Source organism: Prionailurus bengalensis, chromosome A3 (assembly GCF_016509475.1).
Source record: "Prionailurus bengalensis isolate Pbe53 chromosome A3, Fcat_Pben_1.1_paternal_pri, whole genome shotgun sequence".
NCBI lineage: Eukaryota > Metazoa > Chordata > Mammalia > Carnivora > Felidae > Prionailurus > Prionailurus bengalensis.
This window is the reverse complement of record NC_057354.1, coordinates 86,519,905-87,073,892: the sequence shown is the minus strand read 5'-3', so window position 1 is coordinate 87,073,892 and position 553,988 is coordinate 86,519,905. Positions and strand designations below refer to the sequence as shown.

Sequence of the window (553,988 nt, the reverse complement as noted above, 5' to 3'; positions counted from 1 at the left end):
GCCACTTTGCTTGTTTCCCATTGGTGGAGCCGGCTGAACACCACCCCCCCACCCAGCTACGGTGACGTCACCTTTCTCCAGTCCCGGCGAGCCCTAAGTGGCCCGTGATCCGCGGCGCCGCTACTCCTCCCCAGATCTGGCCCTGGCTGGGGAGGGCTGACCTGGGCGCCGGCGCTGATTCACCGGCCGCCGCGGAGCTATGGTCTATCCGGCCCATCCCGGCCCCGCCTCGGACCTGTTGCCGGGACCTGTCCCCGGGGAAAAGTTCCGAGGGCTTGCCGTGTATCCCTAGAGTTGAAGGCTGGTACCGCGCGTCGCCGGACTCTCTGTCCCAATCGGGTTCCGGGCTGTAGCCCGTGGTGTGGCGGCCACGGTCCCAGAGGTTCCAGGCTTCCCCGGACTTAGGCAGTGGTGGGCCCCGCGGCGAATCCCCCTGAAGGGAGAGCGACGCCTGCAAGCTGGTGGGCCCGGAGATCCCTCGGGCGCCACGTGGCTGTTGGGATTGAGGAGGGAAAAGCTTGGCTTTCGTTGAATGCTCGCCGCGCAGCGTTTTTTCTCTCCCTATAAAGTGGAATCGCGGGCGGCTGTATACAGTCCTATACGTCTCTTCAATGGCACCCCCTACCCTACCCCCAAGTGCAGGCATAATCACTCCCTTACACGAGGGGGCTTTAAAGCTCAAAAACGTACTGTACCAGCGGAGTGGCATAGAATCCCGAGGCTCTTTGACCTAAATCTCGTTCAGGGTCTTTTCTTACCTTCTAATTCTGGATGAAAAGATTAACAAAACAAAACAAAACAACTTCCTCTGTTCAAGACTATAAATTATGGTACCAATATAAAAATACAGAACTGGGGCTCCTGGCTGGCTCAGTCAGTAAAGCATGCACCTCGTGACCTCAGGGTGGTGAGTTCAAGCCCACATTGGGCATGGAGCCTCCCCCCCCCCCTCCCCGTGACTAAGAAATTTAAGTATTATTCCCTAAGCCTATCAAGATTTTTGAGATGAAAACTATCTTGAGACCCAAGTTACATTAATATATGGACATCACCATTTTAAAAAGAAATGTATTGGTAAGCTTGAACATATTTCATAAAGCTTTTTAAAAAAGTTTGTTGCTAATACATGAAAATAATAGCCTACTATGTGTCACCTACATTATAGCTAATCCTCCAAATAACCCCATTAGGTTAATTATCTACATTTTGCAAACAAGGAAACTGAGGCCCAGAGAAGCTAAATGGCTTTCCTTGTCATCCATTCTGCCAAAGATGGAGACTGAACCTAGGTCTGTTTCGCCTAGAGGCCATGCTACCAATGCTTCGGTTGGTAGTTGTTCTAAAAACAAGAGTTAAGAAATAGGTTTCCGACCGAGTTACAGAACACTGACACTCAAACGCTGGGGCGGGGCGGGGCGAAAAACATGCACATGTAGGCATGATGGGAATTTTTTAAACGTGTTTTTTTTAATGTTTGACAAATCCATTAAAATTAAATGAACTCAATAGAATTAACAAGTAGAATAAATGTAGTAAATCATGCCTGACACATAGGAAACATTTTCTGGTTTTAATGGTTAATTGAATCTAAAAGGTTATTCTTGATGAAAGCTAATGAACACAGTGAAGATAAAGGTTTTCAAGAAAGCACAAAGAACTAGAAATGAGAATGGAGATATAACATTTTTTACAAGTATTTTTGTTGTTATGTGAAATTCAAGTTTAACTGGCCATTTTATATATTTTTTAAATGTTTACTTAAACGAGCATGAGTGGGGAAGGGACAGAGAGAGAGAGAGAGAGAGGATTCCAAGTAGGCTGCATGCTGACAGCACAGAGCCCTATGTGGGGTTCGATTTCAGGACCAGAAGATCATGGCCTGTGCCAAAATCAAGAGGCAGACGCTTAACCAACTGAGTCACCCAGGCGGCCCTTAATAAGTATTTTTTAACTGCAAATTATTTGTAAAACAAATTTGAAAATCATAATGAAATGAATACAATTTTACTAAAGTACCAAAACTGACAATAGGAAAACACTTTGATTTCATTATCTTAAATTTGGCTTGTGTATACTTTTATATTTTCTCTGTGATTTTATCATGAATATTCAGCATATTTCTTTATCCTCTCTCTTATCCTCAACTCCTTTAGCCCAGTCTTATTTCAATACCATGATCCTTCCCCTTGAATCAACTTGATTGAAAACCACACATAAAAAGGAAAAAAGGTTGAAATCTGAGTCAGAAATAGCAAATTAATAACTTAAATACCAACACATTTGTTGTGGTTTTTTTTTTTTAAAGATTTTATTCTTAAGTAATTTCTACCCCCAACGTGGGGCTTGAATTTATAACCCTGAGATCCAGACATGCATGTTCTACCGACTGAGCCCAACAGGTGCCCATCACCAGGTTTATCTTAAACTGTGAACAAAAATACTTAGTTATATAACAATCACAGAATTAGATGAAAGAATGGACCCTTTCTGTTCCCTGGCTGTGGTGGAAGGAATTATCCATTAGCCAGGAACACCTACTAGGAATTAGTGTCATAAATTTCAAAGGGATTTAGTGCCATCTACTGGACGTCAAGTAGTAAGTTATAAAACAAAGACTTTTTCTAGAAATTATCTTACACAGATGTATACAGTGCAGTTAAGATCATCTAAAAGTACAAGTTTTCTTTTTTAATGTTTGTTTATTTTTGAGAGAGACAGAGAGTCAGAGCATGAGCAGGGGAGGGGCAGAGAGAATGGGAAACACAGAATCCAAAGCAGGCTCCACTCTCTGAGCTGTCAGCACGGGGCCTGATGTGGGGATCAAACTCACGAACCGAGAGATCATGACCCGAGCCGAAGGTGGATGCTGAACCAACTGAGCCACCCAGGCGCTCCAAAAGTACAAATTTTGAAGAAAGAAGTGAAAATCCTAAGACAAAGTATAAGTGGTGACCCCCAGTACACACAGCCTCAAAGGTATTACAAAAGCATTGACCAAGAGACACAAACCCAAAAATAAAAAATGGGAATTCCAGAATGTTTGAACCTACATTTTGTGACCAGAATTTTAAATAAAAAGTTATGCATAGGGGTACCTGGGTGGCTCAGTTGGTTGAGTGTCTGTCTGACTTCAGCTCAGGTCACAATCTGGAGGTTTGTGAGTTCAAGCCCCACATCGGGCTCACTGCTGTCAGTGCAGAGCCCACAGAGCCAGCTTCAGATCCTCCGTCCCTCTCTCTCTCTGTCCCTCTTTTGCCTGCACTCTCTCAAAAATAAAGAAAAAATATTTTTAAAAAGTTATGCATAAACATGGGCTGTCCAACAATAGTTCACATTTTCAAGCAGCCATCAAGATAAACTAATAGAATTGGGAAGGAAAAAGAAAATGTTGAAAATGGGGAAGCATGAACACAGAAGATATACTTGTTAGATAACCTTTACTGCATCTTCTAGGAGGCTAAGACCCAGCCTCCTTCTTTTGAGGGGCTTATGTTCCAGGTAAGCATAGGAGAGTATGTAAATGCCAGTGCCAGTGGCAGGTCCATTAAAAATGCTACGGGGATTGTGACGCTGAGCTGGCTCTTCAGTGAGTACCTCAGGGTGGCAGGGAAGACAACTGTTGTATTATAATCCCAAAATGTCTAAAATGTTCCCAAACTGTGGGAATTAAAAAAAAAACTCTATTTATAACTGAGTTTGACACCGAACCACTATGACATTAAAACGAATTTTGTTTTAGGGGCGCCTGGGTGGCTCAGTCGGTTAAGTGTCCGACTTAGGCTCAGGCCATGATCTCGCTGTCTGTGGGCCCAATGTCGGGCCCTGTGCTGACAGCTCAGAACCTGGAGCCTGCTTCTGATTCTGTCTCCCTCTCTCTCTGTCCCTCCTTGGCTTGCGCTCTGTCTCGCTCTCTCTTTAAAATAAAATAAAATAAAATAAAATAAAATAAAATAAAATAAAATAAAATAAAATAAAAAACATTAAATAGCGAATTTTGTTTTATACGTTTCTGAGGAATTGATTTTATTCTTTGACGTGTAAAAATCAGGACCAAAATTTGCGACTTTCATAATAGTAATTCCCTTTTTGTGGCTACTTCGGATGCTCCCATATGATATTATTGGATGATCTAGTATCATGATGTTAAGTTTAAAAAACCTATAAAATTCTGGGGCACCTCGGGCTCTGTGATGACAGCTCAGGGCCCGGAGCCTGCTTCAGATTCTGTGTCTCCCTCTCTGTCTGCCCCTCCCCTGTTTGTACTCTGTCTTTCAAAAATTGAATAAATATAAAAGAAAAAAAGCTAAAATTCTGCTTTCCAAAAATTGGTTACTCCACATATATTTGTGATTTTAAAAACAGAGCAATAGCTAAACAGTGCTGGTACATTACACAAAGCACTATTGTAGCAGTTTAAAACAGTAGAGATATATATTGGCATGGGAAGACCTCCAAGACGGTGTTGAGTAAATAAGCTGCAAAACGTTCCTACAGTATATTATTTATGTAAAAAAAAAAAAAAAAAGTCCAAACTATGCATTTTCCTTACCTGCAACTTTGTTACATACATAGCTGCATAGACAAAGGTCTGGATTCACCACAAAGGATTCATAGTGAAGATGGGGCAAAAGGACCGGGACTTATGGGTACTGTTAAAAGGGATTCAGCGTTGTCATCATGTTTTAAACTTTTTCTAGGAAAAATGTGTCCATTTATTACTTGGGTTAACATAAAAATCAAAGGAAGTGGTTAAGAGAAAAAAAGATTACTGAACTATTTTCATGGATTGAGCAAATATTTATCGGGTGCTTTACCTGGTGCCAGGCACTGTGTGGTGCTGGGACTACAGCAGCAAACAAGATAAAAGTCCCAATCCTCAGAGCTGGATGTTTAGTGTAAGAACCAGACTGTAATAAATGAATACAGTGTGTCGGGCAGTGAATGATAAGTACTCTAAGGAAAAGGAAACCTCGCACAGCATGTGAAGAAACTGGAACCTTCACACATGCTGGTGGGAATGGAAAATCAGTGCAGCTGCTTTGGAAAACGGTTTATGCCTCAAAATGCCAAACCATACCTGACCCAGAAATTCCATTGTTAGTTCTATATCCCAGAGAACTGAAAACATGTTCACACAAAAACATACTAATGTTCATAGCATCATTATTTATTTTACTATAAAATTTTTTTTGAATGTTTTTCTACTTTTGAGAGACAGAGACAGAATGCAAGTGGGTTAGGGGCAGAGAGAGGGAGACACAGAATCTGAAGCAGACTCCAGGCTCCGAGCCGGAGCCTGACGCGGGGCTCGAACTCACGAGCTGTGAGATCATGACCTGAGCCGAAGCTGGATGCTCAACTGCCTGAGCCACCCAGGCACCCCAACAGCATTATTATTTATAAAAACCCGAAAGTGAAATACAAATGCTCATCAACTGATGAGTTATAAAAATATGGTATATTCCCAGAATATTTGACCATAAACAGGTATGAAGTAGTGACACAATATGAGCAAAGCTAGAAAATATTGTTAAGTAAAAGAAACCAGATATAAAAGGCCATGCACTGTATGATTCCATTCATACGAAATGTCCAGAAAAGGCACATCTTTAGAGACAAAAAGTACATTAGCGATTTCTGGGGTGGGGGATGAAGGTGTCCAAGTTAATTAACATTTATAGTGTAGCCACTTAGAGAGAGAGGATGTGTTCCACTCAGTTCCAGTTTCAAAATTCCTGAGGAAGGAATCAATAGACCTGTTTAAGGCCAGGTGCTGAAGAGTGACTGTTAATTGAGTACTGGGTCTCTTTTTGGGGTGATGAAATATTTTGGAATGAGACAGTGGTGATACAGAACTCCGAATATACTAAAAACCACTGAAATGGGACTACTGTAAAAGGATGAATTCTATGGTATGTGTATATCTCAATTTTTTTAAATGTAATTTTTTAATGTAATTAAAAAATTTTTTTAACGTTTTTATTTATTTTTGAGACAGAGAGAGACAGAGCATGAACGGGGGAGGGGCAGAGAGAGAGGGAGACACAGAATCGGAAGCAGGCTCCAGGCTCTGAGCCATCAGCCCAGAGCCCGATGCGGGGCTCGAACTCACGGACCGTGAGATCGTGACCTGAGCCGAAGTCGGACGCTTAACCAACTGAGCCACCCAGGTGCCCCTAAATGTAATTTTTTAAAAGTAAGTAAAACAGAGTAAAAAAAAAAAAAAAAAAAAGGCAGAGAGGGAAGGGGGTTGCTGTTCTGGATAGGGTGGTCAGGAATGACCTTATTTGGGGCAGAGACCTAAAGAAGCTACAAACACAAATTAGGGTGGGGGTGGGGGAGCAGAAAGGAACATTCCAGGAGGAAGAGCAAGTGGGAAGACTCTTGAGGTAGACTCATACTTGTTCTCAAGGAACAGCAAGGTCAGCAGGATGGCCAAGGGCAACAGCAAGGGCATGAGGCTGTGGGAAGCCAGGGTCCAGACTGTATAGGCTTGTACACTACAGTAAGGACTGGCTTTAAATGACAGAAAACCACTGGAGCCAGGAGCAACGTGACCTGATGCACATTTTAAAAGGTTCGCTTCTGCTGCTAGGTGGAGAATACAAATAAACCAAGGCGGTAAAAGAAGGAAGGCTGTTAGAAGGCTATTGCAGTAGTCCGAGCAAGAGAGATGGCTTACGTTAGTATAGGTAGTAAATGGATGGATTCAATGCCTACCAAATCACTGTGATGGGATACTTACATTTCTTAAAATTTTATATGTCAATAATACCTCAATAAATTGGGGGGAAAAAGTGGTTGGATTCAAAATATATACTCTGAGGTTGGAGCCAAAAAGTTTGTTAATGAACCAAATGTAGGGCACGGGAAAAAGAGAAATCAAAGATGACCCTAAGGATTTTGGTCTGAGCCAAGGAGTGAATGGATGGGCCATTTACTGCGTTGGGGAAGCATCAGAGAAGGCTGTGCAGGGAAATGAGAATTCAGTTAACCTTAACTTTGAGGTGCCTAATAATCTAGGTGCACATACAAGCCTGTAATTCAGTAAAATGGCCAGGCTGGAAGTATAAATTTGAGAGCCATGACAGAAGACATCTGAAGGCACACTGAAGACTCACTAAAGGAGAGAATGGAGAGTCCAGGAATCGAGTCCCAGAGAATTTCAGTATTTAGATACTTGGAAACAGAAGATATGGCACAATTTATGTCTCAGAGAGGTAGCAACTTGTTACAGGAAGACAAAGATGCTCCTTGTTATTCTTACAGAATCAGATGATCTGATGGATAAAAGTTCCTTTAAACCAGGACTTCCCTTAGGATCATAGGTGTCTTATCTCTGGATGTTCAAAGATGCCCTCCTCTTACATTTCTTGGTGTTAGCTATGGACAGCAAACCTACTCACCTACCATGTATTCTCACATTCTTTCTTTTTTCAATTAAAAAAAAAAAAGGTTTGTTTATTTTTGAGAGAGAGAGTACATGCAAGTAGGGTAGGGGCAGAGACAGAGGGAAACTGAGGATCTGAAGCAGGCTCTGTGCTGACAGCAGACAACCCAGTGAGGGGCTTGAACTCACAAACTGTAAGATCATGACCTGAGCCAAGTCCTATGCTTAACTGACTGAGCCACCCAGGCAACCCTCACATACTTCACAAAGTATGCTGCTTTGAGGATCTCAAGTCAAATCCCTATGAACACCCCACTAAGATGACAATCCAAAAACTTCTAATTTGGTTTTGGGTACATTATTTTATCTCAGAAGTTTTAGCTTCCTTATTAAAACCACAGTTGGATTTGCCTTCCTTAAGTGTACACAAATGTGGTCAGAAATAGTCTTTATCATGGATAATTTAAAGATAGACAGCTTTTTTGGTAAGTAGGGGTAGGGTAGTAATTATTTAGCTCAGTTGGCAAAAATTCCAAGCAAAATAATCTAACCACCTGGGACAGTGACACTTGTGCAATGGGCACTAAAAGTTGTGCAACTAATGTAACACATTCAAATATTTAAGCACTGAAGGCATTATGTAGCATAAGTGGCAATATTTTGGGCTTTATAGTCTGAATATTTGGTCTGAAAGCCTCAGCCTTCTCATCTGGGAAATGGAGATCATGGTACCTGCTCTATCTTATAAGGATTATATAAACCAAGGTGCTTTGTACACTATATTATGTAATGTAGTCATACTATTCTTTTTTTTAAATTTTTTAAATGCTTATTTTTTGAGAGAGAGCACAAATAGGGAGAGGGAGACACAGAATCTGAAGCAGGCTCCAGGCTCTGAGCTGTCAGCATAGAACCTGATGTGGGGCTTGAACCCACAAACCATTTGATCATGACCTAAGCCAGTCAGATGCTTAACCAACTGAGCCACCCAGGAGCCTCTGTACTACTATTTTCTTTACAGGAAATGAACTTGTCAGGAAAGTTTTTGAAGAACTACAGTAAGCGGTCAAATTTCAGATGCAATAAGGATTTAAAAAACCAGCTAAAAAGTCTTGTAAAATAATTTACATATGATAGTGATTATAGAATTAAAACAAAAGGTTTATTTAGAATTTTTAAAAATAGTAAAAGGAGGCACCTGGGTGGCTCAGCCGGTTAAGTATCTGACTTAATTTCAGCTTAAGTCATGATCTCACAGTTTTGTGGGTTCAAGCCCCATCAGGCTCTGTGCTGACAGTGCGGAGCCTGCTGGGGATTCTCTCTCCCTCTCTGCCCTCTTCTGCTTGTGCTCATTCTCTCTCTCAAAATAAATAAACTTAAAAAAAAATAGTAAAAGATTAAAAAAAAATGAATGCTCATCAATGGGGACTATTATAGTCCATCTTATAATGAACTAGAACTCCTGCCCTTAATAAAGAGGTGGTATTATATGTACTGATAAGAAACTATCTTAAGATGTACTAGTAAGTAAAAAAAAGGTGAGATGCAAAAGGGTGTAGAGTCTGCTTACATTTGAATAAGATATATACACGTTTGTATATATATGGAATATCTCTGAAAGGATACACAATTAGCTCATCACTATATACCGTTTCTTCTATCTGAATTGTGTTCCATGTGTTTGTATTATTTACTCAAAATAAAATAAAATCTAACCACAGAGCCTCAAATATCAGCAAGATATGAAACAGAATGAGTAGTGGCTATTATCTTCAATATAAAAAGGGCTTCCTTTAAATGAGAAAAAGAAAGTCTTGACACAAGACAAGCGGATCCAAGATTCGGAATTAGCATTCCACAAAAATATATATATGGCTAACGCATTTTTTAAATGTTCATCCTCCTTAGAAACTGAGCAAATTAAACCAAGTATTATTTTACCCACCAGGTTGGAAATTAAAAAAAAAAAAAAAAGTTATTACACCCAATATTGGTGTACATATATGAAATGGGAATGCTCATATTTTACTGGTGAGAGTTGGTTGTTACCTTTCTAACTATATATATATCTCAAAAGTCCTAAAACATGCCCATACACCCCTGTTCTCACCCAGCAATGCCACTTCTAAGAAATGAACCTAAGGAAATAATGCAACAAGCACAAAAAGATATATGTAACAGGGATACTACTCAGTTTTAATTAAAACAGCAAGTCATGGGAGGGAAGCCAATGTTTACTAATAAAAGATTAGTTAATAAATTATTATACAACCAAGTAGCTACTAAAAGTTTCTAAAGAACATCTAAGAATATTAAAAAATGTTCACAGTACATGGGAGAAAAAAGATTAGCAAGAGAACAGCATATAAATTCCACTATCATGGGTGGTGTCAATAAATATACACCATAGAGGCTGGAAAGACATATACCAAAATATTGATTTTTCTGGGGGTAGATTATAGGCGATTTTTGCCTTTCTGTTTAGTTTTTGGTTTCTTCTAAGTTTTTATATAATAAGCATGTACTGCTTTTGAAAAGGGGAAAAAGTAAATGAGGGAAATAATAACTGGGGGAAAGGTAATAAATGGGGTAAATAGTTGGGGAAAGAACCACAGAAGATACAAAAATCTAGTTATTTTTAAATTACTAATGAAACATAAATCTATGTAGGAAAAGAGAAAATGTGTAGGGGGATAATTTTATTTAGTAATAAAAATATTTATCAAATACAAAAGGGTAGAAATATTGCTTTATTTGAGAAACTTACATCCAAATTACTTTTATGTGTTTTCAAAAGTCCTAACGAGCATCCAAGAAGAAAACATACGCAGCTTCCACAACAATAAAAACAAAAAACTGGGGTTGATGATTGCCCCAAATGACATTTCCTAAAAGGAAAAAATATTAACCTTTCTTTTTTTGAGTCAGGGTAAGTGAAATGCACACATCATAAATAACATTTTCTTACTTTTACAGGGAGTAAAGACTGTGATCATGTTTTTTTATGAATATTAAATACGAAATACAAAATCCACTCTTCTGAGCAAGATGAGGAAAAAAAACCCATTCTTTAACATTTTAGTTCTCATGCAATGAAATCCAAAGGTCTGTTGAATCCGCCTTTTCGATTCATATACTGCCTATGATGAGAAGAGAAAACTCATTGTTTATTTAAAAAAAATTCTGAACTCCTCTTATAAAAAAATAGTAACATAAATCATCTTTAAAATAGCAAAGTCTAGGGTAAAAAGTATTCATGGTTATTTAATTCAAATTAAGGATATTATTTCACTTTCAAAATAATCTAAAGCCTTTCAGATTTCTTTAAAATCCAAATAGAAGTATGGAAACATACTTTCAAAATTATTTGGAAAGATTTTACAGACTGAAAAAAATCTGTATGTATAGGTTGTTACCTATATTTATAGGTTGTTACCTATAAACACCTAGTTTTAAGAAATGAAGAAGTGCTCCAAAATAGGTATCCATCAAGGAAATTCAACTGCATATTGTACTAGTTCTCCTCATAAGACTCTATTTGAAGATAATTTTACAAGGAACAGTTAATGATGATTCTGGTCATCACTTTAATTCACAGCATCCTCAGATTACATTATTCATATTCTAAATTAATCAGAATATTAGTCTTTTATCCATGGTAAAAGTAGAAGAGAAAGGCAATGTTTGATAATGTCTTAACTTTTAAATTCATTAGGAATTCTGTGAGATTTCACATATGGACTCGTTTGTTCTGTGGCATTAATAAAATATGCCTATACTTAACAGAAAAATATATTTACAGTTGAAATCCTTAAACAATCAATCGAGGTAAATAACTCAGGATGGATCTATTTTAAACCTATAATTATAATGAAATTAAAGCTTAAAGAATTGAGATTATGCTGTTTTGAAGAACTATGTAGAGCTTTAAAACATTTAAGCTAACTATCCTTCCCCATAATAGTTAATTAGTTCACATATAAATTGGAAATTATTTTAACACACCAGAATAGAAGCAAAGAATATTAAAACTGGTACATTTCCTACAAACATGATTATCCCATAAATAAATTCTTTCTCAAGCACATAATTTGTATCATTAGTTCAAATGTAATAATGGGGGCTAAGCCTACCTGTACTTCCTCTTCTGAGACACATTTATGGCATAGGCATTTACAGAGCCGTCCACCTTTTTCCCCTGGAGAAAAGCAATAAACAAATATAAAAAATGGAAAGGATATATTAAGTGCTTCAAACAGCTAGATCCTATAGACATGCTTACATGGCAAAATCCATTTATGAATAAGGTAGTGAGAATTTTCAAATCCTGATGATATTCCATGAATTCTCAAGTGTTACAACTCTGTTCACAATTTTAGTTACATAATGCAACATATTCAAATATTCAAGCCAACAAACATTCATGATGTATAGATTATGTGCAAGGCATGCAGAGAAATAGGGTAACAGATCCTAACCTTTTTTTTTTAAATGTTTATTTTTGAGAGATAGTGAGCAAACAGGAGAGGGGCAGAAGAAGGGGGGAGGGAAGACAGAGGGAGAGGGGGAGGGAGAGAGAGAGAAAAAGAGAGGGAGAGAAAGAATATCCCAAGAAGGCTCCACACTGTCAACCAGAGCCCTACAAGGGGCTCAAACTCATGAACCATGAGATCATGACCTGAGAGGAAATCAAGAGTCAGAAGCTTAACTGACTGAGCCACCCAGGTGCCCCTGATCCTAACCTTTTTTGGTCAAAGAATTCTTTGAAACCAAATACCAGTTATAGATTTTCTCTAGGAAAGTTCATATTCACGTAAAATTTAACTTACGACTTTAGCTCATAGCATTCTCAAATCACAGCTGGAATAGTCACCATTCATTGAGATCCCATTTCTTGAATAGCCTTGGAATTTTGATTTTTAAGTTTTTTATGTATTATTTATTTTTGAGATAGAGAAAGTGCGAGCGGGGGGGGGGGGGCAGAGAGGGGGAGGGAGGGAGAGAGAGAGAGACAGAGAGAGGGAGAGGGAGGGAGGGAGGGAGGGAGAGGGAGAGGGAGAGGGAGAGGGAGAGGGAGAGAGAGAGAGAGAGAGAGAGAGAGAGAGAATATCAAGCAGGCTCCATGCTGTCAGCACAGAGCCCAATGTGGGACTTGAACTCGTGAACAGTGAGATCATGATCTGAGCCAAAATCAAGAGTCAAACGCTCAACCAACTGAACCACCCAGGTGCCCCCAAATTTTGATTTTTGAAAAGAATCAGAGGGGCGCCTGGGTGGCTCAGTTGGTTAACTGTGCGACTTTGGCTTAGGTCATGATCTCACAGTTCCCGAGTTCAAGCCCCATGTTGGACTCTGTGCTGACAACTCAGAGACTGGAGCCTGCTTCAGATTCTGTGTCTCCCTCTCTCTCTCTCTCTCTCTCTGCCTCTCCCCTGCTCATGCTCCCTCTCAAAAAATAAACATCAGGGGCGTCTGTGTGGCTCAGTCGGTTAACTGTCCAACTTTGATTCAGTTCATGATCTCACGGTTCGTGAGTTCGGGCCTTGCATCGGGCTCTGTGGGGACAGCTTGGAGCCTGGAGCCTGCTTTGGATTCTGTGTCTCCCTCTCTCTCTGCCCCTCCCCAACTCATGCTCTGTCTCTCAACAATAAATAAACATTAAAAATTTTTTTAAAGAAACATTAATAAATAAAATAAAAAATAAAAAGAATCAGAATACAGAGTAACAGAGGCTACTGTTAAGTGTCACTTTACATCTTGGCCTTTCTTAGGTGGCATCTACCCTCTTTTTCACTAATTCCTTTATGGGTCTTCTGATTTAGCCAAGTTAACTTACTATTTGCTGTTCTTCATGCCTGAATTGCCTTCTCAACCCCCATCCAAGAACCCCAACCATCTGGTTCTTATCCATCATTCAAGGCCCAGTTCAAATGATTCAGCTGCCAGAAAGCATACTCTACCCTTCCGCAGAATGTTAACTGTGCTTCCCTCACAATACCCTCCATTTCTACCTTGCATTATCATGATGCATATATATGTGATGTTACTTCCCCTATGAGACTGAAAGCTCCTTGATGGAGGGATATGGATGTGGGTCACCTTTGCATTCTCACATCCTAGGCCACTGTACTTGCAGGTGCTCAATGACTATTAAATATATGAACATCACTGGGTAATGCCTTCTCACACACACACACATACATGCACGCATAAACACATGCGACCTCCGACTCCCTCCCTCCCCCATTACTGCTCATGAGAGTATACCCTTCCTGTGTAGCACACTTACCAGGTATCTGTGTTAGGTTAAACAGGATTTTTATCCACTAGCCTAAAGGCACGCACAGGTAAGCTACATATTTGAGGTGGAGCTAAAAATGAATATATTTGATCTTACTTTTCTTTAATTTTTTTAATGTTTATTTATTTTTGAGAGAGAGATAGAGAGTGAGCAGGGGAGGGGTAGAGAGAGAGGGAGACAGAATCCCAAGCAGGCTCCATGCTGTCAGCACAGAGCCCAATGTGGGGCTTGAACCCATGAACCATGAGATCATGACCTGAGTTGAAAACAAGAATTGGATGCTTAACCAACTGAGCTACCCAGCACCCCTTGGTCTTATTTTTCTATTCCTGTTTTCACTATATTGTGTGTAGAGGCGGGGGAGAGGCGGGGAGAGGGAGAAATTACTTGAGGTATATAATTTTGCCTTCCCAAGAATAGGAAGGCATGACTTGGAAGACTGGCTTAGAAAAAAGTAAACGATGCTAACCTTTTTACTAAGTTCATTTCCTAAAGGCTTACTGACTTTTGAAAACTATTTGCAGAGGTGTATATTATTAGCCTGTTTTGATTTACATGCTGAAATAGAAAATTATCATTTAATAAACATAACCAAACTTTGAAGCTTTCCTGAATGTGAAAATAAAAGGGAAAATAAGAGAATACATTGGCATATGAAAAGGTATCACCATAGATCAATGATGAAATGTCACAAAAAACATTACTGAAAAACACAAAGGAGCAGACTTTATAGATGACAGCCATAAAGGCAACTGCATACAAACTAAATTAACATCCTTGTAGATGTCCTTACAAAAATAACTGATATCATTTGTCTTCATGGTATTCCTTAATTTTTATGGGATCTATGAATTCTCACCTATTTTATTTAAAAAAAAAATTTTTTTTAATGTTTATTTTTGAGAGAAAGAGAGAGACTGAGTGTAAGCGGAGGAGGGGCAGAGAGGGAGGGAGACACAGAATCCAGAGCAGGTTCCAGGTTCCAAGCTGTCAGCACAGAGCCCAGCGCAGGGCTCGGACCCACAAACAGTGAGATCATGACCTGAGCCAAAGTCAGATGCTTAAATAACTGAGCCACCCAGGCAGCCCTCTCCCTGTTTCTTCTTACTAGCTCCCTCTCTCTATCCCTTCTCTCCTTTCTACATCCTCTCTCCATTTCCCCTCTCCCTCCCTATTATCCCTCTTCATCTCCTTCTCCACAAACCTTCTTTCTTTTTCCTCCCCCACTTCCTTATTCTCTCCAGTGTTATGATCAAGGCTAGACAGCATTCACTCTCTAATCTTCCTCTCTTCTGAGATAGGAGATATGCATGCAGCTACCCAATGGCATCTTTCTCTGCAGCTAAATTTAATTCTTAACAACACTTCCCCTTCCTAGGACCTTTCTTGGTTAAGCCTATCCCCCAGTCTCTCAGCCTGTCACTTGAGAGTCATCAATGACTACTCACTCTCATACCCACTCCACTCCCACCACCACCACCACCACCACCACCACCACCACCAACTCTGCTTCCTGACTGGGACTCAATATTCTGGTCTCTGTTCACACCTTCATCATCTTTCACTTGCATGACCCAGCAGTTCTCTCTGCCTCCAATCTAAACCGTCTGTCTCCCATTTGTCCTCCACGTTGTCCTAGCTCATCTTTCTTTCTTTTTTCTCCCAAAGTAGGCTTCACACGCAGCTCGGAGCCCAACACAAGGCTTAAACTCATGACCCTGAGATTAAGAGTTGGATGCTTAACTGACTCAGCCACCCAGGTGCCCCTCCTGGCTCATCTTTCTAAACACACATATAGGGACACCTGGGTGGCTCAGTTGGTTGAGTGTCCAACTTAGGCTCAGGTCATCTCACCACTCATGGTTTTGAGCCCCACGTTGGGCTTGGGCTGACAGCTCAGAGCCTGGAGCCTGCTTCAGATTGTGTGTCCCTTTCTCTCTGGCCCTTCCCCACTCATGCTCTGTCTCTCTCAAAAATAAATAAACATTAAAGAAAATAACTTTGAAAAAAAAAATAAACTAAACACACATGTAATCCTGCTTAAAAATCATTGCTTCCTCTCCTCAACACCTAAAGAATCAACTCTAAATTCCTTAGCATGGCTAAGAGTATCAAAAGCCTTCCACGATTTGCTTCCTATCCTTTTCTTTTTTTTAAAGATATTTTTTAACGTTTATTTTTGAGACTGAGAGAGCAAGCGAGCGAGCAGGGAAGGGGCAGAGAGAGAGGGAGACAGAGGATTCGAAATGGGCTCCACGGTGACAGCAGAGAGCTCTATATGGGGCATGAACCCACAAACTGTGAGATCTTGACCTGAACAGAAGTCAGATGCTGACTCGACTGAACCACCCAGGCACCCCTCATCCCTCTTTCTAGCTTCATTCATAGCCACTATCCCATCAGCACCCTTTTACCAGTCACTGAATTTGAAATTCCTGCAATATACTATGCTTCTTCATGCCTACATGGCATTTTTAGGAGCTCTTCCCTCTACTTGAAATGATCTTCCTCCTCTTCATCTGATCACCTTTAAGATCAAAATCAAATATCAGGCAAACAGTCCCTGAATTCTAATGGCAGTTCATTGCTTCCTTCTTTTGTGTTCTCAATGCCCTTCACATAGATACTTAATGTCTTCTAAAGACAAGACTCATATCAATGGAAGACATTACAAGCAACAGCAAAAGAATATAGGAAAATGTGATAATCATAATAGATTAATTCAAATCAGAATGTTTAACTGGCTGCATGTTTTACTTACTTTTGTGGAGTCAAAAGAGGCAAATCCCATTAACTTCATCATTTCGATTTCTTCCTCTGTTTTGCCCTCTAGGTCTTCCTCTGCAAAAATAACGGAAAAATAAAATATTTTTGAAAACTCTATCATCGTTATATATAGGTATCCCGCCTTCCCAATGTTTGTGGTACAACACTTTACTTTTATGAAAGACCTACATTAGTACTTATTTTCGCTAACCAAAAGACACCCAAAGAGGATTTTTAATTTTAAGAAAAAAGCAATTACTGTGCTAATGTAGGTCTTTTGTAAAAGCAAACTGGCATATCACAAACTTTCAGAAGATAAGGGATACTCTTTGCTTTATGCCATTTTGGCTTAAGTAAGGTTTCATAGGAATGCTTGACTTTTGTATGGGGGGAGGGGGACATCTGTATAAAAAGGTAGCAATAGGTTAATAGTCATTCCACCTCAGCAGCAGAGAATACACAAAACAATTAGCTAAAGACTTGGGTCTAATGGAAAAAATTCTTCTTCAGTCTGGAAACAATATAACTTAAGATGCTAAGAAGGAATGTGCTCTCTATCCTCCACCAGAGAGGTCTGCTTTAAAAGGACATATTTGGAGCCTTTAATATCAGATTTGACACTAATTTTAAAGGTACTTCCAAAATAGAATATTCTCATGTTTTTAACTGTCCTTCCTATCTCAGGAGCACCATAGCTAAATACGAATTCACTAAGGTACAAATGATAACAAAATCTCAAAACCATATGCAATGAACAGTATAAAAAATTTAGTATTAAAATGTGCCCAAATTATATAATTTTATCATGACTAAAAGTTATCTAAACAAGGCTGTACTTTTCCTACAGTTATTTATCTAATAACATTACCAGTAATCTGACGTTCTTTGCTCTTTGTTTCTTTTGTTTCTTTCTTTTCCTCATCTCTTCTTTCTTTTAGTCGAGAAGGGGAAGGAGATGTGGATCTATGCCGTCTTGGGGATCTAATATTGAAGACATAAAGATGTCAGAAGCAGAGATATACCTGGTGACTTGTGTTGACTGGCAATGATATACATGAGCTCCTAAAAGGTAAAGGCTGAACAAAAGCCAGGCTCCAGAGAATGAGGAGTCCATTCCCCATAGCAGAATAAGGAAGAAGGTTCTGCCTAGGCCCTGTGATTGTTAACCAAAACCCAAAAATATAGTTTACTGCTTTAATCATCAGCTAGGGCTAAAAAAAAAATTTTTTAAGGCAGAAAATGTAACTAAGTTTCTAATAATTACAAACACACAAAAAGTTGACTAAAGCCGCAACTGACACTTATTAAGAATCAAGAGTCAATTTTTAAGGTTCTTTCAAGATCTCACATTCTTGGCTATATACTTGAATAAACTCTTAATACCCAAAAGTCAGTAAAAACAAAACAGGGGCCCCTGGCTGGCCCAGTCAGTGGAGCATGTGACTCTTGATCTTGGGGTTATGAGTTCAAACCTCACATTGGGTGTAGAGATTACTTTAAAAAAAAAAATTAAAAAAGAAACCCCCCAATATACAATACACTTATTTCTTACTCCTGCCAAGCCCAATGCTGATGTTTTTCATGTACTATTTCTTATTTACTCCTCAAGGCAACTCTAGGTCAGGGTGTTATTAACCCAATTTTACCAATGAAAATGTTGGGTTTAAAATAAGGTGGGCTTCAAATGTCCATCGATGGATGAATGGATAAAGAAGATGTGATATCTATCTATCTATCTATATCTATATATCTATATATCTATATCTATATATATGTATATATAATGGAGTATTACTTTGCAATCAAAAAGAATGAAACCTTGACATTTGCAACTAGCAGATGGAACTGGAGGGTATTATGCTAAGTGAAATTAGTCGAGAAAGACAAATTTCATATGAATTCATTCATATGAGGACTTTAAGATACAGAACAGATGAACATAAGGGAAGGGAAGCAAAAATAATATAAAAACAAGGAGTTGGACAAAAAACATAAGAGACTCTTAAATATGGAGAATAAACAGGGTTACCGGAGGGATTGTGGGAGGGGGGATGGGCTAAATGGGTAAGGGGCATTAGGGAATCTACTCCTGAAATCATAGCTGCACTATATGCTAACTTGGATGTAAATTAAGCAATAAACAAATTATTTAAAATAAATAAAGTAAGGGGCGCCTGGGTGGCTCAGTCGGTTAAGCATCGGACTTCGCCTCAGGTCATGGTGGCTCATGGGTTCCAGCCCCACATCCGCTCTGTGCTGACAGCTCAGAGCCTGGAGCCTGCTTCCGATTCTGTCTCCCTCTCTCTCTGCCCCTCCCCTGTTCACTCTCTGTCTCTCAATAATAAATAAACGTTTAAAAAAATTAAAAATAAATAAAATAAAATAAGGTGGGCTTAAGTTCCCCTCATTTCATGAAACTGTAAATGCCTTATTAGTGATAAAAAAAACAAAATTAAGGGCAGCGACTAGTTTCTTTGGGACTTGTGGTAAAACTTCTGGTTATTTTCTGCATTCACCTGGAGCGTCTTCTGTGCGGAGATCGAGAGCGGCTCCTTCGACGATCTCTCTCCCGGGACCTGGACCTTTCTCGGCGCCTGCGTTCTCTCTCACGAGACGTGGACCGGGACCGCCTGCGCTCTTAATACAAACACACAAAATCTTTTTGCAGCGTCGGAATATTACCTCAAATATCTAGAGTTGTGCCATCAATATTAATATAACGCCAGCCATTTCTAACAGTCAAATTAAAAAAACACAGGTAAAATTAATTTTAACACTATGTGATTTACCTAAATATATCCCAACTATGATTTCGACATGTATCAATATTAAAAATTGAGATATTACATTTATTTCCGTATTAAATAGGAAATCTGGAGTGTATTCTACACTTAAAAAGCACTTCTTAATTCGGATTGAGCACATTTTAAGTGCTCAATAGCCGTATGTGCATCGCGGCCTCATTAACTTTTTAAAAAATCAAATCTTGACTAGTTGAAGGTGATAAAAACTAACCAGAAGGGGGAGAATCAAGGGTTTAAGTCAGATCTCCTGATCGAAGTCCTGGGTTCTTTACATCCCACTGCTTCATTTATGGGGGTGGGAGCCAGAAGATACTACGAGGTGAGCTCCTTGAACGCAAAATTCTAAATGTCGATTTTCCTATTATATAAACTAGGAAGGAAACTAACATTGAACATTCAAGAACCAGGCATTATCACGTGCTGAGTGTATGGCATGTGACATTAATCCTCAAGTCAGTTTTCAAAGATGGGTAGTATTACCCCCACCCCCCACCCCCAATGTCCAATTACGGGAATTCGGACACAGAAAGGATGGATGACTTGCACAATGCCACCAGAAATTGAGCGAATCGTGGTCTGACTCAAATCCCTCAGTCACAAATATAACAAGTTACTGTATGAGGATGACAAGGTGTCCACGAACTCTTAGGGGCTGGGGAGGAACTGCCTTCAAACCGCTGGAGTATAAGGCTCAGGTCCTCGTTCCCCTGTCCACTCTCACTCTTCTCGGGAGAAAAGGGCCCTTCTCTCCGTTACGTTCGTACTTGCAGAGGGAAAGAGGGAGGACACGTCTCCGACCAAGCCCCAGACCAGCCCAAGTCCTTCTGGACTCACCCCTCCGTGGAGAACGGCTGCGGCTACGACCCATTGGGAATCTTCCTCCACCTCACCCTGCCCCGGAAACGATTGCGCAGCAACTTCCGGGAGCGCCGGGCTCTGAGCTTTCACGGCCGACTGGAAAACGTAGAAAGGTCTCTCTGGAAGGTTCCGGCGTCTGAAGAAGGCAGGCTGCGCTGAGCCTGCCCAGAAATCAAGCGGCCTGCCCGGATTCCACGGCTCCTGAGCCCAGAGGTTGTCACTAGGGACTCGCTAACAAGTTCCAAACAAGCCCAGTTTTTGAGCCCCGCTCACAGGTGCTGCTTGCCTCCAGAAACTAAGGTCAAATGCCGGAAGCCACAAACTCCACAAACAAGCCTCCTGCCCCCGCCCCGTGACCCACCCACCGATTTGATTCAGGGCAGCCTACCTGGGAACCTTCCAGATGGCCTCGGGATCATTACCATCTAATCGTCATAACAAAAAGCACTGCTAGCAGTGCCTTGATGGATTCGAGGGCACCATTCTGGGGAAGAAAAGAGTTGGCACTCTGGTTCTGAGAGGACTCCTCTCCCTTCGCCTCAAACCCTCCAGGTCAGCTGTTTACCAGCCCCGTAATTACTCCAACCCCATAAAACCCTGACCATCAGACCAAATGGGGGAAAAGTGACTTTGGAGCATGAGCTCCCCCTCTCTATTCTCTGGCCACTGAATAAATTACTTGCTTGCCGTCAAATATGTTTGGTTATTTGGCAAACGGTATTGAGTAGTAAAGAAAAGAAAAGGAAAAAAAAAAAAGCCCTGCCACTTTGGTAACAAGATTTTGGTGAGAAGAGAATTGTCCTCTCCGCTCCTCCAGCCACACTTTCCCAGTGGCTTCCCCATCTTCTGTGTCCACGATGGGTGTTAAAATGTGCTAGATACCATTGGAAAGGCCTGGTAAAGCTGAATACCCTACACCCGATACAGTTCTTATTCCTCCCACCCCCATTTTTCTTCCCAGTTCTTGTCCACATGCATAAAACATTTTTTTTTAAGTGTATTTATTTTGAGAGACAGAAGAGTGCCATGAGCAGGGGAGGGGTAGAGAGAGAATGGCAAGTAAGCTCGGCACTGTGGAGCCAGATTCCGGGCTCCATCTAACCGTGAGATCATGTCCTGAGCGGAAATGAAGAGTCTAAGGCTTAACCGACTGAGCCACGCAGGCGCCCCGACATGCATAAAACATTTTATATCAAACCAATTCTGAACATAACATATGCAAAGTTTGAGTCCACACAAGCAAGCGCTAGAGTGGGGCAGGAACCAGAAGGGGCAAGGGCCAGGCGTGGATGAGAGACTTTACTGTGGTTTTTGCAGGCAGGAATAGCAGACACCGGTAAGTTGACTAAGAGGTTTGAGATTGGTTAGAAAAATTTCAGCCAGCTTTGAGATGTTGGGGCTATCCGGAGTTGTTTGGTACCTGGCTCTGAGGTCATTGGGGCAGAGCCATATTGCCTTCGCTTGTGAAAGTTTGATAAAGAAGGTGGTCAGTGTTTGGGCTTTTATTGGCTAGAAGGAGAGACATTTGCTATCTCCAGGAACAGTTAGCCCTGAGAAGGGCAGTCTCAGCAGGGCCCCAGATGGCAAAACATCAAAAAAGAAATAAAAAGGCAAATACAGCTTTCACCCAAACATTTATTGCACACCTATATAACAGAGGATTGATCAGTGAAAGACAAAAGTCTGCTCTTGAGCTGCTTGCAGTCCAGTGAGGGATACAGACAAGTAAATAGTGTGAAAAGTGCATTGATAGGGGAAAAACAAGATATTGTGAGGACACACGAGACAGATCCCTAACTGGTTTTGAGGGGGAGGGTTGTCAAGAAGTTTCCCAGAGGAAATAATGTCCAAACAAGACCTTAAAAACGAGTAGAAATTAGCCAAGGGAAATGGGGTGACATTTGTGTGGAGAAATGGAAGAGATTGTTCAGGCAGAGGACACTGAATGTGCAAGGATAAGGGGCAAGGGAGAGGCAAGTGAGGCTAGAATAGGCTCATAATCTATGGTAAAGTGTTATCCTGAGGCAAAGGAAATAGGGAATCTTCGAAGGGTTGTAAGGATGGGAGAGAATCAGATTTGAGTATTCAGAGAACACTTGATAATGGATACTTGACTAGAGGCAGAATATATTAGGAGGCTGGCAAAATAATCTAGATCGGAAATTACAGTGGCATGTACTTGAATGGTATCACTAGGTAAGGTGGAAAGTGGCCAAATTCGAGAAATAGTTGCTACAACTGGACAAATTTGATGATTTTGGCTACAGTGGATGAGCCAATTAGAAGATTCAACAATGACATCCAGGTTTCTGGCTTGTGAAACTGGGTAGATAGACGGTAGCATCACTTGCTAAGATAAGGCATATATGATAAATTCTGGAGAAAGAGGATGTTCAGATACGGACAAGCTAATTTAAGGTGCCATTTTGAACACACAAGAGGAGATGCCAACTAGATGTATATCCGAAGCTTGGAAGAGAAATCCAGCCTGGAACTACAGAAAAATAAATCATCAGAATATAGAGGTTCATTTGAAGCCATAAGAGTGCATGAAATCACCTGGTGCAGGCTCAGGACAGAAAAGGGCCTAGAGACAGCCAGAGGTGACTAAGACAAGTCATCAAAAGGAGACTAAGGAGTGGCCAGAGAAACAGAATGAAAACTGGGTGAGTGTGATGTCAGAGAAGTTTTATAAAAGGCTCCTTTTTAAGGACAAAATGGTAAATTAAAAAAAAAATTAATTTTTATTTTTGAGACAGAGACCGAGCAGAAGCAGGGAAGGGGGAGAGAGAGAGGGAGACACAGAATCCGAAGCAGGCTCCAGGCTCTGAGCTGTCAGCACAGAGCCGGACGCAGGGTTTAAACCCACGAACTGCAAGATCATGACTGAAGTTGGACACTTAACTGACTGGGCCACCCAGGCGCCCAAAAAGTGGTAAATTTTAAGTGTTAAAAAAACAAAACAAAACAAAAAAACCACATCTAACATAAAATTTAGCAACAAAGTTGTTGACTCAGTGTTTGTGAATGGCTTTTGAAGTGGAGATGGAAATTTGAAGAACCCTTTGAGAAGTTTAGCTGATGCAAGTAAAATAATGGCAGTGGGTGGAAGTAAATGAAGTTTTTTTCAAAGATGGGAGAAATTTAAGCGCATTTAAGTATTCATGTGAGTGAGTTAGTATAGAGAAAAAAAAAAAAAGTAAAGATACAGAAGAGAAAAGGAAAAAACCAAAGGAATAAGTTCCCTAAAGGGACAGTCCTGAGACTAAACCTTATGTGGGAAAAGAGATGGTGTCTCCAAAAGGCTCCTTCCCCTTTAATATGTGAGACAGAAATTGGGTTCAGCAGGGCTTCCTTACTGATCAAGTTGCCTTCTCTCAGGAGGTAGATTATTGAGCACTGTGTCTCTTTCAGCACAGTATCTGGAAGAAAATCCTCTATATTTTTGATAGTTTGAGGTTCCCCCATTCCATTTTAATGGAATTTCAGTGGGGTCAGGTCAACACCTGTGATCACACTTTTAAGTTCCCTCCCCAACCAGACAGTTTTCAATAAACTGTATTTAAAGCACACATGTCCCTTACGTTAGAACCAACATTAACAATCTGTGTCTCAAATGTACTATTTTCTAGCCTTGGTTGAATTTTGTTTTGCATTGCTAATCTTATTTAACAAGAAATCACCAGCTTTTACAAAAATATCCTACTTTATCATTACATGTGGATGCATGCTGTTGATTAAGTCATCTAACTCTTCCCTAATTAGATGCAGTCTGGCCACTAGTTAACAGTGACTGATGATGTTTGAGGCTTTTTGCTTTTATACTCTTATGCCTGGACCTTGGGAAAAATGTCAAACTCTCTGGCTGGGGAGGAAATGTACTATGCCTTTTGTTTTTTAGGTCCACATTGCTTGAAATCATGACTCAACATATCATTTCAGGTGACTGACAAGTTATCTATCATTTGCACCCCTGGCTCTGTTATCTTTTCTATTATTTACATGGGTCATCTTTAAGGGACTATAACTGATACAGTTTCAACATAAATAGTCCAATATTAACTTATAATTAACTTAGGTTAAATACAAATATTGTAATAGACCAATATTCTGGGCCAATAGAACTTTCTGCAACTAGATGGGAGATATTCTATATTTCCACTAGCAGCCACTAGTGGAAATATTGTAGCCACTAGTTACCTGTGGTTACTAGTCACAGTGTGCCTAGTGTGACTGAGGAAGTAAATTTTAACTTTTATTTAATTTTAATTAACTTAAATTTAATTTTTTTTTTCAACGTTTATTTATTTTTGGGACAGAGAGAGACAGAGCATGAACGGGGGAGGGGCAGAGAGAGAGGGAGACACAGAATCGGAAACAGGCTCCAGGCTCTGAGCCATCAGCCCAGAGCCTGACGCGGGGCTCGAACTCACCGACCGCGAGATCGTGACCTGGCTGAAGTCGGACGCTTAACCGACTGCGCCACCCAGGCGCCCCTAATTAACCTAAATTTAAATAGCCACAGTGACTCTTGGTAACCTTTTGCACTTGATATTGAAAATTATCTTTATATAACGGCAATCCCATTGGAAGATTTAAAATGTGACAGAGTGTCAGCCACTGAACACTCAATAAATAAAGCTACTGACTACCACTGTTCTTTTAATTTTGCCTATATCTTGCTAAGTTTCAAGTCAAATCCATTTTTTAAAAAAAATTTATTACATTTATTTATTTTTGAGAGTGAGACAGAGCATGAGCAGGGGAGGGGCAGAGAGAGGAGACACACAATCCAAAGCAGGCTCCAGGCTCCAAGCTGTCCCCACAGAGCCCGACGCAGGGCTTGAACCTATGAACTGTGAGATCACAACCTGAGCCAAAGTCAGACACTTAACCCACTGAGCCACCCAGGCGCCCCAAGGCAAATCCATTTTTTTAAAAAGGGTACGTTTATAGTCCTCTAATAATGTAGCATGAGAGGAGCACCTGGGTGGCTCAGTTGGTTAAGCGGCAGACTCTTGATTTTGACTCAGGTCATGGATCTCACTGTTTGTGGATTTGAGCCTGCTGTCTTGCTCTGCAATGACAGTGAGAAGCCTGCTTGGGATTCTCTTTCCCCCTCTCTGTCTCTACCCCTTCCCTGCTCGTGCTTTCTCTCTCTCAAAATAAATAAACTTAAAAAAATAATTTAGCATGAGACTCTAGAATATTTTCTTAGAGACCTCTTCTTTACTGATAATCCAGTTAATCGATTCTAATAACCAAGTTAGATAATAATTATTAATGGGTAAATATTGTTTTATGGCCTTGGCAGCTTAAAAAAAAAGGCTTGGCAAAGGCTATAAGGCAAAGGCAGACAAACACAAAAGCTTTTGTATATAATGGTTTATATGATACCTTCAGCTGACACTATTAATAGTTCAATGAAAATATTCCTATTGGAAAGAATGAAAAGTTGCTAAGAAAACAAAAACAAAAGCAGATCTTTACTACCACTAGTTGAGAATTACCAGTTTTTCAGATTAGAACACAACCTACTTGTGATTGAAGAAGTAGTTATTGTTTGCGGATGATGTAAGCAATTTGGCTAGGAAAGAACCAATGGACAAGAACCATACAGAATTCCAATTTGGTTAATTTATAAAATGAAATAGTTAATTTTACTAATATATTCAAACTTTCTTTCTCCAAATATTTCTAAAAATTCAATTAATCACATAATTCAAATTAAGATTATTATATTTTTTAGCAAGGAACCTCTGATGCTAGAATAAGAGAAAAAAAAGCATCTCACTAAAGATATAATTATAGTCAAATATAAAACTGAGAAATGTAGCCCTTTGGGGTGCCAGATGGCTCACCTGGTTAAGCATCTGACTCTTGATTTGGCCCAGGTCATGATCTCACGGATGATGAGTTCAAGCCCTGTGTCTGGCTCTGCGCTGAGAGTGCAGAGCCTGCTTGAGATTCTCTCTCTCTGATTCTCTCTCTCTCTCTCTCTCTCTCTCTCTCTCTCTCCTCTTTGCCCCTCCCCCAGCTCGCACAAGTGCACGCACATGTGATCTCAAAATACATAAACTTAAAAAAAAATTAGCCTCTTGATATAGCTACATTATTGTATTTGAAACATTTAAACTACAGCTTAGGGAGAGGGGGAGGGGGCATTTAAAAGGTTCCTTTAAGTCAAAGGGGATGAATTTTGAAAGGACAAAAGCAATTTATGAACCTGTGGACATATTACTGGGGAAGAAAACTATCAAATTCCAAAGTTAAATCTAATTGGAAAAAAATCTAACTACAAAGAAAAAAAAAATTCTGTTTTCAACTAATTTTTTTTGTCCATTTTATGTAAGAACTTATTTATTCTTTTTCCAAATGGGTATTTATTTATACAGATACATAAAAATGATTCCCATTCTTTAAAACATACTAAAAATATACATTAATCACAAATAGCACTTACTCTGACTGGAAAGAAGATGTGCATGGCTATTTGCAAAATAGCAGTAAACACAAGGAGCAAACATATATAAATCATGACAACCATACATCTCATTTTTGACAAAAATAAGTTCAATTTTTACATTAATGCTTTATTATAAGCTTCTATATGAGATCCTCCGACTTTATTTACATTTACCATGAAATTTCTATTAGCATGTATAACTCAAAGGCACTCAATTCAGAGGTTATAAGGTCCTGAGCTTAAGTAGGAAATAGGATTCCCAACCAAAATTTGAACATAAATAACTCCGAAGACCAGAGAAAATGAAAATGTTTAAAGTGTAATATTTGGTACATAAATAATCCATGACCTAAGAATAAAGTTGTATAGAATGTCAAAGAAATGACCATGTAAGGCAAAAGAATATCCTCAGATCCAAATGGATTTTCTCTCCCATTCAAGTTCATTTGAAAGTCTGAAGCTGATTTTGTTAAAAATCCTAACAAAGCTAAATTAAAAGCAAAATAAAATAGCATGAAAATGCTCACATTAAATAAAAAGTTCCCCAGCTTAGTCTCCAAAACCACAAAAAAGTATTTAATGATTAAAAACAAGCATAGCTTGGAGGCATTATCAGAATATGAGGAGAAATCATAAAGAGCAGATGAAAACATTAAAGGACAGCTTTAAATGCACCAATTGAAAGAGCATTTATAACTGGCCAAGTTGTTCCTTCAGCATTGTCTTAGCCAAATAAAAATAAGTTTACAGATAGATAACTGAGGTTCATTAACATCAGATAAGATCAAAGTTTAAACTAAAAATTAAATCTATATTGGGTTGCAGAGAAATGTGAAATTTACCTACAGCAATTTTCTACTGATGCTAAATTAAAAGCATGAGTCAAAATCTTTATCACAGAAATGGTTTGACAGATATTTTCTTGGCTTCAAAATGGTTTTTCATATATGCATAGAAATGTAATGAGCATAAGAAAAGTCTTCTGTATCATCTGTACAGTTCATAAGGCCTTTGTCATTGTTAGTCACCTTAGATGTGAATATCAGTAGGGCCATTAAATTAAAGCTGGCCGATAAAGTTTTCAAAGTGCTACTGTTTCCAACTGATAAGATCCTCAGTTTTCGGGATTTTCTGGATGACGATTATTTTCAGTTCTTTTTTCTGGTGATATATACAGGAAGTTACAGCAGATGTATAAAGGGAAGATCAGAAGCCTGCTGTCCAAGTTCATCACTACTTGTTCCTATAAAACAAATTTGTAGCTTTAATGACAAGACAAAAAAACAGAAAACCAAACTATTGAATTGAGTGAACTGAAGGAGATCACATGGTGGTTAAGAGTGCTTGTATCTGAAGTCTCAAAGTCACCGCTCAAATCTCAAAACTCCAATCCACTAGCTGTGACCTTGGGCAAGTCAATGACTTGTCAACTGCAGCTTCCTTACTGTAAAATGAGTGAAAATACCCGCCTCATATGATTATAGTGAGGATTAAATGAGAAAAGGCACATAGAGGGCTCAGCAAAGCCAGCCATGTACGAAGTACTCAATAATGGTAGTTATTTTCGTTACTGAAAAATTTCTATCAAGTACCTACATATCTTATGAACAGATATAGTCCAGAAATATAGACTTCTCATTTGGCTTCATTTCCTGATGGCTCTTAGATATAGCACATGGTTGAGAAGAAGGTGGAAGTCACTATTAGCACCTACAAGCATGGTTCTTACTCTTGTCTAGATCTTCCACTGTCTCTAATGTAAATATGTTATTTGTCTCTTGGAATATAAAATACATTATCATGTAAAATCAATTCCAGGTTCAGTTATATCAGTACACATGAGAATGCCTTGAAATCTCAGAGATAGGAGTTGATCCTATACTTGACAGACACAGATGTAGCCATCTCTGATTCTACAGATCTCTATTTGGAACCATGTATGAACAGCATTAGGTGAACAGAGTAAGTCTTCAGACTAAAACGAACAGCACTGGAACTTCTACTTTTTTTCCCCTAGGTTTACTCATTTTTGAGAGAGAGAGAGAAAGCATGAGCAGGGGAGGGGCAGAGACGGGGGGAGAGAGAGAATCCCAAGCAAGCTCCATGATGTCAGTGCAGAGCCTGATGTGGGGCTCGAACCCACACACTGTGACATCATGACCTGTGCTGAAATCAAAGTTGGAAACTTAATTAACTGAGCCACCCAGGCGCTCCTGGAACTTCTACCTTTTAAACACTGGGATGCATTCTCTGCAGTAATATATATCAGCTTTGCCTTATTTTATACATTTTGAAGAACATACTATTAAACACTGTATAAACCTAGAGTTTTTGTTTTTTTCACGAGGAAAATGCTCCTGCGATGAAGAGCAACTAACATACTGGAACATTTAAATGACTGATGTAGGCTTAACTAGACACAGCTTGTGTGTTGGGGGAGAAGCAGATAAACTGGATAAAGAAGGTATGGAATACAAACGTGACCCCTCCACACACACATTATCTCTATATACCCCCAAACAGGGAAAATAGTGTTTTTTTAAAAAAAATGTTAGTGAACAAGATGGATGAGATGAGTCAAGTGAGGTGATCACCTGGGCTGATGGCACTAACAGGGTTAGTAGACAGGAATGATATCAAACATAGTTGGTCTTTGGACGTTGAGTCACCCTGGCATAGACGAAGTTTGTAGCAATAACCCAGGTGAAGGCACACTTACTAAATTTGTTGAGGACATATGCTTTGACAATAGGTATATTTGATGATAAAAACCAAGATTCAGTGCCACAACAAAACAAAGACTCCAAGGAAGATTCTAGTATTTGAATATAGTTAAGGCTGGGGTGGGGGTAGTTCTTTTCCCAACTTAGGGAAAAGAGGGGCGCCAGGTGGACATCACTTGAGAGCTGAAAGGACACACAGATTTCTGAATATTAGACTGTATTAATTCCCAATCTCAGTCCCCAAACTAGACAGATCTAATCCTAGCTTTACTAAACTTTTAACTCCACCTGAGGGCTCACTTTACCTCCATGTTTGCATTGAAGCACCATGAAGTTCCATTTTCTTTCTTCCACTACAGAGTGGAAGCTGAGGAGCCCACATATCACAGCACCAGACAGCGGTGGCATCTTTCTACGTCCATTTCTACTTCCAGACCATTATTTCTCCATCTTCATTTACCAATCCCTGCTTCTCTGAGGCTCACACCACTAGTCTGTACTATAGTTCTCTTATTCCCCCCCATTCTCCCATACAGGTCTAAATTCCAGGATCTATAAATCTGTCTACTGGAAATCCTCACTTGGATAAAAAGCAACTCAAATTCAAACCATCAGCTACTGGCTTCTACCTCTTCTTTCCTTTTTTATAGGCTATCTATACATTCACTCTTGCAATTTGGCTTTGACTCCCCATCCCAGCTCTTGAAAGTCTCACCAGGTTACCTTTTCTGGCCCACCCCTAGGTTTCTGTCCTGTCAGATTCTCTACACATCTAATTTTGGTGTCGTCTGTAAGAGGGATACATATGATTTTCCTTTCTGCTTATTTATATTTTCTATTTTTTCTATAATATCTATAACCTATGTAAAAAACACATATACAACTCCCCACTGCAATTTTTCTCTACAGATCACTAGAATCTCGGGAAAAGGTCCAAACTCCATCCACAGCCCATCATGCCCTTGCTCTAGTCCTACTGAACTCTTACAAATCTCTTTCAGTTCTTTGAATGACTCTTGTGCTCCCTTGCTTCTATCTTACTCATCATCTGAAGCTTGATTCAGGTATCCATTTACTTTTCAACTTTTCCAGGAGAGGGAATTTCCCATGAGCTGTTGTCCCTTCTCTTCCTCTCCCAACAACCACACCTGCCCCCAATCCCACAGTAAGGGTTAGAGACTTCTTCAACTTTACACACTACTCTGAGTTCATCTCCACCATGCAACTTATCCTAAGCTATATAACATAAGCTCCTCTTTATTTCCCCAACTCCTAGTACAGAACCTAGCATGCAGTAGGGACTCAAATGTTCGCTGAATAAACAACTCAAGGAACACCTGGAATACAACTATTATCTTGGCCTGGTGCTTTTTAAAAAAATCTCTGGCTTTGAGCCATGACAGTATTCTTTTATGATGTTCCAGGTAGAAGGTAAAGACAGCCATTGTTCATGCAGTTCCAGAGGGCACCAGAGGGACCAACAGAGGGACCTACTGAAGGCAGATTTGAACTTTCTTATTATATATCTACCTTCTCAAATATTACCTACTATGTGAGAGAGCTCTCTGTTGCCTGAATTGCAACAACTAGTGGAGGATCCCATTAAGAATGCTGTTAAAGGAGTTCTCATACAGGGTATGTGAGGCCAGAATGATCACTCCAAGGTTCCTTGCAATGCTAAATTCTAATGTTCTATAAGTCTCTTCTGTGTGAGGAAAACTGCTAACTTCTAATAATTTATGTGAACTATAGGCTCTGAACCCTTTATTAAAACAGTATGTCCCTTGGAATGGTGGTTAATTTTTACTACTTGAGAGAGAGAGAGAGTGCACACATGCAAGAGTGGGGGAGTGGGGCAGAGAGAGAAAGGGGAGGTGGGGGGGGGGAATAAAGAGAGAGAGAGAGAGAGAGAGAGAGAGAGAGAGAGAGAGAGAGAGAATATGAATCTCAAGTAGGCTCAGTGCAGAGCCCGAAGCATGGCTCGATCCCACAACCCTGGGATCATGACCTGAGCCAAAATCAAGAGTTGGATGCTCAACCGGCTAAGTCACCCAGGCGCCCCCCAGGGGTTAGTTTTAATAGAAGTAAACTTCCTTAATATTTTAACAGCTCTCATGTAACTTTTCGAAAATGGCTTACTTTCTCATCATGACATTTTGAAACTTCTACATGCATGTGATATATAAAGGAACAAATGGCTTCAGAGAGAATTTTGGAATGCTACTTAGAATTACAGATGCTACTTTAGAAACCTATTGCGCTAGAGGATAATGTTCTCTTAACATACAGGAGCTATGGAGACACACTGGATTATCTTCATGGTGTTTGCTATTAATGTATAAATAAATGCATTTATGCACAAATGGATAAAGCAATTAAAATTCATAACTTTTGGGGGAAGATATTCAGGGTAAACAATTATTTCTCTATTATCAGCTTTCCCCTGCCCCTCAAATCAAACTGAGTTTTCTTTTTTACACTTAGTTACAAGTCTTAGTTACACTTCTAATAATATGGGAGTAAATTATGCATAAGTGAACATGGTGCTTCCATCTCTACCTTCAAAAAAACTGTAAACTGATTTTTAAATCAAATGTTAATTCTTTAAGAATTTTCAAAAGAGGATTCAAAAGACAAATACTATAACCAAACAACAGAAAAGTAATCAGACATACCTGATCTTTCTCAAGTGTAAGTATTTGATAGCCAGTTGTTCTACTACAGATTAGTTTTCCACTACTATCAAAAGAGGCTAAGCGTAATCTAGGATTTAAAAAAAACACAAATAAAAAAATAAACATACGATTTTTTAAGGATTTTAGTTTTAAGTAATCTCTACACCCAGTGTAAGGCTCAAACCCACAACCTCGAGATCAAGAGTTGCATGCCCCACCAACTGAGCCAGCCAGGTGCCCTTAAACATGATTTTTAAAACCACAGATTAATTTTAACAAGCCCTCCCCCTCACTTTAGTATTTACTTTTATCTTCCATATTCTTTTATATGATAAAAGATTTTTAAGTCTTTTCACATTCTAAACTGATCCTCTTTAGATTTATAAGCTTGTGCTATTATACATATCTAAGATAGAAAATAATTTATAAATGTCTTTATTGTAAATATACATAAAATTTACCATTTTAACCATTTTTAAGTGGATAGTTCTCAGCATTAAATACATCCCCAGTGTTTTACAATCATCACTGCCATCCATCTCCAGAACCTTTTCATCTTCCCACCTGAAACTCTGTACCCAGTAAACACGAATTCCCCAATTTCCCTTACCTCAGCCCCTAACAACCACCATTGTACTTGCTCTGTGAACCTGTCTATTCTAGGTACCATGAGTGGAATCATATAACATTTGTTCTTTTGTGACTGGTTTATTTCACTTAACACAAGGTCACCAAGGTTCATGTTGTAGCATGTTTAAGAATTTCCTTCCATTTCAAGGCTGAATAATATTCCATTGTAGGTATGGACAGTATCTACACAGGTATCTGTTGATTGGCACTTTGGTTGCTTCCAACTTTTGGCCATTGTGAATAATGCTGCTATGAAGATGAATGTACCAGGTTCATGATGAATGTATGAAGATGATCTGTCCCAGTGCCTGCTTTTGGGTAAATACCCAGAAGAGAAATTGCTGGTTCATATGGTAATTCTGTTTAATTTTTTGAGGAAATGTCATTTCATTTTCCATAAAGCATACACCATTTTACATTTCCACTAACAAGGCACAAAGGTTCAATTTCTTCACATCCTCATCAACACTTGTTTTGCTTTGTTTTTGATAACAGCCATCCTAATGGGTCTGGAAGTATCTAATTGTGGCTTTGATTTGTATTTCTCTGATTAGTGATCTTTCAAAAATGAAACAATGCACATTGGCCATCTGTATATATTCTTTGGAGAAATGTTTATGTAAGTCCTGTCCATGTTTGAATGGGGTTGTTTATTTTTTTGCTGTGGAGTTTTAGGAGTTCTCTAGATATTCTGAATATTAACTCCTTATCAGACACATGGCTAACAAATATTTTCTCCCATTTCATGGGTTGCCTTTTTACTCTGGCGACAGTGTCTTTTGATATACAAGAGCTTATTTTGATGCAGTCCAATTTATTTTTTTCTTTTGTGGCCTGTGCTTCAGTGTCATGTTGAAGAAATCAATGCCAAATTCAATGTCAACAAGCTTTCCCCCTATGTTTTCTTCCAAGAGTTTTAGTTTATCTCTTATGTTTAGGTCTTTGATCCATTTTGAGTTAAGGTAAGCATAAATATATGACTTTAAAAAATCTGTTCATTAAGCTATTTTCCAATTTTTCAGCATCCTCTCCAGAAAGACAGCCAGCTCAACTAGCAAAGTTGGACATTTGAAATCCCATAGGGTGAAGGACAATACCAGGCATGTTTTCCTGGAAAAATACCGTGCTGAATTTCCAGTTTGGACCTTTTATTTGCAAGAACAGCAGCAAGGTAACAGCTTTAAGTCTAGTTATCAATCCCATATCATTCATATTCCAGCCTACTTTTTCTGACATACTAGATCCAGACTTTTTGATTTTGATTATTACTAACACCTCACAGGAATGGAGCTTTATTATTTCCTTGCACATTCATATATATTGTATTACCAAAACTCTACTATTGTTGGTGTAAATTGTCAGGTTTTATTTCATTTTCTCCCCCCTAGAGGAGGAGTGTGGCAGGGAAATTTCATCCTACCGAAATGCTATGCTCCTTCGAGGTTGTAAACTGACAGATCCACTACACGGCTGATTCAGTGTATTACGTTTGAAAATGATGTATCGATTGGTGTAGGTTACAAGCAGGTCAAAGCCGAAGTTAAAACCTGTCCACCGCCAGCAGTACTAAGAAATATAAAAGAGAAAGATTTACTTCAGTTCATCATACTAGCAAGTCACAAATTAGAAGTTCAAAATGTCTTTTCTTTCTCTGCCTCATTCCAAATATTTCTCTCATGGGTCCCTTTCCCTTAAAGCTTACCACACAGAATATATCTGTGAAGATATATAAAGGCTTATCACACAGGCATAGTATATTTCAAAGCCAGAAAAGCAGGCTCTATGGTCATCATTCTTTAAGGGACTTTCCTAATATCACCTCTTCATGATCTGTTTCATTCTCTCTCCACACTGTAATTCTATCATAAGAAATACAGCTTTTTGGGGTGCTTGGGTGGCTCAGTTGGTTAAGTGTTTGACTTTTGGTTTCAGCTCAGGTCATAACCTCACGGTTCATGAGTTCGAGTCCCACATCAGGCTCTGTGCTGACAGTGCGGAGCCTGCTTGGGATTCTCTCTCTCTCTCTCTCTCTCTCTCTCTCTCTCTCTCTCTCTCTCTCTCCTCTCTCTGCCCCTACCCTGCTTGCTATCTCTCTCAAAAATAAATAAACAAAAAATTAAAAAAAGAAAGAAATATGACTTTTCACTGCAACTCTAAGTAGGTATAGCTTAGGGGGCTGGGAGGTTAATGGAGGTAATAAGAACCCATTAAAATCTACCTTTAAAAACACCCTAAATTTCTTAAATATCTAACCAACAGAGTCACGACTGAGTTATTTATTTTTTTAAGTTTATTTAGGAATTTCTGCACCCAACGTGGGGCTTGAACTCATGACCCAGAGATCAAGAGTTGCATGCTCTTCCGACTGAGCCAGCCAGGCACCCCACAACTGAGTTATTTTAAATACCATCATGAGGTTCACAAGTTTGTTTGTTTAATCTATCACCTAATAGTTAATGAGAGACTATGAAGTGATGTGGTATGGTATAGCAAAGGAAAGTTAGGGCTTCAAGTATTTGGTTGACACTCTGAATTACAACATTAATTCAACAGTTCACAGATATTTACATATCCTGTGCCAAGTACTGCTCTAGGCTGAATAGCAGTAAGTTTCTGTCCTGGGAAACGTGTATTTTAATATGTGTATATGTTTGTGTGGAAGGAATTGATGGAATGGAATGGAAGAGAACAAAACAGAATAGACTGTCAGGAGAGAGTGACACAGTAGAGAAGGGGAGCTTGTAGCTGGGGAGCCTACTGGTTCAGACAGGTGGTCAGAGAAAGTCTAAGGTGATACTAGGTGAGCAAGGCCCTGAGTCAACTAAGGAGCAGATCAGTAACTATCTGGGGAAAGAGTGACTTAGGCAAAGAGAACCGCAAGTACAAAGCTCTGGAGATAAAAACATGCTTGACATATCTGAAGAACAGCAAAAAGGGCTATGCGACTAGGGCGATCACTTAGGTAAACAGAAGATGGGGATGAGTTCAGAGAGTCAGCTGGGGGCCAGAAAACGTAGGGCTTAGTAGTCCACAGTAAGGACATGGATTTCTTCTAAGTGCAGTAAGAGGCTCATGGAAAGTTTTGGGGAAGGACGTAACACCATCTAACTTACATTTACAAAAGATGACTTTGGCTGTTGTAAGGATAATAGAACGTAGAAGGGCAAGAGTAAAAACAGGGAGAGCAGTTGTGAGGCTACTACAATAGTTCAGGCAAGAGATAATAGTGGCTTGGACTTGGGTGGTAGTGGCAGACATGCTTAGAATGTATTTCAAAAGTAGAGTCTGGAGGAACTTTTTATGAACACCAGGTGTGGTATTGAAGAGAGAAGAATCCAAAGTTTGGAGCTTGCTTATTCAATGGATTAACAGAGGGGCCATTTGTGGGTTAGAGAATTACTTGGGAAGGAGAAAGTTTGGGGGTGAAAATCAAAGAGTTCAGCTTGGGACTATTATACTCAAGATGCTATAAGGATTCTGAGAAAGTTGTCAAGTGGGTAGCTGCTATATGAAGTCATCAGTGTAAAGTCATAGGAAGTAGATGAGATCACTTCAGAGTGAGCACAGACAGAGAAGAAGTCCAAGTACCCAGCCTCAAGTCATGCCAACATCTGTTGAGAAAGAGAAGGATGCAGGCGAAGGCTTGAAAGACTTAGAAGGAGCAACCAATGAACTGGGAAGAAAACCAGCAGAACACACTGTCCTGAAAGTCAAATAAGAGAAAAACCCCAAGAGTGAGTGCAGATATGTCATGTTGCCCAGAGCTTTTGGAAAAAGCTTTTATTATTTTTTTTTTAATTTTTTTTTTCCCAACGTTTATTTATTTTTGGGACAGAGAGAGACAGAGCATGAACGGGGGAGGGGCAGAGAGAGAGGGAGACACAGAATCTGAACAGGCTCCAGGCTCTGAGCCATCAGCCCAGAGCCTGACGCGGGGCTCGAACTCACAGACCGCGAGATCGTGACCTGGCCGAAGTCGGATGCTTAACCGACTGCGCCACCCAGGCGCCCCTGGAAAAAGCTTTTAAAACTGCTTATTTGGCAATGTGGAAATAACTGACAACAAACAGCATGGCAGTTTCACTGGAATTTACTGGGATACATGAATTGGAGTGAATTCAAGAGAGCATCAAAAAACAGGAAGTATAGACAAATATGGGCCACATTTTTAAATGAGTTTCTTGCTTAAAAGAGATGCAGAGATATGGAGCGCTGGGGTGGGGTGGGGGGAAAGAATGTGGGGTCAGGGTGTGGTCCCAGATGGGTGGTGGTAGAGTATGTTATATGCTAAGTGAGAATGACGCAGTAGAAGAGAAAAACTGAAAGGTTCTGAATAGGTGAAAAGGGATGGAGTTTGTAATGAGGGGAGGGGATGGATGGTTCATCCATTCTGATAGGAGGAAAAGCATAGCACACAGGTACAACTGCAGGTAGACTGGCAGAACTGTTTGGTAGGTAGATGGATAGGTTCTCTTCCTATTGCTATTATTTTCTGAGTGATGAAAGAAACAAGGTCATCAGATTAAGAATAAGGCAGGTAGCACTGCCCCTTCTGAGAAGGTCTAAGAGGTACTCAAAGAATGGCAGGATAAATTCACTAGGGAAATGAAGATCACCATGCAGCACTAAAGACCTGTTTCAAGTTTACAGTTACAACTATTCAAGTGAAACCTGTGGGGTACGCTGTTTTTCTTTAATCATATTTATCTGTCTGGAAGCAAGAAAGTTAGGATTTAACAAGAATTGGGGTTTAGCCAGCTAAGTTTGACAGAGTAAAAAGGGAAGTTAAGACTATTAGCCAGGAACCAATTTTAAGATGGAACATAAAATGTAAGTAAAGAAAGTAGGGATGCGGTGAGAGGCTAATGGGAAAAAAGGAGTAAGAACAATGTGTTGTACATCCCTGTGGAGTTCAACAATTGCTGGGAGTCCAGGTACTAGAGAGTGTTAGAAAGATAAAAGGAGGTGGAGTCTAAAAATGGTATACTTGAAAAGGTGATTTTGAAGGGGGTGTATTATTTAGTAAAGCAAAAACTGAGGATATGCTTCCAGGAAATGGGTGCCTGAGGTAGGGTAGAGCATAAGATCACAGTGGGGAAGATGGTCAAAAATCACCAAGACTGACAACAAGAACAGGGATAAACGCAGATAGCCCAGTGCATGATGGCTATAGTAAGTAGTGAGTAGTGTAGTAGAAAGCGCATGCTTCAAAGGAGCTGTGGTTCAATTAGGCATGAGGGAGGCACAAGGTCTGGAAGAGGCAACAAGGAAGACTAAGGAATAAAGAAGACACCTACCTATTCCCCTTTCATATGCTGTTCACACATCACAATTATGAATGCAAACATAAAATAATTAACTTCTAAAAACAAAAAAGTTAAAATGAGGGAAAATCTGGGAGAAAAATAACTGGTTACCTAAATTAGGCTGAATTTTTTTTTTTTTTAATTTTTTTTTTTCAACGTTTATTTATTTTTGGGACAGAAAGAGACAGAGCATGAACGGGGGAGGGGCAGAGAGAGAGGGAGACAACAGAATCAGAAACAGGCTCCAGGCTCTGAGCCATCAGCCCAGAGCCCGACGCGGGGCTCGAACTCACGGACCACAAGATCGTGACCTGGCTGAAGTCGGACGCCCAACCGACTGCGCCACCCAGGCGCCCCTGAATTATTTTTTTAAACATGTTTTTAATATTTATTTTTTGAGAGAGAGAGAGATAGCAGATGAGAGAGCAGAAAGAGAGGGAGACACAGAAACCGAAGCAGGCTCCAGGCTCTGAGCTGTCAGCACAGAGCCCAATGCGGGGCTCGAACTCATGGACTGTGAGATCATGACCTGAGCTGCAGTCGGACATTTAACCGACTGAGCCACCCAGGTGCCCCAGGCTGAATGATTTCTTAAGATAACAATTATAATTAGAGTGGGATTTTTAAAAAATGTAGTTCATGTCCTATTAAAATCAATTTAATGAGTCACAGTTAGCTTTTAAAAAAGTTAAATACAAAATAGGATCTTTGGACACAGCAGCAGTAGATACCGTTTCATAATACTTTTGTTTCATTTATAATAAACACTTACATATGGTAATGACAAAAATGAAAAAATGAAAAAAAAAATGAAAAAGTCTAAATGTGGGTAGCAATCAAAGGGTTTGAGTGTCTTTTTTTGTTTGTTTTTATTTTTGTTTAATACAATTTATTGTCAAGTTGCCTAACATACAGTGTATACAGTGTGCTCTTGGTTTTGGGGGTAGATTCCCATGATTGATTCATCGCTTACATACAACACCCAGGGCTCATTGAATGTCACTGATTTAGGGTACTTATACAAAGAATGGACTTTTAAGATTACATAAAAGCTTCCATATAATTTTTTATTTATCGTAATTTCTGGATTGCTGAGGGATTCTCTAGGCCTCTTAGCTGGACACAGAAAGCTCAACATTCTCATGCAGGGCTGAATAATCAATTACCACTGAGCACCTAACTCCTTGCCTAGGAGATCATGGTATAGAAACTGTACCAAAAAGCTCTGAGGTATGGCAGATGTCATGATTGTTACTGAAAGTGTATTTTGCACTAATAGCACAATTTTCATGAAAATATTAAGAGTCTTAGCCCATGCTTACCTCACCATCTTTGGCAAGCTTTCTACCACACCTCATGCTATTTCCCTCTAGTTCTTCTTTATTGATTTCTTGAGGCCTAGAAATACACATAAGATGTGAAATCTCACAAAAATAGGCAATAGTTTAAATAAAGAATAAGATTAAAAGAAGAGAAAAACTTGCTAACAGATATAAAAATACCTTTTTGTGGTATAAAATTAGAATATACTGATTAAATTTAGTCCATTGCCTTTGCTAAATTAAAAAAAAAAAAATTAGACTTTAATGTTTCATTTATTGCCCTGACTTCTAGAATACTTTTATTAGGGCTCAGCTAAACCAGAGAAGGTGGGGGGGGGGGGGGGGGGGGGGGAATCCATAAGAAATTGTGCTCATCAAGAAAATAAAACACTTAAAAGTCTAACTATTAAGCAAAATAAGTTAAAATCTATTATTTAAGATGTGACTTGGTATTAACTACCACTGGACATTACTGTTTCACATCCAAGCCATCTTTTATGCAGTATAACCATGCAAATTCAGTATTTAATATTAACAGCTGTAGAATTTTATCAATTGATCTTTACTTGGTTCCCTACTTTAAAAACCTTAATCAACTAAGATAAACTTGGTATTTCAAGTTATGATAAGAAAAGGCCATTATTATTAGCTTGGAGTTCCAAATGATAAAAGTAATACAATATATTCATCATAGGCAACATTTATTAAGTGCTTAGAAACTTCATCAAATTAAAATACTGAAACAAATACATAAAAAATAAATGTAAAAAAAAAAACTAATAAAACACATCCTCAACACCCAAGAGTTCAGTCTAGTAGAGAACTAAAGACATAAGCAGTAATTACAATAATGCGGAGAGAGTTGTGATGTTAGGAGCATGAAGAAAGCACAGATTTACTGTCTGGGATTAGAGGGGAGATCTTCACAGAGAAGAGAGTTTGTTGGCATAGAGATCAGAAGTGGATTCTATGCAGGGGAAGGGCATCCCAGGTAGAAGGAATAGTAGGTAAAAAGAATGTGGAGCATAAAAGAATACCAAATGTATGAACCAGAGCCTAAGACGAGCATGAGAGGAAACGAAGTAAAAGATATTTGGGTTATTTTTATATTTTATGAGGAAAAATTTCAAACAAAAAGATAAATAAAATAGTATAATGAGCCCCATTTTCTCACCATCTAGCTTCAGTACTCTTGTTTCAATTTTACTCCAAGCCCACTATTCCCCACATCCCTCCTGACTGATCATTTTGAGGCTAACCCTCCAGACATCACATCCTTTAATCTGTAAATAGTTCAGAATGTATTTTTTTTCAAATGTTTATTTTTGAGAGAGAGAGAGAAAGAGAGAGAGAACAAACGCGCCGGGGAAGGGCAGAGAGAGAGGGAGACATAGAATCCGAAGCAGGCTCCAAGCTCAGCTGTCAGCACACAGCCCTATGGAAGGCCTGAACCCACAAACTGTAAGCTCATGACCTGAGCTGAAGCTGTGGGCTTAACCCACTGAGCTACCGAGGCGCCCCTCAGAATGTATTTCTTAAAGATGGGGACTTTTAAAATACGTTAACATAATATATATCACACACAAAGAATAACAATTGTCCCTGTCATCAAATCTCTGGACATATTTAAGCAGGGAAGTGACACAATTGTATTTCTGCTTCAGAAAGATAACCTGTTGGAAATGTGGAAGAGTATGGAAGAGGAGAACCCTGGAGATAGACTTTATTAGATTAGAACCTAACATCCAGAAAATACACTGTCTTCCTCACGTTAGTAGCCCTGCAGCAGTGAGCAGATGCTCTGTATCTGTGAAACAGAGCAAATCATTGGGTTACTACAATCATACATACACTTCTGAGGGGAGGAAACCCACTTTTTTCAGCTCAGTCTCTTAGGTCAGACTCTATGTTGAACTCAGTAAAGATACAGATGAGGAAAATCTTGAAAAATAAGAACACTCAACATTTCAAAACTGGATACAAAAGAAGTAGGATGATTTTGAAAATACTTCATACATTATAAAATGCTTTGAATCTGAATTCCATTAAATAGTTAACTTCCTTTTTGTGTTATTTCTATTTCAACAATCTGACTTTATTTGTGTATGCTGTGACTATATATGGAGAAAGATGTAATATAAATTATAAATAAAATAGAAACTAAGAGTCCTGGATAACAACCTCATAATCATTACCATGAGTTTGTATAACACTTTCATATACTCACTGTTTGAATATAAACATAACTAGGTCATATATTTTAGAAAGTTTTTTGGTGTATAGAAATTAGCTAAAACAGGGGCACCTGGGTGGCTCGGTTGGTTGAGCGTCAGACTCTTGATTTTGGCTCAGGTCATGATCTCATGGTTTGTGGGTTCGAGCCCTGCACAGGGCTCTGCACTGACAGTAAAGGGCCTGCTTGGGATTCTCTCTCTCTCCCTCTCTCTGCCCCTCCCCTGCTCTAGTTATCTCTCTCTCTCTCTCAAAAATAAATAAATAAATAAACATTAAAAAAAAATGTTTTAAAAGAAGTCAGGAGCAAAAAAGGTCAGACTTTTTTTTTTTAACGTTTATTTATTTTTGGGAAAGAGAGAGAGAGAAAGCACGAGTGGGAGAGGGCCAGAAAGCAGACAGAGGATCTGAAGCAGGCTCCGTGCAATGAGCACACAGCAGTGGAGCTTGAATGACTTGAGCCAAAATTCAGAGTTGGTCGCTTAACCAACTGAGCCACTCAGCCACCCCAAAAGGCCAAACTTAAAGCCTCTTCCATATACACTCATGGATGGATTGTCTCCTCACACAGCCTACACCAGAGAGCTAGTATAAAGATCAAATAATAAATGTGGAAGTACTTCTGTGAACTGCAAAGCACATTCAAAGAACAGATAATCTGCTTTCCCTTAAAATGAAGAAAACAGAAATATTTTGTGTGTCATATGCTTTTGGGGTTACAGTCACAGAGGCCTTGTAACTGGATTATGTTAATTCATTTCAGACTCAAAGGTCTTCAAAAACACCTATTAGTTAATAAAAATTAATCAGAATTTCCCACTACCACAAAATAAGGAAATTAGCTTTACCTATTATATAAATATGAAAATCATGCTTTGTGAAAGCATTATTCTAAGCAATATTTAAGTATGTTGAAAGAAAATCATAACACTAGGTGAAACAAAGTATATGGATTATTCAATTTTTACAAATATAGCAAATGACTATTCAAACATTCCATTAATTGATCAGAAAGATATTAATAATATGGATAATGTTATAGAAATGTAAGAATAAAAGTTGATTAATAATGTTTTCTCTACTTTAACACCTCTTGATTTTTCAATACAATAAATGCATTTAAAAATTCATAGCAGAAGTTTCTTTTTTTTTTTAATGAACAATGATATCATCTAATATACTTACCCACCTCACTGTCTTGTTCTGCCCGAAGCATAGCAAGCCACTGCTGTTTGTACACAGAAGACAGCCATTCTAAGATACAAAAATAAACAAAGATAAAAGAAGAATGGTAAATGTGGAAGAACATAAAGCATTTAAAAATTTTAAGAAGTTGATAAAATTGTTACCACTTCTAAAGTCAAGTTTAAAATAGAAAGCAATAAAGCTGGTAGTTTATATTCTACAAATATGCTACAACAATATGGCTTAATGATTTTTAGAGTGGTAAATGTTATTTTGCTTTGCTTTAAGATGGACTTTGCTTAGATTACATGCATTTAAATTAGAATTTAAATCTTTAGTAGATTTAAAGTAGATTAAAGAAAGTAGATTTTTGCATTTAATAGTTTCTTTTTCATAGCTCATATTAATTTTTATGAGAAACATATCCAAAGTAGTATTTTGTTTTTATGTAACTTTTAATAGAAGAAAGCTGAATATTAAATTGTATCTTTATTAAATTACCTAAAAATAATTGCTAATTAATGGGAGATAAACCATCTCTGAATTATCAGATCAATCATGCAGTCAAAAATAATTTCGGCATATCAGATTTAGGTAGCTCATTAAAAAGACATTTTAAGTTATTATAAATGGAATAAAAGTTATATTTTTCCTTTAACGAGCATACAATTTTTTTCCGTAAGTCTTGGTAAACTGAAATTTTATTTTAAAAAATTTACTAAAGGGGCGTCTGGGTGACTCAGTCAGTTAAGCCCCTGACTCCTGATGGCAGCTCAGGTCATATCACAGCTCGTGGGTTTAAGCTCCGCATCAGGCTCCATGCTGAATGTGGAGCCTGCTTGGGATTCTCTCTTTCTCTGCCTCTCTCAAAAGAAATAAATAAACAACAACAAAAAAAACTTAAAAAAATTTGTTAAAAATATAGGTAGAATTGGCTTAGTACCATATTTGGTTTTCTGTTCTTATTTAATCCCAACCAAATGAATGGTTTTTCTACTTTTTTAAGTTAAACGATTTCTCAATCTCTACATGAAGGAAGAAGGCAAACCCTAGCGTGATTAAAATCTGGATTTTCACTTCCTAAATCTCTACTCAAAAAAGGTATCCAGACGATTTGCACTGAATTATTGGTATCTCTCTTTAAACCTCTCTAGAAAACACACTTTGAATGTTTCTCTCAAAATATCCTTGCTATTATGCAGAAAACTGCTAAATATCTAGGCTACAGATCATTTGTCTTCAGTAGGTAAAGACTAGAAGTAAAGTTTATGTGAGTCAGTATACACATATACATACTCTGTATCTTGCTGGAATGCATTCTGATTTTTAAATTCTTTTCTAATGTATTTTATAAAAAAAAGAAGAGTTGATCCTTTCTCATTAAAATAGATTTCTCAACTCACTAATGGTTATGCCTATAGTTTAAAATGCATTGATCTAGAGAAACAATATGTTTTTCATGATCCATTTATAAAATTGGAATGAAAGGGTTATACATATATATTCTCAAATATCATGTAAGATATAGCCCATGAAAATGTCTTAAAATTTAATTTTAGGGGTGGCTGCTCAGTCGGTTAAGCATCCAACTTTGGCTTAGGTCATGATCTCATGGTTCATGAGTTCAAGCCCCACGTTGGGCTCTGTGCTGACAGCTCAGAGCCTGGAGCCTGCTTCGGATTCTGTGTCTCCCTCTCTCTCTGCCCCTCCCCCTGGGCTGCACTGTGTGTGTGTGTGTGTGTGTGTGTGTGTGTGTGTGTGTGTCTCAAAAATAAACATTACAAAATTTTTTAAATTTAATTTTAAAATTTAAGATTCTCACAACCTTTGAATAATCTCCTTTAGAACTAAAAGCACTTCAACAAGTTAAAAAAATGGGTACATAGTTTTGTCTCCCTTTTCTTGCCTTAATCTAAATGAGTAAAAAGCTGAACTGGAAATCTTTCTAGTCACTGGTAGTTCATCCAGCAGCCCAAAAGGAAGTCCACAGAACACGGTTCAAATGCAATGTTGAGAAAAAAGAATCCCTGCTAAAGTGAGTTTGAGAAATATGGGATGAAAGTAAATAAAACAGGTTCATCATTATATTGTCATTTTTTTTAAGTTTATTTATTTTGAGAGAGAGAGATGAGAGAGAGAGAGAGAGAGAGAGAGAGAGAGAGACAGACAGACAGACAGACAGCAGGAGTGGGGAAAGGGGCAGAGAAAGAGGAAGAGAGAGAGAATCCCAAGCAGGCTCTGCCCTGCCAGCATGAAGCCCAATGAGGGGCTAGAACTCAGGAACCGTGAGACCAAGACCTGAACCAAAATCGAGAGTTGGACACTTAACCTACTGAACCACTCAGGCACCCTGATAATTTCTATTTATTATTCTTTTCAATGACATAGAGTACGATTACAATCAGAAAGATGTCACTTAAAATCATAATTCCATCATGTTCTCTTACCTGAAGGTACTAGAGAATCTTGTTCAATAATTCTTGCAGAGGCCAAATCACTGATAATATACTGTAACCTTAAATGCCTGAATACTGACACAAATGGTCTTCCCTGCTCAGTTTCCAGGAAGGCCATACCTTCAAAATCTACAAAAAAACAATTTAAATAGGCATTCTTTTAAAATCTATTTATTTTATCCTTAAATGTTTTTAATACACACACACACATCTATTAGAAAATAAATAAGCTAGTTTTCAAAGATTATATAAACTTGAGGTGTATGGATAAAAACGTAGGGAGATTTAGGAAGTAGCTCCAGGAAATTAACTTTGGTCCCAAGTGACCCTTGGACTGAGATTTCAGTTGTGCACCTTATTTCTGGGATTTGGAGCTTACAGTGCAGCAAGGTGGGAAAGAAGGCTGGAGAATAGTAGTTTGGGTTATGGTATCTCTCCAGAATCCCCTCTCCTAGGGACTGAGCACTCCACTGGAACTCCAGAGCTCAAATGCCAACCTGAAGGGTCTTCATAAGATACACAGGACATGGATTTGTCTCTTGGGATTCATCTAATTTATGCTTTAGCTACATGAGATGAACACCATTAGTTAACACATTCACCCTCTTCAAACTAGAAAATAATATACAAAGACACTGCAGCCACTGATTTGCAACACATGGGTAGTGTTTATTATTAAAGGAATTCACATTTATGAAGTACATGAATTTTTTTCCTTTAGGGAGAATTTAAGGATATTTCTAGAAAAATAGTTACTCTCAGTTGCATTCCAATGTGCTTTCATGAGTGCAAAGGAAAGGTCTAGAGTTACTACTATCAAACAGGAACTTGTGCATAAGCTCTAGCCTGTTTTCTACTAAACAAGATATATGCATGGGAGCATACTCAGTCCTGCTGCTATTTAGGATAGGAGAAAAAAGTTGAGAATTGCTACTGTAAACTAATCACAAGACATGTTGGTGATAAAATGGGAAAAATAATAGTTTGGGGGATCAAACTATGGTGGTAGTTCAAGGAGTAATAATTCAGTTAATATTTGGCAAAGCATTTTTCTTATCCAGCTTTATTCTCTCAGTGTAAATTAGGGGCTGAATTAGATAACTGCTTAAAGTCCTCTCCAGACCTAAAATTCTCTAGGTCTACAAATAAGTTAGGACATGATTTTAATAAATTTCAACTTAAAAAGGCCCCTAAAAAAAGTTCTAAATAAAGTTTTCAGGCATACCTTTTCTCCTCTTAGAAAACCAGACATCTGTTTCAGTCAAAAGCTGTTTTAAAGATCCATTCCATGAAGGCACAAGTTGAAGGAACATCCACTAGGTTGAAAAAGTAAATTTAAGAAAAAAATTACAAGATTTCACCAGGTTATGATTTTTTATTCAAACTGCTTCCACCTTAAAAAATAATATCTAAAAAGTTTAATTTCCAGTACATGCAATTGACAGAAGTAGAACTATCATGACACACTTACAAGCTTTAAATTCATCATGGCATTAATCATGGTCCAATGATTAATGATTGAACTGAAAGTGTGTGAGAAGGAATAAACTAATTCCTGAAAAGTATTTAAGGCATCAAACAGTACACTCATACAATCCAAAGGTTTAATACACATATTACATTAGTAATTTTACACTAATTTATTCTACTAATTAACTAAATTTTGCTAAATATTGTATAAGATTATAAAAATAAATTAAACAAGGGAAGAAAGAGTTTCTTATTGTCTCATTATTGTCTTCTTACTCTTGAGACAGTATGCAGAGTAGTTAGGAGCATGGACTTTTAAATCCTGGACCTGCCAATCAACAGCTGGGCCAATTACCCAATTTCTCTGGGTCTTAATTTCTTCATTTGTAAAATGAGCATGAAACTTCATAGAGCACTAAAAGAATTTGTTACACAAAACAAGTGTAACATGTTTTGAATAGTGCCTGGCACACAGTAAGCACTTATCACTACTGGCATAAAAGCAATTACAACAGGAAACAATGAATCCTACCAGTGGCTCAGAGATAGATATGGGCTGTCTACTCTTTCTTTAATGATTGCATAACTTAGTTACTACACTTCCTTGAAAAAACAAAACAAAACAAAACAGTAACAGAATCTTATTCCTACCGCAAAACCAAACAATTGCCATGATACAACTTAGACAGTGTCTCATTCCCAGATTTCAAAGCTGTGTTAAATGCAGACTTTGCTGCTGGGGACAAAGGGTTAAAGGCAAAATTATTAAGTGGGAAAAGCAGTAAGAGTAGGACTCACAAAACTTAGGTTCTGCCTCAAGTCTGCCACTTAAAAGCTATAAGAATTCTAAGTCTTATCATCTATAGAACAAGAAATGATAGCCAATTTGTCTCTTCAGAGTTGTGAAAATAAAACATTAAAAATGTTAAAACTTTTCAAAAGTATGAAGTGAAACATATACCTGAAGTGCAAATAAGGTCTTCAAGGAATGTCGACATTTTTTTTCCTTTAAGTTTATTTATTTATTTTGAGAGAGAGAGAGACAGCGTGAAGCAGGAGAGGGGCAGGGAGCGAGGGTGAGAGAGGATTCCAAGCAGGCCCCGCACTGTCCGCACAGAGCCTGATGCAGGGCTGGAACCCATGAACCATGAGATCATGACCTGAGCAGAAATCAAGAGTCGGATGCTTAACCGACTGAGCTACCCAGGTGTCCCAGAATGTTAACATTTTCTAGAAAAAGTGTGAAAATTTCCTCATAAAGTCATTAATTCAACTAAAGCTCAACTTTGAAAACATTTCTGAAAAACATATAAAATATTTAGCATTTGTATGTAAATAATAATAACATGTTTGTTGTTGAAAAGAATCTGGGAAAAAAAACCAACCACATTCCTAGGAGAGAAAAGTGTGTGAAACCAAATAAAGGAACAGGATGGGAGCTCTCATGGCCCACCACTTGTTCTCAAGTGCAGACCCCAACAGGAAGAGAGGTATCTTGCATTCCCAACCGGAAGAGGCCTACTTTACTAGTCTAGCAAGAGAAAGAATTTTTCCCAGTTTAGCTATAAGATCAGCCAACAAGAAAATACCACAACTCAGACAACAAGGAACTCACTTTCCTCCAACCAACTTTCATTCAAAGCAGCCCCTCCCGACTTCCTCCTTTTCTCTACAAAGTAATGTTCCTCTCCTTTGAGATCTGGACTTGCTTATGGTTTGCCACAGCTTACATGTCCCAAATTGCAATTCCTCTGCTATTCACAAATAAATCCATTTTGTTGGTAAAATAACTGGCTCTACTTTTAAAGTTGACAAGTATAAAGAATGCAATTAATATCACTCGGGATAGCAAATCTCTAAACAAAGGCTTTTTAATATTTTGGCATATTTCCTTTTACTTTTCTTACTTTTACACTATTCCTTTATCAATGGACACTAGCTGCTTCCAGCTTTTCACTATTATAAGTAATGCTGAGGCGATACCCTTACATACATATTATGCCAATACCTTTTTAAGAGCTGTGTAAACATCCATCTCCACTTGCATCACAAATAAGTTAGATGAACCAATGAGCTGTTTCATGACATTTATACTAGAAAAGATAAAATAGAAGTAGTGAGTTTTCCTCATGAACAGGCTAAACCACCCTGGTAGAATTAAAAAATTTAAGTCTTTCTTATGAAAAACAAATGTGGAATTTAAAATTACCTCAGTCTTTTTGCTCAAGACAAAGAATCTTAGAAATAACCTATCTGAACACTTTTAATTCAGATAGTATACTATGAAAGGTCTTTCTTTGAATTCATAGGAAAACAAAGAGCACTGATCTGCTAGTAATCAAAGTTAAAACAAGGACTCAATAAGATAACTTTTATCTATTTATAAATATTTATTTATTTTGATAAAGAGTGAGCATGAGCGGGGGAGGGGCAAGAGAGAGAGAGGGAGAGAGAATCCCAAACAGGTTCCACTGTCAGCGCAGAGCCCACACAGGGCTCGATCTTACAAACTGTGAGATGATGGCCTCAAATGAAATCAAGAGTCAGATGCTTAAACGACTGAGCCACCCAGGTGGCCCTCAAGAAGGTAACTTTTAGTATGCTCTGATAAAGTGGCAGTGTTCCTCTTTTGCCTTTCCTACTCATTCATTGGTTAAAAAAAAAAAAATGTCAAATTTCAGTGAATCATCTATATCTTCAAAATAACCTTTACCATTGAGGCTTAAGAGAACTGCTTAATCATAAATTATGTGTTTATTACTATTAAAGACAGTAAGATCAAGAAGTATATATTAGTTTAAACTTAGATTGAGTGGAAATGATATCACCAGTAGCTTTTTTCCCCCTTCCTTTAAGCCATAAAAAGCCAGAAGAACATCTAGGATTTTAGGAAGACCACTATAATTTATCTTCTTTTTGAAAAAGCTCAATGAGAAATTATAAAAGAGAAAAATGATTTCTAATTATTTCCAAACCAAATATAATGTAGAACTTCATTTATACCTTGATAGCACTAGGAAATGATTTTTTTTTTTTTCTGTATAGAATAATGCTTCTCAAACTTTTCTGCCAAAGGACCTCTTAAAGGCAGAGGAAAGGAATGGATCCAAGAATCCAGGAGATGGTCTAGCCATAAAAATAACATTTCTACTACTTCTTGTATTTCATCTTTAAGGTTCAAAGAAACTTGAATTCTCTATATTCCAGAATTCTCTATATTCCATACTGTATTTAAACATAAAAAATGTTTATCTTTTTCCCCACCCACGCCTGACAAAAAATAAATAAATAAAAAATTAGTAAAATTGACATCACAGGAATGATCCCTTTAAGGGCAGAGACCATGACATAATCACCTCTGCATCCTTCACAGCCCCTGACAGAGTACTGTTATATACAGTGGACATTCAGGAAGTGTTTATGGAAGGAAGGAAGGAAGGAAGGAAGGAAGGAAGGAAGGAAGGAAGGAAGGAAAGACAAGCAAAGGTAATTCAAAAGGCAAACCTGATTATGAATTTAATTTCATTAGGCTTCGCAAAAAGTTTAAAACAACTTCCTCAAACTTACTTTTACAATGAATGGTAAAGATAATTTTTAAAATAAAACTTGTACATTCTCTAAGAGCCCAGCAAAAATGAAGTAACACTTGAGATTTCTTCTATGGTTTTATAGTAGCAGTGAATTTTTCTATAGAAATTAGCTCAAATACTAGACATAATATATGTTATTTATGACAAAGAAATTTTGAAGCATTTCTTTAGTTCATAGATACAGTCAAGATACCTTTCATTAAATTGTTGACTTTTTCATAAGGAATATGTTTTTGTATGAAACAAATAAACACTTTAACAAATAAATATTACTTTAGGATAATTAATTGCAAAGTTATTTAAAATTAAAATACCTGAGTTCCTTAAAAAGTTCAACATTCTGGTGAGTCATCAAATTGTTCAGGAGCCATTCAAGGCACCTGAAATTAAAAACATGGAATTATTTATCACATGATACATAAATATGCATTTATGACTTACTTAGTAGGACTTACAGTTAAAATAAAAACAGAATATTAGTCTTGCTAGAACATGCTCAAAGTTTTAAATTTAACAACTGAAAATTTAGTATTATTTTTGTCAGCAGTTATTAAGGAAATATTTCTTTTATATTAATAAGAGCATTTCTAATTAAGAAAACCTCATTTCAAGTTCGTGTTAAATCATTAAGGAAGGGGCTTACAAACTTCTATTACCTTCTTTATAATTTGAAAACAGGTCCTGCAATTCTCAAGAGTTAAAAACATTGCCAGTAACTGTACTGATACAATGTCTATGATGCCTACTACTTAAAAAAATTAATAGAAAATTCCCTGTAAAGAATGGCCATAGTTTTTATAAGCCACATATAAACACGTATAACCCACTCATGGTCACTTACAAAGACAACACTTTCAAGGAATTTACTAATTCATCCAAATGTAAAAAGGGACTTTTTAGAACAAAATTCTAGTCCCCTATCTTTTCTTCCCCCGTTTCTTTCTTATAGCTATACATTCTCTTAACAAACCAAAGCAGCCAAATTCCAAAAAGTGGGGTGGGAGGAAAAATTAAAAAGGTAACTCACTTTTTCTTTACAGAATCTAATCCATAGGTCCCTGCTGATGTGTAATAGCCACATACAGTTTTCACATTAATTGTTTCCTTCATTGTCTCACCACACTGCTGTATTAAACCATCCTGTAAATATAAATAAGCACTGGAAAGGCCCATCTCACATGGGAAAAATTAGTTCTGAATATGTGCTTTTACATATTAAAAAGTAAAAAAAAAAAAAAAAAAAAAAAGGAAGAAAGAAGGAAAGAAAGAAAACTCATTAAGTTCAGCAAGCCTAAATTTTTAAGTCCAGTAAAAATACTGAAAAAAAAAAAAAAAATCCAGCAAGTATTCAACTGAATACTTGGAATTAAAAACGGAAGGGGGCGAGGGGTAAAAGCAGTAAGGTAGTAATGTAGAGATGAATATTGCTTTTCTCTTTCTTTTCTATTCTTCCACACTCTGGGACCTTTGCAAATTTAAGCGGCATTCTGTCTGTTTTGCCTGTTCTTTTTAAATTAAGATCTCTTAACATATTCAGTTGACTATGTGATGGAGCCAGGCAAGTAAACAGTATGAATCATCATAAAGTGTTTATTAAAGTATAAAACACTCATCAATTTCTAAGAGATGCACCTAAAACACATTATTTTAAACTTACACTGCAATATTAATCTAAAATGTTTATATGTAAGATTTCAAATGAACTTTATTCAATATATGGGAAGAATGTCACTTTTTACTTAAATTTCTGAAATATATTCATCATGCAAGTATATTATTAAATTAGTTAGTTAAGTCATAAAGGTAATGCAGAAAATGGGATTTAGGACAAAACCAAAAGGACTAAAGTTAGAAAACAAAGTGTACTTGTTGGAAGTAAGTATTGAAAGGATCACAACATTTAAAAAAACCAAATGATCTCAGCCAAGTATACTGAGCAAGCTATTAACTAATACTTCAAATAAATCAGTATACAAATGTCACATAAAAAGAAACTTTATTAACATTTTTTAAAGATCAAAATACAACACTGACTGCATTAGGATTTTAAACTTACCTGGAAGTCACTGGAGACTACCCATCTCCTGCCCCCTCTACCTTCCTCTTGACATCTTATCTGTCCAGTGGATTATCCCTGCTTAATCTTTCTGTGATCCAGTTTCTCCTCTCCATTCTTACTGCTACTGCCCTACTTCAGACTCTGATTTGGGACTACTGCAGTAAGCTTTTGTCTCTAATGTACTCCTCTTTCCTTCAATACATCCTTTACATTATTTCCAAAGTATTCTTTCTAAAACACAACTGTCTTTCTTCTGATTAAAATCTTTCAAAAGTACCTACATTTGAATCTAAACTTCTTAAAAGGTACAGAGGGATTTTCATAATCTGGACTCTGCCTCCTTCTCTCCAACCCTTTTTCTTTTCTGTGCTAGCGTCATGTTCCACTCAGATTCTCTAGGCCTCCATGTCACACATCTCCAGGTCTTAATTTGCTCTGTATAAGCTTCCTTCCTTCTTCTTTCTTTGCAACATAAATACATTTCCAGTTTTCAAGACTCAACTTCCTTCTTTGCACCACCAGTTTGAACTGACCACTCCCTCCTTTGTTCATCTGCTAAATCCTACGGGATGTTTATTATCATACTCATGATACACTGGACAGTTCTTACTTTATCTCTGGGTCTGTGTATCAACCCTCCCTTCCCCCATTCCACACACACATTATATTATGAGTTCCTTGAAGCAGACTATATCTTCGTTTACCTTTGGATCTCTATTGCAAGTTTAACATGTTGCTCAATATACTTCTGTTGAATGAACAAATCTGTCAATCTACCAACAGATTTATATATATTCATGTGGTTTACCACAACTATTTCATAATTAAGAAAAAGTTGACAAAGTAAGCACTCAATGTCTTTCAAACCCATGAACTAAATGAATTAGTAATCAAAGCAATCTGCTTATGAACAGTCAAGATAAACCATTAATGAACTGAAATCTGTAAATGGACCTAGACAAATAAATTCTTACCACACTATAGTAATTCTACAGTATCTACATCCAAATACCTTGCATTCATGCTACACAGACATGATGATCCCCTCAGCTATAATAAATTGCTTTTAAATTTTATTTTACTGAGGGCTGATGGGGGGTGGGAGGGAGGGGAGGGTGGGTAATGGGTATTGAAGAGGGCATCTTTTGGGATGGGCACTGGGTGTTGTATGGAAACCAATTTGACAATAAATTTCATATATTCAAAAAAATAAAAAATGAAAAAAATGAAAAAAAATAAATTTTATTTTATTAGTATTTTTTTGGTTAAGCTTTTTAAATGACTTATCACAAGTGACATGTTTATATATTTCATTTTTATTTTAAAAGCTGTAAAGAGCTAAGCTTTTTCTTGTTTTTGCAATAGATACTTTGAACCAAAGGTCCAACTGTGATCCTTTCTTTGAATAAGGTACATACTCACCAACTGCAACATACAAGCTGCTGCTAAAATGGCAATAACTCGACTGGGCTTAATTAAGACATCATCTCGATACAGTGACCCAAATGCAACCTGCAGTGCTGAAAGCAAAAGTACAGGCATGGAATGAAATACAATGCTATCTATAAATTATTACAAAAATAACAATGACCACCTTCCCACTCTTCAGATGTATGCCTAAATTCAGGCATGCATCTGAATTTAGGATGTACATAACAGGAGAAGGGAAGTACACTAATTAAAATGTTAGTAATGGTTACTGATTAATGGAGCTAGTTTAATAACAATGTTATAAATTTCCATTTATTCTAGCTAAATAAAAGAGCTGGATTCTTCTACATCTAATCTTGATATTAGTTGGTGGTCAGAGTTAAGACACTCTTGGAAAAAGTTTTATAAAGATACCTCTGAGTAGACTAATCAGTAAGTACACAGACCCCATGATATCTTAACCCTGGTGCTTCCAGTGCTTCACTGCTGGGGAGTGGGGAATAGCTCTTGGCTCCTATCCACGCCACATGCTCCCCCAGTCACCCCAGCTATCTAGGCCTGCCCTTCCTTCTCTCCACTGCCACACTTGTGTTTTTAAATATTCTTAACTTTTCTCTTTGCCTATGTGGTGAGTACTGGTTATTTCCACTTGGGTTATTAAAGAGGGAAACAGAAAATGAGCACTGGAACAGAAATTAGGAGTACAGGCTGACTGATGAATGTAAGCCCCTTAAATCCTCTGGGCCTCAGCTTCCTCATCTAAGAACTCATAGCTCTAAAACAACATTGATTACGTGATTCATACCCTATTGTTCCCAGAGAAAGTCTTCATACATGGGGAATAATCAATAAACACTATTTACCCGCTTTTCTTTTTCTTTTTTTAAACCATTACATTTAACTATGTAATTTTAAAAAACAGTCACACTCTTCCTTCCTTCACCCTACATCCTCAATACCCCAGGCGGATATATTTACAACAATAAATAAACAGACTGATAAGGCCCATATGACTAAGTAGATTAAGGATAGGTAGAGCAAAATTGGGTGGCTCAGTCAGTTAAACGTCCAACTTCAGCTCAGGTCATGATCTCATGGGTCGTGGGTTCAAGCCCCGCATTGAGCTCTGTGCTGACAGCTCAGAGCTCAGAGCCTGGAGCCGGCTTCAGATTCTGTGTCTCCCTGTCTCTCTGCCCCTCCCCTGCCTGTGCTCTGTCTCTCTCTCAAAAATAAATAAACGTTAAAAAAAAAAAAAAAAAAAAAAAAAGAACAGAATTGATAGAACTATGGAGCAAATCAGTACAAAGCTGTCACGCTGGGGTGTTAAATGGAGCTTTTATCTAGCCTCCAAAGTTAGAAGAAAATATTTATTTTCTACCAAAAGAATAAAAAGGATATGTTATAATTTTTGCATAGTAGTAATTATAGTGGTGGTTACCTTCTATATCAATATTCTGGTCAGGAATCTCCAGTTCAATTATGTTCATGCTGGATTCTTTCCAAGAACCACTGAACATACTAGAAAAGTAGCCAGACTTAAAAAAACAAAACAAAACAAAATGATTATCCAGTACTTTCTGGGTCTTCTGAATTATTTTCCCATTTCTAATTCCAAACAACTGTTCTATCAAAATGAACCCATATTATTTTGGGAGAAAAAGAATTGCTAAATATGTCTACAGGAAAAATGAAATTAAGATAAGGACACTTTTAAGTATGTCAAAATACTTTCAGTTTAGTATTATTTTAATGAAAACAAAACCGAATTCTCATATTACTATCTGAATTCCTATATTACTATTTGAGCCTCCCATTAGCTTTTTACTTAGTTAAAACAATTTCTGAGTCTATTACAGGTATGTTTTCCTTCTCAATGGCATTCTAAATTCAAGCTTAGAAAATATATATTTAAGTCTCTCATGAACATATGACAACACACAAGGTGAATACACAATCATGTACTGGGGAAGACAGAAGGCTAAGAACCTTCATACTGTTGAATCCTTACTGTATTACGGGCTGTAAAGGGTCCAAGCCAGTCCGAAGTCAGCATTAATGGGATGATCCCCAGATATCAGGATAAATCTAAAGTCTAGTTTTATCTAATCAGAAAATTCCAGAATGAACCTGATTCTTGGAAAGGTACCAGAATGGATGAAGTCTTTAGTTACCTTCTAGATAGCACCTCTCATAACTAGAATTACTTTGGAATAGATCAAATATTAACAATTTTACTGAATACTTAGTATGTATAAGGCACTGTGAATATAGCAGTTAACAAAACAGACACTGTTTCTGTCCTCAGGGGGCTTATTAGACTGTAGCATGTAGTTTGTCCTATAATCAGTACAGTTTCTCTTGAGAGTGAAAGCCTACACAGAGGCATTCTCATCCTTAAATTCACAAAAGTGCTCTCTGAGATTAAAAACAGATAGGACCCTATTCTCAAGTTGAGAACAATATTCTGATATATTCCCTGGGCTATATACCTCTGGCCAAATTAAACTTGACTATTATGGGGGCGCCTGGGTGGCGCAGTCGGTTAAGCGTCCGACTTCAGCCAGGTCACCATCTCGCGGTCCGGGAGTTCGAGCCCCGCGTCAGGCTCTGGGCTGATGGCTCAGAGCCTGGAGCCTGTTTCCGATTCTGTGTCTCCCTCTCTCTCTGCCCCTCCCCCGTTCATGCTCTGTCTCTCTCTGTCCCAAAAATAAATAAAAGTTGAAAAAAAAAATTAAAAAAAAATAAAATAAACTTGACTATTATGATAATGATTATGATTAAAATGTTATAGAAAAAGTTCCCTTAAAATACTTCTACTGGAAAATCTTATACTATACTGTCTTACCAGTAATTATTGCCAAATAGTGAAGAAGACAGAAAATATAAACTCCATAGGATAAAAACTGAATTGTTCCCTGTTCTATTCCCAATGCCTAGAACAATGATTTGAAGAAAGAATAGATAGATTTGATGAAAGAATGAGTAAAATATTTGAGCCATTAGAGCAACATTTTTTTTTCCTTTTGAGAGTTTTGAATCTTTAAAATAGGATGGCAGATAGTAATATTTTCAGCACACAAACCAAATAGGTATATCAGCTAAATAAGTTGGTCTATATTTGTTGGGTCTTGTCTTTAAGTTAACTGCATTTTCCATTCAACCATAACTACAAAGGAACATTTCAGCTAAATTTATTCAATTTAAATAACTACATACAAAATAAACAAATTCAACAATCTTAATTTTAGGCATTTCCCCTCCCCGCCCCCCCCTTTTCCCTCTTGTCAGCAGAGGGCACTAAAATAAGAACCTTATTGAAGTAATGACAAAAAAGTATTTGCTAGGCTGGTATGACAATGAAAATTCAAAATCTGTTTTCTAGACTAAACTAAGTTTTCACTAACAGAGTGTGCCATATTTTGATAAAACAAGACTGTGTGAGATGATAGGATTTAGACAACCACTATCCATGCAAAACAATTACTGTGAAATGCAATAAGAAAGAACAGGACTTGAAAGAGTTTGAGCTATTTTTAAGTGACTACCTTGCTTACTCAAATAGAAAAATACTTACTTGACATAAATATATTTTGTGTAAGTTCCACTCTTCTCCTAGAGCACATATCTTAATGTCACTATTTTCTCCATTCAAAAATAAGGTTTGATAAATATATTTGGATGTACTCTTTAATTTTTTCCTGTTAAAAGAAATGCAAATGTTACATATGTGTAAAACTGAGTGTTTTACTGATTTTGCATAAAACTCAAAATATTCCTTTTGTTCAATTTCTATTAAATAGAGCCAAGTTATTCATTGTGTAAAAGAGGGATATTATATATTCAAATTTGCATTAGTACGTAAGAAACTAATGATAGTAGTAATCTCTAGGGTACTCTATTGCCAAGAGGGTTAATAGTGGCCAGCTAGATGGGCTAGCATGTACAGGTGACCTTTCACTGTACACTCTTACAATATGTGTTTGTTGAACTAAGTGAATTACCTGTAGGTCAGCATGTGATTTTTGCTTATTTCCTCATTTAGAAAAGAGTATTATGGAGGATCTCAGTACAACTTCAATGCTACTGCTATGCAACTACAAAGTGCAGAACAAGAATAAAAATTTTACCTATCCAAGTAATTTTGAGAATAATTTATATCTAATCTTATTTTGGTATCAAACTATTCCTAAACTCGTTAAAAGCATTTTCACCCTCATTGGTCAAATGGTTTGCAGCCTTAGATCAAAGGTTTTCAAAACTTTGCTCAATGGAGAAACGTCTTAGGAGCCACCAGGGATAGCTGAGGAGTGAACTCTGAACATCCTCACTAACTTCAACTAGGGCAGCATCACATTTTGAGGATTTCTGCATAAAATTTCATTTAAAAGATAAATATATGTGTGTGTGTGTGTGTGTATATATATATGTGTATATACACACAACATACACACACACACACACATATATATATATACATATATATAATTTTAATTTGATAATCATTGCTCAAGATGGTCCAATGAATAAGAAAAGCCCTAGGCAGAGGCCGATAAATACCTTTTTGTGTTCCTGGCCAATCCTGACAAGCTTTCTTAGTAAAAATTCTTAGTCTTTTTTTTTTTTTAATTAAAAATATTTTTAATGTTTATTTTTGAGAGAAAGAGAGAGAGAGAGAGACAGAGCACGAGCAGGGAAGGGGCACAGAGAGAGGGAGACACAGAATCCAAAGCAGGCTCCAGGCTCTGAGCTGTCAGCACAGAGCCCGATGGGGGCTTGAACTGCGAGACCATGACCTGGCGGAAGTGGGACACTTAACCAGCTGAGCCACCCAGGCAGCCCAAAACTTTTAGTCTTTTTAAAAATGAAGTAACTGTTTCAGATGATGTCTTGAACCAATGTGTTTGACATGTCTTCCCAACAGACAGTAAAAACAGCACATGCTTTGGTAGTAGAGGCTTGGGTTTGAGTCCCAGCTCCACCACAGCTCAGTTACTCCAGATGCAAAGAGAATATTAATAGTAAGCACTTTATTGGGTTACTATGAGAAACAAATGAGACAGTATAGTTTCTAGTTCCTGATAGCACCATCCCCAGATTGCATTAAAAGTACAGAAAGGGGGGCGCCTGGGTGGCGCAGTCGGTTAAGCGTCCGACTTCGGCTCAGGTCACGATCTCGTGGTCCGTGAGTTCGAGCCCCGCGTCAGGCTCTGGGCTGATGGCTCAGAGCCTGGAGCCTGTTTCTGATTCTGTGTCTCCCTCTCTCTCTGCCCCTCCCCCGTTCATGCTCTGTCTCTCTCTGTCCCAAAAATAAATAAACGTTGAAAAAAAAAATTAAAAAAAAAAAAAAGTACAGAAAGGAATAAGCCCACAGTAGCAAAAAGGAAGGGTGGGTTTATCATCTGATAAGAGACCAGAATATATTCTGAAGGTCTAGGATGAAGGCTGAAGGCCATCTGCCCTTCAGAAGTGTGCGTGGGTTAGGAGAGATCTCAGGGGTAATAAAAGGCAGAAGTAAGGCACAAAGTGGGGAAATGTGTTCCCTTAATGGCCTCTTCCACAATGTATGAACACAGAGTACAGATAACCAGAGCACAGACAACTCAGGCATAAAGATTCCAATGCTCTTCTAGAAAGGAGAGAGAGGACAAATCTATCAGGAGAAGCTGAGACTTTAGTATAGGTGGTGGCACCCCACACAAAGCAATCCTTATTCTGACATTTGGGGAATCTGTAGCCTGTTAGCTCTTAACCCATTCACCCTGAATCATGGTCCCCAAACTATGTGTTAAAGCACCTAGAGCACCACACCAAACTCAGGGAAGTGTGTGGAATATTTTATATTTGAAGGAAACACAGCAAGATCTTTGAGATGCCATGTTACCTACTACTATCATAGTCATACTAACTATGAGATATTTCTTTAGGACCAGAGGTACCATTTAAAAAACTACTGAGACTCTAAGGGTGCTGTGAACAAAAAAAATTTGGGAATTTCTGCTCTAAAATGAAGCATGCCACACTCATATCCAATTTAGTAATCAGTCTTTCTACTTAAAGGGAAGGCTTAGTTTAATTTACTCAATTAAAACACACACACACAAGCACGCACATGTTACTCATTCTAAATACCAAGGATCACCCAACAGGAGGAGAATCTGGAGTATTCAAGACCATTAAAAAGACAAACCCAGAGGAAATACATTAATTCAGGGAAAAGAGAACTTAAAACACTCTAAAATTAGCACATCTAGATATAGATATCTGAGATTATTACATTTATAAAACAACAGGATACTATGATAAAGGAAACAAGAAAGAAAAGAGCTCTTCGAGATTAAAAACATGGTTGCTAAAATTAATAAGCCAAAAGAGAGGATACTGAGAAAGTTAAGGAAATTTCCTAGAACATAAAGCAAAAAAGACCTAGAAAGGACAAAAAGAAGAGAGAAAGAGGTACAATCCAAGAAATCCAAAATCTGGTTTAAGAGGAGTCCAAGAAAGAGAAAACAAAGATAACAGGAAAAAGGAAATTATGGAGAAATTAATGGAAGGAAATTTTTCCAAACTAGTCTCCAGATTGTAAGAATCAACCAAGTACTGAGGCCATTAAAAAACCCATACTTAAGCACATTCTAGTTAAATTCCAAAACACCGATGAAAAAATTCCAAAATTTCCAGAGGAAAAAAAAAGGCCACCTAAAAAGAAAGTTAGACCAGCATCATACTTCTCATCAACACTGTAGGCGAGAAAACAACGAAGTAATATCATAAAGGATATGAAGTTATTTTAGATTAGATTTCCATACTCAAAGGATGAATAAAGTTAGAGACTAAATTTACATTCAGATAAGCACAAATTACCTCCTTTTGCATCCCTTCTGAGTAAAATACATGAGGATACAGTTCTCCAAAATGGGTGAGAAAGAAAAAGATACAAGCTACAGAAAACAGTAGATCCAATCCTAGAGATGGGATGAAAGTAAGCCCCAGGATAAGCACAGACCCAGAAAGCAATGGTTCCAGAATGGAACGGGAGGATGAAGGGAACCAAGAGGGAGGTCTTGGGTTTAGAGGAGGACACCATGCAAGTGTGTTTAGAAAGATAGGAAAGCGTGAATATATAATGAAGGGATATTATTCTTTTGTCAGTGGTGGGGGGGGGCAGTTAGAAATTCTAGGAAAATTAAAAAGCAATACAAAAACAACAACAAACCAACTATCATAAAAAGATACAAATGAAAACAGGGCCTGACTTTGAAAACTTGATGGAATGTAGAAAAAAGATTCCATTTAACTACAAGGTTAGAAAATTTCTCCAACAGAAAAACAAAGCGTTGTGACACTGGATCCAGGAAGTATGGTTTATAATCCTAGCACACTACTTGACTTTGTAGTGAACAATATTTACATAGTTATAATAACAAATACTGTTTACTAGGTTTCAAATTTTACAACCAAGGCACAGCAAACAACCAAGATCTGGTTGCAGAACAGATGAGTTCCAACAGTCATGTTAATGTAAAAGTAAAATATGCAACTGTCAAAAGGTATGAATGAAATGGAAGGTGGGCTTGGTAGCCAAAACTTTTCATGGAGTAGCTGGTTGAGGTGGGAGAGTGCTCAGAACAACCTCAGGGAGCATAATTAGTGTCAACACACAAATTTCCAGGTCTTAGTACCTTTTTACACACTTCAACCACACTGGGCTGAATAGCCAGGCCTCTTCCACTGATATAAAACATACTAAATTCTGGATGTATTTTCTTTTCTTTTTAATTAATTTTTAAAAATTTATTTATTTTGAGAGAGAGAGAGAGAGAGAGAGAGAGAGAGAGAGAGAGAGAGACACCATGTGACCATGTTGACACAAGGGCCAGAGAGAGAGAGAGGGAGAGAGAATCTCAAGCAGGTTCCACATTGTCAGCTCAGAGCCCAACTCAAAGCTCGAACCCTCAAACCGTGAGATCATGACCTGAGCTGAAATGAAGAGTTGGATGCTCAACCATCTAAGCACCCCTAAATTCTGCATGTATTTTCTAATAAAGGTTTGCTTTAAAGACTTTCCATTCTAGTCCACTCATGTAGTTCAGGGGTTGGCAAACCTTTTATGTAAAGGTCTGGACAGTAAATATTTTCAGCTTTGTGGGCCAGACAGACTCTAAGCAAATTTGTTGGCATCCCAGTGAGCAGCTGCCTGCTTACCAGCCTTAGCCGACCACATCTCAGCTTCTCTACCATCTAGTGGGCTACAGCCTTACCTCCTCCAATATCTGAATCTCACTCTGGGAAAGATGGCTCTATTCAAAATTTGTTCCTTCCTTGGACGTTCTCAGTCTGAGAAGTGGTGAATTGCTCCCTCTATCTTCTATTCCTATACATTTTTAGAAATCTCTTTACCTTAGTTTACCTTCAGTAATTAATTCCCCTTTCCTTGTTAATGGTTATATTACATTTTCCTTTTTCAAATTGCTGCATGATTTCTCTTTTGAATGGATCCTGACATGGCACAAAAACAGACACATAGACCAATGGAATAGAATAGAACCCCCAGAACTAGACCCACAAACGTATGGCCAACTCATCTTTGACAAAGCAGGAAAGAACATCCAATGGAAAAAAGACAGCCTCTTTAACAAATGGTGCTGGGAGAACTGGACAGCAACATGCAGAAGGTTGAAACTAGACCACTTTCTCACACCATTCACAAAAATAAACTCAAAATGGATAAAGGACCTAAATGTGAGACAGGAAACCATCAAAACCTTAGAGGAGAAAGCAGGAAAAGACCTCTCTGACCTCAGCCGTAGCAATCTCTTACTCGACACATCCCCAAAGGCAAGGGAATTAAAAGCAAAAGTGAATTACTGGGATAAAAAGCTTCTGCACAGCAAAGGAAACAACCAACAAAACTAAAAGGCAACCAACGGAATGGGAAAAGATATTTGCAAATGACATATCGGACAAAGGGCTAGTATCCAAAATCTATAAAGAGCTCACCAAACTCCACACCCGAAAAACAAATAACCCAGTGAAGAAATGGGCAGAAAACATGAATAGACACTTCTCTAAAGAAGACATCCGGATGGCCAACAGGCACATGAAAAGATGTTCAGCGTCGCTCCTTATCAGGGAAATACAAATCAAAACCACACTCAGGTATCACCTCATGCCAGTCAGAGTGGCCAAAATGAACAAATCAGGAGACTATAGATGCTGGAGAGGATGTGGAGAAACGGGAACCCTCTTGCACTGTTGGTGGGAATGCACACTGGTGCAGCCGCTCTGGAAAGCAGTGTGGAGGTTCCTCAGAAAATCAAAAATAGACGTACCCTATGACCCAGCAATAGCACTGCTAGGAATTTATCCAAGGGATACAGGAGTACTGATGCATAGGGCCACTTGTACCCCAAAGTTCACAGCAGCACTCTCAACAATAGCCAAATTATGGAAAGAGCCTAAATGTCCATCAACTGATGAATGGATAAAGAAATTGTGGTTTATATACACAATGGAATATTACGTGGCAATGAGAAAAAATGAAATATGGCCTTTTGTAGCAACGTGGATGGAACTGGAGAGTGTGATGCTAAGTGAAATAAGCCATACAGAGAAAGACCGATACCATATGGTTTCACTCTTATGTGGATCCTGAGAAACTTAACAGGAATCCATGGGGGAGGGGAAGGAGAAAAAAAAAAAAAAAAAAAAAGAGGTTAGAGTGGGAGAGAGCCAAAGCATAAGAGACTGTTAAAAACTGAGAACAAACTGAGGGTTGATGGGGGGTGGGAGGGAGGGGAGGGTGGGTGATGGGTATTGAGGAGGGCACCTTTTGGGATGAGCACTGGGTGTTGTATGGAAACCAATTGGTCAATAAATTTCATATATATATAAAAAAAATAATTTGAAGAAGTAAAAAAAAAAAAAAAATGAATGGATCCTGACATATATATTTCAATGACATTAAATGCAAGTGGTCTAAATACTAATTAAAAGACAGAGATTATCCTAATGGATTAAAAAAGATGCTAGACCCAACTATATGCTTTCTACAAGATACCTATTTTAAATATAAAGATACAGGTAAAAAAGAAAACAATGGAAAAGATACACATTTTAAACACCCAGTAGTAGTGGAAAGTAGTAGTGGAAATATTACCAGGGATAAAGAGAGACATTTTTGTAATGTTAAAGGAGGTCAATTTATCAAGGAGACATAATATTTACAGAGCACTTCAATACCAGGCACTGTGCATTATATGGACCCTAAAAGGCAAGTATTAGGGTGCCTGGGTGGCTCAGTTGGTTAAGCATCAGACTCTTGGTTTGGGCTCAGGTCATGATCTCATGGTTTGTGAGTTCAAGCTCCACCTCAGACTCTGTGCTGACAGCACTGAGCCTGCTTGGGATTCTCTCTCCCCCTCTCTGCCCCCCACCCTCCTCTTGCTCACGCTCTCTAAATATGTAAACAAATACACAAAAAATAAACAAACTTAAAAAAAGGCAAGTACTAATTTCTCCATTTTACTTAAGAGGAAAAAAGGCTATTAAGCTCAGAATCTGAGCTCTTTATACTATAGTGACTCTACAAAAAGGTAACTGAAGAATTTGACAGGGGTGGGGGTGGGTGGTGTTCATTTCTGTAAATAAACAACAAGCATTCATACATAAAACTCTATGAAAGATTTTTAGATAACACACTATTAACAGAGGCTATCCATGATACTTTCATTTCACAATAAATGTTACATTTGTGTAGCAAAGTTTTTCAATCTTTTTTTTTGAAGTTTCATTTAAAATACTGCATTTATCCCACTGATCTTAAAAAAAAAAAGGCAATCAGATTGCTTTATGTGGAAACGTATTCTGTGCATAAACTACGTTCTAATTTTCTAATTCACAAGTAAACATCCTGTGTTTCAACTCTTTGAAAAAAGGTTAAGCAAGCTGCAGCAATGACTTACACATATCCACGGTCAACGTTCAAGTACTAGAGGCTCTAACTTTGTTCCCAATAAGGAACAAATGTACACTGCTGATAAATTTCACCTTTACAGTTAAAGAGAACTCTCGTGTGTGTACTAACTTCCCTTTACACTGATGGACGTGCCCCTTAAGGTAACCGGATGCAAAACAACTTCTCCTGCCACCCACTCAAAGAGGAGGACAAAGGTGTATTACGGAAGGCCAGCCAGCCTTTGGAGCCTAAGGTTTAATGAGGCGTGAGCTCTGGCTTGGCGTTTGCCAGTCTCATCTTGGGGCCGTAACACCACTCGGGCAGCGTCTGTGGTTTATAATCCAGAACACCAGGCGCCTCCCAAGGCGCTCCCCATCCGCCCCGCATCAGGCTGGCTCCCACGTTTCCCGGGCAAGGGCACGTCCGCTCCTCACCCGCTGGGGAGCGCCGCACCCCCAAGCGCACCCGGCGCCGGGCTTGTCCCCAGGCGGGGCCCTGGAGCTGCCCAACAGGTGCGGGCGCGTCCCTCCACGTACCTGCGCGGGGTGTTGAAGAGTCGCTGCTGCTCGTCCCCTTCCTCCTCATCCTCGTCTGTCTCGGAGTCGGGGTGACAGTAGCAGAAGGCCCCACTGCTCCTCTTGCGCTTGCGGCTGCCTGGGCAGTAACAGAAGCCGTGGCCCGCAGCGTCGCCGCCAGACTCCGGCCTGCGGGTCGAGCCCCCCGCCCCAGAACCCGGCTCCTGCTGGGCTCGGGCTCGCCCCGGGTGGCGTAGCACTCGGCTGCTCAGGGAGCCCATGGACCACGGCTCCCCAGGACTTCAGGGAGCGCACCTCAGGGAGCCCAGCGGAGGCGGTCTCCCGCCATGGCCCGGCCGCCGCCCGCCTCCACCCAGCCCAGGTGCCTACACGGCCACCTTCTCACGCGCAGCCCCAACCGTCGCAGCGGACGCTACCGCCTCCATCCTCCGCCCCGCCCGCCGCGTCCAGCCGCGCGGCGCGCCGGAACCGCAGAACCTCGCCCCCTCGCTATCGCAACAAAGCGCGGACCGGAAGGCGCGTGCGCGCGGCGAGCCTCCGGAAGGGGCGGGGGAAGGCGAGTGTGCGTGGTGGGTGGGGCCTGCGCTGAAAGGTAAAGGGGGTTGGAGCCGGGGAGCTTGTCGTAGCGTAGGCGGCTAGCGGCCTGCTCTCCGCTTGGGTCTCGCGCTACCATGAGACTTGGGGCCAATCTGGATTTTAGCGTTACTTCACACACCCCTTTGTATTAGCCCGACCGGGAGTTCCAGCTCATTGATTGTTTCTGCAAAAGTTCCTTGAGTTCCGGATACCTAGTAGGCTCTGTGCTAAGTAGGGGCAAAAAAGATGGTGCTGTTTGGGCTCTTCCTTAGAGGAGCTCACCACTAGTTGGGATCACGCCTTGCGGGCATTTGGCAAGGCTTCCTCGGGGAGGAGGACCTACTATGTGGAGTTTCGTTAGGCCTTTGTGTTTCTTAAACATCGGCCTTCTGCCGCCCCAGACGGGTTATGGCAAAGGTTCCCTGCACTTCCCAGCTTCCCTTCTAGCTGCAGTGAAACGTCTGAGTAGGGTCTGTACCAGTACTGGCAGGGCTTACAGTGCCTTCTGGAGGCCGGAGCAAAATTTACAGCTGTCTGCCTTGGACAGCCAGCTTTCATTCCCTGACACCATTCTGCTACTTTTTAAATAAAGTGTTTACAATGAATTACTCAGAGTAATACGGTAAACACCTATGGTCCCACCACACGTATGATAATTTAAAATTAAAATAGCTTTGGGGCGCCTGGGTGGCTCGGTCGGTTAAGCGTCCGACTTCGGCTCAGGTCATGATCTCACGGTCCCTGAGTTTGAGCCCCGCGTCAGGCTCTGTGCTGACAGCTCAGACCCCGGGGCCTGTTTCAGATTCTGTGTCTCCCTCTCTCTCTGCCCCTCCTCTGTTCATGCTCTGTCTCTGTCTCAAAAATAAATAAACGTTAAAAAAAATAAAATAGCTTTGATTCATTCTCTTCAATAGGACACTATAGATAGAAGCTCCCTCTCCATCTCTGTCTCTCCCTCCACTGTGGTGACCACTATCCTGAGAATAGTGTTTATCGTTTTCCCATGCATGTTCTTAAACATATACCCATAAGCACTGTATGTTCTTTAGCACATTTAGGCATGTAATTAAATGGAATCATATTGTACCTATCATTCTGCACCTTTCTTCTTTCTCAAAATTTTACTTTTAAGACTTATCCAGTTAATCTCCAGTTAATTTTCATTGCTCATTGTGTCACTAATCCACAATTTGTTTATCTTTTGAGGGAGTTAGGTTGTTTCTACTTTAATGTTCTTATAGAGTAGCAATGAACACCGTGTACAAAGATTCACCAAATAGATTCCTAGAAGTAGATTTCCTGGGAACTTTCCACCTCTATTAGCTATTGCCAAGTTCTCTGGAATGATTAAACCAATTTATACTCTCATCAGCACCACATGTAGTTTGGGGGCCTGAGTGGACTGGTGTCTGACTCATGCCTGAGAAATTTGAATCAGGAGAAGCTGGCTGAGGCAATTTGGTAGGGGGTGGGGTGGGGGCAGGAGGGGTGGGGAGCAGACAATGGTGGCAGCAAGGGGATCAGTCTTCATGCCTAGAATTTGTCAGCACAAGGGATGTGCGCGCACGTGTTTCCCATGGAGCAAGTGTGGGCCACCATAAGAGAGCCAGTATGGGATCATCTTAGATTCTGTCCCAGAGGCCTGGGTGGAAGGTCAAACTGACTTCAACAAAGAACCTGAAAGTATTATCAGATTCCTAGGGGCTGAGAAAGGAATTGACAAAGGCACCCAGGAGAATGTCCCTAAGATTCAGCTTTAAATATCTGCCGCTGTTTCACAGTACTGATCCTCTATCACCACAGCAAGAACAGTCGGGTAAGAACTTTCCTGCTCCCCTTTACTCTTTTGGCTAAGTTTGGGCTGTGGTGGAGGGATGGGTGTGGGGAAGGAAACCAAAGTGGAGAAAGAAGAGAAACCCACCATATTCCTTACTCCTGCTGGCAATAGTCCAGAGCTGAACAATAGGCCAGAACTGAAGAAGCCTCAATTATAAATCAAGTTTGGAATTTTGACTGGACATATTAATTACTAAAATGACCATAAGGGACTGCACAGTAGGACTTTTTAAAACCTAAGGGTGACCAGAAAAGTCCCAGCACTATCAGAATTTTCATCTAATGACAGGAGTAGACTCATGAATAAATGTAAATAAACAGTGGGACAGAAGAACAAAGTTGCCTCATAATTATATTCCAAAGTCATGCTTGTTCTTCACAATAAACAAACATTCCTCCAAGGTGGCTTTATCCTGCTTCCAGTCAACAAATGTTAATATCCAGTCACCATATGCAATTTGTTTTAAAAAATTTGGTTAAATCATATATAATTTAAAGCTAAAACTACTAAAATTTTGTAATGCTTCCAAAGCCAAATAAAGTTGGAGATTCCATACTCTTCTAGGTACATATCAAAGCAGCAGTACTATTTCCTGTAATTAATTGGAATGACTAAGTATTTGTACAAATAGTCTTCACCATTAGCTCAAGCACTTATAATGGGCAAGTAAAAACAAATTGAAAAAAAATCTTTGTATTTCATCTATCAAAATACAATAGATATTATAGAAGGAAAAAAGAAGGCAACTATTCTTTTTCTTAATTTTTTTTAATGTTTATTTTTGAGGGAGAGACAGCGAGTGCAAGCTGGGGTGGGGCAGGGAGAGAGGAAGACACAGAATCCAAAGCAGACTCCAGGCTCTGAGCTGTCAGCACAGAGCCTGATGTGGAGCTCGAACTCACAAACCATGGAAACATGACCTGAGATAAAGTCAGATGCTTAACTGACTGAGCCACCCAGGTGCCCCAGAAGGCAAGTAGTCTTATTTAATACAAATGTTCCACTTATAAGAGAGCATCACTTATTTCCAGAGAATAAATTAAATACATTATTTTATATTATTAAGTAGTGTTTGGTATATGTAAACATTAGTTTTATAGCAGTGACTGCACATAAGATTAAATATGTTATTTTTTCTTAATGTTGTAGTTTCTTATTAAAAAATGTTTATTTATTTGGGGGGGGAGGGGGAGATGGGCAGAGAGGGAGGGAGAGAATTCCAAGCAGGCCCCATACTCAGCTCAGAGCCCCATGCAGGGCTTGAATACATGAACCATTAAATCATGACCGAGCAGAAATCAAGTGTTGTAGTTTTTTTTTTTCAATATATGAAATTTATTGTCAAATTGGTTTCCATACAACACCCAGTGCTCATCCCAAAAGGTGCCCTCCTCAATACCCATCGCCTCCCCTCCCCTCCCTCCCACCCCCCATCAACCCTGTTTGTTCTCAGTTTTTAAGGGTCTCTTATGCTTTGGCTCTCTCCCACTCTAACCTCTTTTTTTTTTTTCCTTCCCCTCCCCCATGGGTTTCTGTTAAGTTTCTCAGGATCCACATAAGAGTGAAACCATATGGTATCTGTCTTTCTCTGTATGGCTTATTTCACTTAGCATCACACTCTCCAGTTCCATCCACGTTGCTACAAAGGACCATATTTCATTCTTTCACATTGCCACGTAGTACTCCATTGTGTATATAAACCACAATTTCTTTATCCATTCATCAGTTGATGGACATTTAGGCTCTTTCCATAATTTGGCTATTGTTGAGAGTGCTGCTATAAACATCGGGGTACAAGTGCCCCTATGCATCAGTACTCCTGTATCCCTTGGGTAAATTCGTAGCAGTGCTACTGCTGGGTCATAGGGTAGGTCTATTTTTAATTTTTTGAGGAACCTCCACACTGTTTTCAAGAGCGGCTGCACCAGTGTGCATTCCCACCAACAGTGCAAGAGGGTTCCCGTTTCTCCACATCCTCTCCAGCATCTCTAGTCTCCTGATTTGTTCATTTTGGCCACTCTGACTGGCATGAGGTGATACCTGAGTGTGGTTTTGATTTGTATTTCCCTGATGAGGAGCGATGTTGAGCATCTTTTCATGTGCCTGTTGGCCATCTGGATGTCTTCTTTAGGTTGTAGTTTCTAACAGAAACTGACTAACACAAGTTTTTTAAAGATATCTTCTTTCAGGGCCAGGGTGAAAAATCTCCGAAGTGGAAAAGTCAATTAGAGAAAGAATATTTTAAAGACATTTTAAAGACACCATGTTTTATTACAATTATTTTTCCACGTCGTATATAAACTGAACCTTTGAATAAAATCAAGTACAACTTCAGAATAATTCTAGAGTTGAAAGGCACAGTGCAAATGTAAATTACTACAAATCAACAAAATTGAAAAATATTTAAAAAATTACTTTTAGCACAAAAAAATTCTTGTAAATAAAAGTAAATTCAGAACATTACACCATCATCAGTATAATACCTGGTTGGACACTTAGTTTTTTTCCATTCATCTTCCAGCTGGATTAAGACATTAACCATAATATTGTGGAATGTTCAGCATTTATGTTTGCTAACCAGACATATATGACCTGTATAACCACACTTAGAATTTAATTTGCTCAGACGAGTTGGTGATTTTGGTATACTTCAACCTGGAGAGAGTAAGTAATCTTAATGTAAGATGTGAGAAAGGAAGTCTCCCATGCAAACTTTTGTAGAGATCAACTAACAGTATAGACAAAATCTAAACAAAGGAGATTAATGGATGTTTTCAAAGTATGACCATGTAAAACAGCTAATCGAACTGATATTCTTAAGAACTACATGCTCACAATTTCAAATAAAGAAATTACTAGCCACTTTGAAAACAATTAGGGAAGCAAAGTGATTTTACAGCAGTCTTTGAGTCTTCTGCTTTAATAGTTTTTCACCAAAACCATGAAATAAATTTAATACATTCCAATTTCTGTGAAACACAAACAAGGAAGAAATCTGTTAAAACCATGGAGTACATTTTTATTTCTAATTTAAAATCTCCTTTCAAGTTGTATAAGCTTTGAAATGCAAGTACAGCTTTAAAGCATCATAATGAGTAATTATAGATGAATAATAATACAGTCTATATCCTAAGGAGCATCTGTAGGCGTTTTAATTGGAAATAAGCATTCTGAGATAATACTAATAGCAGTGTGGAAAAATGAAGTGAAAAAAAAATTCAAAGTGTTGGGAATCCTCCTATCCTTCCTGGATTTTATTTTAATCGTCTCCTCCACAGAGAATGAGCAGTACTTTCCTGTAGTCTCCAGATGTGTCACCCTGGGGGCAAGGGAAGCAAAGGAACAATCTGATAAGCGGGTTTTCAAAAGGAATACACAGATCGGAGTCAACCATGTTAACTTTTTCAGTCTTCTCTGGCTTTTTCTCAGAGAGGTATTTTTTTATTGCAAAAGTAATACCTGTTCAATATAGGAAATAAAGACATAAAAGAACATAAAAACCCTAATTCCACCATCTAGAGATATTCTTAGTATTTTGGTGTGTGCAATATCCTTCCAGACCTTTTTCTATGTGTATGGATTCCTATGTGAGGGGGTATAGTATTCTGTATTCTGCTTTTTTACATAATAGAGATTATTTCCCTATTTTAATTTATTAAATGTTCTTCTACAACATCATTCTTTAATGGTTAAATAGTATTCCGTTTTATATAGGTAAAATAATTTGCTTACCCTCCCCCACTGTTAGATATTTCTATCTTTTCTAATTTTTCACTATTATAAATACTGTTATAATAAGCAATTGTAGTTAAATTTTTGTGCATTTTCTTGATGATTTACTCAGGATAGATTTTCATAAAATGAGAATTACCAGATTAATGATGGTGCCTTTTCTTAAAGAACATTTTTTTTAATGTTTATTTTTTAAAATTTTTTTTTTAATTTTTTTTTTGACCTTTATTTATTTTTGAGACAGAGAGAGACCAAGCATGAATGGGGGAGGGGCAGAGAGAGAGGGAGACACAGAATCAGAAGCAGGCTCCAGGCTCCGAGCCATCAGTCCAGAGCCCGATGCGGGGCTCGAACCCACGGACCGTGAGATCGTGACCTGAGCTGAAGTCGGACGCTTAACCGACTGAGCCACCCAGGCGCCCCTTAATGTTTATTTTTGAGAGACAGACAGAGAGAGAGAGAGAGAGAGAGAGAGAGAGAGAGAGAGATGGAGACAGAATGCAAGTGGGGAAGGGGCAGAGAGAGAGGGAGACACAGAATCCGAAGTAGGCTCCAGGCTCTGTCATATCAGCACAGAGCCCAATGTGGAGCTCAAACCCAGGAACCACAAGATCATGACCTGAGCCAAAGCCATGGGGTGCTCAACTGAGTGAGCCACCCAGGTGCCCCAATGACTGTGCATTTTCTTAAGCCTTTTGGTACATGTTGCAAAATAGCCTTCCAGAAAGGTGCTATAATTTCTACATATAATGTTTTATGGTCTAATTATTAGATCAATTTTTGTTTGTGCTTCATGGGCACTAGAAAAGAGGGACTCTCTGTCTATTGGATTCAAAGTTTAATATATATCTCTTAAATTAAATCTTAATATATCTTTCTTTATGTTTTGTCTCATCAATCTGCCAAAGAATAAGGATGTGTTAACAATGTCTTCTTTTGGAGCTTCAAATTTCTTATTTATAGATTTGAATGCAACACTTATTTGGCACTTAAAAGTTTCATGACTTAATCTTTGTTGTGAATAGTTGCCTTTATTAATATAAAGTGATCACTTTTTTCCTATTTAATGTGTTTTCTCCTTAAATTCTTTTTCCTTATAGCATAATCCCTTTTTCCTTATAGCATAGTGTTCTTTTCCCTGGCCTCTTTTTTACAGCTGCTTACATGTCACTGTATTCTAGTTGTTCCTTATAAGTATAACTTACATTTTTCTTACTTTTGTCATTTTTGCTTTTTTAAAAAAATATTTACTTTTGAAAGAGAGAGAGCGTGCGAGCAGGGGAGGGGCACAGAGAGAGGGAGACAGAGAATCCCAAGCAGACTCTCCACGGTCAGCCTGAAGCCCCCAATATGGGGTTCGAACTGTGAGATCATGACCTGAGCCGAAGTGAGACACTTAACCGACTGAGACACCCAGGCGCCCCTGGATGTGAATCATTTCTTGTCATTCTCATGCCCAGTTACGACTCCGGGAAGTCTGCTGCCAGGTAAACAAAGGCAGAAATCCAGCGTAACTAACAGGCTTTCCCACTGTAGATCTTAGCTGGCCCTGGGTAGGGTTCTGGATGACTGACTTTGTTGCTTATCTTCCACTGTAAGCAGGCAGGCAAGGAAATGACACTTTTAAAAGTATTCATTACAATATACTCTTTCTCTGTCCGGGGTCAACATAATTACTATATTTAGAAGGCAAACATTTCCAGCTTCTAACCTGGCAGAGATTTAAACATCTGTGTGAAAGGAAAGAAACTGGAAATACCTGAATTAGAGTAAGATCTTTAAAAGTGGTGCTATCTGCCAGGGAACGGATAAGAAGTGTCTGAATACCTAGGTCAGAACCCCATTTCTTTTCTCAGAGCTTTCCCCTGGGCCAAGGCCGGGCTCTCATGACCTACCTTGATGAAGGAATACAGAGACTTCCCATAAAGCCTCTTGAAGTTTTCCCGGATGTCCATCATATCAATCTCTGCTCGAGAAACCATAACTCTGATAAGGGTGTCATCATCGGTGCCCAAGCCCTATGGAAGAAAACAAGATCCATGCTGGTTCTCTGCTCTTCTTTAGCCTATCAAGGCAAGCCTATGCATGGCTCTCCTGATGACGTCTTTTGCACCACAAAGCCTGTAGAAGCCTGTGGAATACTGTTCCTCACCATGGTGTTCAGGGCTTTCCACAACCTACCTTTCCAACACTCTGTGTTCGAACCAGAGGAGACTGCTCTCTGCCATTCGAGACACATACCTGGTGTTCTCATACTGCCTGCCTCACCTGCAATGATTCTTCCCCACTGAATGTCATCCTTCCTTCCCCAGCCTTACCATCCTTCCTACCAGATGAAATCCTCCAACGTAAAACTCCCTTTATCTATTTTTTTTAACATTTACTTGCTTACTTTTGAGAAAGCGAGGGCCCGCACAAGTGGGGAAGAGGCCGAGAGATACACACAGAATGTGACACAGGCTCCAGGCTCTGAAGTGTCAGCGTAGAGCCCAACGCAGCACTTGAACTCACAAAACTGTGAGATCACACCTGAGCTGAAGTCGGACGCTCAACTGACTGAGATACCCAGGTGCCCCTGTAAAATTTCCTTTAAGGTCCTGCTGAAATATACCAACTTCTTTAAATATTCTTCTCTGATCTTCATCCCCTAAACAAATACTGGAAGATACTCTTCTTTCTGTGTTCCTATATATTTGGATCCTCAACTACTGTCTTATATTCTATTTTGTCCTTACTGGTATTTTGCACACATGTGTCTTCCCCTTCCTACCTTCCAATCTCTCCTGTACCTCTCACGGTTCCCAGCAGCAGTCTCTGCACAGAGTATGATGCATGGTTAGGGGCTTGGGCTCTGAAGCCAAACTGCCAATATTTGCATCCTTGCTCCATTACTTCCTCACTGAGGACCTTGGACAAACTGCACATCCTCCCTATGTCTCAGTTTTCTCATCTGTAAAATGGGGGTTAATAATAGGACTTTCCCCTTAGAGCTGTTGTAGGGATAAAATTAATCCATATGTATACGGCATTAGGAATGGTGATCACATGTTATAAGTACTCAATAAGTATTACCTAGTATTATCATTAGCAGGCACTCGGTGAAGTATTTGATGAGTTGAACTGAGTATCTCAAGCTGATTTTGGTTAATTTGTATGGGAAACAGAAGTAAACATGAAGGTGGACATAAGACATGTTAGAGTCATTGAGATGCTAAAAATGAGCCATTTACCTTCATAGATTTATAAAGCCTTTCAGCAAAATATGCAGATTTGTTCCTCATGCACTTTACTGTTAAGAGATAAAAAAAAAAAGAAACAAAAAAATTATAAAAGCTATGAGAAAAAAGTGGCAATTGTTCCCTCTGTTTCTACAAGGTATGAAGTAGTATTCTCTTGATTGCTTTGTCAGAAGAATTTTAGCCAAGGTCTATGTTTTATGAACATAGACCATGGAGAAATAATTAATAAAGGCAATTAAAGCAAAAGGCAGCATATAGTTTCAAAATGATTACTATGTCTACCATATGAAACAGTTATTAGTTCTAACCATCCATAGACTTACAAGAGTCAGCTAATATAGGATTATCTCTCCGGTATATTCAGATATAAAAGCACAGAGGATATAAAATATATAAAGCTACATAATATAATAATGATCAGATCATATGTAATACTTCTTGTCTAAAATTCTGCGTCCCATTATGAGGGACTGAAACTTTTTTTTAAATCCCTGAAAACACCTATATCCCCATGACAACAAACTAGTAAGGAGAAAAGTCGGTAAACATTTGTTTCTCTACTTCCCACCCTCTACCAACTTACCTATGGCCAGCAGAGCATCTTCAAAGCTGCCAGATGTTTCAGATTTAATACTCTGCTCAATATCCTTCTGTGATATCCTTTTGTATTCATCAAACACTACAAACAATAACAAAATGGAATTATAAATAATAAAAAGAATAGAGGAAACTGAAATTTATGGAGAGAATGAGCATTCTAGAGATCACTGTTTATCTAAAAAAATTTTTTTTAACATTTATTCATATTTGAGAGACAGAGACAGAGTGTGAGTGGGGGAGAGGCAGAGGAAAAGGGAGACACAGAATCCAAAGCAGGTCCCAGGCTCTGAGCTGTCATGACAGAGCCTGATGTGGGGCTGGCACTCATGGACCGGGAGATCGTGACCTGAGCTGAAGTTGGACGTTCAACCGACTGAGCCACCCAGGTGCCCCCATTTTTTTTTACAAGTATTTTTTAAAATTTTAATTTAATTTAATTTTTTAATTTATATCCAAGTTAGTTAGCATATAGTGCAACAATGATTTCAGGAATAGATTCCTTAATGCCCCTTACCATTTTAGCCCATTCCCCTTCCCATAACCCCTCCAGTAACCCTCTGTTTGTTCTCCATATTTAAGAGTCTCAGGTTTTTGCCCCCCTCCCTGTTTGCTTCCCTTCCCTTATGTTCATCTGTTTTGTATCTTAAAGTGTTCATATGAGTGAAGTCTTATGACATTTGTCTTTCTCTGACTAATTTCACTTAGCATAATACTCTCCAGTTCCATCTACGTAGTTGCAAATGGCCAGATTTCATTCTTTTTGATTGCCGAGTAATACTTCATTGTATATGTATACCACATCTTCTTTATCCATTCATCCATCAATGGACATTTGAGACACCCCCATTTTTTATTTTAATTAAAAAAATTTTTTTAATGTTTGTTTTTGAGAGAGACAGAACACAAGTGGGGGATGGGCAGAAAGAGAGGGAGACACAGAATCTGAAGCAGGCTGCAGGTTCTGAGCTGTCAGCACAGAGCCTGACGTGGGGCTCAAACCCACAAGCTGTGGGATCATGACCTGACCTAAAGCCAGATGCTTAAGCGACTGAACCACACAGGTGCCCCGAAAAAAAATTTTTTTTCTTAACGTTTATTCACTTTTGAGAGACAGAGTGTGAGTGAGACAGAGTGAGACACAGAATCCAAAACAGTCACTATTTATTCTTTGGCATACCTCAGGAAGAAAGTAATTAGCAGTGTCAGTGAGAACCCAGGAGGCACAGGCAAGTGGAATGGGTGCGAAGGGAGGATGAAGGAATGTTGTGACTCTCGGAGGAGATCAGGCGAGTCCTTTCCCTTATTTGGGACCCTGTTTTCTCACACATAAAATGAACATAACATCTAGAGAGATGTGCTTTCTTTTCTCATTGTTCTCTTAATGAGCAGAACATGTCTTTTTGTAATTCTGGCCTTGGCAATCACCTGTCTGTTCCTTTTGGCTTAAAACTAGAGTAAGTCAACCCCTTGAATACTGAGTCACATTTGACACAAATGGTTGCCTCTTTTAATAGAATGTAACATAATTAGTTTTTCTTTCACTTTTTGCCAAGTATTTTCAAATGCGATGAACCTATTTTCCTCTCGCTGTCTCCTTCTGGAGCCTTCTTAGAGTGGATATCTGTTTTTTCTTCTTAACATTGCTCTCTTTGGGGTATTTCCCCAGGCCCCATCAGTGTGATTTTCACAGGGCTGTCAACCCACAGACACCCCTGCCCCCCAACATACACCATAAGCTCTACCAAATCAGTGGGCAGTTCATCGGACCACAGCCAGTCTTACCCTCCTGGGGACTTTTTAAATTTAATTAATTAACTAATTAATTTTTAAAGAGAGAGAAAAAGATAGAGTCTTAAGTAGGCTCCACATCCAGCATGGAGTGGGATGTGGGGCTCGATCTCACAACCATGAGATCATGGCCTAAGCTGAAATCAAGAGTCTGATGCCTGACTGAGCCACCCAGGCTTTCCCCCTTCTGGGGGTTTTATAAATGAGCAGATAATGGGAATGGCCAAAAGCACTGAGTCAGCTTTAACCTCAGAGAACAGAAGAATTAACTGGGGAACCTGGGAAACGTCCTGGATGTCACTTTCAGGGATTCTAAATCAGCCAGTCTGAAGTAGGGGTTCAAGAACCAGCATTTTCAACAAAGACCAGACTGAGAAACTCTGCCTTACAAGTAAAATATGTGACTCCCTTCCACTGTGATCCCCAGAACTGCCTTGATTTCTGTTCTTCCTGGAATTGTTCAGCTCTTCCTTCAATTCTATGAGCCACCAGTTTTTTCCATTTTCCCTCTTGTCCCATTCTGTATTATTTCTCCTTCTTACTTAAGTTGGAGTCAGTGTCTATTGCTTGGAATCAAAAGATCTCATTGACACATTTTCAAAGTCCCAGTTTTCTCCACTGTAACATGGGGGAAATAATGGCTGCTCCAATGGGATATTGCAACAAACAATGCTTATCATATGCTTAGCACTGCACTGGGAAGATAATTAATAAAACCCTAGTTATTTGAATCCTCACTATTATTGTTTGTTGGTAAGAAAATTATGAAGTTTTCTTTATCCAAATAGTGCTTAGATTTTCTTCCAGTCGTTTACAAGCAGATATTTTATAACTTCCCGACAATTGTGCTGAGAAGTGAAAATTGTTACAAAGGTATTTGCATGGTCTTTAGCAGACCTGCAGTTCTTGGGAAATACCACCAGGTGGAGATTTATGTAATTAGTAATCTGGCAAGGGGAAGAAATAAGGAGCTGAGTCAGAAGTTGGTGCATCTGATGGTAGCCCGTGACATTTATTAACAGGTGTAATTACCTATTTTTAGGCACTGTGGAATATCTGAAATCACTGCAACTTCCAAATGTGTTGTAATTTTCAACTACTTTATGTTTTCAATTTAGCGAACTCATCCTCAAATTTCCCATAGGTTTTGTAAATTGTGTGTGATTATACAGCACGGTGGGTTTATAAAATTGTGCTGCAACATAAAGACCTAAAGAGCTTATATAAAAGATGAAATATCCTATTTAATCCTTATTGCTGTTTACAAGAAAATAAACCTGACGACAAATGTTCCACAATTTTTTTCCCAAAGAAGTTTAAAAGCACATTACAAAGACTAGCATCACCAGAAGCAAATTAAAAACATTACACATAGGAAATAAAATGTGAAACTATCCACTATTTATCTTATGCCACATACTCCCTAAAGAAATCATTTCTATTAGCTTTACAACTTGGATATTAAATAGGAATAAATATCAACCAACAATTCTACTTCATTAGTCACTGATGTACTGAAGATTTTTTTCTTATGTAAGTAAAATTAAATGGGGCAGGTGCCTGGGTGGCTCAGTCGGTTTAGTGTCCGACTCGTGATCTCGGCTCAGATCATGATCTTGCAGTTCGTGAGTTCGAGCACTCATAGTGCAGAGCCTGCTTGGAGTTCTCTCTCCCTCTCTCTCTGCTCCTACCCCACTCATTCTCTCTCTCTCTCTCTCTCTCTCTCTCTCTCTCTCTCTCTCTCTCTCAAAATAAATAAGTAAACTTAAAAAAATTTTTTTTTAATTAAATGGGGCTGCTTTAGAAAAAGGACTGACCGCGAACGTTGGTTTCCTACAAACAGGAATGCCAAACCCCTATGAATACATTGTATATCCACTAATTATTCATCATTAATATTTCAGAAATTGGCTCTCATGCACACTGTTGCACTCCTACATTTCCAAGGTAAGATATCTAAGACAGTTCAGTGCAATCAGTTCTTTGTACCACGTAAAGGGGAAAAGGTTCTAAATTAATTATGGACAATGTAGTTTTCACTGTCTTTCAAACAGTTCCTTTGGAAGATGAGGCAAGTGCCTTACCATGCAACAGATGATTGCGGTTCCGGGAACAGAGAACAGTTAGAAATTTCACCTCATCTGTCCCCCATTTCTTCTCTCCAGCCTCATACAGGTCCTGAAGCCAAACAAAGCACAAGTTTAAAACATCACAGAGAAGGTGCCAGGAAATATATAAATATTTCCAGAACTTCAAAGAGCTGAGCTGGCTGCGTTTTATTTTCTTGGTGATGAGGGTGGAAGTGGTGTTGGTGAGTGGCAAACAATGACTCAAGACTTTTCCTTAGGTATATGACTAATACGACCTTTTACTATCTCCTTGAGAGGACAAGCACCAGCAGCAGCTCCTTATATACAGACTACATGGTTCTGTCATCAGAGCTGAAAGGAATGCCCTAGACTAGGCTTACCATACAGAAGTCACTAACCATATGTGACTACTTACATTTTCATTCATGAAAATTTACAAGTCAACTCCTCAGTCAGACTAGCCACATTTCAGGTGCTCTGTGGCCATTTGTGGCTACTCTGGCTGAGGAGTTGACTTTTAAATTTCATTTAATTTTAGTTAATTAAAATTAGCCAGTGGACACCCATACGAGACAGTGCCAATGTAGAACATTTTCAGCATCACAGAAAATTCTACTGGACAACACTATTGTAGAATGATCTGTGATTTGCCGAAGGCTACACAAGGTGTCACAGTAGAACCAGGACCCCATTAGTAATTGTTTATATTCCAAACAGGTAGGACTATAAGAATTGGACTCTGGCCACTTTAACTATATTACTGATACATCAAAACTACTATTCATATTACCTCACTGCTCTTTTAAAAAAACAACAGGAAAATAGCAACTGTTGGCGAGGATGTCGAGAAACTGGAACCCTGTGCACTGTTGATGAGAACGTAGAATAACGCAGCCTCTATAGAAAACAGTATGGCTGTGCTTCAAGAAATTAAAAATGGAATTACCATATGATCCAACAATACTACTTCTGAGTATATAGCCAAAAGAATGGAAAGCAGATCTTACAGAAATATCTGTATATCCATATTCACAGAGCATTGTTCACAACAGCCAAAAGTTAGAGGCAACTCAACTGTCCATCGACAGACAGATGAATGGATAAACAAAATGTGGGCTATACAAACACTGGAACATGATCCAGCCTTAAAAAGGAAGGAAATTCTGGCACATGCTACAACCTGGATGAACCCTGAGGACATTATGCTAAGTGAAATAAGCCAGTTACACAAACACAAGTACTGTGTGATTACCTTGTATGAGGTGTCTAGTCAAACTCATAGAAACAGAAAGCCAGAGAGTGGTTGTCACTGGCTGGGAGGAGGGGGAAATGAGGAGTTGTTTAATGGTGTAGAGTTTCAGTTTTGCAAGGTGAGAAAGCTCTGGAGATTGTTTGCACAGGAATATGCACATAGTTAACATTACTGAACTATACACTTAAAAATGGGTAAGATGGCAAATTTTATGTTATGTGTGTTTTATTTTAAAAATGTTTTTGGAGCACCTGGGTGGCTCAGTCCGTTAAGTGTCTGACTTCGGCTCAGGTCGTGATCTCACAGCTCGTGGGTTCGAGCCCTCCGTCGGACTCTGTGCTGACAGCTCAGAGCCTGGAGCCTGCTTCAGATTCTGTGTCTCCCTCTCTGTCTGCCTGCCTCTCCCCGCTCACACTCTGTCTCTCTCTCTCTCTCAAAAATAAACATTTATTAAAAACATTTTTTAATTTTTTAAATTTAAAACCCTACTGTTTATTTATAATCAGCAGCTGGCTTGTTAAGTTTCTCAAAATGCCCTTAACTGACACATTTTTGTCCCTCATTGGGCTTCCCTCCATCTACTCACCTATTCTTTCACTTCTTTGTCTAATTTCCTCACTGCTTTAGAGTCAATTCACAGAACCATGGAATTTTAAAGCTCAGAGGGCACGAAGAGTTCATCTAAGTAATAAAGTAATAAGCTTTAAAATTCAGATTTTCCTGTTTCGTCTAAGATCACTTCTTGTCGGCTCATCTAGCTCCTTTATCTTTTCTTGCCCTTCATCTGGCTCCGTTTTCATCTCTGTTCTTTTCTCACCGCCTTTTTATTTAGCTCTTGTTTCACTGAAACCTGTTTTTCTCTTGTGTATTTTAGGGTCCAAAGCCATGTGAAATCTGCCTCTTCCTGACAGTGTGGCCCTGTTTGCCTCCCTTGCTGCTTATGTTTGTTCACAGGCCACATAGTGTCTGATCTGAGGATTTGCTGACTGTCATGCTTTTTCATTTTTAAGTGATGAGCAGTCTATCCAGATCTGTTCTTTTCCTCCAGAACAAGGTGAGGGGATTCTTCTCGGAGCTCCTCACTTTTTATATGGATGGAGTTCCAGCAGGAGCACCAGTTGCTAGTCCACGGAGGGCTGCTGAGACACAGGAGTTCCCTGAGGAATTTCTTCCTGTTCGCACAAAGCCACTGTGCTTTGAGGTTGGGGGCATTGGCCTCTTTTCTGTGGCAGAAATGTCCTTCCTGCATCCTTGGCCCAGGTTTGCTGCCCATCTGGCATTTTAACGGCCCTCCTCCATGGTTTCCAGTGTTGATGCAGATTTTCCCTTTTTTAGATTTGCTGGTTTGTTTGTTTTTCAGGAGAAGAGAACCAAAATGTGTCATCCAGCCAAAGCTCTGAAGGGCATTTTTACTGTAGTTTAAAAACTTTTTTTATGTTTATTTTTGAGAGAGAAAGAGAGACCGAGCCCAAGCAGGGGAGGGGCAGAGAGAGAGGGAGACAGAATCTGAAGCAGGCTCCAGGCTCTGAGCTGTCAGCACAGAGCCTGACGTGGGGCTCAAACTCATGAATCTTGAGATCACCATCTGAGCTGAAGCTGGACACCTGACCGACTGAGCCACCCAGGCACCCCTAGGGTAGTTTTAATATATCATGAGTTTCTTTTTCTTTTTTTAATTTTTTTTTTAACGCTTATTTATTTTTGAGACAGAGAGAGACAGAACATGAACGGGGGAGGGTCAGAGAGAGAGGGAGACACAGAATCTGAAACAGGCTCCGGGCTCCGAGCTGTCAGCACAGAGCCCGATGCGGGGCTCGAACTCACGGACCGCGAGATCGTGACCTGAGCCGAAGTCGGCTGCCCAACCGACTGAGCCACCCAGGCGCCCCATGAGTTTCTTTTTAAAGTAGGAATTTTGAGCACTCCCTATGATGTCCTTCAGTGCCAGTTTCATCCCAAGAACAGATGAAATTGGACTCGTTGGATAACAGCCTTTTTAAATTTTAAGATTTCTACCTTTTGTAAGTTACCATGACCTGATTCCACCTGCCCTGATCATTCTTCTCATCTCAAACTCATTTACTTTCCTCAAAATCCAGCTATAACACCTAGTGGTTGCAACCACTCCCCCTGCCGCTGATACAAGCCACAGCAAAGGCTGACAAGGTTTTCCTACCGTCTTATCCTACAAGAGCTGAAATATCAGTGGGCGTTGGTCTTCAATTCCTCACCTCTTGGTGAAGGTTCCAGAAAAACCTACTCTGAGTTCTACTTCCTCCGTCCAACTTTCCCAGCCCAAACTTGGTAGGAAACCCCTTTCAGCTGATCACTTCCAAGAGGCTCCTTGAAGGGCCCTCAAAACAGTTGATTGAACTGCATTTGTTTAAAAAAATCAGACAGACCTGGATTCAAGGAGCCCAATTCTACCAGCTAGGAGATCTTGGACAAGTTATTTATTTATTTATTTATCATTTACCGTAGTTAGGAATGATTTTTTTGGATAAGTTATTTAAATCTTCACATCAGTTTCTTAATCTCTAAAGCAGAAGTAAAAATATCTACTTCACAGATGTGTTGTGAGGAAAAAGCGCAAAGCAGTTAATGCAATGCCTGGCATCTAAGAAACGCACCAACAATTGACAGTGGCTATAATGTCTCAGGAATAAATTGCTTGCTAACTCTTCATTTAGTTTGAGATACACCTGTAGGAGCTCCGGAAGGAGCTATGGAGGCTCCTTCCAACATACCCAAAAATGTTGTCTTTGAGGTAGCTGAAATTCATGTAAGCAACCAGGAGTTCAGCGTTTTCAATACCTTCTCCCTCCTCAAAGCTTTTGTTTTAGAGGCAATTTCCTATTTCTCTAGTATGGGATGGGCCTCCCTGCATCCTCAGAACTCTTATGACACACATACCCCTCTCCCTCTTGGTGAAAGCAACGGGTTCTTTCCTGCAGAATCCATAGTGGTTCATACCTTGCATAATGAATGGGAACAGTTCTTCCCCATGGTTGTATATTGGTTGAGAGTACAGGATCTAGATCCAAATTGCCTAGGTTCAAATCCCAGTTCTGCCATGTATTATCTGTGAAGTTGAGCAAGGAACTGGACTTCTGTAAGCCTCAATTTTCTTGTCCATAGAACGGGGATAGCAATACTTGGTTCACAGGGTTATTGCAAGGATTCAATGACATACTTTGTATCAAGAGCTCAACAGTGTTTGGCACTTGGTAAGGACCCACTTTTTATTAGTTCTTATTGTCAGTGTTACCTGGCTGCAGTAAATAGATCAGGCATCAGTGCCAGGGCAGCATCAGTGGGCTGGGCACCAGGGAAACAACTGCCTCTTGGGGGTTGATATTAATTTTACCCCAATGGGGTACACACTGCGCCAAGCTGTTTAACACAGGTGCTGTCAAATGTTCTCTCTGGGGAAGTAAAAATGCAAGGTAAATAAAGCAAAGGCAGGTCCCTTCACCTTCAAGTGATTCCAAAGATGGTCCATGGTTCTCTGGGGTGGCCATACCATGGTCCCAATGTCAAGAACACAGGGGGGCTTATATAATGATGCCCTGTATCACCCCCAAGCCCCAAGTATCTCTGCAAGAAATTTCTGCATTAAAGGTTATCTATGGGAACCTTTTTTTTTTTTTTTTTAATATATCCCAGCCAGGCAATATACACTGAAATATAAGAGGGGATCCACCAACTAAGGCATGTCTTACTGGCAAAAGAAAAGAAAGAAATTTCAGTTCTACTAACCTGAGCATCCTGTCTCATGAGAGCATCATCCAGATAATTTCCTTCATCCCTGCCACCCTGAGAAAAACAAAACAGAGAATGAGAGAGTATCCATGAAGATGGTGGTGGGGCACACTGTTAGGACAGAATGTCTGGGAACCCAAGGACATGATAATTAGAATGCCCACAGAGGTCACACTTCCAGCCTAGGGAGAGAGGGCAGATGTCCTCTGAATGTGTTTGCATTATTCCTGTGGCTCTGGTCTGTGCCTAGAGAACATGACCAACCAGAGCCAGCGGCTCCTTCATGCTGCCTGGGCAGTCTCTGCCAGCAGAAAGGGAAGCAGAGAAACACTGCCTGCTGACTGCTCCCTCCACTGCTGTCTCCTCCCTTTGCCAGCTCACCCCACTCCTATGTCTTCCCAGCTAACTCAAGGCCTTCCTAGCAGGCAAATCTACATTGATCAATTCTGCCAAATAAGGGCTTGGAACAAAGGAGAATCAAGAGTCTAGGACCAGCAGTGGGGCTTAAGGAGCATGTGAAAACGCCTCACCCCTCACCAACATCAGCTCATGGGAAGGGCAGGGTTGAAGCCTGGGAGGAATGGTAAGGAGTAACAGGCTACTTTCCTCTGGATTGTTAGACTATTTTTTTTAATGATTATTTATTTATTTTTGAGAGAGAGAGAGAGAGAGAGAGAGAGAGAGAGAGAGAGAGAGAGAGAGAAAAGAGAGAGAGCACGGGGAATGGCAGAGAGAGAGGGAGACAAAATCCCTAGCAGGCTCTGAGCTGTCAGTGCAGAGGCCAATGTAGGGCTCAAACTCATAAACTGTGAGATCATGACCTGAGCTGAAATCAAGAGTTGGATGCTTAACCAACTGAGCCACCCAGGCACCCCTTGTTAGACTACTTCTATTGCTATGCTGTCTCAATATTCTATGGTCTAGGCATGGCTTGGCAGAGTGCTAAATCTGAAAGGCAAAGAACAAAATGGGTTAAGAAATGCTAAGAAATAAGGAGTGAGGAAAAAATAAGGAAACAAGTAAAGCAGGTCAGCATTATTAAGTAAATATCACAGGCAGAGTGTGGTGGGGTTGGAGATGATTTCTGGGGTCCTGCCTTGTTAATATTAACAGAAACAATATTATTGTTTTACAATATTAACAGAAACAGGAAGTCAGGAAGATGAGCTGGTTTGGGGGGGGAAATGAGTTCAGGTTTAGTTTAGGAGGACTGATTTGAGGTGATTGTAGACTATAAGGAAACACCTTAAAAAGCAGTGAGAAATGAGAGTCCTACACTCAGGAAGGACGTCGGGATAAAGACAAAATTGGGAAGTCATGTGAAATGTCACATGTATGCATCTTCTATTTTCTGGTACCCCTCCTCCCACACTAGCCCAGTCCTGCTTTACTTCTCATCTGGAATATTGAGGTAACTTCCTACCAGGCCTCCCAGTCTCCAGTTCAACTAATCTTATACATCACTGTTACATTACTCTTCTAAAAATGCAGTTCACTCCAGCGATCCCAAACCTTTAGCAGCTCCCTACTGCTCTCCCAACAAGGGATCTCAGTTCATCTTTCCACCTTGTTCCTAGAATCACCAACCAACTGCTCAGCCAACAATTCCTTGAACACACCCCACGCCCCATGTCCCCTGCCTCCTTGCCTCTTTCTGGCTGTTCTTCCTGCCTGTAACGCACTCACCTATATCTGTGCCTCTTGAAATCCTAGCGACCCTCCAAGTCCTCTCTGAACCAGCACCTCTGTCATGAAGGCTGCTCTTTGTTTCTGCAACCAGACTCTCTCCTTGAAACTTCCTTTTACTCTGTGCTCCTCCTCTGGCACTTTTCATGCCTTTATTATAGCAATCTGTGTACCTGATATATTCCTTTATGACAACATAAACTTTTAAAGCCTAGAAGTTGTCTCAATGCACTGAGTAGCAAGGGTACCTGGCATGTATTAGGTACTTATATATATAAATTTGAATAAATGGGCATGCGTGAGTAGCTAGAGTCTCTAAAAGAGAGAGGATTAAAACAGCAGAGAGGCCCATGAACAACACTTGGGGAATATTCACATCTGGCAGGATGAAAGGGTGAGCAAGGCTGGAAAAGGGGATTTGGAGCAAGCATCCCGATAGAACTCAACCCCCATCAGGAGCAGCCCACTGAGGGCGCGACTCACAGCAGACAGAGACACCAGCACCCTCTGGAACATGAATGAAGTGTCAGAGCGAATGTCATCTTCAAGGCTCTTCCCATATTCTGGCAAGAGAGCAAAGTTAGCTGCATCAGAGTAGAGTCCTGTCCAGCGCTGCGTCATGCGCCAGAACCATCTGTCCTCCCCAGGATCAGCCGGTTTACCGAAGCAGTTTGTTATGAGGGTTTTCAACCCCACACACAGTTTTTCCAAAACTGAACTCTTGTAAAATGGTCAAGGCAAGTTTAGCTTGTCGTTATAGTAGAAACAATATGTTCCTGGTCCTTAAAATGAAAGGTCAAGAGGGCTGGGGCTGTACTCCTCCTCCCGCAGTTACTACTGTCCAGGAGTCTGCCCCCACCGTGGTTCTCAGTGATGGAAGGAACGGTGACTGTTGACTGGCACATGGAAAGGCAAACAGAGCAGAGTTTCTGAGCCTATGTTTGGGGACATGCAGGGGGCTGTCAGACCCAAATTCTAGCAGCTTCCCACCAAGAGCTTCCCCAGAGAAGTTGCAGCCCTTCACAGCCCTTGGGTAGAAGATCCATTCGGCAGACATGGGGATTGGAGTGTTCGAACGAAGCTCCCAAGGTTTAGTATCTCCTGCCCTGAACGCTTACCAAAACTCTTACTGTTTTGTTTCCTTTCTACCAGAGTAGTACATGGAAAACTCAGGGAAAAAACAAATAAGTAAAATGGAGGGAAAAAGACTCCACAAAACTCCACCATAATCTAATCATCCAGAAATAATCATTGATACCACCTTGGTGAGTCTCCTTCCTCATTTTTCCTTATTTATGTATGTTATTTTTCTTTTATTCTTTTTTTTTAAAGTTTATTTATTGGGGTGAGGGAAGACAGCATGAGCGGGGGAGGGGCAGAGAGTGAGGAAGAGAAAGAGAATCCCAAGTAGGCTCCACGCTGTCAGTGCAGAGCCTGATGCAGGGTTTGAACTCATGAACCACAAGATTGTGACCTGAGCTGAAATCAAGAATAGGATGCTTAACCGACTAAGCCACCCAGGTGCCCCTGTTATTTTTCTTTTTTAAAAAAATGGCATCATAGCGTGCTATTTTATGATTTGTCTTTTTCACTTATCCATATACCATACCATTTAACAGAATTTAATAATATCCTTCAATATACATTTTGATGACTACATAATACTCCATTGTGTGGGTGCACCATATTTTGTTTAGTCAACCTGCTACTGATGGACATATTTAGCTAATATAAACAATACCAAACAAGCACCAAAGGATCTAAACCTTTGAGCAGTTTTTTTTTTTTTTAATTACATTCTTAGGGCAAAAAGGCATATTATCTTTTAAAGACTCTTCATAAACATCATCCTCTGGAGATTTTTAAGAGGGGAATAAATGGCTATCTTTCTTAGGTGGCTGGAGGGTATACAGTCCAGTGTGGAGGTAAGAAGTTGGGTGAGAGAGCCCCTCCAGGGCATTCCCTGAAATGCTAAGATTCATTGGTGCCACCACTTTTGAACAAACATGTTTGATTCTCTGCTTGATAATAAGGAACAACTTTCAGGGTAATAAAACACTGTACTGGGAGTGGCATCTTCACCTAAGAAGTCTTGAGAAGCAAACAGATTGTCATTTGCCTAGACAGAAAACTGCCTAAAAGTGGAGCTTGGAACTAAGGATCCCTCATGGTCAGTGTTTGTAAGAATAAAGTATTTTTTAAAAAAAATTTTAATGTTTATGTATCATTTTGAGAGAGAGTGCAGAGAGAGAGAGAGAGGCAGAGTGTGGTGGGGAAGGGGAAGAGAGAGAGAGACACAGAATCTGAGGCAGGCTCCAGGCTGTCAACACAGAGCCTGACATGGGGCTTGAACCCATGGACTACAGACCATGAGATCAGGACCTGAGCTGAAGTCAGATGCTTAACTGACCTGAGCCACCCAGGTGCCCCTCTAAGAAGAAAGTTTAATCAGTAGGTAACTACCCACTGCTAGTTTACTTTTCAGATCACAGTGAAACCTCAGTGGGGCCCCTGAGAATGCTACATACGAAGCTGGTAGGTCTGGTTTATACGTCGGATCTCCTCAGGTGTTCGGGAGGCCAGGATCTCAATCAGGCAGCCCTCATCCGTGCCAGCTCCCTAAACACAAAACCCAGAGAAGAGGGAGTTATGAGTCAGTTTATAATGTTGAATCCCAGACACAGAGGCATATAACCAGGAATCTGCAGAGAAAAAAGCAACCTATTGGGTTCTAGCAACAGGATTTGCTAATTTTTAAGTTGTCCTGCCCAAATTCCAATGTTTACCATAATTGTTTTTAATAATAACAAACATTTATGGGCTGTTTCTATCAGCTGATTATCTTGCCAGGTTATGGACAGTGTCTGCCCTCTAGAGGCTTAATCTTTCCTTGACTTCCCCTGTACTTTTTTTTTTTTTAATTTATTTGTTTTGAGAGAGAGACCGTGCAGATGTGCATGCAGGGGAGGGGCAGAGAGAGAGGGAGAGAGAGAATCCCAAGCAGGCTCCATGCCTGACCAGGGCTCAGTCTCACAACCTGAGATGAGATCAAGAGTCCAATGCTTGGGGCACATGGGTGGCTCACTCTGTTATGCGTCTGACTCTTGATTTTTGCTCAGGTCATCATCTTATGGTTAGTGAGATCGAGCCCCACATGCGGCTCTGTGCTGACAGCGTGGAGCCTGCTTGGGATTCTCTCTCTCTCTCCACCCCTCCCCAGCTCATACTCTCTCTCTCTCGCTCAAAAATAAACATTAAAAAATTTAAAAAGAGTCTGATTAAGCCCCCCAGTTGCCTGCCTCCCCCATCCCCGTACTTTTCCTTTGAAAGGCAGAATCTTCTGGCAAAGACTGTTACCTCTTCGCTTTCCCAGAGCCTAGCCGAGAACCTTCCACAAGGCTATTTACTGGCATGTTCGGGGAGGAGGGTAACTGTATTTGAATTTTGTAGTTGGTCATTAAAAACAGTCAGCCTAGGGCTAAGGCACAGTGGATCTAGCACTGAGGGAGGCTGAGAACCCTTTCTGCCAGTAGTAAGCCTCTGGCAGCCCCAGAGGCTCCACTGTGTCAGCCATGAAGTTTTGTGTCTCAAAAGCAGCTAACATGACAACAACGGTCCTGAAGCTGCACCACAAGCACAACTCTAACCACTCCCCGTGGAGCCACAGGAAAGAGCAAATGATTGCATAACTTTATGGAGAACAGCTTTGAAGTTTACAATTGCTATAATGTAATGTCATGTTTTCGAGTTGTCATCAGTGAAGGAAAATCTTTCTCCTGAACTTCTCCCTCCCCACTCCCACAGGGTTTTTGTCACTTTCTTGAGGAAGCTGGTCCGTGGCTGCAGAAGAAGAGGGACACACACCTTCATGGCCCGTCGCAGCTCCTGCACATCATACAGCACGGTGGGCGTCATCATTCCCACAATCACCCGCTCAAAGTTGCCACTCAGTTCCGACTTCAAGTCATCTATCAGGTCCTGCAAGGCAAGCAAGTGGCTCTGTTTAACTGCCATGCTAACTTAAACCAGCCCGGCTGCTCTCAGAGTGTGGTCCGGGATGCCTGGGGTCTCCAGACTCCTTCAGGAGGCCTGCAAGGTCAGAGCTCTCCTCATGATAACACTAAGACATTATTTGCCTTTTCATTGTCATTCTCTCCCATTTGTACAGTGGAGTTTTGCAAAGGCTACTTGACATATCTACATTTCTACAATTCTGTTAAAAGGCTATTAAAATGCCCTTTTCCAAGTACCTATCTGTACAAGACCAGATTTTCTTCCTATACTTCAACCAAAACCATGTATCACAACAAACGATGCAGAAGCATATATGAGAATCCAGCTGTCTTCCACTAAAGCAGGCGTTAAAGAACTTTGCAAAATGTAAAAGAATGCCAATTTGCTCACTAAATGTTAATGCTTTGGAATATATAGCTATTTTTCATTAAAATGTTATTTATATTAATATGTAATATATGTATTGTTTTTTAAATAAATTAACAAATACGTATTTTAATGCCTCAGTTTTAATTTTTAGTATGGTAAATATCAATAGATATATTCCACAAAAACAAAAAAAGTCCTCAATAAGAGTGTAGAAGGGTCTTGAGATCAAAAAGTTTGTAGACACTGACTTAAATGTATTCACTCACTTGGCAATATACTTTGAATGTATTTCCAAGTCAATAATCACGTATGACATTTTTAACAGCTGCTGAAATTTATATATGTAGATGCAATATATTTGTAGATGCAATCTCTATGTAGATGCAATATAATTTGTTTAATCAGTCCCTTGTTTCTATTTTTGTGCCATTATGTACACACGCATTTAGCTATATCTTTGGGATCATTCATGATTATTTCTTAAGATTCAATTCCTAAAAAGAAATGTAATTCTTTGGACAAAGGACCAAATTCTAAAGATGTTCATTTACATTTCCTCCTAGAACAGGTCAGAGAGTTTAAGACCCTGCTCAAGATCAACCAAAATAAGGAGCTGAGATACCGTTTAAGTCAGATCTCTGATTCTCACAAACCTGACTGCACAGCCCTCCCTATATTTCAATCTCTTGTGCATATTTTTAGGTCACATCCACACATAGTGAATGAATGAATGAATGAATGAATGAACAAATAAATTAGGGTTCAACTTATTAATGTTGGTCATCTTAACAAATTGTCATCAGATTAGCTTAGTTCTGAGGCTAACTATTCCAGTTCACGCATTACATGCATGTTCACACTCGTTTATGCTCAATAAAGGACTCTGGGATGGAGAAGAGTTTCAAATGCTCAAAAGATAGCCTGAGCTATGAATAATCCCACTCCCTACTGGGGTCCCAGCCAAGGTTTGCTTGCAGATGTGCTGGGGAATGCTGAGCCAGCTCTGTCCCAGCCAGGAGCTTAGGGCCAGTCTTCGAGAAACAGCTGCAGTCTGACTGGCTGTAAGGTTCTCCAGGATAGAAATTTTTATCAGAGTTACTGTACTCTGAGACCTAGAACACTCATTGATAACATTTCCTCACTCAGTAAAAAGATTCACCACACAGACAGGTTTTCAGTGATGAGGAAAGATTGGGTGGAATGGCTCTGGTGAGTGAATTATTGAAAACAAGAGTTTGAAATAGGGTCCCCCGGGGGTGCAGGATTCAAACCAGAAGGGGTGAGTGAACGCCCCGTGAATCCATAAGCTAACAAATTATATACATAGTTACAACCCCATTCTAGAATTTGAGGGGGTGTCCCCCAACTGAGAATCATCAAAGGAATGATGGGTTTATGTGGAAGAGTCAAAATAGACTAAATCCTAAGAGAGCCTATTCAAAACAAACTAGATTTAAATACTGCTTTATCCACCGTGGCCTAAAAGAAGGCTGACCAGGATCAGGAAAGCAACGCTGGAGGCTCAGCCCTGCCTGGCTCACAAGGGCGGTGGTGGAGTCCACTGAGCAACCAAGTCCCTACAAGAGGCTGGGTGGGAAGACACCAAGGTTGGCTTGAGCTCTGGGAACCAAGGGCTCCCAGAAATCACCCCTGGCTAAGGACAGTGGAGGTAACATGCTGAAACTGTTTTTTCTTAAGAACATCTTTAAATGAGGCAAGGGTCCACCTTTTGAAAACACAAGGCCACTTCAAGAATCTAGATCGGGAAGAGACCCGGAGAGGCTGCGGCCTACCCTGCCGATGGTGGTCTTATAGGCCGTCCTGATTTCCTGGCGCTGGGCCGTGCTGCGGTAGGCAAGGACGCTGATGATGGCATCTTCGTCGGTGCCTGGCAGAGAGCGGGGACAGTGAGTGAGGTGCTTTGAGAGAGGAATGAGAAAACAGGTTCCTGCGAGGACACTGGCGTTACCCAAACTTACACCTTTTTCACAAAAGAGGTCCTTGTTCGGTAGGTTTGTCTATTTTTTGGGGGAACCAGACACTAGATGTGAGTCTTAGACCTCCTTTAATCAACTTTTTACCAGTGAACAAAGAAGCTAACTTGTCTGAGCATTAGTTTCCTTACCCGTAAATGTAAGTGATCATAGCACTTTCCCTTACAGAGCTGCTGCAAGCGGTCAATAAAACAAGCACGTGACTTCCTTAGCACAATGCCCCACAGTTACTAAATATTCACTAAATGCTGACTGGGATCGGGCTTTTCCCCCTCCTCTGCAATTCTCTTCATGTCTTTGGTTCTCCTGGATCTTCTATGTTCTTGCCTTTTCTCTCCTCATTTTTTTTTTTTAATTTTTTTTTTCAACGTTTATTTATTTTTGGGACAGAGAGAGACAGAGCATGAACGGGGGAGGGGCAGAGAGAGAGGGAGACACAGAATCGGAAACAGGCTCCAGGCTCCGAGCCATCAGCCCAGAGCCCGACGCGGGGCTCGAACTCACGGACCGCGAGATCGTGACCTGGCTGAAGTCGGATGCCTAACCGACTGCGCCACCCAGGCGCCCCATCTCTCCTCATTTTTAAAAAAAGTTTATTTATTTTGAGAGAGCGAGCGCACGCATGTGCAAGTGGGGGAGGGGCAGAGAGAGAGGGAAAGAGAATCCCAAGTAGGCTCCACATTGTCAGTGCACAGCCAGACATGGGGCTTGAACTCACGAACCAAAAGATCATATCCTGAGCTGAGCTTGGAAGCTTAAGTGACTGAGTCACCCAGTTGCCCCTTCTCTCCTTATTTTTAATCTTGTTATCATTTCCTCTGAGTTTGGAAACAATTCAGACTCTCACTCAGCACTTTGCAGTTTTTTTTTTTTTAATTTCAGTATAATCAACATATAGTATGACATTAGTTTCAGGTGTACAATATAGTGATTCAACACTTCCATACATCAGTGAGTGCTCATCACTAGTGCACTCTTAATCCCCTTCACCTATTTCACCTGGCACGTGCAGGGTTTTATGGGTTGCTCATTGCATGCACTGTACTTAGAGATCCATAAATGTGTTTTTCATTTCAAAGCTCTCTTTCCTGACCTCAGATGGTTCCCTTTTTATAACTGCTGATGAGTTCCCACCACGCAATATCCTACCAAAACTTTATAATGAGAATTACAAGTTTTCAATGGCTTAAATTTTGCCTGCCTGTTTCTTGAAGCAGCTTTTACCAGGGGAGTCGGGGGCGGGGGGTGCTTTATTCTGATTTTTCAAAACTGGTGCCTCGTCTTAGTAACAGCTAGATGTTCATGTATGTTGGGTGAGTTTTCTGCTTCCCCATGGTTCATCCTGTATGGGGAGTTGTGATGGACTAGAGAAGAACTTCTATTGGGATATTTCAGAGAGAAATGAAAAAATATAGATTTACCAGAGTCATTCTTTGCAAGATTAGAGATCCAGAAAAGTGCAAGCTATAGGGAGGAAGCTGTAAAACTTTGTTTACACATCTTAGGGACCTACTTTCTGTTCTCTTAAAAAGAAGAAGGAAGAAGAAGAAGAAGAAGGAAGAAGAAGAAGGTGGCAGCGGCGGAGGAGGAGGGGGAGGAGGAGGAGAAGGAGAAGAGGTATAGTACATACAACCATCCTGTTCTCCTTCAGAACTTTCAGAGGGAAAAGGTCCATTTTATGCCCACCCCTCTTTCTGTAAAAAACACCATTTTTCTTCTTTCAGTCAGTCAAGTTTGAACCCTCAAAACAGCTTTGATTTTTTTAAAAATTTTTTTTTAATTTTGAGAGGGAGAGAAAGGAGCAAGTGCACAAGCAGGAGAGAAGGGCAGAGGCAGAGAGAGAGAATCTCAAGCAGATTCCATGCTCAGCACCGAGCCTGAGGTGGGGCTCAATCCCATGAACTGTGAAATCATGACCTAAGCAGAAATGAAATCAAGAGTCAGCCACCCAGGCGCCCCATAGCTTTTTTTTTTTTTTTTTTTTTTTTACTGCCCTCTCATCCTCCACATTCAAATTTCTTGCCAAGACATACAAAATCTAACTCTAAAATCTTTTTTGCATCTGCCCCCTCTTTGATTCCTACCACTACCACTCCAATTCAGGATTTTACGGTCTTAGACAACTGCAAAGTCTGCTAACTGGTATTCTTACCTCCCTCCTAATTGGTCTTTCCAAAGTCTTGTCAGATTCATTTTCCTATAAAGAAAAACTCTGATGGTGTCTCTCCCCTGCTCAGGAATACACAAGGGCCCCCCACTGTCTGCTGGATTTACTACAGGAATGGCAGTCTGGCATTTGAGACTTTCTGCAATATCCCATTCGCTATTGTAACTATCCACACGAAAGGATACCAGGCAGCCAAATTCACAGACTTAGCTCTTCAATTATTATACTTGATCCAACTGTACTACACTCCTTTCTCCTGACCTCCTTCATTCTCAGTCTACTGGTTTGTATGTCTCCCTAATTGTTCCATGTAGTGTCATGATTGTGGCACTGGTTTCCTGGCCAGTGCCTTTGGGCCATCCCCCCCATGCCTATGATTCTACAGATGGTCTTCTCAGTAGCAACCCCAGGACCTCCCTTTGGTAGCAGCCACCTCCTACTTTGCAAATACCTCCTGCCACAAGCCACCTTTCTGTGTATTTACTGTGACTCCCCCTAAGCCTCAACTAAACTGGAAAATGGGACAGTGCTCACACTCACCCTATGCCCTTTGCTTATGCTATTCCACTCACCCGAAACACATTCTCTCTTATCTCTACTGAAACAACTTATCTCCCAAAGTCCCTCTCAAATTCTGCATCCTCCAAGAAGTTTTGCCTGATGCTCCCAAATTAAATGCGATCTCCTTTCTGAACCTAGTGGGATCTTATTTGCACCCCTCCTATCACTATCATATTGTGATAGCTATTATATTATTATAGTTGTTTCCATGCATGCCTTACCCATCTAGCATCCATGGACTAGCTGACTAGGTTCTTTTTTTTTTTTTTTTTTAAGTTTTTATTTACTTATTTGAGAGAGAGAGAGAGCGGGAGGGAACGAGTGGGGGAGGGACAGAGTGAGAGGGGGACTGAAGGGGCTCTGTGCTGACAGCAGAGAGCCTGATGCGGGGCTCGGACCCACTAACTGAGATCATGACCTGAGCTGAAGTCAGAGGCTTAACTGACTGAGCCACCCAGGCGCCCCGGACTAGGTTTTAAAATGCTTGTCTCCTCCAACTGTCTGCCTTGCATTGGTCCACACAGCAGACACTGACAAGAATTGGCTATCAAATGTCTCCTGACTTTTACTTTGAGAATTCTGAATGCCATGTGGTCCACATTCTGAACTATAGTGTTCTTGCTATATACCAAAGAAGCAGGATAACATGGAAAAAGGATGGGCCATGGACATTTTCCATCTTATTTATGAAGAAGGGAAAATGAGAAGGACGTTAGATTCAGAACAATCTGTTCAGAGGTAGGCAGCAGGATAGTATAGTGACGTAAACTACAGCTCTGGAGTCAGACTGCCTAGGTCTGACTGCCTGGAATTGCCTAGAATCCTGACTCTAACACTTACTAGCTCCGAGATGTTGGGCACATTAGCTAACCTCATTACCTAGCCTCTCTAACTCTCAACTTCCCATCAGTAAAACAAATTGTTGATTGTTATAATCCCCATAATGTGTTTGTAGATAATCTATGTAATGCATTGTGTCTGATGCATAGTAGAATTTAATAAACATTCTCTATTATTGTTGCTGTCGCTGTTGCTGTTAGTAACACTGGGGCTAACTAAAATGAGCTCTTTGGGAGGAGAAAAATTGGGAAATAAAGTTGTGTGACCAAATGTTTTTATCCAAATATCTCAAGGAGATTATAATAGCAGCTACAAACCATGGGCACTTCTCTGGCCAAATGTCCACCCAGGCAAGAGGCTAACCCAGGGCAGCCTGCGGTATGCCCACATGACTACACCCACCAGAGGCCTCTGCCTGCTGTGGCTTTGCTCCACTTCTTAGGCGACTTAACTTCTCTGGGTCTCAGTTTTACATCTGTGAAATGGGCTGAAAATAACAATAGCAATAGCCGCTTTCACTAAATTACTGGGTTGTTGTGTATACCCACTGAAATAATATTTGTGAAAGTGCTTTGTAAACCTTACGACACTGTACATATATGGCACTAATTGGAAAACAAATACATTTCTGAAGTTTTATATATAGATTCATATGGTTGTAATGCAAAACAGATTTAAATTATTGGGGGAATCCAGAATGAGTGCCTTAAATGTTAAATTCTGTAATATAAGTGAGTAATTAATGTCCTCCTGTCCCATTTGTCTTGAAAAGCCAACTTGTTCCCACTGTATTTTCTTAGAGACCTCCTCATTTTTTTTGCCAGTGGACACAGCACCCTTTGTGTGACTCTGTGATATACAACACACAAGACAGTGTTTACCCCCATGGGACACTTACCAAGCCCCTTCATGGCCTTCCTCAGGGTTTGGGCATCTTCAGTGGCACTGAATCCTGAAGCAGCTTTGACGGTGCCTCCTTTGGATGCCTGAGAACACAGAGAAAGATGTGACTGAGAGCCATCATCTCATTCAGCACACACCTGCTGAGCACCTACCATGGGTCAGACACTATTCTAGCTGCTGGGGATATGGCAGTGAGCGTGAGAGATGAAGCAAAATTAAACTACTGGGACTGCACCGAAATAAAAAGCTTTTGCACAGTGAAGGAAACCACCAATAAAACAAAGCCACAACCCACTGAATGGGAGAAGATGTTTGCAAATGATATGTCTATTAAGAGGTTAATATCCAAAAAATATACATTGTTTATTCAACTCAACACCAAAAAAAAAAAAACCAAAAAAACAAAAAACAAAAACAGAACACCAATAAATCCAATTAAAAATGGGCAGAAGACATGAATAGACATTTTCCCAAATAAGACATATGTATGGCCAACAAACACAAGAAAAGATGCTCAACATCACTCATCATTAGGGAAATGCAAATCAAAACCAAAACAAGCTGTCACCTCACACCTATCAGAATGGCTAAAATTAAGAACACAAGAAACAACAAGTGTTGGTGAGGATGTAGAGAAAAAGGAACCCTCATTGCTGCTGGTGGAAATGCAAACTGGTGCAGCCCCTGTGGAAGATAGTTCGGAGGTTCTTCAAAAAAGTAAAAATATAACTACCATATGATCCAGTAATTCCACTACTGGTATTTATCCAAAGAATGAGAATATTAATTGAAAAAGATATATGAACCCTATGTTTACTGCAGCATTATTTACAATAGCCAAGATATGGAATCAACCCAAGTGTCCATCCATATAGATGAATGGATAAAAAATATGTGGTATATATAATGCAATGGAATGTTACTCAGCTATAAAAAAGGAATGAAATCTTGCCATTTGCAGCATGGATCTAGACAGTATTATGTTAAGTAAGTCAGTCAGAGAAAAACAAATACTATAGATGCCACTCACATGTGGAATTTAAGAAACAAAACAAATGAATGAACAAAAAAACAGAATCTTAACTCTAAAGAACAAACTGATGGTTACCAAAGGGGAGGTGGGGGGGGGGGATGGGGGAAACAGGTGAAGGGGATTAAGAGTACTCTTATTATTATGAGTACTGAGTAAAGAATTGTTGAATCACTATATTGTACACCTGAAACAAATGTAACACTGTATGTTAATTATACTGGAATTTTTTTTAAATAAATACATAAAAAATAAGAATTAGTTAGCCTGACCCTCCTCAAATAAAAATTAAAAACTAAAAACATCAGCAAACAAAACATAGGCTAATGACCAGTAGGGACCATCTCAGTTGGATTATGATTTAGAGATAATTTACTGATTAAGATCAAGGTGCCCTGAATATTGTGAATGTATTTACTGATGTATTTATATGTGATTTATGTGGTGGAAGGTAGTGTAGAGAAATACATATAACTAAATATAAAAAATAAATAAGTAGTTGTGGAAATTCAGTGACAGGGTATAAAACACAGAAAACTAAGGTAAAACTAGGGAGGTGGGAAGGAAAACAATGCAAACCTTAAGAGCCTGTGTAGTTGTTAGAGGGAAGCCACAGATTTTTCTGCACAGAAGCCAAAGTAAGAGGGAATTGTAATCGGCAATGAGACTCACTGGGTCTATAAAAGGAAAAGAGACCAGTTGTCCAAGAAACGCCCAGCTTCTCTTTGTACTGAGTTTACAGAGAGGACATCTGCATTACTAGAGCTCTCTGGGCTCCCTGATTTAGCAGTAGGGGGTAGAATAAAACTAGCTTTGGTTTTAAATTTATCTTTCCCTCTGTGTCTGACACTAAGCATTATAAAGGCCTTTAGCAACCTATGTTTTGATATTCTGAATTCTGTTTTCTTTTCTTTAAAAATGACCTAATTAGGGTGCCTCGGTGGCTCAGCTGGTTAAATGTCTGACTCTTGGTTTCGGCTCAGGTCATGATCTCATAGTTTGTGGGTTCGGGTCCTGCATTAGACTCCGTGCTGATGGTGCAGAGCCTGCTTCAGATATTCTCTCTTCCAGTCTCTCTGCTACTCTCCCACTTGCTCTCTCTCTCAAAATAAATAAATGCAATAATTTTTAAATGACCTAATTACTCATAACAGCACTAAAATTGTTCTGCCTCATCTCCTTTCCTTTAGTTAATCTGTCAGGTGTCTGCCATTATGGTGTGCATTTGATTGGCTTAGATTGCAATGGAGAAGGATCTAAGTGATATTCTTTTTTTTTTTTAATTAAAAAATGTATATTTATTTATTTTGAGAGAGAGAGCATGCATGCAAGCAGGGGAAGGGCAGAGAAAGAGGGAAAGAGAAAAAGAATCCCAAGCAGGACGTGGGGCTCTAACTCATGAACCATGAGATCATGACCTGAGCCAAACCCAAGAGTCAGCCTCTCAACGGAATGAGCCACCGAGGCAACCCTAAGTGATATTCTTGGTGCCCAGATGTCAATAGAGTTTACACTGAGATAAATACCTTCCTTTGTCCTTAGCTGGTGCTATGTGCTTTTAAGATGCTAAGAGCTCACAAGCTGAGGGTAAGAAGAGATAGCCAAGGCTAAATTTAGGGCTCAGGTCACATAGTAAGTCTAGTTTTCCTGACTTTCCTGATAATGCCCCTTTTGTTAAATGGTGGTAGGATGTTATGGTGATGGGAGGCAATAGAACAGGGAGATGATATGAATTACTGCAAAGGGAAAAGGGTATTACATCTCATATAAGCCTTGGTTAAAATGTACCCATAGCCTTGTGCCCATGATCCAGTAAAATCTAATATTCATGGACACAGTTCTGTCTCTTCTACATCACTCTGGGGGTCACAAACACTACAAAGGGAATTCTAATATTGGGGGAGATTTTATTTGTGGGTACTTTGCAAAGGGGACATCGTGGGCTACAGTGAGGGGTAGTAAAGCTTAGTAGGAGGGACACAGACATCGGAGTGGGGATAGACCTGGCTTTGAGTCTTGGCTTCAACCCTTTCTAGCTATGTTGTCTATAGGGGAAGTTTTATTTTTCTCACCTGCACATTAAGAATAATGATATCCACTCACACAGTTGTTGTAATAATGAAGCAGAATAATATAACAAAGCACTTAGCACAGAGTCTAGCAAACAGAATACCCTAAAACAAAAACTCAAACTCAGTGGCTATCATCATCACCACTATTATTAAATATGACTTAGGGGCGCCTGGGTGGCTCAGTCGGTTAAGCGGCCGACTTCGGCTCAGGTCATGATCTCGAGGTCCGTGAGTTCGAGCCCCGCATCGGGCTCTGTGCTGACAGCTCGGAGCCTGGAGCCTGTTTCAGATTCTGTGTCTCCCTCTCTCTGACCCTCCTCCGTTCATGCTCTGTCTCTCTCTGTCTCAAAAATAAATAAACGTTAAAAAAAAAACAACATGACTTCAACAACATCTCTACAGTAAATAGAAGAGTGAGATTCTTATATCTATTTCTGACAATATCTCTTAACGTAAGCTTATGTGGCAATGATGCCAAAGCAAAATCCAGAATCAAGCATCTGTACAGGTAGCAAAAACAGTGTAGAATATATCTAAGGCTCTCTGATGATTTAAGTTGATCCAAAGATATAACATCGACCATCTAAAAGGATAGAAGCGGTGCCTGGGTGGCTCAGTCAGTTAAGTGTTCGACTTCAGCTCAGGTCATGATCTCACAGTCGTGAGTTCAAGCCCTTCATCCAGCTCTATGCTGACAGCTCAAAGCCTAGAGCCTGCTTTGGATTCTGTGTCTCCCTCTCTCTCTGCTTCTCCCTCACTGTGCTCTGTCTCTGTCAAAAAAAATGAATAAACATTAAAAAATTAAAAAAAAAAATAAAGGAATAAAAGATTTTTATGCCCTTAGGGTGGTTCTCTAGTAAGTCAGACTTTGATCACTGTGGCTTACATCAAATCCATCCAAAGGCCTTAGGTACCAGAGAGTGTGGGCCTTATCTGCTGAAAATCCAAACTTTCACCTACTATATTTATCTAGATATCTAGGTAAAATGCTAGATATATTATATATCTAATATAATCAGCATCTAATACTTAGTTACCTCCCTCTATACACCTGACAGAGGGAAGTAGAAATCAATGAAATTAACTTCCTTGGGCACTATTACAGGCTGAATTGTAACCTCCCCGAAAGATATGTTGAAGTCCTAACCCCAGTATCTCGGAATGTATCCTTATTTGGAAATAGGGTCATTGCAGATGTAATTAATTAAATTAAGATAAGGTCATTCTGGAGTAGGGTCATTCTGGAGTGAGGTCATTCTGGAGAGCCCCTAATCCAACATGATTGGTGTCCTTATAAGAAGAAGGCATGGGGCGCCTGGGTGGCGCAGTCGGTTAAGCGTCCGACTTCAGCCAGGTCACGATCTCGCGGTCCGTGAGTTCGAGCCCCGCGTCGGGCTCTGGGCTGATGGCTCAGAGCCTGGAGCCTGTTTCCGATTCTGTGTCTCCCTCTCTCTCTGCCCCTCCCCCGTTCATGCTCTGTCTCTCTCTCTCCCAAAAATAAATAAACGTTGAAAAAAAAATTAAAAAAAAAAATCTTATAAAAAAAAAAAAAGAAGGCATTAAAAAAAAAAAAAAGAAAGAAAGAAAAAAGAAAAAACCATGGGCACCTGGGTGGCTCAGCTGGTTAGGCATCCAACTTCGGCTCAGGTCATAATCTCATGGCTCGTGAGTTTGAGCCCCACATTGGGCTCTGTGCTGACAGCTCAGAGCCTGGAGCCTGCTTCGGATTCTGTGTCTACCTCTCTCTCTGCCCCTTGCCTACTCATGCTCGCTCTCTCTCTCTCTCTCAAAATAAGTAGACATAAAAAAAAATAAAAGATTAAAAAAAAAAGAAGACGGCACATGACGACACGCACAGGAGTTAAGCAGCAGAAAGCCAAAGGATGCCTAAGACTGCCAGCAAACCACCAGAAGCTAGAAAGAGGCCCCCTACAGGTTTTAGAGGGATCCTGGCCATGCCAACACCTTGATTTTGGGTTTCTGGCCTCCAGAACTGTGAGACATCCAATTTCTATTATTTTAAGCCACCCAGTTTGTAGGACTTTGTTATGGCAGCCCTAGGAAATGAATACAGGTACTTTAATTCTTCTACTGTGTATCAGTAGCAACAAGCAAACTGGTGATTTGCTGTCAAAATTCCAACATGGCCTAACTTAGCCGCTGGCTCCACTATGAGACAGCTTTCCGAGTGAAATACTCCACAGGGTTCTTTTGGAGCTTCAGTATTGAAAAAATTTTGGATGGTGCCCAAACTCTGCAGTCAACTTTAACACAAACTGCATTGCTGAGGGATGTTACTGTGGGATTAAAACTAATATCTAACAAGATGAATCGATGGAGGGATTTGCAAAGATGTTTCAGCTTATCAATTAACATTCTTAGTGACTCATTCTTCCCGAAAAAAGATAAGCTGAGAAAATTTGTTCTGGTTAGCCCTAAAGTCACTGTATTGATCAAATTCCAAGGCATAATGTACTATTATCCGTTCTGGGAAGCCAAAGGAGTCTCAGGAGGGATTCTTGTGGCAGCAAAGGAAACAGGGGTGATGTAGGAAAGAATAACAAAAATGAGCAGCTAGAAACAGGTGTTAGATCACAATCAATGAAATATTATTCAGTTATTACAATAATCAGGAAGGTAATAATGTCAAAAACTGGAAGACAATACACTGGAATATTGTAGGTTCACAACCTCCTCAGGAGCTTTCTGGGTATAATCTGAAACCTAGCCCCACAGGCAGAGAGCAGGCAGAGACTGAAGAAAGAGGCAGGCCACTCCACGTCTGTAGGTGGCCCTTTTAACATTAGCAAAAGGAACTTACATATGAGGCTCGTCTTGGGCTGCAGCAAGACAAACTGATCCCTGCACTCATCCTCCAAATCTTAAAACTTTATAAAGAGGTCCTAAATGGGCTCAGTCACATACACTGTGCAGCTGTCTTCAACACATTGCCATCTCAGGGCTATATCCTTGGAGCAGCCTCTGGGAGCATAAGTGGGACCCACATTCCAAAAGCAGGGGAAGGAGTGAGGAGCCTTCGATTGGCCAGGTCCAGCTTATGGGTCAGTCAGTGGTCATGTCTTTTTTGAAGATGATCCCCCAACAAATACTAATCAGCAATAAAAAAGGAATCAAGGAACAAACTGCTGATACTTACAGCAACAAGGATGGATTGCCAAAAATATAACACCCAGCAAAAGAAGCCAGATGTAAAAGAGTACATATTCTATGATGCCATTGATAGAATGCTCTAGAACAGTTGAAGCTAATCTATGATAATAACAATCAGAAGAAAGGTTACATTTCTGGGGTGGAGTGGAAGTAGCATGGGAACTGACTCACGAGAGCATAAATGAACTTCCTGGAGTGAGGAAATGTTCTAGCTTCTTTAAAAAAAAAAGTTTATTTATTTATTTTGAGGGGAGGGAGGGCATGAGCAGGGGAGGGGCAGAGAGACAGGGAGATAGAGAGAATTCCAAGCAGGCTCTGCACTGACAGCACAGATCTATGCAGAGTTCAGTCCTACAAACCGTGAGATCATGACCCAAGTTGAAATCAAGAGTTGGATGTTTAAGCAACTGAGCCACCCAGGTGCCCCTGTTCTATCTATCTTGATAGAGGAGTAGGTTATATGGTCCATATATTTGTCAAAACTCATCTACCAGTAACCTTAAGAGTGGTGCATTTCACTATATGTAAATTAATTTTAAAAATCTTTTAAATATTTGAATACGGTAGCTTTAAATTTTTTTTTTAACGTTTATTTATTTTTGAGACAGAGAGAGACAGAGCATGAACAGGAGAGGGTCAGAGAGAGAGGGAGGCACAGAATCTGATACAGGCTCCAGGCTCTGAGCAGTCAGCACAGAGCCCAACATGGGACTCGAACTCATGGACCGCGAGATCATGACCTGAGCCAAAGTCAGACGCTTAACCGACTGAGCCACCCAGGCGCCCCTGGTAGCTTTTAAAATATATTTTCAGAGCACCTGGGTGGCTCAGTCAGTCGAGCATTCAACTTCATCTCAGGTCATGACCTCATGGTTCGTGGGTTCTAGCCCCGCATCAGGCTCTGCACTGACAGCTCAGAGCTTGGAAGCCTGCTTTGGATTCTGTGTCTCGCTCTCTCTCTCTGCCCCTCCCCACCTTATGCTCTCTCTCTCAAAAATAAAATAGATAAACACAAAAACATTTTGTTTTTAGAAATGTATCATATGGTCATTGTAGAGATTTGGGAAATTAAAAAAAAAGAATTAAGAAGAAAATTAAAACAGCCATAATTCCACCATCTAGAATAAATGATTTTAATATGCCACAAAATATAATATAAACATGTTAGCAAAGTGAAGATTATAATGAATACATAATTGTTATTGATGCTTATTACTACTGTTTGAAAATTATTACACATGTGAGTAGGGTCTAAAATAAAATGATGGACAACAATTGGGAATTACAATATTGTGACTATGTTGTGTTTTTCCTACTCTTTAAAAATGTCTTTTATCTGTCCAATAAATAACAGCGATGATGGAAAACAGGCCCTAGGAGGAAAGATGAGAGCAACTGAGGTAATTTTCCTCGAGTGGAAAGCACACTAAAAGGTCACTTGGTTACAGGCTTTGCATATCGGAAGCCTGTGAGCTTATTGCAGACAGAAAGACTGTCCCATTAACTTTGAGTCCCCTGAGCCAAGTACCACATCTGGCACAAAGTCAGGACACCATAAAACTTTCTTTTTTTAAATTTTTAATGTTTATTTATTTCTGAGAGAGAGATAGAGAGCAAGTGGGGGAGGGGCAGAGAGGTAGGAAGACACAGAATCTGAAGCAGGCTCCAGGCTCTGAGCTGTCAGCAAAGAGCGGCGCTCGAACCCACCAACGGCAAGATCATGACCTGAGCCAAAGTCAGACGCTTAACCGACTGAGCCATCCAGGCACCCCTAAAGGAAATGAATTTTAAAATAATGCATAGAGATTTGGAGTAGATATGAGCAAGGTTTTGACTGTCAGGGATGATGAAGAAAATTGTAGAATGTCTAATGTAAAACAATGTTATGAGTCTATTACCAGTTGTTCAAGATAGTTTACACGTCTATCTTCCTTTTTTTTTTTTTTTAAATTTTTTTTTTCAACGTTTATTTATTTTTGGGACAGAGAGAGACAGAGCATGAACAGGGGAGGGGCAGAGAGAGAGGGAGACACAGAATCGGAAACAGGCTCCAGGCTCTGAGCCATCAGCCCAGAGCCCGATGCGGGGCTCGAACTCACGGACCACGAGATTGTGACCTGGCTGAAGTCAGACGCTTAACCGACTGCGCCACCCAGGCGCCCCTACACGTCTATCTTCCTAAAGGAGGCCATTTAACGCTGGTGGAAACTCTGGGCCTCTCCAGGTGTAAGATTCTATTGCTATTATTTCTGCTGAGAAGACCAGGAACCAGAACCACCTGCCTGTTCAGATAACCTTATTTGGGTGGGAGAAGGAGAGCAGATGGCCAGCCTCAGGTAGAGCCTATTTGCAGCTAGGAGGCTCAGCTTCCACAACAGCATTGAACTTTGTGGAACTCTCAAAGGGATCCAATTCCCTGCCTGTCCCAAAGATCAGATAATGAAACTCTGAGGAGTCCAGTCACAGCCAAAAACAGGAGGCAGATGACAAGACCATATGGCTAACAAACACCCTTGATAAGCCTGATGAGGTTACACCAAAATGTGAATGGCACTTGTCTCCCAAAGGTTGAACCTGTGGGGTTTTTATTTTTCTTTTTTATTTGCAGAAAATTCCTAAAATGAACATGTAGTACCCCCGCAGAGATAAAACTACAACTTATTTCTGTATCTCAGGATGTCAGACAGATTAAATGGATTATCTTTTGAATTAATTTTCAGGGTCAAATTACTCACCACCCCTGAAAGAAATTAAAATAGTGCTTAAAAAAAAAAAAAGGAAAGAAAGAAACTGCCTTTTCATTTCCTTCTCTCTCCCCTCTGTTAAGCAAACAATCCTCTGTAAAGTCAACAGTCCCTGCATACACATCCTGTACCTGTCTGTGCTTGGCACCAGGTAGGGTGAGGCACTCCCCAACTTACCATGGCCGTGACTCTAGATCAGGATCAGAGTTCAGTCACCTAAGCAGAAGTTCCTCTGTGATAAAAGCAGAGGGGAAATTACTGTGATGAGAGATGTAGCATTAAAATCATTAAACAGGATAACTTGTAGTTTACACAAAGTTAAACAATTAGGAAACAGCATCCACTTTCATCAGAAGGCCAGCTGTTGATTAGCCAAAGATAGAAAGGTCAGGGTAATAATTAAAGACAAACTGCTCAAACAGGCAAATGTATCACTCCGACAAAATACTCCCTACCTGCTCTTCTGTTTGGAGATAACACATTACAGAAGTGATTGCTATTGTTTGTTAGGATGAAGTATATTACTTGTACTCAAGCCATACCTGGATTCTGAACTGTAAGCTCTAGTGGAGAAGAGGTGTCTCCTTGGAGAAAAGATAATCCAATTGCATTAGGGAGAAGTATCGCACTCCAACCCACACTCTGTGCGTGTGTGTATGTGTGTGTGCGTGTGTGTGATGGCCAGTGGCCCAGCCAACATTAGGCTTGTCATTTCCAGATGACCTCTCCCTGCCGCTATCTCAGGACGTACAGGTGCTTCTTCCCTATACACTGAGCTTTGTGCTTGGTTCTCTTCAGCAAGGTCTCTCAGATCTTCACACATATACTCAGTCATTCAAAAGGCAAGGAGAGCCTTGATTGTAGGCTATGAGTCCTGGCCTCATGATAGATAGGCAGGTCTCTGAGGGATAGGCCAACTGACTTCCTGTTTCCATATCTGAGTCCTATGGGAAAGGTTTCTTTCCTAAGCATTTTGTTAGCTTCCTGATCCTCAAAAGAATCATCCTGGAACCATAAGCATGGGCATCATCTGGGAGCAGTCTCAGGCCCCCACTCCACACCTACTGCCAGAATCTGCATTTTAACAAAATTCTCCCAATACCTGTCTGCACAGTAGTTTGAAAAGCATTGGCCTAGATCTCCCTACCAAGCAGCACTTTTCAATTATTCCCTGAGAATAACTAAATCCTGCTTAACCCATTTTATTACCAATTGAGTTAGGTCTGTTCACCACTTCTTATCTTGCAGCTCTCTTGAGGCTCAGCACCATTCTTCCTTGTCTCCCATCACTCACTGCACACTTCCCTTATAGCTACATAGGGGCTCAATTCCTTCCTGACGGGAATGCCAACTTCTTCTGGGGAACAGCCTGAGCAAAGGTGCAGAAGAGGGAATGAGCAGTGGCCTCAGGGACAATGAAGAGATGAGGCTGCTGGAGCAGAGGTCTCATTTGAGGGAAGGTTCAGAGATAAGGTTGGAAAAGCAGGTGGGGATTGATTAGGCAAGGTCTCCTATGCCCAACTGAGGAGTCAGACTTGATCTGTAGGTAATGGTAAGTAAAATAGTGGAAAGGTTTTGGTTTTTGCAGAGAAATGATATAACAAAAGGCATGCTTCAGCAAGGCTCTATTCTACAGGGTAGACAGGAGTGAGAGGAAGGTCAGGAAATCTTGAGAAAGCACTAAGGAACAGACAGACAGAGTTAGAGGCCTGGGCAGGGTGTGGCACCTGGAACAGGATATATATGGAAAATATTTGGAAGAAATTCTGTACTGGATTTTGTGGCTCACGGTCTATATGAATTTGTTAATTCAATCACCAAAATTTCATAAAGTATCTCTATATTCTAGGCACTATTCTAGTTGACAGAGATAATATAGCGAATAAGACAAAGAATGTGACTTCAAGGAGCTTTCAAGGAAAGACAGATGACAAACAAATAAATAGGATAATTTCAGATCAGTAAGATGAAAATACAATGGGACAATGCTATAGAACAGGGATCAGCAAACCACAGCTCATGGGCCAAATCTGGTTTTTGTATGGCCTACAGGTTAAGAATGGTTTTTACATTTTCAACGGTGGACAAAAAGTTAAAAGAATAATATTTCATGACACATGAACATAATATAAAATTCAAATCACAGTGTTCATAAATACTTACTGGAGCGTGGTCACACCCATTTATTTACATATTATCTATGGCTGCTTTCAGGCTACAGTGAGAGTTTGTGACAGACTACATGGCTCATAGAGCTGAAGATATTTAATACCTGGCCCTTCACAGAAAAAGTTTGCTGAATCCTGGGTTGGAAGATACTGTGACCAGGTTACTGAGAAGGAGCTAGCCTGGACAGGGTGACCAGGGAAGTCATCTTCAAGAAGATGATACTTGAGCTAAGACCTGAATGAGGAGAAGAGGCTCACTATTCAAAGTGCTCGAGGAGAACTATTTCAGGCAGAAGAAACAGTTAATGCAAAGGCCCTGAGGCAGCAATGAAGTTACTGTGTTAGAGGAATGAGCAAAAGCATCATGAACAAGGACCAGAGTGGCATGAGATGGGGTTGGAGTAGAGACAAGACTATCTATAGGGGACAGGAAGGGGTATTTCTTGTCTGTCCAGAATGTGCCAGGGGAAGCTATGAGCAGGGCTCTTTGAAGCTTAGCCTCAAATTTGTCTGGAGGTCTTGTTTCATATCCTATGAATAATCAAAATGTGCCCATATCTCTCATTAAGTATAATTTATATGTGAGTTGGATTGAGCTTCTGCTAATCTGTGGACAACCTAGCAGACCCAGCTTTAAGAAGCAAGTGCCCTCCCTTTGTTTCTATGGGGTTTGGGAATTAAGGTAGTCCTCCCTTATCTGTGGTTTTGCTCAATCACAGTCCAGAGGTCATTCTCCTGCCATCACGTCAGTGGTAGCTTAATGCTACTTCACTGCCTACATCATCCACCTCACTTCATCTCATCACGTAGACACTTTATCATCTCACATCATCACAAGAAGAAGGGTAAGTACAGTACAACCAGATATTTTTCAAGGAAGATCACATTCATGTAACTTTTATTACAGTATATCAATATAATTGTTTTAATTTAATATTAGTTCTTGCTGTTAATCTCTTACTGTGCCTAATTTATAAGTTAAACTTTATCATAGGGTCTGTATGTATAGGAAAAACCAGCATATATAGGGATCCACACTACCTGTGGTTTTAGGCATCTGCTGGGGTTCTTGGAATGTATCCCCTGTGGATAAGGGGGAACTATTACAGTGAGGAAGGGGGCAGGGAAGGGAAACACCTCCTCAAAAAGCCAGCCTTTAATATAAATACTTCCAGTCCTTGTGACCACAGCAAGAGGTGGAAAAAATGCTTGAGCAAAACCTTATGGAAATACTGAGAGCCATTATTCAATGAGCTAGAAATAATTTACTAAAGGAAAAAAAAATGTATCATACTTGAAAACAGGGTACTTTTAGCCAGACAATCTATTTTGAAACTTGGACAGCACACACCATAAGTCCATTTACATAGAGACAGCTGTTGTATATTTATTATTCACTAGTACCAAACGAGTTTCTCAGTCGATTATAGAAATGAATGCAGAAAATGGTACCCCTTGATTCTGTCATTAGATATCAGAAAATACGTGTAAAGTGAACCCACACAAATGCTCACTAGCATGTCTGGCACCTGTGGGGGTGTGAGTAACTCTCCACAAGGATGGGCGGGGAGCAGAAAGGAGGGGAAGGAATCACTTAGGTTCCCCTGGTACAGAATAGTTGCGGGCCTCTTCCTAACAGCACAAAATGATCAGCTCCCAAAGAATGCCAGGCCCTTCTTCCCGAGCTCAACCTCTAAAAGTCCTCCCACATTTTCCTCCAGCCCACAGAGCCAAGGACCCTTTACAGGAACCCTTTCCTGCCTCAGCTTCCTTGATTCACTCATTCAGTCTCTCTGAAGGCCAGCCTGCAAGTCCATAAACTGAATAATATCACCAGGTTCACAAGGACTCAGACTTAGTGTTGGGGTTTTAAAAGCTTCTTTGCTGCTCATAGGTGGGGCAAAATAATTGGTAACTGTGCTGCAGTTTTAGTAAAAAGGCAAACCCTGAGGTTCGGGGCATGGCTCAAATGACCTTCCACCTTGAGGACTCTTCAAGATGGAAAGATGAAGACTGAAGGGACCATATGTTAGTGACACCTGAAAAAAATTTAAGGGTCATGCACTATCTGGGTGGGAAACTGCAATTTCTTTATAATTATCTGAACTCTACAACTAGGGCTCATGATAGGGCCCCTGAAATTTTTAAGACATAGTTTTAGAGCAACTGAAAGAAAGCTGGGAACTAAACATAAGAGACCTATCCCCGGAGGGGCGCCTGGGTGGGTCAGTCGGTTAAATGTCTGATTCAGCTCAGGCTGGGATCTCAGGGCTCGTGAGTTTGAGCCCTGCATTGAGCTTTCTGCTCTCAGCACAGAGCCCACCTCAGAGTCTCTTCCCCTCTCTCTCTGCCCCTCCCCCGCACTCTCTCAAACACAAATAAACGTTAAAAGAACAATAAGGAAGAGACCTATCCCAAGAGCAGTTACGTAAGGGAACACTAATTCGTAAATGAGTTCAACTTACTTCAGGAAAGATTACAAAAATTTGCAGAAGTAATTTATGATGGGTTCCTAATGAAAAATTAGATATGTCGAGAACGGATCCATATAGTTTTCTGCTTGGAAGTACGAAAGGAAATTATTACACCATCCCACAAACTGCCCTATTGTATCAACTGCCAGATTCTTATGTCCTTACGGCAGATGCAGGTGCATGGAACAAGGATCTCTGATTTCATGTAATATTTCAGTAGGCCGTTCATGGGGACAGCAGTGTGGTGGATTCCTCCCCGCTCACCCACAATTTGGAAAACAGGCAAATTAGTTTCCTGAGCATTAGACTAGCAAAATGAGCAAATAACCATCACAACAAAGATATGCAAATTTATTTCGATGAGAAAAAATGGCTCCTGCACTAAAGCCGGCTTGCTGAAAGTATTAGCCTTTTTAAACAAAGACTGTGTCCATAGGCAATGCAAATGCCACACAAAATCCTGAGAGGCTTGGGGCGCCTGGGTGGCTCAGTCGGTTAAATGTCCGACTTCGGCCCAGGTCATGATCTTGCAGTTCGTGAGTTTGAGCCCCGGGTCAGGCTCTGTGCTGACAGCTCAGAGCCTGGAGCCTGCTTCAGATTCTGTGTCTCCCTCTCTCTCTGCCCCTCCCCAGCTCATGCTCGCGCTCTGTCTCTGTCAAAAACAAATAAACTTTAAAAAAAAAAAATAGAGTATTAAAAAAAAAAATCCTGAGAGGCTTACTCTGAAATATTCATCAAAGCCCTGTACTGAGGAAAGGGTGGCTTGGCCTTAGGAACCAATGGTCCAGAATCAGGTATCTCCCCCTGCTCTGTTACAGATCTAATACGCTTTGCTCTGATTCCGTGATTGCAAAGCAACCCCTGCACTAGAGTTTGGCTTCCCATGTGGACCTGTCTTCAAAGTACAGGGTATTTCTAATAATTATATTTCTCAATGTAATAAATAAATTACCAGCATGTGTGTGTCTGCATTTGACGGCATGTGTGTGGTGGGCCTGTAAATATGAACCTGCCCCTGAGAGTTGAACCCTTTCTTAGTGTGCTGATGAATGCAATTGCTCTGGTCTTGCTGGATGTGGCACAGTGACGAACTCACCCCAGTGCCGGATGCTCCCCTTGAGACCCCACCTTAACTTGGTGGCCTCCATTCAGATTCGTGACATTGACCCAGGTCCCAGGACAGGCAACCAGAACGTCCATTATGAAGGGATTTGCTGTCCTTGTGGCACATTCTTACTGAATCCCTCTCTTCCCTGGAAGATCACATGTGAGTGAGTCACTCATCATTTTTCTATGGTACGTGGTTTCATTTTACATGCCACGGATGACAAAATTAAACTTCTAGTCTGGGGATTTGTGAAGGGTGTAACTGGGCCCCGCCCGAGCACTAAGGGCTTTCAAAACTGTCCATGAAATAGGAAAATGAATGTAACCCTTTTCCCTTGGAACTTAGATCCTTCTAAAGTTAAAGGGAGTCTTGTTGCCGTGATGGGGTTTGAGTCTGGAGAAATAAGAATTTTCAAACATTTAATCAAAAACAAAGTGTGTTAAGCTAAATGAAGGCAGGTGAATTTGGAAACCTGTCTGCTAAGCAATCTCGAGGAAGAATCTATTCCAACCCAGGACCTGGCAAATAACTTACTGACATCTTTTGTCCAAATTTTAGCCACTTATTCACAGCACTGTGGGGGATAATAATAGTAATTTCAATCCGCAAATGATTTTATTTTTTTTAATTTAAAAAAATATTTTTTTTTCAACGTTTTTTATTTATTTTTGGGACAGAGAGAGACAGAGCATGAACGGGGGAGGGGCAGAGAGAGAGGGAGACACAGAATCGGAAACAGGCTCCAGGCTCCAAGCCATCAGCTCAGAGCCTGACGCGGGGCTCGAACTCCCGGACCGCGAGATCGTGACCTGGCTGAAGTCGGACGCTCAACCGACTGCGCCACCCAGGCGCCCCAACGCAAATGATTTTAAAACACATGTTTTACATTGAATTTAAAACATCCCCACTCCTCTACCATTTCCACATCATGCCAAAGTCTATTAAAGTTTTTTCTCTACTCCAACGATTCCTTTGTCCAAAAGGCAGGGGGAAGGAGGGAAGGTACATTTATTAATACTCCTTTACATTATCTTAATTAATCTACCTAGTAACTTTTGCAGTCATGATTTTTTTTTAATGTTTGTTTATTTTTGAGAGAGAGACAGAGTGCGAGCAGGAAAGGGGCAAAGAGAGAGGCAGACACAGAATCTGAAGCAGGGTCCAGGCTCTGAGCTGTCAGCACAGTGCCCGATGTGGGGCTCGAACACTTGAACCGAGAGATCACGACCCGAGCCAAAGTTGGACGCTTAACCGACTGAGCCACCCAGGTGTCCCTGGAGTCATGATTATTATCTCCACTTTACAATCCAGCTGGATGACATAATAATGAAAGCTGCCTATGGTGAGTTCTATATCATATTAAGAGATAAGATTAGAAAAATAAAAAGATGGCCTAAGCGCTGGCTGGGAGACTGGCTGGGTCCTGTACTCTTAGTTCAATGCTTGCCTTGCTAAATGTCTCTGTACCTCACATAATACCTCAGTTTCCCCAGGCACAAGCTTCGAGTAGGGCACAATCAAAGCAAATTCTGATAAACTTTGTAAATGTGTAGCTCCCCTGCCTTGTTTCTCTGGGTAGTGTATTTAGCCTGCATAGTAAAAGGCTTCAGATTTTCCTAAGTGATTTTCTTCTTGTTATCTGAGCAACTCCCAGTCCCACCTGTGGACTGGACCTTTGGCATTCTCACTGGCTGGTCTTTTGTTGGTGGCAGTGTTTTTTTGTTTTCTCTAACTCTTACGCCTTTTACTTGCAAACAAACTGTTTGAACTCCCCTGGTCTCGGGGCAGTGAACATAGCAACAAGAAGTTGATGTACTGACAATGCTGATTATTGCTCATAATCATGGGACTTACAGGATAGTTTCACTGATGTTTCATGCACATTTGTCCATTCATTCGTTCAATAAACATTATTGGAATGCTTGCCCCATTCCAGAGACCATTTTAGGTGCTAAAAGGCATATCTTAATTTCCACCTATATACCCTGCAGGCAGAAAATATCCCCTATGCTCTGCCTATTCAAGAGTAGTCTATCATTTAAAAAGAAATCCTAGGGGCGCCTGGGTGGCTTGGTCGGTTAAGCGTCCGACTTTGGCTCAGGTCATGATCTCATGGTCCGTGAGTTCGAGCCCCGCGTCGGGCTCTGTGCTGACAGCCCAGAGCCTGGAGCCTGTTTCAGATTCTGTCTCCCTCTCTCTGACCCTCCCCCGTTCATGCTCTGTCTCTCTCTGTCTCAAAAATAAATAAACATTAAAAAAAATTTTTTTTTAAAAAGAAATCCTGGAGGCTGCTAGAGAGAATTCCATTGAACTTGCTTCCCATTGCAGGGACTCTCTACAAAAGGTTCCTGAATGGCCACCTCCAGCCTTTAGTCATCCTTCTTCTGGTCATGGGGCTCACCTGCCACGGGGTGGGCTCTGCCACTGCGGGTGGCTCGGCACCAGGAAAGCTAGCCTTGTATTCCTTACTTTGTGAACTGGAGCTAAAGAGACTTTATTTGTAGATAAATATTTATTGACCACTTAGTTATATTGAGTCCCTATGTGCTTTTATCCATATGGTATCATTTTGCCCTTTCACTGTCCAGTGAACTGGGCCTGATAACGTGAGTTCAGAAAAGTTAAGCATAGTGCCTAAGATCATTTAAGTAGTAGGTGGTACGAGTTGTTTTTTCACAGATCTGCCTGACTCTAGAGACCTTTATATTATACCATGCCAAACGCACACAGGTGTGCATGTGTATATAGGCAGGTGGCAATGCTAGAAGCTTTTAAAGTAACAATGGAATTAAAAACTTGAAATGTCACATTTTTGCTGGGCTAAGTGCTTTCTTGTTCTTTATATCTTTAACAAGCTGGATGCAAAACAAAATCAAACAAAACAAAGTAACAAGAAAAATACTCCTCTCCTAGACTTACCTGGTGGAAACTAGCTACCCTTTGGCAGACAACCCCCAGTCCAAAGTGTTGTACAAGACTGTTGGCTATTTGGAGAGAAAGCACATTTCTAACCCACACGCCCCTGCCCAGTTCACCCACCCAGCCTCTCTGGTGTGAGAATAACTCAACACAGCTCTGTGATAACGTGTCTGCTCTGAGAGATGTTGCCATCCCTAGGGAGAGTGGTGCCATCCCTAGGGAGAGACATAAGGATTCCAACCAGGCACCTTCTGTGTCCACCTTCCCCACCCCCCAGAGTCAGAGACGGATGCATCATGCTCTTAGAGTAGTCTGAATTGAATATCAAAGGAGGTTAGAAATAATGACCCCATTTTGTTATGTGTATCCTAATGCCAGCAATATTTTTAAAATTTTTAATGTTTATTTAACTTTGAAAGAGACAGAGAGACAGAGCACAAGTGGGAGAGGGGCAGAGAGAGAGAGGGAGACACAGAATCTGAAGCAGGCTCCAGACTCCGGGCTGTCAGCACAGAGCCTGACATAGGATGCTCAACCGACTGAGCCACCCAGACCCTCCCTAATGCCAGCAATATTAAGACTATCCAGTACATACCAGTAGAGAGAAAAAAGGAATGCCAGAAATAGCTCTTCTGGCTTACGCTATGAACCAAAAATATTACAGGCTTTCATTTAAAGCCTAAGATGGGTTTGGCACAGCTATGACATGTTTTCTCAAGCCCTAGATGGCAGTTACTTATGCTATGTGCTATGGCAGTGACTCTCTAGACTCAAAACAAGTATTTTTTCGATCTTCCAGAGTTGATTCTCCCCTATTTCAGGTCAAAATGTCCACCAAACCACAGGTGAGAGAGTAATTTCAAAGTTGAGATATAAGTGCCCAAAGAAAGCAGGAGCAGAAATGGGAGGAAACACTTGCCTCCAGAAAGAGCTCATTCCTGACAGTGTAGGACTGTCAGCGTAGACAAGACTTCAGAGAATGCCCAGCCCACCCCTTCAGTTAGCAGATGGGAAACAGTCTACACGTAAGTGGTGGGTCTGGCCTCTGGGTAATGTGCACGGTAATAATGGGTTGGGTTCTCTCTTCTGATCTGAGGTGGGCAGCACGGGTGGCCCCGAGGACGGGAGAATCCATGCCATCCTTCTGACGAGAGACAGAACAGGAAGGTCCACACTGAGGGTGGTGTAGCCAGCCTCGTGGTCTAACTGCTGATTTTACATGATGGCCTTCAGACAGGCAGGAACTCTTCCTTCAAAGACCATGTCATATTTCCTCCATCGCAAAGTGGCTGCAGCCTGGAGCCCAACCACTTGGGTTTATAATTCTCCTAAACACACTCATAGCTATTTGACCTGGGACAAGTTATTATTTCTCTGCACTTCAGTTTCCTCATTAGTAACATGCAATTATTTTTTTCATGTTTATTTATTTTTTTTTTAAATTTTTTTTTTCAACGTTTATTTATTTTTGGGACAGAGAGAGACAGAGCATGAACGGGGGAGGGGCAGAGAGAGAGGGAGACACAGAATGGGAAACAGGCTCCAGGCTCTGAGCCATCAGCCCAGAGCCTGACGTGGGGCTCGAACTCATGGACCGCAAGATCGTGAGATCGTGACCTGGCTGAAGTCGGACGCTTAACCGACTGCGCCACCCAGGCGCCCCTCATGTTTATTTATTTTTGAGAGAGAGAGAGAGAGAGAGAGACAGACAGACAGAGACACAGAATCTGAAGCAGGCTCCAGGCTCTGAGCTCAAATTCACGAACCATGAGATCATGACCTGAGCTGAAGTCGGAGGCTTAACTGACTGAGCCACCCAGGTGCCCCAACATGGAATTAATAACAATAGTTACTTTATAGGGTTGTTGCAAAGATTAATCAAGTCATTACATCATATGAAATATTTAGAATGGTACACACATTATGTACTCAACAACGTTAGCTATTCTTTTTATTACTCTATTCTCTCCAAGTAACCTTTACTGCCACATCTACATATTCTAGCATTACCTGTATAGTGAGCTGTGTAAGGTATGGGTTACTAACTCTACCCTTATTAAAAACACCTGAGAGATACAGAGTTCAGCTTTCACGTCTACTGACACGTCAAACCAGATTTCCCGCATGTTTCCTTTGGCCACCAAGTCTGTGTGTGTCTGTCCTCTGACAAGATCATGGTCCTCACAGCTGTCTGAATTCTAAGATGGCACCCCCCCTGGACTCTGCTCACCAGATTTCCATCCTGGGCCCTCACTTTCCAGGGGTTGGAGGTGGTGATGAGGCAGAGGGCATACTAACTGTAGAGAAGCATGAGAGAGAGAAATTTAGGTGGGGATGGAAATGTTCCTTATCTCGACTGAGGCAATAGTACCCAAATGTATGCATTCGTCAAAACTTACTGAATTCACCTCATACCTATTACCATGGCAACTATAAAAAACACACACAGAGAAAAAAGTGTTGGTGAAGATGTGGAGAAATTGGGACACTTGCATACTATTGTAAGAATGTAAAACGGTACAGGGGTGCTTTGGTGGCTCAGTGAGTTGAGTGTCCGACTTCAGCTCTGGTCATGATCTTGCGGTTCATGGGTTCGAGCCCTGCACTGGGCTCGGTGCTGTCAGTGCGAAGCACACTTTGGATCCTCTGTTCCCCTCTCTCTCTGCCCCTCCCCTGCTCACGCTCTCAAAAACTTAAAAAAAAAAAAAAAAAGAATGTGAAATGGTACAGCCACTGTGAAAATCAGTATGTCAGTTCCCCCCTCCCAAAATAAAAATAGAATAATTACCATAAGGTCCAGGAATTCCACTTCTGGGTATATATTCTAAATATATATACTTCTGGGTACATAGGTATTCAAAAGAACTGAAAAGCAGAACCTTGAAGAAATATTTGTATACCCATGTTCACAACAGCATTATTCACAGTAGCCAAAAGGTGGAACCACATGCAACCCATGTCTCAATTGACGGGTGGATGGATAAGCAAAATCTGGTACATATATACACAAAATGGAATATTATTCAGCCTTAAAGAGTAAGGAAATTTGGCATGTGCTACAACATTGATAAACCTAAGGACATTGTGTTAAGTGAAATAAGCCAGTAATAAAAGTCATAAATACTATATAATTCCACTCATTTTAGGTGCTTAGAGAAGTCAGATTCATAAGACAGCAAGTAGAATGGCAGTGTCAGGTGGTGAAAGAAGGAAGGAATAAGAAGTTATAGTCTAGCAGGTACAAAGTTTCAGTTTAACAAAATGAAGAGTTCTGTGATTAGACAGTGGTGATGGTTGTAAAAACTGTCAATATGCTTAATGCTACTGAACTATATACACTTAAAATGGTCAAGATGGCAAATTTTATCCTATGTCTATTTTACCAAAATTTTTAAAAATATTTTTTTTAAATGTGAACTCTTAAAAAAAAAAACACACCTCATTAGGGGCACCTGGGGGGCTCGGTTGGTTAAGCATCCAACTTCAGTGCAGGTCATGATCCCATGGTTCATGGGTTTGAGCCCCACATTGGGCTCTGTGCTGACGGCTCGGAGCCTGGAGCCCACTTCAGATTCTGTTTCCCTCTTTCTCTTCTCCTCCCCTGCTCATGCTCTCTCTCTTTCTCAAAAATAAATAAACATTAAAAAAAGTTAAAAAAAAAACTCACTAAACTAACCAGTTAAGACCTGTGCATTTTATTGTATATAAATTATACCTCAATAAAATAATATACATCTATACAGCTTAAGAGGCCAAGGTCTCAGCTTTGTATGCTGATAGTACCCTCTCAGGGCAAGCACGTTGCTCTTACCCTTCATTTAGCAATACCCACTTTTAAGGCAAAACCTCACTCTGTGGAACCTAAAATTCCATATAGCTTTTGAACAGCATCATGGGCAAAATCATGTCTCCTCAGGTATAACAATTATTTAAAGAGAAAATCTGTTCCTCGTGGTTAGGTTTTGCCAACAGGTTACATTATGTTTACTGACCCATTTTCAGAGTTATTTTGGAATCAGAGGACTTCAAGGAAAAGTGAATGGTCACTTTATTCCATGTTCCTTCTTCAGAAATACCAGAAATAAACTATTCCAGGCAAGTGAGAATCTGATGCAGAAACCACAACTGGTCACAAGCTCCTGCACCGACCTCCAGTTCTGGTCTGTTCTAGCATCATGTTTTCATGTGTCCATCTGCACTTGGGTCACCCCGGCCTCTCCTTATGAATCATAGTTCAGGCTGCCATGTCCCAAGACCCAGATTCCAAGGTCTTGGTATCTTTTCTTGTGTCAGCAAGCATGAGTCTTAGAGATAAGGCAAGAGGAGGACCTCTTCAGAAAAAAGAACCCTGAATCTAGCATCTACTCTTTCTCTTACACTCCTTCCCAGAGAACTAAAATCCACTCCATCTTTCTTTACAAAAGCCTTGCGATGCAGGAAGGGAACAGACATCTGGATCTGAATGAGAAACTGAAGCACAGGAAAGAAGGAGTCAGTGAGAAACCAGACATGCAGCCAGCCTCCGTGTTGTCTGGCTGGTTTTATTTATTTGTAGGTAGGAAAACAGAGTACAATGCAGCCCAATCCTTTCCTTATCAACACCACCACTTTTTGCCCAGGAGAGAAGAAAAACTCTCTTCCCAGATGAACAGAGAAAGCTTTGAGTTTTCCTTCGTAGATTTACAGTGGCTCAGCCTCCAAGATCTGGAAGTGAGCAGAGAATAAACACTGCTCTCTTAAATGTCACATTTTCTCCTGTCACCTCCCATGCCCTGAAAATATGCAAGTTCTGGCTTTGTGGGCAGCTGACAGCCCCTGGAGCAGCCACTCCCTCGGTGGGCCAGGGCGGGGTTCTATTTCCAAATCTTGCCAGAATTCAAGCTGACTCTGGCAGAAGAATACAAAAACAGAACTGTTCAAATTCTTCCACAGTGGATTCTGATTCACATAGGGAACTTGCTATTTCTGATGTAGACTCTCCCAATTTTTCATTAAAAACCCGATGAAGGCATGGGGAGGCGCAGGAAGAAACTCCTGGCAAAACTGAAAAGCCTAGGACTAACACGAGATTATGTCAGAAGCCAAGAGGAATAGAAACCAATTTAAGACAGATGGAGAGTGTGTGTATGTGCATGTGTTTGTATGTGTGTGCATGATAGTGGGGAGATGGGTTATAACTCCCTATCAGCTCTGTCTGATAAGGGGATCCATCCAGAAAACCTCATCCCAGCCCACCAATCCGACTTGAGGAGTTGTGAGATGGGTCTGTTACTGACCCTATTCACCTCCAAATGAGCAAAGAGGTGTTAGATGGACACAGTCGTGGCAAAATGGATGCAGAGAAAGGTGACCAATGAGAAGAACCTTCGCACAAATTCATGCTGGGAAGTGTATATCTATCTGTATCTATAGATATAGATATGTTTGTTTATTTATTTATTTATTTAGAGCATGTGATAGCAAGGGAGGGGCACACAGAGAAAGAGAGAGAGGGAGAGAGAGAAAATCCTAAGCAGGTTCTGTGCTCAGTGCAGAGCCTGACTCAGGGCTCGATCATGACCTGAGCTGAAACCAAGAGCTGGACGCTTAACTGACCGAACCACCCAGGTGCCCCTGAAGCATATTTTATATATTTATATATTAAAATAGTACACGCACACACACACACATATAAACAAGGCTACAATCTTTATAATTATCTTTATAATTATCTTCTTTTGACCTATTTCTTATGATATCTGATATTTATGAAAATTTCCACTTGTCCTCCAAATTTACAAGGGTATCCAAAGCCCAGCCAGCCATATGCTTGCTTGCTTTATTTATGTGTTTATAACATAATATTTGGGTGTAATATTTACCTTATTATTGGTTTAACCTGCTTTTTTGTTGTTGTTAAGTAGGCTCCATGCCCAGCATGGAGCCCAACACAGGGCTTGAACTCACAACCCTGAGATCAAGACCCTGAGCTGAGATCAAGAGTCAGACCCTTAACCAACTGAGCCACCCACGTGCCCCTAACTTGCTTTTTAGATTAGTTATAGGAACACTGAATCTTTCTCTCTTTTTTCAACTCATATCCCTCTTTGTGTATTATCTGTTGGCATTTTTCACCCATTTTTAGCATCTTAGTTCTTTACTAACATTTATAGAAATTATTATGTTATAAAATTTAATATTTTATATCTAAATGTATTATTAAGTATTTTACCAATTTAACATTATCCTTTTAATTCAGTACAGCCAAAATTTGGAAGCAAATTTTCAATCTATCTAGCCATTTTTTTCCTTTGTACTCCTCCCTCTTATTACTTCAGTAGTTGGAAGGTCTCTTTTTTGGTGAAAGATTGGTAACTGTTGAGCTTGGTGATGAATAGATACATTTTACTATTCTCTCACTCTGGTGTATGATGGAAAACGTCCATAATAAAAACTTTCTTTAAAAGTATCTCTTGGAGTGCCTGGGTGGCTCAGTCGGTTGGAGCCTGAGTCAGTCAGTTCATGAGTTCAAGCCCCGCATCGGGCTCTGGGTTGACACCTCAGAACCTGGAGCCTGCTTCAGATTCTGTGTCTCCCCCTCTCTCTCTGTCCCTCCCCCACTCATGCTCTGTCTCTCTCTCTCAAAAATAAACATAAATAAATAAATAAAATTAAAATATAAATATTTATGGATAAGTTATATTTAAAATCACATCACTTTCTAATTACTTTACTACCTTTTATTATCATATATGTTCTTGTGATTACTTATATCTATTTTGTCTGGAAACACAATATAATGGTGTACTACTACCTATTTCCAGTTCTAAATTCAGTGACGTAACATGGGTAACTTGAAATCAGTTATGTTGGCATTTATGCCAAAGAAATGGCCATAAATCAGGGTTTTCTTTCTTCGGAGGCCCACCTGTTCAGTTTATCAGCAAGCTGCTGGCCTTACCATATCTTTCTGGTGAGGCAGGACTGGAATATGTTTGTAGGCATAACGCACCAGCTACTTGGGATCTTCCAGGGAAACTTTCTTAAATTGAATTCTAGCCCTTTCCAAACAGCCGTGGCTTTGGGTATTTTGGGGTGCATAGAAAAGAAGAAGTTGAGTGGGTGGGAAACAAAATGAGTCATATAGTAAATGAGTTACTTTAACATCCTGGGCAGGAGTGCCCTCAATTGGAACATGAAAAAGGTGGAAGAAAAACTAGTAGAAATAAAATAAAGTGATTGTTCTAGCAATGGGAAAGAGATACTTTTATTCATTTTTTTAAAATGTTTATTTTTTTATATTGGAGAGAGAGGTGAGAGGGGTGGACAGAGGATCCAAAGCAGGCTCTGTGCTGACGGCAGGAAGCCTGTTGTGAGGCTCGAACTCATGAACCGTGAGACCATGACCTGAGCTGAAGTTGGATGCTTAACTGACTGACCCACCCAGGCGCCCCGGGAAAGAGATACTTTAAAAAAATTTTTTTAACATTTATTTGTTTATTTTTGGGAGCGAGACAGAACATGAGCAGGGGAGGGGCAGAGAGAGAGGTGGGACACAGATTCTGAAGCAGGCTCCAAGCTGTCAGCACAGAGCCTGACGCAGGGCTCAAACTCACAGACGGCTAGATCATGACCTGAGCCGAAGTCAGATGTTTAACGGACTTAGCCACCCAGGCGCCCCTAATGTAATTTATTTACTCCTAAATTTACATAATTGAATTTTAAATAGTGACTATATTTAACCATCAGATCACAAACCCCTGACAATTTAACAATCACTTCTAATAGACTAATACAAGGACCTTCCAGCAGACCACTGGGAGACAGTAACGAAAGCAAGATATTTTTTTAAATTGTGGTAAAATATACATAACAACACTTACCATTTTAGCCAATTTTAAGTGTATAATTCAGTGTATTAATTACATTCACAATGTCATGCAATCATCACCGCTATCCATTTCCAGAACTTCTCCATCATCCCAAACAAAAATTCTGTACCTATTCAATAGTAACTCCCCATTTCTCCTTTACCTCAGCCTCTGTTAGCCATCATTCTACTTCTTGTCTCTGGATTTGGCTACTAGGTATCTCATATGTGGAACCGATATATCATATTCCACTGCTGTGTCTCGAGTATTTCACAACCATGTCTGGCCTGGAGGGAGGGCATGTGGGTGTCACTCCACCCTCTCACTTCCAAGGAATAAGCCTCCCACAGATTCACCAACCCACAGAAAATCTGGGGAATCCAGTCTGTCCAAATCACAGCCTCAGTGGGGAGACCCCAGGGCAGCTATAATAGGGAGCTCAAGAGAACCTGGAAAGAATAGAATGTTCCACGTGCACAATTAAAATCTCATTATGTTATCTTTTCAATAAATACCAGACCAGTATTTCAATCTAAAAGAAGTTCATATAACTCAGTGTTTATGAAAGTGTGGTTTCCAGACCAATATTACCATAAGCTGGGAACTTGTTAAAAGTGCACGTTCTTGGACTCAATACAACACCTACAGAATCTACAACTCTGAGGGCAGGGCCCAGCAATATGGTTTTTAAGAAGCCTGCCAGGTGATTCTGATGCATTCTCAAACTTGAGAACTATTGCCCTACAGTAATGATTCTAGATTCCAACGACTGATGCTCAGAAAGGTCCTCAAAATGCTTCATGGTCATTCCTAAGTATAGATTCCCATTCATGATCATACATCAAGCATAAGGGAATGGGGGTAAAAACAGGAAAAATTATAGCAATGAGGGAAAAGTCATAAAGTAACATCTTTTTAATGCTTACTTATTTCTGGGAGATAGAAAAAGAGAGAGCACGTATGAGCAGGGGGAGGGCCAGAGAGGGAGACAGAGGCTCTGAAGCAGGCTCTGTGCCAACAGCAGAGAGCCCCATGCAGGGACTAGAACTCACAAACCATGAGATCATTACCTGAGCCCAAGTCAGACACTTAACTGACTGAGCCACCCAGGCACCCAACATTAACATTTTTTTCAAATATCTGCATAAATATGACTCAGGAAATGTATTCGACCAAGATTAAATAGTAGAGTTCTCAAAAACATTCACTGCAAACATGTATTACTCCTGGCAGACCCGATCTGTTATTTTATGATATCTGTGAAACTCTGAATTCAATTCTCTTCCCACATGCTGTCGGGGGCTGTAATGGAGCTCATTCTGTGCTGGACACAGCAGGCTGGGAATCCAGAACAAGGGCCAAATTCCAGTCTCTGCTCTGCCCTCCAGATTTAACCTCACCTAAGACGGCTACTCTATTCTGGCATAAAATTTTGACATAGTAGTGACTGTTGTGCAGGATTTCTGAGAGGATTAGTAATAATGTCAATCCCCATCATACCTTCTTTCCTCATTAGAGAACTTTGCATGGGTTTAGTGGTTGGGCTTGGAAAACCAGGAAAGAAAGAATGATTGGTCTAAGGCAACCCCATTCCAACGGCAACAAACAGTTTTCAAGTGGCCGCGTGACCCACTCTGACCGATGAGAAATAAGAACAAACCTACCAAGAGGCTTGGAGAAAGATTTCCCCCCCAGGCTAAAAAGACAAAGTTAGCCTGCCACCTTCCTCCTTTCTTCTGGCCTTGGATGATGTCGGGACACCGCATCTGTAGCTATGGCTTCAAAAGGATCCTAATTATAATACACACTGTAAAGCACCAAACATGATCTCTAGGAAAAAATTCTTTAATTTTAGTGAGCACAAAAATCACCTGGGGAGTGTTTAGAAATACAGATTTGGGAGCTGCTGTATTCTAGAGCTTGAGTCAGTAAATCTTGGGTGGGGCCCAAAGCCCTTATTGAATCTAGTTAGAATAAGCACCTCTGGTTACTCCCCTCAAATCCTGTTCCAGGCCCTGCTTCTCACAGAGGTGGTCCCTTGTGTGAGACCCCAGTTCCAAAACTGCCGCTCACCATGCATGCAGGCACTCATAGTCCTTACATAAATACTGATTTTGCCCCATCAGGTCCAGGCATTGTGACAGAAACAGAGACAGAGGAGACACTATCTTGCTGTCAAGGAGCATGTATGAGAAATAAACCGATACATAGCCAATTCAAAGACAAAGCGGCATGTGGTAACTTATTAGAGTTGCATGGTGGGAGAAGACAAAGCTCCCCACCCCAACCCTGCCCCCTCCCCAGTCAAATGCTCTCATGTGACTTACGCTTCCAAGGACAGATAGGATTCCAATGACAAAAGAGTTTTGCAGGCAGAGAGAGAATAGTAAAAATGAAGCTTCAGCTATGCTTTGGAAAATATTTCATTCAGGGTGGGGTTGGAGCTTTAGACCATGGAGAGAGTGGTGGGAGACAAAGGCCGGAGAGAGAATTTTCACAAATGGTTCGTTTTGTGAGCTTGGAAGCTGGACTAAATTTTCCAGGCCATGGGAAATCATACACTCACTCAGCACACACAGTAATACACACTATATGCTAGGCCAGGAGATGGAGGTTGTACAGTTCTTGCCCTCAGAGGAGCTCAGAGCTGAGGGGTCGGCCCAGGCCTAGAATTAGACACAATAAGGTGTGACCATTCCTGTGATAGGAGAATCACAGAGAGACAGGAGCATGGAGAGGCCCCTCACCCAGATTAAGTCTGCTATCAGCACAGAGCCTGCTTCAGATCCTCCGTCCCCATCCTCTCTCTGCCTCTCCCTCTCCCTGTCACGGTGCCCCTCCCCCTCCCCTGCTGGCATACTCTCTCAAAAATAAACATTTAAAACATAAAAAATAAAAAGATAACTGTACTAAGCAATAGAACAGATGTGAAAGAAAATAGGGATCTACAATCCAGGCAGAAGTTCTAACTATGGAATCCTTGGACCTTCTAGGACCTGTCCCCCAACACTGATTGGTCCCGGCTCCCGCAGGCCTACAGAATGACCTTAATTTCTGAGCGCCCTCTCACTCTTCCATCTGGGACCAGCTCCGATCAATATGCCACACCTCCAGTGAATAATGGTCTTGCTTTGTCATCCTCAAGCCTGTACATAAACTTTTCTTCTCCTACCCACCTCCAGGAAGCCTTCTCTGACCACCCACGATGGATGGAGTTAGGTACACCTCCTCTATTGTTCCACGGCAGTCTGTGCATAGTGTATCAAATCATTTATCACGCAGTCCTAGGAGTTTTGAATTATTGATTTGCTTGTTTATCTCCCTAAGGATGGAGTCTGTGTGTTGTATCTTTGAATCTCTAGTGCCTGTCACATTATATAATAAACAAGTGAAACTTTATCCATGTGGCAGGGGCTGCCGACAGCCTGCCTAGCACCTAACGACCCTTCCCCAAAGTGCTGACCTATCTCTCCTACCTTTAAATGCTGCCCCAAGTGTTGCTACCACATGGATGGGCCTATGGAACCAAGAGCAGCACACTGCCTTGGTCCGCGCCTGTCACACTCCTCACTCATCTATCACATGGGACCCCCTGGATACTTACAAGGTTAGGATAGAGTTCATCATGGACAAGTGGTATGGACACAGGCTCTACCTCTTCCCCTCTGAAAGGGTCCAGCCCCACAGTCATCTTAATGTCCCAGCCCTGCCTATTCAGGCTGATTCCCCATTCTTAATCCATTATATGGTATAAAAGAGTGATAGAGCACAAAATTTTGAATTTGAATATTCAAATCTTGATTCTACTGCTTGCTAGTATGTGGCCTCCAGCAAATTGCTCAACCCCTTTGTGCCTCAGTTTCCTCACTGGGGCAATAATGGTAGCACCCCCATAATATGGATGAAAATTTAATAAATTACATGCCAGTTGTTTGGCACAGGGTCAGGCACATAGGAAACACTGGTGAACATTACCTATTAATATCTGTGACACGGAGGCTCTGACATGCAGAGGCAGAGAGCCCTCATTGACTAAGACACATCTGGCTGAAGACAAGGTCCAGGCTCTGGAGCCAAGGCCGGGCCCCTCAGTGCCAAGGTCTGATATCACTGCTAGGACTTCGACCTAGGGCCCTGCAAGCTGGTCTATCTAGTCTACAAGCTGGGACATATTCCATCTAGCTCCTCTCTCTGCTTCTGCAGCTAAACACACATGAAACTGATCAGACCATTTAAATCAGAGCTTTCTCCACCATGCAGTTCAAGGCACCTTACATTCCTTTTGGAACTAGCTGGAGTGAAATCAAATAAATAATTAATCAAACTGAAATGTATGACAAGAATGAGCAATTGCTATTACATCTCATTGGAAAATGAAGCATAATTGCATGTTAGCTCTTTGTATACAAATAAGAAAGTATATGATCATGTATTAATTTTGAGGTTGGAAAAATTTGATAATATACGTTTTTTTTTTTTTAGAGAGAGAGCACACGAGCTGGGGAGAGGGTCAAAGGGAGAGGAGAGAGGGGCAGAGGAGAGAGATAACCTTAAGCAAGTTTCATGCTCAGCACAGAGCTTAACGCAGGGCTTGATCCCACGACCCTGGGATCATAACCTGAGCCAAAACCAAGAGTCAGACGCTCAGCTAACTAAGTCACCTGGCCCACCTACTTTTCATTTCTACTTCATTCTCCCTCTTCACAATGTTAAATGGGTAGATGATAGCTGTAACTATTTTTAAAAAATATGATAAAAATTCAAATAATATATAAAGGTATAAAGTGGTAAATCTGGATGAACTTTACCCCCTACCTAGTTATAGCAACCACTGTTATAGTGCATACTATTGGAAATATTTAATGCATTAACAAGCATATAGACTACAAATAGCTTCCATCATTCTTACAAAAGAAACAGCATACAATGCACACCTGTATTTTGCTTTTTAAAAATGTATCTTCAATATCAATCTGTATCTGTTCCTATCAACCTGCATCACTTTTTTTTTTTTTTTGAGAGAGAGAGCACAAGCAGGGAGAGGGGCAGAGAGAGAGAGAGAGAGAAAGAAAAAGAGAGGGGGGGGAGGGGCAGAGAGAGAGAGAGAGAGAAAGAAAAAGAGGGGGGGAGGGGCAGAGAGAGTGGGGGAGGGAGAGAGAGAGGGAGAGAGGGAGAGAGGGAGAGAGGGAGAGAGGGAGAGTGGGAGAGTGGGAGAGTGGGGGGGAGAGAGAGAGAGAGAGAGAGAGAGAGAGAGAGAGAGAACCCCAAGCAGGCTCCACACTGCTAGGGCAGAGGCCAATGTAGGGCTCGAGTTCACAAACCGCGAGATCATGACCTGAGCCAAAATCAAGAGATGGATGCTTAACCAACTGAGCCACCCAGGAGCCCCTCAACCTGCATCACTCTTTAATAGCTGCATGGTATTGCACTGAATGGATGTTCCATAATTTAACCAGCCCCTTGGTGATAGATATTTAGCTCATTTCCACTCTTTTGCTGCTACAAACAAGGCTGCAGTATATATATCCTTATACACATGCCTCTACATACATATCCAAGTATACCTTTATGATAAATTCAGAATTCAAATTGCCAGAACAAAGGCAAAACCATTTTTAAAATTTTGACAAACTGACAACTTTTAGGGCAATTCTGAACAGTATACCTACATAACTGCTATGTATCCATGATTGAGTTTAGACAGATGTCTATAAACCCCTTGAAATTGTATGAACAATGTCAAATATGTGTTTCTTTTTCTCAAGAGAACTTCATGGCTTTAATCAGATTCTCAAAGTGGTCCTAACTAACAAGGATAAGAATTACTGAGTCAAGAGATTCTTGTATAGCACCAAAAAGCATCAATAGCAGAAGTTAAAGCTAGGCAGGACCCAGAAACTTTCTGAGCCCCCTGGAGAGGAGAGGGAAGATGCTGAGGACTGATTATACCAACAGGCTCGTATCTAGTAAGGACTTCCTCCAGGGGAGATGACTCAATTACACATAAATTAGGAGAACTTGTTCCCACTCACAAACCAGTCCTTCTATGTTAGCTTCCGGTAATAATTTAATGTTACCTCTTAGGAGGAGTGAGGTGAGTGCATCAACCCAGGAATGAATCCACAGTGACTGGGTAGGGAGGTCTTTCTACTGACCTGACAAAGGGCACTCTCTGGGCCTCCTGCTCTAAGTCAGCCTGCTTATGCTGTGTTATATCTACGTCTTAAAGGGGAAGGGGGAAGTAGGGTGGATGAAGGCGTTTCCAAAGCAATTTACAGTCTGGCCTATAGCTGCAATTCTCCCCTCTTGCTGTTATGGTTCATTCTAGTGCAAACATACACTTGGGTTCTTATGCCTAGCAAAACAGACCAAGAAGCAGTATGGCAATTTACTGACCTCAAGTATCTTGAACATTTAAAAAGAATTCTTCCAAAGTGGTGCTTCAGGTTCCCATAGCAAAAGCTCTTAGTCCAATTCAAACACTGAACACTAACATGTCACTCCTAATTTCAAAATAAGCAAGGTGGGGGCGCCTGGGTGGCTCAGTCGGTTGAGCTTCCGACTTCGGCTCAGGTCATGATCTCGCAGTCTGTGAGTTCGAGCCCCGCGTCTGGCTCTGTGCTGACAGCTCAGAGCCTGGAGCCTACTTGGGATTCTGTGTCTCCCTCTCTCTCTGCCCCTCCCCCACTTGTGCTCTGTCTCAAAAATAAACATTAAACAAAAATTTTTTTAAACAAGCAACGGGCCTTAGAAATCCTAAATTATTAGGGAAAATAATCTCAATATAGTAATCCATCTCAGTTTCAATTAAGCTTAAAAACAAGCAGACAAAACCCCTTTAGTTTAGACCCTTTATTTGGTCTCGGGGTGTCAAGCACTGGAAGACTATGGGGTGAATTTGATGTAATAGGTATAATAAAGAGCTGTCCTTGAGAATGGGGACAATTCCAGCTTTTACCACATTATTAGAGTTTACAGCACAATGACAGGCTAAGTTCCCTGAAGTCCTGTGTTTCTGTTAATGCTTTACTCAATTTATCAGGCATGCACATTCATTTAAGTGTTTCCAAAGCTTAGTTTCTCAAAACAAGGTCCAAGAAACACCTGAATCACAATCATCCAAGGAACCTGTTAAATATGCATTTTCCTGGACCCAACCCTGTTACACTGGATCAGAATTGTGGGGAGTGGGGCAAGAATCTTATGCTATGCAAGCTTCCCGAGGGATTCTGAGGTACCCTGAAGTGAAAAATATGGCTTTAGAGGTCATATTAGTTTAACCTACTGCCCTTCACAGCCCCATCCAAAAGGGGCTACCAGGCCCCTGCCTAGACACCTCTGCTGAGAAAGCTCTCTGTCTCCAAGTCCACCCAGCCTAGGGGTTTCAAAGGCCACAACTTAAATTCAACAGAACCTACCATCCAACCCAGCTCTGCCCAATGCCACAATGAGTGAGTTTATTCTCTCATCCGCAGGCCAAGCCCCTCAAGAATGTAGGGGCATTATTAATACGTGTCTCCACGCCCCCCCTCATCTGTAACACAAGGTTACTAACCCTACCTCAGGTGGAAATGAAGATTAAATTATTAACCAAGCATGACTGTTATTCAAAGTCCCTCCAGGGAAGACATCACAGTGCCTATCAAATTGCCGCCATTGTAGCCCTAACTGCAGTGAAAATAAACCCTCAAGAAAAAAAAAGAAAAAAGAAAAGAAACCCTCAAGGGCTAGCTTTGGGCCAAAGCACAGCCCAAAGCCCAAGCAGAAGAATTTTTTTAAAGTTTCCTGTTTTATACTTAAAAAGTATACAAATTCTGAATTCTACTCCAAAATATATGATTGTTTTAGCATAAAAAGTATTTTAACCTCAAATGTCTGGGTAAAGTTGACACCCAAGGAGCCCCCCCCCCCCTATTTATTCTGAAGCTTCTAGTATTCCCTGGCAGTGCCTGACACTCACCTCCATCCCCCTCCTCCCCCTAAGAGGAGCAGGCTTAGTCTACAAGCAGAGGATCAAGATGGGGAAAACAAATGAGTGGCCAGACATCAGCAAAGAAATGGGCCAAAGGATATGAGTCTATGGATGACCAGAAGGCTCACTCTTCAAGATGCTGAGGGCTGGTGTGGTTTGACTTGACTGTGCATGTAACTCTCTAACTTGCTTTCAGAGAAAAACGATCCCTAGCCAAATGTACAAATATTTGGGAGGGAAAGTCATAGACACCCTAGATCTAATAGTCATGTGCTTGAGTGTGTGTGCGCATGTTTCCCCAAAACAAGAGAAATCTGGCCTGAGCTGAATGTAAGGGATCTGGCCTTGGCCAGATAGGGCTGGGCTCTGGCAAGGAAGGAAGGAAGCAGATTTCGGGTGGCTGTGAGTACCCATTTTCTCGTTCCTGTTCTCTTCCTCTCCTGCTTGCTCTTTCGCCTGCCATCTGACAACTCCCTGGCAACTAAAGAGCGAGGGTTTGGCTATCAGTCGTGTTACTTGCAATGTAAGGAGGAGGTGGGATGGATAATTTGGAGGGGGGGACCCTATCCATTCTTCCCACGGTCAGCGGGAGAGAGCAGATGGCCACTTGTCACAAAAGGTGTGGGATACTCGTTACACCTCACAGACTTGCATCAACCTGGGAAACACTTCAAGTGGGGCAGACTGTTGAAAAGCAATAGCCTCTTGGGCCCCAAATCTCCCGCTAGTCAAAGCCAAGACAAAAGAGTGAGACCGTGCCACTCTCAGGCTCAAGTCATGTATCTCATAATAACAACTGATTCCCATGTGCCAGCCAGACATTATGCTGGGGGCATTAGATACACGACAAGAAAAGGGTAAGAAACTAGGGAAAGGGAGTAGTTTCTTAAAAAGAGGAAAGAAAGAATTCAAAAGAAAACTTAGGTATGAGATGGAGTCGGCTGCAGGGAGTATTAACTCAATCCTTTCTAGTTAATTCCCAAAGCCAGCACAGTGCTTGGCACAATGAATAACTGTTGTGGTCTCTGGTCTACTTTCTGAGCCGTATAAACTGCTCCTTCTGGAAGGTACCGGTGGATGTGGGCCGCGTTTGCCTCCGCTTGGCCCACCACGAGCGAGCCCCGGCCCGGCGGCGCCAGCTCCACCCCGTGGCCGCCGAGCCCCGCCCGCAGGCCGACGGCGGGCACCCCCTCCTGGGCGCGGCCCAGGGCGGTCCCCGCGAGGCTCCCCGAGGCTGCTGCGCCCCCTTCCCCGAGCCCAGGATCCCCCGTCCTGGCGCCCCCTTACCGCTAGTGCCGAGAATGGGCAGCGCTCGTCTTCTGAGGCCGCGCAGAACACACCCTTGCCGGGGCCGGACAGCGGGTCTTATTCCGGGCGGACCCGCCCCGCTTCGGGGTGGAGACTGAGCCCGAGTTCCTGGCCGTCCCTCTGCACACGGGACCGGAAAATCCTCCGGGGGGCGTAGCGCACCTGAGGCCAGGCGCCAGCGCCGCCGCGCCCCGCGGCCCAGCGAGGGGCCAATCTGGCCCCCAGGCCTGAGGGTGCACCGGGCACGTGCCCGCACCCCGCCGGCGACAGGTCTCGCTGTCCAGGCTCCCCGGCCTCGGCGCCCGTCCGGATCGCACCTTCTGCCGGGCACCGCCCAGCTCCGCGTCTGCCCCCGCAGACTCGGAGCAGTTGGACTCTCCGGGTCTGCGGCGTCCGGGCGCCCCTACACTCTCGGAGGTTTGAGCCCCCGGGCTACTCCGGCACCCTCCCCGCGATCGCAGAGGCGGGAGTCTCGCCGCCAATCACAGCTCCCTCTCCGGAAAACTGCACTTTCTCTCGCCCAGCCTGCGGCCGGAAAAGTGGGAAGTGAAATCCCGGCGGCACATTTTGTTTCCCTCTTGCACATTCAAACGAATACCCCAAAAAGTTCCCAGTACTTCCACATCTCCCCTGAGGAAAACGGAGTTCCCTTTCCTTGGGGAAACCTTTGGGAACAGGAGTTCGGAGCACCCCCAGACCCATCTCTTCTCCCCGGTAAATTCCCAGGTTTGGTGCTGGTCGGTAGCCTCTAGGTTCGGCCGGGGAGCCGCGCTCACGCCTTGTAAAAAGTTTCACCTGCGCTCGTATCTGCCTCCTCGAGTTAACACTGGCTTTTTGAAGGCACCAACTGAGTCTAGGTCGTCTTTGCACACACGCCTAGTGTGGCTTCTAGCGCATAGTAAGTATTCAGTGAAAGTTTGCAGAATAAATGTTTTGAGTCTACCGGCAAATACGGATTCTATTTGACAGAGGGTAGGTAGCTTTGGTGAGTGTGTTTGCTATCCAGTAGACCAAATCCAAGTGACTATTACACCCTTAAAGCCGGAGAGGTAACATTTAAATTATTTCATTAAGATGTACCAAAAGGACGTGGTTTAACATGGTTAAGAAATGAGCTTTAGGATCAGACTGGTTTAGATTCTAGCCCTGGTTTTGATCCTTTTCTCTGCTTGATAACTTAAAGTTTCTGAGCTTCCGTTTCCGAACTAACCTAGAGGAAACAAAATCAGGAGGAAAAAGAATGAAATGGGATAATTCATTTCCTGAGTGACTAGAGAAGACTATTGCATCCCTGAAAAATTAACAATTAGGCTACTCTAAAAAAAGTAAAAGGTTGGGAATGGAGCTGATGCACTCTGCCAAAATCACCTTTACTCACGGCTGCCCCTTTCTCCCATAACTGCCCTCACATCAGGTTGAGGAGACATAGTCAAAGCTAACTTTATGGGGTACAAAAGGCCAGGAATACATTTGTGATACCCTTCATATTCAAGAGCTCCTGTGGGCTTAGGCTGGGGCTAAATTTCTGCAGAAACCACACCTGTATTCTGCATCTTCCTTTGCATTACCCTGCTTGTCTCAAGTACAGGTTTTTCCTGAGAGTGCTCCCTTACTGAGTAAGGCACTTACACAAGAATCTTCATCTCAGGTTCTGCTTCTAGGGAGCCTGATCTAAGACAATGTATTTTATTTTAATTTTTAAAATTGTTCTGCATTTGAGAGAGAGAGAGAGAGAGAGAAAAAATATGAATGGGGGAGGGGCAGAGAGAGAGAGGCACAGATTCTGAAGCAGGCTCCAGGCTGTGAGCTGTCAGCACAGGGCTGGAACTCATGAACCGCAAGATCATGATGGGAGCTGAAGTCAGTAGCTTTACCGACTGAGCTACCCAGGCTCCCCAAAGATAGTGTATTTTAAAAATTAATGTAATTGTTGAAATTAAAGACTGGAAGGAAACTTTAAAGATAGCAGAATGAGCACATGCATTTGCCTCAGTTCCTGCTTGAAATCCAACTAAAGCAACTGCAGATTAAAAACAAAAATCTCACAAGAACAAGGTAACAAGAGAGGAAAAAGAACAAAACTTTGGAAGCTGGAAAGCAGATAGACATGTGGTAATTGACTTAGCAGACCTGAGAAAAGAATTCTCAAGCCCAGAGTAGGTAAACGTGAGAAGCAACAGGAGAGGGGCTCTTGGGTGGCTCAGTCGGTTAAGCCTCTGGCTCTTGATTTTGGCTCAGGTTATGATCTCACAATTTGTGGGTTCGGGCCCTACATCAGGCTCTTCACTGACCCTGTGGAGCCTGCTTGGGATTCTCTCTCTGTCCCTCCCCCACTCATGCTCGCGAGCTCTCTCTCTCTCTCTCTCTCAAAATAAATAAACTTAAAAAACAGAAGCAACATGAAATTTCTCAGGATTTCTCAGGATTTCAGGATTCTCAGAATTTCTCAGGATACGTACTGATGTACCATGTGCTTCTGAAAGTAGATATATACTTAAGAATAAAAACAGTGTATATTTTCTAAGTCTGTAGAATCCTTAATACTGCACAGCTGCCACTGCCCCTCTCATACTTCTGCAAAAGACTGAAAATATATTCTCTCGAGGGCATAAAGCAGAGGATCTCTTGAATGGGACTTACCAGGTATAGTCAAGTTATTCTGGTTATTTGTTTCCCTAGCAAAGTACCTCAAAACTTGGTAACCTAAAACAATGATCATTTTATTGCATCTCATGTTCTTGCAGGTCTAAATCTGGACAAGTCTTGGCTGGGCAACTCTTCTGGTCTACATGACATCAGCAAAGGTCACTTAGCAGTATTCAGCTGGCAGATAGGCCATTCTGGAGGATTCATTCACGTGTCTGGTATCATAGCAAAGTGAGCTGGGAGGCTGATCTCAGCTGGCACTCTCCACCAGAGCATCTAAGCATGCTCTCTCCACATGGCAGTCTCAGGGTAGTCGTGTTTCCTACTGGGAGGCTCAGGGCTCCCAGAAAGGATACTCTAAGAGATCCTTTGTCCAGGCAGACATTATTAGACTTCTTATTACCTAGGCTTGAAAGCCCCTGAATGTTATTTCCATTGCATTCTATAATTCGTGCAAGTCACTAAGGCCAGCTCAGATTCAAGGGAAGGCGAATTAGGCTCCATCCCTGAATGGGGGGACTAACAAAAATTTGCCATGTTAAATAACAAAAATTAAACCAAGTAAATTTTAAAGATCTAATTGGCTTTATTAATTGATTCACGGATCAGGCAGCATCCTGTCTAGCAAGTAGGGGGGAACTCCAAAGGCCCACAGAAAAGGAAAGGCTTTTAAAGGTAGGGAGGGAGTGGAAAAAAGGAAATTATTAGCAAAGAGTCCATTGTTTTAGACAAGGTTGCCCTCCTAAGGGGAACAGAAGGGGTCTATTAGTAAATTTCCTAGTGCTGACCAGGAAATTTCATGACTGGTTAAATGTTACGTTCCTAGGAGGTTGGAAACTGCGGTCCGGTTAGGTATTAAGTCTTGGCTTAACAACTTGGGGCCTTGTCCTACATGATGCCATTTTGGCCCTGTGGTTTGCTATTTAACAGCGGCCATACTTAGCTAGGGAAACTGTACTGATATTGACGATCTATATGAAAATTAATATGATGAATATTGAACTTGTCAGTATTCTTCCTTCAAAGGGCTCCTACAGCATTGGTAGCCAGAGTACAGAATTTGGAATATTCTTCTTTGGGGAGAGTAAAGACCTAAAGAGATTGTCATCAGGTGTTCAATGAAACCGGAACAACCCTTTAGTGAATTTCCCTTAGCGAAGTCCTACCTGCATGCATAGAGCCTCCAGGTAGCATTTAAGATCTCACTCCTAGGGTTGCTAGATAAAATAGAGGACACCTAGTTAAATTGAATTCCAAATAAACAATCAAAAACTTTTTACTAAAGTTTAAATACATATCTACTCTAAGTATGTCCTTTATCTAAAATTCAAATTTAACTAGGTGTCCTGTTTTGTTTTGTTTTGTTTTGCTCTGACACTCTTAAATAAGAACAGACAACTGAAGGTCATCAGAATTTAAGGGAAGGATCTGACATAAATCAGATTGGAAAAAAGGAAGTTTGAAGAAACAGAGTAGAGAGAGAGAAGAAAACTTTAAAAACCCATTATCAATTTCCTTTGAGAAATAAAAAGAATGAGAATAAAAATAGAACAGCTCTCAAAAAATGAAACACTCAGAGAACCAAACAGAGCTCTTGTAAATTAAAAATACAATAGCAAAAACGAAAAACTCAATAGAGTGGTAGGAAGATAAAGAAATATTCTAGGATGTATAGAAAAAGGCAAAAAGAAGAGAAAGAAGTAAGAAACGATAAAAAATTTGAAAGCCAGCCCAAGACATCTGGGAAACAGAGAAGAAATCAATTAAATAATTCAATTATATATTTTTAAAACTACAGGGTATTGTTATCCGAAACTGGGTTTGCCTCTTGGTGAGTGTGGAGCCAACAGACACAACCAGGTCAAAGAATAGGAAAAGGAAGTGTTTTACTTGTAACATGTAAAGGAGAACATTGGAATATTTCACCAAGTAGTGTGTCCCTGAACAACACTGGGGAAGTTTTAAGCTAAGAGTTCATAGACATTCGGAAGGGGCTTATGCAGTGATGCATTCAGCAAGGAATTTCGGCAAAAGTCATCTTTGGGTAATAGAGTCCAACTCAAAGTCACAAAAAGGCTGGCAAGGGTCAACATCATCAATTCTCTGGCTCCAGTTGGCCTGGTATCTGAGAACTCAAAGGAGTTTAAGAGCTTACAAAGTTTTTTTTTTTTTTTTCTTCAATTCCACATATGAGTGAAATTATATGTGTTTGTCTTTTTTTTTTTAACGTTTATTTATTTTTGAGACAGAGAGAGACAGAGCATGAATGGGGGGAGGGTCAGAGAGAGAGGGAGACACAGAATCGGAAGCAGGCCCCAGGCTCCGAGCCATCAGCACAGAGCCCGATGCGGGGCTCGAACTCATGAACCACGAGATCATGACCTGAGCGGAAGTTGGACACTTAACCGACTGAGCCACCCAGGCGCCCCTAGAGCTTACAAAGTTAACTCAAGAATTACATCAGGTCAGTCTTCACTTTTGAATCAGCCCTGGGAGTTTTACCACTGATTTATTGTCCCTGATGTGATTAGCCTATCTCCTGGCTTGATAATGGCTGTTTGATCTTACATTCTTTCACAAGATGGTAGGGGGCCTAAAATGACTTCCCTGTCTTTTTCTGAGGACCCCTAATTCTTTCTGCTTGCAAATTGAGTTTCCACATTGAAAGTGCTCATTGAGTCCAACACAATGGAAAAAAACCAGAACCATATCCAGGTACATCATGGTAACATTTCAGAAGACCAGGGATATAGAGAAGATCTTACAAGCACCCAGAGGGAAAAAATGAGATTACGTACTGTAAGGGGGGAAGAATTTCCTCTGCCCTTCAGGGTCCTTCTAGGTGGACTAAGAATCAAATCAACATGAGACAGGTTAACAGGAGAAAGTCAAATTTAGTAGCATACATACACAAAATCCACACAGACATGGAAATTCCAAAGACAGTGGTGTTATATGACACTTATATGAGATAAGAAGAGGGGTAGGGGTCTGAGGATACAAAGGGGAGAAAGACCATTAGCAGGAAGGTGAGAGGAGGTGTTTGGAAAACAAAAGTTGCCCTATTATGTGGATAAGTTTCTTGGGTAAAGAGGAATATGTTAATAGCTCTCTTCCTGGTACAGGCAGGCAGTTGAGGGGGAGGTAAAGAGCTTTTCTTAAATCTCCTGGGTTTCGACTGTTTAACTGAAAATAATGTTCATGCCAAAGCAGCCCATTTTGGAGCAACCTGCCATTGACCCCTACAAAACCAAGGATCAAGATCCAGAATGGCATCAGATTTCTCTATTGCAACACATCAAACTGAAAGACAATGGAATAATGCCTTTACAATTCTGAGAGACAATTTCCAACATAGATTCTCATAGCCACTCAAGCCATTGGTCAAATGTGGGGGTTCATAAAGACATTTTCAGCCATGCAATATTTCAAAAAATTGATCTCCCAAGCACCTTTTCTTTATTTTTATTTTTTAAAGTTTATGTATTAATTTTGATAGAGATGGCACAAATGGGGGAGGGGCAGAGAGAGAGGGAGAGAGAGAGGATCCCAAGCAGGCTCTGCACTGTCAGCACAGAGCCCAATGTGGGGCTTGATCTCACAAACCATGAGATCATGGCTTGAGCTGAAATCAAGAGTCAGACACTTAACCAACTGAACCACCGAGGGTCCCCTCCCATGTGCCTTTTCTTAAGAAGCTTTCAGATGGTATGTTCCATCAAAATAAGGAGGTAAACCAAGAAGATTTTTAAAAAAAATTCTTGAATAGTGGATTGGACAACAGAAACTGAATGGCAGGGAAGAGTGGTCAGTTGACACTATAGTCATTGAGCTCTAATTTTCTTTAACTGTAGAGTATAGCTAACATTTACATAAGCACTTACCATGTGACAGTCACTATTCCAAGTACTTCAGATATACAGTTTTAATCAATTAATTCTCATAGCTTTATCAGTTAGATGCTTGCATAGTGTAGGTGCCAATAAGTATTACTATGGATGGTATACCATCATTTTTTTAAGTTTATTTATTTATTTTTGAGAGAGAGAGAGAGAGAGAGAGAGAGAGAGAGAGAGAGAGCGCAAGTGGGAGAGGGGCAGAGAGAGAGAATCCTAAGTACTGACAGTGCAGAGCCTGACACAGGGCTTGACCTCACTAACCACGAGATCATGACCTGAGCCAAAGTCAGGCTCTTAACCTACTGAGCCACCTAGGCGCCCTTACAATCCCTTACTAATTCAACAAAATTGTATTAAACTTCCTGTAACAGATTGTATTTTTCAAAATTGGTCACAATATATTCAGTCTCACATGCTCTTCTAATACCCTGCTCCCCCACCCCTAGTCAAGAGATGGTCTCTTTGAAATTGAGTGGGCTCCTTGGGTGGGCTTCTGTGAGTGCAGAACAAAAGTAATGCTATGTGGCTTTCAAGGCTGGGTCTTAAAAAGTGATACAGCTTCCATCTAGTTCTCTCACTCAGAACAAATGCTTGAGGACCCTTGGGTGGTGGCTGTGTAGCAAGTATAGCCGCCCTGAAGTCACCATGCTGCAGAGAGCACATGGACAGACCACATGAAGAGAGACAGAGAAGCCCCAGCTCTTCCAGCCCCAGTAGTCTGAACTTCCCCAGTCCCAGTGCCAGACATATGGATGAAAGAGCCTTTGAGATGACTCCAGCATCTTCTTTGTCTCATGGAAATCAACTGAGAGACCCTACATAAGAACCACCTGGCTGAGCCCAGTCACTCACCAGAATCATGAGGGGTAACAATAGTAAATGATTGCTGGTGTTATTTTATAGAGCAATAGATAACCAAAACACTTCCAGATAAGAGTGGGGTTTAGGCCAGTCTTCTGACTCTCCCTTCCCAATACTTATTGAAGTGGCCCAAGGCAAAAAGGGAGAACTTTTACCCTGAGTAGCAAGCTCTTCTCTGATATTCAGTCTGGCTGTTAACCAGGAAAGAGGCAAGGACAAAGGCCAGATAACCTTTGGCCCCTTGGGACAGTGGCTTTGTAGAACATTGGGAAGAAATCCTGCAGGGGTGACATTCCTTGCCAGCTGGCTCCCTCCACAATCTCTTCAGGCTGCCAGAAGGTAACCAATCCTTCAGCTTAAGATATGAGAAGAAGATTCTAACAGCATCCAAATAGACAGGCTGGGAGCCAAGAAGAATTAGCTCATCCTGTTTGGGAACAAATGCAAAGCATATATACAACTTTTAACATTCGAGGATGAGTAAGCACAAAAAAAGTATTTAGAACTATGACAAAATTCTGGAACGTAGAAAAGAAAACAGCATCTAGGAGGTAGAAGAAGAAACTTAAAAAAGTGTTTTTACAATATGAAGCGGAAATAAATTTTAAACTATCTCTGCTATGACTTTGATAGAGAAAACACACCAAAAAACATAGCAGTAATCTGAACAATATTTTAATGATGTAGAATTAATAGTTATGGGCTGGACTGGACTACATGTTCTACAGAGAAAGCACCTTCATTCCCATCATCTACTGTATATTTACAAAAACTGACAAAATATTTATTTGCAAGGAAAACCTCATTAAATTCCAAAATAAAATGAGGGTTTCAATCTCAGCTCTACCATTTATTAGCTGGAGGCCTAAAGAAAGTCATTTATTGGGGCACCTAGGTGGCTCAGTTGGTTAAACATCTGACTTCGGCTCAGGTCATGATCTCATGGTTCATGAGTTTGTGCCCCACATCGGGCTCTCCACTCTCAGCACAGACCCTCTTCAGATCCTCAGTCTCCCTCTTTCTTTGTCCCTCCCCAACTCATTCTCTCTCTCTCTCTCTCTCTCTCTCTCTCTCTCTCTGTCAAAAAAAATAAACATTAAAAAAAATATATTGGATAATATTCCATTGTATGTATACACCACATTAAAAAAAAGTCACTTATCTTTTCTGTGCCTCAGTTTTTTCATCTGTAGAATGGGGATAATGATAGTACCTAACTCATAGGGGTCATAAGAATTAAATGACTTAATATATGTAAATTTTTAGAGTTCTTAGTCCATTATAAGCTTTATATTGGTGTTGGCTATTTATCTGATCAGAGCTAAATAAAACTTAAATAACAAAACTTTTAATGAATGAGTCCCTTCCTCAATCAACAGTATTTGCTACTACCTAATATGTATATAAATGTCATGTTTGGGGACTCCAGAGAAAACAAATTTTGACACCATCCTTCAAAATATTTCTCCATGTCTCCTAGAATCCACTGGGATCAAAGAAAAATCTGATGTTAAACTGATTCTTGTTCCTTTGTAGGTAATCTAGTTTTTCTCACTAGAAAAATTTAAGATTTTTTTTCCTTTTCCATTGAAGAATGTGTTTGGGAGTGGGATTTGTTTCTCTAGTCCTGGTTGGCACTCGTAGGTCTGTTCACTCCGAAGACTTGAATCTTTTCCAAATTCAGAAAAGGTCTTTTATTATGTTATCTCTCTTCCATTATTTCCATTCTTTTGGTCAGGAATTTCTGTTTGATGCTGTAGGAACTTTTGACTTTATCCTCCATGTCACTTAACCTTTCTTTTATTGGTTGTTATTGTTTCTTTTGTTTTCATTTTTGCTTTAGCCCTTTACCTCTGAGTTTGAGAGACTCTTTAGGATTAACCTTACATGTTCACTCATTCCATTTTCAGTTCTGTCCATTTTATTTAGCCCATCTACCAAATTTTTTTAAAAGATAGCTTTCATTTTTATCAAAGTTGCAAACGTACAGAATTTTAAGAGGCAAATAGTTCTGCAAGGCATGTTCCAACAAGAACAGCAGTGTTCCATCTCCTCTCCTCCATCTTTCTGCCAGGCAACTAGTACTGCTTTAGGCACAAACCCATCCGGGGACCATAATACCCACCAATTCCTGAGGTTATGTAACAGGGCATCCCAATCACAGGTCACAGCAGTGTATTAGGCTTGCTTAAAAAACAGTATATGAAAGGTTTGCAAGAGGGATGCTCATGCAGAAAATCTGTGTTTCCTAATTTGAAAAGATATATCATATGAACCCCCCCATGTTCACTGCATGATTATTCATAATAGCCAAGATATGGAAACAACCTAAGTGTCCACTGATAGGTGAATGCAGAGATGTGGCACATTTGCATACACACACACACACACACACACACACGCACATATACACACAGGAATACTATACAGCCATGAAAAAGAATGAAATCTTGCCGTTTGTGACAACATGGATGGACCTTGAAGGCATTATGCTAAGTGAAATAAATCAGACAGAGAAAGACAAATACCATATGATTTCACTTATATGTGGAATCTAAAAAACAAACCTCACTGCAGGGAACAGCTGAGTGGTTGCTACAGGGGGTGGGGAGTGGACTGGGGAAAAAATGCGTGAAGGGTGTCAGAAGGTACATACTTCCAGCTATAAAATAAGTAAGTCATGGAGATGTAATGTACAGCATTATTAGCCATAGTTAATAGTACTCTGCTGCATATTTAAAAGTTGCTCATCACAAGAAAAAAAAGAGCATAGATCAAAAAGTTCTCATCACAAGAAAAAAAAGAAAAAATTTCTGTAACTATATATGGTGACAGATGTTAATCAGACTTACTGTGGTGATCATGTATATAAATATCAAATCATTGTGCTGTATACCTGAAATTTCACTGGTGTTTGGAGAGAGGTATTGCCCAATTTATTGCACTGTTAGATGTTAGGATCTCAGAATTTGTGTTTGCTGACAGCATGAGCAAAGGCAGTCAATCTTCTATGAACCCCGTTCTTCATCAAGAAGTAGTCTAATATTATATACAAAATACATCTAATAAAACGTAGCAACATTGGCTATTTTCCTTTTTCCATTCTTCCAAAGAAGAATGCTTTTTTTTCCCCTTCTTCTCCAAAACCTCTTTTGGTTACCATAAGCTGCTACAGCTCAACCAAAATAGAAACCTGATTTGATCACATGGAGGTTAATCATGTGCATAATATGAATAGAAACTTCACAAAGATTTATAATCCAATGACAATGCTTTTGCAGATCACTGCCCCGCCCCCACCCCTCACCCCCCTCAGATGCATGGCAGCTACAGAAGAAGGAAGACTTCAAGAATGTTGACTTCTGGGTTGCCTGGGTGGCTCAGTCAGTTGACCTTCCAACTCCTGATTTTGGTTCAGGTCATGATCTCATGGTACGTGAGTTCGAGCCTCATATCCAGCTTTGCGCTGACAGCACAGAGCCTGCTTGGGATTCTCTCTCTTTCTCCCTCTCTCCCTTCCCCTCTCTGGCTCTTCCCCACTCTTGCCTGCATGAGCTCTCTCTCTCTCTCTCTCTCTCTCTCTCTCAAAACAAAGAAATAAACATTTTTTTTAATTAAAAAAAAAAGAAAAAAAGAATGTTGACTTTTAACGTCTGTTCTTCTCACTTGGACCTTTCCTGCTGCTGTCCTACAGCTCCGTATATTCCTTGTGAAATCAAACCACCATTAGAAAATTAGCTGTAATCAGCATGGTCTCATTTGTTTTTGCAAATATTCAAGTGAATATGGACAGCCCTGATGTAACTTCAGTTAAGTTAGCGTTCACAAAAACACAGCAGCTGCAAATAAATAGTACAAGGTGAGGGTTACTATGATAACACACACACACACTATATATATATATATATATATATATATATATATATATATACATATATATACGTATATATGTATATACACATATATACATATATATATATATATAGTATGTTTGTTTTGTGTTGTTTTGTTCTGTTTTGGTAGAGGCTAGGCTTTTAGCTTGAATTGAGGTTATGGCCACTGGTAAGTTCAGGTAAGTCTGGGTTGGTCGCAAATTGGTGGACTTTTCCCAATTTCCACCAATTTCCCACCAAACCTCGTGCAAGAGGGAAAAAGGGGCCATGGTGAATCTAAGTAAATAACAAAGACCTGGTCATTTCAGGGGAGTCAGGACCCCAAGAACAGAACTAGGACCCAGCCTCTAGGAAATAAGTCCAAAATACTGAGTGGGATCAAACCAAGCCTTCTATTGTCACCGTCAGCATCCTCGAAGACACAGGTAGGCCTTTGATGACAACAACTATGTTGTGAATTTGAATAGAGACAGTAATATGGCAGCTGTTTGTTTCTGTGGCTGTCTCAGGACCAGCACCTCAAACCCATCTACCTAAAAGGCAGATCGTGGGAACCCTTCATGGAGATGATTTTGCCTTACTTAACTGCCAACTCCCTATCATCATATAAGAGAGAGAAAATACATGTATGGCATTAACGGTGCCTCCTCCTTTTCCTACGTTGGTGGTAAGCCTTGCTAATGGGACTTTATCCAGCAATCCCTATGCAGCCAAGATTACTGCAGCTTCTAGTTAGGCCTGCTAGATTCAGCCAGTAAAGTGACAACCAGACCAAATAGATTTAGACAGTTTTATTACTCACAGCACAGCAGGCAAGCATGGGCTCCACCTTGCCTCCAAGTCCCATGGGGGCCATGGAGAGGTAGGCTGAGGTGATGCTGGGCAAACTGTGGATCTGTGACATGGCTGAGGAACAGTGAGCCCAGGAAACCCCTTATAATCTTATATGGGGACTGCTAACAAACCTGCCTATCCTCCCCGGAGGGGGTATTATCTTTTCTTACCCTAGAGTGTAAGCAAATAATCTCCAGAGAAGGAAGGACAAAGTCTCTAGCTTTATTACCCTGGAATATCTCCAGGAAGAGTTGTCTCCAACTCTCTAGAGAGCACCCCTGTCTTTATGTTTCTAAGGCTGTCTGTTATGCAAACATCCTTGAACAAAAAACAGCCTATGTCTTTCTCTCAGAAAATGTGTGGAAACCCAGAACCCATGGAGAATTATCTCCCAACAATTATAAAACTCTTTTCATAAAGTTCTGAAACTGACAAGCTTTATTCATACCCCAGTAGGAAAGAATAACTTTAATATGATGAAACCGTCACTGTAGATCGCTATGTACGTGACATACAAAAATCCATAAACAATGTATAAAAAATAATGACTCTTAAGTGACATTTTTCTGGAATTTCTTAATTCTATACTGAAGTTTCTTGAAAGTGGCATTATTTGACATTTTGGGCTGTATGACAGGCCTATTGTGGGAGACTGGCCTGGGCTTCGTAGGATGTTTAACAGCATCCCCAGCTTTTACCCACTAGATGTCAGTGGCACCATCCCCAGTGTGACAACCAAAAGTTGTCCTGAGTTGTCCAGAGTTGTCCTGGGAGCAAAGTCACCTCCCACTGAGAACCACTGATCTATGTCATTCTCTTCTCAGGTAGTCATATTTCAAAAATTAATTGGTAAACCTCAAATATTTCAAATATTTAGAAAAAAAAAAATGAAAGCTGCGCAAGACCGCTACACCGAAAACAATAAAACATTAAGAGAAATAAAGATCTAATTAAATGGAGGGAAGTACTGCGTTGGAAATTTGAAGATTCAATATTGTAAGTAGGTAATGCTCCCAAAACGACCTAAAGATTTAACACAATCCAAATCATCCTATCAGAGGTTTATGGTGTGCATGTTGGAAATTGACAAACGGATTCTGAAATTTAAACTGAAATGAAAAAGGCCAAAAATAGCAAGTCTGTCTTGAAAGAGATCAAAGCCAGAAATGTGAAGATATTAAGAGTTAGCAATATGGTTCTTAAGTCAGTGTGGTAGTCGCACAAAGATAGACAAATGAACAAATGTAACAAGAGAGGGCAGAAAGAGACCTTCACCCATATAGTCACCTGATTTGTAACAAAGGTGGCAGCACCATGGGAAAAGGATGGATTTTCCACCAATGGTGCCAGGTCAATTTGATATCAGATGAGACAGTAATAAATCTTGATACTTAGAATCGATTGCAGATGAACTGTAGATCCAAACATGAAAGGAAAAACAAACTTTTCAGAAGACATGAGTGAATACTATAAATTAAAAACATTGTAGAGCAAAAGGATGACAAGAAACAGGATATGCACCTAATGCATTACTAGATATTTGCTAACTACAAAGGGAAAAACAGTAACTTCAAAGTGGAGACACCTGGCAGACATCAGTCTAACCCAGTGGTCAAGTACACATCACCACTGGTAAGATATATTGGCATCATGTTCCTCCTGCTACCATGCACTGAGAATACATCGTCACTCCTTCAAAGATGCATAACCTGAACTTAATCTTGAGACAACATCAGACAAATGCAAATCGAGGGCATTTTACACAATAATGGTCAATACTCTTTTAAAGTGTTAAAGTCATTAAAGACAAAGACTAAAGAACTATCCCAGGTTAATGGAGACCAAGACGATGTGACAATGAAGCCATGTGTAATTCTGGATTGAATCTTGTTCTGAAAAAAGATATTAGAGAGACAACTGATGACACTTTAAAGAGGTCTATAGATGAGTAATGTTGATTTCTTGATTTTGATAAGCAGATTATAAAGTCATGCAAGATATGGAGATACGAAGTTAGGTAAAGGGAATATAGGATTTTTTGGTACTATTTTTGCAAAAGTCTGAAATTATTTCATAATGAAAAGTTAAAATGAAAGAGAAATTAAAAACATATGTAAAGTACCCATTTAAGTGTTTTACAGAAAGTTGGCAAAAGACTTGAACAGGCACTTTACAAAAGAAGATATACAAATAGCCAATCTAGCATGAGAAAAGTGTTAGCTTTAGTTATCAGAGAAAAGCCCTGATGAGATATCACTCTACATACCAGAATATCTAAAATGAAGAAGATTAGTTATAACAAATGTTGTCAAAATGGAACAACTACTATTCTCGTGCATTGCTGGTGGGAGTATAATTTGTACAACCATACTGGGAAACACTTTGGCAGCATCAGTTCAAGCTGAACAAATGTAGATCCCGGCCACATGTAGGTAATATGCATCGAGAGGTGTTTAAAATTTTTTCATAGCAGCTTTATTTGTAACAGCCAATAACCAGAAACAATATACACGTCCATCAATATGAAATGGATAATTAAATGGTGGGATAGTGACACCATGGAATACTACACAGCAAGAGAAAGAACAAATTACAACATAACAATATGAACGTCTTTCTCAAATAAAACATTGAGTGATGGAAGCCAGGCATAACACAGCACCTAATATATGATTCTATTATGGGAAGTTCAAAGGCAGGTAAAATGCATCTATGCTTTTAGAAGTCAAGGTAATGGTTACCTCTGGAGTGATTAGAAGGAAGTCTATGGTTCTACTAGTCTGTTACTTGACCTGCGTGCTGATTACATGGGTGTGTTCATTTTATGCAAGTTCATGGAGCTGTGCACTTTTCTGCATGTGTGTTATGCTTCCATCAGAAGTCGACAATAAAGGAAGAATCTCTTAGTAGAAATCGCTGCATTTCTTGAGATACCATCTCACACCAGTCAGATTGGCTACAATTAACAACTCAGGCAACAACAGATGTTGGCAAGGATGTGGAGAAAGTGGATCTCTTTTGTACTGATGGTGGGAATGCAAACTGGTACAGCCACTGTGGAAAGCAGCATGGAGGTTCCTCATAAAATTCAAAATAGACCTATCCTATGACCCAGCAATTGTGTTACTAAGGATTTATCCAAAGGATACAGGAATGCTGTTTCAAAGGGGCACATGTACCCCAATGTTTATAATAGCACTATCAACAATAGCCAAAGTATGGAAAGAACCCAAATGTCCATTGACTGATGAATGGTTAGAGAAGATGTGGTATGTGTGTGTGTGTGTGTGTGTGTGTATACACACAATGGAATATTATTCAGCCATCAAAAAGAATGAAATCTTGCCATTTGCAACTACGTGGATGGAACCAGAGTGTATAATGCTAAGCAAAGTCAGAGAAAGACAAATATATGATTTCACTCATACGTGGAATTTAAGAAACAAAACAGATGGGGGCGCCTGGGTGGCGCAGTCGGTTAAGCGTCCGACTTCAGCCAGGTCACGATCTCGCGGTCCGGGAGTTCGAGCCCCGCGTCAGGCTCTGGGCTGATGGCTCAGAGCCTGGAGCCTGTTTCCGATTCTGTGTCTCCCTCTCTCTCTGCCCCTCCCCCGTTCATGCTCTGTCTCTCTCTGTCCCAAAAATAAATAAACGTTGAAAAAAAAAAAAAAAAGAAACAAAACAGATGAACATAGGGGAAGGGAAGTAAAAATAAGATAAAAACAGAGAGGGAGACAACCAAAAGAGAGTCTTAAATACAGAGAACAAACTGAGGATTGCTGGAGGGGTGCTGGTTGGGGGGATGGGCTAAATGGACGAGAGGCATTAAGGAGGACAATTGCTGGGATGAGCACTGGGTGTTATATGTAAGTGATGAATCACTAAATTCTATTCCTGAAATCACTATTAGACTATATGTTAACTAACTTAGATTTAAATAAAAAATAAAAGAGAAATCACTGCATTTCTGTAGCATAGTAATAAAGCCACAGTCTGGTGCAAGCTGACAAATAAATTTAACTCCTGGACTGAAGAATGCTTTGATTGGTTCTTCAGGAAAAAAGACCTTTAAAACAAATCAATAGTCTCACTGAATGGTTTTGATAAATCTCCCAGCCATAGCCTAACAACTGCAAAGTAAAAACACTTCATAAGAAATAAATCATGAAGCAAGGACTAAGCATATTTTTGCGAATTTTGTGTATTTACCTATTTGGAAGAAAATTATGTTATAAAATGCTGTGTAAAATACACTGATTCTTAAAATGCCGTTTCTTGCTTAAAAATAAATGGTTGATTTTACCAGGAAAACACAAAAGCGCAAAAGCTGTGAGTAATTACGAGTTGTATTTAGCCTCTTACAGGGCACATTATCCTCAAGGCTACAGACTCCCTGCTCAACCAACTGTTTGTATTCCTCTGGGCCTTGAGCCTGCTTCAGGTCATGGGGATTGACTTGAAGGCAGACAAGAGATTTTACCATCTTGACAGAAACCTTCTGTGTCCTAATTGGGGTGGTGGTTACACTGGTGTATATATTTATTAAATCTCACTTAACTGTATACTTAAAAATTACACCTTCAAGTGTAACATAAATTATGCCCCCGTTAAAAAAGAAGAAGAGGGACGCCTGTCTGGCTCAGTCGGTTAAGTGTCCAACTCTTGATTTTGGCTCAGGTCATGATCTCATGGTTCGTGAATTCGAATCCTGCATCGGGCTTTGCCCTGACAGTGCAGAGCCTGCTTGAGATTCTCTCTCCCTCTATCTCTGCCCCTCCCTCGCACTCTCTCTCTTTCTCTCTCTCTCTCAAAGTAAATAAACAAACTTTTAAAAAAGCTTAAAAAGTAAAATAAAAAAGAAGAATGTTAAAAATAATTAGTAGCTTTTTTTTTTGCCTGGAGTCAGAATTTATTTAACTAATACCCCATTATGTTATTAATAAGGCCTTCGGTATTTCCCAGAAATACTAGTTCTCAGGGAGTTGAGTTCTCTATAATCTGGCCTGTGTCCCCCTAATTTATTTATTTTTAAAGTTTATTCACTTATTTTTGAGAAAGAGAGAGTACAAGCAGGGGAGTGGCAAAGAGACAAGGAGACAGAATCTCAAGCAGTCTCTGTACGGTCATGCAGAGCCTGATGCAGGGCTCGAACTCACCAACCTGAGACATCATGACCTGAGGTGAAACCAAGAGTCAGAGGCTTTACTGACTGAGCCACCCAGGTGCCCCTGTGTCTCCTGCATTTAAACACCTACAGTTTGAAACAGAGTCAGATGAACAAGAAGAGGCTCTATATGAGCTTGATGAGTGCTGTAAAACTGGTATTCAATTTAATAAAATTGAATGACAGAATGATAATGTATTTCCAAATCACATACTAAGAAACCTGAGATCAAACTAAAGTCCTTTCTATACAGGCAGCCCTGCCTCCCCGCTTCCTGCTTCCCCAGTTTAGTCTTCAGGAAAGTCATCTTCCAGTACCTAGGGGAGGTTGCCATCTAGTGGCGGGACAGGACCAAAAGCAGCGCGGGGGAAGTGAGCTTATCTTTGCTTTTTTACAGAACTTACGAGGTCTCCTGGAAGAAGATAATTCTTCATCTATGGATTGCCAGTGATGGGTTAGTCACCCACCAAAGGGCTTGAAAAGATCTGAAAAGATGCTTGGAAGCTGAAGAGAATCGAGGGAACTCTTTTGAAAGGACAGATGGGAGACTCTCAGGCACTGACCCTTCTCCCAACCAGGGCAGCAATAGTGATGACGACCAAGGGCAACAGGGCTGCAATTTTCCCATACTCCCTGACACATCTGTACCAAATTAAAAAAAAAGGATTCTTTCATCTGGATGGACAAAGCCCCAGACTGCATGGCTTGTTAAGTGGAAAATAGGCTACATTTCAGCCCTCCTTCCCACCTCTACCAGGAGTTCTTGTGCAGTGAGCAACCTGCACAACCATGCACTGCATCCCTGATGCAACAACAGTACCTTCTCCTGGCCCCTCAAATGCCCACAGCAATCACCAATACCTAACAACTGGGGCAGAAGATAGACACATCCCACCATCATGTGCATCCTTAAGATACATACTTGGGCAGCCACTGTTATACTTGAATTTCAGTTTTCTTTTAAACAGTCGCTGTCAATCTTAGCTTTCTATTCAGGCCTATGTGTTAAAGGCCTCACTTCAGGTGAAATAAAGAAAAGTTTGGGAGCCTCTAAGGAGAATAACATCACATAGCTTTGTCATGAAAGAGTATAGCATGGAGTGCCCAAATCCATAATTGATAGATAAAGGGCTTAGGGAATTTTATACTTTAAAACCCATGAACAGATAAAAGGCACACTGTAGAATATGACACTGAGATATTTATACATTTAGCAAACATTTATTAAATACCCTGGTTTGAGACACCAGGTTAGGAAGGGTATACAATGGTGACTCCAACAGGAGTCCCTCTGCCCAGCATACACACACACACACACACACACACACACACCAGCCCAACTCTGTGCTATAGAACACCGCTTCTCTCCCCTCCTGAGTTCACACCTCCACAAGCATATCTTTTGTGGAGCCCTCTCCTACTTTCCCCTCCAACTAGGACTTCTTCACAGTGCATCTCTTTTAGCATTTATCATAATATAGTTACTTCTATTTTATTTGTTTATGTTTATTTATTTTATTAGCTTTCCTCTACCTTTGAATGAGCTTTTGGTCTCTTTTTTTCTTTTTTTTTTTTAATTTTTTTTTTCAACGTTTTTTATTTTTTTATTTTTGGGACAGAGAGAGACAGAGCATGAACGGGGGAGGGGCAGAGAGAGAGGGAGACACAGAATCGGAAACAGGCTCCAGGCTCTGAGCCATCAGCCCAGAGCCTGACGCGGGGCTCGAACTCACGGACCGCGAGATCGTGACCTGGCTGAAGTCGGACGCTTAACCGACTGTGCCACCCAGGCGCCCCGAGCTTTTGGTCTCTTGACGTTATTGTTTGTTTTCTATTTCATTCGTTTTTGCTTTTACTTTTATTATTTCTTTTATTATACTCTCTTTAGATTTACTCTGTTGTTCTTCTGGTGTCTTTAGTTGAACTTTGACCCATTCATTTATTCATTCACTCACTCAGTCAGTCAGTCTTTCATTCCTTGTTACTGTAGTAAAATATATATAAAATAAAACTTGACATTTTAACCATTTTTAAGGTACAATTCAGTGACATTAATTAAATATGCAATGTTGTGCCATCGTCACTACTATTGCTCCAAATTTTCACTACCCCAAATGGAAACTCTGTACCCATTAAGCAGTAAGTCCCCAGTCCCATCTTCACCCCAAGCCCCTGGTAACTTCTTACCTACTTCCTGTATCTACGGATTTATCTACTCTAGATGCTTCACATGAGTAAAATCATACACTGCTTGTTCTCTTGTGTTTTACTTAGCATGTTTTCAAGGTTTATCCATGTATCAGAACTTCATTCCTTTTCAGAAGGAATATTATTCCTTTGTATGTACATGCCACATTTTGATTATTCATTCATCTGTTGATGAATACTTTGGTTGTTTCTACCTTTTAGTTATTGTGCATAATGCTGGTATGAACATTGGCATACAAGCATCTCTTTGTTGTTGTTTTTTAATGTTTATTTTTGAGAGAGAGAGAGAGGGAGCGTGAGTGAGGGAGGAGCAGAGAGAGAGGGAGACACAGAATCCGAAGCAGGCTCCAGGCTCTGAGCTGTCAGCACAGAGCCCGATGTGGGGCTCGAACTCATGAACCGTGAGGTCATGACCTGAGTTGAAGTTGGATGCTTAACCGACTGAGCCACCCAGGTGCCCCAAGCATCTCTGTTTTTAATACCCGGGCATTAAACAACAAATCTTTGTTTTTAATACTTTTGGGTATATATGTATAATTACCTCTTTATATCATTGGTAGTTCTAGTAGACCATAGACCCCCAGGGATTGTCCCATTCATTTTTGTGTCCCCAGGTCTAGCAAGGCCACAGTAGAAAGGGGTATGAGTTTCATAAATAAATGAATAATGATAATTTTTTACATTTATGAATCATGTGTCAGTTTATAAAGTATCATTTTTTTTTTTTACTCTGATCTTCACCCTATGAAGCATGTAGGAGAATCTGCTTGTGTTGTTTCCACTTTCCAGAGGAGGACAGTGAAGGGAAGAGGATCAGTGTCTAAGACGCTTATGATTCAAATCCAGGTCTTTTGCCTCCTAGCTCAACTCTATTTTCATCCTGTCTTGTTATTTTGCCTATTATTTTGGACAAATCACTGGTGGAAAGCCTCCATTTTTACTGAAAATTGATTGCCCATACCCTGAACGTGATAAAGACTTGTCTGTAAAAGAGCAGGGGAGTCTGAGGTGTCCTGATTTGTCCTCATTCCCTAGTAAAATAGTTCCTGTACTTGGAATTTAAACAATCCAGACTGACCGTCTAACTCTGCAGATTTGATTGTCATTGCCTCGTGTAAAACCTTTCAACGGCTTCACACTGCTCCCAAGGTGAAAAACAACAACAACAACAACAACAACAACAGCACAAAACCTTAACCAGTTTACCCACTCTGTAGAGTCTAGCTCTTAAATTTTAAACTCCAATCCTGATAGGGACCAGACAATTCACTTAAATGAGTGGGCTGGCTCGGGGGTGAGGTGGCATAGCCCCTGACACCCAGCAGCAATGGTGGGAACGGACAGCGAGTGGTGGAGACTGGGATGGCTTGGCTCACTTGGGCTACTTCTAAGGCAGTCAGCCAGTATTTGGTGTGTTGCCCTGAGGGCAATCAGACCCCGTGTGGCCAGATCTTCAGACTTCTTAGAGAAACAGAAATTTGGATATTTTGTGTGAATTTTATATATTTTTAATAGACTTTACTTTTTAGAGCTATTTTAGGTTCACGGCAAAATTGAGAGGAAGGTATAGAGATTTCTCATTTACCTCCTGTCCTCACTCATGCACAGCCTCCCCTATTATCGACATCCTCTACCAGGGTGGTGTATTTGTTATAATTGATGAATCTACATGGACATAGCATCCCCTAAAATCTTCTGTGCAACTAATTTAAATTTAAAAACCACTTGGGGGCACCTGGGTACCTCTGTTGGTTAAGTATCCCTCTCTTGATTTCTGCTCAGATCATGATCTCATGGTTCATGAGATCAAGTCCCACATAGGGGTCTGTGCTAACAGCATGGAGCCTGCTTGGGATTCTCTCTCTCCCTCTCTCTCTCTGCCCCTCCCCTGCTCTCTCTCTCTCTCAAAATAAATAAATAAACATTTAAAAAAAAAACAAAAGAAAACAAAACAAAAACCTAGTTGGGCTTGGGGTGCCTGGCTGGCTCAGTTGGAAGAGCGTGTGACTCCTGATTTCAGGGTTGTGAGATCAAGCCCCACATTGGGCATGGAGCCTACCTTTAAAAAAAATTTTTTTTTGTTTTAATCATTAACAATCAGGTGAATTATTTCTTTCATTATGAATACAATCCAGATTTTAAGTTTATATAATGAATGAGTACTTTCATCAAACAAAGCTCTCTTCAAAATACTTCTAAGGCACTGAAAGATTTAGGTTTCATTTTAAACCTCACTTTTTTCTCTGCCATTTCTGTTTCCTCTGAAGCAAAGATGTACCATAGAGAAGGCACTCAGTATCCAAGGGATATGGAATAGCCAAAGGGGAGGTCTTCTAGCATTTTCCACTGAGTAAGCAGGTCCAAAGAGCTGTTCACTTTCCTCACTCCTGGGGTAGGACAGAACAAGGTCTTTGTATATTTTCAGATATTATTTACTTTAAAAATAGGTACAAACACCCTTAAAGTAGAAGACTTGACAGATTCATCTTTCTGGGCTCATTTTTCTGTTGGAGAAGTTAAATGCAGGAGAAATCTAACAGGTTAGCCAGCTCTTGTCTCCATCTGCCCCATCATGAGACAATGTCTATCATAGCAGTGGGGATCTTGCAGTGGAAAGTGTCAGGCTGACGCTTTTGGGTGTCTCCATCTCTGCCTCTCAGTGTTTCACCAGGAAAACATGCCAATCCAGCCACCACCTTTCTGAAAGACCCAAGTGATTCGTGTCTGAACTCTGTCCTCTTCCTAAGGCTGATCTGGGACAAGAGTAAGTAACAGTTGCTTTCTTTTGTTGACATATTTTGTTGCAACCATAATGCCTTGTGTTTTGAATACACAGAAAGTAGAAGAGGTCCAGTGGCTGCTTTTTTGAGGAGTGAGATTTGAAACGGCTAAGAAGTGATGGTAGTCAGAGCACTTACTAAACTACACTGCAAAGTATTATTAACTGGTATGTTCACTTGATGCTTCCATTTTAAATGTCTAACATTGTTGTGTTGCAGAGTGAACGAAGGCTCTGATTTACTGATGGGTGTTCCAAATTTTAAAGATCGCAGGTAAATTTTTTTTAAGTTTATTTATTTGAGAGAGAGAAAAAGCACAAGTGGGAGAAGGGCAGAGAGAGAGAGAGAGAGAGAGAGAGAGAGAGAAAATCCCAAGGAGACTCTGCACTGTCAGCAGAGAGTCTGATGCGGGGCTGGAATGCATGAACCATGAGATCATGACCTGAACCTAAGTCAGACACTTAACTAAGGTCACCCAGGTGCTCCCGGCATGGAGTCTACTGTAAAAAATAACAATTAAAATAAAATAAAAATCAGTTGAACCAAAATGAATGTGAATCCGAGAAAATGGAACAGGCTAGATGCTACCCACAGGGCACAAGGACCTCAGCTCTCTCCCCACATGTTTCTCCTGTCTTGGCCTACGTCCCTCTATTCTCTGACCCTGCTGGACATCTTCCAATACTTCTAATGCAGTGGTTCTTGACATTGGCTGCATGTGAGAATTACTGGGGAGCTGGAAGGAAAAAAAGGTGATGCCTGGGTCGCACTTCTAGATATTTATCATTAAGGCTCCCCAGGTGATGCTCATGTAAGGCAGGATTGACAGTATGTAATTGCCAACCAGACTTCTGCCTCCAGCTTTGCCCTCCTCTGGTTAATTTTCCGCACTGCAGCAAGAGGAATCTTTTTAAAACATAAATCTGATCAAGTCACTTGCCTGCTCAAAACCCTACCCGGGTTGCTCCTTGACATCAGGATCAATTACTTTGCATGATTGAGAGGTCCTTTAAGCTCTGACCCCTGCTGAGCCTTCCAGCCTCATCTCTCCCTATCATCTCTGCTCCTCCCCACTACGAATGCACTTTATTTCAGCTGCCCTGAACTTCTGAAGATCCATGCTGTACTCTTTCACCCATGAGCCTTGGAATATGTACAATTGGAGGAGCCTGCATGAGAGTAGTTGGGGTGAGGGGGGCAGGTGAGAGGATCTGAAATGGTATAGGGAGGAGACCAACACTAGTGTCATCCTCAAAAAGATGCAAAGCTGCTTCTTTTTTTTTTTTTTTTTTATAAATTTTGTTTATTTTTGAGAGAGAGAGAGAGTGTGAGCAGGGGAGGGGCAGAGACAGAAGGAGACACAGAATCCGAAGCAGACTCCAGGCTCTGAGCCGTCAGCACAGAGCCCAATGCGGGGCTTGAACTCCCCAAACTGCGAGATCATGACCTGCGCTGAAGTCCGACACTTAACCGACTGAGCCACCCAGGCGCCCCAAAGATGGAAAGGCTTCTTAAAGGTGGAGATTATAATTAGTATTGCTATTTTCCCAATCCTCTAGGGCCGAGCCTTGAGTATATGTGGCAAATTCTGAATTGAAGTGAATACAATTGAATTATATTTTCAAAAAATATTCTCTAGGCTGCTGGGTTATTTTGGGAGGAGGCTCATTCTTTTTTTTTTTTTTTTTTTATCATCCAAGGTTTATTAAAGATATTACAGCACAGCAGAAAGATTCATCGGCTCCATGTGGTGTTTTGAGATTCATTCCAGCTGCAGGCTGACTGACCTGCAGATAGACTCTCAGGGTCCGAGAGTTTCAACATTTCCTGAAGTGTCAGGATCTACTTCAATGATCTCCTGATCCAGTGCTGAGACCTCAGATCTGTAATTATCCCTCCTTTCTCTCTTCTCCTCCTGCAGATGGAGGTGATGGAGATCCCTCTCACCAGGCCTCTCTGAATCTGCTTCATCAGATATGACATACCCTGATGTCTTGTTGTGAAGCTTCTTGTTGGGAATAATGGCAAACTAGGGAGGAGGTTCATTTTTAACCAGAATGAGAGTCAGAATACAACAGTAGCAGTAACAAGCTGTTTATTCATTCAACTATACGAATATTTATTGGTCATTTACTGTGTGCCTGGCATGTTGGGTCTATAAATACAATTAGGGGGTTTACTGCCAATTGGTTAAGACTGGAAAATCCATCAATGATTAGAAAGCTGTGCAAAGGGCAAAAACAGACACATAGACCAATGGAATAGAATAGAGAACCCAGAATTGGACCCACAAATGTATGGCCAACTAATCTTTGACAAAGCAGGAAAACATATCCATTGGAAAAAAGTCTCTGTAACAAATGGTGCTGGGAGAACTGAACAGCAACATGTAGAAGAATGAAACTGGACCACTTTCTTACACCATACACAAACATAAACTCAAAATGGATAAAGGACCTGAATGTGATACAGGAAACCATCAAAACCCTAGAGGAGAAAGCAGGAAAAAGCCTCTTTGACATCAGCCGCAGCAATTTCTTACTTGACACATCTCCAAAGCCAAGGGAATTTAAAGCAAAAATGAACTATTGGGACCTCATGAAGACAAAAACCTTCTGCACTGCAAAGGAAAACAATCAGCAAAACTAAAAGGCAACCAACAGAATGGGAAAAGATATTTGCAAATGACATATCGGATAAAGGGTTAGTATCCAAAACCTATAAAGAACTCACCAAACTCCACACCCGAAAAATAAATAATCCAGTGAAGAAATGGGCAGAGAACATGAATAGACACTTTTCCAAAGAAGACATCCGGATGGCCAACAGACACATGAAACGATGCTCAACATCACTCATCAGGGAAATACAAATCAAAACCACAGTGAGATACCACCTCATGCCGGTCAGAGTGGCCAAAATGAATAAATCAGGAGACTATAGATGCTGGCGAGGATGTGGAGAAGCAGGAACCCTCTTGCACTGTCGGTGGGAATGCAAACTGGTGCAGCCACTCTGGAAAACAGGGTGGAGGTTCCTTAAAAAATTAAATATAGAACTACCCTATGACCCAGCAATAGCACTGCTAGGAATTTACCCAAGGGATACAGGAGTGCTGATGCATAGGGTTATATGTACCCCAGTGTTTATAGCAGCACTCTCGACAATAGCCAAATTATGGAAAGAGCCTAAATGTCTACTAACTGATGAATGGATAAAGAAGATGTGGTTTATATATACAATTGAATATTACTTGGCAATGATAAAGAATGAAATCTGGCCACTTGCAGCAACGTGGATGGAACTGGAAGGTATTAAGCTAAGTGAAGTAAGTCAGTCAGAGAAAGACAGATACCATATGTTTTCACTCATAGGTGGATCTTGAGAAACTTAACAGAAGACCATGGGGAGAAGGGAAGGGAAGGAAAAAAAAAAGTTACAGAGAGGGAAGGAGGCAAACCATAAGAGACTCTTGGATACTGAGAACTCAAACTGAGGGTTGATGGGGAGTGGGGGAGAGGGGGAAAGTGGGTGATGGGCATTTAGGAGGGCATTTGTTGGGATGAGCACTGGGTGTTGTATGGAAACCAACCTGTCAATAAATTATATTTAAAAAAAAAGAAAACTGTGCAAAGGGTTGGGAGGAAGGGAAGCTAGCTCAGATTTGGGATATCCAAGAAAATTTTACTAAAGAGATATTGCCTAATTGAGTCCTGAGGGACAAGCTGAAGTCTCAGGTCTGTGGGGTGTGTGTGTGTGTGTGTGTGTGTGTGTGTTGGATAGGCCTGGTGGAAAGGAGGGAATTTCAGGCAAAGGGGGCAGGTGATCTAAAGCTTTATAGTTAAAGGAAGGGGTGGTGGGTTTTAGAAAGTGAAAGTAATAATTCTACAAGTCTGAACCTGAATGATTCCAGGACCTCTTTTCAGGGATCTCATGTTCTGGCTTACCACCTCAAGTACTGGTTTAACATAGCTGAAATAGCATCTAATTGAAAAAGTTAAATATAATTTAGTTTCTGGCTGGTGAGTTACATCCCCAAGAATGTCTTAAGAGATAGAGAAGAGAAGGAGGAAGGGTGAAATGACAAACAGTCAGAGGATGGAGGTGACATTTACATTGCAATTTATCTCCCAACGGGTCACCTTGTTTGGGAACTCTAACCATCAGGGAGGACCTTTGCCCAACAGTTCAAACTTGCAGAGTCCTTGCTTCTGTTATGTAGATGGGAAGCAAGGTTCTCCTGGGGTCACACAGCAGGAGCCTGACATTTGGGGAATGTGACTGATGAGTTCTGTCCTCCCACAGAGGAGCCCCATGGTGAGAAAGGACTCCAGAAGCCAAATAGTTGGGGGACTTTCCAAACCAAACATCTGCAATGAAATGCAGGACCTGCTGAGCTATGCCTGAGCTAGCCAGCTAGACACACAGCCCTGTGGTTCCCATGAGAGCTAATCCCCAGCCAGACTGTCCACCCTTAAAACAGCTCTTTTAAATTCTAGCTTTCTTCCTAGATGACTCCTACTGAAATATCCTAGAGGAATGGGATCACATAGATGGTGTAAGTTTCTCAGATTTCCTGTCACCTGGTAGAAAGCCAAGCTCCAAAGGTGTGTGCTGTAGGGTTGCAGGCAGATTCAGAGTTTACGAGTCACCTAAGATGAGTAGGTTGGATGAGGTACCAGTCCAGGGCATTATGACCTTGGCATTAGGAAGGACCCTGGCTTTGGAAGGAGGGGGTCACAGGGGAGAAGATATTCCAAAGAAGAGGAAAGCTTGGGTGGAGAAGGTCCTTAAAGGCACCTAACCTACTTTACAATTTTCTCTAGGACTGACTGATACCTGAGTCATTATTAAATCCATTGTCTTTGTCCCTCCTCTTTAGCGGAGAAGTCTTGGGCTCACTCACTAGTGAAGCAATAAGTCTTAGATACTAGCTGAGAAAAGACATGACAGATTAGAATTTGTGCTGGAATCTTCAGTTTCCTTCTTATTTAGATCTCATATAGACTTGCGATATGGGTATTCTGTTTTCAAAATTACCGCCATTGGTAGCCTTTTGGTGTTACTCTTACATGGTAGAGATGAGGTATTCTAAGTCCAAATGCCATGGACCTACTCTGATCTGGATGCTGCACCTTACTTTATTAAAACTTGGTGTAAAAAATAAAATAAAACAAAATAAAACCTTAAGTATAAAATATCATTAGGTGACAACAGAAATGAGGGCTTATATCCATCAAAAGATAGGCACACTTTTATCTGTGTAGCCAAAAACTAGAAAAACCTAATGTCCATCAAAGTAAGTTGTGACCTAGTCATACAATAGAATACAACATAGCAATATACAAGAGTGAACGACTCTTACAATGCAGCAACATGGATGAATCTCACAGACATAAAGTGGAATGAAAGAAGTCAGAAGCGAACATGTCTAGATCCTCAAATGAAGTTCAAAAACAGGCAAAAGTAACCTATGATAACAAAAGTCAGGATGTTATACTTGGTGGGTCTGGGTATTCAGTGGTTACACTTGGTGGGGATGTGCTGACTGAGAGGGACACAAAGGAGTTTCTGGAGTGTTGGAAATACTTTCTATAGAGAGGATGGTTACGCAGGTGTATACATGCATAAAAATTCACCTTGCTGTGCATGTCAGATTTGCTCACTTTATTATCTACAAGTTATATCTAAAAAACAAAAACCAAAACAAACAAATCTGTGTGAGAAGCATCTGCCTCTCTCCTCTCTTAGAGGATTCAGAACAGGTAAGATTCAGTGGGTATGGAAATAAAGCAAAAAATGTAGTGAGATGACCCCCTGAGAGAAGAGTAAACAGACACCATGGGTAGAAAATGTGTTAATGTTAATTTATGGGTAGGATGGATGATCTTGGCTGTTTATGATAGCACAAATCAGGCCCACTAAGCATCAGCAATACACTAAACTTCATCCTGATTTTTCACTCATCAATGAATCACTTAGACTGTCTGAATGGTTAATTTTTTATTTTAAACTTTTTAAGAGAATTACATACATAAAGGGAATAAATCATACATTTGAGAAAAAAATTTATGTATAGGCATATGGATTATCATCAAGTGAACACATCCAAATAGCCACCTACCATCCAAGCCAAGGAAAATAATATTACCTTTATCCCAAAGCTTCTCTGTGTCCATTTCCTTGTGATTTTTTTTTGTTGTTGTTCTTTTTGGTTAACAGTTCATTGATTTTAAGTAAATTTATACTGTTGTGTAACCATCACCACCATCCACTTTTATTTTATTATTATTTTTTAAGTAGGCTTCATGCCCTGTGCAGAGCCCAAGGTGAGGCTTGAACTTGACTTTGAGATCAAGAGGTGAGCTGAGATCTAGTGGGATGCCTAACCGACTGAGCCACCCAAGTGTTCCCACAATCCACTTTTAGAACACTTCTCTCATTCCAAAAAGTTCCCTCTTGGCATCAGCTCCAGGCAACCACTGATTTGCTTTCTATCTCTATGGTTCTGCTTTTTCTAGAAATTTCATACAAATGCAATCATTGTCTTCTTTCCTTAGCATGATATTTTTGAGGTTCATACATTTGTTGCATGCGTCAGTAATTTGTTTCTTTTTGTTGATAAGATATATATTATTGTATAGATATACCACACAGTTTATTCATCAATTGATGGACATTTGGATTGTCTCCAGTTTGAGGCTGTTATGAATAATGCTACTATGAATATTTGTGAGCCAGTATTTATTTGGACATGTGTTTTCATTTCTCTTAGATACATACATAGAAGTGAAATTGCTACGTTGTATTTGTATTTAACTTAGGAAAATACCAAACTTTTCCCAAGTAATTCTCACTTTACATTCCCACCAGGAATGTTTGAGAGTTCCAGTTGCTCCACAATCTCACCAGTGCTTATTTTCAGTCTTTTTGCTTACAGGCATTCTCGTGAGTCTGTAGTTCCCTGTCGTACTAACTCATTTCCTTTGGGATTAATGCTGTAGAAGATTTCTGCATATGATTATTAGCCATTTGAATATCTTCTCTGATGTCTACTCAAGTCTTTTGCCTTATTTTTTATTGGATTGTTTGTCTTCCTGTTATTGTGTTGTAGTTCTTAATGTGTTCTGGATAGTAGTTCTTTATCAGATATATGCTTCATAAATATTTTCTCCCAATCTACTTTGTATTTGCATTTCTTTTTTTTTTTAACTTTTTATTTATTTTTGAGACAGGGAGAGACAGAGCATGAACAGGGGAGGGTCAGAGAGAGGGAGACACAGAATCTGAAACAGGCTCCAGGCTCCGAGCTGTCAGCACAGAGCCCGACGCGGGGCTCGAACTCACGGACCGAGAGATCATGACCTGAGCCGAAGTTGGCCACTTAACCGACTGAGCCACCCAGGCACCCCTGTATTTGCATTTCTTAATGATGTCTTTTGAAGTGTAAAGTTTTAAACTATTTTTTTATTTAAAAATTTTCTTTTAATGTTTATTTTTGAGAGAGAGAGAGAGAGAGCGTGAGAGGGGGAGGAGCAGAGAGAGAGGGCAACACAGAATCTGAAGCAGGCTTCAGGCTCTGAGCTGTCAGCACAGAGCCCGATGCGAGGCTCCAACGCATGAACTATGACATCATGACCTGAGCTGAAATCAGATGCTTAACCGACTGAGCCACCAGGCGCCCCTAAACTATTTTTTATCAGTATATAATTCACATGCCATAAAATTCACCCTTTTATTTATTTATTTATTTATTTATTTATTTATTTAGAGAGACAGAGCATGAGCCAGGGAAGGACAGAGAGAGAGGGAGACACAGAATCCAAAGCAGACACCAGGCTCTGAGCTGTCAGCACAAAGCCTAACACCGGGCTTGAACCCATGAACTGTGAGATCATGACCTGAGCCGAAATCAGACACCTAACCGACTGACCCACCCAGGAGCCCCAAATTCCACCCTTTTCAAGTGTATAGTTAGGGCACTTGGGTGGCTCAACTGGTTAAGTATCCAACTTTTGGTTTCGGCTCAGGTCATGATCTCACACGAGCCCCGAGTCAGGCTCTGTGCGGACAGCACGGAGCCTGCTTGTCATTCTTTCTCTCTCTTTCTCTCTGTCCCCTCCGCTCATATGCACATGCACATGCAGTTTCTTTCTGTCTCTCAAAAATAAGTAAACATTAAAAAAAGCAAAGTGTACAATTAAATGCTTTTTAGTATAGTCACAAGGTTGTAAAACCACTGCCACTAACCACTTCCAGAACATTTTCATCATCCACAAAAGAAACCGTTTACCCATTAGCAGTCACCCTCCATTCCTTCCTCTTCTCATCCCCTGAACTACTAAGTTATATTCTGTCTCCATGGATTTGTTTATTCTAAACATTTCTTATAAATGGAGTGTCAGGCGGCCTTTTGTTTCTGGTTTCTTTCGTTTAGCATATTGTTTTCAAGGCCCATCCAAATTGTAGCATTTATTAATACTTTATTCCTTTTTGTGGATGAATAATGCTCCACTGTATGGATATGTCACATTTTATCTGTCCATTCCTTAGATTATGGACATTTGCGTTGTTTCCACTTTTTGGCTATTGTGAATGCTACTGTGAACATTTGTGTGCAAGTTTTTGTATGGACAGGTGTTTTCAATTCTTTTGGGTATATATACCTTGGGGTGGAATTGCTAGGCCATGTTTTAACTCAAGAAACTGCCGTATTGTTTTCCACAGCAGCTGCAACATTTTACAGTCCTAACAGCAACATGCAAAGCTTCCAATTTCTCCGTATCCTAGCCAACATTTGTTATTGTCCATTTTTTAAAATTCTAATCATGTGTGTGTGTGAAGTACTATCTCAAATGGTTTTGGTTTGCATTTTCCTAAAAAGTAATGATGTTGAGTTTAGTGGCCATTTGTGTATGTCCTTGGGAGAAATGTCTATTCAAATCCTTTGCCCATTTAAAAATTAAGTTATTTGTCTTTTTACCATTGAGTTGTAGATTCTGGATACTAGACTCTAATCAAATATATGACTGCAAATATTTTCTACGTTCTAAATGAGGTAGTGGTTATATTGGTATACACAAGTACTAAAACACACTGAACATTTAAAAAGATTTAAACTGTACATTAAAAACTGTACATTAAAAAACTAAGGGTAGGGACACCTGAGTGGCTCAGTCAGTTAAGTGTCCAACTCTTAATTTTGGCTCAGGTCATGATCTCATGGTTCCTGAGTTCAAGCCCCTGCATCGGGCTCTGTGCTGACAGCATGGAGCCTGCCTGGGATTCTCTCTCTCCTTCTGTCTCTCTGCCCCTCCCATACTTGCGCATGCATGCTCTCTCTCTCTCAAAATAAATAAATAAATAACTTAAAAAAAATAATAAGTGTAATGTGGGGTGCCGGCGTGGCTCAGTTGGTTGAGCATTTGACTCTTGATTTCAGCTCAGGTCATGATCCCAGGGTCGTGGGATTGAGCCCCATGTTGGGCTTTGTGCCAAGCATAGAGCCTGCTGAAAATTCTCCTCTCTCTCTCTTCTTCTGCTCCTCTCCCCCACTCCTCCTGTGCACGCTCTCTCTCTCAAAAAAAAAAAAAAAAAAAAAAAAAAAAGAATATACACACACATAAACACGTATATATAAAATAAGTTAAAAAATAAAAAAATAAGTGTAATGTAAATTATGCCATCATACTGAGGGCCCTAAAAAAAGAAAGAAGTCATAATGTATAGTTAGACTTTTACATAGCACTTTAATTTAAAGGGTATTCTGGGGAGAAAAGCTGATTGGCTTGAGTAGCAGGCCTGGGGTAGGTGGAATAAAGCAACATGACTTCAGGGTCCTTGAAGAAAAACTAGGGTTTTAGTCAGATGCATGGAGTGAAAGAGAAAACAAGTGTAATAGAAAGATGCAGCAGCTGGCAATTTCAGGAAGCTGGAAGGCCCGGACATCAGGTATTACTGGTCCAACTCAAAGGAAGATTCCTTGACTCATCAAATAATTTTGGCCAGTGCTCTGTAAACTCAGACCTTTGTTGCCCCTATTTATGACACAGGGATAATGATCAAAAGCCACCTGTCTGTGTCAATGAACCAGGCCCGACAGCGTGGATGCCAGGATGGGCTTTGTGAATGTGGGATGAAAGGCGCTGGGTAGGAACAAAGGAGCTCTGGTACGTGTCTCCCAAGTACCAGCCTCAGCTTTTGGCACTGAAGCCTCTCACCACGTCCTGGCCAGCCCTGAGGGCATGACCAGGCAAAGAAGGCAACTTCACAAAACAGATGGAATTTTTTAATGGACGTGTTTATATTTGTGTGAATTTGAGAATATTCATCTTGTGGCTGCCTCTGTCACCCTCAGGGCCCCCGCATCTGCTACCAGCCGAGCATCCAAACTCATGGAGGCCCCTACTCCACGGCCTCTACCACACGACACTGCTTTATTGTCTATCAGGCACTTACCTTGTTTCTTTATTTTTTACGTGTTTATTATCTGTTTTGTCTTTGCCAGAGTGTAACCCTGGGGGAGCAGAGATCTGACCGTATTTTTCTCAGCACAGTGCCTGGCAAGTAGTAGGCATGCAGCCAATAGTTGAATTGATGATTCAAAAACATTTTCTTTAAATCTCCAACTCAGGCACCTCTTTTGGTATACCAATTGGACAATTCCCCCTAAATGTCTCACAGATACTTCGACCTCGAAATGACCAAACTGCAATTCTTTTTGTGCCTGCCCTTCCCTCCAGCCAATGGCTAAGCCAAGACCTTGGGAGCCATTTTCCACCAGGACCTCTCCCCTGGATTCCTGTAGCCGACTCCTGCTGAAACTGCCTCCTGTTGTGTTCTCCCTCAGATTCATCTCCCGAGTGACCTGAAACCCAAGTTTGATCATGTCACACCACTGCTTAAAACTCTTCGGCAGATCCTTATCGACCCCATATACAGACCCCAAATTATCTTGGCAGGGCACAAAGATCTTTGCTGATGTGGCTATTGCCTACCTCTCTAGCCATTCCACACGTCTCAGTGTTAGCCATACTGAGCTGCTTGTAGTTCCAAGTGTAGCTGCTATTACATTCCTCAGCCTCTGCCTCTCTTCCGCTTTACCTTTCTGGTGAATCCCTTCTTTCCTGGGTCACTTCATCTATGAAAACTGGTTTGACCAGTATTTGTATTTCTCAAGACTCTTGATTTTGAGCGATAGAAACCCAACACAAACTAGCTTCTTTTAGAAGGGGATATATTAATTCATATAAGTAAGGACTGGATGGAGGCAGCCTCAGGAATGGCTGGATCCAGATACTCAAATGAAGCTGTTATCGCTCTCTCTGTCTCATCTACACACACACACACACACACACACACACACAGACATATTTTGGCTTCTTGTTATGAGTTGACTTCATTCTCTCTTGTTAGGGGAAAATGTGGTCAAGGGAGATCCAGGCTTACATACACTTTGGTCACCCCAGGGGAGAATGAAGTCTTTTTTCCCCCTGGTTTCAGCTTATAAAAATTATGGGAGAATCTAAGATTAGCTTAGCTGTAGACATGTACCCAGCTATTGACCTGTGGCTGGAGGGAAAACATTATGATTGGCCAGGACTTGGACTGTTCCTCTTGACGTGGGGAGGGAGAATGTGTATTCTTTTTGTTGTGGAGGCATTCTCCAATAAAAGAGAGTACTGTTATCAGGAAAACAGAATAGACCACTGATGTCTACCTATAATCACCTTCTCACCCTTCCCTCTTTCTCCTTTCTTGTTCCCATTGTCCTCTGTGCAGAGGCAGAGGAATCAATGGGAGACAAAACAGATTTCTGAGTCAGACATAGATTCAATTATTAGCTTTACAGTAACTGTGTGACCTTGAGAAAAGTTTTAATCCTCTTTGTGCCTTTACTTTCTCATCTATACAGTATTTTAGGATAGTTGTGGGGATTAAAGACAACAAAGGCAAAGTGACTGGTACACAACAGGTACCAATATTATTAATACTTGTAACACTTAATTGTCTGTATTTGCCCGTCTCCTCCTTCTAGCCCAAGAATTACTTTAGGCAGGGCCTTGTTTTAGGTACAGTAAAACTCAATTATATTAGCAGGGCTCAAATATGTCATAGACTTGTGTGTCAGATTGCTAGGGCTGCTATAAGTACCAGAGACTATGTGGTTTGAGCAACAGAAATTTCTTTTTTACAGATCTGGAGGCTAGAAGTCTGGGATCAAGACGTCGATGGGGTTGGTTTCATCTGAAGACTTTCTCTTTGGCTTGTAGATGGTTGCCTTCTCTCTATGTCTTCACATGGTCTTCCCTCCATGTGTGTTACGTGCTATCTCCAAACACAGTCACACTCAGAGGTACTGGAGGTCATGTGAATTTTGCGGGGACACAATTCAGCCCATAAGAATTCACTTCTGCCCAAGACATTACTGAAAAGGCATGTATGATAAGGCAAGTTTTGAGGATAAGGGAGCCATTTAGTTCTATCCTTCTCAATCTTGGCTTTATAATAATGATCCATTTTTCTTTTTTTTTTTTTTTTTTTTCAACGTTTATTTATTTTGGGGACAGAGAGAGACAGAGCATGAACGGGGGAGGGGCAGAGAGAGAGGGAGACACAGAATCGGAAACAGGCTCCAGGCTCTGAGCCATCAGCCCAGAGCCCGACGCGGGGCTCGAACTCGCGGACCGCGAGATCGTGACCTGGCTGAAGTCGGACGCTTAACCGACTGCGCCACCCAGGCGCCCCAATAATGATCCATTTTTATGCAGTCTTCTTTTTTTGATTCTCCAAAGCACCTTCACATCTATTACTTGATTTTACTGTGCTATCCCAGAGGGCTCTTTTTTTCTTTCTTCCTTTCTTTTCCTTCCTTCCTTCCTTCCTTTGTTTCTTTCTTCCTTTCTGAATTAGATTTCCTGAACAGAATTGACCAGGGATCCAAAGACACAGGGTTAACAAAAAATGTTCAGCAGGGGGCGCTGTGAACAAGCCCTGGGAAATCCAAAGGCTGTAGTTTTGAACTTAGACCTGGAGCAGGCACAGCATCATACCAATGGCCTGACTCAAGCTGAACCATGGTTGTCCTCTCAGGACATCTCATCACAAATTATGTCCCAGCCCTGGGACCTTACCCAGTGTAAACATTCTCCCATGCATATGAGCTGAGCAGACAACACAGGATGTTCAGTGGGAACCCAGTCAGCCTTTCAACCCTGCCTGAGTCTCAGGAAATAAAATACTAATATTTGATAAAGCCTGTGTCCACAGGGGTGGCAGTGGGTCGGGGGAGTGGACACACTATGGACAGCAGACTGGCACTGGAGGAGGCTTGAGTGTTGTGAGAGGTCTCAGTCACATGCCCTCACTTCAGCCCCAGTGTCCAGTCTTCTTAAATTGTTATGTTTATTTATTTTTGAAAGAGAGAAAGAGAGACAAATCGTGAGCGGCGGAGGGACAGAGAGAGGGAGACAGAGAATCTGAAGCAGGCTTCAGGCTCTGAGCTATCAGCACAGAGCCAGATGCGGGGCCTGAACTCATGCACTGTGATTTCATGACCTGAGCCAAAGTTGGATGCCCAACTGACTGAGCCACTCAGGCACCCCCACAGTGTCCAGTCTTCTTATGCTTCCTCCTGCTTTGATTCTCAGGAATATGCGCTTATATTGTACAGACTTGTTTATACATGAATCCTGGGGTGGGTGCTTTGGGTTCCACAGCATCCTTCCTTCCTCCTGGAAAGAGAATAGTCCCCTCCTTTGGAGAAAGTCTATGGGATTCGAGTGGGGCTGACAATACAATGTTCTCACATATCCACCCTGACCCCAGCCTCAAAGCAGGAAAGAGCCAGGGCTTATAGGAAGGCAGACCTGAAGGAGAAGTCTCAAAAAGAGGGAGAAACATGCTCAGAATCTAGGCTCAGTTGTCTTTAAATTTGTTTTTAAATTTTTTTTCAGTTTCTTTATTTATGAGAGATAGAGACAACATGAGCAGAGGAGGGGCAGAGAGAGAGGGAGACACAGAATCTGAAGCAGGCTCCAGGTTCTGAGCCCGATTCAAGGGTCGAACTCACAAATCATGAGATCATGACCTGAGCGGAAGTTGGACGCTTAACTGACTGAGCCACCCAGGCACCCCAGGCTCAGGTGTCTTTAAAAATTTGGAGAGATGTCACCCACCAGATACTGCTGTCCCACTAGGACTTCATTTGGGACAGAGATGAGGACTGAAGACTGTTTATACCCCCCTTTTTTAGTGGAAGACAGAGCAGTGGAAATAAAGTTTTTTTGAAGTGGGGTCTTTTGTCTCTTTCTCCTATTCAAGGCAAGCAGCCAGGCCCTTGTGTTCGTTCATCAGGTGCAGTTGTGCTGTTAAGGTAGAAAGCAAAAGCTGCTAAAACACATTTTTTTTTTTAATTTATTTGGGGTGGGGGTGTTGTGTATAAAGGCTAAACTCAAAGTCCTAAACGCCTTAAAGAGTTAGATGCCTCAGGGGAAGGGGAGACACAGGTGATGCCTTCAGGGAAGAAGTGACAACAGTGGAGAATTGGCTGTAAGTCAGGGCTCCGCCCTTGTCCCAAAGCTTGTTGGCTAAACATTTACCTGCAAACCAAAGCAAGAGTGACCTTTTCCCAATCTTCTTCAGGTAAATGGCTCCTACCTTGGGGAGAATGAGTGACAGGGATGGGAGAGATCACTAACAGTGCTTCTCTCCTAAAAAGCAGACTGGAAGGTTCCTCCTGGAAACAAATGAGATGGAGATAGAGGGTGTCCTACCACTGTCCTTCCTTCCTTTCTTTTTCCTTTTTACCTCACACATACTGGAAATGTTAGAAAAGAATAGAAGGCAGCAGGGTATGGCAGTTGAGAGGACGGCTTTGGAGTCAGACAGAATTTGGGTTCGCAACCTAGATCTCACACTCTCCATGTGATGTTGCATAAAGTGGAGGAGAGTTAGAATGAGAAATACCATGATATGCTCTGTTCATCACCTCTCTCAGAGAGTCTTGTCAGGTCCCAAGGAGCCCGTCCTGCCCACACCTTCTCGGAGCCACTGTGTTGAATGGTGGTAGTTGTCCACAGAAATGTGGATAGATCCAGGTGATAGCCTGACAATTCGTGCAGAACTCAGGCCTCAAAAGCCCAAGAAGTTCTCTTGTCTGCCTCTTCCAGGCACATCCAAAAACAAAATGCCAAAGTGGAGATCCTGCCCCTAATGTCTTTGGTTCTTCTTAATGAGGGAGTTGGTAGATCCCATGGCTTTTCTGAATTTTAATTTCCTCATCCATAGGATGGAAATAAAAATACAGCCTCGTTGCCTTTTGTGGATACAAATTAACAGGCCCAGAACCTTTTAACCTTTGCAAATTTGTTACTGAGGTTTTCTAGAGTTCCCAGTTGGATTAAATTAGGATCATGACTGGTGTGGTTGCTTTTCCTTGGCTGAAAGAAAAATACCACCATTAACCTTTAATTATTCACCACAAATCCAAAGGAAAAGTCCTTGGCCCAGATCCTAATGGAACTGTTAAAGCTATTTTCCTACTCAGAGTTTAAACAGTTGGTAAGCTGGTTTAAATAACCCGGTACTTTTTTTCTATTGCTTTTCTCCACAGAATGAGAAGGACCAAAAGTGAACCCTCCCTACCAATGCATGTTAGGGCAGGTGCCAAACTTCTTTACCTTTTTGTTTTCTTGATTTACTCTTTCTTTTTTTTAAATGTTTATTCATTTTTGAGAAAGAGAGAGAGAGAGCAAGCGGGGTGGGGCAGAGAGAGAGGGAGACACAGAAATCGAAGCAGGCTCCAGGCTCTGAGCAGTCAGCACAGAGCCTGACGCAGGGCTCAAACTCATGAACCGTGAGATCATGACCTGAGCTGAAGTTGGATGCTTAACTAACTGAGCCATCCAGGAGCCCGATTTACTCTTTCCTCCTACTGTTCTCATTTGGCAGTATTATTGATGTGTGTGCGTGTGTGTGTGTGTGTGTGTGTGCGTGTGTGCATGGGCACACGTGTGTATGTGTGTACAGGAATGCTTATATGTGGTCTGTTTAGAGGGAGACAGACTTTAGAAGCACACAATGGTAACACATGGTGTGTAACCCCCTCCCCCAACCTCAGACACACACACCCCAGGAAAAGGAAAGACCAAGAGAATAAAGAAAGAAAAAATGAAAATAAACTGAGACGAAGATAGGCAACATGGAAAAGCCTACGTACAAAACCCAAGTTTTTCCTTTTCTCAATTTCATGCTGTCTTTTTTCCTTTTTTACTGAATTCGGGATTTTTTTCCCTTCTCATTTCTATCCGTCTCTTTTCTCTCTCTGTGCCCTCATTAACTCAACCTCATTAACACTTCCAAAACCAGAAGTCATTATCCTGACACCATCCGCTGCCCTCAAGTCCTACTTCTCTGTCTGAATTCCATCTGTTCTCAGGTTCCACTTTAGGTCAGCTGCCTAAGTTAAAAAAAAAAAAAACCAAAAAACCAAAAAACTCAGAATCATTCCTTATTTTTAAAATCTGCTTTATCAAGATGTAATTTACCTGTAACAAAACCTCGCCCATTTTAAGTGTTCAGCTTAACTCATTTTCCAGAAATGTATGTAGTCATATAAGCATCAGTATAATTAAGACATAAAATATTTCCATCACTCCAGAAAGTTTTCTTTCTATCACCACAGTTTTGCCTTTCCTAGAATGTCATATAAATGGAATTAAATGGTAGGTAGTCTTTCGTGTCTGGCTTCTTTTCTCAGCACGTTGCTTTTGAGCTTCGTCTATGTTGTTGCACGTACTGGTAGCTCATTCATTTTTATTGCTGAGAAACATTGTACTGTTCAGAAACATCACAGTTGTTTGTTTATCCATTCACCTGTTGATGGACATTTGCATTGTTTTCAGTTTGGGGTTATTGTGAATTAACAGCAATGAGTATTCACATATAGGTCTTTCATGGACATATATTTTCACTTCTCTTGGGAGTAGAATTTTTGTTTCATTTCTAGGAAAGAATTGCTGGGTTGGATGGTAAGTGTAGTTTAACTTTATAAAACATGAATAAAGTGTTTTTCAAAGGGAGTCCATTATTTTCATTCCCACCAGCAATGTATGAAACTTCCAGTTGCTCCATATCATTGTCAACACTTTGTATGATCAGTTTTTAAAATTTTACAATTTTGTGGGGTGTAGTATTACCCCATTGTCCTTTTAATTTATATTTTCCAGATGACTCGTGTTGTTGAGCACATTTTCACGTGCTCATTTGTCTTAAGTATAACTTCTTTGGTAAATTGTCCAGATTCTTTGCTCATTTAAACATTGGGTTGTTTGTTTTCTTATTATTGATTTTGTATGAGTTCTTTACATATTCTGTATATAAGTCCTTTATCAGATACATATTTTGCCTATGAAAGTAACCTGAAATACAGTCATGAACAAGTTTTTCCCATCAATGTTATTTACAATCATGATGAAATTGGAAGCAAGTTACAATCTAATAAAATGAAGCTTGTTTGCTTCCTTATGATTCAAAGAAATATTTTACAGTCATTTAATGATGTTACAGTTGTAAAGATTTGAAAACTTGCTTTTGATATAATTTTAAGCAGAAAATAAAATTACATATATCAGCCATGCATTTGAAAAGCCTAGAAGTATGTGCTGAAATAATAAGAATGATAGTCTTATTTTCTATATTTTTCAAGATTTATACAGGAAGCATGCCTTAGTTAAAAAAGGAAAAGCATCCAGGGTGCCTGGGTGGCTCAGTTGGTTAAGTGTCTGACTCTTGATCTCAGCTCAGGTCTTGATCTCAGGATTGTGAGTTCAAGCCCTGTGTTGGGCTCTACACTAGTCATGAAGCCTACTAAAATAAAATAAAATAAAATAAAATAAGATTAAATGAAATTAAATGAAATTAAATTAAAAGGAAAAGCATCTCATAAAGTACATGGTTAAAGGAGTGGTTCACACTTCCTTTACAAGCTCACCTGAATTTTGGCATGATTTGTGATACCATTAGTACCAAGTGAGTTTAATTGCTTCACAGACTGCCCAAGAGCTTTGAACTATAATTCCAGCTCTGTCCTTGAACTCTAGGCAGTTCTCTTTCCCATCTAAAATGGGATTCAGGGGGCACCCGGGTGGCTCAGTCTGTTAAGCTTCTGACTTCGGCTCGTGGGTTCGAGCGCTGTTTCGGGCTCTGTGCCGACAGCTCAGAGCCTGGAGCCCGCTTCAGATTCTGTGTCTCCCTCTCTCTCTCTGCCCCTCCCTTGCTCGCACTCTGTCTCTCTCTCTCTCTCCCCCTCTCTCAAAATAAATAAACATTAAAAAAAAATTAAAATGGGATTCAGAACTGTGAAGTATCTAGCAAGGTTACCTTGTAGCTTTCTGAGGAACTGCTTCCCAAGTATGTGCTCTAAAATATGCAAAACTTCCTGAGCTTATGTTCAATGACTTGGGAAGACCTTGAGCAGTCAAACATGACTTTTTTTTTAATACTTAGAAGAGAGAAAATCTGTGTTTGTCAATAGAGAACAAGACCAAAGAGATGCGGACCCAGAGAGCTGTAGGGAACACAGTATAGGCAAAAAGAAAAGCTTGGGTTGAAGAAGATATTGGAGCTAAGAAGAGGACAGACAGGAGGGGAAAGAGGAAATGGAGGAAAGAATGGAGAATGGAAGCAAACAGGTCTCTGCACTGAGAAAGTTCAGACTCTGAATCAGAACTTTGTAGATACATTTTACCCCTGTGAAGTCTTAGCCTGTAAATAATTTGTAACTTTTTACTCATTTTCATTTCTCCTTCCGAAGTTGTTATCTTATGAGGCCTGGAAAGAAAGCACATTTACTACTGGGTTTATTGAGAAGAAGGAACTCAGATGTCAGAAGAAGGCAATTTCCTAAGGTAATATGTCTTGAGGTCAATGAATCAGCTCACAGCAGAGATATTTTTGAACCTGGTCAGTTACTTTACCCAAGGCAGGTACAGTATATATGTTTGCTGATGAGTCACCCATGAAAACAAGAAATGATATTTAAATGATTATTCAGAAAATCTAGTAGAGGTTTGTTTTATTTTTAAAAAATTTGTTAGCCAATAAAATCTAACCAAGATTTTTTTTGTTTGTTTGAAGCTTGATATGATGGAAATGCAAGGGGCCAAGAATAACCCACACAATTGTGAAGAACAAAGTATAGGAGGGCTTCCTCTACTGGATATTTATATGTACTATGAATAATTTTGGCACAAGGATGGACATACTGACCAGTGGAATAGAATATAAATCTGGAAAGAGATCCATGTATATGTGGATATTTTAATTATGACAAAAGAGGCATTGCAAAAAAAAAAAAAAAAAAAGGCACTGCAAAGCAGTAAAGATAACTTTCAATAAAAGGTGCTGTGACAATTGGATAATTATGAGGGGAATCTTGACCCCTACCTTACACCATACATAAAAATTCATTCTAGACGTATTCTAGACATAAATGTGAAAGGCAAATAGAGCTTCTAGAGGGCTATATAAAACAAAAGCTTCATGACTTCAAAGTAGAGAAAGATTACTTAAAAAGTACTAGCCATAAAGAAAAAGATTGATACATTTGAATACATTAAAAATTTAAACCTCATTAAAGAAAAGAGAAAACTTTTTAAATAGGACACAAAAGAACTAATAATAAAGAAAAAGGTGGATTAATTTGGCATTTATTTAACATTATAAACAATATAAATTTAACATTAATATTAAGAACTATTCATTAAAAGATATGGAATATGGATAAGATATTTGTAACACTTAACAACTTACAAAGAGCTCAAGTATGGAATATTTAAAGAAATTCTACAAACCAATAAGAAACTGACAGCCAACCCAAAAGAAAAATGGGTAAAAGACTTGAACAGACATTTTTTTGGGAGAAAAAAAGGATAGCTAATGGATAACAGACATATGAAAAGATACTTAACATCACTAATAATCAGGGCAATGTAAATAATATAACAAGACACCATGAATGGCTAAAATTAAAAGACCAGCCCTACCACAACTGAAGTTGTGAACAAGGAATACTTTTATCTGCTGCTACAGGAGTGTAAGTTAGTATGATACTTTAGAAAATTCTTGATAGTATCTAATAAAATTGAAGTTACATATAACTTACAAATACTAATATCATTGATGGGAAATATACCCAACAAAATATGCATACATGTTCTCTATAAGACATATACAAGAATGATCATAGCATCTCTGTTTGTAATCATCTCAAACTGGAAACTGCCTCAAAGTCTATCAACAGAAGAATGAATAAACAAAGAGCATGTATATTCATATAATACAATGCTATTAAGCAAAGTAAAAACAACAGCTATACATAACCTGTGTGAGTCTTAAAAATATATTATTGAATAAAAGAGACCAGATTGACAAGAATATATATTGCATCATTCTATTTATATAAAGTTAAATACAGGCAAAAAAAAAAAAATACTGTTTAGGGTTCCACACTTAGAAGATAAAACTATACAGAAAAGCAAGAAAATAGTTATCACAGAAGTTAAGGTTATAATTATCTTTGAAAAGAAAAGAAATACTGATTGGGAGCAATGACTTTGGGGATTTTTTTGAGTATTGGCAATTTTGGAACTCTTGATCTGGGTACTGCTTTGTGAAATGTCAGCAAGGTGTTTCACAGACTTTACTGTTTGTGTATCAGACGGGCCCTAGAAGATAGAGAAAATTTTGAGTAAACCAATAACCATAGAAGATGGTAGCCAAAGATCTATTTCCTAAAATGAACCATATCTTGTGGCTCTATGTTTAGATTCTTTTTTTTTTTAATGTTTATTTATTTATTTTTGAGAGAGAGAGAGAGAGAGAGAGAGAGAGAGAGAGAGAGAGAATCCCAAGCATTGAGCAGAGCCCAATATGGGGGCTCAATGTCATGAACCATGAGGTCATGACCTAAGCCAAGATTAAGAGTCAGACGCTTAACCAACTGAGCCACCCAGACATCCCTGTTTATATTCTAACAAACTTTTGGGGCACCTGGGTGGCTCAGTCGGTTGAGCGTCCGACTTCAGCTCAGGTCATGATCTCATAGTTCGTGAGTTTGAGCCCCGCATCGGGCTCTGTGCTGACAGCTCAGAGCCTGGAGCCTGCTTCCAATTCTGTGTCTCCCTCTCTCTCTGTCCCTCTCCCCCTCACGCTCTGTCTCTTTCTCTCAAAAATAAATACACGTTAAAAAAAATTTTATATTCTAACAAACTTTCGAGGAACAAATGTTTCCTATCTTATACAACTGTTCCTGTGCTGGCATCATCTTATAACAGAACTAAATAAGAAAATCAGAAGAAATTAAAAAAACAAGTTAAGCTCACTTGTAAAAAGATCCCAGCATTCTAAATAAAATACACTTGACCCTTGAACAACATCAGTTTGAACTGCATGGGTCCACGAATACAGGGATTTTTTTCAATAAATATATGTAAAGTACTGTAAATGTATTTTCTCTTCCTTATGATATTCTTAATAACATTTTCTTTTCTCTGGCTTACTTTATTGAAGGAATACAACATATAATACATATAGCAGTCACAATATGTTTCAATAGACTGTTTATGTTATCAGTGAGGCTTCCAGTTAACAGTAGGCTATTAGTAGTAAGTTTTTTGAGAGTCAAAAATTATACGCAGATTTTCAACTGCACAGGGGTTAGCACCCCTAATTCCCTTGTTGTTCAAGTCAAAACTTGCGATTCATTAAAAGAATAATAATTATGATCACATAAGATTAATCCTAGGAATGAGGGGCACCTGGGTGGCTTAGTCGGTTGAGCATCCAACTCTTGGTTTTGGCTTAGGTCATGATCCCAGGGTCATGGGATGGATTGTGCCCTTCATCAGGCTCTCTGCTGAGCATGGAGACTGATTCAGATCCTCTCTCTGTCCCTCTCCCCCTCTCCCCCATGCCCTCTCTCCCTCTCTAAAAAAACATATGAAAATGGTAATAATAGAAAGGTTTATCCCAGGAATGAAAAGGTGTTACAACACCAGAATACCTAGAATGCAATCCACTGGAAAAGCAAAATAAAAGAGGAAGATGATATGATCACCACTCAGTAGACAACAAAGAAGCACAGATCCATACCACACATAAATGGATTATTATTCCCATTTATGAGATATTATTCACCCATGAAAAAGAATGATGGAACAACCCTGAAAACATGATGCTAAGTGAAAGAAGACGAAGCCACAAATTATATGGTTCTATTTATATGAAGTGTCCAGAATAGGCAGATCCACTGAAACAAAAGTTTTCTACCCCAGTTGTAACAGAAAAACACACCTCAAGCAAGTGTCATTCCAGAAATGCAAGTCTGGCTCATTACTGGGATTTATTTTAATGTGCCACTGAATTAATAGATCAAAGGAGAAAAACAATACAATCATCTCAGTAAATACTGAAAAGCCACTTAGCAGAATGGAACATCCATTCCTGATTAAACAAACAACCTAAAATCAAAACAAAACCCAGAAAGTCTTGGTATCTTAGGAATAGCCAGATTTTTTTTTTCCATCATAAAAATCTGGCATCATACTTTAATTCCCATGAAAGTAAGGAAGAAGATATCATACCTTAATAGTGTTCTGAAGATCCTAACCAACATAATTCAGTAAGGAAATAATTTAAGAGGTAAAGTACTTCTTAAAGTAAGAAAGATGTATTATTTGAAATGATATAAAAGAATAACTAGAAATCTGAAGAGAATAGGCCAAAGAAATCCTAGAAAGTTGTGGGAAATTGCAAGAATGGCTACACTATTTTGCAGCTCTTCTCAGAAGTGGAGTTTATTTCTCCACACATTGAATCTGAGCTGGACCATTGACTTTCTTTAGGATAATGGAACATTGGTAAACATGATGCAAGCAGAAACTTGCAAAGTTATTATGCAATGGAACTTGCCCTCTTTAACCATTTTAAGGAACTTCAAAACCACTATTCTGTGAATTGAGCCTACTGCTAGCCTGCTGGGTGGTGAGAGACATATGGCTAAGTCACCCCACAGGCCCAGCGGACACAGAACCAACTACTAAACACATAAATGAGTAAGGCCATCCTGGACTAGCTATATTAGCTAAGGTGTCAATTGACTGAAGAGATAAACCAAGCTGGCCTAGACCAGAAGAAAAAACAGTTGACTCACAGAGGTGAGAGAAATAACAGATGCTTGTTATCTGAAGCTACTAAACTTTGGGGTGGTTGGTTATGCAGCAAAAGCTAACTGGAACAGAAATTATATAAATGTTTATTTTTTTAATTTAAAAAATTTTTTAAATGTTTATTTTTTATTTTTATTATTATTTTTAAAAAATGTTTATTTGCTTTTTGAGAGACAGAGACAGAGTGTGAGCAGAGCAGGGGCAGAGAGAGAAGGAGACACAGAATCTGAAACAGGCTCCAGGCTCTGAACTATTAGCACAGAGCTGGATGCGGGACTCGAACTCACAAACCATCAGATCATGACCTGATGATGACCTGAGCCAAAGTCAGACACTTAACCGAATGGGCCACCCAGGCACCCCTATTTAAGAATTTATTAAAGTGGTTGGTTTCTTTTTGTACAATTAATACACAGAATTGATACACTGTTAGAAAATACAACGGAAGAAAAGATCTCATTTACAATACCAATACTACCACCAATTTATCTGAAAATAAACTTAACCAGAAATAGGGAGGACCTAAATAAAGAAAATGTAATATCTCTATTATAAGATATTATTTCTTTATAAATTAATCTATAAACTCAGTGTGGTCTCAATCAAAAAAATTTTAAACATTAAAAAAAGATACCGAGTTTATCTGTAGAAATAAACAGGAAAATCTGAACAGAAAGATATTGGCAAGAAGGTGGTCAGATTAGATACTTAAATGCATTTTAAAGATACTAGCTTAAAAAATTTGGTTCTAGAAAAAATTTAGATAGATCAATGGAATAACATAGAGAATCCAGAAATAGGTTGAAATACACATGAGATTTTAGTAGATGATAGGTGACATTTCCAAATCACGGGAGAAAAGATGGATTATTTAAAACAGTGTTGGGACTATTTAGGGGAAAAAATTAAGCTGTATAACCCCACTCATTTCATCAAAGCAAATTCCCAAAGGAACGTAATAAAATGTTAAAACGAAACTAACAAAGGTACCAGCAATAAAGAAGCCAGATAGAAAAGGCCACATATTGTATGATTCCATTTATAGGAAATGTCCTGAAAATCCATAGAGAAAGTAGATTACTGATTTGCCAGGGGCTGGGGGGACAGGGAAATGGGGAATGACTGCTTAATGTATATGAGGTTTCTTTGGGGGTAAAGAAAAAGCTGTAAAATTAGTGGCAATGGTTGCACAACTTTGGAAACACCAAAAACCACTGCATCATACACTTTTATTTTATTTATTTATTAAAAAATTTTTTAAATGTTTATTTGTTTTTGAGAGAGAGACAGAGCACGAACGGGGGAGGAGCAGAGAGAGAGGGAGACACAGAATCCGAAACAGGCTCCAGGCTCTGAGCTGTCAGCACAGAGCCCAATGCAGGGCTCAAACTCACAAACTGTGAGATCATGACCTGAGCTGAAGCCGGACAGTCAACTGACTGAGCCACCCAGGTGCCCCTATTTATTTATTAAAAAAAATTTTTTTTAATCTTTATTTTTGAGAGAGACATATGGAGTGCAAGCAAGGGAGGGGCAGAGAGAGAGGGAGACACAGAATCCGAAGCAGGCTCCAGGCTCAGAGCTGTCAGCACAGAGACTAACGGAGGGCTGGAACTCAGGAACTGCAAGATCATGACCTGAGCTGAAATCGGACACTTAACTGATGGAGCCATCCGGGTGCCCCTGCACTGTACACTTTTAAACAGCAAATTTTTTATTTTTTATTTTTTATTTTTTCAACGTTTATTTATTTTTGGGACAGAGAGAGACAGAGCATGAACGGGCGAGGGGCAGAGAGAGAGGGAGACACAGAATCGGAAACAGGCTCCAGGCTCTGAGCCATCAGCCCAGAGCCCGACGCGGGGCTCGAACTCACGGACCGCAAGATCGTGACCTGGCTGAAGTCGGACGCTTAACCGACTGCGCCACCCAGGTGCCCCTAAACAGCAAATTTAATAGTATGTCAATTCTATTTCTTTTTTTTAAAAATTTTTTTTTCAACGTTTATTTATTTTTGGGACAGAGAGAGACAGAGCATGAACGGGGAAGGGGCAGTGAGAGAGGGAGACACAGAATCAGAAACAGGCTCCAGGCTCTGAGCCATCAGCCCAGAGCCTGACGCGGGGCTCAAACCCATGGACCGCGAGATCGTGACCTGGCTGAAGTCGGACGCCTAACCGACTGCACCACCCAGGCGCCCCTGTCAATTCTATTTCAATAAAACTTACATTTAGAGAAGATAAAGAAGGAGAAGAAGAAAAGAACCCAGAGACTGGAGAGTCCACAGGGGACTCTGACCCCAGGTGTTAGGTCAGGGACACTGGAGCTGGGTCTGGAAACAGATGTTATAATGTTATGTTTTCAAGAAGCAGATGTTACAATTTATAGGTGAGCCGGGGAGAAAAGGGATTAACCTCTCTTGGCTCTGATGATTCCATGACTCTGCCTTTTTCCAAGAACTGAGGACTCTGCATGCCCTGGATACTCATTTTAAACTTACTATATTGTTTTTGGGTTGAGGGGTGACCAGTGGCTCAGTCGGTTAAGTGTCCCACTCTTAATTTCAGCTCAGGTCATAATCTCACAGCTCGTGGGATCGAGCCCCATGTTGGGCTCTGTGCTGTTAGCACAGAGCTTGGGACTCTCCTCTTTCTGCTCCTCCCCCACTTGCATGCACACTCTCTCAGAATAAATAAATGAACTTTAAAAAAAATGCTAGAAGACAAAATGGGTGAATTCGTTTATAATCTTTTCATAAAGACATTTCTAAGCCAAAACCCACAAGTCAAATGAAAAATGACTGATGCGTTTGCATAGAAATCATCAGTTTTTATGTTAAAAAGACACATATTTGTGCTAATACTATAATTGCTTTACAAAAGGTTTTATCTTTACAGATGTATACTGAAATACTTGTGGATGAAATGAGGTGATATCTGAGATCTGCTTCAGAATAATTTGGGGTTGAAGCTTGGTAATTAGTACATGAGGTACTCTTCTACCTGCTTTTTTACATTTGGTTTTTTCCGTAATAAAAAGTAAAAAAATAAATGCCAAGAAAAAAAATCTATGTACAAATTTAAAAGATGAACTAGAAACAAATATTTGCAGCATAAGATATCAAAAGGGCTAATTCCTTAATTTATAAAGAGCTCATAAAAGTCACTAAGATGACCCAAAAGAAAAAAAGTGGGTGAAAATATCAACAGGCAGAACAATGAAAATGAAACAAAATAGCCAATAAACTTGAGAAAAGATGATAAATCTCACTCAAACATGCAAAGGAAAACAGTAATGAGATGCCACTTCTCACCTAGCAAGCTGGCAAACATGAAGAGTTTGATAAAAAGCAGTATTGGTATAGGAGGGAGATAGTTGGACCTACACACTATGGTGGGAGTGTAGGTTGGTACCACCTATTAAAAAGACAATTTCAGGGGCGCGTGGGTGGCTCAGTCGGTTAAGCGTCCGACTTCGGCTCAGGTCATGATCTCGCAGTTCGTGAGTTCAAGCCCCGCGTTGGGCTCTGTGCTGACAGCTCAGAGCCTGGAGCCTGTTTCAGATTCTGTGTCTCCCTCTCTCTCTGACCCTCCCCCATTCATTCTCTGTCTCTCTCTGTCTCAAAAATAAATAAACGTTAAAAAAAATTAAAAAAAAGACAATTTCACAATATATGTCAACATGTTAAATATACGTACCGCTATATGTATAATGGAATATTATTCAGCCCTACAATTGAAGGAGATTCTGACATATAAGACAACATGGATGAACCTTGAAGACATTGTGCTAAGTGAAGGAAGCCAGACACAAAAGGAAAATGATATATGATTCTACTTCTCTGAGGACCCAGAATAGTCAGATTCATAGAGACAGATAGCAGAATGGTGGTAGCTAGGGCTAGAGGCAGGGGGTCATAGAGAGTTGCCGTTACATTTGTTTGTTTTACTGAAGTATAGTTGACACACAATGTTACATTGGTTCCAGGTGTACAACATAGAGATTCAACAAGTTTATACCTTATGCTGTGCTCACTGCAAGTGCAGCTAACCATCTGTCACCATGCAATGCTGTTACAAAAGTTTGACTATATTCCCCATGCTGTATCTTTCATCCCCATGACTTATTCATTGCATAATTGGAAGCCTGTATCTCCCATTCCCCTTCACTCACTTTGTCCATCCTTCCATCCCTCTCCCCTCTGGCAGCCATCAGTGCATTCTCTGTATTTATGGGTGAGAAGTACTGTTTCATGGATCTAGAGCTTCTGTTTTTGCAAGAGGAAAGGAGTTCTGGAAGTAGATGATGGTGATGGTTGCAGATTAGTATGAATGTACTTAATACCACTGAATTGTACACTTAGTCTTTAAGACCGTAAATTCTACACTATGCGTATTTTGCCACAATTTTTTAAATTTGGAAAAAAAAATACCCCTTGACTCAGCAGTTTCACTTCCAAACATTTACCTTATGTTAGAAAGCAGAAATATGCAAAGTATTTCATTCCCATTCCAACAGCAAAAATTTCAAACCGCCTAAGTGTCCAACAATAGTAAGCTGGTCAAATAAATGTTACAGCACCTCTGCAGAGATTTCTAAAATGTAGATTGAATTCTGGAATATGTAACTATGTAATCAAGGCAATAGAGTTCCACAGAGTGTGTGTTGTATGGCCCATGTGTACACGTTTTTAAAAGCATGTGTGCTCTGCGTGTGTGAGATTTATTCATAATAATTTTTATACAACCATAAAAGAGTTTTCTGCAATTATAAATAATATTGGGGGAGAAGGGTACTGATGGTGGTCCAGGTGACAGTAAGACTGAACATTAAACCTTTTTGTAGTGCGTGGATTATTCCCCCCTCCCCCATTTGAACGTATTCGTTTTTAGTTCTAAGTATAAATGAAACGTAACGTTTTGTACTCAGATGCTGAGTCTTGGCATACGGTTTGCAAGATGTATTTCCATCTGAGTGTCTTATCTAACCATCCTTATTAAAAAGGCCAAATTTCAAAATCATAATGTTGAACATTTTTTTGATTGGCAATACCTTTCTTCTGTTTTTCCTTCTCTCCTTCCATTCCTCCTGGGTGCTCACTTCCCTGTCTAAACTTAACTACCACCCTGCCTGTGGCTGTCAGACGCTGTGCTGGGATGTCTTTGGAAACTGCCTCGAACTTTCTATAGCTCTCCTTACAGCCAGTACATGCATAGCATGTACTGAAAGTTCAATACCTATTCGAAAAATAAATTTTTCTTGGTGCTCTTGCTTTGAAGGCCTCCAAGCGGTCGTCCTGAAACTTTGTTCCCCGCACCTTAGCCCTGCACCTCTTTTCACTCAGGGCCCCCTCCGTTTTTAGTAGTGTCATGTTCACTGCAAGTGGTAAGCCTACACCGCTTTGTGTGTGGGCATCCTCTAACCTTTCACGGATGGTTTCCCACGTCTTTGGTGGGTTAGCTCCCTTCTCAGGATAAGCAAGGTAAAGAGCCCTGGACCACTGAACCAGCAGACCAAAGTTTAGTCCCAGTGTGGTCACCAACTTATTACCCATCAACTTATACATATCTTATTCTGGGGTATATTCCTCACCCCCAGAGTCTTTCTTTTAATTCATTAGCTCTCTGAGATATCAGAACAGTATATTTTCCAGAATTTGTTGTTTGGCATTTTTTCCCTGATTTCTCTTCTTATCCTCTTATTTCCTTCTGACTCCTTTGATGCTGACTCCTTTATTCAATGTTTCAAGTCATAAAAACAAAGCTAGTTTCTATCTTTTCTTTCCACTCTTAATCGAAATTACAACTCAAAACCACCCCTTGCAGATCATTTGTAGCTTACATTACAGAGTTGGAAAGTAGGGATAAAGTTCGATACGGCAGAAAGAGCATGAGTCCTAGAGGAACAAGGACTAAAACAGACTCTAATATTACCATTTATGTCCTTGATGTCCCTGGGCCTCCGGTCCATCATCGTACAGATCTTTCCTGACTTATAGTGGGGTTATGTCCCAATAAACCCATCATAAATTGAAAATAGTCTAAGTCAAAATTGCATTTAATGCAAGTAACCTACTTGGAGCACCTGGGTGGCTCAGTTGGTTAGACATCCACCTCTTGATTTTGGCTCAGGTCATGATCTCACAGTTTGTGAGATTGAGCCCCATGTCAGGCTCTGCACTGACAGTGCTAAGCCTGCTTGGGATTCTCCCTCTTTCCCTCTCTCTCTGCCCCTCCCCTGCTCTCTCTCACTTTCTATCTCAAAATAAATAAATAAACATTTCAAAAAATTCAAGTAACCTACTCAACATCATAACCTAGCCTAACTTAAACATGCTCACAACACTTACATTAGCTTACAGTTGGGCAAAATCATCTAACACAAAGCTTATTTTATAATAAAGTGTTGCATACGTCGTGTAATTTATTGAATACTGTACTGAAAAGTGAAACACAGGATGGTGGTATGGGTACAGAACGGGGGTAAGTGTATGGGTTGTTGACCCTTTGATCACGTGGCTGACTGGAAGCTGTGTCTTGCTGCCTCTGCCCAGCATCACGAGAGAGGACCATACTGCATATTACTAGCCCAGGAAAAGATCTAGATTCAAAATTCAGTAGGGTTGCTACTGACTATGTATTGCTTTTGCACCATGGTAAAGTTAAAAAGTAAAAAAATTGTTCATCCAACCATCATAAGTCTGGGGCCATCTGTATTATGGGCAATAAATTGTCAGGCTTACCCATCACCCAGTCCTGCCCTGCCCTACCTAGTCAGAGCTTACAACTCAGTTTGTCCCTAGGATCCGTCCTCTCTATAGGTGACACCCCCCAGCTCCCAGGCTCCCAGGCATTCTTTCTCCTCTCCCAGTAACTGCACCTTCTGGCTTACTACACTAGAGCCTGTCCTCTTAGCCAGCTGGAGCTCTCTGTGCAGAAACAATGGGGAGGAGCAGGTGGAAGGTGGTGTAAAGGAGACAAATGAGAGGAGGTGAAGGCAGCTTTTCAGTCCCAAAACATTCAGTGTGAAGTGGCTCCCTGGGGGGCTGGTCCTAATGCCCACTAAGGCCCCATACTATTTCCCCAATGGACATTCTGAATGATCTCAGAGATAGGGTTGCTCGTTAGTTGGAGATTAATCTTACAGGGTCAGGTGAGTCATGCTTTCATTCCACTGTTTGAGAGGCCAGTGGCCACTCACGAGAAGATACCAGCTCTCCCAGGATGGTTTTTCCTTAACTTAGTGGCTTCCATCCAATCAACAAGAAGAGCATGCGGGTGTTGTTTTATTTCACACTCGTGATGTGCTGCTCTATGTTGTTTGTTATAACACTTTCCACAACTTTCTCTCCCCCACCTCCAAAAATAGCAAATGACATTGCTTGCCCAGATTTTCCACCTGAGCTTGTTTTTCATTTTGAGCGAACGCAGCACGGCACTGAGTGCTGCCTCAGCACCTACTAAATACTGGTATTTAACCCCAGGACAAAGTCAAAGGTTGTACATTTCTACTATGCAGCTGTAAAGCTGTCTTTATTCTTGGCATGAGAAGAAAGGATATTGTGATGTGAGCAGTATATATGGGAATAGCCTCGATGTGCATGGATTTTTGCATTAGATATGTGCCTGAAATTTAATGTGTACATGGATTGATCTTGCAGCAAAGTCAAGCCTACCCAGCATGACTGGTAAATAGGGTTTCCATGATAATCGAGTATCTTGAGAGAAGGAAACCTACCTTCTACAGCACACATGTGTAACCTGGTTTCTCCAGGCCACACTAGCCTGACGATTTGAATGGGGTCACAGGACCAGCGATAACTCTCTGGCAGGGTCAGCTTTGTGGTCGAACAACCTATGCAGTCACGTAGGCTCCACACTCAGACAGGCCCTGTGCTTGTAACTCCCCGCTGTGGCTGTCATGAAATTCTTAACGTAAAAACAAGAGGTCCACATTTTCAGTTTTGCTTTGGGCCCTGCAAATTCTGTAGCCAATCCTGTTTCCTGGCTCTGGTTCCATCTACTTTTGTTGCCCATTGTTACAACCCCTTGTTATTTTTTTTTAATTTTTTTTTTAAATTTTTTTAGGATGGATTTTTAAAAATTTTTGTAATATTTTTATTTTTTATTATATGAAATTTATTGTCAAATTAGTTTCCATACAACACCCAGTGCTCATCCCAAAAGATGCCCTCTTCAATGCCCATCACCCACCCTCCCCTCCCTCCCACCCCCCATCAACCCTCAGTTTGTTCTCAGTTTTTAAGAGTCTCTTATGCTTTGGCTCTCTCCCACTCTAACCTCTTTTTTTCTTTTCCTTCCCCTCCCCCACGGGTTTCTGTTAAGTTTCTCAGGATCCACATAAGAGTGAAAACATATGGTATCTGTCTTTCTCTGTATGACTTATTTCACTTAGCATAACACTCTCTAGTTCTATCCACATTGCTACAAAAGGGCATATTTCATTCTTTCTCATTGCCACGTAGTACTCCATTGTGTATATAAACCACAATTTCTTTATCCATTCATCAGATGATGGACATTTAGGCTCTTTCCATAATTTGGCTATTGTTGAGAGTGCTGCTATAAACACTGGGGTACAAGTGCCCCTATGCATCAGCACTCCTGTATCCCTTAGGTAAATTCCTAGCAGTGCTATTGCTGGGTCATAGGGTAGATCTATTTTTAATTTTTTGAGGAACCTCCACACTGTTTTCCAGAGTGGCTGCACCAGTTTGCATTCCCACCAATAGTGCAAGAGGGTTCCCGTTTCTCCACATCCTCGCCAGCATCTATGGTCTCCTGATTTGTTCATTTTGGCCACTCTGACTGGCGTGAGGTGATATCTGAGTGTGACAACCCCTTGTTAAAACCAACCCCAATTCTGTCCGGCAGCTAGCTCCCTGGTGGGTGGGTTTCACAGATTTCATGAAAATCACCTGGTCATCTACTTTGTGTCACTGTATTTCCTTCCCCTCCTGTCCCCACAGACAGACACCGTGGTTGGGATGTGTGGCAGCTTGGGGCAGCTTGTGGGGAGCTACAAGCAGGGTGCCTATGTCCTCTGGAGTCCTCAGAGGGCTGGAGTCATGCTGCATGTTCCTGCAGAAGGGCTCTCTTTGTGACGCATTTTAGATCTCGTCCTGGAGTTCATCTGCTTGTGCCTCACATCCTTCACAGAGCTCAGCAAGAAAACAGCTTCTCAAATGTCTGCTTGTGGCCTCTCTCCCCTCTCTCAGACCCTAGACAGGACCAGCTACCTCCCCAGTCTCCCTGCCCCTGCCTCTGGTGTAAACCTCCCCTTCTCCAGCCACCTTCTGCCTTCTACCCTAGAGCTTTATCATCAGCCCTTTGACTCCAGCTCCTATTTTCCTCTCAGGTCCTCACTAACCATGAATGGGCAGTTTTCGAAGAACAGCTCTGTGCTTTTCAGAGCACCATTTCTGGAGTTTATTAATAAGCACAACAACAAAGAGGGGGATTCCCTAGTCAAATGAATTTGGGAAACACCACAAATTAGATGTTTTTCTTGGGGTTTTAATAAATTGCTATTAAGTATGTTGAAAGTTCAGGGAAGAAACTAACCCAGTGTTTCCTAAATTAAATTGGGCATTCACCCCCCCCCCTCCATCTCACACACACACACACACACACACACACACACACACACACAGCATTCTGCAATAGTCTTCTTGGGTCATGCTCACTTAGAATATAATAAATTGATATAAACCAATTCTGAATATAATTTAATCTTTCCTTGAGGACTTGTAAGATTCTGGCATTTACCTTTTGATCTGTGGACAAGTAGAAATTAAGCTTACTTTGAATCACATTTAAAATACACTAAAGACATTTAGCCTCTACAACTAGGAGGGAGGTAGATAATCAGCAGATACTTGCTGCATTACTGAATCTAAAGAAACTCTTTGGGTCTCAGCTTCCTATACTTAGAGGATTAGTTGGTCCTGAGTTGGTCTCTAAAGCCACTTAATAAATACTCAGTGTTTTTTAAGCCAGGCACTAAGGTGTAAAGAACAGTTTCCTCCTCCAAAAGAACTCACAGTCTAGTAGAAAATGAGCAATAGACAAATAGTTGTAATACAATATGATACTGTTACAAGAGATATATACTATGTGTTACAGGAGAATAGAGAGGAAGTAACACTAAGTTGGGTCTTAAAGTATGATCAGGGGTTTGTTAGGACGAAAAGATGTGGGGAAAGGGAATTCCCAGCTAAGTACACAGAATGTATAAACGCTTAGAGGTCTAAAGCACAAAATTTTCCTAAGACATTTCTAGGTCTAAATTCCTTAACTTTATACATGTTGTAGTAAATTGCATAATACAAATGATCATGCCCAAATTTATATTTTTAAATTCAGAGTTCTATATGTTAATATATAGAACTCCATATGTCTTAAATCTCCATACAGTGGCTCCATCTGAGGTAACAGTCTGGGCTTTTCTTAAGGAAAACAAGTTACTGGATCATAACTTATCCCATTTCCCTTTAAGGTTTACATGTGCCAAGAAGTCCAGCCATGGTAGCCAAGCAGCTTTGCCCTGCTAGCTGATCCTATTTGCTAACTTCTGTCATTCTAGTGGGATGTCTGGATGTCTCAGGAGGGTTACTCCAGACCCTATGCCCCAGGCCTCTCCAGATTGTACTCCACAGCTCTCTGGCTTCCAATGGCAGCTTTCAGGGTTTGGTGACTGGTTCTGATGAAGTAGCTTATGGTTGTGTGTGTGCGTGTGTAAAATCACTGAGGCTTCTCATATTTTAACTTTGAGCCTCTAATTTTTATTCTAGTTCCCTTTTCTCTTCTGTCTGCAGAATAAACTCTCATCTTTATCCTGTGGTAGGTTATCTGTTTTTATTTCTTCTTTTAAGTTTATTTATTTTGAGAGAGAGAGAGACAGAGGGAGAGAGCAGGGGTGGGGCAGAGAGAGACAGAGAGAGAGAATCCCAAGCAGGCTCTGCACGGTCAGCACAAGCCCAGTCCCAGGGACCATGAGATCATGACCTGGGCCTAAACCAAGAGTCGGACACTTAACCAACTGAGCCACCCAGGCACCCCGGGTCACCTGTTTTCCAGTGCAAAGACTACACTAGGAAGATGAAGTTCCGAGCGGTGGTTCTCCTGGGCAGAGGATTAGTAAACTTTGTATTTCTGTTACCTACATAAGGCAAAAAAAACTTGCCATATTTAAAGGCCAGAAAAATAGCTGCTACAACCTCCATCCCCAGCATTCATAATGTACCATTTGGTAATTTACTATTATTGTTATTTATCAGTTATTTCAGGATGTTTGTGCCCAATAAGGTTGTAGGATAATTTTCACTGTGAGTTACTTTGTTTATAAAGCACTATTAATTAAAATATGGTGCTTAATAAAGCAACCAGTGATGCCCTGACATATGCACATTTGAAGTCAAGGCCTCACGTTACCCTGGGGAGGTGACTCATTAGGTGGGTAAAGCTTTTGCAGGAGTTATTTTTAAATGAACTCCTCAGCATGCATTGTCACCTGAAAAAAAGCAGGACTTTAAGGGGATGGACAAAAAAGAAAGCTTAGCTTAGATGCCTGCAAGAATTATTTGAAAAATATAGGACATTTGCTCAGGCTACAGAGTGTTCCAGGGATAAGGGTATAGGAACTGGACAAAAAGCAGGGCCTCTAAACACGTGGGAGCGAGAAACTGAGGGCATATTTCAAGGGGTGCCTTAATTTTATCTCAGCAGACCACGCTACGTGCTAAAATGGTTTAGATTTCTAGTTTGATTAAATGTGTCTAACGTTCAAATAACACTATGTTCGATTCACACAATGGAGTACTACACAACTGTAAAATGAATTAGGACTACAGGGAGCAATCCTGAAACTATATGGTTAGTGAAAACAAAGTAGATAAAAGTATCTATAGCGTGCTCCTGTATCTAAGGAAGGAATATTCAATATATGAAAATGTTTGCTTATTTTTTTAATGAAGGAATAAACCATAAAACTTTGTTTTTAAGAAAGAATATCTGGGGGGAGGGCAGGGTGGCTCAGTTGGTTAAGCATCCAACTCTTGGTTTCAGCCAAGGTCATGATCTCACAGTTTGTAAGTTTGAGCCCTGTGTCGGGTTCTACACTGACAGTGTGAAGCCTGCTTGGACTCCCTCTCTCCCTCTCTCTCTGCCCCTCCCCTGATCTCTATCTCTCTCAAAATAAATAAATAAAATAAAAAAAGATTATCCATGTAGTAGAGGAGGAACAAGGTGGAGAGGATTAGAGTAGAACACACACTCCTCTGAATATACCTGGTATTATAGATTTTTAAAAAAGATTTTTAAATGTTTATTTATTTTTGAGACAGAGAGAGAGAGCGCAGGGGAGGGGCAGAGAGAGAAGGAGACACAGATTCTGAAGCAGGCTCCAGGCTCTGAGCTGTCAGCACAGAGCCCAACGCGGGGCTCAAACTCACAAACCTCGAGATCATGATCTGAGCCAAAGTTGGACACTTAACCTACTGAGCCACTCAGGCACCCCTGGTATCATAGATTTGGAAACTTGCAAACATTTTACATAATTTTATAATTAAAAAAAAAAAAACCAATTCCCAAAGTGGTGCCTGGGTGGCTCAGTCAATTGAATGTCCGGCTCTTGGTTTCGGCTCAGGTCATGGTCCTGGGGTCATGTGATCTGGCCCTGTGTCAGGCTCTGCTCTGAGTGTGGGGCCTGCTTAGAACTCTCTCTCTCTCTTTCTCTCTCCCTTTCTCTGTCTCCCCCTCTGCCTCTCCCCCACTCGTGCTCTCTCTCTCTCTCTCTCTCTCAAAAATCATAATATAACAAATAATAATAGATTTAAAAAATATAAAAAGAAATTCCTAAAAACCAAAATCAAAATGAAACCAATGAACTGAAATGTATACTCTGAGTCTATGGGATAACCACACAGTAACTACCTCAAGTGACTTTAATATGATTTTCATTATTGTGAACCCTAAAAATAAAAATAACTACATAACAATATTAAATGGATTTCAGTAATCATATTACTAGTGATGGTGTTGGAACAGTTATTCTAAGACAGTTGCTGCATGTTTATTGTGAAAGAAAGCAAATAAGTAACGGTGCTAATGTCTTTGAGAACTGGGATTTTTGATAAGGGAGAAAGAAAATATAAATGCAACATTGGTGAAGTTCAGGAGGCATCTTATAGTCCTGTTTGAAAACGTCATGTGAACTCACTATGCATTTTCTCTTGAAAAAGAAGGAGGAAGGGGCACCTGGGTGGCTCAGTCAGCTAAGCGTCTGACTTCAGCTCAGGTCATGATCTCATGGTTTGTGGGTTTGAGCCCCACATCGGGCTCTGTGCTGACAGCTCAGAGACTGGAGCCTGATTCAGATTCTGTGTATCCCTCTCTCTCTGCCCTTCCCCCACTTGTACCCTGTCTCTCTCACTAAAAAATAAACATTAAAAAAAAAAAAAAAGGAAAGAAAAAGGAGGAGGTAGAGAAGAAAAGTATTTCCCAACTCTTTCTACTGAAATGGCTTAGAAACTATGATAAACTCAGTGGCCTGACAACCCTAGAGTCCAGAGTATTATCTCTAAATCTCATTTCCCATTAAAAAGAATTGGGGTCCTTGGAGAAATGGCTGATTTCAGATTTGAGGCAGAAATACATAAACTGAGTCTAGAAGATAAGGAATCTTTCATACTAGAAGTCAAGAAAATTACTAGGATCTTGTTAAAAATACTCAGGAGCCAATATGAATAAACTCCCACTGGTCAAAGATGGCACAAGTTGAATATTAATAAGAATAAAAATAGCAATGGATTGAAATACATTTTAAAAAATCCATGAGTTCACAGGGCACCTGGGTGGCTCAGTTGGTTACATGTCCAACTCTTGATTTCAGCTCAGGTCATGATCTCACAGTTCATGGGATCAAGCCCCATTTCGGGCTCTGTGCTAACAGTGTGGAGCCTGCTTGGGATTCTCTCTCTCCCTCTCTCTTTGCCCCTCCTCCACTCATGCTTGCTCTCTTTCTCTCTCTCGCAAAATAAATAAATAAGTATTAAAAAAAAAAATCCACAAGGGGCGCCTGGGTGGCTCTCTTGGTTGAGTGTCCGACTTCGGCTCAGGTCATGATCTCACAGTTCGTAGGTTTGAGCCCTGCATCGGGCTCTGTGTTGACAGCTCAGAGACTGGATACTGCTTTGGATTCTGTGTCTCCCTCTCTCTCTGCCCCTCCTCAACTTGTGCTCTCTCTCTCTCTCAAAAATAAATAAACGTTAAAAAATTAAAAAAAAATCCGTGAGTTCATAATGATACTTAAAATCAAATACCAACTTCCAGGGAAGATGGGGAGGATCCTAAAGAGGGAAAAGTGGGTGAGGGGATGGGTGAGATAGGTGAAGGGGATTAAGAATATACTTACCCTGATGAGCACTGAGTAATGTATAGAATTATTGAATCACTATATCGTACACCTGAAACTAATGTAACACTGTATGTTCACTATACTGGGATTAAAATTTAAAAAAATAAAGCAAGTCAGGAGATAACTACACCATGGACACATGAAAAAAAATCAAATACCTCACTGGTCAAGTTTGGCAGATACTAGGAAACCAATACATCAGTTTGAAAATTAGTAAATAAGCATTTATCTCATGTTTCCTGTGTAATATGCATTTCAGGGTAGAAATAGTTGAGGAACAGGTATTTCTCTTTACAGAAGTACTTTAATAAACAAAGGAATGATAGAATTAGAATATCACCTCCTAATTAATTAATGGGTCTAGACACTTATCAGTGGCTGTTGACATAGCAAAAAGAGAGCCAGACATTATTTGTTTCCTAATGAGAAATAAACAATACCATCCCACGAAGTGTTTCTGCTCCCCCAAATCAAACATGGATCTGCTCACAGGAAATACAGGGGAGAGAGGAACATGTTAAACACATCATGATAATGCAGTTAGAAAAATCCAGATAGGGAAGATCCAGAGGATAGACGACTCAGCACCTTCAATAAATTGAAAAGGGAAAAAATAATGAAAAGAAAACCTATAGATTAAAAGAAACTCAAGAAACACAACCAATTGCAATCTGTAGGCCTTAGATCCTGATTTGAGTGAATTCAAATAAAAACTCATGAGACAATTGGTAAAATTTAAACACTGACTGGATATTAGATGATATTAGGGAATCAATATTAAATTCTTCAGGGTGCCTGGGTGGCTCAGTCGGTTAAGCATCTGACTTCAGCTCAGGTCATGATCCCATGGTTTGTCAGTTCAAGTCCCGCTCTGGGTGAGCTCACGCCCTGCTTGTGGTGAGCACGAGTCCCACTTCTCTCTCCCTCTCTCTCTCTCTGCCCCTCACTCACTTGTGCCCTCTCGCTCTCTAAAACACAAAAATTAATTTCTTCAATGTGATAAAAGTATTGTGGGTATATTTTCAAACAGTCTTTATATTTTAGAGAACATACTGAAGTGATAAAAGTATTGTGGGTATATTTTCAAACAGTCTTTATATTTTAGAGAACATACTGAAGTATTCATGGCAACAATGACATGATGTCAGGGATTTATTTCACAACAATCCAGGGTAGGAGGTGGGTGTGGGTATAGACGGTAAAAGATCAGACATAAATTGATACTTGTAGAAACATGGTGATGAATTCATTATATTACTCTTTTATTTTCCTTAATAAGAAGTCTTTATTTAAAGTGCACAGTGCCACCCTTCTAATATAAGCCAAGAAAGCCAGGAGTGGGGGATGCTTCTTTGCATGTACCTAGAAAGGGCAGTTGATCAAAATCAGGAAATCATAGACTTCAAGGAGACTTTGAGGTTTGAAGTTTGAAGTTCCAAGGCTTGAACCACCCCTACATTGCTCCTGAAGTTTGTTTCCCACATTCCGCTGGGTTGCCCTCAGCCCATCCCCTGTGACAGCTTTGAAAGTTCTTTCTTATATTGAGCAGAAATTTGTCTCCCTGTATCTTTCTTCTACCCATAGATTTTAGGCCTGGCCCTTCCTCACAAAACAGTCCCTCAGATATGTGAAAACAGCATTCACCTGTTCCTCTCCCCCTAATCCCATATACAGGGCTTTTGAGCTCCAGCCCTCATTCTGTCCCCTGTTCCACAGACCTATGACTTTGGTCCCCTGTCATCCTGGCTGCTCTGATCTTGGAACAGTTTGACTTCTAAGTTATGTGTTCTGGAATGAAGAGATCTGGGTGTGGCCTGACAATTGCAGAGAACAACAGGGCTATTGCCTCCCTTGTGCCAGTTACGGCATTTCTTCTTACCACGGGCTGGAGCATGCATAAACAAAGTTCCAAGAGCTGAGTGTTAAATTTTCAAGAATTCTTTGAACCAATTGTTAAATGCAGTCAATTATTAAAAGTTAAATTACATAAACTTACAGTTACATACATTTTATTAAAAACAAAGGAAATAAATATAAATTTCCTTATATTCCTTAAAATTCATCACTTCCTAATTATTTTACTACATACTCCTATCATCTCTTCTCTTGAGCTTATTGGCATTTATTGCATTTGTGCGGTGGAAATACTATATAATGGTGTGCTACTAAGAATCTCTTCCAAACCGTGTTCAGTGACATTATGTTGGTAGCTTGAAATTGGCCATGATGAAAGTAATTACATGACAGAAATTGGCAAGTGCTATAAATCAAGGTGCCTTTTTCCTCCAGAGAGCCAGTTGTTAAACATTTACCCCTGGATGCAGCTTAAAATCTTAGGGTTTTTTTGGCAACCACATTACACTTTTGACTCAAATTGGGCTAACGCTCTTAGCTACTGTTAAGCAAGTATAAGCCATTCTTACTGATACAATTAATTCCTTAGATTTCATATTAATTGCTTTTAAATGCATCCTTGTAGATTCAAGTCACTGATTCTCATTCTGTCATCCAAGTATTCACTATACCTCTAATTTCAGGTTACCTATAAATTTGATGAGCATATCTTCTGTGTATTTATTACGAAAGCACTTATGAGGGGCAGAGGAAGGGCACAGCCCTAGCACTCATCATTATATACTTCTTCGTAGTCAGTATCAATTCATTAGTCAGCATTCATTAGTCAGTATATAATCAAGTGGTTACTAATCTATCCAGTATGCTAGAGTCCAATTCATATTTCTCCTTCTTTTCCTAAAGAATGTAATAAAAAGTTCACTAAATATCCTTTTTTTTTTTTAACATTTTTTATTTTAGTTTTTGAGAGACAGAGAGACAGAGCACAAGCAGGAGAGAGGCAGAGAGAGAGGGAGACACAGAATCCAAAGCAGGCTCCAGGCTCCAAGCTGTCAGCACAGAGCCCGATGCGGTGCTCAAACCCACTAATGGGAGATCATGACCTAACCCAAAGTCGGACGCCCAACCGACTGAGCCACCCAGGCACCCCTAAAAGCTCATTAAATATCTAACCAATGATAAAATACTCTCTGTGTATGGGCTTTCCCAAAGCTACAAGGCTCATAACCCTGTCAAAGAGGGAAGTTGATAAATCAGCCTTGACTTGTTCTTAGTGAATTCATTCTGGGTCTTAATCATTACTTCTTCACGTAGTGCCTGAAACTATTTCTCTAGTAATGCATTGTAGAGTCTTGCCTGAGATTGAAGTGGCTGCAATTTTTCTGGCTCTGGCTTCTCTTTCTGAAAATTAGAATATACCACTGTCTCCAGTCTTCTGATATGTATCACATTCTCCATGGAGCCCAAAGATCACTGACAATTGTTTGGTGATCCCATAATAACATTTTCTCAGGGCTCTATGACATTATTCCTCAGAGCTGAGCACTGGAACTCACTTGGAGCAGCTCTGGGCTTTGTCACATTCTATCACTCCATCTTGGGCTTCCATCTTCCCTCACCAAGGTTCATTTAATTTTTCTTTCTTTTTCCCCCTTTTTATTTATTTATTTTTAAATTATTTAATTTTTTAAATTTACATCCAAGTTAGTTAGCATACAGTGCAACAATGATTTCAGGAGTAGATTCCTTAGTGCCTCTTACCCATTTAGCCCATTCCCCCCTCCCACAACCCCTCCAGTAACCCTCTGTTTTTCTCCATATTTCTAAGTCTCTTATGTTTTGTCCCCCTCCCTGTTTTTATATTCTTTTTGTTTCCCTTCCCTTACGTTCATCTGTTTTGTCTCTTAAAGTCCTCATATGAGTGAAGTCATATATTTGTCCTTCTCTGACTAATTTCACTTAGCATAATACCCTCCAGTTCCATCCATGTAGTTGCAAATGGCAAGATTTCACTCTTTCTGATTACCAAGTAATACTCTATTGTATATATATATATATATATATATACCACTTCTTTATCCATTCATCCGTCGATGGACATATGGGCTCTTTCCATACTTTGGCTATTGTTGATAACACTGCTATAAACATTGGGGTGCGTGTGTCCCTTCGAAACAGTACACCTGTATCCCTTGGATAAATGCCTAGTAGTACAACTGCTGGGTTGTAGGGTAGTTCTAGTTTTCATTTTTTGAGGAACCTGCATACTGTTTTCCAGAGTGGCTGCACCAGTTTGCATTCCCACCAGCAGTGCGAAAGAGATCCTCTTCCTCCGAATCCTCACCCACATCTGTTGTTGCCTGCGTTGTTATGTTAGCCATTCTGACAGGTGTGAGGTGGTATCTCCTTGTGGTTTTGATTTGTATTTCCCTGATGATGAGTGATGTTGAGCATTTTTTCACGTGTCGGTTGGCCATCTCGATGTTTTCTTTGGAGAAGTGTCTATTCCTGTCTTTGGCCCATTTCTTCACTAGATTATTTGTTCTTTGGGTGTTGAGTTTATAAGTTCTTTATAGATTTTGGATACTAATCCTTTATCTCATATATCATTGGCAAATATCTTCTCCCATTCCATCGGTTGCCTTTTAGTTTTGCTGATTGTTTCCTTCACTGTGCAGAAGCCTTTTCATTTTGATGAGGTCCCAATAATTCATTTTTGCTTTTGTTTCCCTTGCCTCTGGGGACATGTTGAGTGAGAAATTGCTGTGGCCGAGGTCAAAGAGATTTTTGCCTGCTTTCTCCTTGAGGATTTTGATGGCTTCCTGTCTTACAGTTAGGTCTTTCATCCATTTTGATTTTATTTTTGTGTGTGGTATAAGAAAGTGGTCCAGGTTCATTTTTCTGCATGTCGCTGTCCAGCTTTCCCCAGCACCATTTGCTGAAGAGACTGTCTTTGTGCCATTGGGTATTCTTTCCTGCCTTGTCAAAGATTAGTTAGCCATATGTCTGTGGGTCCATTTCTGGGTTCTCTGTTCTGTTCCAGTGATCTGAGTGTCTGTTCTTGTGCCAGTACCATACTGTCTTGATGATGACAGCTTTGTAATACAGCTTAAAGTCTGGGTTCATTCCGTTTTCTATTCGTCTTCACCTTACTTATTCCATGTGGAGAAGTGTCCTCACCCTGAAAATCAGTAACACAAGAAAATGGAAGAGCTCTGTTTTCTCTATCTCCCATTGACTGTGGGCCCCAAGGTGTAGGTCTGTCCTTTACTTGAAGTTATTCCTCAAACTTCACGAAAAGCAGTGGAACACCCAAATAACATAACATGAAGTTGATGAAGTTGTACTTTGGGAATAACTTGAGCTATTCGTAGCTTTTAGCCTCTCTGATACTTACAAATGTGTCCCATGTATAGTCCAGCACAGATCATGGCAATTTGATGGTAGGATAGATATTTGATAAGAGATTCATGACCTTTTCAGAAGTTGTGAAATCACATCCTTGTTTGAATTTGCAGCAAGCTCCTCATTTCCTAAAGTGCAGCATTGTATATATTAATCTTTAGAATTTAATTAATTTGGTCTGGGGAATTTTTTGTCTTGAAGTTTTTTGACAAAAAAACTATAGATAGTTCTGATATCACAAAATCACAATCAAGGGGGCCTGCAAATATAGAACTCAGTATATTTAGGTGCTTTTTTCTTTAATTTCACTTAGCTGATCTTTAACATAAAACCTCTTAATAGAATCAACCCTTGTTATACGGCATTCTTTTACATGAAACTCTCTATGTTGCCCTTACGCACAGTTCCAAAAAAAATGCTAAAATGTTTATGGGCCCTGAACTAAGAAATGTGAAACCTAGGTTTTCCACTTTGTTCTACCACTCAACTGTACAATCCTGGACAAACCCCTCTTTTGTTCACATCTAATTATTGTTGTAACTCCCTTTCATCTCTAAGAAAACAGTAAAATACCCAGATATCCTGTCTGTCGGTTCTGCGCCATCACCATGTACTCTCTGTACTTGACATGAGCGTCCGGGTTTTCTATGGAGGAATGGGGAAGAAAGATTTGAGTTGAGAGTCTTGGTAGGGGGAGAAGGAGGAGGAGGGGGAGGAATATAGCCCATAATTCCTCCTAGGTTTCATTTAATTTTTTTTAATGATTCTGTTTAGGCATAGAATATATTCCTCCAAAGGATTTTCTTTTTCTTTTCTCATAGGGCATTAAAAAAAATGTTTATTTATTTATTTTTGAGAGAGAGAAGGAGAGAGAGCGGGTAGGGAAGGGGCAGACAGAGAATCCCAAGCAGGCTCCACACCATCACCACAGAGCCGGAGGTGGGGCTTGATCTCACAAACTGTGAGATCATGGCCCAAGCCCAAATCAAGAGTCAGACACCTAACCAACTGAGCCAACCAACTGAGCCACCCAGGAGCTCCATTCCTCCTAGGTTTTTCACAAGAGGTAATTTCAAAACAAAACTAAGTCAACCTATCAAAACAAGATAATGACAAGGGAGAAAGTAAAAGTTTTTGGCCAAATTCACCTCACAATCATTCTTTCCTGCACCCACAAAGCAATCTCAACTGAAATCTTGTTAGTGCACCTTCATTTCCAGTAAACATCACTCCTTAGAACAAAAACTGGAAGCTCCCACGTGTAGCCACTGGAAACATTCCCAGATGCAGGAAGAAGTTTGTATGACATCATTCAGAGAGTTATGCAGTATGAAGGTCTCAGATTAGAAGAATAGTTCACCTAAGAGTTTTTTTTATTCAGAAGTTTTATCTAGTATTTAGAAGTCCCAAGTTTCTCAGAAAATGTATTTATTTATATGTGTGTATATTTGATCATGCGTAGAAATGTATATACCTTTCTGAAAGGTGCTCAAATGCTAAGAAAAATGTTATTTGTGTGTGTAAATATTTAGTTTAAGACTGGGAAAAAAATAGGGAGATATTATTGTCCCTCTGTAGGTAAAAAAGTTTTGTACACCCTTTTAAAAATAACTTGGTTGTTTTAGGGGTGCCTGGGTGGCTCAGTCAGTTTAGCATCCAACTTCAGCTTAGGTCATGATCTCGAGTCCCATGTTGGACTCTGTGCTGACAGCTCAGAGCCTGGAGCCTGCTTGTGATTCTGTGTCTCCCTCTCAGTCTGCCCCCTCCCCTGCTTACTCTCTCTCTCTCAAAAATAAACATTTAAAAAAATAATTAAAAAATTAAGAAATAAAAATAACTTGGTTGTTTTAGTAAAAATTATTCGTGCTCATTGTAAAATATTGAAACAAATCAGAAAAGCACAAAGAAAATATTAAATAATCACCTGAAGTCTCATGATTTGGAAATAAGCATTGACAGATTTCTGGTAAAGTCTCTCCAGACATTTTTCTGTGTGTTTATATGTTTAATTTTACACAAGTGGCATGTTCCTTATTTCCTGCATTATATTCTTCCTTCTTCCTCAATAGTGTCATTAACATCTTTATGTGTCACCAAATATAGCTATATTGCATGACTTTGAAAGGATCTGTAGTTTTCCATTTTATTTTGTTTGTTCCATATACTTAGTCAATTCCATATGGATGAAAATATAGGTTGTTGAGAAGGAACTTTTTTAAGCTTCAAAAGAACTGTTATGTAAAAAATACAAAGTTATGTAAAGTAACACATTTGCACAAGAATCTGGTTTGGTTGTTCCTACTGCAAAAGCTTGAAATAGTGTATGGAAATAGTGAATTAGACCTGTAAGATGTAGCTTTAGTATTACTGAACCATTAATAAAATTAAACATTTTAAAAAGCAAGGATGAATTACAAAGTAAAACTCAATAGTTTTTATAACACAGAAAGGTAAAATATCATAAAGAAAATTAAAAAATAAGAAACAACTTGTAAATTAGCTATAGCAAATATGACAAAGGTCAATGTACTAATACATAAAGAGCTCATATAAACCAAAAAGGACAGTAACTCACAATAGAAAAATAGGCAACTAATGATTTATAAATAACACTTAAAATGGCTTAAAAATAAAATATAGCTCAATATAAGCCAAGTGTCTTAAAAATATTTATAATCTTTACTTAGTAATTCTACTTCTAGAACTCTCTCCTAAATAATAATTTGAAATGCAGATAACACCTTTTGGCACAAAGAAGCGTTTCATATTATTTATAACACATATTGTAAATGGCCTAAATGTTCAGTAATAAAGGAATGAGTAAGCAAAGTATGATGCAGCCATAAGTTAGAATATGTTGAAGATGTTTAAAATTATATTTATAAAGATGCTTTAATAGCTAAAGATATAATATTGAGTGAAAAAAAGAGAACACAAAATTTTATGTACAGTAATTTCAGCTATGTATATGAAATAGCCTGGAAGAAAATACACCAAAATATTAACAAGTACCTATGGGGGGGGGGTATGGATGATTTAAAATTTTTTTTTAAATTTTCTTATTTCCCAAATTTTCCACAAAGATCATATATACTCTTATAACCAGAAAAATAATTTTTTTAAACATATTGAAGCTAATACATATTTAATGAATTTAAAAACAAATTTAAACACAATAAAACAACATTTAAAAATCTGTATCTATGACAGTATTAAAAATCTTAATCATTTCTTACCATTTAGTAAAAATTGCCTGGATTTTCACTTCTCTGTCATTCACAAAGGGTTAGACTTTGCTGTGGATGGAATATTTGTGTCCCCCCCCAGAATTCCTACATTGAATTCCTAACTTGCAGTATGATGGTATTTGGAGGTGGGGACTCTGGGAGGTGATTAGGTCATGAGGGGGGAGCCCTGGGGAATGAGTAAGTGCCCTTATAAAAGAGATCGCTCAGAGCTGCCTACCCACATCTGCCAAGTGAAGACACAATGAGAAGTTTGTGACCCAGAAAAGAACCCTCATTTGACCATGCTGGCACCCTGGTCTCTGACTTCCAGCCTCCAGGACTGTGAGATACAAATTAATGAGTGGCTCAGTCAGTTAAGCATCCGACTTTTGATGTAAGTTCAGGTCATGATCTCACGGTTCATGAGTTCAAGCCCTGCATTGGGCTCTGCGCTGACAGTGTGGAGCCTGCTTGGGTTTCTCTCCTTCTCTCTCTGTCTCTCCCTTACTGGTGTGCGTTTTCTCTCTCAAAAAAGAAAAAAAAATTATGTTGCTTATAAGCCACCCAGACTCTGGTATTTTGTTATAGCAGCTTGAATGGACTAAGATTTTGAACAAGTGAATTAATTATCCATTCTGGGCCTCCCACAATTTCAAAGTCTTCAATTCTCCTGCCTCTACAAACCATATCTGTTTAATTTTTAATTTTAAGGTTAAATTCCTTTATTCATTTGTTTCTGAACCTATTATTCTGAAATGCAATGCATTTTAACATTAATGTATTATTTACATATTGTCACATTTCAAAATAAATATGAGGCAGCAGATGTTATTATTTGGCAATTAACTTTGTTTAGGTTTTTTTTTTTTTAAACATCCTTTACTGTGGTAAAATATACAAACATAAAACTTACCATTTTAACCATTTTAAAGTTCAGTGGCATTGAGTATATTCACATGTTTATACAACCATCATCACCATCAACCTCCAGAACTTTTTCATCTTCCCAAACTGAAACTCCCATTAAACAGTAGCTCCCCATCCTGCCACCCACACCACTCCCACTCTACTTTCCATCTCTATGATTTCACTATTCTAGGTTCTTCAACTTTATTCAGTTTTTTTTTTTTTTTTTTTTTGAGAAAGAGAAAAGAGTGCACACGTGCATGAGCAGGAGAGGGGCACAGACACAGACACAGGTTGAGAGAGACACAATCCCAAGTAGGCTCCATGCTGTCCGTGCAGAGCCTAACTGGGGGCTTGAACTCACGAACTGTGAGATCATGATCTGAGCCAAAATCAGTGACTGAGCCATCCAGGTGCCCCTATTCAGTTTTAAGCCCTAAATAAATCTCTTCTCTATCTTGGTTGAGAATATTGTTAGTTTGAAAGAGTCAACTTAAAAAGTCCAAAAATTTTTAAACAAAGGTGATACTTACATATAATAAAATTCATACAGATGCTTAAAAATATACAAATTTTTATCTATATTATGGGAATGTATATGTCAGCATGACTATAAAGTCATGAGGTTTGTGTGCCATTTTATTTTGAAGTCAAATTATCCACCTAAATGAAATAGCAGACAAATCTACATGTTGTGATCACACTGTGTAAAAGGAATACCTTTGTATGGAGCAAGAATGGAAAGGAAGACCATGGAAAATAAAAATGGCTTATTTTTAAAGTGGTACAATTTTTGAAATGAGATTTAAAAAAATTATCAATAGTGTTATCAAGTTGGAGAACAGATATTTTTTGATTATAAGAGGATGGCAGAAATCAGATAACTGAAATCACAGGTTAATAATTTAGAGGTACTAATAGTACCTTATAACTTAATGTTTCTAGAAAATCAGCTCTTGTGAAAACTTTTTCCAAGCCTAACCAATTTGAATGTTGAAAGCATATATATTTTTTTCCTTCCTGAAAATAGACACAGAAATCACCGGGTATATTTGTAGAAAGGCTGACCCATATAATATCCATTATACTTCTACACATTAGGTACATTTTCCTTTGTTAGCTTGCCCAGGAACAAAAACAAGTGTGAATAGTTTGTTCTTATCAATTCATAATTCTCCATTTTTGTCACACTATGTTCCCATTGATTACACACAGGGATAAAAATAGAAACCTCTGAGATGGTGCTTTTGCCAGTTACTCAGATGACTTTCTGAACAAGAAAGTTTTATATGGATGGATGGGTGTAAGAACTTGGCTTGAAATATTAAAAAGGCAGGAAAAGACAGCAGAATCTGCTTCTCATTGGCATAGAGCCCAGATTGTCCTGCTTTTCTGAAATGAAGCCCAAATCCTAAAAATTCTGAATACCTGCTGTCAGCCTCCTGCAAATGGGGCAGGTTTCCCGGAGAATGTTAGTGAGAGTGCTGGCAGAGGTAGGCAAACGCGACAGACGCTAGTAAACACCACTTCATCATATAGCTATTTTCATGTCCTACCAGTTGCTCACAGAAGTGCTGACAATCCTCGGGTTGACTCAACAAACACATCTTGGACACCTCCTTGGTGCCAGGCATAGTGCAAAAAGCATGGTGGAAAGCCAGTTTCCTTCAAGCCCCTAAGCCCCGCTGGCTACCCTTGGGAAAAATTCAGAATATCAAGGTACGCTAGATTCAGTCCAGCCTTGTGCCTTAGTCTGCAAGGAGGTAGAATCCCAGAACAGAGGGTGGCTCAGTCGGTTAAGTGCTTGGCTCTTGACTTTGGCTCAGGTCGTGGTCTCACGTTTCGTGAGTTCGAGCTCTGAGTTGGGCTCTGCGCTGACAGTGCAGAGCCTGCTTGGGATTCTGTCTCCCTCTCTCTCTGCCCCTCCCCTGCTCGCTCTCTCTCTCAAAATAAATAAAAATAAACTTAAAAAAAAAAAAAAGAATCCTAAGGGGTCCTTCCAGCTCAGTCATGTTTGGTGCTAGGTGTGGGGGCCAGCTGGGCCAAGGAGAGAGATGGTGCGAAAGTCAGCTTCCAATGAAGGAGACAGCAGGTCTGTGCTATTCTCTTTTGCATTTTGTTCTTTGGAAAACGTTTTTATTATGTATATCAATTGATTGTATAAAAAAAAATAATGCACTGAGTATCGGATATCTATCACTAGCTTTATCAAATCTTTTATTGTTCCCATAATTGCTTCAGATTTTTGAAAAAGAAATAAAGTAATACCACATTTGAAAAAGTGTATTAGGGGCGCCTGGGTGGCGCAGTTGGTTAAGCGTCCGACTTCAGCCAGGTCACGATCTCGTGGTCCGTGGGTTTGAGCCCCGCGTCAGGCTCTGGGCTGATGGCTCAGAGCCTGGAGCCTGTTTCCGATTCTGTGTCTCCCTCTCTCTCTGCCCCTCCCCCATTCATGGTCTGTCTCTCTCTGTCCCCAAAATAAATAAACGTTGAAAAAAAAAATTAAAAAAAAAAAAAAAGTGTATTAATTTCGTCCTAAATCCATTTCCTTACTTCTATCCCCATGGGTAACTATGATTTTGAAAGTGGTGTTATTCATGAGTATGCTTTAAAAAAAATTTTTTTTAATGTTTATTTATTTTTGACAGAGAGAGAGACAGAGCATGAGCGGCAGAGGGGCAGAGAGAGAGGGAGACACAGAATCCAAGGCAGGCTCCAGGCTCTGAGCTTTCAGCACAGAGCCTGACACGGGGCTCGAACCCACAGACTGCAAGATCATGACCTGAGCCAAAGTTGGAAGCTCAACTGACTGAGCCACCCAGGTGCCCCATGAGTATGCTTTTAAACTTTTCTGTCCATGCAGAAAAAAGATATTGTTTTTGCTGTCTTTGAAATGTATGTATATTATTTAATTTTTTATTTTAGAGAGAGAGAGTGCATGAGCAGTGGAGAGGGGCAGAGAGAGAGGGAGGGAGAGACTCTTAAGCAGGCTCCATGCTCAGCATGGAGCACAGGGCTCCATCCCAGGACCCTGGGATCATGACCTGAGCCAAAATCAAGAGTCAGACACTTAACCGACGGAGCCACCCAGGTGCCCCTGAAATGTATGTTTGTAAAAGTGTAATTAAATTATTATTTATTTCTTTGAGACTTTTTTGTTTTTATTCAGTAGTATGTTTTATATTCAACCATGTTGATTCATGTAACTGCAGTTTAAGAATATCCCACAATTTGTCTCCAATCTATAAAAAGTAGGTTGCTTCTGATAATTTTTGTTTGTTATTAAAAACAATACGATCGTTTTCTTTATCATTTTTTAAAAACGAAATTGTATTTTTAAGTTATCTCTATGCCCAATGTGGGGCTCAAACTCACAACCCTGAGATCAAGAGTCACATGCTCTTCTGACTAAGCCAGCCAGGCACCCCACTTAGATCATTTCCCACATGTCTTCTGTTACACATGTACAAAAGTTTCTCTAGGACATATAACCATAAAATTGAATCACTAGTCATAATGTTTGTGTATCTTTGGCAGAAAATTTCGAACTATTTTCCAAACTTGTACAGTCTCAACAGTTGAATGAGCATTCATCTTCATCAACACTTGGCATTTTCTGACATTTTAATTTTGTGCCAATCTGATAAAATATCTTAAAAAAATTTTTTTTAGTGTTTATTTATTTTTGAGAGAGAGAATGCAAGCTGGGGAGGGACGGAGAGTGGGAGGACAGAGAATCTGAAGCAGGCTCTGTGCTGATAGCAGAAAACTCGAACCCAGTTCCGGGCTTGAACCCAGAAACCGTGAGATCATGGCCTGAGCCAAAGTCAGACACTTAACCAACTGAGCCATCCAGGTGCCCCATGATAAAATATCTTACTATGGTTTTGTGTTCCGTGCCCTTAACTATGAATGAGGTCAATCATCTTTTTGTGTTCTGATTGACACTTGTATTTTTGTGCATTTTTCTATTGTGTGATCTTTTTCTTATTCACTCATAAGAATTCTTTACATATTCTGGATCCTAAACCTCTGTTACTTGAGTTGCAGATATCTTGAGTTTGTAGTCTGTCTTTTTGCTGTTTATGGTATCTTTTCATGAACAGAAGTTATTGATTTTAATGTAGTCAAATTTATCACTTTTTTTCCTTAGTTTTCCTTAAAGGAATTCTTTCTCACCCCAAAGTCATAAAGCTCTTCTATTCATTTTTTTTTCTAAATATTTTAAACATTTGCCCTTCACATTTGAGTCCATTCTGAATTGTGTTTGTGATTGGTGTAAGGTAAAGGCCCACCTTCATTTTTTCCCATATAATAACCAAATTTCCCAGTACCATTTGCTCTTTCCCTACAGATCTATCATATACTGCGTGTCCATTTATCTGTAGGTCAGTTTCTGGTCTCTCGATTGTGCCAATGGCCTGATTGTCTGTCTCTGTGCCCACACTGCATTGTCTTAATTTCTACAGCTTTATCCTTAGAGCAACAATACTTCAGGCTTACTGAGGTCCAGCTGCCATCCGCTTTGGCATTTGTCTCAGATTTGTCATTTTTTTAAAACCACATACCATCATTAATAGTTGCATTGTAATATGCTAGAATGAACTTGGTAAACCTCCACTTCATATTTCAGCTTCTGCCATCTCTAGTGTGGGAGACATATGCAGCAAACAGAATTCTCTCTGTAACTCATGGTTAAAATAGAAATATAACCAGCAATAATCTGTATGTCTTTTTCCAACCCTTTCCAGAGTCAAGATGCCTATTAATTCCCCTTCAACAACGTGCTGGGAAATGACTAAAAAGGCAAGGACAGTGAACTCTTTGTGATCTTGGGTGGTGGGGATAGAAGTGTTAGAGGTTGCTGCCCCTGACAACTATTTGGTGCACCGTGCAGTCGTGCCAGTCCTGCTGGGCCACCAGTCAGTGGGAAACATGGGAAATTCGAGGTGAGATCATGTGAACTATGCACAAGAAATAGAAGCTGAACAGCGCTGCAACAAAGTATATAGAAAGTAGACTGGACACTCTTGGCAGTGATTTTGTCATTGTATGGTGATGATAAACCATTCTTTAGGTTACTATTTGGTAACACTTTTATTTTGTGCAACAAGCTCTTTGCCAAAAATGAGCTCAAGGGGGGAAAAAAAGCAAGTTCAGGTTTAATAAAAAATTAAATACTTATTTTTAATTTCTCAAGAAAATTTATAATGAACATGTAACTTTTATTAGAGATGGAAAAGGAGAGATCTGGAAGAATAGACATCAAGAGAGATGGTCGCTATAGGTAGGGGAAATTATCACATTTCCTTATGCTCATTTCACTTTTCTATATTTTCTTTGTTCATTATACTTCTGTAATAACAAGTAACAACAAAAGAAATTTTACTTCAAGAGATAATTCTTTACTTCAAGACTAAATTCACAATGTGAAATAAACTATATTGAGTTTATTTTTATTTTTTACTTAAATTTTTCTTTAATGTTTATTCATTTTTGAGAGAGAGAGACAGAGTGTAAGCAGGGGAGGGACAGAGAGAGAGGGAGACACAGAATCCCAAGCAGGCTCCAGGCTCTGAGCTGTCAGCACAGAGCCTGATGTGGGGCTTGAACTCATGAACCATGAGATCTGACCTTAACCGACTGAGCTACCCAGGTGCCCCAACTATATTGAGTTTATTAAACAGATAAGCAAAAATTATACAAACACAAACTGTGTATTATATTAATGGCCCACATTAAGGGCTCCTTGTCTCCATACCCTTTGCCTTGTAACTTTGTAGTCCCCTTACCCTCTAACTAAGGGTTCAGCCATGTAACTTATCTAGGCCAATGGAATGTTAACAGACGTAAACAAGCAGGGGCTTGAAAAGCACCTGTGCATTTTTGCTTGCTCTCTTGTGCACTGAACTTGTTCACTTTTGCATCTCTGCCTCAGCATGAGAACCTGCCCCAGCTTGTCCATTTGAGGGATGTAAGAGAGAGGTGAAGAAAAGCAGAGACCATCCTAGTCCAGAATACAGCCAGCCAATCTCCAACATGTGGGAGAGCCCAGCCAAGATCAATGGCTGACTGCAGACGCATGGATGAGTCAAGATCAGATAATGGCTTAGCTACCATAGACATGTGAGAAACAAGAATAAATCTTCAGGTTGGTTTATCATCAGATTATTGTGTCCAGGGATAACTGATACAACAAAGAATAAATAATATGCTGTGTAGAGAGGAGAAAACCAACAGACAAAAAAGGAGAGAGAGTTTATATAAATTTTGTCACAGCATTCCCAGACATCACATTACAGGATATTCTGTCCTTTTCTCTAAGGACAGGCTGGAGTACTTTGTAAATTAGACTAAATCTTAGTCTATGATACATGGGGCCAACATGGGACTTGAACTCATGACCCTGAGATCCAAGACCAGAGCTGAGATCAAGAGCCAGACGCTTAATGGACTGAGCCACCCAGGTGCCCTGTAGTCTATAACACTCTCACGGGACTTTTTTTCAATAGCTTTATTGAGATTTTCATGCACCACACAGCTCACCCATTTGAAATGTACAATTCCGTGGTTTTTAGTATATTTGCAGAGTTGTGTATCCTTTATAACAATCAGTTTTAGAATATTTCATCACTCCAAAAAGAAATCCTGTACCTGTGAGCAGCCACTCCCCATTTCCTTCCAACAGAATGCTCCAACTGCAGTCCTAGGAAACCACTAATCTACTTCTTGCCTGTATAGATATGCTTATTGGGGATAGTTCATATATATTGAATGAATATGTGGTCCTTTGTGACTGACTGGCTTCTTTCAATTAGCATAGTGCTTTACAGGCTCATCCACAGTATAGCATGTCAATACTTCATTCCTTTATATTGCTGAATAATATTCCACTGTATGGATTATATTTTACTTATTCATTCATCAGATGATGGACATTGAGTTGTTTCCACTTTTTGGCTGGTATAATATACTAATATGTTATATACTAATTTACATAATATACAACATATACTAATATACTGTATTTAGTTTATAGTATATATGCTTATATATTGTTATGTACTATATTATATATAATACATATTATAACGTATATTATATATGTTATTATATACTATATATAGTATAATATAGAATAATGCTTCTCTGAACATTCATGTATATTTTTGTATACAGATGTATATACATCTCTTGAGTATGTAACTAGGAGTGGAATTGCTAGGATATATATGCTATGTTTAACCTTTTGAGAAACCGCCAGCTGTTTTTCACTGGCTGCACATTTTACATTTCTACCAGCAGTATATGAGGGTTCTTTGCTAACACTTGTTACTGTTTGTCTCATTTACTAGTCATTCTAATAGTGGTATCTCACTGTGGTTTTATTTGCATTTCCCTAATAACTAATGATGTTAACATCTTTTATGTATCTATTAGTCATTTGTATATCTTCTTTGAAGAAATAACAATTCAGATATTATGCACATTTTAAAATTAGGTTGTCTTTTTATTGTTGAGTTGTAGGAGTTATTTATATGTTCTGGATACAAGTCCCTTATCAGACATATAATTTGCAAATGTTTTCTCCCATTCTGTGGGCTATTTTTCATTCTCTTAATAGTGTCTTTTGAAGAACTTTTCAATTTTGATGAAGTACAATTAATCTTTTTTATTTTTCCTTTGGTGTTTGTGCCTATCTACAAAGGCAAAGTCCTAATCTGCTTTCTTTTAATCACCTTCTTACATCCCTTTTCTTTCTCTGAAGCTAATTTGCTTCTTCTGAATACAACTTTTAGTAGCTCTTTTAGGGGGAGGTCTATAAGTACAAATTTTCTCAGACTTTTTTTTTTTTTTTTTGGTCTGAAGTTTCCTTCATTTCATGCTTACGCTTGAAAGACGCGTTAGCTGGGTACATAATTCTGGATTAATTTTTATAAGTGAATAGTCTTCTAATTGTTGTGTCTTGGGGATAATTATTTCTTCTCTTTGAGTTTTTAAATCTTTAGGTCTTTGTTACTGAAGGTAGCTACATATGGATTTACTTTTATTTCTACTTTATAGGACCTATTGCGCTTCTGGAATCTGAGGAGTTACATCTTTTTATCAGTGCTGGAAATTGTCAGCCATTATCATTTTAAAGATAGTGTCTCCCCTACAGTCTTCTTCTTTTTTTTTTTTTAGGTTTTATTTATTTTTGAGGGAGACAGTACAAGCAAAGAGGAGCAGAGAGAGAGGCAGACAGAGGATCTGAAGCAGGCTCTGCACTGACAGCAGTGAGCGTGATGCGGGGCTCGAACTCATGAACTGTGAGATCATGACCCGAGCTGAAGTCCGTTGCTCAACAGACTGAATCACCCAGGCACCCCTTCCCTACTGTCTTCTATTATAAGTATGTACCTTTTCTCCATGACTAAACTTTTCATTCATATTTGTTATATCCTTTTTTGCTGCCTTCTAAGATCCTCAGAGTTAGCTTCTAGTTAATTAGTACTTCTCTTCAATTTTGTGTAATCTGCTGTTTAACCAGTTGTTTTAAATTTCTAGAATTTTGTCCTTCCATTTCTAAATTTTGAAATCTTTGGTGGTTCCCTACATCCATCTGATGTTTCTTCATAAGGTCTTTCCTTTAATCTTAGGGTTTTGATCTCTCCTTTTATGTCTATGTTTTATGTCTCCTAACTGAGCTCACGGTTGATTTCTTCTTGTGTTTTATGCTTTTTTTTATTATAAAACTCTTTTTTTTTTTGTCCTGGATTGGTTTTATTACCTGAGACTCTCATGTGACCTTGTGAAGGAGCACCCTTCCAGAATGGTTTTACATTTGCTTCTATAAGTGTCTCAGGGTTTTCCATTGTCTTGGGATCAATTATTATGTTGATTTCTTAATTTAGGGATTCCTGACTACGAGGGTAGTGTTAAGTCAAAGCCAAACCAATGTGAGAAGTAGGCCTGGGTTTTTGATGTTTCAGTGAAAAAATTGTTTCTTACCCTGTGCATGGGCAAAGAAATATATATTTTCTTGTCACCTCCCCATGCTGGTGAGATTTTTTTTTACTACCTTTTCATTAAGGATGTCACTGTTTGAAAGTTCTAGCTTCTTATAGAGACTTCTGTTCCAATTCCCTATCTAGAGCAGGTCCAAGACCTTGTTTCTTATTCTTGCATATGCCTTAAAGTCCCTAGCTTATGGCAACACTCCCCACCCCTCTACACCCCCCAGATATTGCAATGGTAGCTGGGGCCTTTTCCCTCAGATTTCAGCACCTGCTTCCTTTCTGTTATCTGCAGCTTTTCTTTCTTGCAAGCTCAGCTGTCTATTTAAAGACTTTTTCTTATACTTTATCCAGCAGTTCTAAGTATTTATAATGGGAGATGTTCCATATTTCCAGAACCATCGGCACCTATTAATTTCTACGTTTTCTGAAAAATGTCTTAGGAACACATTAACTGTGGTAAAGTTGGGACGAATGCATACATTGTAAGCCAAGGGGGTCATGAGCATATAATTTTAGGGGAATTAACTTGTTTCCATTTTCATATGAATTGTATCCTAAAATTGACCTGTGATAAAGGTTTATGTTGACTCTGTCCCACCTTCCCTTTCAAAATAGCCCTTTCTCACTTTACAAAAAGGAAGGCATACTTGTCATCATTTATCTCGTTGTGCAAAACCCTCCAGACAGCCAAACGAAAGGATGATGGGAAATACTGGTATACAGGAAGCATCGTTTAATTACTAATCAAATCACCAAAACTATACTTGAAGGCTTTGTATTTTACACTTATTTCTTTTAAGGGTGAAGCTAGGTTAGAAAAGGAATATTTTGTTCATGTTGGGAAGTACCTAATTCAGTATGAGTCTGGAGGAGTAATGACAATTTGTATTTAATGACTTTGCCTCTGCTACCCACACCCCCACCACTGTCAAAGGAGGCATCACTTTTGAGGAGTCCCATGAAGGAAAAACAAAGTGTTGGTAAAAAATACTGAAGGCTATAAGGAACTTTTTAAACATAAGCAGTTCTTTTAGGCTGCTCTTATTTTAGTTTATTTTTATTTATTTTGAGAGAGACAGAGACAGCGCAAGTGGGTAAGGGACAGAGAGGGAGGGAGGGACAGAACCCTAAGCAGGCTCTGCACTGCCAGCAGAGTCTGATGTGGGCTCAAACCCAGGAACCATGAGGTCATGACCTGAGCTGAGATCAAGAGTTGGATGCTTAACCAACTGAGCCACCCAGGTACCACTAGTCTACTCTTTTCTTTTTTTTTTTTTTTTTGATGTTTATTTATTTTTGAGAGAGACAGAGACAGAATGCGAGTGGGTTGGGGCAGAGAGAGAGGGAGGCACAGAATCTGAGGGAGGCTGCAGGCTCCTAGCAGTTAGCACAGAGCCTGACGCGGGGCTTGAACTCACAAGCTGTGAGATCATGACCTGAGCCGAAGTGAGACACTCAACCGACTGAGCCACCCAGGCGCCCCATCCACTAGGATGCTCTTAACTGACTGAGCCACCCAGGTGCCCCTTCCACTGGGCTACTCTTAACACTCATCCTTAGGACACATCAGTAGCTGGAAAGAAAGGCATCTTCATACTGAATAAGCAGGATAAGCTGGTGACACTAACTCTTTTAAATATAAGTTGAGTGTTTTCTGGGACTACTATACATGATTTTTGATGAAAAACTCATTTAAAAAAAATTCAGTGTGATTCTATAAATTAAAATCTATTTTATAAATAATACAATGAAATATCTGTTTCATCCAATTAAATGCTTAATATTTTCTATCTCTTATTTAAAATAGAAAATTAAAGTGTATGCTAGCTACCAGGCCTATCTATAATTTTTTAGTTTGTAACCTTTCTCTCTTGTTAAATACACACAAAGTTTCAACATGATATCTAAAGAGTTAACAGGGCTATTTCTGATTTTGATACATGATTCTTATTCTGAAAAGCTAAACACTTATATTTCATACATTCCACAAATTTAACAAAATGCATGCAGTGCCTCTTATCCTACCCCTTGCTTAATAAATGACTTACTTGTAACTTTATTTTTTATTTTTATTTTTTAAATTCTTAAAAAAAATTTTTTTTTAATTAAAAAATTTTGGGGCACCTGGGTGGCTCAGTCTGTCAAACGTCTGACTTCAGCGCAGGTCATCATCTCGCGGTTCGGGATTTAGAGCCCTGCGTCAGGCTCTCTGCTGATAGCTTGGAGCCTGGAGCCTGCTTTGGATTCTGTGTATCTCTCTCTCTCTCTCTCTCTCTCTCTCTCTCTCTCTCTCTCTCTCTCTCTCTCTGCCCCTCCCCCACTCATGCTCTGTCTCTCTCAAAAATAAACATTAAAAAGTTTTTTTACTTAAAAATTTTTTTAATGTCTATTTTTTTCCTTAAAATTTTACTTTAAATTCTAGTTAGTTAACTAGACTTACTTATAACTTTAGCTACACATTTTAGTTCATTATTTCAAAATTGTAACAAAGAAATAGTGTATTCTTTTCATCTTGTTTTAACCTAAAATGGAAAGCCAGCTATAGTACACCTATATTATTTTAAACTTGATTACTTTTAGTAATATTGTTAGATACTATCTATAATTTACTTCTCAATGCTTTATAATCTTTTTTGATACATTTAAACACATATTTGTATTGAAAATAAAGTTGGGGAAAAAAAGGAAGCTAGACTTGACTCACAAAGTAAGTCTGACTTACCTTGTGGTTTGACACAGAGGACTGAGTTCACTAGTTAGATTATGTGACAAATATTTTCATAAATTAAATGAGTAAAATTTATATCCATGGTTTTAACAAAAATATATTTAAATCACCTTATAAAAATAGCATTTTATTAAGAAATATTATATTGGCAAAGGTGCTTTGAAATTAATATTACTTCTGGATAGAGAAAAAAAGAAATTAACATTACTTCTATTTTCTTAACACTTTTTGAGAATATTAGGTTAAACACGATATCTCTAAGGGAAAGAAATAGCAGTCCTGTGCTAAATCTTGGTAAAATCTTTTTTATTTATTTCCCAGAAGTGGAGGAAGAAAGTGGCTCCAATGACTGAATAACGAATTTCTACAAGTGATAATTTCTATTTTTCTGCTTTTGGCCAAATTTTAAGAGAACTAATTAAGTTAAAGTTGATATATTGTTAGAAGTAATTTTTGAGAGTAGATCCCGTTGAATTTTGTGTGTGTGAATATCTCAGGAATGCAAAGGAATAAGTGATAGGGCTACAGGAAAATTTCTTCAAGTCTCATCCATTTATGTATTTACAAAATTTTTCTGGGGAACCTAGGTGGTTCAGTTGGTTAAGTGTCCAGCTCTTGATCTCAGCTCAGGTCTTGATCTCAGGGTCATGAGTCCAAGCCCCAGTGTGGAGCTTACTCAAGAAAAAAGAAAAAAAAATTTTTCCCCAGGGCTTGCATCTTAAAAATAAAAAACAGGCATAGAACTGATGGAATTAATGAACTAAATTTTAAAAAGCCCATTTACTCTGTGAAGAAGTGCATTCCCAAAATATTTTTGCTTTTTATCAAATTACTAAAATTTGTATTACATTTGTTGTTTTAACCAATTGTATAAGCTAAAAATTGTCATGATAAACAGAAAAGCCAACCAGAAGAATTTTTTAACACTTAAGAGATTTCAACTTATAAGAGATTAAAAACTTAAGTTTATTTTGCTGTAGTGAAATATAATTGATGGGGTTTTGGAGTGGTGGTGGGGATTTCCAGAGCCCAAGAAATAATTCTTGAAGACATCTTTGGTGTAAAAAAGGTGATTTTATGCAACCCCTATCAAAATACACCAGCATTCTTCACAGAGCTAGAACAAACAATCCTAAAATTTGTATGGAACCAGAAAAGATCCCTAATTTCCAAGCCAAAGCAACCTTGAAAAAGAAAACTGAGGTTGGAGGCATCACAATCTCAGACTTCAAGCTGTGTTACAAAGCTGTTATCATCAAGACAGTATGGTACTGGCACAAGAACAGACACTCAGATCACTGGAACAGAACAGAGAACCCAGAAATGGACCCACAGACAAGGCAGGAAAGAATACCCAATGGCACAAAGACAGTCTCTTCAGCAAATGGTGCTGGGAAAACTGGACAGCGACATGCAGAAAAATGAACCTGGACCACTTTCTTATACCACACACAAAAATAAAATCAAAATGGATGAAAGACCTAACTGTAAGACAGGAAGCCATCAAAATCCTCGAGGAGAAAGCAGGCAAAAATCTCTTTGACCTCGGCCACAGCAACTTCTCACTCAACATGTCCCCAGAGGCAAGGGAAACAAAAGCAAAAATGAATTATTGGGACCTCATCAAAATGAAAAGGCTTCTGCACAGTGAAGGAAACAATCAGCAAAACTAAAAGGCAACTGATGGAATGGGAGAAGATATTTACCAATGACATATGAGATAAAGGATTAGTATCCAAAATCTATAAAGAACTTATAAACTCAACACCCGAAGAACAAATAATCCAGTGAAGAAATGGGCCAAAGACAGGAATAGACACTTCTCCAAAGAAAACATCGAGATGGCCAACCGACACGTGAAAAAATGCTCAACATCACTCATCATCAGGGAAATACAAATCAAAACCACAAGGAGATACCACCTCACACCTGTCAGAATGGCTAACATAACAACGCAGGCAACAACAGATGTGGGTGAGGATGCGGAGGAAGAGGATCTCTTTCGCACTGCTGGTGGGAATGCAAACTGGTGCAGCCACTCTGGAAAACAGTATGCAGGTTCCTCAAAAAATGAAAACTAGAACTACCCTACAACCCAGCAGTTGTACTACTAGGCATTTATCCAAGGGATACAGGTGTGCTGTTTCGAAGGGACACATGCACCCCAATGTTTATAGCAGTGTTATCAACAATAGCCAAAGTATGGAAAGAGCCCATATGTCCATCGACGGATGAATGGATAAAGAAGTGGTATATATATATATATATACAATAGAGTATTACTTGGTAATCAGAAAGAGTGAAATCTTGCCATTTGCAACTACATGGATGGAACTGGAGGGTTCCTAAGTGAAATTATGCTAAGTGAAATTAGTCAGAGAAGGACAAATATATGACTTCACTCATATGAGGACTTTAAGAGACAAAACAGATGAACATAACGGAAGGGAAACAAAAAGAATATAAAAACAGGGAGGGGGACAAAACATAAGAGACTCAGAAATATGGAGAAAAACAGAGGGTTACTGGAGGGGTTGTAGGAGGGGGGATGGGCTAAATGGGTAAGAGGCATTAAGGAATCTACTCCTGGGATCACTGTTGTACTATATGCTAACTAACTTGGATGTAAATTTTTTAAAAAATGAATAAATGTTAAAAAAAATAAATAAATGAAATTAGTGATTATGTCAGTGAAAACATTTGAAGAACATTGTAATAATTCCCAAGTACTGCATGATATTTCACAGATATTCCTAGCAGAGGCCCAGCTGAAAGACTGTAGATTTCAACATGGTCTAATCTGCTCTCTTGTTATACCAAGTCCAAAAGGAACTATTTGGAAAATATTTGCTGAGAAGCACTTGAATTGAGGTCAATGCAGCATTCAATGGTTTATTCAAAGGTCATGACCTTGAATGATATATTAAGACTCCTCATTGAGGTATGGCTAAGGACTAGAGCCTCAAAGATACCTCTTGGGGAAAGACAGTCACTGCAGAAAATCTCTCCTTGGGTCAAGTGGGCAAGGCCCAGTGTCCAATCAAGTCAGTTTCCAGGAATGGTTTAGGAAGTGGTAAGCACAAGGGGTTTAAGTGTAATTGTGGGGCTATATTATCAGTGTGTGGGGTCTGGCATTTCGGAATTAGGGTATATTACACTCAGGAAAAGACAGACTCAGGAGGTCATTTGATAGGTGTGTCCACAGGGCTCCACCACTAGTAAAATCTAAGGATGAAGAAACCATATTCCAGTTTGCGTGGAAAGCACAAATGATATCTACTGTTCTGGCATAAGTATTAATCGTCCCCTGTGATACTGTGGTTTATAATAAGAAATATGTATTTGGGTTTCATCCCTGCTTCTGCCACAGAACTCCTAAAACCCTTGGAATTTCCAAAGTGATAGGAGTGATAAAGGTGTCTTTATTCCTAACAACTCCTTTTCAACCACACCTGAGTTTCTGTCAGTAAAGTGACTTTTGGAAAGCACCTAAAGACTGGGGCTGGTTGCCAGGGGAACCAACCATGTGACTGAAAGGTTGGGATTTTCAGTACCCTCCTCCCCTTACCTCCTGGGATAGGCTCAGGGCCAGAGGTTGAATAATTGCCATTGGCCAATGATTTAATCAATCATGCCTATGTAATAAAGCCTCCATAAAAACCCAATTGGACGGGCTTTAGAGAGATTGTATATTGGTAAGCATGTGGAGATGCCATGAGAACGACTCTGAGAGAGCATGGAAGCTCTGTGCCCCTTCCCATGTACCTTGCCCTACACATCTTTTCCATCTCACTATTCTGGAATTATATCCTTTTATGATAAATGGTGATCTTGAAAGTAAAATGTTTCTCTGAGTTCTGTGAGCCCATGTAACATACTAATGGAACCAAGGAGGGGGGTCTTTGTAACCTCCGATTTATAATCAGTCAGTCATATGCACAGGGGGCAACCCGGCTTGTGACTGGCATCTGAAGGGGTGGGCAGTCTTGTAGGACTGAGCCCATAACCTGTGGGCCCCGATGCTATCTCTAGGTAAATAGGATCAGAATTGAGTAAAACTGTAGGATACCCAGCTGGTGTCAGAGAATTAGTGGTGTGGGGGAAAAATACCACATACTAGAACTGGGGATGCAGAATCATATCCCCTTTCACCTCCAAAGTGTTGGTGATGTACATTGGTGATATTGTAAATTATGTGTAATGTATATATTATAAGTGTTGATTATCAATTCCTGGGCTTATCTCATTGTGGACCCACCAGGAAGGGTTAAAGGGGTGGCACTAGTGTACAGACCACACTTTCAGTATCACAATTCTAAGCAGTCAGAATAAGATGCCTAGGAGTACATCCTTAATGCTGGTGTTCAATGAGTATTCAGGCAAATAGTGCTCAAGCATTTAGACCAGAGTCCTCGATTTAATGCCCATGTGGATGAGGGGTAGCTTCCTATTGCTCCCTAGACATAGACCATTCACCTTCAAAGTCTAACTAAGAGGATATGGACTGATGGCAAAGAGATCTCAAGAATACATGCCTCACTAAGGATGGGCCGGGACATTCATCCCTGACCAATTCAGGAACTTCAGTTTACATTTTATATCACTTATAACAAGTACATCTTAGTTCAATTCTTTAATGTGCCTGTTTAAGTCAATGCAACAAATTTCCAAAGTGAAAAGGCTGAGTCCCAATTTAAGAAGGCATCCGGGTAGATGGCCATTAGCTTCACCCAACAACCTTAAGCGACTCAGAAAAAGATTAAGACTCATAATAACATTGCTTATCTAAGGATAACTAAACAGGAAAAAAAAAACTCTGATAGGTTTATGAAAGGATTCTACCACACAAAAAAGGAAAATTCAGCACTCAAGATGTAGAAGGCTACCTTTTGAACAAGATTTACTAAAAGCAATTTCTTAAAAAAGCATCGACTTTATATTTGTAATAAAAATTCAAAAGGAAGTGGACACACACAAAAAGGAGATAATAGATCAAACATACAAATGGACATGAAAAGGGGGAGCTGGGAGTCAGGTAGGTAAGAATCAAAGGAAGGCAGATAAGGTAAGGGGAACCTATGAGGAAACTAAAATGTACAATTTAAAGCTACATTAGAAGCAATAACAAGCTGAATGGTATGTTGGGCAAACTTGAGAAAGTAGAGGAAATGAACAAAGGCATGACACTGATGAGAGATGAGATCACGGACTCAAAAGGACAGAGAATGGAGATCTGACATGTACACAGTCGTTGCAAAGAAAATATGAGATTTTAGGGGCATAAACCCATAAAAGCAAGACAAAAAAGTACAGGGGACAACAGCACTAAACTTTTGAGAGAATAAAAGAGTAGCAAATATTTAGCAGACCAGAGAAGAGTACCTCCAAAGGCAGCAGTGGAGAAAGCTGACAATAAACTTTATGTATACTACCGAGTCTCCAAAAGACTCTGGAGTTGGCTGTAAAAGATACCTGTGGAAGAACTGGTTGAAAGTTTAAGAAGCAGTCTGGATCTTCCCCCTGCCTTTGAGTGGCCAGGTGACTGCCCTCTCCAGTCCTGGTAAAAGACTAACAGTTTTTCTCTGAAAAGAGTAAAACAGAGGAGCTCTCCTCTGACAAACCAAAGCACAGCACTGATGCTGAGATAAAGCAACTGTACGCTGCATTCTGGCTCCTCTCAGTCTCTCCCCTGACCGGGTTCTCTAACACAGATGACTTGGTCTTTGCCTCCAGGCAGTATATTAGAAGCATTTTTTCTGGGGATATCTGACCAGCTTAGGTCTAAAGAAATGAACTTTAGAGCTACCCTGTAGTGTTGATTACAGTCAACAAATCCTATCTAAGCACTCAGTTTCCAGTCAGCTTATCAAATCCCCAGTCTTAAATCTGAATACACAGTCAAGGTTTATCACATGTTAGGCAAAATCATGATATGAAATAAAGAGACCAAGTCAGCTAAATAAATAAAGGCAAGGATCTTTCTCTAAGCGACCACCTAAGGAAAAGAAAATAAAATAACAAAAATCATTAATCCTCAAGGAGATATTATATTCATGAAATAAGAACAGAATCATATAAAAAAAGAAAAGAATGAGTTCTTAAAATTAAAAATATGATAAATATCTCAAATATTCTATGGAAGAACTGGAAGGTAAAGGTGAGAACTTATTCTACAAGTAAAATAAAACAAACAAAAATATTTTTATTTTTTAAGTTTATTTATTCTGAGAGATGGAGTGTGTGTGTGGGAAGGGCAGAGAGAGGGAGAGAATCCCAAGCAGGATCTTCACTCTCGGTAGAGAGACTGATGTGGGGCTCGAAATCATGAACCATGAGATCATGACCTGAGCCGAAACCAAGAGTTGGACACTTAACTGACTGAGCCACCCAGGTGCCCCACTAAAAAAAAATCTTTTTAAACAGAAAGATAGAAACTTGAGGAGAAAATAAAAAAAAAAGAAAGAAAAAAGGAAAAAAGAGATGAGTAAAAATCATCAGTGAAATAATTTAAGAAAAATTTCCCAAACTGCAGGATATGTGTTTCTAGAATAATACTGGGGACAAATAGAAAATCCTATAGGCAGTGAGAAAGAAAGAAAGAAAGAGAGAGAGAGGGAGAGAGCGGAAGATTCACACACAAAGAATCAGTTATCAGAATGGCTTTATACTGCCTAAGAACAACCCTGAAAGCTAGGGGATAACAGAGTGATGCCTTAAAAATTCTGCAAAAAATTGTTTCTGTCTGAGAATTGTATATTAACCAAATAATTAGATGTCAGAGTAGAATAAAAACATGTCAAACATAGTATTTTTCCAAAAAATTTACCTTCTGTACACTATTCTAGAGAAGGTACTGGGGGTATGCTCCATCAAAATGAGAGGATGAAGCAGGAAGAAGACACAGGATACAGAAAACAGAGGTTCCAGCATGGGAGGAAGGCAAAGGGAATTCCCAAGATGATGGTGAAGGAAAATCATAGGATGTCAACTGCCTATCAGGCTCAGAAGGCAAGCAGGCCAAACTAAAGCAGTCAGAAGACTCCTAGAAATATATAGAAAGATGAAATTGATAGGACACCTAAAGTGAATGATCATCTTGACAGCTGGGTAAGAGTTCGGAGTTGAATTAGTAAAAACTATATAGAAAACTAAGAAAATGAAAAAAGAAGACAGTTATTGACTCCAGGAAAACCAAAACATTATATGACAAAAGAAAAGAAATAATCATACCCTGTGGCTCAGCTGTGAATAATGTTTACTTATTAATGATAATGTAAACACGGACTACTAATCTAACCATAATTATGATATAGCCATATTGCAAGATGGACATGGGAACAGTAATTGAATGTGGTGGATGCTGGAGAAAAAAGGAAGCAAAGTTATTTTCTACCATAGTGGGAAATTAATAGATTATGACAAAAAGTTAAAAAATCTAAATGTGGCAATAAAGGCATATTATTTAAATACAAACACCAAAACAATCAGCCAAGAGAGGTGAGAATAATTACTTCCTGGAAGGGAGAAATAGGAGGGAAGGGAATGGGGGACTCCTGTTTTTTACAACAAACCAGAGGGAACTCTTTGACTCTTTAAACTATGACAAATATAACTTTGATATAAATAAAAACTTAAAAAAATTAAAGCAAATAATCAAAGATTGTATTTTAATATATAATAGAACACAACTTCCTTAAGGAGAAAAAAACACCTGAATCTATAGGCATGGTTAATTAAAAGAAACTACTACCTAGACCTACTCCTGTAAGTTTTGAATTTTAAGGATAAAGAATCCCACAGTAAAATTTACTATAAAGGAACAAAAAAAGGGAAGGTTTTAGACTTTTCTGTAACAATAAACATTAGAGGACAATGGGGAAATTTCTAAAGATTTGAAGGAAAAAAATATGTTCAGGAATTCTATAGTTAACCAATGTATCTTCTCTCTAACTTGTAAGGGCAACAAAGACACATCCACAGGTTTCTTGTGTGTGTGTGTGTGTGTGTGTGTGTGTGTGTGTGTGTTATTTTTTAACTTTTTTTTTTTTTAAGTAATCTCTACATCTAATGTGGGGCTCAGGCACTGTCCAGGCACCGTCAGAGTATCTAGAACTTATTTGATGAGAGATAAGTGAAAACTTCTGTGACACATGAAAGCTATATTGATTGAACGAAACTTTGAGCTTATAATGGTTTTATTTTGAAATAAGAAAAAAGGAAATAAACCAAATATCCATCTGAATAATTAGAAACATAACAAAATAAAGCTAAGTAAAGCTAAAGGAAAAACATATATAAAAGTAGAAAATAATGAATTAGAAAATAGAAAACTCTCCATAGTTGATTTTTAAAAATCTACCAGTTTCTTTGAAAACACAGTTGGTCTGATAAATTATTAAATGAGAGAAAACATAAACATACAAAATTGGAAAGAGAAATGGATATAATAAAAAAGAGACAGAATATTTTTATACTCATGAGAATGAAAAATACAAATAAATGAAAATAAACCACTGATTCCCTAGAACTATTTTATGTGCTGAGGATAGAGTGGTTAATGAGATAAAATTTTTACCTTCAAATTTTACATTTATTTATTTGATTAACATTTATAGCCCAACCATCTTCTTGCCTACTCTATCTAAGCTAAACTGAAAAATTTATAATTTTTTAAGTATGTAAACCTCATGTCTATTTTTGCTTATCATTTTATCACTTAAAAATTTTTCAGTGCCTGTTAGAGGTCCTTGGCATGGTGGAAAAAGCAGGCTGTAGTGCAGTATATTCTTTTCAAAACTATTAACACACAAGTACATAGGTAATTTATATGCATGCTGAAAATGACAGGAGGATATCCATCTGACTCTTGTAGGGTTTACTTGTGAATAATAAGATCAATTATTTTTATTTTCTTCTTTCTGCTTTTCTTTTTTTTTTTTTTTTTTTCAACGTTTATTTATTTTTGGGACAGAGAGAGACAGAGCATGAACGGGGCAGGGGCAGAGAGAGAGGGAGACACAGAATCGGAAACAGGCTCCAGGCTCTGAGCCATCAGCCCAGAGCCTGACGCGGGGCTCGAACTCACGGACCGCGAGATCGTAACCCGGCCGAAGTCGGACGCTTAACCGACTGCGCCACCCAGGCGCCCCTCTTTCTGCTTTTCTATATTTCCAATCATTTTACAAAATGATTATGTATTATAACTAGAAAAAGTCTTAACTTATAAAAATAAGCCTATGATCAAATTGGGGAAAAAGTTTTCCCATTTATGTGAAGTGGGTTTTAATTAATGTTGTTAATATATAAAAAGGTGAGGGGCGCCTGGGTAGCTCAGTTGGTTAAATGTCTGACTTCAGGTCAGGTCATGATCTCAAGGTTTGTGGGTTTGAGCCCTGCATCTGGCTTTATGCTGACAGCTCAGAGCCTTGAGCCTGTTTTGGATTCTGTCTCCCTCTCTCTCAGGGGAGGGATTCTGCCCCTCTCCTGCTCATGCTCTGTCTCTCTTTCTCTCAAAAATAAATAAACATTAACAACAAAAAAATTTTTTTTAATATATAAAGAGTTGAACATCCAATTTGAAGTAGTCATTCAGACACTCTATCACATCACCCTAGTCTAATTATCTGTATGACATTCAATCCTATCTAACATTTTCCTTGACTTGTTTGCTTATTGTGTTCTTCTCACCCTGACCCAATGTAAACTCTCTTACAAAAAGAAACCTTGTTTATCTTGTACCCTATCATCCTCTCTAAACCTAGAACAGTGCCTTGTACACTGGAGTAGCTCAATATTGAGTAAACTGATTGAATTGAATACATAAAGAACATTTTCAAATCAACTATTCAGAAGAAATGCTCCAATAGAAAAATGGAAAAGGATTTAATTTTAAAATGAAGAAATATACACATCCAATGAGTATTAGACTATAAATTCTGTAAGGGAAGGGATATATTTACCTTATTTATCATCATGTTTCCAACTCCTAGCATGTAACAGGTACTTAACTAAACAACTGATGAATGAATATGGTGTTAAAGAAAAAACTTTCATGATGCTTGTCAAAGACAGTAAGGAAGATTTTATTCAGGAGGGACTATTGCAATAAGGGTTTTGTAGTAGGGGAGAGAGATGGAGCTCAAGTCCAAATTCAACCAGGAGAGGTATAGATTTATAGTCAAGGGTGGGGGTCAGTGGATAGAAAATTACTATGAGGAGAAACATCAAGGTTAGGGGGATTCTTGCTAGACAGACTCAATAGGATTCTTACTGAAGGCAGGCCAAGGTGATAAGATATGGAGAGTGTGGGATGAGAAATCTGATCAGATATCAAGGGTGGGGGAGTTTTTCTAAACTGACTCAGCAGGGTTCTTGCTAAATCTGGACTAAGTGGGCCAAGCACAGAGCCCAAGGTCGAGATCTAGTCAAAAAGAGGATTCAGAGGAACTTGGCTTAAGTTTGGTTAAAGAGAGAGTCCCTGGGGTGCCTGGGTGGCTCAGTCCGTTAAGTGTCTGACTTTGGCTCAGGTCATGATCTCGTGATTGGCAAGTTTGAGCCCCACATCTGGCTCTGTGCTGACAGTCGGAGCCTGGAGCCTTCTTCGGATTCTGTGTCTCCCTCTCTCTCTGCCCCTCCCCTGCTCACACCCTGTCTCTCTCCCTCAAAATAAATAAACATTAAAAAAAAAAAAAAAAAAAGAGAGAGTCCCTGTCAATGAAAAAGTGTCCAAGCTCACTAACTTAAACAATGGCAATTAAAACAATGAGCACCATCTCTACCTATCAAAATGGGATAGATTTCTCTTTTAACTGTACAAATTCAGTGTTTTGCAAGGGTATGGGAATACCTAGGATTCAATGTCTTCTTTTCAGACCAAAAGTTCCTTGAGGTCAAGGAGTGAATTTTGTTCATTGCAATAAAATTTCTGGGGTATAACCCATGGTAAGTGTTTAATATATATTAACTGAATCAAAGAGTAGAGAGCAAATCAGTATAATTTTCCTGGAGGAAACATAATTAAATACATATATATAAGTATATATAATATGTAAATGTAATATACATATATATAATATATACATAAAATAGTAAAAATTTGAAAATAAAACAATAAAATATTCAATAGTAAAGAACTGATCATTAAGCATTTATTAAAAATAATGTTTCTGGGGAATATATAATGAAGTGAGAAACTATTAAATGAAAAAACAGAATATGTCAAATATGCAATGGGATTCAATATGGCAAAAAAACAAACAAAACCCAATTGTATTTATATACAGAAAAAAATTCTAAAAGGAAATTGATCAAAATGTCATAGCAGAAATAAATGGAAAGATATTCCATGCTCATGGATTGGAAGAATTAACATTGTTAAAATATTTATACTACTCAAAGCAATCTGCAGATTCAGGACAATCACTATCAAAATATCAATGGCATATTTCACAGAAATAGAACAAAAATCCTAAAATTTGTATGGAACCATATAAGACCCCAAATAGCCAAAGCAATCTTAAGAAGAACAAAAGCATCATGCCCCCTAATTTCAAACTATGTTACAAAACTATACTAATTAAAACAGTATGGTATTGAGCTAAAACAAACATATCACTGGAACAGAACAGCGAGCCCAGAAATAAACCCATGCACATATGGCCAATTAATTTAATACAAAGAAGCCAAGAATATGCAATGGGGAAAAAACTCTCTTCAATAAATAGTGTTGGAAAAACATGCATAAGAATGAAGGAATGAAACTGGAACACTATCTTACATCATACACAAAAATTACCTCAAAATGGATTAAAGACTTGAACCTGAAACCATAAAACTAGAAGAAAACAAAGGTAATAAGCTCCTTGACATAGATCTTGGAGGTGATTTTTTAAAAAATCTGACACCAAAAGTAACAAGAGCAAAAATAAACACCAAACTAAAAAGCTTCTGCACAGCAAAGGAAATCATCAACAAAATGAAAAGGCAACCTTCTGAATGGGCAAAAATATTTGCAAATCATATATCTGATACTGGGCTAATACCCACAACATAAAGAACTCATACAATTCAGTAGCAAAAAACAAACAAACAAACAAAAATCAAAAAAACAACAACAACCAAAAGAAAAAAAACCCTCAAACAATCCAATTAAAAGATGGGCAGAAGATCTGAACATTTTTCCAAAAAACCCACACCATACAGAAAACCAATAGGTACATTAAAAAATGCTCTATATTATTATAATTATTTTTCCTGAGAGAGACAGAGGGAGCAAATGAGTGAGAGGGAGAGAGAGGGGGAGAGGGGAAGGAGGAAAGAGGGAGGGAGAGAGAGAGAGAGAGAAAGAGAGAGAGAGAGAGAGAGAGAGAGAGAGAGAGAATCCTCCAGGTGAAAGAAAGAGAGGGGAGGGAGAAAGAGAGAGCAGGGCTCACCCAAAGTGGGGCTCATGCTCACCCGATGTGGGGCTCAAGCTCATCCCATGCAGGACTCAAACTCATGAACTATGAGATCATGACCTGAGCCTCAGTTAGATGCTTAACTGACTGAGCCACCCAGATGCCCCAAGATGATCTATATTATTAATCATCTGAGAAATGCAAATTAAAACCACAATGAGGTATCACCTCACACCTGTTAGAATGACTAATATCAAAAAGACAAGAAATAACAAATGTTGGTGAGGCTGTAGAGAAAAAGGAACACTTACGCACTGCTGGTGGGAATGTAAGTTGGTGTAGACACTATGGATAATAGTGTGGAGGTTCCTCAAAAATATTAAAAATAGAAATACCACATGACCCAGCAATTTTGCCTCTGCGTATTTATCCAAAGGTAACAAAACCACTAATTCAAAAAGATCTGCACTCCCATGCTCATTACGGCATTATTTACAATAGCCAAGATATGGAAACCTAAGTGTCCATCAGTGGAAAATGAATAAAGAAATTGTGGCATATATACAATGGAATATTATTCATCCATAGAAAAGAATGAGATCTCGCCATTTGCAACAACATGGATGGACCTTGAGGGCATTAGGCTAAGTGAAATAAGTCTGACAAAACAAAATACCATATGATCTTTCTTACATGTGGAATCTAAAAAACATATATTTTAAGCTCATAGGTACAGATAACAGATTGATGGTTGCCAGAGGCAGGGGGTGACAGGTGGGAGAAATGGGTGAACTGGGTTTTTTGTCTGTTTGTTTAAATAAATTGAAATGAGTTTTTATTTATTTTTAAAATTATTTTTATTTTTTTTAAGTAGGCTTCACACCCAGCATAGATTCCTAACATGAAGCTTGAACTCACAACCCTAAGATCAACACCTGAGCTGAGATTAAGAGTTGGCCGCTTAACTGACTGAGCCATCCAGGCGCCCTTAAATAAAATGAATTCTTTGAAAAGGGACTGAGAACTGCTTATTGGACGTAGTAATGAGAATTGGTAGAGATGGCAAGGATAGACAGTTGCACTGATGTACTTTGTTGGAAAGAGGTGCAGAAAAATGCAGTAGTTGCTGGAGGAGAATGAAAATTCAAGGTAAATTGATATTAAACTAATGACATCTAAATAAACTGCTGGAGAAAGTAGAAACATGAGTGACCTAGAATGTCTCAGGTGCCTTTTACGTTAGGGAGGACTGAATAACCCATACATTTTCTTTATTAATCCTCTGAGATTTACTGATCTTAAACGTGGACTTTCAGGTCTAGAAAGTTTTAGAAAAAATTCTTCTAAAAGAACATTTCTGTGGTTAATTAGACTATTAGAGCTCAAATCTAATTAGGACGCTGCTAAGAAGCATTAAATACATTTCAGTATTTTGATAGATTTTTTTCCATGGAGTTACTAATTCGTTTGTTCAAAATATTTATTAAACATCTGCTACGTATGTGTGAGTCCATTGCTTAGGACAGAAAGATGAGTGTGGGGGCGCCTGGGTGGCTTAGTCGGTTAAGCTTCTGACTTTGGCTCAGGTCGTGATCTTGGGGTTCATGAGTTCCAGTCTCACATTGGGCTCTGTGCTGACAGTTCAAGCCTGGTGCCTGCTTCAGATTCTGTGTCTCCCTCTCTCTGCCCCTCCCCTGCTCTCACTCTGTCTCTCTCTCAAAAATAAATAAACAAACATTTTTTAAAAATCTAAAAAAAAAAAAGAAAGATGAGTGTAATGTAATCCTGAAGGGATAAACAGGTTAACCAACAATGACAGTACAAACTGATTTGGGCTATAATGGAGGCACATTCAAAGTTCTGCAGTAACAGTAAGTAGCAAAACACAGCAGGAGGAATAGCTGAAAGATTTATAGGGCAACTAAAAAGAGAAAGGGGATTAAGACCTCCAATAGGCTGTTGGACTGGATATGTTGAAAAGTCCCTGAAAAATTTGAGCTTCACGAAATCAGTCAATGCAAAAAAAAAGTCAATAGCAGTTATCTCTGAGTGATTTTTATTCTGAGCTGACTTACTTTCTTCAATGATTATGTAATTACTTTTCTAACCAGAAAACAAAAAACAATGAATGTCCTTTTCAAAGGAGGAAGATGGTTGTCATAATTTCCCTTCTGCTAAACAGTGGTTCTCAAACTTGAATATGAATCAGAATCACCTGGATGGTTGGTGAAAGGGGATTACTGCCCCTGTCCCTACATAAATATATTCTAGCTGTTTTTACTCTGATTGTGCCTTTCTTACCAGAGTTAGTTCCCTCTATCATTTTAATACACTTAATTTTACAGGATATTTGAAATTCCTTGAAAGTGAGGATTACATTTTATTCACTTTTAACCCTCTGCTCTCATATTAAGCATTAAGGAATTGCTGAAAATGAATTTCTGAAAACTGTATCCCTGTGTATCATTTTTAGTGCTGGAGAAAAGACAATGATGATAAATATGTCAATTATACTTCAGTTGAACAGGACAAACATTTAAATTTAAAAAAGTTTTTAAAAATGTTAAACCAAAAGTGGAGAAAAATGTATACGGTTCTTTCCCTTAAGTGATGCATTAGATTAGTTCATTATTTAATAATCAGTTAATGATCTGAGTAGGGCCTGATAATCTGCATTTCTAATAAATTCCATTGGACTAAAAGCTGGCAATATAGAATGGCTACATGGTATAGTGAAAATTACAAAGGTTTTGAGGTGAGTCAGGTTTTGATTCTGCCTCTGCCCTTTATAGGCTCTATGTAGCAACAGTTGACATACATTAACCCCACTGAGCCTGTTTCCACATTGACAAAATAAAAGCAATGAACACCTCATAGGTGTATTATGATATGATATAATTAAATATCCAACACAGTGGGGGCCTTAGTTAAGGTAGTTAATTCATGTTGGTCCCCTTCCCTTTGATTTCCTCTAGGGATGCACCACACATTTGCCATAACTGGGTTTACTGTGACATGAGTTAGCCACATCACAGAACAAATAATTTTCTGCAAACCTCACAAACCATACACATCCCTCTGCTACTAATAAAATCTTCACCATTCATCTATAAAACTGGGGATAATAGTATAATAGTATCTACTTTAATAATAGGTAATAGTATCTACCTCACAGAGATGCATACATGAGGATTAAACAAGATAACATTTTAAGTGCTTAATACAGTAACTAGCATATGGAAAATACATGGTAATGTCTCTTTCCCTCTTCTTTTTGATTATTTATCCATAGTATCTCCTGGACTGAGTTCAAGCTTACCTAGTTCAGACTACTTCAAATCAATTTTTTCTACCTTAATCAGATTGCTCTCTTCTATGTCACATTTCATTTGAAGTCAATTACTTGGCTTATTTAAGAACTGGTAAGGATACAAACTACTGTATTGAGTGTTCGAGGAGATAAGTGGAGATAAGTAGAAGACTGCTCTCTGACTTTTAGTACTTGAGGTGACAATATACATGAAAAGATGAATAGGAAGGAACACAAGGAAGGGTGGGGCAAATTACACAGAAAGTAAGTGTGGTAGGAGTTTGAGATTATCGTGGTTGATCTTTGATTTTTTAAAAAATCTGATTATTCTACACTCAGGAACAAGAGAATTACTAAGAGTTGCAGGACAGCACTGGTATTATGGCTGAGAAAATAGGTCCAGAGATATAAGTGGTCTAGGGGCACAGCTATGGAGGGCAAAGATTCCCTGTTTCCTGGTCTGTTGCTGTTTCTAAATATGTTTCTAAATATTTTAAAGTATTTTAATCAGTTTATAGTTGTTCTTTCTAAGTTGACAGTTCAGTGTAGCTAGTTAAGCACTGGGCTCTAAAGTCAAAATGTTTGGGTTTGAGCCCTGGCTTTGCCAGTCACTATCTGTGTGATTTTGGGCATGTCGTTTATCTCTATGCTTCAGTTCCCCCATCTATGAAATGAGTAAAACAGGGGCGCCTGGGTGGCTCAGCCGGTTGAGTGTCCAGCTTTGGCTCAGGTCATGATCTCCCAGTTCGTGAGTTTCAGCCCTGCATCAGGCTCTGTGCTGACAGCTCAGAGCCTGGAGCCTGCTTCGAATTCTGTGTCTCCCTCTCTCTCTGCTCCTCCCCAGCTCATGCTCTGTCTCTCTCTCTCCTTCAAAACTAAATAAAAACATTAAAAACATTAAAAAAAAATAAAATGAGTAAAACAATACTACCTTATTTCAACATTACCAACAAATAACTTGTTATATGTAAAGGATGAAAAACTGTAGTTTTATCATTATAATTGCTATTAGTCTCTGAGAGAATGGAAAGCAAGAAATCCAGTGTTCTAATGGTTTTTTCTTTCTTTTGCTTCTTTAAAAACGTCCTTAAATGGTCCAGATGGCTGCTTGTTAGCCACCTTAATCCTATCAGATAAAAACAAGTTTTTGTATCTCAGAAGTGAGAGTTGGAATTTGCCTAAATCCGGCCTAGTCTGGTAACAGGAATGTCTAGGAAGGTAAAAAGTGAGATAGAAACAGATTCTAGGACCAACAGAATTTCTTCAAAAAAGTCAGTCAAGGGGCATCTGGGTGGCTCAGTCAGTTGGGCAACTGACTCTTGATTTTGGCTCAGGTCATCTCACGGTAGTGAGATAAAGCCCCACGTTGGGCTCCACACTGGGCTGGGAGCCTGCTTGGAATATTATCTCTCTCTCTCTCATCTCTCTGCCCCTCCCCTGCTCCAGAGCCCTCACACTCACTCATTCTCTCAACATAAATAAATAAACTTAAAAAGTCAGTCAAGATCAATAGATGTAGAGAAAGATGGAGGTCAATGAATCTAATTCCAAATGAGATTTCCCATCTATTTTAAGGTCTATTCCAAACTTCCTTAAGACAAAATCTAGCCTTTTAAGGCAAGTGCAGAGAAATGCTCCCTGGGCTTCCTTTCAGGGAATGTTTTAGCAGGTGCTGCATTCCACCCTGGAGGTGGCTGCATGAATTTGTGAACTGAGGTGACAACATTGACTCCCTCTGGAAGAAGAAATGCTGTCTCTACACAGGAAGCTTAACTGCAAAGGCACTACTTGAAAAGGGGAGGAGGAGGAGGAGGAAGAAGAGGAGGAGGAGGGGGGAAGGAGGAGGAGGAGGAGAGGAAGAAGGAAAAGAGAAAGCACAGCAACGCTGCTGCCAACCCAGTCACAGCACAGTTCAATATTCAGATTAGAGAAAACAAGAACCATCCCCGCCCCCGGCCTCCACTCCCCCCCCCCCCCCAGTACCCTTTTCTCCTCTCCTTCAATGCTTGTTGAAAAATTCTGGGACGAAGTACAAGTCAAGAACGCGGTCGGAGAATTAGGGAGAGCAAGTGGAGGTGAGAAAGAACCTATATTCGGGTAGTTAGAAAAATCATGGATGGGGAGGGAGCAAGGATTTGGAACTACCTTAAGCACCGTCCATCAGGAAATCTAGGGATGGAGAAGGGTAGTAACTGGCCTTCCAAGTCTTCTGCATTTGGCAGATGAAAATCACATTGTCCGCCAAGTGGACTTTGGCACTCAGGCCGTATCAGGGTAAAAATCAGCATCAAGGAAGGAGGGAATCTTGAGTGAAAAAGAAATAACAGATCAGTCTTGGGTTCTTGTGTGAGGGGATATGTGAAGGTAAGGCCCACCCACAGCATCAGCAAACGTGGAAGAACTGAGGGTCACTGTCGGCAGACGAGCCAGCCCCAGTTTGGGGTCACAGCCAACGGCTTGGATCTGCTGGTACCCTAGAATCTGCCCTGAACACAACGTTTAAGTTTCTCGGTTTGAGTCCTGCCTGTAGAGTCCCAGCCGAGACACCGTCTTATTAAGCGCTCTCACTGCGCCTAGCTCAGAGCTGACCGCCGAGCGGTTCTCAACAACATCTGGGAGCAAACACGGCTTTTTGAGGTTGGCGGCGGAAGGGCACAGGTTCTACTCAGAGTTGGCGTTCGACTGTGGCCTCGGACCAATTGCCAGCAAAATTCTCCCGATTACCCCTCGCCTTCCACCTTCTGCCCAGGTGACGTCGGTAAGCCCCGCAGGACCGGCCAGAGGCTAAGCGGTTAAGCCGCGTCCTTCAGGTGTCAGCCTCTCGATCCGTTTGGAAACAACAACCCCCAGAATCCCTTGTGCAGGGAGGTCAAACCGCAAATAAGATGGCTTCAAAAGGGTGGAACATACAGCAGTTTCCTAGTCCTTGGCGGTTTCTTTACCGGATATGTTTAAATAACCGAATCCCCACAAATGCACCACCCCACTAACCACCTTCGAGGCCAAGGAGGCCACCGCAGCCGCTTTGCTCGCTCCGTCAGGGGCATCCTGGGAGTTGTAGTCCAGCCGGTGGCTTGCGCCGAACTACCTTTCCCATGGTGCACTGCGGATCGGGTGATAAAAGTTCTTTTACAAAACTCTGTACACACTGAGACACCCCCCTCCTGGGTCCCCTTCTCTCCCACGACTCCTTCTCGTCTGTCGCGACCGGGCGGCAGCAATAGGAGGGCCTCGGCCCCTCGCCGCGCCGTCCCGAGAGGCACTTCCGGCGGCGGTTCACTTCCTGGTTGGGTGGATGGAGCCGGGCGGGAGCGCGCGCGGGGGAGGGGCGGCGGGTCAGTCTCCGCTGGGCGCTCCGGGGATCAGCTGGCGGGCGGGCGGGCGCCTAACGCGGCCCCGGCTCTCGCTGCAGCGCCGCCTCCTCTCCGCGTCGCAGGCCGGCCCCGCGGCCGTGACAATGTTGCAGGACTGGTAGCTGGGCGCCAGCCGCCGAGCCTTCTCAAGTGGGTGCCGCCGGGATGCTGCCTCGCGGGGCGGCGGGGAGACCAAGGAGGAGGGGAAGGCAGCGATCGGCTGGGTCGGCGCTGCCCGAGGCGGCCAGATCCTTCCTTTTTCCGAGCCGCGGGGACGGGGTCCGGCGCTCTGCCGGGATTTCAGCACCAGAATTTTTCTCGCTAGGAAAATGCATGAAGCGTTTCCCCGGGATGATGGCTTTTGCTCCCTCTAGGACTCAGCGGTTGAATTCGTAAGTGTGTTACTGATTCATCCTCTCTTCTTCTGTCATCACAGGTTTAAACTTACGCGAATCGCTCTCTTGAGGAGGAGGGGACCGCGGCGCGATTGACACGCATATTCCTATTGGCATCCTCCCTCAGCCCCCACCCCCACGGCCGGATTCGGGTGGCTCCTCTCCGAGCTGAAATCCGAGAAGAAATCCTTGGATCTCTTGTTTTCTTAGAAAAAAAAAAAAAAAATCCAGAAACCTTCGGTATTTTGCTTTACTGCTTCCTATTCTCAAGATGAAGAAGTTTTTCGACTCCCGGCGAGAGCAGGGCGGCTCTGGCCTGGGCTCTGGCTCCAGCGGAGGTGGGGGCAGCACCTCCGGCCTGGGCAGTGGCTACATCGGAAGGGTCTTTGGCATTGGGCGACAGCAGGTCACTGTGGACGAGGTGTTGGCGGAAGGTATGGTGGGACTCTTTCAGTGCGCCGTGAATTAAAATCTTGTGCTGATGCAGCAAGACTGGTTTCTAGTTGTTCAGTGTATGAATGGGTTTTGACCAGTTGACCCTCCCTTCCCCCTTCCCCCTTCCCCCTTCCCTTGCTCAGTGAATCATTGTCCTTGAAAAATTTAAAACTGAGGTTTGGAAGTGACAGGGCTTATGGGGTGGAAGGACGTTGCTGGAAATTGTTTACCTCAGTGACCTTTTATTATTTTTTAAAAATTGACAAGCCAATTCTTGTCTGCCTCACTGAATTACAAGGATCAGAGGGAAAACGTATGTGTGAAAGTGTAAAGCTTCACATCAAATGTAGGGTGCTGGGCTTGTCATCCTCCTTAAACTTGAAATATTGATGTGAGGGCTGAAGGGTGGAGATGGAGTACCTTTAAGAGGGGAGAGGGGTTTCTCCTTCTACCCAACTTTCCCACTCCCATGAGTAGGCACTGGAGGAAGAGAGGATTTTCAAAGAATGGGAATATGTTTTTCTAATAGCCAAGGCTCTTGGTGAATTTGACTAGTTTTGTTTCCTGACCCACTGTAATCAGGTCCCCAGGATGTAGCTAAGATAACAGAAATTACACGAGATGAATGTGGTTATTTTGAAACCAGCCCACTAGGCCCCTCTTCCTCCTGTTTTAGTTTTTATTTTTTAGCCAAAAGAATTACTTGAGAGTGACATCTGATTTTTATTTTTCTTCTGTTGGAGAAGATGTTATTTAGATCTGCTGTGTAAATTCCCTACATGTGTGTTCATCTGTGTATCTATAGATATGTAAATATACGTTTTTTATCCTCCAGGCTTTCTGGAAATCTTTGCATGTCTCTTTTGGTAACCTTAACCTCGACCTTCATAATTACACCAGACTCATACTTTTCACAGCCCATTGCCTGCCTTGTGTGCTTTTATTTTTAATAAAAGCAGCGATTTCCTTGGCATGAAGCTATTCAAGCTAATTGAATGGGGCCAACCTGCCGTAGGTTGTGTTATCGGTTGAGAGGGGATTGGGGAAGGGGAATGCCACTGTTACTGCAACATGGTGGTTGTGGGGGGACAGTTTATTAGCTGGAGTGGAGCCTTTTTTGCAAGCTAAGGTTGAAGCAAGGGTCCTAACCTGGGCCTGGGAGATCCCTGTCATGGTGAGTGTTGTGGGCGGGTGCGTTAGGAGGAGGAAAAAGCTGTGTTTGACTCTCAGCTTGTGCAAGTACTGGGTTCAACCGGGCCCAGTTTTCTGGGGTTAGGGTGGAAGCCTTTACTTTAAAAGCACTTTAGAAAAAAAAAAGATCTGACAATTAATGTCCTTGTGAAATTGTTGCTCTTTTCCATTCTCAGCACTGCTCTAGCTGGACTTAATCCGGGGCCTGAGTCACTGTCCCTCTGGATCTTTCCTTGTGGGCTTTGGTGCAGGATGGGAGATGCTTCTGTGCCCGCTGCCAGATCCGCACCCTTGAGTCTGATCTGTCTCTTTCATTCCTGTGCCAAAGCCCTTGACTGCAGTGGGATGGAGAAATGGAGAAGGAGTGTGTGAGAGAGAAATCAGGAGGAATGAGGGGCACAGAGTTCTTTCCTTCTCTTTGAATGGCCTCTGCTGACTTTATAGCCCGGGAGCATCTGGTTCAGCTAGGATATTGTCTCCTTGTACGTGGGGCTACCCTAAGCAGTACCTGTTCTCAGAATCTGAATGATGGGGAAGATAAAAGGAAAATTGGTCTTTGTCATCTAGGCTGTCCTCCTCTTCCCTGGAATTCATCCCTGAGAATTGCACATCACGCATTATGATATTTTTAAGTGGAACTTAGGGCTTGCAGCTCTGCATTCATTTATTTGTTCATTCAACAAGCAGTTATGGAGTGTCTATGATGTACCAGGCACTGTGCTAGACCCTGGAGGTATGACATAAAACTAGATGCTAGAGTTTACAAACTACTTTGAGAGATGGAAAACAGCCAGTTAGAATAGAGTGATATGTGCTATGGAGATGAGCTTAGGGTGCAGCGGCCCTCAGTTTTAGAGAGCCAAGGATTACTTTCTGCAGGAAGTGACTGACCAAACGAGTAGGAGTTATCCAAGTGTGGAGACAGCATGGACAAAGACCCAGAGCAGCAGGAGAGAGTCTCACGTAAAACTGGGTCTGGTGATATTGTTCTTTTTATGTTCTTTAACTGAGACTTTGCATTTGTGGCTCTTAGAAGTATATAGCTATGTAGGAGTCAGTATACAAAGTATTTATGTAGCGTCCACTAAGTAAAAAGGCACTGCTAGGTTCTGAGAGGGATAGGGGGAGTTCTAAAGGGTGATGTCTGCTTTTAAGGAGCTGTCACAGTTTGGGAAGACAAGGCAGATACTCACACATACAGTACAGCACGGTTACCAGCAGTGTCTGTGGAGTCAGGCAGATCTAGGTTCGAATTCTGCATCTGTTCTTTACTAGCTGTGAAACCTTGGATAAGACTTTTCAAGCCTCTCTCAAATCTGTTTCCCTATGACAGTGGTTCTCAAAGTGTAGAGCCTGGATCAGGAGCATCAGCATCATCTGGAAGCTTATTAGAAATGTGAATTAGGCCTCACCCCATAAACCAAGAGTGTGGGGCTTTAACAGATTTCTGGAGAGATTCTGATGCAAGCAAAAGATCAAGAACCCTTGTCCTATGGAGTGGTTGTGAAGATTAAATGAAGCAATGTATATGAATTATTTAACATTTTTCAGGTGTTCAACGAGCGGCAGCCATTATTTGCCAGCAACGTTACATCCTATATATAGTTCAGGGGAAGTGAAGGGGCATTGTGAAGGCTAGTTTGGCTACAGCGATCTGCAGCCATCCCGTTCCCTATTGTGGGTGGACAGAGTCAGATATTTTTCTGCAGAAGCCTCACTAGCTCCGTCAAGGGTCAATAGATATTTTGGGTAGCCATGTTCCTTCCTGTACCCTTTCCTTTTTGAGTGTCCAGGTGCTGCCCTAACCACCAGTCCCAGCCAGAGTTGTCCAAGGACAACTGTGCGAGTGCCCAGGACAGTGGCCAGGCAGTATGGGGAGGGTGGGCTTTAAACATAGACTCTTTTCCCACCACATCCCACCTATCACCCCTGTTTCTCTGATGTGGGTGTTGGTCTCTGCTTTATAGTGACGAATGCAGGAACACCGAGGAGGAGCTGCTGTAGTAATAAAGGAGAACGTCTGGGCTGCCATCTCCATCAGCAGCATCAGCACTGTTCATCTGCTTTCACTAACTAGTCACTGAGGGCTTGTTTGGGAGAAGTGAAGCCTCTACACCATGAATTCAGAAGGATATGGCTATCTCTAGGCTGGGTGTAGAGGGAGATATTTTCTCTTTAGCTTCCTTAGTAAAGATGCCATGATGACTTCCTAATCATGTCTAAGGTAATGGGCATGTGATGTCAAGGAAAGACTTGGTTTAAGCTTCCAGAATAAGCTCCATGGGAAAATAGGAGCAGTGCTCAGAGAAGGACTGAAGAGTAGTGCCTTTGTCATACGTCCTTAGCTATGTGAGGCCTTACGTTCTAAGCTTTAAACAGTACATGTTTGTCGAATTCCTACTGTGTCCAAGACCACATTCCAGAACTGCATCAGTTCTGTATAAGGTGGGTCACGTGCCCCTGCAGAGCAGTTTCCTTACTTATACTAAAGGAATCCAGGTCTAGAGTTAACAAGAACTACTAAGTGAGTTTCCATACCAGTAAGCTGACGATTTCTCCTCCCAACATCACAAGGTAGTGAGGCTTAAAGGTGTGTGTGAAACGACCTAAAACAAACATATGTATACGTGTATGTATGTATGTGTATACACATGCATATGCAGCATAATTCTATTGTGTTGGTATTGATGTGATACATACATGTACTCATTTAGTGAATTTTCATTAGGCCTTTGTGGTAGGCACTGCATTAGGTTCCAGAGCTACTGAGAAGAACACGATGTGGGCCTGGGTCTTCAGGTGCTCACAGACCAACTAATAACCCCAAGATCAGTGGCCAGCACTTAGCATGGCTCTTGGTACATACTAGATGGTAAAAAGATGTTATGCGGTGATAAAGAGAGGGCCTGAGGGTGAGGGTTTATAGATGATGTCTGGTTTGAACAGGAATGGAAATTGCCCAGCAGATGGTCCAGATGAGGGTTGCCCAATGCCTTCCCCGCAGAAAGAGGAGCATATGCAAATGTGGAGTGGTGAAACAGTATGATGAGTTCAGGAATACTGACGAGTCCAGTGTTATCATTTGGGTTAGCACAAGTTTCCCTTCCAGAATCAAGGAAAGAAGGGCATAGAATGGTAGAAGGAAATTCTGCATTTGTTCCCTGGCTATTCCCTTGCTGTTCACTTTCTTCACTTGCTGGGTTTTTTGAGTAACCATTGAGTAGCTCTCCATTACGCATTGCTACCCTGTGTGCCTCAACCCTGTGCTATTTGTGGGGCAAGGGAGGGGATAGTGTCTGGGAGAAGGATGGTCCTGAAGGTTCCGTGAGAGGCAGGCAGCTTGAAGGAGAAGTAGGTGGGGGAGAGGGATGACCAGTGTTACAGAAGAGAGTGGACGGGGGAAATAATGACGATGATTGACCAGAGCAGAAGGTAGGTTGGAGAGAAAAGAGGAAATAAGGTTATGGAGAGCTTTAGTGCCAGGCAGAGAGTTAGTTACAAGCACCTGAGGTCTTCTCTGACGCAGACACCAGTTTGATCCCTCCCACTTCAGATGTCTTTGCCTGCTGGGAAGTCTGGTTTTTTAGTGGCAACTGCAGATTTTCAGGGGGTGGTTTGTGAATGGTGTCTTCTTCCTGGCTTCAGGCATGATGACGGTTATAGCTTTGCTAAATATAGCCAAATCTAGAATTCAGAAATGAAATCCAGAATAAGCAGTTAGTTGCATGGTCAAAGCCTTTCTTTTGGTCTAGCAAAGTCACACTCATTTAATGAGAGATGATGAAGAGAAACAGTTTCACGTGGGTTTTGAGTGGGAGATGATGAGGGGAGACGTATACTTGTACCTCAGTAGCTAAAACTGCATGTAGAGTACATGGGGACAGCTCGATAAACATTCATAAAGTACATACGAAACATTACGGCATCAGAGCAGTCGTTGCAGTGTTTGAAAGTTGACATCTCAGAAAGGGGACTAACACCACCATGTACCTTCGTCTTGTACTCTTGCAAGGATAAATGCTTTCTAAGCCTGCTGAAGAAATAACTGTGACATCTGCATCTGAAAGAGCCAAACAGTGATAATAATAGAAATGGTATTGTCTATTGAAGTAGCATCTGGCACTGTGAAGTAGCAAAGAGTGGCCTTCAGTCTGCTTTTCTGGAGCCATTTTTTGGTGTGGTGGAAGGGGCACTGTAGTATAAGTGGGGAGGTCAAGGTTTGTTGGTTTGTTTATTGCCATATCCAGTAACTGTTCCTGAGCCCTCACTATGTGCTGGGCATCAGCCAGTGAGAAATAAGACTGCCTTGAGGAATTGACAGTGATAGCACTTGAGGTACGTGAGCCGATACCTCCAAGTGCAATAATGGAAGGATGTAAAAGTGGGGGGGGAACAGGTAAGAGGCAGCCATGAATTTTGTGGGGTCAGGAATAGTCAGGAAAAGCCGAAGAAAGGGGATATTTGAGGTATGTCTTCAAAAACAAGAACTTATTACTAGATGGAAAAGATTGAGAGAATTTTCTAGGCAGAATAACATGGCCCAAGACAAAAGTTAGGGAAGTGCACTGCTTGCTGGGAGCTTTATGTGTTGAGATAGCATAATCTATTAGTGGTCCAGGGCTACATTGTCCAATAAAGTAGCCAGAGCCACATATGGCTGTTTAAATTTAAATTATCTAAATTAAAATATAACTTTAATTCTTCAGGCACACTAGCCACTTTTGCTTAATAGCCACATGTGGCTAGTGCCTATGATTTTGGACAGCACAGATAGAAGATATTTCATCATCACAGAAAGTTCTATTAGACAGTGTTGGTTTAGAGCAATAGTCTCTAAACTCTTTGGATAGAATGGCACTATCAGTTAAACATTTAATTCCTTCATTATATACATGCTTATTTATTTATGTCCTGCTATCATTAACTAATATCTGAAGGCACAGTATATACTTAAAATGAAATTCATCATTTTTGATCATAGATGCAAATCTGTCTTTTAAGTCCTCTAGATAGGTTTTGGTAAACTTCTTGTCATATTAGATTGTGACCGTTTGTACATCGTAATGTGACTGATGGAGAGTTAAGTATACCACAAATAGAATTGAGGCTCTACCATTCTCTTGTTGTTCATGTATGCTTCTGTTATCTTTTTTTTTTTTTAACATTTATTTATTTTTGAGACAGAGACAGAGCATGAACAGGGGAGGGGCAGAGAGAGAGGGAGACACAGAATCTGAAACGGGCTCCAGGCTCTGAGCTGTCAGCACAGAGCCCGACGCGGGGCTCGAACTCACGGACCGTGAGATCATGACCTGAGCCGAAGTCGGACGCTTAACCAACTGAGCCACCCAGGCGCCCCTATTATCTTTAATCCAATATATCTTTGCAGGAATCTTTGCCCCTTGTTTGCTTTATGAAGATTAATTCACTTAAAACAGATGTAATCAGTAAATCCACTTAACCAAGCACATGAAATGTGCAGCCCGTGCTTTGGAGCTTCCACTCTTTCCTCATTATTCCATCAGATTCATATGAGACATGTGACTGATATAGAGACTGGATGGCAGCACTGGTGTTGGGCCATCTAGTAAATAAAGATAAAATCTTATTTTCTAAGATGGAAATTAATATAAGTAGAGAGTCTCATATATATTTTTTTCTTCCCCAGTGGATTGTTTTGTGGCCCTCTGTTTGGAGACCACTGGTCTTGAGCAGTGGTTCTCACCCAACAGCGATTATCCCGGGTGACATTTAATAATGTCTGGAGACAGTTTTGATTGTTACAGGTGGGAGGTAATACTGGCATCTAGTGGGTATAGGCTAAGGATATTGCTGAATATCCTACAGCATACCCAACAGCTCTCCCTCCCTACCACAACAAGTAATTATCTAGCCCAAAATGTCAGTTGTGCCAAGGTGGGACAACGTGATGTGTTGACCAATGTGGGGAAAGAGAGAGGAGTCGGAGATGGCTCGGAAGGGTCTAATCTGACTTTAGGCAAATCCTTTAATTTTTAAATTCATTTTCTTAGGATCAGTGAGGCAGTAATCTTTCTTAACCTAATATGGTTAAAAATCTTTATGTCATTTTCTGTGTAAAATAGCTACTTCCAGAAATAAACCAGTAAACTAAAGGAGGTAGAACGGCAAGGGTTTGTAGGCTCTACCACTGACTGAATATGGATTATGAGTTTTAGAAAATTCTCCCAATGTTCTCGTTGCTCATATCTGAGCAACCCCAAAATATTGTGGAAGCATTTTCTGACTTGAATTGCTCACAGGGAGGTTCAGTTGGGAAGGGTCATTAAAAATCAGAATGTTGTGAGAGAAGATGTAGATAATCCTTTGTACAAGGAAGAATTTTCAGGAAGAGTCTAGCACTTGCATTTAGGGATAGTGGGTTCAAGTTGTTTGACTTCTGTTTGCCAGTATGGCTTTGGGTAAGTAATTTAACCAATAGGAGCCACTGGTTCCTCATTTATAATAAACATCCTCTTCCTCTGGGAGGATGTAGGTATAATGTAGAGTGCATGAGACAGCTTGCCCTGCCAGCCAGGAGTAGCAAGGTTTATTGAGCATCTATGGTATTTTCAGCTCTAAGATGCTGTGACATCTAGAAAAATAACGGAAGATTTGGCTCCTGCCCTCTTTGTTGACATAATGTGACCAACACACAAGAAACAAAAACGCCCTATAAGACAATAGGGTGGGTGGCGTAGTCTCTAAATTCTGGAGGTGTTGAGGGGAAAGAGATCAGTGAGGACTGAATTGGTTAGGAAGATTTTGTGAAGCTGGATTGTTCTTAACTGTGAGTCTTCTCTGGAACCCCTTCTTCGAGTAACCTTGTTTTATTTAGGGAACACATCTAGTTCTGCACGTTTGCATATGTTATATTCTTAGTAAAGTTGAAGTAAGTATTGCAACATTTTTGGTTTCTTTTGAGGAACAAAATTGCCTACATAAATAAATCATATGTTCTGTGCTTATAACCAAAGCAAAAAAGCCTTTTTATTCCATGTGATTTTGAATCACTCAGCAATACTGGCTGCAGTATTTTGTGCCTCCTTCCCCCCTCCGGTATCTTTATTATTACCAGTTTGCTATCTTTATTTTTAGTGTATTATATATACTTCAAACAATCTCAGTTCTTCTTTTGAGTTATGAACAATTGTTAGGAAAGAGGAGTCCTTCTTATGAACGAGACTTCCACCCTGGCAGAGGGCAAGTTCTTCAAGTTGGAACAAAGTTGAAAGAGTGCAAATCTGGAGCTTCATTCGAGGGCTGCTGTGAGTGAATCAGCTTGAACATCATGGTCAGTTTTCTCCTTGGGTCCTGAGTTAACCTTGGCAGACAGTGGATGGCAATGCCAATTGAAGCTTTGTTATTTATGATTTCTGAAGAGCTGAGAGATTATTTATTGGATGCAAGAGTTTATGGCACATTATTATTATAGAAGGCCTAGCATAGCATAGCATTGATGTTAGATTATCATTTGTAATTATAATGATCTTAAATAATGATGCCTTTCATCTAGGACTTGAATCTTGGAGAAAGCAATATAATGCCATGTAATTTTGCTTGCTGCCTGGTTTTGAGGATGCTTACAGCTATTGTACTGGGACTTTTAGGGTAAGAGAGAGATTGTTGTCCCTGTGCTACTGAGCATGAATTTGAGAACAAAACGGAGACTTTATTACCCTTCAGAAACAAGAAAAAAAAAAAAAAAAAGGAGAGGACTCAGGCCTTGTCAGCTGGTCCCCTCCTGGAGGACTAAGGGTTGAGCAGCATTTACAGAGGGGGCAGGTCTCCTGCTAGGACCCTCAAGTCATCATTTTCCCTGCTCATGAAATCTTGTTTGTTCAGGAAGTGCTGATTATCTTACCAGTTTGTTAGATTTGTTTAATTTCCACTTGCCTAGTCCTTCTCCTCAGACCTTTGTCCTCTAGTTTTAGAAGCCTGGGCCTCTTGGTGGTGGAGAGTGGGCAGTGTTGGGAGAAATAATTCCAACTGGCTTTTCAGCTATGGAATAATCTTGGTTTGACCAGAAGGAGTAACTCAGTAATGATTGGGGAAAACCTGCTATCCAGTACTGTCTTTCCTTCCCTGTCCCCCAGAATAACGGGAGCACTGTGATGTTCTTCTCAGGAGAAGACCTCCAAGGTTAGACCCATGTGCGGTGGTTTAAAAGCATGGGAATTGGGGGTAGGCAGCCCTTGGACTGAATCCTGGACCTGTCCCTGTGATGTTGGGCAACTAACATCCAGGCTTCTCAGTTATAAAATGCAGATAATATTGTGGTTGGTTGTAAGGATTAGATGAAATTACGTAAAGCACTTAGCATAGTGCCTAGCATATAGTTAGCAGTCTGCAAATGGTAACTCTTAACATTTGAGTGCATGAATTTTGTTTTAATCAGGCAGTATTTGCTTTGCTGTGTGAATAAGCTGGTGAAGTTAGTCATGGATATATATATATACACATATAGATGTATATATATGTGTAGATATATATATGTGTGCGTGTGCATGTGTGTATATATATATACATGTAACTAACGTTAGTAATATATGTTATATATATAGTAATATATATGTAGTTATATATGTATTATATATATATAATATATATATATATAACTATTAATCTAAAAAGTAGAAATGCAAGGTATGAGTATCTTAACTATATACAGGGACTCAAACTATTTAAATAAATGCTATATTGTGTAGATAGATACAGATGAGGAATAAAGATAAGAAAGAGAATCTCAGATGAATGTTGTGGTTTGATTTTTTTTTTTTTTTTTTCATGCTTGAAAGCCACCTGTGTGTTGGAAAATTTCCCCAGCCTGTCATGTTGCGATTAGTATGAAGGGCCTCTGCCTCTCTGCCCCCGAGGAACACCTGATCCCAGCTGCCTATCCAGCTTCACATTCTTAGGCTCTAATATAGGTCGTCTGCTTCATTCAGGCCTGTGCACTCCTCCTCTCCCATGAATCATGGGTATAGTTCTTTCCAGTGCTTTCCTCGTAGTGTTCCCTGTACCTGGGATCCCCTGCTCTGCCCTGCTCATCTACCTTACTCCCACCTAACCGCAGCACTTACCACATTTGATCCCTTTCTCCTTCTGTTCTGTGGGTGCTGGTCATACTTGCTGCCTTTGTGGACTGTTTGGGCCCATAATCCCAAAGTTGTGTTTTGCTATTTATTTCATTTGTATCTACTTTCTAGTGTTAGGTAATTTTTAGGAGGCAAGGTGTAAACCTTAGGTTTATTTTGTATCCAATTAAGGACTCTTAAATTTGAACACTGTAACAGAGGGTACTGGAGAATAAATTAACTGAAGAAATAATACAGTAAATCAGTACTAAATCACATTCACTGGGCAGGCACTACAGACCAGACAGATGTGAGATATATAGACCTCCCTGTTCCTATTCCAATAATATAACAGATCTATGTTTGGGACCTTAATACAATGATAAGAGCTCTCAAATCTATGTTTTTGGTAAAGTTGAAAAATAACAAAATTCAAAGCAAAATAGAACACCTTCCAGACTTCCTGAAAATTGTGTAAATTTCTTTACTGATTCAATTCAGTTATGGATGACTAATTCTATCAATCTCAAAAGTAGAGATATAAAGTACAAGTATCTTAACTATATAAAAGAATTCTAAAACGATTTCAGTGCTATATTGTAAAGATGGAGAAGATTAGGTCAAGTATCAAAAACTCAGAAGTTACTAAAATTTCTCTTTAAGCAAAGCATACATTAATTTTCTAGCTTGTGGTGGTTGTTGGCCTGTGGTAAATTAGGACAGTGACTCTCAACTTACATTTAGGGTAGTGGGCATGGGAGCAGGGGACAGATAGGAAAGGAATACATAATCTGAAAAAGCACATACTAACCTCAGGCCTAGGTAGGAAAGGAGGGACCTCAAATAGTATGGGGAATGGTGGTATACCCTCTTTAGAGTCAATTGTAGTCTTAAGCGCTGGGGGGAGGGAGAGGATATGAGACTTTTATGTTTATCAGAGGGCATATTGTTTTTAAAAGGTTTGTGGGTATGGCACTAGCAGCTCAGTTATAAATTGAGTCTAGAGAGGTAGTTCCTAAAACTGGTCACTATATGTAGCTCTTAGAACATAGATAGGAACTCATTTCTCCCTATTCTTGCTGCTTTCAGAGAGGAGTAGTGAAAAGGGGACTCGTCCTTAAGCCTTTCCTGGTGGTTTGCCCTATGAGTTCTGTGACCTTGTTGAAAGATCAGATCTTGGTGGCTCTCTGATCAATGATGAGAATTCACTTGAAAAAAGTTACTTTGGATAAGGTAAACTTTCCCAGAAAATGAAGTATTTCTTTCTCTTTTAAAATAATAGTTTTAGAATATTAATGTTATGTTCATAACATAAAATGGGTCATATAAGTGGCTCAGCCAGCAATTTTAAAGTGATTTGAAGGTGGTATGATAGAATAATGTCCAGGTCTATGCATATTCAAGTTCTGGTTTTAGGTTTAGCTCATCTGAACAAAGAGCTGTATAAAGTAAGGAAAGTAGATTGTGTAGTCTCCTTCTCAGTGATCTGGGACATGTGGGTTCCCTTCCGCTACTATGGTTTTCCTTATATAAATATGGAGATCACTGGATGACCTCAAAGATACCTTCTAACTGGAAGACATGATTTTTAAGTTCTCTAGTTTCTGTTGAGACCATTTGAGAGGGACAGTGACATGGGGTTGATTAGGCTGAAGTGTTAGACTTGTGTAGCTGGGACTAAGACAACCTTCTTGAGATGGGTTGTTAACCTCGGGTTATGTATGAGCCGTACTGGGATGTGTCAATATCAGTGAGGCAAAAGATCCCATTCTTTTTCTACTTACCTTTTTCCATATCTTTCCTTTAAACTAGAGAAATCAGTGTTCATAATTAGATGTTGGAGGTGAGAGGAAGCTGGGATGAATCCTGGCTTAAGTGACTGGGTGGATAATGGTGTCAACAGAATGAAGAAAGAACAGTGTATGAGGGAAAGAGGATGAGTTTGGTTTAGGACTTTTCAGCGTGAAGCACCAATGAAAATCCAAGTGTGGATATGGTTTAGGACACTGGTGGATAGGACTGGCCTGGATTTTAGAGAAAAGTTTGGTGAGAGTTGTTCTATAACCACGTGATATTAATGTAAAGTGAAATGGAATGAGATCTCATAAGCAGACTGTGTGGAAAAAGAGAGAAGCGGGCTGTGGGGAGGTGGAGGAAGAGGAACACACCTGGAGTGATACCCAAACTCCTCACTCTGACCTGCAAACCCCTGCAAGAACTTGTATCTCTCTTCACCTCAACCTGTGACTCTTTAGCAACAGTGATTCCCCTTTATTTTTTTGAGCATTTAACATCGTTTCCTCTTTGGCATCTTAGGCTTGCCTGGTCCCTTTGCCTGGAATCTTTTCTTTTCTTTTAAGATAGGAAGAAATGAAGGAAGGAGGGAAAAAAGAAAAGAACAAAGGAAATACAAAAGGAAGGAATGAAGTCAGGAAGGAAGGAAAGAGAAAGAGGGAAGGAAGAAAGATACTTGGATAGAAAAATATATTAAAATCTATTTTTAAAATTAATTTTTTATTGAAGTATAATTAACAGTTTCAGGTGTACAACATAGTGACTCAACAATTTTGTACATTTCTCAGTGCTCACTCACTGGTGGTGAGTGTAATCACCATCTGTCACCCAACAATGTTATAACAATATTATTGACTATATTTCCTATGCTGTTCGTTTATTTTATAACTGGAAGTTTGTACCTTTTGATCCCCTTTATCTGTTTCAACCCCACCCACTTTCCTTCTGACGGCCACCAGCTTGCTCTCTGTATTGAAGAGTCTGTTTTTTTGTGTTTCTTTGTTCATTTGTTTTGTTTTCTAGATTCCCCATATGAGTGAAATTTGCCTTTCTCTGTCTGACTTGTTTCACTTAGCATAATACCCTCTAGGTTCATCCGTGTTGCAAATGGCAAGATCTCATTTTTTTCTATGGCTGAGTAATACTCCATTTTGTGTGTGTGTGTGTGTGTGTGTGTACATATATGTACATACACACATATATATACGTACATATACACATACACACACACATATCACATCTTCTTTATCCATTCATTTGTTGATGGACAGTTGGGTTGCTTCCATATCTTGGCTATTGTAAATAATGTTGCAATAAACATGGGACGCTTATATCTTTTTGAATTAGTATTTTTGTTTTCTTTGGGTAAGTACCCAATAGTGGAAATACTGCATTACATGGTATTTCTATTTTTAAATTTTTTGAGGAACCTCCATACTGTTTTCCACAGTGCATGCACCAATTTACATTCCCACTAACAGTGCACAAACGTTTCTTTTTCTCCTTATCCTTGCCAGCATTTGTTATTTCATGTCTTTTTGATTCTAGCCTTTCTGACAGGTGTAATGATATCTCATTATGGTTTTGATTTGCGTTAGGATTAGTGATGTTTGCTGTTGAGTTTTTGTTTTTTTTTTTTTACCATCTTTTCCTGTGTCTCTTGGTCATCTGTGTGTTGTCTTTGGAAAAAATGTCTATTCTGGTCTTCTGCCCATTTTTTACTTGGATTATTTGTGGTTTTTTTGGTGTTGAGTTATGTAAGATATTTATATATTTTGGATATTAACCCCTTAGCAGATATATCATTTGCAAATATCTTCTCTCATTTAGTAGGCTGTCTTTTTGTTTTGTATGAAACAATACAAAGGTTTTTCACTGTGCAAAAGCTTTTTATTTTTGGTGTAGTCCCAATACTTTATTTTTGCTTGTGTTTCCCTTGCCTTAGGAGACCTATCTAGAAAAAATATTGCTACGACTAATGTCAAAGAAATTGCTGCCCATGTTTTCTTCTAGGAGTTTTATAGTTTGAGGTCTCTCTAGGTCTTTAATGCCTGGAATGTTCTTCTTCCCGATCTTTCCATTGCTGGCTGCTTCTTGCCATTCAGACCTCACTTAAGACTCACCTCAGAGAGACCTTCCTTCACCATCCAATATAAGGAACTCAATCATGTTTTATTCTGCCAGCTGGCCTGTGTCAGTTGATTCTTGCTTGTTGTGTATCTCCCTCCACAAGAATATCACCATCATGAAAACAGAGACCTTCACTGACTTGTTCCTTGTATATCCCCTGTTCCCTGTGTGGTGCCTGACACCTCTGAGGAACTCAGTGAAAGCCAGTTGAAGGAAAGAGTAAGCAGGTGAAGGAGGCAGAAGAATGATTGGAGATATAGATACAGAACCAGGAGAGAATAAGTGATGGCAATGAATACTAAGTAGATTTAAAAGAAGGAGGGTGTGGGTACTTTGGGGTGTTAGCAATCAGTAAGGTCATGATAAGGATGGAAGTATATTTATTGGATTTGGAAATATGAACATTATTCATGACCTTTGTTAGAGCAGTTTAAGTGGAGTGGTAGAGTGGAGTGGAGTCAGGAGGCAGTGAAATGAGAGAATGGGAAGTCAGTTGGATGCTGAGTCATGGAGGGATTTATTATTTTTAATGGTGGCAGAGTCTTGAGCACATTAAGCAGAAAAGTAGCTAGTAGAAAGAGGTTGGAAATATAGTATAGGGGGATTATTGATAGAATAGGACTGAGAACATGGTGACAGGTCATGGATAGAATCCTCAACTCAGGTGCAGGAGAGGACTTTGAACAAGAGAAAGGGCATTCCATTCACTGACTTGGAAGGAACTGGAGAAAGAATGGATACAGAAGATAAGAAATTGGTAAGGTCTGACAGGTTGAAGGAGTTCTTGCCTCATGGCTTTTGTTTTCTATCAAATGCTGTGGGGTGGGAGTTGAATTGGGGTTTTTAAAGAGAGTAAGGAAGGACAGGGAGAATTTTCCTTAAGTCTATGAAGAGAAGAACTAACAAAGGATAAAATAGGAAAGTGGCCTGGTCATTTGGAAAGCCCATTCAAGATAAGTCACCATCGGAAGACCAGTTTCCTGACCCCTGAGGGTTTATTGATTTTGGAAATGTACTATTTTGTATAGGACTTTTTCTTTTTTCTTTTTTTTAATGTTTATTATTTTTGAGAGAGAGTGAGTGGGGGAGGGACAGAGAGAGAGGGGGACAGAGGATCTGAAGCAGGCTTTGTGCTGACAGCAAAGAGCCCAACGCGGGTCTCCAACTCCTAAACCATGAAATCATGACCTGAGCCAAAGTCAGACACTTAACTGACTGAGTCACCCAGGCATCCCTGGATAGGACTTTTTCTGAAACACATTATATATTTCCTGTCTTCTAGATTATATGTCACAGAGGCAGCATGATATAGGTAGAAAATATGCCTGATCAGAGCCTGTCTGGTGACCCCTATGCCTTACTCTGGACAGTTGCTCCCCCACCCTGCCTATCATGTTCCTTGTTCTGTAAAACGAGATGATGATGAAGTTTCTTCCCAAGAATAACATCTCACCATCCTTTATTTCTCAAATACATTGTTACTAGATGTCTTAGGATCTTTGCTTGATGGGGGTTAGGCAGTTTGCTCCTGAATAAACTTGCACTGCTTTTTGAATTTCATGTTTGTGAATTTCATGTTTCTGGTTTCTTTCTTATGAGACTGTCCCTTGTTACCTCTCACTGCTATCTGCGTGCCTTCCTGAATTAGTGTTTCTCTAATTTGCCGCTTTTAATCTGCTATGGACTTGGAAACTAGATGACTAAGCCTGTTCTAGAACCATGTGCAACAATGAAGAGGCTGTTAGTGAGAATTTGAGGGTCTTGTCTGTGATTAAGGGACATGAGCTGCTGACCATGGGCTTTGTCTCCTGTTGGCACAGAAATTAGTTTTTTGTGCCTTGTGTTCCAGAAAGGTTGAGTTCTGAAGAAATGACGAGTTACCACTTGATATTTCTTATTAATTAAATGTGCTTATAAGCATTTGTCTGAAAATGAGTATCGTTGAGTATCAATGCCATAGGGATTTAACCTATTTCCATTTTCCTTCTCACTTTCTATCCTTTCTTCTCCTCTCTCCCACCTGCCCTCCTCATACACAGAAATCCCTTCTCCACACTTCCAATGTAAGGCAACGTTCTAGGCACCATTATAACATTATTCCAGTCATTCAGTTTCCATGTACTTGAAACCGTAGAAAAGTTTCCAGGATTATAATTCACTGTTCAGTGCTATATGTTTGTATCTCAGTAAAGGTCCTACTGGAGACTCAACTAGTATTTGCTGTTGGGGGCTGGAAGACTTGAAACAATGAAATGAACACAAGTTCCATATATAATCTGTGGTTGATATGGAAGAAAGCTATCATGAAGTCTTAAAATATTTTTAACACATGTTAATCCATAAAGATAATAGAATAGTTAGAAGATAAAGTCAGACTAAGAGAGAAAATACTACCTGTAACCCTAAAGATCACCATTGTTAACATTTTGGTGTGTGCCTTCCAGACCTGTGTATTTTTATAAAATTAAGAATATATTTCACATTATCCCCTATAATCTCCTTTCTCATTTAGTAGTATATCCTGTTTTTTTGTGTTAAATGTCTGCATCATCCATTTTAGTTCATCATGTGAATGTGTTGTGATTTATTTAGCCAATCTACATTAGAGATTTATAAGTTATTTATAGCTATTATAGAACAGCCACAATGAGTATTTTTCAAGCCTTTGGGCACTTGTTCTATTACTTCCTTAGGATAAATTTCTAAATGTGAAATGGCTGGATTAAAAGATACGCATATTTTAACTTTTGATACATATAATAAAACAGCCTCCAGAAAGATTAAATCAATACGTACTCCCATAAGAAGTATCTTCTTTATGAGGTTGGACATGTTTTCTTTCTTTCCATCTGTGTGTATGTCTTTTTATCTGTCTTTTATATTTTTCTGTGGTGATTTTTTTGTTTATGTTTCTTTGCTCATATTCCTGTTAGAGTGTTCATCTTAACAATTTACAGTTCTTTACATATTTAAGATGTTAATCCTTTCATACATGTATACATCACAGCCTTTTTTTTCCATTTTGTCATTTACTTTCTGTTAAAGTGGGATTTTGTAGATTTAATTATTCATTTATATATTAATTTATTTATTTTGAGAGAGAGTGAGCACATGCATGTGCAAGCAGGGGAGAGGCAGAGGGAGAGGCAGAGAGAATCCCAAGCAGGCTCCAAACTCAGTGCAGAGTGCGATGTGGGGCTTGATCTCATGACTGTGAGATCATGACCCACGCCAAAATCAGGAGTCTGGTGCTGAACTAACTGAGCCGCCCCGGTGCCCCTTTGTAAATATTTTTAATTCTTGTGCAATCAAGTATGTCGATCTTTTCCTTTATGATTTTTGTCTAAAGTCATACTTGGAAAGGCCTGAGGAGAAAGATACGGCCTAGATGACAGGGACTCTGTGTGTCTGAAGTTTATTTTTGAGCAGTAGGGAAGCCAGTCAAATTGAAAAAAATTTTTTTGACGTCTATTTATTTTTGAGAGAGAGAGAGAGAGAGCGCGCGCGCGTGCGCACAAGTGGGGGAGGGGCAGAGAGAGAGAGAGAGAGAGAGAGAGAGAGAGAGGAGACACAGATTCTGAACACAGAGCCCGACGTGGGGCTCAAACCCACAAATGATGAAATCATGACCTGAGCCAAAGTCGGACGCTTAACTAACTGAGCCACCCAGGTGCGTCAACCAGTCAGTGTTTTAAGAGGGGATATCGTGATCAGATTTGTAGTTTAGTTGGATTTGTGGAGGATGACATGGAGAAGCTGAGTATAGGGCATCTGGGAGGCTGTTGCCATGATCCAGGTTAAAGGTAGTGAGGGTCTAAGTGGCAGAATGGTAACAGGACAGAGGAGAAGGCAGACATATTTAGGTCATATTGTCAGGACTTGTTACTTGATTGGATTAGAGGTTGAAAGAGAGGTATAGAATCAAGAATGATTCTAGGCTTCTAGTTTGAGTGCCTAGGTACGTGAGACACAAGTGGCACTAGCTGAGCTGTGTTATTCAGGAAGAGAGGAATGGTGGAAAGAGGGAAGACACAGGTTTAATGAGGGAGATAATGAGTTTAATATGATCAGTTTGCATTGTGTTTGGGTGTGTTTGGGTTTTCTGGGATGTGTGACAAACTACCTACAATCCAATGACTTAAAACAACAATGATTTATGATTTCTCATGATTCTGTAGGTTGACTGGGAGCTCAGCTGAGGTTCTGCTGGGGGTTCTGCTCATCTAATTTGGGATCTGTTGAAATTGTCTTTACTCCTGGGGCACCTGGGTGGCTCAGTCGGTTAAGCGTCCAACTTCGGCTCAGGTCATGATCTCAAGGCTTGTGAGTTCAAGCTCTGCATCGGGCTCTGTGCTGACAGCTTGGACCTGGAGCCTGCTCAGGATTCTATGTCTCCCTGTCTCTCCCTGCCCCCTCCCCTGCTGGCACTGTCTCTGTCACTCTCAAGAATAAATAAACATTAAAAAAAATTTTTTTTTAATTGTCTTTACTCCTACCACTCTATACCTGGATTCAGAATATCCCAACATGGACTAGTACATCACATTTCTAACACCCTGCTGTATCCTTAGCAAAAATATATATGTTAGAGAAACATGGGAAACCCTATGGATTTTATACATAGAGCTCTGGTGTTTTTTTTTTTACACTCTGTGGGATGTACCACAGTGAGAATTGAGTGAAGGTGTGCCTTTTAAAAATTTTGCTTGTTTATTTATTTCTGGTAAAGTGGGATAAGGGCCTTGGGGAACTCGGGCAAATCATTTTTAGGAGAGAGTACCTAGGCAAGTTGAATATTATGAAATTTGTTTGGAGTTGTCCATGTGAAGATACTTGTGCTCAAGTTTGAAAAGTAGAGAGTGAGAAGACCAATAAGCTGAAAATGGAATTGAGGTTTAGCAAGACTTCAGCAATAGCTTAGTAAGGAAAGCCCTCAAAGGAGACTGAGAATGTCCAGAGAAGTTTGAGGAGAATCAGTGGATTGCAGGGTCTTGCATACATGGGATCCTACAGAGGTAAAAAACTGGAGTCTATAAGAGGATTAGGTGCCCCTACAGTGGTCGGCTAGGATTAAGACTGGCAAGTGTCCTCCAGATTGGATGGTGGGATGGCCTTGACCTCCACAAGAGTGGTTTCAGAAGAATAGTGAGTTGATGGGTGGGTGCACCAAGATTATGCTATTTCTTCAAGAAGTGTGAATAAGAAGACAAAAGGGCGGATTGTATGGTAGCTAGATTGGGAGATCCTTGAGCATGTTAATAGGCTAATAGGAAGGCACCGGGAGGCAGAGGGGGAGAGAGAAAGAGATTAAAACAAAAGTAAGGGCAATTGCCTATTGGAGTGAGGTTCCAGGAGAGACTGGTGGAGATGACGTCTTCAGTTTTTTGAATTGCGGCTCTATTCTATTAGTTATTCAGGTCAAAAACATTTCCTCCAGTGATCTAACTGGGTCCTTCCATATTCTCAGGCCCCAAACCTCTTATCTGTCATCTGCTTTCTAAGAAAACCCTGGTTGCCATTCACAATACATCCCCGAACCCAACCACTTCTAACTTCCTCACCTGCTATCTCCCTGGGTCAAGCTGTCATTGGCCTGGATTGCACAAGCTGTTTCTTTATTGGTCTCTACTTCTCCCTGAGCCTCCTCAGTCTACTCCACTGAAGTAGCCAGAATGATCCTTCAAAATGCTGGGGTGCCTGGGTGGCGCAGTCGGTTAAGCGTCCGACTTCAGCCAGGTCACGATCTCGTGGTCCGTGAGTTCGAGCCCCGCGTCAGGCTCCAGGCTGATGGCTCGGAGCCTGGAGCCTGTTTCCGATTCTGTGTCTCCCTCTCTCTCTGCCCCTCCCCCGTTCATGCTCTGTCTCTCTCTGTCCCAAAAATAAATTTTAAAAAGTTGGAAAAAAAAAATTAAAAAAAACAAAACAAAATGCAGATCATTTCATGTGACTCCTCTGCTCAGAGTCATCCAGTGACTGCCCATCTCACTGAAAGTAAAACTGCAAATCCTGACATGGGCCTAGAAAGTGCTCTGCTCTGGCCCGCAATTGCTTCTCTTGTCTCCTATTTTATTACTTTTCTCTTTGGTTATTGCACTGTCTTCACCCTGGCCTCCTCATGGCTCCTTAAAGCAGGGTAGATTCATGGCCCTGCCTCAGGGTTTTTGTACTCACTCTTCCTTCTGCCTACAATACTCTTCTTCTAGGTAACCCCAAAATTTGCTCTCCCTTACCTGTTGGTTTACATTTCACTTTCTCAGAGAGTCATTCCCTGACTATTCTATTAAAAATCGTAAGCCTCCATTCCCTCAGCTCTTTATTCCTTTTCCCTGCTTCTATATGGTCTGTAATTTATTTATTTGTTTATTGTCTTCCTTCTTTAGAATGTAAGCTTCATGAGTGTGTCCTTGTTCACAGGCTGTCACAGGGTAGGCTTAGTAAATATTTGTTGATTAAATTGGTGAATGAATGAATGGGATCAAGGCTGGTCATTGGAAAAGGGGGAGGAAATTTCACCCTCAGAGACAGGAGGACATAAATGAATCAGTGTGGATGTAGTTAAGTTTGTAGTGGGAGGGCTGGGGTTGTGTGGGGGAGATAGGAATTTGAAGGTAGTCATGGCAGATGCCCTCACTTTTCTGGAATAAGGAGGCAAGGTTGTCTACAGAGGGTAGTGATGAGTGTGGGGCTGAGGAGACTCCTGAGGGTTTGGGTTAGTCATTGAGAGGAATAGGACTGGGAGCTATCCAAAGACAAGTAAAAGGACCTAGGCCATGATGAAGACCATGAATTGATAGTCATATAGTTCTGCAAGATTGTGTGATTTTTCTCTGGTAGAACTCAGGAGACTGGGGTTAGGAGCAGAGTAGGTGGATTTAACATTATCCAGGGTTGGGGAGATGTGATGGGAGGCCAGGGGTACAGAAGAATCAAAGGAGCAGTCCACATTGTCAACCATGGGGCAAGAATGGGGAGAGAAAACTGTCTTAAAAAGCAGGTTGTTTGATGGGAGAAAATGGAAAGAGTCAGAGCTTGGAGGATGGATAAGTTTGAAGAACACATCAGACCAGAGTGAAGGCATGAGAGATCAGAAGGGTTGGAAGGTGTGTCAGAAAGTAAACAACTGACATTTAAGATTTGTGTTGACAAGGTCTAAGGTGTGGCCATGGATGTAGGTGTTTGAAACGACCAAAGGTCACTGTAGTGAAGAAATTTAAAGTATAGGAGTAAATCATCCTTGTAGATTTTGAAACCATCTAAGATGGTGTTAAGAGTTATGGCAGAGAGGAAGCCAAGATGCCAAATCTTCAGTGAATTTGGGGAAATGAGGAGAAGGTTGGAGGTACAGAAGCAAGGCAGAGTGAAAGCCATGGGGCCCGGTGGCAAGAGCCCAGAGGGGCAGGAAGTTTTACATGAGAGTGGAAGGTGGAAGCACTAATGATCTGGAATTAAGAGAGCAAGGAAAATCCTGACCTCCTGCCCTGAGATTCGTGAGGTGTAGAAAAATCTGGCATGAGAGGGCTGGTGATGCAAGCAATGTTGGCTGGTGCGGAAGCAGGCCAGAGCAGTTTGGATGACGTATCTTTTGGCCAGGTTATGGAGCTAAGTTGTTGTTTATAGCATTTATTTGACAGCTTTGTGTTTCCTCTTATTATTAAAAGGAATAAACTTGTTTTTTACTTACATTTTCTTTATTTACATATGCACTTACATTTAAATTAAAAAAATTCTCCTTTGGGTCCTGACTTTGAGGGAAAAAAAAAGACTTGTCATGGTCACTATAGAGATACCTCAGTACTTACCTTTTGTATTTTGCAAATTGCTGGGACTTTCTGCTCACCTTTAACTTTTCAGCCCTCTTGGTCAGGTTGGTTGCCACTTGGTTCTTTTGTCGCACTGGATTAATGATTAACTCTTATGGGAGCCCATTACCTCAGAGGTTGCTGAGTGATGAAGGACCACTTCTCCCTGAGTCTTTGCCAGCCTCTAGATAAAGGAAAAGGTCTGTGTCAGCAAAAATGCTCAGTCTGTGAGTTAGAAATGGTATCTTGCATATTTCCAGCTATTCAGGAACCAAAATAGTTAGCTGACAAATCTCCATTAAATGCTGCCTCCCCCATACCCCTAACACTTCAAGCACCTCACTTCACTTCCTGCACAGATCAAGGGTGCTACTGGGAATATCTGTTGACTTATATTACATGTGTTTAGTTGTTCCTAGTATTTGTTCTTTCATACACTTGAGTGCCTGGCATATATCTCTTTAGTTTTTGTTCCATAGTACTGTATTTATTTATCTCTCTGTCATCTAAGCTGTTCTCCACCCACCCCGACCCAACTTGGGTCCCTAAAAGATGTGGTTAGCTTTCCATCTTTTATGTGCTTTTAATATGTAGATACTTAGTAAGTAGGTATTGAATTAATGCATTAAACCTAGAATTCAGGGTGCCTGGGTGGCTCAGTCGGTTCAGCATCCGACTTTGGCTCAGGTCATGAGCCACTCGAAGTTCGTGAATTCGAGCCCAGGCTCTGTGCTGACAGCTCGGAGTCTGGAGCCTGCTTCAGGTTCAGTGTCTCTCTTTCTCTCAAAAATAACTAAACATTAAAAAACAAAAAACAAAAGCCCTTAGAATTCAAACAACCTGACTCATACATTTTGCAAAGGAGAAACTGTGCCCAGAGGATTCAGTGACTTGTCCAAAGCTACATAGGTTCAGATGGAATTAGAATCCAATTCTCCTCTCAGGGTTTGGGGCTTTCTGAAAGATTAGTGTCAGAACAACTAGGCCTAAATTGATTGTGTTCTCCAAAGCTAGAGATAATTGAACTTCTTGAAAATTTAATCATATCTCCTAGGGTTAGGGGCTTTTAGCTTCTCATTTCACCTGTCAGCCTCATTTCACCTGTCACCCTGTTTGGGGGATGGGATGACGGGTGGGACTTTCATTGTTCTTTAATTAACTACTGAGATTGGAGGATGAGGGCCTGGATGCAGGAAGGTTCTGTCCTACTTGTAAAACTGGTAGGTTTGCTTTTTCCCTGACCTGAACCTTCAGGGTGCCCTTCTGTCTCAGGGGTGCTCATGGAGGCCAGAGCCATACACTGGGAACCTGTCGAGGGTACTGGATAATCTCTGGCCTGGCAGACAGAAAGCAGCATATCTGGGGCACTTGTGAGTGGTTTGGGGGAACTTGGGATTAGAAGAAAGGACATTATAATCAGGTGCCAGAAGTTCATAGATAGGTCATTTGTGGCTGGTAGGGTTGGCAGGAAATAGTGAGTCACACTGGCAGGTTGACAGGGGATTGAAAAAGAACAAATTCTTAGTAATTGCTGGGAGAGCCCTTTTTTCCATTTAGACCAGTGTTTCTTAAGCGGGGGCTATTTTGCCTGCCAAGGGACATTTGGCAATATCTGGAGACATTTTAGGTTGTCACAATTTGGCAAGTGGGGTGTGTGTGTGTGTGTTACTGGCATCAGATGGGTAGAGGCCAGGGATGCTTCCGAACCTCCTGCAGTCGACAGAACAGCCCCTCATGACAAATTATTTATCCAGCCCAAAGCCAAGAGTGCTCAGGTTGAGAAACCCTGATGATTACTTCAGTCATTAAAACAGATGTTTTATATGTATTCTTTTTTTTCTTTAAATTTTTTTAATGTTTATTATTTTTGAGAGAGAGCGAGACAGAGCATGAATAGGGGAGGGGCAGAGAGCAAGAGGGAGACACAAAATCTGAAACAGGCTATAGGCTCTGAGCTGTCAGCACAGAGCCCGACGCGGGGTCCTAACTCGGGAACGGCAAGATCATGACCTGAGCCAAAGTCAGACGCTCAACCGACTGAGCCATCCAGGCGCCCCTGTATGTATTCTTTACTTTGAATTCTGTGGTTAAATGGCAAAGTTGGATTTATTTCACCTTTTTCTTTTTATTCTTTTTTAATTGGAGTGAAATTCATATAACATATAATCATTTAAAAATTTTTTAAGTTTATTTATTTTGAGAAAGAGAGTGAGCACGTGTACAGGGGAGGGGCAGAGAGAAAGGGAGAGAGAGAATCCCAAGCAGGCTCCACACTGTCAGCGCAGAGCCCGATGCAGGGCTCGAACTCACGAACTTTGAGATCATGACCTGAGCTGAAACTAAGAGTTGGATGCTTAACTGACTGAGCCACCCAGGCGTCCCACATTTAATCATTTAATTAATGATTAATTAAATAATTTGCATCTGGTACACTCCCAGTGTTGTGCACCTACACCTCTGTCTAGTTCCAAAATATTTTCACATCACCGTAAAAGGGAATGTGTACCCATTAAGCAGTTACTCCCCATTCCTTCTTCCCCAGCCACTGGAAGCCACCAATGTGATTTCTGTCTCTATGGATTTATGTATTCTGGATATTTCATGTAAATGGAATCATACAATATCCGATTGTCTTTTGTGACTGGCTTCTTTCACTGAGCATAATATTTTTGTGGTTCATTCATGTGTAGTAGTAGTATTCATGTAGTAGTATTCATGTATTCATGTAGTATTCATGTGTAGTAGTATTAGTAGTCTGTCCCTTTTTATGCCTGAATAATGTTCCATTGTATAGTTATATCACAGTTTGTTAATCTGTTCATCCATTGATGGATATTTAGGTTGTTTTCCACCTTTGGCTATTGTGAATAATGTAGCTGTGAAGATTTGTGTACGTGTTTTTTAAAAAAATTTTTTTTTTCAACGTTTATTTATTTTGGGACAGAGAGAGACAGAGCATGAGCGGGGGAGGGGCAGAGAGAGAGGGAGACACAGAATCGGAAACAGGCTCCAGGCTCTGAGCCATCAGCCCAGAGCCTGACGCGGGCTCGAACTCACGGACCGCGAGATCGTGACCTGGCTGAAGTCGGACGCTTAACCGACTGCGCCACCCAGGCGCCCCTGTGTACGTGTTTTTGTTTGAAAAACAAAATTCTTTTTCATTTATTTTGAATACATACCCAGGAGTGGAATTGCTAGGTCAGATGGTAATTCTATGTTTAGCTTTCTGAGAAACCTCCAAGCTGTTCTCCATAGCGGCGGAACAATTTTACATCCCCCACTAGTAAGGCACGGTGGTTCTTATGATTCTACATCCTCGCCGACACTTGTTCTTTGATTTTACTTTTTGATAATAGCCTATATGTCAAGTAGTATCTCGTTGTGGCTGTAAATTGTTTTATTGTGGTAAAATATGCATAACATAAAATTTACCATTTTGATATTTCACCTTATGGTACAGACTGGCCATTCAACAAACATATTTTGAGGCCTTATTCATGAGGGCAAATGTTGCTTAAATTATGATGAGCAGAATAGGTATGGGCCCTGAACAGGCAAGACTTTAGTGAACTCTCACCAACTGTCAAATCCTGGAAGTAGTTTCAGCAAAAAGTCTAGGTGTAGCTACTGCATCAGTTTTGACTGTCACAATTTTTTGGTTTCCACATTGCGTGTGTCGGTCCTTTCATATATTCAGAGTATACAAGACATAGGGAAAAAGTAAATGAAGAGAAATACAAGACACAGCAGTGAGGAGGAAGGAGGGCTGGTGCAGTGGCATTTGTCCCTGCCCCATAGTCTGCTGGGAAATTCCTGTGTTTCACATTCCTTTAGAAACTCCCCAAGCTGGTTCTTAGAACATCCTCCATTGTGGTCTTTTATCTTTTGAGCCAATATAGACAGGACAATCTTATTTTCTTTTGAATTGGTTTCAAAGCAGAATTGCATACCCCGCCCTCCCTCCCTATCTGTGTCTTCTGTAAGGATCAGAGTGCAGGTGAGATGTGGTGGGCTAGGTGCCTGGCAGGACTGAACTGTTTTAGTGTGTGGAGTTTCTTTCCCCTGGGAGGTCCCTGGGATGTAGGCGAAGCCAAGGTCCAAGTCCACCTGGAAAGCACAATACCAATGAACATGGAATTTCCTTGCTAGACTACGTAAGTGAAGATTGCCCGGAAGGAAGATTTTTGATAGTGCTCATGAAGGAGTACAGCATAGTGTTAGTCTTTCTTTCTCCCATGCTTGGGGTCATATTATTTTTTTAGGGCTGCTGTGACAAATGACCACAGCAGAGATTTACCTTCTCATAGTTCTGGAGGCCAGGCCTGAGATTGAGATGTCGACAGGGCCACACTTCCTCACTCTAAAGTCTCAAGCGGAGGATCCTTCCTTGCCTCTCGCAGCTTCTGGTGGCTCCTTTGCTTCTGGTTGCATCACTCCAATCTCTGCTCCTGTCTTCACATGACCTTCTCTTTTGTGTCTCTCCTCTAAGTGCCTTGGTCTCAGGACACTTGTCACTGGATTTAGGGCCTACCTATCATCCAGGATGATCTGATTTTGAGATCTTAACTTAATTACAGTGTAAAGACTCTTCTTCCAAATAAGGTCACATTTATAGGATTTTAGGGTTAGGACATGGATCTCCATTCATCTCACTCTAAGGGTGAAGGAGACAAGGTTGTGGGAATACAGGAAAGCCTTGTTTTCCCGATTGGTAGAGAAGGAGACAGGTTATGATGGCGAGTGGCATATTTTACTGCAACATTGCTGTTACCCTCCCTGGAAGCTCTTAGCTTGAAATGTCAGCTCCACAGGGAAAGGACTGTGGCAGCCTGACTAGGGCCTGGCTTCACCAGAGATAGTTTATTAGACCTTGCCTCATACCTACTGAACCTGTCTCCTTGTGACCTTATGTCTGTCTTCTATGAACCCTTCCTTTTTTCTCTTTCCTTCCTTGCCAGGTGTTTTCTCTGGTATTTTGTTTTCCTTTGATACTTTTCTGTCTTCATCATGGTTGATAAATGAAACAGAAGTGTGCATGTTAGCAATTTTAATGTTTATTAAGTAACTCTTTGCTTCTTGTTTTCTGAGCTGACTGAGCAGATGATGGTGCTAGAGCCTTTCTTCCTAGGGTCTTGATCTTTGGCCACATGATTTGGGATGCGATTCTAGGAGCTATTGGGACTGCACAAAGCATGTGCCTTCAGATGTTTGCATCTCACTTCCCTTGACAAGAGTACCTTTCTTAAAAGAGCCATTGAATTTGGGGAGGGGATGGGCCTCCAGAGACCTTGAATTACCCACTTCCATTAGATTTTCCTGCCCCTCCAATTCCCCTACCCCCTTTCCAGAGCTTGGCCATCACATATGGTTAAATGCAAATCTCCCCTAAGGATGATACTACTTTTATTCTAAAGGTCCAAAACCTAGTCAGCACTTCTCCAAATAACACTTTAAGGTTGACAAAACACTGCCAAATCCATAAAGTTGACATTGTAGGTAGAGTGGAGGACACAGAGGATCTGAAATCTTTGCTTAGCTTGGAAATCATCACCGAGTTGCTTTTTATAAACTGGATCATATCTTCCGCTGTGGTATGAAGGTGCCAGTTCTTAATTTTTCTGAGGAATGTGTTGCCTCCTTAGGCAACATTGAGGCTTGCTGGGTAAAAATTATACAGGATGTAGTTCAATCCTAGAAGGGTTGAATGGTGAAGGGGGCAAGGGTCAAAGGATCTTAATCAGTAAAATACCAAACAAGAATGAAAGCATCCTTCCCTCGATAGTGACTCAGAAATGTACAGTCCTTTTCTGGTCAGACTCCCAGGAGTCAGCTGTGCCACCCTCAGGGTCATCTTAAAATACTAGGAGCTGACCTTTCCTGCTTACGTGGTGAGTTCTTTACTGGAATTATCTCAGCCCTATGAAGTAGGTACTGATATTACCTCACTTTACATCCAAGAGAGGTTAAGCAACTTGCCTGAGGCCGCAGAGTTATCTATTGTGGGTAAAGGGACTGCCGACCCTAAGCCCAAGGCTTGTTTTTTGTTTTTTGTTTTTCTGTTGTAAAAAACACATACTGTAAAATTAATCATTTTAACTATGTTTAAGTGTGCAGTTCTGTGGTATTAAGTACGTTCCCTTTGTGCAACCATCACCACCATCCATCTCCACAACTTTTTCATTTTCTCCAACTGAACTCTGTACCCATTAAATACTAACTTCCTCTTCCCTCCCTAGCCCCTGGCAGCCACCTTTCCACTTTCAGTCTCTATGAATTAGACTGCTTTATGTACCACCTGTAAGTGGAACCATATGATGTCTGTATCTGGTTTATTTCACTTAGCATAATGTCTTCAAGTTTCATCCTTGTTGTAGCAGGTATCAGAGTTTCCTCTTTAAGGTTGACTAATATTCCATTGTACATATATACAACATTATGTTTGTCCATTCATCCGTTGATGGATGCTTGGCTTGCTTCTCTTTTGACTATTGTGACTAATGCTGCTATGAACACAAATATACAAATATCTGTTCAAGTCCTTACTGTCACTTCTTTTTGGTAAATACCTAGAAGTAGGGTTGCTGGATCAAATGATAATTTTTCTTTAATTTTTTTCTTTAATTTTTCTTTAATTTTTCACAACAGCTACACCATTTCATTCCCACCAACAAGGCATAAGGGTTCCAGTTTTTCTACATCCTTGCCAATACTTGTTATTTTCTGTGTGCATGTGCATGTGTGTGTGTGTGTGTGTGTGTGTGTGTGTGTGTAGTGTTTCTGTTGCTTTTTTTTTATTTAAAAATATTTATTTTAGTATTTATTCATTTTTGAGAGAGAGAGAGAGAGGCAGAGCGTGAGCGGGGCAGGGGCAGAGAGAGAGGGAGATACAGGCTCTGAAGCAGACTCCAAGCTCCGAGCTGTCAGCACAGCCCAATGCAGGGCTTGACCGGAGCCAATGTCAGATGCTTAACCAACTGAGCCACTCAAGTGTTGCTGTTTCTTAATGGCCATGCCACTGGGTGTGAAATAGTATGTCATTGTTATTTTGATTTGCATTTCCCAAAAGGCTAATGATGTAGAGGATCTTTTCATGTGCCTTATTAGTCATTTGTATATCTTCTTTGGAGAGATGTATTTTTAAGTCCCTTTTCCATTTTTAAATAGGGTTGTTTGGTTTTTTATTGTTGAATTGTAAGATTCCTTTATATATTCTGGATATTAACTCAATCAGATATATGATTTACAAATATTTTGTCACATTCTGAGGGTTGCCTTTTCATTCTGTTGATAGGGTTATGTGATGCAAAAAACTTTAATTTTGATGTAGTCCCATTTATCTATATTTCCTTATGTGCATTTGGTGTCATTCCCAAGATCCTGATGCCAAATTCACTTTCATGAAGCTTTTCCCATATGATTTCTTCTGAAAGTTTTATGATTGAGCTCTTATGTTTAGATCTTTGTTCCATTTTGAGTTAATTTTTATATATGTTGTAAGGTAAGGGTCTCCATTTTCTTTCTTTCTTCCTTTTTCAAGAAAATTTTTTTTGTTTATTTGTTTGTGAGAGAGAGAAAGACAAAGAGAGAGCAGGGAAGGGGCAGAGAGAAGATAGTGGAGAGCCTGATGTGGGGCTTGAACTCAAAAACCTCAAGATCATGACCTGAGCCTAAGTCAGATGCTCAATCCACTGAGCCACCCAGGCTCCCCCTCCCCCCCCCCCTCTTTTTTTAAGTAGCCTCCACGCCTAGCACAGAGCCCAATGCAGGGCTTGAACTCTGGATCCTGAGATTAAGACCTGAGCTGAGATGGATGGATGCTTAACTGACTGGGCCACCCAGGCACCACTCTTTTTTTTTTTTTTCTTGTGCATTTGTGGATACCAGTTTCTCAACACCATTTGTTGAAAGTCTGTCATTTTCCCCTTGAATTGTCTTGACACCCTTGTTGAAAAATTTTTTGACTGTATATGTGAGTTTATTTCTGGGCTCTCTAGTCTATTTCACCAGTTTCTGTATCTGTCTTTATGCCAGTACCACACTGTTTCTATTAACCATAGTTTTATAGTAGCTTTGAAATCAGAAGGTGTGAGAGCTCCAACTTTGTTCTTTTTAATTTTTTTCAACGTTTATTTTTTTTTATATTTGAGAGACTGAGAGAGAGCGTGAGCAGGGGCGGGGCAGAGAGAGAGGGAGACACAGAATCCAAAGCAGGCTCCAGGCTCTGAGCTGTCCGCACAGAGCCCGATGTGGCGCTCCAACTCATGAACTGCAAAATCATGACATTAGCTGAAGTCAGACATTTAACCAACTGAGCCACCCAGGTGCCCTTAACTTTGTTCTTTTTGAAGATTGTGTTGGCTATTCAGAGTCTCTTGAGAATATTTAGGAATTTTAGGATAAATTTTTCTGTTTTACTGGGATTTTGATGGGAATTGCATTGAATCTGTAGATTGCTTTGGGTAATATTGACTTTCCCATGTAAAAATCTGTTGGAAGACAATATTAAGTCTTCCAGCCCACATACATAGGATGCCTTTCCATTTATTTGTGTCTTTAATTTCCTTCAGAATTGTGTTATCATTTTCAGTTTATAAGTCTGTAACCTCCTTGACTGTTTAGGTTTAGTTCATTCCTAAGTATTTTATTCTTTTTGATGGTATTATAAATGGGATTCTTTCCTTAATATGCTTTGGGATTGTTCATTGTTAGTGTATAGAAATATAGCTGATGTTGGCATGTTGGTTTTGTATCCTGCAACTTTAATGAATTTATTAGTTTTAACCTTTTTTTGTTGTTGAGCCCAGGCTTTTAACATGCTGTGCTCTTTCCCTATCCTGTGCTTTTAACATTTTCCTACCTCATTTTTATCTTCTTTAACTTCTCTGAGTTCTTGAGGAATTTAAGTTTTACTTTACTAATTTGATTTTCTATAGCTCTCAATTTGGTGTTCCTTTCCTCTATGACTGTTTAAATTGGCATTCAAAGTTTTAAGTACCATTCGGTCTTTCCTGGTTTAGAAATTCCTTAAAAATTTTTTTTTAACATTTTATTTTTATTTTTTTGAGAGAGAGACAGAGACAGCACAAGCAGGGGAGGGGCAGAGAGAGAGGGAGGCACAGAATCTGAAGCAGGCTCCAGGTTCTGAGCTGTCAGCACAGAGCCTGAGAGGTGGGACTTGAACCTGTGAACGCGAGATCATGACCTGAACCGAAGTCAGATGCTCAACCAACTGAGCCACCCAGGTGCCCCTAGAAATTCCTTTTAAAGTAACAGTTTACTTTAGTACCATAGTTACATTGATTCTTTAAATCTTACTATGAACAGAGTTTTGCAACCATCACCATAATCCCATGAGGGACGGATTCTTACACAGACAACTGAGTGCCTGTCTATCCAAGTAAAGGAACAAAGGAACATTTTAGGTTGATTGAATTTATTTGGGGGCTGCCCATGCCCTTTTGTGCTATCCCCTCTGCCAGACTTCCTGGCCTGGGTGGAATAATTCAGGCCCAAGGCTCTGAGAGAGGCCCTTGAGTGTGGGCCTTGACCAATGCCATAGCAGTTCTGTGTGTGCTGCTCTTGCCCTCTTGTGTGTTTTGCTGGTGTTGCCTACGTTTGTTGCCAGAACACTTGTTTCTCCATAAGAGGTTGCTAGTCCTTCTTTGCTCCTGCTCCATCTTGACAATAGCTAGCAGAAATTCCTCAATGTTCTGGGGAGGCAGGATGGCATTTTTCCTGGTTTCTAGCTCAGATACAGGTTTCTCTCTAATTTTTGTGTTCCTTTAGTTTATTTTATAGGAAACTGGGGGCAGGAGACACCTGCCTCCTGTTACCATCTTGCCCAGACGTTCTGTTAGATAGAAGTTCTCTTAAGTAATCCACATGATGAGATTAGCAGGCTCCCCTCATTCTTTCTATAAAATGCATGACTGCTCACAACAGACTGAGTGGTCATGATGTCTAGTCTCTGCTATACCCACACCTTCAATGATCTCAAGCACTGATTAATTGTAGAAGAGAGAGCTTCTACTGTATTACTCCAGTGTTTCAGGGAATAATGATTTTTTTTTAGAAAAGAATTACTGAATTTAGAAATGGGCTGATTTAGTGTAAGTCTAATCTAGGAGGCTTTGATGATGCATTCTCACCTTTTGATGGCCATGTCCAATAGGTTTTGCATGCTGGTAGCTAGTAGTATTTGTTATCTGTATTTGATAAATTATTATACCCACTGAATGCTATTTTGGGGGCTTGAGGGAGTAGGAAAGAGTAGCCAAATTACATAGCAAAGACATAACAGGTAGAAAAGAATAAAGAGGTAAAGTGTCATCAGTAATCAAGGCAAAGTCCTTCTCTATCCTACAAGGTCCTACATGATATCCCCTCCTTCTCCCTTTCCCCCAACCCCCCAATCCTCCTCCTTTCTGAGCTCATTTCCTAACACTTGTGAGCCTTCTTGCTAGTCCTTGAATATGATCGATGTGCTCCTGCCTGATTTTCCCTCTGCCTGGGATAGTCTTCCTCCCAAGTAGCCCCATGGCATGCTCCCTCACCTCCTTCATGATTTTGTTCAACTGTCACCTCAGGGAGTCCTTTCCTGACCATTGATTTAAAATTGTCCACCTTCCCCTCAACATACATAACCCCCTGTCAACCTTCATATTTTGTGTTTCTCCAAAATACTCCATACCACAATCTAATCTTTTAAATTTATATATGTATTTTATTTCCTGTATCCCTGCACTTGAAAACTCCATGAGGGCAGGTATTTTTGTCAGTTTTGTTGACTGTGTGTCCCCAGTACCTTGAAAAGTACCTGACATATAGTCACTCAGTAAGCATTTATTGAATGATCAGTGATTAGTGGCTTCTGTGTCATTTAGCATCAGGATCATGGCTGATGTATTCCTACTCTAGGTCACTGTGTCTTAAAAGTGTTTTCAGTTGATCTGCAGATTTTCAGGATTCATTCATTCCAGAAGTTTCTGGTGTATATCCTCAGTAAGTCAGGCACTGAGGTACCAGCTCATTAGCCCCTTATAAAGCATATTTATTTTTGCATTTCCACTACTAAGTGCTGCTAGTGACAGCACAAAGGAAGGATTTGTGAAAGTCTGTTGAACCAAACTACTGGGTCTTGAAGACAGAAATGAATAATCCATATCCCTTGTGTTTAGCTGGGTTGTGGTAAAGTGGGGAAGACATGGACACACAACAATTCTGTGCTCTGAGTTCTATTAACAGAGGGATTACAGAGAAGAGAAAAGTCAGTTGCTTGGGGATGTTGGAGGTCAGGAAGAGTTTTTTGTAAATATGACATTTGAACTGAGCCTTTGGAAATTTTTTTTCTGAGTGGAAAAACCAGGGAGGGAACGGAATAGGCATAGGAACAACACAAGCAAAGATACAAAGGCAGGAAAGTGCAAAGTATGTTCCTAGGGAGTGTGTTGTCTTCTCTTGCTGGAATAGTGATTTCATAGGAGTGGAGGTGAGGAATACTCTGGAACAGTAGATCCAGACCACATCATGAAGGCCTTGAATGCCATGCTGAGATCTGTGAACTTTATTCTGTAGGCAGTGGGACACTTAAAAATGTCAGTTTTGGAGGTGCGCCTGGGTGGCTCAGTTGGTTAAGCATCCGACTCTTGATTTTGGTTCAGGTCATAATCTCAGGTTTGTTAGATCGAGCCCCGTGTTGGGCTCTGTGCTGACAGTGTGGAGGCTGCTTGAGATTTTGTCTCTCCCTCTCTCTCTGCCCCTCTCTCTCAAAACAAATAAATAAACAAACAAAAAAAAATGTCAGTTGTGAAAGTAGAGAACATTCGTGGTTGTCGGGAATTAGGGTTGGTGCCAAAGGTGGGGTGGGAGGAAGGTAGGGAGCAGGATGAATTGACGGTAAAGAGGCACAAGGATCGTTGTAGTGATAGAACAATGGAACAATTCTATATCTTGATTGTGATGGTGGTTATGTGAATCTATACACGTAGTAAGTTTACACAGAGCTATTAACACATGTAAAAACTGGTAAAATCTGAATAAGGTCTGAAGATTATGCCAATGTCAATTTCCTGGCTTTGATATCATACTATAGTTATGTAAGATGTTCCTTTGGGGGAAACTGGATGAAGGTACATGGGTCCTCTCTGTACTATTTTTCCAACTTCCTATGAATCTATAATTATTTCAAAGTAAAAAGTTAGAAAAAAATGTATAAGAAGGAAAATTTGATGAAGGAGAAGCTGGAGCAGGGAGACTGATTAGGATTTTTATTTATTTAATGTTTTGTTGTAAAATGCTATGTTCAGATACTACGTAAGATGCTTGAGAAGTTATAAAACATGGTGCCTACCCTTGAGGAATTTATTGAGTGAAGGGGACAGACATGTTATTTTATTTTATTTTATTTTATTTTATTTTATTTTATTTTAATTATTATTTTTTTATTAAACATAATTTATTGTCAAATTGGTTTCCATACAACACCCAGCGCTCATCCCAACAGGTACCCTCCTCAGTGCCCATCACCTGCTTTCCCCTCTCCCCCCCACCCCCTCCATCAGCCCTCAGTTTGTTCTCAGTTTTTAAGAGTCTCTTATGGTTTGCCTCCCTTCCTCTCTGTGAGAGACAGACATGTTTTAAATAATGATCATATCATGTTCTGGTTTTGTACTGGTAAAGATAGGGACAAAGCACTATGAAAGCAAGGAAAAGGGACAAACTGCTGGTGGTGAGGAAGGCTTCATAGTGACACAGTGACAGAGTGGATTCAGAGAAGAGTGGGAGTTTGGGTAGCACACACTGGGTTCTGCAGTAGTCCAGGTGAAAGATATGGCTAAAATTAGTGGTAGTAGGTAGCGACAGGGAATAGATTCACGACCATTTTGGAATAGTATCGACACCAGTTGTTGATGTACTCTGGACAGAGAGGGAAGAGTCTGATATGATATGACTGAGGTTTTGAGCTTGATTGAATGCATGGTGGCTCTATTAGCCAAGATTTAGAGTGGAGAAGGAGAAAAGTTTGGGCAAGAATATGTTAGGTTTGAGGTATCTGAAGAACCCCATGCGGAGAGCCTCGTGTGTGTTTGGTGTGATGCTCAGGACAAGCAGACCCTACAGGTGGAGATGTATTAGATGTTAAGCTGCATCCATGCTGAACCACTTGCTACTTCCTCAATCATCCACCCTCAGCATGGTTTTTTAAGTCTCTGTTGGCCTGGTCCTTCCCTGTCTTTCTTTCCCATATAGTAAAATCCTACTCCCAATAATGTCTACTCCAGAATAGGGGTGATGGCTGGCACTCTGTTAGTGTGTGAATTTTGCCATGGATACTGCAGAAGGGCATGAAGAGAAGGTGAGTTAGCAGCCTGCGTTTGGAGGTGGTGAGCCCTAGGGAAGATGAGCAGTGGGAGAGTGGAAGAAACAGGAAAGTAGTGAGGCCAAATGGAAGTTTGCTTGCACAGCTGCAGCAGAGCTGACCAACCAGAAGTAGACATACGAGGAGAAGAAGTAGGCCATGGTCTAAATTGTAGAAGTTCTTGACAACGGACGATCGGTATTCAGTCCAAGCCTATTTGGAGCTTCATCTCCTATGTAGAGCTGCCTGACATTGAATGGTGCTTTGCTAGCTGGATTAATTTTTAATATCTGCTTCTCTGGTGCAGTGGCTGGGCGTTGAAGTGTATCAATGGCAGCTTTTGTTTTTATGAAGTTCGTCAAAATAATACTGGGGAGTTAAGTTACTGTGACCTTGAGCTCTGGTTGTTCTGAAGGGATGAGATCAGACTCCTTAACTTCCCTGGTTCCAGAAGGCTCTTCGCCTTTTGCAGGGCAAGTTATTTGGAATTGGGAGTGAGTAGTATGCTTCCTGTTGGATGCTGTGCCTTTTATTATTGGGAAATGCCTTATTTTGTGGCCACAGATAGAGAAGAGCATCAGTGACTGGGGCTTCTACTCCCCTGACCACTTCCTCTTCTGTCCATGACTTGAATGATAAAGTGTGTTGTCTGAGTTCTGAGAAACTACCTCCTATTCCTGAAACACAAGTGTACTCAGAATAATATGCTTTTTACACTGTGTAGTGCCCAAAGCAGATGACAATGAAGATGATGATTTTAACTTAGGTTCTACTATACAAGATCTCCTTAATGCTTTTAATTTTTCCATCTTTACTTTTAAATGTTATACCTAAATGTTCTCTCTTTTAAAAAAAAGGTTTTTTTTTTCTTTTTTTAACTTCATCCTCTTATCTTTTTACAACAGAACTCATTGATAACTGAGGATGGCTAGTAACTGAGTGGTGGGGACCTATTTGTGATGAGAGCTTCCCTGAAATGACTCATGGGTAGATTGCTACTGTCTGGATTGATGGTGATTGGTCAGGCAGGAAGGGGGAGGATATGGGATTCTGCTTTATCAGTGGCACGCTTCTTGAGAGCCCCCAGTTCTAACAGAGTAATTGGTGGGGTCAGGGTCCATGTTTTGTTCTCAGAATGGGGTTTTTTCTCTCTGTCTTGCTCAGTGGCTTGCTATATACCTATAAATATGCTTCCACAGACTGGAAAGACTTACTCCACATTATCATGGACTAGTCAGAAAACTTTCTACTCTACCTGCTTTTGCATTATTTGAAAAATTTCATAATAATCATAATTACTTTTATAATCAGAAAAGTTACAGATATTCCCAGTGGAAAAATAAACACTTAAAAACCAGGAAAAGATGTTTAAATATTGATAATTTCTCTTTATGAAATCTATAAATCCTTTCCTTTTTTTTGACCTCTATAACTGATGAATTATTTTTATGAATTTCTTGATTTCATCCATCCATCTATCTACCCATCCATCTATCCATCCATCCAACCTTACCTTTCTGAGCGAACTTGATTTTGCCATGGTCTATTATTCTTTTAACATACTGTCAGATTCAATTTGCTAGCATTTTATTGAGTATCTCTGCATCTTTATTCATAAATGGGTAATGTGTAGGTTTTTTTTTTTTTTTTTTTCCTGTATTGAAAGCCAGAGTTTTGGTAATAAGGCTTTACTTTCTTGCTCTGTAAAATTACATACTTGCTCCCATAAAATAAAAGTGCTGTTAGCACTTTACATTTTTTGTTTTATTTTTAAATTTGAAATAGTAAATATCATGTATTGTAAGCTTAGTTTGTGCAGAGCAGAGTGATTAGCACCCAGATTTGTGTACTCCTCCAGTTCATCATTGCTGCCCACATCAAAGGAGAAAGGCCAGTCTTGGAATCCGGGTCTCTGTGCTCAAAGGCCTGGTCTCTAACACACCTTGTCTGTCTGTCTTTCTGTCTTTCCCTTCCTCCCTCCCCCCCATTTCTCCCTCCATCTTCTTCCCTCCTTCCCTCCCTTCCTTCTTCAGATTTTGAAATAATTCAGAGTTACAGAAGCAGTTTAAAAATAGTGCAGAAATTCCTATACACCCTTTACCCACATTTACCAAAGGCTAACGTTTTGCTACCTTTGCTTTTCATTCTATCTATATATACATACATTTTTTTTCTGAACCATCCGACAGTTACAGATATATCCCTTTCCCCTAAGTACTTCATTTTTTGTTTTATTAAGAAAAAACAAAAAAGCAAAAGAAACAAATAAACAAAAAAAACCAGGGACGCTTGGGTGGCTCAGTCGGTTAAACGCCAACTTTGGCTCAGGTCATGATCTCATAGTTCATGGGTTTGAGCCCCACGTCAGGCCCTGTGCTGACAGCTCTCAACTGACAGCCTGCTTCAGATTCTCTCTTTGCCCCTTCCCTACTCATGCTCTGTCTCTCTCTGTCTCTCAAAAATAAATAAACATTGAAAAAAATTAAAAAAAGAACCACTGTACAGTTGTCAAAATCAGGGGATTAACTTTGATATAATACTGTTATGTAATTATTCAAAGTTTACCAGTTGTCCTGCCAATGTTCTTCATAGGAAAAGAAAAACATTCCCCCCCCCCCCCCCAGTCCAGGATCTAATCCAGGATGAAACATTGTATTTACTTGTCCTGTCTCTTAAATCTTTTAAAATCTTTTTAAATCTGGGCCAGCTCTTAATCTTGCTTTGGCTTTCATGATTTGATTTTTATAGAGTACAGATAAGTGCCTTTTTTGTAAGATGTCCCTTAATTTGCTAAGTCTTATGTTTCCTATGATTAGAGACAGGTCATGTGTTTTTGGCTGGAATACCACAGGGTCATTGTGTCCTTCTCAGTGCAACATATCAAGAGACACACGATGTCTGTTTGTCCTGTCACTGGTGATTAACTTTAATCACCTGGTTAAATGCTATCTGCCAGGCTTCTCTACTGTGAGGTTACTATTTTTTACTTTGTAGTTAATAAGTATTTTGTGGTACAGTACTTTACAGACTATAAATATCCTGTTCCTCACCAAACTTTCACTCAGTAATTTTTAGCATGCAAAATATCTTTGAGGCAACAAGCAAGGATGCTCAAAGTGAATATTGACTTGCTTCCCTTGGAGCTAAAGTGAAGCCAGGAGAAAGCGACATATTCAGTCTGTTAGGCAGATCAGCCACGTTTTGTTTTGTTTTGTTTTGTTTTGTTTTGTTTTGTTTTGTTTTTAAACCACTGCCTTCTGTGTTTGAGTTTTGTCTTTACATATGTTAATTTAACTTTAGTGATAGTCTTGAGAATAAGTGGTTGGCTGTAACCTATAACCTTTGGGCTCCTGGTTTGGTCACTCAGGGCCCAAGATCCATCCAACCAGTTAATTTGGTCACAAGTGCCCTTTGGGTCTTTGACCTATGGTTCTATTCGGTCTTTGACCCCTTATCATTGCATATGATTAAGATGCCATCAGTTGGAGGCCAGAGTAAATTGCTTATGTGTTGAATCACTTGTGAACAAGCATTGCTTCTGACTACCAGACCTTTCTTCCCTCCCCTTTCCTCCTCTCCCCTCCCTTCTTCTCCCCTTCCCTTCCCTTCCCTTCTTTTTTTGAAAGTTCATTTATTTATTTTGAGAGAGAGAGAGAGTAAGCGCATGAGCAAGTGGGTTAGGGGCAGAGAGAGGGTGAGACAGAATCCCAAGGAGGCTCTGTACTGTCAACGCAGAGCCTGACGCAGGGCTTGATGTCACTAACAGTGAGATCACAAGCTGAGCTGAGATCAAGAGCCGGATGCTCAACCAACTGAGCCACCCAGGTGCCCCTCTTTTCTTTTTCTTCTTTCTTTTTTTTTTAAGTTTATATCTTTTGAGAGAGAGAAGGAGCGTAAGCATGGGAGGGGCAGGGAGAGAGGGAGAGAGAAAAAATCCCAAGCGGCTCCATGCCAACAGCACATAGCCTGACACAGGGGCTCGATCCCAGGAACCTTGAGGTCATGACCTGAGCCAAAATCGAGAGTTGGACACCTAACCGACTGAGCCATCCAGGCACCCCTACCAGGCCTTTCTAATCAGACAACTATGTTCTGAGCCCCAGTTACGTATGCCATGCTGTGCTAAGGCTGAAGTTGTATGAGTCACAGAAGCCAGTTTTTGGTACATTAGAGTCCAGCACAAGATATAAAGTGTAATATGGAGAAATTTTAAAAGATAACATGTGGTATATAATTCATCTCCGGTTCTTACAATTAGATGCTGTGGAAGTTAAGAGAGAGGTGAGTGAAGCAAAAATAACCAAGGCAGACTCCTTGGGGAAAGTGCGCCTTGAATGATAAGATTGGTAAGGATGTGAGAAAAGGCACTAAGGTAGGGATGTGCAGCCTCTACACGAGGAGAGGAATCCATCCTTTCTAGCACACCTGAACCAGAAGCTGAGAAGTAGGGTGCTGAGGCAGAGTGGGAGTATTTCCCTTTGGTGGACTTCTAGCACCAGGAACATTCAGAAAGCCACATGCTAGTTGTTTCTGTGCTAGTTTGCAGGCGTCTGTAATAGCCACACTGCTTCTGGTTTCTGGTTGTAGTGCCTTCCAGCTTTTTAGTTGAACCAGAGGTTATATTGCAGATTGAGACAAAGAAAGTTGGTTTCTTTGCCGCACTCCCTCCTCAAACGCATGCACTTACTCAACAAGCTACCTCACCCTTTTTTAGAGCACGGTTTCTCAGAATTTGTGAGTTTCTGACCTCACCAGGACAAGAGTCCTTTTGGGGAAAGCTGGTGACTTCTATTCGTGAGACATCAATGAAGTTCAGATATGATTAATTTCCATGGTATTCAGCAGCCACATTCCTGATAGATGTGACCTTGAAAACACAGCTCTCTGCCATGGTGTCACCACACACCTCTGTCATGTTGTTAGATACAAAACACCAAATTTTGTTTTGTTTTATTTTATAATTATTTTATAGTTTATTTTGAAACACAGTCATATATAGGCACCTGAGTAAATTCAAGGTTATCCCTTCCATAACCTGACTGTCCCTCACATTTTGACTTCTCTTGAGTACCAAAGGGTGATGTGGAGGTACAGCTTTTACCCCTTAGGAGTTAAACACAGGCTACAGGATGTTCCTGCTTGAACTAGCCCTTGTGTGAATGTCCAGGGGTGTATGTCTTATTTGTGACTGTTATTGGGCATGTGTATCATGGTAGAAGATGGTTGAGTGGCTGGGCTAAAATAGATTCGACTTCAGAAATATATCACTGCTTGGGGTGCCTGGGTGGCTCAGTCACTTAAGTGTCCAACTCTTGATTTTGGCTCAGGTCATGATTTCATGGTTCATGGGTTTGAGCCCCACATCCGGCTGTCTGCTGTCAGTGCAGAACCCACTTCAGATCCTCTGTCTTCCTCTCTCTCTGCCTTTCCCCCACTCATGCTCTCTCTCTTAAAAATAAATAAACATTAAAAATTTTTTTAAAAAAAGAAAAAATACGAAAAACAGCCCACATCTTACATCCGCAGATTTACTACACAGCATATTAGTATTTAACTCTCTAGCCTTTTCCTATGTATAAATATGTGAAATATAAAACATATGTATTTTTATATTATATAGGAACTATATATTATATAATAGACATTTATGCCAAATTTGTGACAACTTGAGGTCTGCTTTTGTTTTCTTTTTTCTTCTTAAAATTGTAAAAAACACATAATGTAAAATATACCCTCTTAACTGTTTTTAAGTGTACAGTTTAGTAGTATTAACAATATTCACAGTGCAGAGTATGCTTTTCTTTGCTAAACAATACAGTGTGAACTTTTTCCCATACGTGAGTACAGATGTTCATTTTTGAAGGGGTGTGGATGTACAGTAATTGAGTTAATTTCCTATTGTCAAATATTTAGGTTTCCGATTTGGATATTAATGCTGCATAAAGCATTACATATACATACATATATGCAAATATATATAACTGCACCTTTCATCAAGATAAAGTTCCAGGAGAATTGTTGGATTAATGGATGTGGACTTTCTCAGGACTTCCAATGTATATTGACAGATTGCACTTTTATCACCATGTTTAAGTGCCCCTTTCGTTGTATTCCTGCCCGTATTTGATGTTAGAATTCTTTTAAATCAGTGTTTATGTAATACTATCTTTCATGCCAAAAAATATGCTAACAGGAGTAAAAGCTAAAGAAGTCAATTAGAAAAAAACGCCTTTTTTAAACGTTTTATTCATTTTTGAGAGAGAGAGACAGAGCATGAGCGGGGAAGGGGCAGAGAAAGGGAGACACAGAATCTGAAACCGGCTCCAGGCTCTGAGCTGTCAGCACAGAGCCCGATGTGGGGCTCGAACTCACAAACTGTGAGATCCTGACCTGAGCCAAAGTCGGACGCGCTGAGCCACACAGGCACCCCTAGAAAAAATGCATTTTAGGGACTGGGATCCATGAGATTATTATGGTTTATAAACTAGCAAATTATTGGTTCTTTACAAGAAGAATTTAACAGATTAACTCCTCAGTGCACAAGCATGGTAACTTTTGTCTTCAGACATATATTCTTGGAGTATACAAAATCTGAACCAGTCCTCATGAATGAGAAGAAATGCCTCAGAATTTGAAGAAGAGGTTTAAGTGAGTCTAATTCTCATAACCCAAATGGGTGGGTCTCAAGATAGGATGTATTGATTTTTTTTTAATGATTATTTTTGAGGCAGGGAGAGAGAGAGAGCACAAGCAGGGGAGGAGCAGAGAGAGAGGCAGACAGGATCCAAAGCAGGCTTTGCACTGATAGCAGAGAGCTGGATGTGGGGCTTGAACTCACCAACTATGAGATCGTGACCTGAGCTGAAGTTGGATGCTTAACCGATTGAGCCACCCAGGTGCCCCAGGATGTATTGACTTTTGTGTAACTTTTTTATGGTAAAACTTTTTTTCTGTTGCTTTTAACTTTTTTTTTTTTTAATGTTTATTTATTTTGAGAGAGAAAGAGAGAGCAAGCAGGGAAGGGGCTGAGAGAGAGGGAGAGAGAGAATCCCAAGCAGGTTCCTCACTGTTAGCATAGAACCTGATGCAGGGCTCAGTCTCTGAACTGCAAGATCATGACCTGAGCTGAAATCAAGAATGGGATGCTAAATGGACTGAGCCACCCAGGTGCCCCTTTCTTAGTGTGTTTTGTTCACCGCAAGTAAATTTCAAATTTTAATGAGGGGAAATCAATAAAATTTTGGTTATTCCTTTCATAGTATGTTTGTAGAAAACTTTCCCTATCTCAAGGTTATAGTATTACCTTAATTTCCTTTTAGTACTGATGTAGTTTCAGGTTTTACATTTATGTCAGAAATTGCAAACATTTTTTTCTAATAGGTTGAATTTCACAGGTTAGAAGAGGTGGGGGTTGTTGATTCCCCCTGCCCCCATAGTGTTTTTCTCAGTTGGGATTATCCTCTAATTTGTCCCAGTCCTCACAGCTTTATTTGTCTTATACTTCACATATTTAGATTTGAACATTTTATTTTACCTACATGATCCTTAAGGACATTTGAGTTTGTGACCTGTAATTAGTTAATCCAGAGTTTATTTTGGTATTTGGGTAATAGAGGGAATTGACTTGAAATCCGCCCCCCCCCCCCGCACCCCAGTGACTAGTTAATGGTACTAACAGTTTTTATTGGATAATTCCCATACATATTAAATTCTTACATGTTCTTGAGGTCTTTTCATTTTTCTGTTTGTTGTTGCAGCAATCACATTTTATAATTTTATATCTAAATTATATGTTTCTAAATTTTAATGTCTGGTGGGACCCCACCCCTGCTCTCATTTGACTATGTCAGTATTCCAGTGCATTTTTTTTCCTAGGTGAAATTTTGAATAATTTCACCCCAAAACAAAAGTAACCTATTGAAATTTTAGTTTTAATTTTCATTCAGTTCAAAATACTTTCTAATTTCCCTTTTGATTTCATGTTTGACCCATAAGTTATAGGAGTATTTGGAAACTAAATAGTTTCCAAATATTTGTGGCTTTCCCCAGAGATCTTTCTGTTACTGATTTCTAATTTAGTTCCATTTAAGATCATATTAGTCACAGAACATACTTTGATTTAAGTCCTTTTAAATTTATTGAGAATTCTTTTATAGCCATAGAATATGGCATATCTTGATCTTCTGTGGGCACTTGAAAACAATGTATTCTGTTGTTAAATGGAGTGTTCTATAAATGTCAATTAGGTCAAGATGGTTATTAGGTCAAGTTGGTTGGTAGTGTTGTTCAAGTCTTTTATATCCATGTTAATTTTCTGTTGATTTGTTCTATCAATTATTGAGGGCAGGGTATTAGAATCTTTGACTATTATTATAGATTTGTTCATTTCTCCTTGTAGTTCTATTAATTTTTGCTTCATGTACTTTGAATTTCTGTTATTAGGTAGACATTTGTTGGTGCATTGACCTCTTTATGATTATGAAATAGCCCTGTAATAGCTTTGCTCTGAAATCTACTTTGATATTAATATAGTCTCTTCAGCTTTCTTTTGATTAGTGTTAGCATCACATGTCTTTTTTATCCTTTTACTTTAACTTATCTGTATCTTTATATTTAAAGTGGGTTCCTTATAGGCATAATATAGTTGGATCTTTATTTTTTATCCAGTCTGACAATCTCTACATTTTAATTGAGGTGTTTAGCATGTACTTTTTTTTTTCCTCCCTGGCTACTTTTACACATTTTGAGGTTCACCCATGGACTCAGTATCAATATGATATCTTATTTCTGTGTGGTATTTCATTATATTGATATTCCCCAATTTATTTATCCATTCAACTTTTGAAAGACAGTTGAATTTTTCCGGTTTTGGCTGTTAACATTCTCACACAAGTCTGTGTGTGACTATTTGTTTCCCTTCTCTGGGAGTGGGATTGCTGGTTCATAGGGTAAGTGTACATTTAACTTTGGAAAAATAGTCTTTTATAAAGTTGTACGGTTTTACATTAATGCTAGCAATGTATGAACGTTTTTATTGCTGTCCATTCTCACCAAGTTCTTGGATTGTCAGCCTTTTACTTTTGGAAAGCTATGGATTTTTTTGTGTGTTTGTGTTGGTTTTATAACTAGTTTTGTTTCTTTATTTTTTAAATATTTTTTTTTTTTGAGAGAGCACAGGCGGGGAGGGATGGGAAGGTGGGGATAGAGGATATGAAGGGGGCTCTGCACTGACAGGCTGACAGCAGCGAGCCCAATGTGGGGCTCGAACTCACCAACTGCGAGATCATGACCTGAGCTGAAGTTGGACGCTCAACCAACTGAGTCACCCCATGTGCCTCTATACTAGTTTTCTTACTGAACTTTTATTAGTTGTTTCTGATCTCATTGTCTTGAGTTTTCCAAGTAGACAACCATATCATCTGTAAGTAATAGAAATTTGATCTGAACATTTTCAATATTTCTCTCTTTAGTTTTTCTTCCAGCTGAACCTCATTGACTTAAACTTCCAAAATAGGTTTAATAAATTTGAAAAAGAATTTCATCAAAATAATTAAAATACAAATATGTTGGCATTCTTTGAAAGAGTCAGTTGAAAAACTCAAAACAACTCATTCTTTAGTGATGTAGTGTGAATGAGCTCTTTCTAAGTTATTAAATATCTGTAAGCTCATTATCAATTAAATACAAACTTTTGAAGAATAAATGAATTCTCTAAGTTTATCCCCATGACAAGTTCAGAAGTATGTACAACCCCTTAAAGCATTTTAACGTACCTATTTGTTACATGTTGTAGAAATTCTCTGATGGATTTTTTTTAAAGGTATATGTTCAGTTTTTATAAATAGTTATTACCTGCTTGTCCTAGTCATTGCCAACATTTATGAGTTAACAGGTAATGGCTTTGTGATTCTGGGATATATATGTGATAGAACATTGCCTAGAGCAGGATGTTTCTTTTCTTTATTTAAAGTTTTTTTTATGTTTATTTTGAGAGAGAGAGAGAGAGAGAGAGAGAGAGAGAGAGAATATGCATGCATGCAAATGGGGGAGGGGCACAGAGAGAGGGAGAAAGAATCCCAAACAGGCTCCACACTATCAGCCCAGATCCTGACAAGGGGCTTGATCTATGAACCCTGAGATCATGACCTGAACTGAAATCAAGAGTCAGATGCTTAACTGACTGAGCCATCCATGTGCACCTAGAGCAGGATTTTTTAACCTTGAGACTACTGACATATAGGGCTGGATAATTTTTTGTTGTGTTGTGCTGTCCTGTGCATTGTAGGATGCTAGCAGCATTCCTGGCCTCTACCCACTTGATGCCAGTAGGTCCCTACTACCCTCCCACCCACCCCATGCCCCCCAAATCAGAAATGTCTCCAAACTTTAGCAAATATCTCCTCTTGCGGGCAAAGTAGCCCTCTCTTGAGAAACAGTGGTGTGACAGATCTTGAAGTGGGTTTAGACACTACCGAACTGGAAATACTGGCAGGACACATGATTAGTTCATTGGCTCGTTGAATACCCAAATGGGCCATTTATTGAGAATTGTGTTCTAGTCTAGAGATTGGAGGAACTGGGAATTTGGAGGAATAGTCTTCCTTTTGTCCCAGTTTGTGGATTCCCCGAGTCACTTCCTCATCTTCTTTTATTGACCCCTCTGTGGAATAGGAGAACCAGGAGAGGGTAACTGGGAGCTATTGATAAAATGTTAGGAAAGTTATCAGAAGATCCCTTGATGACATCTTGCCCCAACTTTCCTATTTAAGCTCCATTAAACTGTCTGTGGTTGTTGTGGTTTGAAATATAGAACCAACTCTAACTCTTTTGGTTCCAGAATAAAGTGATTTATAAGTCATTTACACAGACTTCCTCAAACATGATCTTATTTCTCCTGCCTTGGTTCACTATGAGGAATGGTACTTATATACTCTGGTGGCGCACAGTAGAATCTCTCACGTAGGATCAAAGTGTGGTGTAGATGATCAGTAGACCTTACTAGTTTTGGATGATTTCCAGTTATTTCATACTCTAACTGAGCCAGGTAACATAAGTTGCTGAACCGGACTTCATTTTTTGCTTTGCGACTGTGACCTTTTGAATTGAGTCCTTTATCTACTTTATGCCTTAAATCTACCTATTTCTCAAAGTCATTGAGAATAATAAAATTGCAGTGATATTTATAATGTTACCCTCTTAACTATAAATAGTCGAACTGCAGTGTGAGTAAATGCTCTATAAAATCTGGACATACAAAATGGATTTGCCTTTCCAAATCTTACCAGTCCTTCAGAATTCATCCAAAGTTCCATTTGTCTCAAGAAACTTTCCCTAACAGTTCTAGCTAATATGGGTCTTTCCATAGGCTTACATTTTTTGCTCAATGTTTTGTGTCTTATCTCTCCAACAAAACTGCAAGTTGTTTTTGTTTTTGTTTTAGGGAGGTAGGAGTGGGAATTGGAAGGGACATCACATTTTTATGCAATATTAAATCCCTTTAATACTTTATATCATTTGATCTTCCTACTAACTTTAAGATTGTTAGAACAGATATAATTATTCCCATTTTACAACTGTGAAAATGGAGTTTTAGAGAAGTCAAGACTTATCCAATGTTATCCAGTTAATAGCTGGTTAAACCAAGGATAGTACCCATTAGGTATTAGAATTCCTAACTAGAAAAATTGTTCAAACCTAAAAACTGTTTTTGATTTGCCATTATGTTTGCAAGGTACAGAATCTTAGTGTTGCCTGTTAAAGTATTGAGACATCTAAGCCTGCTATATTAAGTAGGCTGTGTACAAGGTTAGTGGGGATGGCTTATGCTGAATCACTCCTGCCCTGGCTGTGTCCTCCAGGAAGGACAGGCACTGCGGAATAGCAATCTGGGGGTGGGTACGCAGACTCTGATCATACCACAGTTGCTCTATAAAGCCTTCTTGGAAGGTGTGCTCTTTCCTGTTTTCAGGCACCTTTGCTGACCAAAGTCCCCAATGTCCTTTGCTTTAATCCTCAGCATTTCTGCTGCTACTGATACAGCTTTGTGATGATACCAGCTAAAACCGAGTGTTTTAGGGACAGGCTCCAGTGTGCCCTGACCAGGAAGTTAGTATGCCTCAACCAGCGTGGAAACCACAGAGAATAGCTCTGCTGGTGTAAGGGGATGAAGCCTTGTTTTTAGCTCAGCTCACAGAATGGAGAATGAAACTCCCAGCTTGTCTACATGTCTGACCTCTGTTGTTGGTCGTCCCATGCATTGAACAGAGTCATGTAGAGGTTTTGACTTATTCCTGTGGCCTGGCAGAGCTAGTTTGTATAGATTATTTTATCCAAACCAGTTGGACAGTGCTTTTTTTGTTTGTTTTGTTTTTAAATCATATTGCTTGGCTTCCTTCTGTGAGATAAAATGGAAGCTACCTTGAAACAAACTAGGAGCTGCTAACTTCCGTGTGCCTGAACTACCCAGTGTAGGTGCTCTGCTATCTGTACTTGAATGCCTGAGGTGGGTCATGCCTAGAGATTGTTTCTGCTTTCAAGGACCCTTAGCTTCTCTGACGTGATATTCCTTTGCTTTAATTTTGAATATTGTTTATCTATTCTGTTCACATCCCGTAGGCTTCCTTTTCCTGCTGATTTTCTTTCTAGGTCTAGGATCAGTACCTCAGTGCTTAACCATTAGCCAGCTTCGGAGTCCAGTAATTGGATCATCTGCCCTGTCCAGCATACAATTAGCTAATTGGGCTCTATTTGATTTATTCCTGACCTTGACGGGTCTCCCAACTAGCGTTAACTAGTCTAAGAACTGTTTAACTCTTTAACAACCTGATACATCTCTGCATCTCAATATTGACCAAGGCATTCAGTGAAAATTCTGGTTTCTTGTCTGTACTCTGACCCCAGATGACACTAGTGATGGCTTTGTGATTGGGTTATGAGACTGACCCGTATTGTATACCATATGAGCATATTGCTTATATGTTTCTCAAGACTGAGTCTGCCTTTTCTAAAAGACATCTAAAAAGCAACAGAAAATCAGAAGGTGCCTTTTTTGGTAGCAGTTCTTTCATTTATTCTGTTGGAGATCCAGGTTGAGCTCTTTATAAGATTTTCTTCCATATAATGTACTAACAATAGTAAACCTTGATCCACAGATCAGGTGTGCCATTTGATAAAAATAAATAATGTATATGAACTCAATAAAACTAGCCTGTTTAATGGAAGTGTCATAAAAACTTGTGCGGAAAAAAACAAAAAAAGCACGTAGCCGTGGTAGCAAGTATAAAACGGGTGTCAAAACTGAGGAGTCACAAAACTGCACAGCTCAGCACCAAGGACGTTTCACAGATGCTCAGATGCCTCAGCCACCCAGTACGAGGCCTCATCTTGACCATTCAGAGAGTCGGATTTCTGACTGCTTGCATCATTCGAAGCCATCTTTTACTGACAACAAACCAGTATAATATATCGAGAGTCATTTAGACTTCCCTCTTAATACAAGGAATAGAGAAACTGATGCTCATGGCAAATATTGAAATTGGAGCAAAGTTTATATCAGCAAAACTCCTGTAACCAGAGTTTTACTGAAGGCTGCAGGCAGGGTGAGACATGCACCTAATGGACATTATTTAGGAAGGAAGGGGTTAGGGGAGACGGGGATGAACATTTGTTGGCTGTTTTCTGTGGTTAGACATGTGCTACGTGCTTTATGATGCTATCTTATATAATCTTTATAACACCTCAGTGGAACAGCTGGTGGTTCCTCATTGTATAAATAGGCTGAGGTCACATTACTGTGGAGTGTTTGCACTGGGCTTTGACTCTAGATCTAACGACAAACCCTTGCTCCTTAGAATGAGGCAGGATTGCTTTTGAAAATGAAAGCTGCTGATTTTGGCAGAAAGGCGGGCGATAGGAAGGACTCAGTCTGAATTCCCTCATTTCGTAAAGATTGCTGCATTTGAAAGCAGGGTACGTTAGTTTCCAACACCAGCTGTTAGGATCACCTATGGAGATTTCAAAAAACAAAAACAAAAACAGAACCCCACCACCCCGAGGATTCTGAATCTCAGTGGTTTCTGGATGTGGGGCTGACTGCCAAGGTGATTCTGTTGTGCTTTTAGGATTGAGAAATGTTTATGTATGGAGAACGATGAAATGGTTATGAGCCCTGGAGTGATCCTGGAGATATATCTCCAACAATCTTGTGAGAGAAAACTGAGGCCCAGAGAGTTCAGAAGCCAGATATTTCTTTATTCAGTATAGCACTTACCCAGCATTAACTGTTTGTTATTTTAGGTGATTCAGAAAACAAGGAAAAAATGCTTTCTCTGCCTTTGAAGAGTTTTTAGCTAACGGCCACATAGTTGATGAATGGAGTACCACATTTGGAATCCAGGTTTCCTGACTTCGTTGGTGTTACAAAGCCTTTTGAATATTATCATTGCCAGGTCCTCTTTGAGATCCCTCCAAGCTGTGTCAATGGTTCCCGTTAACACATGGCCTCCAAAGCCCATGGCTCCCTGTTCCAGAAGTCTCCTGCCTGCCTTTCTGCCTCATTACCAGCCTGGTATTCAACCACCCATTTTGCCTTAGGTTCACAAGCCCACAGCTTTTTAGTTGACTTCTTTGTTCTTGGTTCATTTTTAAGTGTCTCACCTGGAAAAGGCCTGAAAAGCTGCACAATGATTATTTTAGAAATGCAATGCTTGGATGAAACCTGCCCTACTGGTGGTCATCCTGATCTCTCTGCTGTGCTTTCTAATTAGTTCACAGTCATCTGACTCATCCTACAGTGTTTTTGTGGGCTGCATGTTTTTCAGAGTTTTCCCCAGACCTCTCCGGGCAGTGAACACAGCAGAGGGCAGAGAGCCATTACCCCCAGTCACTGGGGAGGGAAGGGGGAAGGAAGGCAATGTGTGTGCCGAGCACTGTGCTAGACTCTTTTCTGTGTATTTTTTTTCTTTCGTAGCCCTTTTTTTCTCTCAGTAGCCTTGGCAGAGAAAGTTTCTGTGTCTGCAAAATAGGGACAATAACTGAGCCTTATAGGAGTTAAGTAACTTTTTCAAGGTTATGTAAACAAGTTTTGTTGCTAGAAATCCAGCCTTAGAAGCTTCTGACCTAAGGGTCATGCTCTTTTCCTTATACCACATGTCACATCGTATGTAAAGCTTTTACTCTAGTCCAAACCTACTTTTTGGATAAGTGACTCTAAATTTGATTTCTGATATCCTCAGTAAGTTTTAGAAATCAAGGTTTTGATTTAACAGTCCAGGAGGGATATAGTAATTGGGACCGGACTCCAGACAGGGTAGCATTAGGTGTCAGAGTCTGAGAATTGCGGTGAGGCTAGACACTGAGTCCACAAGCCAGTCCATCAGAACCAGGGGCCAACAGAGCCATGCTCCCAGGCCAGTGTCAGAACTTGGAATACTCATTGTGACCAAAGCATAAATACTAGGCTGAGGGCCTTGGGGTAGTGGTATGGAGGGATGGGCCTTCATCTCAGAAGTCTCTCCTGTTACACATTATGCCAAACAGAGATCACTAATCTCTCCTTTAATAGAATAGTCTTTTCTTTTATTCTTAAATTTATAGCTTGACTTTTTACATATCTGCCTTTTTTGGTAATACTTACCTGGCTGTCAGTTTTTGAATCTGAAATAATTTTGAATCTTGAAAATAATTCAGGGGCACCTGGGTGGCTCAGTTGGTTAAATGTCTGACCTCAGCTCAGGTCATGATCTCACCATTGGTGAGTTCAAGCCCCGAGTTGGGCTCTCTGCTGATAGCTCAGAGCCTGGAACCTGCTTCAGATTCTTCGTCTCCCTCTCTGCCCTTCCCCCGCTCGCACTGTCTGTCTCCTCTCAAAAGAAATAAACAGTAACAAAAATTTTTTAATTGAAAATAATTCAAGTTTATTGTAATGAGGAAATGAGAACATATATGTGAATGATTGTTGCAAACTGTAGACTATCCATACAGATACCAGGTATGAGACCCCAGCTTCCCTAAAAACTAACAGACTGGTAAGGACAGCAGTTTTGATATTGGGTGAAGGGAGAAGTAATTTTTAGAGCGTGAATACTCCAGGAGAAGCAAAACCAGAGTGGGAAGCTGCACTGGGGGTGGGGTGGAAAGCTTTAGATTTCCTGGGGGTGGAGGGGCTGTAAATAAGATCTCTGAGTGCCTGGAGTTGGGGGTCTTGGGAGATCAAAGACTTAACCTGATTTGATGCTGACCTGGGGTCTTACTCCAAGTAGCTGTTGCCATGTGCTTGTGGACACCGTCTTGTGCAGTCTTTAGCTCAGTGATGAGTTGTTGAGAGCCTGACATTATACCTAAATGTATTGGAGTATCCTATAGAAATTGAATCATGTACTATAACATTTATATGTGAGTCTTGTAGTGGAACCAGTTGCGACTGGGGATTGGCATGAGTCTCTGTGACGAATTGGAAGACCAAGGTACCAAGACAGTTATCTATATAAGTTGGGACTACTCAAAGCTGAAGCTAAAAGCAATATTTGACTCTACCATCTCCCACACTCTCTCACCCTGTTTCTTTTCTTTTATCAAAACATGGTATTACTATGTTTTCAAGAGCGAATTATAATTAAAGTAACACAGTGTAAAGCTCATCAACCCAGGGTCTCCAAGTGGAGTAGAGAAGCTGGTTAGAGAAGAGGTATTATGTAATGACCTAATTATGAGGCCTGCCATCTGCTTAGGAGTCACGCCTGTCTGCTTAGGATTCCCTGATTGTGTTTTTCAAGGAGGATGCTAGATTGTTTAGGGAGCCGTGTGTGTATACGTGTGTGTGTGTGTGTGTGTGTGTGTGTGTGTGTGTGTGTGGTGTAGGTAAATGACACTAGAAATATTAATGCTTTTCTTGAAGGAGGTTGGTAGGTTGTTGGGGGGAGGGAGTCGAAACAGCCTTGGAGGGCTTCTAAGCAGATGTTACCCGTAAGCATAGAGAACACTAGTGGAAGGTTAATTATTTTGTAGAAGGGGCTCCACATATTAGGGGAGGGGCAGTCAGGTGAAGGTGGCTGTCAGGATGTGGCCAGAGACCTCAAGTCTACCTGGAGAACCAACCGAGACATTTTTCTCTATGAATGAGAAAGAATGGAAAATGCGCTGTTTTTTCAGTGGGTGGTTTCCTACTAGGGGTAAAAACATTAAATCCAGGATCCTGGAAAAATAGGAAAAATATTCAATATAGAACTGAAATGTAAACCACTGTGCTCAGGGCACCTGATGAGTCAGTTGCTTCTGAAAGGACTTAGGTCCAAGAATCAATGAAAAAATCATGCAGGTAGCAGGAAGGTGTCAGGTGAAGGGAGTGTGCCTTTGGGCCTGCTGTGGGTATTGTGCTCAGCTGGAAAGGAGTCTTTGGACTATGAGCCATGAGGCTGAGACCCAGGAGGGTATCCACACACTGCTGGTATGCTAGACATACAGGGAAAATTTCAGACTTTTTTTTGTCTTAAATATCAAACTTTCCAAACACTCTTTAGGACAATCTTTAACAGAAAATCTCTTTGCCTTCAGGTTTAAGAAATGTGCGTATGTCAGGACAATTAGCAAGTGATTGTAGCGAACATCCCAGAGGGAGTAATGGTTTGCCAATCCCTACCCCTACTTTCACCTATCAGAGAGTTCTTTAAAATTTATTTTCTTCTGCTCCACCCACTACCCTCCAATATGAAAGCAATGTTGTCCTCTAAAGAATAATAATTCAAAGTCCTGCACAGAATTGAGGAGGTTGTTTGATGTGTTTTGTATCCCTAAAGAATCACCAAAATATGGCAGATACCCACCTCCCAGGGTCAGAGGTTTTCATGTCCCTTTAAACCAGTGCCACATTTTTATTTTACAGATGAGAAAGTGGAGGCCCAGAAAAGTGTAGTGACTTGCTCAAGGTCATAGCTTGTCATTTGTGGAACTTGGACCACAACTAGGTCTCCTGACTCCTAGCCTGTTCTTTCTGTTGCCCATTGGTATCTCTCATGTGGAGATTTATTTGAAATGTTGCCAGGATTTCTGTGGCGGTGGCAGTCACACCTGATCACAGTGAGTATGTAATCACGCACAGTTTGTGGACATAACCCTTTGGACATTATGAGGGCTCTCACTGGTTCAACTTCCAGCACAGTTCTCAGAGCAGCAGGAAAGACTTTTTTTTTAATTAAAAAAAAATGTTTACTTATTTTTGAGAAAGAGAGACAGAGGGGGTATGAGGTGGAGAGACAGGGTGACACAGAATCCGGAGCAGGCTCCAGGCTCTGAGCTGTCAGCACAGAGCCTGACATGGGGCTGTGAGATCATGACCTGAGTTGAAGTCAGACGCTTAACCGACTGAGCCACCCAGGCGCCCCAGTGGGAAAGACTTTTAAGGCACTAGAACATCAGCATTCTTTTTCCATGAGTTTGACAAGACTTTGGAGCAGAAAGTTTTATTTCCAAAACTAAGCCTGCCTCTCATCTTCCCTTTGACCACCACTTCTTGTCAGACCCTGTTTCTGGAACAACTTTGGGATAGCCTTTCTCTTTTGCTTTACTTTCCTAGCATTCAAACTTGAGCTTGAGCAAACATCCAGCAAAGAGGTTTCTCTGTAGGATCTTGAATAGCTATGTAAAATGTAGATTATGGTATATTTTGTTTTCTCCAGTGGCAGATCTCTTCAGGAGAATAGAAAGTTGCAGTCATTAGCTTCCTTTCCTCCACAAAGACAGGCAGCATGGTCAGACTTCCTTGCCACTTCTCTTACCCTTAAACCACTGATAGGCTTTACTTAATTTGGTCACACACACACGTTTTTCAAATAAAGAGTTACTCTGATTCTATCCTAAGTGTTCATAGTATACTGCAGTTTTTACTTATTTCAAAAAGATCTGAAATGCCTCTGATCCTGGGCAGTGGTTCCCCAAAATGGCAGATGATCTGTATTGCCTGGGAGGCTTTAAGAAAAAGAATAGATCTCAGGGCCTTACTCAGGCCTACTGAATCAGACTCTTTATCAGCATTTAGCTATTTACCAAGTACGTTATCAGTGATGTAAGGTGTACTTTGTATATTGGGTACTTAATACGTGGCTTACAAATTTATCTAGAGTCTGTTGGGAGGACAAAAGGTTTTGTTTTTTTAGAACACTTAGTGCACTTCAATGTGGCATTGTAAAGTGAATCTATTTTTTCTGCAATAATGTAAGAATGAATAGTGAAAGCATTCTCTAAATATCTTTTGAATTGGGCCATTTGAAAATGGACTGGGCTACCTACAATGTGCTAAATGTTATCCACTAAAGTACAGAGTAATGTTCTAATGTAGGGCTTAAAAAAAAAAAAAAGAAGTAATTTTAAAATACACTTATGATAAATAGGTAGAAAATTGACACAAATAAAACACTTCCTTTGAGTTAAATTAGATATTTTATTTGCTTTTAAATAGCACATCTTTTATTTATTTATTTTTTCAACGTTTATTTATTTTTGGGACAGAGAGAGAGAGAGCATGAACCGGGGAGGGGCAGAGAGAGAGGGAGACACAGAATCGGAAACAGGCTCCAGGCTCTGAGCCATCAGCCCAGAGCCTGACGCGGGGCTCGAACTCACGGACCACGAGATCGTGACCTGGCTGAAGTCGGGCGCTTCCGCGAGATCGTGACCTGGCTGAAGTCGGGCGCTTAACCAACTGCGCCACCCAGGCGCCCCTAAATAGCACATCTTTTAAAAAGTTGATTATTAAAAAGCATAATCCTGGGGCTCCTGGGTGGCTCAGTTGGTTAAGTGTCCAACTTTGGCTCAGCTTACAATCTCACAGTTCATGAGTTCGAGCCCCACGTCAGGCTCTGTGCTGACAACTCAGAGAGTGGAGCCTGCTTTGGATTCTGTGTCTCCCTCTCTCTCTGCCCTTCCTCTACTGTCCTCTCTCTCTCTCTCTCTCTCTCTCTGAAAAATAAATAAACATTTAAAGAAAGCAGAGTTCTAAAATATTCATTTGGTTGTCCATGATTTTGTACATAGACTGAATATGAAAATTGTAGCATGTTAATGTTTACTGTCTTCATAAAGTTTATCTAATTCAGTCTTCTACTTTTATGGATGGGGGAGCTAAGACCCAGGAGGGAAGAGTAAGTTAATCCAAAAGTATTAAGACTTTCTAAAATTTTTTTAAAATTTATTTTTGAGAGAGAGAGAGAGAGAGAGCATGAGCAGGGGAAGGGCAGAGAGAGAGAGAGGGAGACACAGAATCCGAAGCAGGCTCCAGGCTCTGAGCTGTCAGCACAGAGCCTGACGCAGGGCCTGAACTTATGAACAGTGAGATCATGACCCGAGCAGAAGTCTGACGCTCAACCGACTGAGCCACACGGGCGCCCCTAGTCAAGAGTTTCTATAGGCACATAGTAGTCACCTACTTAAACTAGCTGACATTTAAAAAGGAAAATGATAAAAAGATAAGGTAGGGAGGGGTCTGTTCTGGAACCTAGGAGCAGGGGTGTCGCTAACCCTTAGGAAGAGATTAGGAACAAGAAAGCTCTCGGGGGTTTCTGTCTGTCTGTCTGTCTGTCTGTCTGTCTGTCTCTCTCATCTCTGCCTTTTTGTGCCTCTGTGTTGGTCTTTTCTCTCTTGCAGGTGGACTTTCTCTGTTCATTCATTCATGTGGCTCACTATGGTTACTGTACACCTCGCACTTGTACTTACACTTGAAGTTGCCTGCCTAGACTTATACCAATAATTCCACTTCTGTGGGAGAAAGAATCTGATTGATCCAAGCTTGGGTCAGTTGGTTCCATCAACTGTAACGAGGTGGAGGTGAGGGTATTATTTAGTCAGACATGACTGATGGAGGAGAGGGAATGTTCAGAGGAAGGTGAGTCACTGAGTTGGGCAGATACCCCACATTTTTTCTGAGAGTACAACTAATAAATTGTAGTATTCTGGGGGAAAAATGAGAATGATCTGAGGTAAGGCATTGGATATTGGGGAATGGGAGTTGTTGAAGATGGGGAATGGGGTAGGGAGTGGTCACATTCACAGTAACTGGGAAAACAGGAAGGAGGGCTTGGGAGGTGTGAGGGGGGCATATGGGGCTTGATTTCAGTTTTAAATATGTTGAGTTGAGAGTGCCTATGAAAATTACAGGTGGAAATGTCTGTCAGGTTAATTGAGTAAGTCAAAAATGTATGGGTCTGGACCTCTGGGGAGAGTTGTCAATATTAAGAATGTAATTAAAGGATTCTTAATGGGTGAGCTCGCCCAGGGAGCGTTTATAGAGTGAATAGAGATGGCTCAGGACTGAACCCTGAAGAAACACTATAGCATTTAAGAAGCAGGAAGATGAGGAATTCTTTTTTTTTGTTTTTTGTTTTTCGTGTTTGTTTATTTTTGAGACATAGAGAGACAGAGAGACAGAGAGAGAGACAGAGTGCAAGCCGGGGGAGGAGCAGAGAGAGAGGGAGACACAGAATCCGAAGCAGGCTCCAGGTTCTGAGCTGTCAGCACAGAGCCCGACGCAGGGCCCAAACTCACAAACCATGACATCATTACCTGAGCTGAAGTCAGACGCTTAAAAGACTGAGCCACCCAGGCACCCTGAAGATGAGGACTTCTAAAGGAGATCAAGAAGTGGACAGAGATGTAAGAGGAAAGCTGAGTATGTAATGTCCTTTTTTTTGGAAGCCCAATGGAAAGAGTGCATGATTCAAGAGTGTCGCCACTGAAATGTGCTGTGTGGCTGACATGTGAGACAATGCCTGAAAAGCAGTGTGCTTGATTGAGCCATGGAGAGGGCCTTGCAAAGGGCAGAAACCAGATTACAAGAGGCTTTTGAATGAGTGGGAAGTGGAATATGGAGAGAGAGAAGAGTATTAGGCCATTAAAAATGTCTGAGTGTAAAAGAGGAAAGAGGTGGTAGCTAGTTGGATTAAGAAAAGGGTGAAGGGGGCACCTGGGTGGCTCAGTTGGTTGAGTGTCCGACTTCGGCTCAGGTTATGATGTCACAGCTCTTGAGTTTGAGCCCCACATTGGGCTCAGCACAGAGCCTGCTTCGGATCTTCTGCCCCTCTCTTCTCTCTCTCTGTCCCTTCTCCGCTTGTGCTCTGTCTCTCTCAAAAATAAAAAAAAAGGGGGGGGGAGGGCGAAGAGTTTTTTTTCCTTTTTTCTTTTTTAAGATCAGAGAGACTTAGAGCATGTTTAAATACTGGTGGGGAAGAGGCAGTGGAGAGGAGCCACTGTAAATACAGGAGAGGAGGGACAGTTTCTGGAGTGAAATCCTTAAATTTTTTTAAATGTTTTTTTATTTTATTTTTGAGAGAGAGTGAGACACAGCATGAGCCAGGGAGGGCCAGAGAGAGGGAGACACAGAATCAGAAGCAGGCTCCAGGCTCTGAGCTGTCAGTACAGAGCCGGACGCGGGGCCTGAACCATGAACCGAACCACAAACTGGGAAAATGTGACCTGAGCTGAAGTTGGAAGCCCAACTGACTGAGCCATCCAGGCACCCCTGGCGAGAAATCCTTAAAGACACAGCGAAGGGCTCCAGAGACAGGAGGAGGGATGGAGGCAGGCTGGCTGATGGAAGGAACTTGGAAGAGGGAGGGTTGTGAAAGTCGAGGACACTGGCTGGATTCAGGACTTTTGGGGACTCTAGAACTGTTGGTAGTTTGGGGAGGTGGAAAGGGAGGAGTTGAGGCCCCTTTTAGTGTTAATATTTTTTTTAAATGATGCTTTTGACCCAGAGAATAATTTTAGAAGTGAAAGTGGGTGTCTATGCTGCATAGATCAGTGGGAGTTGGGGGGAAGGTAGTACACCCGGGAGTAGGATCTCCTTGCACTTGAACTCTTATCTGAGCCAGGTTGTAGATGTGCTCAGCATTGGATTCTCGGGTTTCCTTAGGATTGAATCACTAATTACAATGAAGCAGGCTCAGACCAGTCAGCATCTCTTAATATTCAGCCTTCAGAGAAAAGTCTAAAGGCTTCTTTATCTGTTCAAAATTTCAGTGGAAATAGTTCCCACAGCCCCACATACTCTTAACTAATATAGGTCCATTGGGAGGTGTATGCTCTGATTTTGTCTAACGCTGTTTTTTACTTCAGCCCAAACCCTTGACTTTGGCATAATTACTGCTTGAAAGCGGAGGGGTAAGGCACCCCGTTTCCCTCTACAGCCCTGGGAGCCGGAGGGAAGAACTGCGAGGAGGAGGAGAACGCAGGCCTTCTCCTTCAACTGAGACCACATTGCCCAGGGAGGCTGAATTCCTCAGGGAGCCTTAGTGAAGGTGAAGGTGAGAGAGATACTCAAGGCCGGTGAAAAGACGTAGAACTTAAGAATGCGATTAGCGTCTTCTCCATCTCACTACCTTCCCCACCTAAAATGCTAGTCCCCAGCCAAAGGTGCTGCTGCTGCTGGGTCTGGGTCTCTTATGTCTCCTGTGGAAACAAGTGTGGTAGAGATGAGAAGAGGTCTCTTGCCAGTACCTGGCCTCCTGCTGTTAGAGTGAATACAAAGGGCAGGAGGAGAGGGGTTAGGGCCTGGAAGGACGGAATGTAACCGAAGCTTTGTAGCTCAAGTCCCTCCCACAGTCTGCGTGTGCAGCAGGTCCAGGAAAATGATCTCTTCCACCGTGCTGGTAGGTAGAAGATGATGTGCTGAAAGCTGGCGCACCGGGAGTGACTTGGCACTCTCCCATACTGTCACTCAGCTCTCCTTGCGATGGGGTGTGGGGTTTTTTGTTGTTCCTTTTTGTTTTTTACCTAGAATGGAACCCGATGGGAGTGTTAGGGCACCATTTCTTACAGTGGGGGAGTAAATCCCACTCCCCCTGGTTCCTCAGGACAGCACAGTGGGCCACTCTTAGGTGCATGGTACCAGGGGTCAGGTCATAGAATGTTTAGGGAATTGTTTCTGCTTTGCTGTGTCTCACATTTCTTTATTGGTGAAATGAGATTTGAGTCCCTGAGTGGGTGAAGAGTAGAATATGCTGGGGTGGGGGGTGCTTTGGAAGCCCGTTTTGTAGGTCGGCTTTGAGAAATGAGCCTATGAGGCAAAGATCCAGGGCACTGGGCCCAAACAGGCCCAGGTTATTGGGGTCCTGCTGCTCACAGAATGAACCTGTAGTTCCCTATCGGATAAATGCATGTAATAATACTTAGCCTCACAGGATTGTCATGAGGATGCAATTAGATGATGCATGTGAAAGTGCTTGGCACAGAGCTGAATCTCAGTAGTGCTATTTTTGGATGTGTCCTAAACAGATGTGCTATGAAGTAGCTGGAAGATGTGAAGGTCTGATGGAGAAAAGACCATGTCACATTATATTGGGTGTATGTTTCTTTCCCTTATAGTCACATTATATTTGACAGAGCAGTTTTTCAGACTGCTGTCCAGAGTGATGGTGCTTCTGTGATCATTGACTGGAGCTCTTGAGCTCTGGAGGCCATTTTCTTTTTTTTTTTTTTTTTTCAACGTTTATTTATTTTTGGGACAGAGAGAGACAGAGCATGAACAGGGGAGGGGCAGAGAGAGAGGGAGACACAGAATCGGAAACAGGCTCCAGGCTCTGAGCCATCAGCCCAGAGCCTGACGCGGGGCTCGAACTCACGGACCGCGAGATCGTGACCTGGCTGAAGTCGGACGCTTAACCGACTGCGCCACCCAGGCGCCCCTCTGGAGGCCGTTTTCATCTAGATATGTGCCTCTGCTTGTCACCATGAGGACCCAGGCCTTGATAAACTTCTCATAAGCATGGTTAGTTGAGCTCATTATTATAATTCATCGTCATTCCCTTGCGTCCTGGATATTTATCTGTGCATCATGTTTTTATACCACCATTAGACCCAAGCATAATTGTTAATGTGCAATTTTTTTTAATGTTTATTTTTGAGAGAGAGAGACAGGCGTGAGCAGGGGAGGGCAGAGAGAGAAGGAGACAGAAAATCCCAAGCAGACTCTGCAGTGTCAGCACAGAACACAACATGGGACTCAAACTCATGGACCGCGAGATCATGACCTGAGCAGAAGTCAGATGCTCAACCGACACAGCCACCCAGGCACTCCCTTAACATGCAAAATTTTAAACTAGCATTCTGTTAAGGACTGATGCTCCTTTTATAATTGAATGGGGGTGTCAGTCATTGTGTATTGTAAATTTTCTTAATAGAAAGGCATTTTCTATTTTGATCCCAGAATATCACTGGAGAGAGAGACTGGATTAGAGTTGAGTCAGGGGAACCTGGGAGAGTGCGTGGGGCACTCTGGACCAGATTATTCCCCTCAAGGCCATCACCACTCTTAGTGTTCCTGCTTAGTACTGCCATCAGACCAGATGGGCACTGGTCCACCTCACTGCCCTTACCGTGACGGAGGGGTGGAAGCATTTCCTAGGAAATTAGCCAGTCAGGACTACCGTAAGTGTAGAAACAAATTAATGCAAATTATCCCTGATGGGCAAAACATCGGACTTTTAAATAAGACAGGATCAATAACAGTGTTGTGCCCAGCCATGTTGGAACCCAAGGCAGAAGGAAAAAAAATAAACACTGACCCTGTCTTTATTGAAAAATTTGAAACCTGAAAAAAAAAATTGAAACTTGTGAATTTTTTGCATTAAGGTTCATTTACAAAATATGTTAAAAATATTATTTACTTTGAGCTTTTCTCAGCCGCTGCTGAGGTGCTCCGTCCTTTCAAGGAAGCTAAGGCCGCCTTGGGGTGAGCCCCTCACTTCATCTGGTGACTAGCAATGTGACCAGCAGCGCCCGCTGGAGGGAAGGATTATTTACTTTGAATACTGAGCTTTTTGGCACTCCCTTAAATTTTGTGACCCAGGCAGGTGCCTCTCTCCCCATACCCTAGTCCCAGCCCTAGATTTACATCAAAGACAGAGAAAATTTTCTCCACAGGTAATTTAGTGCACCGGTTGGTGCTGGTGTGCTTCTGGTCCTTTTTGGAGACTTAGCTTCTCAACATGCCTTCCCAGGTTTGGAGGGCAGGCTTTTCTTTAAAAGCAAACAACTAGAAGTTGTTGTTTGTTTGTTTTTTTTATAACTTAAGAAAGGTAATATGTGGTCATTATAAAAAAATTTGGAAAATAGAGAAAAGGATAAGGAAGAAAGCAATCATCTGTAACCCCATCATCTATAGGCAACTCAGTCTTAGAAAATTTTTGCGTGTTTTAGTTATAACATCTTGTTGTGTTTTAGTCATAACATTTCGTTTTATTTTCTTCTAGTGTTTTTGCTATACGTATGTGTTTTCTTTTTTTTTTCCACATATGCATTTTCACATAGTTGTGTTCCCAACAAAGAACTTTTTATCTTGTTTTTTAAATTTGCTATATTGTGTACATGCTAGCATATTAAAAATGTTAAATAGGGGCGCCTGGGCGCCTTATTCGGTTAAGCGTCTGACTCTTGATCTCGGCTCAGGCCATGATCTCATGGTTCATGAGATGGAGCCCCACCTGAGGCTCTGCACTGACAGTGCGGAGCCTGCTTGGGGTTCTCTCTCCTTATCTGCCCCTCCCCCTGCTCTCTCTCTCTCTCTCTCAAAATAAATAAATCAACTGAAAAAAATTTTTTAATGGTAAATATTTTAATAGCTATACAGTGTTTTTGTGTCTGACCAGACTAATCTTTTAACCAAATTTTTCTTTATTGGACATTTAGGTAATGTTCTTTTCTCATGTTTTTTTTTTTTTTTTTTTTTTGTCTTGAGCACTTTTGTACACATTTTGCACATTTTGTACAAAATATATTTCAGATTATTTCTTTAAAAAGATTACTAGAAATGAAAAATTTTTTAATTTTCTGAATTTTAATTTTTAATTTTTTTAGAGAGAGAGTATGTGTACAAGTGGAGGAGAGAGGCATAGGGAGAGAGAGAGAGAGAGAGAGAGAGAGAGAGAGAGAGAGAGAGAGAGAGAGAATCTTAAGCAAGCTCCATGCTTGGTGCAGAACCTGACATGGGGGTCAATCCCAAGACCCTGGGATCCTGACCTGAGCTGAAATCAAGAGCTGGGCGCTCAACCGACTGAGCCACCCAGGTGCCCCCAGAAATGAAACTTATGAGTCAAAAGATCTGTCAGGTTTTTTTATGCTACTTCCACGTTGCCTTTTAGCCACATGCCAGCTGCTATTCCTACTAGAAAGTATGACTGCCTAACTTGCACTGCTCGCTGATGTAGCTCAGGGAGTGCTGAACTCTTTCCTCAACTTTCTTTATAGGAGTACTGGATCCTTGTCCTCCTCTTCCAGGTCGGGTGGGACCCTCTGGTCTTCAGATCTATTTCCCTTCCTTGTTTGGCATAAACCTCTTGGAATCCTGTGACATCTTGGTTTTTGCTAGTGCCCTGTGTGGGTTCCTGAGAGAGTGAACACTTCCCTAATTAAGCTTCAGATATTTCTTCTGTAAGCTTCTGGTTGCACTCGACCCTGTAGCCTCTTTCTTCAGCCCTTTGTTGAGAGCTAAAAGAGACTTGTTATTAGAAGACCCACCTTTCTCCCTAACTTACGTTTCTCTGTTCTGCTGTGATTGGTACTCATTTGTTATTAGTCTAGTCCATGAGCTGATACACATTTGGTATCTGGGCTGTTAGTACTTGACCTCTGCTTCAGCGAGACTTGGTTTCTTTATGTTTGTTTGGTGCCTGAGTCAGGTCTGATCCCCACTGTGTCCAAGAGGGATTGGGAGTAGGCTGTCCCTGGAGCTCTACGGCATCATGGTAGTTCCCACAGAGAGCCAGAAACAGACTCCACAATTCAGCGTTTCTTCCTGTGGCCCCACTCCCTTTAGAGTCACTCACTGAGTTTCTCTACCCTCCCCCGCTACTGTGTTGACCTCTGAGATCTGCTGTAGAGTGCAAGGACAGCGTGGACACTGGTGCCCGAGCAGATTTCTCTCCCATGCAGACAGCAGTTTCATGTAGAGCTGAGACTAGAGTGAGGAGCTTATGTCAAGTACAGAATTTAGGGGTACCCTAAAACTCAGTAATCAGCCTAAGTAATATTTTATGCAACGTTAAAGAAATAAAAGTCAATGCAATGATGAACCAAGTATCAGAGTTTAAAATACAGGATCAGTTTAATAACATTGCTGTGACCAGCCATACCACAGCCTGAGTGGAAAGGAAAAATCATCAATATGGACTTCGTCTTTTGTGTCTGTGGCATGTGTCTCTCTCTGCTCATCCTGGTCCCGACCCTGGTTGTACAGCAAAGCAGAGGAAGTTTTCCCTGCGTATAATTCAGTGCGTCAGTCACTGCCGGTTACACGTGATCTTTTGACAGGCCTCTCCGGGGCTGTCCATGCCTGAGCTCTTCTTTTCACTTGATACGAAAGGTTCCACCCTGTTTCCTTCCTCTCATTGGAGAGCTAAGTCCTCTTCTTTATGATTGCTTTCTGATAAACCCAGGTAAAAACCATCTTCCTGGCTTCCCCAGATAATAAGTGTTCTGAGAGCTGAGGGTCCCCTATTCCCTGACCCTGATCTGTGAGCCCAACAAAGGTTATAATGCAGACCATGTTCGCCTTTTCAAATTCCTTGTGGCTGTCCTTTCCCAAATAGATTTGACCACTTTCTGCCATAGATCTTTGTGTATGATTGCAGGTTCTACTTTAATGTAAATGTAGTCTTAACTTAAACATTCTCACTCTTCAAGTGCAGTTTTCAGTACTCTAACATTCTCTTCTGGATACTTTTTGTTAAAGGAGCCTGAATTGGTTAAAATGATTTGGGGCGCCTGGGTGGTGCAGTCGGTTAAGCGTCCGACTTCAGCCAGGTCACGATCTCGCGGTCCGGGAGTTCGAGCCCCGCGTCAGGCTCTGGGCTGATGGCTCAGAGCCTGGAGCCTGTTTCCGATTCTGTGTCTCCCTCTCTCTCTGCCCCTCCCCCGTTCATGCTCTGTCTCTCTCTGTCCCAAAAATAAAATAAACGTTGAAAAAAAAAATTAAAAAAAAAAAAGATTAAACCTTAGATTGTACCAGAGCGTGTATTTTATAATCATATTGGTACAAGTTTTCTTAGGGCCATCAGGGTCAAGAAACAGAAATTTAATCCACATTAGATTAAGTAACAAGGAATTTATTGGCTAAATACGGAATCCAACAGTAGGAAATGAAGCTGGATTTTATGAGTGTTGGAAAGTTATCAGATGGCTCTTTTGTCGGTCTCTTTCCCCTTGGAGGCACATAGTCTTGGATTGCAACTTCTTGTAAGTGCTCCATTTTCTTGCTTTTTTTTTTTGTTTTTTTTTTACAGAATTTTTTTTTAAATTTTTTTTTTTAATGTTTATTTATTTTTGAGACAGAGAGAGACAGTGCATGAATGGGGAGGGTCGGAGAGAGAGGGAGACACAGAATCTGAAACAGGCTCCAGGCTCTGAGCAGTCAGCACAGAGCCCGACACGGGGCTCGAACTCCCGGACCGCGAGATCATGACCTGAGCCGAAGTCAGACGCCCAACGGACTGAGCCACCCAGGCGCCCCCAGAATTTTTTTTTTAAATTGAAGTATAGCTGACACACAATGTTACGTTAGTTTCAGGTGTGTGACATAGTGATTTTACAAGTCTGTACATTGTGTAATGCTGACCACAAGTGTAGCTACCATCTGTCACCATACACCACCGTTGACTACATTCCCTGTGTTATATCTTTTATCCTCATAACTTATTTATTTCATGACTGGAAGCCATTTTCTTGCCTTGGGCACTCAAGGGAGAATGTGCACCAGCTGCCCACTCCTGGTCCACTTTGGTGTGGCTAGGAGAAGGGGGTCACTTGATACAACATATCTAATCATTATTTCAGCATGGGTTGAAGAGTATGGTAAGCCAGACCACTGTTTTTTTACAATGCATAATAATAAAGTAAAATCTTTGCCGTCTGAGAGAATATAGTCCTAGTGAGACAGACTGGTATGCATGCAAGTGGGATATAATCAGGGTAAGAAAATAATGCGAAGGTGGACATTCTGTGAGGTGAATGTTCACATAGGAGTCCTGGTTTGAGCGACGCTTGTCCTTACAGCTACAAGTTTACTAATAAACAGAAGGCAGGTTTTCCAGATAGAGAATATAAGGAAAAAGCATAGAGGCATCAGAGGATGCTATCCAGGCAACTCAGTTCAATGTGGGCTGCAGATTATGATGGGCCTTGTATGCCACATGAAGACTGGGATTTTGATCTCACAGCTGGTTAAGAGCTGGCAGAGAATTATAAGCACGGAAACAACATTATTGGATTTGCTATTTATGAGACATCTGTTAATCATCTATCATGTACCAAGCATTGTGCTAGTCCTGAGGATTCCAAGAAGTTCTTTTGCCATTTTAATTTTCTTTGGTGATCCATTTTTCAAGCGTCCCACCTGTGGAAAACAATGTAGAATGTTGTCCTTAGGATTTCACAGTATTCAGAGTCCTTAAACTGGTGTTTAATGATAATATTAAAGTATCATAAAGTATAAATAGTACACTTTATGTTAAAAAAAATGCTTTGCAAAGTATCATTTAGTATGTCACAAAGCATTATGATAACATAACAAGCATTATTCTACCAAGGCAGAAAAGAGTGGCTCCCTCTTCACCTCAGCTTATCTAGTGAAGAGATTAACGTCTCACAGATAATCGCAGTACGTTGTGATAAGTAAGACAGTGGAGGTAATGGCCAAATGGGTGGTAATAAGAAAGCTTGGGGATGATTGTCAGGGAAAGGGAGGACTTCACAGAAGAGGTGTTATTTTGACAATCTTCAACTCCTTTTATCAAGCAGAAGATTAGGACAGGATGTTCCAGGCAGAGGGAATAGCACATGTAAACCTCCTGGGAATAAAGCAACAGAAAGGTTCAAGTTCTGATACCGTGGTGGTGGAGGAGGAAAGAGCATTGGGAAATGGAGCTGGGTGAGGCAGGCCTGTCTTTAGATTCTAAAGAGTCTAGAACTGTCATACGTTGTTGGTGGGAGTATAAAATGATATAACCCCTTTGGGAAAAGTTCTGGCAATTTCTTATTAATTATGTATCTGCCTGGTGGTCCAGCACTTACACTCTTGAGTATTAGGTAATTACCCAAGAGAAATATTTATTTTATGATACAAAAGACTTACAGAAGAATGTGTATAGAGCTTCCTTCATAATAGTTCCAAATTTGAAATAACTCAGTCTTTCTGTAAGGAAAAAGATAAGCAGGTCAGTGGTAAAAGTAATATACTGATACACTCAACAAACTATTATGGTGAGTAAAAAGATCCTTACGCAAAAAATGCCTATACTGTATAATTCCATTTATATGAAGTTCTAAAGTTCACAAAACTAGTAATAGATGATAAAGTCAAAACAGTGGTTGTCTCTAGGGGGAATACAAGGATGGGATTCTCTGGAAGGGGTAATGAGCCAACTTTCTGAGTGATGGAAAGGTTTGACATCTCGGTAGGGGTCTGGGTTACAATAAATGTATTTATCAAAACCCATCCAATAATAAACTTAAGATTTGTACATTTCACTGTAAATAGACTTTTATTTCTTCTCTCCCTCCCCCCCACCAAAATACCTGTGAACTCTGAACACAAGTTAAAGATGTGCATGCTGAAGCATTTAGGGTGAAGAGCACTGAGGTCTGCACTTTACTTGGAAATGGGTCAAAAGTAAGAGGAGTTATGTTTACATAGATGGATGATATATATATATATATATATATATATATATGATTAAATAAGTATACCAAAATGTTAACATTTGTACACTTTAGGAGGTGGATATGTGGCTATTGGAAGTATGATCTCAACTTTACTATATGTTTGACATTTTTCATAAAATGGGGGAAAATATAAAGGTTCTTACATACTGCTGTGTGAAGAATTTGGTCTTTATTCTGGCTTTGGAGAACTAGTGAATACTTTTAAGGGGAGTTCTTATATGTGAATTTTAAAAGAGAAAGAGGTCCAAGGCACAGAAGCTGAGGATTCTATTTTAGTTCTCTTGGTAAGAAAAGAGGAGAGTATGAAGGAGCACCCAGGATGGAGTAGAGGAAGTTTAGGGCATAGAATTGTTAAGTCTCAGTGAAATCAACTTGGTGATGGCAGGAGTTGGGATGAGGAGGAGATTGTGAACTGGTGCACAAGTCCTGGGGGAGGGACCACGACCTAGGGGCTGGTCTATGTGGTGATGGGTAGTACATTCAGAAATCTTTAACCTCAGAGAAAAGGCTTTAGCATGAAGTTAAAATGGAATGCTCTAGAATGAACAGTTGGGAGCTGACAGAATGTCAGCCATATTTGCCTTTCCCAAAAACCCCAGTTCTCCTTTGGAGAGTGTGGACCAGTAACACACATCACGGCTTGGTGGAGATGATTAAGAGCCGGAGCTTGGGTGTGTGCAGGCAGGGGCTGGCGGATCTGACCTCAGCCGCTCTGGTTGCACACCACTTATTAGAAGATTGCTGGCACCAGTGGCTTAGAGGGAGTGAGACGGTTCGGGCCCAAGAGGCTCTCCACTTCTTCAGGTGAGGGATGACGCAGGATGGAGCAGGGGGGTGTTGATTTCTTTTCCTTCTTAACTGAAGAGGGTTTTCGTTTCCAGCTCAAGTGCTACTTTCAAAAGAAGGGACAGCGCACAGAATTAAGTGTCACTCTGTAACAGCACAGAGATTTCTGTACAACTCTCCATAACGCCGCACTGTGAGCATGCTGCGGACCTAAGTGTTTAGTCGGCTCTAGTCTCACACAGCTCTCGGTTGAGCTAGGCTGAGCATTCAGGGCTTTTCCCGTTAGGGGTAGACTACTTTACCCCTTTTCTTCCAATGTGTCCCTTCTATTCCAAACTAGAGTTTAACCTTCTGAAAGCCTAGGACCATGTAATATTTTCTGTTGTTTTGTTTTTGTTGTTGTGGTTTTTTTGGTGGCGGTGGTGGGGGGGAGCGTATCCTTTATGGTGCTAGACAAACACAGTGTGTAACACGCACTTGAGTATCTTTCATGCGGTGGGCATGGTACTGGGTGACAGAGGGCACAGTAAGCCCGTCATTGTCCCTGACTTTGTGCAGTTTATAGGATTTGGGGGGAAGAAGACATCAAACCAGGAATTACCACCTAAATATTTAATTATACTCCTGACATGTCCCAAAGGAAAAGTAGAGGGTACTGTGAGTAACAAGGGATTTAATTTAAATCAGAAGAAGGGGGTGGGGCCAGGGCATCAAGGGAGCGTCATCGGAGTCACAGCCTAAAACCTAAAGAATGCTTAGTAGGAGCTGGTCAGGCCAAGAACGAACAGGGCAAAGGGTGAAGCAGGCACAGAAATCTTTAGGGAGGGTGGAGTATAAGCAACACCGAGGAAGAAAGAATGCAACCAGGGCTGGACCAGAGTGAGCAGTGGCAGGCTGTGGTGTATGAGTGAGGCTGCGGAGAGATCACGTCACTTCAGGTAGGGCCTTGCGGGCTGGAGCCAGTGTTTGGAATTTTATTCAGAGAGGGGCAGTAACCCTGGGGAGTTCCAAACAGAGGAATGATAGTCACTTTCTGTTTTTAAAAGATCATCCCCCTGGCTGTGGTATAGAGAAGAGGAAATGGCTCATTCTGACCCAGGAAAGATGCTCAGTGGATTTAAGTGAACACAGAATGTGGCCCTACTGATGTCTCTCACCCTTTGTCCGAGAGCTAACCCCATGGTGACGCTGCAGCGAAGGTGGGGCCGGGCAGCTCTGGGAAGGCTCTCATTTGGTAGGCTGGAGCTGGTGACAGATGAGGCCCCACGTGCTCTGGTTCTGGTCCTATGTGCAGTACTTCACACGCCTGTGGTGTGTGTGAGCCAACTTGATTTCTTGAACTTTAACTTTTTGTTCCCAGGCAGACAGGTACCGTCCCAAGAAATGTCTCTTTTTTTTTTTTTTTTTTTTAAGACTCTTGCCAAACCCCTAAAGAGAACCGCCTGAACTGGAGATGCTCTCCAAGTGTCCCAGTCCTGGAAAGGAAGAGCCAATACGAGCTGCCCCACATTCAGCCTGGGCTGTGGGCTTACTGGGTCCGGTTGCTGTTTCAGTGCCGCTGCCAGAGTTTGCCAGTCTCTGACTTTGTGCCCATGGTTCCTGATGGGAGAGGGAGGTGAATGTCTCTAGTCTTCCCCCATCTGGGTGTTCTTTCTGCCTGGGGAAAGGACTGCTTAGACATGTTCCCCCAGAAGGAGCTGGCACATGGTGGTTTTTAATCTGCAGCAAGTGAGGAGAGATTGACGTTAAAAAACAAACCCCGGGTCCCCACTGAAATCAGTGTTGACAAATGATGCAGACTGGCCTTTTCTCTTATAAAATCTTTGCTGTGCTCTTTGCCATCTGTTACAGAGCTGTGAAAATTTTTGTTCCTCCTGCAACTTTTGAAAAGTTGTCCTCAATGTGAATATTCGATAGATGGGTGTTTGTTGGCCTCTTGGTTGTCACTCCCTGTGGGAGCTCACATACACTGCAGACTGTGCACCCAAATTCTTTCCGAACAGAGGACTCTCTCCTGCCTGGTCCACTGGAGAGGCCCCCTGGCCTTTCCCTGTGTCTTTTCCCTCCCCTGCCCTGATAGTGGAGGTGTGCCTGCTTGGTTCACTGTTGCGGGGAGGGGATGGTGGCAGGGGAGAGTGTAGACTGAGATGAGGGCCAGGAACTGGCACACCAGCATTTTAGCCCTGGCCCTGCCACTAAGTAGCAAAACTAAAACCACCTAGGCTTTTCTCTATGCCTCAATTTTCCAGCCGGTCAAGTGCAGATTGTAATACATGCCCTGCTTACTTCACAAGGCTCCCAAAGATCAAAGCAGGGTTCTCTAGTTCAGTCCTAGCCCAGAAATAGAGTTCCTTCACTGCACAGGGTTTAAGAGATTTCTTTTTAAAGTTTGTTGCCCGGATTTAAAAATCAGGAGATTTCAGAGAAAACTCTAGCTTTTCTTGGAAGTAAAAAAAAAACTTGGCAACCCTCAGCCCACATTCCTCCATGGCAATTATCGGCTGGATTTGAGGAGTGGCTGCCTGTGAGCTGGGGCATGCACTTTCTGGTTTGTGCGGTCCCCATACTTCTTCATCATCTTTATGACAGTGAGTCTGTGTGCCTGGACTCTGTCTATACATTTTGCTATACCTGGACTGTTTCCCTCCTTTGCATGATCTCCTGGCCCCTATTGGCGTTTGGATTTATGCCCTTGATTTCCAGAAGATATTCCAGATTTAGAACTTTACGATAAATTAGGTATCATACAAATACAAAGGATTTGGTGTTGGGGGCGGGGCGGGGGGGAGATGGAACCTTTAATATTCATCACATATCTTTGCTGTGCTTGGTGCTCTGTTTATCATGTAATCCTCCCCTAAAGTATGAGGTGGATATCAGCTACCCTCGGCAGATGTGAGGACAGGGCTTCATGGAGATTGTGGCCTGTTTGAGCCTAACCCGTTGGACTGTAAAGGAATACTATGTGATCTCAATGTAAGCCGGGGGGGGCGGGGGGATGTAGTGGCACAGCCCCCGCCCCAGAACTGCCTGTACGTATTTCTATCTGCAGTAGTCATGTAGGCAAGGGCCCGTTGTAGGACTAGTAGTGGTGTAGTCCTTTTTTCTTTATAAAATACTTTTATATAGAACTATAGAGCATTCTTTTATAAAGAACTACTTTTCTCCTTCTCCTTTAAAGCAGGAGTCCTCCGCTTTTTTCCCCAGTGTCTTTTTCAGAATTAATATTAAACAGATAAAAGGAAGCCGTGTGGAGCATCCCACCCTTAATAAATGGAATCATTTTTTTTCCTCCTGGGGCCACTGGAAGTACCTCCTGTGTCCTAAGGCTCTGAGGAACTGTTTAAAAACCACTTATTTAGTCTTAATTTCTGCAATTGAGAAAATAGGCCAAAGAGATCCAGCAACTTGTCTAGTATTGCCCTTTCTTTTATAGCTCCTGGATAAATTCCACTTTAACTGGGTTCTCTGTCTGATTCTTTAGACCAGCTTCTGAAGGTTGTTGTATGCTTATATTTTCTCTTCCTCATGTCATTTGGAGAGAAATTGCATTAAGTCAACAGCATTCATTGGGTTAAATCTTATTTTAGAAGAGAAACAAGAGTTTGTGGGGCGACAAACTGGAAGACAGGAGCAGAATATGGATCCGGACGAGGTTTTTCTCAGTACCCTCTGGTTCCTTTGGTTTGTGTCTCCTTTCATCTGAGACAAGTAGAAGGCATTCCTAAAAGTGTAGATGGGACTTAAGTTACGAAATGAAGTTTCCTTCCCCTGTAGGAAATAAGCAGGTAGCAGATTTTTAGTGGCTAGAATCTGTGCCCGATATTAAAATATCCACCCAAACCTCTTTGGCAGCAAATCCAGAAACCCTGTCTCAGCACCATGCCGGGCTTCTTTTGCATCTCAGTCCTGGGTCTAATCACGCTCATTGTCTGCCCAGCTGGTCCCCATCTGTGCGCACACCGCTATGGAGATTGTCGCTTTAGTGTTTTTCTTCTCTTCCCTGTTACCTTACTGCCCCCATCCCTCACTTTTCTTTGCTAAGTGGAAGCCACTGGTGTCTTGATTCATTCAGAGCAGCCCGTGGGGCCTGGTGCTATCTAGCATGATTCAGTATTTGAGACGAAGCCAGGAGAGGAACACTTAGTTCCTCAAAAGCCCCGTTGCTGATGTCGAACATCACGCTTAGGCTCCTGACGACATTCTGCTTAAAAAGGGTCAGCCATGGTAATGATATTGAGGACCATGATCTCTTGTTGATATCAGAGTTGAGTTTTTAGAGATTATATAATTCCCCCTCAAATCTCACTTGTCTGCCTCTCGCAGAAGAGAATTAGGCACTTCTCTCATCTTTGCTTGAGAGATAAAAGTCCAAGTTACCGCAGTAGTTTCATCGGTAATTCTGTGATCCTGTCCTTATTAATAGCCTTTTAGCAGGAAAGTGTTAGAAAGCAGCTAATCCTAGGAGTTTAAATGTTGAAGGATCTATAGGGATATGCACATTAAAACCATAATGAAATATCATTACACACTCACTAGAATGGCTAAAAGGAAACAATATTTTTTTAAATTTTTTTTTAATGTTTTATTTATTTTTGAGACAGGGAGAGACAGAGCATGAACAGGAGAGGGTCAGAGAGAGGGAGACACAGAATCTGAAACAGGCTCCAGGCTCCGAGCTGTCAGCACAGAGCCCGACACGGGGCTCGAACCCACGGACCGCAAGATCATGACCTGAGCCGAAGTCAGCCGTTTAACCGACTGAGCCACCTAGGCGTCCCTAAAAGGAAACAATATTAACAATTGTATTAACCATACTAAGTGTTGATGAGGGTGTGGAACAACCAGAACTCTCATGTGTGGCTGTTGGGAATGCAAAATGGTATAACTATTGTGGAGAACTATTTAGTAGTTTCTTATAAAGCTGAATATGCACTTACCATATATCCCAGCAAATTCCATTCCTACATATTTACCTAAGAGAAATAAACACTTATATATACAAAAAAATGGACGTCTATATGAACACTTTATTTGTAATAGTCCCAAACTGGAAACAATTCAAATGTTCTTCAACAGGTGAATGGATAAACTAATCATGGAATATTTATATAATGGAATACTAGTCTGCAATTAAAAAAAGCCAACAACCCAGCTACTGATACATGTAACAATGAGGATGAATATCAGAAATATTATACAGAAGAAGCCAGACACAAGGATACATACTGTATGATTGCATTTATTCACACAGAATCCCAAGCAGGCTCCAGGCTCTGAGCTGTCAGCACAGAGCTTGACACGGGGCTCGAACTCACGGACTGCAAGATCATGACCTGAGCCAGTCGGATGCTTAACTGACTGAGCCATCCAGGCACCTGAAATGCCTTTTAAAAAAAAGTTTACATATTTATTTTGAGAGAAAGAGAGGGAGAGTTAGAGGGAGGGTCAGAGAGAGAGAATCCCAAGCAGGTTCCACACTGTCAGTGTAGAGCCTGATGCAGGATTCAAACCCATGAACCATGAGATCATGACCTGAGCCAAAATGCTAAAATAAAGAGCCAGATGCTTAACTGACTGAGCCACCCTGGCGCCCCTATTTTGAAATGCCTTTGAAAAAGTATAAAGTCAAATACAAATGCTGGGTGGAGGCAAATTCCAAAAACTCCACTTCAGGGAAGAGGGTCAAGAACTGTGACAACCAGCATATGAGCTTATATATGTGTATATATTTTTTCACTTTGTGTACCACTGGCTGTGGCACTTCATCCCCTGGCCTTCCGTAAGATGAGGTGTTAGATTAGATCAGAGTAAGAAACTGTAGGCTCAGAGACTCAGCCTTTCAGATGTGTTTCCTTTAGCCTCTGCAGTGTTGGCCTGTCCAGTGTTAATTTAAAATGCGATTGTTGGGGCGCCTGGGTGGCGCAGTCGGTTAAGCGTCCGACTTCAGCCAGGTCACGATCTCGCGGTCCGTGAGTTCGAGCCCCGCGTCAGGCTCTGCGCTGATGGCTCGGAGCCTGGAGCCTGTTTCCGATTCTGTGTCTCCCTCTCTCTCTCTGCCCCTCCCCCGTTCATGCTCTGTCTCTCTCTGTCCCAAAAATAAATAAACGTTGAAAAAAAAAGTTAAAAAAAAATAAATAAAATAAAATGCGATTGTTGCCAGTGTTTACATCTAGATATTTCACATAAAATTTTGGGTTTCCAACTTATCTTTAGATACTAGCACATCTGACAAAGCTGGGTCCGTATTCCCATGGCACCCATTATCTGGAGTTGTGGAGTGGCTATTCCTTTACGTGAACCATTGCTTTATTTCCTGTGGTCTCCCCTGCTGTCTGTAACCTTTTCTATTCTCTGTAGTAACAAGGAGAGGAAAATGAATTAAGTTTTGACTGTGCCCACTATGTGTTAGGCACTATTCTAGGGCATAAGGGGAACTAAAGAGACAAAATCTCTACTTTCATAGTGAGTGTTAAGTACCCATCCATATCATTAAAAATTAGGGGGATAGGGGCGCCTGGGTGGCGCAGTCGGTTAAGCGTCCGACTTCAGCCAGGTCACGATCTCGCGGTCCGTGAGTTCGAGCCCCGCGTCGGGCTCTGGGCTGATGGCTCAGAGCCTGGAGCCTGTTTCCGATTCTGTGTCTCCCTCTCTCTCTGCCCCTCCCCCGTTCATGTTCTGTCTCTCTCTCTGTCCCAAAAATGAATAAACTTTGAAAAAAAAAATTAAAAAAAAAAAAAAAATTAGGGGGATAAAGTTAGACCAAGAGTGCTATGTATTTGAGGGAAAGTGGGAGAAAGCATGTTTCTTTGCGTAAATAAAAAAGTATTCCCACATATTTAAGAGGCTAAAGTGTGTCTGTGTCAAAATTATTATGCCTATCTGGAGTTGTGGAGTGGCTATTCCTTTATGTGAACCATTGCTTTTTACTTGCTTACCTCACATAATGGAATGAATCCTTTTTCCCTTTGTGGTTCAGTAAATTCATGAATTTTCCCCCAAAAGGGATTCCAGGGAAATCATAGGGAATATCTTAGCTTTTCAAAAAAAATTTTTTAATGCTTTTATTTATTTTAGAGAGAGACAGAGACAGATGCAAATGGGGGAGGGACAGAGAAAGAGAGGGAAACACAGAATCCAAGGCAGGCTCCAGGCTCTGAGCTGTCAGCACAGTGCCCAAAGTGGGGCCGGAACTCACGAACTGCTAGATCATGACCTGAGCTGAAGTCAGACGTTTACCCCACTGAGCCACCCAGATGCCCCTATCTTAGTGTTTCAAAAAAACATGCAGGTAGGCGAAAGGACTGGCCCGGGTTCCAGTGGGCAGACTGGCACAGGCTCTAGTGAATATTAGCTTTTCTACCTCTGTCCAAACTATGCCCAGCTCAGCTTTAGATTTTTCCATTTAATCCAGATCTCGGGATGCAACTCAATCTGAAATAAGCCTCTCTATTTACAGTCTTATAATTGCCTTCTTCTCTAACAGCCCGAACTCTGTTTAGGTGTGGCCGAGAATCTTCATACCCTGATCTGTCTGGTGGACATGGGCCTGTGCCAGAGAAGTATCTCGAGTGGTGCGGTATGCCCTCTTCTTTCTAACTGGGTTATTTACATCTCCAGTTGGTCAGTTACACCAAAGATATTGATAGTGACCAATATCTTTAAACTGACAAATCCTATCAGACTTTGAATTTTGTCTCATGATCAAGGACCTGTGATTTAAATGCGTCCCATCTGCACATAAGCCCTTTTATGGGCATTGATGCTAAACAGTGTGGTTCCATCTGTGTTAGGGATAATGCAGGTTCATTGCTTTGCCTTTAGATCTGTGATGGTCATAGGCTTTGAGAGTCTTGGCTGGCCCTTCTCAACCCATTGTGCCTGCCTGGATTGTGTGGTAGGCATCTGACTCATTTCTTGAGTGCAGGCTGGAAAGGTCATCTTGCTACCTGGTAAAGAAAACTGCACTACTCCCATCTGCTGGCAGGTATCTTGGATCGCTGTATCATCAGCCTGCTGAAAGGGCTGCCCTGTCCTTTAGTGGTTTTGTGCATTCCACTGTAGGAAACAGTCATTCCCAACTTGTGTTCTGCAGCCCGATCACGTGTCTCCTTATTATCTAAATGGGGTGTGACACAGGTTTTCTCTAAGGTAAGTAAAGTGGGAAGAACATGTTGTGGACAGCCAGCAGAGTGACACCATTCCAGGTTCTACATAATTAGCCATGAGACTCCTAAGCCTCATTCCATTCCTCTACTCATAAAGCAAAATGCTTGGATTTAATGCTAAGAGCATATTGGTACAAAGTCTGTAGTTCTGTGATTCTTTAAACAAATTCAAATACCTATAAAATGAATACTCACTTGAACTGTTTACAAAATAATTATGAATACACATAGAAACTTTATAATTAACACTTCTGATTGATAATAAGACACATCATGAATTTAGCAGCTTTTTGGGGAAAAGAAGATTAAATACTACTGCATTAAACGTACATACTTATTACAAGAAAAATTCTGATATCCTAAAAATTAAAATGTAAAAAATATGCATCTTAACTTGAGACTTTGTGTGTATGTGTGTGTGTTACAAGACCTCTGCTAGCCAATATGTGGTAGGGGTTTAAACATTATTTTATTTTTTATTTTATTTTATTTTATTTTATTTTATTTATTTAAAAAAATTTTTTTAACGTTTATTCATTATTGAGAGACAGAGAGACACAGAGCGTGAGCAGGGGAGGGGTAGAGAGAGAGGGAGACACAGAATCTGAAGCAGGATCCAGGCTCCGAGCTGTCAGCACAGAGACCGATGCGGGGCTCAAACTCACGAATGGTGAGATCATGACCTGAGCCAAAGTCGGTCGCCCACCCGACAGAGCCACCCAGGCGCCCTTAAACGTATTTTTAAAGTAAATTTCTAGAATTAAAATTGACAGTTGAACAGTGCAAGTAGGCTTTAAAGTATTATAAGAAAATGGAGGGGCGCCTGGGTGGCGCAGTCGGTTAAGTGTCCGACTTCAGCCAGGTCACGATCTCGCGGTCCGGGAGTTCGAGCCCCGCGTCGGGCTCTGGGCTGATGGCTCGGAGCCTGGAGCCTGTTTCCGATTCTGTGTCTCCCTCTCTCTCTGACCCTCCCCTGTTCATGCTCTGTCTCTCTCTGTCCCAAAAATAAATAAAAAACGTTGAAAAAAAAATTAAAAAAAAAAAAAAAAAGAAAATGGAAAATGTTACTGAGATACAAGATTCAAGATGACAGTGGAAAAAAGACTTCATGGCAAATTTTAGTGTTTATCTGAATACTGAAGAAGGACAGTGTGGCAGGAGATACACAAACATGCAATGGCTGCTAAATCATTATCAAAACGCACACTTGGAACATTTGAGTCCATTAACATTTTTTTAAACAGAATTCTGTGTGTATTGTATGAAAACATACAACAGTGCTCTATGATTAAGGCTGTCTGGTTACCAGGAGCAGAAAAACCTATCCAAGCAGACTTGAAAAAGAGTAAACATTGTGAAGAGATACGAGGCAATGCTATGGACATCAGCAGACAGTTGCTGAAGTGCCACTGGGCCTCAGAGGTTGCAGAGAGATTAAACAGGGCTGAAGTCTCTGTCTCGGGCGTGAAGTCTCTAGAATCACTACTTTGCTCTCTATCAATTTTGCATGTGGCTGCTAGCCTTAGCACTATGCCACAGCCTCAGCTCAAGTTCCCACACTAGGGACTTCCCTCTGTGTTCACCTTCATCCAATTAGTCATCACCTATATGCAAATAATAGCCTAGCAAAAGAATTTTTTTTTTTTTTGCTCCCCAGGGTCATTGCACAGGATAGTTCAAGCTAAATTATGATGGTGTATGAGCAAGTAAATGGACAAAGTGCCCAGTATAACTGCTGCTTATACTGCCTTCACTGCTTATACTGCTTATAAAGCCTTCAGCTTTGACAGCTTTCCTGCACCTTATCTATCTATAACCCCTGTTAACAATGGTACTGAGCACCTCATACAGCATTTGGGGGATGAGATTGAAGTAAGGAGCTGTAAGAATTTGTGAAACGCTAAAATATAACCAATCCAGAGCATTTAAAAATTTCTGTTAGAGTTACATAAAAATTTTTAATGAATTTTGGACTGTCTTTAAGAGAAAGCTTAGTGTGGACATTAAAACATCTGCCCTGTAATCGAGTTATACATTCCTGGTGTCTGCTGTGTCGAGGAACCTTTCATACCTATATTTCGTGTCTTCTCAACAGCCTGTGAAGTAGGAAAGGCAGGAAGAATCCTCAGGGTCGATTGTTAGATCTGAGGAGGGATTGGAAGGAAGAAAAAGCTTCTTGAAATTGACAACTATTATTAAAACAATTATTAAAATAACTTCCAGGCCTCTCTGGTTAAGTGCTGGACTTACAGTTTTTTTTTTTTTAAGTTTTTGGTTGAATCTAATCTCTTTGGGCCTCTGTTTTCTCTAGCTAATAATCATCTACAAGGGAAAAATAATACCCAGCCTCATAGGATTGTAGTAAGAATTAAATAAGAGCTCAAAGTGCCTAGGACAGTGATTGGAATGTAGTTCTTTTTTCTTTTATCTGTTTATTTGTAGGTACTTTGGAAGATAACTACTGTTCTTCCTTCTTCCTGGTATAGGTGTTCAGGAACAATTTTTCTGACTCTTGCCACCCAATCCCGTGGTAATATCTCTGAGTCCCTTGAATGTAAGAGTGCCTTCTAGCCCAGGCAAGCCCTAGGTTTAGCTGATGATGGCATCAGTACCATTAACAGTGACAGCAGAAAGCTATAGCCACTGTGGTTATTTGACTTTTTGAACATCACTCAAAAGAGCTTGTATGTGTGTTTCCTTCACAGGTGGATTTGCTATCGTGTTTCTGGTGAGGACAAGCAATGGAATGAAATGTGCCTTGAAACGCATGTTTGTCAACAATGAGCATGATCTCCAGGTGTGCAAGAGAGAAATCCAGATAATGGTAAGGCTGCCCCTCAGACTTGGGACTTCTTGTTTAAAATGTGCCCTCCGATAAGAAAGGTGTGTGTGTGTGTGTGTGTGTGTGTGTGTGTGTGTGTGTGTGTGTGTGTGTTGGGGCAGTGGGTCTTGTTCCCTTCCCTGAGATGGCAGAGGAGCCTCACACAAGATGAGAATGAAGAGTCATGGGGTGCAACATGCTTCTCCCATCTTGGTCACCCTTAGCTGGAAGGTTGAAGAGAAAGGAGCATATTGAGAGAATTGACCAATTTTTTAGGTCAGAGGAAGAAGTTTGGGCACTGAGAAACATTTCTTTCATAAATTCATTCCCAGAATTAAGTATGGGGTTTAATCCAGAAACCCTAGCTCTCCAGTGAGCCTCGTCTGCTAGTCTTGTCTTCTGTCAGTTCCCAAACCTGGTCTTCGTCCATCTTGAGCTTTTCAGCATTCCTTGAACGTATCCTTCTACACTTTTATATTTTATACATGTAGTTCTTTCCTCCTGGAATAGTTTTCTCCTTTTTTGGACTAGAAACCTCTTATTCACACATACTCTATGATCCCATATATAAAAGTCCAAGAACAGGCAAAAGTGATCTATGGTAACAGATCAGAAAGTGGTCATCTGAGTGTGGGAAATGGACTAGAAAGGGGCATGTGGGAATTTTCTGGGCCATGGAAATGTTCTATATCTTGTTTTGGGTAGTGGTTACCCAGGACCATGTAAGTGTCAGAACTCAGCTGAACACCTTAAGATCTGTGCATTTTATTATATGTTAATTATACCTCATATCTTAAAAACTTCATTTTCACAATTCATATTCATATGATGTTTAAAGAAAGTACATTTCTGTTAGAGATATATGCTGAAATATTTACGGATGAAATAAGATGATGTCTTGAAGTTAATGAGTGGATATAGAAGAGAAACAAAACTGGCAAAGGGTTACTGATCGAAGCAGATCACTGGGTATGTGGGAGTTAGTTTCTCACTTTCACTTCTGTTTGACGTTATACATAAAAAATTTAAATAGTCTTTTATTCCATTTTGCTTCCACAAAATACTTTTGTTTTCACCAAAGCAAAATTTTGTTTATATTGCCTATGCGTAATCTTATAAGTAATTTTGCCATCAGAAAGTAACTCATTTTAAATCAGGAGCTTTACATTCCAGCAGACTGTGTGACATAATATAGTTGATCCTTGAACAATATGGGGGTGGGGGTGCTGACCCCTGAACCGTTGAAAATCCACATATTGGGGCGCCTGGGTGGCGCAGTCGGTTAAGTGTCCGACTTCAGCCAGGTCACGATCTCGCAGTCCGGGAGTTTGAGCCCCGCGTCGGGCTCTGGGCTGATGATGGCTCAGAGCCTGGAGCCTGTTTCCGATTCTGTGTCTCCCTCTCTCTCTGCCCCTCCCCCGTTCATGCTCTGTCTCTCTCTGTCCCAAAAATAAATAAACGTTGAAAAAAATTAAAAAAAAAAAAAAAAAGAAAAAAAAAAAGGAAAAAAAATCCACATATTAACTTTTGATCACCTGAAACTTAACAACTAATAGCCTGCTGTTAACTGCAAGTCTTAACATAAACAGTCAATTAACTCGTATTTTGTATGTTATATGTATTATATACTGTATTCTTACAATAAAGTAAGCTAGAGAAAAGAAAATGTTATTAAGAAAATCATAAGGACGATACATTTACACACTGTACTGTATTTAAGGGGAAGAAATTCATGTCTGGATTTGCACAGTCTGAACTCATGTTGTTCAAGTGTTAACTGTACTTAGTAGGCTTTGGATGAAATGAATGTATGAATAATGGTAATATCAGATGCATATATTCACCTAGAGGTGATGATTTCTCTATGCCCTGGAGTTTAATGCTTTTATAAAGAGAAGAAAGAGGTCCAAAAAAATGGGTGGAGGTGCCATTGTAGGAATTTCATCAGGCTTTCCTTGGCCCTGTCCATCCCTTGTGGGGTTGACCTTTCAGGGGCTACTTAAGAGTAACTAGCTGTACTGTAGTTGGGCTAGTGAAAAAGACCTCAGGATTTTACAGAGTCTGGTACTATTTTAGATTTCAAAAAGCTGAAACCATTTGAGAAGAAACCATTTGCTGATGGAAGTGTTGCTGTCATCATTGCGAAACAAAAAACCCCAAGGCCCCAAGTACATACTCAGGGCCACATGGATCTGTCCACAGGCATCAGTGAGCGCCCACTTCCCTGCCCCACGACTCCAAATGACTAGCCTCACTGCATCTCCCTTCAGCAGCATTAGGTTTTCTGGCTGCTTCTCTTTGCCCCTCCTCCCCCTTGTCCCTGCCTTGCTAAGGTCTCACACACTCCGTTTCCTGTCTTTGCTTCTGCTATTTCCTCTGCCTAGAGTGCCCTTCTCATTCATTTTCTAGTGTTATGAAAGTAATCCTATTCTTTAACTTTCTCCTACTCATTCAGAAACATGTTTGAGAGCTGGCTTTGTGCTAGGCAAGCTTTGGAATAGAGGAACTAAGAAGACACAGGCCCCTTAGAGCTCACAAATATGTATGTTCAAATTCTGGCCCAGCCATATAATAGTTGTGAAAGATTCTGTTTTGAGTTGTTTTTAGTTTATGTTTTTTTTCAAGACTTAAATACTCAAATAGATGAACTAAGCTTATTACTAAAAACTTCAAGCAATTCCCCGAGGGGCCGTCCTCTGTCATTTCAAGGTTCCAGGGGCAACCCCTTTTTGTTGATTTATTTGATATGTTTCTGAATAACATGCTGATATTGCCAGCTCTTGATTTTTTTTTCCTCCCTTTTAGGTATTATATGGTATGGAATGTAAATATTTAGCTTTTTCATCCCCTGTATACCCTTTTCCCCAAATACCTTGCAATCATTCTTATTTTCCATTCTGCTACAACAGCAGTTAAATTTTGGCAGTGTGTTAGTTACAGTAGTATGAGTTTTTACATGTAAGAAAACACTATTCTTGCAGAATCTTCTTGTGGACTAGGATTACTATCTCTTTTCTATATAACTCTCTTTCCATTGGAATTAACGATCTTTTTCAATTTTTTTGTCTGTCTTCTCTGTGTACTTTTCAGCAGTTTAACCCCAAACTCTCTCTAGGTTGTCGAAATCATTTTTTTTAATACTTCTAAATGCATTTATGTGCTCTGCCCATTTTATCTTCTTGAAGAAATCTGTCTTCTAGCTCCATGAAATCTGAATTGGTTGCTCTCTAGGCCTGATTTACAGTCTTATCTTGGAATTTCTTTGTCATTCCCTTTGCCTCACTTTTTTGTTAGATTTCCTGACTCGTTTTTTGTTTTACTTCCTCATTGTGGTGGAGCTTATCCTGTGGTAGCTTCCTTATGCATGGTAGGTAAAGTTTTGAGACCTTCTAGGTCTAGAAGTGTCTTTATTTTATGCTCACACATGTGAAATCTTATTTTAAAAGATATATATATATTTTTTACGTTTATTTATTTTTGATAGAGAGAGACAGAGCACAAGTGGGGGAGGGGCAGAGAGAGAAGGAGACACAGAATTGGAAGCAGGCTCTAGGCTCCGAGCTGTCAGCACAGAGCCCGACGCGGGGCTCGAACCCACAAACTGCGAGATCATGACCTGAGCCGAAGTCGGACGCCGAACTGACTGAGCCACCCCAGGCATCCCATGTGAAATCTTATTAAAAAAAAAAAAAAATTCTGGCTTAGAAATCATTTCATTTAGATATTTCTTGGAAGCATTACTGTACCATATTTTAGCTTTCATTGTTGTACATAGGAAGTCTTGAGTCATTCTAATATTTGGCCCTTTGGGTGTGACCCTAGAAATTTCTCCCTAGAAATTTATCAATTTCCCTTTTGTTTACAGTGTTCTGAAATATCTTGATGATATACCTTGCTGTATACACTTTTTATTTATTAATAAATGGTGTTCCCATGTAATCCGGAGACTCCCATCCTTGCACTGTGAGGAATTTTAGTTTGTCTCATTTGGTGATTTCCTTTTCTGTCTTCCTTTTGCCTGAAATTGCTGTTATTCAGCTGTTGGTTCTTGCTGAATTGATTTTCTAATTTTCTTATTTTCTCCCTTTTATTTTTCATTTCTTTGTTTTCTTTTTTTCCCCCTCTACATTCTGGTGATTTCCTCAGCTTTACAGCCATGCCGTTGAATTTTTTATTTATCAGGCTTTAAAATGTTTAAGACCTTTGTGTTTGTTTTTGTTTTGTTTTATGTTTAATTTTGATGAAGTGCAGTCTATCATTTCTCCTTTTTGTGGAACATGTTTTTGGTGTCATTTCTAAGAACTCTGCCTACCCCTTGCTTCTGAAGATTTTTGTCCTGTTTTTTTCCTAAAAGTTTTATAGTTTTACATTTTACATTTAAGTCTGTGATTCATTTTGAATAAATTTTTATGGCAGGTATGAGACTTAGGTTGAGGTTCATTTCTTTTGCCTATGGGTCTCCATTTGCTCTAGCACCCTTTGTTGAAAGGCTGTCTTTCCTCCATTGAATATGTTTGTCAGAACTCAGTTGGGCGTATTTGTGAGGGTCCATCTCCAGACCCTTCTTTATGCTGTTCCATTAATCTCTATGTCTGTCCCTCCACCAGTACCACACAACCTTCATTACTGTAGCTTTATAATAAGTCTTGAAATCAGACTGATTCCACCTACTTCTTTTTTTTCTTTCTAAAATTGTTTTACCTATTCTAGTTCTTTTGCCTTTTCATATAAATTTTAGAATAATCTTTATCTACAGAATATCTGGCAAGTATTTTGATAGGAAATCCATTAAACCTTTTTATGAACTTGGGGAGAATTGACATCTTTTCTGTGCAGTTTTCCAGTAAATGAACATGGTGCATCTCTCCACTTATTTGCATCTTTGATTTTTTTTTTCATCAGTGTTATGTAGGATTTGTACATGTGCTTAGATTTATACATAGGTTTTCTTTGTTTTGTTTTGAGTGATTATAAATGGTATTGGATTTTTCATTTTGGTGTCCCTGTGTTTATTACTAGTATGTAGAAAACCAATTGATTATTCTGTATTTATCTTATATCCTTTAACCTTGCTGAACTTGTTTACTACTTCTTGAATTTTTTTCTAGATTACTTAGGATTTTCTATATAGACCATTGTGTCATCTGCAAAGAGAGGCAGTTTTATTTCTTCCTTTCTAATCTGCATCCTTTTAATTTCCTTTTCTAGCCTTAATTGCATTGGCTAGAATTTGCAGTACTATGCTGAGTAACAATGGTGAGTGGACATCCTTGTCTTCTTCCCAAGTCTTAGGAGGAAAGAAGACTTTCACCATTAACCATATGGTTAGCTGTAGTTTTTAAAATTTTTTCTTTCTTTTTTTTTATTTTTAAAGTTTATTTATTTTGAGAAAGTCAGAGACAGCATGAGTCGGGGAGAGGCAGAGAGAGAGAGGGTGAATCCCAAGCAGGCTCCATACTGCCAGCACAGAGCCCAATGGGGGACTTGAACTCACAAAATTGCAAGATCATGACCTGAGCTGAAACTAAGAGTCGGACACTTAACCAACTGAGCCATTCAGGCATGCCTAAAATTTTTTCTTTAATATTTATTTATTTTAAGAGAGAGAGAGAGAGAGCGTGAGAGCGCCTGGGGGAAGGGCAGAGAGAGAGGGACAGAGAGAGCATCCCAAGCAGGCTCCAAGCTGTCAGCACAGAGCCTGATGCAAGGATCAAACCCATGAACCATAAGATCATGGCCTGACCTGAAATCATGACCTCAACCAACTGAGCCACTCAGGTGCCCCTGTAGTTTTTAAAAATACATTAAAAAAAAAAAATAAATTTGAGGAAGTTTCCCTCTATTCCTATTTTTCTAAGAGGTGTTTTTTTTTTTTACCATGAATGAGAGTTGAAATTTGTTAAATATTTTTTCTGCATTGATTGATATGCTCATGATTTTTCTTATTTAGCTTTAATATAGGGCATTGTATTGACTGATTTTCAAATATTGAATCAGCCTTACATCCCTGCAATAATCCCCACTTGGTCATGGCCTATAATTATTTTTATTATGTTTTTGAATTCTATTTGTGAATATTTTGGTTAGGATTTTTACATCTATAATCGTGAGGGATAATGGCATGCAGATTTTTGGTTTTATTCAGCTTTTTCTGGTTTTGGTATTAGGGTAATTCTGGATTTATAACATGAGTTAGGAAGTGTACCCTTTTCTTCTGTTTTGTGGAAGAGAGATTTTGTAGAATTGGTGTTTATTCTTCCTTAAGCATTTGTTGGAATTCTCCAGTGAAACCATCTGGGCCTGGGGATTTCTTTTTTGGGAGTTATTAAGTTACAAATTCAGTTTCCTTAATAGTTATAAGGCTATTCACAAGTGTCCATCAACTAATGAATGGATAAAGAAGATGTGGTATATATATGCAATGGAATACTACTCAGCGATGAAAAAAAAAATAAAATTTTGCCATTCGCAACAATGTGGATGGAACTGGAGGGTACTATGCTGAATGAAATAAACCAGTCAGAAAGACAGATACCATATGTTTTCACTCATATGTGTAATTTGAGAAACCTAACAGAAGGCTATAGGGGAAGGGAAGGAAAAATAAGTTATATACAGAGAGGGAGGCAAACCATAAGCGACTCTTAAATACAGAGAACAAACTGAGGGTTGATGGGGGTTGGGGGTTATGGGGGGTGGGGAAAATGGGTGATGGGCACTGAGGAGGGCAGTTGTTGGGATAAGCACTGAGTTTGTATGTAAGTGAAGAATCATAGGAATCTACTCCTGAAGCTAAGAGCACCCTGTATGTTAGCTAACTTGACAATAAATTATAAAAACAAAAATAAAAACAGAAACAATAGTTATGGGGCTATTCAGATTATCCATTTTATATTGGGTAAGTTGTGATAGCTTGTATCTTTGAGGAATTGGTCCATTTCATTTAAGTCAAATGTATGCATGTAGAGTTAGTTGTTAGTGATATTCTTGTATTATCTCTGTTGATGTGTGCCATGTCTATGGCAATATCCCCTGATTCATTCCTGTTATTGATAACTTATATCTTGTATTTCTTTTTTTCTTTATTGGTGTTGCTAGAGATTTGCCAGTTGATGTTTTCAAAGGACCATCTCTTTGTTTTATTGATTTCTCTATTTTTTCATTTTTTACTTCATTGATTTTTATTCTTATATTTATTATTTCTCTCTTTCTTTTTGCTCTGGGTTGATTTATCTATTTATTTATTTATTTAATCTTTATTTAGTTTTGAGAGAGAAAGAGAGAGACAGAGCGTAAGTGAGGGTGGGGCAGAGAGAGAGGGAGGCACAGATCTGAAGCAGGCGCCAGGCTCTGAGGTGTCAGTGTAGAGCCGAACGCTGGGCTTGAGCTCATGAACCACGAGATCATGACCTGAGCCAAAGTCGGATGCTTAACCAGCTGAGCCACCCAGGCGCCCTAGGTTTATTTTGTTCTTCTTTTCCTAGATACTTGAGGTGGGAGTTGACACATTGACATATCATTATCACCTAGAGTCTATAGTTTATATTAAGGTTTACTCTTGGTATTGTACATTGAGTTTGGAATTGTATTAGGGGTTTGACAAATGTATAGCATGTATCTACCATTATAGTATCATATGGGACAGTTTCACTGCTCCAGACATCCCCTGTGCTCTGCCTGTTTATTCCACCAAATCTCCCAACACCCGATAACCATTGATTTTTATTTTATTGCCCTATTAGTTTTGCCTTTTTCAGAACATCGTATAGTTGGAATTATTCAGTGTGTAACCTTAACAGATTGGCTTCTTTCACTTAATACGCATTTTGGGTTCTTCCATGTCTTTTCATGGTTTGATAGCTCCTTTCTTTGTAGAGCAGAATGATATTCCGTTGTATGGTTATTTCACAGTTCATCCATTGGTCTGTTGAAGAACATCTTGGTTGCTTCCAAGTGTTAGCAATTGTGAATAAAGCTGTCATAAACATCTGTGTGCAGATTTTGTGTGGGTATAAATTTTCAACTCATTTAGATATATTTCATAGATTATCAACAAAGGAATTATTATTTCAATTTTGAAGATCTTTCTGTTTGTAAGCCAGTATTTAAATTTTATTTTATTTTAATTTTACTCTAACTTTTAAAAATATTTTTTTTTATTGTGGTCAAAACCTTACAACTTAAAATTTACCATCTTAACCATTTCTTAAAATATTTATGTATTTTGAGAGCGCGAGAGAGCGAGCATGGGTGCGTGAGTGCAGGGGGAGGATCAGAGAGAGAGGAGAGAGAGAATCCCAAGCAGGCTCTGCACTGATGCAGGGCTCTATCAAATTGTATGACCTAAGCCAAAATTCTGAGTTGGACGCTTACCTGACTGAGCCCCCCAGGTGCCCAGCAACTTAACCATTTTTAAGGGTATAGTATTAACTGTTGGCACAGTGTTATGCAGCAGATCTGGAGAACTTATTTATCTAGTATAACTGAAGCTTTATACCATTGAATAGCAATTCCCCGTTTCTCCTCCCGCCCCAGCTCCTGACAACTACCATTCTAGTCTCAGCTTCTATGAGTTCAGCTGTTTATATACTTCGTGTAAGTGGAATCATACAGTATTTGTCCTTCTATGACTGGCTTATTTCACTTACTGCAATATTCTCGAGGTTCATCCATATTGTAGAAATGACAAGATTTCTTTCTCTTTTAAGATTGAGTCATATTCCACTATATGTATATGCCACATTTTCTTTAGCCGTTTATCCATCAATGGACATTTAGGCTGCTTCTGCCCCTTGGTTAGTGTGAATAATGTAATGAACGTGGGTGTGCAAATATCTCTTCGAGATCCTGTTTTTAATTCTTTTGGATTTACACCAAGAAGTGGGATTGCTGGGTAACATGGTAATTCTGTGTTTAATTTTCTGTTTTTCATAGTGGCTATACCAATTTACATTCCCACCAACAGTGCCACAAGGATTCTAATATCTCCGCATTCTTGCCAGCACTTGTTATTTTTTGTTTGTTTAATGATGGCATCCTAATAGGCATGAAATGTTCTCTCCTTGTGATTTTGATTTGCATTTTCCTGATGCTTAGTGATGTTGAGCATCTTTTCCTATACTTGTTAGCCATTTTTTTGGTAAAACTTTTAAATATTTATTCTAATTAATGTTATATATAATATAGATATTAGATATATGTGTTATCTGTAATATGTACTTATGTATGTTTTTTATATATTAATGTTTTATACATATACCGTGTGTTTGTGCGAAGACAGAAGTCTAGGCTCTGCACTTGGCTTTTGCTGGCACATTGTGGGGAGGGGCTGCAGTTTTTTCTGTGGTTTTGGCTGCAGTAGAGTACTTAGTGGCTGTACGTTTCTGTCTTGCTGGGCTGCCCCCTTCCTGGGTTTGGCTAGAGAGAGCAGGCTTTTACTGGGGCTTTTTTTTATCTACGCCCATTAATGTTTTTAGTTAGCCGGCTTCTTCAGTTTCTAGTCTGGGATGTATGGGACAAGAAGATAACACAGAGAGCTCACCATCATCTCATTCCTTGGGTTCCAAAGTTTCTAGTCTGTCTGCTTTCTGTCCACATTTCAGACCCTTTTTGTTACGCTTTTTAAAATGTATACTAGTGTCCAGAGTGTTTAGTTGTTCTTAGAAGGAAGAATAGGCGAAAATACATCTCCATTTTCCCGGAAATGGAAGTCTTCAGTTTATGCTTTTTATTTTTTTATTTTTTTTTCAACGTTTATTTATTTTTGGGACAGAGAGGGACAGAGCATGAACGGGGGAGGGGCAGAGAGAGAGGGAGACACAGAATCAGTAACAGGCTCCAGGCTCTGAGCCATCAGCCCAGAGCCTGACGCGGGGCTCGAACTCACAGACCGCGAGATCGTGACCTGGCTGAAGTCGGACGCTTAACCGACTGCGCCACCCAGGCGCCCCCAGTTTATGCTTTTTAAAAAACAAATTCATTACAACATTTAGTAAGGCTTTAGAAGGAAGCAGAGATTAAAGCAAGTATTCAACTTACTTACAGTTTTTTTCCTACCATTTTTAATCAAAAGCCCCTCATGATGTCTTTAACCCTCTAGGCTCAGACTTCTGTGCAATATAGGCCATACCCTAGCCCTTCCTCTCTCAAATGGTGTCAGGATTGTGAAAGGAGTTGGAAGGGATAATGTGCTTTATAACATGCTAAAGCTTATGTGTTAATGATCAAAGAAGGAGAGTCCTCTCTGCACTTACCCCAGAGTAAGGATATATACCCACATCTCACCCAAACTCAAGAATGATCAGTGGTTTCACTAGAGACATTTAATTTTGACAAATGCTATGTGCCATGTACCAGAGTGTGGTATGAGTCTTTGGGTACATCTGGGATATGTGCCCTGATGAAACCAAAAGGATTTTGGTTTCTGATGAACAGTTGGAAGTTGGGTTTTGGGCTTCAGGTTCCTTTGCCTAAAGGCAGGAAAAGATGAATTATCTTCAGACTTAAAGGGATAAGATCTCTAGCTCAAGATGGATCAAGTGCTGTTCTGTGTTCACATCTCCTGGCCCAGACAGATTACATCCGCAGCGAGCTTGATAGTGAGGACACTGAGGTGCCACCAGTCATGTTTGCAGACCTTCTTTCAACAAAAGAGATATCAAAAGATTTGAGGCAGGAAAATGTTTCCATATTCCTAAAAAGGAGAAAGGTAGAATGCGTACAGTAGGGACATCGAGATAGATGGGGGACAAGAATCTGGAATGTATAAAAGATGCTTTGACGGACGCCTGGGTGGCTCAGTCGGTTAAGCGGCCGACTTCGGCTCAGGTCATGATCTCGCGGTCCGTGAGTTCGAGCCCCGCGTCGGGCTCTATGCTGATAGCTCAGAGCCTGGAGCCTGTTTCAGATTCTGTGTCTCCCTCTCTCTGTGACCCTCCCCCGTTCATGCTCTGTCTCCCTCTGTCTCAAAAATAAATAAACGTTTAAAAAAAAATTAAAAAAAAAAAGATGCTTTGATGCTATTTTTTGTGTAAGAGAAGGTGTGTGTGTGTGTGTGTGTCTGTGTGTGTGTGTGTCTGTGTGTGTCTGTGTGTGTGTCTGTGTACATACGTAATACATACTGTTTGGATTTGCCTGAACAAAACACTGAAAAGATGAGGGAGAAGGAGAGATAGAGAGAGGGAGGGTAAAAGGGAGGAAGGGAGGGTTCCTTATAGGGGATGAGTATTGGAGTAGAAAATAATTTCCTACTATATATTTCTTTCTTTTTGAATGTTAATGTATTACTTATTTAAAATAATTTTTTAATGTTTATTTATTTTTGAGAGAGAGAGAGAGAGAGACAGCATGAGGAGGGTGGGAGGGTCAGAGAGGGAGACACAGAATTTAAAGCAGGCTCCAGGCTCTGAGCTGTCGGCACAGAGCCTGATGCAGGGCTCGAACCCACGAACCGTGAGATCATGACCTGAGCCGAAGTCAGAGGCCCAACCAACTGAGCCACCCAGGCACCCCAATATATTTTATTTTTAAAATAAAATAAAATTTTAAGTTATTTTGTAGTCACTTGGGTAAATAAGCAGGGATCCAAAGAGCCTTCAGGTTGGATAAGAGCAGGCCATGTCATATCAACATCATGATTTCTCTGGGAAGGTTTCTGGATAGGAAGCTCAGGATTGTGCACTAGGTCCAGTGTCTGTGGATCGTATCATTGGGTAAGGACACTCACCAGAGATCTGTGAGCAAGTTGGAGAGTCTAGGCTGGATGCCAGGAATAATAGCTACTGTGTATAATGATTTCTGACCAGTGATTTGATATTAATCTTAGAAACTTTCTAAGAAAAAAGCCCTGCAGCTTACCATTAGCTTTATGTTATTTTACATTTAATAAAGAACTTGATTAAAGAGATAGAAGACATACTTATCAATTATGTACCTAATACAAAGTTGGAAGATATAACAACTACATTGGGCAATAGAATCAGGGTCTAAAACAATCCTTACCAATTGAAGCAATGGAGTGATTCTAATGAGATGAAATAACAAGGCAAGGTCATACACTTGGATTTTTATTTTATTTTAACAACTTTACAAGCATAGTTCTGGGAAGGTGGAGATTTAAAGCAACATAAGTGGAAAAAGTCTCAAGTATTTTAGTGGTCAGTTAACTCAGTATGAATATGTAGTGCAATGTGGCTGCCAAAAGAAAAAGAATACCATTTTTAGCTACATTAATAAAATTAATAGTAGGTGATAGTACCCGTCTACTCTGCAGGAGTCCAACGACACCTGGAGTATTAACTGGGGCCATGCTTATAAAAAGGATATAGACAAAGCAAAGCATTTACATGGGAGCAGCCAAAATGGTAATGCAACTAAAAAACGTGTCATTGAAAGTGGGTATATTTAACCCATTTTGGCTACGTCATATTCCATCCTATGTATATATAACATTTTGTATATCCTAATGGACATTGGGGTTGTTTCTGCTTTTTGGTATTATGAATAATGCTGCTAAGGACATTTGTGTTCAAATTTTTGTGTGAATATGATATTTCATTTCCCTTGGGTATATACACAGAAGTGAAATTGTTGGGTCAAGTGGTAACTCTACTCTTTGAGAAAATGCCAAACCATTTTCCACAGAAGCTGCACTATTTTATATTCTATCAGCAATGTATGAAGGTCCCAGTCTGCACATCCTTGCCAACATTTTTTATTATTTCTGTTTTTAATTATAGTCATCCTCGTGGTTGTAGAGTGATATCTCATTATGGTTTTGATTTGTGTTTTCCAAGTGATTAATGGCGTTGAGCATCTTTTCATGTGCCTATCAGCCATTTGTATATGCTCTTTGGAGAAATTTACATTCAGATCCTTTACCAGTTTTTACATTGTGTTGCCTTTTTATTGTTGAGCTTTAAGGCTTCTTTATAGTCTGGATACTGGATCCTTATCATGTGTATGATTTGCACATATTTCTTTCCCCATTCTTTATGTATGTGTGTGTGTGTGTGTATGTGTGTATTATATATGTATGTATATCATATATGTATATATTACACATATATGTATATATGTGTATATATTACACATATATGTATATATACATACCTTATATATATGAAGTTTATTTATTTATTTTGAGAGAGAATGAGCATGAGTGAGCCAGGGAGGGGCAGAGAGAGAGGGAGAACAAGAATCTGCCAGCGCAGAGCCTGATGCAGGACTCAACTCTGCAAACCATGAGATCATGACTTGAGCCCAAATCAAGAGTCAGATGCTTTACTGACTGAGCCTCCCAGGAACTCCTTATATAATGTTAGTTTAAAAATAAGGTTTAAAATAACATCTCAAACTCCTTAGACTTATCACGATTAAATTGTAAAATATAAACTGATCCGATCTGTAATTTAACTGAACATTTCCCACTCCCCTAAAAATCAGGTTTTGACTTAGATTCATCATATAGACTTTTATCTCAATACCACAAATAATAATTGTAGCCAAGGGCATCAAGGCATCTTCCCTATATCCTGTCTTTTCCTGAGGCCTTGAGCTCCAATACCATGTGGGTTCCATCCCATACCTCTATGTCCATTTCTGTTCTCCAAGCCTAGGACCGGGCTTGTAATGAAAGTCGGGGAATCTTGGACCTCCTCTGGCCTGTTAATATGGAGAACTGAGCAGTGTACCCCCTGTGTGAGTCAGTCTCACTTTGCGGTAAGATTTTTCTCCTGACCTTTTCTGCATTTCACATCCATTCAAAGTGATCTTCTCCATCAGTTACAGACTAGTGAGGTTTTACTGTAAAATCTGAGATGCTGCTGTATCATCAAGTCGTTAAAAGTGAGTTCCATCGTCTCTCTCCAAAGAGGAGATCTTTTCTGCTTGGACATATCTCAGGAACTCTGCAGAAGACAAATGAACAGGAATTTGGGCTTGAACTGATCAGCAGACAGCTTGGCAACTGTTCTAGGATGCCATCTGCAGATGTTAATTATCCAGTTTGGGTCTTCTAATAGCTCTTGACCTCCTCTTGGCTCTACCAAATGCTTTTTTTCCTTCCTGATTTTTTATTATTCCTCTTGGGGTGAGATAAATCAGAGGTAACACTGCTGATTCTTTTTCAAACAGTTAAATGTAGATGAATTACTAATGTGGAAACATTAGTTTTTTCATTCGTCTTGTGAACATTTGGAGAACATGATCTTCTGCTCTATTTTGGCTTCAAAAACTTCTCTCCAGTTCTTCCTACTTCCCAGACTGTGTAAACGAAATCAAGTTTTTGAAGAGTTGGTGATGAGACTGAAAAGCAGCGGGAAGAACAGGCCTTGTGACATGAACCCTGAAGTCATTTTCTGTTGTGGAGGAACTTGAAGAAGAGAGACCGCTTTTCTGCTTCATCATCTCCCTTGTCTGTTATCCAAAGTAGTTGCTCGAAGCCTTTTATTTCTCTCATCAAGCTTCTTTCTCATTCCCTTACACTGCAAACGTGGTCTTGCTCTCTACCAAAAACAGAACAATAGATCGGAACTCCATGAAATTCCCTTTTCTCCAGCTGTAAACCAGTATGCATATCCATCTTTGTTTCCTTCCTGCTCTTCTTTCTAAGACCAGTCCCTTTAACAGTGCTCTCAGTCCCTGCGCCTTCTTCCTGCAGGACTTGGTTCCAGCAGTTATCCTTTGTCCTCTCCTATATGCTAAAGGTTTCTGCTCCTGCTGCTTCCACTCTCCCAGGCTCACTTCTTTCCCATCCTAAGAATTCCTTCTCTCCATGCTGTTCCTCTCTGAAGCACGAGATGTTCTAGAGGACTGATTTGTAGTCACCAGCTCTATGTGCTCAACTCTTTGCAAGTCCATTTCTGCTCTCCCCACCACCCCCATCCCATCCCTTCTCTGAAACTGTTCTCTCATAGGGCTCCAGTGACTTTCCACTGTTAGTTCCAGTGTCACATTTCTGTTTTTGCCTACCTTTCTGAGGCAACAGTCATTCTTACTCCTTCACTCAGTGGAAGGTTCTAATGAGTTTTAACTTTGATGCTCAGAGTTCAGGTATATTCATTTGATACTATGAGATTTCTTCTTGTCTTGGTATATAATTTCAAATTAAAAGAGACTTTATTTATCACTCTAAGCAGCCAAATCTCTGGTTAGTGTGGTGGTAGTTACCGTTTTTATGGTCTAAACTGCCATGTTTATATGGTGACTCATAGAACGACTTCTTTTTCCACTCCCCTCTTCCCGAATTTTTTTTTAATGTTTTTATTTATTTTTAAGACACAGAGAGACAGAGCATGAGCAGGGGAGGGGCAGAGAGAGAGGGAGACACAGAATCTGAAGCAGGCTCCAGGCTCTGAGCTGTCAGCACAGAGCCTGACGCGGGGCTCGAACTCACGGACTGTGAGATCATGTCCTGAGCCGAAGTCGGATGCTTAACCGACTGAGCCACCCAGGCGCCCCCTCTTTGTATTTAAATTATCTGTGCTAATGGAACTGACTGGCTCATTTTGTCTGTATTGGTATCTGTAACTAATGCTATATTTCTCTACTCTTCTTTACAGAGAGACCTGTCGGGGCACAAGAACATTGTGGGCTACATTGACTCCAGTATCAACAACGTGAGCAGTGGTGATGTATGGGAAGTGCTTATTCTGATGGACTTCTGTAGGGGTGAGTATATGACCCATACCTTAAGCTCGCATTGCTCTGGAACTTTGATTGTCAAGGGCATGGGGGTCATTTCAGTTAATGTGCACTGTGCCCTAATGTATGTTGTTGTGGTTTTAAAGATGTAGAAACTGTGAGGCTAAAAGATACAGAGCATGCTGTCACGTCTTGGTTATTCTTATGGTGGCAAACAATTTGAAATGGTGGATAATACAAAACTCCCTTTTTGTTAGATTTAGGAAGGTTTGGTGCTTGTATATGAATGAGAAAGGATGAGGGGGAGAATGAATGTGTTATTTGTGATGCTTTAAAACAAGTGATGAAGGCACATAATAAAGACCCAACTCCAGATGGACTGAAGAAACGATTCAGCCTCTCAACTCCCTCCCTCCTGTGTTCTCTTCTCCACCCACACCACCTTGTGTTGGGGAGGGGGTGGGTGGGACATAATCCTTTTCGTCTAATGGAAATGACCTTTCCTCTCCTTGCTTGCAAGCTGTAATTGCCAGTAAGGCTCCATTCAAACGATGCTGCTGTTACCAGTAGAGTTAAGTAGTTGAAAGCTTGGAGTTTCAAGCCACATTTATCTCCGGAAATCCAGACTGTAGCATGAATTGATTCAGATTTGACTGCGTTTCAAACAGCCAGCCTGGAGGTTTCACTTTTTTTTGGCTTAAGCAGCTGCCACTTATAGGCTTGGGTCACTGTCTCCTGTTTGGTGCCCTGTTTTATAATCATCCTTACTTCCACTGACATTTTCCTTGCCTTTAAAGATACTCACCGTAAGTTAAATATGTTGTTAACCCTCAAAATGTGATGTTAACCAATAATTTTAGCTGTCCTGTAAGAACTCTTAAGCTGATTTTATAAAATACTACCAAATTTGAACTCGACAGTTTGTTTCGTTCTGTCCATTCCCTTTTGGGTGTTAAAATATTTAGAGACGTGGCAGTAGGAGCATCCAGGGATCTGGATAATTTTGTAAGTGAGGTCATCAATCTTACTGTCCTGGAGAATAAATGTTGGGGTAGCATTTCTACATTCTTGGCAGCAAGTAGTTAGTGAAGCCAGAGATACCACGCCGTTCCTAAAGCACAGGCTAAAAAGCTGTCTTCTGGGGCGCCTGGGTGGCTCGGTCGGTTAAGCGTCCCATTTCGGCTCAGGTCATGATCTCGAGGTCCATGAGTTCAAGCCCCGCGTCGGGCTCCGTGCTGACAGCTCAGAGCCTGGAGCCTGTTTCAGATTCTGTGTCTCCCTCTCTCTCTGCCCCTCCCCTGTTCATGCTGTCTCTTTCTGTCTCAAAAATAAATAAACGTTAAAAAAAATTTTTTTTAATAAAAAAAATAAATAAAAAGCTGTCTTCTTCTTGCTCTTGGAGTCTATTGTGTAGTCTGATTCCTACTAAAAGATATGACAGGTTGAACCTTGGGGCCTCATCTCGTACAAATGGGGACAGTAGACCCAAGTGGTTATAGCAGGACCATATTGTCACTTCTACTAATCTTGAAGATGTAATGAAGGCAGCTCACGTCTGTAGTGCTTTATAAAATAGACTGTTTTTGATGCGTTAGAAGAGGCACTGGATCGCAAGCATTGTCTTGGGTAAGTCGTGAGTCTGAGTGTTTCTAACCTCTCCCTTGCTCTGTGTCCCCTCCAGGAGGCCAGGTGGTCAACTTAATGAATCAGCGCCTGCAGACAGGTTTTACAGAGAATGAAGTGCTCCAGATATTTTGTGACACCTGTGAAGCCGTTGCCCGCCTGCACCAGTGCAAAACTCCTATTATCCACCGTGACCTGAAGGTAACAGGCCGCACTGTTTCATGAAGTGTGTTCAGGGTATTTTCCATCTGCCCCAGGGATGGGGAAGATGCTTTGGGCATGTGAGAGAAGCTTCAGGCATGGAAACCTTACATGTCTTACATTCTGCCTGGGGAGAGAAAATAGAAATTAAAATAAAGAAAGTATAAAACAGGTATCACTTTTATTGCTTAGGTAGCCTTTAGAAATTCTTTATAATCATCAACTGCCTGAATACATGCTGTTCTTGTTTTTCCTGATAGAGTCCCAGTTTTACTTTTCCAGGGTTATAGAAAATACTACGCTCATTTAAATGGTTTGTGAACAGTGATGCTTGGTTTTTAAAGTCTCACTCGTATTTTGCAAAATCCATGAAGTGATTATTTAAAAATTTTGTTCTACTAATTACCATCTCCTTGTAGCTGGCCTTTCATATTCTAGTCAATTTGACAGCGTTTGTTGAATGGCATTGGCACCCGGGGAGGATTCACTGACACGTGCCATGTACCCTACTAGACGCTTTATGCACACTCTTTGGAGGAAGATGTTCTTCTTTACATTGTATAATCAAGGAAACTCAGGTCACATGACTTGACTGAGGTCATACAACCGGGAAGGAGCAGCACCAGAATGTGAAGCTAGCTCTTCTGATTCTAAATTACAATTTCTTTTCATTATCCCTGTGTTTTGAGAAACACGCTTCATGGCTAATAACTTATATCAGCAGCCCCTGGTGTACTTGTTAAGTGCAGGCTACTGGATTCTGCACTGAATCTGTTGGGCTATAATTTTTATGGTGGTGTCAGGGAAGCCCAGGAATTCATAGCTTAATAATCGCCCTGGGTAAGTTTTGTGTGTTTTAAAGTTTGAGGAACACAAGGGGCATGCCAGCATTTCTGTTTTGAGGGATTTTTTTTTCTTTTTAGCTTTTTTTAAAAAATGGAGATATAATTCATACACCATAAAACTCACCCTTTCGAAGCATACAGTTCAGAGGCTTTTACTGTATTTACCAGGCTGTGCAACCATCACACTATCTGACTCCAGAACATTTCGTCTCCCCAAAGGAAACCGTGTGTATCCATCAGCAGTCACTCTTCACTCCCACCTCACCTTGGCCCCAGGCAAACACTAATCTGCTTTCTGTTGCCTGTTCTGTGCATTTCATATAAACGGGCTCATTCAGTAAGAGGCCTCTCGTGTCTGACGTCTTTCACCAAACGTAATGATGTTGTCAAGGCTTATCAGTGTTGTAGCGTGTAGCACCACTTCATTTCTTCTCATGGCATGATATTCACAGTGTAGATAGACTACATTTTGTTTATCTGGTCACTGATGGACATTTGAGTTGTTTTGGCCTTGGATATTCCGAACGAGACTGTGAACACCTGTGTACCTGTTTCAAGTGGGCACATGTCCGTTCTCCTGAGCATCTACCTAGAGGTGGAATTGTTGGGTCGTGTGGTAACTACAGTTAACTCCCTGGGGAACTGCCAAACTGTTTTGTAGAGTGGCTGTGCTGTTTCTATGCCACCAGCAACACATGAGGGTGCCGTTTTCTCCACATCCTCACCAACCCTTACGTCCTTTTTTATTTTAGCCATCCCGGTTAGTGTAACATGGTACTTACATCCCGGCGTTTCTGTAGTAAAGCAGTGAGCTTAAGGGAAGATAGGTACATAACTTCAAAAGCCTTAGATAGCCTCCTCCAGTGTCCCTCTACCCACAGTCAGCCCTTTTTCTAGTAGGAAAGGGAGAATACATTTCAGCAAGTATTATGAGCCTAGCAGAGTACATAATTCTGTGGAACGGGGTACAGTAACACGGTATAATACGGTTCCTACTTCCCAGATGCTTTGGTATCGGTGACAGGATATAAATGAAACAAATGAAACGTTTAGATTTGAAACAGAGACAGGTGAAATACAGAACTTTGTAGAACAAAGTGATGAACAAGCAGAGTTATCAAGCTGCTTAACGTACGATCGGGTCGCGGGACCAGGTAACGGAAGTTGGGATCTTCTGGAAAAGTGGGATTTTACAGGCTTGTGGGATTTAAGTGGTCACAAAGAGGACGAAGGACATGTCAGGCAGAGAGCAGATGCTGAGGGCTACCTAGAGAAGGGGACAAGGAGGCCTAGAGCATGCGTGTCTGTCTCCAGGCACACCTGTGACACAGCAAGTGCCTGCCAGGGCATGAAGGTGAGGGCAAAGGAAGGAGGCAGAGAGGGCCACTGAGCACCCTTGTAGAGAGTGCTGATCCTGTGTTCTCGAACAGAATCTTCCTTTATTTTAACTGGATTAAATGAGGCCTCGATGATGAATCATTTCATACCTGTAAATAACACCTACCTAATTTGCACATTCCCAGCATCTCAGTGCTGCTGTGAGGCGGTTGGTGAAGTGTCGTCCAGTGATAGGAGCCTGAAGTACAGAGCTCAGGGTCCACCTGGGGACAGGAAGTAGGATGGGAGTAGGAGCCCCGGACTCTTTCTTCGCTGCCCTGAATGGTCCATGAGATATTTTAGCAGAAGAACGTGGAGCAAAGTGGAATTGGAGGAGAGGCCGCCACGCTGGTTCCCAGCTCACCCGTAGCCCTGTACCCCTTGACCCTCCTCGGTGCTCCTGAAAGTCAGCACAGCGCTGGCAACACGCTCTGGGGCTCTGTAGTTGTGTTTTAATGCATCGGGAAGACCGTCAGGCCTGCTGCTGGGTTGCCGGGAGTGATTCAGGAGACTTTGTTTCCATTTCTCCTCTACTTTGGAAATAGGGAATGTAAATAGGGGCCCCTGGGAGGAGGCCTCGATTGTGATTGTTCCAAAAAAGTCCTGTGGCTGTTAATTGCAGTTATTGACTCCTGGTTGTTTTGACTGAAGGTTTCCCAGACTCCCCATATCTTATACTCTGTGCCGTATAGCTGTTTTGGTTAGCAAATTAGATTTTATTGATTTCTACTAATATGTGCCCGGTGGGCAGTCAGTCCGTTTGCCTCCCGCACTGCCAGCCTCCTAAGGCCTGACCAAAAAGTCCCTGTGTACCTGTTGTTTGCCATCACGTAGTCTCGGACACTCTGAGCTACATGTCCAGCCACTACAGTCCTAGCGGTAGCCAGAGCCTAGAAGTTCTTAATTCTCCTGTTGGCCAGAGGAGGTGCTGGTTGCTGATCTGTAGTTGCTTCTCTAAGCAGATTTACATTTGGTGAGGAGGCACCATCTTGAACAAAAGTCAGTACGACATGGAAAAGAGCACAGGCCAGGCCAGCTGCAGATCCCCTTGTGGAGTCAGTGCCACCCTGGGTCTGCTTGTTCACACGCAAACAGAGGAAAAGCCCCTCTTGCCCTGCCTGCCATGTGTGTGGTCTTTCTTTCAAATTGTGTGTGGGAAATAAACTGAAAGCGGTCCCTATCCTGAAGCAGCTTATGTTATAAAAATAACCATTACCAAAGTTCTGTTCGTTATTGGAGGTCTTTCTTCAAATACGGTATTTTAGCATATTAATCATTTCCCTGTTTTTGTTTAATTTTTATCTCCCTGAGGAAAGAAAGAGATCATTGCAGATCATGGGGTCATAGAGCTGGGAAGGTCACCTAAGCCAGCCCTCTCCTATTACCAATGAGGAATCCTCTGCCCAGAAAGGCTGGGACCTGCACAGCTAATTCTGTGGTCAAACTAGAACAAAGGCCAAGGGCTTTTACTCCCATTTTGGTGTTTGTTTGTTTTTGCTCTGTTACACCATGCTGTCTGTCCAGGCACTTAAGAAGGGGTTAAGATTTAATAAGTGCATTCAGATTGAGAAAGTCATGAATGTGTCCTCTTTCGTCGGAAAAGAGATTTTGATTTCGTGAAGTACAATAGGATGAAGATTTTTGTCCCATTTTTAGAATCACAAGTTTGAACACCTACATTTATCTAATCCTCCAAAATTTCTGGTGATTGAAATGCCTGAATGCCATATCTGTTTGGAATAATGTGAAGAGGAAGGGTCAGTAGGAGGTGGCTTTCCAGACCTTTTAGCTACAGCTGTAAGCAGAGTTTGGGAGTGACAGCTTTAATAACCCTCTTAAGCCGATGGGTTGGGAAATAAGGTCAGCAGCATTAAACCCTCAAAGAGCTGGAAGACTGTAGGATTGTAAGCAGTGGTCACCACCATTAGGCTTACATCCTAAGGGACTTTGCCAAAAACAGATCACTAGGAACGTTCTTTGGAGCTTCCAGAAGATGATACACGAATGTCCAGTTGGTTGTCTCCCTTCCTTGTCCACCTTAATTCCTCTGGGCCCTGCTCTAGACCTGGCCTGAGTCGCCTCCCGTCTAGACAATTGCACCCACCCTCGTGTTCTCCCTTCTCCTCTCTCACCGTGCTAACCTTCCTAAAACACCTCTCTCCATCTGCTGAGTGTCTCCCTAGTGGCCTTCCTCAGTCTGCCCTCTGTCAGCTGCTCTGGTCCTCTCTCTTTCTCCCTTCATGGTTGCCGGTGTGAACTGCCCTCATTCCTTGATGGCATGATGCGTATCAGTGCAGCAGTGAGGGTGTAGCTTCAGCACGCAGGCAGAGTGAGCCCCATCCTGCCCTACCAGCCTAGTGACCTCAGGCATGTTAGGTAACTGGGCTCCATTTTCTCATCTCTTAACTGGGGACAATAAGACTTTGTAAGAATTTCATGAAATCCTGTAGGTAAAAGTGCCTCCTAGTGAGTGCTGCTAGTTGCTGATACGATTGTTAATGTCATCATTCCTGCTTCTCTGCCTTTGGTTCTATTATGAGTTTCACTCACCTAAGTCCTTCACTTCCCCAAGGCTCAGCAGTATCCGGCCTCCCCATTCACAAGGGCGCTAGCCCTTAGTATGCCCAGTCCCATGTCCTCAGTTTTCTTTGTGGCACTGGTGCCCAGCACAGTACTGTCCCAGCCAAGGTGGCCTGCTTCTGTGCCTCAGATGCCTCAGGCCTGCTCCCTCCTCTCCTCTGAGAGTGCCCCTCCCCCAGGGGGTCTGTGGCTGCCCTTCATTTGGGTCTCTGCTCACCTCATCCCAGTGACCTTTCCAACTGTGCCATTTGCAGTAGCATCTCTCTTCCCCTTAGATATATTTCACCTGTTGGCTTTTTTTTATATATAACAGTTATCACCACCTGGCAATTATACTTCCTTCCTTACTCTCTTCCACTAGACTCTACACGACACGAGCAGCTGAACTTGGATTTGTTCATAACCTTATCTCCAGAAGCTACTTGGCATATAGTAGGAGTTCAAATGTGTGTGTCTCTCTCTAAAATGAGTGGTAATAACTTCTTAGGTTTATATAGGGAGACTTATAGTTTGCTCTCACATACATTCTCTTGCTTGCTTCATAAAAACCATGATAGAAATAGTATTAGCTGTACTTTGCAGATGAGAAACAAGCCCAAAGAGGTTTAAAGGTTTGTCCAAGGTCAGACATCTAAATAGTCCCTGAGCTCTTCTGACCCCCGGTTCCAATGTGGTTGCCGCGCACCAGGCTCTGTGTTAAGTGTGCTGGTGGTGACGAAGGGCAGCGGCCAGCTTGATCTTGGAGGTTTCCACGGGTGTTACAAGTCACAGGGACAGACTGAGAAGGCGCAGAGGGTGTGGCCGCTGCTGAGGTGGCTGCTGCTAAGCGAGTTCACCTTCGCAGTCTCATGATCCTCCCAGCAAACCTGCAGAGCCACCGGAGCAGGGCTTATGGTTCTTACCTGCATTAGTATTTCTTTGATATTGATAAGGCTTTCCCCTACGTTGGTATTTCTGGCTTTAGGTCCACTTTTGTACACACCTTTACTTTTTAACTGCTTTTCCTGCAAATACAGTCTTGTGCAATGTTATCTTTATGGGAAGGCTGATAACGGTATAACTGCTGAGTGCTGCCACTCTGGAGCTAACCAGAAATACAAACCGAGTTTTTTAGGTGAGGGGGATAAAAACAAGACAAAAACCCTTATGTGCCTCTTCGTTATTCTGTCTTTTGTCTACTCAGTTTTCCTTCCCGCTGACCCCCTCACCCCCACCCCCACTGCCTCTGGCCCAACCCAGTGATTTTGGTCCCTGGAACTACCTTATTTGTATTTTGACGTGAACTCACTTAACAGTGTTTTAGAATGTACAATCTAGCATTAGAAGAATAGAAACTAATTTGGGAAGGGACTGAACACATAGAATGGGAGATGCATGGTTTCACGTGAGACCAGGAAGGAAGATCACTGCTAATGGATACTGAATAAGGGATGGAAGGGTATCTGGCGTATGTAAAATACTTGACTGGGTATTGCAGGAGACACACAGGCATAGTGTAATGATAGACCAGAAGTTGGCAAACTTCTGCAAAGGACCAGATAGTAAATATTTTGGCTTGTCAGCCAGATCGTCTGTCACAACTACTCACCTCTGCCACTGGAGCTCAAAAGCAGCCATAGACTAGAGGATAAGTAACCAATGGGCATGGCTGTATTTGGCCCAAAGGTCTTACTTTGGCAGCCCCTCCTATGGACAGTAAGTTCTGCAGATTTTGTAGGATAGCCATGGAAGGTTTTACTGAGGACTTGCGACTTGAGCAAAGCCCTGAAGAATGGCTACGATTTGACAGGTAGAGAATGAGCAATTGAATAAAATGATAAACCAGGCGATACAGGGAATGTTTACGAGACACTGAGCAAAGCAGCCTAGCTAGTGGTTAGACACCTGGTTCCTCATTGACTAGATTCCTATTATAGGATATTTGTGAACATAAAGGACCGAGGCAGCCCTGTCCTTAAGCTTGTATCCAGTACACTGGGCAAATATAGTCATCATACCCACCTCAGTTGGTGGATACTTATGGGTGGGGACTGTGAGTAATTCATCTGCTTCCTACCCTGGCAGAAAGGTAATTACCTGCCTTTCTCTAGAATTAAATTGCCTAGGTTTGCTTCCCAGCTTCATCACTGTGAGTCTCACTCTCCACATCTGTAAAACAGGGATATTATTATATTATTATGAGGATAATCCATGTAAAGTGATGAGTACAGTAGTACTCGTAATAGTAAAAGCTCAGGAAATCGTAGCTGTTCTGTTTATAACCTCTAAAGTAGATTAGAAATATTAGTATTGTTTTGTCGGAATTATTTTAGATTCCTAAAGTGAGTATATGTTCAGGATAGCTTGACTGTGTTACTTTGTGTAAATAGGTTAAACTGATGAGTTTTTGAAAAGCTGTAGATGGTAGAAATATTTGCTTCCCTTAGCCTTGTCTCTGGAGAACAAGAGCATATCCATGAGAGATGATAGCCGTAGTTCATACTGCCTTATGTGGCTAAAAATCCCAAGGTCAAAATTCTAGGTTAAAGTGATTGTAGGTTAGCAGTGCCCCAGGTGCAAAAGCATATCCTTTCTGGAAGAACAATAGACTTTAAACTCAGGCCTCATAGGCTTCCCCCAGATGAATTCCAAGGAACATGAGTTAACAGCAACAGTAACAAAACCCCTCATAACAGTACCAGGAGTGAGACTCAGTAGGAGTAAGAGACAACAAATAAAAGAATCAGTTTGCAGCAAAGACTTTAGGTTTAGCAGATACAAACTGTAAACATTTTTATAATACATAATGTAATTTTTAGGAGAATTAAAGCAAGTATAGGTAGAAACGAGTATTGGAACAAGAGACTATCACAGTTGACCAGATTTTTGTTTGTTTGTTTGTTTAAAGAACCAATATGTGCAGTAATGGGGTCTGGGTATTTGGTGGCTCCCATCTTGCTTCTGACAGACACACATACACACAAACACGGTATTAAATGTGTTCCTCTTTTTTAACTTATACCATTCAACCAACATTTCTGTGCCAAGCACAATGGTAGGCACTGGCAAAGAAGACTACAAACGCAATGAAGAGATGGTGCTTGTCTTTTTTTTTTTTTTTACATGTATTTATTTTTTGAGAGACACAGAAAGACAGAGCACAAGTTGGCGAGGGGCAGAGAGAGAAGTGGACACAGAATCCGAAGCAGGCTCCAGGCTCTGAGCTGTCAGCACAGAGCCTGATGCGGGGCTCGAACTCACAAACCGTGAGATCATGACCTGAGCCGAAGTCAGACGCCCAACCCGACTGAGCCACCCAGATGGGTGGCTGAGCCGCCCCGAGATGGTGTTTGTCTTTAAGGAGCCTATAGTAGACTCTGGCCTTTGTTTTCCGAAGGTGATCAGTCTTTGGAAGGCTGAAGACAAAAGACAATGGAGACTATAGACTTACTGGCCTAACAAGATTTTTTGGCCGCCATTTTACTGCCCACGCATAGCTAGGTCTGTCCTCCAACATACCGGTCAACGCAATTCACCTAGACCAAAAATGACTCAGTACATCCTGAGTACAGAAGTGCCCACTATTTTGGAGTTATTCTTGCACTGGCATACTCCTTTGATACCAGAGATTTCTGTAGATTCTGGTCTTTGTGAGCTCCCTTCTACCTGGAACTGCTAACTCGCTGCCCAAAGCATTCATCTACAGAAAGATAAGGTAATACTTCAACAGGAAAACTGGACATTTGCCCGCAGGCCTTTAATCACTTTGAGAAGTAACTAAAATACAGCAAATGTTTATTAATTCTGGAAATTCTAACTTACTGTAGTAAAGAAATTGATATATGCATGTGTAAGACTCAAGTGAAATCACTGATGTCAGGAAGAATGAAGTACTGAAGGGCCATGGGGAAAGAGTGACATTTGTCTGAGTGGGTGCTTGAGGAAGGCTTCAAAGAAGACGTGGCATCTGAACTGGAGTTCGGAAGATGAATGGGATATTGATAGTTGGCTAAGGGGGTGGAGGTCATAGAGAGTATTCTAGATGGAGAGAAAAGCATGAAAAAAGATGCAGAGACTTAAAAGTATTAGGACTGTTTCTGCCAAGGTGAGAAATGTAGCTGGAAATCTAGGTAAGTGGGACTCATTTCCCCATTGTGGACTTTCCTCTATTTACCCCCTCTACTCTCATTTTACCCTGTTACTGTGCTTTTCTTTTTGTTCACTTGGGATGACCCCTGGCGAGATACTTGGTGGGGAAGAACTTGCCTGTGCATATTAGTGGGATTATCAGAAATAGAATATTTATGTGACTATGAACCAGATTTTCATATGCATTACTAAATAATATCTTGGATCGGGTGGTTGGGGAATGTTTTTCAGGTTGAAAATATCCTCTTGCATGACCGAGGCCACTACGTCCTGTGTGACTTTGGAAGCGCCACCAACAAATTTCAGAATCCACAAACTGAGGGAGTCAATGCAGTAGAAGATGAGATTAAGAAGTAAGCCTTTCCTCTTCTCTTGGAGTTTCGTCCATTTGCAGATCAGCAACATTACTTTCAGCTTCTGGATGAGAAGGTCAGGGCGGAAAGACCAGGGTGCTAGTCATGGCCCCCCTTGTCTCAGAGCATCGTGTTGGGCAGTGGGATTGTTTGATTTTAAGAGGAGGCTGTCAAGTGGTTTGCAAGCGTTGGTCAATAGCGTAAAATGAAGGAGTCATACAGCGCTTTATCAATGGACCAGTGGTCACTGTACATAGATATTTTGACTTAAGTCACACAGCCCTTAAAAAGCTGAATGGTACACAAACCATAGAGGTACTGTGATGTTTTTAAGCGGAATCACAACAACTATGACATTATCAGTCAGTTGGATGTGCTTTTCACTGAACCCTGCATTGCTGTGTATTCCTTCTTGCTCCTAAGGAGGTCACCAATCTAATGGAATTAATGGTAAGTAGGAATGTGAAGTCTCTACAGATACTGAATCACTGACTGCCATGAGAAAAAGCTTCTCTAAATTTCTGGCTCCAGTTAAGAACCTGACCCAATTTACCCTATTGTCAAGAGTGTTAGATTTTTCACAGGCCATAATACTACTAATAATCCAGAAGTCTAGTATGCACACCTGTATCCTGACCCAGTCTCCTTTCCTGCATCACTCTTGGCAGCCAAGCCTGGGGTGGGAAGACTTCCGGTCCAAGGCTCTGGTGGACACCTAGAGCACGGTGCCCTGTGGGTTTTAGAGACTCAAGCAGCATAAGTCACATGCTTGGCCACACCAAGACGCTCTTTGAAGCGGAGCTTGTACTCCTCTTTCCTTGAGCCAGAGATAAGGGGAAAACTCTTGCTTCATTCCTCTTCCGGCAGCAGAGATTCGTCCACGTCCCACCTCAGCTATTCTTTCTGCTGTTGTGCAGTGTCTCAGCCAGTATTACACATCAGCATTGAGCCACACTTAAGGAAATTACTATTTTTAAAAACAAATCAGCAAGACATGATATCGAACAGTAAGGATTTGCAGAAGAAGATTTTTTCATTTGAGGACCCAAGAAAAGTTGCTTTTAGAGTTTATTTAAGTGCCTTAGCGTCTGGGTTGCCACATGCTCTCAGATAGAAGGGCTGCTTCTAAAGGGCCATGGGTGTGTACCCAGGACAGCTTTTCATTTTATCTACACTACTATTGCCTACTCTCTTCTGCAGATTGCTCCCAGGGAACTAGACTTTATTAATAGAAACATAAGTGTATTTAAAAAGTATTTCTGCTACCCCTGGTTTTTAACGATAGCATTGACATATTTAACAAAAACCAAATCTCTTGATTGTAGATACACAACGCTGTCCTATCGAGCACCAGAAATGGTCAACCTGTACAGTGGCAAAATCATCACTACGAAGGCAGACATTTGGGTAGGTGTCAACTAACCTATCCGCATCTCAGATACCAGCAGTCTTGACTGTAAATTCCCAAGTCTAATCCAGGCAGTGCCATAGCAAGCGTGGCCACTGTACCATATCACTGTCTCCCTATCTCTCAGAGTTATTCTCGGGGTGACCTGCCACTGCTCCGTGAAGCATGTCAAAGGAAATTATTTTAGAGCTCTGTGAAAATTATTCAGGTGACCTGCCCATTATTTAGGTGGTTTTCATATATGTGTTACTAGTTCCTAAGAGCAAAATAACTGAAATATTTGTTCTTTTTCGGAACACCATTTGGTAATGCTGGTAGAAATATCGTAACTCAGCAGCTAAATAGTGGTGCTGAGTTCTAAATTCAGGTTTCTTCTAATAGGTTAATAGTACGTAGCTTTTATATCTGCTAGTAAGTGTGGATGATGCCAGTATGTCTCAGTAGACCCATTTGCAGTTATGGTAAATAAACCACTCGTAGCAATCTGCTTTATTTTTTTTAGGCTCTTGGATGTTTGTTGTATAAATTATGCTACTTCACTTTGCCATTTGGAGAGAGTCAGGTGGCAATTTGTGACGGAAACTTCACAATTCCTGATAACTCTCGATATTCCCAAGACATGCACTGCCTAATTAGTAAGTATCTCAAGTTTCTGGTTTCATATTTTTATCTCCAATCTCTAGGAATGAACTGGGGGGACAAAGGGATTAGATCCCAGGAGTGATGGGTTGGATGCAAAGATAGATAAGTCGATAATAGTGGGTCACTCAAAGATAATACCACAGTGTCTAGAGTGGTAGGTCTTTTTGCTAGAAATCTAAACTCTCTTAGGCTTGAGCAGAAATCCTAACAGTGCTTTGAGCAGTACAGTACCGCTCTGTTCTCTTGCAGTCAGTATGAAAGAGTCCAGCTGACTCCTATCAAGTGATAAGAAATTCATCTCTGCAAAACTGGAAGCAACTCAAATTGAAATGATTGCTGTGCGTTGGCTGGAGTGAATACATAATTAAGACTGTATAACTCTGTGGGACTAGGTTTTTTTTCTCTCTTTAGGTTAATCCCTGGATTTTGATAACAAGCATTTAAGCTCAACGCTTTGTTTGAAATGTTTTTTAAGATTCCCCACTCTTTTGCATCGTCACAGCAAGCATATGTACTAATTCATTAACCAGATGGCAGAACAAGCAATCTTTGCACAAGCCCTTGTGCGCAAATGTGAAAGAGATATTTTGTCATCTTTTTGCGTTGGTCAAGGGATTCAGCATCTGAATTTTAACCATTATGGGTTATAAATCTTGAGTGACCCAGTTTGGGTCCTGGGTGGGGCTGTACTGAAGAAAACAGAAGCAAATGTGGGGTGGAGCACCTGACATTTGTTAAGGGCCTACTTGTACCTTATTTAATTCTTCAAGTCTTATGTAGTAAATATAATTATCCCCGTTATACAAATGGGGAAACTGAGGCTGAGACAGTATAGGTAACTTACCCAAGTTAACATAGTTACAGCTTTTCTCAAAACAAACAAACAAACAAACAAACCCCAAAATAAAAACATAGTTACAGCTTTGAGATGACTACATATTCCACAGTGCCAATTTTATCAATCAACTTCTTCTGTTTATTAACCAAAAAAAGGAGGGAGAGGGTATTTAAACAAATGGACTATGGCATTCAATGGTTGTTGAACTGTTTTCAGAGGTAAAGCATTAGAGTAGTCCCTCCTTATCTGTGGTTTGGCCTTCCACGGTTTTAGTTACCCGCAGTTGACTTCAGTAGGAAGCGGATGATCCTTCTTTTGACATCTAGTCAGAAAGGTCAGTAGTAACCTAACATTACGTCACTGTACCTGTGTCATTCACCTCATTTCATCTCACCACGTAGGCATGTTGTGCTCTCACATTGTCACAAGAAGGGTGAGTACAGTATAATGAGATGTTTTGAGAGAGAGAGAGAGAGAGAGGCCACTTTCACATAACTTTTATTGCAGCATATTGTTATAATGGCTCTACTTTATTATTGTTGTTAATCTCTGACTGTACCTAACTTATAAATTGAGCTTTGTCATAGGTGTGTGTGTAGAAGAGAAAACATAGTATATATGGGATTCAGTACTATCCGCAGTTTCAGGTGTCCACTGGGGGTCTTGGAACGTGTCCCCCATGGATAAGGAGGGACTACTGTTCTAGAATTGCAGCTTCATAAATGAAGGTTGGAAGGAGATAGATAAGAAAATGGCCAAATTTGATGCTAGAATGATAGGATAATTTTGTAATACATTTTTTTTTTTCACATTTGGACAGCACGTTCATACTGGGAAAAGCAAGTCTTTGACACTGACATCTTTCCAAGCTCTGACCTATTTCAGTTTACAAACTACTTGAAGATTCCATGGTCTCTCTAACGTCACAGTTCTAAAATTTATTGTGACTGCCCATTTACTCCCAATACACAGTTCCCCTCTGTTTTCAGTTTCTATCAGTGGTGTCACCATTCAAGCCTGGATAACTGAAGTTTAAGGTTTAGATCTGGCTCATAAGACAGAGTAAAGAGTCAGCCATTTTCTAAGCAGCATTCTTTCTTTGGAGTTTCTCCTGGTCCCATCCCATTCTCTGTTCCCATCACTGTCACCACGGTATATAGAGACTTGGCCAACTCATGCCTGTACTGGTGGACTGGCCAGCTGTCTCCCTCCTCCCTCAGTCGTCCGAGCACCGCTTCACCATGAGATCAGTCTTACAGAATGGCACCCTGTCAGGCCCCTATTAGTAAACGTCATGATTTGCCAGTGGTCCTACAGTAGGGCCCAGCTTCTTAGCGTGGCATTTCAGACCCTTCATACTCTGGTTCCCCACCCCCACCCACCCGGCCTAATTTCCCTGTGTTCCCTGACAAGGAAATCTGTTCTGTCCTTCTGGCACCTGCATTTCCTCACAACAGGGCACTCTTTTGCCTTTCTTCAAGTCTGTTTTTGCCCAGACAGACTGTTCTCTCATCAAGAATCTTTTTCTCCTCTTTCCCCTGACTGACTAAACTCTTTCGTGCCTTCAAGGCCCAGCCCAAACCCTGCTTCTTCTGTAAGTCCTCCGCAAGACTGCAGCCTCATCAGTCTTGCCTGCACTTGGTGTTCAAACCATTCATTTGATTCCTTAAACAGTAAATTGCCTCGCATTGTTGTTGGTGTGTATGCATGTGTCTGTCTTTGTGTCTTCAGAAAGATTTTTTCCTGGGGATTTTTCCAGCTTCAGGGCAGAAGCTTAAAGGACCTGGAAATAAACAAGTGTTCTATAGATCATGTAAAAGTAGAGATGTGTTTATTATTTTGTAATTTCTTTTAGAATGGAAACCAGTTAATATCTCCAACAAAGGAATAATAAGTCAGTTCTTAATTTTTTTTCTCTTTTTTTTAAATATGAAATTTATTGTCAGATTTGTTTCTATACAACACCCAGGCTCATCCCAATAGGTGCCCTCCTCGATGCCCATCACCCACCCTCCCCTCCCTCCCACCCCCCATCAACCCTCAGTTTGTTCTCAGTTTTTAAGAGTCTCTTATGGTTTGGCTCTCTCCCTCTCTAACTATTTTTTTTTTCCTTCCTCTCCCCCATGGTCTTCTGTTAAGTGTCTTTTTTTTTTTTAAGATATAATAATTTTATTTTATTTTATTTTATTTTTTGTTTTGTTTTGTTTTTGTTTTTTTTGTTTTTTTAATTTTTTTTTCAATATATGAAATTTATTGTCAAATTGGTTTCCATACAACACCCAGTGCTCATCCCAAAAGGTGCCCTCCTCAATACCCATCACCCACCCTCCCCTCCCTCCCACCCCCCATCAACCCTCAGTTTGTTCTCAGTTTTTAACAGTCTCTTATGCTTTGGCTCTCTCCCACTCTAACCTCTTTTTTTTTTTTTCCTTCCCCTCCCCCATGGGTTTCTGTTAAGTTTCTCAGGATCCACATAAGAGTGAAAACATATGGTATCTGTCTTTCTCTGTATGGCTTATTTCACTTAGCATCACACTCTCCAGTTCCATCCATGTTGCTACAAAAGGCCATATTTCATTCTTTCTCATTGCCACGTAGTATTCCATTGTGTATATATCAGGGAAATACAAATCAAAACCACACTGAGATACCACCTCATGCCAGTCAGAGTGGCTAAAATGAACAAATCAGGAGACTATAGATGCTGGAGAGGATGTGGAGAAACGGGAACCCTCTTGCACTGTTGGTGGGAATGCAAACTCCACTCTGGAAAACAGTGTGGAGGTTCCTCAAAAAATTAAAAATAGATTTACCCTGTGACCCAGCAATAGCACTGCTGGGAATTTACCCAAGGGATACAGGAGTGCTGATGCATAGGGGCACTTGTACCCCAATGTCTATAGTCAGTTCTTAAAGTTTGAGTTTTGAAGGGCACCTGACTGGCTCATTCAGTGGAACATGAGATTCTTGATCTCAGGGTTGTGAGTTCTAGCCCCACGTAAGGAGTAGAGATTACTAAAAGAAGAAGAAGAAAAGGAGGAGGAGGAAGAGGAAGAAGGAAAGAAACTGAAAAAAAAACCCACTGAGTTTTGATTATAATTATCAAGGATAATCATTTGTTTAGCAAGATATCATGAACTAAGGAAGGCAGAAGCAAGACTCCATAACTTCCTAGGTACCAGAATATGAAGGTGGTAACTTTCATATTGAGAGTTTGCTTGAGTCCCTGTTGCACAAGTCACAGAAGGTGAACTTCAGGTATCTTTGTTACAGTTCAGAAATTTTGTTACTTTCTTGTGGATGTTAAATGTTCGGGAAGTTATAGCTTTCATTTCTGAGAGGGGAGGAAAAGAGCTAATTATACTGTCTGACTTTTATGAGAAATAAAAATGAAAATAACATTTGGTAACAGAAATTATACTTCCTAGCTAATATAATAAGTATTAGGATATTATTAAGTAAATTCACATATGTTTGCCTTAGGGTATATGTTGGAACCAGACCCTGACAAAAGGCCAGATATTTACCAGGTGTCCTACTTCTCATTCAAACTACTCAAGAAAGAATGCCCAATTCCTAATGTACAGGTATGTGAAAGATGCTTTTTAGGGGAAGTAAACATTATCAAATTGTTGTTTAAAATTCCTGAGGTGTTAACCAGCTGCTTAACAATTATAGATGTCCTTTGTTTTATCTGATAGGAGGTGTTCAAGCAAAGCTAAGTATGAAGCAATTACTATAAAGAGAACCCAATTTTCCCATAGAATTTAACTATGGGAATTTAAACTAAGGCAATTACACACACACACACACACACACACACACACACACACACACAAAAAGAGAAAGCTCCCTCAGGACTGAGTTGAACACTTTGGGTGAAGATTGACCAACTTATTGTCTTGCCAGCTTCCTGAGTTCACTAAGATCCAAGTGCCTACTGTATTTACCTAGCAGTGGTGAGGCAGGCTGGTTTCCTGAGGCAGGCCTCTGGACTTGCCCACATACCTACTGGAACGCAAGCCTCTTGTCCCTTGTCCCTTTTCTCCTTTATTGCAGCAGAACTTTCTTGATTCTGCTTCTGCTGTCTGCCACCTATAACACACTCCTTTTCCACCACCCTCCCCACACACATCAGGCCATAAGAATGTTTTCTACACTTTAGTAATCCTAAGCTCTACACTCAGCAGCTTTCAGAGTACAGTGCTTGCAAACACCCTTTTTATGGTCTTAGCATATTTTTCATGTCATATTGTGATCCAGCTCCCTTGAACATCTTACTAATGGCTGCCGTAATAAATAAGTTCTAATCTGAAATTATCTTCTCAATTTTCCCAATAATGAACTTTTGATGTCACTGTGGGGGCTTGAGGGTGCTGATAAAGAACACTCCTCTTTCACTCCCACATTTGGAATCAGATGTGGGAATCATTCAGATGGAACTCAGAATATTGGCTTTATTACTAATAAGATTGAGTCAGAGAACGTAGCTTGACCAGTCAGGCTCCCTAACATTAGATCCACATGACTGAGCTGGGAGTGCCTGATTCTGGAGAGAAGGCTCTACCCTAAAGGAGGGAGCGCACAGGTGAGCCAGGCAAGCTCACTTTTTTCTCTCACTTTTTTCTCTCACTTTTTTCTGATATAAATATATCAGAAAACTGATATATTTAACTTATATCAGTTAAATAAGTTATGCTCCTCTCTTGGGAGAGGAATGTTTGGAGAGTGGAAGAGGAGCAAGGAGAGATATTCTAGCAGAAATTCTCCCCACCTGGAAACATGAAGGAAATGGGCGATCCCTCCTAAAAGCCTAAATATGTACTATTGCTAGTATTCCATTTGTTGGGTTTCCAGATTAAAATGAGGAATCCTGTACAGGAACCCAACATGGCCTTGTTTTTCTTTTGCTGTCCTCCTTCCCCATTCATAAAGTTAAATAACCTGAAACATAATTGAAAGCATTCAGATTGGTAACCAGTTTTTAAAAAGTCAGCTGTGTGAGACACCTGGGTGGCTCAGTTGGTTAAGTGTCCGACTTCAGCTCAGGTCATGAACTTGCGGTTCATGAGTTCAAGCCCCGCATCAGGCTCTGTGCTCACAGCTCAGAGCCTAGAGCCTGCTTCAGATTCTGTCTCCCTCTCTCTCTGCCCCTCCCCTGCTCACACTGTCTCTCTCTTTCTCAAATAAATAAACATTAAAAAAAAAGAAAAAGCTTCACAAGTCTCAGGCCATTTGGTTCTCAGCAGTGCTAAGCAGTTGTCATGTGGTCAGGGACAATAGGACTCCCTTGAGAGCCGGTATTAGGTGGCCGGCACAGAATCCAGCTGGGAGGAGTTCTACTGGCCTTGTGGGTTGAGGGGTGCCTCACGCACCGTGAGAGGCACTGGCTCAGCAACCAGATGGGTCATAGCCATGGTTTTCTCCCAGCATTCAAGCAGAAGACGGAGTGAACCTCGGCTGGGTGCACCGATGGTTAGCGCTGACTTCTCTAAGGTCTAGCTGATAGCTTAAATGCTAACACAGGTTACAGACATCTCTTTCCCATTCCTTTCATAACATCACCTCTAAGCTGTGCACAAGGAAGCGAAGGGCCCAGAAGGTTGGGAGGAGGCAGGGGTGGAGTGTGCTGCACACAGGCTGCTCTGTACTCCTCTCCGATATGCTGCCTCCCTGAGTGGGGCTGAGTCTGGTGCGATCTACCTTTGGTTGACTTCCCTTCCTTCTAATAGACATCAGGGTCTGGAAGCCCCTCTGGGACACCCTGACATGTATTTCCATCGGCCCAGTCATACTGGTTATTCTTTTATAAAGAAATCTGCAATGTCCTTTTCTGGTTTCCTTTCGATTTTCTAGAACTCTCCCATTCCTGCAAAGCTTCCTGAACCAGTGAAAGCCAGTGAGGCAGCTGCAAAAAAGACCCAGCCAAAGGCCAGGTAAGAAGTGCCTGCCTGAGCATGCACATGTCCTGCACCCGCTGCCACAGTGGCAAGGGAAGGTGCTTTGTGACTGTTACACTGCCGCGGCCCGAGGCCACACAGAGCAGGAGAGCAAGTTCTGTCTCTTCTAGGCAGAAACTGTTCTGTGGGAGTGCAGGGAGGAACATAGTGAAACACAGTGATATACATTTGAAAGAGAATCAAGAACTCCGCAGCTGTTTCTTTTGCTTGGGAAGAGGCACAGGGGCATTCAGAGACGAGGCAACAGCAGACTTTAAATACTGCTAGTACCAGAGGGTCCTAGACGTGTGTTCTGACCCTCATGTAGCCTGGTTCACCACCCTAGTCCTTCACCTCCCCTTCTTTCTTACTTCCTGTGGCCCTGGCCATATCAGGAGAGTGCAGGTCAAGGCACTGACTCCATGAACAACAGCAGGAGAGCTTGTGGAGCTTAGTTAATCACATACCATGGGGTGTGGGGTCTTTGAAGAAACAAAGGCCAAGAGAGGATTGAAGAAGCTAGGATTTTATTTGGCTGTGAGAGAAATTAGGGAGGAAGCCACAGAAGGCTGGGAGAATCATCAGAAGGCAATGGAAGTCTAGACCAGAGAGAGGAAGGAAGATTGGGTGGAAGTGACCTAGAAACTGCCACACAATTTAAAGAAGGTTCACCAAAGGTGTCCGGGAATCCTCAAGCCAAGGTCAGCTACCAGAGGAGTCCCGGTGTTCCAGAAACAGGCCAACTTTAATATCCCTGTGACTGGGGTGCGAAGGCTGACAGCAGCCTGTGGGAAGCATGGCCTCAGAGCGAACATGGCAGTGGATTTCAGGGGCACAGCAGCTGGGGCACATGGTCTTTGCACCCCTTACATGTTGAAGGTCTGCAGGGCATATCCTCATGGCTGCCATGCTTCCAAATGGCAAATGCTGAGGGTAGTCGAGGAGACGTTTTATGCCTTTTTTTTCTCCCGTGTTCCTATGCCAAGGAAACATTACCAGCAAACTATCAACAGGGTACCTTACATGGGAATATGTGAATTTTCATAGAAGAGTAAAATAATTTCTACATTTTAAAACATTCTTAAATATTTATAGAATAAATATAAACGCTGATGTGGCTCTAAAATACTTCTTTTTAACAAACTTAGCAAACTGTATCCATGTTGTTATTTTGTAGTCTTTCTTACCTAACTCTGCCATGCTCACCTCTGGAAATTTCTTTGGGGGCTGATTTGATTAGCTGAGCATTTGGGTTTATGGGCATATTTCACCAGGCCCAAATATGGTGGGTACTGAGGCTAAGCAAGGATCCATTCCCGCAAAGCCCACATATTTATAACAGTGACAGTAACCTACCATTTGAGTGGTGCTCTGAGTGTAAAATGGAGAAAATAATACCTGCCTCATATGGTAGATGTGAACAGCAAATGCATCAGTCCCGTGAAACTGTTCTATAAGCTGTAGAGTGCCCAAGCTGTTGGTTTGTATGGATTCAGTAATGCTGCGAGAATACACAGACCTTACAGCCAAGAGATTTGGGTTATCTATAATTTGCAATGATTTCGTTTGTGTTCTCATATTTACTCCCCAGTCCCGAGCGGTGAGTTTTTCTTTCTAACTCTAGTTTTGAAGTAACCACTCTTCACTGAGGCATCATGTGTACCGGACCATACCAAGTTCTTTATATAAATAAGATGACTTTATTTTCCTTGAAATGAATCTGAGTTATTGCTGTTGTTCTCATTTTACAGATGAGGAAACAGACTCCGAATTATAAGTTGCCCAAGGCAGTTAATCAGTGTGGTTAGTAAGAAACCCAGAACTTCAGCATCCATACTCTGCTCTGTACGTTAAATGATTTGTTCACAAGCACATAGGTAGGACAACGTAGAGCCAGAGCTTCTGGCCTCAGGGTCTGTATTTTTTCACAGCACATTGAAGTCATATAGACTAACATTTTGAGTACTCTACAGTTCATAAGAACAGGTTTACGGTCATTGATGCATTTGATGTTCACATCTGCCTCATGATGTATTATTTTCTCATTTTTACACATAAGGGACCCAAGGCAAGAAGAAGTAAAATGACATACCTATTATTGCACAGTTAACGGGGAGCTAAACTCAAATATAGTTTTGTTTGACTCCAAATCCCTTGATCTCTAGGATGTTACCCTTAAGAGAAATCCATCCAGTGTGGAGGTTCTTAGTATTTGGTTTCTATAGAAGTCTCTTTGACTCTCTCACCCTTAGCTGTATTTTTCTTACACCTTTTTCCTCTTCTCCAAATCTGTCCCGTTTTCCCTCCTACCCTTCCCCAGGTTACAGCCCCCCTAAATAAAATAGCTTTTATATTATCAGTTTTCTACCCCGCACAAGAACATCCTTCTAGCAGGATTTCAGAGGAAAAGCCTCAGGGTCCACAATGGAGATATGTCATAGGCAAGGACATGGGGCCGGCTGCTTTGCTTCCTGCTTTGCATTTCATGGAGGCTGTGCCAGACATATTTTGGAAATATTCATGAAGCTTTTTTGGCCTTAACTTTAGTTATACTCTAAAGTGCTTTTTCAAAAGACAACTACTGTGATGTACCTGGGTGGCTTAGTTGATTGAACGTCTGAGTCTTGATTTTGGCTCAGGTCATGATCCCAGGGTTGTGGGATCAAGCTCTGCTTTGGGATGCTGAGCATGGAACCTGCTTAAGATTCTCTCTCTCTCTCTCTCTCTCTCTCTCTCTCTCTCTCTCTCTCTTCCCCTCTCCCCTGCTCATGCTCTCTCTCTAAAATATTCTTGGAGGGGCACCTGGGTGGCTCAGTCAGTTAAGCATCTGACTTCAGCTCAGGTGATGATCTCACAGTTCGTGGGTTTGAGCCCCATGTCAGGCTCTGTGCTGACAGCTCAGAGCCTAGAGCCTGCTTCAGATTCTGTGTCTCCCTCTCTCTCTGCCCCTCCCCTGCTCACTCTGTCTCTCTCTCTCTCTCTAAAATAAATAAACTTTTAAAAAATTTTAAAAAATAAAATAAAAATGTTTTTAATTTAAAATACGTTTAAAAAAAAAACCGTCAACTACTCTGATCTGAGTTAGGTAGTAGCCAGCTGGCTGGACTGCTCTAAATGAATGGAAGTTACCATCTGAACTTTAGCACCATCATAAGGAGCAAGTAGACCATACAGCAGTCCTCCCTATATTAATTTGGATTAGATTTGGCTGTGAGTTAAAGAAAGTCCAAAATGATAGTGGGTCATATAAGATAGATATTTATCTTTTCTTTCAAGTAAGCAAAGTCTGGAGGTAAGTAGTCCATGCCATCTCTCTATGATTGTGGCCGTGACCTCACAGACCAAGATGGTAGCATCCCTGCTCCAAGCAACAGGATGAAGGAATAGCCAAAGAAGAGACAAATGGCATACACTACTTATTTCTTAAGGTTTCTAGAAATTACCATATAACAATCTGGTTTCCCATGTAGGGCCAAAACTTAGATGCATTGGCCACACCTGATTATAAGAGAGGCTAGGCAATGTGATTTTTACTCTGTGGCCCGGTGCCCAGCTAAAAAAAATTTTAATTGAAATATATTTGACGTATAACATTGTATAAATTTAATGTGTACAAGAGCTAAGCATTTTATTACCCTGGAAAGAAGAAGAACACGTGTATTGGAGGAAATAGATATGTGTCATAGTCCCCAAATCCTTTATCTTAAATTATTTACTTATTCCTTTTAGTTGCCTTATTGGATTCACTCATTTGCATGCTTTTTATTGTAGGGAGACTATTTTGACATGGTATTAGGAGGGTCCCAAGGTCAGATTAGGTAGAGAAACATTGTATTCTGTATCGTGCTGTCTTCGAAGTTCTGCATACACATTCACAGGTGAAAAGTTCTTCTGGAAAGAAGTCTGCTTGGTATATTCTGAACAGTGTGTTAAAACTTATTTCCCACCAAACCTTTCTTCCTAACATCTTGTAACACATAATACCGGGTGGAACACCCTTTGGCAGATGTCGATTAAGCAGATCTGGAAGATTTGGATAGGTGTGGATGGGAAAGCCAATCAATCTATCAAGTACTCTGTCTACCCCTCCCCACCTTCCCACACTTTAACATGAATCTGTTTTCTCCCCTTTCCTTTCCTAGACTGACAGATCCCATTCCCACAACAGAGACTTCAATTGCACCACGTCAGAGGCCTAAGGCTGGGCAGACTCAGCCAAACCCAGGAATCCTTCCCATCCAGCCAGCTTTGACACCTCGAAAGAGGGCCACAGTTCAGCCCCTGCCCCAGGTTGCAGGTCAGTAACTAGGTTGGTTTGAAATTTGGTATACCTCTTTGTTATCCTGGACATTACACAAGTCTTGGGAAGCCTACTTTTGCTTCAGGAATGGAATTCAGAGGCACAAAAGAAATAATGGTTTGCCTTCAGGAACAAGAGGTGAACTCCCATTGAAATTATATGGCAAGTGGTTGTCCAAAGGAGAATCCTCTCACTGAATTTTGTGGGGGACCTTCATGACCACTGAAGCCTGATAACTCATTTTTTCTAGTCTTGGTCCTCATTTTGTGGCTTGGTCCATTCATCCCATGCCTTCCTTTTTATTTCCTATATTTCTCTTTGCTTTTAAAGAAACAAGACCCTCCTCTTTTTGACAGAGGAATTGTTTCTTTAATGTTCTGTCTCTTAAAGTACCTGTTACCACTCTGTTTTGGTATTCTGGTTCTAATAAGATAACTTAGTTTAGAGGATCTAAATTTTCAAGTAACTGAACTTAGTCATTACTTCCCCTATTAGGAAGCTGTTTCTAATGAATTTGGTAGTTATCTGCTTATAGCCAGGCATCTAGACTGGGGTTGCATAACTTACATGTAAAACATCAAAGAATGCTTTTGTCCTAAAGCATGCCAGTAAGTGCAAAGATCACGTTTGTGTGCAGGGGCATCTTACTGAACCTTGTTTTGAAAAATATGAAGCACATAGTTTAGCAAGAAGAAGTGCGAAGGCAGGAGCACATGGATCTTGGGGCTGTTGGTCCACTTATCACCCCCCTCTTTATTGCTTTGGCAAGAGAGAAAGCAAGCTGTTTTCGTCTGGAAGAATTTTGGGCCTTTATATGGAGTTTATTCTCATTACAGGATCCAGCAATCAGCCTGGCCTTTTAGCCAGTGTTCCCCAACCCAAAACCCAGCCCCAACCCAGCCAGCCTCTACCGCAGTCTCAGCCCAAGCAGCCACAGGCTCCACCCACCCCACAGCAGACGCCTCCCACTCCAGCCCAGGCTCTGCCCACTCCAGCCCAGGCCACCCCCCAGCACCAGCAGCAACTCTTCCTCAAGCAGCAACAGCAGCCACAGCCACAGCAGCAGCAGCCACCGCCATCTTCCCAGCAGCCTGCAGGCACGTTTTACCAGCAGCAGCAGCAGCAGCAGCAGCAGCAGCAGGCTCAGCAGGCTCAACAGGTAAGCTGTTCACAGTCTTCTTTTGCTTGGCATATCGGAGACAGTGCTGCGAAAAGGCCCAGTAGGTACAGGCATCTTCCTTGAGAAGCCCTGGGAAGACAGAGAGCCACTAGACATGACATCATTGCTTCTCCCAGAGGTAAATACTAGAAAACACTGAGTAGTGGAGCCGTCACTGGGACACTCACACCCCTTTCTCTTCACCTGGATGGAGGAACCTCAGCAAGGGAGATATTTCTTGAGAGAGAGAGAGAGAGAGAGAGAGTGAGAGTGAGAGAGTGCACAAGCAAAAGAGCATGAGCAGGGAAGGGGCAGAGAGAGAGGGAGACAGAGGATCCAAAGCAGGCTCTGCACTGTCAGCACAGAGCCTGATGTGGGGCTCGAACTCACAAACCTCGAGACCATGACCTGAGCCGAAGTCCGACACTTAACTGACTGAGCCACCCAGGTGCCCCTCAAGGGAAATATTTTTTTAAGGACTCTTCTCTCTTCTTTTTCTAATACAACTGCATCGTTACCATACTAAAATATTTCTTATTATTATAAAATATCCAGTAACATTTAACTCTTCCTGATGTCTCATGATTTAAGTTGGCTTGTTAGACTCAGGATCCAAACAAGGTCCACCACATGTTATATTTAGTTGTGATATATCTTTTTTCTATCATTATCTTTTCATATATCTTTTCTACATTTTTTTACTATGAACATATTCATTTTATAATGACTGACGTATCTTTTAAGTCTCCTTTTATTCACATATGCCATCTCCCTCCCTCTTTTTTTCCCCCCTCTGCCATTCAGTTTTTTGAAGAAACTGGGTCATTTGTCCTATAGTATTTTCCATCTCTGGATTTGGCTGATGCATCTGTGTGGTCACTTAATATGTTCCTCCATCCTCTGTGTAAACTGGTAATTTTTTGAGGCTTGCTCCATATTTGATTCAGTTGACTCATTCTTTGTTCTTCTGGTTGTATCACATCAGGAGGCGTATAAAGTCTGGTTGTCTTCTCTTTTATTAATATTAAGATCAGTCAGGGAGTTTGGTGTCTGTCTGATCCATTCATTTAATGCCCCTGATCAGTTTAGCAGCCACTGCTGATCATTTCCTAAGTCCATTAACTCCTTAGGGACGGCAACATGGTGGTATGCTAACCTTCCCCCTCTTCCCTGAGGGGCTGGAATTTTTCTGTGAAGAATTTTTCTCTACTACTTGATGACCCTGAAGTACTGTTTATACAGAAAAGGTAGAAAAAATGCTTGATTCTTTTCCCCCGTGTTTACCAGTTTTCAGAATGGGTTTGTTCCTAGTGTCATCTGATGGTGAACAAAGAGGTTTCTGTTCTGTTTTAGCATCGTCATGAACTCAGGGATTTTAACATATTTGATACATTTCCATGCATTGCCATTTTAAACATTTTATTTTGATGCTTGAATTGCCCCAGCTTTGGCCAGTGGAAGTCTTTTCAGATTGACTCTTGGGTCCTTTGGTGGTGACCCAGCCGTCTTTAATGGTTTCCTTGCTATTTAGTGTAACAAGCCCTTCCAGGGTCACTCTGCCCTTGACCTCGACCTGGATTTCTCTGAAGGAGCTCCATTTCCTTTTAATGGAAATCGTATTTAGAGACCACAATCTTGTTACTAAAGATATTCATTTGCTAATAGGTTGGTTATTGTTTTTAAGCCTTTTCAGTGGATACTTGGGAAATGTATTTTGTTCGTTTTGTTCTGTTAATAGAATATACACCATGAATCCATGGTATTAAGATTTCTTTGCCTTTTTCATTCTTAGAATGTTTAGCTCATTATTTTCTGCAGAGTTTGGCTATAAATTTGATACACAGGTTTATTTGTTTCATTTTGCTTTTGATTTATAGTTATTGCTGAATTTTGGTTTAATTTTGTTTCATTAAAATATAAAACAGTAACAGAATTTCAAAGTTAAATCTACAGAATTCTGTCCACTCCATCCCGTAATAGAGAGAGAGCCCTCATTCCTGTTTACAACTTAAGAATATTCCCTTTTAAAGACACATAGCATGGTTTATTCAACCAGTCCCCTGTTGATAAACATTTGGTTGTTTCCAGCATTTTGCAGTTATAAACAGGCAGCTATTTATTGACATCAGCTTCTTTGCTAACCCTTTACCTTTGCCCCAGGAGGCAAACAGTGTCCTCTCAGTTAACTCTACAACTAAGTAACAGTGTTTGGGAAGTTCAAAGACAAGATCTTGACTTTTGTTAACCAGTAGGCCCTTGTTTGACCTCTGTGCATGTATGCTTACTGTGTGTGTGTGTGTGTGTGTGTGTGTGTGTGTGTGTGTGTAGCACACAGTGCTTAGCAGTGCAGAGTAGAGGGATGGATAAGAAGTATCTGTATCCTGAGGCAGGGAGAATATAACTTGAAACAATTAGTTATCAGTGTGAGATCAAATATCAGTAAGTGCGGTAGAGTGTACTGAACATTTTGAATGTTTAAAGGTGGAAGAGTTAGTAAGATAGAGCTGTCGGGACATAATTTTCAGAAGGGTTTGGAAGGACTCTATTAGCTGGGCTAGGATTTAGGTCATTCTTTTCGGTGTCATCACTGCTTCATCCTGTTCACGAAGCATTTTGATCGTGGCTGCTCCCAAATCCCTTTATAAGCGGGATTACCTCTGTGATTGGGAGATGATTTATTAGCTTCTGTTACACTCCAGCATGGGGAGTCACAAGCTGCCCAGTCAAATGGAAGCCCTCAGGCTCGCCGTAGAAACCCACCCGGAAGCCAGTGTGCAGTGCAGGAGGCAGCACCGTGCAGTGGATGCAGCCTGGCAGTGGAAGGTGCCGCCGGGTCCATTGTAATGCCCCAAGGTTCCCCTCGTGAGTTGTCAGGCCAAGCTAAAAGACTTCTGCCCACCCTTGCCTTTGGCCTCGGACTGGGCTTAGTTGTGACTGAGACATTTGTGTCTTGCGGAACATTGTTCAGAGACAGGCTTTCTTCACCTCCCGCTTTCTTGCCGCTCCCCCTGCTTAGTTTCAGGCAGTACACCCAGCAGCCCAGCAACCAGCAATTGCCCAGTTCCCTGTGGTGTCCCAAGGAGGCTCTCAACAACAGCTGATACAGAACTTCTACCAGCAACAGCAGCAGCAGCAGCAGCAGCAGCAGCAGCAGCAGCAGCTGGCCACGACTCTGCATCAGCAGCAGCTGCTGACTCAGCAGGCCGCCTTGCAGCAGAAGAGTGCTGTGGCAGCAGCACAGCAGCCCCAGGCACAGCCGGCCGCAGCCCCACAGCCACCACCGGCCCAGGAGCCAGCGGTAAGAGCCAGCCAGGGCTCAGAGCAGAAGAGCACACAGTGAGGGTGGGTGAGAAGGTGGAAACCCGGCGGGGGGCTGGGGCGGGGCCCCTGTTTAGGCTGGGCCTCTTCCCCATTCTTATAGTTCAAATATTTGATTTTTTTTTTCTTGATATTTTCCAAGGTCATGATGAAGTATTCTGTAGAAGATAGAGGTTCTAAAAAAGATGATCCTAGGCCACTGATGAAGTGAACATTTTTATTTGTAATTCTAAAATTAGACTGGCAGAAAGAGTTGCATGTTGTCTCTATCAGTGCCACTGATGAGCAGTCAAGGACCTGGGTAGGATTAGAGCTAACCCCTTTCCCTTCGAGGGCCAGTTTGGCCATCGTGACCTTTTCAATCTCTGGAGGTTGGTGTGGGCTCCCAGCTTTACCCTGAGTCCTGAGGGTGCTTTATTTAGTCTTTGTCTTGGATGACATTACCAGCCACCTCATTGAAGTCTACTGTGCAGCCGCTTTCGGGGGCCTCCTTGCTGGGACTGTTGACCGCGGCCTAACCCTCTGGGTCTCTAGGCATCTGAGTACTGTTTGAGCCGCCTTGTCATGCTAGAAACTGGGCATGTCCACTTCTAGCAACTGCCTGACTACAGCATCAGAACCCCTGCCTCCTCTCCTGATTGATCTGTACAGCTTCGGCATTCTCAGGCACATGGTGTTTGGCCTCTACTAAGTGCTCTTAATTCTGTACCCACATATTTCTGAGTGACAGTGAAGAAAATATCATGGTGATAGAAAAAAGGCACTTTATGTATCCAGCCAATAGAGTATCACGGCTACTCTCTTATTCCCAGGGAAGTCCAACTACTAGACAAATGAAAGAAAAGTAAGAAGTCATCTTTCTGAGGATTGGTTTCTAATAGAGTCTTGTCGCCCATCTCAAACCAAAAAAAACCTTTATTCCTTCAAAAGGAAGCAGTACCGTAAATAGATTGTCTTCTTTGAGCCTCAGCTAAGTGTGTGTTCAGTGTCTTTACACCTTCGTTTCTAAAACAGCACAGTCTTCCTGCAGGCGTGTGGTAGACAGCCACTCTCTGTGTTTTTAACAAGACCTAAAGTTCCTTTTGTTAATGGAAAAAAGGGTTTTTAAAAAATTATTATATGATGTAGGTAGTTGAGATATTAATTGTCTAGTCTAATCCCCTTGTTTAATGGAATTGGAAACTAGGCCCAGGCCAGCAAGGGATTACTCAAGACACACAGACTGACAACAGCAGAGCAAGGGAAGGAACCAAAGAATCCTGATCTGCGTTCAAGGATAATAACAAAGATGCTCATCCAGGGGGATGAAATGATCAACAGCCATTGACTACACTTCTTATAAGGTTCCCCCTTACTGTCCCTCTTTTGGGAATGAAATTATGAACCTTCTCCATGTTCCTTGGCTGAAAACAGACTTTGAGCACTTGGCTTGAGAGTATTCTGTTGAGGGGACGAAGAAGGAACGGGAGCAGAGCATGCTTGTAGCCAGGAGCCAGAGAGCTTCCCAAATTTGCCTTTCTCCAGTGACCCTTGGCAGGACTTCCCTGGAGAAGCAAGTGAGTGCATGTAAAAGATACCCTGCAGCCACCTTAAAGCAATAATCTGCAAAGGGAAAATGGCAGCCTACCGGAGATACTTTATTGCAGTCTTATTAGTAATAGCCAAAAGAATGGAAGTCACCTAATTGTTCAAGAACCCAACTGTGCAGCCATTAAAAATCATGGTTATAAAGTCTGTACAACAGTATGAGCGCATTCATGAGGTAATGTTGAGATTGTGGGGAAAGTATGTACTTGACAAGAGACTTAAATATAAGATACCAAGAAAATAAGAAGAGTTGTATTAGAATATAGTACTAATTGTGGAATGGAAGTCGGAGTGTTTTTCCCCCTTTTGTATATATTCTTGCGTTCCTAGATCTGACTGTACTCCTTGTATAGTTACATATTTTGTTCTTTAAAAAAATCTTTAGCAAGACCGACATCTGAGTCTGAGTCTGCTTTACTTCCCCTTCCACCGTGGTTTGTGCGTTCCTCCTCCCGCTTCCTAATCTTTGGCGGAGACATGATGGTGAAGAAAAAAGTCCTGAGCCTAGTAAGGAGACAAGGATTCTGTCCCCAGGTGACCCTGTGACCTTGAACAAGCAAGCACATAGCCTTAGGGTGCCTTGGTCTCGGTTCCTTTGAAGTGTGGGAGTTGGAATCTGTGCTCTCCAAGGTCCCTTTGACTCTCACATTCTTAGATTTGAAATGGCAGTAAAACTTTCTGCCTGGGAGTGCTTGGGTGGCTCAGTCAGTTGCTCCTGAGCAGCTGGGATTGAGCCCCATGTTGGGCTCTGTGCTGAGCGTGGAGCCTGCTTAGGATTCTCTCTCTCTCTCTCTCTCTCTCTCTCTCTCTCTCTCTCTCTCTCCCCCTCCCTCCCTCCCTCCCTCCCCCCCCCCCGCCCCTGCTCACTTGTGCACTCTCTAAAATTAAAAAACAAAATAAAACAAACAAAAAAAAAACCTGTCTGCCTGACATGGTTGTTGGGAGGAGTAGCTGAATGGGTTGGAGTCATTTTGTATTCATAGATTGCTGTGATAGGTAAGGTGTCCTGACGATAGAAGCTCTGTTCTTTAGTGTGCTGCATACAGGGATAGGTAAGAGGAAGGGACAGTGTTCTCCAGGGAGTCTGGACTCTTCAAAATAAAGAGACTCAACAGTTAAGTATACCTTTCTCAAAGTAATGAATTATCTTAACCTCCAAAAAATAAGCTAATCCAGTTCTGTTTGTAAAGCCATTCTGGTCTCCGTGGGTACTGGCTTAAGGTTGGCTGTTGCAGGCACATCCTGAACCCCTGAAGGAAGTTTTGGAGCCAGAGCTCTGGTCTTTACAGGGCATTCTGCTTCTCCCTCAGAGGTGCCTCAGCTGCTTTACCCTCTGACCTTCGTTTGACTGATGTTTGAGCTTTATATTGTCATCCATTCAATTGGTGGGTGATTATGTACTCAAACGTGCACATCACCTACCTCAGTAAAATTCAGACTCTGAATCAACATAAGGACAGAAAGTCCTGGGCTGCTCAGCATCCTGACCCAAGTAGCTGGACCCTCTGGTTCCCTTTCTCTCTCAGGACCTACCTTCGAAGACACAGAATGTGAAAACTGAGCTATAGCATGGACGGGGCATCTTAATCTGAGATGAGGGACCAGAGGGAAGTGATAGTGAAATACCTGGGGCCTTCAAGATTCTAAATAATTCTGTCTCTGGACTGACAAAATTAAAGGGTTAGGTGGCCTTGTTAATACTATTTTTTTGTTCCTCTTATTGATAATAGCACTTTGTAGATTGTGACTTAGGCTTCAAGTGTAACCAAGTGGCCACAAAGATGTTCCTATTGGCTTTTCTGTGGTGATGGTTTGTTCTGCCTCCTGAAAATGGCCCAAATCTCAAGACTCCTTGTGTTATTAGATCAGTTATCATCAAGCGCTTTTCAAATTTTTTATTTCTTACTAATATTATCTACCTGGTTCTTCAGTGCCTTTTCCAAACTGAAGGGTGGAACAAGTTAACCCCACTACCCCGATGCTGTACACATTTTCTCAGGGGAGGCACAGAAATAGAATCGTGTAGACTCACCTTATCAATGAAATAAAGAGGCTTAAGAACAAAATGAACAAAAAAAGCACTACCATTTATGAATCACAGTAGAATCCTAACTTATTCCTAACCAGTGGTCTGAGCTATATCGGAGTCGGGGGTCTCTTAGCAGGAATTATTCAGCGCAAATGTGTTTTAGCGGGGGGTGTGCCGTCATTGACTTCTGACCGTGGTGGTAGATTGTTTAAAACATGCACGCTCTTTGGAGGCATTCTGAATGAGTTCCTTTGTGACCTTGGAAGCTGAAAGTGGTCCTGTAGGATACATACTCGATTTTTGGAGTTAGTAATAGCTTCTGCAGTCTTATGCTCTGGACCGTATGCATGATTAGTCTGGATAACATTGCTGATGAACGCTGAAATTTACATAGAAGCATCAGATAAATAGCATGTTGGTATCAGTCCCAGAGTTAAAGCTCAGATTGTCAAAAACTGGGTTTCTTTCTTTCTGGTTGTTATTGGTAAATTCAGCCATTTGAATCCCATAGTAGCTCTCATGTGGCATTTTTTATTATGCTTGTCTGTTTATTTGTTTTTCCTCCCCCCCCCACTTTTTTTGGGGGGGGTGGGGAACACTTGTCATTTTTCTTCCTAGCAGATTCAAGCCCCAGTAAGACAACAGCCAAAGGTTCAAACAACCCCACCTCCTGCCGTCCAGGGACAGAAACTCGGATCTCTCACTCCTCCATCATCCCCCAAGACCCAGCGTGCTGGGCACAGGCGGATTCTCAGTGACGTAACCCATAGTGCGGTCTTCGGGGTCCCTGCCAGCAAATCAACCCAGCTGCTCCAGGCAGCTGCAGCTGAGGCCAGCCTCAATAAGTCCAAGTATGCGGTGCTTCCTCTTTATCTTTCTTACTGCTGTGGGCCAGGGCTGCTGTGTGCCAGGGCTGTGTAATTCTTGGCATCTGCGTGTCGATGTGTGTAGATGTACATATAATGGTAGGTGTCTGTGTTTGTTAAGAAACTGAATTTGCCTGTAGTACGTAGACCATACTGATCTTAAGGAATAATTTCACATTTGCTTGACTGTTTTCTATTCTCTCACCCATTTCATGTTCCACAGAGTATTTTTTAAACTTGTAGTCTGATCAAATCTCCATGCTGAAAATCTCTCATTTGGCTCCCCATTGCCTGTGGGTTATATCTGAACTCATTGGTTAACAGACCAAAGGCTGTTGTATCACATTGGTGGACTTGTCACTCTCCATCATCGCGAGCGCTTTGTTCATCCTGTGCCCTCTCCCCAGACTGCCACTACCCTCCTTGTCCACCTAGGAAATGCTTATTTTTTTCATCAAGATCCATGCAGAGATGACCTTTTCTTTGACCCTTTGGTATCATATATAAGCTTGTCTCAACCTTTTTTGAGCATGCATCACATTGTATCGTCATTATTTGTTTGTATATCCAGCTGATCTAGCCTGTAAATTCCTCCAAGACAAGGACCGTGTCTTAACCTTTGTAAATCCAGTGACTGGCTTTGTGCCTGAAATAAAGTAGATAGCAATGAGTGCTCGCTAGGTAAATGCAATTTCAGACCCTCGGCTTTCTTGGAATCATGCACCCTAATGTTAAAAATCTTTAAGTCATTAATTAAATGCAAAGTCTCAAGAGAGACTTTAGAAGAAAATTAGGTAATGATACCACAAGATAGTGATAACCGTCTTTGTTTCCCTTTAACTGTGATGATGACCACTCACGGTGGCCCTTCATTCTCTGTGGGCTAGATCCTGACAGATGGGAGGCACCTGAAAAGATGGGTGTAACATTGTGGATGTTACAGTGGGTGCCATAGGAGGCACAAGCCTAAGAGCAGGTTGCTTTGGGATTCTGGATTGAAAGGACTTGCAGATGAGACCAAAAATCTAAGCAAGAGATGAAAGAAGTAGCGGGAGATAAATGATCGTGAAGGAACGGGAGATATTTATTTCACACAGTGAGAAAAGTATCTGTGGAAAGTGTCTGATTGCTGGAGAAAGTGCTTGCTAATAATGGTTGGACCTAGAAAACAAATTGATCTGAAACAGAGAAAGCAGATTGACCCTTTTTCAACTTTTTTCATTTCGTGGGGGTGGGAACCTACCTAGGTCTGCAACCACCACTCCATCAGGCTCTCCTCGGACCTCCCAGCAAAATGTTTATAATGCTTCAGAAGGTTCTACGTGGAATCCCTTCGATGACGACAATTTCTCCAAACTCACCGCTGAAGAACTACTGAACAAGGACTTTGCCAAGCTGGGGGAAGGTGAGCGATTGGTGTCTTTCTGTGATTCTTAAAACCCTAGCTCCAGAGGAGCATGCCTGTGAAAATGGAGGGTTGGCTCCTTCTTTCCCTCAGAGGCTTGATTTCGAAGTACGTGTGCAAACTGGTATGTTTACCAGGGCACTGACGTCTTTCCATCCTCAGGAACTCCTGGCCTGTTGCAGGCAGGGGCACGGAGAGCGGGACTCTTTTAGGAAGGATTTGGTAGCAGAGCTCAGGATGGTAGTGTCAAGCACGGTCACTCCTCAGACAAGTGTGATGGGTTTCTCGTCCTACGTGTGTTTATTATCACAGAAAGTTGTTACTGCTCACCCAGGAGAGTGTGCTGCCCTCACGTGAACATTGAATCTCTCACCATGATTAGAATTCTGACTGCGAAAAGGCAATCAAATGAATAGAAGGCACCATTTCTACTCTCAAAAACCCACAGTCTATTTTGGAAGGCAGGACACAGATACACACACAGGCGTGCAACATGCACTTTGGGAAAACAACAGCACGTTGGGAAAATCCTTCGAGAAGAGTACCTCAGCATTAGACAAGAGCACAGGGTAAAGGAATGACCAGAACCGAGTGAATGATACAGACTTTGACCAGACATTTTAACTTTAGCTATTATTTTATAGATATCTTTTAAAAATTTGTATTACTTTCTTATCCTTTTATTTATTTTTTTGTAGTTTATTTATTTATTTTTGGGTTGAGAGCACACACTCAAATGCATGCACAAGTAGGAGAGGGGCAGAGAGGGGGGATCTGATGTGTGCTCTGAGCTGACAGCAGATGGTCCGATGTGGGGCTCAAACTCATGAACGGTGAGATCATGGCCTGAGCCAAAGTTGGATGCTTACCCAACTGAGCCATCCACGTGCGCCTTCTTATCCTTTGAAGCCAAAGATAGGGTATAGGATTTGACTCTGACAGACAACTAACTCATTGTCAAATTATTTCATTGTTATGCATGCCAGTTATTGTTCTAGAATAACAGAAATACCTTCATGGGCTATTGAAAACTCTAGTATTTTTGCACTTGATTAAAAGACTGCCAAACTTAGGGCTGCCTGGGTGGCTCAGTTGGTTAACCATCCGACCTCGGCTCAGGTGATGATCTCGTGGTTTGTGGGTTCGAGCCCTATGTCAGGCTCTGTGCTGACAGCTCAGAGCCTGGAACCTTCAGATTCTGTGTTTCCCTCTCTCTCTGACCTTCCCCCGCTCATGCTCGCTCTCTCTCTCTCTCTCTCTCTCTCTCTCAAAATAAGTAAACATTAAAAAAAAGAGACTCCTAGGTTTTAAAATTCTTGTGTCTATTTTTAATAATTTCCTGTCTCTCTTCTGTCACATTGAACTGCTACCATTGTTCCTGTCCCTTGTGACGTCTCAGTCCCACCGCTTCCCCCACGCCCCCTTCTCATGTCCACTCCTGAACTGTTTCCACCACAGAAAACAGATTGGCAAACTCATTAGAATTACATAAAAATAAATGGATTTGGAATAAGGACTGGAGGCATCCTGCTCTGAGTAAGGTGCTTGAACCTTCGGGCTTTCGCTCCAGCCATCTCTTTTGTGGCTTTTTACTTATTTATTTGAAAAAATTTTTAGTGATGATAAATATACATAACATAAACATTAGCTTCTTAACCATTGTTAACTGTACAGTTCAGTAGTGTTAGTTACATACTCACTGTCGTGCATCCAATCTCCAGAACTCTTTTTTGCCTTGCAAAACCAATGTGCGATCTTTGATTCTTAAAACTTCCCTCCTTTTCTCACTGTTGTCTCCGTTATTGCAGTGACTAGACAGAGACCTTTGAATAGCTGAGGTGTTGCCATAATGCAGTAAAAAAAAGTCTAGAAGTCACTTCAGAAGGTGCCCTTCATCTCCTGCATGTATGTGCACATCATGGGATTTTGCTGGAGTGAACTGAGTGGTATTTTGTCTCTCCAGGCAAACATCCTGAGAAGCTTGGAGGCTCAGCTGAGAGTTTGATCCCAGGCTTTCAACCAACTCAAGGTGATGCCTTTGCCACTCCCTCATTTTCTGCTGGAACAGGTTAGTATAGCAAACGTGTGAAACACAGGGCTTACCGTTGTTAACCTCCACAGATAACTCTGGCACACCAGTGAGCCCCAAATCTTGGTGTTAACTTATGTTTTCTTTTATTCAGAAGATTTCCAATATTAAAGATCAGGGGGAAAAAAAATCTGGAAACACTTGAATTCAAATGATTCTCTTTGGTTCACATACATACTTTAAGCAAATGGTTCTCTTTGGTTCACATACATACTTTAAGCAAGTATTTCTAAATTTAAGAACATCATTCTGTTAATCTCTTTTAGGTTAGTTATTTAGGTTCTGTGGAATGACTTGAAGAATTCTAAGAATTAGATGTTCTATCCTGTATCCAAGACTCTACTGAGCTGTGTTTTTGTGCATGTGTGCGTGTTTATGGGGAGAGGGAGATATCTTTTTAAAAAAATTAGGCCTTTTTTAAATTAAAGAAGCAATAGTAAAAAATTAATTTTCTCCTTTATTAACAGAAATTATACATAGTAAACTATACTTCGATTAACATTTCTTAAAAATTAAAAAATGATACATATTTATTATATAAAAGCAATATTTATAGAAAAGCATAGGGAAGAAAGTTAAAATGCCCATAATCTTGCCACTGAGAAACAGCTCAGGGATACCATTTTGGTTCCTGTTAGTGGCATTTGACATTTTTAGGGTCACAGATATCTTGTGAATCTAATGAAAGTTATAGATCTTCTCCTTCATGAAAATACATGACCACAATTTTGTACACAGTTTTTAACCTCAGCTTAAGACTCTAATGTACATCTTTATCGTCCTATTTTAAAACCAAATTTTCTCACTTACTAAATCTGGCACATTTCCCACATCATTAAAGAAGCTCTTAAATTTTAAAAAGATCTGCATTAAATTGCTTCTATGCATTTGTCCTAATGTATTTAACCAAGTAACCTCTTTTTTAAACATTAATTTGCTTTCAGTGTTTTACTATTATATTTCCCTCAGCGGCAGGTGTGAGGTTTTGAGTGTATGTGTGTGTATATATATGTATATGTATGTATATATATATGTATGTACGTACATATGTATGTATATATGTATATGTGTATATATATATTCTGTGTACATATGGAATGTGATATATTTCTGAAATTGATCATTTTAGTTGTATGGATTAATTTCTGATTTTAACCTTATATATTCTTTCTTTCTTCCTGCTTTCTTTAGGTGTGCAGTAGTTTTTCTAACTTCATGTATACATTTCTTATTGGAACTTTGGCTGTCATTACATAATATCCTTTACAGTTTCTTTAAGATAACTTGTAGGAGATTATTTATTCAATCAGAAGATATGTGTCTTTTAAGGCTTTGGTACCTGCTTTTAAATTGGCCTCTGGGAACGCTGCACAAATTTTATTTTGATCAATAGTGAATGAGAGTAATTTTTCTGCCATTTCCTCACCCAGCCCAGTTCAGAGGCTGTACACAGAGGACAGTATCTACTGGCCATTTTTATTTCTTCTGGGATATGTATTGTTCATGTCCTTTGCCTTTTTTTCTCTTCTATTTTTTTTTTTTTTTTGGTCCTGTGTTCATTTTGTTCTTATTAATTTGTAAGAGCTATTCCTATGTCCTGTATTGTAAACATTTTCCCCAGCCTGTCATTTGTCCTACACAAGTATCATCTCATCTGACCCTCTCAACAACCCTATTATCTCTTCTGACCCTCAACACATCTCTATATTAGTCACAGGTGAGGTAACTGAGCACAGTCTAGTCTCTTTTCCAGGGTCACAGAGCTAGGACGTGGCAGAGCTGGGACACCAACCCTCTGGCTCCAGAAGTTCCTCTCTCAAGTTTCCTGCCACAGAATGAGGCAAATTTACTAATATATTTTTTAAAAATCATCTGCAGGTTTAAATTTTTTTAAGGAAAATAAGATAGTGCATTTAAACCTTTTATAATATTTGTATACATCAATTTTAATTGTATGTATTTGTGTTTCTCTTTTACTTATAAGGTAACTTTAGTAGAGATTTTGCTGTTTTAGTATCTTTCAGAGACAGCTCTTAGATTTATAAAATCTACCATTTTTCTGTCTTCTAATTCTTTAACTTTTATTTTTTTTGATTACAGATCCCTGTTTTTCTTAGGTTTGCTTTGCCAGTATTAAAAGGAACATCTAGTAAAATTTTTAAAAATATAATAAAAGTGTTTAGAGTTTTTCTCCCACTATAGCAGTGATTTTCAACCAGCGTGAGAGTGGGGAGAGAGACTAATTATATCTGCAGGAAGACTTCTCCACAGATATTTCAATATTCTCTTTTCTCCTCTCTTTAATTGCCTACCCCACCCTGACCTTTGAAGATTAAACTGATTATTGAGAGTGCTTTCTAATAGGTGTGTGTTTCCCTCATCGGAAAAAAACTGGAGTTTTAACCGTATCCTGTAAGCCTTCAGATGATATTCTTATGTTATTATTTTGGAATACACATTGGACTTCTTTGGGGGATGTGCTTTTTAATATTAAATAGTTAAAATTCTTTGTATTATTTTCCATTTTCAGCTTTGTTCTCTTGCCTGTGTGATTTTTTTTTTTTAATGTTTATTTATTTTTGAGAGAGAGAGACAGAGAGCATGAGAGGGAGAGGGCAGAGAGAAAGGGAGACACAATCTGAAGCAGGCTCCAGGTTCTGAGCTGTCAGCACAGAGCCCGATGTGGGGCTTGAACCCACAGACCATGAGATCATGACCTGAGCTGAAGTCGGACACTTAACTGACTGAGCCACCCAGGCGCCCCTTGCCTGTGTGGTTTTTAAATTTTTTTTTTTTCAACATTTTTATTTATTTTTGGGACAGAGAGAGACAGAGCATGAACGGGGGAGGGGCAGAGAGAGAGGGAGACACAGAATCGGAAACAGGCTCCAGGCTCTGAGCCATCAGCCCAGAGCCCGACGCGGGGCTCGAACTCCTGGACCGCGAGATCGTGACCTGGCTGAAGTCGGACGCTTAACCGACTGCGCCACCCAGGCGCCCCTGCCTGTGTGGTTTTTAAATGCACTGATAATTTGATCTGGTTTAAAGTGATTAAAGTTTGATATGCCACACAGTTGCCTAAATGTACCAAATGTATGAAGCATTGACTGTTGTCCTTGGGATAAAGCATCACAATAATGTCCAGCTATGGTACTGGGTAGAATATAGTTTCCCCAGAAAGGGGGTCATGGAATAAGTAAGCTCTAGGAAAGTCTTCTTTGCCGTTGAATCCTAGCATTTAGTATAGTGTTTGGTTCCATACAGATTTTTGAATGAATGAAAAGCTACTTTTTGCCAAAGGATCGGAGCTTGGATTTACCACTGTTAATGGCAGAGGCCCCTACACATTTCCCATCTGCTCCCAGTTTCAGTGCCTTTGATTCCTACTTATCACATTTTGTTGTTTGTTTTGTTGTTCATTTGTCTGTATGAACTGGTTTTTTAAATTTTTTTTTTAATGTTTATTTATTTCTGAGACAGAGCATGAGTGGGGGAGGGGCAGAGAGAGAGGTAGACACAGAATCAGAAGCAGGCTCCAGGCTCTGAGCTGTCAGCACAGAGCCCGACGCGGGGCTCAAACTCACAAACCTCAAGATCTTGGCCTGAGCCGAAGTGGTCGCTCAACCGACTGAGCCACTCAGGTGCCCCTGTATGAACTGTTTTTAAAACAGTTTTTATTTTTGTTGTAGCGTCTTCTTCCCCTTTATGCTTACTTTGTAGTCTATAAATGGTCATATTTTTCTTGAGGGACTTAAACACCTTAAACACATTTGAGTAGAGTTACGACAGTAACAGCAGCGAAAATGTACTGAGCACTTGCTACGTGCTAATAAGCCCACTGGTTAAGTGCTTTTTTATGCATTATCTCAGGTGACCCTTAAAACAGCCCATGGGAAATTAAAGTGACCTGCCCAAGGTCACAACTGGAGAATGACAGGATAGAGATTTGAACCCGAACAGCCCAGTCCAGCAGCTGTAGTCATAACCATATCTCAAGAACCTTTGTAAATCAGTGACACTAAGCTTTTTACAAACATTATAAAACATCTTCATATTTTTTTCATCTTATCCAGTCTTTTTAAATGAACATGTGGTATTTTTCCTTCTTTCTTGTCTGTGGTATAAACTTTTTGTGTTTGTGACACTTTTCATTCTTTACACAAGAAGGAAAATTATAGGGGCTCCTGGGTGGCTCAGTCAGTTAAGCATACAACTTCAACTCAGGTCATGATCTCATGGTTTGTGAGTTCAAGCCCCGCATCGGGCTCTGTGCTGACAGCTCAGAGCCTGGAGCCTGCTTCGTATTCTGTGTCTCCCTCTCTCTCTGCCCCTCCCCCATTCATGCTCTGTCTCTCTCTGTCCCCAAAATAAATAAACGTTGAAAAAAAAAAAAAAAAAAAAAAAAAAGAAATAAATCAACGTTAAAAGAAAATTTTTAAAGAAAGAAAATTATATCTAAACCCCAGAAATTAATATGTCCTCATTTGTATGAAATATAGGATAGCACCATTTTCTACGAGTTTTCTAACCAAGCTCAGACTGTTCACTGATTTTAAACCATCTGATCAACAAGGAAGGAAATAAACAGGAAATTTCATAAGTCAGGGAGGATGGCAGAAGGGTTATTTTAAACATTTTTTATGGTAAAAGCTGCAAAAATGTTGATGAACTGTGTCCATATGTTGCAACAGACATCTGGAACTTGACATTGTGCCTCTTTATTTAACATATTTTTCTGTTAAGTTATATACATTCGTTAGTGTAATTTTGGAAAAATGACTAAAAGCCCAAAGAAGCAAGATAAAAGAACTCACAATCCCACTCCAAGAGAACATTGCTGACATTTTACAGTATTTGTGTCCATAATTTTATTTCTGCACATATATACTTTTTTTGAAGATGAATGTATCCAGTTATATAATTTGTTTTTTTTTCTTTTAATGTATTTCATTGTGTCTCGTTTAAAAAATTTTTTAGAGATTTTAAGAGCAGTGATTTTATCCCTGTCTTCCTCCATCTACCTTTAAAGCAACTTAAAAACCCTCTTTAATAACCTTCTCAAAATGACAAAATCGTAGAGATTGAGAACAGATTAGTGAATTCCAAGAGGTAGGGACTGGAATAAGGAGTGTGTGACTATAAAGGAGAACAACAAGGAGGTCCTTTTGTTTGATGGAACAATTCTATATCGTTGTGGTGGTGCCTATGCTAATCTATACATAGGGTCTAATTGCAAAGAACTATACACACCCAGAGAGTGCATGTGAAAACTGAATAAAATTAGTTGACAATATTGTAACAATGTCAGCGATTTTGTCCTACAGTTGTAAAAGATCTCACCATGGAAGGAAACTGGTTGAAGAAGGTTCCCAGGATGCTATGTACAGCAATTTCCTATGATTTCATAATTATTTGAAAATAAAAAGTTTTAAAAAACCCACTCTATAGAGATTTTAATTACTGAGCAAACTGAATATTAAAATGCAGCGTAAAGAATAGTAAAGTAGAAACCAGCAAACCTGTGTTCTGATCCTGGGTTTGCTGATAGACCTCTGGCTAGTCTTTTAACTTCTGGGCTTCGTTTTCTTTTCTGTAAAGGAAGAAAATTGTGCTAGAAAATCCTAAGATCCCTTTAAGCCCTGATATCCCATACGGTGTATAGATTTCTATAAATCTGTGAGTTTGCCAGATACAGAATAAATGTCAATAAATGTTAGATGTAGTCCAGAGGTTAGGGCTTGCAACAGGCAGGAAGTCTATTTCTGTTTCTTTCTGTCTTTCTGCCTAGCATGCCTAGACATTTGGTGATACCATGACCTCAAGAGGGTAAAGGGCACTTTGGAAGTATGTATACATACGTGCTAGATTACAAAACAGGCAGTGTTTGTTTATATGCCAAAATGTGTGATATGGATAATAATCGCCACAGGAATTCTGGAAGAGACCACCATAGGCTTCCACACAAAGAAGAAGTAGAATTTCAGGGGTATGAATATAGTACTAGTTTTATCATTAATTACATCTTTGAGTATGTTGCAAGGACTGGATTATATATCTCATACATATTTTGCCTTTTCCCTGGATTATATCCGCTCATCCATCTTTCTTCTGCCTCTAAGTTTAGATTTACTCTGCAATTTGAGCTGTTGGGTTAATAGATGCTAAATTCATCTAGATTGACTTGATGTTTTCTGCTTTTCTCTTTTTTTTTCTCTCCTTGACCCTTTCTTCCCCTCCAACCCACTCCAGCTGAAAAAAGGAAGGGTGGGCAGACTGTGGACTCTAGCCTCCCACTTCTAAGTGTATCTGATCCTTTTATCCCTCTTCAAGTACCTGATGCACCAGGTAGGTAAACAGAGCTGCTCTGAGCCTAAGCAGGTTGATTTCTTGTGTTCCAGAGTTTCTTGAGAGTTGTTTAAACACTCCATGAAAAGGATGTGAATTCCAAGGCCTATTAATAGGTTCTATTGTATATTTTTTGGTAATGGGAGGGCCTGTGTATTGGAAAGAACATAGTCTAATATGATTGTAACATGTCGAGGGGGACCTGTAAGCATGTGATAGAAGGAACAAAATGCCAATAGTGGTTATATGATAATTTCCTGGCCAGTACTGATTTTCCTATAATGGGCTTTTATTTTCTAAATAAAAATACATAATAAAAGTTAAAGGGAATATGAGTCAGGAGACCCAGGTTCCCTTCCTGGCACTTCACCTATCTGAAAACCTTCTGGACTTGACTCTTCATCGGTGAAGTAATTTGGACTGCATGAGTTCGAATATCGCTTTAGGTCTACCATATCTGATTTTTAAGTGAGCAGTCTAAAAAAGGAAGAAATTGTTAGTGTGTTCTGGTTGAGATAGCTTTTGAAACAATAATTGGATACTTGCCAATTGGATACTAGCATTTCATGACTGCCAGTGATTTCTCTCCCTACTCTCTTCCCCAACCTTTTAGGGGTGGGGGTGGGGAGCATGATGTGAGACACAGAAGCCACCCTTTCTTTTCTCTACCAGTCTTTTTGAATAGATCCAACTCTTTAGAAGCATCTAGCAGTCATTTTGTTTCTGGTAGTTTTTCTTCTTATTCTTACCTTTGCCTATTCTCTCGGTTTTAAACTAATAGGATCTGCTTGGTTCTTCTTCTCTCCCAGAATGTTAAAGGTATTTGATTGATTCAAGACTGGAAATGATTGTGACGTTTGTATCATCTATGTACTAAGACAGACTGCAGCAAGGGTACCATGACAGTTTTTATTTCTTTAGGCAATCTGTTGACCCTCCTTAGGGGAAGCAAAAACTTGCCTTGATCAAGTAGTATTGTGTAACTTCATAGCTTGCTGGAGCTCGATGTAGGTCAAAAATACCTAAGGTCGCTGAGAAATGATTCAGTATAGGATAGTTAAAGGAAAGGGAAGAAGGAATCAAGTAGAGGTCCTTTTCTCTGTTGTATCATTCAGGCATGCTGGGCAGTACCTAGACAAGCCATTTTCAAGCTAGAAAGGTATGGGCTGCGAACTCAGGCTGGAGCCCACTGGCCTCTTTTTCCTCTCTGTCGTGGCAGTCATGGGATCAGACAAAGAAAAGGGGTTATCGAGGCATTTTCCCTTTGATACCCCTCAGGCTCTTGCCTTGCTCTTTCCCAGATGGCCCGTGGGCTGCAGACGCTGGAAGGGACACCTCTTGGCACAGGCCGGAAGATGAGGGCCCACAGGCAGGTAGCTGTTCCCCACAACTGTCACAGGGTGCCCTCTGGATCGGGGTGACGAGCCAGGGACAGACGTGAGGTGGCTCAGGATATCAACTCCCAGTTGTAGAGATGAGTTGTAAAGATAAGCCTGGGAGGCACCATAGGTAGCCGGCCGCCATCCTGCCTTCTACATTGTTATCTTTCCTGTCTCCTGATCCTCCATATTTCTCTTTTTCTGGTAGATTCCTGCTAAAGTGATACTGGTATACACTTTCATACCAATTAATCCATGACTCCTCTTGGATTTTAATAAGAGATCTATTAATGGAATATTCTAATTGAGAATTACAGGGGTGTCTTATTTGTTTTATGATCTGTCAGACCAGACTCATCTGAAAACATAAATTAGAAATGTCACTCCTTTGTGCTCCCGTGAATTTCCATATCACTGAGAGTAAAATCCAGACTTTTTACCAAGACCTAAAAGGCCCTAACTAATCTGATTAGCTCTCTGGCCACCCCTCTAACCTGAGCTCATAATATTCTTTTCTTTAGTCTTTCTTCCAACAGTCTCAGCTTGTTCCCACTTCAGGGCCTTTGCACGTGCTGATACTCTGCCTGGAAAGCTTTTTCTCTATATCTGTTCCTTCTTATCATCTGACATTTGGGTCTCAGTTTAAATGCTATCTTCTCAGGCCTGTCGTGATCCCACAGCACTCTCAGTCACACTTCCTGGCTTTTTTCTTCATAGCATTTGTCATGGCATTGTTTTCATTGGTCCATTATCTGTCTTTCCCCGCCAGGATGTCAGTGTCCTGAGGGAGCGACCTTGCTGTCTGATCCAGCACTGCTCTGCCAGTGCTAAGAACACTGGCGGGTAGATTGGTGCTCTATGAATATTTGCAGATTGGATGAATGAACAAAGTAAAACCTGAGGCTGAAAGGCTTATGGCAGCCCCATTGCTCTCCATTTGTGTCCCCAACTCCCAAACACCAGACTCCTGGCTTCATAGTTTTCTACCTGGGCCTCTGCCAACTCCCAGCCAGGCCTCTCACCCACTCTCGGAGGGTGAATAAATGAAGGTACAGCCCACAAACCCTGGAGTGAAAGCAGTAGCCAGGTTTAGAAGATTCTTCACCTCCAGCCCTTTGTCGAGCCCCCCAGAATCTGGGCTGAGCATGGTGTCTTGCAGCTGTGTCTGATTAATGTATGTACTGTAATGTTCTGCCTGTAACACCATTCAATTCTGTAGCCTTTTAATCCAAGGATATCGATAGGATATGGATGGGATTACCCTACCTCCTTCCTTAGCATCTTGAAATGTCTGAGGCGAGGCCTGAGAGTGTAGGGCTCTGGGACCTCAACAAACTGCAAGTTTTTCTCCCCTCTTCCGGCCCCCCTAAAACACCCAGTTTGTCACTACTTCCAGACCACCGTGGGTACCAGTCACACTTTTAGGGCTGTTTGTTTTGCATACATGCTTCCCTCCACACTCTACCTTCCTGATGATAGAAGAGTCATGAAATCTTCGTCTCCTGACCACTCTATGCCTTTTAATGACTTAACATTTTATTTGATGCTTTTAAAATGCCCTCCCATGTAATTTCCTCTGATTCTACAAAGAAGACGGACTGATAGGTTTGTCAAGTAATAATCTCATGTTCCGGGTGAGAAAGTGAGACACTGGTGCTGTTGGGACTGTGCTGCTGCACACATTCCTTTTAATGGCCTCACGCCCCAGCCAGTGAAACCTCCCTGTCTGGGGGTCAATAAAGCCTTCAACTGCAAAGCTAAAATTAAGGTTTAGGGAAATACAAAAGTGGGCTTGAACTTTTCAGACCTGGGCTCTACCCACATCGTGGCTTGGTGATTTTGATCAAATCACTTAAACTCTGTGTTCTTCTCCTCAAAATTAAAACTATTTTAAAACCTACCTCATGGAGTGGCTTGTGAGGGCCAGATGGAAGCATGTATTTGGAATTGCTCTGTAAACTTTAAATTAGTATAAAGATAGGAAATGTTGTAGACTTTGGTTCTGAGCCCTTATTCCCCATGGGGCAGTCCTAGTTATGAAAAGTCTTAGGCAATAATGTTTTTCTCTTACAGAAATTAAACTTGCTTTATAACCTTTCACCTTTGCACAACTGAGAGCCATTGAAATAGACTTCCTTGATATAATGATTATTAAACTGTGGGTAAAGGGGCATTGGGTAATTGGATTTGTTTGGGTTTTATTTCTTTTAGGACCATTTCTGTTTTCCAAAGCATCATAAAACACATTTTCTTAGAAAATCTGGCATTAAAAAAAATCACAGCCATGAGCATTTGTGTGCTCACAGAGCTGCCAAATGAAGCCTAGCTCTGGTGAGTCTCAAAGTATTTCATTGATGCTCATATGCTGTGTGTTTATTTTTCCTTCTCTTTGTGTTAGATAAGCTATAGGTGGTACCAAATTTAAAATACAGTAGAAGAGAATGGGGAATTTTCTCTGAAAACTGGCTGAAGGATTTAATCTTTTGTTTTTTTAAACTGGTAAAATACACATAACACAAAATTTACCATTTTAAAGTGGACAGTTCAGTGGCATTTAGTCTTCACATTGTTTTGCAACCATCATCATCCATCCACGGAACTGGTTTAATCTCACAAAACTGAAACTCTCCACCTGTAACTCTCCTTCCTCTCCTGCAGCCCCTGGCAACCACATTCTGCTTTCTTCCTCTCTGAATTTGACTACTCTAGATACCTCATTTAGGTAGAATCATACAGTATTTGTCTTTTTGTGACTGGTTTATTTCACTTAATATAATGTCCTCAAGGTTCATCCATGTTGAAGAATATGTCAGAATTTCCTTCCTTTTGAAGGCTGAATAACATTCCATTGTATATGTGTACCACATTCTGTTTATCCATTCCTCTTTTGTTGGCCACTTGGGTTGCTTCCACAGCCACTTGGGTTGCCTCTCTTGGGTTATTGTGAAAATGCTCCCATGAGCATGGGTATGCAAATGTCTCTTCAAGACCCGAGATTCTTTTGGGTATGTATCTGGATATGGAATTGCCAGGTCCTATGGTAATTCTAGTTTTTACTTTTTTTTTTTTTTTTTTTTACTTTTTTTTTTTCCAACATTTATTTATTTTTGGGACAGAGAGAGACAGAGCATGAACGGGGGAGGGTCAGAGAGAGAGGGAGACACAGAATCAGAAACAGGCTCCAGGCTCTGAGCCATCAGCCCAGCACTCCCGGACCGCGAGATCGTGACCTGGCTGAAGTCGGACGCTTAACCGACTGCGCCACCCAGGCGCCCCTAGTTTTTACTTTTTGAGGAACCACCATATTATTTTCCATAGCGACTACATCTTTTTACATCCCTACGGGCAGAGCACTAGAGTTTGAGGAAAAGATTTTCATAGCAGCTCCTTAATGCTGACTTCTCAACATCAGTGTTCCACAAGACTCAGCAAGCAGGCATTGGTTGCCTCATAAGTGCCACTTCCTAGAATCAACAGCTTTTTAAAAATGTACCTCCTGGTTTATGGTAGTTCATCATCTCTCAAAAAGTCCACAGGAGAAGCTGTGTTTTCTTAGTGGTTTGTTGTGAAGATAAGCATTCCTCTCAGAGCTATCTTCCTGGCATATTCCTCACTTCCAACTGCTATTTCATGATATTGAAAAGTCCAAGGTTGATTACCTATGTGTCTTTGCTCTGGAAAGTTTCTCTTTCCGCAGATTCAGTTCCCTAAAATGAACCTGGAATGGGGCATGGTGGCTGACTTTTGCTTCCATCTTGCAGATGTTACAGACAGTCTAGTGTCTAGTTTCTCAATGATAGGAACTATTTAGAGTGACTGCATTTTAAAAACAGCATCTCTCATCACAAGACTTCAGACAAGATGTAAATTTCCGAAGCCACGAAGCTGTAGCAGCCAAATCATCTTTTCTGATGGGGGCCGGCATCAGGCTTTTCCTGTTCATTAGATCAACCTGCTTTACTGTTCGTGGTCAAATTCCTCATTAGGCCTGGAATGGCTCTTGAGCAAACCCTTAACCTTTTTAGCCTCTAAATAGATACCTATCCTCTCTTTTGATGTTTGGAAAGAGAGAAAGCTCACAACTTGTACTACATTCCAGTCTCCCATCAGGAAGCAGTTTTGATTATCTAACCTTAGATGCTTTTATGAAGGATTTATTACCTTCTTGCTTTGTGGTTGATACTTTCAGTAAGTCTTGAAAGAAACCTAAGAGAAGACTTTGGAGTGGATCGATGCCTACCTTTTCCTCTCTTCCCTAGTCCCCAATGCCACTTGAATTATTATGCTTGAGAGGAGAGAGGAAGGTGCTCAAAAGATCCTTTTTCTAAGTCTGCTCTTAATTTTTCAAAGTACTAGCAACACTCTCCTTTAAAAGCATTCTCAGCTTCCATTGGCCGGGCTAACTCACTCTGTGCCCACTTTGCTTCACGGGTCCATCTTCTCGGTCCTTTCACCGTGATTTCAGCCCAACTCCATGCTCTTAACCTGACTCGTTCTTATTTGGGAACCCTAGAAACTTGAGAAAGAACTGAGTATAGTAATGGGGATGTGATAAGAAATACCAACAGAAAAATATGAGTAGATATTCTTCATAAAAGAAGAGATAGAAATTACCAACAATATAGATATATATTTTAAAGTTCATCATTATGATGAATCCAAGAAGAGCCAATTATGAAACAATGGGATGCCATAACCTCTGCCATTAGCTTGGTAAAGAGTGAAGACCCCACCACCTCGGGCTTGATGAACGTGTAATAAAATGGACTACACTCAGATCCTAATCGTTTACTTTCTCTTTTCTTTCCTAAAATACTATTCTGAGAAAATATGGGTATGCTGAAATATTTATCAAACAATCAGAATTTAGAGGAAAAGATTGGAGGGGTATTCTCTAAAAACTGTTAATAGCGGGTATCTCTCGAAGTGAGATTATGGGTCGTTTTTACTTTTACCCTTTGTTTTCTCCGTATTTCCCAAGTTTCCACAATAAACATGTATTACTTTTGTAATAAGGGATCAAACAAGAAACATGTGTTTTTTCCTTTTTTCTAAATGTAATTTTATTTTAAATTCCAGTATAGTTAACATACAGTGTTACATTAGTTTCACACGTACAATATCATGATTCCACAGTTCCGTCACCCGGTGTTTATCACAAGTGGACTCCTTAATCCCCATCACCTAGTTCACCCACCTCCCCTCTGGTAACTATCAGTTTGTTCTCTATAGTTAAGAGTCTGCGAGGCACCTGTGTGGCTAATCAGTTGAGCATCTGACTTTGGCTTAGGTCATGATCTCGCTGTCTGTGAGTTCGAGCCCCGTGTTGGGCTCTGTGCTGACAGCTCAGAGCCTGGAGCCTGCTTCGGATTCTGTGTCCCCCTCTCTCTCTGCCCCTCCCCCCTCACGCTCTGTCTCTCTCTCTGTCTCTCTCTGTCAAAAATAAATAAACATTAAAAAAAAATTTAAAGATTCTGTTTCTTGGTTTCTGTTTTTTTTTTTCCCGTTGCTTTTTTTTTTAAGACATCCATTCTTTTTTCAAATGAGGATCTAGCTTAAATATTCCTCCACCTTCTCACCCTGTTCCCCTGGCCATGGGTGTCTGGGCTGAGTTTGTGTGTTGAACAGCTGTCTTGGGGCAGTCATCTTCCTTCCTGTCCATTCTGCCACGGTGCCCTCCAAGGGTCCTTCCCCACGGCCGCTGCCAGTTCAGATCTCCAGTTTCTTCTGTAAGCAGTCCGTCTTCTAAGTAGCTGGTTAGTTCCTGCTCCCTGTTTTTCCCCTGGACGATTGGCTTTTAGAGGTGGATAGGACCTTTAAGTGTATCTTCATCTTATCATATTATCAATAAGAAAAACTTAGATCCAGAGAACAATGATGGTTTGCCCAAAGTATCACAGCAACTTAGTGCAGAGCCCAGGTCTCTGTCTCTTTGTGCCTTTTCTTTCTGTCTGGCGGACCATGCTGCCTCCTCTCACATTTCACTTTATTCAAGGAATTCTGCTTTTTCTGGTCTCATACCAAAGCATTTGAGTAAAACCTAGAATCTCACCCATTCTCACTAGTGTTATCCCAGGCATCTGTGGCTCCATTAGATATCAACAGGTTGCAAAATGCCTGTGGAGAACTTGTTTGAGGTTTGGGATCTTAATGCTTCCTGCACACGTTCCTAAATTTACCACTCTCTTCTCTGCACTGCTCCTCCCCACCCATCCCCTTCATGCCACATAGTCTCAGAGTGTCTTCATAAAACAGAAGTCCTAACACGAGTGATATCAAGGCTGGCCCTCGATTCACGTGTGAGGCCTGCAGGCTCTGGCTATAAACTCTCAGCCTCCTGTAGCCTTTCTCGTGCCTCCCATGATACCCTGTTCTCAAGTTCTTCATTTACAGTGACCAAAAATGAGCCGTAATAGCTTGAGGTGTGACTTCTTCTAATGGCTTTACATTTTGAAGCAACCAAAGCTTTAGTTAAGCCAGAGGACTGAATCTCTAGTGTGTAGACGGTCTGGGCCACAGTCCTAGCTAGCTCTGTGGCTGACCCGCTGTTAGCTCTCAGGCAGGTGGCTTCACCTTTCTGGAGCTAGTTTCTTCATCTGTAAATGAGAAGACTAATTGAATAAGATCCGAGGCTCCTTCCAGGGCCAACATGTCTTTGATAACTTGGCCGTTGGGCATGGGACCATGTCTATGTGAAGACCTGTTCTCCTGTGTCAATGGAGACAGGCAGACCCTGTAGGCAGCACGTGAGGGAAACCGTGAAATCAAGTGCGGGCTCTACCATGTCCCATCTATGACTTTGGGCAAGTCACACATTCTCACAGTGTCTATGTCCATTCTTCTCGACTCTATCATATTCCCACACCCAGGGTGTTTTGTGAATAATGAATGAAAGTGTTTGACCTTGAACTGCACATGGAAGTGATGACAGTAGTTCCGGTGGCACCTGGGCACCCACACGGAGTAACTGAGAGTCTTCTGTCATTTCAGTAGTGCTGAGGGTGGGACAGACTGGTTTTGTACATGCTGTCCACCTTACTTAGGCCGTGGCTCTGTGCTCCCACTCCTAGTTTTCTGTCTGCTATTGCTCTGTCCCTGCTCCTCCTTCCCACATTCCAGTATTCGAGTGTCATCACAGATCATCCATGTGAATAGCATGTTACTGTTTGGTCAGAAGATAAGCCTCTCTACATTTGGCAGTTTAGCCCATCCCCACCCTGTTCTATCTCACCACACAACACATGCACACATGTATGCACACACACACTTTTTTAGCCCCTCACATCAGCTTTTTGCTAACAAATAATGAAAATAGTCGATTCTTGCTGAGGTACCTGACTCTCCACCTGATCGCCCATTCTCCTCACCTCCCCAGTGAGGCCACAGACATGTGACATAGGGTATGAGAGGAGACCTAGAACTGGGGATACAGAGATTAATAACATACCTTCTCTGCCTTCAGTCACATTGTAAGGGCTGCAAGAGAAGAGAGTGCAGAGGGCTCCAGAAGTTTCCTGATGTGGCAGGGAGGACAGGGAAAGGCTTAGAAGAGATGATACTTGAGTGACCAATACAGAAGGATGGTGGGAGGTATCTCCCATTTTACAGTTGAGGTAAAGACAGAAGTTAAAGGAACAGCCTCACGGTAACAACCAGTCACTGGGGTGGCTAGAATTCACACTCTGAATGTGGCTAGCCTAAGGTTTTGCACCTGGATAAACTGCTGTGTGAAAGATAAGCAAGTAATTTGGGGTCATTGCTTTTTATCCGTTTCTTCATAAGATTGCAAATATATGAGTGCTGAAAGTGAAAGAAGCAAATAATTACTTTTCTGTATGTGAAAGAGGCTCTTTTGGGAATAAAACAAAAGCTAGTGTTCAGAATAATCAAAATTTGGACTTTTTGGGGAAACATCTTCTTTTTGCCAGTATGCTAAAAATTGTCAGATATTTTTAACATCTTGTCTGCTAATAGAATGTTATGCACGATGCAAGATTAATGCTGATGTGATTACACTGGTATACTTGGTTAGTACCCTGGGGTTTTTTTCCCTGCTGTTGAAAACTTGTTTTTTTTTTCCTTCCTTCCTTTCTTCAATATAAATCAGGTGTAAATGAGCAATGTAGCATATTGTCATTTAATTCAAAGATAACCTACATGCCTTATACTCCAAAGACGGTAAATTGGTCTCACATATAAAAATATCTTTTTCGGCAGTATATTAAGTGGACGAAAGCAAATTACCTTGCCAAGACACTAAAATCCATTATTTTGTTTCATCTGTGTAGTTACAGATCACCTTAAATTACAGATCACCTAAATTTCAGTTTCAGTCACTCAACGAATATCAATTTCATCTTTACTTGATTCCTGATAGCCTGGAAGAATGCAGATTCATTAAAACGTTATATACACATACTTGAACTTTAAGTCACTTTTTTTTCTCAAACATTTTAATTTTAGTTTTATCTTAATGGCATTGTATTTCTGTGATAGAAAAAAAAATGTCAACAGGCTTTAACTGGGCAAGTTATAGAATTTATGTGGCCTTAACCTCCTTGCAAGTAAAAGGAGGTTTGAGACCTTAATTCCCTTCTTTCTGTAAGATTCTACGACTCATTATTTTGTTTCAAGTTAATGCTCTACCATTAATAAGTTAAAGGTAAATAGAGATTTATTGATGGATCAAGGCTGAAAGAATCATGAAGGAATCTTAATGTGTGCACTTATCACACATTAAGTTATTAGGTGTGACAAATCTGATGGCTTCTTATGTCCTTTTGTTTCTTAGCCAAATGACATCAAAAGTAATCCATCTGCAGGTGTACGTGAATTTCATGAGATTTGACCATAGAATGATAAGAGTGCCAGCCTGTCACACACTCTCCGTTGGCAGACAATGAGTGATGGTTGAAGTTAATTTAGGCATATTTTGATTCATTTGCTGAGTTATAAACCATTTCTAAATGCAAGTCCAAAAAAAAAATGTTCACAACTAAGGAAGGGGTATGAACGTATACTTATATGGATATGTTTATGGCAGCTTTATTTTTAATAGCTAAAAACTATTTAGAAACAACCAAATGTCTTATCAACTGGTGAATGATTGAATAAAATGTGGTACGTTCATACAGTGGAGCACTCCTACCACATAAGACAGAACAAATTACCGATACACGCCACACCGGGGGGAAGTCTCAGAAGCATTATGCTAAATCAAGGACATCAGCCCGAAGAGACGACATACTGCATGGTTCCATTTATAGGAAATTCTAGAAAAGGCAAAGCTGTAGGGACAGAAAGCAGTTCAGTTGTTGCCAGGGCCTGTGGGTAAAAGGAAGGCACTGACCAGAATAAGGCACAAGGGTATTTTGGGGGGTGACAAAAATGTTTTACATCATTTCAGTGGTGCTTACATGAGTGTGTACATTTGTCAAAACTCAGCAAATTGTGCCCTTGAAATTGTTGACTTTTATTCAGTGTAAATTATACCTCAAAATTTTTTTCTTTTTCAAGTTTTAAATTCCAGTTAGTTAGCATACAGTGTAATATTAATTTCAGGTGTAGAATTTAGGGATTCATCGCTTATGTACATACAACACCCAGTGCTCATCACAACAAGTGCCCTCCTTAATACCCATCACCCTTTTAACCCATCCCCCTCCAACTTCCCCTCCAGCAACCCTGAGTTTGTTCTTATGGTTAAGAGTCTGTTTTATGGTTTGCCTCTCTCTCTCTCTCTCTCTTTCTCTCTGTCTTCCCTACTATGTTCATCTGTTTTGCTTCTTAAATTCCACATATGAATGAAATCATATGGTGTTTATCTTTCTCTGACTTATTTCACTTCGCATAGTACACTCTAATGCCATCCTCGTTGTTACAGATGACAAGATTTCATTCTTTTTATGGCTGAGTAATATTCCATTGTTTGTTTATATATATATACATATATACATATATATATACACATATACACACATATATACATATGCATATACATATATACATACACATGCATATATACATATGTATGTGTATATATGTGTACACACACACACACAAACCACATCTACTTTATCCATTCATCAGTCAATGGACATTTGGACTCCTTCCATAATTTAGCTATTGTTGATAGTGCTGCTATAAACGTCAGGGTACGTGTGCCCCTTCGAATATGTATTTTTGTATCCTTTGGGTAAATTTTTATACTTCAAATTTTATTTATTTTTTTTACAAAATTTTTTGAAACTGTTTATTTTTGAAAGAGAGAAAGAGAGACAGAGCACAAGCGGGGAGGGGCAGAGAGAGGGAGGCACAGAATCTGAAACAGGTTCCAGGCTCTGAGCTGCCAGGGCAGAGCCTGCTGCAAGACCCAAAACCACGAACCATGAGATCATGACCTGAGCCGAAGTCGGACAGTTAACTGACTGAGCCACCCAGGCACCCCTATATCTCAAATTTTAAAACAAACAAACCTAGAGAAGTATCTTGAATGACTTACAAAATGAACCTCAGTTGGGGAAATAATCATTTTTAAACTTTGAACTTTGAAAGCTTATTTGTGATTAACAGTAAAAGATACTAACAGTATTTATTTTTATGATGAATCTATACAAAATTTTGACCCCAAAATGTGTTTGCATAGAAAATGATAAATGTTCAGCTTGCTTTAATATCTCACTGCATTTTTGCTTTCTCTTTACCTCTCTGCCCAACCTAGAAAAACTAATTGAGGGACTCAAATCTCCTGACACTTCTCTCCTGCTCCCTGACCTCTTGCCTATGACAGACCCTTTTGGTAGCACTTCCGATGCTGTAATTGGTAAAGTCATCATCTCTGTTTCTTCAGCCCTGCATGATCTATGTGTCTGTTTCGAGAATGATAACTACCTGGTTAACAGATCTCTATTGAATGGCCCTGCTGGGGAGTGGAAATGCCACAAAGCCTCCTTTAATCTCATTTGTTATCGCCCCAAATGAAGTGTTTTCCCTGCCTTTCCAGGGGCACCACACTGTTATTTTTGCTTTGCTTGATAGCCTGAGATTTCCAAAAGGAATTTCTTATGAATGAAGAGGAATGGAAAAATTCACATTTAATTACAGAAGCTTGATGAAAGAAGTTGCTTTCAAGCTGGCACCTTACCTTTAGCAGATTCTTCTTTAGAAGGCCTCTGTATGTGCCCCGTATCAGAAACAGAAAACACTTGCCCAGTGGTGAAACCCCATGAGTAGAGTCTGGGACAGGGGCTTAGTCTGCTCAGTTTGGTATTTCCCTGTGCTTCTACAGCAAGGCAGGCATGAACTACAAGATGTGCAGGGCCCCTGTACTCCAGGGCACATAGTCCTTGAACCCAGGAAAGCCATGACCCTGTAGAGATGGGCCTTCAGCTGCGGGATGTGACACAGTGCAGAATACCTCCCGGCCACATCATGGGGTGGGATTTCAAATGGACTAGTTACCTTCGCCAGGCACAGAGGATGTCTGCCCCCAAGTTTATCCCTTAAGAAAAGCAAAATTACCGGAAGATACTATGGTGCCTTTCAGCCTATGTCTTCTGACATGGAAGAAATCTGCTGGGTGACTCGTGTTCTACATTTACCTATAAAAACTGAAACTCACCAAGATTAGTTATAGTGGTTAACCTTGCACATGCCTGCTCAATCAGTGAAGCCCAGACACTCAAAGCAGCAGAAATAAAGTAACTTACTGTGCTGTCCATCTTGCCCGAGACTGGCATTTTAGACACCTGTAGAAGGAAGCCTTCACAGAATTGTCTGAAGAACGTTTTGACTCCTTTTCCCTTACCATCTGTTCTCCTTTCTTAATGCTCTGTCACAAAAGAAAAAGCCGATGTTGCTGTTGAGAGTCTCATACCGGGACTGGAGCCCCCGGTACCCCAGCGCCTTCCATCCCAGACGGAATCTGTGACCTCGAACCGCACAGGTCAGTCAGGTGTCCTGCAGCTGCAGGGACTGGTCATTGTTGTGGCCCTCGGAGCCAGCCTTTCCACCTGTAGCAGATGATCCTGGGCTTAGTTTGCAGCCTGGTTAGTTCCTCCTAGAATGGATGCTCTGTATGGTTACAGCCCCGGCTTCTTGCTGTTTAGTGACGTGTTTCCTTGCTAAAGAGCAGAGTGCTTTTTGGAGCCATGTTCTTTATAGAGTGGTCCTTGGGCTTTCTCTGGTTACAGTGTTTATTTATTCAAGATTCTTTTCACTGGTGGCAGGTTCCCTCCACCTCCTTCCCCAAAGAATTCTGTTGAGCTACAAGGATGGCCTTAACTCCTCTAAGGTGTCTGTTGAGTCTTTCTATACAACCGTGTCAGTGACTTCACGGAGCTACTGCTCTATGTGTTGACATTCTGTCCTCAGCACAGTGCTTTAATCCTAGATAGGTGGTTTGCTGTTAAATTGTAGGCAGAGTTGAAATCTTCCCCTGGATTCAGCATTGCTTTCACCCGAATTTCAAAATTTGCTCTTAATAGAATTCCTCAACTGCCCATAAATACAGAGTTGATAACCTGCATTTTTATCGAGTCCATAGTCAACCTTGGTAAAAGAGTCTGATTTTCTAACTTGGAACAGAAACCATTGGAAGTCTAGGAACTGTGAAAATAAACTTACATTTAAGTGGGAAAAAAATGAACATAAAAGATAATGTGGTTCCTTTCTCTTGTGCGTACTTGACTGTTTTCTCTTAGAAAACTTTCCCGGAGAACAACTTGTATGTGAAAAATACTTGAACTCTGAATTTTGCCTTCCTTCTGTTCCTTAACTAAAAGTGAAAGTCATGTGTCCAGAGGAGCAATTCAAATTTAAAGAATACTAGTAAGAAGCAAGATTGTTTTGTTTCAAATGGGGATCTAGTTGAGTTCTAGAAAGTATTGTTTAACCGTGTCATATTCTGCTAATAATAAGTCAGGGACAATCCCCTCCTAGTCAACTTAGATACTTCATCCTATAGTACCTTTTCCCATAAATGTTTAGGGAAAGTTTAAATGAAACTCTTTAGTTGCAAAGTCCTTTTTCCCAAATAGCATTTGCTGAGAACTAAGTTGCTAAAGTTTTATTGGCATCCAAATCACATACTTGCTTACCCAGCAACCTCTGAGCAAAGAATTATTCCATATTTATATGTTAATGTTAAGAGAATCTAGAAATATATCTTACTATAGATGAAAATTCGGCGGGCTTAATATGTTACTTTTGGTTTTCTTTTCTCGCCTTGGCTTATATGTATAACATGTAAATGCAGTAACTTAAAGGCTAAGATCTAATCTCATGGTATTGTGTGTGCCATTTAATGCCATCACTGACCTGGGATGCTGTTAATCTGGACTCAGATTCTCTCACCGGGGAAGATTCCCTGATTGATTGCTCCTTGCTTTCTAACCCTACTACTGACCTGCTGGAAGAGTTTGCCCCCATAGCGATATCCGCTCCAGCCCATAAAGGTAAATGCTTTCCTGTCCTCTGGGGCACGTGTATCCTTAAAGGAGATCTGAATGATTTCTGAGAATTTTTCTTACCAAAAGTCTTTGGCAGTGAAGTTTTTTAGCCCCTTCCTCTATATGGAAAACTTGAGTTTGTACTCTTAGCCTCTGTGTTAGAATCCCTCTCAGGAAGAGTACCTAATAAGGCTTAGACAACAGGTTGGTGTAGGCATTGCTTTCTGGAAGTCTTCTGGAATGCACATAGTCCATGGTCTCCATTAAAGGCAGAGCTACGTACCTTTGCGGTCCACGCATGTAGATGGTTGCGTTGACTATCCACTGACTCCCTTTTATTATTAATTAATACGATACTTGTTAGCCTGAGACCTTAAAATTGTTTCATCAAATCCGATTTAAAGTTTTTGAGTAGGGATTGCTATGTTAAAGAAGCAGGCCAAGTCCTCAAAGTCAGTCTTCAAAGACTGAACTTATAAAAGTTTCAAATTTTGAGTCATGATTCGTTACTAGATTTCTCTTTCTGATCTACCATTTTCACTTCTTACTCTTGGGTTAATACTGGTGTGAAATGCTCCTGGACAGAAGTAGCTTGAATTGGGCTCTCTTCAGTGAGTTGTTTGTAGAAGTGAGAGGCACAGAGCCCGGCTTACTCTATGCAGGCATTCACTAACCTTCTTTCTGTACTTGGGTAGTGAAATTGGTTTTCTGGAAGGAGCACATATATAGAAGAGGAACAATGTAAGTTTCTTCTGAAGGAAATTCAAGAAGTAAGCCTCCCTGAGATGACTAAAAAACAGTTTGGGGCTCTCAGGTGGCTTAGTCAGTTAAGTGTCCAACTCTTGATAACAGCTCAGGTGTTGATCGCAGAGCTGTGGTTCAAACCCCTTATTGGGCTTCACGCTGGGCATACAGCCTACTTAAAAAACAAAACAAAACAAAACAAAATTAGTTTATGGTTTGCAGTGGTAAGAGCTGAGGTTTTGTTTTTACCCTTGACAACATTAAAATGATTATGTTTTTATAGAGTATGTGTTTTTAACCAATTATGTCTGGCAGGAGTGTGTCAGCAGTAATGTGTAATTACAGAGAAGCATCATTTGCAGAATAGGTGCTCAGCTAGCGCTTGTGCTGGTAGGATAGTCTTTATCAAAATGGAGAAGGATATCTAACAGACTTCTGCTTGAAATCTCAGTGCATGTGATCTTGGGCCCCAACATTCCCCGAGGCATCAGAGTTGTTGGAAAGTCTTTCTTCCCAATCAGAGGACAGCAAGTCTTTTCAGAAAGATTTTGTTTGCCTTGTATACAGCAGTTACTACTAATTACCTCCCCCCTGCCCCTAGCTTTGAGTTTCTTGAATATTGTTTGTTAGTCAGGCCCCTGTTTGCTCAATAAGGAAGATAAATGACTAATTCCTGTGCCTTTGTGAATTACTGACGTTGAAGAGAGATTTCACAATAACTACAATTAAAGGTCTTAAAATGGTAGTAGAGATCATTCTATAACCCTTCTCCCTAATCATTTATGAAAGTCTTAACATGGCCAGCCTGAAACCATTTTTTTTCTGTTTCCCTATTTTTCAGTTTTGCTACCTTTGTTTCCACTCATGAAAATAAGCATTTTCATCTTCAAAAACAACAGCGATTGTATAGGTGGAACTTTATGCCTCTGACATGTTCTCTCATTTGCTAATCTCTGCCTCTGTTGTTTCTGCTTGTGTACTTGCATTCTGTATTAAGCTGCAGAAGATAGTAATCTCATCTCAGGTTTTGATGTCCCTGAGGGCTCGGACAAGGTGGCAGAAGATGAGTTTGACCCTATTCCTGTATTGATAACCAAAAACCCACAAGGTAAGAAAGAGAGGATGGGGAAAAGAGAAGAACTTGGCATCACAGCTGTTTACAAAATAGTAATGTGCCTAATCTGCAAGAGGGAAGAAAGCATCAACACTTAGTGAAGGGAACTGGGGTAATGACAGGCCTTGGGGCTGGACCAGTATAAGATAGAGACACAGATACAGATGGAGATGTAGTTACCTTAAAACGTCACTGTGGTGTTTATTCAGAGAGAAGAAAAGTATTTAACTCTTTGACTAAAACCCGGTTTTACAAAGTGTCAAGCCAAAAATAAAGTGACCTTTAGTCAGTAGAAACCTGAAGTCATATATACATATATTAAAAAAAAAAAAAGCACTGAACATTTTTTAGCACGATTTGAATAATCTATAATAAATATTCTTCCCAGAGAGATTAAGCATGGTGCTTTGATATCATTTGTATCTTTTGGACATTTGTGGAGCATCTTTTTTCCTCTTTGATGGATTATAACTATTTGAATGTGCCATGAGACACTGAATTACCATGGGACCATCTCTATATTTCTTAAAGCATGTTTCTATCGCGGTGGTCTTAATAACAGATTTTTCCCCAAAGCAACAGCTGTTGATTTTTACTTTATCAGAGAGATGAGTCGATATCATGAGGAAGTTAGTGTACAGCCAGCAGTTCTCAGGCAAAATGTATAGGCATTTGAAAACAGCATCCTCTCTGCAAGGTGTTCTGCCTGTGGTATGGTGTGCACACAGTGCCTGAAGTTCTGGTGGGAGGTGGTGCATATCCGACTCATATGTTTAAAAATCAACACGTAAGAGTTTGCAGATGTAAATTGTTGCTTCTCCAGGGTTTTGTTTTGTTTCTCCTTTGCTTGCTCTGCACATCTAAACCTTAACCCTCTGTGTTTTGTACTGAACTCCTATTTCTCCACTTCCAGGTGGGCACTCTAGAAACAGCAGTGGGAGCTCTGAGTCCAGTCTTCCCAACCTAGCCAGGTCTTTACTGCTGGTGGATCAGCTCATAGACCTGTAGCCGTGACCCAGTAGCAGATGCAGTTCTGTAACCTTCATACCGTAATATACATTTTCATTACGGAGTTATAAGAAAAATGATTTTTTTAAAAATCTGCTAATAAGGGGCCCTCCAGCCCTTATCTCCTACCCCTTGCCTTCTCCTGTAGAAATGATAAGGAAAGAAAATCACTTTGGCCCTCCAGATATTCCTTGGCCAGTTCCTCCCTGTTAGTTTGCTGTGTTTTCTCATTACCCCTCTTCAATAGCATTATCTTAAATCAAGCGCTAGATGCCATGAGCTTCACCTCTGCTGGAATCAACTCCACCAAAAGCTTAACTGTAACTGAAACTAGTGAACTGACACCTTTGTCTCATTCTTGCTAGGAATGGCCTCCCACACCAGTCCTCCCAACCCCTGTCTCCTTTGGCCAGATGCTGATGAATGTGTTTCTCTGTTTTTGCTTTTTACGCTGCTGCATTATCATGAGGACATGGCTTCTTCAGTTGGTCTTAACTCTAGGCAGTAGCCTGGAGATGAGTGTGTGATTTAAGAGAGGGTAAAACTGACTGACGGATGGGATATGTTTGAAAAGAGAAATTGAGCCCAGCTCTAGCCAACCAGCTTTGACCTTGTTTGATCATAGACTTAGCCAAGGGATTTTACACCCCATGCAACCTGCCCAGCATTCATCCAGCATTCTGGCTTCCATTGAACCGTGATTTCTCAGATCTGGAGACGTGACTGCAAGTACTTGAGATCCTTGGATAAAATGTGTATATTATATAAAACCCAAGTATTGCCATTCCTTTTCATGTTAACTGTCCCAAGCCGGGATCTCAGAATTAGACCAAAACAAGACAATGGTGGTAATATGATACCTTTTATTAGAAGACTTTTCACTGGGGGGTGGATGGGGGAGGGGAAGGAATTGTAGCAGAAACAGATGTATTTTTCTTGTGATTTTTATTTTGAATCAAATATTGTAAATTGTGTATAAATGAAGACGCTGAATAGTTCTGTTTCCACTTGGCGTTTCAAGTCTGATATCAGGTGTCTGTACAGGGTTTTGACCTCTTTCCCTTGTATAACTACACAGCAATCCTACAGTGTAACATATGGAATCATTTTGAGTAGACTTGTGTGTTGCTTTAAGCTTTCAGCAGGTCCTCTGTCTTTGTAGAATAAGCATGTTGTTTATTTTCAGATAATCAGAAATAAGTGTGCCTACAAGCTGGGCACAATTTGACTCTGGCTACTTACCTTTCTTTCTCTCTGATGTTGGAACTGAAGGATGCAGCCAATGAAATATGTTCAGTTGGTTTTCCTTGGCTTCCTAGATTAAAAAACAAAACAAAGCGTAGTTCCTCACTAACCTTAGAATATTGTTCATAAAATAAATAAAGGACCCTGCACTGACATGACAACATGCCTCATGGTCACCCTCTGTATATGTACTTACTCATTGAAGTGTATCTTTTTTTCCTTACATAGAAAGCAATTTTATAAAATTGCCCTTTTGAAAAAGAGGTGGGCACAGAGCAACCCGCTGTGGTTCTCTTCCTCGAGTGCCGTTTTCCATGATCAGAAGGGAAACTCTTAGTTGATCAGATTTGTACAAATAAAATTCCAAGCCCACTTGCCTGTTTCTCTATCTAGTACTTTTGTTTCTCCTTCCTCACGTTTGCACTTTATTGGGGGGGGGGGGGGGGAGGGAGTTGTGCAGCAACAACAGCCTGCAAAACACTGCACTTTGGAGGTCAAGCTTTGACCCCAGAAATGTGAGAGCAGCCTTTGAAAGGCAGCGGAGGAAAAGTCTGAATCTTTTCAGTCTTCCTCCTGACTTTAAATACTTCCTGTGCCAGCTGAAACTAGATGAGCTAAGTAAAGCCCTCTATTAGGATAATGGATCATTTCCAAAATTGAGGGAGGCACCACCTTCCTGCTGAAGATAAAAAAAAAAAAAAAAAAAAAAGATATCCTTGAAGAGCTCTCCATGATTGGATAGCAGTGAAAATGGGACTCGGTTTGCACCTTTGTGGACAGGAATATTACTGAAGATCAAAACTATTCTTTTTCCTGGACATAGAAAGAATGTATAATCTAATGAAGGAAATGTTTATTTTTAAATAAGAACAATGTTTTATGCCTATGTTTTCCAATTTGATTTTTTTCATACATATACATGTTAGAAATATAATGAAATATCTAGTTTCTCAATTTAATTGAAACCATGAAGAGTACAGTTTAGAAATTAGGTATCTCTAAATTGTTCCTTTCATGTATTACCCGTAATCGCATTGAGATATCTTATCTAGTCATCTGGCTCAATAAAGCTTAATGGAGACTGTTAATGAAAATGAACGGACTAGCAGCCAGAGACTGGATGGAGGAAGTCTGAGGGAGATAATGACATGAAATCATCTTGGGTTTGTTCTTTAGGAATGGGGCCTCATAGAGAAGAACTATTTTTCTGCTAAGGTATCCATGTGAGTGACTCAGCAAATGGGACCTCCCTTAGTTTATAGCTTCATCCCTAAGCTAAAAGGGTTTATTTGATATGAGTGAGGTATGCTGATAACTGGTAGACATACGAACTCCACAAGAGGGATCGGAGAGACCAGTCTCTAGTCCATCCACTTCATTTCACATGGAACCGGAGGACGGGCCAGCTGAAGAGGCCTGGGCAGGACAGGCCAGGTCACCTGGGATCTCTCCCTGACCTTTTCCGGTCACTGGCCAAGCAGCCTTCAGCAGGCTCTTCACTTCTAAGAGCTATTGTTCCTTTTTTATACAATGATGGGTTTGGACTAGATGGTCTTTAAGCTTATGGAATTCTAGACTTCTCCATACATACTGTTATGCTTTGGAAGGACTATGAAGGATTCGTATAATCCTGATGTTCTTCAGTTACCTTCTGTAGTTCTTACTGTTACTGTAGCAGTATTTACATTTTAGAGAATTATAATGGACTTTTTACTAACTTGGGTTGCTCTTTCTTGGTTAACTGAATAGAAGCCTGCGTTACTGGACAGTTTGGGACATAGATTCTTTTTTTTAATATTACTCACACACCCCTACCTATTCCAACAAAACAGTGTCAGAAGATTTCAATTCTTTTAAAACATAAAATCAGTGATCTGACACTTAAAAATGGGCAGATACTATAAGCATATGTTTCTGATTTGCTTTAATCCAACTGTGTAAGAGTAGTAACTATACCAGAACACATAACAAATTGTTGGCGTTTTTTGTTTTTTTTTTCTTTAAAGGATTCAAATAACTAGATTACCCAATTCAGGTCCCAGTGTTTCTAAAAACACGGGACTCGGAGGAGATAAGGTTTAAATAGACACTTCTAACTATGATCATAATTAATGACTTCTTTAGCAGACATACCAGAATTTTGACAGCTAATTGAGTGTTGTTCCATTCAAAGGCATCTGGTTTTACTTGGGAAGCTAATACTTACTCTAATGATGCTGCCATCATTTAAGTTATTTTTGAAACTCCTCTCTTTAGAAATACCATCAAGGAAGGTAATAAGGTATAGGAAAATCAGTTGAATTATTATCCATTTAGTATTGCTTTCAGCATCTGGAAGCATCTCTTTCTTGATCTTTTTCCATGACTCCTGGTTTAGGGTAACATTTAGCAAAATCACCCACCCACCTCAGATGAAATGTGGTTACTATTAAAGACAGTAAAAGGAATAATCCACAGAAAATTCCCAGAGAGGGGCTTATAATGGAAAGTGACAACTATCATTCTTAATTTCCTTGATCCTCTGAATAAGGGAACTTCCATAATTTCACCTGTCTTTAGTAGTTTAGAAAATGGAAAGATGTGGATTTTAAAATACCTCCGAAAGAGGTTGTCACTTTGTTCAGTGTCATTTGATACTGGACTTGGCTCTTTCTGAAGTAGAATTATAGAACTTGGATTGCTAATAATTACAGGGAAACAAACTCAAGAAGAATTTTCTCAAGATGAAATAATTAGTTTTGTTTATAATACTCTTTTCCTGCTCTGCTGACAGGTAATTGATCATTTTGATTCGAACTAACAGTTTTCCCCAAGTCAGGAACAGTCTGCCTTCAGCAATTGTATGGGAAGGGGAGGACCTTCTGGGTTGACCTCAGCCCAGAAGTATGGAGGGATCTGAGTTCACCTGAATAAATGCACACTATAGGTATCTTGGGCCAAAGTAAAGTCTCCCATGATGATGTTTGTCTGAATTTCCAGGAGTCTTTAACTTTCTCTGACTGTAAGATTACCAGGCTCGTGTAGCCACTAACTTAGTTTGGGGACAAAAATGATAGGATTGCCCAAAGTACTGAATTAAGTGAATTAGAGGCTGCCGGGCAGAACAGAGATACTAGCAGAGGGATATTTAAAATGAAATCTTTACTGAAACACTCCAGATAATATAAAACTGTCTTTTATTCCTCTCTAGAGACTATAATTTTACCAACACAAAGTTAGTCTTTTCATTTTCCACCCTAGTCATGTTCCTGAAGTTGGATGTACTTGGGTTTCTTGAGTCAAAATAAATCCCAGATGGCCTCCATTTCAAATAATCTGTAACAAGATACTACTTTGTTTATCCCGGGTTTCCTTTCACCAAGGTGGAGGAAGGAGTTTCTTTGGGTAATGCTAACTTATGCAGAGTTGCCAAATGGTGGTAGTTGCTTGAATGGAAGACACTTCCTTGGTTCCCACTTTGATGGTAGTATCCTGACCTTACTCTTCTTCCTGTGAGTATTCTGCTCTACCCTATTGCACCTCCCCCCCCCCCGCCTTATCACATGGTTGTATATTTACCACAGGTCTTTATCATGTCCTCCTTAAGAAGACAAAGCAAACAGGTACACGAAGCTACCTTGTATAGTAAAAATATGAAATTTAAACACTGCTACGCAAATATTGTATAAAAAAAGTCTGTAAACAATTTATTATGTAAACATACAGGGGAATAAAGACTTATCTGTTCAACCAGGAGCCTGATGTTCACAGATGTAAATAACTTAAAATAGCTGCTGTTTTCTAATCTGAAAACCTACTTTTGCACAAAGGATTTAAACCCATTGTTGAGTGGCAGTAAGTAGCTGTGCACAAGGAAAGTGCGGACACCTGCTGAGGACATTTTAATGAGTCATGGCTACCATGGAGTCAGGGAGAATAAAACCCTCGTGAGCCTGCATTTGATATGACGAGATGCGGGTTTGAAAACGGAGCACAGATTTGCAGCTATCCTCCTCTAATTTAATCTTTAATATACCCAGGCCAGTTTAATTAAACATTTTATGTTGGCAACAGCAGCTTTATGCCCAGGGAGAAATCTCATTTAATTGCTCCACTGGCTTGAGAGGCACGGAATCACTGGCCCATGCTGGCTCCCATCAAATCCCTATTCCCCAGTCATGGGTCTTAATGCCACTGCACAACATATGGTAGAACCCTTAATTTTATTATCGAAGCTAAAAGGTCGTGGAAATTATTAATTTGATGTACACCTCTTGATTCCCTGATTTGGTTCCAAGAGTGTGACTTTCAATTGGTGCTGCATTTCTGACGTTCTTATGAAGGGATATTTTGCTTTCTATTTGCTAAATGTATGAGAAGGTTTCTCAGTACTCCCCAAGTCTTCATTTTTCCATTTTTAGCAAGAATTAGGTCTTTGATATTCCCTGTACCTGTTATTTCAGTTTGTAGTATGGAGGAAAGAAAAATTCTGGATTGTGCATGATATATTGCACTAAAGAGTATCCAGCCTAAAATTTAAGTCTTCAGATTTTGATTTTTTTGAAAGCACTCTGATGACCCTCTCACTATGTTCATCAGATAAAATTCCGAGGGTAAACGTACCCCAAATCACTCAACACTGATGGTTGCTTTGGAAGTTAATAGGCAGTTAGTGAGGAGAGTTGCTAAGTCATCAGATACTTTTGGGGACTTCTTTCCTACTCTGTTAAGCATATGAACTCTTAGGGAAATCTATACAATTTGGAGCCTCAAAATAGACTAAAATGGCGTTATCCCTGATAGAAGTTTCAAAAAGTGTGCTTAGCCTTAACTTTGCACACAGCCCTACATGAGAGCAAGAAAAAGAAGCGTGTCTTGCCTTCTTGCTTAATTTAACGCACAAAACCACAGTGAAAAGAGACATAACACAGTTTGAGGGAATGAGAACAAAATGCCCTACTTTAGGCTTTATGATATGAAAGACCCTTGTGCAGACTGTAGGACCATGTCCTGGATTTAAGTGCTCTGCCCCTCAGGGACAATGGGCTAACTTCATTGAGCTCTGTGGTCATGGGGCATCTGCTATGCGTGGTTGGTTACCAGAGGAACGGGGCCAAGACATGAGGTTAAATTAGTGCAAATCCTTCATTGCTAGTAGCCAGACCTCTGCAAGCATGTTTTCCTAATAGTGCAAGGCCATCCTCATCTACAAGGACTGTTCACCTTGAAAACATGTGCTTTCCCTACCCTACTAGAACACACTCATACTCCAGAAAGAACCTGTAACTGCCAACAAGACTTAATGTCCATCTTCTGCTCACAGTTATTTAGAACCTCTCCTTCTCTTGACCATTTTGTTTCTTGCGCTGAGAGAGCGTGGATATCTGTGCATCCCCAAACCCACCGGCATTCTTTGGTCTCCAGAATGCCCGGCTTGGAGAGCTGCAAAGGGTAGTTGCTCTCTGCTGTAGTCACACCACACCTTCTCTAAAAAAGAATGAAGAGGTTAAGAGACTTGGCCTTCTCAGGAAAATCCTTTAGTTTTCCAACCCTAGAAGGCAGAAGAATGCTGAAAAATAGAAATGGATCTGGCCTTGTTTTGAAGAACAGGAAGTAAGTTTTCCCTGCAAACTCAATGTTATAGGGGTTTTGTGACTGTGCTTGTGAATTTTTAAAAGTTCTTGAAGTTTTAGGTGTAGTTTTCCTATTACCATCAAAATCCTAGAATATGCTAGTGTGCTAGGTTTCCAGTCGACCAAGAACCCACTTTTTAAGTAATCTAGAAAGGTTAAGCATGTTCTTCCATCCTGTCCAGCTCTGGATGTGGGCATCTCTACTTGGTACCTGATAGTTTTTGAAATGTAATCTAAGACCGCAGGCATCCAAAGTGCCCCTGGTTCTATAGGTAGCTGCTTTTTGGCATTCTCTACACACAAACTGATCTGGCGGAATTCAATTTAAATTTCCCCAAAACACCAACTCCTGTCAAACTGTTCAGTTTTCATTATTGATGGCTATGATGCCATTATTAGCTTGACCATGCAAGAAAGAAGGTGTTCCGTTTACTTCCTGTCAGCTGACTAATGCTTTCAAGTCACCGTGTAGGTACACATACTAAAGCTGTCGCTCAAAGAAAAAGCTTATCCTCTTCAAAATCATATTCTTCAAACACTACTCAGAAAGCCATTTGGCACCAGTACAGAATTTTACTTAAAGATTCTAATCAGGAATTCACTGAATGCATTTGAACTCTTAGAAAATGAGGGGGGCACCCACCTTTTTTTTTCTTTCTGAAAACGATATTTAAGGTCAGAGCTGTTTAAAAAGAAGCACTGCTAAAAAGTTAATAGAATTCCGAGAAACGAGTATTTTTGTACCGTATCTTCTAAAATGTTCCGATCTCTCTCTACATCTCTTTGCATACAATGTAATGCCTCTAAGTGACTGGTTTCCCAATAAACTGATTTTGATGCCGCTTCTGCTGTGTTCTGTGTGCTTAATTCAAGCAGAAACCTTAGCAGGGGATGATTGTTAGCAGAAGTTTCTACTAGCTAATGATTTGCCTGGAAGGGGAGAGGGTAATGTGGGGAGGGGATGATGGAATTACCTCTGTACAGAGGTTCCAAGTCGTCTACAGAATCCAAACCATTGTACCAAATGCCTGGTGGGTTGGGAAACCCATGATGAAATGATATCTTTACGCCCAACCACCCTTTCTCTGGATTCTTCTTGCTTAGTTACATATGCCTTTTTCCTGCCCTCTTGCTAACATGTGCCCAATGACATACTTCTAACCTGCTAATATTTCTTGGAAGGTAAGCTGTCTTGTTTCTGATAATTGTCTATTTGATTTTAAAAGCCAGAGCACCCTGAGGCACCTCTATCTAGATAGAAGTAGACTGGTAGATTAGAGTTTGCAAATATTTCTGTAATTATCCTTGTATTTTACTCCTTCTGCCTAAAGGACTTTATCGTAGATTCATTTAAGCAGAGGAGATCTTTGGTAACTTAGAAGACTGAAAACAAAATTCCAGAGCAATTCCAGCTGAAGGTGATTTATTTAATATGATTTTGACTGTCTCCTCCCCTTAGAAAGTGCCTTCAGTATTGGTATTTGGGGCACTCTTGTGCTCTTTGAGTAGTGCTTATGATGTAAATCTTGTATGTATCAAGCAGCCGTGTTCTGCTGCTTTTCCAGGGTGGTGGTGGGGGCGGGGAGGGGGGGTGGTTTGGGAGGAATCTGTCCTCAGATACAGGCAGCATGGAGCAGATGACCACATGTCAGATACTGAATTGCATTTGTCCCCAGACAGTACTTCTACATAATGCAGAACTGCCATGGTGTATGTGGACATGAGTGACTGGGTTTGTTTTCATTCCATCGTGAGCCAGTGCCAGGTAGAGCAGGTGTCCGTGTCTGGCCCCGCGAGTAGGAGCAGCTCATAGTTATGCTGAATGTCTGTGTGCCTAACGTCTTCATCTCCTTTCCTGTACATTGTGCCGATCATGTTCCAAAATGTGATACAGTGATTGCTTGTGTTCCAGTTTGTGTGCAGCTTCCTTGCCTGACTTTTATTTTTCTGTTTTTCCTTTTCCATTTTCAACCTTTATTATTTGGTCCCACAATGTTTCTGCCGCGGGTTGACCGTTAAATGTTCCAAGGAGAGTTGGACTGATCTGTGCATTAATTCTGCATTTTGTGCTTTTCTAGGTCTCCAGAGAGAGCCCAATCCCTGTCCTGTAATAACTGTAGAGCACTTTAAAGACTCAGCGGGTGTTAAAGGCCTTCCCTTGTATCCAGATCCCTCCAGAGTACCTGGCATGAAAACTCAGAACAATTTAGAATCTGACTACTTGGCCCGAGATGGCCCTTCAAGCAACAGTTCATTCCACAGCAGCGAAGAGGAAGGGACTGATCTCGAGGGGGACATGCTAGACTGCAGTGGGTCCCGACCTCTCCTCATGGAGTCTGAAGAAGAGGATGAGAGCTGCAAGCCTCCACAAGGGAAACTGGGAGGAGCCATTCCATTCACTCAGCCAGAAGTCTCTACTGAACAAGCAAAAGCAGGCCAAGGTGGAAGAAAGAACCAGTTCCAAGCCCTCACACAACCGACCACTGATGGTCTCGGGGAGCCAGATGTTTTTGCCACAGCTCCCTTCAGGAGCTCAAGGGTTCCAACTGATGACATGGATATTTTCTCCAAAGCTCCATTTGTCTCCAAGGGCAGTGTGGCTCCTTCCCAGCCAGAGGAGGCGGACGTGTTCTTGAGAGCTCCTTTTACCAAGAAGAAGAGCATGGAGGAATTAGCAGTTGCCCAGAGCGCCTCCCAGGAGTTGCCCGTGCAGGCCAGTCTCCTCAACCAGACTGACGATGTTCCTTTGCTCCCAGGCCTAGAGAGGGCAGCGTATGCCCCCGTCCGAGCTCAGTATTCCATGGCTGCTTTTGTCCAACAGTCTAACCACCCCTCCCATTCTGTACAAGCAGCAGACCATCTAGACAGCATCTCTCCCAGGGGATCCTCCCTGGAACCTGGGGGTCATCCTAACGACAGAAACAAAGGACCTCAGCCCCAGAAAGAAGCTGTCTCAGGCCCCATGGCTGGCAAACCATTCCGCCCCCAGTCTTTATCCAAATATTCCCGTCACTATAGCCCAGAAGATGAGCCAAATCCAGAAGCCCAGCCCATTGCTGCCTACAAAATTGTTTCACAGACCAACAAACAGTCGATAGCTGGCTCTGTTTCCATCACATCCCTTTCCTCCAGGACTATGGAGCTGCCACCTGCAGATCCTTTTGCTTTAGCACCCTTTCCTTCAAAATCAGGCAAGCAGAAACCTTAGGAGCGATAACCTGAGCCTTAGGCGTCTGTCTTTACCCCACCCTCAGTACCTACCACGTCACTCCCAGCTGAGCCTATCTCAAGAAATACACCAATTATTATCTTTCAGTTCCACGTATCAGCAGAACTTGTGTGCTCAACAAACTCCGTTGCAGTGATACTTAACTGAAACCCCTTTAAGTTATGCTCATTTCTTTTGTTTATATTGATTTCTGGACTTCCAGGCATTTCCATCTCCACCTCCACCCAGAACTCTGCTTTCTTTGTTTGCCCCAAAACTGCTTGAATCCAGAAATACTTCACCCCAAACCAAAAGGGGCCATGTTACTGCAAGGTTTATTCCTGCAGTTTCTGTTCTGAGTCATGTCCATTGGAGGACACAAGATTAGTCCCTTCAGGACTTGACTTAATGCTCTTGCAAAGGGCATATTTCTGGAAGGAAATGCAAGATAAAAATCCTGCAAATCAAAAGGAAGTGTGATCCTGCAGATACTAATCATTCCTGTAAAACCAGCAACTCTACAAGGATTCTCTGGATCTGTTTCTGAGTCTGTGCGAGCCAGGTTGGCCTCTCACACATATGAGTGTGGGTGTGTAACGTGTGTCAGATCCTTTCCTACATAGAAATGCAAACAGATGAGATATCTGTGCTCATGTCTAACAGTGTTGAGCCTTCCCATGCCCACGCTTTTTAAATCACCAGGAGTGCACAGGTATGTGTGTGCCATGTGTGTGTGCACAGGGAGCATTTTTCCTTTAGGTAAATCCTGTCATACTATACCTACCTCCACAATCACTCATTTACTGGCATTTGTCTCCTGACCTAATTGATCTGAGCCCTGTTTTTATTTAGTTCTTTTCTTGTGGCAAAATTGAATTCATTGGAATGTGTAAGAAAATCCTGCTGCAACTGAGGCTTTAGAATAGATTTTTCTTTCTCCAAAATGTGCTATTTGCTATTAACAAATTCCCTGTACATGGTCTTGAAAAATTAATTATCTTTATAATTCTCCCCGCCCTCCAGAACGATAGAAAAGAGCACCTGGCTACAGCTCTAACCATCGGGTATATGGTGTTAGTAATATTTTATTAACTACTTTAAAACCTGTGAGCACTCCATGCTGTCACTATGGAATTCATCATGAGACTAGGCTACAAAGTAGATTTGCTTCCTTATTTGTTTTTTCCAATTCCTTGCTTTCTTTCTCCACTGCCTCTTGAGGAAATAGAAATCCGAGACATGTAAGTCAGTTTGGAAGAAGAGAAAAGAGCTGAATCAGCTAGCCATGAAAACCTTTCAATTCTCTGTCCTCTGTAGATGTTGAAGTAGGCCAGGTAGGTGACTGAGTTGTGGTTTTGAAATGTCTTCTATTTCTGGAAAGATCTGACTCATTCCCGGCTGTTTTCATACCCTTTATTATAGTGCCTTAAGGTGAAATTCGTGTCTCTATGGGAAGATTTCTGCTGAGGAAGTTCAATTTAATGGAAAGAGCTGCTGGGCCATGTTTCAGCCCAAAAGCTTCCTGTTACTTGTAATAATAGATGTTAGTGATGTCTCTGTTAGCTGGAGAAGTTGGGAGGGTTACTTACCAAACCAAATTAATGATGTAAAAGAGTTGGAAATTCATCCAAGATTCAAGCCAGAATGCTAGACTCATACTGCAGTTGATTAGGTATCACACTGTTTAAATTTAAAGCTCAGGGGTCTTGGTGGTAGGATATGAATGGCAACTTTTCAAGACTTTTTCTAGTGTAGTCTCCACCTATTTGAAATGTCCATGTTAAAAGATAAACTTTGATCATTGGCACTGGATCAGGGCTATCAGCAGTGGTTTTCCACCGAGTTTTCAGCCACACCAGTCTTTTTCACTTTGGGGAATGCGAAATGTTCCCTCTAAAAGTTTGCTTTTCTCCCAGTGATTATTTCTGATTTTTCTGTGTAACAATTGATGCAAAATCATTTTTTCAGTTGAATAAGTAGTTTGAGCTAACGCATATGGAACTTTGCACCCCAGACTCTTCCCTTGGCCATTATCAATTAAAGGCCTCAAAAGCAGGAGCTAAGAGGATAGGAATATTCAGGGAGGTACTCACCCCATGTCAGAAACTCTTAAAGGAGAAGGTCGCTCTCACTCACTCTTCCAGATATTCAGGATTACCTCCGTAATAGCCCTGCAAAATGTCTTTCCTTTGGTTATTTGATCACTTCTTCCTAATCAAGTAGCCATGTTAGCTCTCGAGGTAAAATCGATAAAATCATGGTGATTTTATCACGTAGTTGAATCATTTGTCAAGCATGGGCTTGCAATGTTTTTTATTCTCACTGGAGACCTATTGTGGGTGGAGACTCTACATTCTTTGAATAGGAAATGAATGTAAAAACATGCAAATTACTTTTGTGTTTTTATTGAGTGATGCATGAAAATTGTTTGACTAAATTACATTAATTATTAGCTAATAACTAGTAAATTCTGCACTGATCTTTGGATCATATAGGGTAAATGCATCATTTAAAGGTTAAACATTCTTGCTGGGGCACCTGGGTGGCTCAGTCGGTTAAGTGTCCGACTCTTGATTTCTGCTCAGGTCATGACCTCAAGGTTCGTGGGATTGAGCCCTGCATCGGGCTCCATGCTAACAGTGCAGAGCCTGCTTGGAATTCTCTCTCCCCTCTATGCCCCTCCCCTGCTCATTCTCTCTCTCTCTCTCTCTCTCGCTCTTGCTCTCTCAAAATAAATAAACATTTAAAAAAATAAAGATAAAATATTCTTGCCAGAGGCCATTCTGAATCTGGAATTCTAGAAAATTTAGCATTAAGGGAATTAGGAGTGCTCAGGATGCTTTGAGTTAGTACCAAATGCATGTTTCCAAAAACTATACTGCAACAAGTTAACATTAAAGAGAAAAAGAAGCTATATAGTCAACAAAATACTGTACTTTCTACTTTTATGTGTTGTTTGCTTTTACACATTTGTTAGGGAATGCGGGAACTTGTGATCTTTCATTTCAGTGGAGCGCGATGAGCCAGAATATATTTAGATGTAAAACATTGAACCACAACATGCACTGATGAACTTTTAAAGAATCTATGTTAATTGACTAACAGTCACTATTAAATTAATGAAGTTTTACTATGTGTGGTGGAAAATATTTAACATAGCTGTTTCTTGAGCTACATATGACCCTTTAGGCTCCCAGTCCTTGTTAGATTGGGAAGTGGAATGAACAAAATTTGATGTGGAAGCAGATGCTGGGCAGAGCCTAAGGGAACCTGGATCTTAAACTCAATTTCATTTTGGGCTCACTCATTATTAATGAGTTGAAAGCTTCCTATGTGTGGACCGGTGTGTACATGTTCACGTGGCCACATTAGGTCTGAGTTTAATCTGGTGACCAGCGTTTCTTTCTAAACTTTCAAGAAAAATATCGGCATCTTATTTGCCCGTTGTTGATTTAGTAAGTTTTAGAGTACATGTACGTCAGTGTTTTCAGCTATTTGGTGGGTATTTCACTGACTCATAAAGTCGCAGATCGCAGTTTTATTTAAAATAAATGTAATCGCCAGAGTGATCTGACAATAGAAATTGAACCATGCTGTATTTGATACCATAAGGAAACGTCATCAGAACATAGATCATATAGTTTGTATGCATTTTATCAAATAGGAAATTTTACAGGAAACGGGAGAAGGGTGAGAGCCAACTCATTCTCCAGCATGAGAATAGAGTCATTGGGTGCCTTTCATAAAGGAAGATGTCATTCTCTGCTGTGTCTTTGGAACTGAAATTGGAAAACACATGCCAGTCAACTGTGGAATGGCTGCTGGTCACACAGGTGCAGTTTTAGCTGAGAAATTTAGAACTCGGATTATTTTGATAAAAGAAACATAGGAGAGCTGCTGGAAAGAACGCAGTTTTTGAGGAGGTGGAAGTGCTTTGTAAATGCCTGCAGTCACTCCTGGGTTCCAGTCCTCCCATCCTGCCTGATGGAGTAAACATGAAGAGTTTAAATGGAATCATGTCATTTAAATTCTTCATTTTTCAGTCCCTTTGTGAACTACTACTTGTGGTTTTTGGGTTTTTTGTTTTGTTTTTTTAAACCATCAGAATATTTGCAAACTTGTGAAGTTCACTTAAGGGTTTCAAGATGCTTGAAAATAAAAGTAGTATCTGGTTGGGAATTGTTTTTGTGTTCTTTTCCTACAAAAATAAATTTTCTAGGTTGCTGCAAACAACTAGCTGCCTCAGCTTAGATGTGAAAATCCACACTGGCGGTGTCTTGATTCCCCAGGTGCCACCTTCCTCTCCGACTTCCTGTTCTACTGCCTCCTTTGTACCTTGACCTTTATTAGGAAACAGGCCTCCCGCGTGTGGTATCCAAGATCCTATCACTAAGACACAGCCAGACACAGCTCTTTCCTGCTTCTTTATTCCTGCAAATCTTCTTGGCTCACCTTCCTTGTACCTGTTCCCACCCCTTCATTTCCTCACTTAACATTACCCTATTATGACCATACCAATAAGTGGATGAAAGAGAGGTGGGACCGAATGATCATGTTAATTTTTATGTGCCTTTGTTACTGTAAACAGTTTCTTAAGTTTCAGCCTAACCTATGATAATCTCACCACACTGGAATAATTCCAAATAAGAATGAAATGGCTCACCTTCCCCATTTCTTATGGACTAGAAGAACAGATGAAGGAAGGCTGGCAGAAGTCCAGCCTTACTCTGGAGACAACCCAAAGGCATCTCTCCACCATGATCTAACACAAGCCCAATGCGCTCCAGAATGCAGGGGCAAGTTTAGGTGTGAAGGGACTCTGGAATAGCTTGTAAAAAATGGCTAAATGCTAACCAGCACACGGGTGGCTTAGTCCAGGATTCCCGTAACTTATAATCCTGTAAGAAATGTAGTCTGAGCTATTTCCCAGCAGTCTCAGTATGGGTGGCACTGTTTTGAGTTTATAGTAACAGCGTTCTGTTCTTGAAATCAAGTCAATATTATCTGCATTGTGTTGTAATAGAATTGCATATATGTGTTAAAGGGATCTGTCTGATTCCTTTTGGCAAGGAATTGCAGAAATGCTTTTTAACCATGTCAGTTAAAGTGAGACTTTGGGAGTGAGAGAAAACAATGTAGCCTTTTCACTCTGAAATGGCAAATCCAGTTGTATTCTCTGAGTCTACCAAAGACTCCTATTTGAGGATTGTGAATGGAGAAGGGTGTGTGTGTCTGTGTCGATGTCTGTGTGTGTGTGTGTGTGTGTGTGTGTGTGTGTGTGCTCATGCTTTTTGCCATGGTGTGAAGACCTCCTTATGAAGGCATCCAAAGAATACCAAGTGGTAACGGTAGGTAGCTGGCTTGAGTAAATTTAGTCCCATTGGCCAACAACTCTTGAGTTAGAACTGGAGTTGTTGTAGATAAAGGTGGGAAAATCAGCCATTGCCTCAGCCTGTTTCCACAGTAAGCATGCTCGTCTCATCCACAAAAATGAAACTCAGTAGGGTTTGACCTGAACCCTTGGCTCATGTGTGGTGTTGGACTGGCAACAGTGACCAGACAGCACAAGGCCTGCAAGATGTTCCTTTGAAAGAGAAAGTGTTTAATGCCATTCGTTAGGGGACAGAAACCAAATAAAGGCCAAGGACCATGCTCATTCCATGGAGAAGAGGCGAACCTCTCTGCTGACAAAACATTCTGAGTTGACTGAATGAGGAAGTCGACCCAGCTATAAGGAATACTGAAGTTCTCAGACCTCAGAAGACAATATGTGCATGCAATCTCAAGGGCTGTGAACATGGGAAAGGAAGGGAAAAAGACATTTATAAAGTCAATCTTAACAGTTTTTGCAATACCTCTTATTTGCAGACTATTGGATTTATGTTATTGCACTCTTTGTGTGATCTATCTTATGTATCTGATAGTTTTTATGAATAATTTTTTGAGTTGTAAACTCTTATACACTTTATTAAAATGGACCTAATAAAAATAAATGATTTATATTTTGTATTATTTCTTAAGCCAGATCTTCCTAGGATTGAAGGGCTCCATAAGCACCTTTTATAGTAGCAAGCCTCGTTTTATGTTTTTAAGTTTCAAAGGACAACTTTTGGTTGGTTGTTTGCTAGGTTTCCAATGCCAACATTGTTATTTCCTGACAACTTCTTTCCATTCTAGATGTTCCATGGAGACGTAAATGAAATAATACAAGACAATGGGGCCATATGGATTGAGCTAGAAAAACCACAGAGCTCCCTGCTATTGTAAACTTTATTGTGAGCTCCTAAAATATGTTATTTGAATATGACCGGCATCAATATTCAGTCTTTAAAAACACACAAAAATCCCTTAAGAGAGACCAGCGTTAACATAACAAAGAAAGAAGTCTCGGAAACAACAAACAAAAAAGCCAGAGTCCTAACTACGGAAAAGTAACTGGTGATTACCAGAGGGAGGTTGGTGGGGGGCTGAGTGAAATAGGTGAAGAGGATTAAGAGTACACTTACCATGATGAACACTGAGTAATGTAGAGAATTGTAAAATTGCTATACTGTACACCTGCAACTAATAGAACACTGTACATTAATTATACTGGAATTAAAATAACATTAAAAAGTACACACACACACACACACACACAAAGAGAAGTCTTGGGGGGAAATGAGTTATTCCTAAGAATTTCTAAATCTATACTGTGGGAGAGAAACTACCTGCCTGTTTCCTCTCCAAACTTGAGAAAATAATAGTAACATTTGAGCTTTAATGAGTTTGACATCCATCATTCAGGGAGAATTGGCAAAGGGCTGAGTTCAGTTCTGAGTTCAAACTGATGATGATTCAAAGAAGATCCAGGGATCCAGAGAGTTATGGTATAATATATATAAGTAAAACCAAAGGTGCCTACTTTTTCTGAAGATTCATTTAACATCTGATTCACCTGTCTTTAAATATATGCCCTGCCTAGTTCTACAGTGTGAAGTTCCTTTGCTTTTTCTATTTCAAGTTATCATTAACCAAGAGTACAATCTTCCTTGTCTGTGACTTGGACTGCTCTGGGGGAAGCCATTTCACATAGATGCATTATTCCCACTAAGATAGATGCAGGAATCAGAGCCTTCTGCACATGTGGACCGACTCACCTGCAGTGACTTAGCTCTGCCTTCCTTGTAGGGAGAGCCAGAGTTAGACACTCTGGCTCCCACAGGACGCCATCGTTTGCATTCACCCTTTTGTGGCTTACTTTTGCTAGCTTTGAGACTGGTTAATAAGAGACCAGCCAGGGAAGTATTACCCCCTAATCGAAAACCAAGTGGGAAAAACCAGAGTGAGGCCCAGAGAAAAGCCGCGAGCAGATAATTTAGACCCGTCTCTCTGGATTTGGAGACAGAGATCTTTTTCCTTCCATCATAAGAATTTTTCCTTGAGTTTATCTATCCTTATATTAGGGTAGTAAGGTCTAGAGGGCCTCAGCATCTCGGCTTACATGGAAGAAGACAAATAATTCCTCAACCTTTTATGCAAGTCTGGAGGGCCCAAAAGAATCCAAGTATACTCTTCCAAGGCAGCTCAGTTCTCTAGCACTGAGAGAATATGGTGAAGTCACATATGGTGAAATTAGTATTTCTACCTGATCTCCCCAGCCTCATCCTGTTTCTGAGCAGGACCTTTAACCCAAGGACAGACTCTGTTTTTACTCTTTAGAGAACCCTAGGTTATTGGAAGGGAATTGATCACAGTTTTCTAATGGAGTATCCAAAAATTAAATATAAACTGTCAGACTTTGTTCAGTTTCTAATGACTATTACTAGTAGAAATATTCAGTTCAAGTAAAATTCAAACCAGTTAAAACCACGCATCAGTGAAAATTGATGGAAGAATGAAATTTTGACAAAATTTGAATCAAAATTTTGACTGAGGAAATTTGAATTTAGTAGGTTCAGTAGCCACAAGAGAACTTAGTAGCAGAAGGTACATTGGTAAAATTTGAAATGAACCAAAAATTGACTAATAAGTCTCCATTATAAAATGTATACAGAAAAGACTGGATCCTGGGGCTTCTGGGTGGCTCAGTTGGTTAAGCATCTAACTTTGGCTCAGGTCATGATCTTGTGGTTTGTGGTTTCAAGCCCTGTGTCGGGCTCTGTGCTCAGAGCCTGGAGCCTGCTTCAGATTCATTGTCTTCCTCTCTCTGTGCCCCTCCCCTGCTCATGCTCTGTCTCTCTTTCTCAAAAATAAATAAACATTAAAAATAAAAAGAAAGAAAAGACTGGATCCCTGGAAATACATTGCCTAGGAAATTGATCAAAAATTAAATTAGCCTAATAGAGTTAGTAGGATTTCTTAGAAGAATTTCTTGATGAAAATTCATCAATGCTAGCCCAGTTAAAATATGTGTTCAAAAACACAAGGTGAAACAGCCACAGTAGTTCAATATGTCTTTCTTGTGCCTGCACATGGGCTGTTGAAGTAAAGTTGTCCAGATGGCCATTAGTAGTATGAATCAGGAGAGAAGTCTTGACTGCTGGTAGAGGAAAGTCCTCAGTGAGTCTATCAGTGAGTCCTGGATGAGGAGAATGCAGAATGAGAGGAACATTTACAACACCCTTTGGGAATGACAACACTTCAAGGACGGGTGGAGAAACAAAGCCATGAAGGAAACTGAGTCACAAATGTAGACGAACAGAAGGGGGATACCAAAGCTAAGAGAGGAAACCTTTTCCAGACTGAGAAGTGGTCAGTAGTTTTTAAATGCCACAGAGAGATCAAAAGAGATAGAAAAATGTTAATTGGACTTGTCATTTGGAGGCCAGAGGTGAACTCAAGCAAGAGCAATTTCAGTAAAATAGGGCAGACTGCAGTGCATTGAGGACTGAGTGGGGTGTAAAGACGGAAGGATATATTTTAAAGAACAAGGTGGTTCTATTTTATACAAGGACCTTGTATAAATAATAACCCACAATTTAAGGGCACCACAGCTGCACTGTTCTTTTCCCCAGGAGAGCAACCTGGTCCCCAATTTTTTTTTATATTATATGTTTTTTTTTTCTTAAAAGATTTATCCTTCTTAAATTAATAGCCTTCTCCATATCTTATATCTAACTTGCATTCCAATATCATTGATTTGGATGTTTTTTCCCTCCAGTTCTCATACTAATAACATCACAGAATAAATTTTTGTAGGATAGAAAAGGAAAATTACACTATAATATCAGTGAATTTTTTTTTTTTAAATGGGGGCACCTGGGTAGCTCAGTTGGTTGAGCGTCCAACTCTTAATTTTGGCTCAGGTCATGCTCTCATGGTTCACAGGATTGAGCCATGTGTTGGGCTCTGTGCTGATGGCACAGAGCCTGCTTGGGATTCTTTCTCTTCTCTCTGTCCCTTCCCTGTGTAAGCATGCACGTGCACTCACAAAGTAAATAAACATTAAAAACAAAACACTGTATTCACTATGGTAGGCTGAATAATGCCTCCTACATCCATGTCATAACCCCCAGAACCGGTGAGGGATACCTTATATAGCCAAAGGGATTTAGCACATGTGATGATTAAATTAAGGGTCTTAAAATGGGGAGGCTGTTGTAAATTAGTCAGGTGGGCCCAACGTAATCACAGCTTCAAGAGAGATGCAGGAAATGGGAATGCAGACTGATGCAGCCACTCTGGAAAACAGTATGGAGGTTCCTCAAAAAATTAAAAATAGAACTACCCTATGACCTAGCAATTGCACTACTAGGTAATTATCCGAGGGATACAGGTGTGCTGTTTCGAAGGGGCACATGCACCCCAATGTTTATAGCAGTGCTATTGACAATAGCCAAGGTATGGAAAGAGCCCAAATGTCCATCGACGGATGAATGGATAAAGAAAATGTATATATATACAATGGAGTATTACTTGGCAATCAAAAGATTGCCATTTGCAACTACGTGGATGGAACTAGAGGGTACTATACTAAGTGAAATTAGTCTGAGAAAGACAAATATCATATGACTTCACTCATATGAGGAATTTAAGATACAAAACAGATGAACATAAGGAAAGGGAAGCAAAAATAACATAAATATAGGGAGGGGGACAAAACATAAGAGGCTTTTAAATATGGAGAAAAAACAGAAGGTTGCTTGAGGGGTTGTGGGAGGGGGGTGGGCTCAATGGGTAAGAGGCATTAAAAAAAAAAAAGATGCAGGAAAAGAGAAGACGGCAACGTGGTGACAGAAACAAAGTCTGGAGTGATACTTTGAAGATGTAGGAAGCCAAAGAATTCAGGTAGCCACAGAGGTGAAAAACATAAGGAAACACATTCTCCCCTCAGAGCCTCTAGATGGAACCAGCCTTGCTAACAACTTGACTTTAGTCCAGTGAAAATGGGCTTCAGGATGCACCTGTACCTGTATCAGACTGTATCTGACCTCCAGACTATAAGAGAATAAATTTGCTGTTTTAAGCCATTCCAGTTGTGATAATTTGTTATAGCAGCAGTAGGAAACTAATCTAGTCACTAAAGCTACTCCCAAAGTTCTAAGACAAGTTAACAACAGCACCGTTCTTACTGACAAAGGGCAACGGATACCTTGTGTTGAGGAGTGGAGGTGAACACAAGTTTAAACTGCTTAGGGTTACATTCCTCGTCCATCACTTCCTAGCTGTGTAAACTTGAACAAATCACTGAACTTCTGAGTCTGTTTCTTCATCCGTAAACCAGGGATAACATTTAATGCCCACATCACAGATTGTTACGAGTTGTACTTAGAAGAGCGGCCCATTTTAAGTGCTCATTCAGTATTACTGATTTCTGTTTGACTCACCAGCTTTGGTGGCACCACCATGTGGTAATGGCACAATTCCCTTGAGCCTACCAGCTCCGAAGTTGTGCTTTATCTGACAATTTTTAATATTTGCATTTATTTCATATTTTGCATATGAGATGACACTTTATTACTCTTTTTATGTAGCCCTTTCAAATTCATATAAGATGTGACCATGCTATGAGCTTGAATGGAAATGAAAAGAGAGCTAGGGAGCTTGCCAGTGGGGGACATGGATGAAGAAGGATTAATGGGGGAAGTGCTTGAATATGGTTGTTCCTTATCAGCTAAGGAGAAACCACCTGTAGAGAAGGAACAGATGAAGATGAAGGAATAAGAGAGTGAAAAGTAAATGGACAAGCACACTCAGCACCACACCCAGATGTTGGTTTCTAAATGAAAGGAACCAAGACTCCACAGAGAATGGCTGATTCTAGGGCTGGGGAAATATACAAGGTGAACTCGGAGCACCTTGTATTGCCAGAAAGTAAAGAAGCGCTTAAAAAAAAAAAAGTCACAGAGACACAGGCACCAAGCTGGTATCAGCCCATACTGATATAAAAGTCATTGAAAAAATAAGTGGGGGGAAGAAAAGACATATCGCACATAGAAGAATTTCAACTAATTTGTGTAGACTCTCCTGCCTCCAAAGTACAGCTTAATTCCACACACTTTGAATGTTGTCTATACTTCCAAAAAGTAGTGTATGGAAAGGGAAGATGGAAAGAGTAACTTTGCAGTGGAAAAACCTGACAAACACCACCTCAGCCAGAGGATCAAAGTTAACATCAACAGCGGTATGTTGTGACACTGTTGTGACAACCGTGACATGATGTGATGAGAAGGGTATTTGACCTCTGTGGTCTTCCTCTCCAAAACCCATAACCCCAGTCTAACCAAGAGAATAATATCATACAAATTCCCACTGAGAGACATTCTACAAAATATTTGACCAGCACTCTTCAAAGCTGGTAAAAGTCACCAAGTCACCAAAACAAGGGAAGTCTGACAAACTGTCACAGGCCAGAAGATGTTAGGAGCTATGACGAGAAAATGTAATATATCTGGATAGGATCCTGGAACAGAAAAAGAATTAAAGAAAAAGTAGTGAAATCCAAATAAAATAAACCATGGAGGAGTTTTGTTAATGTTGGTTCCTTAGTTATAATAATTAGTAATACTGGTTCCTTACTTTTGGCAAATGTATAATTGTAACGTAAGACGCTATCAACAGGGGAAGCCGATTAAGGGACAGATAGAAACAATTTGTACTGTCTTTGCAACTTTTCTGTAAATCTAATAGGACTTTGGGATAAAAAGTTTACCGCTTTCTCTCTGCTGGCAGCAATCAGCTCAAAGGCAAGCCAAGATGGGCGCTTACTATGACATCCAGGAGCTATGGAGGAAGAAGCAGTCCCACGCGATGCGTTTTCTTCTCAGAGTGTGCTGCTGGCAGTAATGCCAGCTCTCTGTGCTGACAGGGCCCTCCCCACCCAGCCCGGCTCAATAAAGCTCACAGACTGGGGTACAAGGCCAAGCAAGGTTATGTCACATACCATATTCGTGTGCGACGCGGTGGCCGCAGATGCCCAGTTCCTCAGGGCGCCACCCATGGCAAGCCTGTCCATCATGGTGTTGACCAGCTGAAGTTTGCCTGAAGCCTTCAGTCTGTCACAGAGGAGTGAGCTAGATGCCACTGTGGGGCTCTGAGAGTCTTGAATTTGTCCCAGGTTAGTGAAGAGTCCACATACAGATTCTTTGAGGTCATTCTCATCGATCCATTCCATAAAGCTATCAGAAAAAATCCTGACGCCCAGTGAATCACCAAACCAGTCCACAAGCACAGGGAGCTGTGAGGGCTGCCATGTCCTGGCCATAAGAATGTGCCCTTGGAGGGGCGCCTGAGTGGCTCAGTTGGTTGAGCGTCTGACTTCGGCTCAGGTGGTGATCTTGCAGTTCGTGGGTCCGAGCCCTGCGTCGGGCTCTGTGCTGACAGCTCGGAGCCTGGAGCCTCCTTCGGATTCTGTGTCTCCCTCTCTCTCTGTCCCTCCCCTGCTCACATTCTCTATGTTTCTTAAAAATGAATAAATGTTAAAAAAAAAAAAAAAAAAAGAATGTGGCCTTGAAAAGGGCCCCAAGTTCCACCACGTTCTTGGTGGTTCTCACCGTGTGGCATGGAGAAGACACAGTACTCTCCAGGTCCGCCATTACCGTTAATGTAAGTAATGTTTGTAAAATTCTTACCTAATAAACAATTTAGGACAGTAAAAAAAAAAAAAAGAATAAAAAGTTTACTTAAAAAATAATAAATTGGGTGGGGAACCTGGGTGGCTCAGTTGGTTAAGTGTCTGACTTCAGCTCAGGTCATGATCCTCATAGTTCATGGGTTGAAGCCCCAGGTCAGGCTCTGCTGACAGCTCAGAGCCTGGAGCCTGCTTCGGATTCTGTCTCCCTCTGTCTCTGCCCCTCCCCTGCTTACTCTGTGTTTCTCTCTCTCAAAAATAAAAATTTTTAAATTTATTTAAATCTGCTAAGAACGACGACACAAGGGGTTAAGTTCGGAGTGGCTAGTAAAGGGAATTGTTAAAATATCTGCAACCATTGTTTTGAATAGACTCAGTTCAGTAAGATAAGGTAAGAGTTCAGGAAAGGGCTTAACTATGGTCCTTGTGATCTTCCCACCTCCTTGATGAAATGCCTGCAGGTCCCATCACTTTCTGGTCTCCTTCAGCTTTAAGCATGATCGTATTTCCCACAGTCCTCTCCAGTGGTAAGAAATCTAGCTAAGTCTTTACACCTTCCATTTTCCGTCTACCAGAGAGCTTCCCTCCTTTCCCTAGGTTGGGCTCAGAAGCCAGCCTCCTCTTTCTACACCTGCCTCCTATGGCTGGGGCAGAAGGAGGGGCTTTGGGATCAAGGTGCAGCATCCTTTTCCTTGGCTGGGGCTGCCCGTGGCTCTCTGCCCTGTTCCTGTCCAGGGTTACACACCCTCTAGCTCAGGGCGTTGGCAGACAATGGCCTACGGGGCAAATCTGAGCAGCAGAGAAGCATGGTTTTTCCATTTTTTGATGTCTGGAAAAAAATCAGTAATATTTCATGACATGAAATTAGATGAAATGAAAATGGCAGTGTCCGTAAATAAAGTTGTATTGGGACACAGTTATACCCATATATTTATGTATTGCTCATGCCTGCTTTTGCTCTATAATGGCAGGGTTGGGTGGTTGTGGTAGACACTATATGGTTAGGAAGACTAAAATATATCCTCTTTGGTCCTTTACAGATGAGTTTGCTGAGCCCTGCTTTCACTCACTCTTGCAACCCACTCCCCTCACCTTCTGCCACTGGTGGTATAACCCACGCAGCAAGCTGGAGCCCCTTGCCCTCCTGGGGACCCTCGTGAGCAGGAGTTCAACCTGGCTCACTTCTGCAGCATCTCCTTGTTCCATGGAAAGTCCTGCATCCTTGTCCCTCCAAATGTCAGGAGTCCCCTATTCCTTCCCTCTTTGCTGTGCCATTGGGGGAGGCTCCAGATAGCCTCCTATCTTTAGGCTTCACCCCCCAAACTCCTGGGGATACTCCAAAGACTCTCTCACCATGTTTTACCCAAGTAACTGGAGAGGCAGACCCAGAGTTCCTATAGTTCAGGAAGCCTGCAGCCAGTAGATGAGACACCACACTCCTTGTGGGCACCCTGGGGCCTTAAAATATGATTTTCAGGGGCATCTGGGTGGCTCGGTCAGTTAAGCATCCGACTTCGGCTCAGATCATGATCTCATGGTTTGTGAGTTTGAGCTCCACATTGGGCTCTGTGCTGACCACTCAGAGCCTAAAGCCTGCTTCAGATTCTGTGTCTCCTTTCTCTCTCCCCCTCCCCGCCCCACTCTCTCTCAAAAATAAATAAAACATTACAAAAAATATGCTTTAAATAAATAAATAAATAAATAAATAAATAAATAAATAAAATGATTTTCAGTTGGCCTGCCAGGATGAGTTGGGGGGGTGGTCACCATTTTTCTGCATCTTTTAGGAAGCCCACAGGGTTGTCTCTAATCACTTTAAAATGTTGGAGCCCTTATTATCCAATGTCCTTGACTTTGAGGCTTTAGCCAAAACTCTAAAACAACAGGAAAAGTCCCAGACCATATCCTGTGACACAGGGTATTATGGTGCACAACTTCAGGGGGTGTGATTCACATTGAGACCTATGTTACCGTGGCCCCTAGGATTATTATACAGGGCACACCCTGCATGGCCAGAAGCCAAGCTCCTATGGCTACATATACACAACAACAAACCCAAATGACTCACATGTCTTCTCTTCCTCACAGATCTCAAATCTAAGGACACTTTCCTGGCTTTGGAGATGAAAGCAGACAGGTGCAGTATGATAAAGGAAGCCCAGGTTTTGGTGGCTGTTGGTATAAGCCTTTGAGCATAAAATAGCAGAGGAATTCCAAGGCTTGTATAGTGATATGGGGAAATTCGAAAGTAGTACGACTTTTGCTTTTAAAATGTTTATACCAGTGGTTCAGGTCACGATCTCACGGTTTGTGAGAGAAGCCTGCTTGTGATTCTCTCTTTCTCTCTTTGCTCCTTCCCCACTCTCTCAAGACAAAAAAATAACATGTGTATTCTAGAATTTTTAAGAAAAAGGAACAGATTTTTTTTCTCTTAAGCAACAAACCAGAGAGTAGAGAGAGCTATATGTAATTAGAGTGATAATTAGAAGGTATTATCTCCAAAAAGGAGGAGGAGGAGGAGGGGTGTGAGGAAGAGGAGGGGGAGATGGCATCATCTCTGTTGTTACCTCTTCAACATTTCTTGAAACTTTAATCAATCTCTGGGTAAAAATAGGGCCACATTACAATATTTCTCTGTCCCTACCATCTCTGTAGAAACTCTAATGACCTGCATCTCTTTCCAGCTATTCCTGGGATCACATGTGCTTGGAACAGATTCTGTTCTGCTATCATTTACATATTTACTTCAACTGCTCTGCAACTTGCTGCCAAATCAGCCCCAGAAGGCCAAGGCACCCACCATGTAGAATCCTCCCACTACTCCTGTCCAGACGGGGTGCTGCAGCCTGCTAATAAAGCCGCATGACCCAGGGCTCAAGGCTCACACAGTCTTGGACACAGTCTTGGATGTTTTAACAAAGCAGCTCTCTTATTTTGTGTGTCACCTTGGTTTCAAGCCCCCTTCCTGGGCCTCAGGCAGCGTCCATGGGTGTTAGACCAAAGACCGTCTGCACAGCAAGGTTCACTGATCTTGAATCACACTTTTAAAAAAATGTTTGTTTACTTATTTATTTTAAGAGAGAAAGAGACACAGAGAGAGAGAGAGAGAGAGAGAGCACTAGTGGGGATGGGCAGAGAGAGAGAGAGAGAGAGAGAGGGAGAGAAAGAATGCAGGGCCTGATCCCACGAAGCATGAGACCATGACCTGAGCCAAAATTAAGAGTCGAATGCTTAACAAACTGAGCCACCCAGGTGCCCCATGAATCAAACTTTTGAATACTGACTTTTTCCCAGAGAGGAATTCTTTCCCAGGACAAATTCTTTCCTGGCAGGCTTTCCAATGCCTCAGGTAAACATTTATCTGCTGGAACTTGCCACATTGGCCCCCAGAAATGCTCAAACCTGTTCTAGGAAGAACAGACTAGGCTGCTGACCTCAGGTGTTGTTGCTTATAGATGTGTCAGGAGTGGGTCTCAAAGTTTTACAGGAGAAGACAACAGCGTTGTTAGACCTACCCATATGACAAGCTCGACATGCATTTTTCTCTAATCCACTTGACCATTTTTGATAGATATTGTTATCCACATTTTGCAGATCAGTAAAGTTAGGGCTCATTCACTCAACAGGTATTTGTTGAGTACGTACTGTGCGCCAGGCGTTGTTCTAGGCAGATGAGATATCTCAGTTACCAAGGAAGGCACCCTTGTGTGGTATACTTTCTAGGGGGAGTAAATGACTTTAAATAATTAGCAGACTAATGAAATAAAATATGGTAGAAGGTGACTATGGGACTTCAGAGAGGTTTCAATTCAGCAAGTATATTTTGAGCCTCTCTTAAATGCCAGGCACTGGGAACAGAATCAAGAAGAAGATAAACTTGGAGCGCCTGTGTGTGGTTCACAGTCTAGTGAGACCAGTGTGAGCAGCAGAACCGGGACTCAGTGCTGGTGGTCCAGGTCTGCACTGGCACTGCCGTCCATGGCAGGAGCACCTTAGTCTTATTTCTCTTTAAACACCCAACACAATGAGTTCCTCTTCTGTGAAGCCTTCCTCCTGCCGTCGTCTCACCCAGAAATCATCATTCACTTCTCTTACCTGCCACCAGTGGGCCCTCGACATAGCCCTTGGGTAGCCCTTGTTCCCCAGGGCTGCCTTCATTGATTTACAGCGTCTCCCCTCTAGGAGTTCCCTGAGACCAGGAATTGTTATGCTCATCTTTGTAGCCTCGAACCAAGGATTTTGATCATTTGTAAGTAACAGGAAACCTGACTAACCAGTGGCATCGGCAAAATTGTGGCCGATTTTTTTCTCATGCGACAAGAAGTCTGGAAGATGGTGGTCGCCGGTAGTTGTTGGTTCACTTCCTCAGGGATGTCATGGCTGAAGCGTGGCTGCCTTGACTCCAGTATTCCCACCCCGTGCAAGCAGGAGGAAGGGCCAGCACCTACAGCAGGAAAGCAAAACCTCTTCAGACATTTCTGACAGTCTTCCACACTTGTCTCATTGGATGGAACTGGGCCACATGACAAGCCCTAGTTGCAAGAGAGGTTAGAATTATTATTATTATTGTTATCATCATTATCATTATTAGATTGGACACATTGCCACCTGAGTAAAGTCAGTGTTGGCTAGTAAAGAAGAAGGGGAAAGTGATTACTGGAAGGCATCTAGCATCGTCTGCCTCAATCCCTTGTACAAAGCATAGAGCATGGGACCGTAATTGAGAAAGCATTCAATAGTTATTGAAAGAAAACAAATGAACAAGGGAAAAAGAGAAAAACAAAAAATAGGCTCTTAAATATGGAGAACAAACTGTTGTTTGCCAGAGGACAGGTGGGTGAGGGGATGGGTGAAATAGGTGAAGGGGATGAAGAGTATGTCTATCATAATGAACACTGACTGATGTATAAAACTGTTGAATCACTACATTGTACACTGAAACTAATATATGTTAAATGTACTTGAATTTTAAAAATAAATTAATTATTTAAAAAATAGTTATTTTGGGGTCACCTGGGTGGTTCAGTGGTTAAGCGTCCAGCTTCAGCTCAGGTCACAATCAGGTCCTTGAGTTTGGGCCCCGTGTCAGTCTCCGTGCTGACAGCTCAGAACCTAGAGCCTGTTTCAGATTCTGTCTCTCTCTCTCTCTCTCTCTCTCTCTCTCTCTCTGCCCCTCCCCCACTCATGCTCTGTCTCTCTCAAAAAATAAACATTTTAAAAAGTTATTTTTTAATCATTTTCAAAAGTTTTCATTTTAATTCCAGTTAACATAGTGTTATATTAGTTTCAGGTATACAATATAATGATTCAACACTCCATACATAACCCTGTGCTCATCATGACAAGTGTACCCCTTAATCCCCATCACTTATTTAAGCCATCCTTTCCCCCTATCTGTGGTAACCATCAGTTTGTTCTCTATAATTAACAGTCTGTCTCATTTGTCTCTTTTTCTTCTCTTTGTTTTTGTTTCTTAAATTCCACATATGAATGAAATCATATGGTATTTGTCTTTCTCTGACTGTCTTATCTCACTTAGCATTATACTCCTTAGCTTCATTCATGTCATCGAAATGGAAAGTTTCGTCCTCAAAAAATAGTTATTGAATAAATGGCGAATGAGTAAATAAATGACTTTTTGGCCCATGTCACATGGTCTGGGAATCTTCCCAGGGAATAATTAAAACAGAATTGACATCTTATTGAAATGGTATTAGGGGAAATATCAGTTGTTTATTGATTATCATGGTGAATGAATGTGTGTGTGTATATGTGTGTGTGTGTGTGTGTGTGCATGTGTGGTGTAGAGACGGTGGGAGAGAAAAAGGGTAGCATAAATAGATACAGATATCTCAAGTAGTAGTTTTACTTTTTCCTAAAAGAGTCACCCTCCCTCTAGGATATTTAGGAAAAAAATGAAGGCTGTTTCACATCTGTTCCTGAGTTGTCCACCTGGCTGCTGTCCCCAGTTTCATGTGCCAGTGGTTATAATCCTCTCCATAGATGCTACACCCTGCTTTGGCACAGTACCAGGTAAGGGGTGAATGAGGCCAGGCCCTCTCTTTCTGCTGTCTGCACAGTCATCACACGGATTGAATGTGTGTACTGGATTTGACAAAGGGTTCAGGTGACGACTTTCATTCACTCAACTAGTTCTTTTTTTGACCACCTACTATGTGCCAGGTATTATACTAGGAGCTGGGGTACAAGAGTAAAGAGACAGACATGCCATTCTTAAAGTTGAGGGTGTAGCAGGGAAAAGTATCATTACAAAAATCAATACCCAAATTCATGATTTTAAGTTGTGATAATGTGCTATGAAGGAAAAGGAGACTGTGTGTTGAGAGAGAATAACAGAGGAGACTATTTCAATGGGGATGAAAAGAAGCGTCAGGAAAGGCCACCTAAGTAGGATATTTAAGGAAAATATCCCTACCTTATATTCAGACCAGGGGGAATTAATACAAGGTATTCAAAAAAAAAAAAAAAAAAGGAGGGGAAAAGGAAAAGAAAAGATAGAGAGAGGTGGGAGGAGGGAGGCATTCCCCACAGAGGGAGCAATTTGTGCAAAGGCACTGAGGTGGGAAATAATTTGACATATTAAGGAACTGAAAACAGCCAGGGAAAGGGAAAAAGAGAGGAAGCTGGCACCTCTATGCAAATATGTACACAAATAATTTTACATAAATGGGATCATACTGTATGCAGTTTCTAAACTTTTATTTTTCACCACATCATTAATGTAAATAACCAATACTCAGCAAAGGTGTTTTTTTTTTTTATCCAGTTTTTGTAAGGGCAAGAAACACATATTCTGATGGCTGATTGAAATGCTAACTGACTAGAGGGTATTATGCTAAGTGAAATTAGTCAGAGAAAGACAAATATCATATGACTTCACTCATATGAGGAATTTAAGATATAAAACAGATAAACATAAGGGAAGGGAAGCAAAAGAATATAAAAACAGGGAGGGGGACAAAACATAAGACACTCTTAAATGTGGAGAACAAACAGAGGGTTACCGGAGGGGTTGTGGGAGCGGGGATGGGCTACATGGGTAAGGGGCATCAAGGAATCTACTCCTGAAATCATTGTTGCACTATATGCTAACTAACTTGGTGTAAATTAAAAAATAAATTAATTTCAAAAAACATTAAAAAAAATGCTAACTGGTATAAACTTCCTGAAGTTTTTCAATCACAAAAGAAGGGGGAAAGAAAAGTGCCTGGAAGGAGGTCCCAAAAAGCACCAACATTTAAGAGGCTGGCAGATGAAACCTTGCAGGGGGAGACAGAGGAGTAACCATTAAAGTTGTAGGAAAAATTGGCAGTTGTGTTGCCAAGGAAAGAGATTATTAAAAGGCGGGAGAAATCTTCAACATTCGATGTTCCAGGGGTCAAGAAAGGTAATAACTGAGAAGGATTTTTCAGGTAGAGCAACATGGATGTTGTGAGCAGTCTTGAGTAGAGCAGCCAGGGTGGGAGTGGGAGAATATTGGGACACAGAAACTGGTTTCAGTGGTTTGAGTGAGAGGTGAAAAACTAGAGATTAAAAGTGTAGACAACTCTTTTATGCCATTTGGCTCTGAAGGGAAGAAAAGAGAGAGTGGTGGCTGGAGGCAGATTTGGAGCAAGGCAGGAGTTTTCTTTTTGGGAAGGAAATTAAAGATAGGGAAGACTGGCCCCTACCCAGGGCCTGTTCCTGAGTGGAAAAGTCACACGTCAGTCAGGATCTAAAAGAGAGTAAGGGGGCAAGCCTTGGACTGCACTGAGGTCTAGAATGAATGTTCCGCGAAGAACCAGCAGTTGGAAGCCAACCTGTGGCCTCCAGAATGTAAACTGCACTAAGGAAGCACAGCCTGCTCGGTGTCCAAACCCACACCTAACGCAGGCCTGCAGCCCCACCCACCCTCTTGGACACTTCTCTGGGCCAAAGAAACCACAAAGGTTATTGTGTCTGTGGCTTCAATCTGTCCAACAATAGGTGTGTTGTTTCTGGTCCAGAAACCAGTACTGTGCTTACCTTCTAGAGCAGTGGCTCTCAAATTTTAGCGGAAGGTCGTATTAAAACAGAGACTGGACCCCACCTCCAGAGACTGTGATTCAGTGGGTTTATGGCGTGGGCTGCTAATTTGCATTTCCAATGTGTTCCCATCTGTTGTTGCCCCCCCCCCCCCCCCCCCCCCCGCCGGTCTACATCTTGAGAACCGTTGTCCTGGAGAAAGTGAAATACTCAAGTTCTGGAAGAGTAGTTAATAGGCTTTTGCACTTGGCTCTGGAAGCTAGTCAAATACTCATGTTTATAAAGCAAAGGGCAGCGCTGCAGGAGGTGAGTCCTGTGGGGACTGGTCCAAGATGAGTGGGTCTATAAGCCCAGCCTAACAGAAGGATAAGAGAACCAACCAGAGCTCCAAGGGAGAAGAGCAGGCATCTCGCTGAAGGTGACAACTCTTTCGAGGGGATGCTCCGGGGAGTCTTTTTACGCAGTCATCGAGCTGGGACTCGAGGGTGAGCAGGATCCTACTAATGGCAATGGGCAGGTTTACGGTTGGAGAGCAGCATTGCGGTGCACGCATCCTTCGGCAGAAGCTCCCATCAAGAAGAAAAAGCCAAGCGCTGCTGCGCGCATGTGTGCTGAGTCGTGCCTTACCTAGGGCGCCTGCGCAAGCGTCTCCGGGGCTTCTCCCAGCCCTGGTCCAGGCTTACTGTGTAGGTGGGCAATGGTTGCCGGGAGCCGGGAGCAAGGTTCCCGTCCCACCCGCAGCAGCACCGCCCGCCGCCGGCAGGGTACGCTCTCCACGGAGCCTGTCCCGCTCCTGGCCGGCCTGCGCCTGCGCGGGGCTTCCGCCAGTCGGCGAAGCGGTGAGAGCTGCCCCACTTGCTGCGCACTGGGACTAAGATGGCAGCGGCGGCCCGGCTGCGTTGGGGAGGTGCGGCTGCAGCCGCAAGGCTGTGTAGGCGGTAGGTGACGAGCCAGGAGCTCCGCACAGGCGTGCCGCCGGGCTTAGTTAACCAGCGGAGTGGCCGCTGCCCCCGCAGCGGGGTGGGCAGAAGTGCCCCTGACCGAGCTTTCGGGTGCGCCCCGTCGCTTCAGTTGGGGGTCTCGCCCCGAGGTGGGCGCCTATCGGTGAGGCGGCGCTGCGCCCTCAATTCGGGCGGGATCTGCGGCGCCCGGTCCCAGGCGCTGAGATCCGGCGCCTGAATCCCTGCGGTGGGGAGGCCCGCAGAGACTGGCTGCAGAGACCCCACGGAGGAGATATTTTAAAAATCAGTGTGGTCCCCTCCAGCCTTTCCATCATGTGCAGTCCCTCTGCTTTTTAAACACAAATCAAAATATCTACAGAATGGGAGAAAATACCTCAATTCCTCATTTTCTCAGTAGGCCCAGAAAAGGGGACGTGACCTGTATGAGGTCATATAACTTCTAAGTGATGGAACTCTGATGAGAATCTAGACCCCTGGATTTCCCCCGTATCACCTAGAGCCACTCTGTTGCCTTGTTTTTTCCCCTTTTGTGCAACCCGCCTTTGAGTTTGGCCTCCCAGTGACATCTGTCAACGTTGGTTGGATGAAAAGGGTTGATAACTTAAGTAGGTGTCCTGATTTTGCCACTGGAACAAAAGGACAAAAGGGCCTACAGGGTTTCACCCAGTGGATGTTAGGGATTTTAGTGCTAACGATGTCCTTGAAATTTAAAAGCATTAAGTTTGCTGAAAGATTTGTTAGTCACCTACTATCCCCTTGTGCTGTTTTGGTAGATGTCTTACTGGAAGAATTTAACTTAACTTTACTATTTTTTTTTAAGTTTATTTATTTAGAGAGAGAGAGATTGAGAGAGTGAATATATGAGCAGGGGAGGGACAGAGAGAGGGAGAGAGAATCCCAGGCAGGCTTCATGCTGCCAGTGCAGAGGCTGGCACTAGGCTCCATCTCCTGAACCTTGAGATCATGACCTGAGCCCAAATCAAGAGTAGTTGGTGGCTCAACCGACTGAGCCACCGAGGCCCCCCCTCTCCTTTACTATTTGTCACTTTAAACCCATCTGTGTCACAGTATCCATCCATTCTGTTGCCTTTTCTGTGGGCCTAAGGGATAAGAATACCGGTCTTCAGTGTGTATTCCCATATTCCAGCATAGTCAAGATTTAGGTAGTGAGCTATGGATAAAAATGTTTTCACCCCAAGCCTTAAACCTCATTCAGTAATTAATTGAGCACCTATCACGTAATAATAGTGGTAGCCAACATTTACTGAACTCTAACTACAAGGCTAGGCACTGATGTATGCACTTTACATGGATTATCTGGATCCTTTTATGGCTCAGTCTTTGAGGTAGCTGTGAATATTTCATTTTAGAAATGAAGAACTGAGGCCATCCATCATGCTTGCTGCTGAGGGGCACAGAAATGGAGACACCCCTTCCCTTAATGAGTTTGCAGATAAAAATAATCAGAAAAAATACTTTTAAGTGATCATGTATATATTTAAAATTCTTTAGCAACTGCTGTGAAATGAAAACTGTGAAGAAAGCAATAGTATTCTTTAAAAAAATTTTTTTTTAATGTTTATTCATTTCTGAGAGACAGAGTACAAGTGGGGGAGGGGCAGAGACAGAGGGAGACACAGAATCTGAAGCAGGCTCCAGGCTCTGAGCTGTCAGCACAGAGCCTGATGTGGGGCTTGAACCCACAGATTGCAAGATCATGACCTGAGCCCAAGTCGGATGCTTAACCAACTGAGCCACCCAGGCATCCTGATAGCAATAGTATTCTAAAGTAAACTGGATTTTAAAGTAACTTGCATCAGATTTCTAAAAATTTTTACTGAAGTTTTTTTTTTTTCCTTTTTTGGTAATATTTGTTTTCCCTTCTCCCTTCATTTTTAATTTGTTAAAACCATGAAAAAATAACCAATTGGTACTTCTGTATCACAGAGAAATAACCAAAGTTACAAACACTGGCTTAAGAGGTTTCCAGTCTAAAAGCATATATATAGGGGAGCCTGGGTGGCTCAGTGTGTTAAGCGTCCGACTCTTGATTTTGGCTCAGGTCATGATCTCACAGTTTGTGGGATCGAGCCCCACATCGGGCTCCATGATGAAAGTTGGAGCCTGCTTTGGATTCTCTCCCTCTCTCTCTCTCTCTCTTTCAAAATAAATAGATAAACTTAAAAAAAAATAAAAGCATATATGGATTATTACCTTCTTTAGCGGTTTGGAGAATAGTACACTTTGTTAGACTTTTTGAAGTATTGAGATACCTTTCAGAACAGGTAGTATTGGTTCTCTCCAGGAAAGCATGATGGTAGAGACAGAAAAGGGAGGGAGACTTCAAAGTATTTACTTTTGTTCCCTTTGAATTTTGAACCGTGTGACTCTATCACCTAGTTTTTTTAAAGTTTGAAAAGAAGGAAAAAAGCAATTGGTAGTTCTTTGCATCCTTCATGCATAGCTAAGAGTCTGGGAATCCAGGTTATAAATCACAAATGTAGTTGCATTTCTGTTTCTTACATTGGATATTGCACAATCCTGTGTACACTCAGTTATCAAGACTATAAGTTTCCATTTGAGCTCATGTTTTTAAATTGTTTGCAGATATTGCTTGCCTAAAGAAGGGGAAATAATGTGGATGGAGAATGAAAATTCAGCTTTGTTGTTATTTTCATTTTTTATATATATATGTGTGTGTGTATAAGAAGTAGAAACTGAGCTTAAAAGATTATCTCTTGAAATGTCATTTTTGTTTGTTTTTAAATGTAGATTCTGTCCTATGATGAATCTGTATACCATGACAAAACAGCCTCTGCATCAGTTTGTACAAAGACCACTTTTCCCACTGCCTGCAACCTTATGTAACACAGGTAAAATTTCATCTCTTTAAAACAAATTATGTTTCAGAAACTAATGAAACTATGCTCAAAATTTTGTGGATCATAAAAGACGAGAGTTTGTAAATTTCCTATTCAGATGCACAAAAGAACATGGCGTTTTTTTGTATCATAACTTCATGCTTGACTGTTACAGGTATGCTTGGCATTAGATTTCAAGAATCCTGAGCACAGTGTCCAATAGATCTATGAAATCTCGGTATCTTGTGTAACACATCTTCTGGAACATTGTTCAGGAAATGATTTCTGAAATGAAAATATAAAAAGAAGTTACAAATGGGTTTGTTTAAAAAACTTGTATGTATTTTAAGCTCCTACCCTTCTTATTTTGACAAGAATGCATCTAAAATCAGTAAATTTCTAGCTTTCATCGAGGCTTCAGGAAATAGTACTTTCGATGTAATTTTTCTTTTTTTGTATCCAAATCAATTAACTATGGCTTTCTTGATAATTTTGTTGATGTTACATGCTTTTTATTTTATTTTATTTTTGTTAATATTGGAAATAATGAAGACAGGATTTGAAAATTATTGAACTGTGACCAGTGTCATGTGGTTAGGGAACCTTGGGAGCTGTCTCTGTGTGTCTGTGTAAATCTGTGCCTTTGTGTACTTATGGAGCTATAAGAGTTTGGATTTAGCTCTTGGGCCCTCTCCCATTTCTATCACTGCCTTGAACACCTTGTGGCTGTACTCTGGCAGGTGGCTGACTCTGGCTAACCATATGATATAGATCTGGGTAGATAAGAGACCTTACGTCCCCTGTATATTGGGGCAAGAAGAGGAGAACCTTGCATGTCTCCTTGAATCACAGAATGAAAATATAGGCATAAATAGTAACTCAGCATGTTAAGCTACTTTAATTGGACTTTTAAATTTTGTAGGGTGGAATTATGTGGTCCTCATGCTTTTCAAATTGGAAACCCACTGATCATAGTCTTTGATACTAACTTTAAGCACCATACATCTATAGTTTTGGAAGAGCTTCTGCCTACCTATTACCTATTAGACCAAGCATAATAGGAAAATTATTTTAGATCAGTCTATTTTGTTGGAACCCTTATGACACATTCAGGGGTATCTTTCTGGATGATGGACCTGGGTGTCATTTCTGAAATACCAAATTAAATCCAGTTTAGACTATAATTGGAATGATTTTGTTAATGCCTAGTCAAATTCCTATTTTGAAATAGCTTTGCTCATTGTCAAGAGAGAAAGCTTATGTTGTGTTATCATATATTTTCTACTTCAAAAAGTATATATAGATTATGCTGTCTTAAATTTTTTTTTACATTTATACTTTTTTAAAGTTTTTATGTTTTTAGTAATCTCTACACCCAACATGGGGGTTGAATGACCCTCAGATCGAGAGTGGCATGCTCTTCTGACTGAGCCAGCCAGGCGCCCCATGTTTACAGTTATTACCTTCAAGTATTTCTAAAAACCTTTCTTACTGCATGTATAGTTGTACACAAATGGACTGAGTAGAAAAATGCCATGGGGTGCCTGGGTGGCTCAGTTGGTTGAGCATTCGACTCTTGATTTCAGCTCAGATCATGATCCCAGGGTCGTGGGATCGAGCCCCACGTCGGACTCTGAGCTGAGCGTAGAGCCTGCTTGATTCTCTATCTCTCTCTTTTCTTCTGCCCCTCTCCCCTACTTGTGTACTCTTTCTTTCTCTCTCTCAAATAAAAGCTTTTAAAAGAAAGAAAGAAAGATGCCAGATTCAATTCTTTAAATATTGTGGTACAGTGTTTAATGTGTGCAGAGATTTTGGTTACCAATAAATTATTAAGAAAGGCCTTACCAAATGATTGGTCATAACCAAGGTTAAAAGAAGCTTGTTGTCTTTATATTTATAGAAATTGGTGATAGTCCTTTCTTTCTTTATTTTTTAATGTCTGTTTACTTTTGAGAGAGAGACAGAGCATGAGTGGGGGAGAGGCAGAGAGCAAGACACACACACAGAATCTGAAGCAGGTTCCAGGCTATCAGCACAGAGTCCAACATGGGGTTTGAACTCATAAACTGCAAGATCATGACCTGAACCGAAGACCGATGCTTCACCGACTGAGCCACCCAGGCGCCCCGGCAGTCCTTTCTTTAATGTTCCATCTGAAAAATTGTTCCCAAGTCACACAGATTTTCAGAGGAATTTATTGGTTGGATGTATGAGTATTTTATATCAAGTATTTGGACTTTGGGGCACCTGGGTAGTTCATTTGGTGGAGCGTCTGACTCTTGATTTCAGTTTGGTCATGATCCCAGGGTCATAGAATGGAGCCCTGAGTCAGGCTCCTTGCTGAGCGTGGAGCCTGCTTGAGAGTCTCTCTCCCTCTCTCTTTATCTCTCTTTCTCTCCCCCTCTCCCTCCACTCCTCTCACCTGCATTCACTCACTCTTTCTCTGAAATAAAAAAAAAAAGAAAGAAAAAAGTATTTGGACCATGAGGTTATCATTTTATTTTATTTTTGTTGTTTTTAATTTAAACATTTATTTTAAATTTATTTTTAAATTTTTATTATTTTTAATTTATGTTTACTTATTTTTTTATTTGAGAGAGAGCACGAGCAGAGGAGGGGTGGGGGGTAGAGAGAGAGAGAAAGAGAGAGTGGGGCTGGACCCCACAACCTGGGACCAAGACCTGAGACGAAATCAAGAGTTGGATGCTCAACCGACTCAGTCACCCAAGGTGCTCCTGAGATTATCATTTAAAATTTTTCTCTTTTTTTAGGATTTGCCCGGTTACCAAGTCATCAAGTGATATCTTTACAGGACAGTGACTTAAAATGTATGGGAGTTTTAGTTTCAGTTTCTCCTTCACCAAGGAAATGACACAATGTTAGTTAGGTGGCTGCTTGGCTGCGGGGCAAAAACCACTCTCAGCTGTCAAATTAGAATCTTCTCTTATAATGAGTAAAAAAAGCACTTCCATACCAATCATATATTTTGCCAAATTTCATTTCTTTCTAATTTACTTTTTATTTTATTTTTTATTTTAGCACGTGAGTGGAGGAGAAGGCAGAGGGAGAGAGAGAGAATCTTAAGCAGGCTCCACACTCAGCTCAGAGCCCTACCAGGGGCTCATTCTCACCACTGTGAGATCATGCCCTGAGCTGAAATCAGGAGTCAGACACTTAACCGACTGAGTCACCTAGGCACCCCTCTCTTTCTCATTTAAAATAAAACCGGGGGTGCCTGGGTGGCTCAGTTGGTTAAGCATCCAACTTCCGCTCAGGTCATGATCCCACAGTTCATGGGTTCAAGCCCCACATCGGGCTCTGTGCTGACAATGTGGATGGAGCCTGCTTGGGGTCCTTTCTGTTTCTCCCTGATTCACGCTTTCTTTCTCTCTCAAAATAAGTAAATAAACTTAAAAAAAAAAATAAAACTGTTGCTTTTTGATATTTTACTGCTTTTCCTTAGACGTATGATACGAGGATTGTGACAGGATAGGAAGACTGATCTTAAATGTATTTTCCTCTGAATGCTTGACACTAAGTGTGGAGTGGCAGTATGTATAGTGGTCAAGCAAGTCCATGGTAGGAGATTGGTGGGGCTTGAATCCTGTCTCTGTCTCTTGATTAGCTGAGTGACTTTGAGCTTTAGTTTCCTTATTTATAAAATAGGATAAAAACGGTGTTTCCTTGAGAGAATGGAAGGATTAAATTATGTAATTCACAGAGAGTGCTTAGCATCGTGGCCCAGCACATGATAACTATTAAATAAATTAATCTATTTCAGTACTGCTCTAAGATGAGAATTGTTTTGGTTGGAAGGTTTATTTTCATAATAAATAATCAGGACCTGTTTAAGTAGTTTTAAGACTATTAAAACCCCAGTACTATCTTTTGTCCTACAAGCTATTATCATAATAGCAAGGTAGGAGAGTGAAGGTTCTGTTCATTTTTTACTCCTTTAATGAATTCATTCTTAATTCCTTCTTGACCTAGAAGAAGCAAAGAAGAACCTGTAAAGATAAGTTAAAAATATTCCAGAAAGTAATTCACGTAGATTTCCACTTTCATGATAATTTATAATGTCACTGACTATACCATTGGGCAAATTACTTAACTGTAAGCTTCAGTTTCTTCATTTGTAATATGGGAATACAGTAAAACCTTGGATTGTGAGTAACTTGTTCGGCGAGTGTTCTGCAAGGCAAGCAAACATTTCTAACAAATTTTAACTTGATAAACGAGCGATGTCTTGCAATATGAGTAGTACATGACACCAGATGTCACATGATCACAACTGAGCCAGTAGTTCTCTCTCTCTCTCCCTCTCTCTCTCTCTCTCTCTCTCTCACTGCGGGATTGTGAGTGATCGTCTCCCATGCTCAGATGCTCAGTCTCAGGCCGTGGTGTTTGGCAGAAATCAGTGATTTTTCAGAATGTTGGGAGGGGCCTACAGCTGGCACTAGTGTATTTTTTGTCGCTTCAAAGCACCTGGGGACAGTCCTTTGCTTTTCCATACAAGAGTAAGCTTAGGAATGCTTCGCTTCATTCTAGGTCAGGCTGCCTGCAGATATAGACCTTTCCTCGGCTGCTTTATTGCCAGTTACATTAAATACAGTATATGACAAGAATTTATTAATACTATACTGTAGTCAGCATCCGTATGAGCATATACATTGGCCCCCAGGCAGAAAAAGATTCCATTCAGCCAGTAGACAGCTCAGTGATTCTGTTAGTGATAGTGAAAGTCATTCTACACAATAACCTTCCTCCCTCACACCAGCCACGAAGGTTTTCAAAGGTAAGTGCAGGTTAATTTGTTTATTTTTTCCTTATATTTTGTATTTTCTATATTATTTTGTATTATATTACAGTATTGTAATCATTTTTATATGAATATTTTTTTGGTTGTGGAACGAATCATCTGAGTTTCCATTATTTCTTATGGGGAAATTTGCTTTGATGTACAAGCATGCTTCCAGAATGAATTATGCTTGCAAACCAAGGTTTCACTGTAATAAGGGTTCTTCATAGTATTATTAAAGACTTAAATATATATAAAGCACTCAGCCCTGTCTCTGGCATGTAGTAAGTACATACACAATAAATATTAGTTTCTATTATAAATTTGTCTTTAAAAGAATGGTAACCAGTAACTTCTGGGGTGGCTCAGTCAGTTGAGCATCTGACTTTTGATTTCAGCTCAGGTCATGATCTCATGGTTTCTGGAGTTGAGCTCCACATTGGGTCCACAGTCCAGCTAGAGATTCCTCTCCCTCTCTCTCTGCCCTTCCCCACCTTGTGCACACACATGCACAAGCGTGTGCTCTCTCTCAAAATAAATACGTAAACATTTTTTAAAGAAATAAAAGAATGGAGGGGTGCCTGGGTGGCTCAGTTGGTTGAGCGTCCGACTTCGGCTCAGGTCACGATCTCACAGCTCGTGAGTTCGAGCCCCACACCGGGCTCTGTGCTGACAGCTCGGAGCCTGGAGCTTGCTTCGGATTCTGCGCCTCCCTCTCTCCCTGCCCCAACCCACTCTCATTCTGTCTCTCTCAAAAATAAACAAACATTTAAAATAATAATAATAAAATAAAAGAATGGAAGCACTTTGGAAAGAAAAGAATTAACATTTTATTGTCTTTAATATCATGGTGATGATGGTTTATGATTACAATAGCCATTAGTACTAAGTCAACAAATAAAATACATTTAAGACTCTGGAATGATGATATGCCTTCCTCGTTAAAAGTAGGATACTGCTGGGATGCCTGGGTGGCTCAGTTGGTTAAGTGGCCAACTTCGGCTCAGGTCATGATCTCACTGTTTGTGGGTTCAAGCCCTGCGTTGGGCTGTGTGCTGACAGTTCAGAGCTTGGAGCCTGCTTTGGATTCTGTGTCTCTCTCTCTGCCCCTCCCCTGCTCGTGCGCTCTCTCTCTTTCTCTCTCTCTCTGTCTCTCAAAAAATGAATAATCATTAAAAAAATTTTTTTAAAGTAGGATATTGGTAGAAAGTGTTGAGTAACAAAACTAAATAATCAGTATTAATATAAAATTCAGTGCAATTATCCTATATTGATAAAGTTCATTGTTGTCTTTAAAAATTATTTTGGCTTCTTGGGCAATAAAGCCTTATTTTCTTTTCTTTAAAAAAAATTTTTTTTAATGTTTATTTTTGAGAGAGAAAGACAGGGTACAGGTGGGGGAGGGGGCAGAGAGAAAGGGAGACACAGAATCTGAAGCAGGTTCCAGATTCTGAGCTGTCAGTGCAGAGCCTGACGCAGGGCTGGAACCCATGAACCGTGAGATCATGACCTGAGCCAAAGTCGGACGCTTAACCAATTGAGCCACCGAGGAGCCCCAAATAATCAGTATAAATATAAAATTCAATGCATTTATCCTGTATTGATAAAGTTCATTGTTGTCTTTAAAAATTATTTCATCAGCTTGGACAATAAAGCTTTATTTTCTTTTTTTTTACTTCTTTTGATTCTTTGAAAATGAGCACTTCATAGTCCATAAACTTAACTACCGTTTTTTTCTGGAATAACATTCTTTCTTCTTTTTTCTCTTTTAGTGAGATACATGTTTATTCAAACACAAGATACCCCAAATCCCAACAGTTTAAAATTTATTCCAGGAAAACCAGTTCTTGAGACAAGGACCATGGATTTTCCCACACCAGCTGCAGCATTTCGCTCCCCTCTGGCTAGGTATATTGCTATTTCTTATTTGCTTTTACCAAGAAACATAACTGACTTTGGGGGTGAGGCAGCCTCATTTAGTAATCGCATTTTTATGTGTACTGCACTGTTTTCAATGTAAAGAATGCTTTATTTTCTTTTCAGGTAAGAGATAAAGGAAAATAATAGTTGATATTAGGGAACCCTTGAAAAGTGATGTATTTGAGAGATCTATATCATGGCTAAATAAGAATTTGTATTTTTACTTAAAAAAAATTATTAAAATGATAATATAAATTTTCATTCCAAATATTTAAAACTGTTTATAAAAAAACAGTGAAAACTTGTTCATTTTTTTCCCTAAGGATAGCTAAATTTTTAGATATTTCAAAATGAAATAGTTTCTAAAATATTCCATTCAGAACTATAAATAATAATAGTTATCAGGTTTGCCATGATTTTTTAAAGACCAGTCATTGGGAGACCGTTTTAAAATTCACTAGAGGGGCGCCTGGGTGGCTCATTTGGTTAAGTGGCTGACTTTGGCTCAGGTCATGATTTCATGGTTTGTGAGTTTGAGTCCATCAAGCTGTCTGCTGTCAGCACAGAGCTCACCTCAGATCCTCTGTCCCCCTCTCTCTCTGGCCTCCCCCACAGTCTGTCTGTCTGTCTCTCTCTCAAAATAAAAAAATAAGCATTAAAAAAAATAAAATTCACTAAATTAAGACATGTTAAATGTATGTCAGATGAAGGACAAATGATAAAATTATTAGAATGAACCTCTTTTTAATAATAGCTAGAGACATTATAATAAGAAATATTATAGTCCTGAGGTGCCTGGGTGGCTCAGTCAGTTAAGCATCTGATTGATTTCAGCTCAGGTCATGATCTCACGATTCCTGGGATCAAGCCCTGTGTCAGGCTCTGCACTGATAGCACAGAGCCTGCTTGGGATTATCTCTCTCCCTCTCTCTGTCTGCTCCTCTCCCAATTGTGTGCGTGCACTCTCTCTCTCTTTCTCTCTCTCAAAATAAATAAATAAACCTAAAAAAAATTAGAGTCCACATCAATTAAAATTTTTGGTAATGTAAGTCTGATACTGAAATCCAGGGATATTTGGAAAGTAAAGCTTAGATTAACTACTTCTGTACACACAGCTGTTTTATATGTCTTATTTATGGGAACCAGAAATATGCTTATCTCAGGTGTGTTTTTTTTAATTTCTCATTAATAAAAATGCACATTTCCTTTGACCTACAGATGCCACTTATTACAATATATCTTAGAGCATTTGTTTTTCATACTTTTTGATGCAGGTGACACTAAGAAACATTTTATATTACAACCCAGTACATATATACACATGTATTTAGATAAATTCTAAATACATGTTACTATATTTTTCAATGGGGCACAGGTATTCAATGGGACAATTTTCATCCTGACAGTGTGTAATACATTCTTATTTCTTTTCTTGTTCTCTTTATTCTATTCTGTTGTATTGTATTAAAGTCCCGTTCAATACCTAATTGATTTCACAAGTTACTAGTGGGGTTGAAAACCACTTTAGACAACATCCACATATGTACACAAGGTGATACAAGGATGTTCCTTTCCTTACAGCCTTGTTGGTAATGGTAACCTGTTGGAAACAACCTAAATATTCATCAATAGGAAGAGTTCAGTAAACTTTGTTCATGCATAGTCTGCAGATAATTAAAAAAGATGAGGAGAACCCTCATTTACTATCACAGACTGGCCTCTAAGACACACAGTTAAGTGAAGAAGGCATGTTGCAGAACAGTGAGTACAGGGCACCTGGGTGACTCAGTTGGTTAAGTGTCCTACTTTGGCTCAGGTCATGATCTCACAGTTTGTGAGTTTGAGCCCTGCGTCGGGCTCTGTGCTGATGCTCAGAGCCTAGAGCCTGCTTCAGATTCTGTGTCTTCCTCTCCCTTTTCCTCCACTCAGACTGTCTCACTCTCTCTCTCTCTCTCTCTCAAAAATAAATAAACATTAAAAAAAAAAAACCAGTGAGTACAATATGATTATTATGTATATAAAGCTAAACACAAAACAAAAATATAGTAACATAAAGGTCTAGAAGAATGTACCCCCAACTGGTAACAGTGAACTTGGGGGAGGGGTTGGTCAAGAGTCATTTTCACTTTATATAAATAGTTTGAAATGTTTGCATCAAGAATGAATTCATGTATTTTTGTATTTAGGAAGAATATAAAAGTAAGAAGACTCTGTTCACTTACAGATAAGTTGGAGATTATTTCTGTCAGATGTTCAGTTGGCAAAAGCCCTTTTCAAATTAGTAGCTCATTTCCTGGATTCACAGAATTTATTATCTTCAGTCAAGCAAAACTAATCTCGTTTTTGTTGTTTTAACAGAGAATGTTTTTGCTGTAGGCTAGAATGTAAGCTTCCTGAAAAACCGAGACCAGTTTGTCTTGCTCATCATTGTATCTCTGGTGTTTAGCACAGTGTCAGATATTTAGCAAGTTTCCAAATATTTGTTGAATGAGTAACTGAATGAATGAGTAAATGAGAGTGTATCTTACTTCAGAGAGGCATCTGAATTGTTTCTCACTATCCTTATGGACGCGACAACGAAATGTAAGTCGAGTGTAAATCTGTCTCTAGAGACATGTAAGAGGATCCTTAGTATCTGTAGTATTTCTGTGGTTGCCATGTTTATTCAATAATTCTCTTTGTCAGCAGCATTAATAATGATAAAATTATCAATTTTCAGGTGGGAGGAATTGTTTGTATGTTACATGGCAAAATTCAGAGGAATTTTTAAGAAGTTTCACTAGGCTAAAATGATAGGGTAAAGCAAGTAAGGTAAAATCTAACAGGAACAAATGTTAAGCCTTGTTATTTAAATTTTTTAAATGAATAGCACAATTACAGGATGGCAGAATCTGACCTTTCAGTTATTTCTGTTGGATATGATGCAGTACTCAAAAAAGTCAAACATTAACAGAGTCCTAGGGTCCAGCTCAAGAGAGGTAACAGTCTTTGTGCTCTGAATAAGTCAGACTACGTTTGGGATATGTGTTCAGTTCTGGGTGTCATATCTTGGACATTGTAGGAGTTGGAATTGTCCTAAGGAAAGTAACCTAAATGGCAAAGCATGTTTAGTCTATTTGAAACACCTTTCCAGCTTTTTCTTTCTTTAGGGACAGAACCTATGAACTCTTGCCTACAGCAGTTCCCCTGACTGACATGGCCCAAAGATTGGGTTGATTTTTCGCACCGTCCTTTCATTTGAAAAAAAAAAAAGCTTTGCTAACAGTGCAGATGTACAGAGCCAATCAGAGGACCTACTTATAGGTCTGTGCTTGGGTTTATTGGATCATACTATGCAACCAAATATCTTGTAACTTCTTATAAATTTAATGTTGAATGGTTGTGTAGAGGACCTGGGTGACATCATTTCAGACAAATTCCTAAATAATTTAAAAATAGTAATTCCAGGGAGCGCCCGGATGGCTCAGTCGGTCAAGTGTCCAACTCTTGATTTTGGCTCAGGTCATAATCTCACAGTTCGAGAGCTCTACCCCTGCATTGGGTTCTGTGCTGACAGCGGGAACCTACTTGGGATTCTCTGTCTCCCTCTCTCTCTGCCTTTCCCTCCTGTGTGCATATGTGCTTGCTTGTTCTCTCTCTTGAAAATAAATAAACGTCAAAAAAAAAAAATAGTAATTCCAGTAACACTCTTTCAATGATAGACAAAGAAGAGGTAAACTGTAACCTTTTTTGAAGTATATCAGCTTTTATTCCTAAAAGGGGATAAGGGAAAAAGGAAATCGCTCTGGAGTGTATACTAGGTATGTATGGTACATATATCAGTGATGCGGGAAGGAAGGTGCATTTCAAAATCCCGTAGGGGCTTTTCAAATTATAATCCTCCCTTCCTCCTATTTTAGAGGATTTTAAAAATTAGTTTTATTGAGGTATAATTTATATGAAATGAAATTCACCAATTTTAAGTGTACAGTCCAGAGTTTTGTTAAATATATATAATTGTATAACTACCACTAAAATAAAAACATAGGGACATTTTTTTTTTAATTTTTTTTTCAACGTTTATTTTTGGGACAGAGAGAGACAGAGCATGAACAGGGGAGGGGCAGAGAGAGAGGGAGACACAGAATCGGAAACAGGCTCCAGGCTCTGAGCCATCAGCCCAGAGCCTGACGCGGGGCTCGAACTCCCGGACTGCGAGATCGTGACCTGGCTGAAGTCAGACGCTTAACCGACTGCGCCACCCAGGCGCCCCGGGACATTTTTATCACTGCAGAAATCCCTCATTTCTATTTGCACTCATTCTTCTTGTTTCATTTTCATACCCTGGTAACTATTTTGTTTCATGGCAATGCATTGCAGCTTTGCTGAGATATAATTGATGTAAAACATTATGTAAATTTAAGGTATACAGTGTGCTGACTTGATATACATGTGTATTGCAGAATGCTTACCGCAATAAAGTTAGTTCACACATCTGTCACCCTGGTAACTGTTGATTTCTTTCTGCCACCACAGTTTTACCTTTCCTAGAGTTTCATATAAATGGCACCATATAGTCTTTTGTGTTTGACTTCTTCCCTTCCTCCTTCCTTCCTTCCTTCCTTCCTTCCTTCCTTCCTTCCTTCCCCATTTATTTTATTTACATATCTTTTTAAGTTTATTTATTTATTTTGAGAGACAAAGAGTACAAGTGGGGACAGAGTGGAGAAAGGGAGGGGGAGAGAGAGAGGGAGAGAGAATCCCAACCAGGCTCCATACCATTAGCGTGGAGCCCGATGTTGGGCTCAAACTCATGAACCATGAGACCATGAGCCAATGTCAGATGCTTAACCAATTGAGCCACCCAGGCAGCCCTGGCTTCTTTTCATTTAGCATAATGCTTTTGAGAGTCCTCTTTGTTTTTGCATGTGCCAGTAGTCTATTCTTTTTTATTGCTGGGTAGTACTGCATTGTACAGGTACACACAGTCTGTTTAGTTATTCACTAATTGATGGATGTGTCCAGATATTTTTTTGGCTTTTATAAATAAAGCTGTTATAAAGGTCCATGTACACATCTTTGTGGAACATGTTTTCATTTCTCTTAGGTAAATACCTAAGAGTAATTGCTAGATCAGAGGGTAAGAGGATGAAACAAGATTAGCCATGAATTGATAATTGTTGGCTGTGAATTGTTCATGCTGGTGATGGGTATGTAAATGCTCTTTTACTTTTCTCTCCACCTTTATGTTTAAACTTTTCTATAATAAAGCATTTTATTATCTCTTATTTTTTATTATTCACAGGCAGTTATTTAGGATTGAAGGAGTAAAAAGTGTCTTTTTTGGACCAGATTTCATCACTGTTACAAAGGTAAACATAGGATTATATAAAATAAGATGTGAAGTTCTTTTAGTTTTTTCCGCGTCCAACATTCCTTTCCGAATTTCCTTTCTTAATGTATTTTATGCATATTGGTACCAAAAATCTCAAGTTAAATTTACTTCTCGCATTTCTCAAGTTAATTATTAAGTAGAATTTTCAAGTTGAAATTATCCAAATCCCTTGTTTTTCAAAAGAGAAAAACTTTAGCTTCAGATGGTTAAATGCAGCATCCAGGATTATATATCTACCCTACAGCAGGGCCAGGACTCAACCTGGGCAGAACTAGAATTTAGGCTCCAATTATTATTTTTTTACTAATCCTTTTTTATTTCATAATTGAAATTTTATTGGTGGCTTTGATATTTTTACTAGTTCTTAATTTAAAATGAGAGAGTAAAAAGAAACAAATAATCAAACTATGTTTCTATATTTGACCAACAGCATGAATATGTCTCCATTCAAAATGGGCTCTTTTCATCATGGCATCTCCCACATTATACATCCTGCTGTAATATGAGCAGTGCACTGTGTAGTTCTGTAGCACTTGGTTAACCTCTAAGTGTCAAAAACAATATGTAAATATGCTACCCAATCCAACAGCTGAAGTGGTATCTGCTAGAAGAGGTGGTTTCATTTTTAAGTCTACTAGATAGTGAGAAATGAATTGTTTAAATTTGAACTATGTATACTTTTAGATCTGTTCGTTGATATGTATACACTGAACTTAATCACTTTTCAGTATCTTGTCAAAATCGAAAGTTTCCATTTAACTCTTCTTAAGCAATTTGAAAGGATTGCTCTGAGTTCTTGATGCACGGATCGGACTGATAACAGTGGACTGGTTTAGTGACATGGTACAAATAGTCCAGCATTCTCTTGTAGCTCTTTATGTGTGGAGGAGAATTAGGGTTTTCCTCCGTGGTGGCAATCCCAATTTCCATAGTTCTTGCAGATATCCTGATTGTAAATGTTTTTCCCTGTTGTTGAAAGTGTTAGTGGCCCTACATTCTCAGAAAGTCCTTTCTTGACCATATTAGTTGAAGTGGCCATCTGTCCAGGAGCTCATTACCCTGTTTATTGTCTTCGTTGTACTTGTCACTTAGTCACTTTCTTTCTCGGTTAATTTTATTACCTGTCTTTCCTGTACTGGAATGTAAACTCCTTAAAGAAAGAGATTGTCCATCTTGTTAAATTCACCTGGAACAATGCCTGGCACATAGTATGCACTTTGAGAAATTTCTGTAGAACGAAACAATGATGTAAGATTTCGTAGATTAAATTTTCAGGTTTCTGTCAAAAGGATTGTGGTGTGTAAATCTGTGTTGACTGATCCCATGTCTTTACCAGTTTAGAGACATCTGGCCTATCTTTACTATTCTTTAATTTGCTTTCTTTGGTATTTTTTAAGGGTCGGGGGAGGACCAGCTTTTGTTTAATATTTCCAACGTGTCTGGTATGGCATTTACATAGCAGAAGTGCTTTATATATATTATCTAATTTAATTCTTAGAACTAGGTATTCTTGTCTTCATTTTATAAATGGCAAATTATGTATTTATTTTAACAAGTTTTTTTTAGTCCTATTATATACAGGCCATGGCATATAGAAATTTTTTTAGATGAAAACATGTGATTATGTCTTTCAGAGTTGTTTTTTTTCTTTGATTTGATTTTGGTAAGTCATCTTTTATTTCCTTTTTTGTTTATAATTTAGTTACTCTTTTTGGAATTTCTCTGGCTCCACTATTTTTCCTTAAGTGAAATGATATAACTAATAAATAATCTAAGTTAGGGCATATATTGATATTTAATAGGTAGAGTAGTACATTTGTTTTCTTTCAGTTACCTTCCTCATTATAGACTATCTCATCTACTTGATAACTTTGGCTATTGCCCATTTCCCTGTATTTAAAGTGAATCATTCATTCCTTTAAAAAAAATTTTTTTTAATGCTTATTAAAAAATGCTTATTAGGGAGACACGGAATCCGAAGCAGATTCCAGGCTCTGAGCTGTCAGCACAGAGCCTGACATGGGGCTCAAACCCATGAACCGTGAGATCATGACCTGAGCTGAAGTTGGATGCTTAACTGACTAAGCCACCCAGGCGCCCCTGAATCATTCATTTCTTTAGCAGAGTAAAGTTAGTTTTCTATTCTTCCATCCTTTGAAATAACTTTGATACTTTCAGTATTTTTTTTTTTTAAGTAAGCTCTATGCCCAACATGGGGCTTGAACTCATGACCCCAGGATCAAGAATCACATATTCTACTAACTGAGCCAGCTAGGTGCCTCTTATTTTTTTCTAAATAAATAAACTGCTTTTTTTTTCCCCCATGTAGACAACTTCAGAATAGTTTTTTTTATTATCAATATTTCCCTATTCAGTAGAGCCTATTATTTATTTTTATTTGAAAATTTTTTTAAATGTTTATTTATTTTTGGGAGAGAGTGAGAAAGAGAAAGGGAGCATGTGTAAGCAGAGGAGGGGCAGAGAGAAAGGGGGGCAGAGGATCTGAAGCAGGCTCTGTGCTGATAGCAGACAGCCTGATGTGGGGCTTGAACTCATGAACTGCGAGATTGTGACCTGAGCTGAGGTGGACGCTTATCTGACTGAGCCACCTAGATGCCCCTAGAGCCCACTATTTGATGAAGATTTTGAGGTAGCCCTCTGATCCATCTTCCAAATAATTTATTAAAATGTTACCTAGAACTATTTCCCATTCCCAATCACTAAGGCAACTCACTAGTTTTGTTCTATATCCACAGCAGTGTGCATTTATCTTGTCTTCTGTGTACTGTCTCTAAGTTGGTTCTTCGTCCATGACAAAAATTGCCCCTTTTATGCATGTAGACTCATTTTTAATAGTATTTAAGGATAGGCACTAGCTGATAATCTCCTGAGAATCTAAATGGATTGCATCTAATACTTTTTCCTCCTAAAGAGCTCCCCTTTAAAAAACTAAAATAAAACATGCTCCCTTTCTCTTTTCAGATGTTCGTACTATTTAGGTATTTAATAATCCCATCCTTTTTTTTTTTTTTTAAGTTTATTCATTTTTGAGAGAGAGAGAGAAAGAAAGAATGCAGGTGCAAATGGAGTAGGGACAGAGAGAGAGGAGAAAGAGAATCCCAACCAGGCTCCATGCTGTCAGAGCAGAGCCCAGCATAGGGCTCGGGGCTCCATCTCATGAACTGTGAGATCATGACCTGAACCCAAATCAAGAGTTGGACACTTAACTGAGTCACCCAGGTGCCCCATAATCCTTTTTTTTTTTTTTTAGATGTTTATTTATTTTTGAGAGAGAAAGAGTGCAAGTCGGAGAGGGGCAGAGAGAGGAGACATAATCCGAAACAGGCTCCAGGCTCTGAGCTGTCAGCACCGAGCCTGTTGTGGGGCTTGAACTCATGAACTGTGAGATCATGACGTGAGCCGAAGTCGGACACTCAACTGACTGAGCCACCCAAGTGCCCCAATCCTGCCTTTTTTTAATGGAATCAAGTAGTTGACCCGACAGGTCACATAATTAAGTATTCTTTCTTAAGGATGCCAGGCTTGTTGGAGGTCCACAAGCCCTCTAGCACAACGGCTATAGATAAGACACCATATTATATGTTTTGCTTCTACAGTTGTGTCATTGGATTTCTTCTACTCTTGAGTAAGATAGTAAGTTGAATTCTTTGAATACTTGGGGGTTATCTTGTATATTTGGTCAAGTAACTGTATCCTATTTTCTTTAAAAGAATGGAAATCTCTTTATCATTCTCTCTAAACACAGAATTCATGCAGTATTTTAACTCCCTTCACCACATGAAAAAATATCTTTTATCCCCTATACAAGACATGGTATATCCAGCGCACTTAACACAAGTTTGATGAATGAATGAATAAATGCGTGAGGAATGTTCTAAGATTATATCTTCTAAAAGTCATTATAAACCAGATCTATTAAGAACTGGAATTAACATGTGTTCTCCAGAAATGAGTGCTATTACATAGTATAGGATATATATAGGAAATGATTCTTAAAAGATTCAGGGTGTTATTCTGTATTAGTCTTTGCTTTTGATTAGAAATACAGCATTTTCCTTTAAATATTTACAGGAAAGTGAAGAGTTAGACTGGAATTTACTGAAACCAGATATTTATGCAACAATCATGGATTTCTTTGCTTCTGGCTTACCCTTAGTTACTGAGGAAACATCTTCAGGAGAAGCAGGTAATATGTTGGATAATTAATATTTATTTTCATTTTCTAAAAAAAGTTTCTACTTTCCTCACATTTGTCTTGATTTCAAAAGTCATGAGAATACTAGGACGCCTGGGTGGCTTAGTTGGTTAAACGTCCGACTTCAGCTTGGGTCATGATCTGATGGTTCATGAGTTTGAGCCCCACATCGGGCTCTGTGCTGACAGCTCAGAGCCTGGAGCCTGCTTTGGATTCTGTGTTTCTGTCTCTCTGCCTCTCGCTTGCTCACATTCTGTCTCTCTCTTTCTCTCAAAAATAAATAAACATTAAAAAAAAAGTAGTCACGAGAATACAGATTTTTATCATTGTACCATATTTAACTCTGGAACCAATTCCAGATGGAACAGAACTTCACATATACTAGTTTCATCCATTATTTTTGAAAACTTGTGTATAAATTGATTATCTAAAACTAAATTTTTCAATTATAAAAATTTTCAAACATACAGAAAATAATACAATGTATATCAATTTTCTCTCTTTTCGGATTTCATAGATGTTAGTTTTTTGCCACAATTGCTATATACTTATTTTTAAGTAAAACATTAAAGACAGAACCAAAATTCCACAACCTGCATCCCTTCCCCTTTCTACTTCCAGAGATTTGTGTAAACTTGGTTTGTGTTTTAAACTTTTACACACATAAAAGTCTTTGCAGGGAATATATAGTATTGGTTTTTGTTCTTAAACTTTAAATAATGTATATTATATGCAATTAGCCTCTTTTCACTGAGCATATTTTGAAAAAATGTAGTTCTAGTTTATTTAAGTACTAGATAGTATTCTATTATATGAATAAACTACACTTAATTTGTTCCTTATGGTCAAGTGAATTATTTATGCTAATTTCTATTACAAACATTGCTGCAGTGGGCAACCTTGCACAAGTCAGTGCATATGTGAAAAGTTTTGTTATAATATATTCCTCAAACCAGAATTGCTGTATTATAAATTATTTTAATTTATATGTTAATTAGCAGTATATAAGAATTTGAACTCACATCTTTATCATCACTTAGTGTCTTTTTTTTTTTTAAATCAGTATGTTAAGTGTAAATGATATCCTATTTTAGTTGCAGTTTCTTGATCAGCACTGAGCCTGAAGGTTTTCATATGTTTACTGGCCGTTATTTTTCTTGTCAGTAAATTTCCTGTTCATAATCTTTTCCCATTGTTTAAAAATTAAGTTGTCTCTTTTGTGTTGATTTTAGCAGGTTTTTGAAAAATATTCTGGGTGTTTGTCCTTTGTTAAGTGTATTCATTGCAAATAACCTCCCTAACCGTTCCTCACCTTCTCACTGTGTTTAGGATTTTTGTCATTTAGAAATTTTTCTTTTTCCTTTTTTTTTGAAAGACAGAACATTTCATGAATTTGCATGTAATCTTTGCTCAGAGTCCATGTTAATCTTCTCTGTTTCATTCCAGTGTTAGTATTTGTGCTGTTGAAGCAAGCACAGAAGTTTTTCTTTTTAATATAGTCACATATATTCATCTTTTTCTTTGTGGTTTGTGCTTTTTGTACCTTTTGAATAAGTTAATTTTGTGGAAAGCACTTGGAAGAGTAAGTGCACATGGAGCTTAATAAGTAATAGCTGTGGTTATTGCAATTTGTTGATGAAATTTTTCCTTTCTCTAGTATCACAAAGATACTGTCATGTGTGTGTTTACATACATATATATGTACACACACAAATATTTGTATAGCCACTTTTAGATGAACACTTCCACTTCTAGATACATACCCAAAATGAATCTTATAAATGTACATAAAACAGTACGTGAAGCATGTTCATTGAAATATTTAAAAAATATATCAGCAATTAAAAGGAATGAACTAGATTGGGAGATACAATGTGAAAAGATATAAAAGAGAATACTAATTGAAAAAGGAAAATCAAAGGATATGCTTATTTACAGGTTCTTACATATGTACCATTTATGCAAACTTCAAATAATGCATGAAACAGCTATAGGTGTTCTTGGTGGATATATATGTAAAATTGATAGTAGAGTATTTGTAGAGCCACTTGATCACAGCTCCCCAAATTGAAAAATACACAAGTGTTGACTCAAATATCCCACCACTAGGAATTTATCTCATAGAAACATTTGCAAAAGTACACTGATCATTCTTTACACCAGAGTGTATGCTACAGATTGTTAGAAATAGTAGCAAACTGGAAACAACTGAAATAACCAAGAAATTAGCTAAATGAAAAGAAATCTATACAATTACTGTGTAGCTATTTTAAAAATTGAGATATATCGGGGTGCCTGGGTGGCTCAGCCGGTTAAGTGTCTGACTTCACCTCAGATCATGATCTCACAGTCCATGAGTTCAAGCCCCTCGTCAGGCTCTGTGCCAACAGCTCAGAGCCTGGAGCCTGCTTTGGATCCTGTGTTTCCCTCTCTGTATGCCCCTCCCCCACTCGCACTCTGTCTCTCTAAAAATAACATAAAAATAAATTTTAAATTTAAGGCTTATGTATATATGCTGATATGGAACTGTAGGCTATATTAGATAGAAAAAAGGTATAGAATGGTATGTGTAGTGGGATCTCATCTGTAAATTTGTACATGTAAATTTAATGTAATGTACTAGAAAGATACACACTAAACTATGGTAGTGGTTGTTTATGGAAGTGACAGTGGGGAATGGAATTTAGGTTTTGACAAAAGAGAATTTTAACTTTATTATATTTCATTTCTTTTACTAAAAAAAGATTTAAGGGGCACCTGGGTGGCCTAGTCAGTTAAGTATGTGACTCTTGATTTCGGCTCAGGTCTTGATCTCATGGTTCATGAGTTTGAGCCCTCACAGGGCTCTGCGCTGACAGCAGAGCCTGCTTCGGATTCTCTCTTCCTTTCTCTCTCTACCCTTTCTCTACTTGGTCGCTCTCTCTCTCAAAAATAAATAAATAAACTTAAAAAGCAAAGAACATAAAAAAAAGAGATTTAAAGTTGGGGCTCACTTGGTTAAGCGTCCAACGATCTCTGCTCAGGTCATGATCTCATGGTTCATGAGATTGAGCTCCAAGTCAGGCTCTGTGCTGACAGCCTGCTTGGGATTCTCTCTCTTCCCCTCTCTCTGCCCGTTTCCCATGTGTGCAGGTGTGTGCATACACTGTTTCTCTCAAGATAAGTAAATAAACTTTAAAAAAAGATGCAAAGTTAATATAATTTAATATTGATAATTATTACTTACATTGGTGTCAGAATTCCAGTGTATATTATAGTATAATTTGAATTATCTGTATTTTTAGTTTTCCTAAAGGTAAATTTCTCAGAAAAATTTTATTTATTTATTATTTTCAAAAAATTGTTTTTTAACCCTTAAAAAGGCATTGGCTAAGATTGGTATATAACCTTATGAAGTAAAAGAAAAACAAAAATGACCCAAAATGAAAAAACTGATTTTTTTTAATTCAATTTGTAGCACATTTTGAAATTTCCACAAAGCTTACATCTATATTTAGTGTCATTGTCATCTTGAAAACCACTGAATTTAAAAATTAAAAATGTAACTTAACTAATGAAGTAGGTGTGCTTTTGTGTCTCAAAGTTTCCATCAGAATCCAGGCAGTCTTTTTTTCTGTGCCGTTTTTCAATCCTTGAAGATGATGAAAGTTTACAAATGTATTAACTAAAAAAAATTCAAACCCTAAACATCATTAGTAGGTCAAGTTATATCAGTTACTCACCTGTATTGCCATGTGTCAAGTTGACCAGTGCTCCTTAATTTTTCTTCAGAGAATCAAATGAATGATCTTTTCATCTCCCCAACCATCATTTCCATTTTTCTTGTATCACCACACCAAGTTACATGTTCTGTGCTTTTATTTTTTAATGAGACATTAAGTTAAAATCATCCTGTTTTAATACTTGTATTTTCATGGATATAAAATTTCTACTGTTAATATATTTTATTTGTAATCGTTTCTAGGATCTGAAGAAGATGATGAAGTTGTGGCAATGATTAAGGAACTGTTAGATACCAGAATACGGTATGTGCTCATCTTTCTGCCTGAAATCAAATATACTGCAGAGGCAATGTTCATAATAGCAGTTTACTTTTAGTTGTCCATGAGGGAAAAAAAACAAAACTCTAATAAGTACAAGTAAATGTAAACCACAATCGATAACCCTGGCAGTTGAATTTAAAGTCTGTACATTGTATCTGTTCACTCAAAATGTTAAAACAGTCTGTTTAAACATAACAAAGGACTTTATTGTTCACAGTCACCATCTAGGTTTGATTTGTTGTAATACCAAATTTCTTAAAATGAAAAAATGAGTTAAACAGTGTTCGGGAAGATTGTGAAAAGGGAAGTACTTTTTTCAAGCTGTTGCCCATAAAGAGTAAATTTCAATGAGTGGAGAACCGCAGGCTTACCCTTTTGCTTGTAGCAGAGCAGTGGTCCCGGTGAGAACTCCCAGAAAAGCTAGATAAAATGCAATAACTTTTTTTTCGTTTGAAAACAGTAGAGAGCTGCCGAAGCACACAAGATCCTAGAGAGAAGGGAAGCTCATTAAGGCTTCCCGTGGGACATTTTGCTGATTTTTGGTGTGAGGCTAGAGCATGAGAAGCTGGGCAGAGGGCAACTATATGGCCATTTCTACTACATCTGAATGTATGTGCATTCCTGACCCAGCAATTCCATGCTCAGGTATATGCCCAGCAATCATATATATGTATAGCAAAACACATCTGCAAGAATCTGTAAAAGCCAAAACCTGATTTAGCCCAGAAGTCCGTCAGCAATAGCAGGGATAAATTCTGGCATTTTCACTTAATGGAATACTATGTGATGATGTGGAAGAATCTCATAAAGAGTAAAATAAGCCAAATACAAAAAAGTAAATACTGTGTGTTTTTTAAATAGAATTTATATTCCTAAATTATAAAGTTAAAAAACAGGCAGAATTAAACAATGGTGATAACAATTAGGAAATGGTTACCTTTGGTTGCGAAGACGTACAAAGGGGACTTCTGGGGTGCTAAAATTGTGTCTTGGCCTGGGACAGATGTGTGTTCACACTGTGAAAATTCATTTAATTGGTCATACATGGTTTATGCATTTTTCTGCATTAATGTTATATTTTGATATTTAGTTTACCTGGAAAAAAAAAGCCAGCATGTGTCATGTCAGTCTGCTTCTGTTCATTCAAAAGAAATGAATGAGTATATCTTAAGTAATCCCTGTAATTATTAGGAAATTTGAGATCTTAAATGCCTGAAAAGATTATTAACAAGCAAGATTAAAATATAATAAGTGGAAAATGTTTGAATGAATTTTGGCATTTTATCCAAAAGTAAAAAGAGAGTTACCAATGAGACTAACTACAGTTCTCATTCTATTGTATAGGTAGCTCTAACTTTGTGAATGTTACCAGTATACCATCTAAGCCCTGAGTTGTTTTAAATTTTTTTGATGGATACATCAGTTCTCTTACATACATCATAAATATTCCGTGACCGCAGGCCAACTGTGCAGGAAGATGGAGGAGATGTTATCTATAAAGGCTTTGAAGATGGCATTGTACAGCTCAAACTCCAAGGTTCTTGTACCAGCTGCCCCAGTTCAATGATTACTCTGAAAAATGGAATTCAGAACATGCTGCAGTTTTATATTCCAGAAGTAGAGGGTGTAGAACAGGTATGCCAATATTATATGACAGTTGAGATTCAATGCCTGCCATTTCCTCTTTGAAGGCCTTATCAGTCCTCTGCTTGGAATTAAGCTCTGCTTTGGTCCAAAGCCTCTTTCAGTGTGTCTGTTTCAGAGTTATGTTTATGGGTAAGTTCCTTGAGAGACTTGTAATTGTATCCAGGTCTTTGTATTCCTCTGCAACACTTAGCCCTGGGTGTTATGCACGTTGTATACATTGTTTGTATTAAATAAGTATTTGGAAATATTTTTCCACATTTAGGAATGTTCTGCCTAAAATAGGAAGTGATTGACAAATTTCTCTGAATTGAGTATTGCTGAGATTGATTATAAAATATCAGTTCCTTGGATGTAATTTTTACTCAACCCAAAAGAAAAACTATAAGAGAATTATTTTTCCATGATAGTGTCGGATCAGAACCAGATTCTTCTAGATTTAAAGAAACAAAAAACTGGGGCACCTGGCTAGCCCAGTTGGTTAAGTGTCCAACTTCAGCTCATCATGATCTCACAGTTCGTGAGTTTGAGCCCCACATCGGGCTCTCTGCTGTCAGCACAGAGCCCACTTCAGATCCTGTCTACCCCCTTCTCTCTGCCCCTCCTGTGTGCATGCGCTCGCTCTCCCTCTCTCAAAAATAAACATTGAAAGAAAAAAAAGAAAGAGAAAAACTTATTTTTGTTCCATTATCTTCTCTGTGCCTTACGTGCCTTTTTAAAGAATTGGATTATTTGACACTTTGGTGGATTGACAAAGGAACATTTTTGTTCACTTGTCCAGGATGGGGTAATGAATTGGTAGTTAGATTACAAACTTGAATTGGTGTTTAATTATAGTAGGTGTGTTGAAGACAAAAAAATGTTCCTTAGGTTTATATAACTCTTTTCTTCTTCAAAGGAGTTGGTCTTTATTTTCTGAGTAATATGTTAATCCATGAAAAGATGTTAATCTTTTCATTTTTTAAATCAGGTGTTTGTTAGTATTCTTCTGATATTTTAACTTCATAGAAATAAATGTCTTCATATTTTTCTAAGGTTTAAAATGAATTTTTATCTGAGTAAGACCAAAGTAATTGGTTGCTAGTATGATCTTTTATTTCTTTACTTTTTTAGAGATTCATTTTTCTAATATATCTTTTTATAATAACAGTTTGGTGTGGCTGCCCAGAATATATTTAAGTAAATAGAATACTGTTGGGAAGAACAAACGAACACACAAACATACAGTCCATTACATTAGTCTTGTGGCTAGGAAATCCCATTTAGTTAATCACTATAGTCAGTGTCCAGCTCAGACTCTGCTACTGAAAGATTTTTGGGGGGACAAGCAAAAGAGACCACTACTTAATTAATTTGTTAATATTAAATTTGCTTTTGTGTTGTTACGATTCCAGGTTATAAGACAAACCTTTTGCTTTGGGGACTATTGATAGATTTGTTGTTAATGGATTGACATGTGTTATTATAGAGTAGAGTATTTCAGGTAAGCAAGTAAGAGTAAAAATCGGGAAAATAGCAATTTCTAATCCTTTTCTTAATTCTTAAATTCTCTTTGTTTTGTTTGTTTGTTTTTGTTTTTTGTTTTAGGTTATGGATGATGAATCTGATGAAAAAGAAGCAAACTCACCTTGAAATAATTAGAGTTTTCTTTGGGCCCAGCAGTTGGACTTCTTGATAATATATACCAAGCTTTTATTATTAATCTGCTAAGGAACTTGAGGATTAATAAAATATGCCCTTTTTTCAGAGACTGATGTATAAATATTGCATGTTTGCTTTACCTCATATGAGTTATTTATAACATCCTGAATCATCTTCTGTACACGTGGATTTTATCCAGGGATATTTTAATGTTTGTTCTTCATTTCTCATGGCTCCTTCTTTGCATAATGTGTGAAGTAGTTCATTTTCCCCCATTTAATTCATTTACTTTTTTTTATACAGAAGTAAATAAGGAGAATGCTTTTAAAAATATTCTAAAATGGGTTAGCTTTTTGTGTAATGCTTGAAACTATCTTTACTGAATTAAAAAAAAAAATGGTATTTGGCTAGTAGCTCCCAATGTACATAGGACATGACTTCTCACTAAAAGACCAAAACAAACAAACAAACATAATGCTGAAAACTGATAACCCAGTTCTAGAATATACACAGAATTTCCATTGACATAAGGCTGAATTGAGGAAAAACTGCCTTATGTTCAGCCTTTATTTTATGAAGCACAGTCTGTGGAAAAAAAGGTGAGAAACTGCTTTGGTCCTTCTTCCACTGGCTTCTCCTGACTCCTGACTGTGCCATGCAAGAAATTTAGACAGTTATCTTTTTACCATAGAGGTAGCCAAAGTAGTAAATTACCCTTCTCTCTCGTTTTTTGTAACAATTCAAGAGACAATAGTTCACAGACATTATCAGGATAGGAAAAAGGGAAATAACAGTGGTACCTTATATTTCTGGAATTCTGGTCTCCAAAAGTATGGATAGGAAGCTAGGGATGGAAACAGGAAGAACTCCAGCGTTTGTGAATGCTGGAATAAGGGTTGTATTTTTGTCCTTTGGTTCGTAGAACCAGACAGTGGGGTTGGAGAATTTGTTCCCTGAGCTAGTATAGATGAATTTAGGTCAGACTCTGGTGATTGCTTTGTAGACTAGACACGTTAACATGCCCTTTAGAAGCTACAGGAAATGGAGACTGTGGAGAAGATGCAGCTAATGATGAGTCTTGGGTATGGCCATGAAATAGGTGGCAGAGGTGGGGGGTGGTGAGTTAGATTATTGGAGGAGAAGAAATCATGGAACTGAGAGGCCAAGATACTGGGAAGATTTTCTGCAAAAGGGAGCAGCCATGGGGAACAAGGAGGAAAAGTGGGGGGAAGAATATTCTAGGCATACAGAGCAGTGTAAACAGAATCTGGCAGCTGTGAGATGTTTTTGGGAACTGCAAGAAGCTAAGTATGGCCTGAGTGCTTACCTGGAAATGGTACAGAAGCAGGCAGTGGGTGGAGAGTGCTGCCGAAACTTGGTTGCCTACCGGCATATACCCCTGCTTCTTACTGAGAGAGACCCTCCCAATTATCATTAAATTGTGATGTGACCAGGGAAGGTAGGTCCCACCTCAGGGGATAAATTATAAGTAATCTAAACCAGCCATTTTAACTCCTTTTCTCTTTGCCAGTCATTAGTCTAGGTGTGGACATATGACACAGCTCTCACCAAGGAGCTGGAAGAGGGTCTAATGGCGTGTTTAAAAATTTTTTTTTAATGTTTATTTATTTTTTAGAGAGAGAGAGAGAGAGAGTGTGTCAGAATGTGAGTGGGGGAGGGGAAGAGAGAGAGGGAGACACAGAATCTGAAGCAGGCTCCAGGCTCCCAGCTGTCAGCACAGAGCCTGATGTGGGGCTCGAAAGCACAAACCGTGAGATCATGACCTGAGCTGAAGTCGGATGCTTCACCGACTGAGCCACCCAGGCGCCCCTAATGGCGTGTTTTTAAAAGATTTTCTTCCCTGATTAAAGAGATAGTTAATTTACATAAAGAAGACTGTTTCCCCATCAATTACTTCCTTTCCTGCTTGATATACTGTAGAATGAAGACTCGATATCTGAAGCTTTGACAGTCAACTTGGAATCATGAAAAGCCGGTCCACTGAGAATGGCAAAGAGGAGGGAAAAGAGGCCTGGATCCTTAAGGACATTACTGACCTTTGAGCTAGCCTGGGAACCACCCATTTTCAGAGTATCCTGTGAGATAAGAGGTTTCTTGTTATTAACAACTACTGTTGTTAGGTATTCTGTCACTTGAGGCTGACTGCCTTCTAACAAAGAACCTTGGTAAAACATGGAGGACTTTGTACATAATTTTACTGCTTTATTTTTTGGCAGATAGTGCCAAATACCAACCTTAAAACAAATTGGGGCACGTGGGTGGTTCAGTCGGCTAAGTGTCTAACTTCGGCTGAGGTCATGATACCGGGGTTCTTGGGTTTGAGCCCCGCATCGGAGCCTAGAGCCTGCTTCAGATTCTGTGTCTCCTTCTTTCTCTGCCCCTCCCCCACTTGTGCACACATGCACATAACCCCCCCTCTCAAAAATAAACATTAAAAAAGAAAATAAATTATTTTTAAATTGAGCCACATTTTTAATCAAAGATTAATGTAGAAGGTATGGTTTAATCAGGTAAAAGCTTTTATTTTGGATGTTTAAGTTACACTTAATATTCTCCTAAATAGTCCCAAAGAAAGGAAGTAATAATCACCATTAGTTGTGTTTGGTGAACACAAAAATTAATCCCCCCAAATGTAGAAAATCTTGCAATAATTATTGAAAACACTTTACAAATATGGAACATTTCAATAGGTATTTGAAACTAAGATCATTGGCTAAGAGTCAGCCAAGCACTTGGAGAATTCTTCGCTAATGAAAATTAGGATGGGGCCCCTATCCAGAATGACAAGGAACAAAATATTTAAAAATAGCAAACTTTCATTGGCATTCACTATGTGACAAACACTATTCTAAGCACCTTACATTTATGAAATCATTTAATCCTATGAGATCGGTAACTATAATTGTCCCCATGAGGCACAGGGAGAAGTACATTTTCCATTGCCGTACAACTTCCGTGGAAAAAGCCAGGAACATGAACCCTGGCATTCTGGCTGCAGAGCCTATGTGCATTGCTGCTATACTATTTTGCCTTAAGGGGATTGGACCCACATACCCCTCCTGAGTATTCCTACCTGAGAGAGGAGAGAGCATCCCTTGTCTTCATAGCCGCTGCTTTTTAGTGGGCCAAGTCTTTTCTATCTTTTATTTGCTCCTGACCCTGAGCGGGCCAAAGTGGTGGTATGTGCGTGTATGTCCTTTTTGTCTTGTTTTTTGGTTTTTGTTTTCCTTTTCCCAGCAATATGAAGCTAGCTGCTCTTCAGTGGGAATTTACATCCCTTTGGGAAAAACCAGCTTTATACTTACATTTCCCCACATCAGAGTTATCTGTGGAACTCCACAGGGTGCTTGCAGGCTCTGCACAAGTGCCTTTGTGTCCCCTGAAAGAAACTAGAAAATATATATATATTTTTTTCTGTCACCTGACATTTTTAGTGCTCTTTCAGCTCTAGGCACCTCCCTGAATGGTCTGCTTCCATTCCAGCTCTGATCACTTCCTACAGAACAGAAATAGTACGTAAGACTAGTTAATCTCATAGTTCCCCATTTGTGGACAATTTTTTGGCAGTAGAAGGAGTTTCCTTCTAGCAGAGCTAGAAAGCTCTGCCCTAGGTTCCACCTACCAGGAAAATTTGAAGGCACCCCAGAGAGGAATAGAGGGGAGTATACTAGTTCTAGTTGGAGTCCGCATCTTTTATTCCTAAACCTGAGGTTTCCTAGCAGAGCAGTCAAGGCTGTGTTCATCTGCTATAGTGGGCATCTTTTGTTTGTGTCTTCCAGGTGTCCCTTCTTCATTTTCTTAGCAACACCTTCCCCTTTCCTTTAAGGAAAAGGAGTCTATGCGGTGCTGATAGGACTGTCTGATCACAGCGTCCTACCCTCTGCCACAGGAGTGAGTGGGGTAGAGGAGTCTGTACTGGACTGATTAGAATCCTTGCCTAGAATATGAAAAGGGCGGATGGAGGAATAGCCTCTCTCCCCTTGGGCTGTAAGCTGTTAACATGTGATTCCAGAGTTGTTTGCGGGTCATTTCCCTGTACATAAGGTCAGGGAGAGAATCAAAGAGAGTTCTGACAACACTGTTTTTGTCTCTGGATATAGGTGTGCCTGAAGCTGTATCCCTGTCCTTTCCAATGACATTAGCCAATAAATCCCCTCTTCACCTACCTGGAGGGGATTTCTGTTATTTGTCATTGAGAGGTATCCTTTAGAAATTAAAAGTACATATATTCAGCCTTGAGGAAATCAGTAAGATCAACTTTAAGTCGATGTATTAGGGTTTTCCGGAGAAACAAAACAAATTGTATGTATGAAGGTATGTATCTCTATCCATCTATCTATCTATCTATCTATCTATCTATCTATCTATCTATCTATCTTTATTTCAAGGAATTGGCTCATGTAATTATGGAGGCTGGCAAGTCTGAAATTTTCAAGGTGGGCTGTCAGGCTGGAGACCAGGGAAGAGCCAGTGTTGTAGTTCAAGTTCAAAGGCTATCTGCTGGCTAATTCCTTCTTATCCAAGGGAGGTCAGTCTTTTGTTCTATTCAACTGATTGGATGAGGCGCACCTACATTATAAAGAGCAATCTGCTTTACTCAAAGTCTACTGATTTAAAGCTTTTTGTTTGTTTGTTTTTGTTTATTTTGAGAGAAAGTGTGAGAAAATGTGCCTGAGTGGGGGAGGGGCAGAGAGAAAGAGGGAGAGAGAGAATCCTAGCATACTCTGCACTGTTGGCATGGAGCCTGATGAAGGGCTTGAACCCATAAACTGCAAGATCATGACCTGAGCTGAAATCAAGAACCAGACGCCCAACCGACTGAGCCACCCAGATGCCCCCAAGGTCCACTGATGTAAATATTAATCTCATCCAAAAGCACCCTCACATAAACATCCAGAATAGTGTTTGACCAAATATCTGGGCATTGTGGCTCAGCCAAGTTGATACATAAAATTAACCATTACAGTGGATAAAGTTTGCTTTCATTACCAACTTATTTCTGATTCCTTCTTCCATATCTTAGCCCCCTCTCTCCACACTATCATACTCAATTCCACATGCCCTTATGTTGTCCCTTTCTTGCCCAGTGTCATGAACCAAGGTGATCTGTCCACATCTGACCTCTTACTGATTTCAGAATCAACTTCATCCTCATCAAAACTCTCATTTCCTTAGTGACCTTTTCATACCTGATATCCAAATGAAAACTAATTCTATAGGTAGTGTCACTGTAAATTGTTACTAGATGATAATGACATAATGTATATCTCCTGGGGAAAGGGGAGGTGCTCTGCATTAAATATAGAAGTACAGATAGTTTAAGCAAGGTGATAGGTAAGGAGCAGAGGTAATTCTGGATGAGGGAACTTTTTGGTGCCCTTAAGACCCCATTTTGTGACTATCTAGTTCTCTATAGTCATTCCCTAACTATTTAACATCTGGTTTCCTTTTTTTCTCTCTCTCTTTTTTTTTTTTTTTTGTAGTTTTATGGTTTTATATGGCATGCACATAAGCTGTCTGTTCCTTTTCTTCTCTGCGCAGCCTGGCATTGGGATTGGTGATCCTGATGGCCAGCTGGGCTGCTCTTTCCACAATGCTTTGTGGTTCTTGGAGGAGACATTGTGAAATCCCTGCACAGTGAGATTTGTTGCACATCAGCAGCACTTCGAGCTCCTTGACATTGTGGACCAGGAACTTCGGGAAGCCACTGGGCAGCATGTGCTTTGTCTTCTTATTGCTCCCGTAACCAATGTTGGGCATCAAGATCTGGCCCTTGAGTCTTCTGCGCACTCTATTGTCAGTGCCTCTGGGTTTCCGCCAGTTGTGCTTAATTTTGATATATCAGTCTAACTGGCGCTGAATGAACTTCTTGGTCCTCTTTTTAACAATTTGGGCTTCACCAGAGGTCTGAGGATGGCCATGATGCTGAGTAGGAGATGGTTGCCACTTCCACAGGAAGTGCTAAGGAAAAGAAGAGCTGGTCTCCTTTATAATGCTTCCTTTCAAAAAGGAGCAAATGCAAAGATGGAGGAGAATCATAGGCCTTTTTTAGGGAACTTCGGTAGACCTGGACCATAAGACACTTGACTAGAGGGGTGGGAAACGATGCTGATCAAACTGGCAGGAATGAAGTCCTGAGTGACTATGTGTGTGTACGTAGGGGTCTGGACTTAATCTTGCAGGTGGAGGATACCCACAGAACTTGAAGCATGGAGAAACAGAATCAGATTTGTGTTTTTGAAAGGTCACTTTGGTGTGAAGGTATGTATGATGAATTGGGATGATGGTGGAACTAAAGGGGTTCACTTAAGTGGTCTTTCTGAGGCCTTCACTGCTGCTTTTTGTTCTTGTGTACATTTCTTCCATCTCATAGGTGTTAGTGATTTCACCTGTTTCTTTTTCCTTGGATACCACCATCTTCTCTGAACACTGGGGTACATTTCTCCACTAAAAATCAGGACATTTGTGTCCCTGTTCCCCACATTCTTGTCTTGCACAGGACTTTCTTTTTATTTTATTTATTTATTTATTTTTTTTATTAAAAAAAAAAATTTTTAACGTTTATTTATTTTTGAGACAGAGAGAGACAGAGCATGAACGGGGGAGGGTCAGAGAGAGAGGGAGACACAGAATCGGAAGCAGGCTCCAGGCTCTGAACCATCAGCCCAGAGCCCGACGTGGGGCTCGAACTCACGGATCGCGAGATTGTGACCTGAGCTGAAGTCGGCCGCTTAACCGACTGCGCCACCCAGGCGCCCCCAGGCCTTTCTTTTTAAATTGAGATATAACAGACATATTAGTTTCAAGTATACAACAGAATGATTTGATATGTGTATATATTGCAAAACATCGCCACAGTAAGTATTCTTAACACCCATCACCAAACACAGTTATAATTTTTTTTCCTATGAGGCAAGCTTTTTAAAAATTTTTTAGGGGCGCCTGGGTGGCGCAGTCGGTTAAGCGTCCGACTTCAGCCAGGTCACGATCTCGCGGCCCGTGAGTTCGAGCCCCGCGTCGGGCTCTGGGCTGATGGCTCGGAGCCTGGAGCCTGTTTCTGATTCTGTGTCTCCCTCCCTCTCTGCCCCTCCCCCGTTCATGCTCTGTCTCTCTCTGTCCCAAAAATAAAATAAATGTTGAAAAAAAAAATTTTTTTTTTAAATGTTTATTTTTGAGAGCAATCGAGAGAGAGAGAGAAAGAGAGAGACAAAGCGTGAGCAGGGGAGGGGCAGAGAGAGAGGGAAACACAGAATCTGAAGCAGCTCCAGGCTCTGAGCTGTCAGCACAGAGCCCAACGCTGGGCTTGAACTACAAACCTTGAGGTCATGACCTGAGATGAAGTTGGACGCTTAACTGACTGAGCCACCCAGGTGTCCCCCTGTGATGTAGACTTTTAAGATCTACTGTCTTAGCAACTCTCAAATATACAATACAGTATTATTCAGTATAGTTGTCATCCTGTACATTATAACTGGAAGTTTGTATCTAGGACTTTTAAATTTTAATAATTTTATTGCTGTTCATTATTGGAATTCAGATAAGGGAAACAAAATTCACAAACATGGGGGCATTTAAAAATCTTATAAAGTATTTTATTATTTAAAAACAATTGTTTTAATGTTTATTTTTGAGAGACCGAGACAGAGATTGAGCATGGGAGGAACAGAGAGAGGAGACACATTCTGAAGCAGGCTCCAGGCTCTGAGCTGTCAGCACAGAGCCTGACATGGGGCTCGAAACCACAAACTGTGAGATCATGACCTGAGCCAAAGTCAGATGCTTAACTCCCTGAGACACCCAGGCACCCCTTATAAGGCTATTTTAATTATGGTTTTCCATTTCTTTAGAAATGGCAGCTGGAAGCCATGATGGCCTTCTGCTCATCAGGCTGTAGTGCATGGAGGAGACCAAGAGCCATCAGGTTTAACAGGACAAATCTGTGAACAGGGAAACGGACTTACATAAAGAGATGATGCATGACACCCTCCTTACCATTCCTGTTTTTTTTTTTTTTAAAGTACAGTTTAGAATTTTTGATGAGGAGAGAGAATCAATATCTTCAGATGTTTGAATTAGACCCAGATGTTCCCTTTCCTTCACAGATCATTTATTTTCTTCTCCAGCCCCTAGTCCCAAAGGTCCAGCTAAGGCAAAGCTCTATAGAGATGGGGGTCAGACAAACAGAGTTCTTTCACATTAGTGTCTTGAATGGAGGGAGCATAGTTATAAAGGGCTCTTTGTTGCATTGGGTTAGGAAAATATTGGCTTTCAAAGTTTCTCTCAACCTCCTTCTTGCCATACAGCCTGATGGGCAGAAGGCCATCAAGGCTTCCAGTTGCCTTTTATAAAGAAATGGAGAACCAACAGTATTATTAACTATAGTCACCAAGGAGTCAAAGTATGATTCCAGTGTCTGAACAACACCTTTCTGCACTGCTACCAAACCTGCTGATGCCACAAAGAAAGTGCTGGCAGTACCACCACAGTTCTCATGTTCAAACTAGGATACTATTGAACCTCTTGCTTTTCTCGTTTGTTACCTTGACTCCTTGGTAATATCACTGTGGTCTTACTAGAAACTCTTGGATGAAGGTTCTGAGGCTAAGATGTACATTTGCAGTGTTTTACCTCTTGAAGTAAGAAATGTGTTGTCTGTTAACAAGCAGCTGTTTTTTTAAACTTTGGGGTCATTTAAGGACCTGTTTAAGGGCCTGAAATGTTAAAAGGTTCTTAGGTGATAAATACTTTGATTAGTGAAATGTTACATTTTTTAGCCTCTCCTTGAGGCAACTAATAAAAAGGCATTTTTTTCCCTCTAAGAAAATCTGAAAAGTCCTTTGTTCACTTGATCATATAACCAACCATAGGAAGTCAATTCTGCTAAGAAATATGGCTTTTTTTTCACTCATTGAAAAACATGTTTTTAAAGATTTTTTTAATTCTTTTTTTAAATTTATTATTATTTTTTTTTTTAATTTTTTTTCAACGTTTATTTATTTTTTTTGGGACAGAGAGAGACAGAGCATGAGCGGGGGAGGGGCAGAGAGAGAGGGAGACACAGAATCGGAAACAGGCTCCAGGCTCTGAGCCATCAACCCAGAGCCTGACGCGGGGCTCGAACTCACAGACCGCGAGATCGTGACCTGGCTGAAGTCGGACGCTTAACCGACTGCGCCACCCAGGCGCCCCTAAATTTATTTTTTTAAATTAAAGTTAGTTAGCATAAAGTGCAACAATGATTTCAGGAGTAGATTCCTTAATGCCTTTTACTCATTTACCCCTCCCCCTCCCCCAACCCCTCCAGTAACCCTGTTTGTTCTTGATATTTAAGAGTCTCTTATGTTTTGTCCCACTCCCGGTTTTTATATTATTTATGTTTCCCTTCCCTTATGTTCATCTGTTTTGTATCTTAAAGTCCTCATATGAGTGAAGTCATATGATATTTGTCTTTCTCTGACTAATTTCACTTAACATAATACCCTCTAGTTCCATCCACGTAGTTGCAAATGGCAGGATTTCATCCTTTTTGATTGCCGAGTAATACTCCATTGTAGATATATACCACATCTTCTTTATCCATTCATCCATCGATGGACATTTGGGCTCTTTCCATACTTTGAAAGCACTATTGTTGATAGTGCTGCTGTAAACATGGGGGTGCATGTGCCCCTTCAAAACATCACACCTGCATCCCTTGGATAAATACCTAGTAGTGCAATTGCTGGGTCGTAGGGTAGTTCTATTTTTAATTTTTTGAGGAAACTCCATACTGTTTTCCAGAGTGGCTGCACCAGTTTGCATTCCACCAGCAGTGCAAAAGAGATCTTCTTTCTCCACATCCTCACCAACATCTGTTGTTGCCTGAGTTGTTAATGTTAGTCATTCTGACAGGTGTGAGGTGTGTGGTTTTGATTTGTATTTCCCTGATGGTGAGTGATGTTGAGCATTTTTTCATGTGTCTATTAGCCATCTGGTTGTCTTCTTTGGAGAAGTGTCTATTCATGTCTTTTGCCCATTTTTTCACTGGATTATTTGTTTTTTGGGTATTGAGTTTGATAAGCTCTTTATAGATTTTGGGTACTAACCCTCTATCCGATATGTCATTTGCAAATATCTTCTCCCATTCTGTCAGCTGCCTTTTAGTTTTTCTGTTTCCTTTGCTGTGCGGAAGCTTTTTATTTTGATGAGGTCCCAACAGTTCATTTTTGCTTTTGTTTCCCTTGCCTCTGGAGATGTGTTGAGTAAGAAGTTGCTATAGCCAAGGTCAAAGAGGTTTTTGCCTGCTTTCTCCTTGAGGATTTTGATGGCTTCTTGTCTTACATTTAGGTCTTTCATCCATTTTGAGTTTATTTTTGTGTAAGGTGTAGAAAGTGATCCAGATTCATTTTTCTGCGTGTCACTGTCCAGTTTTCCCAGCACTACTTGCTGAAGAGACTGTCTTTATTCCCTTGTATATTCTTTCCTGCTTTGTTAAAGATTAGTTGGCCATAAGTTTGTGTGTCCATTTCTGGGTTCTCTATTCTGTTCCATTGATCTGAGTGTCTGTTTTTGTGCCATACCATACTGTCTTGATGATTACAGCTTTGTAATACAGCTTGAAGTCCGAAAGATTTTATTTTTTTTAAGTAATCTCTTCTCCCAACATGGGACTCAAACCCATAGCCCCAACGTCAAGAGTCTCATGCTCCACAGACTGAGCCAGCCAGGAGCCCCCAAAACATTTTTGATCTAGTATTTTGTGCTAGGGTTTATACTAGGTGTTGGATATGCAAAAGCTTGGTCTAGCCTCACGAAAATTAGCCCAGTAGGGAAATACACAAGAAATAAAATGTCAGTAGTATATTGATTTTAAGGGAGGTCAGAGAATGAGAGAGGTTAATACACGTCCTTAAATGTGTCTGAGGAGACAAGATAGATTTTCCCCAAGAAGTAGTAGCATTTAAGTAGAGATGGGGTGGGGATTCCACAAAGAGAAACCGATGTGTACAAAATATTTGAGAATGCTGGCCCAGTTGGGAAACTGAGTAGCATTGTTGGAATGTAAAGTGCTGGGAGGTGGGGTAGAAAGACAGGAAATGTGAGGCAAGGCCAGCTATCTGGGGTTACAAGTCCATGCCATGTTCTGTATGCCAGTCAAGTTTTTATTTGATTCCAATCTAGAGCCATTAATAGTTATGATAACCATCTACATTTGACTAAAGATACCATTTAAATCTTCCTAGAGCAAATGCTTGAGTAATAAATTCTCAAAAACATCATCTCTCTCTGATTAAGTCTGTCTTGGCAGGACCGGTGCATTAATTCACAGAATTAATCGTCAGTGAGTCAAATGTAAGGCTGTCAAATCTAAGCAATTACTAGTCTTCTCAGGTGGGCCATCAGAAGTCTGGGCCATCAGAGTTTCATAAGTCCAGGAGCAGTGTTGTATCGTTTTGCCTTACATTTCCCCACCCTACCCCCTCTGCAAAAAAACTGGGGGTTAGGGAGGCAATGGATGGGGGTGAGGATAGGGTGAGGAGGGCGTTTAGAGGCCAAGCATATTACATAGAGCTTAAGTAGGTAACTGAATTGCCTGTCACCCGAAAGACTGGCCGAACCTGAATGGCGCTTTGCATCAAGAATTTTGATACCTTTCCTCCCTACTTCGCTCAATTTTCTTTGCAATTTTTCTGCAGCCTTATGTTCCTTTTCCATCCTGACTTGTTTATTTGTCCCTCAGGATCCCTTTTTTCAGGCCTCCCGCTTTCTTCCTCCTTTTTCCGCCGCTTCGTGGGGTGCCAGAGCCTGGGGCCTTGGGCTGCATTGGGCGCGCGCTCCAAGGCTATTTGCTTTGCTAACAATTCCATCCTGTTTCCTTAACGCCCGTCTTTCCCTGCCAGCCACCGAGTTTCTGCCTCCCCCACAGCGTGGTTCCTCCAGCTGCTCGCCTGGGGGCCAGGCGGCTCTAGGAACTCCAAGCGGATGCGGCCGCTGGCTGGTGCCACGTCTTCGCCGCCAGCAGGCCAGCGCCTGCGTGGGCTCGGGGGCGGGGCGGGGCGGCGCGGGGAGGCGGGAGCTGCGCGTGAGCGGCGCGGACGCAGCCCAATGGGATTCGCGGGAGGAGGCGGCGGCGGCGCGGTGCGCGCCGAGGGGCGGGGCCCGTCGGCAGTTGCTGGCGAGCCCGGGAGGCCGAGAAGGCTGTCGTTGCCTCGGCCGTCGCATCCCCGAGGGAGTCGTGTTCGCGTGCCCCCGACCCCCAAGCTCGCCGATCGCCCCCGAGGCTCCCGTGTACGCTCCTGACCTCGCCAGCCGCTCGCCGCTCGCCTGCGGACCGTGCCTTCTGCATCATGTGCGGTAAGGGGGCTGCGGGCGGGGGGCGTGTTGCGGGGCGGTGCTGGGGTGCGGTGCGGGCGCAGCCGAGGCCGGAGGCGCTGGCGGGAGCCGGAGTGGGGAGGGTGTGAAGTCTGGGTGCTGGGTGCGGAGGCCGGCCTGTGCGAGCGGGGGTGGGGGTGGTGGACCTAGTAGGGCACCTGAGAGGAGGGCGGGCCCTAGAAGGGATCTGGGGGGCCAAAGGGGCCGGTTTTGCGCGGAGAAGCGAAACAGAAGGTAGATAAATGTCTTGGAAAAGGAGAGAGGGCAGAGGGAACTGAAGTGTGGAGGGGTTTGCCTTCAAAAGAGTCCATCAGGTGAGTGAGGCAACCTGTGGAACATCAGGTGAGATCTCTCGAACTTATCTTGCATTCTTCTAGGATTTATCTTTTAAATACATTTATTTTTAGTTGCTTTCTTTCGGGCAGGCCCAGTAGAAGACAGAACTATATATAGCTAGAGCTACGACAATGGCATTATAATACACAGTCTTACTTCCTGCTACCCCCTGTCTGAACAGAAACCATTGCTAATCAATAAGTTGGTGAATGGGCTTAGACCTAATCCTCTAGTGGAAGAGACCTGAAAGTGACCATAACATGCTTTATCACGTGCATTTGAACCCATTTAAAACACTTACCTATGAACAGTGTTGGTGCACATTTAATAAATGTTTCATCAAGAGCAGTTAAAACATAGGTCCTTTTATGCTATGTTTTGAGACTTAGTAGTTTTAATGTTACCTAAAACTGGTAGTAAAGGGAACTGTCACAATTATATATGAAATGATTGATAAGCACTAAAATAGGTATTAACTTGGCCATTGTCAGTAAAAATAATTGTATTCTTACCTCTTTCATTGAAATTTACAACTAACCTTATCCCTGGAAGAAGGAGTGCTTTTTTTAAGAAGGGAAGTAGGATTGTAATAGAATTGAAGCTATCTGGGAAACTTATTCTTTATAGCCTTTTGGAAGAATACCCTAGAGGAGGTAGCTTGTACTCATTAGTTTATATTTTTCCTGTATTTAACTTTATACTAATTTCAGCTTCTGAAAATAAGGAGCAGGTTTGGGGTAGATTTAAAAAAACCCTCAAAAACAGAAACATCTATAAATAGCTTCTGAAATTATTGGATTGGAGCTGACTTTACAATCATGTATACTTTTGTTATGTCTGATTAGTAGAGTGGCTTTGAAAAACACATTAGTTTGTAGTTGTGAAGTAGTGAATTTGCAAAACTGGTTAATCCCCAAGATGACTTTTCCTGAATGATGAGGTGTGAGCCTAGTTAAGTACCAGGCTTTCTGCTTGCAGGTCATCTTGTTCCAGGAAAAAAGGGAGTCCGAGTACCATAAAAGAAAAAGTCAGATTTGCTTTAGAAAGGTTCAGATAAGGGTGAGGCTGTGGGGGTGGAGACTAGATAAGTAAGAGTTTTCACACAGCCAACATCCCCATTCCATAGAGTTTTACTGCTGAGGAAACCGATGGGTTGTAAAGAAGTAGTATTTGGGGGGATGGGTGGGAGGGGAAAGTGGGTGATTGGCATTGAGGAGGGCACCTGTTGGGATGCCCCAATTGGTTTATTGTATGGAAACCAATTTGACAAATTTCATATTAAAACAAACAAAAAAAAGTATTATTTGAAGCATTTCTAAGGTCCTGCTTGTAACCCAGAACAGAGTTTTGCATGATTCTAGGAACGAGGTTCAAAATGTATTTCCTTTTTAATGTAAATTCTAAACTGAACTGTTAAGACATGGTCTTTATTTTCTTCCTGCATCTCAATCATCGAAATAAAATTTCTAGATGGAAGAAGTGAGTGGGAATGAAATTAGATGGGAAAATTTAGAAGTTTCTTTTTTCCATTTTATTTTAATTCCAGTACAGTTAATATATAGTATTATATTAGTTCCAGCTGTACGATATAGTGATTCAACAATTCCATACATCACCCAGTGCTCATCACAGACGGGTACCCTCCTTAATCTCCAGTACCTATTTTACCCATCCCCCCACTCATAGTTTTACCTTCTGATTACCTGCTGCCTAGTTTTCCCAAAAGATTATTTTGTTTCAACACTGTAAAATGTTGAAGCAGAAGAATGAAGATTTTGTGATACGCTTTTTCCAATCAGATGTGCCGATAAGACTGTCATAATGTTTACCAGCTTGTGTTGGGATGTTAATAGTGTTGCTCAGGAAAAAAAAGATTCTATGGTCAAGTAAATTAGGTAAGCAATAGATTAAACAGTGTTGAACTGGCTGTTTTTATTGGAGAGTTTCTTGGAAACTTTAGTGGGCTAATAAGTGTTGTGAATCTCCTAGAGAATAGTGTGCCTATTTTCCAAATTTATTTTATCTTCTTATTCTTGGTTCTTGGAATACATTTTGTCCTTTTTTATTTGTACTACCTTTTGTTTTGGTGAGAGATGGAAAGTCACTTAAGCTACCCCTAACTTTTAGCAGATTTGCTGTTGTTTTTTATAAATGTAGGGTAATACTGTTCTTTTTTTTTCTTTTTTAAAAAAGTTTTTAATACATTTTTTAAAATGTTTATTTATTTTGAGAACAAGAGTGAAGGGGAGGGGCAGAGAGAGACTCCCAAGCAGGCTCCATGCTGTCAGTGCAGAGCCCAGCGTGGGCTCAATCTTACCTTTCATGAGATCATGACCCGAGCTGAAATCAAGAGTCTGATGCTTAACTGACTGAACCACCCAGGCGCCTGATTTTTTTTATTAATAAAAACTGCATTTCTTTCTTTCTTTTTTTTAATGTTTATTTTTTGAGGGAGAGAGAGATAGAATGTGAGCAGAGGAGGGGCAGAGAGAGGGAGAGACACAGAATCCGAAGCAGGCTCCAGGCTCTGAGCTGTCAGCACAGAGCCCGATGTGGGTCTTGAACGCACGAACCATGAGATCATGACCTGAGCTGAAGATGGAAGCTCAACCAATTGAGCCACCCAGGCGCCCCTCAAAACTGCATTTCTTAATTTAGTTTTCTGACTCTCTTTGTTCCTTTAGCGCTTTCAAAACAGTATTCTCCTCAGTAAGGAAAGCATGCTTGATCTAGTCACTGACACAGCACACATGGAATCACCACAGTCTCCGCTGACATGTTTTTTTCATTTTAGACAATCTCTAAGAACTATAGGTCTCACAGCACAGACTCCTCAAAGTTGGCCTTGGCACACACCACATGTGGATTTTGGGGCTTTTCCAACCTCCTTGGTATAAAGGTAAACAGTTATATTACCAGGGGTTTGGGATAGCCTAGCATTGTTAGAGGCTGTGTTATAGAATAGCCTGTAGTGGTGTGTCAAAGGCAGGACCATTCTGAATACCTCCAGACATTGTCCCTGGAAGAGCAGGAATACCTCTCTGATCCAGTGGTGTATATAAATGGAATTTTGTAAATGAGGCCCTATTTAGACGCAGTAAGGGAGCTTATAATTCAAATCCTTGGGGCGCCTGGCTGACTCAGTTGGTAGAGCATATAACTTTTGATCTCAGGGTTATGAGTTCGAGGCCCACATTGGGTATAGAGGTTACCTAAAAAATACCTTAGAAAGAAATAAAAGTATCCTGAAATGCCTTCTTAAAAAGATTTTTGTAATTGGGGTGCCTGTGTGGCTCAGTTGGTTAAGCGTCCGACTCTTTGTATTGGCTCAGCTCATGATCTCACAGTTCATGAGATTGGGCTCTGCACTGACAGCGAGGAGCCTGCTTGGGATTCTTTTTCCCCTCTATGTGCGTGCATGCGCGCGCGCGCTCTCTCCCCCCCCCGCCCCGCCATAAACATTAAAAAAAAGATTTTTGCATTTATACTAAAAGCTTTGGAGTTATTGAGGGATGCTGAGACTGGCCGCTAGGGTAAATCATAGAACCAGTACTATTAATATATTCTTAGAAATTATACTGGATATAAAGTAGTTGTGAAAGAAAATGATTAATTGCTTAGTAAGTATTTCCTCAGTTGTGTTCTCTGGAAGGGAGAAGTTAATAGGTGCTGGTTATGAGCAATAGAAGGTGGGAGAGTTTTATAATACAAGTGTGGGAAATTCGGCTTTTGGAGAGTCACAATTAGCAAGATTAAAGTTTCTAGAAAGTTCTAGAAATAAACCTGTTAACTTGAACCCAGTATTTCTTAAACCTTTAATTATGGAACATTTCTTTCACTTTGTCCCTATTTAGCATCCTGCAAAATGGTGTTCTCTTTCTGTGGTTTGGGAATTTTTGACTGTACGTTTCAAGTACCTAGAAAGCATTAGAAGATATTTAAAGTGATGGCTTTATACTTGGTGCTTTTCCCTTCAGAGAGATGACTAAAATAAGGGAATTGCCTTCAAGGAATTGCTGTTGGATTGGAAGAAACAGTGAATACACCAGTGCAATACAAGGAATGCAACAGGTGTGGATGATACCAGGCATTTTTTGTTCATCATTCATTACCATGTTATAGACTACTAGTGGAATGAATAGAAATTCAGAGACTAGTTAGGCCAAGAATGTTTCAGGTAATGGGGCAGTACTCTTTTTTTTTTTTTTTTTTTTTTTTAAGTAATCTCTGTACCCAATGTGGGGCTCCAATTTACAATCCTCAAATCAAGAGTCACATGCCTTATCGACTGAGGCAGCCAGGCACCACAGGAGCAGTACTCTTATGTTGAGGAATAGTGCCAGCTGGTAGACTGTGAGAGATCTCACTGATGGCATTTACCCAACAGTGAATGGAGTCAGAAATAGGTTGAGAACTGTTGCCATGGGGTTTGAAAGAAGAAATAAAAATTCTAGGAAAAAGGGCCAAAAACCATATTTAGAGGCTGAAGAGTTCCAAAGTAGTGTATTGACTTGGACAGAGTCTGCAAAACAAGAAGAATGTCATTCATGTTTGATATTACAGAGAGAAATTGTATTTGGCTCTAAAGAAATTATTAGAAAACTTGCATGTATGAAGGCAGAGGGATCTGAGTTTGTATTGAGGAGGAGGGAGTATTGTGGAACTGAGGCCCCCTGATAGAGTTGAAGAGTTGATTTCTAGAGCAGTGGTTCTTGACCTGTAAACTGTGAAGTTATTACAGGGTGTTCACTGCTTAATTCATACTTTAAGCCTTTTCTATAAAATTGTACAAAAGATGTTCTACATCATTGGATAATAAAAATTCAACCCACTATTATGTAGGGTCCTCAAAATATTTTGATGTTAATAAAAAGTTCTGTATGTAGAAAGTTGAGGAATCGCTTATCAAGAGTTATAACAGGTAGGAGAAACTGGCTTTCAGGGAGTAGTATGTGAAATGTTTCTCTATTTTGAGCTCATATAGAGGAATAAGGCACCTTGGAGTGGGTTTGCCATGAGGGGGGGACCTGTGCCTGGGAAAGTGAAGATGTTGCAGCCGTGTCTGATGAGCTCTTGCTGGTCCTTGAAAACCCAGGGGAGGGTGTGGATCTCTCTCTAACCAGACTGTATCCATATCCCTAGTAAGTCGATAAGGTGAACAGCTTCTGGCGTGTCGGAACAATGTAGGAAGGATAAGAGAGTATATACTGTTAAGATGAAGATGAAAGCTTCAATTCTGTAGGTGAGGATCTACTAAACATTGAGGAAGAAAGCGGGAAGAGAAATGGGGATAGGAGAATAGTCTAGATTCTAAGCTTTAGGATAATATCTGGAGAAGTTTGAAAGTTGGACCAGCAGTGAATTAACAGGGTTGGCCAGCAGTTGGGAGGGCCCCTACAGAAGTGGGCCTGAAATGGATGGACCTGAAGTGGATGAACTGTGCTGTAGGCCTGCTCGGGGACTCCGGAGTTAGAACACAGTGGGCCCAGAGGGGCTGGTTGTCAGGATGATGAAAAATTGTGGTCTGATGGGATTGGTTAGACAGAAGCGGGAGGGATGGAATGTTGGACGGTTTGCGGGCAGGAAGTGCGTGCTTTTTTTCCAGAAAGATGATGCCATAGGTAGGCTGTGAGGGAGTGTGTAATTAGAGATGTCAGGGTTTAAACAGTGCTTTGAGTTCCAGAGTGTTAAATGTGTAAGAGAGAAGTGTTACACAGAGCTCCTTCCACTGGCAGCGTGTATTTACAACAAAGTTGGGGACACTTGAACCAGCATTTTTGTAAATAGGGAACAGATTTTAAACACTTAAAAAGCACTACTAATTGAAATTCCTCATTTTGTCACTGTATATGTTATAATTTTTTCTTGGTGTTTTCAGGATTGTAGAAAATGTTATCGCAAATATTTCCTCTTTTAAAGGACTCTTACCTGTAGAGTGTGCCTCTGTGATTATAGTGCTGAATATGTTTTATGACAAGCACCAAGTTGATGTGTATGTTTAATTGCAGCATTATTTGTAACTGAAGAATCAGAAAAACCTCAACCAGGAGGGAAATGATTAGGTAAAATAAATCTATTAGGGAGTAGTGTGCAGCCATTAAATAGAATAGGGTAGATGCGTATATACTGACATAAGGGGCGCCTGGGTGGCGCAGTCGGTTAAGCGTCTGACTTCAGCCAGGTCACGATCTCGCGGTCCGTGAGTTCGAGCCCCGCGTCAGGCTCTGGGCTGATGGCTCGGAGCCTGGAGCCTGTTTCCGATTCTGTGTCTCCCTCTCTCTCTGCCCCTCCCCCGTTCATGCTCTGTCTCTCTCTGTCCCAAAAATAAATAAAAAAACGTTGAAAAAAAAAACATTAAAAAAAAAAAAAAGATAGCCAACATCCTAAGTAAAAGAAACAGTATATATAGAGTCGTCACATTTATGTGTTAAAGAAGTGCCCTTTAAAGCTATGTACATCTAGTTTTATATATGTATAGTTAAAGGACTGTACATACACAGAGGTTCATAGCTGAAGGATTCAGACAGTTTGTATGGGATTAACAGTGGATAGTTCCCTTGTATGGATATACACAATTTATCCTGTAGCATTTGTGTACTTTGAATCTTTAATGATGATTATGAATGGATTATAACTTTCAAAATGAAAGTTAAGTGGCATTGCAGATGGATTTTGATACAGAAAGTATAAAATTTAGAGAATGAATTTGAACACTTATCACTGGTAAATTATACTGTCTGAAGTCTCAAAATATTGAAGGTGTCAAGGGAAAAAACATGTAAAAGTACTCTCATTTATAAGAACATAAATTCAGCCAGGCATAGGAACTTTAATAATTTAATTAGTCAACTGAGTTGCATTCAGTTTTCATTTCAGTACTGTTTAACAGCCTTTCAACCAAGTGTGTCTGTGACCCAGGTTGCATCTGAATATTTTGTTAAGCAGGGTGCTCATTAGTACTTTTATGTCATTGACTTTAAGTTGCAATTTTCCAAGAATGATCCCTGTAGGTGCAAGCATCCACTTCATTTAGGGGGATATTTATTTCAAGAATATTCCATTAATAAATAAGAAAACTTATACTTGGGAAGCACATGGTGATAATAGGAGAGGAAAATCTGTGCTCCATAAAACTAGTGTGTGTGGTATTGAAGCAGTTACCAAAGAGTAGTGGAGAGCTGATTTTTAGGCTTTTAGTAGTTAATCTAAAGTAGAACTGTTTGTGGGAGGTTTGAGAAGACAAGTCAAAGACCTGAAATGGGGCTCATTCTAGTGATTTCTATGCAAATAAGCACCATTTTGAGTTATGAATGCCTCCCTTGCGAACGTGTCCTGTATGCCTGATTGACTGGTTATTTGCCATTATATTTTCCCAGCTACCCCATGAGTACACATAACCCACCAATGCCAGCAGGTGCACTTGTCTTGGGCCAGGAGTCCTGGCGAGGGGCTGGTCTGTAAAATTGACAGGTTCAGTCTCTTTTGTCTCTCATTTCTCTAAGCACGGATGACTTAGATTAATCCCCTCCCCTCTGTGTTTTCTTTTTCCAGCTCTGTTACTTTGATCTTAGAAAACTTTTCTACATACGTTGTCCTTTTCTTCCTTTCAATTCCTGCCTGGTTATGTATGGAGAAATGTTGCTCTGACTTCTTCCTCTATGCCTCGTCTTCTTTTCTTTGTTCCAAAAGTGAGCCCCAAAATGACAGTGATAATTACCGATAATAGTAGTGCTTCCTCTCAAGGAAAAAGCAGGTTTTGAATTGGAACACGATATGTAGTATTTTATTGAATTTAAGATGCCACTGATTGGGAAGTGCTCCATTATTATATAGATCACGAAGAAAGAGAATATGAATGTCTTAAAATCAGTGCTGTCAATATCTAAAGCCCTGAAAAGTATTCTGAAGATGCTTTCAGAATATGATAGGCTAGATGATCTGATTGTCTTTACTAGTGACAATCTTCACATCACTAATAAGGGACCTACGGACAGTATAAAATAGGTACATTGTGAGTAATTCTTGCCCTCAAATTTTAACCTAACTCAATCAAGTCTTTAGATCTGTCTCCCAATCTACAGGAACTACAAGGAATAGAGGAATTGGTTAGATTCTTTCTAGCTTAAGCAATTAGACACAGCCAGAAGGTGAGACATTCAACAAGAAAATTGGCCTCAGCTTGCCAGTAAGTTGGTGTCTGGGGGGAAAGACAGGGCAGTAGGGGAGACCATTCTGGATTCAGAGAGACTTTTGAGACAGAACAATCAAATATGAGATGTGGTTGGCATTCCTCATGCTGCTGTTTTTAAAATGTGGACTTCTGGTGCGCCTGGGTGGCTCAGTTGGTTGAGTGTCGGACTTTGACTCGGGACATGATCTCACGGGTTCATGCGTTCGAGCCCTGCATTGGGCTCTGTGCTGACAGCTCAGAGCCTGGAGCCTGCTTCAGATTCTATGTCTCCCTCTCTTTCTGCCCCTCCCCCACTCATGCTCTGTCTCTCAGAAAAGAATAAATGGGGGCCCCTGGGTGGCCAGTTGGATAAGTGGTTGACTTTTGGTTTTGGCTCAGGTCATGACCTCATGGTTTGTGAGTTCAGGCCCCGAGTTGGGCTCTGCGCTCACGGTGCAAAACCTGCTTCAGATCCTCTGTCTCCCTCTTTCTGGCCCTGTCCTGCTTATGTGCTTGCTCTCTCTCTCTCTCTGTCTCTCTCAAATAAACATTAAAATTTTTTTTAAAAAGTGAATAAGCATATAAAAATTAAAAAACAAATTTTAATGTGTATTTATTTTTAAGAGTGAGAGAGACAGCATGAGCAGGGGAAGGGCAGAGAGAGAGGGAGACACAGAATTCGAAGCAGGCTCCAAGTTCCGAGCTGTCAGCACAGAGCCTGACGCAGGGCTCAAACTCATGAGATGATGACCTGAGCCGGAGTCGGATGCCTAACTGACTGAGCCACCCAGATGCCCCTAAAGAATTGTTTTTAATGTAGACTTCCTTTACCTATGTTCTACTGCTTGTTTTCTTTTCTGGTTCAGTTCGCATTGTACTAGCCCTTTTTATTCTAATTTTGTTTTTTCCAAATAAGTACTCCTTTTTTTGTGAATTCTCAGTAGGTGTTAACATGTACCGTAATAGTTGTTTATCTTTGGTAGTATCTGGTGAACAAAAGATTCCAGCCATTTTCCCTTAAGGAAATATCTTAGTCCATTTTTCCCTATTATTAAATTATTTAGGTTTTATTTTTCACATCTTTGATATTTATAAGTTGTTTATTGTTACTGATATTGATTCCAGGATCATTGGATATAAGAAAAATTATTCCATCTATATAGTTTTGTAGGGTCCATGTGTTGCTTAAAATATTTCAGAAAATGTTTTAAGCAATGCTCAATATATAGGACATAAACCACGAATTTGTTGATTGATTAATCTAAAAATTTTTTTTTAAGTTTATTTATTTTTGAGAGAGAGTGTGAGCAGGGGAGGGGCAGAGAGAGAGGGAGAGAGAGGGGGAATCGCAAGCAGGCTCTGCATTGTCAGGACAGAGCCCGATGCGGGGCTCGAGCTCCCAAGCCTTGAGATCATGACCTAAGCCAAAGTCAGACATTCAACCAGCTGAGCCATCCAGGCGCCCCTGATTGGTTCATTTTTTTAAGTTAAATTTTACCTGACAAAGTGGCAGTGATGGAAGATATGTGACTAGCTTTATAAGCTTTGCAAAAACTAAACATTTATTTGCTTTAGTCTTTTATATTAATGAGAAATAGCCCTTTATAAATGTTTCACCACCTTTCAATAATTTGAAGTGAGAATTTTTCTTTTTTTCTTTCTTTGTTTCTTTCTCTCTTTCTTATTTCTTTATTTCTTATTTATTTTAAAGTTTAGAGAGAGAGTGCATGTGCACTGGGGAGGGGCAGAGAGAGAGGGGGAGAGAGAATCCCAAGCAGGCTCCACCCTGTCAGCACAGAGACTGATGGGGTTGGAACCCACAAACCGTGAGATCGTGACCTGAGCCGAAATCAAGAATTGGATGCTTAACCAACTGAGCCACCCATGTGCCTCTCTTTTTTAAAGATGACTCTAGCTTCATATTTCTGCACATCTTAGACATAATTATGCAGATGAAGATTTTGTCATAATTGTGTCAATTTTGTTTCATTAGTCAAATTTTTTATTAAATATTTGTTCATTTGCAGGTATATTTGCTTACTTAAACTACCATGTTCCTCGCACAAGACGAGAAATCTTGGAGACCCTAATCAAAGGCCTTCAGAGACTGGAGTACAGAGGCTATGATTCTGCTGGTATTTCCTTTTAAAAAAATATTATAGGTTCTACATGATTCTTGTATCTATATAAAGAGGTTTTGTTTGTTGCCTAGATTCTTTAGTAATGTTTATTTTTGAGTAAACATAAAAAGAATTTTTATCTTTTATTATGTTCAAAGGGTTTATTCATGTAATTTCAACAGTATTACCATTTATATTACTTCTTATGGATATCTTCCTTTGTTGAGAATGTTAGTATAAAAACATAAATCACCTGAGGCATGTTCATGGTAGAGCAAAGTTCTTGAAGGCCTTATTTTATAAATTATCTTTTTTCTTTCTTGTAACTTTAATTTCTTTTTCTCTAAGGATTCCCTGCTCTTGGCATATAAACTTGCCTGAGATTCTTCCACCTTAAATAAATGGCAAAGCAAATAAAAATACCTTTTTGTCAGCTTAATGGTGTATTCTAGCTCCTTTCCTTAACCATGTTAGGGGTCCCCAAGACCACCTCCCAAGGAGGACTCAGCATATAGTTGTACTCATGACTAGGATTTATTCCAACAAGAGAATCCAGAGCAAAATCAGCAAGGAGAAAAGACACATGGGGTGAAGTCTGGAGGATATGAGGCACAACTTCTGAGCGTTCTCTCCTGTTGGAGTCACACATTGTGCACTTAATTCAGCCAGCTGTGACAACGTTGTGAAATGTGTATCACTGAAACCACTCAGTGCCCAAGCTTTTATTTGAGGCTGCTCACATAGATCCCATCTGCCTAACACGTACCACAATTCTAGACTCCCAGAGTGGAAGCAGATGTTCAGTATAAGCCACATTGTTTGCAGTTAATAAGGTGTAGTAAACCATTCTTTATCAGTTAGGTAACCCTTCTGAAATCCCAGGTTCCCAGATGCCAGCCAAGGGCCAACTTTGCAGGCAGACCTTTCTAAGGAAAGCGGTGTCAGGCTTGCTATGTTAAGCCTTTTCTGTACCTTTGACATTGCCGAATGTAATGGGCACTTACTTTCCATAACTTCCTCAGTTAATAGAAAGTGAATTCCTCCTTTGTTCATAAAATTCTCTCCTTCCTTAGCTTTTGGATAACACATATTCTCTTCTTAATATGATGGTTCTTTTGTTTGCTTTGAGGGCTATTTTTCTTCCACCTTTGCTTAAATATTAATGTTCCTTAAGATTCTTTCCCGCGCCCATTTTTCTTACTTTGTATCGTCATGGGTGAGCTCTGACTTCATCAGCCTCCCATATGTTGATGATGAATAACCCACATGTATTTCCCAAGCTGCAGACATGTATTTCCAGTTGCCTGTTAGAATTTTCTTCCTGGATAAACCATGATATTATAAACTTTGCATGCCCAGAAGTGAAATGAACATACTCCCCATGCTGTTCTTTCTGTATTCCTTTTATCAGCAATCATTCAACAAGTCCTGTGAGCCTGGAAGGTATCCCAGACCCAGCCTGCCTTCTCACATTGCATCCAGCCAGTTCTACCCTCAGTATCACTGATCTCTGTCTTCATCACCACTGTTTGGTTCAGGGCCTCCTCACTTTTGCTTTCCTGTAGCTATCATCTTCTGACAGCTGTTCCTCCCTTTCAGTCTACTCCGTTTCCAAAGAGAGTCTTCTAAACATTTTTGGTTTCTCTACTTAAAACTACTCCATGCTTTTTTAGTACCTTTGGGTAACTTTTTCAAATTCTTTAGAAACTTAAAAGTAGAATTTCGAGGAATGTGTTCCCTGATTGTCCTTGTGTATTTTGCTTCTGAGGTAGGTGCCGATCTTCTGGGTTTCTCCATGGTGCTCAGGGTGCCACCCAAACTATAGTGCTTTTTTTTTTTTTTCCCCCAATCTGTGGTACTTGTATCATATAATCCAAACCCACACTGTATTGTAATGATTTGTTCCCTCTCTTCTGAGTAGACCCATTAGAAATTTGAAGATAAAAATTAAATTAATTTCATTTTTGCGTCTAGCAGCTATCATGTTTCTTGACATATAATAGGTTTTCAGTAAATGTGAATTGATGAACAAATGAATTAATTAGATGAAAAAATAATTTGTAATTAAAAGTTGTGTCTCACGATGATAATCTAAGTTTCTAAATCTAGCGTTTCTGCCTCTCGATGATTTAGGTGTGGGAGTTGATGGAGGCAATGACAAGGATTGGGAAGCCAATGCCTGCAAGATCCAGCTCATTAAGAAGAAAGGGAAAGTTAAGGCACTGGATGAAGAAGTTCACAGTAATGTACTTAGTTTGAATTTTGTCCCCTCTCCCCTCCCTTTGTTTCCTTCTCCCTCTCCTAACAAATTCCCTTTCCATATTTGGGGTTCATTTAAGAAAAGTGATGTTTAAAGTGGAAGGAAGGGAAGAAAAGTAGTTTTGTTATTATCTCTGCTAGTGTGCAGTATACCTTAGCTTCAAAAATGACCATATTAACTAGGGGAGGAAATTAGCTAGGTACATTGTGTTCACAGCAAGCTCAGTATCCGAAAATGAAGGAACCACCATCCCTGAGGAAGGCCTTTCATAGGGCAAAGGTATTTTTAGTGGTGCACTTATTCTAGTGTCTTCACTTTGGAGTACATGCCTAGTTTGGACATATAGTCAGTCTGGATGTTGCCCTTTTTAGTAGGTCTGCTATAATTAGGTAACTGTCATGTTTTCTTTCAGATTTTCTTACTTCCCTGGTATAAAGTAGTTGCCCAGAGATACATGCTGCATTAAAGAGGATATACTTCTCAATATGTAGTTCATAACATTATGCTTAAACATTTTAATTTTTCACAGGAAACTTCAAAACAAAACGAAAGCTTTGAAGTAAATTGGAAAAAAAAAAAACATTAAAAAAAATCTTCCACAAACCCTAGGAAGCAGTAGGTTTTTTATGTACCTGCTCAAATGGATGTCATGATAAAGGAGTGCAGGTAGAAGAGGAGAATGATAGACTTAGTCACTTTTTTTTCCACATAAGCCAAACATTTAGCCTTGTAGTACTTGTTTAACAAGTTAGATGAATACTTACGTTGCATGTATTGTGGTTAAGATTAGTTTAGGGATGAGGCAGGCACCCAAATAACTATACTTCAAAAACTGTAGTATAACTATTCGGTCTACTGTGTGTACCTGTATACCAGGCTGATTATATAGTTTCCATAGGAGAGAACAAACAAATTGCTTAAGGATTCAGGGGAGAGCTAGGTCCCACTTGAAGTTGGGCACTGTTGGAGAGACTTGGGATGTATCAGGAATGCCTACTGATTCTATGTGGGCGAAGAGGGTGAGAAGGGAGGACCTTCTGAATAGAAGAGCGTCGGCAAAGATAAGAAATAGACAAGCCAAATTTGATGGAATGGTCCTTTCACTCTACATTATAGGTAGTTGAGTGTGGGAGGCTGGAAGGCAGATTGTGACCAGAATCACCATTTTTGTATAACAGCATATTGAGACTTGCCACCTCCTGAAGGAAAGTCAGAAAGAGAGTGGAGGATTGGGAACTTGCAGACATTGCTGGTGAATTTGTAACTGATAAATCACTTTGGAGAGGAAGCTGGCAGTATCTAAATGGAGATGCCTATACCCTGTGACCAAGTGCTTCCATTCTTGGGCGTATACTTGAAACTCTATGGATAAGGAGATAGGACAAGATTCATTGCAGCAAAATGGAGAAACAACCTAAATGTCTACCAGTAAGACAACAGGAGACTAAGTTGTATGTGGTATAGTGAATGAACACATGTAGCTTTTGAAAGGAGTATACTGGATCTGGTTCTGCATATGGGAACATGGATAGGTTGTGGGAACCTAATGTTGAGTGAAAAAATGAAAAAAGCATCCTTAGAGATGTGTAAAGTTAGTACCATTTAAAAAACAAAAGAATACTATCATTTGTGGACACATGTTACTGTCTCTATTAGATGTACAAAGGCACAGGTGGAGAAGTGCTCCATTAACCTGAGAATTCCCTGGGGAGGAATGGGATGGGGCCAGGGCGTAAAGGAGGCACCAATTGCATTTTTTATGTTTTAGATCTTAAAAAAATCTAGAGCACAAATGGTTAGACGTTAACATTTGTTAACTATGGGGGTGGGTATTTGGATGTTTATGGTATTCACCTTGTTACTTGTAGCAAGTTTCAGTTTTTGACCCATTAAGACAAAAGAGAAAGGAAGTCATTTCAGAAAAGGCCATTAGATTGGTTATCAGTAACTTCTGACTTCAATAGTAATAGATAACATTTATTATTGGTGTGTCCCAGACATTCCACTGAGTGCCTTACTAGTGCTTAGTATAACCCATGAAGTAGGTAAAACTATCATCTTCATTTTGTAGATGTGGAAATTGAAACACAGGAGTAAGTACTGTCATAGAGAGTAGGTGCTGTCATTAGATGGTGTCGATAGTAAAGGCAGTGAGATTTGGTGGCAAAAGAAGGCTGTTATTCTAGGACATGATAAAAATTTAAGGTTGTTTTACATTTTACATCATGAGATGTAAAGCACGAATGGCTATATGTTAACATTTGTTATCTCTGGATGTCATCCAGACTTGGGTTCCAATCCTGTTTCTGCTTCCTATTAGCTATGACCTAGGGCAGGTTCTCTGTCCTCTTAGAGCCTCAGTTTCTTTATAAAATGGGGACAGTAGTACCTAATAGAGCATTGTGAGGATTCAGTAACAAAATAAATACTTCTTGAGTGCTTACTATATTCTAGCCATTGTGCTAGGTCTTGATGACACAGTAGAGAACAAGATAGGCAGACTCCTTGGCTCAGTGGGACTTAACTGTCTAGTGAGATGGCCAGACAACAAACAAATATATAATGTTAGGTAGTGATAGGTACTGTGAGAAGAAAATACAGTAGAGGTGACATTTGAGCAGAGACCACATTATTTTCTGAAGGTGGGAGATTTTAGGCAGAAGGAACACCAAGTGCAAAGACTCAATGTGGGCTGAAAGTCAGTGGGCTAGCCAGTGAGGGGGAGAGTGGCACGAGATGAGCTGGAGAGGTGACTGAGGGCTAGGTCATATGGGGTCTTAAGAATGATGGATTTTACTACATATGCCATGGGAAACCATCAGAAAATTTTGCATAGGGGATTGACATGATTTAACGGGGTCACTTTGGTTAGTGTGCAGACTAGATTGTACAAAGGAAAATTGGACATCGGGAGACCAGTTAGAATTCTGTTGAAGGAGTTTGGTTGGTGGTTGCTTGGGTCATATTGATAGGGATAGAGTGATGAGAAGTTGTTAGTATCTAGCATCAAGTAAGTTCTCAGTAAATGGTAGCTGTTGTTATTTGTAAAAGATGTATTGAGAGCTTTGATGTGTAATTGTAGAGGGGTGGAGAGAATGAGAATGTAAAGGTAGGTAGGGGCCAGATGGTGAAGGGCGTTGTATCCCATGGAAAGGTACTGGGACTTTATCTTGTGAGAAAATGGCTCTCTGGTTCCATGTTAAATTTGAGGATCTTTTTATAAATCCCTGTGACCAGGTTTAAGATGATTGAAATGGGTAGCTAGGGATGCAGACCACTTTTTAAGCAATGGAAATCTGTTCAAGGATTTTAAGCATTGTTTCCTGATCAGATTTGTGTTTTAAAAGGACTCCTGATTAGCCAGTATAAAAACCACAAAGACTGCTAAAGTAAAATGCATGACTTTTCTATTTGAGACTTCTGAGCAGTTTGCTCTTCTTTTTTAAAAAAAAAATTTTTTTTAGTGTGTATTTTTGAGAGAGTGAGCGAGAGACTGAGCATGAGCGGGGGAGGGGCAGAGAGAGAGAGGGAGACACAGAATTCAAAGCAGGCTCCAGGTTCTGAGCTGTCAGCACAGAGCCTGACATGGGGCTCTAACTCACAAACTGTGATACCATGACCTGAGCCAAAGTTGGACGCTTAACTGACTGAGCCACCCAGCCGCCCCAATGTTTCTTTGTTTTTGAGAGATAGAGAGGGAGGGAGAGAGTGAGTGCACAAGCAGGGGAAGGGCAGAGAGAGGGAGAAACAGAATCTGAAGCAGGCTCCAGGCTTCAGCTGTCAGCACAGAGCCCAAGCAGGGCTCAAACCCACAGACTTCGAGATCATGACCTGAGCTGAAGTTAGATGCTTAACCAACTGAGCCACCCAGGTGTCCTGTAATAATTATGTTTAAATATAGTTTCTAGCATTATCTCTACAGCATGATTTAATATTGGAATTTTTCATTTTATATTCTTCAGAGCAACAGGATATGGATTTGGATATAGAATTTGATGTACACCTTGGAATAGCTCATACCCGTTGGGCAACACATGGAGAACCCAATCCTGTCAATAGCCATCCCCAGCGCTCTGATAAAAATAATGGTATGAACACATTCTGCATGCTTTGGAATGATTACAGAGGGATGGCTAATGGGAGAATGAAGACTCTTATGTTTTCATTATTTTAATTTTTTTTTAATCTGGAAAGTTTCGGACATAATCAGAAGTAGACGGTATGTAGAACCTGATGTATCTGTTACCCAGCTTTAACATTTATCAATACAAAATCAGTTCTATTTCTCTATATTCCTCCACTCAGATTATTTTGGAAGTTCTCCCTTTCTCTCCCTTTCCCTTGCAGTTTACTGTGTTGTTTGTCCTGTAGAGTTTCCTGCAGTCTAGATCTTGCTATTTGTATGCATCCCATGGTGTCATTTAACATGTTTCTCTGTCCCTTCTATTTACTATAAATTGGTATGGTATTGATTTACGTGTGGAGGTATATAACGTTTAGTCATTTTTCTCTTCGTATTAGTGGCCATAGATCATTGCCAACATTAATTATTTCTTTAGGGATTTGTAAAATGGTGATAGTCAAATACTGTCATTCATTTTTCACTTATCTCAAATACTTCTATAAAAAGAAACTTCTCCATATCAACTGCTTAGTTACCCAGAGTTACAGATTATATACGAGAGACAGGATAAATATTTGATATTTTCACTTTACCATTTTTCAAAGATGAAGTGGTTCTCATGTTCTAAGATAAATGAGTTTCTTTTTATTATTATAAACTCAGATTTAAAATATTGCATTTTTTAAAAACACGGAAGTAATAATGTATATTGATGTACAAATTTTCCCATCTTTGGCCTTTGGAGCTAATTTAGGTTGGTTCCTGAGTCCTTTTGACATGACACCAGTAGGCTTAACAGTCTTTGTTATTTTCTGGTAGGTTGAGATGTTTCAGGTTCATCTAATTTTGCCCCAGACTTGGAATCAGCCATTTCTCTAAGGACCCTTAGTTCCTTTTAGTGGAAATGGTATATAAAGACTAGAAACCAGGTGCTTATTAGAAGTGCTCATGCACCTAGGCCTTTTAGGTGGACATAGCTCTGTGGGTGGGTGCGTGCATGTAGAAGTTTAAAGATAAAACACGGCATAATATTACACTAACACTTCCCATTCACATCCAACGCTGGAAGGGTTTTACTTGACCTCCTTGCTCTGATAGATTTCTTTCCGATCACACCTAAAAACTCCATTCTTAACACCTGTAACATAACTTATTTGATTTATTATGTCATCTACATACAATGGAATCCTAATACCAACACCATAAGTATGTTTACTGTTCTTTGTTAATTTTTTGTTAGTATTTTTGTCCTTAGAGTGTATCTCTTTAGAAATATATAATCAAATTACTGTGTTTTCGAGTCACTTGGAATAATTCTCTGTGGTCGTGGTATAATCAGATACATTATGTTGATATGTTTTATTTTAATTTTTAGGGATTGACCGTCTTTAAAAATTAATTTTATTTCGAACTATGTGCTTAATTCTGAACTCATATCAATAAAATAAGTCATATTAAAAGAAGTCTAATTTGTATGCTATTTCCTCATCCTTATTCCTTATCTGTAGATAACCATTTAACACATTTTTTAGTCCTTAAAAATTTTTTTTTTTAATGTTTATTTTATTTCTGAGAGAGAGAGAGGGAGAGAGAGCATGAGCAGGGGAGGGGCAGAGAGAGAGGGAGACACAGAATCCGAAGCAGGCTCTAGACTCCAGGCTCCAAGCTGTCAGCACAGAGCCCAAGGCCGGGCTTGAGCTTTAGGGCTTTGTATCTAGCAGTCAGCTGTTTATGATTCTGTGTTCCAGCAATAAAATGTTTTTCTTAGATTTATTTTTGTAGTATCATTTGGTGGTATCTTTTTTCACTTAAAAATCTAGTGAAAAATGTATTATTTGATTTGTAATTAATTTAATTCAAGCTCATTTAATATCAGCCCCAAATGTCAGATCTTTAAGTATATTTAAAAACATTTTGATAATTTAGTATTCTAATTTTACAATTGTTTTTTGTTTTAAGTAGCCTCCATGCCCAATTTGGAGCTTGAACTCATGACCCTGAGGTCAAGAGTCACATGCTCTAGCAATGAGCCAGCCAGATGCCCCAGTATTCTAATTTTAAAGAATAATTTTTAAGAATTTGAAATAAAAATCCATATTAGTGGTCTTTACATACACTGTTGAGGGCTATAAATATTGCCAACTCCTCTAATCAAGAAGATGAAAATTATCCTGCCACATATGTATTTGATCTTGGAATGCTGTTTTAACATTTATTTATCTGACATTTTAAGAATTGTCTGGATCTCAGACAATAGTTTGAGTGAAATAGTGAAAAATACTATAGATCTAGGTAGCTGATCTTTCTTTTTTCTTTTTTAATTAAACATTTTTATTTTGAGAGAGAGAGAGAGAGAGAGAGAGAGAGAGAGAGAGAGAGAGGAGCATGTGCCAGGGAGAGGGGCAGATTGGGGGAGTATGGGGAAGAATGAATCCCAGGCAGGCTCAGTGGTCAGGATAGCTGGTTTTTCTTATTCTTTAACTTCAGTTCTTAGGCTCATTTAATGTAAATCAGGTAATTGTTTTAGTTTGAAAGTCTTTCTCTTTAAATTTAGGAATTTTTTATGCAGAAGAATGAATGAACAAAGAAGTGAAAATAATAGTTGTATTGGTCACCTTTTTGTTTTGCAAATGAAGAAACCCCAGTAAATTTACCCCTTTCTTAGGGTGGGATTAGATTAGTAGTTTAGCCACAAATGAAATTGATGTCTCTAGACCCCAGTTTATTATATTCTATACTGGATAGTCTGTATCCACTTCTCTAGCACAGTGTGCTTCCACTAAACCATGTAAATAATGCTGCTGATCTACTCAAGGATAATCTGATAATGAAAAGTAGAAGATACTTGATTACACCTGGAATTCTAGCATGTGGCTTGATAGTTGTGGCTGTTGATAGTGTTTACTAGACCTGTAATTTTTTATCATCAATACTTTTTATCTCTTTTAGAATTTATTGTTATTCACAATGGAATTATCACCAACTACAAAGACTTGAAAAAGTTTTTGGTAAGTAAAGTAACTTGAAAAGACACCAGGCTTTGAGAGCAGTGAGTTTATTTGTTGGGGTTGCAGCAGCACCATCTCGGTATGATCAAGTAATTCCCAAGATGGCTACAAGGGTTTGGTGGCTTACTGGACTTTTCTTTGTGATAGTGGAATATTTTTGTTTCTTATGTGAATGACAAATAATTACTTTACAAATAATTACTTTACAAATAATTATTTTATTTTTTAATTTTTTTTCAGTGTTTATTTTAGAGAGAGAGAGAGAGAGAGAGAGACAGAGCACGAGAGACAGGGGAAGGGGCAGAGAGAGAGAGACACAGAATGCGAAGCAGGCTCCAGGTTTTGAGTTGTCAGCACAGAGCCCGACGCAGGGCTCAGACTCACAAACTGTAAGATCATGACCTGAACCGAAGTCAGATGCTTAACCGACTGAGCTACCCAAGTGCCCCATTGTTTGGCATTTTTAAAAGCTTCAGGGTATATAAGAAGAATTAGGACAGATTAAATGAAGGTTCTATGCCCTAAATAGCCATGTACTGTATAATATTGTTCATGATGATGACCTTCATGAGTGCCTCTTGGGGCTGTCCAGTTGAACTTTTCTGCAGTGTTAGAAGCCTGTATCTGAGCTATCCAATGTAGTAGCCACTGTCCACATGTGGTTATTGAGCTGGTATGACTGAAGATCCAAATTTAAAATGTTACTTCATTTTAATCAGTTAAAAAAATTTTTTTTAATGTTTATTTTTGAGGGAGAGAGAGAGAGAGAGAGCGAGGGAGGGAGGGAGGGGTAGAGAGGGAGACAGAGTATCCGAGGACAGTTCTGAGCTGTCAGCTCAGAGCCCTACATGGGGCTGGAACCCATGAACTGTGAGGTCATGACCTGAGCCAAAGTCAGAAGCTCAGTTGACTGAGCCACCATGCACCCCTCATTTTAATTAGTTTAAATTTAAATAGCCACATATAGCTAATGGCTATTGTATTGGATAGTGTGGTATCATTACCCAAGAAAGAATCATTATAGTCATTATGGAATTATTGTTTTGTGGGTGTTATATATTCCAAAATATTTTAATTATTTAAAATTTAATTATATAAAATTAAAGTTATTATTTAAAATTATTTAATTATTTAAAATCTCGGGGCGCCTGGGTGGCTCAGTCAGTTAAGCGTCCGACTTCCCCTCAGGTCATGATCTCGCAGTCCGTGAGTTCGAGCCCCGCGTCAGGCTCTGGGCTGATGGCTCAGAGGCTGGAGCCTGCTTCCGATTCTGTGTCTCCCTCTCTCTCTGCCCCTCCCCCATTCATGCTCTGTCTCTCTCTGTCTCAAAAATAAATAAACGTTAAAAAAAAATTAAAAAAAAAAATTAAAAAAATTATTTTGAGAGAGCAGGAGCAGGGGGAGAGAGAAAATCGAAAGAGAATCTGACAGTGTGGAGCCTGATGTGGGGCTCAGTCTCATGAACCGTGAGATCACGACCTGAGTCGAAATCAAGAGTCGGAAGCTTAACTGGCCACCTGGGGGCCCCTATAATTTTCTTAATTTATATGTGGCATATGTAAGTATATATAATTAAAAGCACATATTCAGTTGCACAAAATACTTCACTATTTTGGGTTTGCTATACTTAGATGGTGACCTTCATTTTGAACAATGGATAATGGGAAATGGTGGTCAAAAAATATTAGAAGTTGGTTAGTGAAATTTTTGAGGAAAAAAATTCTGTAGAAAAGATTTGGATATCATGAACATTTTCTTAAATGTGTCAATTTTTTTCCTTTCTAATTACAGGAAAGCAAAGGCTATGATTTTGAATCTGAAACAGACACAGAGACAATTGCCAAGCTTGTTAAGTACATGTATGACAACCGGGAAAGTCAAGACATCAGTTTTACTACGTTGGTGGAGAGAGTTATCCAACAATTGGTATTAAACCACACTTTTTTCTTTAAGATGGCTTTAACTATAATCCCTAGATCAAGAGTCGTATGCTCTACAGACTGATCCAGTGAGGTGCTCCTAAACTATAAGTTTTAAGTTTTTTAAAAAATGTATTTGTTTATTTATTTTGAGAGAGCGAGGAGAGAGAGAGTAAGCTCAGGAGAGGGACAGAGGGAGAGGGAAGAGAATCCCAAGCAGGCTCTGTGCTATGAGCACAAAGCCCAATGCGGGGCTCTATCTCAACAAACGGTGAGGTCATGACCTGAGCCAAAATCAAGAGTTGGACGCCCCTAAACCATGCTTTTTAAGATTATCGCCAACATTATCACAAACTCTTAAGATAAGCAGGAACTGTGCTAATTTCTTAAGTATTTTTGGCTTTTATTTCCCATATATATATTACTATTCAACTTGAGAATGTTTTTTGTTTTTTTTTTAAAGTTTATTTATTTTGAGAGAGAGAGAGAAAGGCACAGAGAGAATGGAGACAGAGAATCCCAAGCAGGTTCCACTGTCATCGCAGAGCCCAACATGGGGCTTGATCTCAACGAACCATGAGATCATGTCCTGAGCCGAGATCAAAAGTCAGACACTTAACTGACTGAGCCACCGAAGGTGCTCTTCAACTTGAATAATTTCGAGGGACTCTGACTGACCACTCCCTTCCCACACACTTAAAACTCTACTTTTTCAGTAGTCTGTGTCTTGAGAATTAAAAATAATCCAAAATCAAAGAGTTTTTCTAAAAACACACGAACCCATAGATACCACACACAAACATGTACACAATAGATGCATTCAGGGGTTCATCACTTTCTTCCTACTCACTCAAATGTTCTTCTCAGTCAGTAACTTAGCACAAGGGTAGCTTCAGTGAAATGCACACTCTGTTCTGGTATAATGTCTGCATGTCTCTGAGCCAGTATAGTCAATTCTGTGTTTTTCCTTATGGGGATTTTTCCTTGGCCTTGTAACACTATAGAAAAGTATTTCCCAGCTTAAGAAAAAAAAAAAATGGCATTCTTTTTGATCCCGTCTCAGTTGTCCTAGTTAAAGATTAAGGATATCAGAGACCCACAAAAATCCAAAGGCATAGGGATTACTGTCCTCCCCACTCATAACTCTAGCTTTCTCATTTAAAAGCCCTTCACTTTTCTCTGAAGGTCCAGCCCTCACTTCCTCCTTCTACCCAAATCTTATGATGTCTGCAACAAAAGGAGGAGTCAGGAAGATGGAGAAAATAGAGGCTTGTTCCTTCTCTTTACTCAAGACAGAGTACTGTGCCTTTCCAGCCTTTTCTTGTTTCTATTCATTATATAACCCAGTTTGTGTTCTGTGGTGGTCCCTTATCTCTCCTACCTCCTGTTCCTTCTTTATTCACTCCTGAATTCCTTAGGTCCTGTCCCTGAGGAGATTGGATTGAGGGAGTGGTATGGTGTGCATGTTAATGGTTGTGGTTGTGTATATTTTTATCTCTAGTAACAAGGTCAACAAGCATGGAGGTTAACAGTGGTATAAAATCACTGGACCAGAGAATGTTTTTGGATATTGAGCTAGGGGTCTTTTCTAATTCTCTCCTCTTTGCACTCTAACATCCGAGATAGGATGTATCTATTGAAAAGTGTTGGCAGTGTGTTAAAATAGTGTTTTAAGTAATAGTCTGTTTTGGAGCTACTATCTACTGAGTGTATTTCAAGAGTGGGCTTGGTTAAAAAGTGTCTTGGATACACCAAGGCTCAGGAATGAGTGTCTACCTAAAATTTAGACTTGTTTTTAACTTTAAAAAGAGCAGCATGTGAACAAAAAATTTCTGTGCTGAAGCCAGTATGTATTAGGCATTTCACATATTGGTAATTGATTGTAATAAATATCGCTAATGTATTTTTTTTCTTTATAGGAAGGTGCTTTTGCACTGGTATTTAAAAGTGTTCATTTTCCTGGCCAAGCAGTTGGCACGAGGTACATGCAGATTTAATAATGACTAATGATTGTATGCATTTTGAAACATTTGAATTATAAGTGTATTCTCTGTACATGATGGTTAACCTTTACTGTAAAGACTTGCCCTTTCCTAGATCTGCATGCCATATGTCGATGTTTATTTTCATATGCCCTTCCTTATCCATTTTTCACCACTCTTCCATTTCACAGAACCCCTTCACAAAGCAAATATATTTTGGCATTTTTAACTGGCCTTTTGTCTCTAGTGGGACACTGTGGTTACTTTGTGAATTTGGATATTGAATATTCTCTAATTTCAGGCCCCCAACTTTAACTTTCCCTATTTTTTGGAAGCATACATCCTAAACAGATTCCTAGAGAATTGTACTATCACTACTTTTGTCAGGATATTTAGGCCTGATCATGATGTTCTTTTTAGAACAGTGAGAAGCCCTAATATTTGCAAATTCTGTTTATGCTGTGCTTTTGTTATACCTGAAGTCGAGCCTGGAGGCATAGTTTAAACATTATTTGAAGAATGTTGGCTCATTAAAATTTGTATCACTGCATTATTTATGAAAATGCCTTAATTCTCTCTTAATTTTGCACCAACAGACGAGGTAGCCCTCTCTTGATTGGTGTACGAAGTGAACATAAACTCTCTACTGATCACATTCCGATTCTCTACAGAACAGGTAAAAATTAATCTTACATAATGCCATGAGGAAACTGTATAAATTGAGTGCAGTAGATATAAAGAATTGTTTCCATTAAATTGAAATGAATGCCTCTTTGGTTAGATCCACACATATGTATATGTAGTTCTGTCTAGACATGAAAAGGATTTGTTGTTGTAATTTCTCTGACGAGTAGAATTTTTTTCTGTTGTATATCCTTAGCTAGGACTCAGATTGGATCAAAATTCTCACGGTGGGGATCACAGGGAGAAAGAGGTGGGAAATGCACTCTGCATGGATGGGGAGGAATCTTACCCTCTTTTGTTCATTCTTTACTAATTCTTTGTTCTTGGAGTGAATGAATGTGCTGGGCCTCTAAAAATGTGCTTTTTTTAATGGGGAAACATATTTTGACATTTTTCTAATTTGCAGAGTATATTTTGTCTGTCTGCTTTTGGCATTTAGAAAACTGCTTTTAATAATTTGTTTCTTTAAAATTTCTGAGATTGAAATTATAAAATTTATTTTTTTGTTTTAAGTTGAAATCATGTAAGATACATTATTATAAGTAAGATGCTTACATTGAGAAAAGAGCATTGTGTGTTAGGCTATTGTAGATTGAATTCAGTGGTAGTTATTTGAATACTGTATCCTAACTTCTTATAAAATTATGTTTAAATGGTCTTTATTTTATGCATGACACTTTACTTTTAGATTTATATTCAACATCTTGATTGGTTTGTTTGAAATTGGAGTCTTTTTTATTGTTTATGTTTGAAGTTTATTATTTTTTTATAGGACTTTCAGCCATACAAACTATGGATCATTTTATTGATATAATTAGACCCCCAAAATGGCATGCTCTTTCCATTTACTTGTTAAAAGCTTTCCATGTAAAAGATAGGGAGTGGTAAATTCGGAAAATTGAAACCCATATTATTAATGTATAATTCTTGGTTTCTTGAAAAAAAATAGCAAAGGACTCTAAACCTCTTCATCTTTAGATAGTGGCTGCTTTAGCTTTTTTATCTAAAGCAGAAAGTTACTTCCTTAAATAGCCTTCAACCTTGAAATGGTAGGATTTCTTCTTACATTCTCCTCCCTCTCCTTCCCTTTTCGGAAGAAAAACTAGTTTACCAATGAGGGTATAGAATTTTGGATCCAGAGTTGCAGATTTCTGTTAATAATCCTGCTCCTGTATACATTACCTTTGTGTTATTATCTTGCACATTTTCTTAGACTGCTTTTAGAAATAACGGAAAAACATTGGCTAAGGTCTTAAGAAGTTAGATGAGAAACTTATCATGAGACATTGTATTTAAGATCAGGCATTGTATTTTAGTGACCTTTATTTCTCTGGTTACTAGTATGTAGATAACGTGTGGCTCAGCAAGGTTTCATTTAAAGAGTTTAGCCTCTTATTGAAGAGGCTGTGTAAAGGGGAGAACACGGGATGGCTTTTAGGCTTTTGCTATTTTCTCCAGGTGTAACGATGGACAAAATAAAGGGAATGGTCATAATTGTGTGCCACTCAAATCAGATGAGATAATTATATGGCAAAACATTTTATAGATTGTAACAGTTGTATAGGTATCAAGTGGTAAATGTTTTTTTCATTTAAATAGGCAATGCTATCTTAAATCCTTCTAAATAATATAATTAAATATGCCTTGTCACTCAAAGAATGACATTTGGAGAAGGAGTATAGTGAAACTTGATGCCTTTAGGGCATTTTATAACCAAAACTGGTTGTATTTATTTTGAAAATGTAGGTGCTGGGCTATCCTTCTGTGTGTTTTTTGATTCACTTTTTTTACACCAGTAAAATTCATTCTTTTTGATGTGCAGTTTCATGAGTTTTGTCAAGTGCCAATGGTTGTATAACCACCACAACCAAAGTGTAGAGCAATCCTGTCCTGTGAAAGTTCCCTCCAGCTGTAGCTCAGTAGCCAGCCCTTCCTTGTTCCCATTCCCAGCCCTTGGCAAACACTAATCTGCTTTACCCTTCTGTAGCATTACTTTTTCTAGGATGTCACCTTACACGTATTTTTTAAAGTGTAATATCTTTTTCCTGTTGAATTTGGATGGAAAGGGCTGTTTTATTTTCACGTCTGAAACACCAAATAAGCATGGATTGTGGAGAACTTTGGGTGTACATTTTTACAAAATTTTTTTTAAGTTTATTTTTTGAGAGAGAACACGAGTTGGGGAGAGTCAGAGAGAGAGGGAGAGAAAGAATCTCAAGCAGGCTCCATGCTGCCAGTGCAGAGCCTGATGTGGGGCTTGAACCCACGAAACCACAAGATCACGACCTGAGCCGAAACCAAGAGTTGGATGCTTAACTGACTGAACACCCAGGCACTCCTGGATGTGCATTTCTAAGAATAATTATAAGCAAGTCTTTTATAGACATGCATTTTAGACGACAGACACAATATGAATTTTTGCAGGTATATTTATAGTGTCCTCTGGCCGTTGTGTCCGTAGGTTATAAGGTCTGGTATGTCCTGATCTCAGGTAAAGGTGCTTTTTTTGTCTCTCTGACATTAATATAGATTTTAATTTATGTGATTTTTAAAAAAAGTCTTTCTAATGTGTCAGACTTCACTTTGCTTTCCAGTTTTGACTTTAGTTGTGAATGGGCAAAAAGGAAAAAAAATTCATTCATGACTTGACATGTTAAGTAGAGATGCCATAATTCTAAAGTTCTAGATTTAAAAGGATATTCTTGCAGGCAGCTAGTCTCTCCTTTGCTGTCCTGCCCACTGGTCCTTTTTAGTGTATTCAATAAACTTGTATCTCTTAAAAAAAAGTATATTATTATTGCAGAAGGATCGTATTTTATCCTGACTTACAAGAAATGTAAGAAAATCCAATTTTAAGAAAGAAGAGATTCTGGTTTTATAATATTTCCAGTCCTTAGCAGTAGGTGCTATGTATGGTATACCATGGTTAGAGAGTTTTAAGTATCTTTGTTTTAAAATCAGAATTAGTGTAGACTGCAACCTGATTTGTTATGCTGACTTTTAAAACCTAGAGAAGTTTTGTTATCAGATAGTAAAAATTAGTGTGCCACTAGTCTTCACTTTATTTTTCATTGCATAATTTTGACATTTTTAATGTAATTTTTATGATAAGTTTAGGTACACAAACTTACATGTATTCTGTCAAGTTATGTATAAGGTTAAATTAAGATTAGGCCTATATATACTTTTGATTTAAAAAAAAGAGTTAGTGGTATTAGTGAATTATTTGCCTTTTACCTGGAAAAGAAACAGTTAAAACATTTGTAATGTAACACTTATCTGCCACGCTCTCTTTGATAGTTGCTATTTCACTCTACACTTTTTGTCTGTTCTTGTTGGCTTATTGCATGGAAATAAGGTGACCTACCTAGCATTTTTAAATTGCTGAAATTATTTTGTGTTGCTATGTTTTTTTGTTGATTTTGAAGAAAATTATGTGTATTTCTATATTGGCCATGATCTACATGTTTGCTGATTGTGTTACCTCTGTGCTCTAGGGAAGGACAAGAAAGGAAGCTGTAATCTCTCTCGTGTGGACAGCACAACTTGCCTTTTCCCTGTTGAAGAAAAAGCAGTGGAATATTACTTTGCATCTGATGCAAGGTGAACTTCCTTCCCTGATTCAGAGAATCTTAGCAAAACTTTTCATGTTACAGAAACCAGAAGTCATTTTGTATATATCTCGTTATGTTGTGTAAGAGAATTTTGTCAATTAGAGAAATATAGGTGCCCTTTTTAGAAATGGGCGTCCTAAGAAAATTTTTTCTCTCAATTCAAAGCATGTAGGTCAGTTTTCCAAGAAAAGATAACAGTACTTGAGACTTGTTCTAGCATATTAACTGATATCTTGTATATTTTTCGTCTTCTTTTTGGAGCCTTAGCCAGGTCTTACAGGGAGGAGAGATTTTAGGTTGGAATTTAGAATAGAATGGGTTAGTGTCCCACCAGTTACAGTATAGTTGCTAAACTGCTGTAGTTTTAGTCCAATAAGGACACTCACCTTTTTAATTCAGAAGTAATACGGATTGTAATCACTTTTATAAAAGAAATAGTACTAGACTAAGACATTTTGAGTGAAAAATACTGTGGGATGCTTTAGATGCATTTATAAACGGAATACTAATAGTGATGAGGATAAAGCAGAATTGTTCACATTGCCAACAAGTATTTGGAGTCATTTGTTGTGCCCTAAGGCGATCTAACGATGAGATAGGTCGCAGGTTAGATCGTGCCGGGAATGCATTGTCTCAGTGGGGGAACAAGGTTCACCGTTGCCTAATTTTTGCAGGTGGTTAGTTAGTGCTGGGATGCTTCATTGTTGTCATTAAGTAGGTTGGTCAGACTTGACAGTTATGGCTTAAACTAGAAATTGCAGAAGCTTATCCTTTTGTCGTTCGCTCAGACACTCCTATTGAACACTCTGAGCAAAGCCATGTGGTAGGCTTAGGAGATAATGGTGAGTAAAAATAAAAATATACTTGTCCCATGGGTGCCTGGCTGGCTCATTCGGTGGAGCATTCGACTCCGGATTTCGGGTTTGTGAGTTTGAGTCCTATGTTGGGTGTGGAGATATTCAAAAAATAAAAGAAAATAAAAATAAATAAATAAAATAATCCTTAAACACATACACACACACACACACACACACACACACACACACAACTTGTCCTTAAGGAGCTCTTTCTTATTGGAGGAGACAAATTTTAATCAGTCACACAAGTGTAGAATTCCACCTGTGACAAGAGCTACAGAATGCCTATACCAGGGTGACTTACACTCCTATGAGTAAATTTCTGTAAGGGAATGACACTTGAGAGATAAAAACATATTAGCAGTCGATTAGGTGAAGAGGTGAGGTAGAGGGAAGAACATTCACTTTCTGTGAATTGATCAGTATGTGAGAACTCAGGATGGGTAGCCAGCAGTGGCTGGCATAGAAAGAGGAAGTTTGGTGGGAGTGGAGGCTGGAGAAGAAAGTGGGGTCATGCTTTGTGCTTTGTGGTTTTCTGAAGAGCCAAAGGGAAGCCATCAAGTGTTTTGTTGGGTGAGGGAGAAATCTTGGTTGGAGTTGCCTTTTGACATTCATTTTGGCAGAAATGGAAAACAGATGGAGGGAGATTAGAGGGCATGTGGTTGGATAAGTTAGCAGGTTCCTATGGTGGTCTAGCCAAGAGCTGATGGTAGCTTGAACTGGTTTGTGGTGGTGGACATAGAAGCTTTGAAAAATATTTAGGAGTTAAAATTGGAGGATTTGGTGATAGAATGAGGAAGAAATAGCCATGCTTTCTGATCTGATCTAATTTAATTTGGTTTAGGGTGTTGCACAGAGATCCTTTTATTCATTGTCCCTAGTTAACTGCCCACTGCCCTGTAGGGAATGGCCTTGGTAACCAGAAAGTTAACAGAGATACTCCAGGATGATAGGTTTGTATTTTAACCATGGTTTCTGTGTCTTGATGGTAGTTTTATTTGTAATAATCATCCTTGATTGTTGATTGTATTATCTGCTTGAACATTTTATAGTGCTGTCATAGAACATACCAATCGCGTCATCTTTCTTGAAGACGATGATGTTGCAGCGGTGGTGGACGGCCGTCTTTCTATCCATCGAATTAAACGAACTGCAGGAGATCACCCTGGACGAGCTGTGCAAACCCTCCAGATGGAACTCCAGCAGATCATGAAGGGTGAAAGTTTTTGTCGTGTTATAGCTTGGTGTTCTTAATGGGAAGGAGACACGGTGTTGACTGAAACCTTCCACATGATGAGTGAGGGGATAACACCAGGGAAAGGGATGTTTCTTTGGAAAATTATCTGCTGGTCTTAAAGTAGTTGTCCTTCAAACTGATTCATGGTTTGTTGTTTTTGATGTTAAAAACACGGATTGGTCATTGAAATGGTTCTTGATATTTTTAAGATACTTCATAAGCATAGTTTGTGTTCTGTTCTTTATTCCTCTCTTATTCTCTCTGTGCTTCAGTTTTCTCTTTTACAGAAGGAGGAAAATAGGACCTACCTTGTTAAGGTTGTTTTGAGGATTAGTTTATGTAAAGCCTTCAGAATAGTGCCTGACATGCTTAGTGAGCCCTACGTACTGTTTGCTCTTGTTAACTGTTAATGATTATTGCCATCGTGGTTTTTATTCTCCTCCTTTGTCATGGGGTCGAGGTGGGATAAATGCTAACGTTTATTGCCTAACTGCTATATGTCGGGTCTTTCCTATATTAATCCACATGACAATGCTGTGAAGTAGTTGCTGTTCTTATTTTATAAAGAATTTCCCCAGAGCCATTTAGGTGGTAAAGGATAGAACCATGATTTAAACCTAGATCTGACTCTAAAACTTAAGCTTCCCACTCCCTGTTTTGCTCTCACTGCATATTTTAGGTATGAAGTTAATAAAGTGAGTTTTCCTCCTTACTTGCTTATTTTTCTTCACATAGGGTAAAATGTCATATGTGAATATTGTACTCTAATGCATGAGCCCTCTTTTCATTTACTAAGATGATGTTACAGGAGGCAGACTTTTAGTTGTGTACAAATTTGTTATTTTAATGATGTAATTTATATTACTTTAGGCAACTTCAGTTCATTTATGCAGAAGGAAATTTTTGAGCAGCCAGAGTCCGTCGTAAACACGATGAGAGGAAGAGTCAACTTTGACGACTATACTGGTAACTACATGCGAGTTATTATTTCGGAGTCTTCTGTGGGGCTTGACATTGGCAGCCTGAAAGTTCATTGTCCTTTATAGCTTTATAGAAAACTGTGACTACAGCCATCAGTGGAGTCCAATCATCCTTCAAAAGTCCTTCAGTGTATTATTCCACTGAAAGGAGATATACCTAGAATAGTCAGATTCATAGAGACAGGTGGTAGGTTAGTGGTTACCAGGGGCAGGGAGAGTGGACCAAGAGGGAGTTGTTACTTAATGCGTACAGAGTTCCAGTTTGGGAAGATGAAAAAGTTCTGGAGATGGATGGCGGTGATGGTTGCACAACAGTGTGAATGTGCTTAATGCCTCTAAACTGAATCCTTAAAAAATGTTAAAATGTTAAATTTATGTTCTGTGTGTTTTACCACAATAAAACAGGGGAGATAATAACTAATGGTTGCCAGAGGCTGAGGGGAGGGGGTGGACAATGACTGCTAATGGGGATGGGGTTTGGGGCAGGTGATGAAATGTTCTAAAATTAGGTAGTGGTGATGGTTGCACAACTGGGAATATACTAAAACCCACTATTTGTACACTTTAAAAGGGAGATGTTATGGTATGTGACATCTCAATAAGGTGGTTATAAAAAATGTAAAAACAAATGGCTGGAAAGTCACATTTGAAAGTTGTCAGTTAAAAGAGTATTAGGGTGAATTTCCTGTGGGGGGGGGAGGGGGAGTCCTCTAGTGTATAATTAAAAACATTGAACTTCCTTCCACTTCAGAAAACCTTTAATGGGCACTTGCCATATACCAAGGACTGTTCTGGGCACTGGTTCTCCTCTCGTTGGGAAGGTTACATGTATGTGCTCAGCCTAGATTTTCTCTTACCAGTTTCTAGATGAGTGAAGGTGTGAACTTCCTCACAGGTTTTCCGGGTGTCTGCTTAATGCCTTTTGAGAAAACCTGTACCTTCCTGCCTGTTTAAGATAGAGCTGAGAGTGCCACTCTGGTCGTATTTCTGGACACTCTGTCTGGACCTTGTGTCACACGAGTGTGCACACCTTGCATAGATGAGTTTGAGATGGACTCTCTGTGGTCAGAAGATAAACTATTTATTGTGAAATCACATTTTTGGAACACTGCTCGTTCATCATGACAGTTTAGTAAACAGTTTAACAAGCCAACTGGGCTAAGCTTCTTAGCATTAATTAGTTTTTGAGAAATAATAGCTAGTGTGCAAAAGATCTGTTCCCAAATCCGTGTGTCATATGGACGGTATTAAGTGTCTTCTTTATGCTGTGTCCTGTTAATTGATTGAATTCTCTGAGTAAATGCTGTCTCTGTATTTTTTTATTTTTTTATTTTTTAATTTTTTCTGAGCAACGTCAGACTTTCTCAACAGGAGAGATTTGTTGAAGCTGAATTATAAACTCAACATCTGTGTTCAGAACACCATGCTGAACATAACAGGGACTATAGGGAAATTATTTCTAATATGGTCTCCTCTTCGAGGTTTTTATAAATCTAGAAGCGGAGTGAATATATAAGTATTTAAAGAAAGGTAAATTTGATACCTGGCATTAGAAACAAAGTTTAATGTTGAATTAGGAGTAGAGAATGAATCAGTCTGTGGCTAGGGGCTTTGGGGCCAGGGAAGGCCTCATGAAGCAGGCAGGCATGAGTTTGAAAGATCTGAAAGGTTTAAATAGGTGGAGATGACGTGGGAGCCTTGCAGTTGGAAAGAACAGCATTAGCTGAAGGGGAGATAGTGGAAAACCATCAGCAAGCTGTTGGCGGAATAACGTGTAGTCCAGTTGTCCACATCTAACACTTGAAGCAGAGTGCAGAGTAAGGAACATTAAGTCCGGGAAAGAAGGTGGGAGGAGCTGCCAAGGGGGGCCTGGAATGCTCTAAAGTGGGAGGTGCAGGGGGACCGCCTCGTGTAGAAGTTGTAGAGCTAGCAGGAGGCTTAGAAACCAGGGTGATAGAGCTTCACTGGATTGAACTGGGTACCAGTCTGCAGTGTGCACTGGAGGGACGAGAGGCCGAAAAGCAGTCACCAGTTCAGGTGTTGTTCCATCCAGGGTGAAGCGAGGGGAAGGAGAGGGGAGCAACGGGAGCTGCGTCTGCCAGTGTGGGGCTGTTAAAGGTGGTTGCACTGGAAGGACTGGGAGTGTCGCCGTAAGGACCGCCTTAGGGTATTTATGGAAGGAAGATCGGGGAAAAGATTTAATTCATAAAGGAAGACAGTGAGATAAACTTGGAGAAGTTCATGATTTTATTTATTTATTTATTTATTTTTAAACGTTTATTTATTTTTGAGACCGAGAGAGACAGAGCATGAACGGGGGAGGGGCAGAGAGAGGGAGACACAGAATCCGAAACAGGCTCCAGGCTCTGAGCTGTCAGCACAGAGCCCGACGCGGGGCTCGAACTCACGGACCGCGAGATCATGACCTGGGCCGAAGTCGGCCGCTTAACCGACTGAGCCACCCAGGCGCCCCTAAGAAGTTCATGATTTTAAAAAGCACTCTTCTCAATGTTATGTTCCTCATAAAAGTTCTGTAATACAAACAGGATAGCTGTTAACTTTTTTTTTTATCAAGGCAAGGAAATTGAGGCTCTGTCAGTTTGAGTGTCTTGCCAAAGGTCAGATTGCTGGTCCCTTTTGGAGCCGGACTAGGGTTCGGTGTCCAGTGGTGATCTTGAAATGCTCCATCCCTGCTCCGGTCCTCCGGGCACTCTTATTGCTTCTAGTAGCATGGCCTACCTTATCAGAATTAGGCTTCTCTCGAAAGCATCATCCATTCGGACCTTGGATGACTCCTTCCAGAACTACCTCAAACCTCCCTCAGCCAGCAGGGAATTTGCTAGTTTTTAGGGAACGAGTTGTCAGGCAGCTGATCTTACCATCTTATTTCCCTATCATTGGTCATCTGGAATACAAGTCTCCCTGGTAGTCTCTCTGCTTTTATACTGAGTCATCTTCACACTGTTGCCGTTGGATGACCTGAACACAACCTCTTGATATTGTGCTTTCTTCCCAGACCTTTCCAATAGATGCCGAGGTCTGTGGAAGAAGTCTGCAGGCAGAGGTGCACGAACCTTTGTCTAGTGCAGAAGCCACAAGGAGGTCAGTCTGGCTGCAGCGGCCAGGGTGGGAGGGAAAGTACTAGGAGATGAGGTCAGAGTTAAGCAGGAGACGGGACATGTGGGCACTTGAAGCCATAATAAGGAGTTTAGATTTTATTCCAAGTTACTTGGGAAGCTGCCGAAGCTTTTTGTGGTTTTATTTTATTTTCCAATTTGCTGATTTTTTTTTAAATGGAGAAATATAATACACCCTCTCAGTACTGAAATTTAAAAAGGAGAACATAAAGTTATTCAGAGAAATAAAAAGCAAAACATATGCCTTGGTTTTACATTATGTCCAAGTAAGGTAGAAAAAAGTGTGCAGAAAAGTGTCAGACGCAGAGAATGCTGCCCGGTGGTGTGCAGGTCTGTCTTCTCAGCCATCCCCTGAACTGCCCTGAACTCTGGTAGCCACAGTATCTTGGGTAGCAAATTCACTTGGTGGGTGCTCAGGAAATATTAGTTGAATAATGGAATGGACGTTGAATGAAAATTTCTCATAGGTAGAAAAGTAGCTTTTCGTTGAAGTATTTCTAACACAAGAAGCCCTTAGAAGAACACATAAATAGCTATAGAAACAGAAAGAGGACAGACTCATTGGAAGGTTTTGAGATCACTTTATGGTTTTAAAGAATCACTCTACAAGGTGGTTTTATTCTGTGTGTGGAGAACAGGCTCTGGGAGGTGGGGTAGAAGAGAGAGTAGTTAGGAAAGCGTTGCTCTTGTCTGGGGCAGAGATGTTAGACCACATGATGGTATTAGAGGCTCCTTTTGAAGGTGTGCTCACAGGACCTGCTGGGGATGGATGTGAGGATGGATAGGGGCAGTCGAGGGGCACTGCCATTGGGTGCTTGGGGGTGGCATTTGCTGAGATGGGAAGGACTGAAAGGACTGAAAGGAGAGGGTTTTATATTGTGTTCAGTGCACTGTTCTGGGTGGGAGCACTGTTTGTGTGGGAAACTAATGTAACTAAGTGTTTTCCCAGGTAGCTTAAAGAGATATAAGTAGATATAATAAAATTCACCATTTTTGGTGTATAATTCTGAGTTTTGACAAACTTCCGCAACATGATCGTAACCATAACCTCTACAGCCATCTAGATGAAGCACGGTTCCATCACCTTAGAAACCTTCTCATGCCTCTTTGTGGCCAGCTCCTTCCCCACCCCAGCCATCACCATCTAGCAGTCTCGTCTGTGTCCTGTGGTTTTTGCCTTTGAGAGAAATTTTAATCTGAAGAGAGGAATGGAAAAATGACCAAACAGGGTAGAGTGTGATAAAACCAGAAGTGTGTGGGATCCCGGAGGGGTAAGGTTAGTTATAAGTTTGTGGGAGACAGTTAAGTTGTGACCTATTTAATTTCATTTTAAAAACCATACAGAACTGTGCTTCCTAAGAGGAGTGAAAATTCTTTAAAATGGCAGTGTTGTTCCCAGATTGGCTGTGGACACTCATGAAAAGTGATTACCTATTTCAATATGGTTCTTTCCTAAATAATTATATACACAAACTTTCATTTCAGTGAATTTGGGCGGTTTGAAGGATCACATTAAGGAGATCCAGAGGTGTCGGCGTTTGATTCTTATTGCTTGTGGGACAAGTTATCATGCTGGTGTAGCAGTAAGTGGATTCTTAAGATTTTCACTGTTTGATGTTGGATATTAAAAGGTATCTGTAACACACCATGTAAAATTATGCTTTGTTATATTATATTGTCAAGACCAAAATCAGGAGGCATTTGGGGCAGAAATGTTAACAGCTGCTTGGAATTATTTATCGACGGAAGATTTGCTTTAGAAAGGTCCTTAGATATCCAGGTAGACCACCTGCAGTGACTTCATGGAAGGCCAAGGGTCGGAAAGGTTTTCTGTAAGAAAAACTTCTGTAGGAGCAGTCGTTAGGTTTTGCTTATTATTATTTTCTGGACTCAGACAGATGGCTGGTAATGTGTTGAGCCTCAACAGGATCTTACTTGGTAGGCACATTTCTGCAAACAAAGAAAGTCTTCTTTTTGTCAGACTTTGTTCTTTAATTACTTTGGAAGGTAAATTTTTAAAAAATTTTACTTAGAAAATGCATTCCAGTTCTATTCAGAAATAATTGACATACATCATTGTATAAGTTCAAGATGTATAGCATGATGGTTCGACTTAGGTATATTTTGAAATGATTACCACAGAAGGTTCAGTTAACATCCATCTTCTCATAGAGATACCATAAGAAAAGAATATAGAAAGAGATTTTTCTCTGTGCTGAGAACTCTTAGGATTTACTCTCTTAACAGCTTTCCTGTATATCCTGTACAGCAGTGTTTCTTGTAGTCATCATGTTGTACATTACATCATTAGTGCTTTTTTTTGCCAGTACAAAACTGGCAGTTTGTACCTTTTACCATCTTCTTCCAGTTCCCCCTCTCCGCACCCCCACCTCTGGTAACCACAGGTCTGATCCTTTTTTTTTTTTTTTTAATGAATTTATTTTTATTATTCATTTTCTTATTTATTTTAGATTCCACATATAAGTAAATCATACAGTATTTGTTTTTCTTTGCGATACTTATTTCACTTAGCATAATGCCTGCAGGGTGCATCCATGTTGTCACAAGTGGTAGGATTTCCTCGTTTTTCATAGCTGAATAGTATTGCTGTTTGTGTGGTGTGTGTGTGTGTGTTGTGTGTGTGTGTGTGTGTGTGTGTGTGTGTGTACCAGAACTTCTTTATCCATTCAATAATTGATGGACACTTAGGTTGTTTCCATGTCTTGGCTTTTGTAAATAATGTTGCTGTGAACAGGGGGGGGTGCAGATATCCTTTCAAGTTAATGTATTCCTTACCTTTGGATATATTCCCAGAAGTGGAATTACTGGATCATATGGTAGTTCTATTTTTCCCTCTTTGAGGATCATCCATAGTGTTTTCCATGGTGGCTGTACCAGTTTACAATCCCACCAACAATGTACAAGGGGGAAAATGTCTGTTCAGGTCCTTTGCCCATTTTTTAATTGGGTTATTTAATTTTTTTGCAGTTGAGTTTTATGAGTTCTTTATATGTTTTAGATATGAGTCCCTTTCACATACCTGGTGTGCAAATATTTTTTTTCTCATTCTGTAGTGTACTTTTCACTTTGTTGATGGTTTCTTTTGCCATGCAGAAGCTTTTTGGTTGGATATAATCCCACTTGTCTACTTTTTAATTAGCTTTTTTGTGGTTTAGGTGTCATATCCAAGAAATCATCACCAAGACTCATGTCAAGGAACTTTGTTCCTGTGTTTTTTTCTTGGAAGTTCATGGTTTCAGGCCTTACGTTTAATCTTTAATTCATTTTGAGTTAATTTTTGGGAAGCTGAAATTCTGCATCCAAGATGTGTGTTGGTTGTCCATGCAGAAGCATAGGAATATAATGGTCTTTTAGTCCAGTAAATCAGATCCATGTGTAGTTTTCTTATGAAGAGACCATTTATAATACTGTTGATGTCTTATCATGCTGTTGATGTCAACTCTCATAAGTATAGAAGACCCTTACTCAGTTTCTGCTTCTAGGATTGATCGTGAAGTTTATGACGTAGTAGTTTTTTATTTGCTGGGTCGTAAGTATTTATATCTGTATTTGTGGGAGCCAGTCATTTAACTAGTGATAGAAATTAGATGATTGTCTAGCCCTTGCATCTCAGTTCTCTTACCCACCCACTCCCAAATCACATGGTCTAAAAAAAGGAAAGTCTAGGCAGTATTCAAGGGGAGAGTCCTAAGAAAGTGTTTGTTTTGATCATGGAAATAAAAGAATGAATTAAAGACATGAGTGTAAATGAAGGGCTTGGGCAGTTCACTCGTGGCTTAGATCTATTGTTACTGAGTAAGCCCTTTATTCAGAAGTAAAAAAATTTGATTAAATGTTTCATCTAATGCTAGACGTGAATTTTAGGGCAGAAATTTTATGCTATGTTAGAATTCTCTAATTATGAAATTTGAAAAAATGTAAGGTTTGTTTTGTTTTGTTTTTTGATAGATACTGAAACTACTGTAGTTAACAAACATTAGAAGTCCCTTTGTGGTTTGTCATACAAAATAGTGTCATTAATTCTGTTCTATATAGTTTTTTGGTTTTGTGTGGTTTTTGGTGGAGTCTAAAATGAATGACACATACGCATAGCTGCTTTTTTATGTATGTAATGTGTATCCTGAACAATAACAATCAACTAAAATCATTCTAAGTATAGTTTGCTTTTCAAAATGTTAATTGTCACTGGGTTTTTACAGTGACATGCAGTCAGTGGAATTTATAACAGTAAATTAGTCTCTTAGGATGAAAATACGTCATTCTGTCTATTTATAAAGAGTTGCTTCCACTGAAAGAAAAAGACATGTATTAGCACAGATATATATATCTTGAGATTACTTTTGTGGGATATATTTTAAAATATCTGGTAAGTTGCCAGATTTGTATCTTTTTTTTATTTTGGAGAATATAATTCCAATATAAATATTATATTGTGAGGGGGAGGTTTGATTTCTGTTTGAGGGAAAACATTTAGCATTTAGGGTCAGTAACTTTGTGTATAATTAGTAAGTAAAATACATCAATGGAAAAGGTTAGTTAAAAATAAGATTTTATCTTTGAAGACTTTCTGTATGTCTTCAAATGTGATATGTGTATCACATACAGATACACATAATATCTGTATGTGATACTATAACATTGTTAAAAAGTGCCAAACCGGGGCGCCTGGGTGGCGCAGTCAGTTAAGCGTCCGACTTCAGCCAGGTCACGATCTCGCGGTCCGTGAGTTCGAGCCCCGCGTCGGGCTCTGGGCTGAGGGCTCGGAGCCTGGAGCCTGTTTCCGATTCTGTGTCTCCCTCTCTCTCTGCCCCTCCCCCGTTCATGCTCTGTCTCTCTCTGTCCCAAAAATAAATAAACGTTGAAAAAAAAAAAAAGTTTTAAAAAGTGCCAAACCAAAGATAGAACAAAACTATTTAGTTTACTTTTTTTTTAAGTTTATTTCTTTCTTTCTGAGAAAGAGCAAGTGGTGCTTGAGAGCAGGGGCAGAGAGATAATCCCAAGCAGGCAGAGCTCGTACCCCTTAGTCTGCCCTTGTGGAAAAGAAAGTTAAAGGGCTGAGGCACCCTGGTGGCTCAGTGGGTGAGGTGGCTCAGGAGGTGAGGCGTTTGATAGTCTATTTTTGATTTCGGCTCATGTCGTGATTATGAGATTGAGCCCCACGTCTGGGCTCTGCACTGACAGCGCGGAGCCTGATTAAGATTGTCTCTCTCCCACTTCTTCTGCCCCTCCCCTGCTCATGCTCTCTCTCTCTCTCAAAAAAAAAAAAAAAAAAAAAAAAAAAAAAAATTAAAGGGCTATGAAGTGAGGAAACCTTTACAGTTGTTTCACTACTGTGAAGGAGAAATGCACTGGTGGGGCAAGAGATGGGGGAGGGGGTGCTTGCGTAAAGAAGCAGGTGGTCTCCGCAACAACCAAATGTATGCATCTGTAGGGCCTAAAAATTTTGCTGCCTAAAAGTTTATTTTTTTCTGTTGTTTTACATTTTCTGATGATGAGAGTAAAAGGAATTGAATTAGAGTAGGAATTAGCTATACATTAACTAGAATTTAAATAAAAATTTGAAAAGAAAAGAAAGAGAAATTAGTAAAAGAAATGTTATGGTATTCTTTGAATAGAAGCACACTGCCCCCTACTTCCCTACTTCACCCTCCATGCTGCAAAGTTTGGAAATAGTAAGCTTTCTTAAACAAGATTTCTAAAATGTATTGATTTTTTTGGAAAATGGTACTCTTTGTGGATACATAGTATTTTTGAAGTGTTTAATTTTTCACGGGGTGTTTATATATCTGTGGCTATCTCGTTTGAAATAGGAATTGTCATTAAAAAATTAGGAATTAGGAAGTTAGAGATAACATTCAAGCTAACTCAGAACAGTGCTTTTTCTACCTTCAAAACATTTTATATGTGTGGGTGTGTTTGCTTATAAGAATATATGCATTGCTAACTGTCTAAAGAGACTTGTACTAAATGTTAACAGTGCTTGTTTGCTGGCAAACAATGCTTGTTGTATCATTTTTATGGGAAGTATACATTGAATCCAAGGAAGTCCAGTGAGCAAGAGTATTTGAAGTAAGGTCATATGACCAGGTCATCTTTTCCTTGCAGACACGTCAAGTTCTCGAAGAGCTGACTGAGTTGCCTGTTATGGTGGAGCTTGCCAGTGATTTCCTGGATAGAAACACACCAGTTTTTCGAGATGATGTTTGCTTTTTCATTAGTCAGTCAGGTATGCTAATTTTAAAAACTAGAAGGAAAGGAAAGTCATTCTTGCTCATGATCATAGCATATCTTGGCAGAAACTGCTATTTGAAGATAAATAGGTATTACAGATGACTTGACAAGTCCAGATTTATTTTGATATTACATAATTGTTTATGAATTTGTAAAATTAACACATTTTACTCTCAAGGAGCTGAATTTTCAAAGACAAAGTAGGAAAGGAGATCCTAAAAAGTAGGAAGCTTTTATCAAAAGTTTGGCAAACTTATTATTTTAAGTGCATGTTTTAAATTTTACTTAAATGATATTCTTGAAAGTAGAGTCAGTTTTTTGTTTTTGCATCTAAGAAACAGGGTCTGCTGATTGCTCTGTGTGTTACTTTTGTCTTCCTTCTTACACAGGTGAGACAGCAGACACCCTGATGGGTCTTCGGTACTGTAAGGAGAGAGGAGCTTTAACTGTGGGGATCACAAACACGGTGGGCAGTTCCATATCAAGGGAGACAGACTGTGGAGTTCACATAAATGCCGGGCCCGAGATTGGCGTGGCCAGCACAAAAGTAAGTCTTGACTTTGTTCTCATGATTATCTAATCATAGTTGTGGTGGAGCACACTAATCTGTATCTTCTGGGTCATTTGTTAGCACTTACGGAACTCATCAAGTTTACTAATCATTGTAATTATTTTACGACTTCATGGTGAGTAATAGATAAAACACTTGTCATTCTTTGCCTCAGTCCCATCTTGAGGGTTGAAAGGGCCTCTGCTGGCTATCCATTTATCACTTCTCTTCCTCCTGCCGGTGCCGTGGGGTACATGGTAAATATGATGTCCTCTTCTTTTATTAAGGATAGTTAGGGAATTAGAAAAATAACAAATTTAGAAGCATCCAGTTTTTTTTTTTTTAAAAACATCCAGTTCAATTCTAATAGTTTTTGACATTTTGACAATAGTTTATTGACATATGTTATTTGCACACTTATAGTTTCTAATAAATATGACAAAATGTACATGTTACCTTTGAAAGTTTGTAAGGGAGGTACACCTTTGGTATAAAATTTGCCTATTTAAAAAAAAAATGAATATCCTATGACAGTATCTATTCCACTTTGGATACTACATCTGTGGAGACTTAAACACTTTTTTTAGGGCCTTAGACTACTTTGCTCTTTGAAATTGGGATATATGTAAATTTAGTATTAGTAATAAAAATAGGAATCTTAGATATATAAATGCAAAAGATATTCTCTTTGCACAAATGTATTACTCTTTATGATTTTAGCATTTCTGTTTTTCTGCTTAAGTGTACTATTTCTTGCTGATTGTTTAATAAGATACTTAGGTATCAGTGAATTTGATTCTAATTAAAGGTGTGTAGAAGAAGATGTTAACATGTGCGTAGCTACATTTGAATTTTTTTATTAGAAAAAAATTTTTTTAATGTTTATTTTTGAGAGAGAGAGTGTGAGTGGTGGGGGATGGGCAGAGAGAGAGGGAGACACAGAGTCTGAAGCAGGCTCCAGGCTCCGAGCTGTTAGCACAGAGCCCAACGCAGGGCTTGAACTCACCAACAGTGAGATCACGACCTGAGCCAAAGTTGGATGCCCAACCAACTGAGCCACCCAGGCGCCCCTGAATTTTTTTCATTTTAAAGAAACTCAGAAGTTTTGGGGGGAAGGAGAGATTTGTGATTCTTCTGTAAAAACTCTGAGTGAGGTTTTTTGTTTCTTCGTTACTTTGATGTTGCTAACACTATAATTTGCAGAAAGCTGAAACCTGAATTTTCTCCATGTGGTAATTAAAACATGTACGATGTTTGTGCTTGGGTTTCCATTCTGTGCCTGAATAAATAACCAGCCGCCCTCAGCAGCAGCATACAGAGTTTTGGAACAGTGTCCAGACAGACAGCTTTGATCAGGGATTGGCATTCCAAGGCCCCTTTATTCACAACACATGGCGAAACAAGGGCTTCACCGTGGGATATGTGGGATATGGGGTCACACCACTGAATGGACGCTATTGACTTCCTTTTTATTAAAATCTTTCTTGAACTGTGAGCTGCCAGGGGAAGTACAATTTTTTTGATTTCTAATTCTGTTTCTCACAGAAACTTTAATTTTTCTCAACGTTTTATTACGATATTTTCAAACACACAGCAGAGTTAAAGGAATTTTATGTTAACACCCATATACCTATCACCTAGATTCTACCATTAACCTTTTCTTCTATAGCTTTATTGAGGTATAAATTTCACACCATAACATTCACTGATTTTCGGTGTATAGTGTTAGTAAATTTGTGTAACTGTCACTACAGACCTGTTTTAGAAGACTTACTTGAAAAAAAGTTCCTTTGTGCCCATTTCCAGTTAACCCCTACTCCCGCCTCTTAGCCTCAGCCTGAGGTAGCTATAATTGCTTTCTCTTGCTATACTATGTCATTTTCTAGAAATTTCTTATAAATGGAATTGTATAATGCATGCCTTTTGTGTCTGGCTTCTTCCACTTAACAGGACGTTTTTGAGATTTTTTTCATGTTGTTATTTCTAGCAGTAGTTCTCTTTTTTGCAGGTCCTTTTAAAAAATCTTTTTATTTTGGGATAACTATAGGTTTGTAGGAAGTTGCAAAAAGAGTACAGAGAAGTCCATGTACTTTTCACCCAGTTTCTCCAATGGTTACATCTTATGCAAGAAAATAAGCATCTTTTCATAGTAGATCTTTTAATTAATTTCTTTTAAAAAATGACTTCCTTAAAATTCTTAGTAAGCCTAGCAGTTTAATCTGTCTTTAATTTTTCTTGGATTCTTTAAGTTTTCTTGGATTCTGAATTTTGTTTTCTTCAATTGCTTTAGACATTCTAGGCTCGGAGTTGTACAAGTTTTGCAGTTTTTAGTAATAGGCTGTTTCTGAATGGCAAATATGTTTACATATTAATAGGTGATCAAAAAAGTTTATTATTGGTCCTAATCCCTGGCCCCGTGATGGAGCTAGCACAAGAATTCTATAATCTTGATTACAAATCCCCAACTTTGCCTAAAAAACTGTCAGGGCTAGAGAGAGGGTAAGTTTCTCATAATTTCAGATCATAGACAGTTTGTGTTTCTGTAGGAATTGATGGGCATAAATATGCAGGTTTAGCAATTTTTGTATGTTATTGCAGGTGTTTAAAATTTAACCACAGTACTGACTTTTGTTGAATTTTAAAAATAAACCGATAATAACTTTTTGGCCTAATAAAAAGTAAAACCAAGTTTAAAAGTTCAGAGTCAACATTTTCCTGGTAAATTCTTTCAAACTTCAGTAAGTTCTAAGTGTGAGGTGTAATTTGCTTTCCTCATAATTTGTTTTCTGGTATATATTGATGAAATGAAAAGCATGAAATTATAAATTAAGCTGTAATAAGAATGCAATGGAAAAATATGTGCGTTATTCTATTCTAGGTTAAAGTTATTCTATTTATATTTAAAAACCAGTGTTGAGATGTCTTAAGTCCAAATAAGGAAATGTTACTATGTAAAATAACATTTTTACTCAGGTAAAAACCATCTGATTGGTTTGAATTGGAAACAGTTTAGGGATCCCGTGGGTCCCAGATACTGGGTCTCTCCCCCTGTCCTGATCATATGTTTTGTGATTAATTGGTTTATTGAAAAATAACTGTCAGCAGGAAAAGGTAGACTGGAAGGGACTGGAGTTTAAGAATACAGATGTGCTCAGTAGCCTGGAGGCAAGGGACTGTGAATCCACTTCAGTGCTGTGGGGGGGTGGGGGGGCGGGGCGGGGGGAATCACAGCCTACTGGTAGGACACATGGGAACACAGGGACAGGTAGCTGTGAAGGAATTGTATGAGCAGCTAGCAGCTGGGAGGTCCACCAAGGGACAATAGGGAGTCTCATTTAACTACTGGGAAGGTAAGGAGCATTAGCAGACTGTGATTTTTATTATACAGAAGGCTCATTATCCACATTTTGACAGGAAAATATTCACTAATGAAGTGATTCCTTATCCAGAGAAGAGTAGTAGAAATTCAGCCTATAATCTACAAAAAAAAAAAAAAAATCAGAATAGATTTCTTAATGTTAAAATTATATATAGCACTGTAGCTGACCACACCGCAATATTCCTAGTAATTTAATAATAAAATATAAGGGGGCACTTGGGTGGCTCAGTTGGTTGAGTGTCCGACTCTTGATTTTGGCTCAGGTCATGATTCCAGGGTTGTGGGATAGAGTCGCGTACTAGGATCCTTGCTGAGTGTAGAGCCTGCTTAAGATTCTCTCTCTCCTGAGGCTCCTGGGTGGCTCAATTAAGCGTCCGACTTCAGCTCAGGTCATGATTTCATGGTTCGTGAGTTCAAGCACTGCATCAGACTCTCTGCCGTCAACTCAGAGCCCACTTTGGATCTTCTGTCTCCCTCTGTCTCTGCCCCTCCCTTGCTTGCTTGCTCTCTCTCAAAAATAAACATTAAAAAAAAAGATTCCTTCTGTCCTTCTCCTTCATGTGTGCGTGCTCTGTCTCTCTCTCTGTCTCTGTCTCTCTTTCAAAGTAAATAAATAAATAAGAACCTCAAATGCCTGAAATATAAAATATAGTTTCTCTAAATGACTGGTGAGTTAAAAAGGTCTCAAAACTGCTATTAAAAAGGCTTCATGCGGGGCGCCTGGGTGGCGCAGTCGGTTAAGCGTCTGACTTCAGCCAGGTCACGATCTCGCGGTCCGTGAGTTCGAGCCCCGCGTCAGGCTCTGGGCTGATGGCTCAGAGCCTGGAGCCTGTTTCCGATTCTGTGTCTCCCTCCCTCTCTGCCCCTCCCCCATTCATGCTCTGTCTCTCTCTGTCCCAAAAATAAATAAACGTTGAAAAAAAAAAAAAAAAAAAGGCTTCATGCAAAAATAATGACAATGAACAAACATGGTTCAAAATTTAGAAAGTGCGGCCAAAATGATAATTAGAAGTAACTTCATAGCATTAAATGCTTTACTAAAAAAGAAAAAGGAAACCCAAAATAGCAAATAGCAGGAGACAAATAATAGAGAAAAATGAATGAAACAAGGTTCTCCTTATTTCCAATCGACAGGACAGACTACCTGCAGAGCTTAAGAATACCAAGTAAAAGATTTCTTAGAATGAAGAAGAATTCATACAAAGTGCTTTATATAAAATATATACAAGATATTTTCCTATAAATTGACAGTGGCTACTTAGAAAAGATATGAGGGGTGTGTTTGGAGGAGGGATTCTGTTTTCAATAGCTATAAAAATACTTACAACTCTACCAAGCACTGTCTAAGATGCTCCCTAATAAATACTTATTGAGTAAATGAAAACTGTAACTTTACAGACTTTTACATTTTTAGCACAAATTGATGAAAATGCCGTGTTTCTGGATGGGAAGATTGTTTTGTAAACAACTGACAGATCTGTGGGACAGAATCAGTTCTGCAACATAACTAGTATGCCGTGAGAACTGAGGCTACAGGAAATGTCATGAGCCAGTAGAGAAGGGAGGGCTGAAATGGAGGGAAAATTGGCTATTTGTAAGAAGAAAACACAAGTTAACACCTTGCACTAAAATAAATTTCAGATGGACTGAAAGGAAAAAAAAAAATAAATAAAAAGGGACAACGAAAACAACAGAATTAAGAAAATTAATAGTACTTAACTGATGCTGGAATGGAAGGACTAAGCCTAACAGTACTACTTAAAAGTTTTAAAAAATAGGGGCGCCTGGGTGGCGCAGTCGGTTGAGCGTCCGACTTCAGCCAGGTCACGATCTCGCGGTCCGTGAGTTCGAGCCCCGCGTCAGGCTCTGGGCTGATGGCTCGGAGCCTGGAGCCTGTTTCCAATTCTGTGTCTCCCTCTCTCTCTGTCCCTCCCCCGTTCATGCTTTGTCTCTCTCTGTCCCAAAAATAAATAAACGTTGAAAAAAAAAAAAAAAGTTTAAAAAAATAAAACTTCTAAGTTAATTCACACCATTATAAAAAAAGGTTTACCCCAAACTGGGAAAAAAGTATTTGAAACATAACAATAAAGACCTTAAGACCAACTAAAAAAAAAACAAAACAGAACTCCCACACCCCAAGTGCAGAAACAAGTGAAGAACAATGAAGTTAAGTCTTCAAAGAGAAAACATAAATGGCCAATGAACATGAAAACAATCTTAACTTGTCAGATTCAGGATATTTGTGATAAGGTAGTATTGAGAGGCCATTACCTAGCAGGCAAATGGTAAACATACGCATCTATGCATCTCTCACATTCTCATACAGCTAATGGGAATGAAAATAGTCTTGGTAGTTGACAGAAAGCTTGCTTTATTTATTTATTTATTTATTTATTTATTTATTTATTTATTTATTTACTTTGTTATTTATTTATTCAGTTAGTTAGTTAGTTAGTTAGTTAGTTAGTTAGTTTTGAGCACAGAGCCCCTGATGCAGGGCTCAAATCCTATGGACTGTGAGATCATGACCTGAGTTGAAATCAAGAGTTGGATGCTTAACTAACTGAGCCACCCAGGTGCCCCATAGTTGACTGCAGGTTTTAAACATTCACCATTTTATGGCCTAGGAAAATAAATGTCTTTTAGTTCAAACTTTTATGAGTAAAAGTTTGTTTTGAGCCTGTGTGTCAGCTGTTATTCCGAGTGCTTTACACTGGTCTCGTTTCATTCTCATGATAACGTTGAAAATGTCCCTTTGACAGGTGGGCCATCTGGGGCCTAAAGAGATGGAAAGCTGCTCAAGTTTCAAAACTGCCTCACACGGTAGTAAACAAGAAAGAAGGCACTCTTCCTTGGGAAAGTGCTTGTGATTTAATGGAGAATAAGAGCAAGTTATAAAATTATACCTACTAATTAAGTTTAACTATTTATTTTTAAATTTTTAAAATATTTATTTATTTTTGAGAGAGAGAGAGACAGAGAGGAAGCAGGGGAGGGGCAGAGAGAGGGAGACACAGAATCTGAAGCAGCTCCAGACTCTGAGCTGTGAGCTGTCAGCAGAGTCCGAGGCGGGGCTTGAACCCACAGACCTCCAGATCATGACATGAGCTGAAGCCAGACACCTAAGCGACTGAGCCACTCAGGTGCCCCCCCTTTTTAAAAAAAAAATTTTAATGTTTATTTTTGAGAGAGAAGTTTCTTAACCATTTAAAGAAAAGAAAGGCAGTGAAGATTAGAAGGCAATATTCACAAATGTTATTAATACCATTATTAAAGTGTAATTATTTCTAAGATTGAGGATTATTCTTATTTCTACTTACCTTTCTACAATTGAAGCAAAAATTTTTTTTTAGCCAAACTGGGGATGGGGATGGGGGAAGGTGGCAGTGAGCAACAAGTATATTGGCAAAGGTTAAAAAATCCAAGAACAATTTTTATTTTATTTATTATTATTTAACAAAAATTTTAATGTTCATTTTCGAGAGAGAGAGAGAGTGAGAGAATGAACAGGGGAGGGTCAGAGAGAGAGGGAGACAGAGAATCTCAAGCAGGCTGCAGGCTTTGAGCTATCAGCACAGAGCCCGATGCGGGGTTCAAACTTACGGATGGCAAGATCATGACCTGAGCTGAAGTCAGACACTTAACTGACTGAGCCACCCAGGCACCCCTCAAAGAACAATTTTTTAAAAATCCAACCAAACCAGTGTAAATACCTCAGGGATTCTTCAGTGAGTGCCTTGCTTTTGACTTCTATCAAAAACTTAAATTTGTCATGCATGTGCAGAGTTACTCTCTGCTCGCTTTTCCTTTCTAGTGCATTAGAAGGAACTTCTGTTTTTGTCTTTGGAAATAAAAGTTAGGTCATTTGTTCAAATTCAGAAAGGGAGAATAGTGATAGATTTCTCAAGTACTGGTTCAGCTCGCTGTTACTAATGCTATTTTTAAAAATGGGCAATACATATTTGTAAAACTAATGGGAGGAAAGTCTTTATTTTCATCGTTTTACATTAAAAATTCCAAGTTCTTAAAATGCAACTGCAGCTAATTGTGCTTTTTTGCGTTGTTCCAGGCTTACACCAGCCAGTTTGTGTCCCTTGTGATGTTTGCCCTCATGATGTGTGATGACAGGATCTCCATGCAAGAGAGACGCAAAGAGATCATGCTTGGATTGAAGCGGCTGCCTGGTACGAAGATCCTCACACAGTACATTTTTGTTGTCCGAGGAAGTAGCTAACAGGCGAAGTTCTCTTCTTGTCCTTGACGCTGTGGTTTATAGCTATTTAGTCAAAAAGATCTTTTTTGCCTAGTATTTAAAAACCCCTCACTGAGGTCACAGAAGATAGAAGCGCTGGTCTTTTGTTGGTTGCTACCAGTATATTATTGTTACTATATCAGTTCAGTTTATTGTCCTTCTTTCATAGACTTTGTTAATATTCTTAACAGATTTGATCAAGGAAGTATTGAGCATGGATGATGAAATTCAGAAACTGGCAACGGAACTTTATCATCAGAAGTCAGTCTTGATAATGGGACGTGGCTATCATTATGCTACTTGTCTTGAAGGGGCACTAGTAAGTCTTCTCACTTGTAATTTCAGTCTGTTGGACATGAGGACCTGGCACGTAGCCATAATTTTTAAATGGAATGAAATAGGTGGAACTTTTGAAAATGCCTTTGTTTTTATGTGCTCTGATTTGTTATCTTGAGAAAGGGTAACAGAATACTTAATTCAAAAGTGAAAATCAAGAAAAGTACATTTTAATGTGGTAATTTGGGTTTAGCAAGTAACTTGGTTAATTTGTTGTCCAAATATGAATAAATAAAAGATTGAATTTTTTCTAGGTGTGAGATTTAATTGAGGTCAAGCATGAGGCAAGTAGAGAATAGCCACCGAGTAATATGAATATATTCATGGTCACCTAAAATCTTCAAAAAGTTTTTGTGGTTTTAAAACTTGTAGTTACTTGTTGAGAGTTTAGAAATAATGATCTATTAACCTGTATTTACAGGTCAGTGGTCCTTTAATACTTCTGGATAAATAGTGACTTCAGACACCAGATGTTTTATGTAATACTTACTTAAGAATGGGTTTTTGAGAAACAGACTGAAGACTAATCTAGTTCTTTCCTGTTAGAAAATCAAAGAAATCACTTATATGCACTCTGAAGGCATCCTTGCTGGTGAATTGAAACATGGCCCTCTGGCTTTGGTGGATAAGTTGATGCCTGTCATCATGATTATCATGAGAGATCACACTTACGCCAAGTGTCAGAATGCTCTTCAGCAGGTGGTTGCAAGGCAGGTGAGTTAGGGGCTGCTGTGAGGGGACCTGGGGTTCTCTAAGAGTTGGGTCACTAAAGCTTATTTGAATTTTATGACATTTAAAGTGATAATCCAGTGCCCGGTAGGAGGCTTAGAAAACATGTTTAAGTTTACATGTGAAGAATCGGAGATGCTGAAGAGTTTTGATGGGACCCGGCTCCTAGATCTCATAATAAGCAGCGCCAAGACCAAAACTGAGGTCTAGTCTCCAGATCTTGTCCTATTTATTAGTGTATGCTGCTCCCTCTTAAGTTAATATTCTTAAAAGTATATTTCAGGAGGAACTAGGTTTTACATTAATATTACAGGTGCTGTGCTTAACAGTTTTCTTCAGATCATTTGGCTTTTATATAAAGCCTCAAAGATATTACTATCTGGGCACAATGTAGTGGTCATGAAATTGAGCTTCAAGGGCAGGCAGACTTGGATTCAAGTACTGAGCCGGGTATTTCTCGTTTCTGTGAGTTTAAACCCATTACTGAATCCCACAAATTTTCCATTTCTTTGGCTATAAGTGAGATCAATCTGATTCACCACGTGAGATTGTGAGTCAGTGAGGCCACATGCAGATGCGCAGTGCAAAATTCACGTCCAACAGCCCTGCCTTTGCTTACCAGTGATGGTGCATCTGTGTGTGTGTGTTTCTTTCCCAGGGACGCCCAGTGGTGATATGTGATAAGGAAGATACCGAGACCATTAAGAACACTAACAGAACAATCAAGGTGCCCCACTCCGTGGACTGCTTGCAAGGCATTCTCAGTGTGATCCCCTTACAGTTGCTGGCTTTCCACCTTGCTGTGCTGAGAGGCTATGATGTACGTGATGGGCCCCTGCAGAAATCTTGGACTTTTTTTTTTTTTTTTTTTTTTACCCAGTTCACTTTGAGAGTTTTCCTTTAAAATTTTTAGCAATAGCATTTGAGAAATCCTTCAGATATTTATCTGTCACCTGTTACAGTGGCATGGCCCGATTTGTAAGTTACATCATAACCTTTTCTTACATACAGAACCTGAAGGAACCTTGGACCCTAACTCCGAGATTAGAGATGACCTCCTTGGGGAACCTCTGTGTTTCCTGTTTCTTTTGGGGTAGCTCTTGGCAGTTCTTGTTTGGGACGCCCCCACGCACCACAGGGCTTAGCATTCCTGGCCTCGCAGTCACTCTGACAATCGAACGTCCCACTCTTCCACACTTCCAGTGTCCCCTGAGAGGGCTGCCACCTTTATGGAGGACCGTAGGAGTACTTCCTGTGCTGAACCTGCTCCTTCAGGATCCTTTTTCCTCTTTTCGAGACTTTTGAGATGCATTATTTGATTGTATTTTCCCATTTTAGTTCTTTGTAGTGTGTAACTAACATGGTTAATGAACATGTTTTCTGGTTTTATATACAAAAATAATTTGCTTAGAGTAACTGCTCCTCTTCCCCCGGTCTGTACAATATTCAAATAATGCTCTTTTTTTTGCAGGTCGATTTCCCCCGGAACCTTGCCAAATCTGTAACTGTAGAATAAGGAGCATCTGCAACTCTGGGCGATTGAGCAACACAAGACACCTTTTGTATTTAACACCTTGATTTAAAATAGCACCCCTCGAAGCCTTTTTTAGTAAATCCTTATTTATATATCAGTTATAATTACTCCACTCAAGTTGTGATTTTTGTGAAATTACCTCATATTTTTCCAGTAATTTGTGGGGAGTTTAAATAATGGAATTTATATTGGAATTGTTATCACAAAGAGATTTAGCTCTCATTTTCTTTAAAGGATGCTGGATGTTGGATTTCTGGGTCCTCCACTTCAGCCTGGGAGGACTGTGTTTTTAGAATAATTGGCCTTTGTTTTACCGAGCTTCTATTCATTCAGCTCAAAGAAAGTGTAGTACATTTACTTGGATATCTGAAGCCAGCAGCAATGTATGCTAATACTTGGACATTTAATTAAGGTCTTGCTAAGTTTACGTGTAAAGAGAAGATGCTGTGATTTGTTTTGAAGTTTGTGTTTTGGTTTTAAATCAAACTGTAGAACTTAAAAAGTGAAAGCTTTTCTTGGTGGAATTTCATGGTGGGATTTCTATGTAAGTTACATTAACCTGAGTCTCTCAGACCTGTTGCTTGTTAGGTGGAAGTTGAGTTCACTTAGGAAGCTAGAGTGTAGTGCATTGGTTTTTCTCCAGTTCTTAACAGCAAGTTATTTGCACAATCTCATAGCACAAACTTTTAAATTTGAGCTGCTTTAGACAACTGACAACATGGTGTTCAGTGTGAAGATGGGGGACATACAGATGGGGTGTCCTACTCCTGGTTTTTCCATGTTCTAAAACTGGTTTCTATTTTCTAATATCTGTAGTTTTTTTGTTTTGTTTTGTTTAATGACTGCTGAATGACTTAGTTTATCTTATTCTTTGAAATTACCACACAAAGTTGTTACTAAATGTCTGAGATTAAATCAGTATTGATATATGTAGATTTCTCTTTAATTTTGCCCTGAGGAAAATTGTCTTGTAGTGAATTTTAGCTTTTCACTGCCTTGTTGCATAAACTAGTACCTTTGCGCCAGGTGGAAGTTCTCTGTAGTTTGGAAGATTTGCAAGTTTTTTGACTAATCACTTGACTCTAAGTGTGTATGCTGGGCTAGGCTCCGAGAAAGCCGTATGCTTTACACTGAGACTAGTGAAGGATTGCATCAAATATAATGTTACTTCCTAGGTATTTTTCTCTATTATCTGTGTTTTACTCCTGAAATATATTTAGGAATGAAGAAGATATGAATAAATAAAGTGAAATCGAGGTGCCTTCAGCTGGTTTACATCGGAAATGGAAATTAACAATTTAGATTAAAATAGAGTAGAATATTGGTTTGACACCCAAAATGTCTTGAGTAATAATTTCCCCATGGGTTTTTTTTGCCAAATCTTGGGGGTTATAGGGCAGTGTGTCTGTGTTTTGGTGAAGTCCTTCTCTTTTTAAAGTTTTCACTTTTAAATTGTAAAGATACTTAGCATAATTATTTAAGTAAATTCAGCCTTTTTCTTTTTTCTGTGTTTGAATTTCTTGATGAGGTTAAGATTGTCTAAAAGCAATTGCTGCAAGTGCAGCACAGAGTTCTGCTTGTGTATTAGGGTTAGAAAAAATACTTTGCATATTTTGAGGTACTTTGGAAGGACTGTCATAGATGGAGACTAGAAACCTGATTGTTTCTGAAAATAAAGGTTACTATTTACATCTTATATATAGCTACTATGGCTATATCTATGTATTTTAAATGTTTCTGAGATTATTTTGTTTGGGCTTGCTGATTTTAGTATATGTTTAGAGTCATTTCTTCTGTTTGTTAAATTATGCATTTTATGTTTCTGATTTGTATGGATTTGGCATTTCCTAATGGCCTAAAAAGTTTGAATCAGCATCCTAAGTGAACAAATATGTGAAATCAATCATTAGTTTTCAGTTTCTCTGTTTTTCTCTTCTATGGCTGTCTGTCTGTCTGTCTGTCTGTCTCTCTCTCTCTCTCTCTCTCTCTCACACACACACACACACACACACTTCAAGCTAGGATATGTTCTGAATTGAATATCAAAAGCTGATATTAAAGAACAAAGAAGTGGTATTTTCCAAATAAACATGGTTTCTCTTCATCCCTCCTTGCTTCTCATTTTATTTAATGTAGTGATTTTTAAATGCTTTTACACATTAATTGTGAACACAAATACTGTAATGAGGCAAATCACTAACAAGTACACATGCCCAATTAAAACCAATGTAATCTAGGATAAGAAAACCTGATTTTTCAAGAAAGATATTCTACAAAAGGAGTCCTTTATATAAAAAGTTCTTTCTTGTAGCACATTTAAAGTTTAAATTCATTCATATGTAACTTAGAGTTTCTTACCTCAGCCATGAGCCCTTTTTAGGCTGGGGTCATGTGTAACCTCTTAACACGTGGCCCAGTAAATGATTGTTACTCTGCAGTCAGTCAGCTTTTCTATCTCTTTTAAATTACCTATGCCATAGATATAAATGATAAGAGGAAAATTAATGTTAACTGTTTTTAGTTTGCTATATGTCAGCATCCTATTACGGGCAAGTCAGTGTGCAAGAAACTGAAAAGGATATCTTGTTTAAAGTAAAGTCTGCTTGTCACCAGGCCGTCTTATCACCGGTGAAGATTAAGATGATTGCAAGGCACAGGGTGAGAGAGTGGAAAAATGGAGGTGAGCTGGGTTGTTAAATGTTGTTAGCAGATTTGTTCACTTAGACAGTGGTCCAAGTTTAGGGGCGTATTATGTTCAAAAGAGGTTGTTAAAATGCATTTTGTAGAGTTAGCTATTATCACGGCCTGGTTAGACCATATATCTGTGGTACTCCAAGGAACAGCAAAGGCGAAATGCAGGTAAAAAGCAAGCAAGCATAGATAGCACTCAAGGGGAGGTGACACAGGGTGGAGTGCAGATGGGGCTGGGGGTTAAGAGAGCTAACACAAATTTTCTGTCTTACGTTTTGTGGAAAGTTGTTTTTAAGATGGTAGTGTCTTATCCTTCTGAATACAGGTCTCTTGGCCTAAGCTAATAATGAGGACAGGGGGAAAGGAGCCCCCTGCCCCCACCCCCCCCTTTAAAGCTCCTTGGTGATGTTCATTTGGCGCTTATTAAAACCTTCAAAGAAGGAAGACCAGCTGAAGTGTTTGCTTTAACAAACATTTTAAGAAGTCTTTTGGAGTCAGTGTTTTATCTTAAAAAAAATTAGGATATACTGTAGCAATAAAAGGGAAAGACTAATGTTAACTATTTATTGTATATTACAATTTAAGTGATTTTTCTAAAAGCACAATGTCATTGGAAAGTGTTTATTGAAAAAGAAATCATAGCTCGCATAGAATTTGTGAAGGCCAAAGAAATGGAAGGAAATGGTAAAGGAAGATATTTTAGCCTTATATCCACAAGTTTAGTGGATTTTGTATACCAGACCACCGGATAGAGTGTCTTATCCATGAAAACATATTTCAGATTACTTTTTTTAACCTCAAGTTTAGAAATACTAACACATGAGTTTTTCTCACAATAGTTAAGGATAGTTAAAACATCAGTATTTCCCTAGCTTGATGAATTTAACCTTATCTTCAGATCTATGACATGACAACCAATAGGACTGATAACATTAGCTTTGAACCAGTCATTTCCAGGGTTAAAATGAACATCCTAGTTAACTAGCAAGACTGTAAAGTTATGCTGTATTAACTTATAAGTCTGTAATAGCTTGATAATCAATATTATGGAATCTACCATAAATAATGGCTAATGAGAACATTTTAGGAAATTCTTGAATTACCTTTCTTATGGTACTCAGAATGAATATGGGAATGATCCTGTTAGCTTTTTAAAATGTTCTGTGGCTATTTTGTTTTCGCTTCAATAAAACTTTTCATATTTGTGTAAGTTATACTTTTTGTGAGCTGGAGATTTTAGAATCCTTGCTTTGTTTCAGTTTTCTGTTCTTTTAAGACGAATGTTTAGTTTCCTGAGCCAGTTGGTCATTTCTTCTTCATGTCTTGTAAGTCCAAGAACTCTAACAGTGAACTGTGAATAAGTTACCAAAACTTAGTGAGAATTACATTTTGAAGCAATTTGCCAATATTTGAAGTGTGTACATGTTGGTAGATGTGTTAAAGATTGTATTGCACTAAGAGTGTAGCCAGTGTTTAGTTGTTAGTATACTTCTCTAATGCTAGAAGTTAATCCGTTACTGTTGCTTTTTAAAAGAAGAGATGATTGCATAAATGTAATCAAAAGTTACATGTCTCCACTTCAACTTGCCAATTGTTTTAGAAAGAATCATTAGATAAAGCAAAGGCTCTATTTTTTCTGATGTCATACTCCATAGATACTGTACCTTCTCAAGTGTTTTGAATTTTTTTGTAAGAATGTGTTTCTAGCGGATTTCTGGTGTATACAGTGATTGACACTTTGCTTAAGTGATAGTTGCAAAAGAAGGATATTTAAAATGGGTGAGTAGCAAGACAGCCTGTCCTCTAAATCTAAAGTTCTGAAGTATCTGGCAATCTGTTAATTATAGAACAAAGCTTCCTTTTACAGGATCCTTTTATAAACAGCAAGCTAAAATCTCTATCCCTGGTGCTTACAGCACTCGCTGTGTTCTGCAGGAGACAGAGTTCTGCCAGGGTGGTTTGAATGAATAGCTGTGCTGTTTTGCCTTCCCATAGAACTGAGCCCGGTCTCTCAGCTCTGTCTCCGTGTTGCTCTACAGCAAAGCCTGGGGCTGCCACACAGCACGGATCACTTTTTCCATGGGCCACGTTTTGGCATAAAATCCAGCTTTACTTTTATTAAATGGTTATCTTTAAATTCACCTCAATTGGCTATCAGTAAGTATTTACCGAGTACTTAGTAAAGGCCAAGAAATAATTTCCCTAAAAATTTAGAGGCCAGTTTGTCATTGGGAGTGGCATTTAAGAAAAAGGGATTCTTTCAGTTTTTTGGATGAGGAAAGAAGTAAGGGTTAAGTCTCCCTCACTGATCTCTGTACGTAAATAGTTCTTCCTTTAAAAAAAAAAATGGTGTAGGCACTTTATTAGCTTAAACATCCTGGAGCTATAAACTAATCTTGTAATAATATACAGACAGATTGCCAGGTTACAGGTTATTTAACCAGCTGATCTGTTCCCCAGAAGTATGCGTGTAATCAGAAAAATTCATTGTTCTTTTTTTTTTGGTTAGCATGTGTACAAGAGATTATTTCTAAGATTGAAAGGCCATGTTTTTGAACTTCATATTATTAATGTGATTTGTTCGCTGAAATTCCCAGGTTCACTTATTGTGTTTTCTCAAATGTATTTCTCCTAATGCTGTTATGTAGCCATATGTACCTTTTCGTATTTCAAAAGATTTTTGAAAATGAAGTCTGGATGTGCAGTTGAAAATATGGAATAAAAAATGGAGCTTGTAAACAATTAGAGAAATGCTTTTTGGATAGAATTGTAGTTATTTCCTTCCACCCACTTATCAGTCTACCTTGGTTTGTATAAGATTAAAAAGGCTGTTTATACTTATTAAGATGAAAGCTCTTGACATGTTTTCATATGCTTTTAATTTCTGCAGTATAAAGAGTGATTTAGAGGCATCCAGCAGTTTAAAAATAGAGCCTAATAAGGTATATCCTGGAACTCACAGCTATTGCATACCTTGGGGATCTTTAGAAGTTAATTTTTGCCTCTGTCACTCAGCTTTGTATGTTCTGGAATGGAGATAAATATGGTAAGGTCTTAGAAGGAGAATTGCCAGACTTCCCAAAGCCTGTGATAGAAGTACTCATTGAGAATTCTGGATTTATTACAAGTAGAAGGCAAATGACCTCGTACTTCTTAACTAATATATTCTCTCTCTTTTTTTTATGTTTATTTATTTTGAGAGAGAGAGAGGGTGAGGGTGAGAAGGTGCACGTGAGTGGGAGAGGGGCAGGGAGAGGGAGAGAGAGAATCTCAAGCAGGCTCTGTGCTGTCCGTATGGAGCCCCACATGGGGTTCAAACTCACAGGCCGTGAGATCATGACCTGAGCCAAAATCCAGAGTCGGATGTGTAACCAACTGAGCCACGCAGGTGCCCCTAATACATTCTTAATATGGGAGACCCAAAGGTTGATACCCATTAGTTTTGGGTTGTCCTATAACATCCTGGTTGCAAAGGTCTAGATGTGTCAGGGTCACTACAGTTTGTTTCTGCCAACAAGCCCTTTCAGGTGACACTCCTGTCTTCATGTTGTCCTCACTGATGCCAGTGTGGCAGCATCAGTCACGGATGTTCTACTATGGCAAGTGCAATGTGGGATGGACTCATTAGAAAGCTTGGTCTTCAAACAGTGCCCCTAATGAGATGGAAAATACCTGAGACAAGGCTTTTAGTTCCTGGCCAAGGGAAATAGCAGTAAATTCAAGTTCCTGTTAGACTTGAATGTAGTTAACCAGTTTGGTTCATGGGGACTTTTTGCCCCCATACTTTGTATGTAGAATTATTTTGAAATGTTGAGCACATTTGCCTTGAATTCCATCTCTTGCTTCCTAATTTTGTATTTATCCTTTGAATAAAAGGTAAACCCAAAATTGAATTTACTTTTGCTGCTGTGTAGAAACCTAGGAACTGTGGGAAATCCTTATAAGATTTTTATCTTATGTTCTTGGTTATTAACTTGGACCCATGTATTGTTACTAAAGTTCAAAGTGTTTCTTTGAAAGAAACAAATTAATTTTAAAACTTCTTCATATGTACGGTTTTTGCATGTATGTATGTGTGTGGGGGTTTTTGTTTTTTTTTTTTTTTTTTTTGATGTTTTAAGTGAAGTGGAAAAATACCCTGGCTTCTTAATGCAGAATTGATTTTACTGATACAACATTAATAACTTAAGTACTTTGAGTTATTTTCTCAGCAGAGACCTATTTGTGTAAATTTGTGTGCGAATGCCTGGTTCCAGGAGTAAAGCATGGAGTCTGGAGTTCCCCAGAACAGACAAAAGCTAGTTGACTTGTAGACATACTGGTCTCCTCCACTTGGCCTTCCCAAAAGGTGATGTTCCTATGTTATTGGTCCTCACTCAGTTCCTTTGGGCTCAACATTGCTGAAACCAAGGAAGGGCAGCTCGGGGAATGTTGATATCCTATCAGAAGACAAGGCTGATTTTTAAGTTATTTTTATTTTATTTTTTTCAATTTATTTTTGAGACAGAGACAGAGCATGAACAGGGGAGGGGCAGAGAGAGAGAGGGAGACACAGAATCCAAAGCAGGCTCCAGGCTCTGAGCTGTCAGCACAGAGCCCGACACGGGGCTCAAACTCACGGACTGTGAGATCATGACCTGAGCGGAAGTTGGACGCTTAACTGACTGAGCAACCCAGGCTCCCCTAAGTTATTTTTTAAATTAAAGAATCTGTTACGGCTTGACTTAGGCCCAAACATACTTCAAATGATGCTTCAAAACTTGGATCGTTATTTAAATGGATAACCCTTCACAAAAAGTAACAGCCAGCTCTTGCTTTTCCATTCTTACCTTGAGCTGCCTAGCATCCTGGTGGGTCTACTAGGCACACACACCATATGAGAAGGTCCTGTGGACACATGGGCTCTGCTTACACGATATTTGTGTTTCTCATTGCCTAAGCACAATGACTTTGCCATAGCAGTGGCTTAATAAACCACTTGCTGACCTTAAGTTACACTCTAAATAGCATTTTAATTTATTTTCTTTCAGTGCTTTTATTTGCTGAGTTAGAGTTTGGTCAAGAAGTCATAAATCACTACTGACTGGCATTTCCAGTGGGAAAGGATTTAATATGGGGAATTGGGGCTGACACAGCCATGAGGAGGCCTCGGGAAGGGGGAATGAGGCCCCTGTGCAATCTGCCCGTGTAGAAATTGCAAGAAGCCACAACTGTTGGAAGGTCTTGTGGCACCAGGGTGGGTGACTGCCAGAAAGATGCATGGAAGCTGTTGGCAGACCCCACATTAGCTGTCTGATGCCCATTAACCTGTGTGCAGTTTACCGCTGGAGAATACTTATTTCTACTTTCCTGTTCCAGATTGTGTGCAAATGGCTCTCATTGGTGAAATCTAATTGGATCTCTGTGGATAGGTATACAGTAGAAAGGAGAACTTAGAACGGTGGGCTGGCGCAAGATACTCAACAGACATTGTCCAGCGCAGTTCACCCTTGTGTCCATATTTAAATTTCCAAGGAGGATCAAAAAGGATATGATTCTGGTTGATATGTTGCAAGAATCCCTGTTGAAATAAAGACCCACCCTCTTCCCAAGAAGAGGAGATAAATTTCACAGATTTCTCTCTATGTGTTGTCCGTTTCTCTCCCTTAGTCACAATCCCCCTTAGTATAAAAGTCATATATTCTTAAGTGGGGTACTTAGAAGGGGGAGGGGCCAAGTTAATTATATAAACGTATACATATCAGGGAAAGAACGTGCACTGCTACTTAAGCCCTCATTTGTACAACTAGTCAAGAGTCCATAGTTTACTTAAATACATACGCGTACATGCACATACCAATACATTTTCTCTTCCATTGCCCATTTTGTGTTTCCTTTGGCCTCCACAAGCACCCAGGTAGTGGTGCTTCTCTGCCAGAACTTTTTGCTTCTCTCTCTTATAGCTAAGGTTGGGACCCTACCTTCTCTATTCTTGTATATAAACTGCAGGCCCATATATGTAGAGAGGTGGCAGCAGGAGTTTCTGGCAATATTGAGACTAGATAACAGGAAATTCCTGGGATAGAGAAGTTAATGTTGGATGGGAATGCAGAAGAAAACAATCTCTTATCAAGAAAAAGGTTCTCAGAAGCAAAAGGTAAGAAAGCACTAGGAAGAGAAGTGACAAGTATGGAAGCTGGTGGCAATTCTTGGGGGGGGGGTGGGGGCATCTGTTCCTCTCCTGGAGGCTAGATCTTTTCAATTCCAGTGGGCTGCCCATGGCGGGCAGGAGACAAAGCCACAGTCTAGAGAAAGGTGGGAAGTCAGCAGAATGGAAAACATTCTTGGCAAAAGAGTAACCCAGGAAATATGTCAGAGAGGGTTAGGACAAGGGAAAGGGCAGGCCTCAGCCTTGGTTGTGGTGGATCGGGGATAAATCTCCCACGGGAATTCCTTACCACAGCTAGAATCATACAGGTTTTGTGCAGACATTTGCCCTACCTGTTTGTCCTAAAAAAGCCTCAACCTGAGAGGTTATTTTACAGTGATCCTGAGTTGATGGAGCCTCCAGGCACCTGGCAGAAGCCAACCCAAATCTTTTTCTGGAGCAGGGAACTTTCAATATAAGCCTCAAAGCACTTTCCAAAAAAACAAGCTCAGAGTCCCAAATCACAGACATGCTATCGTAAGTGAGAGGAAAAAAAAAGGCAAATGACAGAATCAAATTTGTAAAGGCGTTTTAAGTGGGAGGAAGAATTGATGCAGAAGCTGTGAGGCATTTTGACTGCAGGGGCAGCGACTGTAACGATGCAGCCACCAGCCACTGAAGGGGCGAGACATGGATGCTCTGTGGTCTCCAGAGGGCATGTGGCCCTACCAACACCTTGAATTCAACTCAGTGATGCTGAGTTTGGACTTCCGGTCTCCAGAACTGTTAAGAGAGTAAATCTGTTATTTTAAATCTTCACATTTGTGGTAACTTGTTACAGTAGCCACAAGCAAATGGATTCAGAGAACTTGCGTTCTCTTTTGTTGTATTTATTCCGAGTAATTTTTGTTGTCCTTGTAAATGGTATTTAAAAGTTTTTTTACAAAGACATAAATTTATATTTTCTAACAATTTGTTGCTGGTATAGAGAATACAATGGGGGTTCCTGGGTGGCTCAATGGGTTGAGCATCTGACTTTGGCTCAGGTCATGATCTCACAGCTTACGAGTTTGAGCCTGGCCTCGGGTTCTGTGCTGACAGCTCAGAGCCTGAAGCCTGCTTCCAATTCTTTTTTTTTTTTTTTTTTAATGTTTATTTTTGAGAGAGAGAGAGAGAGAGAGAGAGAGAGAGCATGAGTGGGGGAAGGGCAGAGAGAGAGGGAGACACAGAATCTGAAATAGGCCCCAGGCTCTGAGCTTTCAGCACAGAGCCCGAGGCGGGGCTCGAACTCACTGGACAGTGAGATCATGACCTGAGCTGAAGTTGGAGGTTCAACTGACTGAGCCACCCAGGCGCCCCCCGCCTACTTCCAATTCTGTGTCTCCCTCTTTTTCTGCCCCTCCCCCGCTCATACTCTGTCTCTCTCTCCTTCAAAAATAAACATTAAAAAAAAGTAAATACAATGAAATTCTCTATGTTGACTTTTGTTCACTGCAACTTTGCTAAATTGATTTATTAACTCTAGTGGATATTTTCTATGTGCACTATTCTCTTACCCATGAATAATACCAGGTTTGTTTCTTCCCAACTAATCCTTACACATTAAAAAAAAAAAAATTTGCCTTAACTCTGCTGCCCGGGTCATCCAGTATAATTTGAATAAAAATGGTAATGGAAACTTCCTTCAAAATAACTCTGCCTATCTCCCTAGAAGGGTCCTTTGTGCCTGATTATAGTTAATCCACTGACTTTTGAATTTCAACTATATGCTTAGAAATTCTTTTTGTTATTTCTCAACTTTGGTCACTATTTTCTCTCCCTTGAAGCTATTTTGAACCTTGTCTTTTACTTCTTTAAATATGATATGTAGACTTATCTTTTTAAGTCTATACCTGATATTTCCAATATCTGGATTGCCCGTTGTTTCTGCTGATGTTCACTCCTGGTGCCCTGTTTCTTTGTGTGCTTTTTCGTTTTAGCCGTGAGTTCCTCGGAGAATTACTTTTGGGAATTCTTTGAGGCCTAGGTTGAAGGGGCTTCTTTCTTCAGAGAAGGTCTGCATTTATTTCTGTGAGGTGCCTAGGAATTAACCAGTCCAGGATTGCTTTCTACATTCATGGTTTGAGATTTTGTGCCATTAGGTGATGTGAACTTGGGGCTTAAAGCCTTACAACTCTAACTCCTAAAGGACCTGATTGGTATTCTGGTCATCACTGTTTCCCAGGAGAGCACAATTTTGCAAAAAGAGACTACCACGTCTCCCTTAGACACAATGTCTCCTGTTCGGCCTTGGGAAAGTAGCTCTCAAATTTTAACATGTCCGAAGAGCCCATTAAAAGATGCAGATTCTTAGGTCAATACCTGAGATTATGATTCAGCGGGTGGAGTTGTGGCCCAGGAATATGCATTTTTAATAATCATCAAAGATGATCTGTGTGTAGGTGGCAAAAGTCCACACACTGTAAGAAACAGTCTTTAGTCTTTAGATCTCGTAGCTTCATTGGGTCCATTGTGGTGAGACGGCAAAAGGCAAGCTGAGGACAAAGCACAATACACCACAACACCCCCCCTTGGGTGGGATATGTGTGACATTCCTCAGGCACTCCTGACTCCCCAACAACAAAGGGAAAAACAAATGGTTAACTGATAGAGATCACAGTTTTGCAGGACATGAATCTCCATCAACTTGGAACTATCTTAACGATTTACAAGAAAAAAGCAATCTCCAGCAATCTATAGACTCAATTTCCTGGGACCCTAACGTCACTCTCTCCTCCGTAGGTTAGAAGATCATATATAATCAGTCACTCCTCACAATCCCAGGGCAGCTCTTTCTGCCCATGGGTCCTGTCCCCGTGCTGTAATAAAAACAACCTTTTTGCACTGAAGATGTCTCAAGCATTCTCTTGGCCAATGGCTCCTGAGCCCCACTTCAAACCACATCAATTGTACAACCTCGTGGCTCTCTGTCTCCCTGGAGGGGAAAACATTCATTACATCGGTTCAATAGCTTCTTATCTCTTTCTATTCATGGACCCACCTACTGAAGTCTATTGTTTGGACCATGGTAAAGGAAGGAGCACTAACTATGTGCCCTGCAGATATGACTCTGAGTGAAATAATAAGAGCAAAAATACCTTGCATACTGTGGTGCTGTGATTTATAATAAATACATATTTGGTTGTCCAGTTTCTTGCACAGAGTTCCTAAAACTCCAGGAATTTCCTAAGTGAGAAATGTCCTAAAGTTTATCTCTTTTGTTAAATGTCCTCTGTTATGTTATTGGGGTGACGTGGAAAGCCCCTGGGTCACCTAAGGATGGGGGCTTGTTGCCAGGGGAAACAATCATGTGATTAGATGACTGGAACTTTCAGTTCCACCCCTTGATTTCCAGAGAGGAGAGACGGGCTGGAGGCAGAATCGGTCAAAATGGCTAGTGAATTACTCATGCCTATGCGATGAAGCCTCCATAAGACACAAAAGGATGTGGTTTGGAGATCTTCGAGGTTGGCGAACACACGGAGGTACAGCAAGAGCGGTGTGTCCGGACAGGGCAGGGCAGGGCAGCTGTGTGCCCCTTCCTACATACCTTGCCCTATGTACAGGTATCACATCATCTGGCTATGGATTCATATCCTTTAATATCCTTTCTAATAAACCAGTTATGTAGCGAGTATATGGGTTTCCTGAGTTCTGTGAGCTGCTGTAGCAAATCAATTAAACCCAAGGAAGGGGTCGTGGGAACCTCTGATTTATAGCCAGTCTTGTTGGAAGTGTGGATGACAGCCTGGGCATGCAATTGGCACCTGGAGTGAGGTTAGTCCCGGTGGAATCTGATGCTATCTCTGGGTAGACAGCGTCAGAACTGAGTTAATTGCTTGGTGGTGATGTGGAAATGTTGGGAGTTTGGGCCCGACAGCCGAGAAAGAATTCTTGCTGAGAAGGCCATGCTTGCACGTTGGCTTGCCTTGCTGAGAAGGCTGTGTAAGAACCCACTGTTTTTAACCCATGAAAAACACTGGAAAAGTTTTACAAGGTGAAATTACCCAATTTTGTAATTTAAGTAGTCAGTAGAGGACATTGACAGGAAACAGTAAAGATAGAAATCCATCGTGGTCTAGGCAATATTCCTACACATGTCTGTACAACCAACTTCCTAGGAAATGGTCCTGGTTGGGAATTGGTCAGCTCTGAGTGGAGGCCCCTGGGACCAGAAGCGGCTAGACCAGAGATGTGGAGGGGCTCACATTAGACCAATGAGGAGGAAAACTTTTTTTTTTTTAACATTTATTTATTTTTGAGAGAGAGAGAGAGAGACAGAGCACGAGCGGGGGAGGGGCAGAGAGAGAGGGAGACACAGAATCCGAAGCAGGCTCCAGGCTCTGAGCTGTCAGCCCAGAGCCCGACGCGGGGCTCAAATTCACGAACCACAAGATCATGACCTGAGCTGAAGTCGGACGCTCAACCGACTGAGCCACCCAGGCAACCCTCATACGGGAGTCTTAAGATTGGCAGCCATCCTTGTGACTTTGGTGGCTGTCCTGTGACCGAGACTGACCACTTTTTGTATAAGGACAGAAACAAAGAGAGGCATCAAGTTTCTGGGTCTTATTACCATTCCGGCCAGGGTACTAATTTAGAGCCAAAAAGCAGGCTTTCTCCTCCCCACAGAGTAGCCATGGGTTAGAGGACTGCAGCCTGAGCAAACGACGTGAGAGTGTTCCAAAAAGACCATACTCCCTGAAATGAAAGTAAAGAGAGAGGAGAGGAAATACTCACCAAATTTGCACCAAGGCTCAAAGTCCAGACAAGAAGACTCAAAGCCCCACATAAGACACCGAAATGACGAGGTCTGAAGTGTTGGGATTTGGAACCAATGGCCAAGAAAGAATTGAAACATCTTCGGTACAAAAAGGGTGGTTTTATTGAAGCACAGGGACAGGGCCCATGGGCAGAAAGAGCTGCCCTGGGATTGTGATGAGTGACTGATTACATACTTGGGAACTGGGGGAAGTAAAGATAAGGGGAAGTTCCCGAAAGGATATACTAAAGAAGACTCCGAACCCTGGAGGCCTAGCAATTGTCAAGCTCAGGTTGTTTTTCCCTCTAGCAAAGCATTAACATCAAGACAGTTGGGAGTCCCTGGAAGAAGGTCATATTCTGCCCGCCTCAAGTATCGCCTCAAGTATCGTCAATGGGCTGCAAGTTATAAGGAAATTTAATTTTATCTACATTTCCTATTGCCTTTGTTCCCCCCAGCAGTGGTGTGGGAATTGGTATCGATATTTACACTTTGAAGAAAGTAATGATGGAAAAAGCCTGATTGATGCAGAAATTTGTGTACCTTCTCTTCCTGCTCCTTGGTTGGGGCTAGAACTAAGCAGAGGCATCATTTTCTCGGTGTGAAGCTTGGACTGAAACACACCAGGGGAAGCCAATTTGCCCTTCTCTAAAAGTCATTTTTGGCTCCCACCTACCCTGGGTTGAGTTGGAAATGTGTGAATTGAAGCCTGAGTTGAGAATGAACTGGGGCCTTCAAGCTCTTAAACACTTGTTACTCGAGAGAATGTGTAAGAAAGGACTTTTAATCCTGTACTATGTGTAACATATGTAATACATGTAGCATATGGAAGGTAAAACTTACCAGAAATGTGAATGGGAAGTAGGTAATCGAGAGAGGAGAAACTATGTATTCTCTATCAAATTCAGAACTCTAAAAATTAAGCAAAAACTATAGCAAGACAAGAAAAGAAAAAAACCCCGGAATTTGACCAAACTTAATAAATGACTTTAACTCAATTTATTGCAACATCACTATGTCCGTGCAGGTCTGGTTTCCCTGGTATCTTGAGGAGAACATTTTGGGTAAAAGCCATACCCGATGCTCAGCCATAAATCTCATGCTTGAAAATGATAAAGTTCTTGATTCCAGTTATTTTTTTTTCTTTCTCTTATATTATTCATGCTCCTGTCCTTTTGGAAATTGGAATGTAGAATGCAATGTGGCAAATGTGAAGAAGTGGGAAAAGCTGTTGGAAAATGATTTGATGTCAATTTATTGTTCTCTTCGGAGTAGAGCCATCCTTTCCCCAGTGCTTGAGCCTGGATCTTCTGCCTCAGGCGGCGGACGAGAAGGCGGCTGTCACTGCTGCATTCCTAATGGCCTCTCTTGTTAGGTGGATCAGGGATCCCCACTCGGGGATCCCCACATGGGTCAGATGTGTTTGGACGTGGAGAATGGGTGGGCTGGGTCCCCCAGAAGCCTATTCAGGTGAGGCCCTGTGGATCAGACAGGATGACTTTGAGCTTAGCTGCCGGAGAAGAGACAGGTGCCCCCACGTGGGCCAGCCCTTGGATGTGTGGCTGGGTTCTTTGGAAGGCAGGGGCATCTTCTGCTAAAAATGTCGACAAGACGATAAGACAGTGAGCACAGCAGCCTGGTTTGGGGTGCGTTAATTGAGAAGAACACAATGGAAAATAGGGGATTCTCCCCAGATTCACCACACATCACCAAGTGGCCTGATTTTCGGGCAGAGTATAGAGGGGTTGGGGGAGCTCTGTGGGTGGGCACCACCACAGAGAGAGGTTGCACTGCACAGTCAAGCAGTGGCTTTGTTCAAGGGCCTCATGGAAGTACACCTCTTACTCAGGAACAGTACCTTGGAGGCCAAAGCCCTCTGTGAGCAGGTGGGAGAAAAACCCAGAGCAAATGTGGGTTACTGCTGGCCGTATGTTAAGGTTATTTCATTGGCCCAGCAGGCCTGTGGGGCCCAAGGAAACTTGGGTTGCATAAAAAAGGAAAAGCATACTGTAGTTGGCAAACAAAATGTGTCTTTGTGTGTGAGAGTGTGTGTGTGTGAGAAATGAGCTTTCATTTAGAAGCTTTGGCAGTGGTTTCAGCCAGTTCCCCAGCACTTTTAAAATGATATTTTCTGAGCCTGGAAACCAAGCAGGCAGATCATGGAATTTTGGCCGGAGATGTTTTTAAAAAATGTAGGCTAGCAGTGAAAAAGGAGGCGGGATTTTGGTGGGGAGGCCTTTATGGGCTGCAGAGCAAACCAAGCAGGGTTACCATGGTGGTGCTTCTACTGTTTATATAAACAAAGGTTTTTCCTGACAAACATACTTCATGTTTAATAATCCTCAATCCACAGGGGCCTCTGCTCTTTGTGTGTAGCTAGTTCATGCCATTTGGACTTGGGTAGAATTTCATTAGTGTGTGTGTGTGTGTGTGTGTGTGTGTGTGTGTGTGTATGTTTTCCAGGCACCCAATACACTTCAAAATTAAGTGTGGAGTTCCGATATCTGAAGTGCAAGGGTGGGAGGGGTTTAGTGATTGGAAGAGAGACTAACCTGCCAGATGAAAGCGTAAAACCAGACCTTTTGTGATCTAAAGTCTATTGGATCAGCCTACACCGACAATTCAGAAGCACAGACTTGTACTCCAACTACCTAATTTTTCTGTCGCTCTTAAGAGCACTGGGGTCCTCCCAATCAATCACGCTTCATATTGCCATTGCCTGAGATGTCGCCCTCTTGTTGGCCCATATCCAATCATTTGTGAAGTCTCTGCAAGCTCTCATATCGCAAGAGGACTCATTTGGTTAGGAGTAAAGAAAAATCCTACTCTCTTGCACTGAAGCACAAAAGTGGATTTACTGGAGCATGTCACTGGAAAGGCAGGATGGATCTAGTGGGCTTCAGGAACTGCTGGATCCAGCTTGCATGCTCCTATCTGGAGAGGGTCCCAGATTCTGGCACATCTGATATCGTTTGCTCCCCACAGTCTCCAGGAAGACAGTCCTAGAAACTTAAGGCCTGAGAAAGGAAACTTATAGAGTGCTTTCAGGCATCCTTTTTCCAAGGAACATGGAGTGATCAGGAATCTCCACAAGCTTGGGTAAAGCTGTTTGTATTTTTCTCCCTCCTGAATATCTGGACACATCTCTAGACCTGTGTAGAGGCTCAGCAGCCTGTGGGGGGCTCTTCAGTTGTTGCCTCATCACTGCCTTCTGGGGTCTCCAAGACCAGCAGGGAGCACTGAGGGGCCATGTCCAACTATGGGCACCAGACTTCCCTACTGATGCCCTTCCACCATTTCCCTGATGAATAAACTGGTTCTATTCCGAGGGTGGCAAAGTGCACTATGTATATATGCATGGCACCAGGATTCCAGTGATCAAGATGAAACCTGACTGTGTCCCCTGGGTATCCTCAGGAGCAGCTAATCTGGGGTCCATCCATCAGCTTTATTTCTTCAACTTCAGGGTCCCTTACAACTATAGGACCTCAGTGTCTACCACCACCCCAAATGACACAGGCATTTCTGAAAGTTCTCAGGAGTTTTACTCATGTGTTTGGGGACAAATCCATCCATGTCTTCCGCCAGATCTGGGTTGGATGTCTGCCACACCTATTGCGCCCTCTCCTCAGGGCCACGCCTGGCTTCATGAGCACCTCCCTGGTCACCCCACCGTTCCAGATCCTTGATGTACTACAGGGCTCAGCGTCTGGGGTGGGTGGGGCTGAAACAACACCATGATGTCCACTCTGTCATCTTTTGCTCTACTGTCTCCTTTTCAAGTTCCTTTTCCAGGTATCTCCATTTCCCTCTCCCCATATGAACACCACAGGCCCTACTATTCCAGGCTTCTGTCCTCACTACCTGCCATTTTAACAGGTGACCAGCCAGGCACAGAAAGACCTCCAGAATCACAAAGTCGGTTGGTGACCACTAGGGCTGGTAATCCAGATGTCCTCATTCTCTGCTTTTCCCCTTTATAACCAATTAGCACTTTCTCAGTAAAAAATAGTATTCGAGAGCACTGTTGGTTTAAAATATTAAAAAAGGTACCTTGCCAATATAGCAAGGGTTTTAGTTTTGGTATTCTAATTTGAGACCCATGGGAGGCAGTGGAATAATACTGACTGGCTAATTGCATGAGGGTCCTAAGGGAAGTCACTTAAGGTGAGGGGGAAAGGACAACTTTTGAGTAAGGCTGAGTTCAGGGGGCACAGAGCACCAGAGCTTTATCCCTGAGGGCCTCCGCCAGCGGCCATGTTGAAGGTCAGAGCTGAGTACTGGGAATAGAGGGAGACCAATGGACAGAGAAAGGGTCAGCTTATGTCACAAGGTGGCCCAGACTCCCTGGGGTATGTTGAACTAATTGTTGGAACCTGTCGCGGTCTACAGTAGCCACAATTCTGCAGGTGGGGTTGAACCAGAAAAAAGCTATTTTGTGTTGTTATTGTGCCCCTCTTGTACCCCCGCGCCCCAGGAAGGTGTGACTGGCTGGAAGCACTGGCTTGCTCAGGAGGACAAAATAAACCTGGGGGAAACCCGAGTGGTGCCCAGGAAGAAGACAGTCGCCATGACGGCCAGGGGCCACCAGGGGGCACTGCCTCCCCAAGCCTGTCTCAGCGCAAGCGGGCAAAGTACCGCGGAGTCGGGACGAAGGAGACAAACGCAGTCACCAGGCAAGGCCCTTTCTCCGTCTTCTTGTCCTTTTCTTCCCTGCCGGGCGCACCGCGCCGGCCGTAAGGGGGCGCGGAACCTCAGGGCCGCCTTGGGGAGCCGCGCGCGCTGCGGGCCTGGCCGGGGCGCCCTCCGAGCCCTCGCGGCCCCTACCTCCCCCAGCTCCCTGCGCTCACGCACCGTGGCCTCCCTCCGATCCTCCCGGGAAACTGGGGAGCGACCGCCAGGCGTCAGGCACTTCTTAGGCCCCGCGGGCGCCGGCCGTCCCGGATTTCGGTTCTGGAGGGGAGGGGCAGAGGTCGTTCGCGACTGTCCCGCGCTGCCGCCGCCTCCACCTGTGTCTGGAGCCCCGGACGCACCCGGTCGACCGGATGGTGCTTCAGTCAGCCCAGACCTGCCTCTGGGAGGAAGGCTGACCGGGCCTCCCGCCGGGCCACATCTGTCTCCGGCACCCCCGGGTGTGGCCGGGATAACGGGGACTGTGACCCGAGCGACAGAAGCTGCAGGGGCGCGCAGTGACCACAAGGGGGCGTGTGGAGACTCCAAAAGGGCAATGGTCGCTGGTACCAGAGTGGTTCTTTGAGGCCCCAGTCGGCCACAGTGACCGGGCAAGCACGGTATCGCTTTGGACCAGCTCCTTTCCCGCTGCTCGCTCGGAAAATCCCCAAGAGTGCTCTGAACACAAGAGATGAATATTCCCCTGTAAAATGAGGCCGTCCTGCCTCCCATCCAGGGTCAGGGCAGGGGTAAACGAGCTGGTGTCAGGGCACCGGCCCCTAGACTGAAAACTTTCTCTCTGCCCTTTTAGATTTCTGTGGTTTCTTGCTAACCCCCTTGACTGGATGCAGCAAATGGCTGTTGCCTGGGACAGCTGGGCCTGGAGTCCTGGCTTCCTGCCGAAAAGGGAGCAGCGGAGGATTGGGCTCTGGCTTCCGGCTGGGCTGGTGGATGACCCCTCAGGTGCGTGCCTTAAATTAGGTGCTGCGTTTACACACAAAAGGCCCCCTACGGTTGTGCCAAGCCCCAGGCCCTCTCTCTTTCCTACTTGTTGGTGGCTAAAGCCCGTGTCTTACCCACCATTTTAGATCCTCAGGAAGCTGACATCCCCCAGCCATAAGTATGAGCGTTTGCCATTTGATTGCAAATTGCAGTTTTCTGGTGGTTTATAGCTCAGGTTTTGAAAGCAAGAAAGTGAATCTGCCTGTAAATAGCTTGCTCAAAATTGTTCTCTCCTGCCTGTTTTCTCTTTGGCTCCTACTCCTTTGGCACAAGGAACACAGCAAGGCTGGGCTGATTTTTCAGTCCACAGCTACAGGGGGGGACAAGAAAAGAATGTTGGTGTCCCCAAGGTCAGTGTGTTGTCTGTCTCAGGTCCTGGGCTGTGGTGTGACCAGAGCACCTTTGTCTCGTCAACTGAAAGAAAAAGAAAAAAAAGGCAAAACTGAAAAAGAACAAAGGCCTTTATTTTGGGTCTCAGAATTGCAGTTTGGGGAGCAGAGAGTCTGGAGTAACCAGAAAAGTGCTCATGGGGGGAAAGCAAGGATTTTTTTTTTTTTTAAGAGAAAGAAGGAAGGAGCAATGACATGATTTCAATAAAGAAGAGAAGAAAAAACCCCTTCTAATTTGGTGCTGACTGGTTAAGCCACTTCTGATTACTGTTATTGATTATTTTATTACCGGTGCTATCAAATGAAACTATCCCTGGTATTAATTAACATTACCTACCTCACATGACCCAAATGCAGTTGCTCTGTTGAAATTTTTTTTTAATGTTTATTTATCTTGAGAGAGAGCACGCGAGCAGGGGAGGGGCAGAGAGAGACAGGGAGACAGAGAATCTGAAGGAAGCTCCAGGCCCTGAGTTGTCAGCACAGAGCCCGATGTAGGGCTCAAACTCATGAGTAGTGAGATCATGACCTGAGCCGAAATCGAGAGTCAGATGCTTAACTGACACCCAGGCGTCTGACTGTGTTGAAATGTTATGAGCAACTGCTTGTAAAGCTATTGCCGCTTCTGGGCCAGTTCAAGAGTTCATTAGCTGGAAAAGAAAACGGAACTTCAAAATGGAGTCTCCTATGCCCAGAAGTTTTATACAATTCTACAGTCTCTGGCTGTACCTAAAACGAGGGCCCAAAGTGAATCTGCCTTGGTTTAGAAATTGGATCTGGTTATTCAAAACAATTCTGAATTACTAGATGTGGAGGTAGCCTTGGGACCTTAGGTCTTACTTAACGCCTGCTTCTTCCTCGGTGAGCAACGGTCCTGGTGGAGAGAAGGGCAGATGTGCAGCCTTGAGGCGGCCAGCTCCTATGCTCATCTTTATGGTTGGCTTGGAGGAGTTGGCTTGGCCAAGGTCCGGCTGAGAGGTGATCTGAAAGGGCCTGGGCTAGAAGATGTGGGCAGGGAGTGCCGGCCACACCCAACAGTAGATACAAATGGGTCGGCCATGCCTTGGTCTTGACCAAAATGCCCGACCGGCTTGCCACTGTTTGACCGGTATGTGTGACTCATAGCAGTTTCCCCGCTAGTGTAAAACCATGTTTCAGTCAACTTCACCGCCCACTCTCCATGCAGGGCCCTCGCCTCCATCCCTGCAGCATGGCTGGCCTCTCCTGAGCTTCACTCAGCGTGCTGTCGTGTAAGAGTGGTCTTGGTGGTCCTGGCTCTGCCTCCACACCTTGTCAGTATGAGGCTGCCCTGGCCTGGGAAATGGGACACTGCTCTCTTTCCTGCTATTCCCTGCAGGTGGGAAGCTTTTCTGTTCATGCCCAGCAATGCGGCTGAGATCAGGCTGACATATTGAATAGAACTTTACTGGAGGCCGGGACAAGTGGAGAGCAGTGAGATGCAGAGCGTCCTGTGTATCCCTCCACGAGAAATGGTGGCTCTTTAGGGCCACCAGACTGTCCTTGGGAGCATGGGCCTCTGTGCAGAGTTGTGACGGTCGTCCTCTTTCTTCCAAAGAGGGGGCCCTCTCTGCCTTTGCTGCACCCAGGCCTTCAAGCAGGAGAGAGAGTGGAGACTTGAATTCACCTTTGGGACAGACCTTACTCTGTCCCCAGGCCCAGTGAGGAAAGGAAATGCCGTTTTACTGCAGCTTGGGACTCAGATCCTCTCATTTCCTGTGCAAGGATCTGCTTTCCCAGGACAGAGAGGTTGCTCATCCAGTTCTGGAGAGGGCCAGCAGCCCCCGGCACAGTGGCCCTGCAGGATGGGCACCGCAGGGCCATAGCTCACCGAGCCTCGTGGCCGTATCTGTGTATGGAGGACATCAAGAGCACAGCCCCTCAGCATCAGGTGAAGCTCACGTTTGCCCAGAACATCCACATTCAGGTTCCTGGTGGCTGCCCACTTCCCCTTGGGATCACGTATGGGCCTTGGCCGCACACAAAGTGGTTTTTTCAGAAGAAGGCAAATCGGCCTCAGGGGTGGATTTCAGTACTGACTCCTCCTTTGGACACAAACTGCCTGGAGCCTTGGGGTGTAGCTTATCTGGAGCTTAAAGCTTCCAGGCTCAGGTCCCGGCTGGAGCACCCCGTGTGGTGCTGTGCTCATGTCTGTCCCCGCTTCCCCACACCAGCTATTTGAAAGCTCTCCATTCCCTTCAACCTCCTACTGTATCACCTGCTCTCTGTTCTTGGCCGCTGCCCTAATTTTGGGAGAAAATAGAACCACCCCCCTCAGCTTCCATCTGCATAACTACACAGGTAGGAGTAGTGGCTCCCAGCCTCTGCCCCCTTTCTCCTGTCATCCTGGAGGAGGTCTGCTGCCCCAACAAACCTGGCTCCCCCATATTCAGACTGATGGCTGTGGAAGGCAGCCTTTAAAAAGTCTCTGGTTCTGTCTTGCCCTCTCTTGGTCCTTCACTTGCTTGCTATCCTAGAAGCTGGCTGCCATGTTTTGAGCTGCCCAATGGAGAGGCTCACAAAGCAAGAACAGATTTCCTCAGTGCAACAGCCTGAGAGGAACTGAGTCCTGCCACGAGCCATGTGAGTCAGCCTGGAAGTGAACCCTCCCTCAGTCAAGCCTTCGGATGAGACTACAGTCCCAGCAGGTACCTTGATTGAAATACTCTGAACCAGAGGGCCCAGTGAAGCCCATCCAGATTCCCAGCTCACAGGAATTATCAAATAATAAGTGTCTATTACTATAAACTGCTAAATTTTGGAGTAATTTATATATAACTATAGATAATGCACAGGCTTGTCAGATTTTCAGCCCTGAACATTTTGAAAAAAATTTGGGATGCACATAAGGTTGCCACTTTTTATTTTTCAAAATATGTCTTGAAAAATAACAACAAAGTTTTACTTTTGTTAATGTTTTTTATTAAAAAAGGAGCACTTTTTCATTTTAATTATTTTTTTATCACAGTGTTATTTACATACAATTCATTCACTTAAAAAATTAACCGACTAAGCCACCAGGCACCCCAGTTTTTAAAAAATAAATATAATACAGTACTGTAAATGAAGTTTCTCATGATTTTCTTAACATTTTTCTCCAGCTTTATTATAAGAATACAGTATATAATACATACACAAAATATGTGTTACTTGATTGTTTACATTATCAGTAAGGCTTCTGGACATCAGTAGGCTATTAGTAGTTAAGTTTTAAGGGAGTAAACATTATATGTAGATTTTTTGTGTGTGCAGGGGGTCGGCACCCCACTCCCCAGTGTTGTTCAAGGGTCAGCTATATATGTACAATATAATAGTAATACATCTTTTTAAAAAATATTTATTTTGAGAGAGAGAGTGTGTTCACAAGCAGGGGAGGGGCAGAGAGGGAGGGAGAAAGAGAATCTAAAGTGGGGCTTGATCCCACGAACCACAAGATCATGACCAGAGCCAAAATCAAGAGTCAGATGCTCAACCAACTGAGTCACCCAGGTGCCCCAGAATAAATCTTGAAAAGGAATGAAATTCTGATCATGCTACAACATGAATGAACCTTAAGATGTTATGTTAAGTGAAATTAAGACACAAAGGATAAATATTACATGAGTCCACTTATGTGAAGATCCTAGAATAGGCAAATTCGTACAGACAGAAGGTAGAATAGGACTGAGTAGTTATTAAGGGCAAGGGAGAGGGAGGGGTGGTGAGTTATTATTTCATGGGCACAGAGCTTCAGTTTTGCAAGCTGAAAAGAGTTCTGCAGATGGATGTGGTGATGATTGCAAAACAGTGTGGATATGCTTAATGCTATTGAATTGTCCTCTTAAAAATGGTGAAAATGGTAAATTTCATGTTGTGTATATATTACCACAATAAAAAAAGTCCTTTTCTCCAGTTTTGAGCTCCCATGACTTCAAGACCCGTTTCTTCAGGTGCTGGGTGTTTTTTAATTTGGAGATCTCACCTCCAAAATCTGCTCAGAACTGAACTCCTGAGGTCCCATGCTGGGCTCTAAGTTTTAGCCCTGTGGGAACACACTCATAAGTTTAGTCACTAACCTGCAAAGCCAGGACAGAAGGGACTGGAGCTCCCTGCCTCCTCTATGACCCTTGGCTCCTTCAGGCCAGCCCAGGTGACTGCCCCTCCAACAGACAGACATTCAAACAAGCACACAAACAGCATCTTCCTCTTTACTTTCTGGAGAGTTCCTCCTTGGAGCCCTTGGTGTCTTTCCCCAATTTTATCTTCAGAGACGACCATCCTGTCCATGTCGCCAGGTTTGGGACAAGCCAGCTGGGCTCTCCTTTGGCACTCAGCACTCCCTTTTTCCAGAATGCTGCCTGTCACAGAATGTCAGAGAGGGGGAAAGCCTTGTCAAGCCTCCAAGAGTTCTGCACACCCTGTCCTCAGGACCAGGGGCTTACCTGGGATGTGATGGATCAGTTGGCACCTGTCTTGGTCAGCTCTCATGCCCACACCTGCTGTTAGACGTATTGAATATACCCCACCTGAGTCTGCGGGTACCTGTTCTCTGGAAACAGGTGGTTCTCTGCCTCCTATGAGAAGGAAGATTTTCTCCAAAGGCATGTGCAGCGTCTGCCTAGATGTGAAAGAGTCAGCATACGTCAACATAATGTAAAACTCCCAGCTTCCCCCATCCTTTTCTACACACGTAAGTTAATTCTCAAGTTGGACAATCTGAAAACTGTGCACTAACTTTACTGGGAGACACGCTAATTAACAGTGAGTTTGGGGGAAAAGATTTAGCTTCAGGGGACATTTCTAGTTGTATGTGGTTGTATCAGCTCAGGCACACATATGATCTCGTTAATAACCACCGAAGACCTGATTGGAGAGTGGATTTGTTATCTGTTGCTGTGTAACAACTGACCCCCAAATTTAGTGGCGAAAAACAAGACCCACAGTTTTTGTGGGTCAAGAATGGCTCGAATGGGTCCTCAGGCTCAGGGCCCCACAAGCTTCAGTCAAGGTCTCAGCTGGGGCCAGAGGCACCTCTGGGCTCAGTTGGGCAGGATCTTTTTCCCAGTGCACTCCGTGGTGGTTGGCAGGATTTAGCTCATTGATCAGCCAGAGGCCACCAGAAGGTCCTTGCCATGTGGGTCTCTCTGAGGGGCAGCGCATAGTGTAGCAGCTGGCTTCGTCAGGGCGAGCAAGCTAGAGGAGCCAGAGAAAGTGTGAGCAAGACAAAATACAATCTCAGAAGTGACATCTCATCACTTTCCCACTATTTTCTCCTAATTAGAAGTATGAGGGGTGCCTGGGTGGCTCAGTCGGTTAAACGTCTGACTTCAACTCAGGTCATGATCTCTTAGTTCATGGGTTTGAGCCCCGCATCGGGCCTGACTGACAGTGCTGAGCCTGCTTGGGATTCTCTCTCTCCGCCCCTCCCCCACTCGTGCTTTCTCTCTCAAAATAACTAAACACAAACTTTAAAACGAAACAAAGCAAACAACAAAAAAGAAGTATGAAAATGTGGTCCAGCCTACGTTTGAGGGGAGGGGCTACAGCAGAGCACCAATTCCAGGCGGTGGGGGTCATGGGGAGCCATTTTAGAAGCTGCCCACCACAGAGCTCAGGGTATTTCATCTTGCAGGGAACTTCGATGGATCAGTGAAGCCAATGAAAGACTAGGCGGATAAATAAGCTGACAAATCTTTGAATAGCTCTCCCCGGTTCTCTGCAGCTATCTCTCCCACTAGCGTCAATTTCAGTGTTTTTAAGCACAGATGGTGTCATTGCATACAGGTTGGAAGGACAAGGTTTCCTCCTTGGACTTTTAAGAAGTAGAGCACGCTTGTTCCCAAGCTGACTTTCCTCTCCTTGTCTGACTCGCTCCCCGTGGTTTGGCTATGCTCTGTGGTTTGTTTGCATGGCTGGGCAGGAAGATGGCTCAACCCGCCTAGGCTTCTAGGCAGCATAGAGCCCTGGCAGGGCTGATTTCAAAGTGAATCATCAGTCAAAATAAGCCATAGCCAATGTAATGAGCAGAAACCCATGTCTTTGCTACAGATGCACCACGACAGACCGTTCTCTGTGCCTTTGCACGAGCTCTTCCCCATCTGAAATGTCCTTTCCACCTTGTCCATCCATCCTTCTAGGTGTTCCTTCATGAACCTTCCTGATATTCCCTGTCCACATAGCTTCTCCCATCTCTTCTCAAAGTTCTACAGCAGCTCACGTCCATGCCCCCAGTTTAGCTCCTGGTTACATCCTGCCTTGTGATGTTCTTTATTTCCTATGTGGGCCTCGTGCCCTGCCTCCAATGAGATGTCAGCTTCCCCAGGGCAAGAACTGCTGTCCGATTCCTTCAGACCCGCACTGGTACCCCACCCAGGGTGGAGCTCAGGGACATTTGAGGGCAGAGGTCCTGTCAGGTCTCATATGTTGAGCCTCCCCAAGCTCCTTGCACTGCACCTGTCCGCCGCAGGCTTTCCCTGAACTAATGTAAATTTGATGTGTCTGTGACATCTGCAGGGATGGCACCTGTTACTGAGGAGGGTGAGGGACAGGACTGTTTTCTCCCTCAGGCAGCAGTGCTGTGGGCAGAACTCGTTTCCATTCCACACTGCTCCTTTCACACATCCTTGACCACAGGGTCCCTGTGATGCGGGCACTTGTGGGGCATCTCGGTCAGACTTGCTGTCCTGAGGGCCTGGGGGTGCGCTGCCCTCGTGGCGATGCCCAGTCTGGAGAAATCTCTCCGACTGGGAAAGGAAATCTGGATCTTTATTTCTGGGCAAGCAAATCCCGCCTCCCCCAACATTCCTGCCTTTTGGAAAGGGTGGTTGTTTTTCTGCTTTGAAGGAAGCAGAGGGAAATGTGTGTAAGAGCTGCAGGGAGGTGGGGCCTAGGGGTTGGGCCAAGGCAGTCTGGGTGCAGTGGTGCAGACATAAGAGTTGGCCTCTTGCAAGTTTCATTCCGTGAATTCTGTCCCCAGCTCTGCACTTCCAACTCAAGGGATAAGACCTAATGTGTCCTAGTGTCTAGTCCTGTTCCCTAGTCACCGGGGACAGGAGGCTGTGTGCTCCTTCTGGTGGAACCCTGGTCTCCTGGGACTGTGATTTGTTGTGGGGGGTGGGCTGGGCTGGGGAGCAGTGTTCCTCAAGTTCTCCCGGGACCAGCACTTAATAACCAGCCTTTACTGGGCACCCACTGTGCTCCCTGCTTTGGGATGGTGGACTGGAAACACGCAGAGATGCTGGGTCCTTGCTCTGGCGTTGTTATGCCCAGAATTCGTGATCCCCAAAACCGCCAGGGAGCTGAGTCCGATGTAAAAGCAAAAGAGCCTTTATTCGAGCTAGCTCCAGCTCAATCCCCTACCTGCACCGAGGCAGCGGTGAGATGCGGGGGGGGGGGGGGGGGGGGGGGGGGGCGGGGGGGGCGGGGGGGGCGGGGGGGGGAGCGAGTTTCAAAAGGACAAAGGTTTTATTGGGGCCTAGGGGCAGTTGGTGAGGTAATGGCTGTGGCCTCAGCCGATTGGCTGGGGAAGGGTCCATGTCCTGTTAGGCAGGTGAGCGGGAGGTTACTCAAGGGGAGGAGGCGTGGTCAAGGTGAAGGACACAGAACAAGATGGAGTCAGCGGGCATAGGCCCGCCCTTTCAGCGGAAGCCTCACAGTCTAAGGATAGAAGGACAGTGTGACATCAAGAGTGTCGCATCTCTTGCTACGGGTGCTCAGGGCCTCGAGGGGCCACTCTGGTGGGAGGCAGCAGGGAAAGCCAGAGGAGGCCATGCTTAAGTTGAGTCTTGACAAGTAGGAGTTAGCTCCCTGGAGCCAAAGATTTTCTTTTTTTTTTTTTTTTTTTAATATATGAAATTTTTTTTTTTTAATTTTTTTTTTCAACGTTAATTTATTTTTGGGACAGAGAGAGACAGAGCATGAACGGGGGAGGGGCAGAGAGAGAGGGAGACACAGAATCAGAAACAGGCTCCAGGCTCTGAGCCATCAGCCCAGAGCCTGACGCGGGGCTCGAACTCCCGGACCGCGAGATCATGACCTGGCTGAAGTCGGATGCTTAACCGACTGCGCCACCCAGGCGCCCCTAATATATGAAATTTATTGTCAAATTGGTTTCCATACAACACCCAGTGCTCATCCCAAAAGGTGCCCTCCTCAATACCCATCACCCACCCCCCCCCCACCCTCCATCAACCCTCAGTTTGTTCTCAGTTTTTAACAGTCTCTTATGCTTTGAGCCAAAGATTTTCAATAGAGAAAACGTAATGTGTGTGAAAGCCCAGACGCCTGACACCGCACAGCACATTTGGGGATGTAGAGTGGGTTCGGCCTGGCTCTAGGGTAAGGACTTCAAGCAGGAATGAAAATTCAGTCTTGTATTCTGGAATGATCACTGTGTCCGCTGTGGAAGGAGGGCTGGAGGGTTGGGATAGCAGTGGGTAGGCCAGTAGATGCTCTGTAATGGACCCTGTGAGTGAATCTGGAGAGCAGGAGGCTATGGGGGAGACATCAGGGGAAAGGGGCCAGAGTTCCTGTGGCTGTTTTGTGTGTACACACATGTACACGTGCATGTATGAGTGCGAGTACACGTGTGTGAGTGCATGTGCCTGCACACACGTGTGCACATGCATGTGGGTTGTGCATGCCTGAAGTGCATGCTTGTGCATGTATGTGAGCGTGTGTGGGAACTGTGGGAGGGTATGATAGCGGGGCTGAGGAGCCTACATTTAGTCACCCTCGAATTCGTCCTTTTACATTTGAGTAAACTGAGGCTTTGATATCTTTTTTTTTAAAGATATGTTTAATAATTTTTTTAAGTTTATGTATTTATTTTGAGAGAGACAGAGACAGTGCAAGTGGAGGGGCAGAGAGAGAGGGAGACAGAGAATCCTAAGCAGGCTATGCACCATCAGCTTTGAACCTGATGTGGGGCTCGAATTCACAAAACCAGGAGATCATGACCTGAGCCTTAACGGCTGAGCCACCCAGGCGCCCCAGAGGCTTTGATATGTTAAATAACTTCCTTTCTTCATTCAGTGAATATTTGATCACCTTCCATGTGGAGGGCATATTTTACACGTTTAGCCACTTTTATAAGTGGAAACATTATAAAGGAGCTACTATAATCTCCTCATGGATGAGGAAACTGAGGCTCAGAGATAAAAATCCTGATAAAATTGAGTAGAGTGTCCTGTATTCTACAGGGTGTCCCGTGACAAATGTCAGCTGGGGCTTTTTCAGACAGATGGGCTTCTCATTTTGGAAATCCCAAATCGTCTCTTTCTCTCTCTCTCTCTTTTCATTTTCTTTCTTTCTTTCTTTCTTTCTTTCTTTCTTTCTTTCTTTCTTTCTTTCTTTCTTTCTTTCTTTCTTTCTTTCTTTCTTTCACAAGAGGGTAATCTGGGTGCCTTTCAGAGTGCTCCAAGGATATAGGCAGGAAGGACTGAGGGGACAGGGAAGATTTTTAAAAACAGTAGGAAGTCTGTCAGCACACCATCCTCCTGAAAGCCCTCCCTCTAAGACAGAGCCCAGGGCGGTGATGGGTAGAGGGGTTCCTGAGAGTTGCAGAATTGTCTGACTGCCATGCCTCTGAGTTGGAATATTCATCCCAGTGTTACGCGGAAGGAGGAATGGCTGCAGCACATGCTGTAAGCTAGCACATCTAAATCATACCGTGAATATCGGCCACCTTGGTCTCTTGAAGTGCATGTTCTGAGTCAGTCAGCTGGCTGGGGCCTGAGATTTCGCGTTTCTAACGAGTTCCCAGAGGACATCTGTTCCACAGGGTTTGGACCACTCGTGGAGTAGCAAAAGTTTGTAAAGGCAAAGAAGTCAAGGTGCCTGTGGTTAATGAAGGGGGAACATGGACAAGAGTCTGAGGGAGAAGAGAATGAATTTTGTTTGGGATGTGTAGTGCTAAGGGCACTCATTTTTCCTGTGCGAAATTATATGATGACTAGTGGGGTTAGCATTCAATGAGAGGTCAGCGAGAGGTCAGCGAGAAGTCAGTGAGAAGTCAGTGAGAGGTCAGTGAGAGGTCAGCGAGAGGTCAGCAAGAAGTCAACAGTGAAGATGCAGTTCTGGGTCAGCACCACCTTGGAGGTTATGGTGGGTGTCTTGTGGGAAATGAAATTGCTTAGAGGTGGCGGGGGAGAGAGAGAGAGAGGGAGAGAGAGAGAGAGAGAGAGAGTGGGAGAGGGAGCGGGAGCGGGAGTGGGAGAGGGAGAGGGAGTTTATGAAGAGAAGAAAGAACAGCCACAGGATCTGAGACAGGACATTTAAGATGGTGGAAGAAAAGTCATGAGTGAAGACTGGCCAGGAGTGGTTAGAATATTAGGAGAACAACCAGGTCGGAGGACGGAAACCAAGTGAGAAGTCGAGAAGTCGGGAGGAGTGCCTGCCGCAGGGCAGCAAGGGAACCTTGGGGAAGGCAGGCAGGAGGCTGGTGGGAAGGAGGAGACTTTGGAGAGTGTATTTGCCGGGCTCTCGCCCTCCATCACAGGCCTCTGCTCCTGCCAGTAACCCCCTCCACAGCTGCTCACTCTGGTAGGTCTCTGTAACTGGTCCCAGTATACTGCACCATTCCTTGTGACTGAAGGGATTACTGGTGGAGGAGTGCACTGGTTTGAGAAAAGCAACCAAGCTTGTATATCCTCCATGTCCTTTTTGGACCATAACCAATATAGAGGGGAGGGTCCGCAGGGTCAGATGTTGCAAGAGGAAGTGGAGAGCTCTCCTGGTTTCCCCAGAGCCATTTCCCAAATACGACGGGCATAGTGAGTTGAGGGTTGAATGAGACTTGGGGAAACATAGACTAACTACTCCTTCAGAAAGTTCAGCTCTGAGGAGACTGAGGGAAACTGTGCAGTCAGCAGAAGGAATCCTGGAGTTGAGGAAGGGGAATGTAGAGTTGGAGACCCCGGAGCACGCTTACAGGCAGACAGGAAGGTGCTGTCAGTGAGGGAGAGATGGAAGATGGATGGAGGGTCCCAGGGGTCCAAGACCTCAGGATCAATGCACAATGTGGAAGATTCAGACTTGTAAAGGAGGAGGCGTGTTTCTTCAGATAAGGAGGAAAGGATGGATGAGTGAGGAAACAGGGACTTTGTGCAGGGGCAAGGAGCATGGATGCACCTCTTCTTGGGTGCTTTGAGTTTTTAGTGACAAGGAAGCAGATCTCCACCTTAAAGTGATGCGATAGGGGTGGGGAAGAAGTTTAGTAAAAGCTGTTAGGGGGGAAACCAGAAACGTTTGAAGGAAAATGAACCGAGAAGTAGCAGCCAGGGGGACTTTTCTGTGTTCTGTGGTCCCTCCCTGATCTCTTCACCATGTAGGCACCCTTTATGCATTTGCCCATTCTCTCTCCTCTCATGGAGAGAACACTTCTGCCACAGCGTTCCACAGTGGATGCACTGTCCTTGTGAGGGCTCTTGCCTTTGTGGGATAATGACTTGTCTTTCAGATTTCTCCTCCTTTCCCCCTCAGTTCCAACATGGTGGAGCACACGAGTCCCCCAGCAGTTTGCTTGCTGGCTGACCTTAGGCTGCAGCTCCCCTTCTCAGATCTGTCGGCATCTGTCTGCATCTTGCATTTGGCATAGCTCACCATGGCAGAACTCTGGCGGGTCTGGAATTCCAGATCCAGTGGCTGCCTTCATCTTAGTTGTGGGCTTCTCTTTATTATTATTATTTTTTAATTTTATTTTTTAAAATTTACATCCAAATTAGCATATAGTGAAGCAATGATTTCAGGAGTAGATTCCTTAGTGGCCCTTACCCATTTAGCCCATCCCCCCTCCCACAACCCCTCCAGTAACCCTCTGTTTGTTCTCCATATTTAAGAGTCTCTTATGTTTTGTCCCCCTCCCTGTTTTTATATTATTTTTGTTTCCCTTCCCTTATGTTCATCTATTTTGTCTCTTAAAGTCCTCATATGAGTGAAGTCATATGATACTTGTCTTTCTCTGAGTGACTAATTTTGCTTAGCGTAATACCCTCCAGTTCCATCCATGTAGTTGCAAATGGCAAGACTTCATTCTTTTTGATTGTGTGCGCCTCTCTTTTAAAAGGAAGAATCTGGTTGGCTCAGCTGAGCCAGTGGGTTGGTTTCTCCTGAGCCAGGTGTCCACTCATGTTTCAGTCAGCTCTGGCCCACCTGTCAAGTGTTACAAACATGGGCCCACAGACTCACCCTTCAGCAGAAATTGTGGATGGTGTATGAGCAAGTTTATATAAGAGGCTCCTAAGGAGATTAACACCCTCAAAAGAGTTCAGTGCATGAGGCTTTGGATTGATGTGAATATAATTGTTTCAGGAAAATTCCTTTGGTTATTTCTCTAGGATGCTGAAATCTCCCTCAGCAATTAGCTGATGGCTCCCTGAAGATACTTCACCATGAGGTGGAACTCACTAAGAAAAAGTAAGTGAGTTTTCTCATCATTCCTTTTTCTCTGTGACTCCAGCAGATAGATCTGACTGGTGGAGAAGTTGGTAGAAATTAAGCCTGTGAATGTTCACCACCAATGTCTGCCCAGAGCTGCAGTTCCCTGAGGCAGAGAAAGCTCATGATTACAGGCCTGTCTGAGCCTCATAGTTCAGGGAAGAGATTCCAACCTACTTTTTCTGGCATAGCGGTGAGGTTTGGAAAGAGGTTGGGATTTGGAGTTGGAGTGTCTCATCTGATTCATCATACTGCACCATATAATTTCAGGAGAATTTTTATCTCACTGAGATGATAATTTTCAAGAGACAGCATCTCTAGAAGGATAATACATTGGGTTAAATTCCCACTAAGGTGTGGATGACTGATTACTCAAACTTTCCCTTGGAGCCAGCTCTGACTCTAAGGAGGGTATTGAGCTTTGAAGAACAGGACTGGAGGAAATACCATGAGAGGAAGACGTCAGTAAGGCTAAAGGCCAGAAGTTCTGTTAAGGAGATTTCTTCACATTTAGTCTCCAGCTGATTACTCTCAAGCCTGGGTGCATAGGTGTGGTGCTCACTGGGCTTTAAACATTCATGTCCCTTGGAAGCAAGCCATCACTGGGAATGTTGGTAAGGGGGTTGTCTCCGTAATGGACTTTAAAAGCTGGGCTCTGTTTTTCATTACTCTCCTTTCCTGAGATACTTGCTGACTTTCATCTTGACTTCCACAACAATCCTGTTTGAAAGAGATCATTTTGAACACTGTCAGAGTACTTTGCTGTGACCCGTTAGCCTGTTGACCCATGAACATATGTGTTCCCTCCATGAAGAGCCAAGCTCCCTGGTTTATTGCTATTTTTGTTTACAAAATAAAAACAAAAGGGCACCTGGGTGGCTTAGTCAGTTAAGCATTCCACTCTTGGTTTTGACTCAGGTCATGATTTCACAGTTTGTGGGTTCAAGCCCTGCATTGGGCTCTGTGCTTTCAGTGTAGAGCCTGCTTGGGATTCTCTGTCTCCCTCTCTCTCTGCCCCTCCCCTACTCGCATGCACACGCACACTCTCTCTCAAAAATAAATAAACTTAAAAAAAAAAAAAGAAACAACTTGGGGAGCCTCCTTCCTAAAGCAACAATAATGACAACAACAAAGAGACCCATTGGGTTTGTTTCTCAAGATGACAGTCCTTCATCAAGTCTCAGATGCTACATGCATTTCTTTTGTAAAGGATTCCTGACTTTATATCTCTCCAAGGACTTTGTAAGGATGATCTCACCCTCTGAAATTGGCAGAGAAGAAGCATTCCGATTTCGTTCCAGCACAAGAACAGAAAGGTGGTTGTTAAGCAGAAATTGTCCAGTCAGTACTCAGACAAGCCCTGACCCTTCTTCCCCAAAAGATTCTGGTCAAATTCCGGAGATACTCTTACAGGTAGGATTTACCCTAGACCCCAGAGGCATCTGCTTCTGGTCTAAGAGGTTTTGAGGTCTGGTTGGTTTCTGGGCCTCTGTGAAGGAAAGGGGGACTCAGGAGAGGGCTAATGTGGACTCCTTCCTACTATGTAGAAAAATGGGATAAAACAAAAACCAAATTAGTTCAGCTGCTGGAAGTGAAGAAGGAATAGAAAAACATAGCCGGAAGTGGTGAGTGGTGCTACAGCAAGCCAGGGATGTGAGTGTGTCTGCCTCTGCTCTTATTAGGCTGGGGTAGGGCCCATGCAGAGATGAGAGTTAAGGCCTTGGGCCAGTGCCATTTGGAGGCCTGAACAAGAAAGCAAAAAGGTGGGGCAGTTGCAGGGCCGAACTCTCCATGAAAGGAGGACTAGAAAAAAAAAAATCTAGCCATTGAATCAGGAAGAAGCCAGGAAAGTTTGCCTCTGGTTGGGTTCTGAGTAGGAAAAAATAAAAGCCTTTTGAGAAAAAAAATGAAATCCCGTGATTGTGCTTTGAGAGGTTCTGGAGACTGAGTGTATACTGTTCATGAGTTGTAGCATCCTAAATTAAGAGATGCACATAAAAATTGGTCCCGGTTATGTTACTGCTAGGTCACATGCAGAAGCAGATAGAAAATCATGCTGTCATAGGAAATTTCCATTGAAAAATCAAGCTCAGTTGAAGATGAGCTTTCAGTAAAAAATTACAAAAGAGCTGTCGGAAGATCCACTACAAGAACTTGCGGGCACAGCGAGCCGGAGGATCAGCAATCCCGAACTTGAAATCATAGAATCTGAAAGGGACCATGGATACAGGGTTGTTTCAATAGTTATACAGATAAAAGGGAAAAATAGAAGCCACAGTGGAAGTATTAACACTAATGGGAAAGATTGGAAGTAACACTGATAATAAAACATATTAACGTTCATGTTCAGATTTGAAAATAAGTAGACTTAAGCTGAGGAAAACAGGTTGCCACTAACCAACAAAACAATAAAACACAAAAGGCTCAGCATCCTTTGAACTGTGTCCCTCTCCCCCCCCACAAAAAAAACAAAACCAAAAAGTACCAAAAAAGTCCAAAAGCCAGAACTTGGAAAGAGAAAATGGGAGGCATACATTCTTGTCCTGGTATATTTCAACCCACTGGGGCTTAGCATGGTCTGTATACTCTTGGAAAATATGCTAGCTAGCGTTAGGATTATCATGAGGATAAGAATGTAGACACTAAGCTTGGTTGCCTAGGACACCAAAATAATCTTTCTATTATAAAGACATGATACTGGAAATGCTGGGCCAACAGGTTTCCTATGAGCAGCCCCAAAAGAGCGTAGAGTAGGAGAGAATGAATGGGGAATCTGAATGGAGTCATGAGATGGAAAAAAAGTTATTTATTTATTTATTTATTTTCATTTATATATATTTTTAGTGTGTTGTTTTTAAAAATTGTATAATTGTTCAATTCAAGCTTATATGGTAGAGAATGTGGGTACATGCCTGATAATCAGCCACCATCAGTGTAATGAATCAGTGTTAGCTTTACCTCCCCTACCAGCTCATGTTCCACTATAGTATTGCTAGAGACAGTAGAGTCCACTCTCTTGTTAGTACCCTGAGCTTGGTTGGGATTATTTTGGTTGTAGAACAAAGAAGAAAGTGGGAAAGGAGAAAAAAACTGTTATTATTTGAGATTATATGATGGCCAACATGGAACATCCATGAGAACTTATAGGCAAAATGTTAGAAATAATGAGAGCTGAAAAAGATCACTGGGAACAAGATTGATACACAAAATCATTGGTAACAAAATTTAGAAAATTTAATTAAAAATACTATTTATAATAACAGCAGCAACAAAAAAAAACTATGAGCTCTTAGAAATAAATATAATAAAAGAGTGTAAAACTGTTATGGAAAAATCAAAACTATTTATTGAAAGATTATAAAACAAGACCTAAGGAGTTAGAGACAAAATTCCATATTCATGGACAGAAAGACTTGGTAGCATAAAAGATGTCAATTTTTTTGTCCAAATTAAATAAATTAATTTAGTTCCAAACAAATTCCCAGGAGAGTTTGTCACAGAGCTTGACAAAATAGATCCAAAAATTCAAACAAAAGAAGGAAGGCCAAAAATATCCAAAAAATCTTAAGTCATGATGATGATAAGAGGCTTATTCTACCGAATTAAAAAAAAATTATACGAAGCTATATGGTGATTTAAACAGTGGGATATTGGCATAAGGATAGAGAAATCTACCAATGGAACAGAATGGAGAGTGTAGGAACAGACTCATGTATATCAGGGATTTGCCTTATGTGAGGTAACATTACAAAGCAGCAGGTAAAGAATGGACTATTTAATAAATTGTCTTGGACAATAAACTATGAAAAAAGATGAAATAAGATTCCTACCTCACCATACATACACACTTCTTCTTCTTCTTTTTTAAATGTAATTTATTGTCGCACTGGCTAACATAACAGGGTATAAAGTGTGCTCTTGGTTTTTGGGGTAGATTCCCATGGTTCATCGCTTACAGCACCCAGTGTTCCTCCCAACAAATGCCCTCCTCAATGCCCATCACCCATTTTCCCCTCCCCCCCATCAACCCTGTTTGTTCTCTGTATTTAAGAGTCTCTTTTGGTTTGCCTCCCTCCCTCTCTGTTTGTAACTACTTTTCCCCCTTCCCTTCTCCCATGGTCTTCTGTTAAGCTTCTCAAGATCCATATATGAGTGAAAACATTTGATATTTGTCCTTCTCTGACTGATTATTTCACTCAGCATAATACCTTCCAGTTCCATCCATGTTGCTGCAAATGGCATGATTTCATTCTTTCTCATCACCAAGTAGTATTCTATTTTATATATAAACCACATCTTCTTTATCCATTCATCAGTTGATGGACATTTAGGCTCTTTCCATAATTTGGCTATTGTTGAAAGCACTGCTATAAACATTGGAGTCCAGGTGCCTCTATGCATCAGCACTCCTGTATCCCTTGGGTAAATTCCTAGTAGTGCTACTGCTGGGTCATAGGGTAGTTCTATTTTTAATTTTTTGAGGAACCTCCACATTGTTTTCCAGAGGTGCTGCACCAGTTTGCATTCCCACCAACAGTGCAGGAGGGTTCCCGTTTCTCCACATCTTTACCAGCACCTGGTTTCCTGAGTTGTTCATTTTAGCCACTCTGACCGGTGTGAGGTGGTATCTCAGTGTGGTTTAGATTCGTATTTCCCTGATGATGAGTGACATTGAGCATCTTTTTGGACACATACACACTTCTAGCTGGATTAAAATATAAATGTAGGATGTAAAATTTAAGATTTTAATAAGAAAATATAGAAAAATATCTTTATAACTTCAGGGTATGCAAAATGCAAAATTAAACAAGACAAAATAGGCAAAAAAGTTAAAGAGAAAATTTTGATAAACTTTCATGAAAATGAGAGAAGTTTGCAATATCTACAGCTAATAAATAATTAGTGTGCAGAAATACAAAAAGTCTTGAAAATTAGTAATAAGAAAACAGGCAACAAAATTGGAAATTTATAGAAAGGAAAATTGAATGGATGCTGATGATAAGAAAAGAATCTTACTTTGTCAGTTAATGAGGTGATTGTAAAATAAAATAATTTCACAATATCATCAGATTGACAAAAATGCAAAGTCTGATAACACTAAGTGGTGGTTAGGATGGGGAGAAATAGAAACTCTTTAATAGTGGCAATATAAATTCATACACCAATTTCTAGGAAAATTTTACAGTATCTATTATAGTTAAAGAGATGCAAGCCTTTGACTTAAGCATTTTCATCCCCACTTATGTATTCTAGACAAACGTTGGTGTTTATGTGTAAGAGAGTTCACCACAGGACATTTTGGAATAGAGAAAATAGAGAATCAATCTAATCATCCATAAATAGAATAAAGTTTTGAGAAGTGCCTTTTTGGCTCGGTTGGTAGGGCACAGGACTCTCACTCTTGGGTTGTGAGTTCAAGCCCCAGTGTTGGGCATAGAGCTTACTTAGATAAAAATGAATGAACTAGATCTCCTATGTCAAGATAGTTTTAACTCTCAAAGAATATTAGAAGTGAGAAAATAACCTGTAAGATGGTATTATAGTTACATCCTATTATTTTTTCAAACTGTTGATTATGACTCATCCATAAGTTGTGAAATCAGTTTAGTGAGTCACTGCCAGCATTACAAAATAAAGTTAGAATAGAAAGAAAATATCTGAATGTGTTAGAAGTAGTTAAACAGTAAGTATTTCCATGACAGTGTTGTTTTATATTACATCCACATGCATACATACAGGTATATATGGATACATATACATGTGTGTACATGTGTGTGTTTACCAAAATGCAAAACACATTTTTTACAAGGAATATGGTAGAGAAGTCCAAAATCCACCGTTTTTTATACATTAAAAGTGTGAGAAGGCACCTGAGTGGCTCAGTCCATTAAGCATCCTACTCTTGATTTTGGCTCAGGTCATAATCTCATGGTTCATGAGATTGAGCCCCATGTTGGGTTCTGTGCTGACATTGCAGAGCCTGCTTGGGATTCTCTCTCTCTCTCTCTGTCTCTCTCTGTCTCTCTCTCTCCCCATCCCCCTCTCATACATGCCTTCTCTCTCTCTCAAAAAAAGTGTGAAACAATATTATAAGTTTACAGATTCCACAATATTCATGGGAGTGATAAATACCAGTGTTGGGATAGTGGTTATCACTGGAGTGAGAGGGAAGAAGAAGCCATGGGGTCTGGGTGTGAAGATTTTGCTCCATCTGTGTTGTTGCAAATGGCAAGATTTCCTTCTTTCTTATTCTTTACTGAATAATATTCCATGGATATATGTACCACATCTTTTTTTTATCCATTTGTTTGTAGATGGGCACTTAGGTTGTTTCCATGTTTTGGCTATTGTGAATAATGCTGCAGTGAACATGGAGTGGAGATATTTCTTTGATATTATGATTTCATTTTTTTTTTAGATATATACCCAGCATTAGGATTGCTGGATCATATGGTAGTCCTATTTTTAATTCTTTGAGGAACCTCCATATTGTTTTCCATTGTGGCTCTACCAATTTATAGTGCCACCAATAGTGCACAAGAGTTCCCTTTACTCCACATCCTGGACAACATATGTTGCCTCTGCCTTTTTGATGATAGCCATTCTAACAGGTGTGAGGTGCTATCTCATTGTGGTTTTGATTTGCATTTCCCTGATGATTAGTGATGTTGAGTATCTTTTCATGTACCTCTTGGTCATTTGGATGTCTTCTTTGTTTTTTTTTTTAATTTTTTTTTTAATGTTTATTTATTTTTGGGACAGAGAGAGACAGAGCATGAACGGGGGAGGGGCAGAGAGAGGGAGACACAGAATCGGAAACAGGCTCCAGGCTCTGAGCCATCAGCCCAGAGCCTGACGCGGGGCTCAAACTCACGGACCGCGAGATCGTGACCTGGCTGAAGTCAGACGCTTAACCGACTGCGCCACCCAGGCGCCCCAGGATGTCTTCTTTGAAAACAGTGTCTATTCATTTCCTCTGTCCATTTTTGAATTGAATTGTTAGTCTGCTAGGAGTTGTATGAATTCCTTATGTATTTTGGATGTTAGCTCCTTATCAGATATATAATTTTCAATTTGCAGTATAGTTTTCTTCCATTCTGTATGTTGCTTTTTCATTTTGTTGATTGTGTCTTTTGCTGTGCATGTGTGTTTTATAATGTAGGTCCATTTATTTATTTTTGCTTTTGTTGCTTGTGCTTTTGATGTCATAGCCAAAAGAGTGTTGCTAAGACCAATGTCCAGGAGCTTTTCCCTATGTTTTCTTCTAGAAGTTTTATGATTTCAGGTATTATGTTGAAGTCTTTAATCCATTTGAGTTAATTTTTTGTGAGTGGTACAAGATAAGAGTCTAATCTCATTTTTCTGCATATGATTATTCAGTTTTTCCAGCAGCATTCATTGAAGAGGCTATTCTTTCCCCATTGAGTATTCTTGACTCCCCTGTCAAAGCTGACTGTATATGTTAGGGTTTATTTCTGGGGTTGCAATTCTGTTCCATTGGTCTGTGTGTCTATTTTTAGGCCAAAACCTTACTCTTTCGATTCCTATAGCTTTGCAATATAGTTTTGAAATCAGGCCGTGTGATGCCTCCAGCTTTGTTATTCTTTCTCAAGGTTGCTTTTGCTATTCATGGTCTTTTGTGGTTCCATTTGAATTTTAGGATTGTTTTTTTCTCTTTCTGTGAAAGATGCTATTGGAATTTTGATAGGGATTGCATTGAATCTACAGATGGCTTTGAGTAGTATAGACATTTTAACAATATTAATTCTTCTGTTCCATGAACATAGAATACCTTTTTATGCATTGGTGTCTTCTTTGATTTCTTTTATTAAAGTTTTATAGTTTTCATTCTATAGATCTCTCACCTCCTTGGTTATATTTACTCCTCAGCATTTCATTTTCGTTGGTGCTATTGTGAATGGGATTGTTTTCTTTATTTCTTTTTCAGATATTTCATTGTTAGTGTATAGAAATGCAATTGACTTCTGTATGTTGGTTTTGTATCCCTCAACTTTACTGAATTTGTTGATTCATTCTAACAGTTTTTTTTGTGGATTCCTTAGGGTTTTCTAAATATAAGATCATATCATTTGCAGAGACAATTTCACTTCCATTCTAATGTGGATGACTTTTATTTCTCACTCTTGCTTTATTATTCTGGCTAGGACCTGCAGTACTATGTTGAATATGAGTGGTGTGAGTGGGCACCCTTGTGTTGTTTCTGATCTTAGAGGAAAAGCTTTCAACCTCTCATTGTTGAGTATGATGTAGGCTGTGTGCTTGTCATGTATGGCCTTTATTATGTTGAGATATATTCCTTCAGTACCCAATTTGTTGGGAGTTTTTATCATGAAAGTATGCTTTACTTTGACCAATGTTTTTTTTTGCATGTATTGAGATGATCATATGTTTTTTATCCTTCATTCTTTTATTTTTATTTTTATTAAAGTTTATTTATTTATTGAGAGAGAGAGAGAGAGAATGAGAGAGAATGAGTGGGGGAGGGGCTGAGGGAGAGGGGGACAGAAGATCTGAAGCAGGCTCTGTGCTGACAGCGGAGAGCCCAGTGCAGGGCTCCAACTCACAAACCATGAGATCAGACCTGAGCCGAAGTCAGATGCTTAACAGACCGAGCTACCCAGGTGCCCCGTATCCTTCATTCTTTTAATATGATGTATCACATTTATTGATTTATGTATGTTGAAACATCCTTGCATCCCAGGGATAAATCCCACTTCTTCATGGTGTTTAATCCTTTTGTTGCATATTCACTTTGCATTATATTTCTTATTTTCAAGAACCATATTTAAGATAAAATGGCTGTCAGTAATTAAAATGAAATAAAGGAAAAATAATGTATAAATTAGTACATCATTTTACTTTTCTCTTATTTTCCCTATCACATGTTTATTGTATTGTATCACTCATGCTCCATTTTCCTCCTTGCTATTTGCTCCACTGAGTATTGCCCAAAGCTGGAACCCATATCTCATCAGGGCTGGCCACCTAATAAGGTCTCCTACCCACTCTTTTTCTTTTTTCCCCAGTAAAAACTTATCTGTTCTATGTCCCATTCTTATAACAGGGTTTTCACCCAGGTATCCTGGTTAAAAAGAAATTTATGAGATGAACTTTCCTGGGGCATATAGTGTTATAGCCCTAGTGGGTTCCCAAAGGCTGCACTGCTGACAGCCTGGGAACAGGAGTGGTGGGGTTTACACTTAGGAACAAGTGAGAAGCGGTCGTGACTGGGCAGGTTTGGTCACGATTTGGAGGTTATGAGCAGTTTACCACCTCTAACTTCAAGTCTCAAATTCCTTGTCATTTCTGATGCGGCTCATCCTATCTCTCCATCCAGGCTCTGCCTGCAGAGCGGTCCTCACCCGAGAGATTCACTCCTTTAGTCCTATTTGGGAAGCCTTCCCCTTACATGGCAGCATCTTGGGGTCCAGGAAGAGAGATCTTGCTGTAAATTCAGATGCCATCAGGCACTGAGAAATTATGACTGTTTTTAATTTTTTTTTTTTCCAGTGTGGTTCGTTGGGTAGCTAATTCTCATTGGTTATGCTGAGGTGAGGATTCTTTGGGATTTTGGAAGAAAATATACTCACATTTTCCATTCCTTTCTTCCCAGAGACAGTTTGCTGGCAAGTAATGGCTACCTCTCTCTGCAGCCAGATGAGAAACAGAATTTAAGGCAGAGGCGAGAACAATGCCCATGTGGCCAGTGACATTCTTTGGTCTTTTTTTTTTTTTTAAAGTGTAGGAAAATGCAAAACTTAAAAAGGGCCTAATCTCCAGAGGAGTGAAAACTGCCTCTGGGGAGAGAAGACTGGCTGGGATGTCAGATGCTACATTTCTCTTTCCTCCTGGGAGAAGGATCTTCGGTTCCCACATCACAGTCCCTGGCCTGGGTGTCTGATGGTGGAGGCTGCACATTTGAGTGCTCTGGGGCTCCGTCCTCTGCCTCATCCTCTCCAAAGACAGGCTCACCCAGACTCCGGCCCCAGGGAACTCTGAGAAGCACCTTTGTTGTGGTGACTTCTGCTCAAGTCAGCCAGAGGGACAATTCTCACCTCACAGGGCTTCTGAAAGGCCTCACATGCTGCCTCAAATGTAATCCCTCGCTTTCCATTGTGCTTAGGGAATTGCTATAACTTTGGAAGAAAATGATAAAATAAAAACAGTACATGTATGCTCTTAAAATAAAAAAGCCGACAATGTTACAGAAAGCCAACAATGGAAAGCTCTTGTCTCTCAGGCCATGGCCACCCACCCTGAGCCCTGCTTCCCAGAGGAAACCGCTCTTAATTGTCGCTTTGTTTCTTTTTTAAATTTAGTTTTTATTTTATTTTATTTTATTTTATCAAGGTTTAACGGGTGAACTAGTTCTACAAGGCTCGTTATTAAAATAGCGGTACAAGTTTCTTTTTGAGATGATGAGAATAATCTAAAATTAGAATGTGGCGATGGTTGCATAACTCTGTAAATACCCTAAAACCCATTGAATTGTGCACGTTAAATGGAAGGACTTTACGGCATGTTAATTATATCTCAATAAAGCTATTAAGAAAAGGGAGGACAATAAATACTTCCAAGAAAAGCAGTCTCCTGACCACCTCCCCCACACCAACCACTTTCCCACTTCACGGAAGCAACCGCTTTCAATTAGTGTGATATTTTCCTCCACGTTTCTAAACTGATTTGCTTGCAATGCTATTTCTTGATTATTCGGTTTTAGTCATTTACTATTTAAACGATTTTTTTTCATGTTTATTTTTGAGAGAGAGAGAGAGAGAGAGAGAGAGAGAGAGAGAGAGAGAGAGATGGAGTGTGAGCAGGGGAGGGGCAGACAGAAGGAGACACAGAATCCCAAGCAGGCTCCAGGCTCTGAGCTGTCAGCACAGAGCCCGATGCGGGTCTCAAACTCATGAGCCGTGAGATCATGACCTGAGTCAAAGCGAGAGGCTTCACTGGCTGAGCCACCCAGGCACCCCTAGTCATTTACTATTGACTTAAAAAAAGATGAGGTTTTAACCTTCTTTCATATTACTTACCCTGCCCCCTACCGTTCTACTCGCACACTTCTCATCCTCCATCTTTCTAATACAGTGTTATTAATATTTTGGTTAGCTCAGTTTTCTGTGTTTACATTAGTATTAGGACAAAAACTCCATGGGCAGCAGCGCAGTTGTGTGGCATGAAGGAAGGTTTCTTAGTTGGTCAGCCTCCTATTTTTTCCCTCCCTCACCCCCACTTCCAGTATCAGGCATGGCTGATTTCTAGATCTTTGAGGCATCAATAGTAGTGTGAAGTGTTTTGAGGCTGTCTCCACTGTGGTCTTGGAGTACCGTTGTTTTTTTTTTTTTAAGGTGACCCTTGGGTTATTTCTCACTCATCCATCTGCTAATTTCTGAAAATTTGTCACTATTTTCTCATCATCCATTCTTTTGTTTTAAAATAAAATTTATTAAAATATAATTAATATTCCATACAATTCACCCACTTAAAGTGTACAATTCAGTGGGGGGCTCCTGGGTGGCTCAGCTGGTTAAGCAACTGACTCTTGATTTTAACTCAAGTCATGATGTCACAGGTGGTCATGAGATCGAGCCCCAAGGTGGGCTCCGTTGTGCACGGAGCCTGCTTAATATCATATCCTTCCCTCTTCCTGTGCCCCTCCCCTGCTTGGTACACACACTCTCTCTCAAAAAAAGTGTACAATTCAGTGGATTTAATATATTCACAGAGTTGTGCACCCATCACCTCAATCAATTTTAGAATGTTATGATTTATTTTCCTTGGTGTGTTTATGCCTTAAAACGTCTTTTACTGCATCTGTAGTGGGATTTTGGAAGCTAGTGGAGGCTAACACATGTATTCTATCTGTCATATATCATCA

At 40.6% G+C, this 553,988-nt stretch overlaps 7 protein-coding genes, 1 long non-coding RNA gene, 1 other non-coding gene and 3 pseudogenes across 28 annotated transcripts; 4 read left to right on the top strand and 8 right to left on the bottom strand.

The window, feature by feature from the left end:
* Window positions 1-10,121: 10,121 nt before the first annotated feature.
* Window positions 10,122-20,212, bottom strand: SNRNP27 (small nuclear ribonucleoprotein U4/U6.U5 subunit 27). The gene is made up of 6 exons (XM_043603577.1): window positions 20,096-20,212; window positions 18,974-19,094; window positions 17,326-17,438; window positions 16,453-16,532; window positions 11,524-11,588; window positions 10,122-10,530 (listed from the first exon to the last, which is right to left on the bottom strand). The coding sequence occupies exons 1-6, from the start codon at window positions 20,127-20,129 to the stop codon at window positions 10,476-10,478; spliced, it is 468 nt and encodes a 155-aa protein (XP_043459512.1). The 5' UTR covers window positions 20,130-20,212; the 3' UTR covers window positions 10,122-10,475.
* Window positions 20,213-26,691: 6,479 nt separating this feature from the next.
* GMCL1 (germ cell-less 1, spermatogenesis associated) lies at window positions 26,692-65,648 on the bottom strand. Its single transcript, XM_043603576.1, has 14 exons — window positions 65,155-65,648; window positions 57,239-57,362; window positions 55,103-55,199; window positions 53,656-53,753; window positions 51,202-51,314; window positions 50,489-50,554; window positions 48,593-48,677; window positions 46,340-46,430; window positions 45,106-45,243; window positions 42,658-42,727; window positions 39,242-39,317; window positions 34,034-34,179; window positions 31,984-32,071; window positions 26,692-27,828 (listed from the first exon to the last, which is right to left on the bottom strand). The coding sequence occupies exons 1-14, from the start codon at window positions 65,412-65,414 to the stop codon at window positions 27,700-27,702; spliced, it is 1,581 nt and encodes a 526-aa protein (XP_043459511.1). The 5' UTR covers window positions 65,415-65,648; the 3' UTR covers window positions 26,692-27,699.
* Window positions 65,649-69,813: 4,165 nt separating this feature from the next.
* ANXA4 (annexin A4) lies at window positions 69,814-131,607 on the bottom strand. The gene is made up of 13 exons (XM_043603575.1): window positions 131,360-131,607; window positions 105,759-105,813; window positions 96,560-96,647; window positions 91,893-91,987; window positions 89,581-89,694; window positions 88,245-88,335; window positions 86,200-86,279; window positions 84,028-84,084; window positions 79,011-79,104; window positions 75,122-75,217; window positions 74,530-74,588; window positions 73,195-73,317; window positions 69,814-70,886 (listed from the first exon to the last, which is right to left on the bottom strand). Exons 2-13 carry the CDS (start codon window positions 105,759-105,761, stop codon window positions 70,827-70,829), a joined length of 960 nt encoding a protein of 319 aa, XP_043459510.1. The 5' UTR covers window positions 105,762-105,813; window positions 131,360-131,607; the 3' UTR covers window positions 69,814-70,826.
* A 99,851-nt stretch (window positions 131,608-231,458) lies between these two features.
* Window positions 231,459-403,600, top strand: AAK1 (AP2 associated kinase 1). 16 transcript variants are annotated; one of them, XM_043603559.1, is made up of 22 exons: window positions 231,461-231,656; window positions 231,943-232,335; window positions 311,060-311,178; window positions 326,736-326,844; window positions 328,499-328,641; window positions 337,803-337,924; window positions 339,250-339,331; window positions 339,835-339,967; window positions 344,296-344,399; window positions 346,669-346,748; window positions 350,894-351,048; window positions 351,888-352,210; window positions 355,227-355,508; window positions 359,763-359,995; window positions 361,240-361,415; window positions 363,379-363,483; window positions 369,754-369,849; window positions 381,949-382,050; window positions 383,071-383,172; window positions 384,572-384,682; window positions 386,418-386,528; window positions 396,478-403,600. In XM_043603559.1, the coding sequence occupies exons 2-22, from the start codon at window positions 232,173-232,175 to the stop codon at window positions 397,605-397,607; spliced, it is 3,981 nt and encodes a 1,326-aa protein (XP_043459494.1). In that variant the 5' UTR covers window positions 231,461-231,656; window positions 231,943-232,172; the 3' UTR covers window positions 397,608-403,600. The 16 variants fall into 16 exon arrangements, with proteins under 16 accessions (XP_043459502.1, XP_043459494.1, XP_043459505.1 ...); XM_043603562.1 differs by having other exon boundaries at window positions 231,497-231,656; window positions 359,766-359,995; window positions 361,258-361,415; XM_043603560.1 differs by having other exon boundaries at window positions 231,497-231,656; window positions 359,766-359,995.
* A 6,154-nt stretch (window positions 403,601-409,754) lies between these two features.
* LOC122466992 lies at window positions 409,755-410,725 on the top strand (annotated as a pseudogene).
* A 3,731-nt stretch (window positions 410,726-414,456) lies between these two features.
* LOC122466991 lies at window positions 414,457-418,807 on the bottom strand. The gene is made up of 2 exons (XR_006292809.1): window positions 418,684-418,807; window positions 414,457-415,102 (listed from the first exon to the last, which is right to left on the bottom strand). It is a non-coding gene; the product is annotated as an uncharacterized LOC122466991 (long non-coding RNA).
* A 132-nt stretch (window positions 418,808-418,939) lies between these two features.
* NFU1 (NFU1 iron-sulfur cluster scaffold) lies at window positions 418,940-446,251 on the top strand. 4 transcript variants are annotated; one of them, XM_043603556.1, is made up of 8 exons: window positions 418,940-419,168; window positions 422,418-422,518; window positions 429,077-429,212; window positions 434,509-434,575; window positions 438,691-438,805; window positions 442,779-442,839; window positions 444,318-444,492; window positions 446,089-446,251. In XM_043603556.1, exons 1-8 carry the CDS (start codon window positions 419,122-419,124, stop codon window positions 446,131-446,133), a joined length of 747 nt encoding a protein of 248 aa, XP_043459491.1. In that variant the 5' UTR covers window positions 418,940-419,121; the 3' UTR covers window positions 446,134-446,251. The 4 variants fall into 4 exon arrangements, with proteins under 4 accessions (XP_043459491.1, XP_043459492.1, XP_043459490.1 ...); XM_043603557.1 differs by lacking the exon at window positions 418,940-419,168 and adding an exon at window positions 419,218-419,621 and having other exon boundaries at window positions 429,140-429,212; XM_043603555.1 differs by lacking the exon at window positions 418,940-419,168 and adding an exon at window positions 419,323-419,621.
* Window positions 440,184-440,290, bottom strand: LOC122467382. The gene has a single exon (XR_006292921.1). It is a non-coding gene; the product is annotated as a U6 spliceosomal RNA (small nuclear RNA).
* Window positions 446,252-451,656: 5,405 nt separating the features above from the next.
* On the bottom strand, window positions 451,657-452,385 carry LOC122467085 (annotated as a pseudogene).
* A 5,897-nt stretch (window positions 452,386-458,282) lies between these two features.
* GFPT1 (glutamine--fructose-6-phosphate transaminase 1) lies at window positions 458,283-512,077 on the top strand. Of its 2 annotated transcripts, XM_043603553.1 has the most exons (20): window positions 458,283-458,496; window positions 469,048-469,155; window positions 471,274-471,381; window positions 475,363-475,488; window positions 478,473-478,531; window positions 480,323-480,457; window positions 482,370-482,431; window positions 483,029-483,108; window positions 483,313-483,366; window positions 486,614-486,719; window positions 488,640-488,803; window positions 489,695-489,790; window positions 494,427-494,524; window positions 499,068-499,188; window positions 499,583-499,740; window positions 507,192-507,306; window positions 507,566-507,693; window positions 508,257-508,424; window positions 509,098-509,259; window positions 509,911-512,077. In XM_043603553.1, the coding sequence occupies exons 1-20, from the start codon at window positions 458,490-458,492 to the stop codon at window positions 509,953-509,955; spliced, it is 2,100 nt and encodes a 699-aa protein (XP_043459488.1). In that variant the 5' UTR covers window positions 458,283-458,489; the 3' UTR covers window positions 509,956-512,077. The 2 variants fall into 2 exon arrangements, with proteins under 2 accessions (XP_043459488.1, XP_043459489.1); XM_043603554.1 differs by lacking the exon at window positions 483,313-483,366.
* Window positions 461,413-461,845, bottom strand: LOC122496950 (annotated as a pseudogene).
* Window positions 512,078-524,576: 12,499 nt separating the features above from the next.
* LOC122467084 (collagen alpha-1(XXVI) chain-like) lies at window positions 524,577-528,995 on the bottom strand. The gene is made up of 2 exons (XM_043553324.1): window positions 528,447-528,995; window positions 524,577-525,186 (listed from the first exon to the last, which is right to left on the bottom strand). Exons 1-2 carry the CDS (start codon window positions 528,993-528,995, stop codon window positions 525,055-525,057), a joined length of 681 nt encoding a protein of 226 aa, XP_043409259.1. The 3' UTR covers window positions 524,577-525,054.
* Window positions 528,996-553,988: the final 24,993 nt, after the last annotated feature.

Bases quoted from the DNA above. Each gene is read 5' to 3' on its own strand.
- ANXA4 (XM_043603575.1), bottom strand. The intron at 79,105-84,027 runs GTTAGTAGAACT...GTTTGGCTTCAG, and splicing joins TCATGAGACAGGATGCTCAG to GACCTGTATGAGGCTGGAGA. The intron at 73,318-74,529 runs GTAAATGGCTCA...TTTCTTCCATAG, and splicing joins GGCTTTATAAATCTATGAAG to GGCTTGGGCACCGATGATGA.
- GFPT1 (XM_043603553.1), top strand. The intron at 499,741-507,191 runs GTAAGTCTTGAC...GCGTTGTTCCAG, and splicing joins TTGGCGTGGCCAGCACAAAA to GCTTACACCAGCCAGTTTGT. The intron at 508,425-509,097 runs GTGAGTTAGGGG...TTTCTTTCCCAG, and splicing joins AGCAGGTGGTTGCAAGGCAG to GGACGCCCAGTGGTGATATG.
- SNRNP27 (XM_043603577.1), bottom strand. From the start codon at position 20,129: ATGGGTCGTAGCCGCAGCCGTTCTCCACGGAGGG. The intron at 19,095-20,095 runs GTGAGTCCAGAA...GTTTGTATTAAG, and splicing joins CAGCCGTTCTCCACGGAGGG to AGCGCAGGCGGTCCCGGTCC. The intron at 16,533-17,325 runs GTAATGTTATTA...TTATTTTTGCAG, and splicing joins CAAAGAACGTCAGATTACTG to AGGAAGACCTAGAGGGCAAA.
- LOC122467084 (XM_043553324.1), bottom strand. From the start codon at position 528,995: ATGGGAGGCAGGACGGCCTCATTTTACAGGGGAATATTCATCTCTTGT. The intron at 525,187-528,446 runs GTGCGTGAGCGC...CGACATTTTTAG, and splicing joins AGGATCGGAGGGAGGCCACG to CAGAAGATGCCCCTGCCTTC.
- GMCL1 (XM_043603576.1), bottom strand. From the start codon at position 65,414: ATGGGCTCCCTGAGCAGCCGAGTGCTACGCCACCCGGGGCGAGCCCGA. The intron at 42,728-45,105 runs GTAAGAGAACAT...TTTGTATCTTAG, and splicing joins AGATTCTCTAGTACCTTCAG to AATGGCTGTCTTCTGTGTAC. The intron at 32,072-34,033 runs GTAGGATGAAAT...TTTAAATCCTAG, and splicing joins CGAAGGAGCATAGCATTTCG to ATTACGCTTAGCCTCTTTTG.
- AAK1 (XM_043603559.1), top strand. From the start codon at position 232,173: ATGAAGAAGTTTTTCGACTCCCGGCGAGAGCAGGGCGGCTCTGGCCTG. The intron at 339,968-344,295 runs GTAAGTATCTCA...TGTTTGCCTTAG, and splicing joins AGACATGCACTGCCTAATTA to GGTATATGTTGGAACCAGAC. The intron at 352,211-355,226 runs GTAAGCTGTTCA...CCCCCTGCTTAG, and splicing joins AGGCTCAGCAGGCTCAACAG to TTTCAGGCAGTACACCCAGC.
- NFU1 (XM_043603555.1), top strand. From the start codon at position 419,560: ATGGCAGCGGCGGCCCGGCTGCGTTGGGGAGGTGCGGCTGCAGCCGCA. The intron at 419,622-422,417 runs GTAGGTGACGAG...TTTTAAATGTAG, and splicing joins GCCGCAAGGCTGTGTAGGCG to ATTCTGTCCTATGATGAATC. The intron at 422,519-429,076 runs GTAAAATTTCAT...TTTCTCTTTTAG, and splicing joins TGCAACCTTATGTAACACAG to TGAGATACATGTTTATTCAA.